The 519,369-nt window shown below is 35.7% G+C and overlaps 6 protein-coding genes and 2 long non-coding RNA genes across 12 annotated transcripts; 3 read left to right on the top strand and 5 right to left on the bottom strand.

The window, feature by feature from the left end:
• Positions 1 to 30,604: 30,604 nt before the first annotated feature.
• On the bottom strand, positions 30,605 to 32,245 carry LOC149805883 (uncharacterized). The gene is made up of 2 exons (XR_016415020.1): positions 31,791 to 32,245; positions 30,605 to 30,986 (listed from the first exon to the last, which is right to left on the bottom strand). It is a non-coding gene; the product is annotated as an uncharacterized LOC149805883 (long non-coding RNA).
• Positions 32,246 to 68,308: 36,063 nt separating this feature from the next.
• Positions 68,309 to 92,482, bottom strand: LOC149805882 (uncharacterized). Of its 2 annotated transcripts, none has more exons than XM_089950626.1 (2): positions 92,213 to 92,482; positions 68,309 to 72,739 (listed from the first exon to the last, which is right to left on the bottom strand). In XM_089950626.1, the coding sequence occupies exon 2, from the start codon at positions 72,730 to 72,732 to the stop codon at positions 72,298 to 72,300; it is 435 nt and encodes a 144-aa protein (XP_089806752.1). In that variant the 5' UTR covers positions 72,733 to 72,739; positions 92,213 to 92,482; the 3' UTR covers positions 68,309 to 72,297. The 2 variants fall into 2 exon arrangements, with proteins under 2 accessions (XP_089806752.1, XP_089806753.1); XM_089950627.1 differs by lacking the exon at positions 92,213 to 92,482 and adding an exon at positions 88,554 to 88,730.
• An 18,610-nt stretch (positions 92,483 to 111,092) lies between these two features.
• LOC149805881 (sodium-independent sulfate anion transporter-like) lies at positions 111,093 to 252,611 on the bottom strand. The gene is made up of 23 exons (XM_089950622.1): positions 252,540 to 252,611; positions 243,498 to 243,621; positions 215,460 to 215,655; positions 203,043 to 203,145; positions 197,232 to 197,436; positions 195,089 to 195,174; positions 190,421 to 190,500; positions 180,933 to 180,987; positions 178,162 to 178,258; positions 177,669 to 177,847; positions 171,270 to 171,342; positions 162,473 to 162,523; positions 160,847 to 160,907; positions 158,641 to 158,696; positions 152,159 to 152,299; positions 143,021 to 143,079; positions 142,708 to 142,779; positions 140,190 to 140,240; positions 133,450 to 133,549; positions 130,703 to 130,770; positions 126,932 to 126,997; positions 126,329 to 126,416; positions 111,093 to 122,870 (listed from the first exon to the last, which is right to left on the bottom strand). Exons 3-23 carry the CDS (start codon positions 215,633 to 215,635, stop codon positions 122,740 to 122,742), a joined length of 1,998 nt encoding a protein of 665 aa, XP_089806748.1. The 5' UTR covers positions 215,636 to 215,655; positions 243,498 to 243,621; positions 252,540 to 252,611; the 3' UTR covers positions 111,093 to 122,739.
• Positions 249,867 to 286,742, top strand: LOC149805879 (N-sulfoglucosamine sulfohydrolase-like). 2 transcript variants are annotated; one of them, XM_089950624.1, is made up of 7 exons: positions 249,867 to 249,943; positions 260,169 to 260,301; positions 263,841 to 263,974; positions 266,138 to 266,288; positions 267,830 to 268,068; positions 272,042 to 272,217; positions 284,041 to 286,742. In XM_089950624.1, exons 3-7 carry the CDS (start codon positions 263,851 to 263,853, stop codon positions 284,647 to 284,649), a joined length of 1,299 nt encoding a protein of 432 aa, XP_089806750.1. In that variant the 5' UTR covers positions 249,867 to 249,943; positions 260,169 to 260,301; positions 263,841 to 263,850; the 3' UTR covers positions 284,650 to 286,742. The 2 variants fall into 2 exon arrangements, with proteins under 2 accessions (XP_089806750.1, XP_089806749.1); XM_089950623.1 differs by lacking the exon at positions 249,867 to 249,943 and adding an exon at positions 253,032 to 253,193.
• Positions 272,931 to 278,119, top strand: LOC149805880 (uncharacterized). The gene is made up of 3 exons (XR_016419823.1): positions 272,931 to 276,593; positions 276,992 to 277,107; positions 277,547 to 278,119. It is a non-coding gene; the product is annotated as an uncharacterized LOC149805880 (long non-coding RNA).
• A 6,736-nt stretch (positions 286,743 to 293,478) lies between the features above and the next one.
• Positions 293,479 to 354,949, bottom strand: LOC149805878 (leucine-rich repeat-containing protein 45-like). The gene is made up of 18 exons (XM_089950621.1): positions 354,870 to 354,949; positions 344,810 to 344,898; positions 343,212 to 343,363; positions 342,708 to 342,769; positions 336,568 to 336,638; positions 333,146 to 333,324; positions 325,105 to 325,233; positions 322,688 to 322,800; positions 322,238 to 322,296; positions 320,159 to 320,236; positions 319,319 to 319,454; positions 314,846 to 314,923; positions 314,139 to 314,250; positions 307,167 to 307,237; positions 305,753 to 305,938; positions 303,098 to 303,271; positions 297,349 to 297,496; positions 293,479 to 295,229 (listed from the first exon to the last, which is right to left on the bottom strand). The coding sequence occupies exons 2-18, from the start codon at positions 344,893 to 344,895 to the stop codon at positions 295,045 to 295,047; spliced, it is 2,019 nt and encodes a 672-aa protein (XP_089806747.1). The 5' UTR covers positions 344,896 to 344,898; positions 354,870 to 354,949; the 3' UTR covers positions 293,479 to 295,044.
• A 196-nt stretch (positions 354,950 to 355,145) lies between these two features.
• Positions 355,146 to 370,928, top strand: LOC149805877 (leucine-rich repeat-containing protein 40-like). Its single transcript, XM_089950620.1, has 4 exons — positions 355,146 to 355,293; positions 357,779 to 357,922; positions 361,275 to 361,442; positions 362,723 to 370,928. Exons 1-4 carry the CDS (start codon positions 355,227 to 355,229, stop codon positions 362,887 to 362,889), a joined length of 546 nt encoding a protein of 181 aa, XP_089806746.1. The 5' UTR covers positions 355,146 to 355,226; the 3' UTR covers positions 362,890 to 370,928.
• A 34,873-nt stretch (positions 370,929 to 405,801) lies between these two features.
• Positions 405,802 to 490,508, bottom strand: LOC149805876 (uncharacterized). Of its 3 annotated transcripts, none has more exons than XM_089950617.1 (6): positions 490,246 to 490,508; positions 445,669 to 445,913; positions 438,619 to 438,842; positions 435,674 to 435,851; positions 420,068 to 420,292; positions 405,802 to 408,872 (listed from the first exon to the last, which is right to left on the bottom strand). In XM_089950617.1, the coding sequence occupies exons 2-6, from the start codon at positions 445,877 to 445,879 to the stop codon at positions 408,631 to 408,633; spliced, it is 1,080 nt and encodes a 359-aa protein (XP_089806743.1). In that variant the 5' UTR covers positions 445,880 to 445,913; positions 490,246 to 490,508; the 3' UTR covers positions 405,802 to 408,630. The 3 variants fall into 3 exon arrangements, with proteins under 3 accessions (XP_089806743.1, XP_089806744.1, XP_089806745.1); XM_089950618.1 differs by lacking the exon at positions 490,246 to 490,508 and adding an exon at positions 489,681 to 489,837; XM_089950619.1 differs by lacking the exon at positions 490,246 to 490,508 and adding an exon at positions 456,650 to 456,926.
• Positions 490,509 to 519,369: the final 28,861 nt, after the last annotated feature.

Here is a 519,369-nt window from a genome sequence, read left to right as displayed (position 1 = left end):
TTTTGTTCGGTTGGTACTTGAAGGTCGATGCTATTTTTGTACTGCCTTTCTCATTCCGTTAATGCGTGAAGTTTCATACTATAGTTGTACTGTTTTTCGTCTTTATTTGAGACGAGAAGGCACATACTATACATATACTGTTTTTCGTGTTCACTTGAGACACGGAGGCATATACTATACTTGCATTGTTTTTCAAGTTCATTTGAGACATGAAGACTGTGGCGTGTCGGGGTATTCATGCCCTCACTGTGGTAGGTGTGGGGTGGGGTGCTTCCAATATTTAATTTAAATTATTATAGAAGTCCCATCAAGGCTCGATTTTGGTTGGAAGTTAAATTAGTGAAAGATAAATGTAAAGCTCAGAGCCCCCAGTCAAAAATGCCGACGGTTAAATGATTGAATGTACAAAAAATTTAAATTTAACTAAGAACAATTTAACGACAACTCAATAATCAAATGATTAAAATTTTCCAAGTACTCTCCTTCCGCTCGACCCTGTGATAGCCTATTGTATCATTTGATTTGTAGTGTGAAATAGCTTTCCACCTATCCTTGTATTCTACTCATATGTGTATACTTCTCCTCTCCTATTCCTCCAATTCATTCTCCTCTACCTCCCGACTTTCTCCAAACTCCTTCTCCTTCTCGACTTCTCTTTAATTCTCCTCCTTTTTCACTTCCTAATCATCGACTCCTTTTCCGCCTCCTCCTCGACTCTATATCGACTAGACTTTTCGACTCCGACTGCTCTGATAGTCTTACCTCCGTCTCCTCTCTTAAAGACTCGGGACTCACTGAACCGGAAGTTCTTGTCCCCCAAAAAGCATACTGTGAAAACACAATGACGGTACAATATTTTCCTAATCCCTCTCGTCTCACACTATACCCAGCCTATCATCAGATAACGGTTATTAAATTTCTTCGGTCACGCATTCATTTACATCGAAATACTCATACGTTCTTGTAAGGTGAAACAACGTCGTAATAAAAGCACGGTAATAATTACTTCTCATGCATACATCAATAAATTGCGTCACATCAGTATATGTTCCTAATCTCATTACACTAAACAATATTACAGCAAGCAGACGCATTTCTTTACATTACAACTCATACAAAGTACATACATATTCAAATATCCATGCCTTGGTATATCCATACACCCCTATTAACTAATCTTACACACTTCAACCCTTTTCCAAATTCACAATTCAAGCATGTGTAAAATCTAATATATCACATGAATAAATGCACTAGTTTACTACTAAGTAACCTAATAGCGAATTACAAAATTAATTCTGACCACAAGCTAACAATCTACTTAATTCGCTACATAATAGGTAATTCTACGTACTAAGCGATCCTAGTAATTAAGTAAACATACTACACATAATTATAATTACGATGCCGTAATATTCTGCAAAAATCGAGCAAATAACTTACTGACCTTTACGAAGTTTTGTCTTTCCTTAGAATCTGTTTCTAAGCTTTCCCGTAAAATTACGAGTGGCTTTCTCGAACTAATCTTATTTGCTCAGCAATCTTCCCAGGAGAACTAAATGTTCGCTTACTAGTTAGAAGTTATAATTCGGATCGAAATTGTTACCACACCGTCCGTCTCAATTCCGACTGGATGTCTCTTTGATGTGATCCAATCAAACTAAGCGGATAATGTCCTTCTCGCTGTCTGTCCACGTGGGAACGGTTTAGAACACGCCCCGGTCCTCGCGGGTTTCTCTGATCTTTGTAACACATAGGTGGGAAGTCGCTCGATCTTAAAACGTGTGCTGATCTAAGATGCCGGGTCGTCTTTCTGGTCACGGTAACCTTGCGTAAGAGATTAACTCTAGCCTGCGGCATGTTCAGACATCAAACATGGCTTGTAATAATAATACCTTAGTTTATACACGACGTACGAACTGGGGTTGAGCAAACGTGATAAAGACACATACTATACATTACTGTTTTTCGTGTTCATTTGAGACGTGAATGCAGATACTATACATATACTGGTTTTTGTGTTCATTTGAGATGTGAAGGCACATATTATACTTGTACTGTTTCTCGTGTTCATTGGAAACGTGAAGTCACATACTATACTTGTACTAATTTTCGTGTTCATTTGACACGAGAAGACACGTATTATACTGTTTTTCGTGTTCATTCGAGCTGTGATGGCACATACTATATATACATGAACTGTTTTTCGTGTTCACTTGAGACGTGAAGACATAATATACATATATTGTTTTTCGTGTTTATTTGAGACGTGAAGGTCCATATTATATTTTCCCCAAGCTTGTAATCTCTACTTGAAGTACACAATACAGTATACATTTTCAAGGCAACAATAAGCTCTATTAACAATGCGAACTTGCTAGAATGTGTTCAGCAGTTGAAACAAGTTATAAAATAAAGATAGTCAACTGAATAAAGGTCAGACTATCGCCTTCTTCAGGAACAGTTTATATTTATGTATTTAGTACAATAGAAGGAAATAATTCACTCGTGAAGTGGACAAATTGTATTATCAGGATATGCGACTCGTGACAATATAAAATGTTTCTATTTCTGGAGTGAAATATGTCCTTATATCTGCTATGAAAAATGTCGATTTTATTTCTGTTATATACAAGTTCAGGCCAAAAGCATCGATTTGCGTGGATTTCTTTCTACATTCTGTGCCAATGCGATTAGCGGCTGCATTATTACATTGATAAAAAGAAGTTTCGAATTTTTTTAAAATAATTTAGGACTGTGATGTTTTACAATTTAGCTGATATATATAATGCTTCAAGTTGCGTCTGTTTTTTTTCCCCAAAGTAGTTACTGTTTTCATACGAAAATGAAGCGGTTTTTTTTTCTGTATTTAGTTTGTATTGTTTGTTTATTTATTTTATTCAGTATATGCTGTGGGTTATGTAAAATTGTTTCTTGTGGTTACCTTTCCAAAATCAAACTCATTGTCTACCTGATCAGAATAATTGATTTTGTAGGTAAATTCTATAAACAGCCAATACATAATTTATATTTCTCTCTAACTGAAGGTTAAATAGTAAGATTATTATCTAAGTCTGAGTTAATATATTATGCTTATCATGTTCCTTCGTACAATTTTGTAACAAACTCTCTAATTATAACTGAGGTTGTTATAGAAATGAACTTTTGGACCTCATCAGCCTTGTTCTTTTGTGTCTTAGATTGTTTTAATATAATATTGTTTAATAGAAAAAATTATTTATTCGTGCTGTAAGATCTACAGTGTTCAGTATTTCATTTGGGCTGGAATTTATTCATTTATTAAAATTATTTATTCTCAAGAACTTCAAAGTGCTCAATCATATTCTTGAACAGAACATTACATTGGAATTATAGTGAATTCACACAAGGATATCTTGGACTGTATTACTGTGGTTCATCAAAATACTGTTTTCATAGCATTACAATTCAGGCCATTGGTACATTAGTACACTAGAGACTGCAAGCCACTACGAGCGTATCAACACCTTCAGATTTGCAAATAATTTAAAATACCACTAAAAGTTATTCAGAACTTTAGTCGTCAGGACTATTTGGGATTTAATTCGCATTACTGTAAGTTCTTTTAAATATTTTTACTTTCTATTTTAGGGAAATAAATTATTTGTTGAAATTTTACAAAACGTATTGGCTTTCGCTCTTTACTATTTCTTATTTTAAGACCATACACTCGTAATATTTGTTATTTTCTTTGACATGTTTCTCGCACGGATTGATACAATGAATAGTGATGTGGAGGGAGTACTTAGAAACATGACAGAACTGTCGTATTCTACAGACTTCAGGGAGTAACATCATTAAACAACACATTTAAATGACTGTCCATTTACTTGTAATGACTTGCGTTTTCTATTTTGTTAATTTCTGCATTCGAATGCCTGATTTTTCCATCGTTTTCAAACATGATTATGATTGTGATAAGAGTTAAAATAGCTAGCATAAACAATTTTATTAGTATACTAAAACATTTGTTTTCTTAAAACTGTACCGTTTGTCGTATAGTGTAACAGGTAATCAATATTGTATGGGGTGACACTAACTATCGGATGGATAAGTAACAGACCATTTAAGTTCAGTCATTGACAATTTGCATGATTAATGTCGAAAACTAGTTATACAAACCATGATACTTGAAGCCTGTTTTCTTTTTCTTTTTCTTTTAGTTGTTTGTGTTCATTTGTAAACATTATTGATGCGCCTCTTCATTGATTAGATAAACGTGTATTTAGAGGATCCACAATCCTGACACATTTTAAGATATGTTCATCCCGATGAGGAGAGAGAAAGAGGAAGGGAAGGAGATATAGAAGGAGAAGAAGAAGGAAAACAAATGAAATAGGCCGATATATGGAAATACAGGTTTGAATACATGAGGGCAGATATAATGGCGGTAAAAGTGGTATCGCCACTGTGTCGACATAATTTTTCTTCACTGAGACTTTAATATCTCGTAAAGAAACGTACAATAAACGAGATCTCGTAATGAAACGTACAATAAACAAGATCTCGTAATGAAAAGTACAATAAATGAGATCTCATAATGAAACGTACAATAAACAAGATTATCACGAAGGTTTTCGTCATTCATTTTCATCAGCAGTTTTATGTCGCTATAAAATTACAGATTGATTTGTACTTAGAATTATTTCTAACTTAGCTGTCATCTTACCTCGAAAAATCAATTACACAGCTCGCGTGTTCCTGTCAAATCAGAGACAGCCTCCTCGCTTAGTGCTGGCACAATGACTTAGCAGGATACGCTCAAATTAATATGTTCCAAAGACGTGGCTAAACATCATCAAAGATACATTTTCCGCCATATTTGTTCTCCTGTAAAATTTATACTTTGTAGAAAAGTTGTTGTTCTCGGAACACTCTGGTCTCCAAAGAGACAATTACTTATGATAAATACTTGGTGCTTTTTACAATTACTTCGACACAATGGTCTTTGAGTATTCAAGAATCTAATTTTAATTCCATATTTCACGGGGGGTAGGGGTGACCTTAAAAATAAGATATAAGTAACAGGCTATCACGACTTCTTCATGGTAAATTATGTATGAAAGCACATCATTATATTTTTGTTTTAAAGTTGTTTTTTCCGTTTATAAATATCGTCGTCAACATTTGTGGTATAACGCAGGGAATATGACTAACGGAGTTATGCTGGGAATAGTACTAAAAAAAAAAACAATTCTAAGTTTTTACTCTATTTCAGACGATATTTAATGCTTCCAATAGGAAAATATTATTAACTAAATATACTTTAATTGATATCGACCATAGACTCCTTAATTATTTTGTACGGTTATCACAGTTACACGCCAGCATCAATAACTCCAATAATGTAAATGGGTAAATAAACACCAAGCAGACGATTTTAGCACTCGTTTATGCACATTCTGATCAAGGGTTGCAGTAGGAATGTTTCCACACTGATGCTTTAGATGATTAACATTCGTTGTGAATCCACTCGTAGTCTTTAGATCTTGCCCATAATTTGACAAAGAAAGGTTTGAATAATATAATAATGCGGCTAATCTGGCGAATCTAGCTAATGATATTTGACGAATTTCATAAACATTATTCCCTATTATTATCATTATTATTATTATTATTATTATTATTATTATACCGCATTTAAATTACACACGACGGCTCAGATATTGACAGCAGTAGTAAACACGTAACTCCACGTTTCATCACGTGCAATAATTTCATTCAAACGCTACTCGTACACTACTCTTTCATATGTGGCGAGTAGCTGTTTATCATTTCCAAACCAATTCTGTTTTTGACAAGCGGTCGATAAATGCGGTACCCATCTTGATCAAACCTTTTGAGATTCAATTGATTCTTCAATATATTTACAAAAATAGCCGACGAATGAATGCTTCTTATAGGAGAAACATCTTCCATTGTGCACCGATCATCTTCATCATTGTCCATTCTTAGCACACGCTTCTCGCTCGCCAATCACAGACAACGGCCTTCCAGAACGTGGGCCATCTTCCATAAATCTCAACCAGTCTCTAGAATCAAGTAAATCTGTTAACACCGGGAATGGCCATCGATGGTGTAAATACAAACGAGGAATACTCTAAAATTACTCACGGAATACGAAGGGTATTTGGACAGTTCTAATTATTTTTTTAGAACTTGTTTGTTTCTTCGAACTTGTCAATACCTTTAATACCGATCAATAGACAGAAGAAAAAAATTATATTAAGTGATCTTTAGCTGCACGTGCTTCACTCCGGAAAAATGGAGATATATCTGTGGGACGTAATATAGGCAAATAACGGTGACGTACACATGTCGGAGAAGAACAAATCTGTTATTGTCCAAAAATCATGCTGTAAAATTCATGGCATTCTTTGGGTACTCTCCAGATAATATCAAACCCGACTTGGATAAGTTTGGTAATGCATTTCTCTGTCATATCCGGGGCCCCGAGTGGCCGAGTGGTCTAAAGCGCTCTCCGTTACGGATCACTGCCATCTCACCTCTGTCTGCGTGGGTTCGAGTCTAGGATGTGGGTATGTGAGAAAGCTTGCCAGTAGCTTCTCGTGGGTCGGTGGTTCTTCCCGGTGTTTTCCCGGGTTCTTCCTCCACCATTAATACTGGCCGCCATGTATAGCCTATCCTGTGCGAAAAAATGGCGCTAAACCCCACAACATCAACATCAATCTCTGTCATATCCTACACTTTTTAGGTAATGTCACCGTTTTAAAGATGATCGCTAGTTTGACCTTTACTGCATATCTGAGTTTTTGGTAATAAGACCTTTTTGAGGAGCTGATTAATTATTTCCTCAAAATAATTTTGAAGATGAAACGTAACATATGGGATATATCCCTTGTCGTGTCACTTTCCTATGGCCAAAGCTATGAGGCGCCGTAGCGGACAAAAGCTGGTCCAATGGGAAAGTTGCAGTTGAAATTTCGATGTTGCATGTCGAGAAATCTAATATTTCGTGTTGGATCAAATTGCATGTCCTTAAAGTTCCATTTTCTAGATCGAGATTTTATATTTTATATGTTGAATTATACAGCGGTGGTTCAAAGTTATATTTCCTATGTCGACGTTATCCAGTGTATATTTTTAATTACACAGAGGTGGTTGAAATTTCAACATCATATGTCGAGAATCCATAACTCACACGTTGAATGTAACTGTTTGTGATGAAAATTCAATTTCATATGGCGAGTATTTAGATTTCATCTGTTAAATTTCACAGCAACGAGAAGCAGCCTCCTTATTTTTAAAAAACGCGGTCCGTTCACGAGAGCGACCTCTGGCGAAGAAATTCATAGTAATTCTCGACCTGTGTATGGTAACTTTCAGACTGTAAATGCATGAAACGTAATGGCGCCTCGTAACTGAATACACGAATGATGTATCGTAACACTCCATATTATTTTGAATTGTTAAAGTGGACATTGTGTAATGTTACTTTTAACACCAAACATAATTTCACCATATAAAAATAGCAATCCTGACAAGCACAATCAAATGTTCAACCCCCTCTGTGTAATTCAACAGATGCAATCTAAAAACTCAACATACGAAATGGAACTTTCATCACAGTCAATGTGATTCAACATGTTAAATTGAAACTCTCGACATATAACATTAAAATTTCAACAAACGCCGTGTAATTCAGAAGATATTATCTAAAAACTCGACATTGGGCGTCAACCAGCGCTGTATAATTTAACAAATGAAATCTAAATACTCAACATATGAAATGGAACTTTCAACATAAACTCTTTGAACCAATACGTAAATTATGAATTTTGGACGTATGACATTGAAATTCCAACTACCGTCGTGTAATTCAAACGACGCAATCTAAAACCTCGACGTAGAAAATATAACTTTCAACCATTACTGTTTAATTCAACAGATACAATCTAAAAGCTCGACCTAGAAAATGGAACTTAACGGATAAGCATTTTTGATACAACACGTGAAATTGGAATTCTGGACATGTGACATTAAAATTTCATCGGCAACGTTCTGATTGGGCCAGCTTTTGTCCGCAACGGCGCCTCATACAAAGCCTCGCAATACTCTCGTGCTTTGATGCTAGGCAACAAGCGTATTCCTGGTAAAAGTAAGCCTTCGTGCTTTAAAAGACTGGACTTTTTGTTACTCAGTTTGGCAATAATAACGTGTAGTTGTACTGTCTTTTTTGTCAATTTCTAATATGCGTTGAATCACTCGTGTAGATTTAAATAAACCTCGATTTCAAATAATAATTTCGCTAAGCCGCATCTATTGTACAATGGCAGACGACAAATACTAAGACACACTAAAAAATGTATGTATGTATGTATGCACTCTAATCAAAACTATTGAATAATCACTTGATTAAAAGTGAATTTATCGAATCGAATCAGAAAAGAAAATAAATTGTCCCTAAATATTTCATTCTCATTTAGAGAAGTCAAAACTGGCGCCTACCTTACGGCAAACTCTATACTGCATCAAAAATAACTTTCTGTTGTTGTTCACCACCGGACGTTGTACATCACGTTGAGTGCAATAATAGATATTACCTTGTGTTGACTTTGAGTCAGGTTTTATGTTGTTGTATATATTTGTTTTGAGGGGTTTTCGTTCAAACATCTCGACAATCAATTTACATATACATTGACATGTTTCCTTCCTAGCCGAGGAACACTTACAGATTGACAATGCTTGCTTGTTTAAAGCACAGTATTATCTAGAAAATATAGATTCCAACGATATATATATAGGGTCGTACCTAAAGTATTTGGCACCCGGGGCGGATTCTTCCTTAGGCAACCCTATTCCCACGATATATATAGGGTCGTACCTAAAGTATTTGGCACCCGGGGCAGATTCTTCCTTTGGCACCCCTACAAATAACTTTAAAATGTAAACACACAGAAAAGTATATTATGTTTGCAAGTAGATTTTTAAACAGTACAGTATTGTCATCAGCAAATTGGAAATAACTTTTACTTTTGCGAATTTTTCGTTTGGTTTTAAAACTTGTACTGGTATTTCAACTCTCCCGATGTCACCCCTAAAAAAAGCCCTTTCTGGCTGTCACCCGTGGCGGACAGCCCCCTCGCCCCCCCCCCCCTTCCCCTTAGTACGACACTGTGTATATATATATATATATATATATATATATATATATATATATATATATATATATATATATACGCGGTAATTACTGGAAAAAATGTAACGTCTCTACCAGCTTATAAGTGAGTCAAATTGCAAACAATAGAGACTCAGATCTACCGGCGCATTATGCAACGGCAGATGTGGGTCTGTGCAGTTTGCAGTTGGGCTCGTCTTATAAGCGAGTACACACGGTATGTTTAATGTCGTTAACAATTAACATGATTTCTAAAACTTTTAAAAGTCTTATATATCTCCCTAGCTTTCAACCTACAAGTACGTATCGTATCTAGGCATATAGTGTAATGGGAAGTCATCACACTCCTGGCTACATAAATGTAAAAAATAAACAAGAGTCCCTCTGAGGGACTGGTGTTCTACTGGTTGAACATCATTTTCAAGGATCCAACAAATATGAGTCAGTTTCATCTTTCCTTTCATTCTTTGTAACTGATGAGTATTCAAATCATTATAGGTTACTGCATTTGTACAGGAAAATATGAACGAATTTTTCGAATGGAAATACTGCACGACCTTGGGAGTGCAGTATAACCATCCGACAAAACGGGTTTATATTTTCCCATACAAATGCAGTAATCTTTTTATTATATGCACATTTTTTATTATACCTAATGCTTAATTATATTAACAAAATACACTACAAGAAACAAAGTAACTCAATATATCATCATTACACAACAACAACATTATTATTGCGCACATAATTCCGCCCAGATAAATTTGAACATAGTCGCGCTCGACATAACTTTCCAAAGAAAATGGCGCGTCTAGTTAAAATCGAAATTTGGAGACATATTGTGAATGAATGCGCGTCTCAACAACTTTTTATTTGATCTGGAATGAATAGATTTTGGTAAATTGTTTTTCGATTCTACGAAATTTCGTGACTATTGACAGTATTTATATGTGACAATTCCACATGAAATACATCGGATTGAAGAAGTGAGGGAGAAGCGTGTTGAAATCTGCAAATATTTCTGTTTATGTCATTGAAATCATAATGTGGGAAAAATATGAAACCTTTGAATTGCAATTATCAAAAAGACGCTATGGAATTTAATGCTTATTTCATTTTGAGTGCAGTAAGGATAATGTAATTGCACTTATGTTCGAAATTACAGTACAATTTCGAGAAATGTAATCAAGCTTGAGACGCTATCACATGGCTCATGAAATTCGGATTTGCAGAACTAAGAAAGTACATTTGGGGGAAATTCAGGATGTAAAACTATAAGTATATTGTTGGTTACCATTCTTATCACCAGCAAAAGAAGACAGTATATGACTTGTCACTTCTATGTTATTTGTAAGGACCCTTTCTGGCGTCTACGGCATAGCTAGCCTAAATCCGAAACATTGTATAAAAAAAAATGTTAACGCGGAATGTGCCAAAGCAGCAATTATGTGGCAGTCCACGAAATATCTGCTTTACTTCATTCAGAAACGAATTTAAACAATCACAACGTAAAGCGCCTACTACGCGAGTTTACATGATTTGTTTACAAATCAAATGTGCTGGCGTCTGCGTCCATTGTTTGTTTACGATAGAAAGTAGTTCCTTTATGAACGTGAATGCAATATGCGTATTTGAACGCGAGTTCAGTATCGGGTATTATTGCACGATTCTGACAATGTAAAGTTAACGGAGAAAAAAATAAGCATATAATAATGTCTGATATTCTTGAGAAACTCCAACATACCAAATTTGTTCGGGAAAATATTGTCTTACACGTACGAATTAACAGACCCAAATGATACATCTAAGTGCAGAAAAAAATTCGTTGTTACTAGAATATCCTTTGATCCTGAACCTGATTGCATGGATAGAAAATCATTTAAGCTGTCTCAGACAGTTTAAAAGTATATAAACATGTTTATTTTAGTTAAATCTATGATTAATACTTTTTTGTGAAGAAAAGAAAGATACTGTTTAAGTGGCATCATGGAAGAATATCCATCTAATATATTTCCAAACTGTATTGATAAAAACCCATTTGTACTTGTTTGGGTTATCATGCTCACCAGCCAGTCTTTGACCTTAAAATAAATTTAAAAATGTTGACTTATCACCTTGTTCATTGCCATGGAACAAATTACATATTCCAGTGTAGTTAAAATGTGTAAATTCAGTGATGTACAAAAATGCAAGTAATGACTTTTTGATTCATTCAAAAGTCAATTAGGAGTTGTTTAGAACGCCTTCATAAATGTGCGGGTATGCTGGTAATCATTTCTTCAACTATTTCACCCAGAATCGGCAAAATATTGCAACTGTATTATTGAAGATCCCAAGTCGATGCCACCATTTGTGCAAGAGTGGAAGTGATAACCAAACGTTCGAGATGACCACTATGGTGCCATGTTAGGAGTCAAATGAGCATAATTTTCATTGTAAACCAGGTAAATGTTGCCCTAATAATGTTTAAGTGAAAACCCCAAGCAGCTACATCAACAACTATATATTGGAATTAAGAACTTTTTCCAATGTCGGTATTGCCATTCGTTTACAATAAAACTACTGTTTAGCGATTCTTTTCAAATTTTGGGAGCTCACATTGGCATCATTTTCATTTATATCTAATTTCATACATCATGAAGTTTTGTTGTGACAACCTCATGTCGAGATGATCATCCCTTCACGATCAGCAGTGCCGATGAGAATTTCAGGATTACTGCCCTTGATCAACAGCTTTTTTTATTAGTACCAACAAAAAAACGAGAAATGATTTAGTGAAAACACAACGTCTTTTAGACCATCAATTCAGGAGAAGTAGCGATAACAACATTTTCAAAACGACAGATGTGGCTTCCATGTTGGCTATCAGAGGAAATCTATTTGCATTCAGTACCAACTAGACCGGATAAGACGCCTTTCAGTGAAACCCCTTGTCGATGTGACCAAAAGTTTAGGCAAATATTTAAAATAATATTTCTATGACATAATGTTTAGCGCCAACTCAGCACCATTTTCATGTAGGAATCGGTATTGCTGCTTTAAATGGCACTTTAAATCACATTATTTATTATAATATGCAGAGGAAATTGGAGCTTAGTGCCTTTACCAAGAATTCATCGAAGCAGCCGACCCAAACTAGCGAGGGCTGGTATCAAACCCACGACCCTTGTATTACACGTCCGACGCTCTACCAACTGAGCTACCGCGTCTGTCCTTTCATGTTAGACCAACAAGAGTCTTCAAGTGAAAACTCCATGCCAATATGACCATGAGCCCAGAAGATGTGGCGATAACAAAATTGAAAAAACTGCCTCAGTGGTAGACATATTGGATGTAAGACGGCAGCATTTTCATGTAGGAAAACTAAATATTATTAGAAGTCAACGGCGGCCATATATGATGTCCGAGGAGCACCAGTTTTTATTTAGGACCAACTTAGACCTTGGAACGAATGTATCTCTACATTTTCATGACAATCTCCCCCCCCTCCCCGTAGTTAGGGTGTGAAGCAACACAATACCAGTTTGACCATGTCGCATAATTTACACTTGGTCAACATCACGTCCAAAATGAAAGCTCCTGTATTGCAACATAAACTCTGTTGTCATGAAGATCTCCGCTTATTTGACAGTGTGTGTGTGTGTGTGTGTGTGTGTGTGTGTGTGTGTGTGTGAGAGAGAGAGAGAGAGAGATTTGGATTTTTAACGTAGCTTTAACATTTTCTCAGTCATATCGCTACGGTGTCTATAGTATGGCAGTTTACAGTGATGTCTGGTACTGGGGCATCATGCCACAGACTTGCGTAGCATCATGCCCTACCCAGTCACATTATCCTGACACCAGGCCGACCAGTCCTAACACTAATCTCTTAATGCTAAGCGCCAAGCGAGGCAACTGTAAGTACCATTTTTATAAGTCTTTGGTTTGACTCGGCCGGGGCTCAAACCAGCGACCTACCGCATCAGAGGCGGACGCTCTAACCACTAGACCACCTGAGCTGTGAATATTTGACAGAGTTCTAAACATCACATGTGAAATTAGAGAAGAAGAAGATACAGAGAAGGGTGAGGAGGATAAAGATTTTGTTTTTGTACATTCAAGGAATGAACTCCGTGGAGAATCGATCTTGCAAGATTTGGTTTTGAACTCTTGCCCTCTCTAAACACAATATTATTCAATATATGCAAATATAATAGAAAGAGCACTCCCTCCAGTTATTACATACTGCTCACCCTGTATTAAATATATGACTGAGTAACTATATTTTTTTATACAAAATCTCATATATAGATATATACCATTTAACTAACCTGTTAATGTTGTAAATATGAGTCACCCGTTCGCACCGCACTACCGTTATTATTATCACTAACATACCTTACTGATTGTTCCAATAATTCAACCGCATTAGTTAGGCGGTTGATTTCAATTTAACACTGGTATAAACAATTCTTTAGAGGGGTGAATGCAGTTTAACCGCGGTGTAAACAGCTCTTTGGCAGTTAACAGCAATTTAACGGTGGTATAAACAACTTTTGAGGCGGTTGTCGGCACTTTTGACGGTAGTATAAACAACTCTTTAGGCGGTTAACAGCAATTTAACGGTGGTATAACAACTCTTTCAATGGTTGGCAGCAATTTACCTGTGGTATAAAAAAAAACTCTTTAGGCGGTTGACAGCAATTCAGCTCTTTCTGATTGGTTCCTTTCACCATGTAATTTACGGATGATGACTTTGATAGAGTCGTAGAAGTTGTCTCCCTTGAACAGCCGGTATTCGTTCCATAAAATTGATCTCGAGGTGAGCTGACGGTCGTTCAGGTAACGTTCTGTGTCAATAAAGTGGTTGGTTAGGATCCCAGCGGATCTCCTATGCGATCTGCACTGCTACATAAAATATAAATGTAATATGTCTTTAACTTCAGTATCTCTCGTGCAATGTTTATTAAATTTCACCACATCCTTAAAAGTGTTTTGAGAAAGAGGTAGAAGGAAAAATTGTTTGAAACAGGTACATATGTCAGTCAGGGCAGAGTATTATGGGTTTTTTAAAAGAGTCAACGGTTCATGCTTGCTTTTACTATCTCAAATTCTCATAATTTCCGTTTGGTTTTGATGTTTTAGAACACAGCAACGTAGATAGGTTATTTAGTGCTGGGTAATTAGAGTCAAGTACCTTACCCAATGACACATCAAAGTAGGTAATCCTGGTTGGTCCGATGGTGGATTCAAACCTCACCCTTTCAGTTGCGAGTCCGGCACGCTAACCAGTAAGCTACCCCTGCATCATTTCCGATTGAGGACTATGTGGATACCAGTTAAAATAATCATACTTTCCTTTCCGATGAAGGAGGATTTAATGTTTTTACCGAACACTTCGATTTACTTCAGCACTGGTTCCTTTAAAAAAACATTTATTTAAAAAAACACAATAAAATAATCATTTTATATCGATAAATGTCAGCTTAACATTTACATAAAAGAAAGAAAAGCAATCAGTACGAGCAAGAGGCATAAGACCGGCTCTTGCTTAGCATGACATCTGAGCATTCTTTTATAGTTTTTACATCAGCCGTCTCCATCAGAGCTGTTCACACTTTTGTATGTGTTCCATTTAATCTAACTAAACAATCCATTCAAGGTGGTAACATTGGTGGCTCATAATACGTCAGAATCGGATCATTCATTATTGTCCACAGATATCGCTCGATATCTAATTTATCAGAGATCCTGGTGAACCGGATTTATAAACCAAGTCTGAAAGGTGATATAATGGCAATCATTGCTCTGCCTACGAGTTAACACCACGTTGTACTTTCGTACCTTAGTAAATATCTGTCATAAATAGATGCATTAGGATATAATTTTGAAGAGCAATTGAATTTATCTTGAAGAAAGGACGACAAAAAGCGTAGCATGTTATCAGCAAATACTAACCACTGGAAAGAAAGCAAAATTGTATGTCTCATACTGAAGCTGTCCCAAAAAAAAATTTCAGGAGTTCATAGGTACTCCTATTAAACTGGTAAGTTCGTTACGCGTTTATTTTCCAGTACATTCGAAATGGTATGACACTTAAATTAGGTGGTAATGGACTTGACTATCCCGTAAACCCGGCCAATGTGTAACAGAAATGTACTGTTAGATTCAAATATAACACAGAATATAGAAGGGTCACAACCTTGAACCAATCAGAAACCAGCTGACCATTAATATGCACAGACTTTGCTCACAACCCAAGTCATCCAAGGTTTTGACAATCAAAGCTTACGCACCAGGTTTAAGCAAAATCTGAAGAGAGAAACGATAAAAACATGGCTAAACATACATAATAAGATCTGATGACTTTTAACGAGGTGAACAAAAAGCTTTAATTCGGCCAAAGCGACAATCGGCTCAAAAGAAAATCCCAAATGAATATTTCTAAACAGACTAACCCAAACTGTACACACACACACACACACACACACACACACACACACACACACACATATTATGTCAAAACTTAGTATTAAAGAAGTATACAAATAAATTAGAAGGCGTAATGCTTTCTTCAGTTTGCATACAGTGTTGCAAAATATTTTCTGAAAAAGCATTGGGTTGAGCAGTACAGGGAGTGAACAGAGGAAATGGAGGATGGGTGTGTGTGAAATAAATGACACACACACACACACACACACACCAAAGTCCAGGGGGTGAACAGAGGAATATGGCGGCCAGACCAAGTGAAAAAATCACGCAAAAATTTACATGGAACCGTTGGAATGGCCAATGAACAGTAATACAAGCTATATGCGACATATCGTGATGCTTTTTAATGTGCTATAAAACGTAAATATTTTTATTCACGATGTGAACAAACGGAGTGGGGGACAGAATAAAAAAGCAAAAGGTGGTGCCCGCGACCAGGCTGAATGACGGTGGATATCTCTTAAATCTTGGGTAATTGTTATATTTTTATTTTTCCATTGCAATTGTTGGATCGCCCAGTGCGAAGTTTTACAGATTTAGAGAATATTTCTTTTTTCATTTTTCTTTTTCCATTGTGCGTGAACATTCACCCCCCCCCCCCCCCCGCCCCCGTGAATCGCTAAGTGCGAAACGAAATTTTAAAGAGTCAGAGGGCTGTCCAGGCTGAATTTTAGTTTGTTAATTTATGATCAAGTCGATCAAATGTTTGTTTGTACGCTCTTATTAATTCGGCCACTCTCCCACTTAAGAATATACGATGAAATAATTTATATGAGCATACGCTTACTGAACAGGCATCCGTATTAAACATACACACGCATTTAGACCGTATACTTTATATCTCAGCTAGTTATTAATAGCACAGTCACGTGACCAGCGTAATGTCTATACTGTGAGTATAAGCAAGATCAGGTAATTCGCCGATGCTAAAATCAACGTTCCGTAACTGGATATACTGAAATTGTATTTTTTTATTAAACAATTTTGATGTAGCTGAATTAGCTGCACAATTTGCAACAAACTATACTGAAACTCTATGAACGTCAAATATTTTCCATCAGTTTGTTAATTAAAACTCTTTTGTACCTCCAATATCGAGATTAATTGATCTAACTGGTCGTGGTGGGGATTTTTTGCCGGATTTTTTACGTTTACTGTTCACTTGGTGTGATTGCTTGTAAATTTTCCAGTCTTTTGTCTGTTCTATTTGAGTTGATGCGATCGATAACAAGACCGTCATCTATCACACCATTAAAACACTCGTAGACAAATCTGTAAAACAATATTTTTTGGTTTTCTGGAATTCCGATACCGAGGGTGATGTACCTTGTGTTGCTGACATTTCCAAGAGGTTATTTTTAGACGACAATGTCTCACGAGACCAGCTCGGTTTTCTTCGTAGTTATAATATATCGGATGCTTCTTACATTAAAAAAAAGTCTCTTTCTCAATTTGTTCCATTTATATAAATTTCTTTTCTAATGTAACATTATTTTTCAGGAGAGGAGTATCTGTCGAGATAATCCTTTGCGTTTTTTATTTTGATGTCATCAGAGGCGTTTTGTATCTCGTAATATCGTTTAAGCGCTCGATATTTTCGTCCGCCGCAAGAAACACATAACTGGGTCTTGCCTTTAACGCCCACCCCACACTTCAGACACGGATGTGGTCCAGTACTGCCACGGCGAACACTACCCATGTGATATCCACAGTATTCTCCACGACAATTCTTTCCACAAGGACTTACTGATCCGATCATGAGCCACCGACAGCTTTTTTTGCCTGATCCATATTATAATTATTGGATAAAGACCAATTAAAGAAAATACTTTTCTTATATATATATATATATATATATATATATATATATATATATATATATATATATATATATATATATATATCCCAAGGTCGAAAATTATACAAGAAATATTACGGAATGAGATAAAATCGTTATTAACCGCAACTGAAATTGAGAGATTAACAAAAATAGAACCAAAGAAGAACAAAGACACGTTTTTTGAACGAGAACGAAAAAGATTATCGGCGTTAGAACCAGAGTACATCACCAAGTTTGACTTTGGTAGATTAACCAAAGATAAGAAACAGCCAGCATTCGAACTGCGGTTGTATGCTTTTATCAAAATGGCGAAGAACGAATTTATCAACGATTGTACTGTTCATGTTTGGTCGACGTTTAAAATAGATAGTAATGGAATATTCAAAGATTCAACAATGAAAAAAAACTTTGTTCATAAAATAATACAGCATCTACAGGACAACAAGAAGGATTCTTTTCAGGATAAAATTTACAGCTGAGCAACAAACACGGATGAATCACAGTGGATCATACGTGATAAACTGGATCCCGTAAACCAATCAAGATCAGCGTCAGTAGTCATCCTGAACAAAAATACCAATCCAGTAACATTTATCGGGATAGACAACACCTACTATAAGAACACTTATCCTCCAACGGCCGCTGTTTAAACAATTATTACATAAATGAACCAAACATATCTGTTCTTGCTCCGATGAAAGCAGGTTCGCGAAATTGTGTTGCTCAGCGTATCATGGAGCATTTGTAAACTCAAAGCGTGGTAACAAATTAACAGAATCAAGAATATATATTTTAAAAAATTGGGAAAAATATGTCACTGCGATAGGAGCTCGCATAGATATCAAAGTTGAGTTAGAACAATTGTTAATATTTCCAATAGTTGTGAAAACAATGACAAATGAAGTGTTATATAACTCGAACAAATACACAAAACGTGGTGCTCCAATAACATTAATTGATCATAATTTTCATGCGTGGACAGAAGCAGTAACAAAATTTTCGCAAGAAAAAACAGTAAGATTTTACAACGGAGATATTTTTGAGGAAATTCACAACATAAGTAAAAACGATCCTGTATCAGTCTGGTTATTTTACAGTGGCGGCGTCCAGAACGCTTAAATAAGTAGCTTCGATGCCGAATCATTTGATCAGTTTCATTTGCCATCTCGAGTTCTTCATCGGAAGGAATCGTTCCAACGTGCTATGAAACAGGTTGCGATAAAATATGATTGCGACAACGCTGATTTACTCGTTAACTCTTTTACAGCGTCGTCTGTTGTGGCTCATTTAGCCCAACAAAAAAAAAAAATAAGTGGCGTCCAACTCCAAAAGAATTTCTCAATGATGTATCACAATCTTGTGTCGAATTTTGTCATGGCGGCCTTTGGAACACAAAATATAATTCATCTGACATTATTTCAGTTGATAACGTAGCAGTTTATCAGGCGGCTTTTCTTGGATTTGGCGAGTGTCATCGTTATTTCGAGCGATTCGGGCATCCAACACATGAAGTGACACGAGTTGCAATAAACGGGCCATTACCAAGTGTCGAACTTACTGGATTTGCGTAGATTGAATCATTCGAGTTTTCAATGAGTATTCATCCGGTTATACCAATTTAATTCGGCCGTCGTTTCAATAAACCGGTTACCAGTGTCAATCTCAACGACTGCTGTGCAAAAAACACTGGACAACAAATTTTTACAAAAGTCATGTTACTGAAATAAAATTAGTCAATTCTTATCAATTTTTATGTGCTGAACACGAATATGACAGTCAAATTGCAAAATTGGCTCTAGTTTTTTTGTAATCTGCAAGAAATTAATGTTTACATAACGAAATGCATTCCAATAGTAAAAGGTCAACTGTAATAGCCTACCTATAAAAAATCAAGTCATTGACTACATCTTAGATTTCTTCGCCTGTCTCTTGTACAGCTGTTCGGGAGCATCTCTGAGGAGTGTCCAGCAGTAGTCAGCCAGCATTGTAGTGGACCATTTTCCCTGGTATCTTTGTTCCATTGTTGCGATATCTTGATGAAAACGTTCGCCGTGTTCATCACTAACAATACCACAGTTGCTAGGAAAGAAATCCAAATGGGAATGAAGGAAGTGAATCTTTAGAGACATATTGCAGCCAAGTTTCTTATACTTCATCAACATGTCTTCTACTAGTTCCTTATAGTTTTCTGCCCTAACATTTCCGAGGAAGTTTGTAGAAACTAGGCGAAAAGCATTCCATGCTTGTTTCGCGTCACCTTCCAGCAAGTTGTTGAACCGGTCATCTTTGAAAAGCTCTCGAATCTGAGGACCCACAAAAACTCCCTCTTTAATCTTTGCTTCGCTGAGTCGAGGGAATTTTTCATGCAGGTATCGGAATGCTGGCAAAGTCCGGTCAATGGCTTTCACGAAGTTCTTCATCAAACCTAGTTTGATGTGAAGGGGTGGTAGCAAGATTTTCTGAGCCTCAACCAGAGCTGGCTGTTGGATATTCTTCTCTCCAATGGCTACATTCTGCCTGTGAGTCCATTCCTTCCTCATGTAGTGCATTTCCCTTGCTCGGCTATCCCACTCGCATAAGAAACACATGTATTTTGTATATCCTTGCTGCAGTCCCATTAAAAGGGCAACTACCTTCAAATCACCACAGAGGTGCCAGCTGTACTTGTTATACTCAATGGAATTCAATAGCTGCCTTAAGTTATCGTATGTCTCTTTCATGTGGACAGCATACGCTACTGGAATAGATGGAAGAATGTTTCCATTGTGCAAAAGCACAGCCTTGAGACTCAGTTTCGAAGAGTCCACAAATAGTCTCCATTCTTGTGGGTCATGAGTGATTTTTAAAGCATTCATGAGGCCCTCAATATCGGAACAGAATATCAGATTACTTTCCTTTCTGAAGAAAGGCTCCAATTGCTGGTGGCGCTTTCGATATGCAGTAATTGTGACATCTTCTTCTAGAAGATTCCATTGTTGGAGTCTTGATCCTAGCAATTCTGCCTTGTTCTTTGATAAGTCCAAATCACGAATCAGGTCATTTAGTTCTTCCTGTGTTATTCTGTGTGGGGTTGATGATGCACCACAGTGAAAATCTGGATCACTGCATGCTGATGGACCAGGAGAAGAACAGGTCGACTCACCTTTGTCTTCGTCAGATGAATCAAGAGAATATTCTGCTGGAGGTTCTGGAATAGGAAGTCCCTCACCATGTGGAACTGGTCTCAATGCAGACGGAATGTTTGGGTAGACTATTCTCGACTTCTTTCGCTTCGTTATTCCGCCGGAAAGAGGAGGAACCAAGCAGAAGTAACAGTCATTTAGGTGGTTGCTTGGCTCTCTCCACACCATTGGGACTGCAAACGGCATTGATGACCTTTTGCAATTCAACCACTGTGAAAGCTGTGTTGTACATGTAGCACAGCATATATGCGGAGCCCAAGGCTTGTCTTGGTCACCAACCTTGCATCCGAAGTAAAGATGATATGCCTTCTTCACTTGAGAATTGATACTTTTCTTCTGGTTGGCAAATGTCACTTCCCCACAAATATAGCAAAAATTGTCCGCGGTATTAACACACTTTCGAGGCATTACTGTTCTTTATTGTACGTAAATGGATAAAATAATAAGTTTTATGTAACAGTAGCTTGAACTGTCTCGCACAACGTCTAAAATATTTTAAATGCTGAACCTATCTGATTGGGCTTTATATAGTACACTGCTTACGTCAGCTTCAGCAGCCGCCTGGCATTAGTATAATAGGCCTACACATGTATAGTACACTGCTGACGTCAACTTACTTCAGCAGCCGCATGGCATTATTATTGCATTGCATCAGAAAATGATGCAATCAACTGTGGATGATGTGAGCATGATGGTATTATGCAATGTTACATCATTATTCCGGATGTTGCTGCAGTCCTACTGGAGAAATTTACACAGTGAAACATAGAAAATGAGGTATATGAATATCTTCAAAACGAGAGCCAATACAAATTTTTCACGGTTATATTCGTGTTCGGCACACCAAAATACTACAGATTAGGGCCTTTTCAAGTCAGTAATGATTTCACTGTTGACCAGTGATATGGATCCAGCAGAATTAGATTTTGTCATCAAGGACACAGCGGCAAAAGGTATATTGCTGTCACGGAGAAATGCAACAACACGAGATGGAGTAATTATTGGCTCGATCATTAGCTACTGCGACGGCTATTCTCCTCAGTTTCCTCATTTGAGATCACCAATGCTCGCCTCATCATAAATAAACATATTATCGATGATTAATAGATTTCCCAATGATGCTGTTAGGGTGACCACGGATTCCTTTTGTATTAGTCGTTGTAAAATGGATCTTCTTGAGCTATTCATTTATAAGGATACTGCCGATACTCACTGGGGTTCAAGGCGCATAAAACACGAACAAATACGTAAATATTCTGAGTCGGGTGACGTTAAAACTCCATATAAACGATCGAATCATGAGACATAGTACGGTCTATCTGAATGGTTCTGGTAGTTCTGGTAAAACAACCCGTGGGATAGAATTATTTAGAAACATGACGTGATTGTGTTGGCGCCAACTCACCGGCTTGCCAGAGAGATGATACAACGTGGTGTCAGCGCATGCACGTATCATAGTTTCTTTAGATGGCGAGGTGATGCATGGAATCCCCGAACGAATGCGTGAGAAATATATCCCTAGAATAATTATCTGGGATGAGATTTGTACCGTATCCAAAGAAACATTACAGACATTTCTTGATTGGTCATCAACAAATTTTACTGAAATTATCATACCTAGCGATCATAGCCTCCACCGTTTACAGGCCACAATGGAGAAGATTTGTACGGCCATCGATCACAGGATGAACAGCTACGACAAAATGAAATCGTTAATCAGATTACAACCTGGCAAAATCCAATGTGCAATACTGCGTACCGTAATTTCAGAGACTCCAGTTTCAGATTTCTGGAACTTATGCGCCCTAATGATCTAATAATTGTATCCAGGAAAAACGTTCGTGATTCACTTCAGCGTAAATTATTTGAGCTTCACAAGGAAACATTTCCTGATGAACTAGTTCCATTTTACTATCGACCAACAGAGGTGTCAGCAAAAAACAAATCCTCGTTCTTAATTATATCGTCGAGGTTCCCGTAGAGGCTGTACAACAAGCGTTGTCGTTAAACCCATCGTGCTGGACTCTGGGATATGCAGCAACAATTTATTCGTCTAAGGGATTAACAATAGCAGCTACCAATATCCAGATTGTTGATGATCGCATCGAATGGTCAAATTTAGTTTATCTGGCTGTCTCTAGAGTAACAAAAATATCCGAGTTACACAGTGTTGTCTACGTGTTGGATCTGCAACAGCGTCACAAACAGCAACAGCGTCACCAGGAATTATCAACACAGGAAAAAATAAAACCAGTTTGATCTGGATGTCGTATATATCATGATGTTAAAACAAAGACAAAATAATCAATGCGCCTGTTGTAACAATAATACTATGGTAATATTTTCCTAATGACGTAAGACAATTTACTGTGGACAGAATCGATAGTAGTCTCGGCCACACACACAAAAATGTCACAATGACATGTCTTGAATACAAAAGATGTACAGGAACTTTGTTCCTCAACGCGTTTTTGGGTTTGTTTTTTTTGTTGGAGTTTGTGAGGAGCCTCGCGCCCCCCCCCCCCCCGTTAGCGTCTGCGACGCCATATCTATTCTGGTGGTAACTGTGTTTTCAGGAATTACCTGTAATTATTCACGCACGAATCCACGTTAAGGGGCTGTTGAATCTAGTCTATAGGTTGGTTACCACACTGGAAATTGTATGTGTTGTTACACTCCACACGGGATCAGTTGCTCTTGCTGCACCACCCTCAAGTTCACCAGGTTCATATAAATACCCACAGCAGCAGGGAGGGTGAACAGACCAAGGTTTTTTCACCAAATAAAAGCTCCTACGGGATAATTCTCAGTAGAAACCTCCATTTGTCAAATAAAAAGCTTCTACAGGGTGTTATTTTTGATCCCGCCATGTCCGTGAACATCACATAGGTATACCTACGTATGCTGGACATAATTAAAAAAAAAAACTTACATTATTTGGTCGAGACCGATCAGTAGTTTTTTATGATGATTAATTGAAACTATTAGTATATTAATATTAATGGATGTCAGAGAAGCATATGCCACTAGATTAGCACGAAAAATATATTCCCGTGAGGGAATCCGTTAAACAAAAAATACGTGCCGTCGAGGACGCTAAGCGAGGATTTGCTGAGTCAACTGAGTTATTATTTAAACCAATAACTACAACAACTGAACAAGTTATATTAGGAGATATTAAAGATCCTGATGTGAAAAAACAGGTATTCTTCCAATGTTGAAACGAATTGAAGAACAAACTCGACCTCAGCCTGCGGTTGCTCTACCTGCAGCTGCTTTACCTTCAGCCGCTCCTGCACCTGCAGCTGTAGCTGCAATTGATAAATTTACTCAAGATAGCATTAATGGAATAAGAGAGATTAAAAATATTGATGATATAGCTAAAATTGCTATATCGTCATATAATCGACGAGGAGAAATTTTAAAATCTGAATACGCTAATGACGCTATAGATCGTGAAACGTGGTATAAGTGGATATATTATGTGTATTATGGAGTCAATCGGGCCAATAAAACTGATCCTAGATATATTATATTTGATAATGCAATAAATAGACAAATAGCTCTATTACAGCAACAACCACCACAAGAACCTTTAAAATAACCTGCACCACAAAGAGAACTTTTGCCAAACGAATTATTTAGAAAAGATATTTCAAAATTTCTTAAGGATCGTAATCGTGTGGTTGAAATTGCTGCACTTGATTACGATAATCGAGATAAATATTTATTAAAAAATTATGTTGATCGTGTAGATCCGTCTGGTTGGAGTAATGTATTATATTTTACTTTTTATAAAGATAAAAAGCCTGATATTAATGATCCAGATTATATAAAATTTATTGAAGAGGTTAATCGGAAAAATATTAACTTCAGAGGAAGAAATATTTCAAGAAAAAGAAGAACCTTTTGATGTTCCAGAAGATAAATCGACGTTTCAAGGTCTTGTAGTTACATCTATGTTTAATAAAGGTGCTCTTACCAGACTTGAAGATCAGGAAGAATTAGCTCGTATTGCCACATTCGAATATAAAGATAAAAGAAAATATTTGACGAAAAAAAATTATGATGATGTTACCGAACATGATTGGATTCCCGCGTTATATTTTGCTCATAAAAAAGCAGGGTTAATCTTGATGATCCGGATTATAAAAGATTTAGAAAATATATATATGAAATGAGAGAACAAACCGGCCCTACTGATACTGGTAGCGGTTATAATTCTATATGCCCCGATAACGTCGTTAATGACGTTTCTCGGCTGGAGGTTCTTATTGGAGGGAAACGAGCTCGAAATAATTCCCCAGAAATACTTAACGAGGCAACTGATATTTGTCAACGACTATTTTGTGGCGGCGTCATGGATGTTCATGTTTATAGAAATCTCATCGATGAAATCGTCGACGACTACAGCGACTAATTGTTAGATAAATGACTAATTAGATAAAATGATAATTCACAAAGATCATCGTAAACCTACGCAGGCTCGCGTGATAAACGCGCGGTTGCCCATGTACAAAGTTACATACGGAGACGGTCTCAGTGACGTCGTTAGGGGATTTGTCACGAGAATAGCTCCTAAAGCCGGACCTATCGCTAAGCAATTAGCAATGAAAGCTATGGGATTTGTTCGTGATAAAACACTCTCCGCAAGGCATTTAGCGCCGCCAAGGACAGAATATTAAATTTAGTACGCAAAAAAACCCAGCCAGTTAAATTACCAAGCACCGAAGTGATGCCTAGCGACGTTAGCAATGTAATAAATGACGCAGCAAATCAAAAATTAGATGTCGCTGATAGATCAAGGAGCTGATCAAATAAATACTAGCATGATATCGGGAAGCGGTATTCGTTTTAGAAGATAATCTTTATAATAAAATGTTCAAGCATGCATCTAACGAAGCATTTGACATGGACGAACAAATAAGTCACGATGTATCAATACGTGATTATCAGCATTACTCGTACGACGCGGTAACACCAAATAGTAATAGTCGAGTTGAGATTCAGGTTCATGATACGAGTAGATATTTTCTGCCATCTGAGGCGTTGATCGAAGTTGTCGGTGAAATCACAAAAACGGATAATACCGAGTATTTAGCAAATTATAAAATTGGATTCGTCAATAACGGTATTATGGCGTTATTTAAAAGCGACGCGTATTTCGTAGACGGAAAAGAAATCGAATCAATTAACGTCGATGTTGATGTTGCTACGACAATCATAGGCCTAGCTAGGTATTCAGATGATTTTGCTAGATCAGCTGGTCCTAGCATGATGTTTGGTAAGGATAATTCTAATAATGCTGAAAGTGATCAGTTTATCGTAAGAAGACCAAATACATTCGCTGACGCTGCTACCGCCGCTGCTGTTGAACCGGTAGTTATAAACGCTAATCCTAATTTTAATTTAGGATTTGCTGCGCATAAAGCCATGTTATCAGGTACTCGCAGAAGATTTTCATGCGCAATTCCATTATCTCATATATTTGGATTTTGTAGAAATTTTAAGAAGGTAATTTTTGGAGCCAAGCACACTATCGTATTTTATCGAAAAGATAATAGCAACGACGCTATCTGGCGAAAAGGTGATCGTGCTGACGGCGCTGAAGTTAATAATAACGCCAAGGTAACACTAAGTAAACTCACCCTGTGGATGCCAGCGATTGACTCCGTCGCTAATCGAAGAAAATAAATTGCTTTCATTTATGAATCAGGGCGGTAAATCAGTAATGTCGTGGTTAACAACAACTACTGATACTATCGCTAGCAAAATTAATGGTAATTTTACCTGGCATATGGCATCGCAGCAGGGCGTTTCTGCACCTAGACATATTTTTGTTGCTTTCCAAAAAGCTGGTCGATATCATCAAACAGCTAGCAATATGATATTCGATAATTTTAATGCCAGCGAAATATCGTTGCGAATAAACGGAAAACAAGAACCAACTGAGGAAATATCGCTGGATTTTGCTGATAATTCAATGGCACGCGGATATCATCGGTTGTTAAGTTTTATGGGACGAGATCAAAATATTGATACTGGCATGCAAGTATCGCAGCTGGATTTTAAAACATTATATTCGATCTATTATTTTTCGCTGGAACATCTTGATTTGATAAAACAATCCGTCGTTGACATACATTTCAAAGCCAGAATATCTAATCATCCTCCTGTCGATTTTAAGGTAACCGCGGTTATGCTTAGTGATAGAACTATGATTCTTGAAGGTACTGGTGGCCGAATGAGAATCATTGACGCACCAGTGGAAAAAATGTGAGATTGATTTAAATCATCGATATAATTATAATGCCATACGATCATGTTAGTGTGACTCTGGCTCAAGGTCAGGTGAAAAAACTCCAATCAAGCACAACAAAAATGTGCGGGACAAAATTAACGTTAAAAAACGCTCAAATTCAAGGTGGCCCAAATAAACTGTCGTTAACTAAAACTGAACATAAAATTTGTACCAAGGCTAAATCAGCGAATGCTGGCGTCCAGGTTGATCTTTGTCCGAGCGCAATCAAGGATATGGTTAAGACAGGCGGATTCTTTCCGCTTCTCGCCGGGTTGCTGCCGGCGTTATTAGCGGTGGGAAAAGCAGCCGGGTTAGGTGCTGCTGGATACGCTGGTAGTAAAATAATGGAAAAAGCAACAGGAGGCAAATACGGTAAAAAAAGAGGACTCGGCCTAAGGTTAACAGGAACGCCGCCGTATTGGTACTGAAAAGGCCTAAGGTTGCCAGGAACACAACCGCAGTGGTATCCAAAAAGCTTTTAGACTCAGCGAGTCTTGCGCCGATGTCAAATTTAGATTTAGCTAACGAAGCAAGAATAAAAAAAAATAAAATTCTTTAGAGGTGTATTTATGCGAGATCAATTACCAGATCGACCAAATTTAAACGAATCTGGAATTATAAATTTAGATTCACAATCAGGTCCTGGCACGCACTGGGCCTCTTATTCGATAAATCCACGTGAAATTATTTACTTCGACTCGTACGGGTTAGCGCCACCGAGAGAGTTTTTAAATTATGCTAGACAATTAAATGTCCCGATTTGGTATTCGACGTTACCTACGCAGACACTAACTGATCCACCGATATGCGGCAGTGAAGCAATTAACGTCCTTGATGCAATATCAAAAGCATCTCAGCCGCATCACAAAGTCGTACTTAGGCATACTTCTGACAAATTAAATCAACCAGTATTATAAATGGTTGACATTTACGGGAGAACTCTGCTGTCGCGATTATTGAAAAACAAACAAACAATTGATGTTGATTTATCTAAGTACGCAACCAAAGACGACGTTAATAAGCTTTTATCAATATCGGGAATAGATCCTGACGAGGTCGTTATTTTTCAAGATCAGCATGGAAAATTAAAAACTAGCAACATCAAATTAGCCGATATAATTCGGCGAACCGAATATAACGCACATATAAGTGATTTCACAAACACTCAAAAGAAATTAATGAAATTAACGAAAGAGCCAATCAAGTTAACGAAAACGCCGCTAAAGCCGTCAGGGATACCGCCGAAGCTATCAAAAATATTAACGAGTCTATTAGACAAATTAATCAAGTAGCCATCGAAACCAGCTCGATGACCAACGTAGCTATTAGACGAGTTGATGAAACCGCCGCTGAAACAAACAGAAAAATATCCGAAATTAACAAAAAAATTACTAGCATCGAAGCAAGTATTGAAACACTTAAGGGATTTGAAGCCATGATACCTGGAGTTATCGCGAAAACTAGCTTTATTAAGATCCCGCCGGCGATACCTTCGGCGCAGGCCAACAATCTCACTTTTATCATGTCAACGGGAGAATTAACGTGGACGCAGGAAAATAAAACTCTCAAATACACCGCGTCAGTTACTGGCGTGTATCGGTTAGATGTGTTCTCGTAAACGAGATTTAGAATCATAACCAAAGAATACGACTGGAAACATGTTAATGAGCGATTCCTTGGATTTTTAAATATTGTGATGAACAAAGGCGTCGAAGAAATATTTACGCTAGAACCACCTGAAAAAGCAGTACCAGTAACGCCAACGCCGGCATGGTGGGCTATGGAATTTATCGTCGAAACACCCAAATTGTTCACAATATAAATAATATAAGGACGCCGTCCGATTACAGATACAATCAGGCGCGTGAGTGGCAAAATTCACTGAAACTCATCATAGATACGTATCAGGCAAAAATAAAAAAATATCAGCGACGATTAGTTATCATCCACATTGTTGTTTACTCTGTATCGGCAGTCGTTGCCGGAACTGGAATAGTATTATCCGCGGTAACAATGATGGCGCCGGTTGCAGTTACGATCTGTATTTGTGCGACGACGACGCTTGCTAAAGTTCTTAATATTATTGCAAAAAAAATATCATCGTGCACGAATGAAAAATTATTCTCGTACGTGGTAAAAGTATACGCGGCAACGATCTTGTACACGAAATTATCTTCGTTGATATCAGAAAGTCTTAACGAGGGAAACATCTCCGATTTTGAATTTTTCGCGATGATAAAAATCTACACCCAGGCTGATATTAAAGTTACAGATAATAATAATGTCGGAGTTATCTCAGATCATGACAAACACGACCCCGCGAGTAACAACAATGATATCGGCGAGCTCGACTATGCCAGAATTTAATATTAATTTTCCGATAGCAATCTCCGTTAACGAAATCGCTCTGTCGCAGATGCGAGTATACCACAGCTGGCCTAATATTAGATCAAAATCATTTGGTGCATCATTGTCAAATAACACATTTGTTTTTGCCAATAAAAATAAAACTGACGGCACTCCAGATTAGACCGTTGTTGGATTACCAACAGGTAGTTATCAGGTCGACGAAATCAATAATGAGTTGCTGTATAAAATAAAAAATATAACAGGAGATAATGAACCTGGAATAAAAATAACCGCACATGAACCGACGTTAACTTCGATCATCGAGGTAAAATCGCCGTATATTATTGATATTTATGCGAGTTCAGTCAGAACCATTCTAGGTTGGCCTGAAAATGCGCCGCTACAACAACTACGGAAGTATTTTCAGGAGTGTATTTTTGATGTATCAAGTTCATGTCGTGAGATCATCGAGGTTGTGAAAAATTTAGATACGTTCGCGTATGACATGGAAAGCACCAACTATTACTTAGTTCAGGCAATAATAGATGAGAAATCAGATGATAAAAATTTTTAACCGCGTATAAGCAAACCGAAGCGACGTTGCCAAATTATAAACTTCCCCGGTTATACCGCACCTGAATTAAGAAAATCTGTCACTGACACCATTGATGAGTTATTTCCTGAATTACTAACCGCGTGGAGAAAAAAACTACCACCACCAAGTATACTTAAGCATAATAATAGTCAAAACGGAGAAGGACGGCATATTTCACCAGGTATCGTAAATATAACAACCGTCGTCGCAGTTAATCTTGATTGTGACGTCGTCGAAGGCAGCTATAGCGCCGACGCAACAGTGTCAAATCAGGTTCAGCGAGGATTTGTTCTTCACTCGTTTTCGCCAAAAGAACCACCGGGATATTTAATTATACAAGAACCAATTAATCCGATTTATCTGCGGTGCCATAATAGTTTGTTATCGAGAATTAATTTTAGGTTAACAGATCAGTCTGGAAATCTACTTGATATGCGCGGAGAAACGTTAAGTATTAATCTGCTAGTAAGATCTTTGATCTTTGATCTTAAACCTCTTGTGGGGTGTCCTGGTTGTCTAGGGGTGGGGTTCTTCTTATAGACTTTAACGAGTTATGAGAAGTTCCCCTGGTCCTTATTCAGAAGGTTAATTCTGGACACTATATTATTTATTGACTAAATATATTTATGGCTACGAGCCCCCAGTCAGCAATGCCGACAGTTAAATTAAAAGAAATACAAAGATGAAATTTAAACAATAACAATTTAATAAATGAAATTTAAAAGAATTTAAAGTAATCAATGTCTCTCTTTCACCCAATGATCCCTTTGATCATCATTTAAGTTCACAGTGTGAGGAGATTTTTCCCTTCTTGAGTGCTACTCATCTAAATCTCTTCGTTCCCTTGTCTTTCTCTCCTTTCGTGATCTCCACTTCCGCTTCCTCTTCTATAATCCTTGTTCCTTGCCGTTATCTTGACTTCCGGTTCCTCTTCTAGTATCCGGAACCCTTGACGGTATCCCTTGAGGTCACCCGAAATTCACTCGGTATCTCTCACCGTCACCCGAAATTCTCTGAACTTCTCTCGTCCCCCGAAATTCTCTGAAATTCTTTCGTCCCCCGAAAGCTTCCTGTTGAAAGGTATAATGCATTAGCATAGGGTTATAAAAATCTTCCCTCACACTACGTCACTGAACTGAACCATCAGTTTAAGGCGGGACATTTGGGTCGCGCATGCGCACACATCGAAATTCCCATACACTTCCGCCGCTTACAAAAATGGCGCCATAACACAATCACACAAAGGATTCAAATATCTACATACTGAGCCCTATCAGTATATACATACAAAATATTTCAAATATGATTGTACTAAAATATTACTACGATTAGTAATATGACTATCTATATTTATATATATATATTTATATATATTTCCTACACAAGCGTACCAAATCCACAATATTCACATTCAAAGGGTGATAAACGGCAATCCGTTACTCAATGGCAAAATCTATCATTACGTAAACAAACTTCTTGTCTACCAAAATATAACTACGCAAAGAATTACAATATTAATTCTTATAGCGGCTAGCGAGCAATACAATTCTTCACAAATACAAATCGTCCTTTCAAAAGGGCGTAAACGTAATAATCCACGAAATAATATGCACACATATTACTAGCGAAAGAAGAGAACATTTTCGCCTCACCAATAAGGTGTACATAGTAACATTATGAATAATGATGCAACGAATCAACATCGTAATCAATCGTAAACAAAAGTACTAGCTAAAGTCATGAAAAAAAATGCAAAATATTAAGGTCATAATTAACTATTCATACTTCAATACAAGTAAAATGTATACATACGACAAATTCTCTTCAATTAACAGCAGTCGTATCAAGCAGAATCAACGTAACATCCAACTTACCTGATCGAAGCTATTTCATGAATTTCCTAAATTCCGCCAATTTTTACGAATGGCTAACGGAGTGTGTGTCACTGCGACTCTTAAACACCAACTGACGAATTTCAGGCTTGTACAAGTCTTATGCCAGTTTCTCGAATCAAGTCCCACCTACAACGCATCCCGATTGGATGGCGACGGACTCTGGTCATTTGATCGAACTGTCAATCATAAAAATGTCAGTCTGTGTGTCCCCATGTACTGTCCAGCCTACCATTGTCGGCTTCCGGCTCTTTGAAGTTGTCTACGTCACGTGTTCCCATGTACAAAGATTCCCGCCAGATTTCCACTCAAGAGCTCAAACAAAGACTGGGTTACGTAAGAGGATCAGCCAACTTAGGTACTTGGAAAAACAAAGCTTACCTGGCTCCACTTACAGACTTATAAATACATGTATAATACAAGGGGTTGGGGTAAAACATCACACCTCTCGTAAACAAAAACAACAAAAAAACAGATAAAAACCAATAAATATTAGCAAAAATATCTTTTTTTTAATTTTCACAATTTTAATGGGGTGATTGGTAGTCAAAATCAAATAATTGCTTGATTTTATTTTTTTGAGTAGGTAATTGGTAGTCAAAATCAAATGTTAGTTTTAATTTTGTAATTTGATGGGGTATTTACGTGAAATGTCAGTAAAAAAAATAAATTCAGTAAATAACAAATAATTTCAGTAAAAAAACAAATAATTTCAGTAAATAACAAATAATTTCAGTAAATTAAATTTACTTTTCGTCATTTACTATTTTTCTTAATTGCCTTACGCGAGTATTAATTTTTTTTTTTTTGCTTCATATTCGTCAGTTAACTCTGATCTGATTTTTTCGATCGCCACCGACAACGGAGCGAAATCTTTTATCGATGACACATCGACGGATGCCAACGACTGATACATCGCCGATTGAATATTTTTATATACTTTTATTCAGCCGGCAAAACGTACCTACCTTCGTGTTTGTTCTGAGCAAGCGTTTCAGAGTCATCGATGATATTTTCAACATCTAACTCGTCCGATAGAATTATGTTTTTAATTTTTAATTTCTCAATAGCGTCAATTACATTGCTGATATTTTCTTCGTTCATTATAGTAAATATTATATTTCTAATACAAAAAAATGTGAATATATAAATTATATTGTTAAAATTTAATCATCTAATATCAAAGGAACGTAGAAAAATTTGATCCAGTCACCGAATTTATATGAAAATGTTGATTTGGTTATTTTTTCTGCAACATATCGCACTGTGGCCGAATGAATACCAAAATATCTACCAGCGGATCTCATCGACACAAATATAATTTCCTCGCCAGTTTCAGTATTTACTGATTTAACAGCTTTGGCGCATCTGTTATTACGACCGGTATTTCCTGATTTTAAATTTTCACTTTGAGTAACTGCTTGAAGGTTTTGTATTGAGTTATTTAATTTATCTCCGTCGACATGATCGATTACAAGGCCATCTTTTATTGGTCCGTTAAAACACTCGAAAATAAAACGATGATTCAGATAATTTTTATTTCCTGCGTTAAATCTGAGATAACCAGCATTATTAACAATACCAACTGGATTTTTTGTTTTACAGTTTCTAACCACGCCATCGCACGATGCTTCATAGTTACTGATGGTTGGATGCTTCACAAATATGGAATTCATATACTAAATATCATTTGTCTAAATCAAAGTTTGCTTGGAAACCTATTTAGATAATCCTCCTCGCATTTGATGACAGTATCGCTGGTGATATTTTTTATCTTAGTGTCGTTTGAGTTCTCGGTAGCGTTTTGCGCCACAACATAAACATAGCCGATTTTTTCCTCGTAATCCAATATTACATTTTATACATCTGATTGGCCCATAGTTACCTACGCGAATAGCCTGCATATGCTCGCCACAAAATTCACGCTTGCACGATTTTTCGCAGCAAGATAACGAACCGACAAGTATCCATTTGCAATGATTCATTATTGTATTAGATATTTGTCTAAAATATAACAATGGATTTGTTTGACCTTGACGAAGTTGACGTTGATATATCTGACACTAATAAATCCAAAGAAGAGTTTCTTAGCGACGGAGCGATTCATACGTGGTCGACGTGGAAAACAAACGAAATCGATAATACTATGACCGATGAGCGGGCAAAAAGTATAATTGATTATATTAAAATTAACCACGCCGATGAGAAATTTATCTTCGGAATAAAATGTATTGCACAAATGTCCGACGATGTTTGGGTTATTCGAGATAAACGCGATCCTGTTATTAGTGGGGAAAAAAAATGTGATTTTATCTGCTAGTTCGAAGCCTGGTTTGTTAACCGGCATAGACAAACCATACTACGCTAGATCTTACCCGGTTACCGCGGTTGTGTATGGAATTTATCGGCTAAATATTCGACCATATGTTAAAAATCTGGCCTTGATCAAATTATCTCCGGGAATAATCTGCGTAGTTGAGCGAGTAATAGAACATCTAAAAAATACAAAACGCGGATCTGGTTTGACCGATTTAAGGTTATCTATGATAAATACTTGGGCGAAATCGGTCGTTAACGGCGCGTCAATAAGCGACGTTGCTGCGTTGTCGGGAAAATTAAAATTTCCAATAACGGTAAAGTCGTTATCGGGGGAAATTTTATATGTCTCCATATAAATCTCGAGGAGCGCCGATCAATATAATTGATCATAATTCTCATGCGTGGACGAGTGCGGTAACGATATTTCCGCGAGATCGCACTGTTAAATTTTATTCAGAATCTATGGAAATGTTCGATTTTATTTACAAAATAAGCAAATCAGATCCAGTGTCGATGTGATTGTTTCGCAGCGATGAAGAATACGATCAGCTTGTGCGACCTAACGGTGACGTGTACAGAAATAAACTGATACATGACTCAATAAGTGAATTTGCGGAAAAACTCTCGATAAATTCCTAGCAATTATCTAGTTGTTTTACTGTTCCATCAGTTGCTGCTCACGCTGCCAGGGAAAAAAATCTTTGGAAGCCAACGCGAGGTGAGTTTTTTAAAGATATCCAAGAAAGTTGCGTCGAATAAGGACACGGCGGATTATGGAACACCAAATACGATTACACAGATATGATATCGTTTGACATGGTTGCGTGTTATCCTGGAAGTTTTCTAGGATATGGCGATTGTGCTAAATATTTTGCTCAATTCTGGCATCCTTGTAGCGAAATGACGAGAGTGTCAATTAATGGTCCGCTGCCAGATTTTCCCATTACCGGATTCGCTCGCGTTGTATCATTTAAATTTGCCGATAATTTGCATAAAATTTGTTATGTTTGATTTGGAAAACATTTCTCGCAACGACGCTGGGTTCGCACGGCGTTACTTCGATATATGCTAGATTCGGCGATCTTAACGTCGTTGATAGTCAGTGAAGCGATTATATCGTATAAAAAACAAACTGACGTCTGGTTGCCAACTGATCACGACGACAAGACAGCAAAAGACCTAGGTAGGAGAATAATTGGAAAATTTACCGAAGGTGGCGCGTACGATCATCAACGACATCATTACAGGTTAATCATCGACGATGCCGAATTAGATTTTATAATTGCTGATACAACCGAGAAAAATACATTTCGTAGTCGAGAAAATATTCATCTTATTGACGGAACAAAATTAGGTACCGTAGTTAGTTATCTCGATGGGAATCGCCTCAATATACCCATTGAAGATCTTCGATGCTCGCATATGTGAATATAAATTTACTTTCCATAATAAATAAATTTCCCAATGACGCAGTTAGAGTAGCTACTGATCCATTCTATGTTGATAAAAAATACTCATCGCTGCTAGAGAATTTATCTGGTGATGGTTCATGGGGCACGTGGAGAGGAAAAAAACGAAGATATTCTTGATTATTGTGAATCCGCGAATGTCGCAGATAGTGATGAATATCATTTTAGTGAGATATCGGAAATTTCCTCGTCGCCGTGCGTGCACGATCCGATATCGAGACATAAATTTATTTACGTAAACGGGTCAGGAGATTCAGGCAAAGCAACTGGAGTGATCAAATTATTTAAAAACTCCGATTTAATCGTGTTAACACCGACACATAGATTAGCAAAGGAAATGAAGCATCGTGGAGTTAATTCTTGTACTTATCATAGTTATTTCAAATACAGCGGAGGGGTATGGAATTGTTCACGAATGGGTGACAAAAACGTCAATAAAGTAATCATGTTCGATGAAATTTGTGCAGTTCCATTAGAAACGTTAAAATTATTTCTCGATTGGTTATCGTTGAAAAATACCGCCGTAATTATGTGCGGCGATCAAGGTCAACCAGGTCCAATTGATGGTGAATCGCCGCATGACTGGCTAAAGAATTTTGTTGATTATTACGAGGAAATCGACGCCGATTATCGATCTCTCGATGCGGCGCTGGCTGAATTTAAAAAATTAATTCGATTACAATCAAATAAAGTTCACTGCAGCATAATGCGAGAAATAATTCCAGAAACATCAATGAAGGATTTTTTAAACTCATGGAGACCAAATGATTTGATAGCTGCTAGTAGAAAAATAATTCGAGATAAACTACAGCGGGAATCATTTCAACATCAACAGGATAAATTTCCTTCGTTGCCGGTACCATTATGTTATCGGCCAGCTGATACGCGACAACAAAATATTAACGTTGACGTGCCAGGGCAAGAAAGGAAAATTTTGGTATTGAATGAAATCGCCGCCGTCGATATTAAGTTAGCATAAGATGCGCTAAACGCAAATAATCTCCATGGACGCTTGGATATGCAATGACGATTCATTCATCGCAGGGATTAACTATATCAGATACTCGAGTTTGGATCGTCGACGATCGCATATAATGGTCGAATTTAGTCCATTTAGCCGTATCTAGAGTTAGAAAAATATCTCAATTAGCGCGAATAGTTCTTGCGACCGATGAAACGTCACACTGGCGTGTACAGAATGCAACAGACGCGTTACCTAAGCGATTTAGGTGGTAATTGAGTATCTGCGAAAATTATTTGTAGTTCTTCGCGAGTGAATCCGCGCTGAGGAGCTAGCGAATCAAGAATATAAATCGCCGGCCTTCCTGATGACCTTGTCACGGCAGATATTTTATGTCATGTAACGCTCCAGACTGGATGAGTCGCTCTTTTTCGGCCACCTTCAGCTTCGCCGTGCTTATATAAATAACGCACAATAATACTACCTAAAACCGGCCGAGTTGAAAAATCACGTCGTCGAATTGGTATAATTGCCTTTGTAATTGCCATCGCTGGTTTCATGTTTATTGTTCGCGTTATTTCGTTATTTATCGCGTTAATCACATGAGGTAATGTCTGAACCCATTCCTGAGATCGCTCATCAGAAATAAATTCCCTCGCATACTGATATCCAAATAATCGCTCAGCAAGTGTTTTATTGAATCGCTCAACAATTGCCTGATCTCGATGAATTCCAGTGTCCGCGCCGTATATTTGTGTTATTTTTTTTCATTAACGACGATACCGCGCCAAAAAATTCCCTACCAGGGTCAACCTGAAGCAAATTCTGCCATTTTAAAGGTCCTTGTTGATAAATTCTGTTAAACGTGTCTGCAACTTCAGTAGCTGTTTTACTTGCTAACGGTTCTGCTTCTTTGTACCTGCTAGCGATGTCAACGACGGTCAGCACGTATTTGTAAGTACTACCATTAACGGTATTGTGAGGTAAAAACATGATATCGGCCTGATGAACCTCTTTAGGTACGCTAACGTCGAAATGTGCGTGCTTGATTCGTTTTGGAGGAGGAAAATAAATCTGCCAAACGGCCTGCTTAGATAACCATGATGCTGCAACGGAAATTTTAACTTTAGCTCCTTTGGCGAGTTTGGCAATTGCTGCTTTACCACGCCAAAATCCAACCAGAGAATAATAAATCGACTCCATATAATTAACCAGCGCCGAATACTAATTTGCCTTTCGTTGCACCTTTAATTATCCAACTAGCTAAATGTTCTCTGACAGATTTATTAGGTATTGAATTTAGCGGGTGAATTAAATTTACATCAGCGAGATGCCTTTGTTGTAAATCACCGCTTCGGTAAGCAATATCATGAATAAGACAGGCATCATCGATGGCGTTTACTGGTTCCTCGCCAGATTTTGGCATATCATTGTCGAGCCTAAGATCAAGTCGCGTTCCTGGTCCGCAATAATTATATCCGGGAAGATGTTTTTCTCCAGGATATTTCGTCCAGGGAGCGCCAGGTAATTTCATTAATCCTGCGGCGATGTCACCGCCATGTTTCTGTTTTTTTAACCGGTTTTGTTTGTCCAGGGATAAATCTAAATTTTTTTTCTTCCACATACTTCACATGTGCCTGTCCCGGCATATCTGTTACTGCGCCTCATAACCGTAGCTAACCCTATTGTGCCTGTGCGTGAACGACATTTTACACAATATAGATCCATGATAATTATATCATGAATGTAATTGATTTTTCCGCCACAAAAAAAACGCGAACCAGTTAAACATCACGCGGCGCTACCAAATTCGATTAGAATGATAATAATAGGCCCATCAGGATCTGGTAAAACGCAGTTGTTGTTAAATTTGATAAAGAGATGGTTAAAATGGGACAAATTATATTTAGTTGCACCATCTGTCGACGATCAGCGATGCTATGAAGTATTGAAGGATTTTAACGAAAACGCGTCGTTGATAAATAACGACGTTATTGAATTTATCACCGATATAAATGAAGCACCATCCGTCGATGATCTTGACGGGGAAATTAGCAATTTAGTTGTATACGACGACGTTATGCTAGATAAGCAAGCAAATCCATCTAGGATATTTTCTCGTGGACGACATAAAAATACTGACGTTATTTATGTAACTCAGCGGTACACGCAGATACCAAAGGTAATTAGAGATAATTGCAACATTTAAGCGGTATTTAACGGCGTTGACACGCACACGATACGAAATATCCATCAAACTTGGTGTAACGGCGACATGGATATAGTTAAATTCAAAAATTTATTTAGTCATGCTCAGCTAACTCCGCATGGATTTATAACTATAAATTTACATGATCCACGAGCACGATATCGGATCGGTCTCCACCAAATATTTTAAGTTTTTTTTTTATTATGACCAGCATACGTAGGTATACCTATGTGATGTTCACGGACATGGCGGGATCAGAAATAACACCCTGTAGAAGCTTTTTATTTGACAAATGGAGGTTTCTACGGAGAATTATCCCGTAGGACCTTTTATTTGGTGAAAAAAACCTTGGTCTGTTCACCCTCCTTGCTGCTTACCCACTATTTATTTACTACCCAACACTGGTTGTTGTAGCTGATCTGGTGATTTTAGTCGTGGTATGTGTTATTCGCAATTGCATCGACAGGTTTCATGTTAATTCCACTCGTGACCTCTTTGTTTAACGCGGCAACCACATGAGGTAGTATCGCAACCCATTCACGAGATTTGTCCTGAACGTGCAGTAAATCTTGGGCATATTGATATCCAAAGAGTCGCTGTGCATGTGTTTGATTAAATCGTTCAAAGATTGCCTGATCACGATGTATCCGGGTGTATCCACGTCAGATTTTAACATTATGTTATTGCATCAGATTCGTTACTGCAATTCTTTGCCATGATCATCCTGTATCAATTGTGGCCATCGCAGACTGCTAGACGGCCTGGGTTCATGTTGATAAATTCGTTCAAACGCTGCTGAAACCTCAGTTGCTGTTTTAGACAATTACGGTTCAGCAACTTCGTATCTACATGCAACATCTACGAGAGTCAATGCGTATTTGTATCTGCTCCGTTTATGTAGGTCATGTGGTACAAACGATATCTGACTGATGAACTTTGTTGGGTGTGCTGACATCAAACCGTCCATGCTGAATTGTTCTGAGACGTGGAAGATATATTTGCCATATGACCTGTCGTGTCTACCAATCTGTGGCTACAGCACGTATGACACCTGCTGCATCGGCGAGTTTTTTAATTGTCGCTGTTCCTCTCCAATGTCCTCTTGGATTGTAAAAAATCGACTCCATTATGTAATTATTGGCATTTAATTACCCGCTCCCAACACTATTTTACCTTTCATCTCCGATCTTATCAACCAATTCGCGAGTGATTGTCGTATGTTTTTATTCTTTATCGAATTCAGCGTGTGAATAAACTTGACATCCGCGATATGTCGTTGTTGTAGATCTGGATTTTTTTTCGTCAAGTCTAATAGCAAGGCGAGTTCCAGGCCACAGTAATCATATCATGGAAGATGTTTTTCCCCATGATACTTAGCCCATGGCGTTGGTATTTTCCCGAGTACCTTAGTAATATCGCCACCATTTTTTGCAACAGGAATACTCACAAATTTATATTTTTGTGTGCCGAATTTTAGACATTTACCTTGCAAGTGCCGGCGTGTTATTATTCAACGTGGTTGCTCTCAGATATTTTGTACCAGTGACTGTCTTTCATTGAACACAATATAAACGCATGATTACAAATAATATTATATATATACAATATGAACGTAATTGAATTTTCAGCAACACGTGAGCACGTACAGGTCAAGCATCATCCAGTTTTACCAAATTCCATTCGAGCTATTATAATTGGTCCAAATGAGTCGGGTAAAACCCAGTTGCTGTTCAACCTGATAATGAGGTGTCTCAAATGGGACACACTTTATTTAGTAGCGCCATCCGTGGATGACCAACGATGCTATAATGTACTTGAGGAATTTAATGAATCTTCAGCAGCCGAGGACGATGTTATTGAATTTATCACGGAGATTGATGAAGCACCGTCCGTCGAGGATCTTAATGGGGATATCAACAAAATAGTGGTTTACGATGATGTCATAGTTGACAAACAAGCAAATCCAGCAAGAATATTTTCAAGGGGGAGACAAAAACACAGATGGTATTTACGTCACTCAGCGGTACACTCAGATTCTCAAGGTAATTAGAGGAAACTGTAATTTTTGGGGGTTATGTTTAATGATGTCGATACACATGCGCTTCGAAATATTCATCAGACATGGTGTCCCGGCGAAATGGACATAGGTAAGTTTAAAAACTTCTTTGTACATGCTCCAGAAACCCCGCATGGATTCATCACGATAAGTGTAGATGATCAGTCAACACGTTATCAAATTGGTCTCGATAAAATCTTATTTTAAAGGAATACATTTGTTGTATAACGAACCAGGAAAATATTAACGAAATTATCTCTACAATCTAGCAATTTCAGCAAGATGGACGCGCGATTCAACTCAATGTTGAAAAAAAATCAAAAATGATTTTGAGATGATACAGCATCGACGTGAAGAAGGCGCGTACACGCTGGCGACAGAGTATAGATTTATCAAATTACTCCAACGTGAAATGGAATTGTCATCGGAGGATTTACACACAAAACATTATATAGCTAAATTTGTTCCTTTGGCAAGTGCCATCGAAAAAAATACGATCAGATTTGTCTCGACAATATGAAACTCTCAAGCTGCTGTAAGTGCACGTGCAAGACAGTTAAAAACCTTGTATTGGAATCTATTAAGATTCACGCAGAATGAGAAGAATAGCCCAAATAAAAAAGTAACGACAAAAAAATGAATGACTAAAAATGTTATTTTTATATTATTATTATTATTATTATTATTATTATTATTATTATTATTATTATTATTATTATTATTTATCATGGTGTGCTGTCACGGCCCGTCACGCAGATACAAAGAGTGATTTCTTCATGACGTGTGTCCAATAAATTACCGTCTTGGTCGGTTAGACGAAAACGTATTCGTGACAGCAATAGATTATGACATCGTAAATAAACAGGATTAACTGGCACCGAAACAATCAAATGACCCGGTGGAACATCTGGAGAAATGCTTGCCCAGACGTGGTATAGCTAGCGTCGACCTCGTCACACACTCGATTTACAGAAACCGTCGATGTGATATTGACAATACCCGGCGATACATGACGACTACCACCTGTCAGATTGTTATTATGTCGGAGAATATCTGTAGGGCCTCTTATTTTCTATCATGCTGCAATAATCTAAGGAAAATATTCGTCATCAATGTCATTGATAGTCTGCTTCATCTTATAAAAATCAAGCCCGTTTAGTCTAAATGTATCAAATTTTTTTTCGGTGATCTGAAAACGATTATAAAATATTTTTTGTTGATCTGGATGCTTCTCATATCTGTCTTCTGCATAAATATATAATGCTAAACGTGAATCATCGCAACTCAGACCTCCTAGATGACTAATTATGATATCGATACTTCATCTAATAAATTCATTAGGATATTCAAGTGTATACTTCTCAAACTTTTCTCTTAGTTCTCGCTATTTTCTTTCGTACAACCTCGTGATCTCGCTAGCTATTTTTTCTCCATAAAGATGTTTGTTATCCAGACGTTGGAAATTATTGAGTAGATCTTCATGCTCTGTAACTAACAAGCTATAAGGACGGTCTTCCATTGAATACAAATCAGATAGCGCTGGTGGTTCAACAACAGCTGGTGCTTCCAGTGGCCATCCCAGCACCGTTCTGATTGATGACTTATATATGTGAACGGTGTAATTCGGCGTCGATATTTCTACGGTGGCACTCAACGTTAGCTCGTGTACCTTGAAAGCGATCTTTGATTATTGATTTGATTCTACGCTGAAGTTCGTCGATGATTTGTTCGATTTGATATGATCCTTGTTGGGATGGTAACAACCTCCCAGATTGGGACTGGCTCGAGAGTTCCTTCAGTGGTAGTTTTATGCGAAAATATCAGCGAATTATTAGCGTCTAATCTAACAAATGATTTTTCTCTGATACTTGACCAACTATAATAAACTCGTGATTGTGCCAATGCGGTTTCAAGTGACCGACCATTATGGCCTTTAATCAGAATTTGCAAACCGATATATAATTCCGGCTGTGTTGATGTTGCTGATATTATTGTGGTCGTCGGCGGTGTTGTGTTACCAATGATCTGTTCCAGTCTTGTGGTCATTTCTGCGGTCATTATTATCTATACGGCGGATTCTAAATGTGGCGCTGGCAACATTGGTAATGGTGTGTGATATTGATAATAAATATCCCTGATCTCAGCAAATTCAATGTTTCATATTGCACCGTCTTTTAACCCCGCTGACAGTATCGATGATGTATTTATGCACGCATATGTCGCAGCGTAAGTTATTTCCGTGTGCTAGTGCAATATTTTACTGGTGGATGTAAATATTTTTCAATACAATAATATTGAGTACACCAGCAACACCACCAACAACAACGACGCCTATTCCAACCACGAGCGGTATCACGTGCGTCGCTGATAATGTGCCCATTAATGTCGTTGCTTCAGCGACCAGCGAGGAAGTCGCGTATACAACATTGTCGATGACGATGATCTGTCTGCGCAATTTATTTTCTTTTGGTTGTTTTGTCATGTGCTCGTCGATGATTTCTTCCAGGGATGCTTTCTACGCAAAATCTTGATTATACCGAAAGGATTGTGTGGGACCCATTATGTGTTATACTAAGTAATCAATTGAGGTGTTGCCGCGACGAATTACGAGTAGTGAAGTGGGGCACCCTAGCCTCAGTGGAAATTAGCATTACAGGACCCCTTGGGCAAACCTAGCCTCAATGGAAATTTAACATGGGAAAAAATCATGGGCAAACCTAGCCTCAAGGGAAATTTAACATGGGAAAAAATCATGGGCAACTCTAGCCTCAAGGGGAATTGAACATGGGAAAAAATCATGGGCAACTCTAGTCTCAAGGGGAATTGAACATGGAAAAAAAAATCTTGGGTCTGTTGAGCGACAAGGGAAAATGGAACAGGGTCGGGACCCTATTTTAATAAGGTCCCGACCTGACGGGTCTATGAAAAGGGAACATACGAAAATTGAAACAGGGAGGGGTCTCCATCTTTTTTAAACAAAAAAAAATAATAGGGTAGGCAATTGAAAGTCTATCTGTTTTCGAGAAATGTGGGTGGCCCTGAAAAGGGCCTTTGGGTTTATGTTAATATGCCCTTAACATAAAAGGCATCTGCAACATCTTCTTCTTAGGCTTCGTCGAATGGTAGGTCCATAAACTAAAACTCTTTTCAGGCATCCTTGCCTCTCCACGTAAATCCTACGTATCCATAGGCACGTGTCGATCCTATGGACAACTGCCCACTTGGATCGGAGATACATGGGTATGTCCGTCCTTAACATCATCGTTGACACACGCGTTGAAGAGTGCAAATCAGTCCACATGTTGAGGCGCCGAGAACAGGTGAATCAATGCAGTGAACTGCACTTATTTATAGGGAGAGAAAGGATTGAAACGGATTGACTTTGTTGACCAATCCAAACACGCGTTACAAAATTCAGTCAGCCCACGTCCAATCCGAAGAGAGCAGTCTGTGACGTCAAGTAGTCTATATAGATTCGCTAGCGCAGTCAATTCATGCGACAGTTATTCAACATGACGGAAACTCAGAAAACGATCAATTGGGGTGCACCGACGGTGGAGACTACCAAAGGGAACCCGGACTTATTTTCAGAAGAGGTGAATTGGGATTTTGTGGATTTTCTTACCTCGCAAGAATTTGTTCCGGAACCTTCGTCACCTTCTTCGTTACCGCACGTGGAGAATTTTAGACAGAGACAGAAAGAAGAATTGGAGAAATTTATACAACGACAAAAGGAAGCGGAACAAGCTTTTCTCCTACAGCAACAGCAGCAAGAAGAAGAGGTAAGAAAAAAAAACAAGAAGAAGAAGAAGTAGCAGCAAAGAAACAAGGGTGTGAAAATCAAACGGTCACGGTACTGTTAGACATTTTAGCGGAGTTAAGAAGTCTGAAACAAATGTATCAGACTTCTTTATCACGACCGAAGAGACTACGACCTTCCCGAGCTAAACACTCCAACCCTGTGACTAAGCCTATCGTGCCACCCTTAGTGATTTCAACCAAATCATCATCATCAACAGTACGCAATCCAGAAGTAGGCCTCGGCCGTGGCAAAGGCTTAAGACAGTTAAAGTTGATTGCTTAAACTCACCCCTACACCAAAAAAAGGCCATTTTCACGGCCACACACGTCTCTCGAAAAGAGATAGACTTTCAATTGCCAATAACTCAAAAAAAAAAAACCATTTTACTCCTATAGTACGTGTCTGTGTATGAGTGTGTGAGTGTACGTTCTTATTTTAAAATCAAAACTCAAAGACACTTACCTTTATATACCTAATTTATTCTTTTATAAATATTTACAATCCAATTCATAATTCACAACAAATCACTTTAAAAGTTCATAGACTTCTTCTGTCTCATTGTTCACTTTCTCTGTTTTTTTGAATTTCTTCACCGTCACAGTCTTTTCCTCCTCTTCCTCCTCACTTTCTTCCCTTCTTCTTTTCTTCTCCTGTTTCTTTTTCTTTGCCTCTTGTAAATAGAATTGTCTTCTTTCTTCCTCTTCTTCCTCTGAAGAATCCCTCTTTTCTTCCTCTGAAGAATCCCTCTCTTCTTCTGATTCCTTTTGTTTCTTTTTTGGGCAATCTGGAGACCAATGTCCTTTTTCTTGACAATAATAACAGGTATCTTGACTTTTGTCTTCTCTAGCCCCTTTTTTTCTTTTTTGACGGTCTGGACACTCTGAAGACCAATGCCCTTTCTTCTGACAGATATAGCAAGTATCTTGACTTTTATCTCGAAAGGAAGGAGAGTAGTCCCTAGGCTGGTCTGAAGAGAATTTTCTAATAACCCCTCGCAAAGCTCTGATGAAATCTTCGATCTGTCTAGTCTCTTCCATCGTTATGCTCGGTTTGAGAGTGAAATGAATAGTGAAAGGACAAGACACACACCCTTTTATACACGCTGGTCTGCTAGGACTATACATTAGTCCATGGTGTTTAAACTATAGTCATTTGACGTTTTTCTATCAAAATGAAACGAGGCAATTCATTTGAGAAGAAAGAAGAAGAAAGTAAGAGGCAGAAACGTGATCTATCGCCTCGTACCAGAGCTGAAGTCTTGGCACAAATTCATGCCAGTGATTTTGAAGAGGAGATGAGTGAACCAGAATCCAAACCCTCTAAACAAAGTTCACCATCCTTAGTTAACCCTGAAAAGTACTATGACATTCGAGAGACAGAAAAGCGCTCCTCTAGAAAATTTAGAACCACGGCTTACAAATACACGGTGAAGTTTAAAGATTTCAAGGCCGACGTACCCTTAGAGAAAGCAGAAGGGTTCATCACTGGGGTGTGGGATTCTTTACTCACCACACTCAAGCCACAATGTCAACCCAAAGAAGACGATCGCTTGAGACTTTCCATACAACACGACGGTTTGAAATCCCCTGTTTGGATCGAGTTTAGCAGCCCTGCAGAATTGATCGCTTCCAAAGTCATGGACAAGATTCAACACGTACAACAATCCAATGACCAGTTTGACATCACCGATGGAAAAGCCACACTGGACATGACCCACGTCTCTCCTCCTCAAGGGACTGGACGCAAAAAGATATTATTGGTGGACGAGCTTCGCAGCACCAAAACAAGTCTCGTCCGAATTCACAATTCTCAAGACCAGATGTGTTTAGCCAGGGCCATCGTGGTGGGACGGACCTATGTCAGCAAGAACGACACGGCAGAATGGAAAAGAGCGTGGAAAACTATTTGACAATCGGACCGAGCCAAACAACGAAACGAAGCAGAACTCCTGTTACAACAAGCTGGCTTGCCCAAAGACAAACCCTGCGGCATTCCTGAGATGCAAAAATTGCAAGATGCCCTAGCTCCACGCTACACCTTGAAAGTGTACCCTCAAGAAATGCGTGGGTCTCTGTTGTTTCGAGGGAAAGACTTTACGGATGGAGAATACATTCACGTCTATCATCACGATGACCATTTCGATACCATTACCACTATTACTGGATTCCTGGGATACAGTTATTACTGTGAGAAATGTGACTATGGCTATAACAATCGAGAGCAACACAAATATTGTGGATCGAAATGCTCAGGATGTTTGGCCTCTCCACCCTGTCAGAGCGAAGGACAAGAACCAGTGCATTGTTTCACTTGTCTGCGCACGTTTGTCAGCCCTGCCTGTTACCAACAGCATTTGAAGACGCAAGGTTCACAGAAGAAATGCGCTTGTCAGCTGCTGAGATTGTGCCTCACGTGTGGACAAGGCATATGTACCAATAATACCAAGGCACACGTATGTCGAGGAAAGAAAAAATGTCACATTTGTCATCGCATCGTGGACTTGGAACACCAATGCTACGTGCAAAAATACCAACCCCAACGAGAGGAAGAGGATGGACACAAGAAGAAAGGCAATTTCATCTTTTTCGATTTCGAATGCATGCAAGAGACCGGATTCACATTCCTAATTTCTGCGTGGCTCATCGAGCGTGCGAAAAGTGCATTCAAGAACCTATCGTGAGTCATTGCCCTCACTGCTGTAAGATTGCTGGAGGGCGTGAAAAAATCTTTCGGGGACCGAACACGCTTGCCGATTTCGCACAATGGGTCTTAGACATCCACAAGACGTGGAGCCAAGAGAACATCGAACGTTACGGAGATTGTCATCGTCATGCCACGGTGATGGCTCACAATTTCTCCGGATACGATGGACAGTTTCTTCTCAGATACTATACGGAACATGGCACCGAGCGTCCTAAAGTGACTTTGAACGGAGCCAAAATCATTTTCATGCAAGTGGGACAAGTACAGTTTAAAGATTCGATGAGTTACTTGGCCATGCCTTTGAGTCGAATGCCTAAAACGTTTGGAATGACAGAAATGGCTAAAGGGTATTTTCCTCACTTTTTTAGTACGGAAGTCAATCAACACGCCGTTCTATCCCATTTGCCTGAGGCTCACTATTACGAACCTGACAACATGCGAACAACGAGACGCTTTCTACGCTTGGTATCAGGCTCACGCCTCGGACCCTTTCGACTTTCAGGAAGAAATGCTAAAGTATTGTCGTTCCGACGTGGACATTTTACGGCGTTGCTGTGGAAAATTTCGAGAACTGTTCATTGAACACGGAGGGGTCGATCCTTTCAAAGAAGCTTGCACCATTGCCAAAGCGTGTTCCTTAGTGTACCGCCAACGATTCATGCCTGAAAACACCGTGGCTGTCATCAGTCCTCAATCGACCAACTATGTCAAATGTCAATACTCGGTCAAAGCCCTACGCTGGTTACATTACTGGTGCGACAAGGAAGACAAGTGGATTCAGCATGCCCGCAACGGAGGGGGCGAAAAGACCATCGGAACGCATTCGGTCGATGGTTGGGACTTAGAAAACCCCAAGATTGTGTACGAGTTTAACGGTTGCTTATTTCACGGATGTCCCGTCTGTTACCCTGATCGTAGCACTAAAAATCAGTTTTTACAACGAACCATAGAAGACTTGTACCAGGACACTTGTCAGCGGCGTCTAAAGTTAGAACAGGAAGGATACCAAGTGGTGGAACTGTGGGAACACGAGTACGATCACCGTTTGAAAACCGATCCCGAGTTTAAACGCCTCGTGGAAAGTTACCAGTTCATGGACCCCCTGAACCCGAGGGATAGTTTGTACGGAGGAAGGACCAATGCCACCTGTTTGCTGTACCAAGCTGACGAAGAGAAAGGAGAAGAAATCAAATACTTGGACGTGTGTTCGCTGTATCCCTACGTGTGCAAATATTGTCGCTTTCCTGCAGGGCACCCACAATTGTTCACCGAACACATCGACCTGAAAAACATTCGACAATAAGAAGGCTTGATCAAGTGCAAAGTTTAGCCTCCCACGGAATTGAACCATCCCGTCTTACCTCACCATTGCCAAGGCAAACTGATGTTTCCTTTGTGCCGTACTTGTGCGGAAACGTGCAACCAAGATCAACCTTGTCATCACACCCAGGAAGAACGGACCTTGACGGGGACGTGGGTCAGCGTAGAATTGTTCAAAGCTTTGGACATGGGATACCAACTGTTAGAAGTGTACGAAATTTGCCACTTTCCCAAGACACAACAATACCACAAGGGTGACCCCACCCAGAAAGGCATTTTCGCAGACTACGTGGATGCCTTTTTGAAACTGAAGCAAGAAGCCAGCGGCTATCCGTCCTGGTGCCACACTCCCCAAGACCAAAAGACATTCAAAGAGAGATACTGGGCACAAGAAGGCATCTCTTTAGATCACATCGAGAAAAACGAAGGCAAGCGATCATTTGCCAAAGTGATGTTAAATTGCTTGTGGGGTAAAATGGCACAACGACCGTGTTTACCCAAGATGGAATATTTGACCCAACCTTCCCGCTATTTCCAGATGATTCACGACAGAACCAAATTGATGAAACACGTGGACGTCGTTCGCGAGAATTTGATCTTGGTCAATTACGAAGAAGATCTGGACTTTGTACAAGACGAAGAACAGCTAGAACAGGATTTGTCTACTTGGGACCTGAGACTGGATTGGGATACGAAGTACAGTGTTTCGCTTGCGGACTGAAGTTACGAATGGATCTATGTATCTATAAAGATTCAGCTATTCTGGAACATGCTCGATGGTCTCCGCACTGCCCTTACTTTTGTATGGCCTTTCCACCCATCACACTACGGTACAATTATGATGGTACCTTAGAGACGGTACCTTCCAAAACTAGACACAAAAAAGGAACGATATACAAGCTTGAGACTGCATTGCGACTAGTATAAAAAGGGTTATGGTCAAGATCGATAGTTCAATGTGACTACCAAGACCAAGCGAGCAAGATGAATACTTTCAGAGAAACATAAAAGAAGTTCAGAAAGGCATAATTCAAGTTTAGGGCTTCTGAAGTGGAATGTGATTGTGAGCCTTGCGATGGGAACGATGCTGTACGTTGTGACCTTAGCGATGCCGTAAAGCATCATGGGAATGGAAAGTGATGCTGTTCGTGTCAAACCTGAGGGATGCGAAAGCGATGCCGCTCGTCCTCTTGGACACTTTACTGGGTTTCGTTTTAAAGGTGAATGTCTACCTTCACGTCTACCTCCCTTCGGATGTCATCCAGCCCTGAGCAAACTCCTGTCCATGTCACTCAACCCTCATCGAAACGAACCTGTGAAAGACGAATATTCGTTTCCTGTGCGTTTGTCGGAATGCTGCGACTTTGAAAATCGTCTTCAATCGTTCAAAGGAAAATGGCCTAAGTATCTTGGAGGACCGACCCCCGAGGAATTAGCCAGAGCCGGATTTTTCTACTTGGGCGAAGGGGATAAAGTCAAGTGCTTCAGTTGCGGTGTGTCACTTCACCACTGGGAACCGCAAGATTCGGCCAACCTAGAACATGCTCGTTGGTCACCGAATTTCATTACTTACCCTTAGTGGGACCGAGACTTTGAAGGAACTTACCATGTCGTTGAAGAAGAAACCAGATTGGTTAGGAATCAAATGTTGGACATCACCGAGACCAGTATTTAAACTTCATTTCAAAAACGATATTGAATCATTACCTAAAGAACTGCAAGAGAAGATTTACAAGGAAGTTTGGCAGGGACTTGCCAGAGTGAAATCTCAATGGGTCACTGTAGAACTTTTGTATCGAGAAATTCATAAGAGGAAAGTGAAAAAGTCAACCAGTGTGTTAGATTTCTTTGGGTCAAGTGTGCATTCGTCCTATTATATTACTCTAGACCGTTTACATCAAAAGAGTTCAGTGAGATTCTTGGACGTTACCCTGAATGGCAGTGGTCAGAAATTACTTACTATGTGGATTACTTTTGCTCTAGGAGAAGATTGTGAATTGTACGGACTGACCTATTCATGGATACTTTACAAGAGAACATTCGTGCTTTGCCTGTGGAGTTGAGAGAACGCATTTACCGAGAACTGATCAAATACAAGTGAAACGCAAACGCAAAGTTATTCATCCGTTTTTAAATTATGCTCTGTTCCAAAGTATAAGAAGACTGATTATGAGTGGATATTACATCAGGCACAAAGGTAAACGAGGCTATTGGCCACCACCCAAGGATTCCAAAAACAGTGTATATACTTATGGATACTTTACAAGAGAACATTTTGGTCTTGCCTGTGGAGTTGAGAGAACGCATTTACCGAGAGCTGGTCAAAATACAAGTCAAACGTAAAGAACAGTTGCATCCGTTACGTCACCGTTGTTTGAACCACTGGTACCTGAATGGTATAAAAGAACTGATTCGTCAGAAATTGTTTCAGTGGTCAGACCTTGTTCAACATTTTCAGTTAGTGAATGAACTAAATGTTCGTAATTTTGGTTACTTCGAGATTCACCTAGAGCAACGTATTGAGGGAGACGAGTTAAAGGATTATCAACATATTTTACGTGGAATCTGCTTAGCGGAAGACGAAACATCTCAACAAAATCTGAAGTGTAGGTTACAGTATGCAAGATTTAGATTCCCTACTGGAGAACGAAGATGTCTAGTTGGAAAGTACCTTTATTGCTTCCGAAATAAAGAGACTATAAAATCAGGAATCCATGCCACGGCTTATGTCACAAGTGATTGAACAGATTCCGTGGAAGGAACTCAATGACCATATTCAAACCGTGGATCATTACCATCAATTATTACAAGAACTGTATCCATTCAATTTGGGTCGACGTATAGTGTGTGTCTTAGTGACTTATTTTCTGGGATTTCGTTTACCAGCCGATTCCTTGTGGACTCTTTACGAACAGTACTTACCACCCAATTGTCCTTAAATGGTCACGAGAGACTCCTTTTGCTCAAAGCCTTACGTTTTCATCTGGATACTTCTCGACCTTTACGGGAAAAAACGATTCGTCAGCTTTTAGCTACCCAAGACGTGTATGACGATGTGTGTGTAGCTTGTGACTTACACCCCCATTGGACAGATGTCCGTGACTGGAAAAAAGGTGGTATTGAGGCTTGGACCCAAGAACTGGCCCAGTATGCACCAGAGTTGTTCAAGTAAAAAAGTTACTTTTCAACCTGTGTTAGTGACAGTGCCAGAAGAACCCATCACCCAGGACAGGACTGAAAGACCCTTTCGGGAGGACACTTGTGTGACCTTAACCCCTATAGAACTGGTCAGAACATTACCCAAAACATGTTGTACAGACACTTGTGTTTATTCCACGTTAATGGTTTTGATGTGCTTTTTATCCTTGTACTTAAGCCTTTGGCTTTTATGTATTTTTGTCTTTCGTGTTCTTCTTTAAAACATTCAATAAACGTGTTCTGAAAAAGTATATAAACTCTTGTCTTGTCTGTTTTCGTGTCACAAGTGACATTCCTAACACTATGGCTACCTCTGCTGTCTCTGCTCCCTCTTCCTCCACTGTCAAAGTCATCGACGAACACTTAGATCGTGCCAGTTGGGAGGCTTTGTATCTTCGCCATCCCTTTAACATGCTCATTGCTGGACCTAGCGGTTCAGGCAAAACCGAATTCGTCAAACGTTTGATCGAACATATACATCATTTGATCGATCGACCACCTCAGCGCATCGTGTGGTGTTACAAAGAGTGGCAATCGGCGTACAGCCTCTTGCGAGAAAGTCAAGGCGATTCCATTGTGTTTGTGGAAGGCATTCCTAAAGAAGAAGACGGCATCGTCTCTGACTCCCGTCAACCCCATTTGGTCATTTTCGATGACATGTTAGGAGAAGACGAAGAAGAAATTAAACTGTGGTTCACGCGCAAAGGGCATCATCGTAATGCCAGTGTCCTTTACATCACCCAAAATTTGTTTCAACAAAGTAAAGCCCATCTCAGTCTCAATGCGCATTACGTGATCTTGTTTAAAAGCCCTCGAGATAAATCGCAAGTGCAAGTCTTAGCCAAACAGTTAGGAACGCCTTGGCTGACTCAGGCGTACGACGATGCCACTCAAACTCCACACGGCTATTTACTCGTCGATTTGAAACCTACGACCCCCGATAATTTGCGATTTCGTACCCACTTGTTTCATCACTGGGGCCAAGACGGAGGGCCTGTCCTGTACACATCTCCGTCCTCGACTTAACTTCACTCAACAAAAAAATCTATAAAAACCTCACACACTTCTCGTCTGTCTCACACAGTTTGAACATGACGTCCCTTCAGTCGCATCTTCCCGTCAAATTGATTCGTGCCTTGCATGGCATCAGTCGAGAAAAAATCCATAAATACGAGCTCGTGTCTTAGATGCTAGTCTCAAAGAAGTCTTACGATGGTTCACGGTGACTGCACGTCAATTACTGCAAGGGATCATTCAGATTCCTCATCAAACCAAACGCTTTTATGATCGAAACAAAGTCGCTTTGACCCAACTGGCCGATCCTCGCATCGACACTCAAACCAAAAACCAAATCATTTTGAAACCTGGAGGGAGCGGTACTCTATTAGGGGTCATCATTCGCTCTCTCTTAAGATGGGATCCTAATGCCCCCAAAGTTCTCCCCAAGAAAAAAGTCAAACGAAGCTCCAAGAAGAAGAAGAAAAAGACCAGGTCCCCAAGGAGACCCGTGTCTGCAAGAACTTCTCCAGTGGCGGGACCCTCCTCTTACCAGACACCACCACCCCGGAAAAAGAAAAGAATCCCCCAGAAAAAGAAACAGAGAAAAAGTCCCCAGAAAAAGAAAAGTCCACAGAAGAAAACTAGTCGCAAGAGAGGCACTTCAGCCAGGACGCAACCTTACACTCGCAAACCACGACCTGCCACAGCGGTGACCGCGTCTCCGGCATCCTCAAGTTCATCCACTTCCCCGTTGATGACACCAAGAACTGAAGAGTACTTGGAGACGTTGATCACACAAAGAACTTCTCCGTTGATGACCCCAAGAACTTCCCCAGTGGCAGGACCCTCCAATTTAGTGGCAGTGGCTGCTGCTCACAAAGTACCTGCTCCCAAATTCAAAGTTCAAGAAAGATCGGGCATGTTACAAAGTTTACTGGATTTGTCCAAGCAAGAACTGGCTCGATTTAGTCCGTTGTTTACCCCTGCGAGATGTCCCAGTTACAACACGAACTGCAGTCCTTGATGGATCGCCAAGATTTGTCCGAAACAGAAAAATCGCAAAAGTACGGTCAACTCTTGCAACGACTGCAACACTTTCACCAGAAAGCTTTAGACGAAACAGCTGTTCCCACTCTGAAAGATTTTAAGACCTTGATGAAAAGTCCAGCACCATCACTAGTACCACTACCATCACTACCAGTGACCAAGACCAAAAAGGAGAAGAAGAAGAAGGGTTTCAAACTCCACCAGAAAAAGTACGCAAGTTAACAACACCACCTACCTCCAGAATTGGATGGATTAAAAAGATGATGACCACCCCTTCTTCATCAGAAGAGAAAAAGAAGGTGAAGACAGAAGTGAAACAAGAAAAAATATTCCCTGTTCAGGCATCCTCCACCTATTGCCGGTCGCACACGCAAAGCATTACAATCCAAGAAAATACCCCAAGAGAAAAAGAGTAGCATCTTCCAAGAGTGGGTGCCGTATTAAGAAACCAAAAATATGGAGAAGGTGTTAGCCAGCATTTACTACGATCCCTCCCATCCTGCAGGTTACGCAGGAGTTCAAAAATTGTATCGTGCTGCCAAAACGCGACTGAAAAGTCTCCGTTTACCTCAAGTTCAACGATGGTTACAAGAACAAGCTACCTATACTTTACACAAACCCATTAGACGCAAGTTTTCCAGAAGTCGTACCCGAGTGGAAGGCATCGATCATTAATGGCAAGCCGATTTAGCCGATGTCTCTCATTTGGCCAGCTACAATCGCGGCTACAAATATTTGTTTTGTGTCATCGACGTCTTTTCCAAATTTGCCTGGGTCGTACCCTTGACTTCCAAATCGAGCAGTGAGTTAGTGCGAGCCCTGCAACGAGTGTTGAAACAAAGCGGCCGTCACCCTCTTCGATGGAAAACGGACAAAGGCACCGAATTTCTGAACCAAGCTTTCCAAAAAGAATTAAAGAAACGTGACATTCATTTTTTTACCACCGAGAATCCCGAAACCAAATCCAGCATCGTGGAACGTTTTCAACGCACTTTGAAAGAACGTATGTGGAAATATTTTACGCATCACCACACTCTGAAGTACATCGACATCTTATCGCACCTGGTGCAAGCGTACAACCAATCTTACCATCGAAGCATCAGACGTGCCCCGCAAGAAGTGACTCCCGAGAACGAAGTGCTGGTGTTTAAGCGCCTGTTTGGTACGTCCCCGACGAGGGCTGCCCCCAAGAAAAGTGGAGTGTTGACCGTAGGAGATTGGGTGCGCATTGGCAAAACCAAACGCACTTTCGACAAAGGTTACTTACCTAACTGGACTACCGAATTGTTTCGTGTCACTGGACGAGTGCATGGCCGTCATCCTGCCGTCTATAAATTGGAAGACATGAAAGGAGAAGTGCTCAAAGGAACGTTTTATTTGCCCGAGTTACAATGTGTCACCAAAAAAGAAGACGACGTGTACGACATCGAAAGCATTCTCGAACGCAAAACCCGTAAAGTAGGCAAACGACGTGTCAAAGAAGTCAAAGTACGTTAGAAAGGATATCCACCCAGTTTTGATTCTTGGATCGACGCTTCGCAAGTCATCGACTATAAAAAGAAGTGACCATCATGCCCTTTCACACAGACGCAGCTACGTCGACCACTCCTTCACCCAGTTCTTCTCTGCAAGATTTACAAAAACAACCTTTGTGGGTGTCGTGCGGAGAACGTGTGCCTAAAACGCAAATCGTCTTTTTCTGCCAAATCTTCGTGGTGTATTGTGTCACCGGGGCAGCCATCGCCAATTTGAGTTTGCAACAAGGAGAAAAACAATTGTGAACCATTTTATTGAGCAGTTGCATCGGTTACCTGCTTCCCAATCCCTCCCTGAAATTCTCCTCGAACGGGAACAACGGGAACCTTGTGTCCAGTACCAGTGTCAGTCACCACTCCAATAACAATAACAACAATCCCATTTTGGGCGGAGACACTCCTCTGACGTCCAGTAACCCCTCGGACAGCCACAGAACTCTGGATTTATGAGTCACCAAAACCAATTTTACTTAACCTTACCCAGTGACAGTTCCATGGAGGTGTTTCCCAAGAACACGTTGTGCTGTTACACGGCCAAATTACCTCAGACCATCCCATTAGATCACGAAGCCCATTGGGAAGTGACTTTAGTAGAAATCATTCACTCGACCCAAGTCCTCAATGTCCTTCCCAATTAAAACTTTTTGATGGGGAAGTTCATGACGAGCAAATGCAACAGTACTTGGATATCCATGGCAAATATAACATAAAAACCCCTGGCACACAAAATCAAAAGTACACCACCTATCACTTGTTCATTCCCCCAGGCTACTATTTTAGTGGTCAACATTTGGTGAGCACCATAGTCTCAAGGTTTAATGTCGTGTTTCTGAAAGCTTTGGAAAGTGTCAAAAAAAGTGTCACCCTGGAATACCACAAATCAGCTCGTCGCTTCTTGATGAAATTTGACGGGAGTAAAATCGTGTCCATTTTATTTTGTCCTGAATTGTTTGACATGTTGGGCGGACACATGGACATGAGAATGGCCATGCTCAAGAAAAACGAATTACCAATCATTTACGACAACGAGTCTTTTACCAAGTTATTTCGTTCCCCGGTAGAACTGAACCAAGGACTGAATTTGATATTTGTGTACTCCGATGTGGTGGAGTACAACGTGGTGGGACACACCTCTGTGCCGTTACTGCGTGTCATTCCTTTTAAAGTGGATTCTGTCACGACCGCTGACGAGGAAGGTGGAAACACTTACCACGTTCACCGCGAATTTATACATCCTCACTATTTGCCTGTCAGCAAGTCGTATTTGGACACGGTCAACATTGCTATAAAAGGAGATCTGGGACAAAATATTCCATTCACCAAAGGAAAAGTCACGGTGAAACTCCATTTTAGAAAACGGTTCTCTCACGACTCGTAAGTCATGTATCCAGTGTACCGAGGGGTTGCTCGACAGCGAGGACACGGTTTAGGAGATATGCTGAAATCGGCCTTTCGTTCGGTGGCCCCGGTGTTGAAACCGATGGTGACACGCGGATTGCACGCCTTGAAAGATGAGGCATTGACGCAAGGCAAAGAATTTCTCCAAAATGTCATCATTGACAAACAAAACCCCAAAGAAGCTTTCCTGAGGGCAGGCAAAAATGTCTTGCTGAAAACGGGCAAAGACCTTTTGGGCCGACGAGAAACACCTATAAATGCCCTGCACGCTACCAAGTCAGGCATTCAGCAAGGACAAGGCAGAAAGAGACGACGAAGAAAACACCCTTTCACCAGACTTTACACGTCTAAAGCTAGAAAGGCAAAGAAAAGAAGAACCGTCCGAGACTTAGACGTTTTCGATTATTGAGACACAGAACAAATGATGCACCGAGAGTCTTGCGCCTGTTCCAAGTCGGAACTGGATCTGTTTGCCATGCCACCCACCATGATGACGATGCAAGAATCCCAATGGGTGGAATTTCACCCCGTCTCTTCTTTGACGGATTCCGCTCCCATCGAGTTTGAAATCAAAGGACAGCCCGAAGATTACATCGATCTGAATAGCAGTTACCTGTACTTGAAAGTGAAAGTGATCAAAACGGACAACACCAATCCAGGAGGCGATGCTAGAATAGCTCCTGTCAACAATTTCATGCATTCCTTGTTCAGCGAAGTGGACTTGTACTTGAATAACAAACTGGTTAGCAGCAACATGGATACTTACCCGTATCGTGCCTACTTGGAAAATCTCTTGACGTACGGAAAAGAAGCCAAGAATACTCATCTGGATGCTTGTGTGGTATGGAAACCTGACACGGCAGGTGTAGGCACGTTTATCGACACAGTCCTAACAGACGATGACAGTCCTCACAATGTGGGGTTTAACGACCGTCGTAAGAAAATTCTGCAAGGGCGAAGTTTAGAATTGATGGATCGTTTGCATTTGGACATGTGGTTACAAGAAAAGTACTTGCTCAACGGGGTGGATATCCGTCTGAGACTGAATCGTAGCAGTGCCGCTTTCCATTTGATGGCCCATGCCAATGAATACAAAACTATCATTCAAGAAGCCCGACTTTACGTGCGTCGTGTGGAAGTGTTACCCAAAGTGGGAAACGATGTCAGTCAGACGTTGAGCAGATCGACCGCCAAGTATCCCATACGACGCGTAGAAGTGAAAACGTTCACCATTCCTGCTGGACAGCGATCTATGATCGAAGATCATCTGTTCCAAGGACAGTTACCCAAGCGTTTGATTGTTGGTATCGTCAGAAATTCAGCCTTCAACGGAATGTACAACGAAAACCCTTTTGAGTTTCAACATTTTGGCGTGTCCAAGATTGAAGTCAGTCGTGATGGCAAGACCTTGTGTACCCGACCCTTTGAACCTAACTTTGGTGCCGCGAAGAATTACTTGAGATCGTACTTGTCCCTGTACGAAGCCACGGAACAGTTAGGAACCAACACCAGTCACGGTATTTCGTACGACGATTATGCAGGAGGCTATGCTTTGTTGGGTTTTGATTTCACTCCAGACCAAGGCAGCGATAAGGGACATTTCCACCCTATAAAATCGGGTCAGATTCGTGTGGAAATTCAGTTTGCAAACCGAGACCCTGATGTAACAGTGAACGTCCTCCTGTATGCAGAATTCGACAATACCATAGAAATCAACAGTTTGAGAGAAGTCATTCTAGACTATTAGAAGCTATGGAAGACTGTTATCCCTCTTTACCTAGTGGAGAAACTTTGGAGATGGAATGTGAGGAGACTGTGGAAGAAGAAGTTATCATGATGAAGTCAAGATGGCCAGAACAAGAAGCCCATTTAGTCTCCTGTTTTGCCAAACACTTGGTTGAAAATAAATATGACGGAATAGATCAAGAAAGATTGCTATGGATGTCAAAACGATCATCCCAGTCAAATTCAACACGATAAATGCCTAATGCTGAGTCAAGAAGAAAAATTGAACGAGTATCTGGAGGAAGCTTGGAGTCTCATCTCGGACGAAGTCGTGTTGCTTCAGTGGTATAAAGACTTGCGTGAACATTCTTGTCTACCATTAACCACTCAAGAGATCCATCGTATCGAAGCTCTCCTGAATCAGAGTGGGGAGACGAAGCGAAGAAACTGTTATTTGTCAGACATTTTCAAGCAAAAAGTTAGGATCGAATTGATCACTTATTATTACCTGTGAAGAAGAAGAAAAAAAAACACAACACATGGATACCTGGGAACTTTATTACCTTTTGAACCACAGCTCGTACACGGCTTCTTGGAATCCTGTCGTCTGTGCTAAAGATGAACTCCCTCATCGTAAACCTCAAGACCATCTAGCTTATGTGATCAACACGGACGACAGTCATCTCCCAGGAACCCACTGGGTAGCCGTCTACTTTCCTCAAGAAGGATGTGTGGAATATTTCGATTCGTATGGATTGCCTCGTTTGGAAGACGATATCATTGACTTTATGAGAAGAAATGCTCAGACCACCCGATTCAATAATGTGAAATTACAAGGCACAGATTCCTTGGTGTGTGGACAATATTGTGTGTATTTTCTGCATCATCGCAGCCTGGGTTATTCCTTAGAACATTTAGTGACACATTTTGATCCTCGTTCATCTTCTAGAAACAATGTGAATGTAGATCGATGGTTTTGTGACCATTATGCTTATCTTTTGTCTCAAGCTAGGAAACGTAGTGTCCATCAATGGCCTAATGACTTCCAACAGTGGTAATAACAATTTCATTTACAATGTTGTCAGCATTGTCCAAATTAATTTGTCAGTTAGAAATAAATGATTGTGTTTTGAAAAAAATGTTTGATGTTATATTGTTAAAAAGGTTAGAGTTGTTTGTTAGTGTTAAGTGATTTTGAATAAAAAAATGTTGTTTTGAAAAAAAATGCCTTTGTCTTTTATTTGGCTATAAGAATTTTGATTCATGCTCTTTGACTTATTACTATCCCTCTCATGGCACTCATTGAACGTTCCGGCTCGAAAACCGTGGAGGGATGTTTTCCTTCACGTCCGCGCTTTGACTTTAAAGCCGGGGGTAGCCTCCAGTCTAACCATCCATTGTCGACTCATCCTCCTACGAAGATGTGCTCCAAACTAGCTAAGCTAAACGAAGCCTACGTGAATTTGCATAGGGTCAGACACAGTCTGATACCGAAGCCAGAAGAGATAGAGAATGTGAGAATGTTAAAAGTCACTGAAGACCTGATAGAAGAGCTTTTCAGAGAAGAAATGAACAGGGAGAAAGAAGAATGGACAGAGAAGCACAGACTTCAGAAACAACAGAGAGAGAGCAGCAACAGCAACAACAGCAGCAGCAACCTGACAGAGGCTTTGTCGATTGTCGTATCGACACCAAAGAGTTCTTCTTCTCTTTCCAAAGAAGCAGACCTATCGTCAGAAAGTCTATCGTCAGAGGACGTCGCATTCTTAGAAACTAAAAGATTGCCATAGCAAATAAAAAAAACCCAGCCCTTTTCAGGGCTACCCAATACTCTAGAAAAGAAATAACAATCGATTTGCCAATGTGTGTATGTAGAGTAGTGTGAATATAAACACTGACTCTTTTGTGGTGTGAGTGTATGTGTTTGTGTGGATAGTAGATTATGATAATGGGTTTGTTTTGCTGTTTGACGTGCGTGGAGAGTAGATTTGGGGTTTGACTGCTTTGCGTATGTGGATAGTATATTATTTGTTTAATGAAATTTTTTAGAATAGTTATAGGTAGTATAAAAAGTCAGTGAGTGTTTCTTTTAGGTCCGCGCGTTGTTTGGTCATGATCTAGGTAATATAACTTTTGTTTTAGGGGATGTTTTCCTTCACGTCCGCGCGTTCACTATAAATTAAAAATCGCTCGGCAGTCTAGCTACCCTTGTTGATTGACCAAGAGAATGAACACCAGACTAGCAAAACTGCTTGAACTTCATGTACACCTGGAATATGTCAGGCGTATAGTGAATGAGCTGGCTGCAGAGGCCATAGCAGAAGAGGCAAGGATAAAGAAAGAAGAGGAGGAGAGAAGACAGAGAGAAGAGGAGGAAAAGAAAATAGGAGAGAGGATGACTTACAAGATACCAGAGACAGAGGATTGGGGTGCTAAAGCCAATCATCCCGCCTCTGCACTCCCAAGAATAAAAGTAAAAGGAGACTGGGGAAGAAGATATGTGTGTGGTGCCAGGCCTGGAAGGTGCCATCATTAACCAGGTGTCACTGGAGTTCAAAAAACAAACAGCCCTTTTCAGGGCTACCCAATACTCTAGAAAAGAAATAGTAATCGATTTGCCAATGTGTGCATGTAGAGTAGTGTGAATATAAACACTGACTCTTTTTTCTTGTGTTTGTGTGTTTGTGTGTTTGTAAGCGCTCACGTACATTTGTGTGGATAGTAGATTATTGGGCTTTGTAAGTGATCACGTATGTTTGTGTGGATAGTAGATTTGGGTTTCATTTTAATGCTTTGAGTGTGTGAATAGTAGATTTGGGGTTTGTTTATTGCTGCTTCACGTATGTTGATAGTAGATAATATGAAATGAGAAAAGTAGGGGATGTTTACCTTCACGTCCGCGCGTTGTTTGGTTATGATCTAGGTAATATAACTTTTGTCTTAGGGGGATGTTTTCCATCACGTCCGCGCTTTTCGTATAAGAACCCACAAAGTTCGTCGTTCGCACCATTCTAAGGAATAAAAAAAGAAGATGGAAGTGTCCCAACTGTTTAATGTTTATTTTTGGATGGTGGATGGTGAATATGGAGTTGAAAGGATTGAAAGAGATTGGAGGTTAAGAACAAGTCTGCACTACGTGAACGAAGTAAAATTAGCCAGGGAGATGATAGAGGGATTAATTGAAGAAGAAGTGAATAGATTGAGAGGGCTGATAAATCCCCCTTATGTCAGAGTGGGGACAATAAAAGAGGCCATGGAGAAGGTAAAAGAAGTAAGAAGGTTCTTGGAAGAGATAGAAAAAAGGTCAGAGTGGCCCTTTGTCAAAAGGAGTGTTGAACAATTGAAAAAAGGGGAAGAAAAGATGAGAAAGGTGATAGATGAAGAAGTGGAGAAAATAAAGGACAGGTGGGCAAAAGATAGAAAAGAAGAAGAAAATAGAAAGAAAAAGGAAGAACTAGAGAAACTAAACGCTAACTGGATGAAAATCCAACAGAAGTTCCGAGCCATGGGTCACCCGGACTGGATACCGGAAACAGAAAAGAAGAAGAAGAAAGGAATGATGGAAAAAATAAGGGGATGGATAAAGAAGCTAAGGAGTTAGAAGAAGAAGAAGAAGAAGAAGAAGAAGAAGAAGAAGAAGAAGAAACCCAAAAGCCCTTTCCAGGGCCACCCACATTTCTCGAAAAGAGATAGACTTTCAATTGCCTACCCTATTTTTTATTTTTTTTTGTTTAAAAAAAATAGAGACCCCTCCCTGTTTCAATTTTCGTATGTTCCATTTCGATAGACCCATCAGGTTGGGACCTTATTAAAATAGGGTCCCGACCCTGTTCCATTTTCCCTTGTCGCTCAACAGACCTAAGATTTTTTTTTCCATGTTCAATTCCCCTTGAGGCTAGAGTTGCCCATGATTTTTTCCCATGTTCAATTCCCCTTGAGGCCAGAGTTGCCCATGATTTTTTCCCATGTTAAATTTCCCTTGAGGCTAGGTTTGCCCATGATTTTTTCCCATGTTAAATTTCCATTGAGGCTAGGTTTGCCCAAGAGGTCCTGTAACGCTAATTTCCATTGAGGCTAGGGTGCCCCACTTCACTACTATTACGCCACCAATATATCGTTGATCTTACTTCTTTCTCTTCTGGAACCAGTGTGAATATTTTCTCGATATTTTGATTTAACACGACTGAGGCGGTTACGGAAAACCTATCGGCGAAAGGACTAAGCGAACTTTTCGTTTGTATCTCAAATTTAGCAGGGCCAAACACGGAGATCCTATACAATCCTATAACCACAGCGATATATTTGAGTAAGCTGTTTTCCGGTTTCCATGATCCAGTTCCAGACGCTATGTGTATACCATGTTGATGAGCGGAGTCGTGTGAATTACACCTTTGGTAATCTTTTTTATTTTTTCCAGTTCAGTGTTTATCGAATTGATTCTTGAGTTGATGTTGGTGAGCTCATTGTTAATAATTTCGATTGTTGTTTTAGCGTTGACCAGATCAACAAGTGGTGCGTGAATTCATTGAACTTGGTGTTGATGACCGTTGGATTTCCAAAGAAATTATCTAGGGTTCTATTTATGTTTCTACGAAAATTTGTAAACGTGGTTACATTATTAGTATACTCAGATCTGAACGTGGTCATTCCATAGTTGATTGTCATTAACGAGGTCATTATCGGGATGTTGCTGTTGTCCATGTATTTCTTCGTTGCAGCGTCATCGTTTGATTCTGGTTCTCTCAAATTAGAAATGCTATTTCCGCTCATGATGAGATCGCCATTCGTTGCATCGCCGGTTTTAGCAACGTACTTACTGATCTCAGTTCTTATCGTGGCGTTGTTGTTGTCCACGTATTTTTTTTGTTGCCACGTCATCGCCTGATTTTGTTTCTCTCGCATTGATAACTGAATTCTTTCGCATTGACAATTGCGTTTCTGCTCATGTTGAGATCGCCATACATAAGGTCTCCAATTCTTCTAATACGTCCAGCAGTTTCTCCCGTGATTATTATAATTGAATCCCTTGATTCTTAATTTTACCGGTTTTAGTAAACACCACTACGTTATCTTCGGTCACGCCTGGAACTTGCAGAATAATATCTGTCGACGGGATATTGCTCGTCATTTACCCTCCTTGCTGATCCTGAAATACAACGACCTCATTTGTGTCAACATCGGCGAGACGCAAAAGATTAGTAAGTTCATCTCGTGTTGCATATTTGGATAAATCAATATCACCCTACGGCTTCCCTATAGCAGATCTTCCTTAAATATCTACCATTATAAACTATTAACCTGTTTAAAACGATGCCGTCTGGTAGTATACTCATGCACGACTTTATGAGGCGGCACTGATGACTTTGCTTGCTTGCTGTATTTCTTGCCGTAATTGTGGTTGAGCAACAACTATTTTAGCTGGAAGCTCTTTGAAAATCTTTTTTTTAGTTATTTTTGTATATAGTTCTTTCTGCTATCTTTTAGTTCTTTCTGCTATTTGTTTTGGTTGATTCGGCAGTTTGTTCCGAAGATGCAAGAAGATCTTTAGTGGTTTTTGCAATTGATGTAAATAACTGTTATGTACCTTCTGTAAATTCTACATATGCATCCTAACGTTGTAGCAGCTGCTGTTTTACACAATTTCGGACTGGAATATCCCTCCTAATAGCACCTAGTCATTGTCGAGCTAATTTTGCCGAACGGAGATTCCATAGTAAGAGCAGATTCACTCATTATTATTTTTACAACAACGACTTACAGATCACTAAGTTAGCATATACACAAGATATTACAGTAACGTAACGTGATTTTTTTCTCCAAATACAATAAATTACCTTATTTCGATCATACTCACAGTTCATACATTACCCTGGTCACGTGACTGCGCTAAAAGACATATGCTATTAATAACACGCAGCGATTCCCAATGAAGGTCACCTGTTTCAATACGCTAAATGGCTGGAATTTACAGGCAAAATTGATTATTGCACACTCGCTAGAGAAATATAACTGTTACATTAAATAAAATTACTTGAGAAATAAATTATACGGTCTAAACGCTTGTGTATCTTTAATGTATGTCCGTCTGTTCAGTAAGCGTCTGCTTATATAAATTATTTCATCATATATTCTTAAGTGGGACAGTGGCAGAATTGGTAAGAGCGTACAGGCAAACGTTTGATCGGCAGGTGAAAAATGACTTCATAGGTTCGAGTTCGATTATATTGTCGGCGTTAGAGACAGATGCTATGATAATGGGGGCGAACCCGCAACGCATCGAAAAAAAGACGAGATGCTCTTAAATGAGCAATTATAAACTTGTAAAAATATAACTAACCAGGTGCAACTTACCTAGCCCCTCCCGAGCCCCAAAGGGCGTTCATTTTAAAGCACCCGGGATTCAATGGGGGGAGGGGGTTCGTGCTTGATCATAAATTAACAAACTAAAATTCGGTCTGGACAGCCCTCTGAATCTCTAAAATATCGTTTCGCACTTAGCGTTTCACGGGGGAGGTGGGGGGGTTTCACGCACAATGGAAAAAGAAAAATTCTCTGAATCTCTAAAAATTCGCACTCAGCGATTAAAACAATTGCAATAGAAAAAGAAAAATATAACAATTACTCAAGATTTAAGAGATATCCACGTCATTCAGCCTTGTCGTGGGCACGTCCTTTCGCTATTTTTGTTTACTGATTTTTTTTCACTTAGTCTGGCCGCCATATTTTTATGTTTACCCCTCCCCCCACCAATGTTGTTCACATCACAAATTCACATTTTATAGCACATAAAAAAGCATCACGATGTGTCACATATAGTTTATATTACAGTTCGCTGGTCATTCTAACGGTTCCATGTATTTTTGGCGTGATTTTGTTCACTTGGTCTGGCTGCCATATTCCTCTGTTCACCCTCTGGACTTTGAGGGTTTTTTTAATCACCCACCCACCCCCATCCACCATTTCCTCTGTTCACCCCCTGTGTTGCTGGTCGTCATAAGTAATTACAGTCAAACTAGACGCTGCGACGTCTGTGTATATGACCACCTCTATGTAAAGTAAAATTGACGTGTCCCCTTTATACGGAAAAAGATCAAGGCCGCTTTTGGATGGTCGCCTTGGTGATATAACACACATATATAAATGTATACCAAATTAAGTTAACAAATGTAATATTAATTTATGCCGTAAAAACTCATCCCACACACATTAGCCCTGCATGTCGGAGTTAGAGAAACAAAGAGGCGCGCGCAAGCACGCTACATTCCGATAGATGTGACTATTAAAAGAAACATAGATGTAACTATTAAAAGAAACATACATGTAACTATTGAAAGAAACATACATGTAACTATCAAAAGAAACATAGATGTGACCATTAAAAGAAACACAGATGTGACCATTAAAAGAAACATACATGTAACTATTAAAAGAAACATAGATGTGACCATTAAAAGAAACATAGATGTGATCATTAAAAGAAACATACATGTAACTATTAAAAGAAACATAGATGTGACCATTAAAAGAAGCATAGATGTGACTATTAAAAGAAACATACATGTAACTATTACAAGAAACATAGATGCGACCATTAAAAGAAACATAGATGTGACATTTAAAAGACATAGATGTGACTATTAAAAGAAACATAGATATGACATTTAAAAGACATAGATGTGACTATTAAAAGAAACATAGATGTGACTATTAAAAAACAGATGTGACTATTAAAAGGCATAGTAGTGACTATTAAAGAAACATAGATGTGACATTTAAAAGACATAGATGTGACTATTAAAAAACATAGATGTGACTATTGAAGAAACATAGATGTGACATTTAAAAGACATAGATGTGACTAATAAAAGAAACCTAGATGTGACTATTAAAATAAACATAGATGTGACATTTAAAATGTGACTATTAAAAGAAACATATATGTGACTAGTAACAGAAACATTGACGTGTCTATTAAAAGACAGATGTGACATTTAAAAGAAACATAGATGTGATTATTAAAAGACATAGATGTGACTATTAAAATAAATATAGATATGACATTTAAAAGACATGGATGAGACTATTAAAAGACAGATGTGACATTTGTTTGAAACATAGATGTGACATTTAAAAGAAACATAGATGTGACATTTAAAAGAAACATAGATTTGACTATTAAAAGACATAGTTGTGACATTTAAAAGAAACACAGATGTGACATTTAAAAGAAACATAGATGTGACATTTAAAAGAAACATGGATGTGACATTTAAAAGACATAGATTTGACTATTAAAAGACATAGTTGTGACATTTAAAAGAAACATATATGTGACATTTAAAAGAAACATAGATGTGACATTTAAAAGACATAGATTTGACTATTAAAAGACATAGTTGTGACATTTGAAAGAAACATAGATGTGACATTTAAAAGAAACATAGATGTGACTATTAAAAGACATAGATGAGACTAATCAAAGAAACATAGATGTAACGCACGATTTTGAAGGCAAGCAAAAGTGAAACCATATTGACATCAAAAATCAATTTTTGCCATTATTCTCGCCATCATCATCAACAAAAAAGTGGGGAAAATCATGTTTTCCTTCTTCACAAAGGCGACAGATTCTGACAAAAGCTATGATTGCTAACGTTTGTTCACTTTAATTTACTCATAATAAGAGAAGGAAATAAAAATAATTATAAAAAAGATAGTTTGGCACTTGAATTTTATATACTTTAAGACTTTAGTTGAGAAAAAAATTTATTAGTACCAACCTATGAATGGAATTTTGAAAATATTGTTTCTTTCAAGAGAATGGAAACAAAGGATAGGATGCGGTTGCATTAGCAACGAGTGACGTTAGTTTTCTTTTTTTCCCCATAATGTTTAGCTGTATTAACCTGTGAGGTTACAATAGAAGCAGTAAAAACGTGTATTCAGTCCAATCAGTTGAATTTCTCTTGTTATTTAAGTGAACTTTAAACCACCATTCAACTTGTCATCAACTTAAAATCTGTAGATGTGTTTGTTCATGGCCTATTTATTTAACGACTGTGAAAACTAATTTATTTTCAAAACATATAAATTGTTTTACGACCATATTAATTAAAGGTATTAAAAATTCCTGATAAAGATAACAAAGTAAAACTTTCTTCAAACGCTTAAGTTCCCCGGTGCGATAGCTAACGCACTTGTTTGCTATGCAAAGTATCGAACATGTGGGAGGGGGTGGTGGCAAGAACTTGGTACTACAGATACCACTAACTTAGAAAGCACAGTAATCCATTATCTTTGTCTCTAGTATCAAAACAATTATTTCACAACCCATGCCCACTTCCTTTACTTTTTTCATAAAAAATTAGAGGCATAAGAGACAAAGTAAATAACGAACACTTGTTTTCTAAATTTATCACAGGAACAGCCAAGACCAACGAAAACCTTGTCATATTGGCACTGTCATATCACAATTTACACGAGTGTGAAATAACGAAATACAATTATCCCAATTAAAAACAAGGAGTGTACATGTATATGACCTGCAACAGTATTGTAGTTGCAACTTGAAAGACAAATAAAGAGATAACGTGCGTCTTATAATGTATAAGTGTGTTTCAGAGAGAGAGAGAGAGAGAGAGAGAGAGAGAGAGAGAGAGAGAGAGAGCTGGGGAAGATGTGTATACGTTCAAAACTTCAGACTTAGTTGGTGATAATCGCCATTTCTAAGGAGTGGAATCAGAATATCAACGAAAAATATTGGGTTTAAAAATGTTTATTCGCAGAAAAACAACTATTTGCAATTAAAATACTAATGTTCGTAAGTTCCAAATTATGTAAGACTGATAAAATGGAATACTGCTTGCTGTTTCATGCACTTGATAAGTAACATCATTTATTACATTAAAATGTTGCAATGTACAAATATCAGAAATATATTGATGAAAATTGTATATGAATAAAATGACTTGATTAATATCACATGAAGATAAAAACTTTCTCATCATTCCCTAAACTGCACAAAATAAAGCTATATTTATATTTAGAATATCAATATGACCTCACCATGTGTAATATACTGAAAAAGTTAACATTTTCTCTTTTATCGTGAAACGATGTATCATTTAGTAAATATTACCAAACATTCTCTGATATCAACGAATCCAAGGGCCACAAAGTTTTTAATGCAAAATCAAATTCTAATTGTATTTTCTGTTAAGACAATGTATTTATTGCGATTTTATAAAATTATGATTTTTATACAAGGTTGGATCCAGAAATATGATAATCAAATAGCCGAGCGGTCTGTTAGACGGAACCCATCGTGGGGGTTAGGGTTGGTGGGATCGTCTTCTGACGCTCCTGCGTTTTAAGCGTTTTCAGGGCATAGTTTTAACCACTAACTGTAAAGAAAGAGTTCCGTTACTTTGGGATGGGGAGAAGCCACCCTCGCCCTACCCGCCCCTGATATACATCTAGATCAGTAAAACGAATAAATCACTTTTCAAGAAATGTATATATGGAACGCGAATGTCCCAGCACATGACCTAAACAACTGGCCCAATCATAAAAAGCAATCAAGGTGACGGACGGACAGACAGGTGGTTAAAGGAAACACTTGCTGTGGAATAAATTCCATATTATGTTTGAACGCTTAGATCGAAAATGAAAATCTTTTCGTAGTCACCTTTAAAAATATTTAAAACGGACGATTAAACTAACTCGACAATATGGATGGGAACACAAAGTCAACCATCAGATGCCAAAGTCAGCACAAGTGAGTATTTACAAGTTTGTATACTCATATATACAAGTCAAACCTTATTGAATTATTGCATAATTTCTCTCTCTCTCTCTCTCTCTCTACACACACACACACATATATATATATATATATATATATATATATATATATATATATATATATATATATATATATATATATATAACATACTTGCATATATAAAAGTACTTGCTCTGATTAAAGGACAATTAATTTTATGAGTCTTTGTTTAATCATGTCCTACTACATTATGCAGACTTGATTAACAATTATATGCATGTACAAAATGTACTAATTACAATGAAGAATATGGGATAGATGTAAGAAAATGAACAGGTATATAAAATATATAGGTATCAAAATTTAAGTGCATTTACAAAGTTGTTCGCATTTTGCACGGAAGAGCATTGATACGTTGTTGCTACATTGAAAGCAAACTGTTCATGTTTACCTCCCTTGAAATATCACTGATTGTCATATGTTGGGTTATCGGTTGATAGGACACAGAATCACAACAGTAAATGGACTTTTCCGTGGTCCATCTAGATAGTCTTTTTGAACAAGTGGTGTTTATATATATATATATATATATATATATATATATATATATATATATATATATATAAGTGGTAAGAACACTGGCAGAGAAAAGTAGGGAACGGCCTTGTTCCCTCATATCAGTCTACAACAATGTTATCAATGTAACACAGAATACAATAAGCCGATAATGGTCGAATTTTCGCTTTACAAGATCATAGTGTTTAGTGGTCAGTTCTATTTTTATTCTGAAAATGTTAATATTAAAAACATAAATTAAAAACTATGAGCTTTCCAACCTCCTTAACATTTTACACACAGCTACAGATTAACCATACAAATAACTCCAATATTTGTTGCTGTTGTTTTTCTTTATTTCAGAATAGGGTGGGGTTGGTTGTCTTGCTTAAAATGGGACAGCAGACCAGCAGGAAGACAAGAAGTTTTAGAAATCCTAATTAAAATTTATCCATGGATTTTGTGAAATAAATTGCATCCCTAAAGTCTATTTAGTCTCATGACCTTTCCTTTTGTAGTAATTTAATGGATAGCTGAATCGTGATATGGTGGTCATATTTTTCCTAAACTGAAAAAAATACTCCCAAATAACTAATTAACCGAATCGTTCGATGCAATGTTCCCATAAACTGCTTTGAAAGTGTCCAAAAAGACTTGACTTAGCTCGGTCATTCCTGAATAGATCACCATTAATCAATACTGGATACGGAAACTACCTGCATATGTTTACTTATATAGTTTATCTCCTTTATAAATGTCTAAGATCTGCAGCCTTAAAATCTGCGGGGATATCCATCATGTCAGCGTCAGATTTCCAACTCTTAGTCGCTATCCACCAACAACGAGTTACACTCCAATCGCCACCAACATATATTAACTGTATGCCTTTTGAGGAAGAAATGGACGATATTCACCCTAATGTACCAATGCTGTATTAATGAAGCTACAGAAGAGATACAATGATTTTCTCCATTCATTATCTTCAGCAGAATTACATTTTTGTAAGCATTATTAAATTTCATTTAATCAAAACTGTTTATCCTCATAATGAATTAAAATGAAAATGTAAACAAAAATACTACAGCTGACAACTGAAAAGACACAAATTATAAATGTACACGAGCATCTGATAATAACTGTACAAAAACGCGTGCGACATTTCCATCCTACGTCAATACCACATTTCAAGTCTATCAAAGAGTATCGTAGTCCAAATGTTATCCTCTTACATTCATATTCAGTCGAAGGAAGTCAATAACACTGGAAATTTCACAAAGATATCTACTTTCAACGATACACATGTTGCATTCAATAATGGAACCAGCTGAGAAAAACTACAATGGTTAATGGATATTTACAACAAAGGATAAAAAGAAAAAAAAAGTTCTCGGTCATCTCATAACATCTGTACACATTCCGGATAATGCCTCAAACCTGCTGAGCGGTATATAGTACATAGGAAGTCTTGATATTTTTCCAACTTGAAAGACACGTGTACGTGAAAGCGCCTGAACCAGATATGTTGAGGCAGCTGTTGGAATTAAACCCGTTGATCATTCGAGGCATGATCCTGAGGGTCCCAGAACTGCCTGAGATATAGCGTTTTACTTCAATAAAACAGACTTAAATTGGCCGAGAAACTGCAATTGAATATAAGAAAGGTTTAGAAATCCAAGATTTTTGGTAATTTATTTTACTAATACTGGCTTGCTTGCAATTAAATATCGAATTAAAAGATATTTTTAAACTTATAAATTTGAGAAGTGCCTTATTTTGATACAGTTTAGAAAATAGGTCATACCATAATATTTTATCGAAGTCCGATCAAGATTGAATACTAAACTTCGAACTAAGTAATGACGTTTAGAGAGGCAATTCTGGCCATTTTCTTTTCTTTCGAAAGCGTAAATTCTGTTCGAACTAAACATATCGACTATGTGATAAACATTTAATTCTAAACAATAGCCGCAATTAGATAAAATTCCATTTCGATATGAATACAAACGTTATCACTGAATGTCTGTCATAAGATACACATATATCAAATTATATATAATTTTGTTTATCATTTAATCCATCTCAAGATCGATAAACATATAATCTGGCAGCATACAATATTGGGATTCAACTAAAAACGTTCTGTTATTAGTATTAAAAGGTAAACTATGTTTTTTTCTTCCATAAACACGGCATCTTAAATATCCTTGATAATAAAATATGTTGATTTGAATATGACATTTTGATAATTTTTATTTATGTCATCTGCACGCTTCAGTCAGTAAAATCAACTCGATATACACCGCCTGAAACGAACGATGATTACTCAAACGCCCCATTACTTGCCAGACCTGTTACCCTGATGTGACTAGGAATTCCTATCGATCGATATTCTTCCTTTAGTTTTTCCTTTTCACACAACACTGACCATTTGTACCATTTCTTTCACTTCCTTCTTACTCTGGCTCTTGGATATGTCTTTGTCACTTTTTGCTTTCACCAATGGCTTACTGACATTCCCGTTTTCCATCTTTGGACTCACGGTTAACGTTTCAAAACTTTCAGCTCTGATGTGTTTGTTCTTCACGATGGTGGCCATCTGTCTGTTCTTAACGATGGGGGCCGAGATTTCCAAGTCTGACCAGACTGGTTTGGGAGGTTCTACAACTATTGGTATTCTGGCACTTGCCTCTCTTCCTTCTTCATCGTCTTGAATCTCTCCCTCCATCATGTCCTCCATATCCTCCTTCTGAATGAAGCCATATTGACGTTCACTATCCTCGTGCCAGGGCCAAAACATCTTACATCCCAGGCCACACACGCTTGTCAGTTTCTCCATACCGTACATATTTTATCTGAAATGAAAGCCAAAATTTTGTTACGTATAAAATAATAATAATTAGATCAAAACCGCTGGTCAGTGAATTGATGGTACCCAATTAAACGTCACCATTTTTCACGAATCCGAGTTCATCAAAAAGATCTCTTTCTATACTACATAACAGAAAACATGAAGTCTACCAGAACTGCATACACAGTATGATTTAAAAACTCGTCATAACAAAAATGCATGTGAGATGTTCTGACTCATTCATACAAATGGACATCTTAGATGCAGTGTTGCAGCAAGACGTTCTGGCTTCCCCCTTTTGATTTTAAACAAAACATGATGCACGACAGATAGTTCCCGAATGATGTTATCAGCAGCCATATTTGTGGTATGCTGGCATATTTACTACTGAGCTTATATGGTGTTTGGAAGCTGAAAATAAATTCACTGAATCTCAAAATACTGTTATAAAACATACATGCCTAAACAGAACGCAAATCAGGCTTTCCGTTTGTATCGATATTTGTTATTTAATAGTTTATTTTGCTTTAGGATGCCTTGTTCAGAATGGTCAGTTTGGGTGGTCGCATATAGGAGAAACTGCCAGGTTGTCCATCGACCAGGTAAGATGCGCAGAATATCGTCTGCTAGTGACCTTATCGGAAAGCATGAAAAGAACGTGCCAGTCATCTCGCGACACTAATTATAAGCAAGATGAAAACGATTACGGGACAACTCGGCCCATAGAAGATTGGGCCCATTAACGAACTCGGCCTACGAAAATTGGCCCATAACTGTAACATAACAGTAAATTGAATGTGACGCAATAAATCAGAAATCAAATGTTGAGCCAATACTTATACGAAATATTATAACATGAGCTTCAAGCATAAGTCTTAACGCCGCCATTACAGCCGTCATCTGAGAAGCGACCACTATATATCACTCTGCCACTAATATGGCTTCAACAATGGGCAAACTGAAAAAAAGAAACGAATGACCAATCAACCAAACAAACTAACGGAGATACAAATCTAACTGACCTAATTATATGCTGTAAGGAAACCATATGATCTGAAAATATATCAATGTGTTTGGCTCAATATCTAAGTTGCAGTTTCAAAGAATTTATAAATCAAAAAGATAAACTCTCCGTTAGAAACCGGGTGTATATATAGGCATCCGCAGTAATTATTCCGGGAGAGTGGGGCAAGAAATAATCCGTGGGTACAAGGCCGGAATCAATGTTGGGAAATAATTGTATACTGCACAATGGAATTTTAAAAATTTGGGTGTGGGGGTTGGTAACTGCAATAATATTGCCCTGTTCTGGAGAAGGGACGTGTATTATTTCATACTGTATGTATGACTGATAGTTAAATTGTAAGCAACGATACGAGCCCCTATGACGTGAACCTGCAGACTAGTGAAAATGTATCGGTGATAGCCCTACGATCCAAAAACGAAACATCCCCTGGTAAGGATCAGTTAGGTTACATTATCTACAAAAAACTAACTATCAATATAACAATAGCCATAATCAAACTCTTTAATAGGATATGGGATAAAGGCCAACTACCCACCAAATGGAAACAGGCCATAGTAATACCAATCCCCAAGCTAGGTAAAGATCCCAACAACATAAATTCGTACCGACCCATCTCCCTTACAAACAATATTTGCAAAATAATGGAGACAATAATCGCAAATAGGTTAAAACACCACCTAGAAACCAATAACCTACTCTCCATAAATCAATGTGGCTTTCGGAACAAACGGTCCACAACTGACCAACTTCTCAGATTGGAAACGGACATCAAACTCGCTTTTAACGCACATAGGAAAACCGATCGCAACCTCATAGCGGTTTTTTTAGACCTAGAAAAAGCGTTCGACCTAGTATGGACCAATGGACTAATGGCCAAATTAAACCAATTTGGAATAACTGGACGCTTGTTCAGCTGGATTGGCGATTTCCTCACAGGCCGGAAAATTACCACAAGAATAGGCAACACCCATTCGGAAGAATTTTCACTTGAAAATGGAACACCGCAAGGCAGTGTAATAAGTCCGTTACTATTTAACCTAATGGTAAACGACCTTGACCTCAATGTAGCCTCCAGAAAAATAAACTTGTCACAATTTGCAGATGATAGTGGCATATGGAAGAATGGAAATCCTGCCAATAACACAGTAGTTAAAGAAATCCAGCAGAGCCTAGACAACATAGGGAGATGGGGGACAAATGGGGTTTCAAAATATCTCATGAAAAAACTGTGGCAATCATATTCACCCCCAAGCGAAATAACAACCTAGTCTATCCAAACTTCTATATACAAAATCAATTAATCAAATACGTAACAGTAGTAAAATTCCTAGGAATGTTCTTTGACAACCACCTCACATGGAAACAGCACATTGAACAACTCACCCAGAATTGTAACAAAGCTCTCAATTTACTCAGGAACATCACAGGGACTGACTGGGGATCCAACCAGGAAACCCTCCTCACGATATATAAAAGCCTAATTAGATCAAAACTGGATTACGGTTGCCAAGCATATAACTCGGCTAAGCAGCCTGTAATACAAAAACTTGACACTATCCAGAGAAAAGCCTTGCTATTATGCACAGCAACACTCCCCTCAACATCATTAGAAGAACTTCAAACACTAACAGGAGAACTACCCTTAAAATTACGTAGGCAAGAACTGCTCCTCCGATACTCCATTCGATTAGATACCCACCCAGACAACCATCCCACCAAAATAGCTATAAATAAGTGTAAAGTTGTCTTCAAACCCAAAATCATACCTATCACACCAAGTGGAAAAGTAATCCTTGAACTAAGAGAAAAGATACCTCTACTAAAAAAAAACAGGTAACAAACAATACAGACCAGAACAAATCACCATGGTTACAAAAACCACCAAGGATTAACACTGAAGCTACCAAATTAGGCAATAAAGAAGGACAAGAAAACTTACTAAAACCTGTACTGGTAAACGAAATCAACCAAAAATACCCGGACTATGTTAAAATATATACCGATGGATCAAAAACAAACAACCCACCAAGAACAGCAGCAGCAATAGTCATCCCTGAATTCAATATACAAACGAGATCCAGATTACCTGACTATTGCTCCATTTACACCACTGAATTCTGGGCTATACTTGAATCACTACAATGGATCAAAGACAATCAAATACCTAAAGCAGTCATTATAAGCGATTCCCTAAGCGTTATCAAATCGATCCAAAATCGCAATACACACTCTAGGGAACAATTCCTCGACAGAGCATGCCAATTAATCGACGATATCACCACAGCACATCAATTAGTCGAGCTCATGTGGATACCGTCGCACATTGGAATCTCTGGCAACGAAACAGCAGACAAAGTTGCAAAAACCAAACTGGGAGATCAAAATTCTATCAAGTTTAACTATAGCTCTACAGAAGCAATAAGCTTCGCACAAACATATATAGACCAAACATGGCAAGATTTTTGGAACTCCTCCACAAAAGGGAAAAATCACCATGAAACCCCAAAAAACGTAGATAGGAACATACAGCTACCTAAGGGTACCTATTTAGAACAGAAAACCATAAACAGGATAATAACTGGAAAAACTAAACTAGCAAGCAGTTTTGGAAGGTTTATAGGACCCAAACCAGCAACCATTAACTGCTTTAACTGCCACACCACCGAAGATCTACACCAATTATTCAATATATGCCCAAAATATCAACTCGCTCGGAAAATATTTCTCAAAAACCAAAAAGAGATTGGATTACCACACACATACCCAGAGTTACTTATGGACTCTAATAAAAATAAACAATCAGCATATAAAAATATAAATCAATTTATAGACTCAGCAGGACTTAGGAACAAAATATAATTACTGTCCCCACAAAACCAAAAGACCCAGTAACTAGCTAAATAAATGTAGAAGCCACCACATAAAAAACCATATCATTCAATTTTATAAAAGTATTAATAAATAATTCACTTACGAAACACCTATAAAAAAACTAAGGAAACCGCAAAATCGGATGCCCTAGATGTCCTTAACGAACCGAGTAATCAGCTAGGACTCCGATCTCTTGCTAAATAAAGTATAAATAACATTCAATCTCTAAAAACATCAATTAATAAATAACTTAAAGAGGTAATATCTAAAAACTTATAAATAACATAACGTAGGAAACACACCCTAAACACCTCGACTAGTAATACCATAATAATCTTGAAAATCTCTCTTCATATATGATATCTACTAAGAACCTCTATAAACAGCATAGAACATCCCCCCTCCTTTTAGAACATTTTGAAGAGGAAAAAAAAAATCTCGGGAAAAAAAAAAGGCAAATGCAACAAGAAACCAGCGATGTAAAGCAAGCAGGACCGTTCCCGAGCTCTCCTTCCCACTAATGACAGCCAACCATTCAACTGTAGGGACCTTTATGGACCCACAGATTGAGGCCAAACTATCAGGGCTCCTTGAATCCATAAAAGCCTGGGGGAGGTGGCACCATCCCTTCCCCAGGAACAACTAGCAGGCTGCGGTGCAGTCAGAAAAAAGTGGCACATGCACAATTGTGCGAACGCTACTATAATTAAACTCAACAACAATCGGTGACAGACTTAGCAACGTCACAGCTATATGAATCACAATTTTGGGATATACTTCCATTCACTGAGTATAATGAATCAAGGCATATATGTTTTCCTTAATTAAAAAAAAAGGATGACCGCTCTTTAAAAGATGTAGAAACTTTAGTCATCTATCTCAGATGTACTGATGTCACCTGTAATAAAGCAAGAGTTTCGAAATAATAACATCCTGCCTCGCCCAATGTTTGGCAGATATATCTTGATATTGACATTGTTCCTGTCCCTGACATACGAAGATAACCCTCTGGGCGTGTCCATTACTTATGTAAAAACAAGTAAAACATTTGCCTCGCACGGTCCAGATTACAATAAGGATCAGACTGAAACGAACAACTAAGTCATTTTTAATACGACAAGAAAACCCTGTGTACATGGAATTACTTGACATTTTTTAGCAATCTATTTGGATCACACCAAATTTTTTTCAAGTATTGTGATGCAAGAAAAATAAACCCTTCTCTAGTAATATAGTCAGATTAAAAAATACACACATGGAAATAAATACACATTATTTTATTAGTTCAAGCGAATCAAACATAATGTTTCGACTTTAGCCGATACCAAAAGTATGACACATTACAGAATTAAGGTATTAATATGCATGGAACTTATTCTAAATCGAACTTATCCAAGATCGTTTAGATTTAACCCCATATTCCAAAGTTTGATTAATATTAGATAAGAGTTGTTTATTCAAAGTGGCAACCAGTCTGACCCAAGATCGCTTCATTAGCATACATTAATTTCGCTTATTGCCAAACAAATTCAAAAGCAAGATAAAATGAGCCAATATTCCAAGCTTGATCAAAATCAACCGGAAACATGACCTTCAGAGTGGTAACAATGTCAGCCAATCAGATGTAAATTTACCTAATTAATATTGGTGGAGCTCGGTCATTATTGAACTGATGGAAGATTTGGATGATATAAGCTCATACTATAAATTTGATAAAAGTCACGTAAATATAAAGCTACCGGAGAGGTAACAATCTCAATCAATTAATGCATGATCACCATATGAGTATGCCTGGATCTCGCTTATTATATGAAACTCGTGCATGATCTTGATCAAACAAGTGAATCAGACATATGACTTCCTGGGTGGTAATAAGCTCAGCTATATCGTGATGATTTAAGTCTATCTGCCAATACATTATATCAAAAGTACGGTCTCTAAAAAGGTATCACACTTAGCCAATCACATACAAGATCATCTCATTAACGTGTTAATACAGGAATTTACAAATTCACTTGCCCGACTCCCAGGATAAGTTCAAAATCAGTCCGGGCAAGTTCATAAAATTGAGAGAAGGATACAAGATATAAGAACTTTTATTGAACGTTGTTGTCTGGGTAAATTACAGCAACTCTGTGAGAGGTAATATAACCACATGGGGTCGTGGTCAGTTCTTTACGATTTATATTCTGCAAGTTTTACACCCTGCGATTAACTGCTCCGGTGGCCTAGTGGTTAGAGCATCCGCCTCGGATGCGGGAGGTCGTGGGTTCGAACCCCGGCCGAGTCATACCAAAGACTTATAAAAATGGTACTAACAGCTGCCTCGCTAGGCGCTCATCATTAAGAGGTTAGTGTTAGGACTGGTCAGCCTGGTGTCAGGATAATGTGACTGGGTGGGGACATCAAGCTACATGTCTGGGGCATGATGCGCCAGTGCTGTACATCACTATAAACTGCCACTGCAGACATTGTAGAGATATGACTGAAATGTTTTTTACAAACTACGTTAAAAATCCGAATCACACACACACACACCCTGCAATCTCGCCACAATACATATATCAACACCTTTCTTTAAAGAGTACATGTAGTGCATTCTTCTTCTGCATACCTGGCAACAGTTTCTTTCATCTATTGTATAATAAATCATTTAGTCAATGTCAAGATCAGTCTCGCATTTTCTCGCACAGAAGACGCTATATTTACTATTTAGACCAAATGCGAATCATAAAGAATAACTATTTATATTTTAAGTTATTACTTACATTGTAATTGTAATATTGTATAGATCAGGGATTAACTGACTTTCAGGTTCCAAGTTAGCCTCGGGAACTTTGTCGGAGATTTTCAAATATTGTTTTGAAGCATGTTGCTGTTTTTATGGCGAGTAGGTATTAATTGCTAAAAGTACGACTCGATATTTCTTTCACAGGTGTAAGTTTGGATATAAAAGACACTCGTCTCTGATTAACTACCAGGAGGATTTCGTTTAAAGTTTGATTAATGTAAGGAAAATGTAATACCCACCGGATCCGTTTTACGAGTGTTAATGTGTTTTGGATTTTTAACGTAGCTTTAACGTCAGCAGTGTGACATTTCATAGTGATGTTTAGTGCTGCGGCATCATGCCGCAGACATGTGGCATCATGTCCCACCCAGTCACATTATCCTGACACCAGGACGACCTGTCCTAACACTAACCACTTAACGCTGAGCGCCAAGCGAGTTAGCTGTTAGTACCATTTTTATAAATCTTTGAATATGACTCGACCGGGTTTCGAACCCGCGAACTCCCGCATTTTGGCCACCGGAGCGGTCCCTTCGTTTACGATATCATATTTACGTAATAATGTGTTTGCCGTGCGGCATGAATCTAGTCTCCTTTAATTATTACGTAAGCAACCTCCGTTTACGATGTTTTGTTATGTTATAATTACAGGAAACTAGATTCATACTGCACGGCAAATACAACTAAATGGATAAAAATATATGTTCTTATATCATACTCAAATTTCGGATTCTCAAATATTTTGATGCCTGTGGCTGATTTTAAGGTGACTGTATGATGATTGTTAAATAAATGGATACAATACGTATTCATAAATCCTACAGCTGTGAGTATCAATAAATCATGACCAAAAGTCTTGTTTTTACTCTCTCTCTCTCAAATGTAGCTATTTCCAAAATTTTTTCTATCTATCCCCTTATCTATGTACATGTATATGTCTGCTTTTGCTCTTCCAACAATGTCTACCGAACTATTTCTAATATACATCTCTATCAATGTGTATGATTCTTTCCGGTGAGCAAATCTAAATAGTAATGGCGTCCAACAAAGCTGTGAATGAACCTTGTGACCTGGAAATTTTTTAGTGTCAAGTGCCTCAAGACATAATTATAGGACACATCGCTGCACATGCGGAAATTATTATTTGTGGTTTGAATAATAACTAAGAAAAAAAACTTTGATTTAAATAATTTTGATAATTACTTTTGTCCTATTTCAAATATACGGTAAGTCATGTTAATGACGTAACTCGGGTGTACTTGTAAGGTACCAACAAAGATGCAAAGGAAACAAAAGCTTTAATAGATATAAGATGATTTCCTTAAAGTATACCATATATTTTCTTATTCTTTTACTCGTACTGGGATCCTATGTTTTGTGCAAGCTCAAATTTGCCAAGGGCAAGTTCAATTTTCCGGTCAGCTTGCCCCGAGTGTGCTTACTTTTATAAACTTTGTAAATCCTTCGTTAATAATAGTAATGTGTACATTTTCGTATCCGTTCGAGGTCTTCCTTATATTTGCATGTATTCGAAGTTTCATCAAACCAGACAAAAATATGGCATCCGCGGTGGTAACACGATCAGCACAATTTTCAATTTGCACCTAACAGTGAATTTTCTAACTAAAATACGACATGGTTGTTGTTGTTGTAGGGTTTAACGCCATTTTTCAGCACATGATAGGCTATACATGGCGGTCAGTATTAATGGTGGAGGAAGAACCCGGAAAAACCCGGAAAGAACCACCGACCCACGAGAAGCTACCGGCAAGCTTTCTCACATAGCCACATTAGCCGAATCCGAGACTCGAACTCACGCAGACAGAGGTGAGATGGCAGTGATCCGTAACGGAGAGCGCTTTAGACCACTCGGCCCCCACTCGGGGCCCCAAAATACGACATGGATAAACCGCCACAATAATCTTTAAAACTCCTCAAGAAGACTAAGAAGTAGCCTAATTATCGACGAGAAGCAGTGGGTACAAATCGCGTAAAAATAATATTTCAAAACTAAACAAGAGGAAATAGATTTAAGTTCATCTTGACGTCCTTCTACATAAAATTGCAAGATATAATAATTTAAGGATAATAGACACCATAACTACAATCAGAAAACTGTTATTGTGGTAAAAAATTTTTTTTATATAGAAATGCACCCAAAACAAAAACAAGCACTAGTATATACAAATAACAGATGTAGACTAAAGATACGACATGATATCGTACGACATGTACAGTTTTACTGACGTGAAATGAAATGATTGGTAAAAAGAGCAGTAAACACAGCGGCATCACTTTTCATTTATGAACAGCAACCTGTTTCTCAGCTGTAATGTGGCATTAAATGTCTTAATAACATAACCCAAACCCCCAACCCCATGTATTATTACAGAAAATCAAGTCAACAGGGTCAATACAACAGGCATCGGTTTGCAATTAGTTTATATTTTTACCGGCAGATAAATCAGTATTATCGAAATAACATTTTTGTCCCTGTCCACTGTGCTACGTCTGTAATATTTCTTTATAAACTTCAGTGTTTTCAGATCACTGGAAATTAGCAAAAGTAGCACCTGTGAAAAGGAGATGTTTAAAAACGAATAGTGGAGAACTCGCCCCTTGGATAACACAACCCAGGTGTCAGAAGAATTCGCTCCATGGTGGTTGGAGAAGTCGCCCCAAAGATCATACTAATTTGGGCATGTCACCCCATGGTGGTTACCGCTTTATTATATTTCTTCTTGAATTATTCTATTTCCTAATTGTTATTATAATTTATACTTCGGCCCTGTATATATCGGACCATTATTACCGGTCATCGCGGAATCGCATCTTGTTGTTTTTTGTAGATGCTGTTTAGTACTGTCACCATAATCATCTCTGTGGTGTCCAAGATGGTAAAAAATTAAGTGCAGCCCCATTTACTACCTTATAAATCAGACTATTTAATAATTTTCTTTATAAATTTTGTCCCCATCCATCAAAAACAGACCCTTCATTGTAACTATATATTTAAATATTTATCTTAAATGAAGTCCGTTATTTTCAATGCAATTTAATCTTTGCCTCTTACTGTAGTAATATCTAAATTATATCACCAAATACCATTTTTAATTGAAAAAAACAGGCTTTGACTAACTTAAATATGTGGGTATTACCTGAAGGCTTCACTCCATCTGTTCGTTCACTAACTTCACTGACGTGCATCAGCACCCCCCCCCCAAAAAAAACTATGTCAAATGCTTAGTGAGGTGTAAAAAACGGATAATGCCCTAATTAACTTTTACTAAGAAATAACTAAAATAAAATACTGCAATGCTTACGGTTTAAAACGTGATATTGTTACCAGAACATTCTGTTCAAAATAATACTAATTCTGGACACAAGGTATACTGCCCCTGTATTTTCAGGACTCACGTTATGTCCACCTATTCTGTGTATCACTATGTCTTTGAAAAGATGTAATGTTTATGAATCGGGGCTATGAAAATGGAATACATTCCTTTCGACTCGTTCCTTCGGCTATTTAAACGAGGAATTAGGTCAGATTAATGGTTATTTTTAGAAAGGTCAATGTAACAATGCCACTAAATGGCAACATATATTAAGCAAACTAAACCAATTTTATAAAAAAATGGAAACATTCAACATTTTCGAAATTTAATAACCTTTTAAGTTGAAGAGAAACAACAATGAATAGCATGTAATGTGTTTACAGCGTCTCCTTTATGTCAAAAGAAAAAATTACTGCAAAATTTGAAACAGAGTATACACACGGGAATTTCTTGACACTCTCATTGTTGACATTGCGAAATCACATTTACATATATATTTAAAATATAAATCTGGGATATTGTTTGTACAGTTTATGAATACTACTAACCTAAATTAAAGGAGGGTCTTTCTTTCTTGATATAAATTGGATTTTCGACCAAAAACAACACCCGATCGAATGTTTACTTCAATGACTTATCGTTGAGCAGAAAAGTATATATATATATATATATATATATATATATATATATATATATATATATATATATATATATAAAGACCTGATTACGGAGGCAACCCAATGGGCTAAACAAACGAACCGCGATGACCTACTAAATTATGGAAAGAAGGACAAGGATGATAGGATACCATTTATCCTGACCTACCATCCAGACAACCCCAAAGTGGGTAAAATCATCTGGGAAACACTGGCCCATCGTGGAATCGTCGGATGCACGAACTAATAAACATGTAGTCGCCTACCTGAAGGACATCCTAGTCAGGGCGAAGCTAACGCCAATCACTAATCAAGACCACCCTACTCAATCTGGCCCATGTGGCGATAAAAGGTGCAAAAACCTGTCAACATATAATAGAAACCAGGACATTTTCTAGCACAGTGACTAAAGAAAAATTAAACATACATTGTCCAAACAAAACGTGCAAAACAGAGAATGTCATTTATCTCATCACATGTAAGATCTGAAGCCTTCATTATGTCGGGGAAACTGAAAAACTACACAAAAGGATCAACCTTCAGAGATGTGATTGGATGACAAAGAAGCTGTGCAGAAGCTCGGTCGCAGAGCACCTCTCCTCTCCTGGCCACACTTTCAGTGATATAACACTTACTGCAATTGCTCACAACCCCAACTGGAGTCCCCAAACCAGTAAAGAAAATGAATCTTATTGGATACGCCGCCTTAGAACATCGAAACCAAGCGGTTTAAACCAAGAAGACTAGAAAAAGACAACAATGCACAAATAAAATTATCTTTTGCAACCAATACATTTTCTTTTTAGTAATTCTCTAATGACTACTATAACAATGAAATATCCGGGATATAATTTGCGCTTACATAAATTTACACAAAATAACATGTTATGGCTCACCAATTTCTAGGTCAATACAAATATTTTCCTTCATATATATATATATATATATATATATATATATATATATATATATATATATATATATATATATATATATGAAGACAAGTTCTCCATGTACTTTTAAAAACCTCTGCGTTAAACTGTAGTCTCGGATCTTTAGTTTGTACATTATCTAACATTTTTGTGAAACATTATATAATTTCACATAATCAAACCCGTTTTCCACCCGGTGAGTAGACAACACACCAGTAGACACATACAATGCAATGTTCTGCGTAGCCAAAGGTAAGGCGATTAGGGCCTTGTTCTTTGACAATATGAAAGGCTTTCGACCGAGTTGGGCACAAAGGCTTGCTTTAAAATCTAAACAATACTGGTATTCAGGGAAAATTACAATGGTCTGACAGTAACTTGTGTTATGAAAACAACGACTTAAAAATTCTAATCCTACAGATTTCCGACACACAGATGCAGGCGTCCACAATGTGTCTGTGATGTAACTCCGCACGGGCCGACTAGGCTTATGTCTATGGCGACAGATTTTACGTGTTGGCAAAATTATCGCGAAATATGAAAAGTCAAAACAAAACAAAACAACTTTAAACCAAAACAAAATATATACAAAGTATCTCTTTATGGAGCGACACTTCAAAGAAGCCTAAGGGCGACAAGAGCCTAAATACCTCGCTAACATGGGTCCATTTTAGATTTTTGTCTATTTAGATTTTTTTTTTCTTCATTCACAATCATCAATTACACTATTAAGGTGATACAATATTATGTGGATAATTAAATTTTAGCAGGTAAAACATTCAACATAGATGCTGAAAAGACACACGAATGGTACAGGCTTTGCTTGCAATTAATCTAGATAAGACTGAATCAAAGCTAACACCAGCAAAAATCCAACCAGAATATTACAATATTATACATAACCGGAAGAAAAAAATACATGGGTTTACTCAGCATAAACATATGGGCAAATTATCCTAATCTGTGATGCCGCTTGGCAGGCTCACTTGGAAAAATTCAGACTGTCTTAAATTCAAACAAAATCGGTTCTCTTTTGGGAAATAATGCTGATTTGGTAAATGTGGATGCCTCCATGTTTTAAATGTGAGACGACTGATTGCTTAAAATAAATAAAATATGTGACCTAACGCTGCATTGTCTGGTTACTACTAACTGAACTTGTGTAATGAATATAATCAATTCAGTTAGTAAGTATAAATCAATATTTGCAGATGACTCAAGTATGCTGCACACCAAATCAAAATAACTAAATAGTGGTGCTCACATTAAACATATCAAGTAAATGTGACGATTTGGCGTGCACAAGAAGGCATACACACTACCTTGTTTTGGTTGGATTAGGCTCTCTTTTAGGTTGCCTAAAAGGGTACAATATAGTAGATTCATACACAAGACTGCGTGTAAATGCTTTTACCGATCTGATCTACTTCTGATGGTTAATCCTCATCACGTCCACTGTCAAATAATAGCCTTTAAAATATGTGTCATATAACGTCATATTTGCAATAAATCTGGGTCATACATTACTATTATTCGTTTATGTACAACAGGTATGGAAATATATCTACATTCTTTGCAAGTTATATACATACCATGCTGACATGTATTAAGCTCAGAACACCGGATAGTAGGTCATAATGACCAGCTGTAGGTTATTTAAGTAGAATCTATCTTACGGTACGCGAGGCGTGAAACCGTACTGTAATTAAAACACCGCTAAGACAGACAATACCTTTGCCAAGTGCAGGTAAAATGCATGAGGTGTTTAAATGGATAATTTGATACGTATGTTCAGAGAAAGGAAATGTCAAGCTGTAATTACTATCACAACTCAGATCAAAGGTGTCAATGTTAACTTGTATTTTAAGGTTAGTTTGCAAGCAGAAAATCAAATTAGTGTCATACTGGACTGTAATATCCAATCATACCTTATTTTACCTTTCTTTGGTTTCTTGGGGTCTTAACGCCATTTTCAGCGCCAGATAGGCTATACATGACGAATATTATATATGGTAGAGGTAGAACCACCGACCCACTTTGGTCGTGCTGAGACTCGAACTCACAAGAAAAGGTGCGATGTAGGTGATATGTGAAGAAGAACGCCTCAAGCCACTGGAACATCTGGGACCCTTTCCCGTTTGTTATATAAAGACATAACTTCGATAATCAATCAATGGATTTCTTCTCATTGTTGTTGTTGAAGGGTTTAAAGCTATTTTTCAGCACAATATAGGGTATACATGGCGGCCAGTATAAATGGTGGAGGAAGAACCCGGGAAAACCCCTGAAAGAACCAACGACACACGAGAAGCTACAGGCAAGCTTTCTCACATATCCACATCGGCCGAACCGGAGACTCGAACCCCCCAGACAGAGGTGAGTAGTCATTTTTTGATATTTGGACATTTATGTTGGGGTGTAGGCAGTACCGGATTTAGCATTGTGCTTAGGTGTGCTTAAGCACAGGGCCCCGTTGGCCAGGGGGCCCCATCTTCCTGGCAAAAAATTGTTACGCTGAAGTAAGGGGCCTTATAATTTAACTAGCACAGCGCCTCATTTGTCCTAAATCCGGCACTGGGTGTAGGGTTAGAGCGCAATCCCTATCGAAAAGTTGGAATTGGGCGACACCATTTGGTGTCGGCATGGAGTAGCCGTTTTCTAGCCGACCCAACACACTTGAACAACCTTTCATCGAGATATACCTGCATGAAATCTATAGGAATATGATTTCTTTACTCAGAAATTGCGATCATAGCATTCGTTATGTCTTTAATCCGCTGATATACGAGACGAAAGTACATCTTTGCTAAAATTTGACCCGGATCTGGCCATTTTGTATTCCTAGTCACGTGACTACACACTCTCGCAACCTACATCTCAATGACATCAGAGGTCATGCAGTCACGTGATATCGATGCGCTCTGACCCTACACCCCAACATAAATGTCCAAATATAAAAAATGGGGTGGCAAGGGTTAGAGGAAACTCGGACTAAGTGGTGAGATGGCAATGATCCGTAACAGTGAGCGCTTTAGACCAGTCGGCCACTCGGGGCCCCTAGACAACAGTGCTAATCCAAACCCTTTCTATAGACACTGCTCTAGCAAGGGGTTTTACTGTTATTTACCTCGCGTGCTGTTTCGTATGTTGTGATGATAAAAACCTGGTACTTAGTTTTGGACTACGAACACGTTCACAGGAGGTAGCTAACATATTACAATGAATAATATGTATTCTAAGGGAAAATAAACTTCTAGTGATGAAAGCCGTTTATATTGTCATGCTCGCTCTCATAGCGTATGCTCGCATTGATGCAGGCTCTTTCTATCGCTTATGCTCACTTTTTTTTGTTCTTATTATAAAGTGTATAATTTTAGAATGGTTTATCACCATGTTTAGATGCTTTAATGCGCTTTAATAATTTGCTCCTAACACTGCCATTATATAACAGGCAGTCTAACATAAGGCATCTTTTTTTCTAAACAGTTAATGCAATATCCGATACCAATATAAAATTGACGAGAAACACTCTTATCAATGAACAATACAGGATTATGCCCATGCTCCACAACGTACATCCTTTACTTATGTGTGTGGGTGGGTGGGGATTTAGTATATATTGACACACTGTAAAGTTAGCGAGATGAAGCAAAAATGGCATGTAATTGCATTGTCTTAGATTGCTGCTGATTTCCAATATGTGACATCGAATCACAGCTTACGACAAAAGGATCTGTTATGTATCCATGTTATAATATATATGTGTGTGTGTGTGTGTGTGTTGCTACTAGATGGGACAATCGACAAGTAAATGGCGCACACACATTCCTGTTCATCAGTCAATAGTAACGATGGCATAACAAGGACAAGCAACTCTGATTATAGGACTTCATTTGCAATTACCATTTTAAGCAAGCATCTCTGTGTTCATGTCAAATTAAAGATTTCTATACGTGTACATACATTAACACATATCAAATCTTTACCGGTATACATAATGCTAAGTGGTTTCCGACAGTTGTTTCCCCCTAGATTAAAATACTAAACTAACATAACCAATCAACACAATTCAAGTCGATTTTACCCAAAGACGAGGATCATTATCATATATCGTAGTAGGAGTGACACCTGGTGCAATAGCCTCGTTGAGGAATACACCTCTCTCTCTCTCTCTCTCTCTATATATATATATATATATATACATACATGGAGCACAGCAGGAGTCCTGAGCGCACTTATTCCTATAATATTAACTCCTTCCCCCGGTACAAAGCACGCAACTTTTTATCCCCTCCATTCTTGTGCCCTCTACAAAGTAAACCACCATTCCTGTCCGTCTTTATTGCCAAGTTCAATAAATAAAAGTTTGCACAAGTTATTACACAAGAACTTTGGTGTAACAAACAATTCCTTTTTCACGAGTGAAGAAATGAGTTACAGGGTATACTGACTGACATCTAGATACACAAATACAGTACAGAACGGATGGGTAATGCAGACGCTTAATGTATGTATTCATGTACAACACTAGTCCATATGCGTTTGAAGATATTTTTTTGTGCTGTTTATTGGGAGCAATCGTAGAGACAAATATCATGATCCTGTTATCTGTTGTTTACAGCTTGACTCAACTTATGAACGAGTATAGACAGTACATGACAAGAAACTGCGCGATACTGAGAGGTAGAATACAGAAAAATGTGACCAACCAAAATGTGGTTGGACTGGGTGGAAAAGTCGGCTAGATTAATATGAGGCCCAGTGGATGAGAGTTCTTACCCGCTGGAAAAGTTAAGAGTGGAAAACTGACACAATTATGGGTTAATTCAATACAATGTAAAACTTCCATACTAAATACTTTACAAACTTTCACGAGTACTAAATGCGAAAAATCTTTAGTGTTGTTGATCTCCGGTTTAACGCCATTTTCAGCATGGCGGCCAGTATACTTGGTGGAGAACCATGGAAAACCCGGGAAGAACCACCGATCCACGATAAGCTACTGGCAAGCTTTCTCACGTACCTACGTTAGCCGAGCCTGAGACTCGAATCCACGCAGAGTTGAGATGGCAGTGATCCGGAACGGTGAACGCTTTGGACCACTAAGGACACCTAAAAATCTTTATAACAATCTCGATGCTATTAGTGTTATTACCACCAGTTAAAAGCTGTCTTAAATAAACCGATGCATCGGTATCTTGACTTCTCAGACCTAATTGAAGGATTTAATTTTCAAAAGCATTTAGTATCATCTGTTGTTGTTGAGTGTGTGATTTGGATTTGTAACGTAGTTTTAACAATTTTTCAGTCATATCGCTATGATGTCCGCAGTGTGGCAGTTTATAGTGATGCCAAGCAATGGGCATCATGCTGCAGACAGGATGCATCATGTCCCACCCAGTCAAATTATATTTACACCAGGCCGACCAGTCCTTACACTAACCTCATAATGCTAAGCGCCTAGCGGGGCAGATGTTAGTCCCATTAGTCTTTGGTATCACTCGGCATGGGTTTCTAACCCGCGAGCTCCCGCATCAGAGGCTAACGCTCTAACCGTTTGGCCACTACTAGCTGTTCTTAATATATTTACAAACAAGCAGTATACACTAAATTGACTAAGTTTTATTTACTCACGTGTAGAGTTGCTAAAAACCCAGCGGGTCACCTACGCTTCTTTCACAACATAACATACACCATTGCAATAAACACTGACCGCTCCGTAGCCTAGTGGGTTCTATGCTAATAAGTGTGTGTGTGTGTGTGTGTGTGTGTGTGTGGTACCTTTTATCATTAGTGGTTGCAATATAATTGCCAATCAGTGGGCAGAATGTGGAACAATCTGTCCAGAGGTCAGTTAAGCAACGTGATTCAAACATTCGTAAAGTACAAAAAAGAACCAAACGAGGAGGTCTTAATGTTTGAAATCCAATAGAATTTTATCTTAAGGTGGGCAAACTTTTAAATGATTATCTTGAACGCATTTTTTTTTTGCGAGTCCTTACATTACCGCGCCTACGCTGTAAAAATGCACATACATGTATTCACGACGAGGTATATAATTGGATCACTGGATGGGACAACACGAATTATACTTAATGCAAATAGAACTGTCATAAACGTTAATCAGAGAAGACTACGTACAGATTACGACAGAGGTTACGAATGCGAACGTTATGGTTTGTTTTACACGATATAGGTAGACAGGTAGGTAAGACTGAAATAAAGGTAATTTAAACCGCAAATATGTCATTCGTAAAAAAAAGGGAACATATACAATTCAGGTATTTTAAGTTTGAACTATGTGTGTAGATATTAACACGTTTGCACGACAGAAGGATGTACCTTAAATATTACAAGGAATAGCCGGTATTCTAAGAAAAAAAATGCTAGTGATGGAAGCAGTTTTCAATATCTTGCCCCCTTTCAATGTACATGCCGAGTATATACAGTGCATATGCATCTGACACTGTTTATATGCTGAGCACATACAGTGAAAATGCCTCTGACACTTTATATACTGAGCACATACAGTGTATATGCCTCTAACACTGTTTATATGCTGAGCACACACAGTGTGTATGCCTCTGACAATGTTTATATGCTGAGCACAAACCGTGTATATGCCTCTGGCACTGTTTATATGCTGAGCACATACAGTGTATATGCCTCTGACACTGTTTATATGCTGAGCACATACAGTGTATATGCATGGACACCTGCAGGATTTTTTCGGGGGGAGGGGGTCAGTCCCGGCCTGGAGAGTTAGTTGCGTGGTTAGTATAGTAAGTAGTCTGAAACTAAAGCTAAGCGTTTTGAATAGAATCTTGTGACATATTTTTAGCTTCATTTGCATGATCAAACTTGTCGGAATATATATATATATATATATATATATATATATATATATATATATATATATATATTTGCCGTATGATTTATATTTGACGTATGATTTCTACGGGGGGGGGGGTCACATGACCCCTTGACCTAAGCTGCGGGGGCCCATGTGTATATGTATCGGACACTGTTTTTCTGCTGAGCACATACAGTATATATGTCTCAATGTTTATATGTATACATGTTGAGAGGTAGGATGATACTGGACGCTGGGAAAGTAAGCGGTTCGGTAGTTAACTCAGTCGGTCGATAGAGCGACAGACTGGTAGGTGAGCATCACTGGAAGGTAGCAAGGGTAAAAGAAGTGGCAGTGGGTGCCATACAGTTTGTATGTAGGTGGCAGAGTATGTTGGGTTGGGCGGACACCTGAAGCCAGGTGTTCAAGCAAGTACGCAAGTTCGTTGGTAGATCTTATAAGAGTAGATATAATCACGTCATGAAATTCTATTATGAAATGCAACATAATCGGCAAATTGTAAAATAACTAACTTCCAACTGAGATAATATTCTATGCAGAATTACTTCTTGACTCTCTTCACGTGAAAAGGAAGGCAACATGATCAACGTTTAAATTTTGTAACACGAACAATGGTATCATTCATAGGATTTAATGGGAAATTTATTCTTTCGTGAAATACTTTCGATCGCTGTCTGGCTGTACAAGCTTGCTGACAAAAAGCCATAAGAAAGTTTCTTATTTCCATAATTTTAGTTCAGTTAGTACAGGGCACATTTTAAATAATCGGCGTCACATTTTTGACAAGGGGCATCAACTCGCTACTATAGCTGTCACACAAAGACAAATGTGTTTGTAGTATAAATAAAGCCAAGGTGGAGTAAAGTTGTCATTTAAGTTCAGAATAGTCAGTAGTACTAGTGCTTGTGAACAGTCATCTGTCCCCTAGAAAAAGTACATAGGATATTGTAGACACAGATAGAGGAGCAATGAAATGCATACATTAACTTACCTGTATACTGTTTCTCTTATAAAAACGGTGTCTGGCGAAGGAAACCAACTTTCACAAGTTATATCTCACCAAAGTTATTTCAGTCTGCTTCCTTTATAAATCCCCTTGTCGTTCTATCTTTATCTTTATGAATGTCACCAGTGGAAATCACAGGCTAAAGTCCGGAATAGATATGAAGGTGTTTTCCGCGAGCTTATACATAAATACGTTCGAGCTGTTGACAGTTTTCTTAGTGTACTTTGTTTCCTATAGGCGGTTGACGTGCTCGCCGTGACAAAGAGTCAGGGGACATAACTTCAGTCTAACGAACTATATTAAAGATATACAAGATGATATCATCGAGAGTCATTCGGATGGTGACTCAGTGAGCTTCAATTATTGGGAGAAAAATCAACTTGTCAGCAATAAAACAACGTCTCAAAACCACACTCCTATAATCTATAGGGTAAAATGTACTGGAAGAAATTATACAAGATTAGCACAGAGAATCTCACGACACAAGGGGAGGAGATATCGTGTCTCACTAACCTTCAAATTTGTCGGAACCTTTTTAATAAACAGTACTTAATACACTTGTTGTAACAAGAAAATGAAATAATCTTATTCACTTTTACATTGCTGCCCATGAGCGCACCCCCCCCCCCATTTCACCTCCAAACATGTTTTGGCCTACATCCGTATTACTTACTAGCTGACCAATGCATGTTTGCCCCCCACCCCACCCCCGAAAATAATTCCGCGGGCGGCCCTGGTTTTGCGACCGTAACTTTGCTGTCTTCATGTCACTGTGACTATTCATTTGACACTTATATTAATGTTATAAACGTTTTATCAAGTACTCAGGTAACCCATAAAAGCGTTTAAACAGCTGGTCCATCTGACAAAGGCCGTACTCAGTGGCGTCACTCGGGTTGGTGTCACCCAGTGCGGTAGCTCATGGTGTCACCCCCATGGTCCTCCTTCAGTAACAGACCATACAGAATCCTTAGTAATGTCATTTTGGTGTCACCCCCTCTGATGGTGTCACCCGGTGCAGTCCGCACCCCCCGCATCCCCCTTGCGACGCCACTGCTGTGCCTGCTAGTCATGTATTTAACTATGATCGGTTATCCGCTTATGAAATCCGACTAAACCGAGCAGTGTGTGCTCTGTAAAATTTGCAATTTTTCATTTTGGTGTCACCCCTCTGAGATGGTGTCACCCGGTGCGGTCAGCACCCCCCTAGCGACGCCACTGGCCGTACTACATAAATTTCCTTTCCTGGTCTTGCTCTCATTTAACTTTCTCATTTAATGTTGGAGTTCACTCATTATCTCTGTTAGTGTGGAATGAGGTGGACCGACGACCCTAGATGATCAGCTCCTTTTTAACCACCTAGATGCAACACAGGAAAGAGTACCAGCCATACGAACATTAGGTTACTGTGACTTAGCTTTCACGTTTGAGAAGTTTTTGTATTTTCAGTTATTCGTTCATAAAGCCCTTTATAACTTGGACCCACGAACGGCGTTTGGGAGTGGCAAGTGGGTCGACCGCCCCAAGCCCCGCTATTGAGGGGGCCCCGTGCTTCAGGCCTAAGGTCGTCCTTATGAGTTTTTCAAGCTATATTCTCCAGTAAATTGGAAACGCTGATACAGGCCGCACGTAATGCAAGCAAATTATTATTCTTAAATCGTGTCTTCATGTTATTTGAAAAATGACAATAATAATCAGTTTATTAGGCCAAAGGCATTGTCGTCATGTTATTATTTCGATTAAAAAACCCGTTGTCCACAAACAGGATTTTTAAAAATGAATAGTGAAAAAACTAAATTCGTGCGCCAAATCGCAAAAATTGATCTAGTCTAGACATAATCAGTGTTTGCAGTAGCATACCAATCGAGATACCGATACTCTGGCCCTGCGCGGTCATGGTCGGCCCTAGGCCCCGCGTACTCCTAACGCCACCTGTTTGGACCATATTTCCCCAACGAAATATATGAAAATTGGTACGTTGATGCATTTCAAGGAGATATGTGTGTGCGATTTGGATTTTTAACATAGCTTTAGCAATTTTTCAGTCATATTGCTATGATGTCTGCAGTGTAGCAGTTTACAGTGATGTCTAGCACTGGGGCATCATACTGCAGACATGTAGCATGATGTCCCACCCAGTCACATTATCCTAACACCAGGCCGACCAGTCCTAACACTAACCTCTTAATGCTGAGCGCCAAGCGAGACAGTTGTTAGTATCATTTTCATAAGTCTTTGGTATGGCTCGGCCGGGGATCGAACCCATGACCTCCCGCATCCGGGGCAGACGCTCTAACCACTAGGCCACCGGAACGGTCATTTCAAGGAGGTTAATTCGGTCATACAAAAAACTAGGTCACTCTGAAGTAATTTGTATACTTCGAGTGACATGTATTTTCAGCTGTTCGTTCGTTACTCCCTAAATGTAATTCAACATCTTTCATTTCATTCGTGAATATTGGTATGTGGATTCATCGAAAAAAAACAAAACAAAAGAGACAACCTTTGACATGCAGGTCACTGTTACCTAATAATCATGCGGGAGTGATTTTTGTATATTTTAGCTATCCAATCCTCGAGTTCTCATATATCTTGGACGCTCTTTCATCTTCATTTACTAAAATTTTATGTTAATACAAATCAATGAGAATGGTTCAGTCATACCAAAAGCCAGGTCGCTGCGATTTAATTTTAATGCGTGGGTGAATGAAGTATTTTCAGCTATTCGTTCGTTACACCTTCGATATCTTTGACCCTGTTTAACCTACACATGAAAACTCATATCTGAATACATCTCAAGGAGGATAACCTAAGTAATCCAAACTAGGTCAGTGCGTCCTAATTTTCACACATGAGTGATGTTTGCAATTTTAGTCATTTGTTTCTTATATCCTCTGCATCTTTAACTTTATGGTCGACTAGTAAAACTCTGATTCAACACTACATTGTTGAAGCTTTTTATGTTGACACATCTTAATGAGAAAATACATTGCAGTAATATTTCCTCATTCACATGTGCTTCTGGTGGCGAGGGGATTCCTATCATGCGTCAACACATTATTATTATTATTATTATTATTATTATTGTTGTTGTTGTTATCAATATTATCGTTTATTATTTGTTCTTGTTTTATGTTGTCTCTCTTTCATTAATATGGCTTTTCTAGTGGCAAATGTGTCATCGCTGTCATTAATATTACAGTTTGTCACATAATGGTAAAGGACACCTAATATTACATTTTGTCATATTATGGTACAGGACACCCCGTTGGAATAAATCAGTTACTGGTGAAAGAAAAGACTCGACGAGTTCAAAATGTATTCCTCTTCTTGGAAGGGAGGTAGTCTGCACACCTGTTCTTGTGGAACGCAAGATTTTGCAGCTGCCTCCCTTTGTTCAGAGCTGTAGATAAAAAAAATCGCAGTCCTAAAAATCATTGCGTTGTTTGACCTTGGTAAAACCAGCAGTTGACGTTAGCCTGTCCATAAGTTGCCTTTCAGAAACTACGCTACAGATTTGTTATTTAAAACAGGTGTTGAAATTTTTCCATCTAGTCGCTGAAGCATGAACGCCTACTACAGCACACCACAACCTGTATTTATCTCCACAAGAGTTTGACTGTTTAGTCGTACGGGGTGGGGTGGAGTGGGTGGGGTTAACGGCAACAATGGAAATTAACATTGAGGCCACCATTTTGAAAGTATGAGGGTATCTCAACAAGGGGAATTTAGCATTACTCCATAGGTTAAATGTTAGTATGGGCCTATGGCGACAAAGGGGAATGTAATGCTTAAACGTCAGCAGGTTTAACAAATTGGGGCGGTATGGAGAGAAAGGGAAATCTGATGTGAAAGCGTCGATACGACGAACATGATGGGCGATCTTAGGTCAAGAGTAAAATGTAATATGAAAGACACTGACTGCCCTATATACATGCATACTGACCAGCACCCACAAATACTAGCTAACACTTAACCAAATATCAAGTACCTACACCTCACCATAATCTGCGTCTGCTAGTAGTAAATGGGGCCACCCTAGGGACAATGGGAATTACCATTAAAAACACCCCTGGGCCACTCTAGGGACAATGGAAATTTAACATGGGGAAAATTGCTGGGCCACTCTAGGGACAATGGGAATTTGACATGGGGAATAGAGTTTGGGCTTGTCTAGGGACAAGGGGAATTGAACATGGGAAATAGAGTTTGGGCTTGTCTAGGGACAAGGGGAATTGAACATGGGAATAGAGTTTGGGCTTGTCTAGGGACAAGGGGAATTGAACATGGGGAATAGAGTTTGGGTCTGTCTAGGGACAAGGGGAATTGAACAGGGGAATAGATCGTGGGACTGTCTAGGGACAAGGGGAAATTGAACATGGGAATAAATCGTGGGACTGTCTAGCGTCAAGGGGAATTTAACATATAGAAATTGAACATGGTGGGTCTGTATAGCGTCAAGGGGAATTGAACATGGTGGGATTGTCTAGGGACAATGATGATAGAGGGTCAAACACAACAGAGACAGAGACATACATACACTAGCACAAGCGTGAGATTTATATATAAGGCATTACCAAGACCTGAAATCTTGCTGGGGTGTTCAAAAATTTGCATAATTGTAATGATGCTATAAATAGCTATAATCAAGGAAATGCTCAACGACAAAATGGATGTGACTAAAAGTAACGCTAAAATGACGAAATTGTCCCAGAATTTAAAGGAAAATAAACATATCCCCGAAAATTAAGTTACAATGGATTAGACTAAAATGGATAAAATTAGTAACTACTTACAATATCAACTTGTGTGACGATCGTGGATAAACACCCATGTATATATTTATAGCTAAAATTCCTATGAAATCCCACTATCTATTTATAGCTCCAACTTGTGGGTTTTTCCTTTGGAAAATCCCACTATCTTTTTATAGCCTCAGCTTGAGTGACGTTCCTGTTTATGAATTCTAATATATATGTATAGCTACAAAATGTGGAAATCCCCAAGTCGATATTTATAGTCTCAAAATTTCCAGCGTCAGTGACGTCACTGTACTGAACACTAGGGGATAAATGGCAACAGTGTTGCAAGTGGCTGACCTGAATACGCGCTACTGTAGGTAGGTAGGTAGAGTGTATCTGATAGGGATAAAGTGAGTTTTATAGGGACAAACAGAGACCAATACACACACACACACACACACACACACACACAACATACGCGCGCAGACACACTCACACACACACACACACACACACACACAGGGAAGAGGAAAAAACAAACCCCAAATATACTATCCACACTCGGGAGAAAAAAAAAACAACCAAATATACGATCTACACAACGTACGCGAACACACACACACACACACACACTATAAAATGGATAAAATTAGTAACTACTTACAATATCAACTTCTGTGACGATCGTGGATAAATACCTATGTATCTATAATCAGCTGAAATTCCTATGAAATCCCACTATCTATTTATAGCTCCAACTTGTGGGTTTTTCCTTTGGAAAATCCCACTATCTTTTTATAGCCTCAGCTTGAGTGACGTTCCTGTTTATGAATTCTAGTATATATGTATAGCTACAAAATGTGGAAATCCCCAAGTCGATATTTATAGTCTCAAAATTTCCAGCGTCAGTGACGTCACTGTACTGAACACTAGGGGATGAATGGCAACAGTGTTGCAAGTGGCTGACCTGAATACACGCTACTGCAGGTAGGTAGGTAGAGTGTATCTGATAGGGATAAAGTGAGTTTTGATAGGGACAAACAGAGACCAATACACACACACACACACACACAAACACACACACACAACGTACGCGCGCACACATACGCACACACACACACACACACACACACACACAGAGGGAAGAGGAAAAAACAAACCCCAAATATACTATCAATACAGAAGGGAGATAACACAAACCCCAAATAAACTATCCACACAAACGTACGCGAACGCATACAAACCCCAAATATACTATTCACACAACGTCGCTAACGCATACAAACCCCAAATATGCTATCCACACTCGGGAGGAAGAAGAAAAAAACAACCAAATATACGATCTACACAACGTACGCGAACACACACACACACACACATACACGCACACACAGAGGGAAGAGGAAAAAACAAACCCCAAATATACTATCAACACAGAAGGGAGATAATACAAACCCCAAATAAACTATCCACACAAACATACGCGAACGCATACAAACCCCAAATATGCTATTCACACTCGGGAGGAAGAAGAAAAAAACAACCAAATATACGATCTACACAACGTACGCGAACACACACACACACACACATACAAACACACAGAGGGAAGAGGAAAAAACAAACCCTAAATATACTATCAATACAGAAGGGAGATAATACAAACCCCAAATAAACTATCCACACAAACGTACGCGAACACATACAAACCCCAAATAAACTATCAACACAGAAGGGAGATAAAACAAACCCCAAATAAACTATCCACACAAACGTACGCGAACGCATACAAACCCCAAATATACTATTCACACAACGTCGCAAACGCATACAAACCCCAAATATGCTATCCACACTCGGGAGGAAGAAGAAAAAAACAACCAAATATACGATCTACACAACGTACGCGAACACACACACACACACACACACACACACACACACAGAGGGAAGAGGAAAAAACAAACCCCAAATATACTATCAACACAGAAGGGAGATAATACAAACCCCAAATAAACTATCCACACAAACGTATGCGAACGCATACAAACCCCAAATATGCTATTCACACTCGGGAGGAAGAAGAAAAAAACAACCAAATATACGATCTACACAACGTACGCGAACACACACACACACATACACACACACAGAGGGAAGAGGAAAAAAACAAACCCCAAATATACTATCAATACAGAAGGAGATAATACAAACCCCAAATAAACTATCCACACAAACGTACGCGAACACATACAAACCCCAAATAAACTATCAACACAGAAGGGAGATAAAACAAACCCCAAATAAACTATCCACACAAACGTACGCGAACGCATACAAACCCCAAATATACTATTCACACAACGTCGCTAACGCATACAAACCCCAAATATGCTATCCACACTCGGGAGGAAGAAGAAAAAAACAACCAAATATACGATCTACACAACGTACGCGAACACACACACACACACACACACACACACACACACACACACAGAGGGAAGAGGAAAAAATAAATCCCAAATATACTATCAACACAGAAGGGAGATAATACAAACCCCAAATAAACTATCCACGCAAACGCGAACGCATACAAACCCCAAATATACTATCAACACAGAAGGGAGATAATACAAACCCCAAATAAACTATCCACACAAACGTACGCGAACGCATACAAACCCCAAATATGCTATCCACACTCGGGAGGAAGAAGAAAAAAACAACCAAATATACGATCTACACAACGTACGCGAACACACACACACACACACATAAACACACAGAGGGAAGAGGAAAAAACAAACCCCAAATATACTATCAACACAGAAGGGAGATAAAACAAACCCCAAATAAACTATCCACACAAACGTACGCGAACGCATACAAACCCCAAATATACTATTCACACAACGTCGCTAACGCATACAAACCCCAAATATGCTATCCACACTCGGGAGGAAGAAGAAAAAATCAACCAAATATACGATCTGCACAACGTACGCGAACAAACACACACACACACACATACACACACACAGAGGGAAGAGTCAAAAACAAACCCCAAATATACTATCAACACAGAAGGGAGATAATACAAACCCCAAATAAACTATCTACACAGACGTACGCGAACGCATACAAACCCCAAATATACTATTCACACAACGTCGCTAACGCATACAAACCCCAAATATGCTATCCACACTCGGGAGGAAGAAGAAAAAAACAACCAAATATACGATCTACACAACGTACGCGAACAAACACACACACACACACATACACACACACACACAGAGGGAAGAGGCAAAAACAAACCCCAAATATACTATCAACACAGAAGGGAGATAATACAAACCCCAAATAAACTATCCACACAAACGTACGCGAACGCATACAAACCCGAAATATACTATCAACACAGAGTGAAGAAGAAAAAGTTTTTGAAAGCACCTAAGCCCTCACCTGCAATGACCAACTCTGCCAAACACCTACACCCCACTCCCCACTCCCAACACTACAAAACCCATTTAACCCGTTATTTTATGGCATCAGTGTGTGATTTAGGAAACATCAAGACACAAAATGATGGATGAATAGACTGACTATTGTTTACCGACTTGCATGCCTAAAGAGCGTGCGTGAAGGAAAACATCCTTCCATTTCAATTCTAACTAAAACATGATCCAGAGGGATAGAGAGAGGTGAAAGAGCACAATTTCATAAAGTGTGAGTAAAAACAAAACACGCCATCCTTATTATACAATGTCAAGACCAAGAGACACCTACGTTTTCTTTCTGGTCTATTCTGTTTTAGAAGGTAGTATGAAATTTCACATCAGGGCCAACGCATCGGCTCACATTGTCAATTTTTCCATTTCCATGTCTTTACTGGCACAAGTTCTTCATCATCTTCAATTTCTTCTTCTTCTGAATCCCTCTTCTCTGTTTCGTCTTGTTTTTGTTTCTTCTCTTTTCTCGTAGGGCACTCTGAATTCCAGTGTCCTTTCTCCTGACAACGATATTAGGTATCTTGACTTTTGTCTCTCTTTCTTCGACGAAGCAGGTATTCTGGAGACAAATACCCATTTACCTTTGCAGATATAGCAAACTTCATTAGCACTTACACACTTTCGTATGACTCTCATCAAATCAACGATCAAAAGAGTAAGTTTTGTTGCCACTTTCGCATGTGAATTATGCTTTCGTATGACTTTTAGCAAATATTTGACCAGCAGGTCGATCTGTGCTGACTCTTCCATCTTCTTGATCGTTTGAGAGCGGAATGAATACTCTGACGCTAAGACACTCTCCTTATATACAGGGACCTGCTGCGTATGAAACCTAGTCAAATGTAATTTTGCAATAAGATGAAACGATTTCATTGAGGAAGTAAAAAGCAATGATGTACCGTATCGCCTCACACAAAACCTGAAGTGTTAGTTGAAATCCGTGTCAGCGATTTCGAAGACGACATAACTGAGCTTTAATCAATGCTCGCCAATTATGCCACAAAACCACGAGTCCTGATTCACGCCAAAAGAAATTTCGTTCGGTCCATAAAAAATAGTATCATATCTGAGAAACGCAAAAAGGAACTTCCAGAAAACTGAGAAAGACGGCTTACACCTACAACGTAAATGTATGAGTTCAAGTAGTGCGTAAAACTTAGTCAAATTAAATTTTTATAGTCAAGACGAAACGATCTCTTTTCAAACAAGAAAGCAGACACCAAGCGACAATGGCGATCCGTGTCACACAACACTTTTCAAAATGTATATGATCAGAGGTTTGTTCTAGCGATCTGCACGGTTAAATTAAATGTTGATGTATTTTGCAATAAGACGGACACAATTTCCATGGGATCGCCCATGGTACGAATGTTCGTGCATTAGTTTAATTTTTAAAAATATTTTTTTTTATATAAATCGCCTATAGGATAGACCCAGTAAAGCATGGCCATTCTCGTCACTGTCTGAATAGCTACTCAAGTCAATTCGAAGCGAACGCGGTAAGAAAATAAGTATAGCCAATGAAATGGCTTACAACGGGTGATGCATTGTTTTGTTCTAGGACTGTGTGACATAATAATCCCTATATTCTTGCGTTGTTACCATTACAGTGCAGACAGACTGAAATGTGAACTTACAAGCCCTCTTTGTGTGTGTTGTAAAATTTCCTCTTACCACATCAAAATACTGAGCGTCACAGTATTGGTTCGCGTTTTCAAACTGACCATTTTTTTATATCTCACTTAAACATTTCGACATAAACACTCACACTCACATCGGTAGAGTCAGAACAGACGTGTTACAGTATTAAGGGGCATGTTATCTTTTCGTTTTCAAACTAATAAATTTGGGGCTTGTATGAAGTAAAGAACCGAAAATACAGTGAAACTCAAGGATGATGACCCAATCTGTCTGTCTATTGATGCGTGTATTTACTTAAGAAGAAATATGACCTCTAAAACACAAAGAGATACGGCAAGCATGATTAGATCAAACACAACGATGTTTTCCTTCACGCCTGTGTAATTTAGAGTTTCAATCGTCTTTGAAGACAAACTTGGTCTCCTTTTGTAGGGCTTGAAATAATAAAAGAAACTGAAAAATCTTAAGCACTTTGCTATAGATAATTTCATCAACAGACTAAACAACATAAATACCGTTACAACAATAGAAAGCCTTAAATCTTCTATCAAAAAGAAATGCATGAAAAAAAATTAAAGATTAACGATAACTAACCAATGAAACCGAATTTAACAAAGGCAATGACATGTGAAGAAATGCCTCTCGCTTTGGAAAGGTAGGCGAATGTACTCTGTCATGCACCATCAACTTGAAAAAAATTATAAACAGAGAGAAACCTGAATTCAAAATTCAGTTGTTTCTTTTTCTTCAAAATTGTTTCGTTTCTTTTTTCGTTTTTTTGGAACAAATCTAAGCACTAATATAGAGTGGAAAAGGGAAAATGCACATACAAGCTTTGATATTTCTGAAAAAATGAGGGGATATTCCTAACGTTCATAACCACCTATATATGCTTGGACTTGTCTGTGACTTATCCACAAAACAAGATGTACATATTTCTGGTCAAGCTGCAAGTGTGTGCGTGTTTTTGAAAATGGTAAAAATGGGATATACAATTTTCTCGTGACACTTATAAAGTGAAGAGTCTGTGCAAGTGTCAAAAGCCAAAGTCATATAAGTTTTGTATTTTGTACGGCTTGTAAAGATTTCCACTTTAGAAAATGTGAAGTATCACAAGTTATTATCACAAACAGAAGTGGAACATAGGGGCTTGCAAGAAAGAAAATAACCCAGACAGTTGGTGTCATCAAGAGTGCTAGAGACGGTACCCGAACTTGCTTGCTTGCTTACTTGAATTAAAGTGATTTTCGCTCTAATGGAGCATGTATCACTGGTTTAATAACGCACCGCGTGATTTTTAATTACTCCTGGGGAAGGAAAGAGAGCCTCATCCCCCCAGGCTTTTATGTACTCACAGACTACTTTTAAATTTAGCCAATCAGGTGTAGGACTAACTAGTCCTTAACAACCTGACTGAAAGGCTTTAAACATGAGTGGGAATTGTCTCACCACACACTCATTTTTCTGTCCGAGCGTGGTAAAGGAGGAAAAAGGTGCTCAGCAAGACAGCCATGGATGTTAAGTACTCACCAAAACGCTAGCCCGTACTTATTTCAAATCAAGTCGTGTCACCAAAAAAGACGACGTGTACGACATCAAAGGCATTGTCAAACGCAGAATGCCTCAGTGCTAATTGGCTAGGTCTGCATTTCTTGCTCCCGCTGCTGTTGCGTATATTTCTTCCCTCCACACCGAGTTCTGGGCCTAATTCTTTAAATTTCGTTGTACCCGAACTTACATTATCCATATTATCACCAACAAAAAAACAAAAACGCACAGACCTAAAAGAAACACTCACTCACTTTTTACAGAACATTACTATTTTTAAAATTTTGATAAGCGACGGAAACGAACAACTTAGAGTCACACTTTCTAACCAAGATAAAGAAATCATGTGCTGATAGACTCACTTCTGTATTTTTTCTTCTAACTGACTAACATATCATAGGCAATGGAATGTTATTTCTTTTCGAGAGTATGGGGTAGCCCTGAAATTTTTTGGGGGGAACTTGAAGCGATCGCCTGAGCTTTTTCTTCTTCACTCTGTGTTGATAGTATATTTCGGGTTTGTATGCGTTCGCGTACGTTTGTGTGGATAGTTTATTTGGGGTTTGTATTATCTCCCTTCTGTGTTGATAGTATATTTGGGGTTTGTTTTTGCCTCTTCCCTCTGTGTGTGCGTGTGTGTGTGTGTGTGTGTGTGTGTGTGTGTGTGTGTGTGTGTATGTTCGCGTACGTTGTGTAGATCGTATATTTGGTTGTTTTTTTCTTCTTCCTCCCGAGTGTGGATAGCATATTTGGGGTTTGTATGCGTTCGCGTACGTTTGTGTGGATAGTTTATTTGGGGTTTGTATTATCTCCCTTCTGTATTGATAGTATATTTGGGGTTTGTTTTTGCCTCTTCCCTCTGTGTGTATGTGTGTGTGTGTGTGTGCGTGTGTGTTCGCGTACGTTGTGTAGATCGTATATTTGGTTGTTTTTTTCTTCTTCCTCCCGAGTGTGAATAGCATATTTGGGGTTTGTATGCGTTCGCTTACGTTTGTGTGGATAGTTTATTTGGGGTTTGTATTATCTCCCTTCTGTGTTGATAGTATATTTGGGGTTTGTTTTTTCCTCTTCCCTCTGTGTGTGCGTGTGTGTGTGTGTGTGTGTGTGTGTGTGTGTTCGCGTACGTTGTGTAGATCGTATATTTGGTTGTTTTTTTCTTCTTCCTCCCGAGTGTGGATAGCATATTTGGGGTTTGTATGCGTTAGCGACGTTGTGTGAATAGTATATTTGGGGTTTGTATGCGTTCGCGTACGTTTGTGTGGATAGTTTATTTGGGGTTTGTGTTATCTCCCTTCTGTATTGATAGTATATTTGGGGTTTGTTTTTTCCTCTTCCCTCTGTGTGTGTGTGTGTGTGTGTGCGTATGTCTGCACGCGTACGTTGTGTGTGTGTGTTTTTGTGTGTGTGTGTGTGTGTGTATTGGTCTCTGTTTGTCCCTATAAAAACTCACTTTATCCCTATCAGATACACTCTACCTACCTACCTGCAGTAGCGTGTATTCAGGTCAGCCACTTGCAACACTGTTGCCATTCATCCCCTAGTGTTCAGTACAGTGACGTCACTGACGCTGGAAATTTTGAGACTATAAATATCGACTTGGGGATTTCCACATTTTGTAGCTATACGTATATACTAGAATTCATAAACAGGAACGTCACTCAAGCTGAGGCTATAAAAAGATAGTGGGATTTTCCAAAGGATAAAAAAAATAAAAAAAATGATTTAAAGTCGAATTACTGCCAATTTAGAAAGGATCTAAAATTGGGGAACTTCCATATTTATAATTGAGCTATTTAAGTTAATACACTTAAATTATAAGTAAATGATCTAAGTTAATCCACTATACAATTGCTGCAAATATGGGGTATATATGTTAAATACAATTAGTGTTTGCAGAAATTGTTGATAAATTGTAAATAAAGTTAACATTATTTATGAAAGATTTGCCAGACTAAGTAGCATACATCACGCATCCGTCCTTCTGCTTTCTAAATGAATTTTTATTTCTCAGATGTTAAACATGACAAATATATTTTTTCAGAATTCGCTTGGTTGTTCATGACTTGTGGAAGTTTGTCATCAATATATTGTAAAAACAGTGCAAATTAACATAAAAAACAATTGCTAGCAACACAGAATATAATTACATACGTTATGAAGTAGCTATTTAATTCGATACATGGAAACAAGGTTGAAATTTGGTGGCAAATATTCAAATATAATGAAATGTATAATCGATTCGTTATTGTAAATTGTCATAAATAATTATACAACATATGCCCCCCCCCACTCCACCCCGAAAGCAAAGAATGACACAGATCTATCATTCTTCTTTCTAATTCAAACCTATAATGGTCAAACATTTAATGTGCTAAATCTATTTTCAGTATTCTCTGGGTTCTCTTTGACTTTCAGCAGTTTGGCATGAACACCTTTTTTAAAAAAAATAAATGTAATTGAATTTTCAAATAAAAGGCAATTATTAGCATGAAAAGATGGAGTAGATGTGTGGAAACTTGAATATGCTATGATTTAGCTATTTAATTTTATACATGTTACGAAATTTGCCAATTTGTTGCTAGTAAAATATTTCTTTGATAATGCTCACATGCTCATAATAACTTAGGAGCACTACTATTACCTCGCAAATCTAGCCATCACAAATTAAAACTTTGTAGCTAAAAGATTAAAAGTTATCTATTAAACTTGATGGCAGATATACAGAGTGATCTCCCTTTGAAGCTGAGATTGGCGCCAAATCAGTACTACTGGAGCTGAAGGCACACTTTCTAAATGGACGTAACTGCCGGAAGGTTGGGACAGTTTATTTCTATTATGATCGGGTAAGTATTGTCGAAGAAACATATTTTACTAAAATAAATAGATTTCATCTTCGAATATATTACCCGATCATAATACCTTAGAAGAATAGGTAGGAGGTGGTGATAGTGGTTTAATTTGTGTCTTGTTCAGTCAGGTTATTACCTATGATAGATTCGACTGGAGCAAGGATCCAACGTCATCTGACATGTGTAATCCCAAATAAGCAGAAGATAAGCAGAAGATTGGATGGGTCTTTGGTTTGACCAGTTTCCTCTCTTCGATGATAACACAGTGTAGCGTGGAACATTAGTTTTTAACTGTGATTGGTGCTGTTTCTCGTCGAAGAATGATAGGAAGTTAGCTATTGAGGTATGGATGCCTGCAATGGTCTAAAGTGTTCTTGTGCGCAACACCGTGAGAGTATATTCCATTGCCTTCGTAAGCCTTTAAGGTAGAGGAAACCATATTGCTTGAGGGATTCTCCACCATTTTCGTGAGAACTGTTTGTTCTTGAAGGCGTATTTTAATAAAATCCAGACGTACATGTTCAGGAACTCTGGGCTGGGACGAAACACCTGCTGTTGTGGATGCTTAGAGCAGATGGAAATATCTCGATTTCTGGCGATGCAGCTGATTGATGAGGTTGATCCAGGATTTCCCATTTGAGTGAAATAATCACGAAGAAAAGACGATCCGATTCTTTTGCTTTCTGTATCACCTTCGGAATTTGAGGTGCTGGAAGAGAAGTTATACTTTTGGCCGTTCCAATCTTCGGAAAGAACATCGATTACTCAGGCTTTTTGGATCTTGGACTGGTGGAATAAAGATTGGGATTTTGGCATTTTACCTTGTCGCAAGTAGGTCCATCATAGGTCGACCCTATCTGTTATCTATTGAGTGAAAACCGAGGGATGAAAAGACAGTTCAGTTTGGATTAGTTGGCTCTTGCGGGACTATTAGTCCACTAATACATTAGCAAGTCTAGGATATGTCGAACTTGGACGTGGATTTGTTGTTAAGGACACCACTTTAGAAAATCCCAAACAAGAACACAGAGGTCTGGGGACTTGGTTCTGCCTTGCCATTGTCGAACAGAAGCTTCTCCATCCACCAATGAAAAGCCTTTGAAACGGTTTTCATCTGGAGAATGTTTATATATAAATAATTATATTGGTGGGCGACACTCCAATGGCATCCAGTCATGGTAGGAGACAGTACTCTGTGTTCGCATCTATACAGATTGAAGTCTTCCCCCTACCGGGATTTGTCATAAGCAGAAGGGGTGTGTGAAAGTGATGTAATTTTGAGATAGGTAGGGTCTCGTGGAGAGAAATGCTGGCGAAAACAATCGTCCTCCCTTTGCCTCTTTTCCACCTAGTTTGGGAGAACTGTGGTTTTTGACGGTTGTCAATTCGGTAGGACTTCTTCCCAGTGGCCTGAGCTCTAGGTACGTGCATGAAAGCTTTTGTTGATTGCTTTGCAGATCCATCTGCTGTAGTTGAAACTGTGAGGGATGGAGAAAAAAAAAGAATTCCTTTGTGGCTTGTTTGTGAATTCCTTTAATCTGATCATTAAAGAAGAAATTAGATGATTAAGGTTGCGAGCCAAGATTGGCATATGATGGTCTGTAGGACAGATGGAGGTATAGAGCATTGCATCTCCTTTCACCTGTTGTATATTCGTAGCTGCTGTTATGGCCATATTATGTTGGGTCTCTATGTTACGAAGTAGGCTATTCTATAAACAAGCTCTCATGCATGTCAAGTGAGATTCGGGGTGTGAGAAGGTAATTTGTGTTCCGCCTATAGAAGATCACCATAGATACTCGATCCACTGTTAATCCCATAGTCTCGACATTACAAATCAAATGATGAGTATCCAATGGAAAACTGGTGTGTAGGGGTTGTAGAACCACATACTACAATACGAGGTAAGACGTCTGCAAGAAACAGTGTCTGTAGATGCTTGGGACGTTTAATTGATGATGTAAGCAGCCCAAAATGTCAGTAACTCTGTCAGATTGTGGAAGCAATTGAAAGTAGATTCGTTCTTTGTCAATCGCCATCTGATGAACGAACTGTAGACTAGGCAGGTATGGTAGAATAATGGGGAGGACAGAACTCCGATGGGAGTGTCGGAAAATGTCTAAGTTAAAGCCTGTAAGGTTGAGTTCTCATCCATCATAGTAAGATCTAATGAAGCTGAGGGAACTAAAGAGCAAGTTTTCATCGTCCTTTGGATTAAGGTAGTGAAGCCGATGTCTCTAATGCTTCCTGCAAAAAAAGTTGGAGAAGACTGCTGAGGATGGCGGCTCATTTACACTTGCTGCATGACACGAATTAGATCTCATTACTTCTAAACTGTCATTAAGTAGAGGCACTTTTTTTTTAATGGCAAATCCTTGAGGACAAGTGAACAGATATCTCTTTGAAATGGAGGCACCAATTTGGACATCATATGGCAGACGTGTTTAGAGGTACTTTGCAGGTTAGATTGATCAATGAGGGAGCCTATATAAACTTGACGTCATTCACAGGAAGTGCCTAGCAACACTATGCAGATTAGACTGATCCATGACAGTGCCTGTATAAACCGTGCATCGTCAGCATGAAATGCCTAGCAATACTATATGGGTTAGACTGCTGAACACCTGGGAAAATAGGTACTGAGGCACTAAGCAGTTGTGGAACTTGTCCATTCGTTTTTTTGGTGGCTGAAATTGTATGATCGATTGTGGTCATAGCCCATTGAGATCAGTTATATTTCAATGTCCGGCTGTGAAGGAAAATAGCCATCTTGGCTGACATGATGCTGTCCATTTCTTGAGGAAGGGATGGGGTATGGGATATTGATCCACGTTGCGGGTCCATAATTTTGATATGCAAGATGCTAACTGAAGCTGTTGTTGCTCCCTATCTCACTTCCCATTAAATGTTATGGTTTTGAACCTCTGTGTGCAAGCTGATGATGTCCTTGTCATTCAAGCTATACTTCTGTGCCTTCCCCTTAGTATCCATAGAATTGTCGGCCATTCAAGTCTGAGATGTATTGAAAAAAACTCAACTCATAGAGCAATTGTTGGTCTGGTCACAAACATTGTCTAAATCTGGTAGTCAAAATACAGCAGACAATATATACAGGTGTAGTGCAGAATGTGTCCTGTTTTATGACCTTAGGAGTGTTCCTGCAGAGTTACACACTATGAAAAATACCTGTCAAATTGTGCAAGTGGTCTGTGCAGGTACAAGTTGCTATCAATTCTTATGAATTTGACACTAAAAAATCAATTCTAAAACGAATTACCTGTAGGAAGGCCCAATTTTGGACTGCCTATACAAGTAAACTCACTGAAGGTTTGCTCACAGTAACAACTATGAAGTGGACACTACGAGTAAACCATGTATAGAAAACATATGTATGTAGCTGACAAGGTTGGAAGCTATACAGTAATATAAATGAGTTTTCAATATTGATACTTACGAAGTGGATGCTTCAATAACCAAACTGATTAATCCATACAGTGGATCTGTTTCCTTTCTTGCTTCGTTCAACTGGAGTAATATCTACTGATATTTTATTAGCGTTATTGCACTCCTTAACTAAATTTGGTAAAATGTCAACCCATTTTCTGGTTTCATTTTGAGTGAAATACTTCCACAATATAGCCTAACAATTTTATTAAAAAAATTCTTTTCTCTCATGAAACTACCTTTCAAGATATTCAATCTTTAAAGACTTTTCTATGCCTGCAGGTCAACTACATTAGCCCGCCACTGGGCATTCATGTGGCTAATATAAACTCTTTTGTAGGAATTTTTGTCTCGCCTATTTCTGTAGTGTTCACATAAATTGTTCCCTTAACCATTCTTTCAATTCTGTGCATTTGTTTTGTTGTCCCACTGAATTTATTGCCACAGTTGACTGAGACTGATTTAAACAGCTGGTTTTTCAGGATCATAATAAGGATGACTTAAATACTATTTATGTCTGTCATTTAAATCTGTATAAAAACCTCAATAAAACAAACCTTATTGTTGATAAATTGTCTTTAAGTATTATCAGCAAGGAAAAAAGGACGTCCATCTACAACAGGTACTTTTATTTTTAACAATTTACATTGACTAAATTCAAATTTTTACATAATTAAGGTTGATTCTATTGATTTCAGATTCAATTCAAATTTTGTTATTCTTATGTTTTTTTAAAAAAAATATTTACTTCATATACCAAATCACCATGTTCTGTTTAAAATCTAGCTTTAACCTCCATAAATTTTAAATGTTTTGGTTGAATCATCGTAATTTGACCCTTAACAAACTGCACAGACCCAGATCTTCCAGTACATTATGCTATAGCAGATCTGGGCTTGCAGCTGGACTCTTACAAGGGAGTATATATGGTTGTCACATTTACTGGATCTTGATACTGTTCTGTCGATTTTGCCAAAGAGAAATTTGAGTATTTAGTCACATCAAATATGTAAGGTGTTTCTTATCAGGTGTTATCTTTATAAATACAGTAGGTAAATCAGCGTATTTTATAAAGCATCACTGCACATTTAATTTGATATCAGAAAAAACAAAGCAAAACAACAACATTTTTGTATTTTATTTTATAACACTGCTAGCTCTGTCCACCCTTTTATCCATTCCAAATATGTAAACAAATACAAATTATCAACCAAGGCTGACATTGTTGCTTTCATGGTTAACTCCTGATATATTACCTACTTGTTGAATTCAATTCATTGGCCCCCTTTTTTTAAACTAGAACTGTTAATCATTTCAGTTAGTATTGTGCTGAAATATTGTGAAACAACCCATCCACCACCTACCCACTTACTGTGACTGTGTGTAAAAGAACATAAAACAATAAAAAATTTAATAAAATATTGCAGCAGAAGTACTATAAATAGTTGACAAAAAACAGATTATTGTTGATTTTATATTAATTTAAAAAAAAAGCAGAGAAACACAAAACAACACAGTTTTTAAAATCTGCTTGACAAGATATTATCTTGTCCACCCATAGAAGCCACTTTTTACTGGGTGGAAGTAAACAGGCTTTGAGCATCCCTGAGTGACAGCCAGCATTACTAACACAATTTATATATCAGTAATTACCTTCATTAATCACTAAGGATAATACCTCACATAAAAATAATACATCATGTAGTCCATTCATCTAATTACTGTAATCATTCACGTATATGATACATTTAAACTGCTGAGGATAAAATCACAATATACAATGTATAACCAATAAGGTGGAAAATTTATCATTCAGTGAACATATTTATTCCTATTCCCAACTCCAACTCTGCCTTCTGAGTAACGTATGCATATACATCTGATACGGATGAATCAGTGTGATCATCAACACCAATACTTAACACATGTTAGTAAAGCGTAAAGTGTATCTCACACTAACCTTTGGTTTAAGGGTGTAGTAGTAACAGAGATGCATCCCATTATCAAGATCCGTAAGTGGAACATAAACAGCACCTAAGAAATAAACTTTTAACACAAAATGAAAAATAGGTCACAAAGACATCTTTTTTCAAAAAGGATGTAGAACTTATTGAGATGCATCAACTCACCAAGTTTCATAATCACAATTAAGTGCAATAGACCAAAATTTTACAGGAATATAATTTATATGTTTACCAAAACAAACTCAAGTTTTGACATACAAAATGTAATCTCCCTGCTAAGAATATTTAGCAGATCATGATACAAATATCATAAATAGGAAAACCACAATTTTACAACCCTGTTAAAGGATTAAAAAAGTCATTTTGTTATCCATTGTCTGCAATGACATGCAACATATGTATATGTACTACCAACCAGTTGATAAATTTCACAGATTTCTGCTATGTGCAGAAAAAAGAAGAAATTCTTTTGTAAATGACAGCAAGCAATGCAGTATAAATAAATTTAGTTAGCTATGTTTCAATATATTAAAACATTAAATTCAATCAAAATGATTACAAGTTCATAATACAGTTCTTATCATACAAGAGAATTTCTGTATAATTCCACTTAAAGAAACCCAAAGTTCACTTCCTGAAAGGTATGATATTCAATCTGCTGTATGGTAAATGTAATCACCACAACCTTTCATGACAACAAAAGTAACACCAACACCACTCTACAATACTTCAAGAGTTGACCCTTCAGCTGAAGGTGACATCTCTTAATCAAATATCACAAAGCAGAGATTCCAATGAACAAAAGAAACTTGATTGCCACTGAGGTGTAAATCATTAAATAATAAAATGACTGGAGAAGAGGTTTCCCAACCTAGTGATGAAATCATATAGTAGCATAGTATCCTACAGTAGACCCTGTGTGTGTCATATAGTAGCATGGTGTCATATAGTAGCATGGTGTCCTACAGTAGACCCTGTGTATGTCATATAGTAGCATGGTGTCATATAGTAGCATGGTGTCTGTCCTACGGTAGACACTGTGTGTGTCATATAGTAGCATGGTATCCTACAGTAGACCCTGTGTGTGTCATATAGTAGCATGGTGTCATATAGTAGCATTGTGTCTGTCCTACAGTAGACACTGTGTGTGTCATATTGTAGCATGGTATCCTAAAGTAGACCATGTGCATGTCATACAGTAGCATGGTGTCCTAATGTAGATCATGTGTGTATCATATAGTAGCATAGTGTCCTACAGTAGACCCTGTGTATGTCATATAGTAGCATGGTATCCTACAGTAGACCATGTGTGTGTCATATAGTAGCATGGTATCCTACAGTAGACCCTGTGTATGTCATATAGTAGCATAGTGTCCTACAGTAGACCCTGTGTATGTCATATAGTAGCATGGTATCCTACAGTAGACCATGTGTGTGTCATATAGTAGCATGGTATCCTACAGTAGACCCTGTGTATGTCATATAGTAGCATAGTGTCCTACAGTAGACCCTGTGTATATCATATAGTAGCATGGTATCCTACAGTAGACCATGTGTGTGTCATATAGTAGCATAGTGTCCTACAGTAGACCATGTGTATGTCATAGAGTAGCGTGGTATCCTACAGTAGACCATGTGTGCATCATATAGTAGCACGGTGTCCTACAGTAGATCCTGTGTATGTCATATAGTAGCATGGTGTCCTACAGTAGACCCTGTGTATGTCATATAGTAGCATAGTGTCCTACAGTAGACCCTGTGTATGTCATATAGTAGCATAGTGTCCTACAGTAGACCATGTGTATGTCATATAGTAGCATTGTGTCCTACAGTAGACCCTGTGTATGTCATATAGTAGCATGGTGTCCTACAGTAGACTATGTGTGTGTGATATTGTAGCATAGTGTCCTACAGTAGACCATGTGTGTGTCATATAGTAGCATGGTGTCCTACAGTAGACCATGTGTGCATCATATAGTAGCACGGTGTCCTACAGTAGACCCTGTGTATATCATATAGTAGCATGGTGTCCTACAGTAGACCCTGTGTATGTCATATAGTAGCATAGTGTCCTACAGTAGACCATGTGTATGTCATATAGTAGCATTGTGTCCTACAGTAGACCCTGTGTATGTCATATAGTAGCATGGTGTCCTACAGTAGACCCTGTGTATGTCATATAGTAGCATAGTGTCCTACAGTAGACCATGTGTATGTCATATAGTAGCATTGTGTCCTACAGTAGACCCTGTGTATGTCATATAGTAGCATGGTGTCCTACAGTAGACCCTGTGTATGTCATATAGTAGCATGGTGTCCTACAGTAGACTATGTGTGTGTGATATTGTAGCATAGTGTCCTACAGTAGACCATGTGTATGTCATATAGTAGCATGGTGTCCTACAGTAGACCCTGTGTATGTCATATAGTAGCATAGTGTCCTACAGTAGACCATGTGTATGTCATATAGTAGCATTGTGTCCTACAGTAGACCCTGTGTATGTCATATAGTAGCATGGTGTCCTACAGTAGACCCTGTGTATGTCATATAGTAGCATAGTGTCCTACAGTAGACCATGTGTATGTCATATAGTAGCATTGTGTCCTACAGTAGACCCTGTGTATGTCATATAGTAGCATGGTGTCCTACAGTAGACCCTGTGTATGTCATATAGTAGCATGGTGTCCTACAGTAGACTATGTGTGTGTGATATTGTAGCATAGTGTCCTACAGTAGACCATGTGTGTGTCATATAGTAGCATCGTGTCCTACAGTAGACCATGTGTATATATAGTAGTCTGGTGTCTTTCCTATAGCAGACTCTGTGTATGTCATATAGTAGCATGGTGTCCTACAGTAGACCCTGTGTATGTGATACAGTAGCATGGTGTCGTACAGTAGACCCTGTGTATATCATCATATAGTAGCATGGTGTCCTACAGTAGACCCTGTGTATGTCATATAGTAGCATGGTGTCCTAAAGTAGACCCTGTTTCTGTGATACAGTAGCATTGTGTCCTACAGTAGACCCTGTGTATGTCATATAGTAGCATGGTGTCCTACAATAGACTATGTGCATGTCATATATAGTAGCATGGTGTCCTACAGTAGACCCTGTGTGTCATATAGCAACAATCATGAAGGTATTGGATCTGCTCCAACAAGCCAGTGATATTAGTGGTTAGCAGATAACCATTCATGGCAATGACTGATAGGTGAGAGAAGTTGGTGATCCATCAATTAGCAAGATATTCTCAACATACATATGGGCATTGTCAATGCAACCATATTTACGTGTATATTCTTTGTGCCTAACAGTGGACAGCATACACCCACACCTATCTTGCATAATGCAACTGTAGACCTGAGTCAGCGATGTGTGTTTGAAGTCATTGATTGATTTAATAGTGTATATAATAACCTGCCAGTGCATGACAACACATCTAGATGTTACTGAGTGCATGCAATACTAAGACAAAACCCTTCCTGCCCTCACTCCTGTTCCCTCCAATCCTTAACTGTGTTAAACACAGATGAGAAAGATCAAAACTTCTTTAATTTTCTTCAAATGTTTTTTTTGAATCTTGTTTCAATTAAAACAAGATGCACCAACCTTTGACAAATGTTTTTATGAACCATTAATACTTGTGTGTGCATTGAGCCCAACTGCAAACAACATAGACCCTGATCTGCCATTTCATAATGTGCCAGCAGATCTCGGTCTACTTGTTTGTTGTACTGATTACTCCTAGCAAACTGCAAAGACCGAGATCTGACAGTGCATTATGAGACAAAAGATTTGGGCGTGTGTACTTTGCATGGGATATGGTAAATCAATGTAATAAAAAGTATAATGTTGATCACTATGATATAATTTGTGATATGCTAAATAATAAAATAAAATCTTGCATGTAAAAATATGTAAATTATCATCTCATTAGTAAATTTCAATCAATACAAAGTCACATGATATATTTCACAAATGTTTTTTGTAATATGTATCATATTCCTGATTTTTCTTAGTGATAAAAGACATAAGTATGTATTAGCATTACATATAAATACAGCTTTACTCCATACAGAAATAAAAACCTATAAAAGAAAACAATTAGAACAATCTCTCTCCTGATTTTACTTTTTTGCTTTCATCATGTAAATGTATCTTTTGAAAATCTATCTTTTGAAACATACAAGTTTTGATTGATTTTCAAATTTAAAGAAACAAGGCAAGCACAAGTCCGCATATAATGATCAAACTAACTGTGGATATGTCTTTATAAAGAGGCTGGAAAAAGAGCCACACATTTTGGACACTCAGCCACTCTTGATGGTATGTCAACTAAAAATGTAGCTCACATGAACTAAAATGGAACATAACATATATACTTGCTTATAAATCAAGTGAAATTGCAAAGAACAAAGATCCTGATCTGCCATACCATAATGCACCTGCAGATTAAGTTCAGTTTGTTTACCAATTACTCCCAACAAACTACACAGAACCAGATCTGCCAGCACATTTTATGTGACGGCAGATCTGGGTCTGTGCAGTTTGCAGTTAGACTTGTCTTATAAACAAGGATATATAGTAATGTAAGCAACATGTACTGATCCCAAAAATGCATCACAACTTATATATGGTGACTATATGGTACACAGCAGAACTTTACAGAAGATTTTGGAAATGATAGCCCAGGGTCGCACTGCACAAAAATCTGGATTACTGAATGTCGAATAGTTCAGATTCAAAATTGAAAATAGAGCCAAGGATCAGAATCCTGAGATTTTGCAAGTAGTAATTCTCAAGACAGCATGCTCTACATCTGCAGTATTGAAACTTTTTAGTTTCAGTCAAATTTAACCCCACCACCATACCCAACCTTTCAAAAGAGAATGTCTGCCATATTTTGGTGCAATCTTCCATAGCACTGTTATTAATGACAAAATACATGCATTAAAATTAGTTGATGCAAATACAATGTATACAGTTTTGGTAAAGAAAATAGATTTCTGTAAACATCTACAATCTACATTGAATCAATTTCTCCAATACATTTCTTAAGTTTACCATATTTGCTGACCTTTAAGTCAATGCAGAGTATAAATCGAATCAGCAAATTTGGCAAATTTTCTATCCTTCATCCTAATATAAGTTGATGCTAAGTATAAGAAGAGGCCAAATCAACACCTTGAATTGTGTTTTTCACTTCATTGCTTACAGCATCGCAAATTTTATCCTACCTGTAACTCAGTGACCTTTTCAGCCAGGATCATTAAATTAACTAAAAGTACCTAATTTATTTCACAAGAAGTATTTTAAACATATTATGTATTTTTAGCTACACATAATGATTCTGACCCAAAAATTTATTGAGTTACAGATTGGATAAAACTTGCAATGTTATGTGGAATTAAATTATAATAACTTCTGGTTTCATAAATATTAAAAGTATCACTGTATGCTATTTCAGATTACCATCAATAGGGAAATTGCATCATTGATACTAAAATGCATTGGGTGGGGGGGAGGGGAAGACAGATAGAGAGAGAAGGATGCATATGTATTCCATCACATTTTTCTTTTTTTGCACCTCATGATTAAAACCAAATATAGTCAGATATATGAGAGAGAGAAAGAGAGAGAGTTCAGCTCTCTGTAGAGTTTTTGTTCTTTTTTTCAACGTATTGCCCCTGTATTGCTGAAGCTTTTGTCAAAGAGAGGGAAACATTAATAAATGAAACAAAAAATGTAAACTATGAAAATACATGCCATACTCCCTCAGGGTTTAAATATTCACAATAGTTATATCCATATAGTCTCCATTAGGTTAAATCCCAAGAATGACTATTTTGCATGCTAATTTTCTTTGGAAATATAATGACCTCTCCATTCCCAACAATTCAGATTTTGTTTAAAGTGCATATACTCTTCTTGTACTTAGGCAGCAACTGTTTTTGATCTTTGCTCATGCTAGATGTACTTTAAATTGCTGTCGGTTCTGTCATCAAGTTAAAAAATGTAACTGGCTGAGAAATTTACAAAGGTAACCACCTGGCATTTCCTTTGACTGTATGGTACAGTATTCATAATACCCATGGTTAGCCTCATTTCCGTATTAGTAGCCTCGCAGATCTGGTCTGCAGAATCTTGACCTCAAACAAGTGTTATCTTGGTATGACTGACTACAGCTGTAGCATATTTAATTAGCATGTAAATACTACTACAAAGTCATGTGATTCTTGAACAATGTAAGTGGAAGCAAAAATTAGAAGGAATCGCTTAACTAGTGGTATTAATTGATAATGGAATATGGTACTGCACTTGTACACAAGTAAAATCAGTCATCAGGTAAGTGAACACTACAGATTTATAATCGTGAAAACATGTCTGTCTGTCTGTCTCTCAATGGGGCATACAGACTATTTGATCATTAGGTGCAAGAAGAAAATTGTGATGGAATATGTCTTTGTCATGGTTATTCATCTTCTAACTTGTAAATTCTAAAACACATATATGTAATTAAATTTAAACAACATATATTACAAACAACATACATTACTGGTGCATGCTGCTTTAGCGCAATTACATCTGATCTATGTTAATTTTAATACTGACAATCATACATTGTTTAAAATACTCACTTCGGGATCCTGTATTTGTTCATACATGATCTCTTCACCAAAATGAAATATTTTTTGCACATTATTTTTTGTCCTCTTGGAGAATTATTTTCCATACAAAAATATGATAAAGCGATTCAGATGACATAATTCATATATAAGTCAGTTCGGTGTATAAGATGAAGCTAAGGTTTTCTGGTAAAAAAGTATCGTCTTATAGGCCCCACAATAAGGTATATGCTTTTGTACAGCTCACAATGGCATGACTGTTACATTATGACATCACTTTTCTAACTAGATCTTCTGTATTGCTCTGAACTCGAGGGGAGATATGACATCAAATGACATGGTTGCAAGTTGTTGTCTCTTATTAAATAACGACAAAAAATTTTAAAACAAATTTTTTAAAACCCCCAATGAAATACACTTTTTAATTTTGAATGTTATTTCTGTAATTTTTTCGTTTTAAGAAATGAACACAGAAATCATTCAGTTTTAAAAGCCTCAAACTGCTTTGTGTGATGACACATAACTGAATTACTATGACATCAGTAAGATTATAAAATAATAACAGCCACAGACATGAGGACAATTCAAAATGGCCACTATTGATACCTGGAACCAGAGAAAAACAAGCTCTGACAAGGACATTCTTTCCACCTATACTGCACCACATAAGGGGCAGATCCAGGATTGTTGCTACTGAAGGTTTGAATTTTGAAAGGGGTCATTTCTTTTGCTTAAAATGTCCAACCTTTTCTTTCCTTTACTGCAAACTGCTGTATTTGAACCCTGACCCCACTGCTCTCAGAACCAGTAATTAAGAAAGGCTCACTAGTTCTGAATAAATACCACCACCCCCAACCCAACTTAGGACCAGTTGCTAAAAGGTTCCTATATTTTTGAAAATAAATAAACACTACTTATAAGAATAAAATAACCCAAAAGAATCAATCCCAAAATAAGCTATTGATGATAAACGTCATCTTTATATTTAGTTAGAAATTAGTCTACAGGACATAGATAAATTGGCTATTTACTAAACAACGTAAGTGTATAATGGTACAAAAGCAAGAGTGTATTCTAAATGCGGACAAATGATGTATATTTGCCAATTTTTGCACTGTTGAATGTTTGTTAAGCATCAACTCTAGAACATTTCTTGATGTTTAATTTTAAATCTTGATTTTGCAACTTCACAGCACATACTGATTCACTTTCTATATTTTTGCAAAGCTAAATGAATGCAATTTTCAAGTACACTGCAAAGAAGGCAAAAAAATGACTCCACACAGACATTTCCCAACATATGGTAATACTGTATGCAAAGAAGTTCATGACAACAGTAATAAAAATTCAATAGCAAGAACTTGGCTGCATTCAAAGGAGAACAACTATTGAAAATCTTATTGAACCATGTGAACTATGTTTTATGTCTAATAACTAATATTTTGTCATCAATTTTTGACAAAGTCTGACTTAAATTTGGCAACTGGATATTGCAACCTCTCCCCACCCCAACTGTAATACGTCATACACATAAACAATAATAAAATGTGTATAGAAATTTTCAGACAATAAAGTAAGCAACAGATGATCATAACAAAACAAAAGGGCAACAACAAAATAATTAACCTATACAAAGAAACAGTGAGAGTACCAGTGTCCTTCAGGTGAAGATAAAAGTAAGTGATAATACTTATGTTTAATATTGGGACTACATGCATACATGTCACATGTGAGTGTGTGTGCCTATATAAATATATATGTATGTCACAATTAATATCAGAATCTGGAAAACATGTATTAACTTCTGTCAGCTATTCTGCCTTTTGTGTAGGTTTATGATTTATGCATGGTACAATCAGAATTTTAGCACTGATGTAATATCACACTTCTGAATCTAATTTACAAAGAGGTATGTATCTACAGATTTGTTAAAAGTAATCGTTAAAAAAATTGATATGCACCATCGACAGAATAACTGTGTACTGACACTGTATTGACCTTTTATTATATAACATCTGTCCTGTATCTTTACTTGGATTGTATAATAATGTTCTATATCTTCACTCAGATTGTATAATTTTGTTCTATATTTCCACTCAGATTGTATAATAATGTTATACATATTCACTCAGATTGTATAATAATGTTATACATATTCACTCAGATTGTATAATTTTGTTCTGTATTTCCACTTAGACTGTATAATAATGTTATACATATTCACTCAGATTGTATAATTGTGTTCTATATTTACACTCAGACTGTATAATCATGTTACATGCATATATATATTCACTCAGATTGTATTTAATATTTACAGGTTACTGCATTTATATGAGAAAATATGAACAAGTTTTTCTGAGTTCATATTTTTCCATACTGATGCAGTAACCTGTTTATTATATACTCAATTTGTTTTCACAAAGAAGGCTTATTAATAAAAAGAATACATTAAAAAACAAAGTAACTGAATTTATGCTGTATTCCAAAATAAATACACAACCGAAGATTCATCAATATACAGTAACATTATTAATACGCACATAGAAATGCCAAGTGTTTTTTGAACTTGATATTAGTTTTAAAAAAATTTGCTTTGGTCTACTTAAAATTGAAATATAGAGTCTTACTGTGAATAAATGCACACTGAATCAGCTTTCCAGTTGGTCTGGAATGGATGAATTTTGTTTTTCTGTTGATCCAACTCAATTTTGCTTTTGTACTTGTGATGGACTAGATTTTTAATGTTGAGTCAATTCTGTAAGATGTACATGTAATCTGAGGAGGGGACTGGCACTGAATCAACTGCAACTCTGTTTCTGTTCTGTCTTTGATTGTTTGGAATCATAATGTGTGAAAAATATTAATTTTTTAAACTGAAATTATCAAACAGGTGCTATGAATATCACATTTTGTTTTGAGCACAGTAAAGAGAATAATATTTCTGTTGTAAATGGAGTGAAAATTACAGTCCAATTTTGTGGGTGTAAGAAGTTTTGGAACCCATAACATGGGATGTCATTCAGATTCATTGAACTAAGAAAGTTCATTTTGAGGAAATTCAAGATGCAAAAATTTAAGTATATTTATTGACAGTCTTATTACCACGTAAATTAGACATGTCACTTGCATGGTCTCTGTTGAAGAGACACCTGCTAAGTCCTGTATGGCTTTTATTGCTAGCCTACATACAAAACATTATATAAAAACACTTAAATGGGGAAATTTACAAAGCAGCTACTTTGTGACAGCTAGTGGCATATTGGCTCTGAGGCTCTTAGTTTTTTACCAAAATCTCCAGTTCCACTTTTGTCTCAAATTTAGTATTTTGTCTGATTTATAAAATGGTATATACCTGATAGATATGCGATAGTTCTTGGCCTCAATATGCTTTTCTATGCTATTGTTAAAGACCCTACAGATAACTGGTCATAGTCAGAACCATTTTATTTGCGAAAAGATATGAACATTTCTCCTAACTGTTTAACTGATCCGAATGGTATTTTCGATACTGTGTCTGTCATGTTTGTTGTGAATATTGCAAATATCATGTTCATTCATTTGCTGTTTGAAAGTTTCATTTGTGACTCAGTGAATTTGTCCACATTGTTAACTTTATCATCTCTACTTTCAAATTGACGAAACAAGCTGTTTAATTCATCCACAAACAAATCCAATAAACCAAAAGCTATATGAGCATATTTGTTTTGTTTTTTTACAATAAGAGTAATTCTTAATACATGATACTATATTTAGACACGTGTCATGCAATATTAAGCTGTATAGTATGGAAAAATACTGCATGATTATGACAATATAGAGTTAATGGAGAAACAAATGAGCAGATAATAATGTCCTATATATTCACTCAGTCTGTACAATACTGCCCATCACTTCACTCAGTCTGTATAATACTGCCCATCACTTTTGATGAATGACCACTTATCTATTTTAAACATCTGATTTATAACAGAGTGACATGGAGACATACAAGTAGACATAGATGTGCTACTATAGCACAAATAAGCATTATCTTTTTTCATACATGACATTTTATTTATAAGATAAAAGTGTTCCCCCCTCCCAATCCTCTAAATTATCTGAGCTTTAATCAACGAAAACAATTTGTTCATTAGATGCTCTTCATTTGCAGTTTATTTTAAGCAGTTTATTTATCAAGGATGTTCCACATAAACTGAATTTAATGCACTGTTCTCCATTTCTTTTGAAGTATTCACCTCACAAGAATCTGGCCCATTATTCTCCTTGGCAGTCACAACAGTCATCTCGTTGGCTTTGGGCAGATCTGCAACGGAGATAAAAATCACTGACACTGTATATACTGTGACACACTCTAGTTATCCCACTGGTCTTCTGGCTTGGTTTTACTCTTGTTTATGTTCTGAACACTGTAAATCATAGCTGTGCAAAATTGCCATACACTGAGTAAATTAATTATAATTTGCAGCATACAGTGTTGTAATGATCTAAGCCGAGGCATGTCACTTATACATGGTGTCTCAAGTTCAGTATCAATATAGGTCAGGAAAATTCCCATTTTTCCTATTGCCTGGGACAAGTTTATTTTAACAAGGGCTAGTAAATATCCAGATGTTGAATACAAAAATGGAAAGAGAAAATCTGGCACTTCCCCTTTCATAACTTCTCATCTCACATAATTATACATAAAAAATTATAATGAACCATTCAGTGATTTTATGTGATATGTCTTTATTTGAGATAAATTTGGTATAAATACTGCAATCTTGAAAGGATATGCAAATATTGTTACTTAAAATGCCCAAATAGGGTAGGTGACAAATTAAATGGGCAAGCAAAACATTAAAAGTTTATTGGCTGAAAAGGAATTATACTTTCACAAATTATTTTATAACATTTTCAACATTGAGATCTTCCTACAATCACAAAAACCTGTATGCTTCTTAAAGTAATTTTAGAAATCATCCACACAATTTATATAATACAAGTGTAATCTTTGTGTTAAAGACCAACTTGTAGGTGTACTGTTTGTGTTTTAGACTAATTTATAGGTGTAGTATTTGTTACAAACCAACTTGTAGGTGTATAGACTAACTTGTTGGTGTAGCATTTGTTTTACACACCTACTTGGAGTGTATAAACTTGTAGGTGTAGTGTTTCTTTTGTAGACCAACTTGTTGGCATAGCAATTGTGCTAATGACCAACTTGCAGGTGTAGCATTTGTGTGAAAGACCAACTTGTACATGTAGTATTTGTTTTACAGACCATTTTGTGTGGTATTTATGTTATAGACCAAATTGTAGGTGTAGCATTTGTGTTATAGACCAACTTGTATGTGAGGTGTAGCATTTGTGTTATAGACCAACTCGTATGTGAGGTGTAGCATTTAGTGTTATAGACCAGCTTGTATGTGAGGTGTAGCATTTGTGTTATAGACCAACTTGTATGTAAGGTGTAGCATTTGTGTTATAGACCAACTTGTATGTGACAATTAGCATTTGTGTTATAGACCAACTTGTATGTGAGGTGTAGCATTTGTGTTATAGACCAACTTGTATGTGAGGTGTAGCATTTGTGCTACAGACCAACTTGTATGTGAGGTGTAGCATTTGTGTTATAGACCAACTTGTATGTGAGGTGTAGCATTTGTGTTATAGACCAACTTGCAGGTGTAGCTTTTAAGTTTAGATGGTCACATAGTGTTATAGACCAACATGTAGGTGTAGCATTTGTGTTATAGACCAACTTGTATGTGACGTGTAGCATTTGTGTTATAGACCAACTTGTATGTGAGGTGTAGCATTTGTGCTACAGACCAACTTGTATGTGAGGTGTAGCATTTGTGTTATAGACCAACTTGTATGTGAGGTGTAGCATTTGTGTTATAGACCAACTTGTATGTGACGTGTAGCATTTGTGCTACAGACCAACTTGTATGTGAGGTGTAGCATTTGTGTTATAGACCAACTTGTATGTGAGGTGTAGCATTTGTGTTATAGACCAACTTGTATGTGACGTGTAGCATTTGTGTTATAGACCAACTTGCAGGTGTAGCTTTTAAGTTTAGATGGTCACATAGTGTTATAGACCAACATGTAGGTGTAGCATTTGTGTTATAGACCAACTTGTATGTGACGTGTAGCATTTGTGTTATAGACCAACTTGTATGTGAGGTGTAGCATTTGTGTTATAGACCAACTTGTATGTGAGGTGTAGCATTTGTGCTACAGACCAACTTGTATGTGAGGTGTAGCATTTGTGTTATAGACCAACTTGTATGTGAGGTGTAGCATTTGTGTTATAGACCAACTTGTATGTGACGTGTAGCATTTGTGCTACAGACCAACTTGTATGTGAGGTGTAGCATTTGTGTTATAGACCAACTTGTATGTGAGGTGTAGCATTTGTGTTATAGACCAACTTGTATGTGAGGTGTAGCATTTGTGTTATAGACCAACTTGTATGTGAGGTGTAGCATTTGTGTTATAGACCAACTTGCAGGTGTAGCATTTATGTTTAAAGTGTATCTCAACATAGTCATGTTGGTGCATTTACTCAAATTAAATGAATTATTCATTGTTGTTCTAAACTTTAACACAAATAAAGCTCAACCAGTCTATTCAACCTTGATCAAATGTTTGGCACCAGTTAGGCACTCAGGTCACATCTTTAGGCCCTCAGGTCAGTTTTAGGTACTCAAGACAGATTTAGGCATTCAGGTCACAGCTTTAGGTACCCCGGTCACAGATTTAGGCATTCTTTTCACATAAAAAATTATCTTAGGTAAACTAAGCCATCTAATGTAAATAATAAGTGTATCTTATTTTAACAGTACATAAAACTGTATACTATTTTATAGTAATCTCATATATTTTGAATAAGAATTTAGAAAGTTACAGAGGTAATTAGATGTGGACATCAATGAACAAGGATAACAATGGATTCTGGTGATATCAGTTTTACTGGTTATAGTGACCCTGTTGAGAACTACAACCTGATTATACCAAATCATCATAGAACAGCAGAAATATGTGAGAAAATAGGCATTTGTGACCAGAACCTTGGACATGAAACATTTGTTAAAAATACTTTCAGTGGATTCATTTAAAATACAAGATGATGGCTGGCTCAAAACACTACAGAAAGGTTTTTATTATTCTTCTCGAAGATTTCATCAACCTTATTTTCTGGTTTTTCAAACAAATAATAAACAGTTCAAAATACCTTTCTTGCCTCACAAAAAATTATCATCAGTGTCAGAATCGAGTTTAACTAATATTCCATGTTCCATCATGGCTGAGAGTGAGCAGGCAAAAAATAGGGTTGGTCAGGTAGTTGTATCGAATTATTTGGGAAGAGGATATTCATTATATTAAGGAAGCAATGCATGCAAGCAAGCATTTCATAATAAGTACAGCAGCTCATGAGCAATACACACACACACACATTTACAGGCATAAGTCTATCACTGAGATACGGGCCCCGAGTGGCCGAGTGGTCTAAAGCGCTCTTCGTTACGGATCACTGCCATCTCACCTCTGTCTGCGGCGGTTCAAGTCTAAGATTCAGCCAATGTGGGCATGTGAGAAAGCTTGCCAGTAGCTTCTCGTGGGTCGGTGGTTCTTTCCGGGGTTTTCCGGGTTCATCCTCCACCATTAATACTGGCCGCCATGTATAGCCTATCGTGCTGAAAAATGGCGTTAAACCCCAAAACAACAACAACAACTATCACTGAGCTAAACTGAAGTGTATTGTATACTTACTTTTAATGAGTGTACATGCCTCTTCTACTGTGGTGCTTGTCAAAATAAATGGAATGTTGGCTCTATCTAAGTCTTCTTTTACATCTGGCTAAAAATGAAAATGAACATGTACCAATGTGCTATTTTTGTATTACTCATGTAAACTGCATAGTACATTTTAGATAGAAATGAAGATATTTTTTGGACAAGTTTCCTTTCTTACATTTTATGGAAGTGTTTTTGTGAAGAAGTAATGTTTGACAATGGGATTTAATACTCATAAAAACTAAGCTGTGCTTGATATTTTTAAGAACATATTAAAACACTATGGCATTTAAAAAAGAAGAATATAATAAAAAAGATATTTAATAAATTGACAGAGAATACTTTTCTGTATTTTCAGAGATAAATGGCAGGTGACACACTAAACTTTCAGCAGGCTGACAGTAGTTTTCTATCAAATGGTAGAATACCAGGTTTCAGAAATATCAAAATAGCAGTACATTAGGATTTGAAAATTTTAACATTTGTAAATGCATGTAAGTACACTGACATACACTGATAGAAGTCCAAGAAGATCTATGTAATGAACACTCTGTTGAAATGGTAATACGGCAATTTTACCTCAATACATGCAAGAACAAAACAAACATCCTTCCGTTTGAAATCTGCAATCAGCTCTGTCAGGCCCTGAAATTGAAATAAAAGTAAGCATCAAATCAAATACAACATTTCTACAGCCTGATCCAACATTTCTACAAGTACACTCAACATTTCTTCAACCTGATCCAACATTTCTACAATTACAGTACACTCCACATTTCTACAACCACATCAAACTTGCTCATAATGGATTGGATACCTCACTGACATAAGCCTATTTACTATCTTTAATCAAAATCTTATCAGAACAATTACTAAAGTGTTGACAACCTCAGCCAATCAGATTGAAGATCAGTATACATTGATCACACTCATAATTTTATTCATCCAAGATTCGATGATTTAAGTCTATTTACCAAATATAACCAAAATCAGGTCAAAAATACTGTTTTCAGAGGGTACCAATTTCAACCATACAGCTGTAAAATCAACTCATTAATGTATGTGCATCTCACTCATTACTAAACTTTAAGATGGTATTGCATAAGCCTATATTCCAAGCTTGATCAAAATTGGACATGGTTTCCATAGTGGTAACAAGCTCAGCCAATCATATGCATTTCTTTATTATTTTTGATTTCACTTATCATTGAATTCATCTGAGATCTTGATGATGTAAGCACATTTAAGCTCAATCAAAATATAATGAGAAGTATGGTTTTCAAAGTTGTAGCAAAGCACAGCAAATGAGATACTGTCGGCTTTCTAATATGCATGGATCAAGCTTATCATCAAACTCGTCTCTGATCTTCAAAACATATACACACAGGTAGAACATCATCTATATATATGTGTGTGTATATATATATATATATATATATATATATATATATATATATATATATATATATATATGTGTGTGTGTGTGTGTGTGTGTGTGTGTGTGTGTGTGTGTGTGTACACACACACACACAGTATTTAGATGACACACTCCTTAAATGGATGTCTTAAAATCAATGCCAGTGCAAGAATCATGAAACCTTAACATTTCCAAGTATATTTAACAAACACAAGTGCTAGACTCTTACTGTTCAGCAACAATCCATGAAACACTGGCCACCATCTAACTTATGTTGTGTATTTCTTCCCTACCAATGTTTACACATGTTTAAATATGTGATGGGACAAAGAAATTAATTGTTGTTACATTATATTGCATTGATTACAATTTAAAGTGAAGATTCTGTTTGATGCTTGACAGTATGCATAGTAGCATAGACAGGATTATTGGGCATGGCATTGTATACTTTAATGTTTAGCAGTGTAGATGGGATCACTTGGGCATGGCAGTGTATATCTTAATGCATATCAGTATAGATGGGATCACTTGGACATTGCAGTGTATACTTTAATGTGTAGCAGTGTAGATGGGATCACTTGGACATTGCAGTGTATACTTTAATGTGTAGCAGTATAGATGGGATCACTTGGACATTGCAGTGTATACTTTAATGTGTAGCAGTGTAGATGGGATCACTTGGGCATGGCAGTGTATATCTTAATGCATAACAGTATAAATGGGATCACTTGGACATTGCAGTGTATACCTTAATGCATAGCAGTATAGACAGAATCACTTGGGCATGGCAGTGTATATCTTAATGCATAGCAGTGTAGGTAGAATCACTTGGGCATGGCAGTGTATATCTTATTGCATAGCAGTGTAGATAGAATCACTTGGGCATGGCAGTGTATATCTTAATGCATAGCAGTATAGATAGAATCACTTGGGCATGGCAGTGTATATCTTATTGTATAGCAGTATAGATGGGATCACTAGGCAGGGATCGTCCTGGGCTTCGCCAATGTCGCAAATTGCGATTTTTTTTTCCTTCTTGGCGACAAAAATATCCCATCTGGCGATTTTTTTGGCGGCATACGTTTTGGTTATTTAATTTGTATGTACAATCATGGATTTGGACTGGACAAATTAAAAGGCAGAACGAAAGGAAGCCACAAACTTGACTAAGCAATGCATTGGTATCAATCTGTTACACAAACAATCCTTTGTTCTTATTGACAACCCCATCTTTACAGTACATTGTTACATCATAATCTGCTTATGCTGACATCTGGGCTGAGTACTGTATGCTGCGATACAGTCAATCATGCTACCGCACTATACCTACAACTGACCGACTTCTGAAGATGCGAATAGAACAGATACAATTAATTGTATGGCTAATCCTTCTGTTTTTTTTTTATAGATATACCAATACAATAGTTTTGCTGAACCTTCATAGAAAACTGATAAGCTTTGAAGTACCGACAACTGTGTATAAATACAAAGCAAATGGAAACAATCTAAATCACAATTACATCTGTCGCCAGTGCAGCATTTTACTCATTGATCTTTTCCTTTTGCCATCAGTCCTGTGTTACGGCTGCAGAGACTTAAACTCCGCAACAAGAAATAGTGAAAAAAAAAAAAAAAAAAAAAAACCAGTTTTGCATAATTAATAATAATTATTTATTTCTCAAAATACAGGAGTGAAAGAATCCCGAAGTTGGGTGTGAATTTATGCTTATATATACGATCCAATATTGCCAGGTGTTGACTCGTGTAAGTTTCATTCATGGGAATGGAGATCCTATTTTTCTTGTCGAGAAAATTTATACAGCATTCAGTGATCATTCTTGGGATTTAGAAAGCAATTCGCTACAAGCTTTGTGAAGCTAGCCATAAAAGGGTGGGGGGCTGCTGAGAGACTACTGGTGTCACCTGTCAGCACTGTACACTGTGAACGTGGATTCAGTAAGATGAACTTCATAAAAACTGACATCAGAAATAAGCTCTGCATCTCATCTCTCGAGAATTTAATGAGAATCAACATGTACAGATGTGAAAAATTAGACTTTGAAACTGCATTCAACAAGTGGGCAGCCCTAAAATCGCGACAGATCTTCATGTAATACTTTGTAACATTTTGTTAATGCTTCTTGTAATTAAAGTATTAACTAATCCATCTTTTGTAATTTTCATTGCCTGTTACATTAATAGACTAAATTAACACTTGGAAAAATGTACACTACTTTTTTTGGCGACACTTTTTGAAAATTGGCGACAAAATATTGAGGTTGGCGATTTTTTGGCGACAGCTTTTTAAAAGCCAGGACCATCCCTGACTAGGGCATGGCAGTGTATACCTTAATGCATAGCAGTGTAGATAGAATCACTTGGGCATGGCAGTGTATACATTAATGCATAGCAGTGAAGATGGGATCACTTGGGTATGGCAGTGTATATCCTTATGCATAGCAGTATGGGCACGTCAGTGAATACCTTAATGCATATTGTTATGGGAATAGCAAAATATGCCTTAATGCAAAGCAGTCTGCATGGGATTACTTATGTGTGGGAATTTATGCCTTAATCTGCTTTGCTGGTGGAACTGAGAAAGCATGGTGAAGTAGCCGTTATGATCAATGCTCAAGGCAATCTGACAGCTGTCATATTTTTTTTAGATACAGAGTTTCATATTATTTGATTTTATTAATGTGAAATTAAATATGATAGTGGTAATTTATGGTTGGTTAAAATATTACTACCTTTGGACATGTCTGGCATATATAAGGGTTTCTTAACAGCTAATACACATATATGAATCTGTTAAAACAGTGTTCAGTTTATAAAGGGAACCTTGCAAGCATTTTTGAGCAAAAATGCTGAAGATATTTTGAGAAAAAAATCACAATTTAAATGGCTATTTCCTGATACAAAGAAATACTCACCTGGATTGAAGTGTAGTCCAAAGCAGAAAAGTGACTACAGTCCACTATCACAGAACCTGGTTTAACACCTGTAATTCATATACCAGTACATAATTAAACTAAAGCATTGTGGAAAAAAGAAACTTGCACAGCAACATACTAACCTCTAGAGAATTGTCAGTATAATTATTGCTAAAATAAGTGGCAAAAGACTATAATCTGAGCAAAAAAAATGGGTAATCTATTATATGCCATAATTACAGGAAACTGTATGAAAATTTAACTTTTATTTTGCAACAAACCTGGATCGGCAGTGGTAAAAATACTTGTCCCAATTGGGCAAAGATCAGAATACAAACACAAGATACATAGACAAATTATTTATATAAAACACAAACTTTAACATGTCTAGCTTTCACTTAATGACTGTAAAGTTAAGTCCTCAAATTCTACAATGAGCATGATGATGTGCTCACTTGATGTGCAGTATTTATAGGTTACTGCATTTGTATGGGAAAATAGGAACGAGTTTTCGGAATGAATACTGCACGAACTTGTGAGTGCAGTATATCCTTCCGACAAAACGAGTTCCTATTTTCCCATACAAATGCAGTAACCTTTTTATCATATGCTCATTTTTTATTCAACCTAAGGTTTAATTATATAAACAAAACACACTACAAGATACAACGTAAATGAATGAATGCTGTATTCCAAACTAAATACACAAGCGCAGATTTGACATTACAAAATGACATCATTATTAATGCGCACATAGCTCCGCCCAGATAAATTTGAACTTAGTCGCACGGTCGACATAACTTTCGAAAAGAAAATGGCGTGTCTAGTTAAAATTGAAATTTGCAGTCATACTGTGAATGACTGGGCATTGCAACGACTTTTCCATTTGATCTGGAGTGAATATATTTTGGTGTTTTGTTTTGATTCGATGAAAGTTTGTGATTTTGGACTGGATTCATCTGTGCAAATTATACATGAAATACATCGGATTAAAGTGGCGTGGGAGAAGTGTGTTTACATCTGCAAATGTGTTTCTGTTTTTGTCACTGAATGTTTGAAATCATAACATGAGGAAAATATGAAGTCTTTCAATTGCAATTTTCAAAAAGACGCTATGGAATTTAATGTGTATTTCATTTTGAGTGCAGTAAGGAGGACGCAATTGTACTTATCGAAATTACAGCACACTTTCGAAATGTGTAATCCAGATTGAAAACCTATGACATGGCTCATGTAATTCGGATTTGCAGAATTAAGAAAAAACATTTTGAGGAAATTCAGGATGTAAAACTGTAAGTATATTTTATTTTGCCATTCTTATCACCAGCTAAAGAAAACAGTATATGCATTGTTATTTATAAGGACCTAATCCGTCATTTATACAAGGTAGCTAGCCTAAATTGGTAACACTGTATCAACGCAAAATGTCAAGACAGCTGGTTTTTTTTGCAGTCCACGAAACATGTTTAAGTTCATTCAGAAACAAATAAACAACCACAACTTAAAGAGCCTCTTTTGCGAGTGTACATGGTTTGTTTACAAATCAAAAGTGCTGGCGTCTGAGTCCATTGTTTATTTACAAAAGAAAGTAGTTCTTTTATTCACGTGAATGCTATATGTGTATTATCGCACACGTTCAGTATCGGGGAATACTGAACGATTCTGTCAATGTAAAGTTAACGGGGAAAAAAATGAGCATATAATAATACATAATCCTCATATTCTTCTTTCTACAGGACAAATTTTGATAAGGGCCAATTTTGGCCTCCAATCATATTCCTATGAATCTCATATAGATAAAAGAGGTCCCTATCTCTTCCTATGAATCTAATATAGATAAAAGAGGTCCCTTCTCTTCCTATGAATCTCATATAGATAAAAGAGGTCCCTATCTCTTGCTATGAATCACATGTAGATAAAAGAGGTCCCTATCTCTTCCTATGAATCTCGTATAGATAAAAGAGGTCCCTATCTCTTCCTATGAATCTCATACAGATAAAAGAGGTCCCTATCTCTTCCTATGAATCTCATGTAGATAAAAGAGGTCCCTATCTCTTCCTATGAATCTCATGTAGATAAAAGAGGTCCCTATCTCTTCCTATGAATCTCATATAGATAAAAGAAGTCCCCATCTCTTCCTATGAATCTCACACAGATAAAAGAGGTCCCCATCTCTTCCCAAAATATGCATTTAATTCATGCCCAGGATCACTTTTAATAATGCAAATCAGCCATTAAAAAGAGTACAGATATTAGTGTTATGACTGAGAGTACAGATTTTAGTGTTATGACTGAGAGCACAGATATTAGTGTTATGAGCACAGATATTAGTGTAATGACTGAGAGTACAGATATTAGTGTTATAACTGAGTACAGATATTTAAGTGTTATGACTGAGAGCACAGATATTAGTGTTATGAGCACAGATATTAGTGTAATGACTGAGAGTACAGATATTAGTGTTATAACTGAGTACAGATATTAGTGTTATGACTGAGAGCACAGATATTAGTGTTATGACTGAGAGTACAGATATTAGTGTTATGACTGAGACTACAGATATTAGTGGTGTGACTGAGAGTACAGATATTTGTGTTATGACTGAGAGTACAGATATTAGTGTTATGACTGAGAGTACAGATATTAGTGTTATGACTGAGAGTATAGATATCAGTGTTATGACTGAGTACAGATATTAGTGTTATGAATGAGAGCACAGATATTAGTGTTATGACTGAGTAATATACCTGACTGCATTTCATCGGTGATGGCTTTTTGGACATACTCAACTGCAGGAAAGGTGAAACCCTGATCAAAGGAGATAACCACATAGTCTGAATGATGTCTCTGCAAAAATAAAAGTATAGCAGTCTTAGTAAATCTTAACAAAGAGTTAAAAAAGTGAAGGTGTTTGAATTATTGTGTGGAAACAAAAGCAGGTTTAACCAAAAATAAGGACCACAACTCTGTGTGTGTCTGTGAGATTTGGATTTTTAACATAGCTTTAACAATTTTTCAGTCATATTGCTATGATGTCTGCAGTATGACAGTTTATAGTGATGTCTAGCACTGGGGCATCATGCCGCAGACATGTAGCATGATGTCTCATTCAGTCACATTATCCTGACACAAGGCCGACCAGTCCTAACACTAACCTCTTAATGCTGAGTGCCAAGCGAGGCAGCTGTTAGTACCATTTTTGTAAGTCTTTGGTATGACTTGGCTGGGGATCAAACCCACAGCCTCCCGCATCTGAGGCTGATGATCACAACTCTGGTAAATGATGATGCTGATTGAGTACTGAAAGATCAAATGAAGCCTGGGTGTCATTCACAGTAAGTTGGATATAATAATGCTGAAAACTAAAAACCGAATTCTGCCATGGATTCATTAATATCAACTGGTGTATGAAATCCGTCAAGATATTTAGGAAATATAAGGAAAACAACTTAACCTAGATCTTAACATGATTTTTCTATGACTGTGACCTTGACCCAGTCAAAGAAGCAAACAAGTATGTCACTAAATAAATTATCTCAGCTTCATAATTATTCATTCTCTGTATGAAGAAAATCCATTTAAGGGCTTTGGAAATATATACATATGAAAAATCTTTAACTCAAAATAAAATGCTAGGATAAAAGGGGCAAGCATGCATGTCACCAAATGACCAGTCTTAGTTTCATAATCATTCATCCCATGTACAGTGTATTAAGAAAGTTCATCAAGGAATTTAGGAAATATAAGCAATGAAAAATTGATAAAAATCTTTAATGCAAAGTTTCTATGATTGTGGCCTTGACCCCAAGGTCAACAGGGCAAACATGCAAGTCAATGAACAAAACAGTCATAACTTCAAACTGATTATTTCACAGTATTATGAAGCTAGATCAAGGGGTTTATGAAATATTAGCTAATGAACAAAACTGAACCAAAACTGAAACACAAATTTTCTGTGATTGGGACCAAGGTAAAAGACGTTACTGAGCATGTTGTGCAATGAATTGTCTTAGCTTCGTCAGGATTAATGCCAAGTAGGATGAGAATCCATGAAGGGGTTTAGGACATATATGCAAATGAAAACTTGAACCAAAACTTTAATTGTAACAGATGCTGCTGCTGCCACTGTAGGAAAATTGACTGCTGTGTGGCTTTGTGCTACCTTGGGCTGGGAAATAATTATGGTTATTCTGCAGAAATGAAAGTGGGTGGGTCGCATAATTAGGGGCTTCAGCTTCCTCAAACAAGTGAAACAATTATTAACTTCATCTGAAAAATATTTTAATGTTCACTGTTTATTTTAAGCTTGTTTTAACACAATAATGTCAATCACTTTCAATTTGTGGGACACCAATTTTTGTGGGTTTTTTGGGGCAAAACTGGACCATGAATTTAAAGTCACAACAAAATATTGAAATTCAAAGCACACTACTGCCTCCAACCTACCATATGCCATGGTAAAGCATACTCATTTGTTTGTTTTAATACCAGTGGTATAGATCATGTTATGTTTATAAAGACGAGGAACACTGGAAATTTATTTATCACATTTCATTATAATTTGCAGTTATCAATTACAAGTACTATAATGTTATTTCAAAAAGCAAATGGAATACAACACTTTTATGATTAATAATGTTTTATCATTTTTCTTTTTTTTCTGATAACCTGGCTGGTTGTGGAGGCACCAATGATGACTTTGTGACAATTTCTCTCCATTTTGCCCTGTTCTCCACTGCTAAGTTCATGCTGGTCCATTCTATGATGTTATCTTTCCATCTTTTCTTCTGTCTGCCTTGCTTTCTCTTTCCTCTCACTGTACCTTGTAGGACTGACCTTGACAGGCCAGATGAGTGTGAGACATGTCCATACCATCTCAGTTTGCATTTCTTTACAGTGGTGAGTAGATCTTCATACAGTCAAATTGCACCTTGGATTCTAATGCGCACCTCCTCATTGGAGATGTGGTCTAAGTATGAGATTTTCAGGATCCTTTGATAAGATCTCTAATGCATGGATTCTTCTCTCTAGTTTTGCTGTATGGGTCCATGTCTCACATGCATGCAGGAATATGGACATGATGAGGGAGTGCACAAGCCTGATCTTGGATCAAAGTGTAATGTTGCCACCCTTCCAAATAGGTGTCAGTCTTGCCAGTGCAGTTGTTGTCTCCGCAATCCTGGAATGAACATCAGATTTTGGATCTACATCAGAGGTAACAGTATCTAGATACTTGAAGCTTATCACTGTGCCCAGCTTCAGTCCATTCACTCTTATTTCATTTTGGATGCCACTCAGGATATGCTTGGTCTTTTCAGCGCTAATCTCCATCCCATACCTTAGTGATGCTTGATTGAAACGGTTCACTAAGGTTTCCAGTTCTTTTTCATCTCCTAGCAGTCACCAATATTATCAGCAAAGCCCAGGCTGGTGACTGTACTGCCTCCAACACTGACACTGCTCCCATCTTCTTCCAAGGCAATGGACATGATCCTTTCCAGGCTGATGTTGAAGAGAGTGGGTGAGAGAAGGCACCCTTGTCTGACTATGACTGGTTCTGGTCCTATGTTGTTACTGATGAGAACTGCACTAGTCACCTTGTGATACATGTTTTCTATTGTACTGATTAGTTTTGTGTTTATATTTTATATCTGTATGGTGGCCCACAAGGCTGCATGCTGCACCCTGTCAAAAGCCTTCTTGAAATCAATGGAGACTTGATAGAGGTCCTGTTGATGCTGCATACACTTTTCACAGAGGTTTCTATGTTAGGCTCTGAAACCTGCCTGTTCTTCAGCAATGGTGTGTTCTGCTTGGGGTTTCATTCTGTTGAGGATGATCTTAAACATAACCTTGCTTGGACGACTGATGAAGCTGACTGTTCAGTAGTTCTGGTGCAGATGCAATTTCCCTCTCTTTGGATGAGTGACGATCGGAGGGACCATGGGGTGGTCCATTCTCCTGTTTGCCTGATTTTGTTTTCAGATTGTTGTGAAGACATCCATCATAAAGGTTCCTCCTACTTGCATAAGTTCTGCTGTTATATTGTCTACCCCAGCAGACTTCCCTTTGTTTGGTGCCTTTGCTGCAGCCTCTACTTCTTCCCTGGGGATTGGGATGTCAGCTCTGTGAGTGGGAAGTTTAGCATAGCCTGGTCTCCAGAAGTCTCCTGGTTGTAAAGCTCTGAACATTATTCTGTAAAGAATCTCTTGATCTTCTGTGAGACTCTTATCAGCCTTGATCTATGCTGTGGTGTTCAACAGGGGTCTGTTCTTGGACCTGTTCTCTTCATTCTATACATTCAGCTGCTCTCAAGTGTCATAGATCATCATCCAGTGTCTCACCAGTTGTACGCTGATGACACCCAAATATACAAATCTAGCCACCCAACTGAAGTTGATGCTATCATCCAAGGTGTAGAGAGGTGCATTTCCAATGTGAAATCATGGATGACATGTAACAAGTTGCAGATGAATAATGATAAAACTGAAGCCATTCTGATTACAATACCAAGACTTTCTCATTCACATCCTTTACTTAACAAACAACAGATATCAGCAACAACAACATTATAGACAGAGACAGTCAGTACAAAACCTACGTGTTACTCTCAACAGTGCTCCCTCACTGCACCAACATGTCATGAACATATGCAAGGCTGCATATCTTGAGCTGAGACGCATCAGCTCCATCTGCAAATATCTTTCATTTGATGCCTTTAAAATACTTGTGTGTTCCTTAGTACTTTCAAGACTGGACTATTGTAACTCATGTCTGTCTGGTTCATCACAATATCTATTCCAGAAACTTCAAAGTTAAAAACACAGCTGCATGGATCATCCTTAGAGTACCACGATTAGAGCACACCTCCCCTGCTCTGTACCCTACACTGGCTGTCCATCCAATCCAGAATCAAACAAAAAATTTGTTCTCTGTGCTACGTTTCACTGATGGGCTCCAGTCCAACATACCTATCCGACCTCACCCGTGTGTACACACCAGCAAGATACTTGCGCTCCTCTTCTGACACTCGTATTCGCATTATTCCCACAATGAAAATGAAGTCATATGGACAACGTTCGTTTGCATACCAGGGCTCAGCAACATGGAACAAATTGCCCACTGAACTTAGACACAAAGACACAGTGATCTCATTCAAGAGTGCTCTTAAAACACACCTATTTCGACTGCAAGAACAGACTTAAAGATCTAATAATGTTTCCTTACTTTAACCCTTTACCTCATAGAGCATAGTGACAAAGTGCAGCACGCTATAAATAGAACACCTGTTACCTAGCCGACCGCATATGCATCGGCCTGCCTGTGAACTATTAAGCAGTGTAGTGTATGTTATGTTTAACAGCAATTTTAACCATTTTACATTTTTGGTACACATCTATTACATGTGGAAAAATTTAAGAGTAAAGTCCGATTGTTATATCTGTGTAATTATTTTTCACGGAAGAATTTTGCATGTGCTTTAAAATCTTGAGAGAACTCGTTTACCATCATGTCAGTGAGGCCGCATGACCAACCGTAGCTGCCATTTCCCATGCTCGAAATTTACATGTTTTTTGTCTGCGTCTACATCACTAAGTCATCTAAATTTTATAATTTATAAAAAAAAATAATTGCTGCCTACATCAATATCAGAGCCTTTACGTTAGGTTATTGAATCTTTCATAGTTGTGATTCTAATCGCGAAAACTTCGTAAGTACTGAATGAAATCCTGCCTGTGAACTGTTAAGCAATGTAGTGTATGTTACATTTAACAGCAATTTTAACTATTTTACATTTTTGGTACACATCTATTATATGTGGAAAAAATTAAGAGTAAAGTCCGATTGTTATAGCTGTGTAATTATTTTTCACGGAAGAATTTTTTATGTGCTTTAAAATCTTGAGAGAACTCGTTCATCATCATGTCAGTGAGGCCGTGTGACCAACCGTAGCTGCCATTTCCCATACTCAAAATTTACATGTTTTTTGTCTGCGTCTACATCACTAAGTCATCTAAATCTGATAATTTATAAAAACTAATTGCTGCCTACATCAATATCAGAGTCTTTACCTAAGTTATTGAATCTTTCATAGTTGTGATTCTAATTGTGAAAACTTTATAAGTACTGAATGAAGTCCGCCACCGCCATTTTGGAGAATGGAGATTACGACCCAGTTACTTTAAATAGCAAATATCGACCAGTGCATAAACAGTGACCACGTGATCTGACATAATTGTCATTCGCAGAAATGAATGTAGTATCTAATAGGTGAATTTTCCCTGAAGGTGGCGCTACGAAAACCAGCTTAAAATGGCTGATGTTTACAGCTGGCGTCTAAAGGCATCAAAAGGGGCTTCCATGCGAATGGAGTAGAGGCGTCAAAAGGCACTTCCATGCGAATGGAGTAGAGGCGTCCAAAGACGCTTGCATGAGGTAAAGGATTAAATATTTTCAACATGTTTTCTGTTATCTAATTTCATGGTGTTTGTTTTTTGTAATCATATCATTATATGTTTTTTAGGTGTTGTCTAATGTTGGAAAGTGCTTAGAACTTCTAAATATTAGGCACTATACAAAGTCCTCATTATTATTATTATTGGTCACACAATCTCTATGACATAATGGCAAACATATTAATGTCTACGTTTTAATTTCTCTTCAGTTTTGAAAGCATATCAACAATCAGTTGGCAAATAATAATTATACAGCTATAAAGATAAGATTTTGTTCTAAAAACCTTTCTAAAGAAAATATTTACATAGAGGATATCTTCTTTTCCTGCATTAGTACCAGATATATTTCATTGTGCTGTACAAAAAACATGGTATTTTAACAAGTGGCAAAGTCACCAGCTAAAATGGTTTTTGCAGCACAAGATGAAATGTATTTTGTATTTATGCAGAAAAAGAACATTTTCTTTTATGTTATTATATACCAAACTTGCTTCCGAATTTATGCTAACTTATCACCAAACCACACCCTCCCCACTTTTAATAAAGCTTACCTCTGATTCCATCACATTTATTGGTTGACTATAAAAACTATTATTGATCCAAGAGAATGGGGGGGTTTGGGATGACCTAATCTGTTGATAATCTGGAAACTATTTTACTTTATTTGACCACAAGTTCGATGTACAGCACAAAAGTTTCTAACGGTGTTGTCAGGGCAGTTCAAGGTACATAACTTAGTAACAAATCCTGACAACTCACACATCTTTCCTGAAGGTAATGCATTTTAAATTTACTGTTCCAGCTCACAAAATGCTCTTTTTTAGTGCTCCATGTATAACTAACCCTATACACATCTGTTACATGGCATGATAGGAAATATTATATTTTCACATGTGAAAATATTAGGATATATACAAATTTTAACATCCTATATCACCAATATTAAACAAGAAGGTCAAAAAAAGAGCAAAGGAATGGTGTTATATTATTTTATATGGTTGGAACTGAACAAAGTATCAGATTTGTATTACCTGTCCGTCTGCCATGATACCCTCATGTAAGTCTAAAGACATTGGTTGGAACTGAAATCAAGTTAAAAATAGTTAACAGAACACTTGATCTTATAAGATTATTTGCTGTCCCATTATTGAAATATGCAATGCATAATCTTTGCACATTTGTAGAGTCAAGGACTATGAAAAGGACAGCAATTATGATGAGTATGAAATGAAAAGAATAGATAAAAGTATCTCCATAGGTAAAAATTCACACAAAAATATAAAACAACTTAAAAAATATCCAACAAAATGTCAAAATTATCTGTAAATTCAATGAAACTCTTCTATATATATATATATATATATATATATATATATATATATATATATATATATATATATATATGTTGTTGCAGATTTCAATAAAGAAAATAAAATTCTGTGGGCAGGGGAGATAAATCAGAGAAGTACTGCAGTTAAGGACACTAATGCTCAAGTTACTAATGCAACTTGAGTTTTACCATCAACATGTCATAGAGATGATAAACTACTTCATTAAACAATCCAAGAACAATACAGATATTGGTGAAATGTAATAAGTCTGCAGTTATTTACTCATACAAGAACAACCCAAACTACTTTCATATTTCCAGGTTAAGCAAGGTAACTTAAAAACAAGACACAACTTAAAAGCCTTGTGAAATTTAATTAATTTTGTTCATTTCAAAAATACTATTTAAAAAAAAAATTCTTGCTTACCTTTGAATGTTAGAAAAAGTTGGCAGACTTTTTTTGAAATAAATTATACGAAGCATACAATATACATTATTTTCTCACTATCCACAACAAGAAACCCCATCTAAGGATATAAATAAATTTATTTTTAAAAATATTTCTTTAGCCTATATTGCAAATACCCATTGATGATCAGTTGGTTCGTTTAAGAAACATCATTAATTACACCATGTTATGGAAATAAGTGCTAAGTGCATTGCCCAAGAACACAAAATGGCAGCTGGCTGGGTAGTGAACCCATGAATCTTGAATTAGGAGTCCAATGCTATAACAAGTTAGCTACTATTTTTCCCATCCAAGCTCATGTGCACATCAAAGGATGATGGTCATAAGGCAAAAACTAACAGACTGACAGTCTAAAGCGATATGGATCATTCATACCAGTATACTGTCATGAGTGATATGGATCATTCATACCAACAGACTGTCTTGAGGGATATAGATAATTATACCAACAGACTGAATCTTGAGTGATATGGATCATTTATACCAACATACTGACAGTCTTTAGTGATATGGATCATCCATACCAACAGACTGAGTCTTGAGGGATATAGATAATTATACCAACAGACTGACAGTCTTGAGCGATACGGATCATCCATACCAACAGACTGTCTTGAGGGATACAGATAGTTATATCAACAGACTGAGTCTTGAGGGATATAGATAATTATATCAACAGACTGAGTCGTGAGTGATATGAATCATTCATACCAACAGACTGTCTTGAGGGATATGGATTATTCATACCAACACACTGCCAGTCTTGAGTTATATGTATCACTGAAATTGATTGACAGTCTTGAGTGATATGGATCATTCATACCAACAGACTGACAGTCATGAGTGATATGTATTATTCATACCAATAGACTGAGTCTTGAGTGATATGGATCATTCATACCAACAGACTGACAGTCATGAGTGATATGTATTATTCATACCAATAGACTTAAGTCTTGAGTGATATGGATCATTCATACCAACAGACTGAAGTCTTGAGTGATATGTATTATTCATACCAATAGACTGAGTCATGAGTGATATGGATCATTCATACCAACAGACTGAGTCATGAGTGATATGTATTATTCATACCAATAGACTGAAGTCTTAGTGATATGGATCATTCATACCAACAGACTGAAGTCATGAGTGATATGGATCATTCATACGAACAGACTGACAGTCATGAGTGATATGTATTATTCATACCAACAGACTGAAGGCTTGAGTGACATGGATCATTCATACCAACAGACTGACAGTCATGAGTGATATGTATTATTCATACCAATAGACTGAAGTCTTGAGTGATATGGATCATTCATACCAACAGACTGAAGTCATGAGTGATATGTATTATTCATACCAATAGACTGAAGTCTTGAGTGATATGGATCATTCATACCAACAGACTGAAGTCTTGAGTGATATAGATCATTCATACCAACATACTGACAGTCATGATATGTATTATTCATACCAACAGACTGACAGTCATGAGTGATATGTATTATTCATACCAACAGACTGACAGTCATGAGTGATATGGATTATTCATACCAACAGACTGAAGTCATGAGTGATATGGATCATTCATACCAACAGACTGACAGTCATGAGTAATATGTATTATTCATACCAAAAGACTGAAGTCATGAGTGATATGTATTATTCATACCAATAGACTGAAGTCATGAGTGAGATGGATCATTCAAATCATAAGTTAAATTTAATTTGTTTCTCTTACCTTTAATTTTGGTCTTGCAACAGAGTACAATATAAAGAGCAGGGACACACCAATGCCTACCAGAATGCCATACTGAAATAATATCATTAAGACTGGTGATAGACAGGCACACAGAGACAGAGTGAGAGGAGTTACATAAAATAAGAAAATGAAAGACAAAGATGGTGAAAGAAAATGAAGATAACATTTTAGCTTAGATTATGTAAAAATCTGATAAAAACTTTTAAAAATTTGAATATTACTTCATCTAGTTAAGTTTGTAACTTTGTCTGTTTCACATTATTTCAGTAGAAGATCAATGTTTTTAACTAACCTCAATTCCTATTACTAGTGATGATATGAATGTAACAAACAGTGGAATAAGTTCCCGCTCTGAAAGGAAAGAAAGTACAGGTTAGAAAAAGATTTCGAGCCATTTTAACAAGAAATTTCTGGGAAAGCATTTTGTCTCCAAATTTTGTTTAATTATTCAGCTCTCAAAACATTTCCAGTCGCAATCTCCAGTTCATGCTCCTTAATGCTGTATCAAACAATTATGCATATCTATAATCATTTCAAAATTGGGAGACTTGAAATTAAAGATCACATGAGATAAAGCTGCAAGATAGTACACATGCATGTACATATGATTTCATTTATGCATGCATCATTACATTCAATCACAAATGCAAGAATAGTGTCACTTAAACTATTAGAAGATTTTGTGCCTCATCTGCAATCAATCTTGTCCTCAAAATAAAGGATAACACATTAGTGTTAATTAGGTATACAATTTATGTAATGAGTAAAACTATATCAGTTATATGCCACATGTCCATTGAATGCATTTGATAAAAAAAAATTTTTATTTTTACTAACACTGATGAACATTAGTTTCAGTTTAAATTATTATATAAACCCAAGACTTAATAACCTTCCTTTTTATCATTGTCAGGTGATCTTATGAACAGTATCATAACTAAATTGTATACTGTAAATTAATTTATTTTCAGAGGAATTAGGGGTTCTGTTGCTTCCATTGAAAAAGCATTGTTGACTGTCTTTTAAAAAGTCATGTATTTAGGAAATGGTCCTATTGCTTCCATTGAATAATCATTGTTCATTGTGTTTTTAAATTCATGGATTGGGAAAGGGGTCCTATTGGTTCCATTGAATAAGCATTGTTCATTGAGTTTTTAAATTCATGTATCTAGGAAAGGGTCCCATTGGTTCCATTGAATAAGCATTGTTCATTGTGTTTTTAAATTCATGTATCTAGGAAAGGGTCCTATTGGTTCCATTGAATAAGCATTGTTCATTGTGTTTTTAAATTCATGTATCTAGGAAAGGGTCCTATTGGTTCCATTGAATAAGCATTGTTCATTGTGTTTTTAAATTCATGTATCTAGGAAAGGGTCCTATTGGTTCCATTGAATAAGCATTGTTCATTGTGTTTTTAAATTCATGTATCTAGGAAAGGGTCCTATTGGTTCCATTGAATAAGCATTGTTCATTGTGTTTTTAAATTCATGCATCTAGGAAAGGGTCCTATTGCTTCCATTGAATAAGCATTGTTCATTGTGTTTTTAAATTCATGTATCTAGGAAAGGGTCCTATTGGTTCCATTGAACAATCATTGTTCATTGTGTTTATAAATTCAAGGATTGGGAAAGGGGTCCTATTGCTTCCATTGAATAAGCATTGTTCATTATGTTTTTAAATTCATGTATCTAGGAAAGGGTCTTATTGGTTCCATTGAATAAGCATTGTTCATTGTGTTTTTAAATTCATGTATCTAGGAAAGGGTCCTATTGGTTCCATTGAATAAGCATTGTTCATTGTGTTTTTAAATTCATGTACTTAGGAAAGGGTCCTATTGGTTCCATTGAACAATCATTGTTCATTGTGTTTTTAAATTCATGGATTGGGAAAGGGGGCCTATTGCTTCCATGGAATAAGCATTGTTCATTGAGTTTTTAAATTCATGGATTGGGAAAGGGGTCCTATTGCTTCCATTGAATAAGCATTGTTCATTATGTTTTTAAATTCATGGATTGGGAAAGGGGTCCTATTGGTTCCATTGAAAAAGCATTGTTCATTGTGTTTTTAAATTCATGTATCTAGGAAAGGATCCTATCGCATTCACCAAAGGATCATTCTATTTTTAAATTCATGGTTTGTATCAACTAGAAATCGCTGAAACCCCTGAAAAAATAGTGAACTCATGGGTATTTCTTTGTTGCTGAAACAAATATGCCTCTTTGATGGAAATATCAGGAAATTTTGAAGCAAAACACATACAGTGAAACCTGTCCTAATGGTCACCTGAGTTCAGCTGTCACTTGGTCACAATGGCCATTCTCATCTCCCCACAGCAAATGTCCTATATAAATGTCACGTGATCAGCAGTTATCTGTTTTCCGTGGTCAGGACCCATGTGTTTATTTATAAAGCAATACTTTCACTCTGCCTGCTGTGGTCACTACAGCATATCAGCAGTGACCACTCCAAGTATGCAAATTAAACTTCTTTTGTTTGATGAGCAAGGCATGGCATACGTGAAGGTATATTACATGAACTGATGTTTAAATGTTTCATATTTCGATTATACTTACCATAATCTAGTTGAAGTCAAAGATGTCTGACAAAACCAGATTCATCAAGAGACGTCAGCATAGTAGTCCATTATCCAACAAAATGATCACTGACAATTGTTCTACTGTTGATGAATCTGACTTTCTGCAATGTACAGCCACAGTGACAGGTTTCTGATTTTGTTCTCTGAATAATATGTTGAGAATTATGTGTCCTTTTGTTCTTGTACAAACAGTGTTTGATTTTCATTTAATATTTTCGCATTTTTGTGCAACAAAAATTTAAAACGTTTATTGTTATTTGCTTTCTGATATCACTGACATTTAGGTTGCGAGATTTGTATAGTCACATGACTAGAAATGCAAATGGTGAGTAACCGGTCAAATTTTATCAACTCTAGTTTTGTTTCATCTGACAGTGGATTAAAGACATAATGATTATAATACTAAAAATTTCTCAGAAAATAAATCATTTTCTTACATGTTTCGTGTAGGTAGATGAATCAATGTAAAATTGTGTAAGTTTGCTGGCCCTGTTGGTACATTGATACCCAAGCTGCCATTGCAAATTCCAAGTTATAAGCAATCGACTCTAACCATACACCCCAACATAAATGAAGAAGTATCAAAAATGGGTTGTGAAGGTGTCAGAGGAAACTCGGACTACAGTTTAAGTGATCTTAACAATAGCTCCAAGAAGCTTCTTTTCATTCCCACATCATTAAAGAGGTTGCAAACAAAAGCTGACTGTCTTTTGATCTCAGTGAGTTTTAGCAACTCCTTAATCCATCATGTGTGTGTGTGTGTAAGAGAGAGAGAGAGAGAGAAAGAGAGAAATGTATAAATGAGAGCAGGTACACAGTTGTAGCCATCTTGATTTGACTGGGGTGTATTTCAATTACCTGTTTGGTTTTATAAGACATTAAATAAGTCACTTACTGATAAATGCACACAGGTTTTTCTCTACAAGTCAAACAAGTCAAGTGAGGATACAGTATCCTTGTATGGATCTCATTTCATTACCTTTACTTATTTGCTTTTGATAAAAAGTGAAACTAAATATATTGGTAGCATACAACTATTACAAATAATAATAATATATGTGAAGTAATAATAATACTAATACTATTAATAATAATGCTAATGCTTTTGATTCATAGTGGATAAAATTGTCATGAACGAAGTTTGAGAACCAATCCTGCATTAAGATGTCACCTATCTACAATGGCCAGTTATGCCTTTTACCATGGGTGGTTGATGTAGACAGGTTTCACTGTATTTGGTTATTTGTACCCATGTTAGTTTATTATTTTCAAACTGATTTGAAGATATCAATAAATTCTTTTCCAAATGTGAGGGTAAGAAGAGGCATGATAGGAACTTCATAGCTTGCACTAGGTCCTGTTGATGCTCTTGATGAAGTGTCCAGAGAAGACAGGAATTTCATTACAAAAGTCTGATTCCTCATGAATGCCAGCATGTTCTTAGCAAGGAAATCAGGCACCATCATGACTGATGCTTACCCATCTTGTCAGAACTGTATGTAGTTTGAGTCTACTGATAGTGCATGTATTTTGCTGATTCTGCCTGCCATTCACTATTGCAGGGAAGAAGCAGGTCATATTTGAAAGGTGACCCAATGAAGCCCTTGAGAGTGGTTCAAATGGTGTCATGTACAGCCAGGTTAGTAGCCATGATAGGTTCCACTTTGGGCAAAGTGCTAATGTCTTAGAATATGCGGAATCAAAATTCAACAGAAGATTGGATAGGTCTTTACTCTCTTTCAAGATGGCACCAATTGCCAGTGATCATAGAACAGTAGTCTTTAATTGTGATTGGTGCTAGCTGTTTCTCATCAAAGAGCCATAGCAGGGAGTTGATGCCTGAAGTGGAATAATGCATTATTGGACAGACCACTGTGTGAAGATTTTCCATTTGTCTTGGTATGGCTTTAAAGTGGAGAGCCATCTTGCTTGAATGATTTTACCACCGCTGGTTGTGACAAATGTTTGTTCCTGAGGGCCTAATAAGATCCAGGCACACAGATTCAGCAACTCTGGTTTGGGAAGATGGGACCATTTTAATTTTCATGGAGATTTTTATTGATACAAGATATTTCCTAATTGAATGGAGAAATCAGGATAAGGCAACACTCCAATTCTCTTGATTTCTGCATCATCTTCAGAATCAGGTGTTGGAGGGTAAATGTATGCAGCCTGACAAACTTGAATGTAGAGTTGTCATTGAAGATGCCACTTTAGAAAATCCCAAACAAGAATTCAAAGGTCTGGGGACTTGGTTCTGCCTTGCCATTTGAGATAAGCCACCACAGTGGAGTTGTCAGACAAAATGAGAACTCCCTTCCCATGTCAATCCTTCTGCCACCAACAAAACGCTTTTGAAATAGCTTTCGTATAAAGAATTTTGATATGTAAATGATAATCCTGAGAAGGCCAAAATCAGTGGCTTCCTGGAAAGATGGAATGTGTGCACACCCCTGACCTCTGTGCTTACATCCATGCAGATTGTGATTTCCAGAAGAGGTATACCTGACATGAGCCAAGTAAGCCTGTCCAATCATCTGAAATGGAACCTCATATTTGTGCAGATTGTGAGAAGCTGGTCCAATGTGCAAAGTCTCGGCATCCATTTGGACAACATAATCTTTTGTAATGAACACATAAATTAGCGGGGCCCTGAGTGGCCGAGTGGTCTAACGCGCTCTCCGTTACGGATCACTGCCATCTCACCTCTGTCTGCGTGGGTTCGAGTCTCGGATTCAGCCAATGTGGGTATGTGAGAAAGCTTGCCAGTAGCTTCTCGTTGGTCGGTGGTTCTTTCCGGGGTTTTCCCGAGTTCTTCCTCCACCATTAATACTGGCCGCCACGTATAGCCTATCGTGTGCTGAAAAATGGCGTCAAACCCTACAACAACATAAATTAGCAAGCTGGGACTAAGAGGTCAAAAACAATTGCCATTTCTCTACCTATCCACTTTTGTTCAAGAGAATTGTGGTTTTCACTGGTTGTAGATTCAGTAGAATTGCTTCCCAGTGGCCTGTTCCTAGGGTCATACCTGTAATCATTTTATTGATTACTTTGAAATAAAATTCTGCTTTAGCCAAGGCTTTGTGGGAGGAAAATTGGTCTGCTTGATGGATTGTGTGTGGATTTTCAAAATCAACCTGACCATTAAAGAAATTAGATGACAAAAGTTGGGAGAGGCAGTAGAGAGCACTGCATCTCATTCTACCAGTTGTAAGTTCACAGCTGCTATTACATCGTTAGTTAGAGTATGTTGGGCAGCTCTGTTTAAGATTCCATGCATGTCCCATGGGATTTGGGGTGGGAGAAGGTAAACTGTGTTCTGCCTGTTGAATGATCTCCGTAGATAATAGATTCCACATGGACCCCTTGGCTACGATGTTGCACACCAACTGCTGTGTGTCTTTAAAACATGTCTAATCCATGTGTACAGAGGATGGCTTTGTAATCCCCAAAGCTGCCATATTTTAGTCAACTGCTGAGGTATCCAAATTGAGAACTGTTTGGGATTTATAGAACTGCCAACTAAATTTCAAGGGAAGGCATCTTTGCAAGAAAAAGATGTGGTTGACATTTGGGTCCTGTAATTTATAATATAACCAGCCCAGAACATCAGTAACTCTGCCAGACTGCAGAAGAAATTTGAAAGTAGATTTTTCCATTTTAGTTAGTAATCAGCTGATGCTGGATCTTGTGGTTGTTGTAGAGTGGGAAAGAGGACATAACTCCGGTGGAAAACAGCTTCAGTTGAAGCCCATAAGGATAAGTCTTCACACATCAAGTAATATCTACTAATGATGAGGGGACTTGCAAGTTTGCATAAAGGTGTTGGAGCCAATGTTTTTTTATGGTACGTATAAAGTAGCTGAGAATGTTGAGGATGGTGGCTCACTATGTACTCATAGAACTTCCTGAGCTAAATACGTAGCTCCCAGGCTGTTGCTAAGTACAGGCTTCCTATGAACTGCAAATGATTGAGAACAAAGTGATGTGACATCTCTTGGAGACTGAGGCACTAAGCTGAGCATCATACCTGTGTGCATAGTGGCACTATGTGGGTTAGACTGAGAGTGCCTGTATAACCTGGGTTCATGATACTAAGCAACACTCTTTCTTCTGGTGGCTGATACTGTGTGATTGAAGATGGTACCAATCACTGAAGATGGCACCAATCCCTGTATCAAGGCGAGTTCATTGTAACTGACACCTAGGCGGGCAGATAACTTTTAGTTTTTTAGCCAAAAGGTTTTAGCCAGGGAGGGCTGGATTTGTGAGGCAGTAGTAGCTCTCCCAAGGAATTATGATTGTTAAAGAGGAAAAAAAAGCTTTTATGACTTTAGTCATGTTGATGATCATGCTGTCATGATCTGAAACTTAAAGACATTCAGAATCTGCATTTGTACATGCATTAGTGCTGATTAAAAGTAAAATTCTATAAATGTAAATATAAAGAACTGCACACAAACTTTAGGAAGATAAGCCATGCCAGTATAAAAATGAAGTATTTAAAAATAAAAGGTACATAGTAAAACTTTTCTTAAAAAAGGTACAAAATATAAAATCCTTCAAATATTGGGTCAAAATGTGTAATAAAACTATTCTCTCAAACATCCAGGTATTTCTCTGGTAGTAGATCATCATAAAGTCTGTAATTAAGTTGACATCAAAAACATTTTCGTCACAAGTTGGAAGCTAATGCACAAAATAAGAAATGTGTTCCACTATTAGTGGAAATGTATGCACTGTGATAAAAGTTCACTCTTCATTAGTATGCAAAAGTTCAAATTTAAGGAGTTACACACTGTGGTCAAAGTTCATCATTCAAGAGGTATGATCTGTTGTCAAAGTTTATTGTTCAGGATGTAAGGAATGGGGTCAAGGTTCACCCTTATCAAGGTATGCACTCTGATCAAGGCTGAGTTGTATGTTTGAATCTGGTATGCAGATTTGCAAAATACCATCTCATCTATACTAATGATTCTATATGAGGTATACCACTCTCCACTGATGGGTTTGACTTGTGTAAATATATCCATATATCACAGCATGGAAATGTGCCATCTTTTCAAGTAGTTTTGACAATTTTGATACGATTTCAATCCTTGATTCCGATATGGTATTTGGCAACAAGTGCATTTAAATTTCATGGTAAAGTTTCAAAATTTCAAGCAATGAACTGTTGATTCAATCATTATAGAGTCTAAATTTTTGTTGCAATATTCAGAGCATCATATAGATATATGCCTATATATTTGGTTTAAAATCTTGTACTACTGATGCTAGAATACTCAAAAGTATCCACTAGAAATGACTCCCTAACCCTGAACCTTTTCAAAAAAGAAAAAAAAAACAACAATAGCCATGTAGCAAAAAAGCAAATTAGTAATACTTTCAATTCATTATTTTTTAAAAATCTGAAACAACTAATGCCAACTTTTGTGTCTCAACAAGCAAGTGACTAAGAATATGATCTAAATACAAATGCTAACCAAGGAAATCTGAGCTGCATGCAAAGGTAAGCACAAAGTATTGAAACATGAAATATAGGCCACAGTGATATAGTTTTCACTAAAGGCTGTATTAGTTCTCATTATGGAAATTACATACCCAGTTATGAAACTCCACAGACAAGTGAATGAGAAAATGGACTGAATGCAAACATTAACCAAAATCAGTACACTAAGATATATAGGTTACAGTGACTTTATTTTCACTGAAAGGTGTTGCACTCCACATCGTGTATCAAAATACCAACTAATGTGACTTCACTGATAATAATATCTGAGAAAATGACCCAAACATAAACCCTAACCTTGGCTAAACACAATGGTTAATCCAAAACACCTGAATGTAAAATATAAGTCAAAATGACGTAGTTTTCATTGCAGTCTGTACTACTCCTCATGATACAGTTATAAACCAAATTATGTGACTCTACATGCAAAAGTGCCAGTGAAAATGGTCAGTTATCTATATTTAACTGAAAGAAGTTGTACTATGCATGAGGCATCAAACTACTAATTAATCTGACTCTTCAATCAGTGTCTGAGACAATGACTAAAACGCAGATCCTAACCTAGTGTAACAGCTATATGCAAAGTTTAAACTGAATCACTGGGGTATGAAATATAGGTCAAGGTGCCCTAATTTTTACTGAAATGCACATCACTTCACATGACACATCTTAATACCAACTTATCATTGATAGTAATTAAATACAAACCCTAATTTAAGGGTTGCTGCTAGGGGTGAAACAATACACCTGTGTCATGTACTGATATAATTAACATATTAACTTGATGGTGTTTCCATCTTTTGAATGTCTGTCAGTAGTAAGTGATGCCTTTTTATAAAAACAAGGCAAAGGACTAATAGTTTTTGATGACTGCTGAAGATTAAAACAACTTGCATATGGTAAGTATCATTTTGTATAGATTTTCCACCACTTGTATTGATATGTGTATCATTGCAGCAAAAGTATCAATGCATCAATACACTGATGAAACATTTCACCCCTAGTTGCTGCCAGACGGATGGATGGACATAGAATGACAGGCAACATCAGTTCATAAGTAGGAAAATTGCTTTGCAATTTTGCAATCCAGCCACAAATGACCAGCTCTAGTGAACATATGCTTTAAATGTTACTATATTTTGCTTGTACACAAAAGCATGCCCAAATAAAACAACTCATACTGTGTTTTGTCATTGCATTCATTCCATACATGATTTCAAGCAAAGTGCATGAACCCAGATCTGTCAGTTCATTATGTAATTGCTGATCTGTATAGTTGGTTGCATGTCATAAATGAGAAAATATGGTGAAAGTCATACTTTTGACCCTCCACAGCTTTAAGATAATCTCATAATCCACCATTTGTAGCACAGCGAATATGATGACTGCAGACAGGGCGGGGTCTGGGATGTAGTAGAACCAGGGTGTCAGGAACCACAGAGCTATGATTATAATAGCACCTGGAAGAAAATAACATTTGTTTGTTATGAGAGAATGTTTATTAAATATAAACTTTATTTTACAAGACTTGATGACAGAGCTGGGTACTGTGAAAAAGTTTGTACCATGGTATTTCCTAATGTACTGTGATACCTACCACAGTATACTGCAATTATATTAGGTGCCAACAATTCAATGTTCTGGGCCAGGGGCCAGAGGCCTGACAACCTTTTTGTCAGTCAATAACTGGAAAAATATCTTGCTCTGATTTATAGCAAAAGAAGACCATATTATATCCATGATATTATTAGGACAAAATAAGACCATATTATATCCATGATATTATTAGGACAAAATAAGACCATATTATATCCATGATATTATTAGGACAAAATAAGACCATATTATATCCATGATATTATTAGGAACAAAATAAGACCATATTATATCCATGATATTATTAGGACAAAATAAGACCATATTATATCCATGATATTATTAGGACAAAATAAGACCATATTATATCCATGATATTATTAGGACAAAATAAGACCATATTATATCCATGATATTATTAGGAACAAAATAAGACCATATTATATCCATGATATTATTAGGACAAAATAAGACCATATTATATCCATGATATCATTAGGACAAAATAAGACCATATTATATCCATGATATTATTAGGATAAAATAAGACCATATTATATCCATGATATTATTAGGAACAAAATATTCATAATCTTCAGATAAAAGAACAGAATGTATTTCAGCTGAAATGCAAATTGCAGCCCTATCCTTGAAAATTAAATAGCGAGCACTTTACAGTAGATGAATTTGTTATGTATATGTTAATTGTTGTATAAGGTGCAATCTAAAAGCTGGAACTAAAGTAAGATGGTTACATTTATACTACAGCTAATACTCTGAAAAAAACTGTGCTGACATTAGAGAACCTTTTGATATAAATATAAAATGTTGCTACTCAAGCCTGCAATTTTCTAGCTACACCATTGCTATAACAGGCAGGGAAACTTTGAGTGGGATGCCAACACCCAGGCAAGGTATTTATCAGAGACGGCCAGTAAAAATTCAACATACTTACTCAACAAATGAGAAAATATTTAAAGTACTTCAGAAATTACATATAGTTCAGACAAGTACACTCCTGAAAACTGTAGGATGATTAACAGTCTTACAAAAGAATACATAACACATTTACATATGCTAGTAATTATCTAAAAATATGTGTTTGTTTGTTGTTTTTTAAAAATCCAAATATTTTCTGAAAGTTGGATTTTGGCTGCATCTGTTTCACAACAATTGATTGGCCACCACAACAGTGTACACGTCAGGTGTCAAAGATGTGATTAATGGATCATAAATTAATTTGTGACATACAACTGTTTTGTAAAAAAAAAAAATTGAATTATTTTGTCACGAATGTCATTCAAGTAGCAACAAGATTCATCAGGAATTTCCATTCATTCCTTACTGACAGAAACTACCAACATACTGAGACAGTGGAAAAAGTACCATGGTATCTACAATGGAAATAAATGCAGTAGTACCTGCATACCAATAATACTGCACACCTGTTTGATGATATACCAGCCTCTACAGATATGTCACCTAAAAAAGGAATTTTTCAAGTTATAACCATGTATTACCTTACTAATTCCACATGTAAGTGAAACTACTACCTTCAGTATATTTTGGTCATTGTCGTTGTTGTTGTTGTAGGGTTTAACGCCATTTTTCAGCACAAGATAGGCTATACATGGTGGCCAGTATTAATGGTGGAGGAAGAACCCTGGAAAACCCAGGGAAGAACCACCGACCCACGAGAAGCTACTGGCAGGCTTTCTCACGTACCAACGTTAGCCGAGGCTGAGACTCAAACTCACGCAGACAGAGGTGAGATGGCAGTGATCCGTAACGGCGAGCGCTTTAGACCACTCGGCCACTCGGGGCCCCTATATTTTGGTCACAGTATTCTTTAAAGTTTTCCATCAGCAGTCATTGATACTTCCAAGATAAGCAAGGAAGGTAATATAATCCTATGAGACATTGGATCTAATGTCAGTTTTGTTTTTGGGAACTGAACTGATGATTATTTTACTGTTTACTTGATAGCTCCTGTAACAAATTTACACATTTTTGAGTATTTTGCATTTTGGACTGCCATTTTGTTTTTTTATTTCTGAAATCTAATCTCTCCTGCTGAAATATTTCTTCAATGAGGTTGTAAAAATTCTAATTCATATTAATGCATAACAACATGACCCTAAAGTTTAGGAGTCATCCATTTAATTGGAAGATGAAATCTTGAAATAAAATACTCTACTGGTATAAACGTTCACTAAGATCTATCAATTGCTTCAGCTTTCTCAAGTAATTCATGTTCTGGAGTGGGGGAGATTTTAAAAGTATGTCATTGCCACAAATGTAGAGAAATGGGAATAGGCTGCGAATTCTCACAGCTTACAATATTTATTTTAAGATCAAGCCAATATGGTGAAATTTCTTTGATTCAGCATCCATCTTTGATGATATATATTGTATGGCCTGTTTTGTCTCTCTGCACTCTTTATCTCAGTAAAAGTAGCAATTCAGTTAACAATTCTTCCACATTACAATGTAGTTCTTTTACACCTTTTTGGTCAACAAAATGGATTTGATGACAGTGACAACTCTGCACAGGCAACCATGACTTCTTTCTTTCTTAAAGTATGTCCAGCCACTCCCGTATATTTGTCCATAATAACTCAAGTATTATCACATGCAAATGATACACAGTTCTCCAATGGAACTCCTGTTTTCCCAAATCTCTGAATATTATAATAATATAGGTCCACAGAAAAATATGTATGTACATGGTTTAACATCACATCAGTGTGCACCTTTTGATTTGTCATGGTGGTCATTTTGGATGTCTGACTAGCACCATTTTAATTTAGGACTAACTAGACATCGTAAAAAGACTTTTCATGAAAACTCCATGTCAGTGTGACCATCCACCTTGGAGAAGTAGTAATAAGGGGATATTTAAGATGGCCGTCACAGTGGCCATATTATATATCATATCAAAATTAATTTCATTTACAACCATCCACACATCAGTAGATGTCTTCTGGTGAAAACATGTTGATATGATGTCTCATTCAGGGGACTTTCAAGACAGCCACCATGATGACCAAACTGCAATCATTTTCATTTAACTATACACCATAAACTGGAAACTATTTGTGGGGTGTTTCTGAAACCTTATCTATTTTCTTAATCATCTGTATACAAGACACATTTACTTGAATTTATTCTGAAAAATGAGAGGTCTGATAGAAGACTATTTCGAATTGGCAAAGATCAAATATAATGTTTTAAAATTTTAAACATACATGGGTATAATGAGGGGATTCAGAATTTTTGCAGCATTGGGCAGATTGACTTTTATAGCTTCCAGATGAGGACAAATTTGTATACCAAAAGTTGCAACAAAATTTGGTTTTCAAGCATAGCATTTTTGTATTTGGGCCAGAACACAACATTATATGTAGGATTAGAGCATAGTTCTGTTGTGTACTGAAATACTCATTTCAAATATCTATGATAAATTCAGTGCTAATTTAATTTATCTATGGTAAAGTAAGTGCTAATTTCATAGATCTATGGTAAAGTAAGTGCTAATTTAATTTATCTATGGTAAAGTAAGTGCTAATTTCATAGATCTATGGTCAAGTAAGTGCTAATTTCATTTGTCTATAGGAAAGTAAGTGGTAATTTCATGGATCTATGGTAAAGAAAGTGCTAATGTCATTTGTTTATGGTAAAGTAAGTGCTAATTTCATAGATCTGTGGTAAAGTAAGTGCTAATTTCATAGATCTATGGTAAAGTAAGTGCTAATTTCATTTGTCTATGGTAAAGTAAGTGCTAATTTCATTTGTCTGTGGTAAAGTAAGTGCTAATTTCATTTGTCTATGGTAAAGTAAGTGCTAATTTCATTTATCTAAAGTGATGATTATTTTGCCTCTACCTCAGAAGCTTTCTGAAGCCTGAAAGGCTCCCAGACAATATCTGAGTCCCTGATTGTGTATTGCATCAAGCTTCTGCAGGTATGATTTGCATGCTGATCCATGCTCAGTTCATACTAAAGTCCTGATTAACTAGAATAAGAGTATTTGGTTGGTTCCCAAATCTGTATTTGCCACAGCTCATAGTAAATCCAAGTTTTTTCACATCTGTCAATGACACTGAATATGCTCAAATATTCCTTGTCCTGTTTGGTGGATACACGTTCTCTACAGCAGTATTTCCTGCTATGTGACACCAAAAAAAGAGACTGTAAAAAAAAGAGACTGTAAAAAGCAATGACGATCATGATGTGTATTTTGTCTGGTCACAGGCAACCAATTATTTTGTGTGCTAACAGCCAATGTCTGGTGGTATATTAAATACTGCATTTAAATGAATGAAGGTTGCTGACTGATTGAAAATAATTATTAGTAAACACTGTGGTAACTGTTTCAGAAGAAGCCTTTTTATGGGAATATTGTATGAAATAGTAGGAGAGAACTTAAATTTTCATTTCTACCATAATTACTCTGCAGTGCAAACAAAAACTGGATAGCCCAAAGTCCTTTTATTTTCAAATACAGCCCCTTTTGTATTCTAAATGAGGACTTGTTGGAGAAAAAAAATAATTTGCCAGCGAAAACTTCATTCACAATGATGAAATGTGTACATTTATTTTCAAGATGTTGAAAGAATGGTAAATTATTAATATTTATTCACATGTATGCCCCTTACCTTTTGGACGATCGTCTACTTTATCATACTTTTATTAAAAGTTGTAAACTTTGTGTACAAAGCAAAACTTGTGACCTATGAGTGATGGAACAGATTGCCTCAGTTACCTATAATTAGAGCTCACAAGGCTTTAACATAAATGGGATTCTACTGGAGGTAGGATAAAATACATTTTTGGATGTTTATGTGCATTACAGAATCCAGCCTGAACCAGTCTAGTGGGTACAGGAACTGTTCCAGAACTTTTGTAACTATTACAATGATGCACGGCTGAGTAATAGGGCTATGGTTAACATGTATGCATAATAAGCTGTTAATTGATTATTTGTTGTTGTTGTTCTAGGGTTTAATGCCATTTTTCTGCACAAGATAGGCTATATATGGCGGCCAGTATAACTGGTGGAGGAAGAACCCTGGAAAACCCAGGGAAGAACCACCAACCCACAAGAAGCTACTGGTAGGCTTTCCCACGTAGTCACACTAGCCGAGCCATGGACTCAAACCCATGCAGACAGAGGTGAGATGGCAATGATCTGGAACAGTAAGCGCTTTAGACCACTCGGCCACTCGGGGCCCCGTTAATTGATTACTTTATTGTTGTAATCTGGAGAGTTTAGGCTAAAGGTAGGATGATTATTAAGGTATCATAAGTAATGAAGGAATCAAATCTGGTCTGTGGTGGCTTTTGAGTCTTTGATTAAAAATTGGCTATCTTTTGGCGGAAGTGAGATAGAAAGGAAAGACTGACTAAAGAGTCATTAGAAGCATAAAAACCTGAGTATGTGTTCTGATTTGTTTGATTTTGTTTTTTTATGGTTTTGTTTGATTGCTATTGTGTTGTTCAAGATATTTCAAAATAAATTTAATGAACAATAATTGAGCTGTCCCTCACTCATGCTTACACAAGTTTAATGCAACACTGGTTAATCATAGATGGCACCTATTAACAACATCAAAAGTGTGCAGAGAAACTGTATAAAGCAAGACATACTTCAGATGCTAATGAACATCAACACTGCTGATGCAATGAGTAAAGAGGACATTGTTAAAGCAATTAGACAGTGGCTGTCCTCAGAACCTGGAGAGAAAAAAATGCTTTACATGAAATATTTTTAGATCTGAATTAACATACAAGCTTTTATCTTTTCATATTTTAAGTACAGCAATTGCAACATTGTGTGACAATAGTAAAAAAGTAGGTCAGTTTTGGGCATAAGTAGACTGGAGTCATGGCTTGGGGAATTTTCATGTCATTTTCATTGCAATCATGGTTTCCTCTTGGAGAGACCATTCACAGGATGCCAGCATATTTTGCTATTCTTACCATTTGGGTATGGTAATTTGGCTAAGAATTACAGTGCTATGGAAAAAGGCTTAGCCGTCTGGGCCAAAACCAGATTTACTATGGTGGTTCATCTTCTGTTTCTTGCAGAAAATGGATATATACAGTTTTAAAAACCTCACAATTTTTGTGTACAAAAATGAATTATGATATAATACGGAAATCAAATTGACCTGCAGGCTAACCTATTAGTGAAAATTACTTACCAGTGAAGATCCCTGCCGCTGGAGTCCGGACTCCACTCTGAGAGTTGACTGCTGTCCTGTTGATAAAAACAGAATTAAACTTAAACAAAATAAAATTCTGCAACAAGCATTTTCACTGTTTTGGAAAAATACTGTACAGGCCATAGAATTAATTTAGAATGAGAACTACACACATTTTTCTTTAATGGCTCTAATGCTGTTCCTTGTATGTAGGTAACAAAAATGTCCAGGTACTTATGCTATGCTATACGCTTCATGTGCCTTAAGCCTGTTCCGCTGTCAATGGTCAATTGCTTTGATTGCTGAAGAGTTGATTGGCTTTGCTTTAAAATAACAGGCCTCAGTGATGTCTTGTTCTATCATCCACCATTACTGCATGACTAAGCAAACCATTAGTCTCATAAACTAATCTTTTGTACAACTCCCATAGCAAGTAATTATCTGGCTAAACATTTACATCATAAACTGAAATACACTATACATGAATGTTTACTAATGGAGTAAAATTACACATGGGATACAAATGCTGAGTATGAGAGTTACTAATGGAGTAAAATTACACAAGGGATACAAATGCTGAGTATGAGAGTTACTAATGGAGCAAAATTACACATGGGATACAAATGCTGTGTATGAGAGTTACTAATGGAGTAAAATTACACATGGGATACAAATGCTGTGTATGAGAGTTACTAATGGGGCAAAATTACACATGGGATACAAATGTTGTGTATGAGAGTTACTAATGGAGTAAAATTACACATGGGATACAAATGCTGTGTATGAGAGTTACTAATGGAGCAAAATTACACATGGGATACAAATGCTGTGTATGAGAGTTACTAATGGGGCAAAATTACACATGGGATACAAATGTTGTGTATGAGAGTTACTAATGGAGTAAAATTACACATGGGATACAAATGCTGAGTATGAGAGTTACTAATGGAGCAAAATTACACATGGTATATGAATACTGCACATGAATGTTTACTAATGTAGTAACATTAATTCTGACTATACAGCTCTCTTTCTAAGTCCCAAACTTGCTTATAATGCAGGCTGATATGCGAGTCTCATTTTTTTCTAGAAAATGCCAAAAGAATTGGTAAATATTCGATGAACATGAAGAAAATCATAATCAAAACTGGCAACTGAAACTTCTATATAATGCCTGCTGTATCATCAAAAATGGCAGTTAATGCCTGGAAATTTGAATCACCATCATTAAATTCACATCTTTTAATAAGTGATATATTTTCTTATATATTTTATATCTTAGCACACTGTAATTAACAGCATCTAACATTAATTAGTAGTTTATCCTATTAATTAACAAATGTGATCAATGATACATGGGAAGTAAGATAAACAAGTACTCAGTGCATAAAAAGCATTCTTTCACAGACATGGTTAATTATGGAGAAGCAAGTATCAAAGTTTGTAATGAACTTAAAATTCCTGAATTGGCAATCAGAGGTTTGCTTAAGGATGATCAGAAAGTCTACTATTACCTGAAATGGTATTGCAGCATCAATATTTTACTAATATAAAACAAAAATATGGAGTTTCAATGTTGACAGCTGTTGTCTCACAAATTAATTACCCAAAGATTTTGAAAAAAATGAAAGCTTGTTTTTGTTGTGAATCACCGGAAACACTTGAATATATCCATAAACAGTGACAAAATACACAGTTTTCAGTGCATGGAGTAAAGTTTTTTTAACAATCTTTCAAATGCTGGTTATCTTGAAAAAAAGTTAATTTAAACATAAAGTGAATCCCTTCCTTAGAAGGAGCATTTTATTGACAACTGTTCCCAATACAATTATAAAATGAGTATTAAACATTAAACAGTACCCCCAATCCCTTTGTCTTCTTATTGTTGATGTCCAGCCAGGATGGTGTCCCCTTCTTAATTTTTACCTGAGCATCTCAGGCCCCATCTTAAACTGTGGTCTGTGTTTTGGACTCTGTTGTGTGCAAGTTATCAAGGGAGAGGTGCATTATGATCATAAAAATGACATCATCAGCTAAATCAAATCCTGTTCATATCATGTTGGTATTCCAAATCCACCTTATTTTCAGATTGGAATCAGTTTTAAACACATTTACAGAATCCCCCCTCTTAAATTTGATTTTTTTTCAACTCCCAGTAGAGTCTGGCCGAATAAGACTTTTAATTTCAATTCATAAAAAAGTGTACCTTGAGAAACTGCCAGTTATTGGGAAGGATGAAACAAAACAACTGATCATGTTTGCAATACCTACAAAGAGAAAAGAGTAATCATTTATTTAAAGTAAAATATTACTAGACTTGTAATGCTTTTAAAGTACATGTTTGGCAATATTCCTCACAGTGGGTTATCTCCCTTGCTTGGATAAGACTGCTACCATCACAAGTTGAAATCTGTTAAAAACTTATAAGAATGCTGTTTTCTCAGTTAGATCTTGCTTTCAAAAGAATTTGTCAAAAGTAATGGATAAAATAAAAATATAACACTTAATCTAGTCAATCTAGTGCTGTGGTTGAACATTTTTGTAAACAAATTCACTACTACAATAACAGAAATGACATTTCAAAATGAGGCTGACTCCAGGGTGAAGTAGTTTTTGCAGGCAGTTGTTTTTATTTACATCATTTATGGTACAGTTTGATGTTCTGCAGAATATTGCAGACTGCGTGATGATGTATTATATATAGAGGATCTAACACAAATGTTAATTTTACTGGAATATGAAATTAATAAAATGAATTGAATAATATTATCTACCATTATCTGCTTGACAAATTACAAGTGTTGTATTATCTGTGTTAACATACCCACATCACAAATAATATCATGCACAGGTAAGGTGTAATGACCTGGGTTTCTGAATGTATTTCAAAATCATTAATGACACAGCAATTTTTGAAAATATTATTTTTTTCAAACTATATCTGTTCCAATAATATAACAGTGTTCTTTCCCAACATTATCTCTAATCATTATCTAAAATGTGAAATGAGTAAATAATCAATCATATGAATTAATGTGGGATAGGAAATCAAACCTTCAGGATCAGAATTTGTGGGCAGGAACTTGCCAAAATCCCATTCCTGCCACCAGTTTCTGACCCTTGAGTGGGATTTCCGTATCCCACACCATTGCTAATGAAGGATTCTATTATTTTCTCATACCTATAAATGTTTGATACAGGCTGCACATGTTAGAAAGGTGTATGTGATACACCTATCTCACATGAGGGCTCTCAATGAGACTATAGATTATTCTTATGAAGTCATGAATGTCTGCAGTGTTTTAAGTGTTTGTAATAATGAGGAAAAAATCCATAGTGCCAGAGCTATTAGTGCAAAAAGGGGTAAAATAATAAAATTTAATCTCTCAAATATAGTGAATTTCTGAATCTGAAAATTCAGTGACACTAACAGTATGATTCAGAGTGGTACCAGAGACTAAATGTGGCCCACACTCATAAAAAATGTCAGTTCTATAATTACAAGATAATTGCTATAATATACATCACATATGGCACACAAATTTTAAAGTTTTTGGTTCATGTGCCCATGGTGTTGAAGATGCAGGAGCACCCTGTTATAATTTACAGAAAGAAAAAGCAGTTCCCATCTTATAAGAACACAAGTACTGTGATGGCCTTAGTTATAGGGAAGGGCTGGATGGGGGAGGGTGTCTTCTGTTCAGTGTGCACTATCTTGGTGCAATATAGTAGCCAATTAGGTGGTAGTCTTTCTTGAGCAGGGGATTATAAAATCATTGGTGGGGGGAACAACTGTATCTGTGAAAAAATGTTTTTACCGTCCATATCTTACCTATTGCCAGAAGTTCCTGATTGGGGCGGATCTTATAATTATTCTGCCGAGCTAAAAAGAAAGAAAAAGAAATCTCAAGTTATTTTTTTCATGAATGTCAAAATTAGATTTCTGCAAAGTTAAAGAAACCAAAAACTTGCAATAATGATAAGAAGTCTATTTTCTCTCACTTAAATCAAACTTTAAGATTTGATAAATTCTGGATACTTATTCTGCAAGGAATCGTATTTATAATGTATACATTTATGTACTTGAGGAAAATTCATTAAGTTTGCAAATATTGTCAAATTATGATCTCCCCTATTTCTGGTTGGATATTATGTGTATTTTTAAGTAAATGATAATGACTTTAATACAGATCTCACCATGTTTCTAAAGGAAGAGGCCAAAGAGGGGATGGGGATGATGAGACTTAAATCTCATTTCAACCCTTACTATTGTGTGCATGAAATAGCAGACACAAAATCACAATTCCTGGTTCATATCTTCATTTTCATCAGCTAATCTAATCATAGTGATCATAAATCCTATTTTTACTTTATTTTTCTGGCCAACAGTTCATCACTCAGTCTGACAAATGCTTGAATTTAGTGCAAATGATATAGTTGACAATCCTAATTAATGAACAAAACTCTCTTGTGCAGGAAAAGACTATTAACGTGTAGACTTTGATTAGTAACCCACATTACTGTGAAGTTTGCCATAGAAACAGAGGTGAACATCATCCTGATAAACAGCTCTGTATCAAGACATTTTTGAAAAGTTTTATGTACTTTTTTTTTAAATTTTAGCAAAAAGCAACCTTTTTTGATGGTAAATCAGCACTATTTTTTAAGGTGTAAATTTGGTCAAGTTCTCTTGAATGGTTTCTGATAAATCGTTATAAGCAGCTTCTGTTTCTAGTAATGACAATAATAATAATAAATAATGTGGACTTAGTACAGCACCTAATCTTGAGAAACTCTAAGCTCTTTACAATATTAGATGACACATAAAAACATATACAATGACAAAATTAATAAAAAATCCCACCACAAAACAAAAACATGATAACAATAGTTATGACAGAATGTCATTAACTACTCTCAGAATGGCAGTTTCAGTACCATGACAAGAGCAATGTGCAGACTGTACATTGCTAAAAAGACTTTGAATTCAGATGAGATACAATTTGGGATAGAACAACGTTTTCTAAGATTTATTTTAAATGAATGAGAGGTTTGAAACATGGCAGAAGCTCATTAAATCATTAGGGACAAGTGTCAGTTTCTTCAACAGAGAAAGAAGTATTGACAATATCGGTTAGTGAAGGCAATACTGAATCTAAGTGCTCAAGCAGCAGTAATGGTGGAATTGGATCGAGTTCACATGAATTTGGGGCACTCTTCATTAAAACTTTATGATGATGATAAGTTAATTGAAATTGTGATGTCTAGCTTATCTCTAATAGACTTAACTTTGTCAATAAAGAATTTTGAGAAAGATCTGGAAGGTCAACCAGAGGCAAGTTTGTTGGAAGTGGTGTACATTTATTCCTTGACATTAGCTTCTTCATAATCTCAAAGAGCTCTTTGCAGCTGGAATTTTCAGCATCATGCACTTGAAGAGCAAATTGGCATTATTTGTTAACCCTGGTAGTGCTGTGTTGTTTTGCTTGACCTTAAAACCAGTGCTGATTTGTTTCTAAGAGCCCCTTCTGTGTATGCTGAATTGTTTCAGAACAATACATACTTTTTGGGCCAAATCCACATAACAGCTTCAGAACTGTTATTTATAATCTGATTGCTGTAGGGATGCATATATGCATGCAAACTGCTAACATGAAAATGGTCAGTAAAACTGATGTGTGTTAATGGTTACCATAGCAACCAAAGAGAGAAAAGGGGTGGAAAAGTAATTTTTGACAAAAAATCAAATATAATTTATACTTTTCCATCAAATATAGTTATTCTGAATGTGTACATGGACAGTTCATTTCTTTCTACATATCACAGATCCTCAGTGCATTATTTAGACCTATGCTAGATAATTAAAACTTTACTTTCAAACATGTCTCTACATTTCAGTACATTACAATATTTAGATGATGCAATATTTATCAAGTGTTATTATACAAAAATGGTCTCCATATAAAAATATAATTCTATTAATTTATTTATAGTTCATTTATAAGAGCCAATGCTAATCATATTGAAAATGATACACAATTATAGATTTACTTTAGTTGCCAGAGCAACCCAAAAATTATGTTAGTGTTAGAAATGTTTAATAGACTTTAAAATAATAATGTTGGCAGAATCTTTTATCCAACTAAATACAGTATTCATTTTTCAAAGAACTCAATGCTGTCAAGCTGTCTTAATTATGTGTGTGTGTGTGTGATTTGGATTTTTAACGTAGCTTTAACAATTTTTCAGTCATATTGCTATGATGTCTGCAGTGTAGCAGTTTATAGTGATGTCTAGCACTGGGGCATCATGCCACAGACATGTAGCATGATGTTCCATCCAGTCACATTATCCTGACTGAAGGCCAACCAGTCCTAACACTAACCTCTTAATGCTGAGCGCAAAGCGAGGCAGCTGTTAGTACCTTTTTTGTAAGTCTTTGGTATGACTCGGCCAGGGATCGAACCCATGACCTTCCACATCTGAGGCGGATGTTCTAATCACTAGGCCACTGGAGCATTGTCTTAATTATGATGATAAAATACTAATTATCATAATGTAGAGAAAAAGGGTGGAAAAGTAGAACAATTATAGCTCTCATGTTTTAGTGTACAATGAATACTATTTATGCAGTGTAGTCAAACTAAAGGAAAACTAGTTTTCTCATTTGAAAATTGTTGAAAGGCAGATGTCTCACAGATGTTTATGTAAACCTATCTTTAAGCAATAGATATTGCTTGCAAGAATAAATTTGATGAATACAACTCTATGCATGTGACAGATGTAAAATCCCTCTGCAGGTTTGCCATCGACTAGAGTGGGCTCTGATTTTTTCGTCACATCAAGTAAAATGAAACATAAATTTTTCTTTTAAAATAAAAAATACTGTTGAAAAAGTTTTAGGGTTATTTCTAGACTTATACTACATAAAACTGTATTTCTGCCAGCTTCATTACTAAATCTTATGTATGTCTTAACTTTCCTTTACTACCTATTAACATGCAAACTGAATGCATATCAATAGTATCAGATAAATTATGTCTTTGATTTCTTTAATAGCTTTTATAATTAATGCCTTCTTTAATATAAGACAGCACATATAGTTTTTACAAAACTTTCTTTACAACTCAAGTTGTTTTAAAATCTTATTTTTAATACATATTCTGATGTTCAGCTAGTTTGAGCACAACTGTCAATGGCCTAACAAAATGACATATTTAATTCTGTAACAATCCAGTGTCTACATCTGAATGATTTTAATGAAGGGCAATATAATGACAGCCATTTTTTTGAGTCTTCTCTCTACACAATAGAGTAGTGTACTATTTTTTGGTTATATATGGTATGAAACATCTGCTGAGAAGTGCCACTGTGTTACCAGGCCAAGTGAGCTCTTTGATCTTTACTGCCCAGTGTGGCAGAAATAAACAACAGTATGAACACTGAGATGCGATTTTGCAACGATGGATGGGAGTTCTTGTGTCCTGTACATATGTATGATAGTGACATTGGTTGTCACATATTCTTTTTAGTGTAGCTGTAGATTTGAGAGGCCTGAAAGTCATTATTACCAAAAATGAACAATTATTTCTCACTGATTATAAATTACTGAGTAAGAGTTGTGAGGTTTTAAATGATAATTATTAATTGCAACATACCACAAATATTTGAAATAAAATAGATTTTTCAGCAACAATGTTAACATTGTTAAACAGTTGTGTGAAAAAAAAAAGAACAAGCTTTATATGTTCACTGGCCTACCTCTGAAACTAACTCTGTAAAAAAGGAAACAAAATGAAACTGATGATGAAAAAAAAAAAACAGAAAGATTTCCACCTGATTGAAAGTTCAGCAGTTGAACAAAGGTCATGAAAGTTAGTTCCCCAAGTCACATACATTTCACATTGCTCTCATAGGAGTGGGTTAATTAAGAAATGGATCTCTTTCTCTCTTTCTTCCATTTCCTTTTCAACTTGATTGCTGAGAGAGAGAGAGAGACAGAGACAGAGACAGAGAGAGAGATAGAAGCAAAAGCAAAATGAACTTATAGTACAAGAAGAGTATTGTCCTTTTTATTGAACAAAAACAAAAAAAATTTGTTTTAAAAAAGTCAGATAGGCAAGGAAAGGAATACCTCAGTGTCAATATATGACACCCCCAAAAAATGAATGGTTGGTCCCTTTCAAGCTAGTAGTTTTCACTCTTGATACAATGTATCCCCCAATATAAGATAAAGTTCTGTACATGACAGATTCATAGATAAATTTGGCCACTAGTTTAAGCTCGATTTAGTGGAACCTGAAGTAGTACTGAATGGGATGGCCATGTCATAGCACTTGCATATCAACACGTGATAGTGTCAGAGCACTTTCATATCAACATGTGGTGTATTCCTGTGGAAAATTAATTCTCAAATTTGGAAAACTGTGCATATTGCTATTTATACCTCTACACTTCCACACAAAGCCCTAATTAACTTTATTTTAATTCAGACTGTAACATACATATATATATATATGGTAATCAGTGGCTACTGGCTATGAGACTAGAACTACTTAAAAGCCACCATATTGTTTACATCAAAGTCCACTGATGACAACAGACTTTCCTGGGCAAATAAGTCTATTTTGTTTCACTGATGTTCTGTTATAGTGATGCAGATGCATGATCTTTGAGACTATTACATATGCTATTTCCCTGCTATTAAAACATCAGGCGATGAGCCCAAGTGTGCGGATCCAACACCCACTGGTTACTCCATCAAGTCATTCCCCCGTAACTCTCGCGGAGGTGGAATTGCTGTCATCACAAAGAACTCCATGATCAAATGTCTTAACCACACTACAACATTCAATTTTGATCACACATCGTTTGAACTAGTCCAAACCACACTCACACTGGAGCAAAGGTCAGTACATTTTTTTCTGCCTATACCGACCTCCTCCTAGTAGAAAAAACAAGCTGGCTGAATCTCTCTTTCTGGAGCAGTTTCCAAATCTCCTGGAAAATGGAAATGCGATAAGTGGCAACCTGATTATTCTTGGAGATTTCAACTTTCACTTTGACTGTCCCAGAAACCCAAACACATCAAAACTCATAGATTCCATTAATGTTTTCAACCTCAAACAGTCAGTCAACCAACCCACCCATAAACATGGTCACATTTTAGACTGGATTCTTCACAGACCTGATGATAACATTCTACGGTCCTCCCTGGTATCCCATGACCTTGCATCAGATCACCTCTGCATTATATGCCATCTTTACTTATCAGTCCCTAACCCTCCACCTTTATCTGCTACTAAGAGAAACCTCTGTATGATAAATAGAACCAAACTAATGCATGACATCCAAGCAAACCTAACAACTTGCTTACCTTCTACAGCAGAACAACTCGATAGCTGCCTGCGTTCATTGCTTGACAAACATGCCCCAGCTACCAAGTGCAGAGTATCAATTCAAAAGTGTTCTCCATGGTATAGCAGTGTTAGTGACCAGCTTCGCACTGCTAAAAGAGACCGCGGTAAAGCTGAGAGGCTTTGGCTTTCCACCAGACTCACTATTCATAAGCAAATCTATGAAGCCGCTAAGAAGAATGTCACGAATATAGTCCATGCAGCGAAATCAGCCCACTACACTACTAAGATCATGGAAAGTTCCAGCTGCAAAGAGCTCTTCGAGATTACTAACAAACTAATGTCAAGGAAAAATTCTACACCACTTCCAACTACCTTCTCTCCAGTTGACCTTCCGGACATGTTTGCAAATTTCTTCTGTGACAAAGTACAAACCATTAGAGATAAGCTTGACACCACAATTTCAACTGACTCATCATCACCATACAGTTGGCATACAGAATTTGAGTGGCAACCATTAGCAGCATTTGAACCTGTCTCTATGGATTTCGCATGTACTATCCTGATGAAGAGTGCACCAAAGTCATGTGAACTTGATTCAATTCGAGCATCACCGCTGCTTGAGTGCTTAGATCCAGTATTGCCTTCACTAACTGATGTTCTGAATACCTCTCTCTCATCCGGGGAATTCCCATCGTTTTTCAAAACTGCCATTGTAAAGCCTCTGCTACTAGACCACAACGATTTAAAGAACTACCGCCCAGTTTCTAATCTCCCATTCATATAAAAAATCTTAGAAAAGGTTGTTCTATCCCAGCTTGTATCTCATCTGAATTCAAACAGTCTTTTTAGCAATGTACAATCTGCATATCGCCCTTGCCACAGTACTGAAACTACTTTTCTAAAAGTAGTTAATGACATTCTCTCTGCGTTGGATAGAGGAAAGATTACAGTCCTCACCCTCCTTGATTTGTCTGCAGCATTTGACACAATAGACCATTATATATTACTTCACCGTCTCCAGCATGTATTTGGCATTCATGATACAGCCTTACTGTGGTTCAAGTCCTACTTGGTCAACAGGACACAAATTGTATCTGCAAATGGAATACACTCCAGCCCAGTTGATCTATGTTGTGGTGTTCCACAGGGGTCTGTTCTTGGACCTGTTCTCTTCATTCTATACACTCAGTCGCTCTCAAGTGTCATAGATCATCGTCTAGTGTCTCACCAGTTGTACGCTGATCACACCCAAATATACAAATCTAGCCACCCAACTGAAGTTGATGCTACCATCCAAGGTGTAGAGAGGTGCATTTCTGATGTGAAATCATGGATGACATGTAACAAACTGCAGATGAATGACGATAAAATTGAGGCCATTCTGATCACAACACAAAGACTTTCTCATTAACATCCTTTACCTCAAACAATAAAAATCAGCAGCACCAACATTAAATTCACACAATCAGTACGAAACCTAGGTGTTACTCTGGACAGTACTCTCACATTGCACCAACATGTCATGAACATATGCAAGGCTGCATATCTTGAGCTGAGATGCATCAGCTCAATTCACAAATATTTTTCAGTTGATGCCACTAAAACACTTGTGTGTTCATTAGTACTTTCAAGACTGGACTATTGTAATTCAATTCTGTCTGGTTCATCTCAATATCTGCTCCAGAAACTTCAAAAAAGTTCAAAACACAGCTGCTCAGATCATACTTAGAGTACCACGATCAGAGCACACCTCCCCGCTGTTCTGTACCCTACACTGGCTATCCATTTGATCCAGAATCAAATACAAATATTTTTCTTTGTGCTATGTTTCACTGTCAGACTCTAGTCCAACATACCTATCCAACCTCACCCATGTGTACACACCAGCAAGATACTTATGCTCCTCTTCTGACAATCATATACTCATTATTCCCACTATGAAAACAAAGTCACATGGACAGCGTTCTTTTGCATAACAGGGCCCAGCAATGTGGAATGAATTGCCCACTAAACTTAAACACAAAGACACAGCGATCCCATTCAAGAGTGCTATCAGAACTCACTTATTTCAAATGCAAGAACAAACTTAAAGACCTAATAATGTTTCCTACCTTAAATATTCTCAGCATGTTTTTTTTATGTTTTCTAATTTCATGGTGTTTGCTTTTGTAATCATATCATTATATGTTTTTTATCTTATAGGTGTTGTCTAATGTCGTAAAGTGCTTAGAGCTTCTAAAGATTAGGCGCTATACAAAGTCCTCATTATTATTATTATTAGTAGTAGTAGTAGTAGTAGTAGTACATGACCAATGATTGACCTAGATTGAACATCCTTAGATGTCAATATCCGTTGCCATAAAAATATGATATACGCACACAGAGCTAGGTGATGTTGGACCATAAATATATGGTTCCCACACATAAAGCCAGGTGACGTCATCCATAAATATATGGCTTCCACTCTCCTTAAGAGGGCCTCAAGGAAGAATAGTCCTTGACTAATGAGTCACCCTCTATAAATAAATCATCACTATTATTATTATTATTAAATCTGAATTGGCTTCATGTTCAGCAGCGTTTTGTAAAATTAGGTCAAATTTTGTAACACAGTTTTTTAAATGAATTTCAAAGGTTTTCTAATTAGATAAAGTCAACCATATTTTACGACAGGTGAACATCATGTGTACAAATCTAAAGGTCCTTCATGCCAGAGTGGTTTCTGTCATAATTGGTCAAATCTCCTCGGTGGTTTATGAGAAGAAGTTTAAAGGTGTCTCTTTTTTTAGTAATGGTAGCCATAATGGATGGCAGATCTCTTTCTGCAAAATTTTCTCCAATTCTGTTGAGCAGTTTTTGAGAATTTTAATACTTTTTTTAAAGCATTTTAGTCTCATAAGCCATATTTTAAGTCTGGCTGACATCATTTGTATAATATTTAAAACCTTTTCTGCCAGGGTACTTTCTGTCAAAGTCTAATGAACGGGTTTTGAAAAGTCCTTTAAATGTTTTTCAGTTTTTAGCAATGATGGCCATATTTTAATGGTAGGTCAGCATCATCATTTGTACAACTCTGAAAGACCTTAATGCCAGGATGCTCTACCAAGTTTGGATGAAATTGGACAAGGTATTTTTTAGAAGTTTAAAATAGCAAATGTTGATCAATGCTGGATGATGCAAAGTCTGACACAAGGCCATACCAAAAGCTTACATGGCCTTACAGGCAGGTAAGCTAAAAATGAACTACAAGACTGAAGTAATTCTACTTACCAAAAGCTTTACCAATGGCAATTGCCTCAACAGTGCCAATTAGTGGTACAATAATAAGACCAAGTCCAATATCCTGTAAAAAGAAAAAAGTTCCAAATATCTTCATCAATTTTTATAAGGCAAATTGCTTGTAACTTGTCTCATGTTGTAATATTCAACATCAATCTTTGCAACACAAACTGCTTGCAACTTATGTCAGATTGTATTGTTCAAAGACTTTAAATTCATACATTTCTAGTCCAGTAAGCAACAGTCGGAGAGTCTGTGTGAAATGTGTCTGAAAAGATTTTACTACAATAAAATTGTGTGTAAATTTGCTATGGCTTATGTACAAGTGTTACATATTTACATATGATTTCAAAGATGCGATTTTATCAAATGTGAAAATTACGAAATAAAGATCAAGCATTGTATATGACTGGTGATTATATAAGGTGTTCCTCTGACTGATTTAATTAACAAGTATTGAAATAAATAATGGTAATAAAGTAATTATCTATTTATGTCTACATCTTGCTTTATTTATTATAATAAACTGCAAACAAATTCACAGATAAAGTTTTACAATTATGCAAGTAATACTTTTCTTGAAGCTATCTGCAAACTATATTCATGCTATGAACCTGTTCCATCTTTATACAATGCATGGGGAAAAGTGATATCTTGTTTCATCTTTATGCAATGCATGGGGAAAAGTGACATCTTGTTTCATCTTTATACAACGCATGGGGAAAAGTGATATTTATTTTGTTTCATCTTTACACAATGCATGGAGAAAAGCAATATTTATCTTGTTTCATCTTTATACAACACATGAGGAAAATTAATATTTATCTTGTTTCATCTTTATACAAGGCATGGAGAAAAGTGATATTTATCTTGTTTTGTCTTTATACAACACATGAGGAAAATTAATATTTATCTTGTTTCATCTTTATACAACACATGGGGAAAATTAATATTTATCTTGTTTCATCTTTATACAATGCATGGGGAAAAGTGATATTTATTTTGTTTCATCTTTATACAATGCATGGGGAAAAGCGATATTTACCCTGTTTCATCTTCATACAACACATGGGGAAAAGTGATATTTATCTTGTTTTGTCTTTATACAACACATGGGGAAAATTAATATTTATCTTGTTTCATCTTTATACAACACATGGGGAAATTAATATTTATCTTGTTTCATCTTTACACAATGCATGGGGAAAAGTGATATTTATCTTGTTTCATCATTATACAATGCATGGGGAAAAGCAATATTTATCTTGTTTCATCTTTATACAACACATGGGAAAAATTAATATTTATCTTGTTTCATCATTATACAATGCATGGGGAAAAGCGATATTTATCTTGAGCATGAGATGTTTCTTCTTGAGGCCTGCACGAATCACCAGCCATAATGCTATGCATGATTTAACATTCTAACTTCCTCACATGTGTGTGTAGCCAATGGTTGGGGAGGATGCCTGCATACTGAAGTACTAGGTCAACAGATTGCAATTGGTGTAATCAAGCCAAATTGTTTAAATATTTCATGTTATAATTAAAATAATGACTTGAAAAGAGATACCTATATTAAAAGAAAGTACCTGTTTTGAATGTTGAAATTTTTTGGTTCATAATCGCTATGTGCTTTTTTGTTGTTGTTGTTGTTGTAGGGTTTAACGCCATTTTTCAGCACTAGATAGGCTATACATGGCGGCCAATATAACTGGTGGAGGAAGAACCCTGGAAAACCAAGGGAAGATCCACTGACCCACGAGAAGCTACTGGCGGGCTTTCCCACGTACCCATGCTAGCCGAGTCTTGGACTCGAACCCACGCAGACAGAGGTGAGATGGCAGTGATCCGGAACAGTGAGCGCTTTAGACCACTCAGCCACTCGGGGTCCCTCGCTATGTGCAAGTATGGGGATTTTTTGAAATTACAACAAAAACAATTATTTATCTACTGAAAAGGATACATTTCTTTGCATGCAAGTTATTAAAGTAGAATTTATTGACTGGAATAGATACATTTCTTTGCACACAAATTACTAAGGCAGAATTTATTGACTGAAAAAGATACATTTCTTTGCACACAAGTTATTAAGGTAGAATTTATCTACTGAAATAGATACAACCCTTGAACACCAGTTATTAAGGTAGAAATATAATGAAATTATTTACATCCACAAACTGCTCATACTGAAATGAGTTGAGGATATGACACATGACGACAGCATATAAATTAGGTGAAAAAGTGGGGGAATCAATTCCTTTTGTCTTTATGGCCATAAATGTACCATGGTCCTCCTCATCATCAGAGTTTACAAGCAGTTCAATCAGATTTTTGTCATGGATGAGACTTTTATGACATTTTACCTATTTCTCGCATCAAAAGTTTTAAAAAATTCACAGTGATATTTTGAATGATACTATTTACAAGCAAACAAAATTCAATGGTCAACATGCATGAAATAAATCAACAGCATTTAAAAAAATGCAAATGTGAATAACATTATTTGGAATGTTAGACAAGTAAACAGATGTTCTGAATGTCAACCAGATAAACAGATGTTCTGAATGTCACACAGGTAAACAGATGTTCTGAATGTCACCCAGATAAACAGATGCTCTGAATGTCAACCAGATAAACAGATGTTCTGAATGTCAACCAGTTAAACAGATGTTCTGAATGTCACCCAGGTAAACAGATGTTCTGAATGTCACACAGGTAAACAGATGTTCTAAATGTCACCCAGATAAACAGATGTTCTGAATGTCAACTAGGTAAACAGATGTTCTGAATGTCAACCAGGTAAACAGATGTTCTGAATGTCAACCAGATAAACAGATGTTCTGGTGTCAAAGAGTTAAACAGATGTTCTGAATGTCACCCAGGTAAACATATGTTCTGAATATCACTCAGGTAAACAGATGTTCTGAATGTCATCCAGGTAAACAGATGTTCTGAATGTCAACCAGGTAAACAGATTTTCTGAATGTCACCCAAGCAAACAGATGTTCTGAATGTCACCCAGGTAAACAGATGTATTGAATGTTGCCCTGGTAAACAGATGTAGGTCAGAATAGTTTTTTGAATCTCACAGGTACACATTATCTAATGAGTCATTTTATTCTGAAAATAAATTGTTGAAGTAATGTAATTTATTAATTTCTTCAATCTGATTGCAAAGTAACAGATATATGTGTCAACATTTGAAGCAGGTCTGAAATCTATGCTGACCCTAGACCAGTTATGTAGTCATAAATTTGCTTAGTTTAACATCATGCTTTATAACAATACATATTAAATTTATTAGCAAGGTTCTGTAATTAATTGTTTTCAATCACTATCATTAAGGTTTAAAAAAAAGTATTTTTTCACTTTGTTTATATAATGTACCTTTAAGCAGGTATAAATTTTTATGAGTAAATTTCTCACCATAAAATATCTGATTGCATAGGTCCAGATCCTACATTCTTGAAACTGAGTTTGCACCTCAAGCTAAGCTCAAAATATTAAAAAAATAAAATCAAACCTGTAGGAAAGGTAATATTAAAATGCCCCTGTAAGTTGTATCATGTAGCTCTGTGATTGAAGTTACAGCATGTTTAAACTTGTTGGCATAAAGGTTTTACACAAAACTGTACAATTCAGAACAGAAGGAATTATGATGAAGTTTGGTTTGATGTTGAATTGGTACAGAAATGCATGTGTTATAATAAAAAAGACAAGTTCTTTTCCTTAATCCTGACATGGATTTTATAACTCTATGAGAATTCTAAAGGAACCGTTGACAGTCAGGCTTCATTAAGAAACTAGTTTCTACTCATTTTTACCCATTCTGGTTTGATAACTGTTGGATTGATTGTATGTAACACCCACATAAATATGAACAGAGTAAACCAGATCACTGTACAGTGTACTGGCACATAAGGGTCAACACGGTTTTTCTCTTAAAATACATGTGATACTCCAAAGCAGGACAATCCTCCTGGTATTAGACATCCATTTGGTCTCTCCAATTAATGTTTGAAAACTCAAATTTCAGTACTCAAAAAGTCTGATAGCACAAAGCCCAGGGTCCTTTTAATTTCAGATCTGACCCATCCTGTATTCTAAGTGAGGTACTGATTGGGCTTGTAGAAAAATAATTTAAAAAACAACGAATTTGCATGATAAAACAGTGATTGCACTGATGAAATGTTGAAATGTATTTTCAAGATAATGAAATACCTGCCATAAGTGGAGGTCTAATTTTCAATATACTGTAACATGGCGTGACATGCTAAAAACATGATTTTATACTTCCAAACCCTATGACAAGTTCATGTTTGAAAAATCTTCAAAGATAGGAAGAAACCACCCCCACCACTTTAGTATATGGCTGTTACATGTAGCATATATAAATGGTAAACAATCATGACTGAAGCTGATGTAAAACAATCCCTTGAGCAGTTAGAATAGTGGCAATTAAAAGGCAAAGAGGTCAGGTATAAACCACCATTTCACATATTACTTAACTGGCTGACAAAAGCTAGTGAGATGTGTTTGAAGACTGCAGTGGGTGAGCCAATTGTGCTAATCTGCATAGGTAAGGTCACAAAGTGGAACAACCCAATATAGGTAAATGAAAGTGATACTAGATGCATATAGAACAAAATTTATTACATATCCTTGTCATAAATGAGAATGTTTAAGACATGGGTATTAAAGATTACTGACAAGTTTGTGAACAGTGGCAACTTTTCTTTGAAGTCAGATTTTACTCCATATATAAAATGCAAAGCATAATTATTTCAAGAATTGGAATAGTGTTCAAGCATGATTCAATTTTTAAAGGCAATTTAGGAAGCAATTTGCTATTAGCTTAGCAAGCAAAGCTCAGCAAAAATAAATTTAAGAATTCCAATAGTTTTACTTTGTGAAGCACACCTGCATACTGCAAACAACATATTGACATACGTCATTCCTATGTGTGCGATGTCTGCTGAAATAGGAGCACCAACTGAATGTAACATACTTGATGCACTGAACTGAACATTCAGATTACTTCTCTTTTTTATTATTCATTATCTTAATCTTGTTAAAATACTAACTATTAATTCACCTATGCTTTTCAGGATGATTTTAGCCATGAAATAGATTGATTGAAAGAAAATAATAAGCACATGCTCATGATTGCACAGTGATAAAGTGTTACCACCCACACTGGACAGTGGTGTTTATTACCACTCTTTAACCTGTAAAGCTCCCATTAAACGTCAAAATCGTATCTCCTCACCCTTCAACCAATCAAATGGTCATTTCCCGATGTGATGTATATTCATTTTTCAATAATGGCAAGCATATCTAGTGATCAGACAAAAGTCTTAATGCCATATTTAAGTCTCGGACAATCTTCACATCAAACTTGATCAAAGCAACATCCCATGTAAAGAGATGATATTAATTCTCAAGGGCCATAAATCTAACTTAAGCTGATAAAACAAGAAACATAAAAAGAAACATCTAGGTCAGTGAGACAATGTACACACCAAATTGCATCAGAATATGATGAATGGTTTCCGAGTTAACACAGTATATAGAAGACCTGCTGTAGTGGAGATTTAAATAAAGGGCAATAACTCAAGCAAAATTTGATGTGAAAAGATGAAATCTTTAAAAAGCATTTATGTGTAATAAACTATGTACATAATAAATCACATCTATTGTGTTCATGTATTTCAGAGATCCGATTGTTCTAAGAAGTGTGAATGAACAGAGACAGATGTATGGAAACGAATATGTGATTATCAGTCTTGTATCTCAATAAGTAGTCTTGTATCTCAATAAGTAATTTCCATGTTATACATTCTCAAAATGGCAATACTATTAAAATATCAGTATGATTCCCCCACCATATTATATAATGGAAGGGGAAATAACACAGAAATAAAAACTTAAACATTACGTGTTTTACTGTCATTGGGTAGTTAATACTTGAATTAAGCTCTTGATTTAAATATTTATTTGGTTTTAATAACAAAGTATATTTAAATATAAATCTGCAAATATTTGTCCTTTTACATACTGACAGATTAGCAGGAGTTAATCCTCCTGATTTGGAATGTGTTCTGCTAAACAAATTTTTCTTGAGCCATCACATGGATACTTCAATTTAGAATTTGAAATGAAACAGCATAGGCCCTGACATACAGGTGTATTGCAACATGATGATTGTACATTAAACACTGATGAAACAGCAGAGATTCTGACCTGCCAGTGTATTACATGATGGCAGTACATTATGTACTGGTCAACAATGTGTGAAATTGCTAATAGCATGTGTACTATGTATACATGTCATCCTGTTGTAAAAAGATCAGCCTGACTACAAAAAAGTAGATCTACATTACCTACACTTAAAATTTCGGTTCCACTTCTTGTTATATTTCCACTCTGTAGAGTGAAGGCTGGAACGTTAAAGGGAGGTAATCCTCCTGTAATGTTACCAGTGATTGAAATTTTGTTGTCCAGGTTATATGAAATGAGGGTGGCAGCAATTCCAGAACAAGCGATCACCACAATTGCATTAGATCCTTAAAACATACAGAGCAAAAAACAAAATGATTTAAGAGAATAAAAGATCAAATCAAGTATGAGAACATTTATTCTGCTGTCTTTAAATTCGTGCATGCATGTAATTAATTATTTTATGGGATGTACAAATTATTACAGGTAAGAATAGTAGTTGCTATTTTCCTTCAAATGAAAATTTGTGAAAAAATTTCTCTGTTGGAACAATATGAGACAATATAACATAGTATAAATCAAATCAGATTCATTTTAACCATGTCTTAAAAATATTTTTATTTAGTTCAGAGATAATAATAAAAAAACAGCCAGTGTTTACCTATTCCAACTAGCCAGATTATTTTTCTTCCTACTCTCTTAGCCAGTGGTATGGGCAGGTCCTCTGGTCGGTCCTTCCAGTCAATGGATCGCATTTTCTGATAAAAAAGAATATTAAAATAAAGACAATTTTAACTTGTTTCCTATCTTAAGGCTACCATAAACTGACAAGGAAAATATTCTACAGAAATTGCACTTTTGGGTATGGGCAGTTTGAAAAGTATAGCTGACAAACACAACTTAATGCAAAATCAAATATGAATCAGTAAACAAAACAAGTCATGGTAATCTGATTTGTCTGCACAATGATGTATCCCATGTAATGGATCTACATCTAAAGTAACATGAGGGGGAAAGAAAAAAAAATACAAGAAACGCAACTTAAAAAAAAGTGCTGAAGCAGGACAGATAAATGGACAAAGAAATAAACTAAAGGATGGATGGATCAGTGGATCAATAGACATAATGGTCCAGAGATTGGATTCAACTCCCACTGCATATTGGTCCATAGATGAGACCCATCTCCCACTGCATAATGGTGCAGCGATCAGACCCATTTCCCATTGCATAATGGTCCAGAAAATCATATCCATCTACCACTGCATAATGGTTATGATATTAAATCCATCTCTCATTGCATAATGGTTTAGATATTAGATCCATCTCTCATTACATAATGGTTTAGATATTAGATCCATCTCCCATTGCATAATGGTTATGATATTAGATCCATCTCACATTGCATATTGGTCCATAGATGAGACCCATCTCCCACTGCATAATGGTCCAGCGATCAGACCCATTTCCGATTGCATAATGGTCCAGAAAATCATATCCATCTCCCACTGCATAATGGTTATGATATTAAATCCATCTCTCATTGCATAATGGTTTAGATATTAGATCCATCTCTCATTACATAATGGTTTAGATATTAGATCCATCTCTCATTACATAATGGTTTAGATATTAGATCCATCTCTCACTGCATAATGGTTTAGATATTAGATCCATCTCTCATACATAATGGTTTAGCTATTTGATTCATATTCTGCTGCATAATGATTCAGAGATTGGATTCATCTCTCATTGCATAATGGTTTACATATTAGATACATCTCCCACTGCATAATGGTTTATATAATAGATCCACCTCTCACTGCATAATGGTTTGGATATTAGATCCATATTCCGCTGCATAATGGTTCAGAGATTGGATTCTTCTCCCATTGCACAGTGGTTTAAATATTAGATCCATCTCTCATTGCATAATGGTTTAAATATTAGATCCATCTCTCATTGCATAATGGTTTAGATATTAGATCCATCTCCCACTGCATAATGGTTTAGATATTAGATCCATCTCTCATTGCATAATGGTTTTGATATTAGATCCATCTCCCAGTGCATAATGGAATAGATATTTGATCCATCTCCCACTGCATAATGGTTTAGATATTAGATCCATCTCTCATTACATAATGGTTTAGATATTAGATCCATCTCTCACTACATAATGGTTTAGATATTAGATCCATCTCCCATTGCATAATGGTTTAGATATTAGATCCATCTCTCACTGCATAATGGTTTAGATATTAGATCCATCTTCCATTGCATAATGGTTTAGATATTAGATCCATCTCTCACTGCATAATGGAATATATATTAGATCCATTTCTCATTGCATAATGGTTTAGATATTAGATCCATCTCTCATTGCATAATGGAATAGATATTAGATCCATTTCTCATTGCATAATGGTTTAGATATTAGATCCATCTCTCATTGCATAATGATTTAGCTATTAGATCCATATTCCACTGCATAATGGTTCAGAGATTGGATTCATCTCCCATTGCATAATGATTTAAATATTAGATCCATCTCTCATTGCATAATGGTTTAGATATTAGATCCATCTCTCATTGCATAATGATTTAGCTATTAGATCCATATTCCACTGCATAATGATTCAGAGATTGGATTCATCTCCCATTGCACAATGGTTTAGATATTAAATCCATCTCTCATTACATAATGGTTTATATATTAGATCCATATTCCACTGCATAATGGTTCAGGCATTGGATTCATCTCCCATTGCATAATGGTTTAGATATTAGATCCATCTCCCATTGTATAATGGTTTAGATATTAGATCCATCTCTCATTACATAATGGTTAAGATATTAGATTCACCTCCCACTGCATAATGGTTTAAATATTAGATCCATCTCTCATTGCATAATGGTTTAGATATTAGATCCATCTCTCACTGCATAATGATTTAGCTATTAGATCCAACTTTTGCTTCATAATGGTTCAGAGATGAGATTCATCTCCCATTGTATAATGGTTTATATACTAAATCCATCTCCCACTGCATAATGGTTTAGATATTACCGGTAGATCCATCTCTCATTGCATAATGGTTTGGATATTAGATCCATCTCCCATTGCATAATGGTTTAGATATTGGATCCATCTCTCATTGCATAATGGTTTAGATATTAGATCCATCTCTCATTACATAATGGTTAAGATATTAGATCCATCTTCCATTGCATAAAATGGTTTAGATATTAGATCCATCTCTCACTACATACTGATCAAGAAGATCAGAGTCTAGGCTATTTTAAGTTTATGTATACTTTATGTGATTAGTGTAGAGACTGACCAGCCATTTCATGTAATGGCCGATCTGATATAGGCCCTATTTGCAAATATAGTACACTTGTAAATATGTTGATAAGTAAGTACAAACCTACCCTCAGTAAGAAGAGTAGAACTAGAGAGCAAAGCCCCATCGTCAGATCCCATACTCTGCAAATACAAATTAATATTGACTCAGAATATAATTCATCAAGTTATAAGTGAAAATATTTAAGTTTATTTCATAAGTAGGGGTAATCTCCAAGCACATAGTGATGATTGTAGGCATCATAAATTATATGAATGAATGGATGAATTAGACAGACCTGACAGTGCTAACATGTGAATAACCGGAAGTACCAGTTACACATCACAAATGCACTACCCTCTAGGAGAAAATGGTGAACCTCCTGTATCAAATTCAGAAATTAAATGCTGGTTTCACTTGAAAGGGAGGAAAAAATGTGCTGAAATTGTACAGATGTAATAAAAAATGTGAAATCTGCTGCCTGAAAAAATTCTATAAGTAAGCTGAAACTTACCTTTAACACAATCAAGTTCATAAACTTTGAAAACTGAATTTCAAATAAGAAATAAATTAATAGGGTTAAGAGGTCTGACAAGAAACTGGGAATAAAGTTTGAGTAAACCAAGTGTTTTGAGCCACCAGAGAAAAAAAAGAGTTCTGATCAGTTTTGTTTAAGTTATGGATTATTACTTATCAGAATCAGGACAACATCAGAAACACATATGGGCCTGAGATTGCTCACCTGGCCGATATCATCCTAATACAACTTGAAAGAGATGGCCATGGAATATGGATCATTAGGATGCTTTCTCTCTCTCTCTCTCTCTCTCTCTATATATATATATATGAAAGCACCTCATACCAGGGTATTTTTTTCAAATTTTATGCAATCATGTTCATCAAGTTTTGAGAAGGTATCACTTTAAGGAATTTCTATTTTTAGCAATGGTGGACATATTTGATGGCAGATCAGCATCAGCTGTACAAATCCGAAAGCCCCATTTACCAAACTGCTTTATGTCAAATTGGTTAATGTTCTGTTCTTTCTTAGCCATATTTTATAGTAGATCGACAACATCTGTATAATATGAAAGCATTTCATGTCAGGATGCTTTGTACAAAATATGGATGAAACTGGTCCAACAGTTTTTAGAAGAAGTTTAAATTAGCAAATCCTGACAGATGGTGGATGTAATGAAATGATGTGCAGTTAGTTTAATGCTTGTATGACATCTCCAAATAAATACAGTTTTGAATTCCGTCTGTATGTTTATTATGCCTTTTTGTTTGTCTTGGTTCTAGCATGATTCATACTGAATGCATTAATTGATTCTATAACAATTCATACTGAATGCATTAATTGGTTCTAGCATGATTCACACAGAATGCATTAATTGGTTCTAGTATGATTCATACTGAATGTATTAACTGGTTCTACAATGATTCATATTGAATGCATTAAATTGGTTCTAGTATGATTCATATTGAATGCATTAATTAGTTCTAGTACAATTTTTCATATAGAATTTGTTCTAGTATGATTTATACTGAATGCATTAATTGGTTCTAGTATTATTCACATAGAATGCATTAATTGGTTCTGGTATGATTCATATAGAATGCATTAAATTGGTTCTAGCATGATTTATACTGAATGCATTAATTAGTTCTAGTACAATTCATATAGAATTGGTTCTAGTATGATTTATACTGAATGTATTAATTGGTCCTAGCATGATTCATAATGAATGCATTAGTTAGTTCTAGTATAATTCATATTAAATACATCAATTGGTTCTAGTATGATTCATACTGAATGCATTAATTGGTTCTATTATGATTCATATTGACCTTATTAATGTATGTAGCCTTACTAACTGTAATTAACTGACCATTTAAAAGAAACTGGTCATCAATCAATACAGTACATGAACACTTCCAAGCTTACTGTGCACATTTGATCTACTGTGTTGGGTAAATCTTGTTGATGGCCGTATACTCCAATTGTAGAGGTATAATTCTTTTCTTTTTTCTTTTATGGATGTTTGGTAGGAAGCATGTAAGCATTCTAATGGTTGATTTTTAGAGACTCTTATTTCAGACAAATTTAACACTGGAGGATGCTGTTTTGATTAGATAGCACTTACTGTATTAGCAACAATTATATGTATTCCCTGTCACACTGTACCCGTGAGTTTCATTGGTGTTCAACTGTAGCCACACTGAGTGTTTGCCAGTGCTGAGACCATAAGAAATTGTGCCCACAAGTAGTATCAATTTCTACAACCTATCATTTGAATAGGGAATGCTAGCTTGAATAATTATTTAAGGATTCATCTGAAAACTTCATCTTACTGAGTAATATTCACCTTATTGTGTAAAATAACCCATTTTCACAAAGAAAGTATATAATTTTACTTAAGTCATCCATTTGCTTTTAAGATGGAGACACTTTCATCATTAAATATAATGTATTCTGTTCATATTCAGCCAATATGGTTTGTATTATGAATAAAGAGCATGTCAGAGAAGTCATGCTGTTGTAGATCTGTATATTTTTCTTTTTCTTTGTTTTCCTTTTCTTCGCAAATAAATTTGCTTGTTTGACAGTGGGATTTTGTTCCTTCATTAATTTATCCCCATTTGATCCATAGATGTGACAATAATACGTCATGCCTTATGAACAGGTGAGCTAATAGCCACCAATGGTGGTATGGCCATATTGCAAAGCTTTGTGTTTTCTCTAAATGGTGTCGTAATTGATGAGTGTAGTACTTCATGAAGCATCTACTTACAAAGTCACATGACTGCAGACAAAGGATTTTAGTAAAGACTTTATTTAGAGAAGGTAACTCAATTAGTTACAGAACTAATCTACCTCGAGGCCTTCTATCTGTTATGTACAATATATACAGTATATACAACATGATGTGAAGAGTCTGGCTTGACACTAAATAATTAAGTAATTTTAAAATTTAAATTATCAAGCCTGGAACAAATGCACAGGCATATGTGAAAACATAAACATATATAAAACATAAAATATCATCCAGCATTGAAAAATTCAACTCTGATTATGATGCAAAATTACAGAAAAGCAGGCAGTATTTTTTGTACTAGAACTGTTCAATTTTCTAAAGATTTCATCCATTTAAGACACTGATTATGAAAAGATGAAATGCTAGGAGCCTGCCTTATGTCACTGGGAATGTTGTTCCATACCAGTGGACCAGTATATTGAAAACCTTTTTTTTAAAACAATTCCATCTTTGGCCTTGGTATAATTTAATTTTTTCTTCTTATGGACCTTAAATTTGGAGTGCCATCAGCATCTCTTTGGTGAAAGATATTGCTTAGATAGACAGGAATGTCTTTTCTGGATACTATACATCAATTTGGCCTTTCTAAGAAATATTCTTTCATGTATTGTTAAAATCTTTATATTATTCATTGTATCCTGAAAATTGTCTATACCTTGATCCAGAATTAAATGGCAAGCCCTCTTTTGGAGCCTTAAAAGTGTTGTTATGTTTGAATTAGGGGTGTTATCCCAAATTACACTACCGTAGTCCAGATATGGCTGAATGTAACTTTTATAAAAGATGACCCTATACTGAAGAGGAATGTATGTTTTGATTTTCCTCAGTAGCCAAAGATAAGAATTAACCTTTTTTGAAATATGTTTAATGTGAATAGACCAAGAAAGATTGTTATCTAAGAATACACCAAGAATTCTACCTTGAGAGGTCATATTAAGGCTCACATTGTCAAACAGAACCTGGAGTTTGTCACTATCTAGCTTGCTCGTTTATGTTGCGTTGTAACTAGTAGGGCATTCATTTTTTCTGTATTTATGATCATACTGTTTTTATTGCACCATACTTGAAGTCTGTTGAGAGCATCTTGTAAGTTATTTTCAAGTACCACTTTGGATTTACCCATCTCAGACAGTGTAGTATCATCTGCATAGAGGTCAGTGTTAGAAACTGAAGTTCCAATCTTATTTAAGAGGCAAAGGGTTGATAAATTGAATGAATAACAGGGGTCCAAGGATAGAGCCCTCTGGTACTCCACAACTAATATTTTCACTTTCAGAAAGTTGACCATTTAAAGATACTTTTTGCACTCTATCGGTTAAGTAAGAAGTAAACCAGTTTAGAGAGTTTTCACTGCATTGATAGATTTTTAGTTTTTCAAGCAAAATTTCATGGTCTACAAGATCAAAAGCTTTACAAAAATCAACCATAATAGTGCCTACCATTTCTCCTTGATCTAATGCTTTCAGCCATTTATCAATCAAAGATATGTGCAGTTTCACAGGAGTGATTCTGATGAAAGCCAGACTGATTATCATGAATAAGATCATAAGTGTTCAAATAGTTGAGAAAAGAATCATGTACATGTTTTTCTAGTAATTTGGAGAGACAGAGATGGGTCTGTAGTTATTTACATCATCTTTTGTTTCTACTTTATGCAATGGTATAACCTTGGCAGTTTTCCATGTTTGTGGAAATTTATTAGACCTAGTACTTTCATTGCAAATGAAAGCTATACTCTCTATAATCGCAGGCGCAGCTACCTTTAGTAGACTTGGTCCAATTGTATCAAGTCCTGTAGCTTTACAATCATCTATTTTTTATATATATTTCAACACAAATTCTGGACTTATTTCAGGAATTTCAAACTTTATATTGTTTGATAGTTTTTTTAGCACAAAAATGTTTGAGTTCCAGATCATCAGATGAAGTTCTAGGTTCTTTAAGTTTTTCAGCAATTTGAATAAAAAAGTTGTTAAAAATATTTGATATGTCAGTTGGATTGTCAGTATAAATGCCCTCATGACTGAGTGATAAAATCTCAGTTTTACTCTTCCATTTACCTGCACCAAACCCTGTAAACACTTTCCAGATAGCTTTCGGGTTATTTTGGTTTTCATCTAGTACTTTTTTGTAGTGCACTTGTTTGGCTTGATGTATCATTTTATTAACTTTATTCCTCCAAAGTCTATATTCAGTTTGATTTCCTACTGATTTTAGTTGGTCTCTTTGCTATATTGTTTCTAAAATTTCTGGGGAGATCCAGCCTGGCTGGTGGTCTTTCTTTATCCTGTGTGTTTTTAAAGGAGCATGTTTGTTCACTATACTGATGAACAGATCTGCCCAAGTATCTAAAACATCATCAAGTTCTTCAAAGATTTGGACTGTATTCCATGGGATCTGTTGCAGATCTTCTAGGAATTTATCAGTATCAAAGTTTTGAAAAGATCTATAAGTAATGGATTTATGGATATTATTTTTTGCTGATTTGCCATTGAATTTACGTGTTAGAAAAATTGCAAAGTGGTCACTTATACCAATCTTTGGAACCATTACTTCCAAAACATTTTCTTTTGTATTGGTATAACTATGATCTATAAGTGTTTTAGAGGTAGATGTTACTCTGGTGGGTTCATTTGCTAGTTGCTCCATACCTAATGAAGCAATAAAATTCATCCAATTCCCTTTTATCTGATCATTGAGAAGGTCTCTATTTATATCGCTTAGAATGTAAAATTCTTTCTCTTCATTTGAAATTTTATCTACTTGAAGTTCAAAATATTCAAACCAATCAGTATGTGATGATGGGGGGTCCGTACACAAAACCTATTAAATAGGGCTTAGCTTTTTCTGGAGTGATCTGTAGCCGAATGGATTCTATTTCCTGTATTTCTAGGTCTTCCCATCTTTTAGAAATAGTACCAGTTCTAACATTTCCTATCCTTTCAATAAGGTTTGTCACAGAAATTGATATACAATAAATTTTCACCCTTATTTTCTGTCAACATTGTTTCTGAGAGTCCAAATAAATGGATATTATTATTTGGAGAGGTTAGCAGTAACTTCACTTAATCAATCTTTCCACGAAAACCCTGAATATTTAAATGACCTAAGTGTAAACCTTTGCTAGAAACTCCTAAATTCTTGAGATTAATATCAATGCTATTAGAGGCAGTCAAGGAGACATTAAAAGTATTAAAACTATGTTCACAGTGATTATCATTACAACTATCATTAGTGTTGAGAAACTGAGCTAAACATAATGATTAATACAGGTCACTGGAGCGTGAAATATAGGTCACAGGGATCTAGTTTTGACTGAAGGCTGATGTACTCCTCATAATGCACTTTTATACAAAGTTACATAACTCTGCCAGCAAGTGTCACAGAAAATGAGCTAAACTCAAACCCTAACATGGAGAAACTGAGCTTATGCAAAGGCAAGCAGAATTTACTGAATCATGACATATGCAGACCTGCCAACCCTGACGAGTCCGTCTCAGTAATGAAATTTATTTTTTTCGGTAAGAATGACCAGTTTTCAGCAAGGTGTAACAAAATATCAATAACTGCTATTGTAAAGCTAGAAAACGTAATTAAAGGTTTGATGCATCGACAATAAACATTATGTTTAACTTAAAGGTTTGTAAGTATGCGTAGACTTTATTTACCACTAGTACAGTTGCACAAACTCTAGTTCCAAACCCTATGCAACTCAATGGCTTGTTGATATCTCTCAACTTGTAATAGGGGCCCCGAGTGGCCAATTGGTCTAAAGCGCTCTCCATCATGGATCACTACCATCTCACCTCTGTCTGCATGGGTTTGAGTCTCGGGCTCGGAAAATATAGATACGTGAGAAAGTTTGCTGGTAGCTTCTTGTGGGTCGGTGGTTCTTTCCGGGGTTTTCCCCGGGTTCTTCCTCCACCATTAATACTGGCCGCCATGTATAGCCTATCTTGTGCTGAAAAATGGCGTTAAACCCTATAACAACAAGAACAACAACAATTTGTAATAATTCTTAGAAATACTTTTCCATTAAACATGACGACGGCAATCATATCTCCTACCATGAGACATACTCAAATTGGCAATTGATGTCCAGTAAACATAATTGTCTTTTCCAGGTTTTATTCACAAGAATCTGAATACTCCTTTTTATTCTTCTGTGCTGATTATTAACATTTTTCAAGAAGCTTATTTTCCCTTTTGTCTTAAACATGCATTGCTTTCTGGATGTCATTTTTAAAAATTCTATATTAAACAGTTTGATCATGTAGACACTTTGCATGAACAAATAGGTGCAGTTTAAAGCATCTGGGATGCTGCTGTAAAGTTAGTCTGGTTCCCTGAGTAATTTCACTAATTCTAAGATGAAACCCCAATCCAAATGAAACATGGATGAATCAATTATCCTGATTTTTTGGCAACGATCATTTTTCTGTAGTTTTTGCTAGTATGCTGTAAGTCTGTATTTTAAGGGTAATTTTCATAAGACTTATGGCAAAATCGTAAGAGTTGGCATGTCTGCATATGGAGCATTTATGACCCAGCTTTATCTCTGGCTATAATACTCCTCATAAAACATTTACATGCAAAGTCTTTTTTATATTTTTACAGCAGAGCAACACTGAAGGTTATGTCATGCCTATGAAAGTAAAGTATCTTTCCATTGGACTGTACACCATGGTAACCAGTCTGGGCTGATCATATGATGGAAACTGAACCATCATCCTTCATGTCATGAGTCCATTGCTTTAACTACTGTGGCTACTGTACCAAGTCAAGCAACTCTAAATGCAACTGTCTGAAAAAATTACATATAAGCAAACCCTGACCTATGTTTTTGTGCCAAACAAATGGATAGACAGATGGATGGATGTACAGACATCAAAGTAAGAATAGCTTTGCAACCTGGCCAATAAAACCTGATCATTGTGAAACAAATTTAAAATGGAATGGTTCTTTAATGGGCTTATGTTATTTTCTTATTAAAAAAAAAAAGTATGGCAGCCATTAATAAATTTATTCATAATTTTAACAAACGTAGTGTATCTAAATTGTGCAGTTCTCATGAAATTGTATATTGATTTATGCCACTGAATGATCAAGTTTCAGTATGTATAAATTTATGACACCAAAACAGGTGTAAACTGAGAAGCAGTAAATATTCTTTTCAGATTCTAAGGACTTGGAAGTAGGATCTAGAATGGGGTGCAAGTTATGTTTCTTCTAGTAATCAGTGACAAAATGTATATAAATACCAGTAAAAATATTATAGGTTGTCTCAAATAATTTAAGTTTTTAAAGACTGGGAGGAGGCAGAGGGTAATAATAGTCACTTTCTTCTCAAGTATTGTTTTAATTACTAAAAGTAATTACAAAAAAGTTATGCTGTAAATATGATTTAATATTATTAGTCCCACATATAGTGTGTGAAACAAAAACTAAAGAAATTAGAAATCTGTCTTGATAACATGGATTGCCCCCACCAATAATGTATAATTATAGAGAACTTAGCCTACGATCCAAGATAAATTTACATGTCAAACATGGGTCACAAATCACTGAAATTGTACAGAAAAAAGTAAAAATCAAACTTTTTCAAGGTCTTCTTGATATTACATTTCATACCCAAATTTAGTTTCAATCCACTAAGTCCTTTAACAGTTATTGAGCAGAAAGAGCATCCATAATGCAAGACAAACTTTTGTGTCCAATATGGACCACAACTCAGTAAAATGTTGGCAAAAAAAGATAATTAAAAAAAATCTGATCCCAATCTTTGTGATATTTAGTTTTGTGTACCAAATTTGGATTCATTCCTCTAAATCCTTTAAAAGCAACTGACTTGAAATGGAATTCATGAGATTTCAGATAAACAGGGGCCACAACAACAATTTTGAAAGAAAAGGTGAAATCATTCTTGAGCCTGATTGTGTAGATATACCCTATACCCAGTATGGTTTGAGTTCATTATGTCCTTCAAAAGATACAGAGTGGATATGAAATTTGTGTGCTCAATATTGGTTTGAACCCATTTCAACCTTCAAAAATGACTGAGTGGATATGAAACTTGTGTACCCAATATGGTTTGAATCCATTTCATCCTTCAAAAGTTACTGAGAGGATATGAAATTTGTGTGCTCAGTATGGTCTGAATCCACTGTGTCCCTTAAAAGCTACTGATTGGATATGAAATTTGTTTACTCAGTATGGTCTGAACCCACTGTGTCCTTTAAAATTTACCGATATAAAATCTGTGTACTCAATATGGTTTGAATCCATTATGTCCTTCAAAAGTTACCGAGTGGATATGAAATCTGTGTACCCAATATGGTTTGAATCCATTGTGTCCTTCAAAAGCTACTGATTGGATATGAAATTTGTGTACTCAGTATGGTTTGAATCCATTATTTTTGTGCTTCAAAAGTTACCGAGTGGATATGAAATCTGTGTACCCAATATGGTTTGAATCCATTACATCCTTCAAAACCTACTGATTGGATATGAAATTTGTGTACTTAATATGGTTTGAATCTATTGTGTCTTTTAAAAGTTACTGAGTGAATATTACATCTGTGTACCCAGTATGGTTTGAATCCATTATGTCCTTCAAAAATGACTGAGTGGATATGAATTTTTTTTACATGCAGGACATGATTGGTACTGAATTTGACAGGCATACAATTATACAATTATCACACTTCAGTATTAAAAGTATTATATATTACACATTCTGTTTCTATAGTTATGTCACCTTGTCTCTCCCAATTGTGCAAACGTATGATATACTAGAGGGATGAAATCTCTTGAAGCAATTTTCAGTCCAAAAAGATCCTGGAAATAAATAAACAATCCTAATTAGTCTTGATATCTTCAAATTATATAGTCAATGCTGTAAAGTCATATATTTTACACAGCTAAAAAAGAGTTTTAGGAAAAAGAGAAAAAGAAGAGAAAAGGAAAAAATAAGACAAGAAAATGGGACAAATTTCTTTAAAAGTAAGAATGCCAAAGAGGTTGAAAAGAACAGTGTAATATGCAACATAAAATATAGTATTGCAAGACTTAATAAGTTAGGGTAACATAGGAAGATGAAGCATTTTACTTTTTACCTTCTACTTTGCACATTCAGTTCAACATACCTACAACTTTCCATATTCATTTCAACCTAACCTTTATTCTCCACCTTCAGTTAACTTACAATTTTCCACACTCAGTTCAACCTACCTACTACTTTCTATATTCAGTTCAACCTACCTACTACTTTCTATATTCAATTCAACCTACCTACTACTTTCTACATTCAGTTCAACCGACCTACTACTTTCTACATTCAGTTCAACCTACCCAGTACTTTCCACATTCAGTTCAACTTACTATTTCCACACTCAGTTCAACCTACCTACTACTTTCTATATTCAGTTCAACATACCTACTACTTTCTACATTCAGTTCAACCTACCTAGTACTTTCTACATTCAGTTCAACTTACTATTTTCCACATTCAGTTCAACCTACCTACTACTTTCTATATTCAGTTCAACATACCTACTACTTTCTACATTCAGTTCAACCTACCTAGTACTTTCTACATTCAGTTCAACCTACCTACTACTTCCTGAATTCAGTTAACTTATTATTTCCACACTCAGTTCAACCTACCTACTACTTTCTACATTCAGTTCAACCTACCTACTACTTTCTACATTCAGTTCAACTTACTATTTCCACACTCAGTTCAGCCTACCTAATACTTTCTACATTCAGTTCAACTTGTATTTCCACAGAGTTCAGCCTACCTACTACTTTCTGCATTCAGTTCAACTTACTATTTCCACACTCAGTTCAACTTACTATTTTCTGCACTCAGTTCAACCTACATACTACTTTCTACATTCAGTTCAACTTACTATTTCCACACTCAGTTCAGCCTACCTAATACTTTCTACATTCAGTTCAACTTACTATTTCCACAGAGTTCAGCCTACCTACTACTTTCTGCATTCAGTTCAACTTACTATTTCCACACTCAGTTCAACTTACTATTTCCACACTCAGTTCAACCTACCTACTACTTTCTACATTCAGTTCAACTTACCATTCTCCACACTCAGTTCAACCTACCTACTACTTTCTGTATTTAGTTCAACTTATTATTTCCACACTCAGTTCAACTACCTAATACTTTCTACATTTAGTTCAACTTACTATTTCCACACTCAGTTCAGCCTACCTACTGCTTTCTGTATTCAGTTCAACTTCCACACACAGCTCAACCAACCTACTACTTTCTACATTCAGTTCAACCTACCTACTACTTTCTACATTCAGTTCAGGGTACCATTTTCCACACTCAGTTCAGCCTATCTACTACTTTCTACATTCAGTTCAACCTACCTACTACTTTCTACATTCAGTTCAGCTTACCATTTTCCACACTCAGTTCAGCCTATCTACTACTTTCTACATTCAGTTCAACCTACCTACTACTTTCTACATTCAGTTCAACTTACTATTTTCTGCACTCAGTTCAACCTACACACTACTTTCTACATTCAGTTTAACTTACTACTTTCTACATTCAGTTCAACTTACCTACTACTTTCTACATTCAGTTCAGCTTACCATTTTCCACACTCAGTTCTGCCTATCTACTACTTTCTACATTCAGTTCAACCTACCTACTACTTTCTACATTCAGTTCAACTTACTATTTTCTGCACTCAGTTCAACCTACACACTACTTTCTACATTCAGTTCAACTTACTAATTTCTACATTCAGTGCAACCTACCTACTACTTTCTACATTCAGTTCAACTTACTATTTTCCACGTTCAGTTCGCCTATCTACTACTTTCTACATTCAGTTCAACCAACCTACTTTCTATATTCAGTTCAACTTACTATTTTCTGCACTCAGTTCAACCCACCTACTAATTTCTACATTCAGTTAAACTTACTATTTTCCACATTCAGTTCAGCCTATCTACTACTTTCTACATTCAGTTCAACCTACCTACTTTCTATATTCAGTTCAACTTACTATTTTCTGCACTCAGTTCAACCTACCTACTACTTTCTACATTCAGTTAAACTTACTATTTTATACGTTCAGTTCAACCTACCTACTACTTTCTACATTCAGTTTAACCTACCTACTACTTTCTACATTCAGTTCAGCTTACCATTTTCCACACTCAGTTCAGCCTATCTACTACTTTCTACATTCAGTTCAACCTACCTACTACTTTCTACATTCAGTTCAACTTACTATTTTCCACATTCAGTTCAGCCTATCTACTACTTTCTACATTCAGTTCAACCAACCTACTTTCTATATTCAGTTCAACTTACTATTTTCTGCACTCAGTTCAACCCACCTACTACTTTCTACATTCAGTTAAACTTACTATTTTCCACATTCAGTTCAGCCTATCTACTACTTTCTACATTCAGTTCAACCTACCTACTTTCTATATTCAGTTCAACTTACTATTTTCTGCACTCAGTTCAACCTACCTACTACTTTCTACATTCAGTTCAACTTACTAATTTCTACATTCAGTTCAACCTACCTACTACTTTCTACATTCAGTTCAACTTACTATTTTCCACATTCAGTTCAGCCTATCTACTACTTTCTACAGTCAGTTCAACCAACCTACTTTCTATATTCAGTTCAACTTACTATTTTCTGCACTCAGTTCAACCCACCTACTACTTTCTACATTCAGTTAAACTTACTATTTTCCACATTCAGTTCAGCCTATCTACTACTTTCTACATTCAGTTCAACCTACCTACTTTCTATATTCAGTTCAACTTACTATTTTCTGCACTCAGTTCAACCTACCTACTACTTTCTACATTCAGTTAAACTTACTATTTTCCACATTCAGTTCAGCCTATCTACTACTTTCTGTATTCAGTTCAACTTAATATTTCCACACTCAGTTCAACTTACTATTTTCTGCACTCAGTTCAACCTACCTACTTTCTACATTCAGTTAAACTTACTATTTTCCACATTCAGTTCAGCCTATCTACTACTTTCTACATTCAGTTCAACTTACTACTTTCTACATTCAGTTCAGCCTATCTACTACTTTCTACATTCAGTTAAACTTACTACTTTCTACATTCAGTTCAGCCTATCTACTACTTTCTGTATTCAGTTCAACTTACCAACTATTTTCCATATTCCTTTCAACCAACCATTTCCCATATTCAGTAACGTTTTACCTACTACTTTCCACTTTCAGTTCCTTAGCAAATATGTGAATTGGATTCATTTAATTACCATAATTTGTGGTGCATATTGCAAGATAAAGTGACTTTAAACTCACTTTACCTATGTTGGCAAAATATTTAATCAATCATTTATAAAACTTCCTTTGTTCCTGACAGTCTCATTGCTAGATACAGTAAGTCTACTTTCATAGGATCTACAATGAAGATTACATTCCATATATACCTGCTTTGAATTGACTTATAAGTGAGTATAAACAGTACTATATAGGACTGTATGTTTTTCTAAGTTAATAAAATGTTCTTCACAATAATAATAATAATAATAATAATAAAATGCTTTAAATGTGTGTGTGATATGGATTTTTAATGTAGCTTTAAAGAAATTTCAGTCAAATCACTACAATGTCTGCAGTAGTGCAGTTTATAGTGATGTCTAGTCACAGACATATAGCATCATGTCCCACCCAGTCCTGACACCATGATGATCAGTCCTAACACTAACCTCCTACAGCTGAGCACCAAGCAAGGCAGCTGCTACTACCAGTTTTAACCTGCAACTTCCCACATCTAATGTGAACACTCTAAGCACTTAAGCCACTGGAGTGGTCAAATGCTTTAAAGAGAATGACTTCATAACAAATATCCCTCAGATTATCAGTATTGTCCAACTGTTGCTGATTCTTGATTGCGTAGTACTGTCTATCAACTTCAATTCTTTCTTAGATATGGCAAAGCCACATTTGATATACAAGATCTAAACCTTATAATCTAACATGTACGATTTAATGTTCCTAATTTTTAATTAAACAAAATAAAAATCAAGAATACTGAACAAATTTCATCCTTTTTTAAAATGTTGATTTTGAGAGACAAAGAAAATTTAAATTTATGCAGGAACATAAAATTTATCTTTCTCAGTGTTTCTGTGCTTTAAGTTTTTAAGGATTCCAATTCGAACAGGTTTTACCATACATTTTTACATTTGCAAATTTGAAGCAAAGCACAATCATTTTCTAATATAGTGAAAATGAACTTTGGGGAAAAAAAGCAGTGCCCTTGTTAAGTGTTAAGCAGGTGTCTTTATAGGAAAATAAAGAATATATTCTACATGTCATATACTGACAAATCTCCCTTACACCGAGGTGCCCTTAAAGACATGTTTCATCATACCTTAATCTGGCCAAATGCTATGGTGATGGCTGCAGCAGATGTGAATGCATTGATGACTGGATATGAAATAAAGTTTACAAGGATGCCTGAAATTGACACAAAAAATTGACAAATTACATCTTAAATAGTTTGTGTAAGTATTATCTGGAAAAATGATGGAAACAAATATAAAAAATGCTCTGCATATAATAGAAACTTAAAAGAGTTTCTTTAAAGTTTTTCATGTTTTTATCTTAGCTATACTACTTCAATTGTTTAAAGCAATAAAACAAACTGCATCTATTTCCAAGAATCAAGTAAGAATAATAGACATGCTTTGTATGCAAATTTTTCATAACCACTTGGAATATGACAGTGTGTGACATCAGAGAAGGGTGTCTTCTTTTTGCACAAGCTTCAGTAGTACAGAATGTGAGAATATATTCAAATTTCCTATGGTTTAAATCAAACTAATTATCTAAATAGCTTTTCCTTGATATAATATCCAGTATGAATATTGCCATATCAACAACCATGCTTTTACAAGCAAATACTATGCACTTCAGTCAGAATTTTTAGCAGTCAAATTATTGTAGGACTCTCACCCTTTACCTTTTTGTACCTTTCATTGTAACTCTCATCCTTTTTCTTGACCTGCTTGTAACTTTCATTGTAATAATGACAGTTTAAACTTTAGATAGATTTCAATTAATTTTTATTATAATATGATTTGCCCCAATATGCTGATTGTATTAATTAGTGCAAATGCATCTGCATTTTTCAATACATATTCCAGGTTTGGCTCAGATTATTTAGAAGTGACCTAGAATGAGAATTAAATAGAGATGATGTTGAAACTGAAACCATGGACATCCTCCTCCCCCCATCAAGTACAAAGGTTACTCACAGATAAGCTATGTGTGCAGGGGCGGATTAAGGCTCACTGGTGCCCTAAGCACTGACAAATCTTGGTGCCCCCCTCCTTTCCACGTACACCTGGGAAGATAACCCTTGGGTGCACCATGATCAAGAAACAGAACATTATGATCAATTTGCACTAGTTTTATCAACTTTTTTTTACAAATCTTCATTCGTTTTTTTTCTTTTCACCCTTTTCTCAACTTTGTGGTGCCCCCTTTGGCCCTGGTGCCCTAAGCACGTGCTTAGTCTGCTTAATGGTTAATACATCCCTGTATGTGTGAGAATCACTGCTAATATGAACAGGATAGTAAGGGTAAAAATAGGCTTGGTGCAAGCTATACAAATTGTGCAAGATGATGAATTATAATTACATCATAACTGTATAATACTGTTAGCACTGAAAGTAGAAGTAATGATGATGATGACAGTTAAATTAAAATTCAGTCATAGTAGTAGTAGTATAGTTAGGTAATTATGAGAAAAACTGAAGAAATTCCCCATTAATCATGTGATAAACTTTAAAACAGGTATGATAGGTAAGTAATCAAGTGGAACTCATTTTGCTTTCTCTAGTCACACTGACCTACTTTTAATCGGTTAATCCCAAAGTTGATAAGGCTTATTTACAATGTCTTATGGGACAACTGATATCCAAATTTTTTTGGTGTCATGTAAAAAAATGTATTCATTTATCACATAAAACTTATTTGCAATGATGAGTCAAACCTGTGACTGTTTGACAGTTTAATCAGCAGATTTTTTCCCTTAATTCCTTCTTAGCAACTCAAGTTATTGCACCGAAAACAGATTGTCAATGAACAGATGGACAGATGGAGGAACAGAAGTACAGACATGACCATAATATTTTATGCCACACAGTAGGAATATAAAAATAAAAATTGAAAAGGAGGGCATGAAATGTGTGCATGCTTGTAAGCATGTATATCTGTTTAAGGTTTAACAGCACATCATCATGATAATAATTACAATGTATAATGTGTCAATTAAGAGTTCAGTTCTAAATATATAAAGATAATGAATTATCAGGAAACTTAACATGAACCCTTTCAATTAATTTAAACATATAATACTATAAGATAAAATATGTAAATGGTAAATATGCAACAAATTTAAAAAGGTATAAAAAATAAGAAACAAATAAAGACACTTGTAAAGGCGTACAAAGACTTAACATGTACTAATGTATTAATATGACCATCTTAAACGTAGTTGATTTCCATACCTAAGTGAAGAACACCCATCGCAAATTGCACAGCCCCACACATCAAGGTAAGAACAATGGCATATGTTGCATCTTCCACCACTGGAGAAACAGCAAATGTACCAACCATCAGTGACATGATGGCGGTTGGTCCCAAAGTGATGTCCTTGGAGGTACCGAGGATCGTGTACACAAAGCACCCCATGAATGCCGAGTAAAGTCCATACTGAAAGTTTGAAGAGGAAATATATTAAATTTACTACCTTCAAATGACAAATACCCAATCATGTGACCCCCTTCCCTTCTCTGTTTTTTGTATACTAAATGAGCATGAAGTGCATTTGCCTGATATTTGGAGTTATATTAATAACTATATTTTTATAAACATATCTTGAGACTGTTCAGGAGGCATCTGTGCAAGTTAGAAAGATCTAGTGAAATGGATTTTAAGATATCTTGCTGAAGTATTGAGTATGTTAAGCATCAAAATATATTTTACTTATCACTGACCTTGATACACGGTAAAGGTCATACAAAACCTAGAGAGTTCTTGAACATGCCACAAAAAAAGTCTTGATGTAGTTTTGACAAAAATGGTTAAGTTGTGTCTGAGATATTTTTTCAAAAACCAAGCATGACACTAACATAGATTTTAACACCAAGATATTGGGAATCAACACAATAACAAGACGTCCCCACTTCCCTTCTAAAGGGCTGGGGATATAACAATATGCCTCACAAAAGAATTTGTATATTTTGGATCAGTATTGCCAGAAAGGATAAAACATGCAATCATGAATAGATGCAGGATGGCAAAAGATTGCTGAACAGCAGATATTATTATATCTGGAGCAAACTGGCATCATAAAATCACATGCTTCCGATCTGATGAAAATATACAGATTATGAAAGAATAAAGAAATTTTATACCAGATCCAAAAATCCAAAACAATGCAAAGGTCTAATCATGTTATTTGTTAATATATACATCAGGACATACCAAGGGTATTTGAAAAGTTCTGAATATTTTGTTCTAACATTTGTGTTTTTTTGAACCTCACAGTAAATTCAATGACAAAATAACATTCTATAAATGGATCAGCTACTGCACATGCAGACTTCCAGGCATCTGCATATATGTGCATATGATGTAACATAACTAAATGACAGTGATGTAAAAATGTCAGAGAACAAGAAAAAGTTTGCTACTAAACAAAGAGCATACTGTACATTCATGGGGCCCCGAGTGGCCAAGATGTCTAAAGGGCTCTCCATTACGGATCACTGCCATCTCACTTCTGTCTGCGTGGGCTCGAGTCTAGGATTTGGCCAATGTGGGTATGTGAGAAAGCTTGCCAGTAGCTTCTCGTGGGTCGGTGGTTCTTCCCGGGTTTTTTCCGGGTTCTTCCTCTACCATTAATACTGGCCGCCATGCCATGCATAGCCTATCATGTGCTGAAAAATGGCATTAAACCCCACAACAACAACAACAACAACAACAACTACATTCATAAAATCCAGGTGTTCTTAGAGTACTATCTTAGATGGGTATCAAGGCTCACAGATACAATTTATGATATAGTTCTCTGTCATAGTCTACAATTTTTTGGTGGTTTCATCATTTTAATGGTGGTTGCAAGGCTATGAAAGATGACTAATATTCGGGAAGAACACTGTTTGCAACAGGTGAGTGGGAGGTGGTTGCTGTGAAGGGAGCAACTGATGAATATAAGTTGATACAGTGAAATATACATCTATTTTCATAGGCATTCATTTGTCAGCTGTTTTTAATACATTGAAGAATCATTTGAAGCACAGAAAGGTTGATGCATCATGGATCCTGCATTTGCTGATGGCTGATTAAGACCGACTTGGGTTGAAATCACCAAACAGCAATTTGCTTGAATGCGATTGTCACTGGTGATTAAGCATGGATTAACTTTATCACAACTTAAGAGAAAATAATAAAGTCTGGATCAATGAAAATAAGCCAAGATCATAAGTCAGTGTGGTTGGACTGTCAAGAGAGTATTATAAACATTGTTTTTAATGTAAAAGGTCAGGTAGTCAAGGCACCTGTGCCTGACACTGCTAGTGTCACTGGTCATTTTTATGCTTCCAAAGTTATGCCAAGAGATATGAAATATTACCAAACCACCCATCTACATAGTGGCAACCAATGTATCCATATAAATGAGGTATCCATACAATCAGGGTATCCATACAACTGAGGTATCCATTTACTCTATGACAATGCACCATCACATAAATCTACTGTTATGGCAAACTTAGTCAAAGCCTCCATATATACAGTCCTGATTTAGCTCCAGCTGATTTTTGGCTGGGTCCTGTTATCATATTATTCAATGAGATGCAGTGGATTTGAAAACCAGGACGTGTTGGAAGTGCAGTATCCCAGTCCAAAAGTGAATACATAATAGCATTTAATAATAATGAAATAGTTGGACTGAAAAAATATGTAATGGTGCAAAAAATATGGAGAGTACTTCAAGGGGATGAAGCTGTTGTATGGCAAAAAATATTAGGAACATTTTCTAATACCCCGCTCCACATTTCACACAGACCAAATTCCATTATTAATACCCATCTCCAAATCAAATTTCACACAGACCAAATTCCATTTTAATACCCCTCTCCATGCACATCCAATTTCACACAGACCAAATTCCATTTTTTAATACCCCTCTCCACATCCAATTTCACACAGACCAAAATTCCATTTTAATACCCCTCTCCACATCCAATTTCACACAGACCAAAATTCCATTTTAATACCCCTCTCCACATCCAATTTCACACAGACCAAAATTCCATTTTAATACCCCTCTCCACATCCAATTTCACACAGACCAAAATTCCATTTTAATACCCCTCTCCGCATCCAATTTCACACAGACCAAAATTCCATTTTAATACCCCTCTCCACATCCAATTTCACACAGACCAAATTCCATTTTAATACCCCTCTCCACATCCAATTTCACACAGACCAAATTCCATTTTAATACCCCCCTTCACATCCAATTTCACACAGACCAAATTTCATTTTTAAATACCCCTCTCCACATCCAATTTCACACAGACCAAATTCCATTTTAATACCCCTCTCCACATCCAATTTCACACAGACCAAATTCCATTTTAATACCCCTCTCCACATCCAATTTCACACAGACCAAATTCCATTTTAATACCCCTCTCCACATCCAATTTCACAAAGACCAAAATTCCATTTTAATACCCCTCTCCACATCAAATTTCACACAGACCAAATTCCATTTTAATACCCCTCTCCACATCCAATTTCACACAGACCAAAATTCCATTTTAATACCCCTCTCCACATCAAATTTCACACAGACCAAATTCCATTTTAATACCCCTCTCCACATCCAATTTCACACAGACCAAATTTCATTTTTAAATACCCCTCTCCACATCAAATTTCACACAGACCAAAATTCCATTTTAATACCCCTCTCCACATCCAATTTCACACAGACCAAAATTCCATTTTTAAATGCCCCTCTCCATATCCAATTTCACACAGACCAAATTCCATTTTTAATACCCCTCTCCACATCCAATTTCACACAGACCAAATTTCATTTTTAAATACCCCTCTCCACATCCAATTTCACACAGACCAAAATTCCATTTAAATACCCCTCTCCACATCCAATTTCACACAGACCAAAATTCCATTTTAATACCCCTCTCCACATCAAATTTCACACAGACCAAATTCCATTTTAATACCCCCCTTCACATCCAATTTCACACAGACCAAATTTCATTTTTTAATACCCCTCTCCACATCCAATTTCACACAGACCAAAATTCCATTTTAATACCCCTTTCCACATCAAATTTCACACAGACCAAATTCCATTTTAATACCCCCCTTCACATCCAGTTTCACACAGACCAAATTTCATTTTTTAATACCCCTCTCCACATCCAATTTCACACAGACCAAAATTTCATTTTTAAATACCCCTCTCCACATCCAATTTCACACAGACAAAAATTCCATTTTAATACCCCTCTCCACATCAAATTTCACACAGACCAAATTCCATTTTAATACCCCCCTTCACATCCAATTTCACACAGACCAAATTTCATTTTTTAATACCCCTCTCCACATCAAATTTCACACAGACCAAAATTCCATTTTTAAATACCCCTCTCCAAATCCAATTTCACACAGACCAAAATTCCATTTTAATACCCCTCTCCAAATCCAATTTCACACAGACCAAATTCCATTTTAATACCCCTCTCCATGCACATCCAATTTCACACAGACCAAAATTCCATTTTTAAATACCCCTCTTCACATCCAATTTCACACAGACCAAAATTCCATTTTTAATACCCCTCTCCACATCCAATTTCACACAGACCAAAATTCCATTTTAATACCCCTCTCCATGCACATCCAATTTCACACAGACCAAATTCCATTTTTAATACCCCTCTCCACATCCAATTTCACACAGACCAAATTTCATTTTTCTGTCCATATCAGTTTTTTCTAAATAATGCTAATGATTTGTTCCCCAAAAGACCATGTCCATAAATAAATTTTAAATATGTGTTAATTGATGAATTACTATAATAACATGAGAATATAATCAAGTCATCTACAAATACATACAAATAAGCCTACAAAATTTCAAAATTCTAACTATAAACTGATCATGCTAACAAGGTTTGTGTTAGAAAAAGTTCAAGTCTAAAAAGTTGCTATAATGGCTTGATTTATGTAATATGTATTAGCTTTTAAGGATACTGCAGTACAAATTGGCTATATGGCACCAACTAAATGCAAAGTTTAAGCAACGTATAAATGAAGGATTCCATGAAATTGATGAAAACATAAATAACATCAAAATAAAAGGTATTTAAAACAAAAAACAAGGTAAAATACAAAAAATCCTTAAAATAAAAGGTTAACATTTGTTACGTAATTCACACGCCTTAAAAAACTCAAATAATTTCTCTGGTTATATCATGGTAAAATTTTTTCATTGAGTTCACATCAAATTACTTTATTTTCACAGGGTGGAAGATTAAACACTCAACAAGAATGTATTCAGGAGATGCACACAAGCTATTGACATTCATGTGTTTCTAATACACTATTGCACATTACCAGTTCATTTCTGTCATTAGTTCTTTGTGAGGGATGCCATTCTCTTGGTGGTTTGATGTTCTTAACATTGTTTTTGGAGTTTTCATTTGATATATTTTGCCAGGTACAGAGAACATGCTCATTTATATTGCATCTGAAGTCTGTATAATGGAATCTTCCATTCAGGAACAGGTGATTGCAGGGTAGCTTTGGCTGCTTTATCTTCCCTGTCACCACCCTTAATACCAAACCTACCAGGCAGTCAACAGTATAGAAAATATTTTCCACATTGCCCGAGGAAATCATCTTTTGTAGTGTCCTAGAAACCACAACCAAGTCATTTACAGATGAAACAAATATTCCTACTAAATTTCATTTATTTGTTTTAAGTGAATTTAGTCCAATATTGCTAACAAGCTTAATGAGATAATGAGAGGGATAGACATATTGAAAACACAATCAAGACAGACCCATTGCAAGCTTTGGGGGCACAAAAATACCCTGTACTCAGGCAGCACATGAAAATCCAAAATTTGAGTACAGCTGACATAAGATAAGAGCATGATGCCAAATAAGATGATGCCACGTAAGAATGCAGCATTTAACATGTAAGAATGGGGGGGGGGTCAAAGATTTGCAACCAGAGCATAAAGAAAAGTTGAAAATGTAACCTGTGGAGGAAGCCCAGCAACTCTGGCATATGCCAGACCCTGTGGAATGACAGTTAGAGCCACTGTAACACCTGCTATAATATCACTCTGAAGGTCAAATAATCTGAAAGGAAAAATAAGCAATAAATAACAAGCTTAAAACCCACACACTGACATTGCCAATAGCCTAGATTCCCAAGATTGCCAAGAGATTAGAAACAGCAAAAAAAAAATGTGAATGCAAAGCAACAACAAAAATATTAGATGACACAAAAGTTTGCAAACAGCACAGGGGATTTTTTCCCCCCTGTGTTAGATCTAAAGCAAGGTCTTCCTCTGGAGACAAAATATTTTCCTTGTGGGACAAAGAAACAAAACTATCTAAAATAATGACAATGCATAAATTAAAGAAAAATAAGAAAAAATAGCTAAGAAACACCAGTACCTGCATACATGCATGGAGTGGGACCCATTATCTATAGATAACGCAAAGAGTTTGGTTTCAGGCTACCAAGTATTAGTACTGTAGTACTTTAGTGCTACACTGCTTAATATGACCTAGTTACATACATCATTATGAAGTGATCAAGTCACAGGGTGCCATCTAAGGGTGCATTATTTTTAGCTTCTAGCTTTAGAACTCAGATATCATTTCCACTATGAAAAACAAAGACATGAATGTTATAGGAAGGTGGCAGAAAATAATAACAATAATAATAATATTAATAACAATAACAATAATAATTGCACTTAAAGATAATAATTCTACTGTATGGGATGACAGTCATCGGCACCAGGTTGTAAGAGCTAATACTGAAGCCTGGTAGTTTAGTGCAATCAATGCATAAAATTTTTGTCTCATGAACAGAAAAGCTTGTTCAATGAGATGTGTAAACAGAAACTTGGAAAACCTACATATTGTATGTTGTGGAATTACTTTGAATATTGTATGCCTAAGGTGTATTTTGACATATGTTCTAAATGAAAGGGATTAAATATACATGGCAGGTAACATTTATTTATTAATCTTTGAAGAGTCCAGGTTAAATATTACACAACTCAATGCTATACTCAACTTGATTTGAGTGTTTGTCCACCATGTTTGAAAATTCATACAAGATAACATGCCATCCAGTAGTGAAAAAATTTTCTCCTGTGCTAATAGTGTGAAATGCAAGGCCAACTGAACACCTTGCTTACACCTCTGCAGTCTCAGCTTTTCATGCATTGAGTTTTCATAGAGGCTCATGGCTACTAATCCAAGACTGACATTTCCTCAGGATTCTTGTTGAGTTACCTCCCCATCTGGGCCACTAATGCCCCTATACAGGCCACGAGTAGTTTAAGTGATAAACTTTGCTTAAATTACAATGCACATAAGAAGTTTACTTTTAAAGTTGATTGATTTTTCACCTGTTTGTATAATAGATGCATACATGCCCATTTTGGGCAGAATGAAAGTTTAATTTATGCAATATATATGACATAATATTTCCATAATTTCAAGAGCACAGTAATGGTGCCATTCAGCAAACAAAATGATGCTAACTGGGTATGCTTGCTTATTTATAAGGATGCTTTTACAACAAACAACTTATATTCAGTGTACTGGGTATCAGATTAATTAGACTAAATTTGTATTTAATGCAATAATATCCATTTATACACAACAACACAAATACTGATTTGAATGAGGAAAGATTTAATACATGCATTGTAAGAAAATATAGGATTCACAAGTATATACATTCATTATCTTTCTCTCACCCACTTTCTCTTATTAGCAATATTCTACAACATCAAAATCATAACTAAAATAACATCAATCAACTTAATTGAAATATTTAAAAATATTTTGCTCTCTCTTTGGGGGCTACTCATGGGCTAGAATCTGAATGTACAAGACTATGATTCCCAATGTGTGCCAGGCTGATCCCAGCATTCAAGTGTATTCTGGACTGATCTCATCTTAAAGTAAATCTACGCAAGGCTGATCCCAGCATTATAGCATTTTCTGGGCTGATCCCAGCTCAAGTATAATTTGTACTAGGCTGATCCCAGCATTAAAGTGTAATCTGGGCTGATCACAGCTTCCGTAGATTGTGCTAGGCTGATCCCAGCTCAAGTAAAATCTGTGCTAGGCTGATCCCAGCATTCAAGTGTATTCTGGGCTGATCCCATCTTACATAGACTATGTGCTAGTCTGATCCCATCATACTAGTGCATTCTGGGCTGATCCCAGTTTAAGCAGACTATGTGCTATGCTGATCCCAGCACACTGATGTATTCTGGGCTGATGCCATCTTAAGTAAATCAATGTTTGGCTGATCCCCACATAAGAATGTATTCTGGGTTGATCCCAGATTCGTGTTATAGAATTGGCTGATCCCAGCATGAAGAAAGTATTCTTATTTTTTGCTATTTAAAACTGTAAAAGAAATGTATTAAAAGGGCATGTATCAAATATATGAAATGAGAGATCCATATTATGAGTCCCAAATCTCATGCTTTATTAAATGTAGCTTTTTTTATACATTTATTTACATTGTACATATTACTGTCAAATTTAGTTTGCTCCAATTCAAAATGACAATATTTTCTTACTTTCTGAAAGAAAAGTCTCATCAATTATCACATTTCATATCTTCCTAACCTTGAGTATTTTAATAAAGTATATGGTGATGTTATAATCCTAACCTTGAGTATTTTAATAAAGTATATGGTGATATTATAATCCTAACCTTGAGTATTTTAATAAAGTATATGGTGATATTATAATCCTAACCTTGAGTATTTTAATAAAGTATATGGTGATGTTATAATCCTAACCTTGAGTATTTTAATAAAGTACCCCATATGGTGATGTTATAATCCTAACCTTGAGTATTTTAATAAAGTATATGGTGATATTATAATCCTAACCTTGAGTATTTTAATAAAGTACCCCATATGGTGATGTTATAATCCTAACCTTGAGTATTTTAATAAAGTATATGGTGATATTATAATCCTAACCTTGAGTATTTTAATAAAGTATATGGTGATATTATAATCCTAACCTTGAGTATTTTAATAAAGTATATGGTGATGTTATAATCCTAACCTTGAGTATTTTAATAAAGTACCCCATATGGTGATGTTATAATCCTAACCTTGAGTATTTTAATAAAGTATATGGTGATATTATAATCCTAACCTTGAGTATTTTAATAAAGTACCCCATATGGTGATGTTATAATCCTAACCTTGAGTATTTTAATAAAGTATATGGTGATATTATAATCCTAACCTTGAGTATTTTAATAAAGTATATGGTGATATTATAATCCTAACCTTGAGTATTTTAATAAAGTATATGGTGATGTTATAATCCTAACCTTGAGTATTTTAATAAAGTACCCCATATGGTGATGTTATAATCCTAACCTTGAGTATTTTAATAAAGTATATGGTGATGTTATAATCCTAACCTTGAGTATTTTAATAAAGTATATGGTGATATTATAATCCTAACCTTGAGTATTTTAATAAAGTATATGGTGATATTATAATCCTAACCTTGAGTATTTTAATAAAGTATATGGTGATATTATAATCCTAACCTTGAGTATTTTAATAAAGTACCCCATATGGTGATGTTATAATCCTAACCTTGAGTATTTTAATAAAGTATATGGTGATGTTATAATCCTAACCTTGAGTATTTTAATAAAGTACCCCATATGGTGATGTTATAATCCTAACCTTGAGTATTTTAATAAAGTATATGGTGATGTTATAATCCTAACCTTGAGTATTTTAATAAAGTATATGGTGATATTATAATCCTAACCTTGAGTATTTTAATAAAGTATATGGTGATGTTATAATCCTAACCTTGAGTATTTTAATAAAGTATATGGTGATATTATAATCCTAACCTTGAGTATTTTAATAAAGTACCCCATATGGTGATGTTATAATCCTAACCTTGAGTATTTTAATAAAGTATATGGTGATGTTATAATCCTAACCTTGAGTATTTTAATAAAGTATATGGTGATATTATAATCCTAACCTTGAGTATTTTAATAAAGTATATGGTGATGTTATAATCCTAACCTTGAGTATTTTAATAAAGTATATGGTGATATTATAATCCTAACCTTGAGTATTTTAATAAAGTATATGGTGATGTTATAATCCTAACCTTGAGTATTTTAATAAAGTATATGGTGATGTTATAATCCTAACCTTGAGTATTTTAATAAAGTATATGGTGATATTATAATCAAATGCAGTGAAATATGCCTACCCCGCCCCCAGTATTCCAGATTCCAGCCCATTTAAGTCACCAAATTTATTCTATTTTATCCTTTAAATTATAATACTATCTAAAAACTTGTTTAGACAGATTCTAAGCCTTCTAATAACCAATTTGTAGATGGAATCTGAAACTGAAGCAAGATGATTCTAAAACTAGAACTATGCAAATATAATGCATAGAAGCCCTCCAAAGGTTCAAATATTTTTATTATGCTGAATAAAATTCATATAATTAATTAAATATCTCTAAAAGGCTGATGGTGTCCATACTATGATGTCTGGCATGTTTGATACATTAACAGTCAAAATAACTGATTATGTCAGAACATGATTTGCTACTGAAGTGGGATGTAAGCATTTGATGCCAGTCAAGAAAAGATCATTATTTATAATGTAACTTTATTTACAAAATGGATCTATTTGCCTAAAATAGCTTCTGTTATACCATAATTATTACTGTAAGTTAGCAAGAGAAAAAGCATAATTATTTAACAGTGGGAGCTGGGGTGGGGAAGGGGGCAGGGTATGTTAAAATCAACCATTATCTTTCCTTACCTTTGACATATGCATTTGAATTGTCAAGTAAGTTTGACCTGCAATGTTTTCAGTTATGTTTGTTGAGAAAATTATGTCCAGCTGCATTTGAATAAAGTAAACTTAATGGCTTTTTGTTAATACATTCACGTCCAATTAAATACAGACCTGCCAACCCTGACGAGTCCGTCTCAGTAAGGCATTTGATTTTTTTCCATAAGATTGACCAGTTTTCAGTAAGGTGTAACAAAATAGCAATAACTGCTACTGTAAAGCTGGAAAATGTAATTAAAAATTTGACGCATTGACGATAAACATTATGTTCAACTGAAAAGTTTGTAAAGTACGTGTGGACTTTATTTGCCACTAATACAGTTGCACAAACTCTAGTTCCAAGCCTTATGCAGCTCAATGGCTTGTTGCTTTTACTCACAAGAATCTGAATACTCCTTGTTATTCTTCTGTGTTGATTATTAACACTTTTCTAGAAACTTATTTTCCCTTTCGTCTTAAACATGCACAGCTTTCTGGATGCCATTTTTAAAAATTATATAATCAACAGTATGATCATGCAGACACTTCACATGAACAAACAGGTGCAGTTTAAAGCTTCTGGGGTGCTACTGTAAAGTTAGTCTGGTTCCCTGACTAATTTCACTAATTCAAAAATGAAACCCGGATGCACCAATTATCCGGATTTTTCAGCAACGATAATTTTTCTGTAGTTTTTGCTAGTATGCCATAAGTTCATATTTTAAGGGTAATTTTCATAAGACTTACGGCAAAATCGTAAGAGTTGGCAGGTCTGTAAATAAAGTAAACTTATTAGCTGCATGTTAACACATTCTTGTCCAATTGCATTTAAATAAAGTACATTTATTGGCTGCATGTTAATACATTCATGTCCAATTGCATTTAAATAAAGTACATTTATTGGCTTTTTGTTAATACAGTCATGTTCAGTTGCATTTAAATAAAGTAAACTTAACAGACTTTTTGCTAATACATTCACGTCAAATTGCATTTAAATAAAGTACATTTATTGGTTGTTTGTTAACACATTCATTTCCAACTGCATTTAAATAAAATACATTTATTGGCTGCATGTTAACACATTCATGTCCAATTGCATTTAAACAAAGTACATTTATTGGCTGTTTGTTAACACATTCATTTCCAATTGCATTTAAATAAAGTACACCTATTGGCTGCATGTTAACACATTCATTTCCAATTGCATTTAAATAAAGTACACCTACTGGCTGTTTGTTAACACATTCATTTCCAATTGCATTTAAATAAAGTACACTTATTGGCTGCATGTTAACACATTCATTTCCAATTGCACTTAAATAAAGTACACTTATTGGTTGCATGTTAATACAGTCATGTTCAGCTGCATGTAAATACAATACATTTATCAGATGTTATTTTCATACCTATTATATTAACCATTTCCTACTGTGTCTGACCAGGCAACTAAACTAAAGAGAAACCTCTATGACCACACACTGCAGGACATAATTTGTTGTCATAAATGTATTCAATCCAATGATGTTCAATTGTACTCAGTAAAAGTACTGTTAACTGTCAATTTAAGCTCAGTATGTCTGATTATTCCTAGGTAAAGAAACAATTCTCAGTTTATCTTTAGTATGTAATGGAGAACATCACTTCAATGGGTTCATGATGTCCTATCAACTTTGTGCTTTGATTTCAATCTGTGTTTTTTTGTGCACCAGGATACAATCCAATGGTGCTACATAGAAGTATATTGAAAGATTTGTGTCTATTATTATAGCGTTGTAAATTTTCACAAACTTCTAGCAAACACCAGCATCTTAAAATAAGAATCTGTATGCAGCCACATCTCTTTTCAATTCATGCCACTTCTAAAAAGGCATTATAGTTCCAGTCTATCATACATGTACTAAATCCTTTATTTTTAATTGCAGTCAAAACATAGCATAGGAACATACAACATTCTTATGAATACACTGAGTGTTATATTTTTCTTCATGAATTAGTGAATAAATGGACAGAACTGTACAGTGCAACTAGTGTTAGTATATATATATATATATATATATATATATATATATATATATATATATATATATATATATATATATATATATATATAATGTGTGTGTTCTGTACTGGCCGCCATGTATAGCCTATCTTGTGCTGAAAAATGGTGTTAAACCCTATAACAACAACAACAACTACTTGGAATTCACTACAAACTGTGTACATGTATGATTCAACAGTTCAACAGTCATATACCACTGTGCTTAATTGGAATATTGATATAGTATGGAGATTCTATAGGTGGCAACCTGATTATTCTTAGAATCTTCAACTTTCACTTGAACTGTCCTGGAAACCCATGGACACCAAAACTCCTAAATTATATTCACCTTTTCAACCTCAGTCAGTCTGTAAACATGGTCACATTATAGACTGGATTCTTCATATACCTGATGACAATATTCAAAAGTCTTCATTGCATCAGATCACTTCTGGATCATATGCCATCTCATTGTATTAGTCCTTATGACCCTCCATCTCATTTTGATACTAAGACAAACCTCTGTATGATAAATGTAACCCAACTTAATGCATGACATTCAAGCAAACCTAACATCTTTGTTACCTAGACAGCAGTACAACTTGCAATCTGTATCAAAATCATATCTCCACTGTCCTAGGTGAAGATCTAACAGTGCACTTACGGGGCATATTCTGTCCCTCTGAAATAGCCAATGAAAATGCAGCTTTTAAAATGGTGAATCATTATTTGGAACACATTGGTGTGCTTCAGCCACACTACTCAGTCTCCCAAATTTAAAGATATAAAACTTCATCTGATTGGCTGATAAAATTAATAATTACAATTAATAACATAGGTCACCTGAACATGACCCCTAAATGGTCACAGTCAGATTTTCACCTAGGACAGTGGAGATCTGATTTTAATCAGATCAGTACAATTGATAAGCATTTGCAAACAAATTCAGAGTTTCAGTTCAAAAGTGTTCTCCATGGTATAGTAATGTTAGGGACCAGCTTTACACTCTGAAAAAAGAATCCCATAAGGCATTTGGCTTTCCAACAGCATTAATATTCATAAACAGATATATGAAGCTGCTAAGAAGAATGTCACAAACATAGTCCATGCTGCAAAACTAGCCAACTACAGTACTAAGATCACCAAAAGTTCCGGTTGCAAAGGTTGATTGATTGATTGATTGATTGATTGTATTTTAAGGGTGCACCAGCACTGTTTGGCTATTTAGCGCCATACAAAAGGTTATATGTACGATCATTTAATAATTATAAAGTTTCATATCGACCAGCGATATCAAAATCCAGCTGCAAAAGACTCTTCAAGATAATGAACAAGTTAATGTCAAGGAATAAATGTACACCACTTCCAATGACCTTCTCTCAAGTCAACCTTCTAGACCTGTTTGCAAATTTCTTCCATGACAAAGTTCAATCCATTAGAAATAACACCACAATTTTAATTGATTCATCATCACCTTACAGTGTGTTTTACAAAATATAAACAGCTACCTTTAACACCTTTGAACCTGTCTCTATGGATTTGGTACATACAACTGTGATGAGGAGTGCCCCAAAATCATGTGAACTCGATCCAATTCTGACATCACTGCAACTTGAGTGCTTAGATTAAATACTGCCTTCACTAACCAAAGGTATCAGTACTTCTCTCTCTCATCCAGGGAACTTCCATAATTTTTCAAAGCTGTCTCTGTTGAAGAAACTGACACTTGACCCAAATGATTTAATGAACTACCACCCAGTTTCTAAACTCTCATTCTTGTAAAAAATCTTAGAAAAAAATTGTTCTATCTCAATGTGTTTTTTTAGCAATGTACAGTCTGCATACATCCTTGCCATAGTATTGAAACTGCCTTCTGAGAATAGTTAATGACCTCTCTGCTTTGGGTAGTGGAAATATTAGAGTCCTCACCCTCCTTTACTTGTCTGCTGCATTTGACAATAGTGGACCATGATATATAACTTCACCGTCTCCAGCATGTATTTGGTATTCATGATACAGCCTTACTATGACTCTTCTGCCTTGAATGATGCAGCTGCCAACCTGGCCCAAAAACTTGTTCTGGTGGATATCACTTGAGACAAAACCTTCATGAAGGAGAAGAATATTGTTGTGTAGGAGGGATCCTGTGTTACAACAGAAGATCCCTCTTGTGGTGAAGAGATTTGGATTGATCTAATGACAGGCCAAAAATATTGCTGGACCATGATCGAGATAACGGTAGGGTGATAAGAACGATATGAGCAGTGGAAGTTCTGACTTTTGCAGAACTTGAGGTAGCAGTCAGAAAGGTTGAAAGGTTTACATGAACTGATGATCCAACTGGAAGCTGAATGCTTCTACTGCCTGGACTGGAGGGATGTAAAAATAAAGTATGTTGTTGAGTCTGGTGGAAAACAAGTCCAACAGAGGTTTTCCACATTTTAGTGAGAAAAGGGGCTCTGTTACAGAGCAGTGATGAGTCTATTCTGTGTGAATGTTTTGCCTGACCTGGACAGACTGTCTGCTAAAACATGCTTCTTCCCTGCAATGTAGTGAACTCAAATGGTGACTTTCTCTTAAGTGGCCCAGCTGAGGAGGTTCCAGATTTTCATGCAAGAGAAGCAGCAAATGTGCCTCCATGATGTCAGAGATATGCTACAGTGAATGTCCATGACATATCGACCCATTACTTGTTGATGCAACCTTTCAATGCTAGAAATATGGCTTTCATTTACAGGCAGTTGATGTGGTGAGTCAAACTGTCTAGAGTCCAAAGACACTGGAAAATTATGCTCTCAATTTATAAGTGAGCACTCCAACTAGAATCTGATGCAACAGCAAACAGATACAAGTGAGGGTCAGACGCATGCATGTGGACCCCAGTCCATAATGTCCTGAATCATCCACCATTGGAAATGTTGAAAGTCTGGTCATAGAGGATTCAGAGCTGATAGAGAATCTCTGTGTGGTTTCCATCTTGTGAGAGGGAGAAACTTATGAGAGCATATGTGAAGACGCCTTAAAGGAACCATATCTACTTCGATCTACTGTAGTATCATTTATTTTAGTTGGGCTCAATTTTCATGGTTTTGTGAAGAAAAAAAAAGGCATTTTTATTGGTACTTAAATTTGTGGTTTTGCCTGTCAAAGTCTGCATATTAGTAGGTATTTAGCTGCATGGTTTAACCTCTACAAATACCCAAAATAAAGAATACAAAAGAATAAAACTATGCTGACGCAAATGATGGTCACTTTAATTTTTAAAACAATACTACCACCTGTATAAGCACAAATCAAAGACCTGGCAAGTTCAATACTTACACTGTGTTTTCGACCAAGTGAATAACATCATTCAAAGCTGACACAACCAAAAACACTAAAATAATACTTCCATCTCTATGTGTGCAAATAAAACACCTGTCAAGATTAATCACTTTCGCCATGTTTACGTTTGAGTGCTCAACATCAAACGAATGCCGATGCAGCCAACAACACTAGGCCCAATTGATTATTTAAGTACACATGAATGATGTCTTACTTAAACCAGTGTCCATCAAGTTGCACCATCAGTACTTTCTGACAATCATGGCGTTAACACAGTGGCATAAGAGTACTAAAATTCAACTTAGACCACCCTGGTTCCTGTATTTCCTAACCCATCAGAAGCTGCGAACATGGCGCAGGCACTTGCTTACCAAGTGCACAGTATTAGTAAAACTTGCAACTTCCTGAATGGATAACTGCAGCTCACGCGACAATGAGTGAAAGATCGGACCTAATTATCAGTGGTTTTGCGAAAGCTGGACTTATTTAATTCAGCAATTTGGGGATTATTTTCCCGAGAAGCATTTGTGAGTACCATAAGACATGGTTGATATGGTGGCTTCGTCCAAAAATCTGTGAAGTGTGAGCCTTAATACTCTGCTGTAATTAGTGTATATACATAGTGTTTCATTAATAACAGTTTGAAGAAATAGTTATAGTATTTTACAGGACTGATGTTCTTTTGGATTAAAAATGAATGGATAAAATTAAATGTGCTTAAAGAGGATTTAAATGTTTCAACAATAGTTGTACTCGAATGAAAGATCGATTTGAATAAGTATTAAATTTAATTTTCATATACGGTTATTTTGTATTATTTTTTCTTTCAATTTCAGTAATACTATTGTTTGAATACCTTATGCTTTTTCTCTATTTTCTCTCTATCCTTACTTATTTTACATATCGATTTAAGGCAGTGAGTGTAAAATTACAGCTATCGGATACCTTATCGAACTTGTACATTGAAACAATATAAAATGATTTATAATTCTTGTTTCAAAAGGTTAAAATAAAAATTTTAACAAACACATGTAAAAGCTAATATTTAATTACCAGATTACAGTATTGGCCTTGATTTATCAAATGCTAGTAGCTGTGTTAATCTCTAGGAATGAAACACTAAGAAAACAGGGGTTCATCATCCTACGTGGCTCATTTTTCTTCATTGGGGATTTAAATTCATGGTATGTGGCAACAACAAAAGCCATGAAAATTGTTCCCCCCTCAAAAATTAATGATACTACAGTATATGATTCAGTAGGACCTGGACTAAGTTCTGCTTCATGTTATTTCTTAATACAAAGTCTTACCGGTATAGTTGTATATGTAAAAGTAACATGGTGTACCAAAACCCCATAAGGTTTGAAAACACATCGTAATTCTATATTTCTCAAGGAACTGAATTCCAAAAGAAAGAAAATATTACTGGCACATAATTTAAATTACAAATTAGAAAGTGTAACAACAGGGTTCAAAATTATTGTTAGAATGGAGACCGGTAATGCAGTAAAATCAATTTTCTCTGGTGATGATGTAGGCAGAACGTCCATACAGTATGGCATCCTTGAAAATGATTACAGTTCTATGCATGCCCCAAGTCTGGTGCATGAATCCTATGGACAAATCTCCATTCTGTGGGAAGATGTATTCATATCCAATGAATGGTGCTTTTTTGGCACAATAAAGCATAAACTACACAATGACAACAGAACAGTAATTGATACTATTAAATTACTATACAGCTATAATAGTCACCATTTTAGTATATATTTGTTAACTGAATAGCAGCACATATTTAATCAGTGTAATTTTAATTGTACATGTACATCTTTTCTTTTTGATTAAAATGATAAAGCATATGTAATATATATATATATATATATATATATATATATATATATATATATATATATATATATATATTCATTCAACACACACACAATATATTGACCTTTGACATACAGATGTACCAACCAAATTCACAGAAGCATTTGTTTAAAAAGTAACAAAAAATTACTTTAAAAAGTAATATTTGGTCCAAGAAAGCAGCAAAAACTTTCACAATGTTAATTCTTTGCTACTAATGATCAAACAATTCAGATTGGATTTGAATGTTATTAAATAATATAAGGAAATGACTTAAGGATGAAATAACTGCACAAAAGTTTTGATAATAAGATTCATATTTTTAAAGATATAGTTACGTGTATTTTGGTATCCATCTTAGAATGGGCAACAAGTCTTTCACAGTTTCAAATGTACAAAAGCCTCTTAAGCAATCCCGTAGTTTGTTGCTTGACTGCATTGCTCTTAGTGTATGAGTGGCCAGCTGCTTTCGCCCAGAATGTCTTGCCAGAAGAGGCTCTCTTTCCCCACTCATGACGCAGACTGTGCCTCATACTGTTTATATACATGGAGAGAAAAAAAAATTCTGTCAACAACATGAGCCAATCTAAGGAATGTCAGATATATGGGTTTACTGGTATCAAGCCTAAATTGACAATCCAATATCACAGGCCAGTAACTAGTAAAATCTGTGTCCCCTGATTATTTAGTTATTAAGTGGAGTGCATAGTAAGGGGACAGCAGAGCAGGAAACCAATCTAATGGGTACAGTGCATAATGGGAAAAACATACAGAGATTCTGTACTTTCTCTAACTTAGATCACATTGTCTCAAAAACACTGGAAGTGTGACATTAGTTGACTGTGCAACACATGGGGTGGTCATGACAAGACACTTGTGTACCATATCAATATTTGGTGTAACGTATTTGTTATAATAAACTTCCAATATAATATCAATGTGAAAAAAAATGTTACTTCAAAACATTTTGTCAGTTCTTAAAATTAATTTCAGGCACAATCGAAATGATCAAAAGCAGCATTTTAAAGATTATACTAACCAAGCCAGTTGGAGTCTATGTTTTGGATGACGTCATCACCTAGTATTATGATACTAGAATCTTCCTACATGACAGCTAAATATACAGAATATAAACTAATATAACTCAGAGATGATTACTCTATATTAAAAGAGATCAGTATTTTGTTATTTGAATTTCCATATGAAAATTAATTTTTTAAAAGTCAGCAAAGGCATCCATAGTACTAAACTTCCATAGTTCATTTTCTGCACCATTAAATCCTCTAGCTAGAAAGTAGACAATAATTGCTCCTATACAAAATATTTGTCAAAATATGCACTCAAACATACAAAACAAGTCTGCACTTAAGTATTGACTATCACAGGTTAAACTGGTTTTTATAATTAAATTCACAAAATTCTGATTTTCATATGTCAATATGCAGAACCTGAGCCGTATAGTTTTTCTAAAAGAAGAAGTCCTGGCTTCGAAACCAAAGCTGGTACACACTAAAACTCTATCCTCAATCATGGACAATTATGCATACAATACAAATTAAAAATGCATAACAATATGACAGTCACATGGTGAAACCAGGTTCTTTTTTGTTTACTGACCTTCTCAATGCAGCAAATACTAGATAATAGTAACATAGTTGTTTATTTTTTAATTATTCTTTTTTCTCTCTCTTTTAACAGCTATATGTATAGCACAATAGTGGCTATATCAAACCTTTATTGCCAGCCCAGACCAGCCTGGGTTAGTTGCCTCACTGAGTCCTTTGAAAGACATTTAGCTTCCATTTCCACAGCATGAATAAAATTGCATGTATCTCTGGTTAGATAAGTATAACAAAATTGGTATTTATGCTTAACACCAATTCTGAAAAAAGCAAACAAATTTATTCCAGACATCATTAGTGAATTTCATGCCACTCTAATCTGAGCACAGTTCTTTATGTCTATTCTCTCTCTCTCTCTCTCTCTCTCAGCAGAAATAAAACAGTTTGTTTAACACCTTATTTTGCAAGTGTTTTAAGTTTAAAGGTGCAATCACACTGTAAAAATATGAGTACTAAGATTTTTTAATGGAAAAGTTGAGTAGCATTGATACCATTAAGTGGGTGTGGGGTGTAATGTATGTACTATTTTGCACTCTACACATTAGAATGTAGGTTTAGACTAGTTTTGTCATGATTAGACTTCTTCCTGGAAACCAAGACTGTAACAGCAAAAAAAAAACAAGGTTACAAACTGATCCTTAATGTATGTTATTTATCTCTCAAGTGATACATTTATATATTGTAAACTGGCACATTACTTTTTCACGTGGCAAGTAGGTCATCCTGTGGTTGATAAATGAATTGGGATATTAGTACTTAGTTGACCCAATTTTACTGACCCAACTTAGAGTCAATGTAATGTTGCACATTACACCTAAATTATAATGGCTTGTTTTTTTTTTTCTGCCAAGATTTATACTACAAAGCAGCACCAGTCCCCATATTCTCTAAACGGGCTAAGCATGGAAACTCAAGAATAACCTCAAAACACCAAACACAGTTATATATATGGAGGGAATCAATTATTGAAATTCAGCAGGCTAATAAAGGAGCCAAAGTTCAGAGGACTCTGGAAGTTCTACAAGACAAACTTCATTTTAATCAAAGCTAAAACATGTCTAAATTTTATGATTTAAGAGCTCGAGTTCTGCTTTTAACATTTTAAAGAACTCTGAGCCAAGAATTTAACTTGCAATCATCTTTTAGCATGGTAGTATCAAAAAATCATCTTAAATCTTTCCGGTGCAAAAGGGCCCTTTACAAACAAAAGAATTCATCTGAACACTCTGACAAGTACAACAGTCATGGTAGCATGTGCTACTTACCTCCTCTGGTTCTATAGATTTTAATATGTGAAACGTGTTTGACTTTTCCATAAAATTGAAATGTAATTTATAATATTATAATTATTGTGACCATGTATAATGAAAATGAAATATATAAAGAATATTTCGGTAAAGTTAAAATTTCTTCTTTTCTTATCTTCTTGTGTGAGCACCTTTATAAGGGCAGAAACAATTTACAGTGCAAACAGATCAACCCAGTTTTAAATTGTTGAAATGCATAGGTGTGTGTGTGTGTGTGTGTGATATATTGTTAAGACAAAATATTATAAAAACAGCATCTTTCATTTCCAGCAACAAGTGGAAAAACACCAATGTTTTTGGTGAATAAGAGAACTCAGACACCTCTAGAAAGGTTACATAATCAATCATATCTGACAACAATATTAAACAATAATTCAGGTTTTGATTTTATTACAGAATATGTTATTTTTTGCAAGAAAACTTCAAACAGTTTCATGCCGACTTAAAAGTTAGATTTACTGCAGACACCTAACTTCACTAAGGATAGATATGCTGTGAGATATCCCCAAAGTTGTGAAAAAGCAGGGAGGATGATCAAACAAATGACCAGACGATGGAGACAAATATACCTGATCAATGGACAATTCAGAATAAAGACACACCTAGGGTCTGCAGTTGTGGCAAGACATGTAAAAACAACAGGGGTATAACATTCACCATACCAAGATGGTCTATATACCAAAACTGAGTTTAGTACAACATACAAGCAACCTGTCGAGATGGAGCCATCAAAGTCAAGAAGTCTGCTCTTTAAGGGAAGGTGTAAATTACAGATTAAAGATAGGAGAGCAAGTGATACTACCTTTGAGTGAGCAACCAGTTAAGAGCCTTGTCAAGTGGTTTAAAGACTCCTTGAATTATATGATAGTGTAATACTGGATGGAATCCATTGACAAGAGTGGGCTACCCAGAAAGTACAAGGCCTGGCGCTACTAACAAGGTAATCAAAAAGGAATCCTTTGGTGTACAAAGTCTCATAGAAGCAGTTGAGAAAATGTTCAATGCATATTTGCAATTATAGATGGGAGTAACAAGGAGCTTCAGTGGTATTGGTTTCTACAGTACTGGCAGCAAGCTTCAGTAGTATTGGCTTCTACAGTACTGGCAGCAAGCTTCAGTTGTATTGGCTTCTACAGTACTGGCAGCAAGCTTCAGTAGTATTGGCTTCTACAGTACTGGCAGCAAGCTTCAGTAGTATTGGCTTCTACAGTACTGGCAGCAAGCTTCAGTAGTACTGGCTTCTACAGTACTACAGTACTGGCAGCAAGCTTCAGTTGTATTGGCTTCTACAGTACTGGCAGCAAGCTTCAGTTGTATTGGCTCCTACAGTACTGGCAGCAAGCTTCAGTGGTATTGGCTTCTACAGTACTGGCAGCAAGCTTCAGTGGTGTTGGCTTCTACAATACTGGCAGCAAGCTTCAGTGGTATTGGCTTCTACAGTACTGGCAGCAAGCTTCAGTAGTATTGGCTTCTACAGTACTGGCAGCAAGCTTCAGTAGTATTGGCTTCTACAGTACTGGCAGCAAGCTTCAGTTGCCACTATCATCAGTAACAGAAAAGTTCAAGGCGACCAAGGCCAGGCAGGTGATGATGTTGAAAGACAGTGCAGGTGAAAAGGTGAGACTGGCAGCAGTGGAGGTACAGGAGTAAAGTGGATGGCAGGCAGAATTCAGGCTATTAAAGACACAGTGACATAGGAGAGAAAATGAAGGTTAGGGCTGGAAAGTGAAAAGCCTATGTGGCAAGCAGCAAGCATCAAAGAGATGCGTAACATGGTCCAGGAAGACAATTGTCTTTCATAAGAGGATGCTCAATTTAAAGTTGTTGGCATGAAGAAGCAGGGGACTGGCTATTCTTGTAAGCTGCAGGGGCCAGGAGACAGTTTTGGAGTAACATATGGACTGCTGATGCCCAGAAAATGAGTTTCTTATTACGCTCAGTGCATAATGTTATCTCTATATCAACAAATTTCAAGACATTGAAACAAACTGAGGACCCAAACTGCAAACAATGTAGGACATTAGCAGATTTAGAGCACATGATGTCATCCTGCAATGTACCATCGACAGGTGGTTGGTATCGTTGGCATCATGATCAAGTGGTTACTGAGATTGCAGCCAGTTTAGACATGGAGAGAAAAGCATCATGATCAAGTGGCTACTGAGATTGCAGCCAGTTTGGACATGGAGAGAGAAGCATCATGTGAGGAGCAGAAACAACTTTATCAGCTTTGTGAGAAGTTGTGAGACACACAGGCAAAAAACTGAAGCAAGAGGCATTTTAACAGTGCAGGATTGGGAAATGTTGGCAGATGTAACTGGAGAGCTTCAGTTTCCAAGACACATTTGTGACACTAACTTCAGACCTCATACTGTAGTGTGGTTGAGAGGCACCAGGCAAGTAATTTTATTGGAACTGACAGTGTCATGGGAAGCAAGAATGGAGTATGCTGATGAGAGGCAATTTGCCAAGTATCAGCCACTAATCCATGAGTGCCAGCAGAAAGGATGGACAGTCTAGAATCTACTGGTGGAAACAGAATGTTGTCACTTCGCAGCACATAATTTTGGTAATGTCTTTAGAGTCATTGGCATTTTACAAGACACAGCGCATGAACTTATTTGCCAATGTTTGTAATAAGCTGATGAAGCCTCACGCTGAATTTAGTGTAAGAGATAGGAGCAATACAAAAGGTACCATAATCGGTTCCAAGCTGAGTCAGGTCAACTGAAAGTAATGTGGGTCAGAACCAAAACAACTGAGGAAGCTGGGGACAGTACAGAACATGCGTACACATACAAACATATAAACATATGCATGCAAACTTGTAAACCTTATTTTATGCAGCTTTGTACCAAACAAATAATAACAATACATAATGTCATTTTAAATTTAGTGAAGTTTATGGACAGACAGTATCAATAAGAAAAACATGGAAAAGTTGGAAAATTTGTCGATCTTCTTTGATATTGTTTTAACACAGCTTCCATGGCTACCAGCATGAGAACACAAAGTGTATATCAGAAATTAAATCAAACCACCTCATGTTGTAATATACCTCATAAGAAGAAAATTGGAAATGGGGGAAGAAAATGACCCTTACTGATTGATTGATTGATTTCTTGGATTATAGAGGCGTTCGCACGTAGTGCATGTGCCTCTGGTTTATTCTTGCACATCAGGATGCTAATTGTTCCTAGGGAAAGGAATTGGAGCCACATCCCCCAGGCGTTTATGCACTCAAGGAGTGCTGCTAATTAAGCCATCAGTTAGCGAGACATATTGTCCCATGCTATCTGAATGGTGGGCTGTCATAAGTGGGAATGGACCCAACATGCACTCATATTTAAGTAAGCTAGTACCAATTGTGCTGATGAGTGGGATTAGAACCAACACTCACTCATGATTTTTGATGGTAGGAATTAATGTGCACATTTGCATGCTGATAATTGATGTCTGACCTTGGCATGAGAGGAGGTGGGCGGGTGGGCAGACATTGATCCACAGGAAGGTGTCCATTGGCAAGTCCAGGGTGTTGATCTAAAGTTGACATCTTGCATGAAGTTTGAAGTTAGAATGAGTGAACTTAATTCCAAAAGGTTCTGATAATTTGCTGAATTGAGAGAGGCTCTTTGCTGTTTAATGTTTTTAGTGATGAGAGAGGAAACATGGTAGGTTTCTGAGCGTTATTTATGTTCCTAGTTGCCTTATTTATAGGGTGTTATTTTATTTTCAGGCTAAATCTATTTTGTTAAGAAAGATATCTTTGCCGAGTATTCGGGTCGCTAAGACGTGCCAAAGACATCTGATCTTAATTGTTCCCTAATTTTAAGTTTGTTAGGCTGTCTCCTAGTTATAATAAGTTGCACATACTTTATTTTGATTATTTTCCTAGCTTGTGGTTAAAGTTATTTATGTGGTGTTATTTTATTTTCAGGCTAAATCTATTTAGTTAAGACATATCTTTGCTGAGTACTTGGGTCACCAAGACATGTCAAAGACATCTGATCTTATAGTTCCTTAAATTTAGTTTGTTAGCCTGTCTCCTAATTATAATTAACTGAATGGTATTTATTTACTTAATTTTCTAGTTCCTAGTTTAATGTCAGGTGAAATACATTTGGTAAGGCCTATTGCATTGTTTAGCAAGTCATTCATCCGGATAACCCAGGGTGCTGCAGTGGGTGATAGGTGCAGGTGCAGCATCAGCCCACGCTTGGCGGTACACACCCCTACTTGGGTGGTAAACCGTATGCTACCCCGCACTTAATTCCGCACCTGGTTACACCAAGAGGGGAGTGCGGTGGTGAAGTGACCAGCAGTATTACAGTTAATTATGATACTGTGGGTTTTTTAAAATTTAAAATTTTTTTTTTTTTTTTTTGTGGGAGGGGAGAGTATTTAATGATTGTTTGAGTAGACAGTCACCTTTGCAGAGTATTCAGGTATTGACTGACATATCAAAGGTGCCTGTTTACTGGATTTGAGACCTAGTTTAATGGGTGTGTGTGTTAGGTTTAGTAGTTTGATATGGTATGTTTTAAGATACTAGATGCCTGACAGGGAGTGTTGGGGTTTTATATTTTATTTTTGTAGTCCTGTTGTTTCTAGGTAACTTATGATGTTACAAAATGCTAAATTTAAATTGGGATTGCTATTGTCTAGTATGTCTGGGTAGGTATAAAGGGGATCCAATTGCTTTTTGAGCTTTAATGAATTTGCTCTTGCCAGTTGATATTTAGCACAATTATTGAATACATGTTGTAGGTCTGCAATTGCATGATAAAGATAACAGTTGATATTAGCTGGTTGGGGTCCTAAGAGTTTACCAAAATTTCCTGTCATTATACATTTGATTAATTTTTGGTCCAAACTTTTAACTTTGGGTGGTTTAATGGATCTGTTGACTGTTTTTAGAATGGAGTAAAGTTTTCTGCCTTTGGGGGTGGAATTCCAGCGATCATGACATTTATTTTCAATATAGGTTTTTGTGAAGCTTTGTGCTTGTGTAATGCTTTACTTAAGTGGGGCAGGATTGGGGTCTCCTAACTTGCCTTTGGCGACTTGGTCAGCTTGTTCATCTAGCTTTTCTAGCAAAACAGTCATTAGAGATGACTGCAATGCAATGAAGACCAATTGAACATGAGCCAGTAGGGTCTCCATAGAGAATAATGCTACAATTGCTATGGACATCAGCACTACTGTGTCATGCATTTTTATCTGAAACATTTGAGACAAAATAGATTACTGAAAAGACAACCACACAAATTTAGGGCAACTAAAAAAATAGATTACTGAATAGACATCCACACAGGTTTAGGGTAACTAAAACAATAGATTACTGAATAGACATCCAAACAAGGTTAGGGTAACTAAAACAACAGATTACTGAATAGACATTGACACAAGTTTAGGGCAACTAAAAAATAGATTACTGAATAAACATCCACACAAGTTTAGGGCAACTAAAAAATAGATTACTGATAGGACATCCACACAAGTTTAGGGCAACTAAAAAAATAGATTACTGAATAGACATTAACACAAGTTTAGAGCAACTAAAAAATAGATTACTGAATAAACATCCACACAAGTTTAGGGCAACTAAAAAATAGATTACTGATAGGACATCCACACAAGTTTAGGGCAACTAAAAAATAGATTACCAAATAGACATCCACACAAGTTTAGGGCAACTAAAAAAATAGATTACTGAAAAGACATCCACACAAGTTTAGGGCAAATAAAAAAATTGATTACTGAAAAGACATACATACAAGTTTAGGGCAACTAAAAAAATAGATTACTGAATAGACATCCACACAAGTTTAGGGCAACTAGAAAAATAGATTACTGAAATTATATCCACACAAGTTTAGGTCAACTAAAATAAATTTGTTGTATTTTGCATGTTGCAAAATCAAATGGTATGTGAACCAGCTCAAAAGCAATGGTTGACTTTGGTAAAAAAACAAGAGCAAATCATTACAACCCTGTTCTAGATTCAGTTGTGACTTAGAAGTTGGAGTTTTCAAGTCTATTCAAATAATAATAATAATAAAAATAATAATAAATGTCGCACAAACTTGTAAAATTAACAGTTTGGGCAAAACATGCTGTCAAGAGTAAACATCAGTTATACTCACTGAGCCATACTGATGTTGCGATCTTACGGGAAAATGTGTTCCTGCAAGATACCCATGCAGTGTGGAAAACCAGCTGTCAGAGGTACATTGATGTGTTATGAGAATATAAAGAAGTCAGTCAGAGAGATAGAAGTGTGTGGAAGAGTGTAGGGAGGAGGCAGGAGGGTATGTGTAACCCTATAGCGCTCGCCAAGCATTCTGGCTGGTGAGGGTGGATTAAAAGTACAGAAAGGGGGGTGTGACCCCAAAGAATCTGCCAAGCATTTTGGCCAGTGAAAGATAGATTGGAAGGGTGGGAGTAAACATCTCCATTGGACCCCATCAGGTGTTTTGGCTGGTAGAGAGAAAAATAGGAAATACAGTGTATAAGCAGGGAGGCAAAGAACTGGAACAGTGAACAGTATTCAATTATGGCCACATTTAGTTTATGTTTTGGTGACCTATGGATGGAAATAAATTCAAATTCATGGAGCCAAACTGTAGAAGGATATTCAGACCTGGATACAAGTGGAAAAATAGACTTTGGGTGAGTTCCCATTGTAGTGTAATGTCAGAACTGTATAATTAAGAGAGCTGAACAGCAGGACTTGAATCAGTTTTTATATTTATTTCATTTATCATCATGAGAGGTAGTGTTAGTGGGAATGTGTGATTGTGTGCATTACGTGTTATATGTTAATAAATGTATTATTAGTTATTTGTTTTTTTTCTCTTGAGTGACTATGGCTTGTCCCAAATATTCACCTTCACCTATTTTGAGAATGTAACTCAGTTAAGGGAACTATTCTACCTTGAGGCCTTCTGTTATGTACAAAATATACAGTATATAGCACAATGTGATAGAATTAATTAATTTGAAAAATTGATCGGTGGAAAAGATGTACAAATGGAGAAAATCAGGAGGTATTTATATTACTAGAACTTTCAGACTGTCTTAAGATTTCATCCATCTGCGACGCTGATTATGACAAGAAGAAATGCTAAGAAACTGCCTTATGTCATTAGGAATGTTGTTTCATTCCAGTGGACCAGTTTATTAAAAGCTCTTTTTAAATAATTCCTTCTTTGGCTTTGTGATAATGTTAAGTTTTACGACTTTACATCTGGAATACGATGAGCATCTATTTGGTGGAAAGATATTTCTTAGACAAGAATAGCTTTTATAGACACTTTCCATATAAATTTGGCCTTTTTATATAATTCACTGTATCCTGAAAATTGTCCACACACTTATCTAAAATTAAATGGTATGCCCTCTTTTTTAGTCTTAACAGTTTTGTTATGAATGAATTTGACGTTTTACCTCAATTTATATTAAGTCCAGATATGGCTGGATATAATTTTTATAAAAGACGACCCTGTACTGACCTGGAATATATGTCTTAATTTTCTTCAGTAGCCAAAGATAACAATTAACCCTTCTGAAATGTGTTTAATGTGAATAGACTAAGTTAGATTGTTATCAACAAATACACCAAGACTTTTATCATAGTAAGGTTCACATTGTCAAATAGAAGTTGAGTTAGTCACTTTCAAGCCTTGCTCATTTTTATTTTGCTATAACTAGTAGGGTGTTTGTTTTTTGTATTTATAATCATTATTTTCCTTGCATCATACTTCAAGTCTGTTAAGAGCATCTTGTGAATTATTTTCAAGTACAGTTTTGGTTTTACCTGACTCAGATAATGCAGTTTCATTTGCATAAAGATTAGTGGAAGAAACAGAATTTCTTTTCTTAAGGTGCAAGTTGTTAATAAATATATTGAATGAATAATGAAGTCATTATTAAACAGAATGAATAACAGAGGTCCATGGATAGAGCCCTGTTTTACTCCAAATCTAATAATTTAACTTTCAGAAATGTGACCAATTAAAGATACCCTTTGCACTCTATCAGATGAGGAAGAAGCAAACCAGTTTAGGGAGTTTCATTACATTGACAGATTTTCAGTTTTTGAAGTAAATCAATTATAATATAGGACCAACCATGCTCCTTTACCTAATGCTTTCAGCCATTTATCAATCATTGATATGAGTGCAGTTTCACACAAGTAATTTTGTCCAAAGCCAGACTGATTATTCTGACTGCAATCGTAAGTGTTCAAATAGTTCATATAAGAATTAGGTTCATGTTAATTTCTAATAATTTTGAAAAATAAAAAAATGATAGAGATGAGTCTGTAGTTGTTTACATCATCTTCTGTTCCAGCTTTATGCAATGAGTTACCTTGGCAGTTTTCTGTGTCTGTGGAAATTTATTAGACCTTACTAAGATTGCGAATAAAAGGCATAATAGTCTCTACAATAGCAGCTGCCTTTATTTGCTAAATCATAACAAATCAATTCTGCAGCTTTACTATCATCCATTTTTAGAATATACTTCAAGACAAAGTCAGGACTCATTTAAGGAATTTCAAACTTTATACTGCATAAGAAGTTTTAGCACATTCATTTTTGAGTTCCAGAAGATCAGATTAAATTTTAGGTTCCTAAGTTTTTCAGCAATCTGAACAAAAAACAATTCATAAAAAATATTTGAGATGTCACTTGGATTATCAGTACAAATGTGCTCATGGTTGGTAGAGGAATAAAATTTCAGTTTTATAGTAAACTGCAATAGACTCTGTAAAAGCTCTCCAAATAGCTTGAGTGTTACATGTATTTCCAATTTCATCCAGCACCTTTTCTTAATGTGATTTTTTGGCATGACTTATCATTTTATTAACTTTATTCCTCCAAATTTTATGTTCAGTTTGATTTCCCACAGATTGTAGATGGTCTCTTTTCTGTTTCAGTGCATCCAAATTTCCATGGGAGAACCAAGCTGGTTGGTGGTCTTTCATTATACTGTATATTGTCCAAGGGGCATTTTTAAATACTGTTTCTATGAAAAGATTCATCTAAATGCTTAAAACATCACCGTTATATCTTCAAAGGTAAGGACTGTATTCCATAGAATTTGTTTTGAACTGTATCCAAGTTTTGAAAAGATCTAAAAGTAATGGATTTTGGGATATTGTTTTTAAGTTGCTATTCACTTTCAGGTGTTAGAAAAGTTGCAAAAGAGTTACTTAAAACAATCTTAGGAACCATTACTTCCAGAAAATTTTCTTGTGTATTGGGATAAACATGGTTCAAAAGAGTTTTAGACGCAGATGTTACTCTAGTGGGTTTGTTTACCAGTTGCTCCATACCAAAAGCAGCAATAAAATCCATACAATTCATTTTATTTTATCACTGAGACAATCTCTGTTTATGTCACTAGGAATGTAAAATTCCTTTCTTTGCTTTAAGTTTTATCTATCTGAAATTCAAGTATCTGTGCCAGTCAGTAAATAATGGTGAGGAGTCAGTACACAAAACTATGTGAGATTTAGCTTTTTCTCTAGTAATCTGTAGCCAAACGGGTTCTATTTCTTGTGTTTCTACTAGGTATTCTCTTCTTTTAGCAGCAGTACCACTTTAAATATACACAGTATATGCTCAGCTCCTGCTTGTCTATCCCCATGATATACAAGAAATATTCACCCTTATTTTCTGTCAACATCCAAATAAATGTTAATTACTATTTAGCATCAACTAATTAACTTCATCCATCTTTTCCCCAATACAGTGGAACCCCGCTATAACGCGATGATCGGGGTCCATAAAATCGGATCGCGTTAAAAGCGGGGTCGCGTTAATGCGGGGTTTTACAATATTTAACTTTATTTCCGAGAACATATACGTGTATACATGTACAATGATCAAAAGTCGGCTTATCATCAGATGAATATTAACTGGAATGCATTAATTAAGATATATTCAAAATAATCGATGGCTAATATATTTATAGGTTATTACTGTGCATTAAAAACATTTACTAATTTTTATTTGTTTGAACGATAATACAGATTGACCGATAATACCAGACTATCGCTATATCATGAAAAGTGTATCAACACCGTATGCTACCGTGCCGTCGTGGCATGCAGTTCATCCATAATGGATGTAATTTCATTGAAAATCGTACAGATTTAAAATATTCAATAATTTTGTAATAGTCTGAATTCGTCGTGTAAAATATAGGATGAACAAAATATTGAAACCATTTACTTGCCGTCTGATATCGTACGGTCACTGCAAGCAGCTATTCCCGGGTCTACATACGGCGTCTGTACAAATTTCATACCGCTAAAATTTTATCATATGCGACAACTGCAAGAATAATTAACAATCAACGCATGATTTCAGCGTGCAAATAACTTTTATTTCAGATTATGTGAACATCAAAAGAAACATGTGAAAACTGCTAAATTAATCGTTGCGCAAAGTGCAAAGTCAGTGTGGTTCCAAATTTAAATTTCATCATTTCTTGAAAAATATATCCAATGACGTTTGCTTCTTTGCCGTGAACTGTTGGGTTCTAGCAAAGTCAAGAATGTTTCTTAATTGAAGGACTTTGACGCTGTCAACATCTTGTGTTTCCAGCCACCTTAAACTTGCTTCTAAATGTACTACTGCTTCAGACACTTTTGGTGGGGGAGTTGGGGTGCCATCGTCATCGTTATCATTATCGTCACTGGTTTCAGGTTCTGATTGTGCAGCTTCATTCTTCCTGCTGACATTTGTAACAATTTCGTCATCTGATATGTGTTCGTATATAGGGCAGATGTCATCTACTGAATACCAGTTAAGGATATCATGATGACTGTGCTCGTATTTTTTGAGTGCTTCTTCTGCTAAACGTACGTCGTCTTCAGTGAATCCTGTAAATTCAAGCTCATCGTCACTATCATTTTGTGTCGAGGGCGTAAAAGCTGGCCCAAGACCCTTTATCCAGCATCGTTCAATACAGCGTGCAGTGATAGCATCCCAGGCTTTACCTCCAAGGTGACATACTTCTTTTAAGTTGAGTAATGCCAATGATGTGTCGACGGATGCGTTATTATCTGCTACCATTCCCTTTATCATTTCACGGCGATAATTTTGTTTAAATACGGAAATTATGCCTTGGTCAAGTGGCTGGATTTCTGACGTAGTGTTTTTCGGGAGGTACGAAACTTTGATCTTGCCATCACTGCTGACAAGATTTTCCGCTGGGGGGTGGGCAGGGCAATTATCCAGCAGGAGGAGAGCTTTTTCCTCCAGCTTGAGTTTTCGTAAATGAGCCCGAACATCTGGAACGAATGTTTTGTGAAACCAGTCGTCAAATATGGAGCTATTCATCCAAGCATTCTTGCTGTTAGTGTACTGAAATGGAAGTGCCTTCATATTTACATGATGAAAACATCTGGGAGCTTTCGATTTTCCAATCATCTGAGGTCTGACTTTGTGGCTGCCAGACTTGTTAACACAAAATAAGAGAGTCACTCTGTCCTTCCTCTTCTTGAAACCTTCTCGTTTGTGACTGTCAATCTTGGTTGCAAGGGTGCGATCGGGTAACATTTTATAACATAAACCAGTCTCATCGCAGTTGTAAACTTGGTCGGCTGTGTAGCAACCGTCCTCCAGCAACTTTTTAAGCCCAATTGGGTAGGAATTGGCAGCCTCTTTGTCAGCGGAGCGGATTTCCCCAGACACAAGAACTTGGCTGATAGCGTGCCTTTTCTTGAATCTGTCTAGCCAGCCATTACTCGCCTTAAATTTGGAATCATCTCCATTGATACGGCGATCAAATTTCTCTGCTTGGGCTTTCAGAATTGGGCCAGAAATTGGAACACCTTCTGAGCGAGCTTGTACAAACCATTGGTACAAAGCTGAATCTAGGACATTGTCATTAGCTAACTTAACCCTTTTACGCTGTAAACCAGTTTCCTCTTCAAGAATGTTGGGTAGACTACGGAGCTTTCCTTCATCTGTTTTCCATCCTCGCAAAGTGGACTCGCTGATTCCTAGATCTCTGGCAAGCTGAGTTTGTTGTTTGCCCTTCTTTAGTTGATCTAGGGCATACAGTTTCTCTTTAGCAGAAAACGACTTGCGTTTTTGAACTTGCTTTTCCATAACAGTAAAATATTTTTTTATATAAGCAAACAACGTACACAGATAAAGCTCGATAACTAAGTAATGAAGGCCTGCAATGGTTACGAATCACTTTTTATATAAAACAAAATTAAGCTGAACGGATGTACAATTTCATACCCTTTTAATTTACAGATAATAAAGTGGATATTATTTACTTTCAACTGTTTGTTGTTTGATCACACTGCCAAGCACAGCATACATGTTGGCGGCTTTCGTCCTTTGATGTTTATTAAATTGTGCGACTCTTGTATCAACCACAGCTTTGTCTGCTGCTTGGCTGTGATTGCAGTTAAATAAGAAGCCCATGTCAGCTATTGTTTGAGCAACGACTGTATACAGAATTCATGGAAGACAATCACAAAGACGATTTACTGGCTTTACTCATGGATCCGTAATAAGTAACACTTCCGATAATGTTTACTTCGGCTTAACAATTCAAAAACCTAATGAAACCAGTTTTCTCTTCTAGAGTAGAATACGGAGCTTCACCACAACCTGTTCAAATTGATAAATTTCAGAAGCCAAGCATTGTACACACTATTTCTCGTACGTTATATATATCGTATTATTTTAGAATTCATACACGATCACTTCTCCAAAATCACTTAAAGAACCTGGATAAATTGTTAAGTTCCGATCGTTTATTATTAAAAGTCATATGCGAATTCTTCCACCAAATTATAATAAACATTTTCTCCATGTGTGAATGAATATACGAAATTTCGAGAGCCATGCTACGACTGCGTTATATCCGAATTCGCGTTATGGCGGGGCGCGTTATAGCGGGGTTCCACTGTACCTTGAAATTTAAATGACCTTTGTATAAACCCTAGAAACTCCTATATTGATGAGCTTGATATTATTAGAGGCACTCAAAACAACATTAGCAGTATTATAACTATGTTCAGTGATCACTAATACTATTATCATTACTGGCACTATAAGAAACTGTTTTTCTTTCATTAGATTGAATTCCTAATTGAAGAAAGTTACTAGTCATACTTAAACTACAAGAATTTATCTTAGAAGCATTTGAACTTTCATTCTAACGAGAAAGGCTAACACAGCATCTGATATTTCAACACTCATTGCATAAATTTGAAATGATATTTACACTTGTACATATATGAGCAGCTAATAAATTTCTGCATTTAGAATAACTATCATCAATGAGATAAAATCTGTTTTAACAAGGGATGCCATGGGTATGACAATCCTTAATAGCTAGACTGGTTCCCAGGTGATTAGAGTCCACTTGTGCAGCTGACATGACCTCATTGCCATTTATATAATTCCTTGACTCTATCATAAGCTTTGTAGCAGACAGCACTGAATTGTCTGTCTGTGTCTGCATTCCTGTACTGAATGTCTGGTCTCACCACAGAAATCAACATTCTTAGTGTACTGATTATATTGATGGGGCCAACCACAGTGGCTATAGCTATTTTGACCTATATTGGGTTTAGAGTAATTGTTGAGGTTTGTAATATGGCTTTAAGGACTCACGGTACTGATTCAGTTCCCATAGTAAACCTATGCAAACACCATGATATTAAAAATTCAATAACTTCACATTTCTGAGTGTTCATGATCAAACCTATATTTATCAGTATAGATGAAGCCTGGATGTCAGCTTCTCTGTATAGGAAAGGATATGAGCTGTGACATTTTCTGGACCCGCAGTTGTTTGAAACATGTGCTTTCAGTTCCGCACCAACGAGTCAGGTGCTAATTTTAGTAATGAGTGTTCCAAGCTTATGACTGTTAAAGGACTGAAATTGCATCAATAAAACAGTGTCTCTTTTAATTTCCGCTTACAACTAGGATAAGCTCTCAAAAGATTCTTTTTCTTAAAATATAGCATACATTATTAACCAATCCTGGCCAGCCAAACTCATATATAATGTTATGTATGTTCACCCATTTTCAGGCTGGTTCCCATTTTCCAGATCATTAGTACTGTGTGTCCTATAAGACCTGACTACATGAATGACTGGATCAATATTTTTGGCCAGCTTTTCTACCCCTTCAGGACACATGGTACTAACAGCTCCTGAGTGTTTGATGTGGAACTAAAAGCACATGTTTCAAACACATGCAGGTCCAAAAAATGCAATGGCTCATATCCTTTTCTCTACACAGAAGCTGACATTCAGGTTTCATCTATACTGATATATATAGGTTTAATCATGAGCACTCAGAAATTTAAAGTTATTGAATTTTTAATATCATGGTGTTTGCATACATTTACTATGGGAACTGAATTAGTACCATCAGTCCTAAAGACAGCCACAGCACAGTGACTACACATATGCAAGTGCAATTAACTTTACTATAAATGCAATCATATGGTTCCATTTGTGGATAACAGGAAACATAAATCCCTTTTGTAATCCAAAGGGTGACTTTCAGTGGGATACTATACACATGTTCAGATATTTCAACTGTTGGTTCATATCTATGCAATCACATATATAAAGTTTATACAATTTATAGAGTAATTATGGTAAGCAATCTGATATTTTCAAGTTGTGTTTTGAAACATAATGCTTTAGATATAATCACTTAGGTGTCTCCCACCATGCTTTGGTGATGACCTCTCACGACTCTGCATCCCACTAATTTCTTTCAGTGAATGGTTTGAAACTTCATAATTTGTATTTTAATGAACTTGTGATTATCTTACTTAATTTTTAAATAATATGTCTTCTGGGGGGAATTTCAGGTAATTTCTGTCATTTAAATCTCCTTTTCTGTAATAATACATGTACACATAGCTGGTCACCTTGACCTTTTACTCATTAATTATATAATATGACAAGGCTGGTAATATATTTCAGTATTAAACTGAAGAGAGATAAATGGTGACATTAAAAATGATGACTCTTATTAGACCGCTAATTTTTTTTGGTGTGACTTTCTTAAATGAAGCTCAAATACTTAAATGTTGCCTGAAATACACCATTGCTATATAGGTGAACATGAACTTGCAATATAATTTAATATTCACTAATGTAATCTTTCACAAGCAGAAAGTTGCAGACTGCTTACTTATGCAATGAACTACTACATGTATTCCTAAGTCTGTTAAGAAACTCAAGGATTGATACAGGACACACTGTACTAATTGTATGGAAAAATGGAAACCAGCCTGGAAATGGGTGAACATATGGGTTTGGGTGGCCAGGATTGGTTGATAATGAAAGTTATTTTGTAAGTTGTTTTGTAGAAGAGAAAGAAAAAATCTTCTGAGAGCTTATCTAAGTTGTAACTGAAAAAAATAGAGGCATTGTTTTCTTGATGGAATTTCAGTCCTTTAACAGTCTTGAGTTTGGAACACTCGATACTGAAATTAGCACCTGACTCTCTGGTACAGAAGTTTCAAACACATGCAGGTCCAAAAAGGCCCACGGCTCTAATTCTTTTCTCTATAGAGAAGCTGTCATCCAGGTTTCATCTATATTCATTTGATAAATATAGATTTGATCATGAGAACTAAGAAATTTAAAGTTATTGAATTATTAATATCATGGTGTTTGCATAGTACCATGAATTCTTTAGGAGCCAGGTGGATAGTGTCTTATTTTACTAAACAAAATAATTCAACACTTGACCCTCTCCATCCAGAAAACTCACATAGATATAAAACAAATTAATGCTTTTATTCACTTGCAGTTTTTGGATCACCTCACTGATATCCCACACATAGCAATCTCACACAGTGCCACATGACAGTTTTGATTTTGTTTATGGATGTGTGTTAGTAAGTGACCATGTAGTTTCAAAAAGTTCAAGGTCAGTTGATTTGCAGGCATTTTTCCATCCAGTATTGAGCAATGCAGAATTTACTTTCATAGACTTGGCTTAACCTTCAAAAAGTCTTGACTTGTTCATCTTCATAAAAGTTAGTAAGCCTTTATTAATATCATGAGGAAGCCTTTATTAATATCATGAGTAAGCCTTTATTAACATCATGAGGAAGCCTTTATAATTATCATGAGTAAGCCTTTATAAATATCATGAGTAAGCCTTTATAAATATAATGAGTAAGCCTTTATAAATATCATGAGTAAGCCTTTATAATTATCATGAGTAAACCTTTATAATATCATGAGGAAGCCTTTATTAATATCATGAGTAAGCCTTTATTAACATCATGAGTAAGCCTTTATTAATATCATGAGTAAGTCTTTATAAATATCATGAGTAAGCCTTTATAATTATAATGAGTAAGTCTTTATAATTATCATGAGTAAGCCTTTATCATTAGCATGAGTAAGTCTTTATAATTATCATGAATAAGCTTGTATTAATATCATAAGTCTTTATAATTATCATGAGTAAGCCTTTATAATTATCATGAGCACACAAGCACATAACAGCGCCTTTCTGATTATGGCTGAATTGCAGTAACATCACTTCAAATTTCTCAGGATTGCAAAAATACCCTGATGAGGTTAAAATTCTTGCTTTGCTGAGCTTGAAATACAAGTGTGTACTGATACATATCAAATACTGTTTTGTACACATACAATTCAGTCAACAGTATTATGACTCCAGGGTCTTAAACAAATAGAAAAGAGCAAAAACCAACAAGTTTGATAAAATTCAGTGAGGTAATTATTTCCCTAGAATACAAAGTGAAAATTTAAAAAGAACTTACAGAAATGCGAATTAAATCCCAAAAAGTCCAAAAAGTTTTATACCAGTCCTATGGAATAAAGCTCTAAATTCCAGTGGTATTCCAAATAAGACCCAATGCTGAAGTGTTGATGTGCCTGTAGTTTCGAATATACTAAAGTACCAATGACCTGAGTGTGATGATGTGCCAACGGTCTTTTGATGAATCACAATAATATAATACAAGATATCCTTGTTTAAATTAACTATAATTCCAAATCAATGTTTCTAACAAAAAATACTATTGAGCACTTTGTAAATTCCAGAGAATAAAAGTTTGAATAAATTATTCAACCCCAAATGAAATATGGAACACAACAATAAATTGATTTATGCTTCAGAAGTTACTATAGAAACCAGTAAGAAGATTATACAACCATCTACCTGACCTAGGTCACAATCTGCATTTTCTAAAGAAAATTATTATGTAATGGAAAATTCCTTTCTAGAAGATTCTGTTACTAAATTTATAATAAAAACATGGTACACTTAATGTCCCTAAGTCAGACCAAGATAATGATCCTAATATTTAATGCACACTGTTATAAAAAATGTTAGCTATGTATTATTTCTTTGCCAAAATAAAAACAAGATCAGTATCTTTAGGCAACAACACAGTGAACTTGATGTTGGACAAGGCCATATAATTATCCATAGCATATACCAGTCATGAATTTGAAAAACCTAACAAACAATGAAAATTAAATATATATAACAACAGTTGCAAATTAATTGGTATGTTTTTTGCATCCCTCATGCAAATTAATATGTTTATGCATCCCTCATGTAAATTAATATGTGCATGCATACCTCATGCAAATTAATTATATTGCTCTTGCAGCTTTCATGCAAATTATTTAATATGTGCTTTCATCCCTTGTGCTAAGTAATTATTAAGCTCTTGCATCCCTCATGCAAATTAATAATGTGATCTTGCATTCCTCGTGCAAATTAATAATGTGATCTTGCATTCCTCATGCAAATTAATAATGTGATCTTGCATTCCTCGTGCAAATTAATAATGTGATCTTGCATCCTTCATGCAAATTAATAATGTGATCTTGCATTCCTCGTGCAAATTAATAATGTGATCTTGCATTCCTCATGCAAATTAATAATGTGATCTTGCATCCTTCATGCAAATTAATAATGTGATCTTGCATCCTTCATGCAAATTAATAATGTGATCTTGCATTCCTCATGCAAATTAATAATGTGATCTTGCATTCCTCATGCAAATTAATAATGTGATCTTGCATTCCTCATGCAAATTAATAATGTGATCTTGCATTCCTCATGCAAATTAATAATGTGATCTTGCATTCCTCATGCAAATTAATAACGTGACCTTGCATTCCTCATGCAAATTAATAATGTGATCTTGCATTCCTCGTGCAAATTAATAATGTGATCTTGCATTCCTCATGCAAATTAATAATGTGATCTTGCATCCTTCATGCAAATTAATAATGTGATCTTGCATCCTTCATGCAAATTAATAATGTGATCTTGCATTCCTCATGCAAATTAATAATGTGATCTTGCATTCCTCATGCAAATTAATAATGTGATCTTGCATTCCTCATGCAAATTAATAATGTGATCTTGCATTCCTCATGCAAATTAATAACGTGATCTTGCATTCCTCATGCAAATTAATAATGTGATCTTGCATCCCTCATGCAAATTAATAATGTGATCTTGCATTCCTCATGCAAATTAATAATGTGATCTTGCATTCCTCATGCAAATTAATAATGTGATCTTGCATCCCTCATGCAAATTAATTAATATGATCTTGAATCCCTTATCAAATTAATTAATAAGCTTTAGCACCCCTAATGTACATTAATCAATATGCTTCTGTATCCCTCATGTTAATTAATAATATGCTTTAGTAACCCTAATGAACATTAATCAATATGCTTCTGTATCCCTCATGTTAATTAATTAATATGCTCATGCTTCCCAAGGATGAAATCTTAAGACACTCTAACAGGTTTACATAATATAAATACCTCCTGCTTTTCTCTGCTACAACAGCTCTTTTTACAGATGAATTTGTTAATACAAATATTTGATTTATTTTTCTGTGCTCACAGATTCTATTGCATTATGAGCCTGAAACTTTCTCTGATTTTTAGATTAACTCATTCTTTCATGTAAGCGAAAAATCTGTGTATTATGTCACTGCTTTTTATTTACTTGAAGAGTCTGGTTCCCGTTGTGATGTTTAGGGGGCGCTCACCAGTTATTATGTACTTTTGAGAGAGTGACATATGTAAGGTGAAGTGGTTTGCAGTTAAAACATGCACAGTGGAGAGAATGGTGTCATACCTCTATGCTGCTTTAATGTAATGTGGCTGACATTTCTTTGGATATTGTACTTTTGGAAATTGTACATGATCTATGCACACTCTTAACTAAAGTGACTGCTCCCTTGTGCTCAATAAATCAGCCTGAATTTAAAGTACACTATCTGTAGCAGCTATTAAAATAGGGAAAATTAATTTTGCCACACTAAACAATACCAGTTTCAGAAAGTGCAATGAATGAATTACAATATATATATATATATATATATATATATATATATATATATATATATATATACAATTTACCTCTGAAGTTCAGGAAGTGAAAATGACCAAGTGGAGATAGCACTTTTTTGAAAGGTGCACATGTGGAGTAAGGTCAAGCTGTATACTCTATGACCCATATTACAGCAACCAATCATACACCAAAATAAAGGGAATTAAAGGTTCTTTGAACTATACCTAAGATATACAAGGTCTTTTTTAAATAGCCAGTATAACCGGTGAGGAAAGCCAGGGAAATTCTTTTTTTAAAAATTCTAACCCAATGCAAAATACGAAACTGTAGAGCGCCACCTCAATAGTACCCTGCCAAATTGGGAGTCCACAGAGCAGGGAACTAGACTAACTGTTGATACCCCACCAAACAAGATTCCTTTTTTCAAAAACACGCAACATTTATTTCGTGAGACAATTGTCTACGTCGAAACTCAATTTTTGTATTGTTCAATTAGGACAATATTGATGATGTGATTTCATTGGAAGTAATAATGAAACTTCTTATGATCCTTGAGGATATCTCTAAGTGCCAGTTCAAGAATTCTCTGAAATTCGCTTGCCCACAATGGTCCGTATCTGTGAAATCAAGCTCTTTATTTTACGAAGTATTCATTTTGCTTGGCTGCCTTGCTATCTTTGATCACAGTTATGAAAGAGTCAGTTAATTTAAGGTAGTTAAGGTTATAATAATAATAATAATAATAATAATAATAATAAAGACTTTATTTAGAGAAGGTAACTCAATTAGTTACAGAACTAATCTACCTTGAGGCCTTCTATCTGTTATGTACAATATATACAGTATATACAACATGATGTGAAGAGTCTGGCTTGACACTAAATAATTAAGTAATTTTAAAATTCAAATTATCAAGCCTGGAACACATTCACAGGCATCAGTGAAAACATAAACATATATAAAACATAAAATATAATCCTGCATTGAAAAATTCAGCTATGAAAATGATGTAAAATTACAGAAAACCAGGCGGTATTTTTTATACTAGAACTGTTCAATTTTCTAAAGATTTCATCCATTTAAGACACTGATTGTGAAAAGATGAAATGCTAGGAGCCTGCCTCTTGTCACTGGGAATGTTGTTCCATACCAGTGGACCAGTATATTGAAAACTTTTTTTAAACAATTCCTTCTTTGGCCTTGGTATAATGTAATTTTTTCTTCTTATGGACCTTAAATTTGGAGTGCCATCAGCATCTCTTTGGTGAAAGATATTGCTTAAATAGACAGGAATGTCTTTTCTGGATACTTTATACATCAATTTGGCCTTTCTAAGAAATATTCTTTCATGTATTGTTAAAACCTTTATATTATTCACTGCATCCTGAAAATTGTCTATACTTTGATCTAGAATTAAATGGCAAGCCCTCTTCTGGAGTCTTAAAGGTTTTGTTATGTTTGAATTAGAGGTATTACCCCAAATTACATTACAGTAGTCCAGATATGGCTGAATATAACTTTTATAAAAGATGACCCTATACTGAAAAGGAATGTATGTTTTGATTTTCCTCAGTAACCAAAGATAAGAATTAAACTTTTTTGAAATATGTTTAATGTGAATAGACCAAGTAAGATTGTTATCCACGAATACACCAAGAATTCTATCTTGAGAGGTCATATTGAGGCTCACATTGTCAAATAGAACCTGGAGTTTGTTGCTATCTAGCCTTGCTCGTTTTTGTTGTGTTGTAACTAGTAGGGCTTTCGTTTTTTCTGTATTTATGATCATACTGTTTTCCTTGCACCATACTTGAAGTCTGTTGAGAGCATCTTGTAATTTGTTTTCAAGTACTGTTTTGGTTTTACCAATCTCAGACAGTGTAGTATCATCTGCACAGAGGTCAGTGGAAGAAATTGAAGTTCCAATCTTAAGAGGTAAATCGTTGATAAATAGTATGAATAACAGAGGCCCAAGGATAGAGCCTTGTGGTACTCCACAATTAATATTTTTACTTTCAGAAAGTTGACCATTTAAAGATACTTTCTGCACTCTATCGGTTAAGTAAGAAGTAAACCAGTTTTGGGAGTTTTCACTGCATTGATAGATTTTTAGATTTTCAAGCAAAATTTCATGGTCTACAAGATCAAAAGCTTTACAAAAATCAACCATAATAGCGCCTACCATTTCTCCTTGATCTAATGCTTTCAGCCATTTATCAATCAAAGATACAAGTGCAGTTTCACAGGAGTGATTCTGGTGAAAGCCAGACTGATTATCATGAATAAGATCATAAGTGTTTAAATAGTTGAGAAAAGAATCATGTACATGTTTTTCTAGTAATTTGGAGAGACAAGGAAGGATAGAGATGGGTCTGTAGTTATTTACATCATCTTTTGTTCCTGCTTTATGCAATGGTATAACCTTGGCAGTTTTCCATGTTTGTGGAAATTTAATAGACCTAATACTTTCACTGCAAATGAAAGCTATACTCTCTAAAATTGCAGGTGCAGCTACCTTTAGTAGCCTTTGTCCAATCATATCAAGTCCTGTAGCTTTACAATCATTCATTTTTTTAATATATTTCAGCACAAATTCGGGATTCATTTCAGGAATTTCAAACTTTATATTGTTTGGTAGTTTTTTTAGCACAAAAATGTTTGAGTTCCAGATGATCAGATGAATTTCTGGGTTCTTTAAGTTTTTCAGCAATTTGAACAAAAAAGTTGTTAAAAATATTTGAAATGTCAGCTGGATTATCAATGTAAATGCCCTCATGATTGAGGGATAAAATTTAAACTTTACTCTAACATTTGCCTGCACCAAACCCTGTAAACACTTTCCATATAGCTTTGGGATTATTTTGGTTTTCATAAAGCACTTTTTTATAGTGCACTTATTTGGCTTGATTATCATTTTATTAATTTTATTCCTCCAAACTCTATATTCAGTTTGATTTCCTACTGACTTTAGTTGGTCTCTTTGCTTTATTGCTTCTAAAATTTCTGGGGAGATCCAGCCTGGCTGGTGGTCTTTCTTTATCCTGTGTGTTTTTAAAGGAGCATGTTTGTTCACTATACTGATGAACAGATCTGCCCAAGTATCTAAAACATCATCAAGTTCTTCAAAGATTTGGACTGTATTCCATGGAATCTGTTTCAGATCTTCTAGGAATTTATCAGTATCAAAGTTTTGAAAAGATCTATAAGTAATGGATTTATGGATATTATTTTTTGCTGATTTGCCATTGACTTTATGTGTTAGAAAAATTGCAAAGTGGTCACTTATACCAATCTTTGGACCCATTACTTCCAAAACATTTTCTTTTGTATTGGTATAAATATGATCTGTAAGTGTTTTAGAGGTAGATGTTACTCTGGTGGGTTCATTTACTAGTTGCTCCATACCTAATGAAGCAATAAAATTCATCCAATTCACTTTTATTTGATCATTGAGAAGGTCTCTATTTATATTGCCTAGAATGTAACATTCTTTATCTTCTTTTGAAATTTTATCTACTTGAAGTTCAAAATATTCACACCAATCAGTATGTGATGATTGGGGTCTGTACACAAAACCTACTAAATAAGGCTTAGCTTTTACTGGAGTGATCTGTAGCCAAATGGATTCTATTTCCTGTATTTCTAGGTCTTCCCGTCTTTTACAAATAGTATCAGTTCTAACATACACAAGGAGCCCAGCGCCACCTGTTTTCCTATCCTTTCGATAAGGTTTTGTCATAGCCATTGATATACAAGAAATTTTCACCCTGATTTTCTGTTAACATTGTTTCCAAGAGCCCAAATAAATGGATATTATTATTTGGAGAGGTTAGCAGTAACTTCACTTGATCAATCTTTCCACGAAAACCCTGAATATTTAAATGACCTATGTGTAAACCTTTGCTAGAAACTCCTAAATTCATGAGATTATTATTAATCCTATTAGAGGCACTCAAGGAGACATTAAAAGTATTAAAACTATGTTCACAGTGATCATCATTACAACTATCATTACTGTATAACAAATTAGTTTTTCTACAACTGCATTTTCTACTTTTATAATCATTGTATAAATCTGAACTATCAGTCATATTTAAATCTGTACAATTAGCTGGTAAATTTCTACATTCAGAACATGCATCAGCAAGAGGATCAAATCTGTTTTGACAAGGGATGCCTGGTGTATATGACAGTCTTTGATAGATAGATTGGTCCTCCCGCTGAATAGAGTCTTCCTGTGGAGTTGAGATGGCCTCATTGCCCTTTTTCTATTCCATAAATCTAGTGTGAGTTTTGGCTTTGTGTCCAAAGCTACCACACTGATGGCATTGTATTGGCTGTCTGTGCCTGCATTCCTGTGGTGAATGTTTCATTTCACCACAGTAATCACATCCCAAAGTGACCTACAATGGATTTATAGGGACGGATGAAGTTTGTAATGTGGCTGTAAGACCAGACTATACAGATGACTGCATTTATATTTTTTGCCAGTTTTTCCACCTCTTTGGTAGACATATGGATATTATCTCTTTTTTCAAATAAATTTTGCATCACTTGCCCCTCTTCATCCAGGAAACTCATGTAATTGCAAACAATATCACACTTCCATTCACTTGCCAGTCTTCCGATGACCTTATTGATATCTAACACATCACAGTCTCCCCTGGGGGCCATTTCACACAGTGCAACCTGACAGCTTTGATTTTGCTTATGGATGTGTGTAAGTAATTGGCATAAGGTTACATACACAACAAAATTTATAACAGTGTTCGATTGATCAAATGAAGTGAGTTCACCCAACATACAACGGGGGCCGCTAGATTTTAAGTTTACAAGATTTTCGTGCCTTTTAACTTTTCTTTTATTTCACCTCCATCATTTGATTCAATAGACACAATTAACATGATAACACAAAGGAGGTCAGCTTTTAATTCAGTGCAACAATACAACAAATATTTCTGCAAGTCGGTTATCAAAACACGGTCGGCACTTAATTAGGTTCTCAGAGAAACGCTCACGGACATAGTCGTTATGGCTGATTGATACATTTTACGTTTAATTATAAGAGGAGACATTGCATTTATGATGATAACACTTAAAAGGAACTAAAAGATAGAACCAGAACACAAATTTCAATTGATAAAAAAATTATTTAATTTGTATTTATTTATTAAAGTACTGCCTCCATTCAGCATAAGTGACATTTTCATGGATCGAAATTTCCTTACATATCATTAATTGCGGTGTACTAAGAATGTCGTTTGGAAAGAAAATGTAAAAAATTGTATGACCTATTTTTAAATTTGATATTTCACAACGTTGATTAAAATTTCCAGGTCCTATCAACCATTTTTGACAATAAAACAAGCAATATATCAAAGTTTCCATTATCAATTTTGATCGTGATTTTCTTCAAGTTCAACAAATAGGGGTCAATTTTGGGGGTATTTTCTGGTGTAAAAAATGGGATCCATGCCTTACCCGGCATTATAAGCGGGTTCGCGAGTTATCAGGGTGCAAGTTATTGAGGGAGTGGTGTATAGTGTACATAATAGAAGGCACCAATGTAGATTAATTCCTGTAACTGAGTTAACTTTTCTAAATGAAGTAACTATTATTATGAAAGCAAGAATACATGTACATCAGCATTTAAACAGACAATAAATCACTATTACTCCGACCATCTTCCACCAGCTGTTTTCACATTAATCAATCAAAATTCTAATAGACTTGGCAATTTCAGTGAAGATTATTTTTCAGTCAATCACTACATAATTATACTTGGAATGGAAATATTATGTAAACCTTTAGGCAGTCCTAATGATGAGACACTAAATTCATCTAATTATAATTGAATCTTTTGTTATCAATTAAAAATATGTCTCTGAAAAACAAGATGATTTTTTAAAGAAAACTCTCATGTTACAGAATTACAAAATGAATAAGTTGGAGTGATTTATTTAGCCCTAGCAACTCTGTGATTGGAATCTTGGATGGCAAAGTTATTTCCTAAAGGAGAATGAGAAGAAGAAAAAAAATAACTTAAAGAAATTAATTTTACTTACCCAATCCAATGTGAAGTAAATATATTGATTGCTTGATAAAAATGAAGTCCAGCTATTACTAACAGCAACAGTAACAGCTGTTGTCATCAATGAGGACAGACAGAATTCCTCATTTTGATTTCACCTAAAAATAAATAAGCATACAGATCAATAAGATGTAGTCAGCATTCCTAGAAAGTTATCCAAATTCTAATAAAACAATGAATTTAAATATTTTTACTGATGGATGGTATAATTATAATAGTTGTTAAAAATGAGAGATGGTGAGAACATACTTTATTTATAAACTGGTAATCATCTGAAATATATAAATATATGAAATAATGAGTATATTTAATTTACCTGACCACTTTAGCATATATTAAAGTACCATATGTGCTTTTAAATGGGGTTCAAATGCAAACAACATTGACCCTGATCTGCCACTGCACAATGCATCAGCAGTGAGAGTATATGTGGTATTTAGTGACTGAAACAAAGCATAGCATAATTTCAAACATTAGTTTTTACCAAATTGAAAAGTAAATCATACCAGCACATAGATATTTCAAAATGAAACAATGAACTTTGAAGACTGATTCACTATAATAAATATAAGTCCTATATCAAATGGACAAACATATATAACAAATATTCAGATCTACATCCTTGCATACTTTTGTATGTAAATGTTAATAATCACCTAACTGCACTGCAATATATGCAAGTCTGAACATTTCAAATGACCACAACATAATAACTGTGGATAATGATTTTGATGATTTTGTACTTTAAAGTAATTTTGATACTTTTACTTTCAGTATGATGGTAGCTGCATGTGGAAAAGAGTATTCCTATTTACAGACAGCGTTAGAAACTAATTTTACAAGTCAACAAACATTAAATAATTTCTCTCCTTCTGCCATCAAAATACATGTATTTTCTATATTTTCTCAACAAAATCATATTACAGGTAATGGAGTCTGTATTGTAAAAGATATTCAGATTTCATGAGACCTACAAGTAACATAACATTATCTTCATTCATAATTACTTTATCATTAAAGATTTCATGAGACCTACAAAGTAACATAACATTATCTTCATTCATAATTACTTGTCATTAAAGATTTCATGAGACCTACAAGTAACATAACATTATCTTCATTCATAATTACTTTATCATTAAAGATTTCATGAGACCTACAAGTAACATAACATTATCTTCATTCATAATTACTTTATCATTAAAGATTTCATGAGACCTACAAGTAACATAACATTATCTTCATTCATAATTACTTTATCATTATGCACATGCTTGCTTTTTTTATTTACAGGAGTCTTTAAAAAAATTTATTTAGGGACTCTTTATATTTAAAATATATCATATAATAAAGCCCCAGGGACCCAAACAATCATATTATCACATCTAAATTTCATTACAGGAGGGAAAATATATAAAATACTGATAGGGACCTTGTGACATACTTCATAACATTAGATATTTTGTTACACTGGATTTCGTTAAACATGGATTTTAATGTATATATGTAATGGTGTAAAGAAAACGTATTGACACTAATAAACGGTTATAATATCATTCACGTTTACACCTATGATCCTCTAAGAAAAATCAAAACTGATGAAAAAGTACATTGCAGTCAAAAGTCAGCTGATGTCGTTTGTTCTTCACTGGTTATGTTGGAAAGAGGACTACCATATATACTGGCTTTTAAGTCAAGTCCAGTCCAACTGCAAACTGCACAGGCTCAGACCTGCCATCACATAATGCACTGGAAGATTTGGGTCTGTGCAGTTTGATAGGAATAATCACTAGAAAAAACAACATAGACCCTGATCTGCTAATGCATTATGCTATGGCAGATCATGATCTTTGTTGTTTGCAGTTTGACTCAACTTAAGAATGAGTAAATAAGGTAACTCATCAGATGAACCTTAATCATTTTAAAGTTTGATATCTGAAAGAAAATGCTATTTGATTTGTTTAAATGGTACTTTCAACACATTTGTGGCTATATCAAGTTTTATGCCTACCCCTCCAAAAAACCGAGGCAGCTGGCCTGGGCAGGTACTGAACCTGGGACATTTGAATGACAAGTCCTATCTACCAACTGAGCTACAGAAACATGAACAAATACAGCATAAAAAATGAGTTGTTTCTATTGAGAATACTAATGTTTACTGGCTGTGTGGTACAGTACGTTGATAAAAGCTGAGATTGGATATTTACGTTGTCCCATGGAGAAATTTTTTATTAAAGCTGTTCCTTTTAAACTTACCTCCAGGATGAGAGAGAGAGAGATAACAAAATTATAAGTGATGATAACTGGGCAATTTTGAACAAACCTGTGAAGAACAGTTCATAGGAGTTTTAAATATACAATGACCTAGATCTGTTATCAAATTTGTCTGCTTTGATGTTGTGATATAAGGGATAATGAAAAGATCCTTAAATAATTGTCCTTTAGTTTCCATACACATGTCTAACAAGAGGACACTTGTTTTTGTCCCATATGCCTATTCTCACTGCATATATACTGAAACTTGATTTTAATGACATCTATTCTCATATACTTTACACTGACTTCTGGGTGTGTACTGGCAGGCCATCCAGTCTAGCTATCCCAACCCAGACCTGCTTGATTAAAGGGATCTTAGTAATAGGTCTGACCATATATATATATATTCTTATGTCACTTGTTTAGGCTCGAATAAACAGTAACACAAGAAAATGAAAACAACAAGCACTGAAAATTATGCAATAATTTATATCCCTGGAAAAATTCTGTAAAAATGAAAAAATATGAACTTAAGATTTTATAGAATCAAATCCAAAATTAATCAAAAAATAAAATTTTAGTAGTCCTAATAACAAAATGTTCTAGTGATTTCACATTCGAATCCCGACAAAGAATCCAAGATGGAAGACAATGACGTATGCTGCAATCTGTAGTGCTGAAGTCTACAGTTCCTTGTAGAAACAAGAATTATCACTCCGGTTCTGATAGCTGAATAAATATTTATAAAAAACTGTCCTTGTTCCACAATATTACATGAGCACACATAATTTCCAGAAAAATAACAGAATTAATCATTCTGAATCCAAGTAATTTGAAATAACTCCAAACCAAGTAATTTGAAATAACTCCAAACAGCACAACATTCAGCTAACAGTTTAACAGCCCAGCTTCTACTGAGATTAATTCTCCAAAACATGGGCTATATGGTCTTTCTAAAATGTAAACAAGGGGTCATGTGATCATTTTCTGGAAGGTTATAGAAGCAAGTAATTGTTATAAATCAAGTTTACCCAGTGTGACCCTGACAAAAACTAACCAATCAGTTTAAAATAAAATAGAACTTGTTTACAATGGTTGCTACAAATTTTGAAATAAGGTCAGGATTTAGATCAATACCTGGTGTTTATAAACTAACAGTCAGGGTCAAACTATTTTCTGAAAAAAGTATTATCTCTAGTAAATAAATTTACATTACAATACCATGTAATGAAAAATAAAAAATTTAAAACTGACAAATTGATTTGTTGTTATTGTTGTGGGGTTTAACGCCATTTTTCAGCACATGATAGACTATGCATGGCAGCCAGTATTAATGGTGGAGGAAGAACTAGGGAAAACCCCAGGAAGAACCACCAGCCCACAAGAAGTTACTGGCAAGCTTTCTCACACAATTAAATTGAAATAAATATATATTAAATCAGATACAAGTAAATCAAATATACATAACAAATATATATATATATATATATATATATATATATATATTGAATTTGATAGGTTTACATATGCACATTGGGATTGGGGTGTTAGCAGAAAATCTGCCTGTCTAGCCATTCTTCCAGCAGTACCAAAGCCAACTTGTCTGGCTCCATGAATCTAACAATTAGGCCAATCCTTTCTCCCACTTAAACCCATCTGCCCAGGTGCAATAAAATCACCCAACAGTTGGCTTTCTCTATTTTCAATGCCTATACCATAGGGTATTAGCAGTGGTTTATTAAGAGACAATGGCATCATTACTTAAGAGAATGGTTTATCCTCCAAAAGGAATCAGATGAGGACCAAGAGTACTCACACAGTAAGTGTGATGATACTTCTGAGCAATGGCCCTTCTCCCAAAAATAAAAAATAAAGCTTTATAATTTGGTTCATTCTTAAGTACCAATACATGTATTTGCAAAATCTCTGTAAGAAAACAAAGTTCTTTGCATAAACAGGACAAAAAGAAATATGATTCTAATAGATTGGGTATAAAATATTACAGTATAAAAAATATTACAAATAGTACAACAGTTATGTTGGTAGTAAAAGTAACTATAGCTATTACAGGTGTGATACGGACACACTTCAAAAATTCTCTGAAGTGTCAGTGAATTCCAGTGATAAACATTTATCCAGCCTCTGAAAGTTCTTAGATTTTGATCACTTTCGATAACCTGAGCCTAATTGTTTTCACTCAGAAGTATAAAAAAACCTGAAATCAGGAAATTCTCTGAAGTTTCCCATGCCTACTACATGTATCAGCAACAGGCCTGGCATACTACAGTTTGCTTGCTAGGGCCTTAAAGAGCAGGCATAGGGCAGAACTACTTTGTTGGCTTGATGCACTGGATGATGGTAAGGTTGTGGCAAGACCAAACATGCATTTTGGTTTAATTTGAAACTAGAGATCCGGAGTATGCTCAGTTTCCTCATCATCTAATTGATGAGAAGCAGCCGTACAAGCTTGTGTTTCTAAGGAGTTCATCAAAATATACTCTAGTTCATCCAACACTTCCTGTACTTTTACCCATTTCTTGGTGACTGAGATGTATTGATCTCTGGATGGTGGTATGTATTTTCACACTATATAAAACACTTGTTTGCAGAATTGTTCTGTGAAATATTATACAAAACATAATCCAAGGAGCAGCAAATAAGAACCCGCTCCACCCCCTTAATATAAACCCCCTCCTTGGAGCATATAAAGTCTGTGAATACATTACATGAACAATTTAATCAATGAATCATCAGAAACTGTTATAATATTTATCTGTATGTGGATGATGTTCTGGCTTAAATTCTTAAATGCTAATAAATATATGCTTTCTACTTTTCCATTTTTATAAAATATTTATACCTATATCGAAAACGCAGAGCAGTCTACATATATGAGTAGGTATATGTTTGTGCATTGTATTTAGGCTTTTTCATGTAACGGGTTTTTACAGCCTTTAAACTGCTAAAAGAGAGCTACCTTCTTGAAGACATTGGTTATGCATGCAACAGGAAATGGCCATAGCTAAGTTAACATAGCTTTAAAGTGATTAATTACTTATGGGTAAGATTTAAGTAAAATTTACAGAAGTTTGCAAGGATTATTTACTTTTGAAAAACCTCTCTAAATGTTTGCACCTATTTGCATTAAAACAGTGTAAATATATATATAACTGTCTTCCAAATAAGCCCAAATAAAGTTTTAAAAAAACAGGGGGTGGGCTTATTATCAGTACGATATCCTTAATAAATATCTACCAACTTTTGTGTAACTGGGAATGAGCTTATTGGCATGCATGGGCTTATCATGAGATAAATTTATTAATCTATAGATTTCATAATTTAACACAGCATACACTTATTATCAGATTAATATGGTAAATGTCATCTCTTGATAAACTAATTAACATAATGTAACAAATAACAATTTATTTTATTACAATAAATTCATACACAAATAATTGTTATGTATATCTATACTGTGTTCATGACCTTTGTCCATGACTGGGGGAAGGGTTTTGACCACCTGACCGTTTAATTTTTTAAAAGATATTTTAAAAAATTGAGTTTAAGGCTTAATGCTTCTGGTCCAATTTCTGAGCTGTATTTAGTCAAAGTTTGATTTAGAAGCCAGATCAATCTGTACATGTCAGCTTATTTCCCACCAACCTTGCCTGTCTTAAAATGAATACATGTATTATAGTCATTGTTTCCACTCTGGTCATTACAATATGCATTTTGGTTCAAATGAACATAGCATCAACTATACAATGCAATTTATGCTAACTACTGCACTGTTATGTAGATTACATTATAATAGTTGCAACTAGATAAAAACAGTGAATCAACTATTTTTTGCTAGATTATAAAATGTTACCCGAAAGTAATTCCCAAACCTTCATATTTATTTTTTCATTGAAATGAATATATCTTTTTACACACACACACACACACATTGTTATAAGCTAAATTCCTGAGACACCCTGGACGAGATTAATTACAGTAAAAAGTACTGTGATAGGTTTTTACCTGTGCTACAAACACCTGGAAAATTACCCAAGGACACACAAAGTTATAACCATACTTGACACATGAGCTAATACAGATTAGGGCTGATAATACTCGAATAGGAAGTCTCTGCACCAATAAAAGGATCTAGTTTTTAAGGTAAATTATTTATTGCCAAATGCTTCTAGGTAATCCATTTTTAAAAAAAGATTATGTTTATCTGCTTTTTATCTAATTGTGATAGATATTATTCACTTGTATACATGATCAATACACCATACCTTTTTTAAATTAAATATCAGGGTAGTATTAACTGCTTTTGATTCTTTGTTGATGGAGACTGACAAAACAGTGTTCTAAAAGTCATATTAACTAAACTGATTTTCAATGCACAAACATTATTACATTATTACATTATTACATTCATATATTTAAGTAACGATGACTGTAATTTGTTACCACTCACATGTGATGTCAGAATGACTGGCTATGAATTAAAAGAACTGGAATATCCGTAAAGGATAAAACGAGTATAAATATGAGTCAAACCATACAACAAAGAAAGGGGCAAAATTCAGCATAGGATCATGACTGAACTGTTTCAAATATTCTAAAGAAAATGGAATTCTATAAGAATGAATTTGAAAACAACAGTAATGCTGCCAAGCATCTTTTCAACAATGCCCGCAAATCTGACAAAGTGAATGATCTCATGTCTAAATGGTTTAGTCAAGCTGGGGCCAAAAGCATTTCAATATCAGTCCTTATAATAAATAATCTCTATCCCTCACTCCATTACAAAAGTGCTGAGAAAAAGACATTTTTTCACATCGATGAAAACCTCAGTAAACTGAAAACCTCTTAAAACTTAAATTATTAACAAGTCCCAGGCTTGTTTTTGTTTTAATGGGTTATATATAGAATATATATATATATGAAAAATGTATGAGTGGTATATTATTGATACAGCATACATATTGTATTTTATTTATATAACACACAAATACATATATTTGCCCTTTGAATGGAGTTTAAGATTGACTACAGGCAACTGTGTATTGACTGAGTGATGAACTTCTCACATTCCTTCCAAGTGTGTCCACTATGAAATGTAGTTATGTGCTTTTTTTTTTTACAATCACCTTTGCATATTGATAAGTTGATTGTTTTCTTCTTTGAGTTTCTATTTTTATTCACATTGATTAAATCAGTATAAGACACACTTATGATTCAAATATGGTTTTAATGAAGAAGTAGAGCTCACCCATTCAGATGAACGCTCAGCCATTCATGTACCGGTGCAGGGAAATTAGTGTGAAAGAAAAACTAAGTGAAATGACAAACCAACAAAAGGTAATTAAAATGTTTTAATATATTTACAGTTGATCTAAGTCATTATTCTGCTTTAATAACACTAGTACCGACCATGAAACTCTCTCTCTCTCATCCTTTGGTCAGTTTGACTTAACTTTTACCATCATTCATAAGTCCTGAGATATCATGGGATGACACAAGCAAAAATCTTCCATGCTTGTGTTTTCTTAGATTTCTGCCTGTGTTTTGCAATGAGAAAAAGAGAGAGAAAGGGGAGGGGGCCTTTGTACATTTTCATGTTTAATTAATAATAATCAATATTTAGAACATAACTGGGTAAAGAACAACAACAACAACAAAACATTAAACACTTCACAGAATGTGTAATTTGTAAATGAGAAATCAACATTATAATGTCATCATTGATTATATCAGCACTGTAGATAAATCCCAAGGAAAGTGTACATATAACATTACAACTAACCATATTCTTGCAGGTTACTTGGTGCAAGTTCAATTTGAAAGTTTACATCCAGCCCAAAGTCTTTTTCTCTCTCACTCCAGATTTATGTGCATTTGGTCCCTAATGCATGAGAGGGGACGGGGAATGGAAAGCAGAAAGGATTGCAATAAAATTGTGTACCATATTAAATTCATTTAGCAAATGGGGTTTATTAACACTTTGTATCCTCATTTTCATCCATCACTAATAATTATTGAGTGGACAGCACAGTTTCAAGGGTGCCATTCCAAATATGTTCATAAAATTATGTGTATTATTGCGCCATGGGTGGATCACAATTTGATATACCAATTACACCAATAGTACTGGTATATCAAATTGTTTTATACCAACACATTAAAAGCCATGTTATTACATATATATATATATATATATATATATATATATATATATATATATATATATATATATATATATATATATATATGCTGGTCACTGATGTAGCTCAAGAATAAAAAATACAAATACCCTTTACTGCAACCCCCAAACTGTCCATGCCAAAATTGTTATGTTACGGTCAGGAAGAATTTAAAGTCATTAAGCAATTAAGCATGTGGTCTCATAATCATTTCTCATTTTAACCTAACCTATCTAAGGACACACATACAAATAGGTCTGAGGATAACTGCATTCACTGGACAAATATACATGCCATCTAATATAAATGAAGCAAACTAAGCAATGAAGACAAACAGTATAACATTCTGTCGTGTTTTTTTTAAAAAGGCAGGTCATTAAAAAATAAAGGCCTACAGTACCATATCTGTACTGGACATGGGGTACTCCTGCTGAAAATTAAGTTAAGATTATCATAATGTAATCCAGGTACCACTACTGTAGCAGTAAGAGTGAATTCTAATGTAGAGTTTCTGTTGACGCCATATGACCAAAATTAATGTTGTAAAGCTGAACATAAACCTTAAATTAAGATCCAGTTAAAATAGAGGTGATATGCAACACGAAAATCATGTGATGTGGGATGTGTCAATTACCGTCAGCTGTCATGACCCTAATAACAATATCTTTTTCATAAATGTTCATTACAGCCAAAAGGCTATAACAGTTTACAAGTTTATTCCCCTCTCCATTTCTTTTTAATGATTTTTTTTTTCTTCTCCTTTTCAATGAAGGAAAATAAATGTTTTGCTCTCAGAAGTGGGAGTTAAATTTCGATCTTCCAAAGGAATAGAATAGAAGGCAACCGAAGGCCGTAAACACGCTTGAGGTTTTTTGTGGTTTTCTTCGTAAAGAAACGCAGGTGCGACCTGACGAAACTTGATACCACGGACCTCAGTGGAGAAGAAAAGGAACTGTGAAATAAAAATAACAGAGTCATTTATACATTATAGTGAATCAATGAATAAAAACTGTCCAGCATTTTGCACAGTTGGCATGCCGAGGAATAAACATTTGTATAGGAAATGAAACCGGAAACGGAAATGGGCGTTGACAGTTGCTTTGTTGCGCCTCTTCTCCCCAAAATGTTGGAATACAATTCTCTTCTGATCACTTTTATCATTACACTCAGTGGATTGTTTTCAGCAAACTGCAGAAATGTGCTCATACTTCTTGGTAAGCCGTAGTTTAAAAGTGTGTAGTCATGTATTATTCCCAAAACTAAGAAATTAAGCGTTGATAAACCATTAAGTTATGAAACACATCTCACTTTCTCAGTACACTTGCATTTTTCTATCGTACATCATCAACTGCAGACGACATGTAAGGTGATCCGCCCAGTTTCGGTGACTTTAAGCATCAGAGTAAAATTACAGAACAGAACAAAGATGCAAGCATATAAGACCTACCTACTTTTATAGAAACTTAAGCTTCTTTAGTGTTTCGAACACATATCCGCCTGTTCACTTCAAGACATCGAGAAAGCTGCCTTAAAGGAATTCACGTCGTGATAGAATCTGCGAACAGTGTCAATGGCCGTTTTGGAAGACAGTCTATTTACACAGCAGTCAAACATTTAAAGCCTTAACTCCAAGGCCATTGAAAGTAATGTCAACTTGAATTGAGAAACTACTGATCTTATGTTACGTGTTTAGGCTCTAATAAACAGTAACGAAAGAAAGAGTGAAAACAACAAGCTTCGAAAAATTTAACAAATAATTTATTTCCATGGAAAAACACTATAAAAATTGAAAACAGATGAACTTACTGTTTTAAGAATCAAATCCATTATGAAATGTTCAAATGAATTCAAGTTCGAGTCTCGACAAAAAATCCAAAATTGAAGGCGATGACGTATACTATAGTCGGTACTGAGCTGATATGTACAGTTCTTTGTGAACTACAGAAAACAATGTTCCAGTGTTTGAATTCCAAATAAAATTTCAATCACTGTCTTTGTCAAAGAATTCTGTTTGAGCACTCAGATATTTCCAGGAAAAAGAATTAATCTTTTAGAATCCAAATAAGATGAATAAAAGTTATAACTCCAAACTGTCACAACAAAATGAACATCTTTACGTCTCAGTGTTTAGAAGCCCAACTAATTAATTTCTCTATAGACATTGGTATAAAACCTGAAGACTGTGCAATTTAGGAAAACCCAGAATTGCAAAATAGAGGCTGTTTACATATGAAATCACGTACTCCCAGTATGACATTGATAAAAACCAATCATTTTACTCCAAGAATAAAATAAAAATAAAAAATTGTTTACTTGTTTCAGTGATTTCTGAGTCAAGGTCAGGAACAAAGTCAAAAATATAAACTGTGTTTCTATTATTAGGTATTTATGAAAAGATTCAGGTCAGAATGTAATGAAAATAAAAATTACAAAAATTTTAAAATTACAAACAGACGAATATAAATTAAATCAAATATTCATAACACCAAAAGCAACATGAGAATGTGACTTATTTGGTTCTTACTCTTCCAGATGTCATGGATATGTAAACATCATGATTCCTTCTCATTACTCTTTGCTTACAACAGTAGAATCAATGGGTTCAGTGTTTGTAGTTATGAAAATCAAATTGTGTCCACTTTGTAAAAACAAAAGATGCAATTTTTCAGTTCTCTTGGTTGAAATTTCGTAGAGACAAAATAATTTTCAATATCCTCATCCTCATCTTTTGCTTCATTTTCTGAAGACACAGGGTCTGTCTGTAACCCAGAAGGGCCTGTTGATGATGCTAAATTCCTTATATATTATTTCAGATTTTGTCTCAAAACTCTTCTTACTTGCTGCAATAAATTGATTTGGTGCTTGAACAAACTGTTCTGTTTGGCATCAATAATACAATAGATTAAACTTTTTGGTGTTTGGTGTATATGAAAATTAAAATGTGTATGTAAATGGATGTACACAAGCAGAGAGGAGAAATAATAAAACCTTCTTGCAGGCTTACTGTAGTAAACAATACTTAAAGATCACTCATTATTGTTGAATGCTATATTTTGTATCAATAATGACTTTTCACTTTGTTGGGATGACCCCGGGTAGAGCTGTTTGTGACCAAGCTCACCAACAGACTTCCCTTTTTTGTTTCTCCTAAATGGACCAGGAATGGACAATTCCTCAGTGGTTATGATCAAAGCACGGATTTTCAACAAATAATAACAAATTAAATTGCTTGTCAATGGACATGATAAGTGCATCAAGTTTTTAACAGATTAATGCATGGAGTTTTCAACAAATATTAATGTATTGTTCATCAAAAAGTTTGATGGTGCATTAGATTATCACAGATAAATGACATCCACATTTGTATTCAGAATCTTATGTATATAATAATGTTATCTCACAGCATGCAGGCAGTGACCACAGATACTTCCAACCCCAGCTTTCAATAAATGGTTAAAGAATAACTGCATGTAGTTCACTTCTCCCAACCACCATAGATTCCTCAAAAACCTGCATATTAAGCAGACCCATTGTCCAGAACCTATAGCCCCTCACACTGGGTTAACCAAAGCAAAGTCATCACTGACCACATTATACATAGTCACCTTATATACAACCCTACAGTTTGATGACTTTCCATAACAGCTCTACAGCTGAAAATTGCTTCTATAAAGTGGACAGCTTCTTGACAAGACTCCTCTGCATTCTAGTGATATTGGGAGAATAAGTACTATGGTTGTGGTCAAATCCATGATCAGAGTACTCTGGATAAACAAGCCACCCACCAACTCCTGGTGCTTTGTGCATGTTTAACAGGGAATTACTTCAGATTGATTCTAGTTGGACATCTTGCTCAAGTTAATTTTTTTTAAAAAGTGTTTTCTCATTGAAAATGATTGTATTGTGTTGTAATGTAACAGTTATAAAATCATTTTAGTCTGTGGGTTGTCTTTATCTGCAATATCTACCGTCGCAAATTCATTCATTCAGTTTTTTAATCATTCATTCACTCATGTAGCAAACCTGTGATGATGAATTCCTTAGTGGTTATGATCAAAGCATGGATTTTCAACAAATAATAAAAAATTAAATTGCTTGTCAATGGACATGATAAGTGCATCAAGTTTTTAACAGATTAATGCATGGAGTTTTCAACAAATATTAATGCATTGTTCATCAAAAAGTTTGATGGTGCATTAGATTATCACAGATGTCATGTGAAAAACATGATTTTTTTGGCTCACAAACTCATGGCACATACATGTTTAAAAAACACATACAGTTATAAGTAATCTTGGGCACAATAATAAACAGAGAGAGGGTGGAAGTTTTTGACCATGACATATATATATCCCAAGTATGTAGTCTGTATAAACAGTAAACAGTCATTCTTTGAACTGATATACTCCAATCCTCAAGGTAGTTTATTACAGCTGATATCATAGAGCCAATATAATTGTAAGGTGATCACACATTAGCAATCACCATTTCACAGATTAATTCATTGGCTGAGAGTAGCTGGGTGAAGCTGTGTTAAATCCTTTGAGACTGATGAGGTGAGTTCATTAGTCTAATTTGCATAGATAAAGTGGAACAATACAATTCAATTGAAGGTACAGCAGTCTTGCACATTAAGCTCAGGCTTGTGGGTTTCTCACAAGTTTTGGTCCAGTGCCCCCCAAATCTTGTCCCTTTGTGCCGCCTTGGGTGAACTTTTTTGTTGGCAAAAATTGAAGGATATGAGTATGTTTCTTTACCGGAAGTCAGTCCATATCTATATTGGCTAAAGTCGCTAAGGTGATAAAACTGTATGATGGCAATTTATGATAAAACAATGTATCTGGCAATGAAAATTCTTTTGATTGCCACTAGTGTAACATTTTCATCACAGTGCAGCAAGGTAGATAGGTAGATATAATTTATTGTGAGTCTGAATCAATGATGAAAGAAACTAATTGGTACAAATATAGAATTTGTCATTTCATTAATGATTTATTAATCAGAAAAGAAAAGTAATGCTTGTAGATAATGAGTGAACACTGAAGTTAAATGAGAGCAAGTTGCAGAACAGAAAATTGCATGGTGCAGTTCATTTCAGTTTAATCAGATATTCAAAACATGTTAATGTTTTCATTAGTATACATGATCATGTGATAAAACAATGTTGTAATAAAGTAAGTGTCCATGGAAAATTTGACAAATTTAAGGTGCCAAAACTATGAAAGCAAATAATACAATTTTATTTATCTCCTTTTTGTGTGACTTCTACTGCATTACTGTATGTATTGTCCCTTTCAAATGGTGTGTGTCTCCCACATTTGAAGGTAGAGGGACACAGTGTCTTCTTCCCTAGGGATCCTAGGTATAACACTATTATTGGTAAAATCAAAGAGATACATGTAGAAAAACAAAGTCATCTTTATTAAAGATTATTAGCAAATTCATGAAATATGTCAAAGTTTCTTTGAACTCGGGTTTTACACCATTTATGAAACACAAAACATTTTTTCTGCAGTCGGTGATGTAGCTAGATTACACAGCATATTTAACACTTTCTCACAACTAGGTAGATGCAGAAAGATTGTTTTCTCTGCTGAGAAAATTCAACAAGATCTCATGGAAAGTCTGAACACAGAGTATCCAGTGAGTGCAAAGATGAACACAAGTTGCTTGTTACTTGCATTATCTTCAGCGCACCTCCCGCCCCAGACTACTGAGAACAAAGACAGCATCAAATTAATAAAATATTTCACTGTTCAACTGATTTTAAAGACAGAAACTGGATTTATTTTTTCTTTATTTAATATCTGTCATATGTAAAGATAACTTTTTCTCAGTTGGATGACATTATGCTTTTGGGTTGTGCTCACTGCCCCCCCCCCCCCCCCAAAACAACCTTTTTGAGCCTTCAAAACTTAACACTGTCTGGAAATATGTCATGTACGGTGTAGTCATTCAGAGCAGGCACCTGTACAAATCATATTTAGTTCTAAAAATGCAAAACCTGCCAAACAGGTATTATCTTTGCACACATTACACCTGCAAGCTTTACTAGCACTGCAGTTGGCCATTCGCTGTAAAGAAGAATGGACTTTTTTATGCCATGAAAAGGACAAAATTGTCCTATGTCTACTGGTATTTTACCTTATTTATGTTTTAATATTATTAATTCTTACTTAGACAATAGTATTTTCATAATTCCTATTTGTGTTTAATATTGTATTTTGTTTAGCTTTATACATTTTGGAAAACTACCATTGATAATTAAAGCAGAGCCATTATGTTTACATGTTTCAAATGACATGTCATTTTTTTTCTCAATCTTTATTAAATATTTAAAACACCTTTCAAATACAACTTAAATTATAATGAAACATGGTTTTATTAGGTAGTTTGCCATTTTCTGACAAGAGAAAAGGACTGGTTGGTTGTCTTTCCTCTATCATTGTTACTTCAAAATTACATTTTTAATATATTTATAGGTCATGAAATTAGTTTAGTTTTCTTCATTTTATTAAAGTCATGACATGTTTTCCATCTCCTTTGAACTGCCTTTACACATACAGCAATTGAGCAGAAGTCAGTAGTTTCAAATTGCCAAGGTTAGAAACCATATATCCTGGGTAACAATTTACTCAGCAACAAAACCCATATTCTTAATTGCCCATGTCTAATACAAAGGTATTTTTGTGCCCACAATTCAATGAAAACATCATCAATGTTTTTTTTTCTGGAAATTAAAAACATCATAATGAATCAACAGAAAATATTACAAAGATCCACTGTGCCTTTACCTTCAGTCCAAATATTAGTACCCTGTATCTCATACAGAAAGCTGAATTACGTCCCACATGGATTAATAAAGTCACTGAGTTTCCAGTAATGCTAGCCTGGCTACAAGATTGACTTTATTTATACATGTATGTTGCTTGCTGCAAAATATATGGTAGGCAGTAAGGTTTATTGACTTCATCCTGGATTAATGTGATTATCCATGACTCGCTCTATTTATATAATTAATTCAATGCCAATATATATAAATGAAATGAAACCAGTAATCGTATTAATTGATAATAGACCATTAAAATTTTATACATGTTCTTTACAATGACAGAAATAAAGGAGTGAAAGAAAATAGAAGAGTGATGTTTCACAAAAGATTATCTTGCTATAGATGCGTTTAGAAAGCATATCTACCCCTTTAATAGCATGTCCATAAAATAAGGATAAGTATCAGCATCAGCCATGTACGGAAATGAGAAAAATGAAATTATGCAAAGAAAAGCCTTTCTGTAAATGAGAAAGCCCCTAACCAAAAAAAATAAATTATATTGTCTTTTTAAGAGCATGTGCTTTTTTGGAAGACAAACTTATAGCATCATGCATGGGGGCAGAAGTCAGGAAGTCACTGATCCAGAGCAGATTGTTACTTGTCAGCAGCTGATTATTGTAATGAATGGGAGATGTAATGTCTAACTCCACTGTACTCACCATACTGCTTAATATGATGTCTGATCCCACTGGACTCAATACAGCTCATATTGGTGTCAGATCAAACTGAACTCGCTATACTGTTCAGATTTGAGTATTGAGGAGAGAGCATGTTTACAGGTGCCAGCATTTCCTCTTCAGAGAATAACTTGATATAAAATTGTATAGACTCATAATGGTTGTAAATAAGTAAATATTTTCAAATTTCATAATTTTATGTTTTCTGCTAGGGATTATGATATGGCATATTATTAGGGAAATGTTTTCTTCATTTCATGACTGTTTTATAGCAATTACATTATTAGTCATCAAGAAATCTTTGCACTGACATTATCTTGGTTGCTATTCTAAATTTTAAATAATATGAGATGATATTTGTAGGAGATTACAAATTTTTTTAAATATGTCACTTTAGCCCCCCCCCCTTGTTAATTTTCAAAAAACCATGGAAGATATATAAAAAAAGTTTGGGCTGCATGTTTATATGTATAAATGAATGACCTGATAGATTTTCATGCAATATTGTGATTTTAAAAGCTTTTTGGTACAGTTTTTAATTTTTATTTTGCCTAGACTCTTTGGTTTTACAAACACAGATCAAGTTTTTATATATTTTGCATCAGTCCCATGTGGATCAAAAATACCCCCCCCCCACTCTGCCTTGTGTGTAAAGAATTGATTTTTTTAATTACTTGCAGCTGATGATGCTGGGTTTGAGACACAGATTTATAACAACACTGTATGTCAAACTCCCAACTTAGATCAACTTGCAAAGAGAGGTCTGGTGTTCAACAATGCCTACACTTCAGTCAGTAGCTGTTCGCCTAGCCGGTTAGTTTTCCACGCTACATTTTTACCTACAATGATGAATATTTTACACACATTATTTTGAAATGAATAATTTGTTATTCTTCATGGGTCATCATCAAATTGGTATTTTTTATTGGATATGGTGAAAAATCAAATAATTCAATCATACCATACATTGTTTCCACATACTTGCCTTAACTTTTCACTACAGAAAACTTCATGGAGGACACTTTCAGGCACGAATGAATGATTTCACATGTGGAGGACACTTTTCAGGCCTGAATAAATTCTGATGTGAAGGACACTTTAAGGTATGAATGAATGAATTTTATGGAGGACACTTTCAGGCATGAATGAATAAATTCACAGTTGGAGGATACTTTCATACATGAATGAATTCATTCACATGTGGAGAACATTTTCAGGTATAAATGAATGAAGTCACATGTGGAAGACACTTTCAGGCACAAATGAATGATGTCACATGTGGAGGACACTTTCAGGCATGAATGATTCAATGAATGATGTCACATGTGGAGGACATATTCAGGCATGCATGAATGAATTCACAGGTGGGGTGGATACTTTCAGGCATGAATGTTGAGGACAATTTCAGGCACAAATGAATGAAGTCACATGTGGAAGACACTTTCAGGCATAAATGAATGATGTCATATGTGGAAGACACTTTCAGGCATAAATGAATGATGTCACATGTGGAGGTCACTTTCAGGCATGAATGATGTCACATGTGGAGGACATATTCAGGCATGCATGAATGAATTCACAGGTGGTGGATACTTTCAGGCATGAATGTTGAGGACTATTTCAGGCACAAATAAATGAAGTTACATGTGGACGATACGGATACGAATGAAATTACATATGGAGGACACTTTCAGGCATAAATGAATGATGTCACATGTGGAGAATATACTTTCAGGCATGAATGAATGAAGTCACAGGTGGAAGACACTTTCAGGCATGAATGAATGAAGTCACAGGTGGAAGACACTTTCAGGCATGAATGAAGTCACATGTGGAAGACACTTTCAGGCATGAATGAATGAAGTCACATGTGGAAGACACTGTCAGGCATGAATGAATGGAATCACATGTGGAAGACACTTTCAGGCATAAAGAAAATTACATGTGGAGGACACTTTCCAGCATGAATGAATGATGGCACATGTGGAGAATACTTTCAGACATGAATGAAGTCACATGTGTAGGACTCTTTCAGGCATGAATGAAGGAAGTAACATGTGGAGGACACTTTCAGGCATAAAGAAATGAATTAATAAATGAATATGTACTAGTATAACTTAGCATATTGAGTTCAACTTAATGCACAATACTTTATTATTGGAATTATAAATTCACCACAGTGGAGATCAATAATATATGCTTATTTTGATTTTAAGGTAATACAGTCTTCACATACATAGAACTAGCCTGGTGTTCTGGCCTCAAACACTAATTTCACTGCTTAGTTGGTTCTAACTGAAAGTAGTGCAGATCAGATGTCAATAAAATCTTATAATTTCTATCGAACGGATGATCCTGTTGACAAGTGATTTTTGCTATAAGACTTCTTATGAAGTAAAGCTGATCCTAAATAAAACTTTTCATGATCTGGCTTCCAGTACAGCTACATCAGCCGTGATCTTGTAAATTTTATCACCACTTCTCCTGTTTTGGGGTGAGATCGACTTGTACGAGTCAGATACGAAAGTTATGCTGACCTGGCATGTAGTATCGTCTCAATGGCTGCTATGTTAATGTAGACCACTGTTTGTTATTGTTGTTGTTTGTATGCGTTTAGTATTTTGGTGTTACAGATTCAGTACATTGGTGTCCAGTGTCCATATACATGTTGTTCTGTGGTACGCATGGTGAGTGAGTAGTATGTGAGTTGCTTGTGTTACACACTCCTAACATGCAACCGCTGACTACATTAACAAGTTTCCTGTTCCATTTCTGAGTGCTGTATGTTACTCAGTACTTTGTAAATGGTATCGATGAAAATAACTATCGTACATCAAAATACTACATGGTGCTGGTCTTCTTCTTCTTCTGGTGATTTGTTTAGTCATCATCAAGTCTGATTAAAGTACAAGAACCCATGGAGACGTAACTTTGTTATTTCTCCCATATACCGGCTACATGTATTACAATGGCACCCACTGTTTGACACGAATGGCTTACAATGGTGCCCACCATGGGACCCGAATGGATTACAACGGTGCCCACTGTGGGATATGAATGGCTTACAGTGGCACCCACTGTGGGACCCAAATAGATTACAGTGGTGCCCACCATGGGTTACAAATGGCTTACAGTAATTGTAATCCATTCATGTCCCACAATGGACATCATTGTAAGCCATTCATGTCCCACATTGGGTGCCATTGTAATACCTGAACAGATATCCATACCAGCATTACAAAAAACAACCCCCCACCACCACCAACCCATCCATAAAACAAATACAATCACCTCTTTCTTACAGTATAGGTGATGCTCGATTTATGCCATAGATGCACTCCTGAGGACAACAAAAATTAGTGTAAATCAAAAGTAATTTTGCTTTCTGTGAGCAATGAGATGCACACACATGCACGTACTTGCACTGTGCATGAGTCACACAGCACATAGCATCAGTGATGGCATAAAAATGAACAGAGTATCACAAATTGAATGTTATTTCTTCATTATAAATGGCATTAAAATCAAAGCGTGTAACTCAAATTGGCGTATAGCAAGCATTACCTGTATGTAGTTAATGGTATTTTAAATTGATGCTGATCAGCTGCTTTGATGGCCTTTTTATAAAATATGTTTGTAGCTGAACAAATATGGTGCAGATGTAACCCCTAACACATTGGTCTGTTTTGAAAACCAGACCTAATTGACCTTGGGTCAAGTCAGACTTCATGTCTTGCATTTTTGTACTTTACTTAGCTTATGACCACAGTGAGATGTACATCTACTACTGAATTTTGACCAGACTTTGAATTTAGTTGCAGTCCAATGAATATGTTAATAGCACTTGGAGTATGACAAGACAAATAGGCGGGAAAGGATTTTTATCAAATCTATTTTATGGATATATTAGAACATGTTAACTTTATAGAGTACATGTAAGAAAATATTTTGTTACAAAATTTAATACATGTACATTGGTATTTATATGGAATATCAGAGATGATTTCAATACACACCACTTGAGAGGAATAAAAGGACAGAGAAAATGCACTTACCTTGGATTTCCTGAACTTTATGTGAAAGCATGTCAGCATCAGTCCTATCAATCTGTTGATCTGTTTGCTTTTTTTGTATGATTGCCTTTCACAAATTGTTTGGAGGGCAGCTTTTGATGAACTGTGATGAAACTAGATTGTCATTAGATTTGTGAGGTACAACTCTGCATTCGCTATATGAATTTAATGATTTTTCCATTGATGAGGTGCATGTCTTATGGAAACATTTTATCTGCAAAATGAACAAAACTTAACCACTGCAAATCTCACAAATTCTATTTTTTTCTCAATTCTTAGGTCAGTGATAATGAGTGGCCTACCTCAGCATCAGAATGGAATGTATGGACTTCACCAGGATGAGCACCATTTTATGAGCTTTGATCAAGTTCAGACCCTTCCGCTTCTTCTCCGAAATGCAGCCATTCATACGGGTAGGCAGATGTTTTTGAACTTCTCTTCCCATCCTTATGTGACCCAGGTACGTGTTTGTCATGAGTGAGTGATCGATCAGTGGATGAAGCACATGAAGGGGTCCAATGGTGATTGTGAACCGGGCATTGCATAAGAGGAAGCAAATATAACAATCACAGGAAATGGGGTTTATTATCCATCAGAAAAACATATGAAAGAAAAAACCTACAAAAAAACAGAATGAATATTTAAATATACAATACTAAAGCAGAACAGAACAAATATGATATACAATGACACACAACCCGCACACCGTTACCCTGACTGTCTAAATTGGTAAAAAGAATGGATGAAGAAGAAATAAGACTATGACACAACAGGGGTCAATCTAGACTTGAATTTTAGGGAGAAATGTCTTCTCCTTTTGGACTGAACAGGGAACAGTGGGAGCAAAACAAGCCATATGCATATTTGCATTTAACATTGGTTTTAAGCAATACTTTATTTTCAAGTAGAAAATGTTCTGAGTTGTATCTATATTATCAACACATTTGGTGCATCATATTCATATGCAGTGTATTTTGGCAGTATGACTTAAAAGAGAATGACAGACGCTATACATTGTAATGAATTTTAACTGAGTAACAAGATTACAGTATTGTAATTACAAGCTAGTTCAAATGCTTATTCAACTACCCTGAATCAAGAATTTTTCTTTTTTCTCTTTAAAATCTCACTATGAAATGGCAGCAGAAAAGATTTCTAAATGTGTTTGAAACAACTCCTGTACATGTACATGAGAGCAAATGCACGCATCATCCAGATCATATTGTTCATCCTAATTTCTTTGTTGCCGATAAAACTTAACCATAAAAGTTCATAGATAATACACTGAAGAATTAACATGCAGGTGCATCTGTTTTTAGAAAGAGGGGTTTTCTTAATGTAACCACTCACTTTATAGATTCATTACAACAATCTATTGATATGGTTGCAAATATAAGGTTTTATTATTTGTTTATGTACTTCTTGTAATGTTGTGCATTGGTTAAATAGTATTTGCTTTGCTGTGTTTTGTTTTCTTCATATTTTCACAAATATGAGTGAACTAAGAATACAACTTTGACCATACATAGTCTCTCGAATTCCACAACATAGCATATCCCTGTATGTTTCTGACCTACATAATTGCATTTTAAAGTTACATCTTCAATAACATAATATTTAGGCTCTGCTTTCTATCAGTTGTGTATTTTCCTAAATATACTTGCCCAATGGTTTACGAAAATAGGCAGTCTAATAAAGTGATACTTCCCAGAAACAGCATTGTCTGCAGTTATTTCCCCATGACAGGTTCACTTATGGTTCCAAACTGATTTTTATGAAGAAAATAATGTACACATGGCAGTTACAGTATTCATGTTACCGATTCTATTTTTAAAACAAACTGCTATTTACAAAAGTTTATGTTTCGAAACACAGTTGCTAACTTAATCAGGAAAGGGGTAATAGTCAATCAGCTTTTAAAACAGATGCCTGTGAATGTGCACAAGTTTGTTTGTTGGAAAAATTGATGTTAACACCAACTATTTGATGGTTTGAATCCTACATTTCACCTTAAGCTATAACATAACACTGGAACTACCCTGGGTAAGGCAAGGGAGCATCTCAAGAAGTATGGTTATTCAATGTTCCTCTACAAAACTACAGGGCAAAGTTGTTTTCACTTTCCTAACAGAAGAAGGTAAAGTTTACATTTTTTAGGTGACTTAGTCCCCCACTTTGCCTGGTAGCATTACCCCTGACACAATACCTAATTTATGTTCATAAATTTATCTAATTAGTGATGCATTACTGCATAATTTCTGTATTGATGTATAATTTCATCCTAAATATTTAAGAATAATGACATAAAGATCAGTGGTGAAAAGGATTCAGGTTGTTTTTCATATTCATGTTTAATTCAGATTATTGCCATTTTTTGAGAACACTAGATCCAAAATCTGTTTTAGTACATTTGTCAGTAACATTTATTTCAGGAACAGAATTCAGTCAGGTTTCAGATCTCAGTTTATAAGATTTTGGTGGCAAAAATTCAAATTTAAATTTGACACATCTAATTTTATGGCTTTTATTGGACCTTTGTGTGATAATTAGAATGTTGAAATAATTATCATTTTCAGGAATTATTGGGAAGAAGCATGTAGGACCAGAGTGGGTGTATCCGTACGATTATGCCCAGACTGAGGAGAACAACTCCATTCTACAGGTGGGCAGAAACATTACACATATCAAACTTCTGGTCAGACAATTCCTTCACCAGAATAAATCTAGGTAAGTTATTAATACTGTTCTTGCAAACCTTATGGTCAGTAACTTGAAAATATGTTTGGATTTTGGTGAATTTTTGGAGGCACATCACAACTTCATTAATTTCTTTCTTTAGGTAAGTTATTAAAGCGCATTTGTTGGCAATAAATCATCCTAAAGTTACATCAATTTTAACTCAGGTAATTTTGAAAAATAATGTATTTTTATTACCCATGACATGATCCAGAGTAATGGTAGAATTAGCTTGGTCTCAGTTTGTTTGCATTTTGGGGAGGGGTGGGAGTACATGTTTTCACATTTGAATTTATATTTTCTGTAATAAATTGCATGGTAATTTTTCTTAGATTCTTATTTATTTCACCATTTTGTTTAGTTTTCCAGTCTTTCAAAAAAATTAAATTTATCCCTTTATGTCTAGATTCCTTTATTTCTTAAGTTATCCCAGTAGGTTCAAATGAATGTCTGATTCATTTATGTGTTTGTTTAAAATATTGTTAACAAGCCTATACCACATTTCATTAGCAGTGTCATAAATGATGTTTGACTCATTTTATGTGTTTGTTTAGAACATTGTTAATAATTCCACCCCACATGTCAAGAGATTGTCAGTGTTAAAATGTTTCAGGTCTATTAGTATAGATATGGTCAATAAGTTTAGCACAGTATTCTATTATCCTTGTTGTTTATCAATCATTTGGAACAAATTATATGTTTGGAAGAACTAAAAAAAATTTAAGGATAGTTCTTGAACAGATAAATATTAAAGTTGGCAGGATGATTGTTTCATATTCTTCATTTAGTCAGGCCTTTTCAATTTCATCTTCTAGTTTTTTCAAACCCAGTCAGAAGTAGAACTGAGGGTTTATATGCAGAATACATAAGTATTAATTTTGGTTTGTGGAAGAGATATTTCAATCCATATTGTTTTATGTTACCTATTTATAAATCGTCCCTTCACCTTTAGCATATTGACTGCAGTGTATAATAGATTATAAAATGTAGGTCACAAAAGAGAAAAGTTTGAAGACCCCCCCCCACTAATATTTCTGGGGCATGTAAGTATGAGACTTTCTTCTAAAATCAAGATCAGGGTACAAGTGGTTCAACTTGAAAAAACTGGGTTTTGATCATAATAAAATGGAATATCAATAGTATATGATTTAATAGTCAACAATGAAAAATTTAGTACGACATATTCTCACATGGCATCATGTCATTACCATCACAGGTAAATATTTGTTCAATCAGGCATCGTAGTGATATGACTAAAATTGTTAAAGCTACAGTAAAAATAAAACACACACACAATCTGATTTTGTGATAAATATTCAGATTCAACTGTCTGTATGGCCCCAAGTCAGCTGAAACCCACATTTTTTTTCACATTAATTTTGTAATTTTGTTAAAAGGAGATTACCGTAAAAATATTTATTTAAAAAAAAAATCAATGTTTCACACAATAATTAAATATGCTCTTCAGCCAAATCATTAAACAAAGAATCCATTGAAAATAGGCAAGTTTTTACTTGGGTTCTCTATTACAGGCCATTTTTCTTGTATATTGGATTCCATGACCCTCACCGATGTGGTCACACCAATCCTGAGTATGGCAGCTTCTGTCAGTGGTTTGGAAATGGATCCCAGGGAATGGGTCTAATCCCAGACTGGAAACCTTTGGTATATGACCCTGGCAAAGTCACTGTGCCCTACTTTGTGCAAGACACTCCTGTGGCCAGAGAGGATATAGCAGCCCAGTACACCACCATCAGTCGACTTGACCAAGGTCAAGAAGAACATTATTATTATTATTGAGTTATGCCCTTTTCTGGTGTTAGATGTATACTCTATATATACAGTACAATGTTGGTATAATGTCAGTTATCCAACTCCGTCAGGGGCATATTGCACCTTATATTAGAATATTCATAAGTTTTGTTGCCTTTTTTTCTTCTTCAGATCATGTCCTCCATATTCATCCCAAAATATAATTGATAATAAATTATCTGTTTAAGGAAAAATTGAACACAAGAGAGAGATTTTGTCATTTAAGAGATTTTCTTTTCCAGATCACTTGGACATTATTGGAAAGGCTTCCTCTTGCAAACAAACTCATAGCAGGTTTAAGATGTCTTAATCCCATGATGAGAAACAAATGTCAGAATGAATTTCTGTTAGAAATCCAATAGGTTACCAGTCTTGTTGTACTTTTCTGGCTAAGTGCCAGTTATGCATTGTTCAAATAATAGCATCACATCACAGGAGATGTATTTCCTTATTCAAAAACTTTTCTTCTGTGACAGAGTGAAATAAATATTTTTAAGTTTACTCCTTTACTTTGGACTATTTGTTGGCCAAGAGTAAATTTTCTTGTTGATCATTCAGAATTACATGGAAGTCATATTGTGATATTTGTTTACTGTATATTACACAGTTTGTCACCTATTTGACGTATACTGAGATTAAATTTAGTGCATAATAAAGAAGTAATGGAGGATATAGTACGGCTGTGAAGGGAGGAGGAGACCCTGTATTCTAAGAATCAAGAGTATTTATCATTATTTACAAGTCTTTAAATCTTCAGAGTGTTATGTTATGATTGGTATATTTATACTTGAGAAAATCCTATTTTTTTCTGTATTTTTTAAAAGATAAAAATTTTTGGTTGTATTTTTCACAAGAATTAATATATTCATATATGTTTGACCTAAAAACAGGCTTAACAGTCTGTGAATTTTAAAAAATCTTACTCTGACTATCTAATCCAGTTTTTTTAAAGCATGAACAGGGCCTGAAAATTATGCTGGTCTGAGGTCCTGAACCAATTTTATTTAGCTGTGTACTGGTCATATGTAAGCAGCACTAGCCCGTTGGAACATTAACATTTCTTATTTGTTCCCTTAAATTGAAGAAAATATGCTTTTATTCCTTAAAACATCTGAAAATTGCATCAGTGCATGTTGAAGTTGAGCCATAGTGAGTGGCTGGCATTGTAAAATATTACTGGAAATATGCAAATTTAGTATGCAGTATGCAGACTAACAGTCTAGTCTAAGCTTGATATTTATAACTCAAACATTTGTCTGTTCTACATCGTAGTTAAAACTTAGCGTCAGTAGTACTGGATTACCCTAAGTTCTAGATGCTATGGGTTTAAGTATGGATTTGCTGGCAGAAGGCAAGAATCAACCACAGAGAATTTGTCTGCCACAGAAAACTTGTTGCACCTATTTGGACTTCACAATATCACTGGAAAAAGGCTTGGTCATCAGTTAAATACGATGACAAGATGTTGTTTGTTTTGTTCTGCATGTGTGGCATACCTGGCGTCAGCCAATCATTCAGGAGCCTTATTCAAAGGCATGTCTAGTTATATTAGTGACCCACTGACAGTATGAGAAGCAAACAAATAGTACACTACTTGCACCAGAAAGATTATTTTTATAGTAAATAAACATATCCCTCTCAATCATCAAGACCCTGACTTCCTGAACATTTACAAGGCCGATTGCATGACCAGTTATTTACAATGTCAGAGGGACAGAACTAGTTGATTTTCATCCTGATAAGACCAGTTCCCACTGACTGCTTTCTTCTGAGAAAGCACAGTACTTGACACATACACTCCGAGGGCCAAGGCAATGTTCATCTGAGGTTGAACAATCTGTCAGTAGTCTGAGTTTTCTCTGACTTTACCTACCCCACTTTAGATATTTTAACCCAAAAAATGTCGACATATCTAAAATTGGGTGGCAAAGGTCAGATGAAACTCATGGTATCTGCCAGTTGAATATTTACATTTAGGACTTCAGACTGGCTTTATGGGTTTTTCCTATTTATTTCACTGATTGAGCTTTAAATAGTAAATATGATTTATTTTATTTGGGTATTTGAAACTTTTAGGTAATAACTTTTATGCATGAACTACTGACATTCAAATATTATCCACCAATGGAAGGCACAAACCTGTTATTTGAAACTTATAAAATATTATAGTTAGTAAAATATTATGAAGCATAAATATTGCTTAAGCAATAAAGTAATTGTCTGGATTTAGAGTTTTTTAAAGTTTGTTATTTTTTCCAGTCTTAAATTAACGTTAATACACTGTAGTAAATATTTGCATCTCAGACTTAGCTGCTGGACTGGTCTTTGACTTATGTAAAATTCTGCATTATATGGTCTTACTGGTCCTGCACCAGTGAGTGAGAAGTAAAATTTTCAGGCCCTGATGAAACTTTCATATTTTGTTAGGCCTAATAAACAGTGTGAGCTGCTAAATGCTGCAAATTTTTCTTTCCACTCCATGATTTCACTACATTTTTGAATTTGCATTCCCTAGCTTATATTTGCCATTTACCTAGGTGAGTAACATCAGGCCCATTTCTGCCTCTCAAATTTTTCTGTTTCACTTTTGACCATTATAGTCTAAATTGATATGTGTATTTTTTCATAACTGAATGGTCATTTGCTGAATTTGAATTGTTCTCGTAGATATTTCTTAGTCAAATTAGTGTGGCTAATAGGCCTATGAATTTGTATTTTTCTCTGCTTTAAATATTTCTTAGTTAAGTTATTAAGCATTCTAAGCCTATGAATTTGAATTGGTTTCTGTATTAAATATATTTGGGTTCAAGTATTAGGACTTCTAGGCCTTTGAATTTGGATTTAATCTCTGTTTTAGATATTTCTTAGTTCAATTATTAAGACTCTTATACCTATGAATTTGATTTGGTCTGTGGTTTAGATATTTCTTAGTTCAGTTATTAAGACTCCTAGGCCTATGAATTTGATTTTGGTCCGTAGTTTTGACATTCTTAGTTTTATTATTAGGATTTCTAGTCCTGTGAATTTGAATTGATCTGTGGTTTAAATATTTATTAGTTCAATTATTAGGACTTCAAATTCTATGAACTTGATTTAGTCTGTGGTTTAGATATTCATCAGTTGAATTATTAGGACTTCTAGGCCTATGAACTTGATTTGGTCTGTGGTTTATGTATTTCTTCATTCAATTATTAGGACTTCTAGGTCTGTGAACTTGATTTGGTCTGTGGTTTAGATATTTCTTAGTTCAATTATTAGGACTTCACGGCCTATAAAACTATGTACTTTATTGTCTTACACATATCACTTACATTTATTCAAACTACTATCAAAACTATTGTTTAACAATGATAGTGGTATGTCTTACAGATTATTTTGTGTCTTTCTACTCTAAAGAGATCAAATTTTGATACAAGTTGATTTAAGCAGTGATTGCTTGTTGATGATAACTGGTTCCATATATAATGAAACATTTTTTTATTGAAACTTTTATATAATTGCTTTTTCTATAGGACTGCTGCTATTTTTCATTGTCCCTCAACTGTATTAGCATGGTGAGTCATGTTTAAGTTTTGCATTAATTTTGTGCAAGTCAGATACATTTGGTGATACATCAGTACACAGATATGGTGACAACACATCAGTACACAGATACAGTGACAACACATCAGTACACAGATACAGTGACAACACATCAATACACATCTATAGTGACAACACATCAATACACCGATGCAGGTGAGACACTGGGTTCTCTTTTTAATATGTAAAGGTCTTATTGATCCATCTTGTTTTCTCACTATTGATTCAATTTGACACCATGAATACAATGAATTACTGATGATGATATCAAATAATGTAATTTATCTGAAAGTAGATCACTTTAACTGGGCATTAAACAATGAGTTTAGACTGTATTATATTTTTTGCAGGTATAGGATTGATTCTTGATGAGCTGAAGCAGGCAGGACAGCTAGATGATACCCTCATTATTTACACCTCTGACAATGGGATCTCCTTTCCTAATGGCAGAACCAATCTATATGATTCTGGCATGGCTGAACCTTTCATAGTATCTTCGCCTTATCATAAACAGAGATGGGGCCAGGTATGTCATATTTTGCCTATCCTAGTCATAAGGCTGCATGAGCTAATGGCATGGCCATGTGTCCATCATGAATCATGCATCCATAAGGCCACATGAGCTAATGGCATGGCCATGTGTCCATCATGAATCATGCATCCATAAGGCCACATGAGCCAATGGCATGGCCATGCATCCATCATGAAACATGCATTCACAAGTCCACATGAGCTAATGGCATGGCCATGTGTCCATCATGACTCATGCATCCATAAGGCCACATGAGCTAATGGCATGGCCATGTATCCATCATGATTCATGCATCCATAAGGCCACATGAGCCAATGGCATGGCCATGCATCCATCATGAAACATACATTCACAAGAACACATGAGCTAATGGCATGGCCATGTGTCCATCATGAATCATGCATCCATAAGGCCACATGCGCTATTGGCATGGCCATGTATCCATCATGACTCATGCATCCATAAGGCCACATGAGCTAATGGCATGGCCATGCATCCATCATGAAACATGCATTCACAAGAACACATGAGCTAATGGCATGGCCATGCATCCATCATGAAACATGCATTCACAAGAACACATGAGCTAATGGCATAGCCATGTGTCCATCATGACTCATGCATCCATAAGTCCACATGAGCTAATGGCATGGCCACGTATCCATCATGACTCACACATCCATAAGTCCACATGAGCTAATGGCATAGCCATGTGTCCATCATGACTCATGCATCCATAAGTCCACATGAGCTAATGGCATGGCCATGTATCCATCATGACTCATGCATCCATAAGTCCACATGAGCTAATGGCATGGCCATGTATCCATCATGACTCATGCATCCATAAGTCCACATGAGCTAATGGCATGGCCATGTATCCATCATGACTCATGCATCCATAAGTCCACATGAGCTAATGGCATGGCCATGTATCCATCATGACTCATGCATCCATAAGTCCACATGAGCTAATGGCATGGCCATGTGTCCATCATGACTCATGCATCCATCAGTTGCTATTTTAAACTTCTCAAAAAGAACTGGACCAGTTTTGACCACAGTTGTCAGAAAACATCCTGGGATGCAAAGGTTTAAAATTTATACAAATGATGTCAATCAGCAATCAGATATGGTCACAATTACCAAAAAATGTTTAAACGCTTTAATTGACTTCTTTTGAAAAAAAAAATCACTGAACAGAATTTAATCAGATTTGCCAGAAAGATTCCAGGCAGGAAGAACTGTCAGTTTGTCACAAATGATGCCAATTCATCTTTGAACATGGCCACCATTCATAAAGATAGTAAAGATGTTGCTACCAAAATAAATAAAAAAACTTGAAACAACTTCTTATCGCAGTGACTAGAATTTGGCCAAACTTGACAGAAATGATTGCGGCTTGAGAACCTTTATATTTTTTTAAGAAATCATCAGTGCACAAAGATGCTGATCATCAGCTATGTCCACAGTTGTTAAAAATAGACAAATGCTGTATTTATTACAGTGAGGGTTGTAAACTATGAGGAGGGCAATTAAGACAGTTCATTCCCTTGCAGAAAATACTTTAAGACAGACTTTAACAAATTTAGAGCACAAGATTCATAAACTGAAATAAAACAACTTACATGAATTTGAAAAATGATAGACCATGTGGATTAAACTGAATAATCTATAATTTATAGCTGAAGAAAAGTATAAGAAATGTAATAAAAGTAATACTTGCAATATGCAACTAGTCAAATACACCACAGTGGGCTTAGCCCAGGAATCAAACCAGAAATGTACTTATGAATTGCTGATGCACATAAAAAATATTTTCTTGAAAGACATTTTAGTCTTACTGCCTTCAAAACCTAACCTAAAAATGGTATATATTATGTCCTAAATATTTGTTTTTAAGTGATCACATGCATATGCATTATTTTATGACATTTTCATACATGCAGTGTTATTGATTACAAATTATTTTAAATGTATACTTTTGTATTTGTAGATTTTAATAAATAAAACAATTACTCTATATGCTTTTCTTCTGAAACACTTAAATTTAATTACTGTCTATAATCCAAATATTTGGACACTCCCAATTTGCCTGCTGCTGACCCTAGAAACTTGAACCCTCCTCACCAGCTCCCAGCAAAGAAACAAATTCCATATTTTTCTGATTGTTGTTAACAGACTGCATTTTGTTTCATTCATATATAACAGTATTAGACATTCACTCGTCATGCTGCTTGCTATTTTCTCAATATCTTTCATTGCCTAACCTTGTGTGTTCTTGACTATAGTACAAGTCACATGGGTCATATATGCGCATTTACTCATTTTAAATTAAATATAAATTGTTCTTTTAAAATTTAACTCAAATTTTCTTTAACCAGAGTCTATTCAATCCTGATTATTGAATGCTCTGCACCTTAACTGTCACCAAAAATTTTCCAGACAAAAGTTATTTATTGCTGTGGACTTTTACAATGGTAGCCATGTACTAAATTTGAGTCCAAATAAGAGTGCATTGAGCGGAATCGTCACATTCGAGGGTAGTACGAATTTGTTTATCAATATTCATAGCTTTCATTGTGACATCACAGCACACAACATTCAATCCAGATTGTACAGGATCACACCTTTAGGTTCATTTTGTCCAAAAATGTCTACATATTTTAACATTGATTTTGCTGTATGCACCTCTAGGGGCATCTAAACAATGACCTTCCAAAGGAATATGGATGTATACAAATCCAAATGAAGTGAATACTTGCCACTTAAAGGTATGTAGAATCAAAATTCTAAAAAGTGACACCAATTACTGAAATAGTCAGTGTTGAATGCCTATATGACACATGTGACTTGTACTTTAAACATGGGCAGTTCAGATTTACATAAAGTTATATCAGGCTCAAATTATATAAGTAATAATATAGAGAGTGCATAATTAACCATCATTTAATATCATAATGTTGAGCAATACAAGATCTTTTCTGAAATGCAACACTGGTTCACATGCAGTAAATGGAAGGGGAACAATGATTTAAAAAAATATTTTCTGACCAACCAACCCAGTGTCTTCAGCAAGAAACAGAAACACTTATTTTGTTTTTAGGTCTAATAGACAATGTGACAGCTTAATGCTCTAAACTTGTTCATACTCAAGAGTTTCAATACATGTATGAATTTGCTTTCACAAGTTACCTGGATTAGTGATCTGAGACTCAGATGGGCCTCTTGTTTAAACTATCATCATAAAGTTATTGACAATATTTTTCTTATACCCATGACTGAAAATGTTTCTTTTTTATTTAAGCATAGACCCAGGTATTGTTTTGCTGGGTCTTTTCTTTGCATTAGCCATAACAAATTGTGTTGACCAAGATCTGCTGGCACATTATCTGGTTCTATGCTGTTTGCGATTGATTCTGTTTATATATGAATATGTGCTGTATTTAAGAAATGAACAGATATGAAGCGATCATGTCTTCAGAGACGATTTTGATCACTTCACAGAGGTGGCTGCTTAACCCTTGCAATGTGGAAGCCATAAATATATGGTTTAAGATAATTCAATCTGAATGTGGTAACCATATTGATATGGTCACAGTACTCTGTTTTCTCAATGTTGTAGCCACAGAAATGACATAATTCGAAGTTGAATTTCTGCCAATCATTAAGCACCTGCTAATTATGGAGTTTACCAAATGAGATGGTAAGATAATGTCATACTTACATGTGAACGATGCGTTAGGTACAAAAGAAAGCAGTAACATTAGCAAAGTTGTCAGGAAATTTGTTTGTGAACAGATACATTGATGTAAACAATATGGCAGTTGTTTACAGATTCAAGAAAATATCTTGCCTGGTTTAGTAGTTGATGAGGATAGTGAGAGTTATTTAAAGGGGCTGTTGAGGCTGATGTTGATGTGGGGCTTACAGTTGGTCATGTGGTCTTAAGCACTCACCTTTACCAATTACTGCCATCTCACCTCTGTCCACGTGAGTTCGAACCCTGCACTTCACCAATGTGAGAAAACTTGACAGTATCTTCCCATGCCTGGGTAGTTCTTTCCAAGTGCTTCTTCCACCAGTTGTACTGGCCATCTGTGTATCCTATCTTAACCTGAAAAATGGCATTACACCCAAAACAACAAAAACTGATGTTGACAAGGAAGACAGTAAAGAAGTTGGTGAGAGAAAGAATGATATACTGGAATAATGAGAAGTTAGTGACAAAAAGACTTAAGTGATGGTTACATACAGACTGGGATTATTGGCACCCCTGTTGAACAATTTTGAGATCCCAGATCCCTTATCTATGTGGATCTCTTGATAAAGGACTGTGGCTATGATGAAATTGTTACTGAAATGAAAAGGTGAGTTACTCTTTCATAAATATGTAAAAAAAAATAGCATGCATAGTAGATCCATGGTAATTATTAAAATCAGAGACATTGTTGAAGTTGAAGACTTTTTGTTTTATTAATAGTAAAGTAATTTTTGTTTTTTAAGGGGTGGGGGTTGATTATCTGTTATCGTTTTCAGAGATTAAAATATCTGATTTCAAAACTGAATTTTGCATTTAATCAGAATTTAAGCCTTCAAATGTAATGTCAAGACTCAACAAAAATATAGGTTAAAGCAATTTCTTTAAATGATTTTTTAAATAAAAATAACTACTTTGAATGTCAGTATTGTATCCTTTTGTCCTGTGAGAGCTTATTTAGTGTATATGTGTCTTTTCTTAACTTCATTCATAAAATTTTTATTTCAGATATGCCGATGATTAAAATCCAGGTTTTAGCAATGTTGGATTGCTAAGGGATAGGAGATGAGATTTTTCGAGCCCTAACTATCACTGTGGGATTGATTATGCTGTAAGATACCCAGGTGTGTACATGTGTTTTTGTTTGTGTCTGTGGGGAATGTTTATCTACCACAAATTGCGAATAATAATATTTCTTTGTGCATTTTCATCCCTACTCTTACCAGGTAACATTTTCATCCAGACCCTTTGCAGGTAACATTTGCATACCTACAATTTCCAGGTGTGGGTATGTGAGAAAGCTTGCCAGTAGCTTCTTGTGGGTCGGTGGTTCTTTCCTGGGTTTTCCCAGGTTCTTCCTCCACCATTAATACTGGCCGCCATGTATAGCCAATCAAGTGCTGAAAAATGGCGTTAAACCCCACAACAACAACAACAACAACAACAATTTCCAGGTAACATTTTTATACCTACAATTTTCAGGTAGCAAAATATACAATATTTTTCATGAGGATAAATGGAATATAATAACGAACTTCATCACTGTATACTTTCTGTTTGCAGAAAAATTTGAGCATTGACAAGTGGGGTCAGCTCCATTTCTCACCTCTGTCAGGGCCAGAAATCGACTTAAGCTCCTTTTGAGCTTTTTCCATCTGTGCAAGAATGTGGAGTACCTTGCCAGAAGTAATGTTAGCAAAGTAAATTCTGAGACCAAAATCTTGCAGTTATTTATTTAAGCTAATGAACAATCAAGAAAAAGCATATATTCTGTTGCCAATATTGTTGAAATATAGCCAATATTGAAACATTAGAATCACTTTGTTCTGGTGGTGATGGCAACAATGGATGTGCCTGCATGAAGATTTTGTGTTAAAGTTTGTGCATACGTTTTTATGCCAGTGATTCAGTGGGGACACGATAATATGGTTTGTAATTGAAATCCAGTATTCTTTGGAGTCCTTGATTGTTGGATGCAGCAAGATCCTATCAAGAGTACAATTTTGATAAGGTTTCATAAACAATATGTATTCCAATCAGATTTTCATACATTTCTTAGATTCAGACTATGCAAATAGGGTTGAAGACAATGTCTGCTGTCAGTGGATGTTGGAATATTGTCCATAATAGAAGATCATATCAGCAGGTGAAAGAATCTGTACCTTTTTATAGTCATGATGGTAAAAATAAGATGTTGTAATTATCAGTAATAATTTTATCAGTATCATTTCATGTTTATTAAAATGTATCCATGGTCATAATACAGTCAGAAAACTTTGGCAGATCTTCTGTAACATCGTAACTAGATTTTTTGAAGAATTTTTGCACCTCAGTGGTAACTGTTCTTGGATGAGGGGATGATCCCATAAAGGGACATAGTAGCATTAATAATCCATGTAAAAGTATGGGATCATGTCCTATATGGTCTGTAACTCTGCTGATGTTTAGTTTCAATTGTATGTTGGTAAAACTAATGTGCCTGTAAATGAAAATGGCAAAACATATGACCTGACTTTGGTCATGCTGCATAATTTTTGGGGATGGCTTAGATTGATCATCATGGACAGTTGTTTTCATCTCAGAAGCTGTTCCTAGACCTACAGAACTTAGGAATAAGTTCGGTTGGGACTGTTCAGTGCAGTAGACAAAGATTCTAAAAACTGAAGGACAGATAACTTCCATTTCGACATGGGAGTTGCACAGTGTACACTGGTCCTTTAGTAGCCATGAATTACATTCTTTTTGGTAAAACAAGGTCATTGTAAAATGTTCAAAAGGACAAAAGTTATCCAAAGACTGGTCTAGATATTGAACTGATTGATATAGTGCAGTTTTGTATAATAAGTTGTAACAAGTCTAAAATTGAAGGATATGGATTAAGTGAAAACACCAAACATGATGTACATGAATGAAATGTTTATAATGATGAAGTATGATAGTCTCTATAAACTCTATACGCTAATGGAAACAATCCCCAAAAAATAATGATGACAAAAAAATGCAATACAAACAAGAACACTCTATTAAGACCAAAAATCGGAACACAGTATTCATTGCCTTACACAACATGACATTCCCATAAATATATTTTAAAAACTGAAGATTATGATACTGATGTCATTCATTTTTTATTCACCATAATGTGACATGATTTTAATAAAAAGGTGTGTGTGTGGTTCATATAAGCATATGCATTCCTTAAAATTCTGATTTCATAGTTCAAGATTCAAAATACAGAGTTCAAAATTCACATCCTTTGAACGAATTTTTCCATTGGCTGCTCCACTCTCTGATCACTGTGTTGCTAACTATGTTGCTCAGTTCCCAACCATGTTGCCTTTATGCCAGCTATAAGGCCCTGTTGCCAACTGTGTTTTCAACTATATTGCTCTGTTGCTATGTTGTAATTTTGCCAACTGTCAGTCTCTGCTGCCAAACATGTGTCAGCCCTATGGCTGTAATAAACTGTCAGTATACACTGCCTGACCCTATGGCTGTAATAAACTGTCAGTATACACTGCCTGACCCTTTGGCTGTAATAAACTGTCAGTATACACTGCCTGGCCCAATGGCTGTAATAAACTGTCAGTAGACACTGCCTGGCCCAATGGCTGTAATAAACTGTCAGTAGACACTGCCTGGCCCAATGGCTGTAATAAACTGTCAGTAGACACTGCCTGGCCCTATGGCTGTAATAAACTGTCAGGAGACACTGCCTGACAAGATCTCAGAATCATTGTGTATATGCATCCTATAAATACAGTAAAACAAGTGCAAGACCCAAGGTTAAAATAGCCATACACTGCAAATGATCTTGAATGAGATGTAACTGGTATTTTGTTTAGTCAGGGTAAAAATAACATTTCACTAGGTAACACTTTATGTTTCTAAGAAATCCTCTCCATACAGTTGTTGGAGTGCAGTAGTCCAGCTGCAGGTAATTTTTCATGGCCCACCCAAATACAAATGGTCAGTTCTATAATTACAGTATAATTGCTGTAATATCATGTATGGCCCAAGAACTTTACAATTTTGGTCCATGTGGCCTGCAGTGCTGAAGATGTCAGACCACCCAGTTCTAGTGCAACATTGTTATTATCTTACACAGTTCTTTGACATATTAAGTATGTGGGTGTTGTAGATAGATCAAATGGTGTTATATTAATGTTTTATTTCAAGAATTTGCAAACAGTGGAGAATTTTTTTCCTTCTTATGCTGAATCTAACAATTCTATTGCTTATGTATTGTATCAGAATATCCTCTCCATATGCAGTGAAAATGTCCCGTCATTCGTTTGGAGCAATTTATATCTCTGATTGTTGAAACTGCTGGCTTTATTACAGAAATCCTTGGAAGAGGAACACGAACAGAAGAAGAGGTCCTCTATGGGCTGATGAGTTGACATTTTCCATGCAAATTCACTATGGTTACATACAGAAATGTCTGTAGTATGTGGTCTGGGAGAAAAGCAAATACTTGCCTGAGAGGGATCCAGAAGAGGTTTGCATGGAGAACTACTGCTATGAAAACCAGATTGTGTTATGTGCAACATTTTTTGTTGCTTCCTGCTTTGAAGTATATCATGAAATGAAGGAGTACATATTAGCATATAAGTGGATGATACTGGCACAAATGAGACAATTTGGTCATAGAGGTTGATGAGCAAAAGTAAAATGACATAAGAAGTATTGGATATTAATTATTTTGTTTTTTTTTAAAAATATTTGACTTGATTTATCCTGGACCAAAGAGGTGCAAAGAGAGTGCTTTCACCACTGCTGTTGTCGGGTCTTCCTTCTTCTGAGATAGAATATGAATTGCTTTTCAAATCGTCTAAATCTTTAATTTTATTGTACCAGTTTTTAAGCTGATATAACACTTAAAATTGTTTTTCATTCTCTGTTTGCATCAAGGATTTTCATTTGTGAATCAAAATGCAATAAACTTGTCCGAAGTGGAGTTAGAAATTATACCAGATTTATCCACATTTTAATACCAATATATTAAATATCCTAAATGTAAAATATTTTTGCACTTTTTTTCAATGTAGTTTGAAAACAATACCTATTCCACAGAACTCTGTTGCTTTAATAGTTGCCATAGAATGTTTTTTCTTGTTGTGTTTGTTGTTGTTTAATTGCTTATTTCAGACGTTTCTCTTTACACATTGGATATTTTGAACATTAAACTATATTACTGTTTCACAGTCATTTTGTTATTTTTTGTGACAAATCTAATATACTTCCTTTGTATTACACACATCGTCATGGCATGAGTATCATACTTTAATATAAAAAGGGTAATAATATACTTCTGTTATCATTATATTGTGATAGAATGTTTAATTTTACTTTTAAGTGGCTATAATAAAAGTTTAAAAACTAATCTGAACATTATTCAACTCTTTATGATCTTGTCTGGTTGTATGAATTCCTTCTATGCTGTCTTGAGGTAATAAGTGATTTAGTTAATTAACAATGTTGAGAACAATAGATATTTTGAAAATAAAATACCCCACAAAAAAGAAATGGTTTCAATACAACCTTTTAAGAAAGAATTAACTTTTTCTTAAATTTCGTATTTTTTAATTTCAGTGAAAAATGAATGTCAAGAATATGGATGCATTAAATTATGATCAGAATAAATTGTATGCAGTTCAGTTGAATATTACTGGTTTTGAAGCAGTGATACTGATTTTATTAAAAACTCGTTATTGATTCAAAACAATATTACTGGTTTTGAGGCAGTGATACTGATTTTGTTTAAAACTCTTTATCAGCTGAAAAAATAATTCTTCATTGGAAGGTGAGGAATTTACAGATTGCTCTGCATGTGGATGCATGTCGAGTGTAAATAAATCAGTACAACCAGGGTTATGACAGGTTTAACTGTACTTGTGCCAGGATTTACACAGGTTTGACTGTACTTGAGGTTTGACAGTAACTGTGCCAGGATTAAGACAGATTTAATTACTACCTGAACCAGGATTTAGACAGGTTTGCCTGAACTTGTGACAGGATTTAGACAGGTTTGCCTGTACTTGTGACAGGATTTAGACAGGTTTGCATGTACTTGTGCCAGAGAATGGGCAACCTATGGCTTAATCTTTTTTTTAGCCTGATAATTTGTTTTTGTCCATCATTTCTATTTGATATGTCTGGCTATTGACCCATCTTTGCAAATTTCATGTCTTAAATACATGATTGTGTCATATCAATATATATGCCACATGGTAGCAACACGTACATGGGTTCTTTAATTTGTAACATGCAAGTTGATTTCACTTTGGTTACCGTACCTATTTTACAAGCTTTTTTGTGTGTGTGTTTTGTCTTGAAGGAAGCAGCATTTGATTATCTTTTAATTTTCTGACCAGTTGCACCTTGTATTACAGATTTATGCCTGTGTCTCCCACCTCCATTAACACTATTCCAGAAAACTGGCAGGGTTTGCCCATGTCTGTGTTCAGTTGCTTGTATTCTCTGAGAGAGAAAAAAGTTTTGCATGCTATAGGACTATGTGTAACCTCTTATTAGCTAGGACTATCCTAGGCTGGTAAAGGGTGGTGTGGTGGTTTACACTGAAGAAAAACTGCAAGAGTGAAAACCAGAACTGGTTGGTTATGAGGTGGATGTTGAGTAAGGTGAAACAATTCATCAGTACTTTTGTCATATTGATACACATGTTGATACAAAAGATGAAGAATCAATACAAATTGATACCTGATATAAGAGACTTTAATCTTCAACAGTTGTTAATAATTTATACATTTTCATTTTATTCTTAATTGAGAAGACAGTCATCACAGCGCATGCATTCCTTTTTTGTCAGTGGAACAAAAATTCTATTGACAACACATAGTTGCCTTCTACAACTTAACACAAAGTGATGAGGGTCAAAATCTGTATCCCTCAATCCTTGCCAATCCCATGCTAATTATTTTAGCATGTTCAGCCACTGTATCATGGTCAAGAAGGCATTTCAGTATGTCATGCAGTCAAACATGTTATATTCAACTCTGAAAGGTAGTTGGTTGTTCCAGTCCAGAGTAAACAATAACCACCAATCAGAACTGAATGCAGCTTATTTGCTTCATGTCACTCTGTAAGTATTGGCATCCAAACTAGGTACTAGTAGATACCAAGCAACAGAGAAACTTCATGCAAAAGTGGTTATTAAATGATCTGTAAAGTGCTTAAATTGTACATGGGGAACAAAAACGTTTGAAATGTCTTCTTTTATGCTGATATATGTACAAGTATTCAGAGACTGAATATGCCAATGGGATAAGTAATATTAACACAGATATGGAGGGGGGAGAGGCAGGGCAGATTTCAAATGGCATGAGTTTGTTACCATGTGTTAATTTGTAGAAGGTGAGTGGATGTTGTCATTACTTTTTTTTCCAACTGAAATATGCCCAAGGCCATGGCAGTTGTTTTGCATCTGCACGAAGTACAATATAATGAATATGGTTGTTAGTCATCTCTGCTGCCACACGCAGACTTGTTCTTGCACAAGGAAATTACACTATTTCTATTGTTTTGAAGATAACACCATAATGTCTTCCAAATTTAAGTGAAGATATGAAATTGGTACTAAGAAATTGTTAAAGCATTTGTGCAGTGAAAAACAAAGGTTATTGTGACTAAGATGATTCCTGCAATCTGATAAAATGAATGAGCTTCAAAGGTTGACAAGCCTAAAAGGTTGAATTAAAATCACTAACAACAGGTACTGGTAGTCTGTTTGGGAGTATTTTTTTTACCTTGTCAAGGATGTGAATGGTGTATGAACAGATGATAAGTCTATGTCTGTCTGCAAACTGCATACTGCATATACAACCAGTATGTCAGTGCATATTTAATGGCACGCTACCACTGACAGACCTTCAAAGATGAAAAGACCAAGTATATATATGGGTATTGATAATGTATTGTAAGCTGTACTGAAAATTGTATCAATACCTGGCACAGGTATATAATTTCACCCCTACTGCTGAGGGACACTGAACATTATGAAAAGTTAAATTGTAACTGAATTTTTTACTTTTCAGACCAGCAATGCCATGGTCAGTCTGGTTGACATTGTACCCACAGTTTTAGACTGGTTCAGCATCCAATATCCCAATTACACACTTCTGCATCACCCAGTCCAGCTTACAGGAAAATCTCTCTTACCAGTATTAAAGGCAGAGCCGCAGTCTGGATTTGACACAGTCTACGCCAGTCACAACCTGCATGAAGTGACCATGTATTATCCGATGAGAGTGGTCCGAGACAAGAACTTTAAACTCATCCACAACATGAATTTCAAGATGCCCTTTCCAATAGACCAGGATTTCTACATATCTCCAGCTTTTCAGGATCTGCTGAATAGGACTCGTGCAAAGAAACCATTAAATTGGTATAAAACTTTAGAGAAGTATTACTATAGGGATCAGTGGGAACTGTATGATGTACAGAATGATACAATGGAGCTGAAAAACCTTGCTAATTCCTCAGATATCCACATTAAAGAGGTATTTTTACAAATGAGACAGAAGCTGTTACAGTGGCAGAATGTGACCTCTGACCCCTGGATTTGTTCACCAGGCAGTGTGTTAGAAGATGAAGGCAACTATAAGTTCACTCCGCAGTGTATGAGCATGGATAATGGAGTGTGATGAGAACCTTTTTGAATGATAAAAAAGGATAGATAATATGTTTGTTTGGCACTTCTGATGTCCTGAGTTTGATTCCTATTTCAGCTCTATGCTAAGTGCTGAACTATGCAAGGTTAATGTTCCTCTCCATGTTCTCTAGCTTTTTTCCACTTTAAGATAAAACTTTATCAACTTATCAGCTGTGCTTCTGTGGTGGATAACTGTTACTGTGTAGAAATGTTTGTTCTTCTTCAGTCACAGTGTCCTTGATCTTTGACCCAAAAATTCATAGGATTCAAGCCATCCACTTAGTCTGGTAACTGTAGATGGTAGAAAACTTAACATTTTGTGCAGAAATGAAATTTGTAAGACAAACAGACAGACAGATGGATGGTCTTAATAACATTATGTTCTCTACAGTATGGTAGGCATATAAAACAATAGAGTGGAGTTAGATATACCATAAATAACTGTATACACTTAACAGCTTAGAAGAAAGATGAAAAAAGCGAGTCAGCACTATTAGGAACATGCTGCATTTTGTTTTCTGGATAGTGCAATACTTCGCATACATTTTTGCTATGAAAGATGCTTTTTGGACAACAGAATCATTGGATTTTATATAGTACATACACATACATTTATTTTAAAGTTGCATAAAGACAAACACACACACATATACACACTTTAAGAAACCATTCTTTTCATCTTTGTGGTTTCATTTTATTTATCCAGATTTCAATTGGAAAATATTGGGCTCAAGTGAAATTAACATGAACATAGGCACCATGATTTAAACAAGACACCTGTGTGGACCTGAGGCTGCTCAGCTGGTTGACATCTGCTTAATTGCCAAATGAAAGAGCAGACGGCCAAATATCTGAATCAGAAGGATGCTATCTGTAGAAATTTCTTACAATAATGTTGATTGCATGTGCTGTGAAAACAGTTGTTTCAAAGTTTTTCCAGTTTGTATACTTTCATCCACATTTAATTGCATATCAACATTGTCAAATATTGAAAGGCTTCAATGCCAGGATGCCATTTTTATTAAGCACTTTTATTTAGATTGAGTTTTCTACTTTTGGTAATGGCCACAATATTTGATGGTAGACTGGAATTATTTCTGTAAATGTGAAAGGCTTTTAGGATGGGATGCTTTCTGTCAGATTTAGTCAAATTCTGCCAAACAGCTTTTTTCAAGAAGACTTTGTCTATCTTTAGTCACAGCAGCCATATCTGATGGCAGACTGACATTTGTTCAAACTTAAACATTCTCTGTCCAAGATGCTTTCTTTCAAATTTGGTTAAAATTATGTTGATTAGTTTTTAACAAGTCATTAAGAGATATGTTTTATTTTTAGTAAATCATGGACACATTTAAAGCTTTTTATGCTAGTAAGTCTATTTGGTAGATTTTGTCAAATTCATTTTAGTGGTTCTTGAGAAATTGTTATGGATATTTTTGTTTTTAATAACAATGGCCATACTTCATGGCATATCAGCATCATTTGCACAGATCTGACAGCCTTCTGTGCCTGGATGAATTCTGTCAAAGTTTGCCATATTGCTTAACACTATTTTTATATAGAAGATATTTAAAGATTTTGTTTTAGTGCCTTGAGCTCTGATTGTCAAAAGTCTTCAAGAAATTTTAATTATTGTCTTGTGTGCAAGTGGATGTTGGTATTTTCTTTTTTTAATGCCTCAGCATTTATGCTAAGTGTGAACACTGAATAACCCAGCCAATTAACCAAATTACTGATTGCTTGAAAATGCATGGAAGTGAATGTCAGTATTATCTTGTAAAGATTTATTCGCACAATTTTTATAACAAATCCACAAAAATAAGAATAAAACTGCTCATAAATTTGTTGATTCAATTTTTTCCCCACAGACAGTTGTTTGCTGGGTTTATGAATTCAGATTGTAGCATGCATAAAATCCATGGTACAAATATAAAAATTGTGAGATTCACAGTATTCTACGGTCTTTGGCTAACAGTTTTTCTAAACACTATGTAGAGGATCTTCCACAAATGTTCTCCGACATAAAATGTATGGATCAAATTTTAAAATGTTGTATGCCATCAGCTTCATAAATTGTGAAATGAACACTCGTTTTCTAGTCTTTTTATTTCCTGATGTTAAGGACATAGCATTACTGGATAAAATTGCTATGTGGTATTGCTAAATGTTTTGTCACAGTTTGGAAACTAATGTTTTTTTGTCATGACACTTGTCATGAACATTATGTCACAGATCAACTGATAACCTAATAGATCATGAAACGTGCTTGCAATGGATACACTATATGAAGAAAAAGCAAATTTTTTGGTATTTTATGTTTCTCTTAGAATATTTACCTGATCACATTTGTTTTAAGAATATAATAACTACTACCTCCTCCTAAATCCAGCCCTTCAATGACGAAACTTTATCTTTCCTGTCTGTATTATATGGACAAAGAGCAATTAATTTTATCCATTACCTCCCCTTGCTGCTGACAGGTGGTACTAGATTGAAGCAGAGCTTTACAAAGGCAAGGCAAGCAAAGATTGCTCATCATGAATGGAATGCTTGCATTGTTGTAAGGATGGGAGGGTATGAAAGTAATGTGAATGGATAAGTATTCTAGGAGTAACATAATTTACTGAAAATTTTGGTTTCTTCTTTGGATACTTTCCCTGGTCATATAACCATTAGGAGAATTGATAATTTGAGGAGAGAATGTTGAGCATTCTACCTATATCTCTGGTCACCTTTGAGTGAAGAAGGTTGGATAACCCATTCTCTTAGCTTTCAAGCATCACAACTGGAGGCAATATGGTTATGTCTGGAAAGAACAAATGAATTAAATACTACCAAATAAAATTTCTGGGAGAATCCAGTGAAAGCTGCATAGGGTGCCCATCCAGAGGTTGTGCTGATGTCAGCTGGGTCTGGTAGCTGCATGTACAACTGAGACTGGGCTTACCAGATGCAGAGTGTGTCACTATGGAATTGTCTTGAGACAAAACTCAAAAAGGTTGACTGCACATGCCACTCAATGATGATGTATCTGATGACCCACTTCAGTCATGACAAGAAGCCGTTAAGGGTTATCTCCTCTCTTCCAGGTTTAACTAGAAGTAAGAGATGCCTTTGACCTCCTCAGTTTTGATTCAGATAAAGTCTGAGAGCACGTACTGGATCCTGTTCGAGTGTCTTTCGAGATATGTCAATACAGGAGAAAGATCATATGATGACTCTTGGACTCCAAGGTGAGCTCAGATCATAAAGATCACCAGAGATGAAAATCTAGCAATGAAGACATGGCTTTTATGTTGCAAACAAGCTTTGAAGTGGTGTGAAGAACACCATTTTCCACCTTACAGTAAACAGGTGAAGTCAGATTGACCACAGTATAGTTCTTGTTTTGCACTGTAAGATCAGCAGAGAAGGTGTCGGAATGGAGCTTACACCTGCGAGATACAAAGGATGCTGGTGGTTGACTCTCAGAAAAAAAGGCTTTGGAATTGCCTGGGTTGCTTATCTTGGCAGATAATCTTTCATCAATTTCTTTGATTCTTCTAGACTGCGGGAGAAGACAGAAGGAAGGGCTGACTTCTTCATCATCACTATCAACCGAGGCCTTCTCTCATTATCAATATTAACTGAGGCCTTCATCCTGTAGAGTGGCATACAAGAGAGGGTGGCAGACATTCTGAGTTCAGCCACACCTGATACATTTCCTCCACTGCAGCCTTAAAGCTACACTCAGTCCTCTCCATAGTGGGATCTGACTATGAAACATCAAGGTTTATCCAGCACTCATTGTGCAGGTCATCCTGGTTGGGATCAAGATCAGTGTCCAAATAACACATTCCCAGAGGCACAGATTAGGTGTGAACTCTCATTTTTAAGACTTTTATTGTACTGTCCAAGAGGGTAAATGGCCAGCCATATTCAGATTATATAGTCATTGCATCAGTACAGATGATTTCTCATAATCAAAATCAGTAAGGGTACTGGGCATATGGATGACAGTATAGACAGCTGTACTACCGGAGTATTGGTAGTTTTAGACTGACTGACAGATCGATCACCAAGATCCTCAGCAATTTTAACATTCCATGGCTCTACTTGACAATGTACAGGACAATATGTTACTAAAGCCATATGGTCACTGAACAGTATGAATCTAGTACTGGATGGCTGGACAGTACATTGGCAGCTGATACAGCATGAAACTGAGGTGTGGCTCAGTGGCATGCTCATTCAAAGTAATGTAAAAACCTCATAACACCTGGACTTACAAGCCCAAATAACATGCTCAGACATGTGGGAGGACTTACACCCACTGGGCTGCCTAGAATTCAGTGGATACATTCCGAAAGTGTCAAATTCTTGACTAAAACAGAAGATGATAGGACAGGAAAAATTGGGTAGGGGGGATTACAATGACATTCCCCGTCAGGCTGGCCAGACTCCAATTTCTGGATGATTGCTCAAAACATCAGTATTGCTCACTTTGATTTTCCATGTCTCACCCTGTCCTTTTTGCAGTTTTATCCAGTTCTATAGACCATGTATTCTCTGACTAAATTGTACCCAACAATGTACTCTTTGTACACGAGACACAAAACATGGGAGTTCTTGCAGGTTTTGAAGTTCTTGCATTTAACACGTTTTGTCATCATTGTTCATTCTGAAACAAAGTAAAGAAAAGAGAATAACTTAATATTTTAACTGCCCTGTATGTGTATGCTGAATTGTTTCAGACTTTTAGGGCCAAATCCATATAACAACTTCAATATTAGTATTTGTAATCAGATTGCTGTGAAATTGTACAAAGTGATGCATATATGCATGCAGATTGCTAAGACTAAAAATGTCAGTGAAAATGATGTGTGTTCATAGTTACCATAGCAACCAAATGGAGAAAACGGGTGGAAAAGTTGTTGTTGTTGTTCTAGGGTTTAACGCCATTTTTCAGCACAAGATAGGCTATACATGGCGGCCAGTATAACTGGTGGAGGAAGAACCCTGGAAAACCCAGGGAAGAACCACCGACACACGAGAAGCTACTGGCAGGCTTTCCCACGTACCCACGCTAGCCGAGCCTTGGACTCGAACACACGCAGACAGAGGTGAGATGGCAGTGATTCGGAACGGTGGGCGCTTTAGACCACTCGGCCACTCGGGGCCCCGGGGTGGAAAAGTATTTTTTTGACAAAAATTTAAATATAGAGTAAACTTTTCCATTAAATAAAGTGTTCATGGTTACCATAGCAACCAAATAGAGAAAACGGGTGGAAAAGTATTTTTTTGAAAAAAACTTGAATGTGGTGTAAACTTTCCATTAAATATACTTATTCTGAATGTGTACATGGACAGTTATTTTTTTTCTACATATCACATATCCTCAGTTCATTACTTTTAGGCCTATGCTAGATAATTAAAACTTTACTTTCAAACATGTCTCTACATTTCAGTACATTACAATATTTAGATGATGTAATATTTATGCAGTGATATTCACAAATTTTCTCAATATAAGATATAATGCTGTTCACTTATAGTTCATTGATAATGAACCAATACTAATGACACTGAAAATGATACATACTTATAGATTTACTTTGGCTGCCATAGCAACCAAAAAGTAATGTTAGTATTTAAAAGGTTTAAAAGACTTTTTAAAATAATGTTGTTGGCAGAATCTTTTATCCAACTAAATACAGCATTCATTTTTTAAAGAACTCAATGTTATCAAGTTGTTTTAATCATGAAGGTAAAATACTAATTATCATAATGTAGAACAGTTATATTTGTCATGTTTTAGGGTGAAGAGAATAATGTTTATGCAATGAAGTCAAACTAAAGGAAAACTAGCTTTCTCATTTGAAAATTGTTGAAAGGCAGATGTCTTATAGATTTTTATGTAAGCACATATATAAGCAATTACTGTTGCAAGAACAAATTTGACAAATAAAGGTATCTCGATACATGTGACAAATGTAGTAACTGACACAAAATCCATCTGCAGGTTTGTCTTTGAATGCAGCGGGCTGTATTTTTTCATCACATCATGTAAAATGAAATAAATATAAATGTCTTTCAAAATAAAAAAAATAATTTTGAAAATGTTAGGATTTCATTCATGGATTTAACAACTTTTAGAGTTATTTCTAGACTCACACTACATAAAATTTTATTTTTGCCAGCTTCATTACTAAATCTTATGTATGTCTTACCTTTCCTTTACTACCTATTAACATGCGAACTGAATGCATATCAATAGTATCAGATACATTACGTCTTTGATTTCTTTAATAGCTTTTATAATTAATGCCTTCTTAATATATGACTGCAATTTTAATTTTAGAATATCTTTCTTTACAACTCAAGTTGTTTTAAAATCTTATTTTTAATACATCTTCTAATGTTCAGCTAGTTTGAGCACAACTGTCAATTACCTACCAAACAGATGTAATATCATTAGGTAGAGTGATATTATCACAGCCATTAATTTGGGTCTTTTCTAGAAACAATAGTATACTATTTTTCAGTTTTATATGGTAAACAAACATCAGCTGAGAAATGGTTATGTGTTACCAAGCCAAGTGAGGTCTATGATCTTTACTGCCAAGAAAGGCAGAAAAAAACAACAGAATGAACACTGAGATGCGAGTCTGCAACACTAGATTAAAGCTCTTGTGTCCAGTACACATGTACGATAGTGACATTGGTTGTCAGGTATTCTTTTGAGTGGAGCTGTATATACGAGAGGCCTGAAAGTTGTTATTATCACAAAATTAACGTAATTATTTTTCATTGATTGTAAATCATAGAGCAAGAGTTGTGAGGTTTTCAGTGACAATTATTAACTGCAACCTGCCAAAAATATTTGAAATAAAATAGATTTCTCAGCAACAATCTTAACATATAACTTCTACATGGCCAAACATTGGAGAAAAGTAAAAAAACGAATAACTTTATATGTTAATTTTCCTACCTCTTAAATGAGCTCTGTAAAAATGAAACAAAACGAAACTGATGAGATAAAAACAAAACCAAAAAAACAACAACAAAATGAAAAACAGATTTCCACCAGGTCGAAAGTTAAGCTCTTGAACAAAGGTAATGATTATTGGATTCACAAGTCTCATTGCTGTCATAAGAGTTGGTTGATTAAGAAGTGGATCTCTCTCCCGTCCATTTCTTTTTCAACTTGATTGTTGAGAGAGAGAGAGACGGAGAGAGAGCAAAATGAACTTTATAATAAAAGAAGAAAACAAAATAATTTTAAAATTCAGATAGGACAGGAAAGGAATACCTCAGAGTCAGTCTTGATGATAAAATGTATCATCCAATAAAAGAAAAGGCTCTGTACATGATAGACGTGTCGATAAACTTGGCTACTAGTAAGCTCGATTTAGCAAAATTTAATGTTACTGAATGGGATGGCCATGTCATAGCACTTGTATTTCAACAACACGTGATAGCGTCAAAGCACTTTCATATCAACACGTATATTAATGCAGAAAATTCTCAAATTTGGAAAAATGCAAATTGCTATTTATACCTCTACACTTCCACACAAAGCCATAACAAACTTTATTCTAATTTGGACTATTCCACACATATATATATGGAGGTGGAAGGGTTTATATTCCTAATCCTAACATTAATGTGATTGGGGAACATATTTGAATGAGAAAAGTGTAATCTTGGAGTTCAAGACCGGTTTACAAATATCTAATAGTTTATTAGCAAATTCTTGTCTGTAATTTAGAACCTGTTTGCATTTTACCTGCCTAAAACTGTCAGTTGGTCTAACATTGACATTTCTGTTGAACCTCACCATGGTTCATACAACTTTGAAAATTTCTTGAAATGTAGGGGTTCCTTTGAAAATCATTAATTTTTTTGTCTTGAAAAGTGTTAGAACTTAACGAAAAACCCTGAATTTTGCCAAAAACTTATTTATCTGTGGGAAATCAAAACAATTAACTGAATAAAATATACAATATTTTAAAATTTAGAATACTTGCTTTATACATTTTGCACATATATTAAACAAGTAAAATTGAATAAAATTTGGTGGATCAAAAGACAGATGACACCATTAATTATCAAATGTAGTAGTGTCCCATTGGTTTTTTTGGTGCAGTTTTTTTTCTTATGCTCTTGTATCGATTTATACAGTGATAAACAAAGTAACATGGAGAAAATTAAATTTCCTGATGACAAAATAATCCCTGAACACTTTATGAGTCACTGGAAGCTTCTTGAATAAAAAATATTGGGTTGTAAGACTGATGCTTACAGAATGACTGTGATTGCTTTTAAAGCTGATGCTCTGTCAGCTGGGCCCCCTCTTCCTTCCTTCACCCCAAGCACAGTTTGACTGAACTGGCTGATGTAAGTATATAAGCCTAGGTATATAGCTTCATTTTTAAGATCATCATCTCATTTGTTTCTCACAATGATCATGAATTACATTACTTTATTTTGCTGGTTAACAGTTCATTCACAACATCTCTTCCTTATAATCCTAAATGCCTGAATGTAGTGAGCATTTTCTAGCACTTCAATGACAGCTAAAGATCCTAATATATACATATAATTCTTGCATGCTGCATCTCTGCTGAAATATTTTTTTAGACCATATTGTGAAATTTTCTATACAAATTATGGTGAAATTATAGCAGTAAACAGCTCTTGAGTTTTTGTAAAACGAGAAGTAACTTTTTTCAAACAAGGATTTTTTGCAGCTTAGTAAATCCTGAAATATCTAGCTTATTTACAATTACCCTCACATTTCTCAGCTCACTTCTAAATGCAAAATTAAAATGAGAAGAAATCAGTATCAATATATGTTTATTTTCAGATAAATGTGAGTAAAAAATAACTTGTATATGTCCAGCAAAATCGTATTTGAACCATTATAGTTAATGCTTTGGTGTGATACACTTCAAATGCTATTATGAACTGTACATGAATAATCATTACAAATACTACACTTCTTTAACAGACACATTACGGATGACATTCTTCTGTATGACAAATGTTCATTGACAGGTAGGGCATCAAATAATACAAATAAATTAACTATAATTCACAATTTTATCATACCTTCTGTAATGACCTTTCAAAATGAAAGGCTTATCTATCATATGATAGAAAAATTATGTTAAACATATAGAGACTAAAATCATAAATACATTTTCCATCATATCACCATGTAATTCAATACATTACAGCAACATATTGCCATGTAATTCAATACAATATGGCAACACATCACCATGTAATCCAATATATTTTAACATCTAATCATGTAATCCATTACATTTCAAAAACACCATGAATTTACTATTTTTAATGGTTTTCTAGTTTTTGTGGATTTCATATTTGATTTTAAAAAATCTTTAAAGATCCTGCAAGCAATGATCCACAACAGGACAATATATAGTGCAAACACCTCAAAAATTAACATCCATGCAAATAATTCACAACAACCATATATCCCTGTAAATGTATGCGATACTTTGGGAGTGGTTTTATTCAGGAATCAAAGCACATATGTATCTATAACAAACTTCTTGATGCTCGTACTATTTTAGGCTTTAAGAATCCTATATAGATTCAGACCTCCATGACTTTCATTTTTAGCATATTCAGATTTTATCTGCATCAATATGGAGTGTTTATGTAAGGAAAAAATATAGCACATACAAATTCAATACAAATTTATTTAAAAGCATCCTTCTCGGTATCAGCATAGTTATTACAGCTAATGATTAACGTTTTTTCATTATGTCCTTAGTGACAAAATTCCAAGGTGCTTGCATTTTCTTAATATCACAGATATTTTTAGATAAATATTATTATTTGAATGATAAAAATACAAAGGTATACAGCAGAAGCATACTCTGTAAAAGAAATTCCAAACTGGTGATGTATTGGCTTAATAAAAAAAATTCCAGGTTACTATTTTATACTGCAGAAATAAATTACATATGGTTGTAATGCTTTACTGTTGAATAACTTTTAGACAAACTGTTTACAGAATATCTTACAAAAATTTCGGTGAAAATATGAAGATAAGTACTGACTGCACAATTTAACACATTTACCTGTAAGTTGCATGGAGTTACAAGGCCTTGTAACTTAAATTGGTACTGAGTGCATAATGTCACACTTGTAAGTTGCATTAAGTTACAAAGACTTTTAAATCAGGTATTGACTGCATAAAGTAACACATCGATCTGTAAGTTGCATGGAGTTAGAAGTACCTGTAACTTACCAATGCTTTAAGGATACATATTATTACAAACACATTAATAAAATTCTGTTAAGAATGCATTTTTGCTAAATATTTTGCTGTAATTTTCAGAAGAATGTATTCAAATTGAGACTCCTGTCCTCATCTGCTGGGCTGAGGTACTTTGCTGACATAATTCATTACTGCATTCTGTAGGATTTGTGCTCGTTGAAGTTCTTCTTCACGTACTCTAGATAGTTCATATTCCCGTGCTCGCAATTTCTCCTGAAGGCTCAATATTTCTCTCTCCTTTGATTCAATTGTATCACGATATTTCATCAGTTGTTCTGAGAAGAGAGAAAATCAATGCTGGTCTAAAATAATCAGTAGCTACAGACTGTTTGCTTTTTTCCTCCATTAAACATAATACTAGCAAAAAACAAGATTAATTAATTATTACAATTAGTACATTTCCAGGTTGCCAGGCTATTGTGTGCAAGCTTCTTTTTTGCAATGAATGGGCAGTAGATAATGTTATAATTTAAAAAACAAACAAACTGGAACCTAAAAAATAAACTATCGCATATACTGACGTATAAGCTGCAAAATTTAAGAAAATTAAAAGCCTTGAAGTCCGCTTATTCATTTGACACGGTCTAAAGCTGAAATATTTTCAGTTTTCTTGTTGACAACCAGTTTATATTGTCAATGCAGATGGCTTAAGACCAGACACATACTTAACCTAAACCCCCCCCCCCCACAGAATCTGCTGTACTCAGCATTCCTGCCACAAATTTAAAAAAAGATTCCCTTTGTTTTCCAAACCTTTCGCAGACCAAAAAATAAAAATTTCCAGACCTAGCAGTCACTCCAGAAAGGGTCTGAATCCATATCCTAAAATTTATCCCAAATGCAACAAAGCAGTCACATTACCAGTTTCCCACTAAAATGGTTGTAATAATGAAAATTTAAGATTTTTTCAGTATGTTTTAGTCATTTTTCAGTTTTTCCAATCAATAGCAAGATTTTTCAATATGGTTAGACATACAGGTTGGCTTATCGTGGGTCATGCACATTTTAAGTTTGAGATATTCAGTTTGAGGGGTCTGCTTATATGCCGACAGGATTATATGTGAGTATATATGTTAGATGAAAATGCTGTGCAATTTGCTCAAATAAATATAACCCCCACCTCTCCCACACCCCACCCCTACCCCATGATGGAGATGAGTATACTAAAAATAAGGGTATAATTGTAAAAACCATGTGACTAAAATGACTTGTCAACACATATCTTCTTATGATAACCATAATATTTACTAAGTTTCACACACACTGCACCCAGCTGTAAGTCAAAAAGAGCAATAATGTGTATAAAAATCAAGAAAGGTTTGTCATATCTGCATATTTAAATGATGACCATAATAAGTATGAAGTTTCACAGCAAATCATAATAGGTTAAAGAACATGATGTGTAACTCAGAAAACATTATGGCAATAAAGTGATTTATTGATAAGAAGCATTTCATATCATGACCAAAATTCTCCAAACTTAAATGTCAATTCATCAGAAACTGCAGGATTAATTGTACTAATGAGATTGTGATAAACAGCGCATTAAGCTATTAATGAAAAGGGCAATAACTCTATCAAATTGCAGGAGCAGTTTTGTTTACATGCACTTCTTTAGATGATGACCACATAATTTACCAAGTTTCATGTCAATCAATAAAAAGCAGGGTGGGTGATTAGCATCACTAATGAGATTGCCATATACTACACTAAGGTACAAGGGCAATAACTCAAATGTTGTGGGATTTGTAAATATCGATGTCTGGTGATCACCAAAAAGGTTTTACCAACTATCAAAGCAATCCATCAAAAATTGGGGGAATTAGTTACAAGACTGTGCCACACTATCAGACAAAAAGGGCAATAACTAGCAAATATTGTGGGAGCAATGCATTTTGTCAATATGCACATCTTGTGGTGTTGATCATAATATTTAACAATTTCATGGGTGCATCAAATACTGCAGTACTAGTTGTGCTAATAAGATTGTTCCAGATGGAAGATCAGACAGACATAAGGACTGCTATATATCCCACCTCTAAAATCTAAGTATGCACTGGACAGTTTAAGCATTTCAATTTAAGAGGTGTTCACTTTTTGAGTTGGTTATTGTCGGGATGGCATTGCTATATAATGCTTATAAGATAGTAAATTATTAATATTTCTATGTACTTCATTTCGAGTTTTAATTCACAAACTGAGCTTGCATAAATGTCCAATTATTAGGAAATTTACACAATCAGTGTACAGAAATATATAAAAATAATTAGGAAAAAAACTCGTAAGATTTAGCATACTTTTATAAACCTTTATCATTCTTGCAAGTACAAATCCAGTAATAAAAACTTTTACCCTTTGTCCATAAAAGTGATACAAGCTATTAGTAACAATCACCTGTTGCCTTGCTGTCAGCTTCACTAAGTTTTTCTCTCAGCTCTTTCTGGGCCATTCTCTCAACTTCCTGTTTGTTCAGAGCTTGCTGAAGGTCCAGTTTGACCTTTCCAACTTCAGCCAAGGTTATGTTGTTTTTCTCTGCAAGCTCCTGATAATTAGAAAACAATGTTATTTCAAAATGTAAGTATAAACATTCCATTTTGAATGTTACATTAGATAAATGTAAATCTGATTTGTGTTGTCGGCTTTAAAAAAAATTATATTTTGCTACTAAAAGTAGTTGTATGCAGAAATAATAGGTAAAATATAACCATAAAGCTTTACAGAAACTGTGTGTGTACGTGTGTGGGTTTGGATTTTTAATGTAGCTTAAAAAAAAATTTCAGTCATATTGCTACGATGTCTGCAGTGTGGCAGTTTATAGTGATGTCTAGCACTGGGGCATCATGATGCAGACATGTAGCATGATGTCCCACCCAGTCACATTATCCTGACACCAGGCTGACCTGTCCTAACACTTACCTATTATTGCTGAGTACCTAGCGAGGCAGCTGCTAGTACCATTTTTATAAGTCTTAGCATAGCTGCCAACCTTCCAGGTTCACAATTAGTGAAAATAGGGATAAAAAGTTGTGAATTTGGACAAAAATTTGTGAAAAATACCATGACAATAACTCCATCCACTCTGACCACTCCATCCACTCTGACCGTCAATACTACACTATATCAAGTTCGCAATATAAAACTAAAACACTATATATATATGCAGAAAGATTTATTTATCAAGACATGATACTGTGGCAGACTTGAACTTCCTCAACTGCTTGATTGTAAACTTGTTTTCTAAACAGTTCAGACTTCTTGCCGGCTGGTTGATCTTGGCGACTAAAATTACTGACAAATTTTCTGCAGCTAAGGAGGCCCTAAAGTCTTATTTTTCCTCACCAGAGAAAATACACTTTCGCTGTCACTGTTGCTGTGAGGAATGCACAGGAGCTGCAGCACTTTTGGTCCTTCCACAGGAAAATTTGGAATCGATTTTCGAGTCCGGCAACATTTGTCAGAACAAATGTTTAGCATGGTCTCCAGCTGATAAAGGTAGATTGTGTTCGACAAGAAAACTCACAAATAATGCTTCAGCATTGGTAGCCTGCATTTCTTCCGCCAATTGTTTAAAATATTCCGGAGCTGAAATCTGTGAATTTTTAATTTTCCCAACTTCTACGTGTTTTTTTTGCAACCAACGTACTTTCTCACATCGTCTCTGCGACGGCACACTGAGTGCAAAAAGCATGATGAATATCAATGTTTAATGGCAGAATGCACGGCCAATTTTTGATATATTCCAAATTAAACTTCACTTTTTTTCTTGGTGTGAAGACATTTTCTAAATCGTACACGAGATGCTGAGCCGTAACTCAAATCAGTGTTGGTGACGCATGCACGGAGCAAAATTCCGGTTAGGCCCCAGTTTCTCTCAAAAGCATTTGTAAAACTACTCTTATACAAATAGATTAAAATAGGCTAAAATGCTTGCTACCGAACCAACTGTACTAATCGGCTGTAGATCTACTAATATCGCGACCAGCAGTACCGGACCGTTTCGGCAACTGCGAATATCACGACTAGCGCTTAACGGGAAATCGGTTATTTTATTAGAGATTTAAAATAATTGAGGATTGGAGAATTCGTGAATTTTTGGATTGTGGCGTGAATCTGTGAATCGCTGAAAAAGTCGTGAAATTCACACCAAATTCGTGAGGGTTGGCAGCTATGTCTTAGGTATGACTCAGTCGGGGTTCGAAATGCAACCTCCCGCATCCGAGGCAGACACTCTAACCACTAGGTACAGAAATTGTCTGCATCACGGCAATTTATGATAACATTAACACAATGATATAATTTTTTTTGAAGTTACAAACAAGCATTTCAAGGTTTTACTTTTCCTTGATAAAGACTTTGCAGCATGTAATTTATGTAACTGTATGCTTTATTTTAATTAAAAAAACACTCATTCAAAATACATAAAACCTGGTGCTCGCAGAGAGATAGCAAACATTTTAGTACATTATATTTCTCCAATAATACTTACCTGATCACATTACATTAGGATAACTTTCTCTGCTTAAAGGATGCTTTATTGCTGGGAGAGTGGAAGGGATTATTTGTAATATGATCTGATGAGACCATAAAATTCAGCTTTCTCCATCAAATACATTACCTGACCACAAAACATTAATAGTCAAGGAGGAGGAAATGATGAGCATCACAGATTTACCTGTGTCACCCAGTCGAAGCTGAAAGGACAGACTCCTAATGTTAGTTTAGCACAGCAAGGGACATTTTGTTTATAGACATGAGAGGGAGATTATGCATGGACTAAGTCTACACTACTTATAATAATTTCAGCAAGAAGTCACCTTACTTGGGTGTTTTCACGGTTTAATTGCAAAAAAGGAAATATATCAATACTAAATACAGAAAAATACAAGATAATGAAGTCAACTAGGCTTAAACAAAAGCTTGGGACTACTAAATGAGCACAAAAAAAACAGTAAGATTGCCAATAAAAATGGGGAAAAAAATCAAGGACAGCTATCTGAAACTAATCTTGAAAAACAACATTTGAAAGGTGAATGTGTAATATGAAGTTAAAAACGGTGTGCAACCTGCTTTGCCAGTAGAAAAATAGCCAGATTCACAGGATAGGCATGTGAATTAAAATAATTTGTAATGAACAATAATTAGAATGTCTGTGGACCACAATTATGCAATGCTAGGGAAAATTTCACAAAATATACATCTCCCTCGATAACTCACATACAATGGGGTCCACAAACATAGACCACACTATAAGCAAAGGTACAAGTTACTGAGGGACCTCCAAAAATTGAAAAAAGTCTGCTTAGACATTGAGAAAGCCACAGGTGGGGGGGGGTAGGGTACTGGGCTGTTTAATGACTGAATCCTTGTTTTACAATCACATTGATAATAATTGCTTTTTCTAATGAAGTTTTTTGTTATTCTGTATAAATAACATTTATTTTCAAAATGTCCAACATGTGGAAGATCATTTCAACAACCATCATGTGTACACAAAAACATGTGTATTACGTCACTGCTTTTGTTTTGTTGATTAGTCTGGTTCCCAGAGGGGTATATAATAGTATAGTGCCAAGGTGTGAGTCAAAGTAGCAGGGAACTAGACTTACTGTTGATGCACCACCAACCAAGATTCCTTTCTTTAAAAAATAGCGACATTTATTTCGTTAAACAATCGTCCATGTTGAAACTCAATTTTTTTTATTGTTCAGTTAGTACAGTATTGATGTCATGATTTCATTGGAAGTAATAGTGAAACTTCTTATCATCCTTGTGGATATCTCTAAGTGCCAGTTTAAGAATTCTCTGAAACTCGCTTGCCCACAATGGTCCGTATCTGTGAAACCAAGCTCTTTATTTTACAAAGTATTCATTTCGCTTGATTGCCTTGCTATCTTTGATCACAGTTATGAATGAGTCAGTTAATTTAAGGTAGTTTAATTATTTTACATACACAATAACATTTTTAACAGTGTTCAATTGATCAAATGAAGTGAGTTCACCTGACAAACAACTAAGGCCGCTAGATTTTAAGTATGTCGGATTTGAATGCCTTTTAACTTTTCTTTTATTCCACCTCCTTTATTTGATTCAAAAGACGTAATTAACATGATAATACAAGGAAGCCAACTTTTAATTCAGTGCAACAATACAACAGATGCTTCCACAAGTCAGTTATCAAAACATGGTCGGCACTTAATTAGGTTCTCTGAGAAACTCTTGCGGACATAGCTGTTATTGTAGACTGACACATTTTCTGCTTAAATACACATTGCATTTATGATGATTACACTTAAGAGGAACATAAAAGATAGAATTAAAACACAAATTTCACTTAATAAAAATTATTTAATTGGCATTAAATATTGATGTACCGCCTACACTAGGCATAAAAAAAATTTCATTGATAAAAATTTCCTTGAATATCTTTAGTTGTGGTGTACTAAGAATATCATTTGGAAAGAAAATGCAACCAATTATACTACTTCTTGTTAAAAGCTGATAATTTCAAAATGTTGATTAAAATGTCAGGTCCTATCTACCGTTTTCGACCATAAAACGAACGATATATCGTTTCAGTTAACAATTTTGATCAAGATTTTCTTCAAGTTCAAGAAATTGATATAAAGTTTTTGGGTATTTTCTGGTAAAAAAAATGGGATCCACGCCTGACCCCACATTATAAGTGGGTTTGCGAGTTACCAGGCTGCGAGTTATCAAGGGAGTGGTGTATCTACTCCTAGCTAGAAAATTGCACAACCAAATTTGTTCTTTCTCTAATCACTTACACCCTGTGGAGGGGAAAAAAATTATAAAATGCAAGGGCATATGCAACAAAGTACAGATTTTACAAGTGCTAAAACTCTGAGAGCTTAATTTACCTGAGAAAAAATCTTGATCAGCAGTATATTCCAAATGTCTAAGAAGAATATGCACAAAACAGAGATAGAAATTTCGCTCATTAATCCCTGAGGCAATAGCAAATCTTCTTGGATGTCAACAATGTAGAAATTACAGCCATGTAACAGAGAGAAAAAAAATGAAGGGATTACCCATGGGCATTAGGTGATCCAGTGTTCTGGAATCTTCTGGTACACCCTTATAGTAGGATGAATTTTTGTCTTACAGTTGAGGTATTTTCCACCTGGAAAAGCACAGCTATGCAATAGCAACAGGTATGGTATTACTGATATTAAAGAAAAATTTTTGTCTTTCCAAGAGGTCTGGCTTCAGACGTAGCAGTGAAAGTTATCCTAATGTAATGTGATCAGGTAATGTATTTGATAGAGAAAGCAGGCAGCTGCTGGTTGGGGGTCCATTCTTGAGGGGACCACGGTAGCACTAAAATCTTATTAGATTTTCTACATATGAATCAAATATGCATAATGAATTTAATTTGTCTGGAAGAAGGTGTCTGAACAAAGTGGAGGCATTACCCTGCATGATGGGTTGGTCATAACAACCTGAAAAATGACCAAATTTGTTATCCTTGTAACTCATCACAGGGAAACGTTCTGGTGATGCATCAGTTCAAAAGATTGCCACCTCTTGTTGATGTATCATTTATATATACCCTAGTAGATGGAGCAGCCACCTTTGGTCCGGTGACATAAATGCAGCCAGATGTTTGTAGGCTATGACATCACAAAGTTTTAAAGTCAGTACTTTAGGTTCTAATAATATTATCATCTGTCCACCTCAGGCGGTTTTTGCTAAAAAGTTTTCATCAAAAAGTTAAAGTCCACGAAGTTAAAAATTAGTAAAATATTAAAAGATCACTGTAATGATCTGAAAATCTTCTGAGATCAACTACATATGCACAAAAATATGCTAGCCAAATTCCAGTTGTCTACACAGTGTTTTCATGTAATACTGTTAGCATGATTCTTGGTATGGACAGTATTAAATTAAGATGCCCCTCCCCCTCTCCCCTTGCAAACACCCACACCCCCAATGCAAATGCTTCATCAAGATTACTTCAACTATTACAGAATAGAAGCCTATTAGGCTAAATATTACATTCTAAAACCTAAACATTTTATGCTACAGTGTTAAATTAAAATGTTCCAGATTTTGTTTTAGAGTACAAGATAATTCAACAACTTCTGTGATTTGTTTAGAAAATAAGCTGAATCAATGTACAAACCTCATTAAGAGTGCTAATTCTACGTTTGAGTGATTCAACTTCCAGTGTGAGAGAGCTATTTTTGGAGTTCAGCTCAGATACCAGGCTTTGATTTTGGATGTACTGGGATTCCATCTCATCCTTGGCAATCTGCATCATCCTCAGCTTCTCCTCCAGCTGCTTCATCCTGTTCTCCTTAAAAGCCAACATGGAAAAGCTTGTTAATATTCTGACTCCAGTTCACTATACAGTTCAATGTCTGTCCACTCTAATTGAAATTTCTGGATATCTTCATTATTGCCTTCTCTTTAGTACAGAATTGTGCATAAATAAGATGGTATTTTATTGCACAATCAATCACTGGTTTTCGTAATTGTTTTATCTGGCAGAAATAATGATGCCATAAAAAGTATTAGAAGAGAGATGTTGTAAACTATCAATTGGGATAAATTTTGACAACATGTATGAAAAGGGGCTGGGCTTGAAGACCTAGAACAGATGACAGTGTGTGACAAATCTCATTAGGACCATGAATGGATATTTCACAGTGTATGTCAACTCTCATTAGGACACTGAATGGATATTTCACAGTGTGTGCCAGCTCTCATTAGGACATTGAATGAATATTTTACAGTGTGTGCCAGCTCTCATTAGGACATTGAATGGATATTTTACAGTGTGTGCCAGCTCTCATTAGGAACCTGAATGAATATTTTACAGTGTGTGCCAGCTCTCATTAGGACACTGAATGAATATTTTACAGTGTGTGCCAGCTCCCATTAGGAACCTGAATGAATATTTTACAGTGTGTGCCAGCTCTCATTAGGAACCTGAATGAATATTTTACAGTGTGTGCCAGCTCCGATTAGGACCCTGAATGAATATTTTACAGTGTGTGCCAGCTCTCATTAGGAACCTGAATGAATATTTTACAGTGTGTGCCAGCTCCGATTAGGACCCTGAATGAATATTTTACAGTGTGTGCCAGCTCCGATTAGGACCCTGAATGAATATTTTACAGTGTGTGCCAGCTCTCATTAGGAACCTGAATGAATATTTTACAGTGTGTGCCAGCTCTCATTAGGAACCTGAATGAATATTTTAGTGTGTGCCAGCTCTTATTAGGACTCTGAAATGAATATTTTACAGTGTATGTCAACTCTCATTAGAACTCTGAATGAATATTTTACAGTGCTAATTATCTTAAAGATAAAAGAGAAACCTAATATCATTTGAAAGAAATTTTTCAAAAAAAAGTCAAAAGTGAATGATAATCACTCTCTACTCGATTTTTTATTTCATGCCAATAGATATTGTGCATGATGACATCAATAGACTCATAAAAGAAACTTATTGGATTCATAAGTTAGATACTTTGTATCCTAATGGACTTAATGCCAATGCACTATATAAAATTGTATAATTTAAACTGATATATTGTATATCCTTTATAACAATATAATTATGACTGTTTGTCTCTATTTAAATTTATTATTTTACTGATAAAATATAAGTAATCATTATATCTGTCTGTAAGATGTCAAACTTCCAAAAGGATTTTTAGTTATGCAGAAAGAAAAGAATTAGAAACACTGTTTATGGAACACAAATTCTCCACCATAGTGGCCTAAATACAAAACTTAACAATACACACAGACAGATATATATGTACAGATAGACAAGGCCAACAGGTAGCGCTACATGATCCTTTCACAGTGTGTTACAATAGGTAGTTTAATGAAATGATCCTATTGTACTTTCTAGATAACAGTGTGTTATAATAGGTAGTTTAATGAAATGATCCTATTGTACTTTCTAGATAACAGTGTGTTATAATAGGTAGTTTAATGAAATGATCCTATTGTACTTTCTAGATAACAGTGTGTTATAATAGGTAGTTTAATGAAATGATCCTATTGTACTTTCTAGATAACAGTGTGTTATAATAGGTAGTTTAATGAAATGATCCTATTGTACTTTCTAGATAACAGTGTGTTACAATAGGTAGTTTAATGAAATGATCCTATTGTACTTTCTAGATAACAGTGTGTTATAATAGGTAGTTTAATGAAATGATCCTATAGTACTTTCTAGATAACAGTGTGTTACAATAGGTAGTTTAATGAAATGATCCTATTGTACTTTCTAGATAACAATAAGCAGATTTAATGAGAAGCTTCTCTTGTTGTTTTCAAATAACAGTAGTGTATTATAATATGTAGAATAATAATGTTTCTTGTGTGCTTTCCAAATAATACCAGTTTATAATTAGTAGTTTTATTGAGATGTTCCGATTGTTCTTTCAAATTAACAAGGTCTGAAATTCTTAGCTTAGTGTGTTATCTGATTTAAGATGTTTTTTTGAAAATGGATGCTAATATTTAAAAAAATAATCATATTTAAACATCTTCTACATAGCAAATGAAATAAGTTCTACCGCCAGTAAGTTGATGATGATCCAAAAGCATGAATGACTGGCATTAAAGTTGAAATGTCTAAGTTTACTAAGACAAGCAGACATTGACACTGCAAAATTAAAATGGTCTATTTTACATGCATTCTATAGTGCAAATTTCATGACAATTGCCTTCACCTAACAACCCCTGTTCACAACGAGCTACTATCATATTTTCCTATCTATCATTTAATTTTTTACAAATGTTGACCATATTTTACCTCCTCATATTTTATTTTCTGTTTGGTAATATTAATTTGTTCCTCAGCATGTAGCTTGTCTGTCATATTGACTGTCTTCAGTCTGCTAATCTCTTCTTCCAACTCAAGCCGAGTCATCTCAAGTCGCTGAATTCTATCCCTTAGTGCTTTCTCTGTCTCTGCTGCCTCTTGTTTGATGAATATAATCTACAACAGAAAGGAAGCTTTTACTATGCAGCTCCAGACTGTCATTAGACCACTACAAATGTTATCATACTACTACATATGTCATCAGAGTACTACAAATGTCATCAGAGTACTACAAATGTCAACAGACTCCTACAAATATCATCAGACTACTACAAATGTCATCAGAGTACTACAAATGTCATCAGAGTACTACACATGTCATCAGAGTACTACATATGTCATCATAGTACTACACGTCATGAGAGTACTATAAATGTCATCAGAGTACTACAAATGTCAACAGACTCCTACAAATATCATCAGACTACTACAAATGTCATCAGAGTACTACAAATGTCATCAGACCACTGCAAATATTATCATACTACTACATACGTCAACAGGCCATTACAAATATCAGACTACTACAAATGTCATCAGAGTACTACAAATATCATCAGATTACTACAAATGTCATCAGACTACAAAACATACCATCAGACTACTACAAATGTCATTAGACTACTATAAATGTCATCAGACTACTACAAATGTCATCAGACTTCTACAACTGTCATCAGACTACAACACATATCATCAGAGTACTACAAATTTCATTAGACTACTGCAAATGTCATCAGCCTACTACAGATGTCATCAGGCTGTTAAATATCACACTACTATACATACTTTTACAAATATCATCACCCTACTACAAATGTAATCAGAGTACTACAAATGTCATCAGAGTACTACAAATGTCACCAGAGTACTACAAATGTCATCAGAGTACTACAAATATCATTAGACTACTACAAATGTCATCAGACTACTACAGATGTCATCAGGCTGTTACATATCACCAGAGTACTATACATACTATTACAGATGTCATCACCTTCTAATGCTGATATATGAACATACTTTAATCTCAACCAGCTTCAAAGTAGGTCAGAACTGAAACTGCAACGAATGGATAGAGGATGCGTGGACAGATGTCAATGCAGATACTATGTCCCAGCCTTTCTGCAAAAATGTGGAGGACATTAAATAAAACATGTAATGACCCTATGCCAAATTTGTCACATTTGAACCTAGTCTATCTTTCTCCTTTAGTCTCATATGACATTTCCATTCTTCTTTTAATCTCCCTTTATTGTCTACCATCCTCTTTGCATTTAACATTCTTCATGTAATGTAACAATTCAAGGTTCGAATCAGATAATCTTTATCAAAGAAAGCCTACCTCCTTTAGCTTGAGTTGGTCTGCTTCTTGTAATGAGTTCTTTGTCCTTCCTCTCTCCTGTGACAGATGTTCTGAAAGAAAACAACTAGTTTATTGATTCGGTTCAAAACAGAAGGTAACCAATAATTAACTAGCGATGGAAACCACTGCAAAACATCCACACATTTTATTACTTATGAAAATGCAAGTTTTCCTATCCTGTCCCATCAACACACCACAGCTTTCCTGAACTGTATCCAGGATGTAAAATCTTCCTGGTGTTGTATTTATCCTCATTAAAGATAAAGTTATAAGCCCCCTTCCCCCTTGCCTTTCCATGATCCTACAACTAAACATTTTCATCAAACTATTCTTAACAAATATGACCAACATCTCAAAATGAGTGCTGGTGGAGTTCAGACAAAAAAGGAAACTAACTGATAAACACACAGACAGGAATGATACTGAAGTGAAGATATGTTGATGCCACATAATTTTCTTTTATATCCCAAGATTACATTCCTAAACAGAGAATTCAAATCCCCATATACTGACCTAACACCCTAAGTGTATAATAAGAACTATCCATACTCAACAGGAATAAAAAGTTTGTTCATGTTACTGTCAAGTATGTACAATTTTAATAAGAACCATTAACAGACGGTGGTTGCTTGGAGTGATATACCATATAGTGAGTAAATCAGCACCATTAAAAGCACAGGTTGTTAATTAGCACCATTAAAAGCAGTGGCTGTGAATTAGCACCATTAAAAGCAGTGGCTATTAATTAGCACCATTAAAAGCACAGTTTGTTAATTAGCACCATTATAAGCAGAGGTTGTTAATTAGCACCATTAAAAGCAGTGGCTGTTAATTAGCACCATTAAAAGCACAGTTTGTTAATTAGCACCATTAAAAGCAGTGGCTGTTAATTAGCACCATTAAAAGCACAGGTTGTTGCCTGGTGTGATATAGCATACAGTGGATATAAGCACCATAACATCATGGGTTGTTGCTACTATTGACAGCACGAGTGGTTGCTTGGAGTATTATACCATATGCTGTGTATTGACACCATTAACAGCACAGGTTTCTGCTTGGAGAGGTATACCATAAAATAGGTATTTTTTTAATTGGAGATTAAAATTCAAAATATGTAATAAATAAATAAGTAACCTAATTTAAAAGAATTGGTTTTGGATACAATCAAATAATTTTATATTTCTGAAAGGTCTTACTATATGGTATGAGATCTGGAAAACTAAAAAGCCAAAGACAAATACCATACACATGACTGCCCAGATAAATTATTATCATAAATTTAAAACAACACATTGTAGAATAATGAAATTTGGTCTGCATATATTTGAAAATTTTGCCTGTGTTTCGATAAGCAATAAATTAAAAAGATGGACATTATCTGGCTGCCATATATATTCAAATTTAGATTATTAATGAACAGGAAAAGCTGCACCCCCACCTGGTTTTTGGTTCTGTATGTCCCAATATCAATCATCTGATAAATCACTTGTTGCCAGCATGTCTAGTGATGTACAACTTGTATTGTAAGATCTACAAGGAATTTAACAAGAGGCCCAAGTGGACATGAGACTGATCATCTCCTTGATACCTGATTAGGGTCAAATGCAAGAGCATTGGCCAAGAAATCTGGGTCAGCATGGTACTTTCTATGGCAAATTTATTCCACTGCCGTAGACTGCATACGCAATGACAATTTTTTCTCAATTTTAACGGTGATCTGGCACAATTTTTAAGTCCTTTTACCAGAATGCTTTCTGTCAAACATGGCCTAATACCACTGAGCAGTTTTTTGATGCTGTTTAAAGGTTTTTCTATTTTAAGTAACAAGGGCCATATTTAACAGTGGAACAGCATCATTTCTAGAAATATGAATTGATTTCATACCAATATGCTTTCTGTCACATTTGGTTACATTCTCTCTAGTGTTATTTTAAAAAGAAGTCTTATAAAGATTTTTTTAGTAATGGTGGCCATATTTAATGGAATTTACATTATTTGTATACAATCAAAAACCTTCAGTGCCTGCATGCTGTAAATTTGTTCAAAGTCTATCCTGCATTTGAAACTTCTATTGGGAAGTTGCTTAAAAGTTTGTATGCTTTTCGTAAAAATGGCCATACTTAACAAAACAAATACAGCATTATTTGCACAAAACTGAAAGCCCCTTACACCAGGTTATAGCATTCAGATTTGTTCAAATTCTTTTGTACAGTTTTTCTATTTTTCGTAATGGTGGCCATATATGATGGCAGATTGGCATCATTTATCCATAAATTTAAAATCTCTTTATAGCAGGATGCTTTCTATCAAACTTGTTAAAATTCTGTTGAGCTGTTTTTGAAAAGAAGTCATTTAAAGTTTGTTCTATTAATATTAACAATGGCCATATTTTATGGCCGACTGGTATAATTTCTACAAATCTCAACATACTTCAAATAAGATACTTTCTGTTAATATTTTTGTGGTTTTTGAAATTGCATTTAAACGTTTTCTAATTTTGGTAATGGTGACTATGTTAATGATGACTTGGCATTATGCTCGATGTTAAATTCAGTCAAATTCTGTTGAGATTGTTTTTGAGAAGTCATTAAATTTTATTTTATATTCAGCAACAGCAGCCTTAATGACAGTGGATTGGCACAATTTAAACATGGGACTATAAGTACAAAGTGATTGATATCTAAGTCCTTTTGATACCCTATTGAAATGCAAGAGTTTTTGAAAGAGCCATATAATAAGCAACTGCTGCCATCAACTCAAAGGTTTCACTTTCAATGCAATATTTCATTATAAATAGCATACAAAGTTAAAATAAATTACATCAATACTTTTTCATACATTTTACAAATGTAAAGATACTTGTATAACCTATTTTAAAAATAAAGTCGAAATACTACCAAAAAAATCCTTTTAGTTTGATGCAAAGAGAGTTGAGTCTTCTTGGATACTGTCAGACTGAGAAAGGAATGTGGCATTTCTAAGTGTAAATCTTCATGCTACGAAGACTGGGATGATGAAGGCACCTCCTGTGATACATCTGAACTGATGAAGTAGGTTGAGTGAAATAGAGAACAATGATGGGGGGTTTGGCAATAGTGAGACATGGTTACCTCCAGGCTTTCACTGTGTCATCTGGAACTGGTACCATCATCCAGGAATGGGGTGCTGTCATAATTGACACTGGGTATCAACAGAGCTGAGATTGGTGATAGACCATGTTTGTTGCTGGTTTATGATACTTCCAAGAGTTTAGTAATGGGCACCATGAGATGGATCACTAGTTCTCTTTCCAGTTATATTAGGTGTTCAAGTCAGAGCAGGGACTGGAATGAGCACATCTGGATGTCGGGTTTTGTCTTAAAGCTGGGTTGGGTATACTGGTAAAATGTTAACACCAGCCGAGAGATCAAAGACACAAGTTGAGGTTGTTAGGGAACTGTTGTGGTCTACAGCTGGCATCACATGCAAAAGTATCTCGGGGGAAAATCACTATAACCAATACCGGAGAACTGCATGTGTTGCCAGTATATTCACCATTGGTCCAGATGACATACTGTACCAAGTTGGTACTGACCCAAAATGTCAAGTCAAGAAGACCAGTTCTGTTTGCAGTACCCACAGGACTAGCACTATGCAAAACCTTGTTGAAGGTCTGGTTGGGCAAATTTTCTTCGGAACAGGATTCAGCAAAGAGAAACTGAGACATCACAGGTGGTAATACCTATGACGTTCACATCCTTGATTATATGCTTCTTGCTCTCTCATTTGCCCAAGTTAGTTGTTTGGTACAGAAGGGTGACCATTAAGCCTCCTAACAGCATAGGTACATGTCGCATGAATGACCTGAATAGCACTACCTTATAATTTAGACTGGCAACTGTCCTGCACACTGTGTTAACACATGTAAATAGAGACAGCAAAACAATACTCTGAAAAATCAGTCAAGCATTGTGTTGACCTTACTACTAATTATATTTGCTGTGAAGTGGAGACTAAATATAACTAGAAGGCTTGGTGTTGACCTTACTGTGGAGACTAATAATAACACTTACTGTGAAGTGGAGACTAATAATAACACTTACTGTGAAGTGGAGACTAATAATAACACTGTGAAGTGGAGACTAATAATAACACTTACTGTGAAGTGGAGACTAATAATAACACTTACTGTGAAGTGGAGACTAATAATAACACTTACTGTGAAGTGGAGACTAATAATAACACTGTGAAGTGGAGACTAATAATAACACTGTGAAGTGGAGACTAAAAATAACACTTACTGTGAAGTGGAGACTAATAATAACACTTACTGTGAAGTGGAGACTAATAATAACACTGTGAAGTGGAGACTAATAATAACACTGTGAAGTGGAGACTAAAAAAAACACTTACTGTGAAGTGGAGACTAATAATAACACTGTGAAGTGGAGACTAAAAAAAACACCAACTGTGAAGTGAAGACTAATAATAACACTTACTGTGAAGTGGAGACTAATAATAAGACTGAAGTGAAGACTAATAATAACACTGTGAAGTGGAGACTAAAAAAAACACTAACTGTGAAGTGAAGACTACTAAAAACACTAACTGTGAAGTGGAGACTAATAATAACACTTACTGTGAAGTGGAGACTAATAATAACACTGTGAAGTGGTTACTAATAAAAACACTGTGAAGTAGAGACTAAAAATAACAAACTAGAAGGCTTGAGTCTGCATGTCAAGCCTAAAATCAAAATAATGCTGTAAAAATGTGACCTTGACCCCAGGGTCAAAAGGTTGAGCAAGTATGTTGCTTAATGAATTGTTTTAGTTTCAAAATGAATCATCAAATGTATGAACAAATCCAACAAGGGTTTTTAGAAATGTATCAAATGTATGTACAAATCCATCAAGGGGTTTTAGGAATGTATCAAATGTATGAACAAATCTTCATCAGGTATTGTTAGAAATGTATCAAATGTATGAACAAATCCATCAAGGGTTTTTAGAAATGTATCAAATGTATGAACAAATGCATCAAGGGTTTTTAGAAATGTATCAAATGTATGAACAAATGCATCAAGGGTTTTTAGGAATGTATCAAATGTATGAACAAATCCATCAAGGGGTTTCATAAATGTATAAAAGTAACAAGCTTTTATTAAAACCTTAAAAACAACTGTTTGTCTGACTGACCAAGATAAAAGGGGGTAAGAGTTTGTGTTGCAGAATAAACTGCTTTAGCTTCATAATGATTAATGCCAAGTAAGACAAAAATCTATAATGGAACTTTGGACATGTATGCAAATGAAAAACTTAATTCAAAACCTCAGCAAACTGTTGATTCTGGCAGTGCCAGAAAAGTAACTGATCTGTCTTGATTACCACTAACATGTGCTGGGGGAAAACATCAAGGGATATTACATGCATTACCTTACAACATGTAATAAAACACAAGTGCTTGACAGAATTCAAAGATATGGTAAAGTAGTGAGTTGAACTGAAGTACTATGGATCATAAGGTTGGCAGCTGAAATGGCACAGACACACACATCATATGACAGAGTTAGCAAATGAAGTGTGAAATAATAATCCATGATTAAGATGGAGCAAGAGATATAATTATATCACTAGTATAACTCTTTAGAGTCAGAAATATAATGATAGATCCAGTATACATTTCTGGAGTGAGAAATATAATGATAGATCCAGTATACATTTCTGGAGTGAGAAATATAATGATAGATCCAGTATACATTTCTGGAGTGAGAAATATAATGATAGATCCAGTGTACATTTCTGGAGTGAGAAAAAGAAATATAGCTCCAGGGTACCTCTTTGGTATGAGAAATAGACAGAAATGCAACTCCATTATACATTTCTGGTGTGAGAAAAAGACAGAAAGATAGCTCTAGTATGCATCTTTGGTTGGAGAAATAAACATATAGCTCCATTATACCTCTTTTGGCATGAGATATAGACATAAATATAACTCCAGTAAAACTCTCTGGTGTAGGAAATAGAAAGATAACTCCAGTGTGCCTCTTTGGTTTGAGAAATAGATATATAGCTCCAATATATATCTTTGCTGTGAGAAACAGACAGAAATATTGCTCCAGTATACCTCTTGGGTGTGAGAAATAAAAAGAAAGGTAGCTCCAGTATACCTCTCTGATGTGAGAAAATACTAAAGAACTGCTCACCTAATGTAAAGGCAAAGGTGAATGTTTTCTTCAATACCTTGAGAAGTATACATCCTAGCACAAATGGAGGTAGTAAATGGCAGATTGGTGGCATTTTTGGTCTCAATCCATATATCTATGATGTGACTAGTCTCATGTGAGTTTGACTAGTCTCATCTGAGTTCCAACTTGGAAAGCAAATAACTTTTCAGCATTTCTATTGCTAAAACAAGCCAAAACACAGGAGGAATTTTGATTTTTAGTTTCAGCAGGCTAGATTTTTGTCCAACAGTCATATAATCCTAATGTACCATGTTCATGTAACATATTCAAATAAGAAAGGAACACAGGTGGATTGGGTTATGCTGATAACCAAATTCTTATGACTTAATACCTTATTCTTGGTGTTCTTGGCTTGTGGAAATTTTGAGTATGTATATACAGCAATTTTAAATGTTTTTTTTTTTTTATACCAACAATAAATGTTAGAGTTGGAGACAGTGAAGATCAAATGAATTATTATTTGTGTTTGTTTGGGACATATTCTGGTGGAAATGACTATTCCTTTTGAGAACAATAATAAATGTTGTGTTGCCTGAATTTTTCTACAAGTTTTGGTAAGGAACAAAGGCAAAGACTGTGACAAGCAAAGGACCAAACCATAAAGACACTTTAAATATTACCCCATCTACCACCACACCTACATCCCGTACAACAACATGCTATGTTTCCAAATAATAAATCTCTAAGTAGCATGAACTTCAGTACCATGTAGCAACTACATTTACCATCAAACTGAGTTCCCTTCATTTTCAGTTCTGCATGTAGCTGAGTAACTTGTTCCTTGAGTTCAAATATTTGATCTTGCTGATGGCGGCATTTTCTTTCTAGATCTTCTACCTGGAAGAAATAATGTGCTGAGTTATTACCAGATAATGGATCTGAACAGATCATTTCCTTTTCTGACTGTGAATTGCTGCTTAATCAGAGTAATTCCTAGCAGATCAGTTTATTTTCTGACTGTGAATTGCTGCTTAATCAGAGTAATTCCTAACAGATCAGTTCCATTTCTGATTGTGAACTGCTGTTTAATCAGAGTAATTCCTAACAGATCAGTTCCTTTCTGACTGTGAATTGCTGTTTAATCAGAGTAATTCCTAACAGATCAGTTGATTCAACTTCTTAGACTCCAACAACTAGTCAGCAAAAGCATAGAATTCCAACTTTAAAGGAATTTATACACACGATGAAATAGATGTTTACATGTCAAAATATATATAATTTTTCTCAAGCTTATCAATGTATGCTATATATATATATATATATATATATATATATATATATATATATATACACACACACACATGGTTTGCAGGGATGAAGATTTAAGAGCTGATAAGAGGATAAAAATCACATAATAAAATTAAAGCACAAGATAGCAATTCATTCTGCACAATGTGGACACAAAACAATTCAGTCAGTTGTGTTTTTCTACCTTGGTCTCATATACAATATTCTTGTCATTACTCTCAGATAGCTCTTTCAGCAGTTTTATTTCCATTGCCGCTCTTTCCTGAAACATAAATAAAATTATTATATACCCATTTAATCAAACATGGACGATCTGGCATTTGATACAATTGTTCAATCTTGTGTTTTTTTACCACACACCTAGACAGGCACTAATTTAGTGTCTTTTCTAATGTCCACACATTGATATTCTCAGATAAAAGGAATCAAACTTGTCCAAATTCCAATTCATTTTAAATTTAATTCATACTGTGAAGCTATGAATATCTAAAAGTGTAAAATAAGGGTACGTAATAAATACAAAGCCATATTTGTGTTTTATTCCAAATTTGCATGAAAGAATTCTCCATATTATTTTAAATGTATCTGTAATATATTTCACTGCTTTTAAAATCATATTCAGTGCAATAAGAAATTTATAAATAATGATGATAAACATAAAAAATACTCCAATGAAGAGTTCCATACTGTATAGTTTTTGTCTGGATTTATTTTTTCTCACATGATATAAGAAGTACATGCTATAGTAACCAAATTTTTACACTGTCTCTGCTGCCTCAGAAATCATCAACATGGGTTTCCTGTTAGCAAACAGTTAACACCCACTCCAATTATAACACAAATGTTGAGGCAAATATGGTATTAGTTAAATCTGATACTGTCATCATCTTCTTTGATTTAAATGGCAACAGATATTTAAATCTCATTTTCTCAAATATTTTCTAACTAATATTTGCTGTAACAGTCAGTGAGCACTGATGACACAGCTGATGATATCAGGATGTCAAAAAACAACTGTGTGAGGTCACGAGACGCATGGTGCTTGAATCAAAGATAAGGATGGTCAACAACAGTATGAATAATACCAGTATGACTAACAGTAGTAACTGTAGTTGTATGAGTAGGAATAGTACAAGTAGGTGTAGCAGGTAGTGTAAGTTGTAGTGGTACAAGTAGTAGCAACATAAAGAGTACTAGCAGTAGTAGTAGTAATATGAATTGTAACAGTATGTACAGGAGTAGTATGAGTTGTAGTTTGAGTTCGATAGTAAAAGTTGTAGCATGACTTGTAATACTTTTGCATGAGTAATCACAGTGTGAGGAGAATTAGTAGTTGTATGACTTGTAGTGGTATGAGCAGAAATAGTATTCATAGTAGCATGACTATGAGTCATAGCAGTATGAGGAATGTAAGTAGTAGGAGTAGTAGTAGTATGAGTAGGAGTAGTATTAGTAGCAGTATGGGTATGAGTAGTGATAGTAGTATTAAGTAGTAGTATGAGAAGCAGGAGCAGTGTGTGATGATAGTATGAGTAGGAGTAGTAGACAATGGTAATATGAGTAGGAGCAGTGAGTGATGGTAATATGAGGAGTAGGAGCAGTGAGTGATGGTTGTTGTTGTTGTGGGGTTTAATGCCATTTTTCAGCACACGATAGGCTATGTATGGCGGCCAGCATTAATGGTGGAGGAAGAACCCGGGAAAACCCTGGAAGAACCACCAACCCAAGAGAAGCTACTGGCAAGCTTTCTCACATACCCACACTGGCCAAATCCTAGACTCGAACCCACGCAGACAGAGGTGAGATGGCAGTGATCCATAACGGAGAGCGCTTTAGACCACTCAGCCACTCGGGACCCCAATGAGTGATGGTAGTTTCAGTGGGAGCAACAAGTGATGGTAGTATGAGTAGGAGCAGTGAGTGATGGTAGTTTGAGGAGTAGGAGCAGTGTGTGATGGTAGTATGAGTAGGAGATGTAAGTAATGGTAATATGAGTAGGAGAAGTGAGTGATGATAGTATGAGGAGTAGGAATGGTACACAATGGTAATATGAGTGGGGGCAGTGAGTGATGATAATATGAGCAGGAGCAGTGTGTGATGGTAGTTTGAGTAGGTGCAGTGAGTGATGGTAATATCAGCAGGAGCAGTTAGTAATGGTAGTATGAGTAGAAGCAGTGAAAGATGATAACATAAGTAGCAGCAGTGACTGATGGTAGTATGAGTAGGAGCAGTATTGATGGTGATATATGGAAGAGGAGCAGTGAGTGATGGTAATGTGAGTAGAAGCTGTGAGTGATGGTTATGAGTAGGAGCAGCAAGTAATGGTAGTATGAATAGTAGGAGTAGTGAGTGATGGTAATATGAGGAGTTGGATCAGTGTGTGATGGTAGCATGAGGAGTAGGTGCAGTGAGTGATTGTAGTATGAGGATTAGGAGCAGTGAGTGATGGTAGTATGAGGAGTAGGAGTAGTGAATGATGGTAGTATGAGGATTAGGGCCAGTGAGTGATGGTAAATGAGGAGTAGGAGCAGTGTGTGATGGCAGCATGAGTAGGTGTAGTGAGTGATGGTAATATGAGTAGGAGCAGTGAGTGATGGCAGTATGAGGAGTAGGAGCATTGAGTGATGATAGTATGAGTAGGAGCAGTAAGTGGTGGTAATATGAGGAACAGGAGCAGTTAAGTGGTGGTAATATGAGGAATAGGAGCAGCAATTGATGGTAATATAATTAGAAGCTGTAAGTGATGGTAGTATGAGGAGTAGGAGCACAGAGATGATACTATGAGTAGGAGCAGCAAGTGATGGTAATATCAGTAAAAGCAGTAAGTGATAGCAGTATGAAGAGTAGGAGCAGTGTGTGATGGTAGCATGAGGAGTAGGTGCAGTGAGTGATGGTAGTATGATGATTAGGAGCGGTGAGTGATTATAGTGTGAGGAGTAGGAGCATTGAGTGATGATATTATGAGTAGAAGCAATGAGTGATGGTAGTATGAGTAGGAGCATCAAGTGATGGTAAAATGAGGAATAGGAGCAGTGATTGATGGTAATTAGAAGCAGTAAGTGATGGTAGTATAAGGAGTAGAAGCAGTGAGTGATGAGGAGTATGAGCAGTGAGTGACAATAGTATGAGTAAGAGCAGTGAGTGATGATAGTATGAAGAATATGAGCAAGTGATGGTAATATGAGTGGGAGCAGCAAGTGATGGTAATATGAGTAAGAGCAGTGAATGATGGTAAAGTGAGGAGTATGAGCAAGGAGTGATGTTAGTATGAGTAGTAGCATTAGTAACACTAAGAGTAGTGGTAGCATGAACAGAGACAGAAGCTGTAGCAACAAAAGTAGTACAAGCAGTATTATTACTGTATCAGTGATCAGATATAATTCAGGGTCCACTCAGATTCAATGAACTGATGGAATCATGAGTTGTATTCGATAAATGATCAAACAAGAATTTGTTTAATTATAAGATCAAAATGACATTAATTTTGTGTAAAGGCTGTCTGTCTTTGTAAAGTCAATGCAGACTGCACTGCTCTTAAATGACGTGATAGTTAATTATAACATCACTGATGTTATTACCTGGGTGTGTGGTAGCACTATGATAATGATGTAAACCACTCTCTTGATTCTCATACCCAGACAACTCACAAACCTGCTAATAAACCAGGGTCATGCTTGGTTCTCATTTTTATTTTAAAACTAGAAAATACAAAAAACACTGCATCAAAATTGGTAAATTAAACCTCCATTTATCGCTTGTTTTGTTCGTCAGAAATGGTACCCAGAGTTTTAACGAACGTCAGAACTTCTCAACTTTTAATAAGATATGAAGCATTTTGTCACAAATGCTTTCCAAACAATATTCTCAAAACACTGTCAAGAATAATATTCAACAAAATTTCAATCAATGAAAACATTACTAATGAATACTAGTTACAGCACTTTAATCAATAAATACCAATTAAATAAGTTTCTCAAGTGAAATTCATATTTTTATCTTTAAATTTGGCTTCAGTGTAATCATCATAAATGCAATATGCCCTCTTGTAATCAAACATGAAAAATAACAATCTACCATCGCAGCTGTTTCCATGGGCATGTCTGTGAGAACCTAATTAAGACTGCAGTAAACTTAAATTCAAGGAACTCAAAGATCTCCTCGAGGATGAAAAGAAGTTTCACAATTACTAACAATGAAATCATGGCATCAATATTTTACTAATTGAACAGTAAAAAAAGAATTGAGTTTGACGTTGATACTTGTTTCATGCAATAAATGTCCATAGTTTTTTAAGAAAAGGAATCTTGTTTTGTTATGAATCAGCAACAATAAAAAGCAGTGGTGTATTACACAATATTTCTGTGTATACAAGATGAATATTGAAACCTCTTGGAGTAATGTTCTTAATGATCTTTCACAGGCTGTCTACCTTGAAAATAAAGGTAATTTATACAAAAGAAATGAACAACTACATTACAAATAAGCTCTTTCTTGACAAATATTCCCACTGTGATGGCGTCTCCCTTCTTAATTTTTTAGGTCTCTTGGTAACTTGTGACCTTGCTGATAGTGCCATCTATGTTTTTAGCAATGACAAAGAAACTGACGATTACTAGATAACAATCTTGAGGATGACAAGCACACAATTTGATATTACCTCTCTTTCTCTCCGAATGTCACTTTGATGAACATTTGTTGATTCCGACAGTTCATGCTTTAATTTGTTCATCAGTACCATGTAATCATTATTCTTTTGTTCAGCCAAGGCTAGCTCAGACTCAGTCATGGCAAGTCTGAAAATCAGTCACCACATCAATGTAGGTGATAAAAACAAGTCCAAAATATGTCACTGTTACATAAAAAAGACAGTCTAACACAATATGAGGCATACATTTCTAAATGAAACATGAATCAACGCTGACAATGAGTTCTTGGAGATTTGTCATACTGCAACCTGTGCACACCCTTAGCTTATGTGAGGGAATTGATACTAAACTGTATCAATTATACATGGATTTTTTTCAAATCAATTTCCTTTCTGTCCTTGTAAAAAATAAATGCTCCTTTATTCCAAGCTATTAAACTGGTTTCAAAATAGGTATATACTACTGTGGAATAGAGATTTGGCTCTGTCCAGCTTGTCCAGCAGGACACAACTTTTCTCTGATTTGGCTCTGTCCTGCTTGACCAGCAAGACTAAATTTTTGTCTGATTTTGCACACTATCAAACATCAAGTTCAAAATAAGTGAAATGCTTCCACTACTGGATATTCATAAGCATAACCATATTAGCTTTCTTCACTTCAAGAGTGGTGAACTGCATATAAACATATAAAATCTACATCAAAACGACGTAAAATGGGAATGATTAACATTTACATCATTCAGTCATTACTAGTCTTCATTTATTTGCAGGCCAATCAAACTTCCATTGATAGCCATGTAAGAGTGGGTAAACTCAAGGTCTACAGTATAAAAAATAATGCAAGACAATTACTTAGCTGCAAGAGAATTAAAGGCAGATTTTCTTTCCTCTAGAGTATCTTGCAACTGGCTTATCTTCTGGTTGGTGGACCTTGAAAAGAAATGATGATTTTGTCCCTGAGGTTATGTGGGAAACTAATGTTTTACTAACGGCTTGATGAAGCAGATGATAAAATTAAATACAACTGTAACTTGTAATTATAACAGTACTATACTGTTTGTAGTATTTTGTGCACTATTATAAATATTTGCTGGATATACAAATAATTGTATGTAACAACATTGATCACAATATTTGGTTTTTCTTAAGTACAAGCCTTAATAAGAACATAAATTTATTTGCAAGAAAAACTTCAGGACACACAGATTGCATGGAAATATGGGAACCAGCCTGGAAATGGGTGAACATAATGAAAGTTATTTTGTAGGAAAAGAATATTTTGAGAGCTTATCCTAATTGTAACTTTAAAAAAAAATAGAGACACTGTTTTCTTAATGAAATTTCAGTCCTTTAACAGTCTTGATTTTGGAACACTTATTACTGAAATTAGCACCTGACACTTTGGTGCGGAATGCAAGCACGTTCCAAAAAATGCCAAGGCTCATATTCTTTTCTCTAAACAGAAGCTGTCACCCAGGTTTCATCTATACTGATAAATAAAGATCTGATCATGAACACTCAGAAATTTAAAGTTATTGAACTTTTAATATCATGGTGTTTGCATAGGTTTACTGTGGGAACTGAATTAGTACATGAGTCCTTCAAGAACAAAAAAGATTTATACGGCTTGATGGTAGAATGTGTAGATCTTTAAAAAAGATTTTCTGATGTTAATCACACCACAGATTATTAATGATGACCTTCTTTGACACGGTATGCATAAAAGACCTTAGAGACATAAATATAATAGGGACACTCAAGGCTGATATAGTGACGAGAAACCATCTGGATACACATATATACAATTCAATTGTGTCACACTTCGTCAAGCAATTTTTTACCAAGAGGTTATAAAGCTGTACTCCCTAATATTTCTATTCTGAGCCTCTCATGTGCTTGCTACTACACAATTTTTTATATGCAGTTTCAACAAGGAGAGCAACTTTATGTCATTTTATTTCATCTGATGCTATTAAAACATTCAAACAATCTGACAAGCATTTGGTATCCAATCGAGCAGACATGCTATCACCCTTATTCATGCTTTGATACACTATAAAATAATAATTTATTATATCTTAGTTTATGCACATCTTAATGATCTTTAGTTATTTTAAGTTCAAACTGCAATTTTGCAATGGGCTTCATCTAATAATGACCATTAAGGTGTGTGCATGTAATTTGGCTTTTTAACGTAGCTTTAACAATTTTTCAGTCATATCACTACAACGTCTGCAGTGTGGCAGTTATAGTGATGTCTAGCACTGGGGCATCATGCCACAGACATCTAGCACCATGTCCCACCCAGTCACATTATCCTGACACCAGGCCAACCAGTCCTAACACTAACCTCTTAATGCTGAGCGCCAAGCGAGGCAACTGTTAGTGCCTTTTTTACAAGTCTTTGGTATGACTCGACCGGGATTCAAACCTACGACCTCCTGGATCCGGGGTGGATGCTCTAACAACTTGTCCACTGGAGCGGTCCACCATTAAGGGAGGAATTGGTGGTGTGGAAAGCTGATGTAAACTCCATATCATGAGCACAAAGCAAGACAACAATGAAATATTTAAGATTATAATATTGGGTGTTGTTGTTGTTGTTTGGGGTTAAACACCATTTTTCAGCACATGATAGGCTATACATGGCAGCCAGTAAAACTAATGGAGAAGAATGCAAACCCCAATATTGGGTGTAAACTTATCTCAATACTGGCAGATGACAAATCACAAATAAAAGATTAAAAAATTTCATAAGGGTCTCAAACAGCAGCTATGGATACTGGCATATAAGTTCTGACAGGAAAAAAAACATGGTTAAGATCAATACATAAAAAGGTCTTTTGTGTACAAATATGGTAAAAGGTTTAAATTTTGTTGATTACAAAATAAGAGAAATAAACCAGTTATAGCTACTTAAAACTAATGTACCTCTTGGATTTTCTCAACAAGTCTTCTTGTGTCTCAATAGTATCCATCAATTCATTTACCTGTTAAAAATAACAATAGTGCCCCTCAATTCATTTACCTGTTAGAAATTACAATAGTATCAATCAATTCATTTACCTGTTAAAAATTACAATATAAATGGTTGTTTCCTATATAGATGGTAACTGTCAGATTTCAAAGAAATTTCAGTACAAGGCATGGTCTGTAGTTTTCTAAATTTGCACTGGTTTCCTACTGAAAGATTTGAAGTTTAAATTTGACCTGAAGGGATTTGCTTGTAAACTGTATCTACTGAAAGACTTGAAGTCTAAATCGTACCTGATGGACTTTATTTATAAACTATACCTACTAAAAGATCGGAAGTTGAAATCTTACCTGAAGGGCTTTATTTGTAAACTGTACCTACTAAACGATCTGAAGTTGAAATCTTACTTGAAGGGCTTTGCTCTCCTCCATCTGTTGGATATGCCTGGTTAAAGTGGATGTCTTTTTCCTAAAATCATCAGTAAGCAATGCCCTGTCTTCATTCTGGGAAATGGCTGTGTCTGCAAAAAATTTAGTGAAAAGAGAACTAATATAATATAATTGGTCAATTCTGAAGGGCAATTGTGTTATTTATATTAGAAAGTAGAATTAAAATGTAAACAAACTCAACAAGAGTGCTGTAAATGTTACATTTTACATCCACGTTGTGACTGCTTCATTTACAAGCTAGTAAGTTTGCCAAAAATAAAAACTACAAATGGAACATTGGACTACATATATGCTATAGAAATGACACTTTTTAGTTCACTGTGACCTTGACTTATGACATTTTGAATTCCAAATCAGTAGGATTCTTCCTTGTCTTGAATGCAACTCATCCCCAAAATTTGGACAAGGAAACAAGTTTTATTTTCCAGTCTATACTGGCAACCTTTGGACTATTGGCTAAAAAACTTTATAGGTGTCCTTCTTGTCTCCAATGTATGCTATCTAAAAAAGTTTGTTCATGGCTTGAGTATAGGCCTTAAGTGATTCTGTGGAAACGGTTTTCCTTCTTGGAGTCCCTCTAATCCTCACCTTTGACCTTTCAAACCCAAATAGATAGGATTCTTCCTTGTCTCAAATACAAGCAATCAACAAAGTTTAGTCATGGCATGTGATACAAAACATTTTTGTGGAATTAAAATTTCCATTTTTTGGCACCTGTTACCATGACCTTTGACCTTACGAGTCCAAGAAAGAAAACTGAATATGCACCTTCCTTGTCTCAAATGCAAGCCATCCAAAATATTTGGTCATGGTAGATAATATACAAGCGGCCCATGTGGACCTGATATCACTCACCTAATATAACAGTTGACCATTTCACTAAGCAGACTTATGTAGTAGTGTAAGAACACATCATATATAAACTATTCTCCCAAACTTCATATCAAAATGAGTTTTAAGCACAATTTGTCTTGCTAAAAACTGAAATCATCCATGATCTTATTGATAATAAAACCAATATATCAAAACAACAGGTTTAAATGTGGGAGAAGCCAAGTCAATCAGATTCATGATTATCTCACTAATATGAATTGATCTTGCTCCTTATTGAAACAGACCAAAATCATGATGATAGAAGCCTACAGACCAAGTTTGATCAAAATCAGATCACAAATATGGCTTCTGGAATGGTAACAAGCTCAGCCAATCAGATGCAATATTACATCATTAATATCCATGGATCTAGCTCATCATCAAACCTATTCAGAATCTTCATAAGTCAACATTACAAATCGCATTGAAATCAGATCACAAAAATGAAGTCAACATTACAAATCGCATTGAAATCAGATCACAAAAATGAAGTCAATATTACAAATCGCATTGATTTCAGATCACAAAAATGAAGTCAATATTACAAATTGCACTGAAATCAGATCACAAAAATTACTGTAAGAAGCTCAGCCAATGAAATGAAAGATCAACTTATTAACATGTATTCATTTTCAAATTTAGATAAGACATTGATATAAGTATATATTCCAGGTGTGATCAAATTTGAATCATAAATATGGCCTACAGTGAGGTAACAAGTTTTGCTACTTAGATGAAAGATCCCTTCATAGTATATATGAATCTTTATCAAAACCGTCCATTCCATGCCCAATTAAAATCAGATAAAATATCTAGCCTCCAGAGTGAGAACAAGGTCACATCATTAATATGTGGATTTCACTCATCTGCCAATCAGATGCAAGATTATTTCAATAATATGTGTGTATCTCTGTCATTATTGGACCCATCCAAGGTCCTGAAGACATAAACTTATATTTCAAGTTTTTGTTAGAAACTGGGTCAGAAATATGGCTTTCAGAGGGGAGACAAGCAGAATCAATCTGAATGAAGATCACTACATTTTACATGGATCTTACTATCAAATGTAATTATGATCAAACACGCATCATTAAATTTGACATTTCTTTCAAGATCCATATTAAGTTTCTCTTAACAGTTAAATAATTATTAAATACTGTGCAGAGTGCATTTTATGCTAATTTGAAACAATCTGTTGGAGTTCTCACACATCACTGCTTTCCAAGTGTGCAAATATATAAAACTTTTGCATGGTTTGCCAACTACCCACCACCACCACCACTGCAGCATCCAAAATTTGGTTGAAATGCAAAGATAATTAAGAAAGTTATTGTGAAAAAGTAAAGTGGGATGGATGGATGAAAGGAAAGGTGAAAATTCAACTCGTATTAAAAATATTCAAATATAAATAACTGCAACAAGTCCTTTTAAGGTGCAAACATGGGTTCTTAAAATCCAATAAATTTTTATAAAGTGATGATATGGCATAGAAAAATATTTACCTATTGCCTTCAATATATCAGCAGGAATGTTATTTCCAGCAAGTTCTACCCTTGTAAGGGTTTTATTGGTTTGTAACATCTCCAGCAAAGCTCTCCCTCCCAACAGTCCAACATTGTTCCATCTCAAATCTGCAGATTACAAAACTGTCATTTTCATAGGTCATTATTTTAACTCAAAATTCTCAAACATTCAAGCACTGCTCTGGTGGCCTAGTAATTAGAGTGTCTGTCTTGGATGCAAGAGACTGCAGCTTCAAACCCTGGCCAACTCATACCAAAGATTTATAAAACTGGTACTAACAGCTCCCTTGCTAGGCACTTAGCATTAAGAGGTTAGTGTTAAGACTGGTCAGCCTGGTGTCAGGATAATATGACTGTGTGCGACATCATGCTTCATGTCTGCGGCATGATGCCCCAGTGCTAGACATCACTATAAACTGCCACACTGCAGACATCATAGCAATAAGACGGAAAAATTGTAAAAGCTACATTAAAAATCCAAATCACGCAAACACACAGACGTTCAAATTGCAATACACCACTCCATCGATAATACGCACCCTGATAACTTGTGAATCCACTTACAACGTGGGGTCAGGCATGGATCCCATTTTTTAAACCAGAAAATACCAAAAAATGTATCCCTATTTGTTGAAATTGAAGAAAATCACGATCAAAATTGGTAACAGAAACTCATATATCCCTCATTTTATCGTTGAAAACAGTAGATAGGACCTGGAAATTTTAATCAACATTATGAAATATCAACTTTAAAAAGAAGTCATAATTTATTTTACATTTTCTTTCCAATGAAATTCTTAGTACACTATAATTAACGATACTCAAGGAAATTTTGATCGATGAAAATGTTACTTGTGCCTAGTGGAGTCAGTACTTTGATAAATAAATACCAATTAAATAACTTTTTGTATCAATTGAAATTTGTGTTCTAATTCTATCTTTTAGTTCTTTTAAAGTGTAATCACCATAACGGCAATGTGTCCTCCTGTAATTAAATGTAAAATGTGTCAATTTATTATAACAGCTATGTCCGCGAGTGTTTCTCTGAGAACCTAATTAAGTGCCAACCGTGTTTTGAAATCGGACTAGCGAAAACATTTGTTGCATTGTTGCACTAAATTAAAAGCAGGTCTCCTTTTCTATCATCATGTTAATTATGTCTTTTGAATCAAATAAAGGAGGTGGAATAAACAAAAAAGTTAAATGGCATACAAATCAGTCATATGTCGGGTAACTCATTTCAGTTGATCAATCTAACACTGTTATAAATGTTATTGTGTACATAATCAATTAAGCTACCTTAAATTACCATACTCAATCATAACTGTGATTAAAGATAGCAAGGCAACCAAAAGAAATGAGTACTTCATTAAATAAAGAGCTTTGTTTCACAGATATGGACCATTGTGGGGAAAACGAGTTTCAGAGAATTCCTGAATTTGCACATAGAGATATTCTCAAGCATGATAAGATGTTTCACTGTTACTTGCAATGAAATCGTGGCATTAGTATTTACTTATTGAACAGTTCATAAACTGAGTTTTGATGCAGGCAATTGTCTCATGAAATGTTGAGGTTTAAATTATAAAAAGGAATCTAGCTTGATAGTGTATCAACAGTTAGTCTGGATCCCTGCTTCATAGATTCCTTGTTTCGAAAAAACTATCTAAACATCCCTCTGGGAATGAGACTAATCAACAAAAACAAAAAGATGTGACGTAATACACGAATGTTTTCACGTACCGTGTTGGTTGTTGAAACCAATTTGAATCATGTTATCAATCTTTAAGATGTTGGACATTTTGAAAATAAATGTGATTTATACGGAATAACGAACAACTTCATCAGAAAAAACACTTCATTGGCAATTATTCTTGACACGATTATAAAACAAGCATTCAGTCATTAAACAGCCCAGTTCCCCACCCACCCCAACCTGAAGTTCTCTGGATGTCTTTTGTCTAGCTCTAGCTGATTTTTGGGAGGTTCCTCAGTAACTCGTGCCCTTGCTTATAGTACGGTCTATGTTTTTAGACCCCAATGTGTGTGAGTTATCAAGGGATAGGTGTACTTGTGATATACCAGAAACTTATATTATGATAAAAAGCTTGAAACCGAGAAGTTGAGGTTTGTAAACAGTTATACAGATTATATTAATAATCTTCACTTCAGGGTAATTCCAGTGTTTCATGTCTTTCTGAGGCCTCTGCTATTTATATCTGAAGGTACATGTTGTATCTGTTTTCATCTAAAAAAAACAGAATTGAATCCAGACATTTACCTGTATGGATCTATATATCTCAATTACTGCCATCACTGAAGGGAAGAATGGCTTTATTCCCAACAGGAAGGATAAACCACTTATTGAATACAAAGACAGCACAACTGACGGTCACATAATACACTACAACAACACTAAGACAAGGAAAAAAGAGTGACTCTTCCAGAGTAAAAAGAAAAACTTAGGGTCCTAAACCCATGCTAACTTGACGATTGTCTAGGCCACAGCCAATGAACCCACCAGATTAAACCCTTATCTCTGTGATGCTAGATCTTGGAGATAAAAACTTGAGAAGGTTGACTGGGCATGATGGCCAGTGCTCAAAATCTTGTGTTTAAACATGAAATAACTAATTTCATGAGTGGAAATCCTCATCAGGCATATCTGATCCTGTGATAATTCAGGATACGCCAAGAATAATACACACTTAAGTCATGATACCTGGTTTGATGGGTTATATCCTTCTTTCTTTCCTAAAGCAGAAGACATCATGACCCACATCTCTTTACCAAATGTTTGAGACCAAAGACTGGATCTTTCATCACTGCTGCTCTTGACAGTCAGTGGAGGTAAGAGGATAGATGAGCACTTTTTGACTGGCCACATATGGCAACTGATTCTTAGCTATAAAACCCAGCTGTGTAATTAGAATCACAGAACCATCTGATCAGAATACAAGATAATTCTGGTCCACTCAAAAGGTGTGAAGCTGCCTCAAACTAAATGCTGAGGCTATCCTGCTATTAGAAAGCATGTCTTGTAAGTTAGTTGCTTCAACGCATTTCTTAGTCTGCCAGGAATGTGTCCAATCTGGACTGTTATCTTTTGCTGGGAGCACTGGTGCAGAAACTCCCAGACCAGGGTACATAAGTTATGTGATTTGCCCCCCCACATTAACATTTGAGTAAATAAGTGACCACTACAGAATTGTCATGCATTACCAGGACCACTTCCCCCACAGCTGATCTCTCCAACAATAAAAGGCACTAATTATAGATTTATTTCTAAAATCCATACATGAATAGCTTTCTCATCTGGGCCTCAGCTGCCACTTACTGTGGTGAAAAAATGCAAAAAAGTGAACCCCCAAGCCAAATGAACTGGCTTCCATACAAACCATTATATCCAGTTCAGGTTTCTCCACAGGAATTCCTGCCACAAGCCATTGCTTGCATTACCACTCATGCATGAACAGCTTTATCTTAGTCAAGATAAAAATGTGCTGATCTAGATGACTGGAAAACAGACCAAGAAGTGCAATCTGCAAATGGAACATAAATAGGCAACCTAGAGGAATCAAATTTGCTGCTACATTTAGTAAATCGATAAGTTGTTGAAACACACTGATAAAATCTACTTCCTTTTTGGGATCAAAACTGAGATCTTCATAACCTGTGCGATTTGCATCAGAGGTAGACAAACAAGGCCGTGATGGGTCAGAAATTCCACACCCAGATGGAAGAAGTGTTGCGGGGGGTTAAGAACCAAATTTACTAGAATGACCAGGTGGATGAAAAGTGGGATAAGGCTGGTCATTTCCTGCAGCAAAGATTGGGGCTGAAGGCTGGGGGAAGGCTGGAAGGATGACACAGGGGCTGACTGGTTGGCTAAATGGACAGACTTGTTATACTAGCCCCCATATGGTACCATGTACAATGGCATGGATAGCTTTTTTTTGTAGGGTTTTAACACCATTATTTAGCACATGATAGGCTATACATGGCGGCCAGTATTAATGATGGAGGAAGAACCCGGGAAAACCCCGGAAAGAACCACCGACCCTTGAGAAGCTACTGACAAGCTTTCTCACATACCCACACTGGCCGAATCCGAGACTCGAACCTACGCAGACAGAGGCGAAATGGCAGTGATCCGTAATGGAGAGCGCTTTAGACCACTCGGCCACTCGAGGCCCCGGCATGGATAGCCTGTATGCAACAAGGCCCATCAAAGGACTGATCTCCAATTAGTACCTGGTATGCATTGACCACTGGAAGGCCAGACAGGAAGGTTTATACTTGGATGAGAATGTGAAATGATGGCTGGTAAGAAAATTGACCAACTCAGTTTCTTATCACATGCACCCTGTCCTACAGGCCCTATGGCCATGCTTGGACATGCATGGAACCTTATGCCAACTGTTCTGCCAACCATCAGAAGAACAATCCAAAGCAGTATGAGAACGAGCTAAGGAAGTGAGGTGAAAAAACTCCCACAATGAAAGCAACTATCCTGTTGTTTCCTGAATCGATCCCCTCATGTGCGAATCCAGGAGTGTACTAGACTTATTGAAGTGCTTATTATAAAAGGTCAAATGTAATTTACTATCTAACTGCCCCTATAATTGAGCTGCTTTTGATATTTCTTACATGATGAGGCCAATTTTACTGTCTTTGACATTTCTTACATGATAGGCAACTCTTTTGTTTTTGACACATACAGTTTTGGATGTCTATATTTTTTATGCACAGGTACACAATTTATATTTGAAGTGCTTAGTAATTAATCCAGTCAGAAATGACATAAGATGCAGTTTGCAGTACCTGAATGTTTACTAGAGCACTTGGGGGAGATTTCAAATATAAGAGCTCAAATTTCTCCCTTGTTCTTCGGCACATATTTGTACACATTAATCTGTGTATGATTTCCTGCAGAGCACTCCCTTGCTACAAGCCCTTCATTACAACATGGTTCAGGTCAAGCATGATTCCTGCAGAGAACTCCCTTGCTACAAGCCCTTCATTACAGCATGGTTCAGGTCAAGCATGATTCCTGTAGAGAACTCCCTTGCTACAAGCCCTTCATTACAGCATGGTTCAGGTCAAGCATGATTCCTGTAGAGAACTCCCTGCTACAAGCCCTTCATTACAACATAGTTCAGGTCAAGCATGATTCCTGTAGAGAACTCCCTTGCTACAAGCCCTTCATTACAGCATGGTTCAGGTCAAGCATGATTCCTGTAGAGAACTCCCTTGCTACAAGCCCTTCATTACAGCATGGTTCAGGTCAAGCATGATTCCTGTAGAGAACTCCCTTGCTACAAGCCCTTCATTACAGCATGGTTCAGGTCAAGCATGATTCCTGTAGAGAACTCCCTTGCTACAAGCCCTTCATTACAGCATGGTTCAGGTCAAGCATGATTCCTGTAGAGAACTCCCTTGCTACAAGCCCTTCATTACAGCATGGTTCAGGTCAAGCATGATTCCTGTAGAGAACTCCCTTGCTACAAGCCCTTCATTACAGCATGGTTCAGGTCAAGCATGATTCCTGTAGAGAACTCCCTTGCTACAAGCCCTTCATTACAGCATGGTTCAGGTCAAGCATGATTCCTGTAGAGAACTCCCTTGCTACAAGCCCTTCATTACAGCATGGTTCAGGTCAAGCATGATTCCTGTAGAGAACTCCCTTGCTACAAGCCCTTCATTACAGCATGGTTCAGGTCAAGCATGATTCCTGTAGAGAACTCCCTTGCTACAAGCCCTTCATTACAACATGGTTCCTGTCATAGTCCAGGTATGATCCATATACACCACTTACTCACTTCAAACCCTTTATTATAACATTGTTTAGGTTGTGTATGATCTCAACATAGCACTCACTTGCAAAAAGCCCATCATTATAACATGATTCCTGTAATAGTTGAGTATGATGCCTGTACAGTATCCCATCATTATTAGCCCTTCATTATATCATGATTCTTGTAACAGCGGAATATGATGCATGTACAGTACTCCATCATTATAAGCCCTTCATTATATCATGATTCCTGTAATAGTTGAGTATGATGCATGTACAGTACTCCATCATTATAAGCCCTTCCTTATATCATGATTCCTGTAATAGTTGAGTATGATGCATGTACGGTACTCCAACATTATAATCCCTTCATTATAACATGATTCCTGTAATAGCTGAGTATGATGCCTGTACAGTACTCCATCATTATAAGCCCTTCATTATATCATGATTCCTGTAACAGTTGAGTATGATGCCTGTACAGTACTCAATCATTATAAGCCCTTCATTATAACATGATTCCTGTAATAGCTGAGTATGATGCCTGTACAGTACTCCATCATTATAAGCCCTTCATTATAACATGATTCCTGTAATAGTTGAGTATGTTGCCTGTACAGTACTCCATCATTATTAGCCCTTCATTATAACATGATTCCTGTAATAGTCGAGTAAGATGCATGTACAGTACTCCATCATTATAAGCCCTTCATAATAACCTGATTCCTGTAATAGCTGAGTTTGATCCATGTACAGCATTTCTTTACTATAAGCCCTTCATTATTTCATAATTTCTTTAATATGTCAAATATCATCATGGATCAAATTTTATTAAGTGGTTGTAAAATGGTATGTACTTCATTGCAGGGTGGTCTCACTGTAAAGCATTACACTCTATGACTCCCATGCATAGAGCAATTAGAAGTGAACACTATTATGTCTATATGTGACCCATTGTGTTGATTTCTGATAAACACATAAATTTTAACATTACTAATTGAGATTACACACAAAAAGATATTTGGAAAAAACCTGAACTGATGAAAACCTTTACTAAGTTAACAACCGGGTTTCATAACAAATGTACCATATGGAGTCACATATAAGTCGAGTCCAACTGCAAACTACACAGACCCAGGTGCAGATCTGGGTATATGCAGTTTGTAAGAAGTAATGAGCAGAATGAACAATAAAGACCCTGATCTTCTGTCACATGTAATGCCAGATCAGGGTCTATGCTGTTTTTGGTTGGACTGACTTACAGTCAGTATATATTGTACTGTATTTATAGGTTACTGCATTTGTATGGAAAGATATGAACAAATTTTTCAAATGGAATACTGCACGACCTTGGGAGTGCAGTATATTCATTCGACAAAACGAGTTCATATTTTCCCATACAAATGCAGTAACCTTTTTATTATATGCTCATTTTTTAATTATATCTAAGGTTTAATTATATAAACAAAATACATTACAAGAAACAAAGTAACTGAAGCAGCAAGGGAGAAGCACGTTGACAACTGCAAGTGTTTCTGTTCTGTTACTATATGAAATCATAATGTGGGAAAAATATTAAGTCTTTCAATTACAATTATCAAAAAGGTGCTATGGAATTTAATGTTTGTTTCATTTTGAGTGCAGTAAGGAGGATGTAACTGCACTTGGAATATAGTCAAAATTACATTACAATTTCGAAATGTGTAATCAAGCTTCAGAACCCATGACATGGCTCATGTAATTTGGACTTGCAGAACTAAGAAAGTACATTTTGAGGAAATTCAGGATGTAAAACTGTAAGTATATTTTTTGCCATTCTTATTACTAGCTAAAGGAGACAGTTTATGCCTTGTAACTTGCATGTTATTTGTAGGTATCCAGCAATTTTATTAAATCTTGCGTCTATCGCCAAAATCTGAAACACTGTATCAAAAAAATTAACGTGGAATGCAGCAAAGCAGCTGGTATGTGGCAGTCCATGAAACATCTGTTTTAGTTCATTCAGAAAAAAATTTAATCATCCAAAATGTACAGCATCTGCTACACAAGTGTACATGATTTGTTTACAAAGTAGTTCCTAATACACTATTGGGCATATGTGTCCTGCACAAGAGTGCAATATGAAGATGTGCAATATCGTAAAATACTGAACGATTCTAACAATGTAAAGTTAACGGAGAAAAAAATAAGCATATAATAAATAGATAAATGTGATACACATACCTAAAGCATGAAGAACATTATTCTGTTTTAGTGCTCTTGCAAGCTCTGCTGCAGCATCATGACTTATTTGATTGTTTCGTAAATCCAGTGCCTGTAGGACATTGTTTTCTGCCAGACCTTCACAAAATCTTGCAAAAGAGTTGTCCAACATGCCAAGTGCATTCCATTCAAGACATATACTGAGAATAAAAAAGTTCATATTAAAACTGCAAACTAGATGAAAAAAAGAGTAATATTTTGAGACAAACATAAATGTCTAAGATACTGTTCTGAACATTATTAAAGAAATCTTATTAATTAAGTGTACAGGACACAAGAAACCTTGTTAAGCCTGTGTATTTTGATAAACGAACCCTTCTTATGCCTGTGCACTGGGTAAAAGCATCCTTCTTATGCCTGAATGTGACACAAAGGAAACCTTATGCCTGTATACTGGGTAAAAGCAACCTTCTCATGCCTGAATGTGACACAAAGGAAACCTTCTTATGCCTGTATACTGGGTAAAAGCAACCTTCTTATGCCTGAATGTGACACAAAGGAAACCTTCTTATGCCTGTATACTGGGTAAAAGCAACCTTCTTATGCCTGAATGTGACACAAAGGAAACCTTATGCCTGTATACTGGGTAAAAGCAACCTTCTTATGCCTGAATGTGACACAAAGGAAACCTTCTTATGCCTGTATACTGTGTAAAAGCAACCTTCTTATGCCTGAATGTGACACAAAGGAAACCTTCTTATGCCTGTATACTGGGTAAAAGCAACCTTCTTATGCCTGAATGTGACACAAAGGAAACCTTCTTATGCCTGTATACTGGGTAAAAGCAACCTTCTTATGCCTGAATGTGACACAAAGGAAACCTTCTTATGCCTGTATACTGGGTAAAAGCAACCTTCTTATGCCTGAATGTGACACAAAGGAAACCTTATGCCTGTGTATGGGACAAAAGAAACCTTATTAATTATGTGTATTGAGTAAAAGAAACCTTGTTAAATATGTATACTGGAAAAAAGAAACATCTTAAACCTGCGTATTCTGCACAAGAAACATTATTGGGCATATGTATTCAACACAAGATGTGATGTGATGTGATTTGGATTTTTAACGTAGCTTTAACACTTTTTCAGTCATATCGCTATGATGTCTGTAATGTGGCAGTTTATAGTAATATCTAGCACTGGGGCAAAAAGGTTTCATGTGCAGAATACACAGGTTTAAGAGGTTTCTTTTAGCATGTAGCATGATGTCCCACCCAGTCACATTATCCTAACACCAGGCTGACCAGTCCTAACACTAACCTCTTAATGCTGAGTGCCAAGCGAGGCAGCTGTTAGTACCATTTTTGTAAGTCTTTGGAAAGACTTGGCCGGGGATCGAACCCAAGACCTCCTGCATCCGAGGCGGATGCTCTAACCACTAGGCCACCAGAGTGGTGTTTCAACACAAGAAACCTTATTAATCATGTGTCCTGGGCAAAAGAAACCTTATTAAGTATGTGTATTCTGCAAAAGAATCCTTATTAAGCATTTGTATATCAACTGTGATCTTATAAACTGTGATGTTAACTGATAGGTTTAATTGTTAAAATGAATTAGAAATGCACTAAATTTAGTGGCCTCAGTGATAAAACAGACCAACCTTTTCTAAACATGTATTTAGTACTTTAGTACTTAAAAACCTTTAGAAATTATTTTTATTTACTAAACATATAATTGACATAAAGATGATTCTGTTTTTAAAAGTCCAATGCTCTGCCAGCTGAGCTATCACAGCTCCCAAGAGGGGATTAAAAGACATCCCCACCGTGATTTGTAGATAAACCAAAGAATCATGTATGTAGTTCTATATTTAAGTCAAAGGTAAATGCATTTGCTGTCATCTTCAGAATGGGCTGTGGCATAATAAAATATGTCACCAGCTTTTGGCATTAAATTTTCATAAATATTATATATAATACAATGTCACTAGCTTTTGGTGTAGAAAAATATTCATAAATATTATAGATAGTACAATATCTCTCTATGTTTTGGCATACAAATATTCAAAACTAATATATATATAATAGCAGATGTCACCAGCTTTTGGCATACAAAATATTCAAATATAATATATATAATATTAGATGTCACCATATTTTGGCATACAGCTTTCATAAATAATACAAGATGTCACTAACTTTTGGCATACAATTTTCATGAATATAATATATAATACTTGTTCATGTAATATTCTCTCTGTAAAGAATGTATATTTAAAAACAAAAAAGATGGTCTACAGAGACTGAAACTTAAGAAAAGACAACTTCACTGAAGAAGCATATTTTACTCCATTAATTTTTTTATATAAAACTTCAAAAAGTCTAAATGAAACATTTCAAATGTGGTTACATAATAAACTTACTATGTTATACAGAGTTGTTTCCCTCTTATAAGGCCACCCATTTTGCAGCAGGAAAGTGGCCTTATTAGAAAGATGGCCTTTCTAGAGTGGAATTACATAGATGTAAGTACAGTGGTCTCCCTTGTATATGGCCACCACTTCTGCACCGGGAAAGTGGCCTTATAAGACGAGTGGTCTTTCCAGAGGGGGGCTATATTTGTGAGATGTGTATGTATATGTGTATATAGTAGGAAAGCTACACATAACTTAAAGCAGTTATTATCTTCATTTAAAAGTAGCATTAATTATTAAAATGTTCTTGTCTTAAAAACACATTTATTTCAAGCTAACATAAATTAATAGTTTGTATTCTTAGGCATGAAATGTGAGTGAGGTATTGTTGGCATGAACATTACAAAACCATTCAAAAACATTATTTGAGTCATGGTACATATGCTTTTTCGTATTTAAAATAATTCTTTCCATTTACTCCATTTTCCCACTGCCACAGAATGTTCTCCTTATTTTTTATGCTCTTGTTTATTATCAGCTGTAATAATAGCCAGTAATTATCATAGTGAGAAGAAAAGAAAAAAACCAGGAACAATCAGCAGTAAGGATAAACAGATAATGTTCCTCTTTCAAAAGATCAAAGCTATATTACTGGAATGTTGGAAAAAATGTCCATGTCTTGGATTTAGAAATCAACAAATATTAGTAAGTTTTTATTTGTAAACACCATTATATGGCTACTTGTGAGGGATAAATTTGACAGTTTTTGCACTAATACAATTGCCACAGGTCATGTTAGAAGGGTGGCTGTCCTTGAGGGGCACTTTTAAATCCAAACTTATTGGTGCCATGCAATTCTAGCCCATATACTAGGTGGCTGTTATGGAGGGTCATTCAAGACCAGGACCACTGTAATCTAATGCAGTATGATTATAAATGAAAACTTTGTAATTGCTAGTAATCACATGAACCATTTTTTTGGGGTCAAGGATGTCAAATTAAAGAACAAATATATAAAATAAACTGCTTACCTTAAAACACACTTGTTATTGCGTAACAGCTTTCCAAGGGACTCTGCACCTGGCCCACGTATATTATTTCCCTAAAATAGGAGTCAATATTTGTATTAATAATGGTTTATTTATTGTTCATATTGTGAGAGTCATATGGTACGTATCCAGGTTTTTAATTCAAATTCTAATTTTCTAGATTAAAAGGATGATGCTCATAATAATATACTAGATATCCACTTTTCCTGAATAATTACTGGTTTATTAATAAAACAGATATTACAAATTTACCAACAAATGACTGTCTCTGAGGAATAATGACTCAGTTACACAACAGTGTGACTGAAAAAACACAAAAAAACAAATACATGTACAAGAGTACACACATTCCATAGAAAACCATGGTAACTCAAACATGAATAATTTAATTGCTCAGCATCACTCAAATGAATTGTTTCTGTTAGGATTTCAATTATAGGGGTCAAAACAAGGTCAGGTTCTCTTATGTGAGACCAGGCATTTAACATCAGAAAATAATATAGCAAATACTGGATGAGGTCAGTATACATTAATGCATTACACTTTCTGTGGGGTCATTTAACAACAAAAAAAAGACTTATATTCAGACTTATTGGAGTGGAATCAAATGTTTTCTATCTATTTGGTCAACAAATCTTTTAACACAAAAATACAGCAACCTGTCTTGTACACAACATGCTTATTATATGGCCCATGCTTGTTTGTTCTAGTATGGAATTCTGCAATTATTTACTCAAAAACTAATAATCAAAAGCACTGACGTGTATAAATAAATATTTATTTACAAAAATATATAAATAAATAAATAAATATTGTTCTTTATAATCAAAACTGGTGGAGGAAGGGTGTATTATTGCCATGCTGGTTAAAAAAGCAGGTACAGCCATGCTTCTGGGGTTCGTGAACAATGAAAAAGAAATGTCAAGCATCAGAATCAGTTGTCCTCACTTGAATTGACCCAGACTCTGAGCTGGCCAGTAATGTGTTGGACTTGAATATTACTTGATATCTGGTCAACAATCTGAATAGCTTATCAGTGTTGGTATCTGGCTTGTGGTCCAGTGATTTGATGCTTTATAGTCCTTAAGGCCAGCTAGATATGTGATCTATCTGGATGGATGGCTAACCAGTCAGAACTAGCAAACTTCTGACCACAATAATCGAACATGGCTTGTTTGTATGGCTGGATTAGTTGTCAGCAGTTGGAACAGTCTACAAAAGATGATATATGCTTTGCAGTCTAGTTAGCCAATGTGGTATGATCAGAAGAGACTATCCATCTGTACCATACTATACATCCATCCTGTAATGGTCAAATCAAATGTCCAGCTTGTTTTTTAATATTTCTGTTCACAGATGGGGTAAAAGTCTTCACACCTCATTGGCATGATAATATTTGTCCGTGAGCCCTCATATCTCAATGACAGCCTCTTAAGCTTATCCCCAGTGGGATTACAATATGTAAACAACCATATTTACCCAATGAAATTTTGACAACCAAGTCTCTTGAGTCACATTGATATTATCCAATTCTAAGACTTGAATGGAATTGCCTATGCTTACAACTGTATTCACTGATACTGAATGTTTTGGTGCTGTTACTGCATCTTAATGAGGGGTGGAGAGTGCATCTCGATATCTCCCTTAAGACCAATCAAAGATTCTACTGTATTCACAAATACAGTATTTGGTGGTGTTATTCTGCATCTTCATGTGTGGTGGAGAGGGTATCTCAATGAATTGCTATTGTATTCATGGATAGCAAATTTTTCAGCAAAATAATATTTCTCCAAGAATACTTACCCAATCACATTATGTTTGGAATATTAGCCTGTTACCTCGTGAATCCAGCGCTACAAAATGACGAAAATGACTTTTTCTGTCCATCTCATATAGATGAAGGGCAGTAACTCTTATCAATTACCTCCCACCACCAAGTGTTGCTAGTTTTTACTTGTATAGAAGACAATCCAGCTATCACCCGGTACTGGCCTGGCTGGATGGACAGATTTCTCACTGACATCTCTGGCATAGTAATGGTAAGTTGCTGATGGTGCGGCTAGATGAATGGATGCCATGAAGATCCCCATACATCCTAGCTGGCTGGACTGTTTAAAAAAAAAGGTCCCCATACCAAGACAGCTGGATGACTGGTAACAGCTGGACTGCCAGTAATAGTGCAGCAGTACTATGAATTGGGTCCAGTACAAGCCCCATGTGCCTTGACTTACAGGCCCGAAGGCCATGCTTGGACAGGTGGAAAAAAGAGGTAAAATTTGTTGTGATGTCAAGAGTTACATCATCATCTCCTTGACCAGATAATACATCTGTTTGAAGGCAGACATTTGTACCCTTTCCAGATCACCCTCCTCCACTTCCACTAATGTGCCTAGTGTAACAGTTTATAAGCACAATGTCCAAAAATTTCTCCAGTGAAACTGAACATTACTGAGAAGAAAACAAATCACATCTGACAATAAAGAACAGTATGATAATTGCAAAAATATTAATAAATTCACCAGACTTTAAAAAAATGCTGCATACACCATATAAAACATTAACCTACTGGAAGAAGAAATGCAGATGATTAAATTTAAGTTATAAATCTGTTAGAATTTAACTGGCTTGTCTGGAGTTCATCTTAGTATATGGCAGGGAAAGTAAAAACTGCCACATCTGGGTATAATGGCAGCCACCTAGCAGCTAGGGAGGGGAATTAACATGTAAGAGTTGGTTCCCTTTGTCTATAGACGGACATTTTTATTATTTCCAAAAGGGCTGGATTTGGAGATAGCAGAAAGTTATCCTACTGTAATATGATCGCGTAAGGTATTTGATGGAGAAATACATTTTTTTTTCATTTGTATTTTGTTTTGTGTAGCTGGAGCTTTATTGATAGAAGAGGTTAAAAGAAAATACCATAGATTAATAAAGAAGTCAAGTATATACAATACATAATTAATTTAGCCATGCAATATTTTGTAATGGATAGAAAACAAAATATAACTTGACTAACAGCTTTTATCAATTACTTTCAAAGTAAAACATAAGATAAACGACACATGCAGATATTTCTGCAATTTATAACCCAGCATGTAAGCAATCAGCTAAGAGGTAAGTAAGCAAATGGTTATTTTAGTGTGTAGCAATCCTTGTTCAAATCTCATGTCAATATTGAGTAAATTCCTCAAGAATGAGAATATATCATGGAGCATCTGTAGCAGGAATGAAACAAAGCTCACATCACTAAACTTGATTTAAGGCATAATTTTACACTCAATATGAATTTGAACAAAGTTAGAGCTATAATGACACAACATATTAGTGACTTCACATTATGAAACACACACTGTAATGCTGAACCGAACTTCATCCAATCCATTACAAACCGAAAACAGCAAAAAACACTTAACTTTAATACAAAAATAGTCAATACAGTAAAACCTGTCATGAGCGACCTCTGCTATGAGCGACCACCTGTCATTTCCGACCACAATCGTAATGCACGGATCGATTTTACTATATAAGCGCTCTGTTATGAACGACCACCTGCTGAACGCGACCAGCGACCGCAATTTCTTGGCAAAATATGCATTTTGACATTGCTATGAACGACCGCCTCGCCAAAAAAAAAAAAACAGATTGACACCACTGACCTTAACTAAATCCTTTGTAAACACTAGAGCTCGGGATAAATGTAGTATGCAAACAAAGTGCACATTAAATAACACTATAGTTGAACAACCATATATCGAGATAAACACCTCTAACCATCATTTAATCCTTTGTAACAAAGACTGCATACATAGTAAAGACTGCTCTAATAAAGTATTTAAAAAGAATGTGTCTTTCTACAGAATCAGTTTTGTGAAATTTACAACTCCAGCGTACGGTGTCATTTGTAAACTGCAGTAAACCAGACTAAAGTACATGTCACTAACCGCCATTGTAGTGCCGAAGTCATGTGAATAGCCAGTAAGAGTAACATCAAAGGGAGTAATGATGGATATACGCAGTCAATTTAGAGGTTTGTATTTTTTCTTTATCTTTATGAAAACTCACAAAACACCAGTAGTCCTTATGTCCCAGTGAGAAATTGTTTGAAAGGGCTTCAGTGTAGGTTTGAGTACATTGTTTGTCTTTCCAGTTAATCCATAAGGCCTGGAGGGTGAAAGAGCTCATTGTCTTTAATACTAGTAAGTGAGAATCATTTCCGGATTCTTTTCAAATTATTTTTTATTTCTTTTGTTAGTGTTTCCCCAAGCCACCATCTGTTTACCTGGGTGCAGGTGGTCGTAACCTTTGTTTATCGAGCTATAATGCTCTTGATTTAAACTTCATCTCAGAATAAATGTATTGTTTCTTGATGAGTTAATTATGTCTTTCGGTTTCATTCATTGGTACGTAATATATATTTATTCCACATTTCCCCAAAACCTGATAAAAACCGATAGTCTTTATAACGTCAAAACTAATAACAATGGCAGAACCTCCGCTGAAAAAAAGAAAAATTTTAACACTGGAAGAAAGGATTAATGTCAATGAAAGAAATCAAAAAAGGGGAGACTGCTCGCAAAATAGCAGTCAGCTTAAGCGTCGGTAAAACGCAAGTTCAAAATGTAATCAAAGACAAGGAGTCCATTAGAAACGAATGGCAGAAAGGTGCACAAGCACAGAGGAAATATGCCACGGCACGACGGATAGTTTACGGAGATCTGAACGAGCGAGTATGGGAGTGGTTTTGTGTTGCAAGGAGTAAAAACATACCAGTAAGCGGAAAGTTGATTCAGGAAAAGGCAATAATTGAGATACATGTTCAGACCAAACAGCTGAGTAAAACATGTCAACAAAGTATAATGGATTTTTAAAAAAACAAGTGAATAAGTGTATAGAATAAGATATATACATCATATCTATATACATCATATCTAACTGTTCATTATTTGTACATATTAATGTGATGTTGAAATATAAATTTTATTCTCGTTGTTTGATAGATGTATATCTTTATTATATAAAGATATTTTGAGAGGAATGCATGCAATATTTAACAAGATTTATGAATAAAGGATATGATACATGTACAGTGAGTATGGGTATTATTTATTTTTCAACAATGCTATATTGAACCTGAAAACCAGTCCATTTTCACACACCTCTTATGAGAGACTACCTGTCTTGAGAGACCACTTTTGGTTGGCAGAAGGGGCAGTCTCTCATAACAGGTTTTACTGTACATACTTTTAGTAGCACAACATCATTGATCAAATCCATTTCCACAAAGATGTGGTCAAACAATGAACCTTGCATCAAAGATGAAATCAATCAGGGCTTGTTAGTTCAACCTCAAATTCATCTCAGTCACATCCCTGGTACAGAATAAATTCCACGCAGAACTCTTATTTTATGATTTTTATTAATATATCTCACCTAAACAATTTCTCTTTTATTTTTAATAATACTGTATTATACAAAAAATATCATGTCTGCCTCTAGCAGCTGGCCATTAGATAGACCATGTCATCTTTTTAAACTGATCATGCATTGCTCACCTGAACGAGAATAGAAGAGTACATTTTATTGGCTATAGTGTGAAACTCTGACCAATGACAATTTATTTAGCTTTGCCAGTTCAAGCATGTGTGTATGCAAATATAGTCATAGCATTGCTGCTTGGATAAATGAAGTCTAGACCCACTTGTCTATGTTTAATCAAGCAATAACACTCAGTGATTATTATCACATGTGTAATTATTTGGCACAGGTGATACCTGCCATAACTATTCTCAGCTACAGTGGACTAAATTACAATTTAGATCCCACTATTATTGACCATGTATCAAAGAAAACACTCCTCATAAACTACTCAAAGCTAAAAATCTTTCTGTCTGGCTGGGTGCCAGCTTAGTGAAGCTTAATTGCCAAAAGCTAAAATCTAGTTGTCCAAGGCCTCCTAAGCACCGTCGTTTTCTGACCTTGTCACTGAAACATAAAACTATCACTGTCACTACTGAAAGGTGAAACATACATCTCCCCCTTTGATGATACAGTCAAAACAAAGAATTCAGATAGATTTTTCTGGCTTAAGTTTGTTTAAATGTAGTCGACTGTACTTTGCTTACCTTTAAGTCCAGCTTTCTACAATAAACATTTCTTGAGAATCCATGACACAATCCCTTGATTGCTAAAAAAGAGAACCAATGTCAACAATCAGTGAAAACTTGTTGCATAAGGACTAAGTCATTAACATTGTTAAATTCTCAAGTAAAACTTGTAGCATAAAGACATAAGTAACTTGGTTATCATATTAATTTAAATGGCTGGTGTCTGATCAAAATCAACTTGTTTATGATATTCGCTAAAATGGCTGGTTGTTTTTTAACAGAACTTTCAGCATTTTATTGGACTAAATAATGCTGAGAAAACTGGACCCACATGCCTTTCTCATGGACAAACCAAGACAGCTGACCAGGGAATGGCCTGGAAGGGCATCAATACCTTGACCCTTGAGTTATAAGTCACCCAACTGAGCTAACACAGCTCCTAATTTCTGTTGTTACGGATGATTTAATAGACCTGTTCATAAAGCATGCATAATTTTACTACCATTATAATTTAGGTCATACCATCTTCGCTCAACATGCAGTCAGCAAATTTCACTTCTAGAAATGATCTGTCTGTTGCCAGTATTTTTCCTAGAACAGCACAAGTCTTACTGGTCAAACTGCAGGTGGATAAATCAAGAACATTCTTGTCTTTCTTTGTGGAGTGCTCAAGACTGTTAATATATGGAAAGGAAAATGAAATATAAACTTCCTGGATCAGTGCATTCATGAATACAAATATTATATTTTTATTTAAAATTCTGACAGGACATTGTTATGATTGGATACATTTTACATTTTCTTCACATTTACAGATGTTTCAATATTTCTGAAAAAACACTGTATTTATTTTGATACAAATATGAATAGTTTTTATAAAAATATCAATACAATGGTAACAATTTAACATATAAAAAACCTATTGATTGTATCAATAGTTGATAAAAATGGTCCTTTTCCAAATCTAATACAGAACAAGAGAAATAATAAAAAAGAAAGAAAAAAAAGAAAGAAAAAATGTAACGAAAGAATCACACAGATCATAATGACAAAGAAATAAAGTTCTCGTGAGTTGGTGGTTCTTTCCGGGGTTTTCCCGGGTTCTTTCTCCACCAGTAATACTGGCTGCCATGTATAGCCTATCGTGTGCTGAAAAATGGCGTTAAACCATACAACAACAACAACAACAACAAAGAAATAAAGACCAAATGTGTTTCGAAAAGATGTGAAAATTTGCTATTGTTCAGAAATTTAGTTAATTATAGTAAAAATTACTAAAAGCAGTATTTAACAGAAAAATGTAATTTGACTATACATCATCAAGAAACTTCCATTTTTCACTAAAAACATGGGGATGCTAGGGATGGGGCAGGTGGTCTAAAGCACTCGCCTTTAATTATCACCGCAATCTCACCTCTGTCTGCATATGTTTAAATCTCTGGTTCTGCCAATGTGGTTATGTGAGAAATTTACCTATAACTTCCTGTGGGTCTTTGGTTCTTACCAGGGTTTTCCCTGGGTTCTCCTTCGGCCAGTTATACTGGCTGCCATGTATAGCCTATAATATGCTGAGAAATGACATTAAAGCCCTAAACAACAACTAAAATAGGCAGCTTATGCATGTACTTGGATAAAAATAAATTCTGTATCTTGTCTATATTTAAGAAATCTCTAAATATTCTCTAATGGAAATAGTCATTTTTTCATATTTACACAATTATAAAGTTTTCACAAGGAAATATATAACTTGTTGCTTGTGATTTCTTTGTCAGGATTCCAAAATATATTTAAAACATGTTGATTTCTTGGTGTTAAATGTGTACAAATTCCACCAAAAATCTTGAACTGCTTTACATGGTGGTTGGGATGGTTAATTTAGTAATAAAGGTCTCAATGAGAATTCTGAGACATGAGCTGGACCTTTGCCATCTTAAGCATATAAAATTGTACAGAAAATACCAGTACATAAGTTTCATTCAGTATCTCTGTTTCATAACAATGAAATGTTAAATATATTATGAATTACCTGATAATATGCCAGTAATATGTCATTATATTAGTCTTTCTGATGACAGGTAAGAAGGGATGATACACCATCAACTGTATTTGACTGAACATACCTTTTTAGTTGGTTGATGACAGTATCTTGAGTTTCTATGTGATTTTCTCTGCAGAGGCGAACATATGTGTGTCTGAAATCTTCCATTTTCTATAAATAAAAGCAAGAAATGAATGAATTACTACAATGACTTGTATGCATTACCTCTATCTCATAATAATACAGTAACACTTTTGTGTACTGATTTCAGTACATTAAATAAGGCCCTGGCCTGCATACCAATCACATAATCAAAGAATTGCTGTAAAATGTGACCTTGACCTTAAGATCACTAGGGGAAGTAAATATATGTTTGGATTCAGTTTGCTTTTGTGGGGTTGAATGCCATTTTACAGTATATGATGGGTAAATATTGTATAATTATCTTCATAATGATTCATCCAAGTAATGAACAAAATCCTCATGAGGTTTAGGAAATATAAGAAAATGAAAAGACTTTAACAAAGATCCTAATGCAAATTTTTCTCTGACTCTAATCTTGACTGCAAAATCAAAAACGAACAGTGCATATGTTGCAAAATGAATTATCTAAGCTTCATCAAGGGGTTTTGGAAATATAAGCAAATGAAAAAAACTGTAACAAAACCTAAATGCAAAATTTTCTCCAACTGTGACCTTGACCCCAAGGTTCAAAAATCAGGAATGCATGTCATGAAAAATCTTAGCTCATAATGATTCATCTATCATGAGGCTTAGGAAATGCAGTGAAACCTCTCAGTACCAAAATCCCATGAGACAATTAAAGTTTTGGTTTCTAGGGGTTGTCAGATTACTCAAGTTCTCTAATTTCACCAAAAATAAGATGCAATTAGTTCTGTCCCCTTAGTAATTAGATCATGTGTATATTGATTAGTGCCTAATTTACATTTTATTAATATTAGTAGGCAGCCACTATGGCTCAGTGGTTAGCCTGCCTGACTCATGACTTGAAAGGTACGGGGTTAAATCATGCCATCGGACCAGTCTGGGTAAGCTACCTTGTGCATCCTTTGTCATGGCACTTTACTACATTTGCCTCTTATATAACTGACATTTGTTACTGTGCTATAAAACACCAAATGAAACCCATATTATCTTGTTTTTCTGGGAAATTTATACTGTAAGTGTTTTACACTAATTTTGTATCAATACGTGCATTTATATCTGAATAAAATTTACACGATTTGATACAAATCTTACTAGCCAGAGAAAATGAGAGAACATTATTGCAAAACTATTCTTCTGTACAGCTTTGGGGGAAAATATAAAAGATGAGAGCATGCTGCTTGTTTTGAAGCCAGTTGATGGAGGATTATTTAGGTGTATATTATCTGAAATAAATTTCTACAGAGCTTTATTGCTTTATAGTAAAAGTTATCAATGTGCATCAGACAGATACATCTTCTGGTGTTCATTAGATATGCTTTGAGTTCTTCAGGATAACAGCTACACTGCATTAATAGTAAATTCCTTTTCTCTTTATTACAAGCACTGATATCTGTAAAATTGTAATAGTTCATACATATTTCACCAACCAGTCTAATAAATCAAATTATATCATCCAAGTAATATCAACTTAGTGTGTTACTTATTAGATTTCGATTTTATATTTTCCTTTGATTAAATTAAAAAACATTCATTATAATGTGTATTAGCTTCTTTTTTATAACTTGTTATAATGCAATCTATGCATTTTGTATTCCAAATTGATAGGGGAGTGGGTCTGTAAGGGAAATCACATTCCATAGCCCCAAACATGTGATTCTAAACAGTCCTTATCACTGACCACTTGTCTTGCATTTTTTTGAAAACCACACCCAACACCACATTATGTGGAATAAATTAATATACACTGGCCTTTCTTACTGAATCAAATGAAGTGTTGTACTAAAAATAATACTGCATCATAAAGAAAGCAAACTATAACCAACTGAACATCACCTGTAGTTTTATGGCAATTTCTAATGAGTAGTACCCTGTTAGAACAATAAACATTTACTTCTTAAAGCAATGTTTGCAAATTGCAAATTGTAGGACTCAAAATTCATATCAATCAAAAAATCAATGACCAGTTAATTTTCAGATGGCTTGCTGAAACCTCCATCCTCACAAATCCGCTGAATCCATGATTTCCTGCTGGTCACAATGAAAGCAATTTTTTAACTGCATGTGTCATATTGGCACATGCTAAAAGCTGATTTTGGACTCGGCACTGAGCTTAAGAGTGCAGAGTGAACATGCAGATCTGGAAGAGGCCTGGTGCAGTGAAAAAAGGCAGGCATAAATCTTGCAAATGACAATGGGCATAGTGACGGACCATAAAGTGCTAATTCTTATGCAAATAAGTCCATGTAAAAAAGCTGTGTGTTTCGATAATCTTCATAAGATCAAACATATAACATTATAAACTAAGGTGATCAGTTATGGAATTATTCATAATGACTCAAACTTGAGAAAATGATACCAACTGATATACTGCCCTGCCTGACAAATACACCATCAAAGAATGGCACATCTCCAAATATCTGACTGATAATACACAATAAATTGCTATCCAGCCCAAGCAAATTTACTAACAACAGTTCCAAAGGTTCCTTTCAAAAACTTTGTGCATTTTAAATACGCATGTGTGTGCATGTGTGATTTGGATTTTTAACATAGCTTTGACAATTTTTCAGTCATATCACTATGATGTCTGCAGTGTGGCAATTTATAATGATGCCTAGCACTGAGGTATCATGCTGCAGACATGTAGCATGATGTCCCACCCAGTCACATTATCCTGACACCAGGCCGACCGGGGGCCCCGAGTGGCCAAGTGGTCTAATGCGCTCTCCGTTACGGATCACTGCCATCTCAAGTCTGTCTGCGTGGGTTCGAGTCTCGGATTCAGCCAATGTGGGTATGTGAGAAAGCTTGCCAGTAGCTTCTCGTGGGTCAGTGGTTCTTTCCGGGGTTTTCCCTGGTTCTTCCTCCACCATTAATACTGGCTGCTATGTATAGCCTATCATGTGCTGAAAAATGGTGTTAAACCCTATAACAACAACCAGGCCGACCAGTCCTAACACTAACCTCTTAATGCTGAGTGCCAAGCGAGGCAGATGTTAGTACCATTTTTGTAAGTCTTTGGCATGACTCAGCCAGGGATCGAACCCATGACCTCCCGCAACCGAGGCGGACACTCTAACCACTAGGCCATCAGAGCGGTCAAATAAGCATGTAGCATTCAAACTAAACAATTACTTATGAATGTCATGCATTCAGTTGAAATGCACTCCTAGATTTCTTATGAATTGTCATATGGGCATGTTCATTTTAACATAATGCACCAGTCATTGCTTTATAAATGTGCACCATATCCGATATAAATGTGCACCATATCTGATTTGGTTAAAGATCCAAGCTTCTCTTGAATGCTCTGCATATTTTCAGAAGGCAAGAAACAATAATGGTACTGCTATAGTGTAGTGTTATTTTGTTAAAATTGTGAATAAAAATAAATTATAATTATTATTGATAAGATCATTATTTATGATAATATTATCAGTACAAATCTAGACATCTAAATATTATGATTATAGTTAAATGAGTACCTCAGTTGACTGAGTTATCACCAAAAAAGCACCCATATAATTAAGTAGGTAAATCCTAAGTGTCGTGGAATAACTATATTGTGATGTCACTGATATTGTGCATGATGCTATGAACATGTGTAAAAATACAACCTTAGCAAAGTACGCTATATTACATTGCATGGCACGCTGGTAACAAATAATTTTTAATTATTACAAACTAATCAACTGTTTTGGAACTATCAGCACTGCATTGCCTTGCTAAATGAACAGAGACTGAAGTCAATATCATGGATTAAAAATTGTTAGCTTTTTTACAACACTTAGGTATATTCCAATTTCACAAGAAAGTTCTGATTGATGATAAAAACATTAAAGGTATATATTATTAAAGAATAAAAAGTGATATATTTCTTACTTTTCTCTAAAAATTCCCAGCATGTGTTATGTTGTAGTGTTATGTTGGAGTTAAAGTTCTGAACACAATGCCACTTTAAAATTAAGATTTTTTTAAAGCCATGTGGTAGCAGAATACAGTAACCTCCTACATCGGGCTTAGCTAAGCTAAGCAAACTTACATCAAACCCTACTTGCATTAAACTGATTTAAAGATGATTTATTTTTTCAGATTTAACAATTAATACCTGAGCCAAAAACTTCATCTAGCACTCAGTTATTTTTCAAATTGTTTGCTCAAATGATTAAAAATCTCACTGCCAATATTTTCCTTGGCATCAGAGGTTAAATAATCACAAAATAAAGAACCTATTCAGTGAAATGGCTGACGATAATTCAACTGCATTCAAATAAGTAGGCCTTGATATATGCCCATCATGTGACTAAGCAATGCTTCATCATAAAACAGACTATTAATTACTGGCTAATCAGATAATATATTGGCTTATTACAGTCAAAATTATATTTAAAATTTTATGTCGACGATAAAGATTTATGAATTTCATGCAGGCAGAGTTCAATGCAAGGTCACTTAATTATGGAAGCCCCTAAGTAAAGTAATTACCTCTTCCAGTTTCCATTCCAACCTAAATAAATGACCAAAATATCAGGTGGACAGAATCATCAGAACAGAGTTTATCACTGGAACAGATGTGGAATTATGCATATGTGTAAGATGTTTGTACCCAGTGCAGTGAAACCCTGCTATAACATGATGGTTAGGGTCCAAAAAGTGTCATTGTACTATGCACTGTAGTGTGCAATATCCAACAAAGTCAGTTAACTGAGGAAAATATTGCATGTGCACCCTCTCTTAGGAATACAAGAATCCAGGCAGGGAGGCGTCAGGTGTAAAATTAATTTCATTGATTCAGTTATGATATTAATACATACTAAATAAGAAATACTTAAAACAGGTATTATATATTAAATATTTATTTCTTGGACCAAGAATTGGTACATGTACACACATATATGTGTAAAAGTTACATGTGTATAAGAAAATTTGGCAATTTAAGTGTACTAACCAGCCAATCATATGGCATCCATAGCTAGAGGTCTGTTGAAAATATGCATAAAGAAGCATAATTTTTAGAATTTTCTCCTAGGCTCCATTTTAATCTAAATACCAATACATGTTCTTACATTTTTTGCTAACTTTGGAAGCACTATATTTCTGAAATAGTCACATTTGCTGGACATATCCAAAGATTCTGATTTTTACAGACAATAAAATGCACATATCAAACACTGCGAGTTTCTAAAAGGAAACTGGTGGTTAGGATTGAAAAATTCTTTTAACTGAAAATTCAAACAGCAGGTCAAAGGTATTGATGGCAATGTACTTAAGATAAACACTTGAACAGGTGTGTATAACTGCCTGGACCCAGTTCGGGACAAAAATATAAAAAAAATTGTATGATCTCCATAAATACAGTTCAGTCATTCTCTAAAAGACAGATAAAAATAAATAAAATAATCCCAATATTAATGGAAAATTTTATTTATAACTATTACTCTGCACTATTGCCAAGCAAAACATCTACTAGGATATTTGATAAAAATAACAAAACCCTCCTCTCCTACAACTTAAATTGTCCTGTTCCAGCAAATGGTCTCCAGAGTACATCAACATGATAATTTAGCATTAGAGTGTGTCCTGTTCCAGCAAATGGTCTACAGAGTACATCAACATGATACTTTAGCATTAGAGTGTGTCCTGTTCCAGCAAATGGTCTACAGAGTACATCAACATGATACTTTAGCATTAGAGTGTGTCCTGTTCCAGCAAATGGTCTACAGAGTACATCAACATGATACTTTAGCATTAGAGTGTGTTGTGTATATGGTAGTGAATGGAGCTGTTTTTCTGCATTTCTGACTCCAAAAGAAATAGGTTTAGTATGGTGCAGGAGGATGGAATTTGGCAATGACTAAAAATGTTCCTGACAAATTGGGTTCTAAACTTATTTCATCAAGTGAGTATGATGGTTGATTAAACATACACTTGTGGTCTGTTGTTATCCTTTATATACATAATTTATATTAAATTATTTATAAATTCAGGGGAAACAAACTTTTTTAGACTTCCTCATTGTTTTGTACTAAGCTGGTAGCACCAGATGAGCAAACATTTTTTGGCTCTTGTTTACCCTGTAATCCAAAATAATTGTACACAGGATGCATTGAAGATGAATATAAACAAGACTTAACAACTATATAAATCAGCCTTTTAAAAATAAGCAAAAAGAATTTTTTTCCCCTCAAAAATACAACACATCTTGCCAAATTATTATCTCATTTGTTTATTTTGGCACTTTGCAGTACCTCAAGAAATAGGTTACATTATTGAAAAATTTCATGAACCATGCCACATTTGTGATGTATCCAAATTCATGTTAAAATGAAGCACGGTTTCAAATTATTAATTTTTTTGTATTAGACCGTATAATCATAGATTAAAATAATAATAACAATTTCAGACACGAGTCCAGAGGTGAAAAGCAGCAATTTCATATGAGAAAAAAAGATGAATAATACAAATTTATTGGACTACACATTATTTCTTATTATCCTCATTTGATAAATGTATTCTTCATAACTTCTTACTATCTTATATCTAATAAGATAGTAAGAAGTTATGAAGAATACACTGTAAAAAGTCTCCTTTTTGTCTCAGAAATGTCCTTTCTTTTTGTTAAATTTCAATGAAGCTTCCATGTCTTCAAAAATATTGAATATTATTTTTGTATGATTCTCTGCTAAGTTGTATTTAGCATCAATCTTCTTTTCTATGGACTTTTATCAACAAGTGTGCATTCAGGTCAACAAAGGTAAAATATATTCTCCAATAATATCAATATTTTATATAACTTTTAATGAAAAATATGAATATTTAGTTATGAAATGTGTATGCATCACAGGTTGGTCTGATTTCTCTAAATGGTCAGTTAATGAATAATGACAATGAGTGGCAAAAAAGTGCCATCTCTTTTATGTATCTGGCATTGTTTTCTTAGTTTGAATAAGTAACAGAATCAATGTGTGTGTGTGTGTGTGTGTGTGTGTTTGTGTGTGATTTGGATTTTTAACATAGCTTTAATCATTTTTCAGTCATACAATGTCTGCAGTATGGCAGTTTATAGTGATGTCTAGCACCAGGGCATCATGCTGCAGACATGTAGCATGATGTCCCACCCAGTCACATTATCCTGAAACCAAGCCAACCAGTCCTATGGTATAATTCACACAAGTCATGCAGGCATTCAGCATTACTATTTCAGTAATGTGTGACAATTTTTAAAATTTGATTCTACATATATTTAAGTGGCAAGTATTCACTTCATTTGGATTCCTATACATCCATATTTTGTTGGAAAGTCATTATCTATACGTCCCGCGAGGTGCATACAACAAAATCAATGTTACATGTATTTTGACATTTTTGGACACAATGAACATAAAGATGTGATCCCATACAATCTGGATTGAATGTCTCATGCTGTGATGTCACAATGAAAACTACAAATTCCTAATATTCTAGACTGTGATGGTTCCAGTCAATGCGCTCTTATTTTGACCCAAGTTTAGTACATGGCCACCATTGTAAAAGTCCATAGTGATAGATAATTTTCATCTGGAAGTTTGCTGGTGACAGTTAAGGTGCAGTGTATTCAATAAACAATAATCAGGATTGAATAGACTATGGTAAAAGAAATATAGTGTTAAACTTTAAAAGAACAATTTATATTTGATTTAAAATTAGTAACTGCGCAAACATGACCCATGTGACTTGTACTATAACACTAACCTCTTAATGCTGAGCACCTAGCAAGGCAGCTGTTATTACCATTTTTATAAGTCTTTGGTATGACTCAGCCAGGGTTTGAATCCGCACCCTCCCGCATCCGAGGCAGATGCTCTAACCACTAGGCCACTGGAGTGGTCAGTAAGGAATCAAAGGGAGGTCAATAAAGAGTGTACAGTCAATTAAAAACTGAACTAAAGGACTAAAAAGATAAATCAAGCTTTTACCATAAACTCTGGTGATAACCTACAGAATAATAAAAGGTTTGCAGTCAATTAAACAATGAATCAGGCAACTTAAAGTCAATTAAACAATGAATCAGGCAACTTAAAAGATGAACTAAATCACTTTTACTGTCTGTTAAGGTGATTGTATCCATTGCAAAATATCTAACAAACGGTTGGCAAAGCAAAAGGAAGCTCGGACAACCTTAGTCTTACAACTTAAGACACATCACCCGATATTTTTGTTCTGAGGGGTGATGGGTCTTACTGCCTAACTATTGGCTCTGTGAAGCATGCTTTGATTTTCAGGAATATCACACACATCTGGAACCAATAACGATGATTTTCTACAAAGTAAAGTTAGAGTGTTTTTGTCAGACTTTACTTACCCTAATGTCTTTTCTCTAATAAGTTCAAATTCTTACAAAAGAAATGGACCTGTTTTCAAGTTTCATTGGCCTACATTTCAGTTGGATGGAAAGCTATGAAAGCCAGGAATGCCGAAATTGGGTCAGGTTGAAATATTATTCTTTAACGAAACAAATAAAAATATATTATGCTTACAAATAAAAATATATTATGCTTATTGGAACTGTAAGCAATGATTCATTTTACTGAAGAAACATATTCCCCACATGAACCTACTTAAACATACTTTGGCATACCTTGACTACCATTGCAACAATTTAAAATGTATGTCAACAGAACATGAAAATGTGTCCATTTACAAAGTCATATTTTCATTCCGTCAGGATAAAGACAGCACAGTATGTATATTAATTACACATGAATTAGTGGGAGAGTGTCAATATAGGCTGCCATGTGTGTGAGATATTCCTGAAACTTTGACTACTTGTTCCGATGTCAACCGACATCAGAACATGTTATACAAGGCCGTTAATTGGGAAATAAGATATAGTCCTAAAACAAAAACATGTGCTATGTCTTACATTGTAGGACTATAGTCTGACTATACTTCCCCATTTGTTTATACCCCTCTACCAATTTCAATAATGGAAACCTTCAATGTGATAAAAAGTGCAAGGAACTTAGTCAATTCATTCACTGATTTATAATTTCTAACCTGACTTTCACTAGAAAGGCCCTAAACTGTGATCAACTGCGCATTTTGTGCTTAACGTAAGTTTTCAATATAATAGACAGACATGCTTGAGATCCATTTCCAGTTTCTGGACAAGTCCGTTTCCAGCAAAGGGGTGTGTACACGCTACAGATGGACATACATATGCCATCTGCTTCCAATATTTACAATGTTGAATCAAACAAAGGAAAAGAATGACAACAACAAATTTGCCTTTCACATGGATTTAACAAGCAGTTTAATTTCTATGTTCATGTGTGCAAAGAGATATAATTCCAAACTCTCAATGTTATGGTGATTTATGGAATTATCCGGTAGTTACCGAATAGAATGAACTACATCATTATGTTGTCTGATGGAAATAAACTTGACCATAGTGTACACAATATGGCGCCGTGTTAGAATGGAAAGTACTTTAAGCATTAAAGCTGCTGGGGATGCCAGTATTAGTGCCATTCTGGTCACAGTCAGTTTAGAAATTATAAATCAATGATTCAATTTACTTTTTTCTGTGCACTTTTTATCACATTAAACGTTTTTTCGTTATTGAAATCGGGGAGGGGTTACAAACAAACGGGGATTTATAGTCAGACTAAAGGACAACCTTATTTAAAGGTACTGAGGTTGAGAGAATCTTTCTTTGCACCGGCAAACTGCAACTACAGTTATATATGCTGTACGTGTAAATAAAATTGAAACCATATTAATATTTGAGAATTTAAATATTCAAAGTACTAAAACTACTGTATTCTTCTTTACTTGTCTTAACACGTTCAATCCTGAAGTGAAATAGAATTATCCCTTCTCTTCAATTTAGATAAATGGTATTAGACATTTTAATCGAACAATTTAGACACATTTTCCATCTTATAAAGATGTCTAATGATTTTGCAATTAGTATGGAGGAACAAGGTACACACAATTATTGTTGGAATCACCACAAATGGAATCAAGAGACGTTCGCCATTTGTATACAGTGAACTACTGTGTAACTCTAATATTGAAGAGCTTATATCGCTTCAATCAATATAAAATAATTTGATAACAATCATAATTATCATTCTTTCCATTGATGAAACTTAAATAAAATCTAATAACGATATTTTGGATGGAACGAAATTCTACTAAGCAGCTTTGTAAAAGGGTAAGCTAAGTATCACGAAATAATCTTCATTGATTTAAGCGGCTTAAAAATAAATTGTAAACAAACCCAAACTGTTCTCGCTTTACTACGTGAGTCATAAAGGTGTTATTCAATCTGTAAAGTTAATTGAAATATGGCAGGCCTCAGTGTTGCAAAAGTTGTTAATCGTATTAGGGATGCAAAAGAAAAGGAAGAATTAGGTAAGTTAAAAGTTTAAAATAGAGGAACACAGATTTTATCTCAGGCCAGACCTATCTAAATACATGAATGGACGGTGAAGGGCTGATTCGGACCAGGATGTAACCATATGATGTCATAGCCATCCTTTACTAAAGCAGCTTTTGGCCAAACAATTACGGGCTGATTCGATCCAGAATACGCGCTGAATCGGACCAAATGATATGCTAATTCGGACCATGTGAAATATTATTAAGTTTCATCCACGATTTAAATGTGACATTTACACTCATTCAGAATACGATGTTTCTCATTATCTTCCAGGTACGTTGAGCATATGTACTTTAGGAAACAATACCCCGATTTTACGTTGGTATCTCCTGAGCTTACCCTCGGATACCATCTTAAATTATCATTGTTTATTACTTCGTTTAGTCACTGCATCCTTAATTAATGTAACTGCAAACACTAATATTTGGATCATCTGACCATGAACTGGCAATGTTTGACTAATGCCGCTATAATTAACGCAGTTTTGATGTCATTTGCTAGTTTACTGAATTTAATACCATTCTAAACACAAAATATAATCCTGGCTTTAAATAATTTTGTAATCTTTGGTAACATGGAAGTGTTATATATATATATATATATATATATATATATATATATATATGAATAATTTAATGGATTTAATATGGGCTTTAAATTTTCAAAGGTTAAAATGAAAATAATTTGGTTTACTGGTTCTAAAATTTACTCAAAGATAACAAGTAATAACAGGAGATACAAATTTTATGATAGCAGTGAAGTGCATTGTACTATTGTACCTACCATATAGGAAGAGTATGCACAGCATAGGAACCCACAAATTATTAGAGTAAACTGTTGATTAGACAGGGCCCGTCAGTAAGCTTTGCTTCTTTGGTCTGCATATGGGGCCCAAATATCTTCGCTATGCCACTGATTCATTAATAACTTGGTATACATTTTTTGGGGGGGAGGGGTTGCAATAAAAATACAGTTTGCAGGAGAAATCAATAAATACATCAGGTCAATTTATATGAATTACTGTTTGATGGTATTGAAACAGGCCTGATGTATGAAATTTTAAGTTTATAGTTTCTTTATTTTTAATATTGTAAAGTTATTTTGGTTATAAAAAGCTAAATGAGATAGCTCATATTTATTTTGTTCTGAGTTTGGATGGAAATTTGCTAATAACTATCTGATGTAAATTTAAAAGCTGAAAATCAACCTTTTACACTCTCTTACTAAGTTTGCAAAAACAGTAATAAACTCCTTGGATGTGTTAGGTCATATGTTCGAACCCCAGCTGAGTCATACCAAAGACTTATAAGAGTGGTACTAGCAGCTGCCTCGCAAGGCACCCAGCTTTAAGAGGTTAATGTTAGGACTGGTCAGCCTGGTGTCAGAATAATGTGAATGTAGTGATATGACTGAAAAATTGTTAAAACATGAACACTGCTGTGTGCAATTCTTGGACAAGTTCTTCAGGAAGCAGGACAGCACTATCGCAACTCAATCAGTTGATTCTCATCCCTCCACTTGTAGGGGAGAGTCAGCTTGCCCAGAATTTGACCCAAGGCTGTCAACCCCCTTTTGAGAGATATCACCACCATTTTGTTATGCGTTCGGCCAGGATGAATATTCAGCTCTCTGTTGATGGATGGGTTGAAGTTTGTTTGCTTACCATTTTGTATTGTTTGTGTGCATTTCTAATAATGTAATTGAATAAATATGTTTACCAATTTTTGTGGGTAACATAAATAAAGTATTGACTGAAAAAAGTTTTATTTTGGTTCCTTTGGTGTCATAAATATGAGGTCTAAGGCATGCAAGTGCTTACTTTTCTAATCTTTCCTATGGGAAAGTCATAAGATCAAAATACATAATTTCAAAGGTTAATGTTTTGAACTTTGTTCATTTTTTTAATAGCAAAGGCTATACATTGCAATTAAGTTTGTGATTTGGATTTTTATCATAGTTTTAACAATTTTTCAGTCATATCTCTATGATGTCTGCATTGTGGCAGTTTATAGTGATGTCTAACACTGAGGCATCATGCCGCAGACATGTAGCATAATGTCCCACCCAGTCACATTATCCTGACACCAAGCTGACCAGTCCTAACACTAACCTCTTAATGCTGAGCGCCAAGTGAGGCAGCTGTTAGTACCATTTTTGTAAGTCTTTGGTATGACTCGGCCGGGGATCGAACCCATGACCTCCTGCATCTGAGGCTGATGCTCTAACCACTTGGCCACTGGAGCAGTTTGCAATTAATTCTAGCTACTAATATTACTTTTATTACAGTGTGTTAATTATAAATCTATCAAAGGGAGCTGTAGAAAATCATGGAATTGTGTTGTTTTTATACATACAAGACATAATTTTTTAATGCTGGTCCTTCAAACTGAGAATGTTCTTTAAGTAGTTGCTTTTCCAAAGACTTCATTCAAACATTTTTTTATTTTGTTCCTTTAGATCTGTCAAAATGTGATCTGATCCAAGTACCAGATGCTGTTTATTTGATGATGAAGAGTGTCACTCTGAGGATATGTGACTTGTCAGGAAACCTCCTCCAAAAGCTCCCATCCAAATTTCCTGTCAGATTCCCAGATATTACAGGTAGGAGCTTTCTGAATCGTCATTGTTGTAAATTGTCTAGTCTCATGATATGTTCATGAATACAACTGCCTGTACATAATTACAGCCACAACATCCTATGGCAGAGTTCTCACTTTACAGGAACTCTTCGTTTTTTCATCCTGGACATGTATTAAAAGGTTAAAGTTTTCATTTTACTAAACTCCCAGTGATTTGAAGTGTATGGCCATGGACTTCTTTATTTAAAGTTCTACAGGGAACTTTGCCACATTTTACCTCGTTAAGTAGCCAATAAGCTGTAACTCTTGTGGCATTGAATGAAGAAAATGTCAGGAGTGGCAAATTTTTTAATGACAGACTTGTAAAGTTATATGGTCCAGGTGATTCATCTTACTCAGGATATCATGGTACATCCATGGGAGTCATTCTCATACTTCAGCAATCTCATCACAGCAGCTGCAAATTTACAGTTGGCAGAATGAGACGCACTGCTCTCCAACTCCACCTTCCTTAAGGATCATCATAAGTCCAATCACTACCATTATCCTCTAATCTACTTTTTAATGGCAAGATCAATGAAATGCAAAACAAGCCACTAAGGAGATGAAGTTCCCCACCTCTCAACTGCAACTCTAATACAGGGACATTTCAGGAAACCAACAAAGTAACCAAAGTACACGACTTGAACACAAACTTTTGACAAGTTGTCTTGCCATAATTCATGTCATAAATCATGATTCTTGTGAACCAAAGCTGACAAAAGACAGGGATGTAATGATTGCTCATGCCAAAGTTTCTCTTCAGGACTGCCGCCATTTCTCTAAAAGATCCATAATTGTCTCCACACCATCCTTCCCACAGATCCTAGTAGGAGGAAGGCTTCAGTTCTTTGTTGCCAAGTGGAACAAGATTTGCCACGATGATCATTGGACATAACAAGTGGTTTCCGAGTGATTCTGCAACATTTTCAAGTTCCCAACCTTTGTCTCACCAGTCTCAAATCCAAAAGCCTGGGCAGTTGAAGTGCTATCCATGAATTGGAACGGCCTGGATGCATACACCTCTTGTTCCAACAACCACAATAGCAGCTGTTTCACACCAAACCCAGACCTACTGAACCGACACATTTGGATCATATAAAACAGGCCCTCAGAAATAAATGTTTCTCTCTACCAGTTATGGAGAGAATTGCTCAAGCAAGAAGGCTCTCCACACTGTAAGCATACAAAGCAAGTGGAACATTTTTACACAGTGGTGTACACAAGAACACGTTCGACCACTACAGGCATCTATACCTGAAATAGCTAACTTCCTCATCTGGCTCTTTGATGAGAAATGTTAGCATCAGAAATAATCAAAGGTTACTGCTCCATGACTGCTTACACCTTTCATTATCATGGAAAGAGGAAATTGGACAAACCAAAGACTTATCCTACCTGTTTTCCAACTTTTTTGATTATATATGGCCAAAAACATTGGCTCTGTGCCCAAGTGGAACCTGTCATGGGTACTAACCTGGTTGAACAAAACACCTTTTGAACCACTTTCAAGGCCATCTTTGGCTCACCTTTCATACAAGACCTGCTTCCTTATCACATTGGCAGGGGCAGGTAGAATCAGCAAAATATACGACCTATCAGGGACTCCGAATTACATGCAGTTCTGACAAGATGGATCAGTTTCACTTATTGTGGTTCCCTCTTTCCTTGCCAAGAACATGCTTCCTTCCACGGGTAACGAGATCTTTGTACTGAAATCATTGTCTACTCTGGCCACTTCCACTAATGGCCACCTACAGGATCCAGCATGAGCCTTGAAGTGGTATCTTAAAATGATTGAGCCATTGCGGCAAGGGAGACCACGCCTGTTTTTACCTCTCACACAGGGACAGGATGATATAACTGCATAGACCCATTCATTCTGCATAATGAGAAATAACTCCTGACTCAGATGAAATTGTTAAGTATTTTGGCTCACAAGGTTAGAGCAGTTGCCAGAAGCATCACCATTGACTGGAACTGTTCTCTAACTGATATTATCCATGCCATGGGATGGAGTCCACATTCTCCAGTTTTTACCTCAGAAATCATTCATCTCAGTGGGTTCATCTCAGTGGGTTCAACTCAATCTGGTGGGACCTTTTCTTGTGTTACAACAGGTTGCCTTTCCATGTTGTTCAGCAGCTTTATAAGACATAGCTTCATGACCGGATTTGCAGAAGGGAAATTTTTTTGTTTTATGAAGCCACTTCCCAACAGATGGAGTCTTCTCCAGTTTGGTTTTGTGAACTAGAACTGTCTCACATACATTAGGGGACCGGAGATGGCATCTCTGGGGTAAGGGGATGTACCTCCCACCATTTATTACTTACTTTCTGAAGGTATAATGATTAGGTAACATATTTAAATAAGAAACTAATATTTTCATAGTAAAATATGTTTCTTTCCACATATATACCCAGTTATAATACACATACACCCCCCCATCCTCCCCTCAGTTACATCCTTGTAAAGAGTGTGCCTTATGATCCAGTAGTAACTGAAATATTCATGTGTTTTGCTGCCATATCAAGATCATGGGGAGATCTCTCTGCCAAGTTGGACCAATAACTTTAAGCTCTTTTTAGCTACAAGTTTTATCTGGGAGGACTAGATCTGTGAGGTAGTATTTCTCCCTTGATGTTATGATTGGTCAAGTATTCGCACAGAAACATATTTTACTGGAACAAATTAATTTGTATTTTGTACTAATTATTAGACCTTATGATGAATATATTGGAAACTTTGGTGGCAATTCTCCGTGTCATTGAAGAGGAGCAGCAATAACATTCTTGTACCAATAGATGCTGGACAAAAGGAAACCTCATGAGCTCTTCTTGTCTGTGACCAGTAAAATGACTAAAATGGAACCATGAAGAACTTGGGATAAAAACACAGGATAATGGATTGAGCTTGACAAGTGTTTGATTTATGCTGATACTGGTGGTAGTAGTGTTTCACCAAATCAAGCAAACATCCTTTGTTGTTAATCTACAGAATTAACCTCTATAAACATGACAACTTTAGCAGATATCAATCCACAAACTTAAACACCCATGTAAATGCATTTTTTAAATACGAAACCACATCTGTTACAATTGATCATCATGAAAACAACAGCAAGTGGTTATTTATAGGGATGGACAGATACCTGGCCACTCTGACCCAGCTGGGTTTTGTACTATCTAACCTAGCAGTGTTTTAAGATAAAAATTATGTTTCCTTAGTCATATGGCACTTTCATAAATCCATTTTCTGAATAACTGCTTGAGACAAATCAGTTAACATAAGAGGATTAAGACATTGCAATGGAACTCAATTTGTTTCTTTTGTAGAGCTTGACTTGGGTGAAAACAAGTTAACAACCCTCCCAGATGAACTGCGCCAAATTGAAAACCTGAAGGTTCTCAATGTGTCTGGTAACAGAATTCAAGTACTCCCTCATGTTGTCTATGAGCTGAACAAACTGAGGGCTTTGGATGCCAAAAAGAATGTCTTGACAGGTAGTTGAGGAAATACTGGGAGTAGTATACAGGTAGTTGAGGAAATACTGGGAGTAGTATACAGGTCGTTGAGGAAATACTGGGAGCAGTATACAGGTAGTTGAGGAAATACTGGGAGTAGTATACAGGTAGTTGATGAAATACTGGGAGTAGTATATAGGTAGTTGAGGAAATAGTAGTATATAGGTAGTTGAGGAAATAGTAGTATATAGGTAGTTGAGGAAATACTGGGAGTAGTATATAGGTAGTTGAGGAAATACTAGGAGTAGTATACAGGTAGTTGAGGAAATACTAGGAGTAGTATACAGGTAGTTGAGGAAATACTGGGAGTAGTATATAGGTAGTTGAGGAAATACTGGGAGTAGTATATAGGTAGTTGAGGAAATAGTAGTATATAGGTAGTTGAGGAAATACTGGGAGTAGTATATAGGTAGTTGAGGAAATACTGGGAGTAGTAAACAGGTAGTTGAGGAAATAGTAGTATATAGGTAGTTGAGGAAATACTGGGAGTAGTATATAGGTAGTTGAGGAAATACTGGGAGTAGTATACAGGTAGTTGAGGAAATACTAGGAGTAGTATATAGGTAGTTGAGGAAATACTGGGAGTAGTATATAGGTAGTTGAGGAAATACTAGGAGTAGTATACAGGTAGTTGAGGAAATACTGGGAGTAGTATATAGGTAGTTGAGGAAATACTGGTAGTTAAGGAAATACTGGGAGTAGTATACTGGTAGCTGAGGAAATACTGGAAGTAATATACAGGTAGTTGAGGATATACTCAGAGTAGTTTACAATTTCACAGATTTTGTATACAGTACTGCTGTTGAACTGATAATTTACCAGTCTTCCAATTTTTTGTATCTTTTGTGTTGAAAATGTAGTTTGTATATCATAGTTTGCCTTTGTAAATTTATAATCTTTTTTAATCATTTTTGTGAAACATTGTTTCAAATGACATTAATTTAAGATTTTTCACTAAATTTTCACAAAACAGAACTCTGTAATTAAAATAATTATAATGATCTTTTTGTTAATTGTTACATTGTAAAAGAAGATTTAACGTGGCTGTGATCTTGACTTTACTGTAAATTGGATTCACATCATTTCTGGGTAAAAACTTACATTGCTTTGTGCTGTATTTTGTTATGAGTGCAGTGTTATCGATAGATTTCTAGTTTTATATCCATGATAAACTTATAAAAAATAGATAAGTTTAAAATTCATAAAATTTAAATGCAATTACAAACACTTAAATTAAAAATTTTTTTTTCAATTTCTAGAGTTGGATGTTACTAAGCTGAAGAGAATGTTATCCCTGACAGAGATTGATCTGCAAGACAACCCACTACCTGAGCAATTGAATACTCAATTATTAGAAATCAAAGTATTCACAGTTCTCTTAGGGGCTTCTGACCCTGTTGGGGCCCAGCTGGAGGAAGTGGAGTGATAACATGGGTCTTAAGACACTTAGCTGCAGTGCAATGCAGTTTACGATAATGTCCATAATTTTTCATACCCTTGTATTTATTTCTGATGGTGTATAAATAATAATTATAATATTTATTATTTTCATATGACTCTTAAATTGAAGTATTTGCAAATTCAGAGAAGATTTAAAAAAGATTAGGATTTTAAAGGATTGATTGTACATGTATAGAGTTGTTAGGAAATTTTTTGACAGGGTTTTAGATATGCTTTTTATTGGAAAATAGTATGATGTGCATACATAATTCGAGAATCTCAAATTATTTTGCTTAATATATATATATATATATATATATATATATATATATATATATATATATATATATATATATATGGGCTTGTTACATTTCAGCTTGGTTCTAGGGTACAGTACCTGGCTATAGTCTTTATTACTATTCCAATGGGCGCTTTTGCCACTTACTCATATACTCATATCATATGATGTCACAAGGGATGCATCTTTTACTGCCTTCTCACCTACAAAGTGTTCACCTGCAATGTTGACTGGTAGGTTGTGATGCCTGTGCCACTGGCTTTAGCACTAATAACCTACCAAACACTACAGAAGAGCAGTTCTCAAAGTAGAAGGCAATAATAGAATGATGGTAGCCATTGAATCCTATGCAAGATCAGTGTGGTGCGTTGTTCATGCCTTAATTAATTGGATGCTTATTTTTTTAGCTCACCTGTACCAAGTAGAGGGTAGCTGTTGTACACTCCCTGGCATCAGCATCAGTGTCTGCATATATCAAAGCATGGACATATGTATGGACTCACTGCATCTCAACCATTCTTTCTTGTCAAGTCCTGAGTAACAGTTTGAAGTGGTTACCATAACACCTGTTGCCTTGGGAGTGGGCTGAGGTGGCAAATTTTATACAGCTGCATTATTTTTATGTTCTTGGTTATATTTGCATTTGTTCTGGTTTTTCTGTACCCATATACATAATGTTATACTTGGAAACATGAACCTTGATGAGGAAATGTATATTGATGAAATACTGCACACTGATGACAAAAGTAGGTCACTGTGCCCCATATACTCATTTACCTACTTGGATTCATTTTTGTGTTTTAATTCCATTAGTTTGGATCATTAAACTAGGTTATTGTACACTTCCCAATTTGAACATGTCTGTGCTAAAGCAATTGTTGCTGTGACCTACATTCACTGGCTGAAGTTAAATTTTTGCACTAAGCTCATGACCACACAGGTTTATTGCATGCTATGAACATACTACCCTTGGTTGTTATGGCCAATATTATATACTTATGTTAAATTTTTTACCTGTGTTCAATTTTGTGTCTCATGTTCATTTTCAAGACACAGTTCATGTTTTAATCATGAAACTAATGATAGGCATCTCCATCATTATTAAACAAAAGAAGCTCATTGTGACCTACAATTACCAAACATTCTGGATGACTTGCATTTGGAGTAAAGAAGAACCATATTGATTTGGGAGTCAGATGCTCAAAGGTCTAGATCACTGTACTTGAAAGAAAAAAAAGTAGTTTCTGTAAAATAGCATTAGTTCTATATCTTTTACCTGGACCAAGCTTTATGGCTTGCACTTAGGGAAATGAAGAACCAATTTTAAAGTCAAAAGGTCAGAGGCCAAAGAAATAAAAATGATTTTCACTCAGTAACATTCGTTCAACATGACATGCCAGGACCAAATTATGTAGATAACTTGTACTTGGAGTAAGGAAGGATACTATCAAATTTGAGGTGAAAAACTAAGGTCACTGGCTAAAATATAAAAATTTGGTTTCTGAAGAAGGTTATCTATATAGAGGACAATTAAATATGGGGTGTACATGTAATATGCTATTCACAGTACTTGTCTTACATGCTATATCCATATGGGGTGTACATGTAATGTGCCATTCACAGTACTTGTCTTACATGCTATATCCATATGGAGTGTACATGTAATGTGCCATTCACAGTACTTGTCTTACATGCTATATCCATATGGGGTGTACATGTAATGTGCCATTCACAGTACTTGTCTTACATGCTATATCCATATGGGGTGTACATGTAATGTGCCATTCACAGTACTTGTCTTACATGCTATATCCATATGTGGTGTACATGTAATGTGCCATTCACAGTACTTGTCTTACATGCTATATCCATATGGAGTGTACATGTAATGTGCCATTCACAGTACTTGTCTTACATGCTATATCCATATGGGGTGTACATGTAATGTGCCATTCACAGTACATGTACTTGTCTTACATGCTATATCCAATTGGAGTGTACATGTAATGTGCCATTCACAGTACTTGTCTTACATGCTATATCCATAATATCCCTCCATGAATCAGGAACATTTTTTCAAGTAAGGTCTCTGTAACCTCTTTCATGTTTCAGTCAATTCATTAAACATTCTTTGTTTACATTGAATTTATTACATTCTGTTTAGGTTAGAATCAAGAAAGTTGATAATTGACCTTACGCCAGAAGAGACATCACTCCGCCTACTGAATCATGTGACATGACAATCAGTTAACCTCTGACAAACAACTTTTGGCAAAGAAAGTTGCTTCAATGTCATTGATAAGTTTATTAAGAATGATTGCTGTTATTCTTACAAATGTAACAGTACCAAGTTGCATAAATTATATTACAATAAACAATAATGATATTTGTATTTCAAGTTCATATTTTAAAAACCACGTTTTATTTCAGTAAATCATGAAAATCAGTTTTAAAGCCACTTGGGAAATAACTGCTTTAAAGGAAATTCACTCCAAAATATGTTAACGTATTTAGTATTCAGTCGTATTGTCGTTAAGTTTAGCTGATTTTTGTTGATGCTGCCCTAGAGGTAAATGAATTAAAAATATACAATAAACCTGTAAATAGTTAGTGCTTAGAAGTATATTGTTATAAAGTTCTATTCTGATTGTGAGAGGGAATTTTGATCAATGATGAGTGTAAATACATGCTTAATATATTAGAAAAAAATATCTGAAACCATTATATTTGTATTTCTACAGCATATTACAGTTTTCATCCCACCCATCCATGACTAAAGGTAAAGAACCTCTAAAGTACCAGAAAAATTAAGAAGATGAAACATTACTCTTGAGACAAACACAACATTGAAGACTAAATTTTCAGACTATGAAATAATGCAATGTGAGGTTCAGTGCTTCCAAACGATGAAAAAATACATTAAAATCCGAAGATAGGTAATTAGACATGTTCATTTTTACTTTTTAGTCCCAAATTTCTATTTTATTATTTTTTGTCTTCCAGTTATAGACGGGACATGCTTTTCTAATACTTTATTGCAAAAAAATGTGATAATTGCCATCAATTGTTTCCTAGTTCAGCTGATCGTGTGTGCAAGCATAAATTTGTGTCCTCCAAGTTTTGTCTCGGTCTTGGTAAAAGAATAAATCTGATTCCTCTGTTACGTATATCTCATTTTATATATATATATATATATATATATATATATATATATATATATATATATATATATATATATATATATATATATATATATATATATATAAATTTAATTGTTTGTTTGTCAGTTTTAAAATTTTATTTTTCTTACATACTATTGTAATGTAATTTATTCACTAGCGATGATACTTTTTCAGAAAATTGTTTGATCTTGACTGTTTGTTTATAAACAACAGGTGTTGATCTAAATTCTGACCTGGGTTCAGAATTAGTAAACAAAGTTCTGTTTTATTTTAAAATGATTGGTTGTTGTCACGATCATGATGGAACTATGTGGGTTAAGAAGTAAACACTTTTTTAAAATTTTTATTCTGGGAATAAAATCATTAGTCAAGGCCATATTCTGTGTATGTGATACAAACATGATCATGTGACCCCCCTTCTGATTTTACAACTTGGGGGAATTTCGAAACTGCGTCTTATGATACAATATAATCTTTGTTTTGAGAGAGATTTCTCAGTTTTGGGGCTTTTCATACTGATGTCAAGTAAATTTGTTGTAGCCAGATTTGAGATATAATAATTTCAGACCAGTTGGATTTCAAAAGGATTAATTCTTTATTCTCTGGAAATATTTTGAGGAGTGCTCACACAGAAATTTTGGAAAAACTTTAGTTACAAATTTAATTTGGATTTCCAACACCGGAGCACCATTACTGTAGATAAGCACAGTACTGACTACAGCATACGTTGTCATCCATCTTGGATTTTCCATCAGGATTTGAACTTGAAATTATTAGAACATTTATTACTAGGACTTTTGCAATTTATTTCGTGGATTATTCTTAGATTAGTTTTGGATTTAATTCTTGAAACCTTAAGTTCTTCTTTTTTAATTTTTACAGAATTTTCCAGGAAAATAAATTATTTGTTAAATTTTAAAAACCTTGTTGTTTTCACTCTTTCCGTGTTACTGTTTATTCGAGCCTAAACACATAACACCTCCATTTAGATGATCTAGATATCGACTGTTAGAATTACAAACCCCCAGTGACTCCTTTTTACCATTATCTATCGAAAAATCGACTAATCATTGCAATTTTTTAAAATATATTCGATAACCAATTTATTATTGCTACAGTCAGCTTGTCGGAGGAAAATGGCAGACATAAACGGTGCATGCAGGTGTGTTAAATTTATGATTGCTGATTGGTTAATCAAATAGCGTGATTCACAAGTGGAGATAGGTTAGTTGGTTGCAACACCTGTAAGTACAGCACCTCAGCAAACCCCAAAAAATCATAATAACTTACATTTTAAATGATTGTGAAGTATTTGCATATTGCTCATGACGACACAGATTTTTCCATGCTGTATAAATCCTAGCCTTCACAGAAGGCCTTTTCTGAAGAGTGCAGTTGAAGTAACCTAAGAAATAAAAATGTTTAATCAATGGTCAGTTTTCAATATTAATGATTATACATTATATATTGTGAGAGGTTACACTGCACAGATTAACTTTATCTTGTTTGTGAGTATAGGAATGAGATGCAATTACTGCATTCATTTCATGTGGGGCCTCGGCTGTAATGGCTAATATGGCAGCTACTGATGCATGAACCAGTCTTCTAATAGTGGTCATACTCCAAGGGTTCTCAAAACCTGACTTTCACCCAGTACAATATGGCTTTTAGGCGTGGACAAGAATAATAGCTTTTGAAACAGATTTGGAGAACAATGATTTTTTTATATAAATGATCTGTCTCTTTTATCAACTCATTATCGTACCTACATTTTAATAGAAAAGAATGTTCTTTTTTTATTATTTAATGTCTTTTATACCCTATTATAGAGGCTAATAATATATTATTATCAAAACCATGTCACTCAGAATTTATTTTCTGCATCATAATTATTGTTTACATCTGCTAGAGACAACTAAAGCTATGTACAGATGAGTTATGTTATCATTGATTCCTTTCTGGTTTTGAATAGATTTATATGGAAATGCTTCTCTGATCTACATAATATATGATACTTTGGTCACATAGATTAGTCAAATAAGATTTTCTGTATCTTGTTAAATGTCTCAGGGAAGGAAAATGTGTGTAGTTGGACCACTATCCATAACCAGTTTGAGGACTCTGGCTGGTTGAAATAACTAGTTGAGGATTTCTAGCTAAGCCAATCATGCTTTAATAGCTTCTTTTTTTTTATAAATCCCATCACCAAGTTCATATCCTTACCTTGCTAATGTATTAATCATTTAACTTAATTAGGATTAAGATTGCTACCTGAAGAGCACTTTAAGAATTGACTTACTGTAACATAACATTTTACTAATCAGTATGGTCATAGTGTAACACTATGGTTTACTATTCAATATTGACACATTTTATCTACATTTTACTATTTGATATGGGCATATTGTAATGCTACATTTTACTATTCAATATGGGCATATTGTAATGCTACATTTTACTATTCAGTATGGGCATATTTCACTATTCAGTATGGACATATTGTAATTCCACATTGTATTTACAGTTCAGTATGGACTTATTGTAACTCCACATTTTATTTACTATTCAGTATGGACATATTGTATCTCCACATTTTATTTACTATTCAGTATGGACATATTGTAACTCTACATTTTATTTACTATTCAGTATGGGCATATTTTAATGCTACATTTTACTATTCAATATGGGCATATTGTAGTTCTACATTTTATTTAGTATTCAGTATGGATACATTGTAACACTACATTTTACTATACAATATGGAATGAATCATTAAAATGTGTAATGGCGGCAACCCTAATTAGGTTATGATTTCAATTAGTACGTTGGGTTAAATCTGTAATCACCCAGAAACTTAAAGTACATTGTCAAAACTCCTATATGAGGCCATCAGCAAAGGAAACAGAATGTACAAAATTCATTGGTCACCATAGCCAAGGCTATTGATCACATCTGCTGGTTGATTGGCTGCACAGTATGATTGCATAGTTGTTTGAATGGACTTTTATTGTCTAATAAACTCAAGTCATGCCATAAAGCAGTACTGGATTACAGAAATCTGATCCACTTTTTTTGCCAAGAAGATTTGCCATATACATTTTTTTCTTCCAATTCATAATTTTAACAAAATCAAAAATGGTCAGCATGGGCATGAATAAGTTACAGAATTATAGTGAGGAAAACACTGAATATAGAAAACTATACTATATTTGTTTGTGTTGAGTATTCAGCTACCTCAGACAATCCACTGTATTGCTGATCTGATGCAATACAACTATGTGCAATTTAGTAGAAATCTGACCCAAACACACATTATTAATTTTCAGCAGACTTGTCTCTGTTCGATTTTATTCCAGTCTTGATAATAAATCCATTCTTTGTAAACTGCCTTTCGTATATGTTTGGATGGTCACATTTCAGTAAGCTAACTTGTCACATACTGATAGAAAATTTTGGATTGTGCACTAACACTAAATCTGTTAAGAGGGAAAAATATGATCTGGAAGATGATGTCACCAGAAAAATGTGGTGCATAAATCTTATGAATACAATTTAAACATTCTATTCTTAAAAAATTGTACTTGTCAGGATTTAAGCTCTTGCCAGCACGTGCTTTTCTGATAGAAAATGTGACCACTTTCTGGCATCAAGTTATCCAATTTGTTCAGCTCTTATGTTAAGATACTGAGTTTAGATACTTTGAAGAAAGTTTTCTGTACTATGCTGAACTTTATTTTAGCAGAATTTGTTATGCCAAAGAACATTTGCTTGTACATTTTAAACATTAAAGGTCAATTGTTCAGTTCTTTACAAAAATGTGCTGGGCATTCTTAAATGTGTAAAGTTTGCTTAGGAGTGAATTTGAAATCTTCTGTAATACACTTTATTTATATACCAGTATATGTAATTTTTATATACATCAAAAATGTAGAATGTACATAGAATTAGATTTCTGTTTATATTTTATTTGTTTTACTTTCGTTTTAGCGGTTGAAATTACATATTTATTGCACATGTTTAGAGTTGAAAGCTTGCCATTAGACTTTACGGAATTTTAAAATGAGCATTTATCATTGTTTTATATTATTGTTATAATATGTTCTTGTGTTACTTGAAGTTCTCACATGTGAGACGTGTAGAGGATTCAAATTTTAAACTATTTATTTGACCTTGGCACATGTATTTGTGCTGTACCTGCACAGGCCAGCCTGGATCTGTTGCCTTGGTGTGTCCTTGGGTAAGGCACAGACTTCCCACTTTCTCTGCATGATGAAGCGTGTTAAAAGTGCCATTAAAACCCACAAAAAACAATATCATTTCAGCTGGAATTGTCATGAGCAAAGTACCAAGTTTAATGGTTTTCCAGGTCATGCATGTTCTCAACAAACTTGACTTTCTTAACTGCAGATAATAGTGGAAACTCAGTTTGTACATGAAATTGATTGCCTTTACACAGTTAAAGATGTCTACTACAACATGTTAGCAATAAAATTAAATTAAGAAATCATTATGGCATATTTTGAATAAAAGATACTAAGTACATGTGCTGTTTTGAATTTGCCAAAATATCACCATGAAAAACAATCTGAAGTGGAATTACTGTACAAACCACCTTCTCACTGTCAGGCAGAGAGAGATACGGATCTCATTATTTAATTGTGATATTAGGTAGGATCATTTTTTTTACAAGTTGGTATAACAAAACCTTACTTATAAGAGGACAGTACACTGTTTTCATTCCTACAAACAGTGTTATTTTGAGGGAGTAGTGTAGTATTTAAACCTTATACAGTGTAGATTGAACATTTTTTGTGACAGTGCATTTTGCATGACATAGTGTTGCAATGTGACCTACATATATGCATCAGGCATGCTAGATACCTACCATATATATTTATTAGTTAAGTCAAACTGCAAACAACGAAGATCCTGATCTGCCATAGCATAATGCACCTGCAGATCAGGGTCTGTTTTTTGTTCTACTGTTTACTTGTAGCAAACTGCATAGACCAAGATCTGCCAGCGCATTATGTGATGGCAGATCTGGATCTGTGCAGTTTGCAGTTGGACTCGACTTATAAGTGAGTATATATGATATTTCTTGGCAGCACTAGTAACTTATACACCAGTTCAACTACAACTCAGAATGTATCAGTTTTTATATGCCCTGCAAACAAATTTGGGGAGGGGGAGTCAGCTTGTCCATCCATCAGTCAATTTTGTAGTTTAATTAATAATTTCTGAACCCTTTAACATATCTTTGTCAAATTGGACATGCTTTTGTTTCGTCACCAGACATTGTTTTCTCCAAAAAGGAGTCTGTCTGATCAGCATGTTAAGAGTTGTCCCCAGTTTTAGTTCTACTGGTCATAGATCAAACTTATGTGATGGCATGTTGTCTGTCCCCAGTTTTAGTTCTACTGGTCATAGATCAAATTTATGTGATGGCATGTTGTCTTTAATCAGTCTGTCATATGTCTGTTAGTGCAAGTTTGTTGTTACTCTTGTAGCATGGCTAGACAGTGTGTCTGATCATTATTTTTAGAGTGATCCCCTTTTGTTAAAAGATGTTTTAACCATCTGTCTCTCAGTCATTGTCTTGGTTATTATTATTATCTTCTGAACCATTTGAGATAGATTGATGAAACTTAGTTTGCATTTGTACCAAGAGTTTATATTTTGTCATTATAAAACCTGGCTATGTCATTATTACTTATTTAGTCGGGGTCCACAATAACTCACTGATAAATCTGGTTGAGTCTGTGCCAGAAATGCTCACAAACCAAAGAGCTTAATGTTGCCACTGATATTTAGTAAGGACAGGAGTGAATATTATTTTCATATTCAGTAAAAATTCCTATTAATATTTTGACAAGAAATAGTCTGACAGCCAAGTGTAGATATGTATTTCATTTTGGAACTTTGGCATGTGCAGTAAATGTAACTTATGTTAAACTGACCAGTCATTTTATCTAGTGCTAGGGCAATGGGGATAAATTGCCACTGCCATTTTACACTGTTACTAACATAGGCTTGCTGACCCATCCTGTGTTAGTATGCTAAAGTCAGCCATTCAGAAATGTACATTGGATTTATAATGACAACCTTACAATCCATATTTACCAACATACAGAAATGCACATTGGATTTATAACTACAACCTTAAAATCTATATTTACCAATATAGAGAAATGTACATTGGATTTTTAACTACAACCATAAAATCCATATTTAGCAGCATACAGAAATGCAAATTGGATTTATAACTGCCGTATTTGCTGGCCTACTAGACAACATTTTTTTACCAGAAAATCTTAGCTTCATTTTATGCTCTGAATCGACTTATATATGGATTTTGTCATCCAGATCGCTTTATCGTATGTCACATAATTTTTCGTAGAGAAAAAATTCTCCAAAAGTACAAAAATAATGTGTAAAAACATATTTCATTTTGGGGATGAAAAAATATAGGACTCCACATTGAGGATTTAAAACAATTATATGATCATCATTATCAAAATTAAGTTGTATAAGATGTAATTGTGCTAAAGCAGCATGCATTATTAATATACGTAAGATACATTGTTTAAATTTGATACGGGTACATTAGAATTGAAAAGTTAGAAGATGAATAACTATGACAGAGACAGATATTGCATCACAGTTTTCTTACCGCACCTCATGATGAAATAAAAAGTATGCCCCATTATGAGAAAGACAGACAGACAGATGTATTTATGATTTTACGGTAATCTTTTATTGTTCACTTGATTGTGATCATGCTCATGTGCAAAAGTGAAGCACCATATTCCATTATAAATTAATACCACTAGGTAAGCAGTTCCTTCTAGTTTTAATTATCACTTCGATTGTTCATGAATCACATGGCTTTGTAGTGGTATGTACATGCTAACTAAATATGCTACAGCTGTAGTCAGGTTTTCCAAAGTTAACACCAGTTTGAGGTCAAGATTTGGCAGACCAGATCAGATTAGTGAGGCTACCAATAAGGAAATGAGGCTAACCATGGGTATTATGAATATGGTACCATATAATGAAAGGAAATGCCAGGTGTTACTTGTGTACATTTCTCAACCAGTGACATCTTTTGAACTTGCTGATAGGACTGATGGCAATTTAAAGTAGCATGTAGCATGAGCAAAGATAAAAAACAATTGCCTCTTAAGTACAGGAAGAGTATATGCTCTTGAAAAAACAATCTTACATGTTGGGAATGGAGAGGTCATTATACTTGCAAAGAAAATTAGACATCATGTGAAATGGTCATTCTTGGGATTTAACCTAGTAAATGGAGTCTATATGGATATAACTATTGTGAATATTCAAACAATGAAGGAGTATGGTATGTATTTTCTTAGTTTACATGTACTATTTAATTTATTAATTTTTCTAATTCAAAGATAAAGCCTCAGCTAAACAGGGGTGATACGGTGAAGAGAAAAGTCCCACAAAGACCTGGAATCTCACTCTCTCTCATATATATCGGGCCATACTTTTTTCTGATCATGAGTGCAAGAAGAAAAATGTGAGGGAATAAATATGCATCTCTCTCTGTATATCTCTCCTCCCCCCTCCCAAAAAAGTGTGGGAAAAGCATTTTAGCAGCAATGATGCAATTTCTCTATTGCTGGTAATCTGAAACAGCATACATTTATTGATACTTTTAATATTTATGAAACCGGAAGTTACTTTAGTTTAATTCCATACAGCATTGTGAATTTTATCCTATCTGTAACTCAATAAATTTTCAGGTCAGCATCATTATATGTGGCTAAAAGAACATAATACGTGTAAAATACTATATGTGAAACAAATTAGATACTTTTAATTACATTTATTAAGCCAGACTGGAAAGGTTACTGAGTTACAGATAGGATAAAATTAATGATGCTGTGAGGAACAAAGTGAAAAAGACAAAGCCAAGGTATTGATGTGGCCTCGTCTTATACTCAGCATAGACTTATATATGGATGAAGGATGGAAAATTTGCCAAATTTGCTCATTCGACTTATACTCTGCATCAACTTATAGGCAGACAAATACGGTACAACCTTAAAATCCATATTTACCAACATACAAAAATGCACATTGGATTTATAACTACAACCTTAAAATCCATATCTACCAACATACAGAAATACACATTGAATTTATAACTACAACCTTAAAATCCATATTTACCAACATACAGAAATGCACATTGAATTTATAACTACAACCTAAAAATCCATATTTACCAACATATAAAAATGCACACTGGATTTATAACTACAACGTTAAAATCCATATTTACCAACATACAGAAATGCACATTGAATTTATAACTACAACCTTAAAATCCATATTTACCAACATATAAAAATGCACACTGGATTTATAACTACAACCTTAAAATCCATATTTACCAACATACAAAAATGCACATTGGATTTATAACTACAACCTTAAAATCCATATCTACCAACATACAGAAATACACATTGAATTTATAACTACAACCTTAAAATCCATATTTACCAACATACAGAAATGCACATTGAATTTATAACTACAACCTTAAAATCCATATTTACCAACATATAAAAATGCACACTGGATTTATAACTACAACGTTAAAATCCATATTTACCAACATACAGAAATGCACATTGAATTTATAGCTACAACCTTAAAATCAATATCTACCAGCATACAGAAATGTATATTGGATTTATAACTACAAACTTGGGATAAAAAACTATACAAACACTGAAAATTCTGTACAACTAGTTTTGCATTTAATTTATGCTTCTTCAGGCACAAAATGTTTCGAATGAAACAGATGACAGCTTTTATTTTAAAATAACAATTACATCATTATGTAATGTCATAAATGATATGCATCATCATAACAATTATATATATGTGTGTATATATATATATATATATATATATATATATATATATATATATATATATATATATATATATATATATATATATATATATATATGACAGGATCTAAAAGATACACGAGTCTCTAATGAAACCTGAATCAGTAAAATAATAGAATAAAATAGAGATAAACAGTTATACATATAATTATATTGTTATAAAGGATATACAATATATCAATTTTAAAAAATAATTTTATATAGTGCATTGGTATTAAGGCCATTAGGATACAAAGTATCTAACTTATGAATCCAATAAGTTTCTTTTATGAGTATTCATGTCACCATGCACAATATCTATTGGCACGAAAGAAAAATCGAGTAAAGAGTGATTATTGGTGGTAAAGTGTGTTTAAATATTAGAGGAAAACTGAGGATCTCTATAATTTTTTATATGAAAGCGATGATTATTCATTCTCTTAGAAACTTGAAGTGTTTGTCCAACATATTGCATGCTACATTTTTTACAGGGTATCAAATAAATCACATCAGTTGATATGCAATTAGTGTTATCACGTAGAGAAAATACCTCATTTGTATTAGTGCTACTGAAAGAAGTAGGGATTTCCTCTAATATTTCAACACACTTTAACACCAATAATCACTTTCTACTCAATTTTTCTTTCATGCCAATATGTATTGTGTATGGTAACATGAATAGACTCATAAAAGAAACTTATTGGATTCTTAAGTTAGATACTTTGTATCCTAATGGTCTTAATACCAATGCACTATATAAAATTGTATAATTTTTTTTTTAAATTTATATATTGTATATCCTTTATAACAATATAATTATGTTTGACTGTTTGTCTCTATTTTGTTTTATTATTTATTATTTAACTACAACCTTAAAATCCATATTTACCAAAGGCAATTTTTACTTTAATTATCACAAGGTTGTATTAAAGGTTGTACCCAGTATTAAAAAAAAAGATTATTGTTGGGTCTCTTTCACCTGAAATGAATTATATGAGTGGATCATGAAATGTCTTTAAAATCCCATCATTTGGTGGCTACCCAAATTCAAAACTGCCTTTCTTTGGTTCTCTATATCTTTTAAGAAGCAAATCTAATAAGTGCACTTGTTGACCAATTGGACAAAGTTATTATGCTGCTCATCTGGTCTTATCATTGGAGAAATACTGTACTAAAACCTGTATTTAGAGGCACCCCTACATATACCAACAAAATTTTGTCTCATATAAAGAATCTGGTCATAAAAGTAAACAAGAGGTGGTTTCCCAAAACAATGGTCTCTCAAGTTAGGTTTAGTGCACTTTACCAGCTGAACTATATTCCTAGCTAAATTCATAAATAGGTGCCAGTGAGACATGCTATAAATACTGTTTGATATATCTCTTGGTATTTACATGTAATTTTATACTTCATAAGAGATCTTCATTTCATATTTCATACTTGCCAGTTAAAGTATGGTCTTGTGCAGCATTAAAAGTGTTACAGAAGGGTGAGAAGACAATGTGGTGTGCTAAAATATGGAAGGATCCAAGAACAGACCCATTTTCAGTACTACTACTACTACTAATAGTAATAGAGTTTCTTTATTCTCTACGGACTGTTGGGGTTCATTTCATACAGGATCAAGATTCATTGAACTGTATTAATCACATTATGCACTCTTCACATTATGTACAATACATGAACTACACTAGTCAAGGTACTTGAAAATGTACTATTCACATTATGTACAATACATGAACTACACTAGTCAAGGTGCTTGAAAATGTACTATTCACATTATGTACAATATATGAACTACACTAGTCACAATGCTTGAAAATGTACTATTCACATTATGTACAATATGTGAACTACACTAGTCAAGATGCATGAAAATGCACTATTCTCATTATGTACAATACATGAACTACACTAGTCACAATGCTTGAAAATGTACTATCCACATTATGTTTAATAGTGAACTACACTTGTCAAGATGCATTGAAATGTAGTATCCACATTATGTACAATGCATGAACTACATTAGCCAAGGTACATTGAAATGTACTATTCACATTATGTACAATATGTGAACTACATGAGATTAGTATCGTCACAGATAAGAGGCAGGTTCATAAAAAAGGAAGTTTAAAATTGTATTTTTGATGAAAAGGAATGTTTTACATTTGTGGTAACTGCAGTTAAACTCATTCTCTATATATAGCTAGCAGACAAGGGTCTAGTGCTGTCCATTGGTAACAGCAATTAAACCCAGATCTTGTTGCTAGCATATAATTGTCATGTGCGGTCTTGTGATAACAGCAAATCAACACAGATCTTTTAGCCAGCAGATAAGTGTCTAGTGTATTCCTGTGATAACAGCAATTAAACCCAGATCTTGTAGCCAGCAGATAAGTGTCTAGTGAGGTCCTGTGATGACAGCAATTAAACCCAGATCTTGTAGCCAGAAGATAAGTGTCTAGTGAGGTCCTGTGATGACAGCAATTAAACCCAGATCTTGTAGCCAGCAGATAAGTGTCTAGTGAGGTCCTGTGATGACAGCAATTAAACCCAGATCTTGTAGCCAGAAGATAAGTGTCTAGTGAGGTCCTGTGATGACAGCAATTAAACCCAGATCTTGTAGCCAGCAGATAAGTGTCTAGTGAGGTCCTGTGATGACAGCAATTAAACCCAGATCTTGTAGCCAGCAGATAAGTGTCTAGTGTAGTCCTGTGATAACAGCAAATAAACCCAGATCTTGTAGCCAGAAGATAAGTGTCTAGTGTAGTCCTGTGATAACAGCAAATAAACCCAGATCTTGTAGCCAGAAGATAAGTGTCTAGTGTAGTCCTGTGATAACAGCAAATAAACCCAGATCTTGTAGCCAACAGGCAAGTGTCTAGTGTGGTCTAGTAATAACAGCAATTAATGTCAGATCTTGTAGCCAGCAGGTAAGGTTCTAGCGAGGTCCTGTGATAACAGCAATTAAACCCAGATCTTGTAGCCAGCAGATAAGTGGCTAGTGTAGTCATGTGATAACAGCAAATAAACCCAGATCTTGTAGCCAGCAGATAAGTGTCTAGTGTTTCTAGTAATAACAGCAAATAATGCCAGATTTGTAGCCAGAATGTAAGGTTCTAGCGAGGTCCTGTTATAACAGCAATTAAACCCAGATCTTGTAGTCAGCAGATAAGGTTCTAGTTAGGTCCTGTGATAACAGTAATTAAACCAGATCTTGTAGCTAGCACGTAAGGTTCTAGTGAGGTCCTGTGATAACAGTAATTAAACCAGATCATGTAGCCAGCAGATAAGTGTCCAGTGCTGTTTGCTTGAAATCATCAATAAAATAAAAAGTTTTGATCCTAATTTGCTTACACATTCTTATTTACTCCAGACTGTTGTTTGATATCATGCATTTTGTGTAATAATAACAATAATGATAACAGTACCTTATTTTTAGAGGGTAAAACTCATTTAGCCAACTTTTTAGCTCATCTCATACAAGGCCATCAAACCACATTCTGTACCCACTATATTTATAGGTGAAAGAAGAATATATTAATTATCGGCTAATATCACAAAAATATTTTATTTAATACTTGCATGAAATACATGTGCATCAGTGTAACATGTTTTGTAACTGATTTATGGATCCTCATAATAACAAAGGAAAAACTATTGAAATATTTGGTTAGAGACGTTATATATTTGTGTATTTGAAATAGCCCAATTTGAACAAATGGCAAGATTGTCAGCTTGCTTTTCTAAATTTTATCTGTGTATTATACATGATTTGCGCATCCTGTTAGCACTTAGTTTTAACAATTTTGGAGCCAATACCATCTACCCCTGTACTATTATGAGTATTAGGTCATTGAGAATGTGCCATATGTCTTTGTTATTTCTGCTTTCTCTAGTGTTATGTATATTTAATTTTCATTGTTTGTTAAGCTTTTAAAAAAAATAGATTTTTATATTTATTACGTGCTATGGATAATTGTATTTTGGAATTGACCTTGTCCAAAAGCAAGTTCATTTTCTATTCGACTCCAAATCATTGAGTTTTGTTTTGTAAACATGTTTATCTCAATCTTAGTCCAGAACATTGGAAATTCCCCATGAAATATTGGGTCTACCTGTAGTTTACCACATTTTATATTATAACTTGAGTTACAGACCTAATTATAACAAAGATTTTATCTTGCAAACATTTGGTACCTTCCAGAATGAAATTTTCCATTAGGTAATTGTTTTTATTTAGAAAATTCTAATTGTGACCTGAGGTCAAGTAGAGGACTGTATAACCTTATTTATCTAGAAATTATTCATTCATCCTCTAAGATCTTAGCTGAATCAGTTATGTTATTGTTGTGTCCAGTATTTCATTTGGTCTGAATTTATTTATTCAAATTACTTAATTTAAGTTATTCTTCTCTGGAAATAAAAGTACTCAAAAATAATATTCATGGAAATAGAGACTTGGATTTATAGTGAAATTTCAAATAAGGACATATTCTTGGATTGTATTATTGTAACCAAAGAAAAGACTGATGGCACATCACCTTGACATTTGCACCACAGGCATATCAACATTTCCAGCATTGGATTTATTTTGGAATAACACTAAATTTTATTCACAACTTTAATCATTAGGACTTATGTTAGAAATTCTAGGACTTTTTAAAATTTATTTCACAATCCATAAGTTCGTTTTACATTTTTCACTTTGTATTCTAGGGAAATAAATTATATTTGAATTTAAGCATGTTTCCACAATTATTTGATCCTCAGATTGATCCATCCCTGCAGCTTGGGTATGTGGTAGACACTGAATAGTGGTCACTCAGTGTGAGTAAAGGTAGTCTTATTTCAGTTATATGTTTGAGGTGAGAGGAATATACCATACATACTCGCTTATAAGTCAAGTCCAACTGCAAAGACCCATATCTGCTGCTGCATAATGCACTGGCAGATCTTGGTCTGTGCAATTGGTTAAGAGTGATTTTCATGCACTGTGCATCATTCTTATGTACTGTGCATCAGTCTTCATTATCATGCATTGTGCATCAATGATCATTATTATGCACTGTGCATCAGTCTTCATTATCATGCACTGTGCATCAGTGATCACTATTGTGCACTGTGCATCAGTCTTATGCATTGTGCATCAGTCTTCATTATCATGCATTGTGCATAAGTCTTCATTATCATACATTGGCATAAGTCTTCATTATCATAGATTGTGCTTCAGTTTTCATTATCATGCATTGTGCATCAGTCTTCATTATCATGCACTGTACATCAGGCTTCATTATCAGGCACTGTACATCAGGCTTCATTATCAGGCACTGTACATCAGGCTTCATTATCAGGCACTGTACATCAGGCTTCATTATCAGACACTGTACATCAGGCTTCATTATCAGGCATTGTTCATCAGTCTTCATTATTATGCACTGTGCATCAGTGATCACTATTGTGCACTGTGCATCAGTCTTCAATATCATGTACTGTGCATCAGTTTTTATTATCATGCATTGTATATGACTTCAATATCATTATAAAAGTAATGGTAAATATTATAAGGAAACAAAAATCATGTAAGCTAGTATATGGAAACGTATAGCCCTGTCAATCATCTTCTAAGTATGACTGAACAGCATTGAATTCTTTCAGTCAATTCAGATGGACAAACATCAGTTTGACAAATATAACATTCTAATATTATGAAGGGAACATTGTAGATACTGTTAGTTGGACAAGCATATAGATACTGTCAGTTGGAAAAGTGTAATATTCTGACATTATAGAGAGAACATTGTAGATAATGTCAGTTGGACAAGTGTAATATTCTGATATTATGGAGAGAATGTTGTAAATACTGTCTGTGTGTGTGTGTGTGTGATTAGGATTTTTAACATAGCTTTAACAATTTTTCAGTCCTACTGCTATGATGTCTGCAGTGTGACAGTTTTTATAGTGATGTATAGCACTGGGGCATCATGCCGCAGACATGTAGTATGATGTCCCACCCAATCACATTATCCTGACACCAGGCCAACCAGTTCTAACACTAACCTCTTAATGCTGAGCGCCTAGCGAGGCAGCTGTTAGTACCATTTTTTAAGTCTTTGGTATGACTCGGCCGGGGTTCAAACCCGCGACCTTCTGCTGTAGATACTGTTAGTTGGACAAGTGTAGCATTCTGATTTTATGGAGAGAACATTGAAGATACTCTCAGTTTGACAAGCAATACATACTGTGGAAAAAAATATTGTAAATATTATCAGTGTCATGGAATTGTTTAAAACTAAAGTTTATATATTATATGTCAATGAAAATGTGCTCTGGTTTCATTACCACATACAGGGTTACTTGAGTAACATTGTAAGATATTTTAAAAATACTGAGTGTGCTTATTAATAATAATAATACTGTAATAATAATAATAACAATAGCAATAAGAATAATTAATTTATTTAAAGAAGAAGCTCATTTGGTGAACTGTCCAATTTTCCATGAGGCCTTATGCACATTTTATATATATATATATATATATAGATATATATATATATATATATATATATATATGTGTGTGTGTGTGTGTGTGTGTGTATATATATATATATATATATATATATATATATATATATATATATATATATATACCCGCACAAAATGCACAGTTTTTACAAGCTGAGGTGTCTTTGGACTAAAATTCTATTAAAAATAGATAATTGATCTACTGCTACAATTAAATATACATGAGGCTTTAAAGATGAGGACATCCATGATTCATACAAATAGTAGTAGCAAACATGTGTAAAACATTATAGGTGAGTACATGATATAACAATGTGGTAAAGAGTAGTAGTACTGAATTAAACAAAATCATACAAATGATTGTTTCTGTAGATGTTGACAAGGAAGTTTATTGAAAGCTTGGCATGAGTCAGAGGCCTTCTTTAAATAAGATGGTATGGAATTTCATAATTTGGCTCCTGAAAAAGCGAAACTCTTCTTATAAAATTCTGAATGTGGTTTAGGTAAATATGAATCATTGTTTCAGATGGATCTTAGTTCATACGTATGTACATTTTCAACAAATTTTAAGTTACATTTAAGGAAATCAAGAGCCAATCCATGTTAGGATTTATAAACTTGTAACCCTTTTGAAACCGAGTTGTCTGCTGAAATGGAAGCCACTTTAGGGTTTTAAAAAGACTTGTTGATGGTGTAACTAAATCAGCATCAAGAATAACTCAAGCTGCTCCTTTTTTGAAATTTAAGATATCTTTCTTGATTTTCTGCATCACCATTACCAAAGATAGATCAAAAATATTATAAGTGTGGTATGATACATGCATTGTAGAATATCTTCTTTTGTTCTTGTTGATGGAGATAAGATTTTATTCTGCCCTGTATCATGGCTATTGATTTGGTTCATTTATTTTCATATCATTGTGCTCACATCAGTTATTTATTTGTACCAAAATCTTTATTTAACTTAGTGCTAATCTCATGGCCTGTTAATCCAATATTCTTATTTTGCTTCATCTGCAAACATGTTGAAGGTGGATAGCTCAGTGTGTTATGGTAAATCACTGATGTACAGCAGAAAGAGTAATGGTCCAAGAACTGATCCTTATGGAACACCCGACTTTATCAGTTTCTTATCTAAAGGTTTATTTACAAAAGAACTTGTTCTCTGCCTTCAAGATGGATTTAGAAGAACTCAAGCTTTCATGGTTAACTTGATATATGCTGAGGATTTTTTGATTGTCAAGGTCAAAAACATTTGTAAAGTGAAGAAACACTGTGCCTACAAGGTTACCTTGATCTATTGTTGTTAACAAATCATCCACCATTCTAGTTAGTATATTCTGGCATGAATGCCTTTCATGAAAGCATGATTGGCATGAATGTAGTAAATTAAAAGATTCTATGTAGTTTCTAAATTCATTTAAAACGTGTCTTTCTATTATCTTTAAAAGTGATGATAAAACTTATAACGGTCTAACGTTATTCATATCAGAAAGACCTCCCTTCTTATGTATTGGAGTTACTTTTGCCAGTTTTAACCTATCTGTGAAAATACCTATGGAAATACTTATATTGAAGATGTACATAAGTGAAAGTGCAATCACTTGAGAGGTTTAGGAATTTAGAACTTATATCATTTAGACCAGTAGTTGTTCTAACATTAGGTTTGTCTAATTCATTTAAAATGAATTGTTATGTATATTTGATTTAATTTAATTGTTTGTTTGCAAGTTTAAATTTTTTAAAATTCATTACATGCTATTGTAATGTAACTTTGTTTACTGGATTTGACATTGTCCAGAAATTCAGTTCAGTTCTATTTGATCCAACTGTTTTTTGTAAACTAATAATAGAAACGTTGTACCTAAAGCTGACCTAGATCCTGACCTTGAATCAGAACCAGTAAGAGTTGAAGTAAACAACCTTTTTAAAATTTTTTTAATTCTTTCTCAGAATAAGATTCATAAAGGGAAATTGAGACCATACTTGGGGTATGTGACAAATAACATAAAGCAGTTGTTACAAACTCTGGTTTTTCCAGAGGATTGACCCACATCTGGGCATCTGTTTTGCATTGTTGCTAGATTTAATATTAATGTTTTGAGAAATAATAGTTATTCTTGCAATAATACTTGAGAAGTTAAAGTGTTTTATGTTGTGACCAGTTTTGGGGGCCAATTATTTTTTTTCTTCTTCAAATTATTTGGATTCCAAGAGATTATTTTTCCCTGGAAATACTAGTTCTCAAAATTAATTCTTGGACAAGGACAGTTATCGAAATTTACACAGAATTCAAACACTGGAATATTATTTTCTGTGATTCAACAAAGAACTGTTGACACATCAGTATGACACTGACCACAGCATATGTCATCACCTTCCATTTTGGATTTCATCTGGATTCGAACTCAGTTTCATTAGGACTTTTTATTACTAGGACTTCTATTTTTTAATTCTTGGATTATTTGTGGATTTGATTCATAGAACCATAAGTTCTTTTTCTCAGTTTTACCTTGTTTTTCTAGGGAAATCAATTATTTGTTAAATTTTACAAAGCTTGTTGTCTTCACTTTTTTCTTGTTGCATTTTATAAGAGCCTAAACACATAACAGACTTCAAAACTTATTTTAGGTAGTTTGAAGCACTCTTCTTTGCTAAGTTTTGATGAAATATGCTCATTTAGTTCATCAAAGGAGAATCTTTTATGAATTGTAAGATACACAAGTTTTTCATTTATATTCAGAAAGTAATTGTTAAAACATTTGCAATTTCAAGACACTCTTGCTGAATACATGTATCACCATTTTCAACATTAATACATCTAAATGGCAAGTTATTGATAGATTTGCCCTTCCAGTCATAGAAGGTTTACCTAAGTTTTATAGGGTTCTTTTTTGTAATACTATCCAGTATTTCATTGGAATAATGTGGTTTTTTTTGCCTTTGGAATCATTGACTTGACTCTTTTTCTGTATAATCTGTAATTGTCTGCATCTTGTAATTTATTTAATTTTGTCTTAATAGCATTCAGTATATCACATGTAATCCAATCAAGTTGATTTTGTTGCTTGACACTCTTGAAATGAATAGGAGCATGAGTGTTCAGGGTATAGGCAAACATACCTATCCAGCTGTCAAGAGTGTCTGATAGTTTTACCAATGATGTACGAGTAAAGTACAAAATATTGAGAAAACCAATTACCATCTATGTTTGCTTGTAAGTCCAAGCAAACTGCAAACAATAAAGATCCTGATCTGCCATATCATAATGCACCTGCAGATCAGGGTCTATGTTGTTTGTTCTACTAATAACCCCTAAAAAAACTTTATAGACCAAGATCTGCTGGTGCATTATGCAACAGAAGATCTTGGTCTGTGCAGTTTGCAGTTGGACTTGAATTATAAGTGAGTATATATGGCACATTAAGCTCTCTGGTTATGCTGTCCACTTTACAGGAGCAATTTGCATCTTACAGAGCTGATTTTGGATGTTGAGTAATTGAACTAGGCTGGGGTATTCTGTGTAACCTGTATGCTACTGTCAAATGGTGACATTGGCTCAGAGGATGGTATTGGCTTTCTCACAGTAAGGTACCAAAGGTTTAAGACCAGTAGGTATATAGTGAATAAGGGGGCTCTTGAGGGATCCTTCAACAGACTAGGAGGGGTGGGACATGATGTCTTCTTCACCATTTAACAAGAATTGTGGAACTGCAACTTTTTGATCATCTGCTGGATGCCACAAGTTCCATGTGTTCCATTGTTAGTCAATATTCAGTATCATTGCATCAGTGAAATCAATTATTCAGTATCACTATTATAGTGAAATAATCAATAATATATATGTATAATACATATCCTACTTATATATGAAATATTAGTTATAATTTTATACAAATTCTGCACTTTTATCAGCCTTGATGACAGAATGACACCTAATTCATAGTTTTGTAAATGTTATACATTCTAAACATTGATCATTCTTGGTGATAGATCCATATATCAATCATATTTGTTGATAAATTCAATACATTGATTTTGTTAAATTACTTGTTGAAGTTACATGTTCTGAATTTTAGTTCCAGTTAGGAAAGATATTATTTCCTTGTATCACTTTAACATCAATCCATTGTTGGACTTTATGCACCTGAGTTTGGTAACAGATTCAATCATCCATCAGTTACATTATAAATAAACATCTCATTCTCTTCACTAAAATCTAATCCCAACCTGACTTCATCTTGGTACAGTCAATCTGATATTGTCACTTTGACAAGTGTCACATACTGATATTGTAGAGAGAATCTTCTAGATATTGACAGTTATAAAATATTTCCGTGCCAACATTGCTTCTATTTTAACCATGTCTGTCACATCTGTAACATTTGATAGGCTCTCCCTGTTTACACACTTGGTACACATGTGATGGCAGATCAGGGTCTGTGCAGTTTTCAGTCAGACTCAACTTATAAGCAAGTATATATGGTATGAACATAACTTCCATGATAAAGTTCCGTGGCTGCACATAACAGTCTGTTCTGGGGGATATTTCCAGTTACACTATTCATGTGTTGAGTAATAAAATGTGGTCAGTTAAGTCTGAATATTCTGAACTATTATGTTGACAACTAACATTATTTCCATCTATATGTATCCTGATGTTGGCTTAATGGTCCATTGCTAGCAATTTCAGTTTTGTATGCAGATCCATTACTTACACTCCTCTACATCCACAGTATTTTATAGAGTACTTGGTTCAATATGTTTTAAAACTGATGTGCCAATCAGAAGACTGGTCTTTTTCTACTGATGATCAGGTCTTCTACCATGGTTCTTGACACAACTCCAATTTGCATCTGTTTGTCAGCATTACTTTGATGTGAATTTCTTCTGCTGCTCGAGTACATGGTTAATGGTGGTTTAAAATCTACTTTTTGTAGGTGTTTAGCATAAAGTTTATTTAGGCAGTAATTGATCATGTAAGATCATTTTAGCATAAAGTTTATTTATGCAGTAATTGATTATGTAAGATCATTTTAGCATAAAGTTTATTTGTCAGTAATTGATCATGTAAGATCATTTTAGCATAAAGTTTATTTGTGCAGTAATTGATCATGTAAGATCAATGATAAATACATGATTTGCTGTATGTAAACATTTGATGGATCATTTTGAAAAGACTATAAAGTTTCAGGCTCAGAAACACTTTTCTTGAGCTCCAGCAAATATTCCACACACCAAAACCATATATTATCCAATACCATGTTATTTCAAGCAATAAGCATATATCCCTTTTCTGCCATTAAATTATGGAATTATAGTTTTTAGTCTTTACATCAGTTCAATTAACATGAAATATGGTTTCCAACTGAGGAAAGAAAAACCTCAAATAGTTGGCATCTGCAAAAGAAGTGAAAGAAAATATATATATCACTGGAACACTGCACCTGTCACAGAATTGTATAAATCCTTTTATTTATTAAATACAAGTACTTGGATTTTGTTTTTTGTGTACAATGATACCCAAGGGTGATTTATATATATTCTACAAAGATTTCGAAATAGTGAGTCCGGTTCATCTTATGTCGCATGTGCAAAATGCTTTCGATGGGAAGAACCAAATACTTTTAGTGCACAGACGATGTATTGCGGCATCATCTGTGTATAAATACCTCACCGTAGGTCAAAATCTTTACGGAATGTCTTGTCAGTGAGCAGTTTACTTTAAGGACTTGCAAATCTTCAGCTGTAGAGGTATGTGAGTTATTGATTTCTTGTGTACAAGTTATAACTATTGTACTGCCACATTTATTTTTGTATATTTTCTATTTAGCTTCAGCTTACGTAGTATCATGCAAATATTTTCTATTCTTGTTTGTGACTTAGCAAGAGATTTATATTAGCAATATATAAGGTTGCATATTTAAAAAGCGTTTAGTACCATAGGATTCATGTTGGGCATGGTTAGGTTCACTTCTGAACTTGTGTATTGTTTTGTAATTATTGTGCCAATAATGTAATCTGTGTAGCTTACCATATATAACATCATTACGTTTTATCGTATATGCCCATGTCATGCATGGTACACGGTGTTAGATGTATTTTACACTGACCAGAGTGATCGGAGTTGCAATTGTATAGCTGATTGGAGTAATCAGAGTGATTGGAGTCGACGTGGTACCAGCTGCAGAGCTAACGACTGAAGCTGACCACAGCAGCTGTGAAGCTGAACTATAGCAGCCATAGAGCTGAGTAAACAGTGTTGCTGGTCGAGTAGCAGGTGATCGGGCATTTCTGACCGAGATTGGTGGGTGCTGATTGCTTGATTGACCAACCAGGAATACTGACTGCTTGATTGACCAGTGTGACTGGTAGCCAAGTGTGCTGGTGACAGAGTGTGTAACTCCATACGTGTATTCTTTTAACCATGGGCTAATCTTTGGGGTTTGTAATACCCAGTGTGTTTTTGGGACTGTAAAGATATTTTGTACATCTGTCCCTTTGTTTTCATCATTTTCACTATTTGAGTAAATACATTTTTACTATACGAGTAAAATACCAGTTTTACTATTTCAGTAAAACACATCATTCTTTTGTTGTGAAGTCACTATGAATCGTTCACCTCTTGTGTAAGGTCATTTATTTGTATTTTCGTTATTTAGCTGTGCGGATTATGTTAATTGATCCAATATTTGGATATTATATGTACATATTAATCAAAATTCTTTTCTCATTCAAGTCAGTCGTTATTAAACATTGTATTTGTATCACCATCAAAAGTGTTCTGTTGTAAATCTGAAATCCCACCCAGTTATCTTGTTACAGCACCCATTTGGTGACCTGCATTATAAACAAGGGAACCTTACAAGGCTGAGTATTTAATCAGACAATAATTCATATTTATGAGCATGAAACTGAATAAAGCCAAATAAATTAAGTACACATAGTACTGATAAATCAGAATTTGACCAATGTCATGGAACCTGTGACCTTATCCACTTTATAAGTAGGTGAGCAATGTAATGAGTGATTTAATGTGTACTGATAATTACCATATGCACTCACTTGTAAGTCAAGTCAAACTAAAAAGAACCAAGATCCTGATTTGCCATAGCATAATGTGCCTGCAGATCAGGGTCTATGTTGTTTGTCCTAATTATTACTTCTAACAAACTTCACAGACCCAGATCTGTTTGCGCAGTATGCAAAGGTAGATCTGGGTCTGTGCAGTTTGCAGTTGGACTCATCTTAGAAGTAAGTATATATGGTATTTCTGAATAATTATATTTTGAGGGATTTATTCACAGGGACAGTTTTGGACACTATTAGACATTATACTGTACATATCTGTAATACATTTAATATAATCAAACTAACGAGTCTAAAATTAGTGTCTGTGTGTGTGTGAGACTTGGGATTTTTAACCTAGCTTTAACAATTTTTCAGTCAAATCTCTACAATGTCTGCATTGTGACAATTTATAGTGATGTCTAGCACTGGGGCATCATGCTGCAGACATCTAGCATTATGTCCCACCAAGTCACATCCTGACATCAAGCCAACAAGTCCTAACACTAACCTCCTAATGCTGAGTATAAGTCATTGGTATGACTTGGCTGGGGTTCGAACCCATGACCTCCCACATCCAAGGCAGATGCTCTAACCACTTAGACCACTGGAGTGGTCTAAAATTAAAGTGAAAGTCAAAATGTAAGCATAGCACTTAAAGAGTAGATCTTGTAGTTGGATCTTATATTGAAATGCAAGCTGTTTTTCTTACGACTACCTCATAATCTCATTCTTTGAAACATTGTAAATTATGGCTGATCCAAAATCTAACAGAATTTTTTTTATTAGGTCTCTTACAAAAGCACTGCAAGTATTTTTATCAACACAGAACTATTTATTATATTCTTATTATTTATTATCATATTTTTCTTGCTTCTTGAATATGTATGCATGTGTGTTTGTGTGGGCATGCAAAGGGTGCCTATGTCATGCTACAATTGCAGTCAGTATTCACTGTGGCAATAATCTTTATATATTTATTAACTTTAATTGCTGTTTGCCTCACTAATTGTATTAATGTAGTAGAACTTAGTATTTTCTTCTCTTCAAGCAAATGATTAGGAATCTGGAGACAACAGCATTTAACAAAATCTGATGGGGTGCAGATTACTGTATGGCTTCAGCACCATATGCTGAATTTTGGGTATCATCCAGGCAACAGGATGCTCCAAAATTTAACAAATTATCATGAAATTTCTTGAAACTCCAAGAACTTGAATAATATGCTTAAAAAGAAACATACAAAATGTTGTAGTAACTAGTAACTAAGATTTGTTAACTCTAATTATCATATAACAGAAAAGCTTATGCAATGGCTTGACATTTGGTGTCCAGCATCCATTAGCTTGGGTTTGTTATTGCTACTCCTGCTGAATGGATGGCCATATTGACATGGGCCTTTCATCAAAGGACTTCATAAGATTACTAGTTAGTCCTCAATGAAAATGGTGCTGATCTGACATCCAATATGGCCAAAACAAAACTTGAAAATTTTATTTTGACTGCACCTCCTGAACAGATAATCATATCAACATGAGATCTTACTGACACTTTTTATAATGTCCAGTTTTTCTAATAATGAAAATGCTGATACTATTACATGATATTATTGATCACAAATAAAACAGCTGGTTTCAACACTCCATGATTAGAATGAAGAAATTTTCGTATCTTCAAAATATTCAAAAACTGCAAATGCAGTAAAGGTTTTGGCAATAATTCTCAGTAAATAAAATGCATAAACTTGGTCATGGTTTTTACAAGAAATTGTTGTTGTTGTGGGGTTTAATGCCATTTTTCAGCACAAGATAGGCTATGTATGGCGGCCAGTATTAATGGTGGAGGAAGAACCCGGGAAAACCCCGGGAAGAACCACCAACCCACGAGAAGCTACTGGCAAGCTTTCTCACATACCCACATTGGCCGAATCCTAGACTCGAACCCACGCAGACAGAGGTGAGATGGCAGTGATCCGTAACAGAGAGCGCTTTAGACCACTCGGCCACTCGGGGGCCCCCTTTACAAGAAATATATTCATCTTAAAGCATAATCATCTTGCACATAATTAAATATTTAAAACAAATTCTGACACTTCGATATGTTTATTAGTATTCATTAGAGATACTTTGTTAATAGTATATACAGGTTTCATTGCATTAGACTGCTCCAGTGGCCTAAGTGGTGAGAGTGTACACCCCAGATGTGGGAAGTCGTGGGTTCGATCCCCGGCTGAGTCATACCAAAGACTTATAAAAATGGTACTAGCAGCTTCCTCACTTGGCACTCAGCATTAAGAGGTTAATGTTAGGACTGGTCAGCCTGGTATTAAATGGGTTTATGGGTTAAATTGGGAATAGCATTATGGGGTCAAAGGTGTTTATGGGATCAGATGGGGAAATACTGTGCTGAATCGGTCCATAGGTATGACTTGGGAATGATATTATGGTGTCAAAAGTGTTTAGGGTCAAAAGTTTATGGGGTCAAAGACATTTATGTGGACAAAAGTGTTTATAGGGACAAGGAAAGATGTTAAATTTGTGATTCCTATAGGCAGTTTCTGTGTTTAAAAATTTATGTGGCCATACAGGAAATGTAATTTTAACATTTGTAGATATTATCCAACACACATTTTTGAGTACTATCAGCACCACATATACAATCCAGCATCCACTATTTGATTACAACCAAACACACATTTTTTAGTAGTATTGAGCACCAACCAATTTAATTATTATCCAATATACTGCATATACTATCCAGCACTCACTATTTGATTATAATCCAAACACATACATATACAAGCTAGCACCCACTATTTGATTACTATTCATAACTTACAAGGTTTATTGCAACTTCACATAGGAATAGCTATCTACTATCCAACACCCTGTACACACTATCCAAAACACCTTGTGTAGTCCATAAACAAACCTACATATCAGACGAAAGGGTATGATGTAAAAAAAGAAGTGATGAAATTACACAAACATGCTATCCAACACACCAACAATACTATCCAACAACCAAAACAAACTATCCAAAATCCCTTTCCCAATGATTGAATGGTGTGCATGTGTGAGTGCTTTTTTAAGTAACTTATACCTACCATAAAAATCAAGACAAAGAGACACGTTTTCTGTAGTATATTCTCTTTTTTAATCACAATGAAAATTTCATAACATCACAAAAGTCCATGTTCTTCTTTCTTTCTTTCTCTCATTGTTGATCCATTTTGATGAATTTCTTCACTGCATGGTTCTTCCTATTCTGCTGTTGTTTTACTACTGGTCTTGATTTCTTGCATTTCTTAACAGGTATGAGTTCTGTTTCTGAAACATCTCCTCCCCCCTCACTTCTTTTCCTGCTTGTTTTTTTTTTTTCTTCTTAGGACACTCAATACCACTGTTCTTTTTGATGACAATGATTACAGGTATCTTTACCTTTATCTAGGGGCCCCGAGTGGCTGAGTGGTCTAAAGCACTCTCCGTTACGGATCACTGCCATCTCACCTCTGTCTGTGTGGGTTCGAGTCTCGGATTCAGCCAATGTGGGCATGTGAGAAAGCTTGCCAGTAGCTTCTTGTGGGTCGGTGGTTCTTTCTGGGGGTTTTCCTGGGTTAATCCTCCACCATTAATACTGGCCGCCATGTATAGCCTATCATGTGCTGAAAAATGACGTTAAACCCTACAACAACTACAACAACAACCTTTATCTATTTTCTCAAGTGTTTCCTTTCCTTTGATGTTGTGGACATTCTAGAGTTCAGTGTCCTTTCTCTTTACAGATATAGCAGGTATCTTGATTTTAATCCCAAGAGGAATAGTCCATAGTTTTATTTTGAATGACTCTCAGCAAATCTCTGTCCAGAATGGCGTTAAGTTTTGACTCTTCCATCTTCACAGTTTTAAAGCTGAATGATTACCCATTTACTCTTATGGTACAAGACTCACACTATATATAAGGAGCATTGTGCATAGTCAGATTAAATTTTGGAATCGAGATGAAACTATCACATCATTCCAGTGAGAAACTAAAAGAAGAAGCCAAGAGGCAACAACGGCATATTTCTGTGTCGCCTTATACGCTCGCTGAAGTGTTAGGAGAAGTACATTTTAGTGAGTTCAAAGATGACATGAGTGAACTTGAACCAATATCTTCAGCTTCCACAAGACAGAAGATTCCAGATACACCAAAACCAAATGTTGTTAAGTGGCTCCCAAAAATTATTATTACATTCAAGAGACACAAAAAGTAACTTCCAGAAAATTTAGAACCACAGCCAACACCTACACGGTAAAATTTAAACAGTTTAGGTCCAAAGCGTCACTTAAAAAAGTAGAAAGTTTCATTACAGCATTGTGGGATTCCTAGTTTAAGACACTGAAATGACAATGCCAGACTAAAGAGGATGATTGTTTGAGACTCTCCATCCATCATGACAGTTTGAAGTCCCCTATTTGAATCAAGTTTAGTACACCAACAGAATGAACACCTTCCAAAGTCATCAACAAAATTCAGCACATCCACCAATCTAATGATGAGTTAAACATGACCAATGGAAAAGCTACACTTCGCATGACCCACGGTTTACCTCCTATAGGTAGCGGGCCACACAAAGTGTTATTGGTGGATGACATTTGCACTACCAACCACAGTATTGTCCAAATTAACAACTCCCAAGATCAGATGTGTTTAGCGCATACCATTGTTGTGGGTCATATTTATGTAGACAAGAATAAGACTGCAGAATGGAAAAGAACAAGAGAGTGCATTAAACAATCGGACAGAGCCAAGCAACAAGGAAAAGCATAACTCCTGCTACAGCAGGCAAGTATATCTAAAAAAACAATGTTTGGCATTCCTAAAATGCAAAAGCTTCAAGACATGTGAGCTCCTCACAATTCATTGAAAGTGTATCTTCAAGTGGTTACCTGAACTCTCACGTTTCGAGTGTCTGATTTCTCAGAAAAATACATTCATGTGTATCACCAAGATCACTTTGATAACATTTCTAGTATCACATAATTTCTCAGATACAGTTATCATTGTGAGAAATGTGACCAGGGATTTTGCAGTCGGAACCATATATTCCCAAAGGAAAAGAACGAATTCATTGCTATTGTTGCAAGTGAACCTTTGTTGGTTCCACTTGTTATGACCATCACATTAAAGACATTGAATAGCAGAAAAGTGCTTCCTAGTTATTGAGATTCTGCTCCACATGTGGACATCATATTCGAACCAATAACTCCAAGACAAAACCTTTGTCTAGGAGAGAAAAGATGCCGTTTTTGTGACCAAATCATGGACAGCAATGCTACATCTAAAAGTATGAGAATGAAGTGGAGGAAGATATCAAGTAAAACCAGCACAAGAAGAAAAAGGAACTAGAAAATTCTATCTTTTTTGACTATACGTAAGAGACTGGCATTCATGCTCCATATTTCTGCCTAGATCATCAGGCTTGCGAGAAATGCATACAAAAACCTGTATTTTTTTTCATTGTCCCAATTATAGCAAGATTCCAAGGGGAACATGAACATATTTTTGCCCATTGGATTACCAATGACACTTGGAACGAGGAGGACATCCTGTTTTATGGGTACTGCCATCAATATGCTGCAGTCATGGCTCACAATTTCTTGGGAAATGATGGACAGTTTTCTTCTGAAATATTATCAGAACAAGGCACCAAATGCCCCACAGTTGCCAAGAATGAAGCATGACTCATTTACATGAAATTGGGTTAAGTACAGTTTAAAGATTCCATGAGTTATTTTGGCATGCCTTTGAACAGAATACCTAAATTGTTTGGAATAACAGAAATGGCCAAAGGTTATTTTCCACCTTTTTCAATACCGAAACTAATCAACATGTGCTCTCGCAAACCCATTCTACCCGATGGTATTCATGCAGAACAAAAAGAAGCATTCTACACATGGTACCAAACTCACTCTTAAAACCCGTTTGACATTCAGGAAAAAGTTTGAAATAATGCCGATCTGATATGGGTATTTTACGCCTTTGTCATGGACAATTTCTGTTCTGGATCAGGCAAGTATTGATCCTTTTAAGGAATCTTCTACATGTACCATCACTAAATAGAGTGGATAAGTGTACCAGAAGAAATTCATGCCCACCCGTACGAAATTTTCCAAAAGGATTGGATATGAAATCCATAGGTACTTTAACAGAAATATCCATATGGACATTTTTATTCTATAGCCGAAGCATTCTTATGGATTTCAGTGTATCCATATGGAAATGTTATGGATTCCTTACGTACTACATATGGAAAATCTCATGGAATATGCAAATTAGTCCATGAGATCTGTAGGTTGTCCATATGGAATAAAATTAAAATTCCATATGGAATTTGGCAATACTCCATATGGAATTTGTGAATAGTCCATATGGAATAGGCAAATATACCATAAGGAATTTGTAAATGGTCCATATGGAATTTGTAAATAGTTCATATGGAATTTGGTAATAGTTCATCCCGTACAAAATTTTCCAGGCATACTTAAGGCGGATTTCAGACAGGTTTTTTAAGCACTTTCTGCCTAAACCATAAAGAAATCTGCTTCACATTTCTATTAAACTGCCTAATGATTCTTAGACATTATTGGGAATCAATGATAAATATTCACAATAATTTTTTTAATGGATCATAAATTTATTTTGACAGACATTATCAAATAAGATTAGGTTTTCCTTGTCCTCATTTTCTTTCTTGCATACAAAACCTAATCCATGATGGCATCACTTAAGTCTTTTTCATTTCACTGAAAAGTTTGGTGAGATTTCACAAATATTTGACTAAAACTTTTGTGAGATTTCACTAAAATTGTGATCATTATATAGTATTTTACTGAAGTTTCAATAGTTTTCATACATTTCAGAAGGTTTCAGATCAATAATGAATATGAAACAAACAGGACTTTATTAACCAAGGTGATATTAAGTTTGCATGATTTTTTTTTATACAGATGTTGTAATTATATGACATCCAAGGCAAGAGATATGGGAGTTAATAATAATAATAATAATTACTTTATTTAGAGAAGGTAACTTAATCAGTTACAAAACTAATCTACCTTGAGGCCTTCTATCTGTTATGTACAATATATACAGTATATACAACATGATGTGAAGAATCTGGCTTGACACTAAAGAATTAAGTGATTTTAAAAATCAAAGTATCAAGTCTGGAATATATACACAGGCATCTGTGAACACATAAACATATATAAAATATAAAATATTAATCAGCACTGAAAAATATTCAACTGTGAAAATGTCTGCCTAGGTACTTTATTACCTTCTGATACACAGTTCATACACTACTTCTTGGAATCCTGTGGTGTGTGCTAAAGATGAACTTCCCAATTGCAAACCTAAAGACACTGAAGCACATGTCAAGAACACAGGTGACAGTTATCAAAAAGGAACCCTTTGGGTAGCTGTTTACATTTCCAATGTTCATGGTGTGGATTATCGGATTTATATGGATTACCTCCTCTTGAAAACATCATTGACTTAATAAGAAGAAACGCTGTATCAACTTGATAGTATAAAAGTTGGATAGTATAAAAAGTAGGTATTTGATAGTACAGGTGATGTATTGGATAGTATATTTGTGCAATTAATCTCTTTCATGTACATCACACCCTTTTCTTCTGATAGTAGGTGGACTTTTAGACACTATACAACATTTTGGATATGTGTATAGGCTGTTGGAAAGTATTGGTAGCATATTGGATAGTATGTTTGTGTGATTCGTTGCTTCTTTTACATCATACCCTTTAATCTTATAGTAGGTGAAGGCATTGATAGACTACAAAAGCCATTTTGGATAGTGTGTATGGGGTGTTGGATGGTAGTTAGCTTTCCCTATGTTAAGTTTTTGTAGACCCTTATTAGTTTTGGATAGTAATCAAAAAGTGGGTGCTGGATTGTATATGTGGTGCATTTGGATAGTAATAAAAAAGTGGGTGCTGGATTGTATTTGCCTTATGTTTGGATTGTAAACAAAGAGTGGGTGATGGAATGTATATGTGGTGTACTGGAATGTAATCAAAAGGTGGCTGCTGGATAGTACTCAAAAGTAAGTGTTGGAAAATATCTGAAAATGTTAAAATTACATTTCCCATATGACCCCATACATTTTTCAAGATAGAAACAGCCTATAGGAATCACAAAGTTGAAATTTTACTTTGTTCCTATGAACACCTTTGTTCCCATAAATTGTTGACCCTATAAACACTTTTGACCCCATAATACCATTCCCATGTTAAACCTTTGGACCCATTTAACATAGGAATTCCTGTATGACCCCATAAACACTTCTGACCCCATAAAACTATTCCCATGTTAAAACCTAAAGAGCTATTTAACATAGGATTTCCCTTATGACCCCATTGACACTTTTGATCCTAAAATACCATTCTCATGTTAAACCCATGGACAAATTTAGCATAGGATTTCCCATATGTACCTATAGTGGAGCTTAAGGTCAGCTCTAACAATATTACTATGTAACCCCAATTGAGGTCAGCCATTTGTAACAATGTTATCACTCGACCCCATCAACACTTTCTGACCCTATAATACCATTCCCATGTTAAACCTACGAGTGCCTATATACATGTAAGTATCATTTGACTCCCACAGAGGCTCCTGCCTGTTAAACTATGGTGCCTATATAATTATGATTGGACCCAAAATACACTCATATAACTACTCAAAGTTATGAAAAATAAGCTACAAACCAAATCTATATACATTTGTATCCTTTGGTCTGTACTATACTTTGGCTGCATGCCATCAACTTAATGTTTATTATTTGCCTTCTGAAGTAATGTTTTTGCTGAGACTATAAAGTTGTTGTTGTTAATGTTTCCAGTTTTAATGCCATTTCTCAGTGCAAGATAGGCTATACATGGCGGACAGTATCACTAGTGGGGGAAGAACCTGGGGGAGACCACCTGTAAGATCCACTAACCCACAGGAAGCTTGTAACTGGCAGCTTTCTCACATACCCACAATGGCTGAGCTTGAGACTCAAACCCATGCATAAATGAGTTCAAGTAAAAATAAATCAGCATTGAGACAGTGGCACTGTTTATTCGTGATAGAGAAACTTTAGCTTAAAATTATGATCACCATGATAATGCTGAAAAATTTTAAACAGTGATCAGAACATGTTTCTTTTATGCTCAGCTCATGGATCTGTTTTGCCTAGATATGGTTTTCTTCAGTGGATACAAAATAAAGGTTTCATTGACCCTATTATAGTAGTTTTCCCTGATCGTTTAATTTTTATAATAATTCCTTTCTTGACGCTCCATGATAACATGTGGCTATGAATGTGGAAGTCTGGGTATTTGTTTATTCTATACTATAGTGCATGTATCCAAAGAAGACCTGCACTAAGAATAGTTTGAAAAATAAGGAACTCCATAGTTCAGAACCTGAAGGTCATCCTGTTGGTATTTAAACAAGCAACACTTACTTGATAACATGTTGGATCCATATTCATCTGTTGTTTTGTGAACTTTTCCTGATGCTTTTTTGATATTTTTTTTCTAAATGTATAGTAATTTTGGAACGTATACACTGATCACAGTCTGGAGAAAAATTCAAAGAACATACTATTCTGGACTGGGTTCAATTCACTGCATTTAAAACCTGTTTCAGGTCAGTTGTTCCAAGAAGCAATGATTCTTAACGAAAATGTTGTCTTAACTCAGATTATGTCATCTTCTGTAAAGACTAATTGAATTTCTCATGATGACTTCATCTCCTTATTTGATATGAAATCAATCTTAAGTCACAACCTTGACCACTCAGCCACTGTGTCTACCTCTAAGTTTAGTTTACTGTAACTATATGACATGTTTTAAAGTGGGGATGGTAAAATACCTTATAAACAAATTGCTATTTGCACAGATATTTTTACAAAATTATTTATCAATGGTTATTTAAAGATATGCTGATATATGAAACTGAATTGAATCATTATGATAAGGAGGTAATGCCACATTGAAAATGTATACTTGTGATGAGCAACTGAAAAGTGGAGGCCATGTTTTAGTGTTAGCTTCCATGTTTATGTTTAGACTGAAAATGAAAATCCAGTTAATTGTTATTCGTTTACTGTCCTAGATAAACTTCGTAAATGTTACCCATAATGCAGTTAGAACTGTAATCAGTAGCAGGAAATCTTGACTGTGTTGTTGCATAATTACTGAAAATATTATAAAATTATTGTTGTCAAAGCACTGTCTTTGATTGTATGAACAGGTGCTAACAATTACATACATATACATTATAATAAATCCTTTAAGATTACAATTGACAAAGACAACACATCAGTTCTCATCGAATGAATCTGACATAGTCTCTATGCTGGGTAAGCAGTGCAGGTTACATGTTTGAAAACAATATTGTACATTCATAAACCTTCCATAAATCAAGAATATCAGTTATTGTGGAGTAAAAACTGTTGTAGTTCCTTTTAGCATTATAACTATAAAGTGAGTGTTAGCCAAGAATAGGTGTTTGGAAATCATGAAATGACCAAGTTGGACACCCAGTCTGAACTCATCATTTACAAATAAATATACCTGGAGTACCAAAAGAAAAATTTCCCAAAGGGTGGATGATTGACCATATGCCACATAATAAGTGTTTGACTGGTTTTTGAATAGTACAACTGAAAATTCTGAAGACATTTATCATGCCCATACAAAATTTGTAGGCAGATTCTGCCTGGGTTTTAGGTGGATTCAGGAGGTATTCCACTTAAAAAACCCAAATCTGAGATGGGCTTTAGGCAGACTTGGAATACTGCTAAGGTGACAGACTGAATATGTCTAATAGTTAAGAATACTATTTCTCTTGTTCCTCCTAAAGGATCATTGTTAGATGGAAAAGTGCTGATTGTCAATCAGTTCATTTTCCTACTGTAAGATGGATTTTGAACTTAGACTGATTTTAGCAGAAATGTTGGCAAAATTTTGAACTTTATCAAAAGAACTACAAGCATAGATGAATCTTTGGACTTAGAAACTTTGGTGCAAGGCAGATTTTCGACTTGATCTGATGTTTACTCAGAGAAATAAGTTTTTCTGCTTCCTATTAAAATATGCTCTACAGAAATTGTGAAAATGTGACTGAAATTTCAGTGAAATCACAATGAAAATTCAGTGACATTCACTCAAATGTCCTTTTTTCCACCAAAATTATGGTATTTTACCAAATTTCAGTGACATTTCACTGAGATTTTGCCAAAATTAATGAAAATATAAGTGAGATTTTGTGATTGAAATTTCACTGACAGCCAAAATTCCTGAAAATATGTGAGAATTTGTGGTTGAAATTTCACTGAGATTTTGCCAAAATATCTGAAAATATAGTGATATTTTGCAATTGTAATATCACTGACCTTTCAATCAAAAATATCAATAAGAAATATTACTTTATGGATATAAAAAAACAACCTTTATTCTATTTTAATATAAAAATATTTTTGTTGTTTCTTGTACAATTTCATTGATTTTCAGTTATATTTCCTGTTTCTGCTAGCTGTAATTCTATTGTTCATTTTGGGAACAATAACTTCTTTCCACATCTTTCCTTGTTATTTTTCTTTTTCTGTTTTTGTTGTTGATGTTGGTGTTGTTTTTGTTTAACTTGAATTGGATTTAACTGCCCTCAAACAAGACTGTTTTCTTGTTTTCTGTTTTAAAGCAGAATTTAGCTTTTCTCCTGACCTGAATCTGATTTTCTGATTTTCTTTGATATGGACCTTTTTATCTTCATATCATCTCCAAAACTGTTTTTTTAAATTTATAAATGCTCTGTCTGGTCCCATTCCACAATGATGCTTTGAATAAGTATTTGTTCCGTATATTATTTAACAGATGATCACAGTAAAGAGCGTTCTGATTGGTCAAAAGTTGGTACTTGCCCAATGAATCTTTGCATTACGGAAACTGATGGGATGAGCATGCTTGCCAAACATGGCATTTCAAATTTTCGAGCAGGATATGAATTTGGATAACCATTTGAAAAATGTGTGGCAATGAGAATAGCTTGAATGCAAAGTCAATGGGAACAAAAGAGGTCAATCTGTATGAAAACTGAACACCAGGACTAGCATTTTGCGATTTCTGCCATAAAGATTTTAACAAAATTAACAGCTTTGAGTAGCAGCTAACGTGCTAAATATGACAAGGAACTGAACCTGAATGATCTCGAAGTTATATAACTCCAATCTTATTCACTTTCAGAACTTAAGGAGGGACATAGTATAGATCACCAGTGGGGAATTGTTTATATTGTTGCCAGAGACCCATGTCTATCAAAGTGAGTCATATCTTTGTGGAGTTTTCTTGACCCACAAGTAGAATCATCCTTCAATAGTGTGAGTGGTATTATTGTTTTTATTATCAAAATATTCAAGTTGTGTTAGAATTCAGAGTAAAATAACAGTAATTGTATCATGAAAGACATTTGTCACGGCTGCTTATGGAACAAGGACTCATTCAAGCGACCACAACAGCATCATAGTTTGTACATTCAAAAATCAAGTCTGCAGTACAACTCCCATATCTCTTGAATATCATAATTATAACAGCTGTATAATTTTGTTTAATGTACACTGAAATATTACCCTGGTTAATAAAGTCCTGTTTAATTCATATCCATTGCTTATTTGAAACTTTATGAAATAGTAAAAATTACTGAAACTTCAGTAAAATACTATATAATGGTCAATTTAGCTTTAGTGAAATCTCAACAATCTTTTAGTAAACTCTCACCAAAACTTTTCAGTGAATTGTTAGTGAGATCTTGCCAAAATTTCAGTGAAAGTTTCTGGCCAATTTTTATTAAAATCTCACCAAAATAATAATAATAATGAGGACTTTGTATAGCGCCTAATCTTTAGAAGCTCTAAGCACTTTACAACATTAGACAACACCTAAAACAAAAAAACATACATAATGATACTACAGAAAACAAACACCATGAAATTAGAAAACATAAAACATGCTGAAAATATTTAAGGTAGGAAACATTATTAGGTCTTTAAGTTTGTTCTTGCAGTCAAAATAGGTGAGTTTTAAGAGCACTCTTGAATGAGATCACTGTATCTTTGTATCTAAGTTCAGTGGGCAATAAGTTCCACGTTGCTGGGCCCTTGTATGCAAAACAACGTTGTCCATAAGGCTACGTTTCATAGTGGGAATAATGAGTATACGATTGTCAGAAGAGGAGCGTAAGTATCTTGCTGGTGTGTACACATGGGTGAGGTCGGATAGGTATGTTGGACTGGAGTCCATCAGTGAAATGAAAAAGGCATTTATGATTCCATCAAAGAACAGGCTTTTTATGCAAGAAAGAAAATGAGGACAAGAGAAACCTAAATCTTATTTGATAATGTCTGTCAAAATAAAATTTATGATCCATTTTAAAAATTATTTTGAGTATTTATCATTGATTCCCAATAATTTATAATGCTTAATAGAAATCTGAAGCAGATATTTTTATTGGATGCTTTTTATGTGGACTTTTTAGGCAGCCTTTTTTTAAATGGAAAACTTAGGCGGATTTTTACTTCCGGTGGAAATTTCAAATGGGATTTTTTCAGGTGGATTGTTATTTTAGGCAGAAATCTTATATATATTCTTTTTATTTAAGCAGAATCTTAGGACAACTAATTTGCATATTTCGCCTAAAATTCTGCCCTGAATCCACCTGAATTCAGCTTGAAATTCGTCTAAGCTTCCTTAATATGAGCAGTTATGGTATATGCAGAAACCACTTAAAAATCCATCTGAAATCCGCCTTGAACATTTTGTACAGGATAGTACTATCATCATTAAACTGGAAATTGTATCACTGTCACAGTAGAAAACTTGGCTTTTGGAAGAAATCTATTATTATTGTCAATAAATTGGAAATTGTATTATTGTCAGGGTAGAAAAGCTTGAAATTGGGCTGCATGTTAATCTGCTTTTCTCTGAACCTTATTCTCCAAGGTATGTTTCAAATGAACAGTATCTTAATAACACATTGTTCATCAAATTATGTCTGCTTTTTAAAAATTGATCAAAGATATTATAAATATTTTTATTAAAATAAATGATATTGTATGCACACAAAATATATATATATAAATATATATATATATATATATATATATATATATATATATATATATATATATATATATATATATATGTATGTATGTATGTATGTATGTATATATATATATATATGATGACACTCTACAGTTTCACAATTTGCAAAGGGTTAGATTTTTAAAGAAAAAAAAAACTTTCCTGGTTTTTAAAGAAAAAAGAATTTCTGTCACTGTTTATACTGGTATAAGACCTTGTATATATTTGGTATTGTTAAAAGAACTTTTAATTTCCTTTATTTTGGTGTATGACTGACAAGTGTAATTTGAGTTATAGATAATACAGCTTGGCCTTACTTTAAATGTACACCTTTCAAAAAACTGCTAGCTCCACATGGTCATTTTCACTTCCTGGACTTCAGACGTAAATAATGAAAAAAAACAACAGGCAATAGCTTTTTTATATTTGATATACGAGTATTTCATAATTAATTCATTACACTTTCAGAGCTGGTATTTAGTCTGGCAAAATTTCTTTTCCCTATCTTAATAACTGCTTAGGATATTTTACTTGAGGCTAATTCAGGCTGATTTTTTGAACACATGGGAGAAGTCATTTTGGTTAGCTGTGTGCTAAATGCAGATATAATTTCCATTTCAACAAGTGCAATATATAAATAAATTTAAACCACTATACATGAAAGCTACACAGAGGGATGCCAACATTCTCTTTATTGTGCATGTTGCAAATGCAACGATCTTTAATTTCACCTATCTGTCACACTCTCAAAAGTTCATGATATTTGATTTGCAGAGCACTCCCTATATATATATATATATATATATACACACACACACCTCTCCCTTGATAACTCATGCACAGTGGGGTCCACAAATATAGACTGCACTATAAGCGAGGCGCGAGTTACCAAGGGAAAATTGAAAAAAATCGCTTTGACATCAAGAAAACCATGGGGGGGGGGGGGCCGAGTTAGGGAACTGGGCTGTTTAATGACTGAATCATCATTTTACAATCACGTTGATAATAATTTTTAAAAACGCGCTTTTTCTGATGAAGTTGTTCATTATTCTCTTTAAATAAAAAAAAAATCTTCAAAACATCCATTATATGAAAGATCGTTCCAACTGGTTTGAACCATTACGTGTACACGACAAATCTGTGTATTATGTCACTGCTTTTTGTTTTCTTGATGAGTCTGTTTCCTGTAATGGAGTTTAATAGTATCTTGCCAAATCGGTAGTCAATAATTTGGGAACCAGACTAACTTTTGATGCACTGCCAAACAAGATTCCTTTTTTTCTTCAAAAACACGCGACATTTCGTGACACGTCTACTTCGAAACTCAATTTTTTATTGTTCAATTAGTACAATGTTAATGTCGTGATTTAAGTGGAAGTAATAATGAAATTGTTTATCATCCCTGAGGATATCTCTAAATGCCAGTTCAAGAATTCTCTGAAACTCGCTTGCCCACAATGGTCCGTATCTGTGAAACCAAGTTCTATATTTTACAAAGTATTAATTTTTCGCTTGGCTGCCTTGTTATTTTTTTATTACACTTATGAAAGTGTCTGTGAATTTAAACTAGTTTCTATTACATACACAATAACGTTTATTACAGTGTTCGATTGATCAAATGAAGTGAGTTCACCCGACATACGACCGAGGCCGTTAGATTTTAAGTTAGTCTGATTTTTGTGCCTTTTAACTTTTCTTTTATTCCACCTCCTTTTTTCTATTCAAAAGACATAATTATCATGATAATACAAAGGAGGCCAGCTTTAAATTCAGTGCAACAATAAAACAGACACTTCTGCAAGTCAGTTATCAAAACACGGCCGGCACTTAATTAGGTTCTCAGAGAAACGCTTTCGGACATAGCTGTTACAGTAGATTGACGCATTTTACGTTTAATTACAAGAAGACACATTGCATTTATGACGATTACACTTAAAAGGAACTAAAAGATGGATCTAGAACATAAATTTCAATTGATAAAATTTTTTAATTAATTTGTATTTATTTATTAAAGTACTGCCTCCACGCGGCGTAAGTGACATTTTCATTGATCAAAATTTCCTTACATATTGTCAATTGCGGTGTACTAGGAATGTCGTTTGGAAAGAAAATTTGATATTTCATAGTGTTGATTAAAATTTCCAGGTCCTATCTATCGTTTTCAATGATAAAACGAGCGATACATCAAAGCTGCTGTTACCAATTTTGATCACGATTTTCTTCAAGTTCAACAAATAGGAATAAACATTTGGGGTATTTTCGGGTTTAATAAATGGGATCCACGCCTGACACCATGTTATAAGCGGGTTAACAGGGTGCGAGTTATCAAGGGAGTGGTGTGTGTGTGTGTGTGTATATATATATATATATATTTATTGAAATATAGCCACAAAGAATATACAGTAGATAGTGAGGCTTATGAACAGACAGATGGATGAACAGAGGCAAAATCACTATTCTTGCACTATTTTATACTATGTGTAGTCTGGTCATATACTCTTTTTCAATGTGACATATGGTAGCCAGCAGTGAGGTCAGTCATTTTCAGACTCCTCTGCTTTGTCTTTCACTCTGAGTTGACCTAGGGTTGTTGCGGCTGATAGAGATATGAGGACTTGTCTCCTGAAGACAGGTGAATGTGTCAAGGGCACCTGCTCGAGACATTGGCATAGATAATAATAATAATAATAATAATAATAATAATAATAAAGACTTTATTTAGAGTAGGTAACTCAGTTAGTTACAGAACTAATTTACCTTGAGGCCTTCTACCTGTTATGTACAATATATACAGTATATACAACATGATGTGAAGAGTCTGGCTTGACAGTAAATAATTAAGTAATTTTAAAATTCAAAGTATCAAGCCTGGAACACATGCACAGGCATCAGTTAAAACATAAACATGTATAAAACATAAAATATAATCCTGCATTGAAAAATTCAGCTATGAAAATGATGCAAAATTACAGAAAAGCAGGTGGTATTTTTTGTACTAGAATTGTTCAATTTTCTAAAGATTTCATCCATTTAAGACATTGATTATGAAAAGATGAAATGCTAGGAACCTGCCTTATGTCACTGGGAATGTTGTTCTATACCAGTGGACCAGTATATTGAAAACTTTTTTTAAACAATTCCTTCTTATGGACCTTAAATTTGGAGTACCATCAGCATCTCTTTGGTGAAAGATATTGCTTAGTTACACAGGAATGTCTTTTCTGGATACTTTATACATCAATTTGGCCTTTCTAAGAGATATTCTTTCATGTATTGTTAAAATCTTTATATTAATTCATTGCGTCCTGGAAATTGTATATATATTTCTCTAGAATTAAATGGCAAGCCCTTTTTTGGAGTCTTAAAAGTTTTGTTATGTTTGAATTAGAGGTATTACCCTAAATTACATAACAATAGTCCAGATATGTCTGAATATAAATTTTATAAAAAGATGACCCTATACTGAAGAGGAATGTATGTTTTGATCAGTAGCCAAAGATAAGAATCAACTTTTTGTGAAACATATTTAATGTGAACAGACCAAGTAAGATTGTTATCTATGAATACACCAAGAATTTTATCATGAGAGGTCATATTAAGGCTCACATTGTCAAATGGATCCTGGAGTTTGTCGCTATCTAGCCTTGCTCGTTTTTGTTGTGTTGTAACTAGTAGGGCTTTCATTTTTTCTGTATAAAATGAGCATAATCTTTTCCTTGCACCATACATGAAGTCTGTTGAGAGCATCTTGTAAGTTATTTTCAAGTACCGTTTTGGTTTTACCCATCTCAGACAGTGTAGTATCATCGGCATAGAGGTCAGTGGAAGAAACTGAAATTCAAATCTTAAGAGGTAAATCGTTGATAAATAGAATGAATAACAGAGGTCCAAGGACAGAGCCTTGTGGTACTCCACAATTAATTTTTTTACTTTCAGAAAGTTGACCATTTAAAGATACTTATTGCACTCTATTGGTTAAGTAAGAAGTAAACCAGTTTAGAGAGTTTTCACCGGATTGATAGAATTTTAGCTTTTCAAGCAAACTTTTATGGCCTGCAAGATCAAAAGCTTTATGAAAATCAACCATAATAGTGCCTACCATTTCCCCTTGATCTAACGCTTTCAGCCATTTATCAATCAAAGATACAAAGATATAAGTGCAGTTTCACAGGAGTGATTCTGTCAAAAGCCAGACAGATTATCATGAATATGATCATAAGTGTTCAAATAGCTGAGAAAAGAATTGTGTACGTTTTTCAAGTAATTTGGAGAGATAAGGAAGGACAGAGATAGATCTGTAGTTATTTACATCATGTTTTGTTCCTGCTTTATGCAATGGTATAACCATGGCAGTTTTCCATGTTTGTGGAAATTTATTAGACCTAATACTTTCATTGCAAATGAAAGCTATTCTCTCTACAATTGCAGGTGCAGCTGCCTTTAGTAGCCTTGGTCCAATCATATCAAGTCCTGTAGCTTTACAATCATCCATTTTTTAAATACATTTCAACACAAATTCTGGACTCATTTCAGGAATTTCAAACTTTATATTGTTTGGCAGTTTTTTTAACACAAAAATGTTTGAGTTCCAGATGATCAGATGAAGTTCTAGGTTCTTTAAGTTTTTCAGCAATTTGAATAAAAAATTAGTTAAAAATATTTGAGATGTCAGTTGGATTACTGGTATAAATGCCCTCATGATTGAAGGATAAAATTTCAGTTTTACTCTTACATTTGCCTGCACCAAACCCTGTAAACACTTTCCAGATAGCTTTCGGGTTATTTTGGTTTTCATCCAGCACTTTTTTGTAGTGTGTTTGTTTGGCTTGATGTATCATTTTATTAACTTTATTCCTCCAAACTCTATATTCAGTTTGATTTCCTACCAATTTTGGTTGGTCTCTTTGCTTTATTGCTTCTAAAATTTCTGGGGAGATCCAGCCTGGCTGGTGGTCTTTCTTTATCCTGTGTGTTTTTAAAAGGGTATGTTTGTTCACTAGACTGATGAACAGATCTGCCCAAGTATCTAAAACATCATCAATATCTTCAAGGATTTGGACTGTATTCCATGGAATCTGTTTCAGATCTTTCAGGAATTTAACAGTATCAAAGTTTTGAAAAGATCAATAAGTAATGGATTTATGGATATTATTTTTTGTTGATTTGCCATTGACTTTGCATGTTAGAAAAACTACAAAGTGGTCACTTATACCAATCTTTGGAACCATTACTTCCAAAACATTTTCTTTTGTATTTTTATAACTATATAGATTAAGTGATAAAGTGCCCAGCTAACATCTTCAAAATCAAATTTGAATCCCAATTCAGTCAAGCATATGTTTCCTCTTACACATGTGTTCCATGCATATCACCTGTATAAACTTTACTATAAAATATTTAATCATGACTGCCGTTGATGCTAGAAATGGTAGAAATGTGATACCTGTGTCTCGCCATGCTTAAAAAGGTGACACAAAAAAGTTCTAGGCTGCTTCCTGTGGGTTACATTAATCATGATAATGGCTTTTATTTACCAAATATCTTCTTTAAGATGGTCGATTTCTGCTTAATTGGTAAATAAATCTCTTTCCTAAGTCTATGACAGATGCAGGACACTACTTTATTTACTCTAGTAAGCTGTGCCATCTTGTAGGAAACCCTGGTCAATGCATGTAGTAGAGGCTCATCTGGTGGCATGTTCAGAAGCTCCTCAAAAAGAAAGGTCAACATGTAAGATCCAGTCTTGGGGTTTCTGATGGCACCTAATCCTGAAATACAACAAGGTCCAAGATATCAATCACCTTGCTGACATACCAAACAGTCTAATAGAAAAGCAGTTAGCTAATATGGTCTGAATGCTTATTGTCAAATCTGGTCGAATTCTGCTGAGCACTTTTTGAGATGTAATCTTTGAATGATTTTTTCTAATTTTAATAACATTAGCATATTTGATCAGAGACTGGCATTATTTTTAGGAAATTGATGGACCTTTGTTGTCAGAATGCTTTTTGGTCCAATAATGCTGAGCAGTTTTTGTTGATTACGGTTTTATTTGATATCAGATTAACATCATTTATATAAATATGAAATGTCTTCATGCCAATAATGCCTTCATGCCAATATGCCTTTCATGAATTTGGTCATATTTTACAATGTTTTTTTAAAGATAAAGCTGTCTGAAGAATTTCTGTATCATTAATTGCACCTATGCATACTTGAAGATGTATTGACCTTGATATAAAATTTAAAGGTCTTGATGCCAGGATGGTTTCTGTCATATTTGGTCAACTATTACAGAGTGGTTTTTGAAGCTTATAAATGACAATGACAATGCTAATGAATGACACAGGATGCATGATTGTGAGAAACAAGGTCAAACCATAAGCTCGCTCAGCCTTATTGCCAGGTGAAGTAAAATATGAAACAAAGAAATATGTAGTCTTGCTTGGAAGCAAGGTTACCAACTTGCCATCAGTTTTACTCTTCGACTTGTAAACACAATCAGAATCATGCATGATATGCTATATTCAAAGATTTGTTTAAGAAACTAGAAGTTTGAAGCCAAAAGCAGAGTTTGAGGTGTGGAGGTACAAGGAAGGTAAAAAGAATTCTATATTGACAGGAAATGTTTTAACTTTCAAACTCTGAATAGCTGTTTTTCTCAGATTTTAATATTTTATTATTTCTTGAAAGAAAATCTCTAAAAATCAAGTTTTCTGTGATTGTATTTGATGCCTGAAATAAATATGCAAAGTCAAGAAGGTTTTATCTATCATCAAAGCATTATATCAACATAAACCTCACCAACCTCCTCTATGAATGAGCATGAGGACTTACCTACAGAAACCTCACCAATCACCTAAGTGAATGAGCATTAGGACTAATCAACAGAAACCTCACTAATCACATCTGTGAATGAGCATTAGGACCTGAATGAACAGAAACTTCATCAACCTCCTCTATGAATGAGCATTAGGACCAGAATCAACAGAAACCTTGCCAACCTCCTCTATAATTGAGCATTAGGATCTGAATCAACAGAAACCTTGCCAATCACATATGTGAATGAGCATTAGAACCTAGAGTGGTAGAAAACAAGCCAATCACCTCTGAGAATGAGCTATGGGACCTAAAGCAGCTGAAACCTAGTCAAACACCTCCGTGAATTAGCATTATGACCTAAAGCAATAGAAACCTAGCCAATCACCTCTGTGAATGAGCATTATGACCTAAAGCAATAGAAACCTGAGCCAATCACCTCTCTGAATGAACATTTGGACCTAAACTGACAGAAATCTCACAGGTCTCTGCTGAGAATGAGCATTAGGTCCTAAAGTTATAGAAACATAGCCAATCACCTTTAAGAATGAGCCTTAGATCCCAAAATGATAGAAACCTTGCCAATCACCTCTGTGAAGGAGCATTAGGACCTAAAGCAATAGAAATCTCTATGACTGAGCATTTGGACATATTAGAAACCTAGCAAATCACCTCTGTGAATGAGCATTGGGACCTGAATGAACAGAAACTTCATCAACCTCCTCTATGAATGAGCATTAGGACCAGAATCAACAGAAACCTTGCCAACCTCCTCTATAATTGAGCATTAGGATCTGAATCAACAGAAACCTTGCCAATATTCTATGTGAATGAGCATTAAAACCTAGAGTGGTAGAAAACAAGCCAATCACCTCTGAGAATGAGCTATGGGACCTAAAGCAATTGAAACCTAGTCAAACACCTCTGTGAATTAGCATTATGACCTAAAGCAATAGAAACCTAGCCATTCACCTCTGTGAATGAACATTATGACCTAAAGCAATAGAAACCTGAGCCAATCGCCTCTGTGAATGAACATTTGGACCTAAACTGACAGAAATCTCACAGGTCTCTGCTGAGAATGAGCATTAGGTCCTAAAGTTATAGAAACATTGCCAATCACCTTTAAGAATGAGCCTTAGATCCCAAAATGATAGAAACCTTGCCAATCACCTCTGTGAAGGAGCATTAGGACCTAAAGCAATAGAAACCTCTATGATTGAGCATTTGGACATATTAGAAACCTAGCCAATCACCTCTGTGAATGAGCATTAGGACCTGAATGAACAGAAACTTCACCAACCTCCTCTATGAATGAGCATTGGGACCTGAATGAACAGAAACTTCATCAACCTCCTCTATGAATGAGCATTAGGACCAGAATCAACAGAAACCTTGCCAACCTCCTCTATAATTGAGCATTAGGATCTGAATCAACAGAAACCTTGCCAATATTCTATGTGAATGAGCATTAAAACCTAGAGTGGTAGAAAACAAGCCAATCACCTCTGAGAATGAGCTATGGGACCTAAAGCAACTGAAACCTAGTCAAACACCTCTGTGAATTAGCATTATGACCTAAAGCAACAGAAACCTAGCCAATCACCTCTGTGAATGAGCATTATGACCTAAAGCAATAGAAACCTAGCCAATCACCTCTGTGAATGAGCATTATGACCTAAAGCAATAGAAACCTGAGCCAATCGCCTCTGTGAATGAACATTTGGACCTAAACTGACAGAAATCTCACAGGTCTCTGCTGAGAATGAGCATTAGGTCCTAAAGTTATAGAAACATAGCCAATCACCTTTAAGAATGAGCCTTAGATCCCAAAATGATAGAAACCTTGCCAATCACCTCTGTGAAGGTGCATTCGGACCTAAAGCAATAGAAACCTCTATGACTGAGCATTTGGACATATTAGAAACCTAGCCAATCACCTCTGTGAATGAGCATTATGACCTAAAGCAATAGAAACTAGAGCCAATCACCTCTCTGAATGAACATTTGGACCTAAACTGACAGAAATCTCACAGGTCTCTGCTGAGAATGAGCATTAGGTCCTAAACTTATAGAAACATAGCCAATCACCTTTAAGAATCAGCCTTAGATCCCAAAATGATAGAAATCTAGCCAATCATCTCAGTGACTGAGCATTAGGACCTGAATCGATAGAAATCTAGCCAATCACCTCAGTGACTGAGCATTAGGACCTGAATCGATAGAAATCTAGCCAATCACCTCAGTGACTGAGCATTAGGACCTGAATTGATAGAAACCTAGGCATTCACCTCTGAAAATGAGCAAATAAATCCAATAGGTAGACTTGGTTGGTCAGATGCCAGTGATGATCTAACAGATGATGTTATGATTAAGATTTGTGACAAAATAAACCTTCCCTAATTTCATGAAATTATAACTGAGATATTGCAACATGTTAACTACCAAGGAAAACTAGTAACATAAACTTGGTTGATTCTTAATGTCCCCATTGATGCATTAATATTATCAGTCTTGTTCACAGATTTATATTGTAAAAAACAAGTTGAGAAAATAGATTTTCTGAAAGCAGCTCTGGTTTAAATGTATCAAACTAGATGTTACAGAAACCATGGCTAAAAATTATTCTGCAAAACATCTTCTACCTATAAGCTAAGATCAAATTTTAACAACTATTTAGAATTACCAAAACCTTGCCCTGAACAATTCAAAGGAAGTATACAGTATTCTCGGGCTAAAATATGGAACTCACTTCCTGCTCACATCACACCTGTTGATTCAGTTAAAAATATTACATGCATTATTTCAAAACTAATGAGAAAAATTTAAGTTCAAGATCAAATTCTGGGATTTATTGTAATATTACTCTTCAAATTTATCGCTTGCTTGGCTTTCATCTTTTATATTAGCATATCTATAGAAGTATGCATAAAATGTCATATATTTGAAAAAACTCAGTGTTACATGAACATCTCTCAACTTTTATACCTAATAATGTTTTATGACAAAGTATAACAATGATATAAACTTTACGATATGTCACATTTTTGCAGAATAGCCTAAAGGTATATCTAAGCAACAGTAACCATTAACTGCTGTGTATACATGAAGACCATGCTTACAGTGATTTCAAAAGATGGTTATTGGAGAGATTAAACAAAACTTTATACATGCAGTTAAATCCTCCTACTTTCATAATGTATTTTAGTATGCATCTGTTGAAGCGCTTACTTGTATAAAGTTATTTTTATGATGAAGAGAAACTTGCATCAAGATTTTTATAGATTTTTTTTAATAGTTTAGATTTTAGTAGAAAGCCTCAGCTGAGATAAGTTTTTTTATTGAGTAATCATCTTTAAATAAAAATATTATTATTATTATTATTATTATTATTATTTTATGTCTTAAATTGGATAAAAGTTAGTCTATCCATTTTCACTAAAGGAGATTTTAAATTTATAAATTTTATCTGCATTGGTTAACATTGATACCAGGGCTAGCCTTAGGTCGATTGGACCGATTTGGCCCAATCAGGCCCCGTACTCAGAGGGGCCCCATGCATTAGTAATTTTAAAAAATATATCTATAAAGAGAAAATAATTTTAAAGCGATGAAAGAAAATTTTAAGTTTACTACCATATGAAACTTGTTTAAAAGTTTATTTCAAAATGCCAGTACTCACAGGGGGCCCCACACATGAATCCAGGGTCCCCGACAAGTGTGTGTGTGACTTGGATTTTTAATGTAGCTTTAACAATTTTTCAGTCATATCACTACGATGTCTGCAGGTTGGCAGTTTATAGTGAAGTCTAGCATTGGGGCATCATGCTGCAGACATGTAGCATGATGTCCCACCTAGTCACATTATCCTGACACCAGGTCAACCAGTCCTAACACTAACCTCTTAATGCTGTGTGTCAAGCGAGGCAGCTGTTGGTACCATTTTTGTAAGTCTTTGGTATGACTCGGCCAGGGATCAAACTCACGACCTCCTGCATTTGAGGGGGATGGATTATTAGCATGCTTTCTGGCCTATCCAATTCATTTATTTCATCATAAATCGGTTTGCAAATACATGTACATGTAACAGCAATTGATGTTCAAACACAAGCATCCTTTCAACCACAGTTCTTCAAAACAATCCAGACTGATTTAATTATATTACTGCTTGATCCACTCACTTATGTATGTACAACATTAGATCACATGCTATTTATGTATGTACAACTTTAGATCATGTGCTATTTATGCATGTACAACTTTAGATCATGTGCTATTTATGCATGTACAACTTTAGATCACGTGCTATTTATGCATGTACAACTTTAGATCACATGCTTTTTATGCATGTACAACTTTAGATCACGTGCTATTAATGCACGTACAACTTTAGATCACATGCTACTTATGCATGTATAACTTTAGATCACATGCTATTTATGCATGTACAACTTTAGGTCATGTGCTTTTTATGGATGTACAACTTTAGATCACATGCTATTTATGCATATACAACTTTAGATCACATGCTATTTATGGATGTACAACTTTAGATCACATGCTTTTTATGGATGTAAAACTTTAGGTCACGTGCTATTCATGCATGTACAACTTTAGATCACGTGCCATTTATGCATGTACAACTTTAGATCACATGCTATTTATGCATGTACAGCTTTAGATCACATGCTATTTATGCATGTTCAACTTTAGATCACATGCTATTTATGGATGTACAACTTTAGATCACATGCTATTTATGTATGTACAACTTTAGATCACATGCTATTTATGCATGTACAACTTTAGATCACATGCTTTTATGGATGTACAACTTTAGATCACATGCTATTTATGTATGTACAACTTTAGATCACATGCTATTTATGCATGTACAACTTTAGATCACATGCTATTTAGGCATGTACAACTTTAGATCACATGCTATTTAGGCATGTACAACTTTAGATCACGTGCTATTTATGTATGTACAAGTTTAGATCACATGCTATTTATGCAAGTACAACTTTAGATCACATGCTTTTTATGGATGTACAACTTTAGATCACATGCTTTTTATGCACACATTATTCAAAATATGGATGATTTTCTGTTGGGTTTCATTTATGCACCCACATAAATCATGTGTTGGATGACTCACCAAACTATGGCATGCATTGGATAAAGGTTTCAATACAACCTGTGGCAACTAGGTGGGGCCCACCTTGAAGGAGATGGAGAGATAGTTGATGCCATCAGAAATGAAGTAAAGCTTACTTAGTGAATATAAAAGTTATGGAGGTGTCCATAAATAAATTATTTGTGGTTATTTTTATTATTATTATTATTATTATTATTATTATTATTATTATTATTATTCTGGCTATGGCCACTTTGATAATACATGTAACAATGGTAATAGTGTTTATCTGTAATATACAGATTAATGTATATAATATAAACATATTATCTAATGTAGAATAACCTGCTTTTAAACTGGATTGTTCTTTAACAAGTAATTCATTTTTTTACCCCCATTCATTTATCCTATTTTTTAAATCAAAATTACTTTCCTTAAAAAGGGCCTCTGTAGTTGAAGGGATCATTTGCATCACCTTTCTTCAGAACTGTTATATTGATAGCTTTTGACCAATTACTAGACATCATCCAATATCTAGTATTCAGAGATTTGTCTGACTAAAAGAAACATCCAAACCTGACATCTCCACTTTTCCACACCAATACCCATCTTGAAGCTTAACAAAAGGCAAACAGTATCCTCCGATGTCATTAAATTGGTCCCCAAGCAACCACCTGCATGGATCTATATATGTACCTAAGCTCTGTTCAGTTTCATTCTAAATACAGTCACTTTTTATAACATTTATCTTATTGTCCATACATATATCTTATGCTAAAGTTGTGAATTTCACAGCTTCCAAAACTCACCCTTGTGTTATCTGTAAAAATATAAATTTAGGAATCTATGAGAACAATTAGTGTGACTATTACCTTGTGTGCACAGAAACTTATCCCAAAAATAATAATAATAATAATAATAATGATAATAATACTAATACTAATACTAATAATAATAATAATAATAATGATAATAATAATAATACTAATACTAATAATAATAATAATAATAATAATAATAATGATAATAATAATAATACTAATACTAATAATAATAATAATAATAATAATGATAATAATAATAATACTAATACTAATAATAATAATAATAATAATAATAATGATAATAATAATAATACTAATACTAATAATAATAATAATAATGATAATAATATTTAATTATTATTATTATTATTATTTTATTATGATCATCATTATATTACTGTTATTGTAATTTTTCAGCAATAACCCTTAAACTTATCTGTTTGTCATATGCTTATCAACTCATATGTCAGTTCCTTCCATGATATGAGGAATTATTTGTATTTTAAGTTAATTCCCCTATCCAGTTATCTTAATAACTAAAAATGATCAAAAAGATTTTCTTTCATTTAATTCAGCTGAAATATATAAGTATCAGCAAACTCTGGGTCTTCAAGAAGCTACAGATTTGTCAAAACAGTTGAGCAGGTGAGTCATTCAATGACAGTTCTTTTTCAAAGCATCACACTTTAAAATCAACTTTGTTTGAAATTTCAGGGTTGAGAAGTGTACATGAAGTCAGACACAAGTGCTACTTTATTGAATAAGCTGTCATGATGTTTTTAATGTTCCGATATGGAATATCTTTTGCACATTATTTTGCATACCTATAGGGAATGGATTAATCAGGTATTCAACTTTATTTGTCGTCCTTTCAACCTATCAGACTTAAACTAAATATTCTAGCTAGCTTTCTCTTATTTCAGAATGTACAAAAAACTTTCCATGTCATTGAAATTAAACATGCATTTTACAACAAAAGAATTTCAAATTTTGGCTTTTAGTTAAACATATTCACGGATTCAGCCAATGTGGGTATGTGAGAAAGCTTGCCAGTAGCTTCTCGTGGGTCGGTGGTTCTTTCCAGGGTTTTCCCGGGTTCTTCCTCCACCATTAATACTGGCTGCCATGTATAGCCTATTGTGTGCTGAAAAATGGCGTTAAACCCCACAGCAACAAAAAAATGTACATATTCAGGCAAATTAAAATAAAGAGAATGATCCAAGCGGATAAGTTTCGAATCGTTGCAGAACTTGTGGTAGCAGTAGGAAGGGTGGGAAGGTGAATAGGCAATCCCACTGGAAGATGAATGTATTGACTGCCCGTTCTCTCTGATCCATGACAGACACGTAAAAGGTAAGTTTGTTGTTGAGCTTGGTCACAAACAGGTCCACTAGAGGTCTTCCCCAGAGGGAAAACAGGGATTCTGTTACTGAGTGATGAAGACATCATTCTGTGGGGAAGGCTCAGTCTGTTCTCAATAGACTGTCCGCTAATATGTATATCTTGCCTGGAATGTGGTGAACTCAGATTGTGACATTCTTTAAGGCTGCCCAGATGAAGAGGTTCCAAACCTACATGCATAGAGAAGGGGCATGTGTGCCTTTTTGATGTTGTAGATGCGCTAAGATGGATTTGTTGTCTGAGGAGACCATGACACATCGGCCCCTTATTATGTTAATGCACCCTTGCAGTGCTAGAAATACTGCTTTCATTTCTAGGTTGTTGATGTGGTGGGACATTTCTGCACAAGTCCAAGAAACATGGAGAATTATGCCCTCAAGCTCTAAATGAGCCCCCAACCGGAATCTGACACATCGGTGAACAGATAGGAGTGTGGATTGGGTGCGTGCATGGGAAACCCCATCAGGAATCTGTCTCGATTCATCCACCAAGCAAGTGATGGTGAAAAACTGGTCCTGTGTGAATTGAGGTTGATAAAAAATCTCTGTGAGGCTTTCAACTTGTAAGAAGGAGGAAATGTTGGGGACGCACGTGGCATTTAAGGTTCCAAGTAGGGAAAGATAAAGTCAAGCAGACAACAACGTTTGCTTGTAGCATCTCTAGGAGAGCCAGGATTCGATCTACTTGATCCAGAGAAACCCAGACCGGACCAAGTTTTATTTGTGAAGTTCATCCCCAAGTAAACAAAGACTTGTTATGGAACAAGTTCCAACTTCGTGTTTGGGTAAGAGACCCAAATGAGTTAAGGTGGACCAAGAGTGGAACAGATCCTGATGAAGGGATTGGACTTGAACCCTGCTGATCAGCCAGTCACTGAAATACTGGAGAATTGATGTTTCCTGTATTTGGAGGTAGGACGCTACCATTTCTACGATCTGGGTGAAGAATGTGTGCAGAAGAGATTCTGAACAGCAGAACCTGGAATTGAAAAGCTTCCTGGTCAAGGCAAAAATGAGATATTTGCACTGTGGATGAAAGGAGCGGATGTGCAAATAGGTATGCTGAAGACTGATGGAGATGGCCTAACTGAATGAATGAAGAGCGTTCTGGATTGAGGAGGTTGTCTCCATCCAGAAGGTTACCTCCGACAGAAACTAGATGAGTGGGGAGAAATCAATTAAGGTTTAAAATTTCCTGCTTTTCTAGGTGACCAGGAAGATTTGTGAGTAGACGGAGGGACATTGACTGTTCAAGACCCTCTCAACTGCCTTTTTTACCTCTTCCCTCAATTCCACCAGACTGGACTGTGGAAAGAAAATGAGGGTCCTTCATGGGGGTGGTTGTTCCCGAAACTGGAGACGATAACCCTTGTTACAATGGAGAGGACCCACCCACCATCTGTAATGCTTGACCAAGCTCCTATGAGCCCTGGGTGAGCACCTACTGGGATGTGCATGGAGGGAATGCAAGGCAGAAGAGGGATTATTTGCTAGGGCTGTCACAACCCCCCTTTTTCTGTCAGTAGGAAAAGTAGGAGGGACAGAGAACTTCCTCATGGATCTGGGTGACCTGGGTGCCATGGACTAGGGTGGTTCCCTCTCCAATTTCCAATGAGTAATATTTCTGTTTTTTGATGATTAATTTGTGATCCTGACGCTTTGCTAAAAAGTTTGTATTGTTTCATGAGAGTTTGGTAGGATTGTTGTTCTGTAATAAAATTTGTACAGTCATCTGCATGCTGGAATGTTTTGCGTTCATATTCAAAACTGGATATATTAACCCCTTTTATTGTCGCGTCTTCTTGAATTGCCCTAATAAATACCTCTATTCCCACTTTATCAGTTTATTCTGGAACTAAGTCATGGGGTGCCAACATAACTAATGTGTTTTGCTGCTGTGATATTTTTTTAGCATTGTTTAGTATGAAGCAAAAGGTGTTGAGGTTTGCATTTATGCCTTTTGTTTTGTTTAGATGGTAGGTTGTAGATAAATTTAGCTAATATTTTAAACATTACCTTACTGAAATGCGACATAATTTCTCTATGTGTGGGAAGTATGCTCAAATTTGTTATCTTCATTTCCTTTCTTAACCATAAGAGGATCCCATTTTACCAATCAGTTTTTCCCCAAAAAACTGTGCAATGTTTGTGTCAAGAGGAAACAAAGTAGTTTGAGGGGAGACAACTCCTGTCTTTACACTAGTTTTATTTTATTGATATGGTACAATTGCAAAATGATGCAAAAATCTGTTTTAAGAGACATTTTTGACAACAAAAATCAATGAACAACAAATACAAATATATTTTATAACAAATACTGTCTGCAAAGGTTCAAGTTTATGACAGTTGATCACCCTCAGTGAAAGCCCAATAAAAACAGGACCTCTAAAACCTACGCATTGGAGCAGTAACTGATAAAAAGCTCTCTTGCAAACCATACAAGAAATGATTCAAGCTGCCCACTTGACCTTTTTAACAATATTACAATGAAACTATTGGTCTTTTCAAGACATAAATTTCAGGAAATTTAAAATTAATTTCAAAATATAAATGATTTATCAAATTTTATTACAATAAATGTTTGTAAAAAAACTAATTAATATCATAAAAAAGAAGAGATCTATAAGCAGTGTTATGAAGAAAGTAACTGTAGGAAAATTAATTAATGTCAGAGAAATGGAGATTATTATAGCAGTGTTATAAATATAATACTTGTTTGTAGAAAAACTAATTAATATCAGAGAAATACAGATTTATTTGCAATATTATGACTAGAGTACCTGATACTACTGGCCACATGATCAGTTCATCGTTGTGACAGGCAATACTAAAAGCTGGTGAAAGCAATGTAATTCCTGTATCTCCTTTTCCTTTGGCATCTTCTTCAGTCTCCTTGCAAACCATCTCCTCCTCTCCTTCCTCCTCCTCCTCCCCTTCCTCCTCCTCCTCGTCTTTCATCCAGTCATTTGGCAGCTGACTTTCATGCCATTCATCATCAGACACATCTGCAGTAGTAGAAGGTATGAGTAATTGTGATTTTAATGTAAACACTCTTCCAGCGTTGTAGTATCCCACAAAATTACTGTATATTTTGGCCGTTTGATGTCCAGAGTTTGTTAGAATGTGGATAAGAGTAGCATGGGTCAGACTTTGAGGACATTAATGATGCAATAACAGTAGCAAATTTTTATTTCACGGGCTGATATCTCTAAAATATGACCTATCCCCATTTCTTTATAAGTTACTTTCCCATCTATCACTTACATTCTAAAGACCTTTTCTGAAGGTCTACAACAAAGTGTCTAAATCAGGGGTTGGCAACCTATTTTACATTGCGTGCCACTTTTTCTGGATAAATTACAAAATGAATGAGTGCATGCCACCAGTAAGAGAGTAACACTGTTAAAGTTGAGATTTTCAGCTACCCTTTGCATTCCACCCAAAGCCACTTGACCTGTCACCTTGTGACACATGTACCATAGGTTATTGACCCCTGGTCTAACATATCAACATTTGTGATTTTGATGTCATTGCTCTTCCATTGTTGCAGTATCACACAATATATTTTGGCTATTTTATGACAAAATGTCCAAAGTTGGTTAGTATGCGGATAACAGTGTCGCATATAAGGTTTTGAGGGCATCAGTGATGGTTTGAAGCAAATACTCATTCTGATGGCTGTTATTGTTAACATGTCTTCTTTAAGCTCTTTATTTTTTCCCCATCTATCACTTACTCCTCTTCCTATCACCTTTTCCAAATATGTGGATTACCAATCTAAAACAACTTCCTAAAATTATTATACATCAAGATTTGAAATCCAGTTGTTTGCTATGATGCACAGTTGTTACTTCATATTCTGATTTCAGTCACGAATAATTTTGCACCCTTGGCTGACCACTATAGTTAAACAGGCCGAAAACATGGTATACCTTGCTGTGTGCACATAATTTAATCCCTGGTACATCCATCTACTAATGTGTATTTTCAGCAAAGTCACTGAAGCATGAACTACAGACCACAAAGACCTGTTTTTTAAAAAAGGATGTAAACTAATCAAGATGCATCAACTCACCAAGTATCATGATTCTAGGTTGGATAATATGCGCATGTATGTGTGTGTGTGATTTGGATTTTAATGTAGCTGTACCAATTTTCCATTCATATCACTGCAATGTTTGCAGTGTGGCAGGTTATAGCACAGGTGCTCGACATGAGCTTGATGTTGAGAAGAAAAAAATTCTAAAGGAAAAAATCACAGAGAGTGACAAAAATACCTTAGATTACCCCCATGACCCGTTCTGACATAGGACCCTCTCTATCATATTATTGGGTTTTTTTTCTCAACATCAAGCTCACGTCGAGCACCTGTGGGTTATAGTGATGTCTAGCACTGGGGCATTATGCCACAGATATGTAGCATCATGTCCCACCTAGTTACATTATCCTGACACCAGGCCGACCAGTCCTAACACTAACCCCTTAATGCTGAGCACCAAGTGAGGCAGCTCCTAGCATCATTTTTATAAGTTTTTTGGTATGACTTGGCCGGGGTTTGAACCGTGACCTCCCGCATCTGAGGAGGATGCTCTAACCACTTAGGCCATCAGAGCAGTCAAGATAATACGCATATAGCGTGGCGAAAAAAATCTTGTGGTCTTAAGCTCAATGCAAACATTTAATCGGTTTTTTTAATGGTTTCAGTGGCACTTTTAATGCATTACTGCCTATATCACACCAAGGAAATGGGAGCTAATTGTCTTTTCCGAGGATAAACTGAGGTAGCTAATCTGAACTGGCCTGGATGGGTATCAAACCTGTGACCCTTAGATTACAAGTCCAATGCTCTACCAACTAGGCAATGAATTTCAAACAAAAACGAACCCAAGTCAGTGAAGTATAAAACAATGAAAATAATGACCTATGACTGCACTAAGGGAGTAGCACTCTTCAAGATGCATCCATGATTAGTGTGTTACAGAATGCAGAAAACCTGTTTAGTCGTGAGCTAAATGTAAACACTTGACATCAGCTAATAAAATATGAAATAAAAATCACAGTGACCTTTCCTGCTTCTGCTAGAGTTCAAGGGAAAGATGTACACAATCATCTAGTTTTTTAATTAAAACATGAACAGTAAAAGCATTGAAGTCAAGCAAAGTCATTGAAAATGAAATATCAGTTACAGGGACACATTTTTAAGATGAGAGTGTAGTTCTCATCAAGATACATCCTTTTGCCAAGCCTCATGATTCTGGGTATAATAGTAAATGTAGATAAACAACAGTTCCTCAAAGGGACTGAAGCTCTACTGTCTGAAAAGAATTGTAAGACCAATTCTTCCTTTTAACCATGGAGTGTTAAAACTTTATTAACAATAACAAAATTTTGAAAAATTAGATGCTGTGGTGAATACACTGGATGTCACATTGGCAGACATCATTAGAATCGTTTCAGTGCAAACCCATTTTTGATGTGACCATCCATTCAGGAGAAGTCGCAATAAGAAAATTTTCAAGATAGCTGTTGTGGTAGTCATATTCGATGTCAGAATGGCCCTATTTTCATTTAAGACCAAGAAGACATCATAAGTCTTTCAGTGAAAGTCCATATTGATATGACCATCTATTCAGGAAGAGCTGGAATAACAATTAGATTTTTAAGATGGCTGCTGAGATTTTTATATACTGACATCAGATTGGCAAATTTTTATTTAGGGCCAACTAGAAAACCCCATATCAATCTGTTTTTCCCCTGAGGAGGCCTGTCAACAACAAAATTGTCAAGAAGACTATCATGGTGGTCATATTGGATGTCACATATCACACTGGTACCATTTTCATTAAGGACCAACTAGACCTTGTAAGAAGCCTTATGGTGTAAATCTCCATGTCAATCTATTTGTTCCTGAGGAGCGGTGATAACAAGTGTCATACTGGATGTCCAAGCCGCACCATTTTCAATTAAGACCAGACTAAACCACATGATGTATGTGTGTGTGTACAGTTTCCTGACAAACCTCCATAGCAGGATTAGCAATAACAAACATGTGCTAATGGACAGACATTCTATGAACATGTGCTAATGGACAGACATTCTATAAACAACTGATAATAGACAACGGACAACTCTGTAAGATCTTTTGATCTATGACCAGTACAGTTAAGAAAAACACAAAATTCTTCAAATTTTTTGGTAAAGGTTTCACTCAAATTCTTTCACTGCATCAACATCCAGATTAAAAAAAAAAGTTTTTAGACTGGAATTATATACAGCCTTTAATGTCTTGCCAGTAGGCAAAAATCTTAAAGCCAATGAGATCATAAGACTTAAATTGATGATTGACAATTTCACTTAACACTTAACCCATATTTCATAAGTAACAAAATTCAATCATAGGAACTTATGTTCTAATGGCTGAAAAGAATTACCAGGAATCCACTGAAGTCCAATTCTTCTGTTCTTTTATTATTTGACTGCTGAGTACTGAACACATATGTGATGTTCTTGAGAAATTCAAACATACCAAATTTAGGAACACAAATATTTTCTTACATGTTTAAGTTGACCTGTCAGTCCTGTACAGCATTCTTAAAATGGCCTTTGACCTTGAACCTGATATCATGGATAAAAAATCGTCAAACTTGTTTCAGATAATGTCAAGATATACCAACATGACAAGTTTGGAAACAGAGTCTCTTGAAGGGACTGATGGTCTACTAGCTAAAAGAGAATTTCCATGAAGTCAAAACAAGACCACTTCTTCCTTTTAACTGTTGAGTGTTGAAACCTGGCATCTCCAACAATCTTCATTGATAAGACAAAAATTTAACCTATGAATGTGCAAGTAATGAACATGTATGTACCAAATTTGCCCCCTTTGCTGGGGTGTAGTGCTATGGGAATGTGTTGCAATGTCATTCCTTAAATTTTTTGTGTGTTCCCTTGGCAGAGGTGAAGTAGAAAGGTACTGGTAGTCTATTTTTGGGGGTCAGTAAAACTGATTTTAATGGCGTAATGCTTAACTGTTACTACTGTGTAGCTAGTCTTTTCCAGATGGAAAATAATCTAAATCACATGATGAGAATTTATCCTCCAATAGGGTGACTAGAAAATTTTGGATTCCAGAACTGCACCTTCACTTATATATATCTCCAATCAAAGCATTTACACAGGTATTTTTCCACACAGGCCAAAACTAGCAAATGTAACTCCAATATTTATGAAGGGAGATCTTTCTGATATGAATAACTATAAACCTATATCAGTTTTGTCATCACATTCAAAGATATTAGAAAGACATGTTTGTAATGAATTTAAAAAGTACCTGGAATCATTTAATTTGTTACGTCCACGACAATCAGGCTTCTGTGAAGGAAATTTATGCCAGACTCCACTAAACAGAATGGTGGATGATTGTGTAATACCAGTAGTGGGTATATGGTAGAAATAACAAAGTTACGTCTCCGTGGGTACTTGTACTTTAATCAGACTAATGATGACTAAATGAATCACCTGAAGAAGAAGAAGAAGATGAAGAAGAAGATGAAGAAGAAGAAGACCTACAACATATACACATGAAACATATAAATAATTAAAAGTTAACGAATCTATCACACATGGACAATTCACAAAACGATATGGCACAGAATTATGATAAAACTATCACAATGTAATTGCTAAAAACTTACAAGCGCTGTGTAGTATTTTGATGTACAATAGTTATTTTCTTCAATACCATTTACAAGATATTGAGTAACATATTGTACCCAGAAATGTTGAAGTTGACTCTTGGAGAGTCATTGGAGGAGTGAACAATGGAACAGGGAACTTGTTAATGTAATCGGTGGTTGCATGTGCAATGCAAGTAACTCATATGCTACTCACCATATGTACCACAAAACATGTATATGGACATTGGACATCACTGTACTAAATCTGTAACACCAAAATACTAAATGCACACAAACAATAACACTAACAAACAGTGGTTTACATACTTCCGGGCTGGGTTAAGGGGCATCCTGACATTTATCAAATTCTAACAATAAAATCAAATTAAAACCAAAACAAGTTATAACATTAACATACAAGAACAATTTTCCCTGACTATATATATAACTTTCTTATCTACTGCAGTGATACTAATGTGACTGATCTAGTAGACCAGCCCCAGTGAGATCTTAACCCACCCAATTCTCCCCCGAAGATTACTACCATCGCATTTATTCACTATTCTATAGTAACTGATCCACAAATAACGTACAGCTTTCATATAATACCTGAGATATCAGATATGATTCTTATACTGTAGTATATTGTGCTAGCTATAAAATAAATAACTGAAGAATGTTGCCTTTCTTCATCAAGCTGAAATAAAATAGAAACATCAACCATTAATTAGCCTGAAATAATAGAAACATATAGCATAATGTGCATTATTAATGTTTATTTTTAGGATTAAAATAATTGTTTTAAATCGGTTCATGTCTTTAAAGGCGATACTCATTCTCCATATCTGTTCGACAGTTTGCTGACTCTGCTAGACCTACTGGGTGCTAGGGTAGGTGGAGACTGGGTATTATTTGAGAACACACCACCTGAGTGAGGGTCGGTATCACCCATACTCTCAGTGTATTACCAAAGATGAAGACTCTGATGGAGGGTTAACAGCCATAGATCAAGGTAACCTTGTAGACAGTGTTTCTTAGCTTTACAAAGGGTTTTGGCCTTGTAAATCACAAAATCCTGCTGGAAAAGCTCAGAATATACATGTATCAAGTTAATCATGAAAGCTTAACTTGGTTTTGATCCTATCTTGAAGGCAGATAAGTTTCTATTTTAAATAAACTTTCAGATAAGGAACTGATAAAGTTGGGTGTTCCACAAGGGCCAGTTCTTGGACAATTACTCTTTCTGCTGTACATCAGTGATTTACCATATCACATTGAGCTATCCACCACCAACATGTTTACAGATGATATGACATTACATAACATTGGATCAACATGCCAAGAGATTATCAGAAGAACAACTGCAAACAACTAAGTAAGGAATGGCAAGAAAGAATGTATTCAAAACGAAAAGATACTACAACAAGGAACAGTAATACTTATAGCACCTCCCAAAACATCAGTAAACCAAAGAGTCAACATAAAAAGGAATATTGTAAATTCAAACAAAATAAAAATGATGAACAACAGCAGCAAAATAGCCTAACTCCCCAGGGCACAACAAAACAGGGACGAGTCCTCCAAAGAGGTTCTCAGCTTCCAATAAAGTCACACTTAGAAGGTCTGATAAAGAGTTTTGAGGATTTCAATGTAACATCATGGCAAATGTGCATTAGTTCTGCTAATAAAGACATCGCATCAGAAAGTGCATGCCAGCATGTCTTGGCCACAGCTTCCAACACACACTGTAATATGGTTGGATTCACTGAGGCCTACTTCTTCATATTAAAAGAAGTAGTTGAGAACAGGTCAGCATGAGAAGTTATTGTGACCAAAAGCCAGGATTTTTGTTCGATGGCTTCAATTGTTCTAATGGGAAATCATGCCCAGGTTCCAGATAAGATACCCACTTGGGATGAACCTTCATTCAACTGGAGAGGTTTAATGGGCCACAAAGGGTAATGTACCCAGTAACTCAAAGCAAAGACCATAGGTTTGAAGGTAGAGTGAGGAACAGACCAACCTCTTTGTCACTGAGCAATGTCTTGGCCTGTCAAAAACCTCTGTGATATTTCTCATTTGCGGAGGAACAAGGAAGAAGCAGGAGATCTGGTTATGGTCGAGTCCCAAAGATCTTTCCCGAATGGAAACAATTTTCTTGGGCTGTGAGCCAGATGGTTTCACTTTTGGTCACAATTCTCTGTGGTTATGAGGTTTATGAGGTTTCTTTTACCACCTTATCAAATGACCTCATCAAACTGAGAGGAGTTGGAGGGCCTAATAGGAGGCATTTATTTAGTTGTTTCTACCTCAAACTCATTAGAGCTGATGAGGATAGATAGTGCATCATCATTTAGTACAGTCTTCCTCACTATGTCCTTTGGTAGAAGTGACATAAAAGCATTCTATGCCATTTCCTGTATCTCATCATGGTGAGTACGGAGTCTATATATGTGTGCTAGAAGTTCCAGGAGGAAGATGACACCAATTGTCTTTCTTGGATGATACTATGTCTGTAGTCTTCCTAGTGGATGCAACCAGATGGGGAGGTGATGGCAGGACACAAGACATGGCATCATTTCTACTCTGGGACCAGGGTGAAGCAGCCCAAGGTGGCATAAAGGACCAATTACCCTGATGTGAAGGGTCCCACATCCCACAATTGGATAATAGGAAAGGGGGGGGGATATACCAATCTGATTCTCTTCCTTAGTCTGAACCTACTGGGCAGACTCCCAGTCCTGTACAGGGTGTGAGAGTAGAATGGGGAAAGGGAGGTACTCTGTCTGATCCCTATACCATCAGGTCTCTGATTAAAGACTAGCAGAAAGTTGGTGACTGGTATGAGACAACCAATGGTCTGTCACTGGTACACTCTGACTGGTAAGTGGGATGAACTAACTGTTTGTTCAGTTACTATACCCAGACTGGTCACTTTGATGAACTAACTAATGGCCAGTGCCTGGTCACTAAACAATGACCCATGACCAGACTGGTCACCAGTCAGTGAACATTCAGGTGATATTGATATGTCACAGCCTGATTTGTCTTCATCATTCATCAAAGTGCAATGCTTCTCCCTTAGGGAGAGTTTGACATGCTACCCAAAAAGTGTTGGGGGGCAAGCACCTCCCTCACAGGAGGGTGAGACATGCTACCAAGGAAGTGAGACAAATGGTGCACCTCATTCCTCACAGAAGGAAGCAACATGCTACTGTAAATATGAGGAGTATTTTGACTTCTTCCTATCTGAAGTAGGTAATCTACTCCTTGAACATTCATTACCTCCTACAGGAGGGGCCTTACATGTCTCTGAAAGGACTGGTCCAATAATTTCCTGGGGCTCATGAGTGCTCATCTAAGCTGAAGAACAAGTCATCTTGCAGTGGGTTCCTGGAGATCTGCAAGAGGAAAACCTCAAAATTCAGGTGATGAGGAGGAAAGACATTTCCTCCACCTTCTATAAGTATGTTTGGAATCTGCTATATTTGAGATTTCATTCATCCATATTGTACAAAAAGTGCAATGATTCTTATATGTTCACTTTGAACATGTGAGGCAGTCTGGGTAAGTGTCCCAAGGGCTCTTCTTACAGCCACACTTTCCTCAGACTGTCCCAACATTGTTCTCTGAAATAAAATTATCTGAAAGAGAACAAAATTTATAACATGTGTTGTGCCACACGTGAAACTCACATGCTTGTGTGTAGTATATTTGCACAAGGTACACAATAACTCACTTGGGAGGAATTTCTTGTCTTTTCTTAATAAGGAAGTTATTCAGTTGTTAAAAACTTTATTGTTTTCTAGGAACAATGCTGACACACAAAAACAGTGCAGTGTGATTCACATCAATCGTTATTAACATACAAGGTGAACTGGAAAAAAAACACCAAATTGATGTTTAAGCAATTATTTAAAATAAAGGTATACAAATCCCTGCTAACTTCAGGTATAGCCTATGCTGCAACACTACTTAACATACAACAGTTACCTCTAACCAGGGGCCCCAAGTGGCCGAGTGGTCTAAAGTGCTCTCAGTTACGAATCACTGCCATCTCACCTCTGTCTGTGCCGGTTCGAATCTCGGATTTAGCCAATGTGGGTCTGTGAGAAAGCTTGCCAGTAGTTTCTCGTGGGTTGGTGGTTCTTTCTGGGGTTTTCCCATGTTCTTCCTCCACCATTATTACTGGCCACCATGTATAGCCTATTGTGTGCTGAAAAATGGCGTTAAACCCAACAACAACAACAACAATTACCTCTAACCAACTGTATACTGAAAATAAGATGGATGTACACAAAAGGGTGGGATACAATGTGATTACCTAGAAGGTCCTTTCCAGAACTAATTCTAAAAAGAAACAAGGGTTATTGGCATATCACAGAAGATCAGAAGGATGAATTGTGACACTGTGACAGGAAAACTGCAATGTAGTTTTAAACTCGCAATAAGCAATTTTTCTCTGCTCATGTTATGTACAACATAAACATTAACATATTGTCCTTGAAAAAAAATTACTGTTCTGCACACTGGCATCCTTGGTGCATGAGTGAGTCATGTATTACTGATAATTCTGCACCCTGTGGGAGGATGTATTCACTCAGAACAGACAACGTTTATCGATACGAAAAAGTAAAGGCTAGACACTGGCCACTTGGCATCCATCCGTCTATGAGAGACGATGGTGTACTTCCAGAGTAAGCTTTTGTTTCTCCTTCTTTCTAGCTCTCTTTTCAGCTTGCTTTATGTTTCTGTCTTCCTTGGCTTTTTGAACACCCTGTCTGACAGCTAGATGCCAGGTGGAAATGTTGTTAGCACAGCTCTATCAGTCATTGACACTGATGTTGGCCGTCTTCATGTCCTTCTTGCAAACACCTTTGTAGCATAGACGTGGTCGTCCAGTCGGTCGTGCACCTTCTGCTAACTCCCCATATAACAGGTCCTTGGAAATGTGACCTGGGTCCATTCTCTTGACATGGCCGAACATGCTGTTCATGTTGGCATGTTCTAGAACCTGTGTTGGGTACTTTGTTCTTCCACTGGATGTGCAGAATGTGCTGCAGGCATCTCAGGTGGAAGCTGTTGAGTTTCCTCTTGTGTCTCTCATAGGTGGTCCATCTTTCGCTGCTGTAGAGGAGTGAGCTGAGCATGCAGGCTTGGTAGACACACAGTTTGGTCTTCTCGGTGAGGTTGGGGTTGTTCCAGACCCTCTAGTTAAGTCTGGCCATCACTGCTGCTGCCTTGGCAATCCTGCCGTTCACCTCAGAATCAATGGAGAGTGAGCTGGAGATGCTGGACCCAATGTATGTGAAGTTCTCAACAACTTCCAAGCTGTACCCATTGATGGTGACGGAGGGAGGCAGGTGATGTTGAACAGCTTACCGTCAGCCCTAGTATAGATGTACACTCCCTCGCTGCAGTCCTTGAAGGCATACTGGAGAAGCATGGAGAAGAAGATGGCGAAGAGCATCAGTGCAAGGACACAGCCTTGTTTGACTCCGCTGATGACTGGGAAGGCCTCTGATGTTGTGCCATTGAAGAACACTGTGCTGTGCATGTTCTCGTGGAACAAACGTGATGACAGCAAGCAGTCGTGGGGGACAGCTGATATTCTGCAGGAGTCTGAAGAGTCCACTCCAACTGACCAGGTCAAATGCCTTTGTCAGGTCTATGACGGCAATGCAGAAGGGTATCTGCTGCTCATGACACTTCTCCTGCAGCTGGTGTAGTGAGAAGATCATGTCTACAGTTGACCTGCCGGCTTGAAATCCACACTGGGACTATAGGTAGACACGGAAGGATAGAATCTGCAAGTGTGCCAAGGCAACACGGGTGAAAGCCTTTCTGACGATGCTGAGGAGGGAGATGCTCCGGTAGTTGTTGCAGTTGCTATGGTCTCCTGTTCCCAGCAGAAGCAGAGGAGTATGTGTAGGGGTTGGAGCGGTGCTGGTTTCCCACTCTTGAGGACTTCAAGTGGAATGCCGTTGCTTCCAGGAGCCTTCCCACAGGCAAGGCAATCGATGGCTTTTGCAAGCTCTTCCAGGGTGGGCGGTGTTTCTAGTTCCTCCATGACAGGCAGGTCTGGAATGCATCCAGGGCGGTGTCATTGACGATGTTTTGGGTTGTATACAGTTCGAGATAGTGCTCAACCCATTGCTGCAGTTGTTTCCCCTGGTCTGTGATGACTTTGCCCGTCTTGGACTTGACATGGGGCAGTCATGGAAGTGGTGGGGCCTGTCACCTTACTGATACCCTCATACATTCCTCTTGCATCCCTGGTGTTGTCAGCTGTCTGTATACTGGTGCAAAGGTTCACCCAGTAGGTGTTGGCACAGCGGCAGGCAGTCTTCTGGGCATTGTTCCTTGCAGTCCTGTGGGCTTGTACTGTTCTGGGGCTAGGTGCAGCCTTGTATGCCAGGAAGGCTTTCCTCTTTGCCTCAGTCATAGGCTCCATCTCCTCCAAGTTGGCCTTATACCAGTTGACATTTTTTTGCTCCCTCTTCCCACAAGCAGTGTTGCTGAATTGTACACAGTGTCATGGAGGTGGGACCACTTGGAGTCGATCGTGTCATCAGGTGTCACTTTGGTGACAGCTTCCTGCAGTTTGCTGATGAACTGCTGTGTTTTCTCTGGGTTGCTTGCACAGCAGGTATTGATGCATGGGTGACCCTTCTTCTTGGCATGGTGCAGCTTCTTGGGGAATATTTGCACCTTGCTGGCCACGAGGGGATGGTCAGTGTTGCAGTCGGCACTGTGATAGCTACGGGTGAGGAAGACACTGGCCAGTTCTGCATGCCTGGTGATGACGAGGTCTAGCTGGTGCCTGAGTGGCGTGAACGTGGGTGTCCCCATGATACCTGGTGGATCTCCTTGCATTTGAAGAAAGTGTTGGTCACACATAGGCTGTGGAAGCAGCAGATCTCCAGCAGTCGCTGACCATTCTCCATTCTCGTTCATCTTGCCCCTTCCATAAAAGCCAAGACAGGTGGACCAGGCCTCATGGTCAGCTCCCACTCTAGCACTGAAGTCTCCTAGTAAGTAGAGGTCTTCATTGTTGGGAATACTGGATATTGCCTTATCCAGAGCCTCATAGAACTTGTCTTTTTCCTTGTGGGTGGAGCAGAGGGTTGGGGTACACGCTGAAGATGTTGACCAGGCCTAAGGATGTTGACAGCCGGAGGGCAAGGATTCTCTCAGTACCTGATGACAGAGGTTCAATGAAGGCGACTGGCGTGTTCTTTATGGCAAAGCCTACACCGTGCTGCCTAGCTTCATCCGAGGGCTTCCCTTGCCAAAAGAATGTGTAATTGGCTTCCCTGATGGTGCTGCTGTCAGCCAGTAGGGGCTCCTGGAGGCAGGCAATGTCGATGTTCAGTCGGGAGAGTTCTCTATCAATGATGGCAGTCTTCCGTGCATCATCGATCTGCTGTAGGTCAGCAGTCAGTCCAGGACACATGGTCGTGATGTTCCAGGTTGCAAAACAAAGAGCTGGAGTCTTCTTATTTCTTCTTTGAGTCTTTCCTGGTGTGGAGTTTGTGGCCCACTTGTTGAGATGGTTCTCTAAGCTCCACGCACCCAGTGAAGCAGGCAGGCCATGGCAGGCAGCACCTTACTGACTGGGGGCTGCCCAGCTTGAGGTGGGCGGTAGCTGTCCAGAGAGACATGGTGATCTCTCCCACCGTCAGAGGCTAGACAATAGTGACAGGTCTGTTACTGCTGCTACTAAATACGTTTTCTGCAATGTGATTGATCATAAACTTCATGTGATACTGATCTGGAATTTTTTAGACATTGTAAATTCTGGGGACAACATTCAGTTCCTAAATCAGTTTCCAGTGTACTTATAGTGTAACTCTGAAGGTGACTAACTCATGTAGATTTGAAATCTGCCTTCACACCACCAAATCCATTCTGATTATTTTTATGCCATCAGTATGCTCAGCCAATGATAACATATATCAATGTAAAGAAGACATTCTAGATTTGTTCCCCATTTATAATCATTCAATAACCACTTTTACGAGAACTTTGCTGTTGCTTCACATCTTGCCTAAATGTACTGAATATTAGGGCTACCCTTCCAGTGTGTCACGCAGTTAAATATGTTACATTCGATTCTGATTGGTGTTATTACTTGTTCCAGTCCAGAGTAAAACAATAACCACAATGAAAATTAACTATACCTTGTTCACTAAGTGACACGCCAGAAGTTTTGACATATAAACTGAATCTAAACAGATACAAAGCATCAGAGAAACTTCATGCAAAAGTGGCTATTAAATGAACAGTAAAGTACTTAAATTATAAACATGGGAGGCGAATTTGTAATGTCTCCTTTAATGCTGATATATGTAATCAGCAACTGACCATGCCAATGGGATAGTAAAATTAGAACAAAATCAGCAAGGGGACATACTCCAAAAACCGCATAAGTTATGATCACCTTGTTTTAATTTGTCAAAGAAGATTAGGTGTTGTCAAAAATTTTCTTTTTCACTCAACAAAATGTGCATACATGTTTATGTACATGTTGTTTTGCATCTGCAGAAGTATAATGTGAAATATCTGGTTCTTAGTCATCTTGTTCCCATACTCAAACTTGTCCTAGACAAGATTTTTCTTAGTCATCTTATTCCCATACTCAAACTTGTCCTAGACAAGATTTTTCTTAGTCATCTTGTTCCCATACTCAAACTTATCCTAGACAAGATTTTTCTTAGTCATCTTATTCCCATACTCAAACTTATCCTAGACAAGATTTTTCTTAGTCATCTTGTTCCCATACTCAAACTTGTCCTAGACAAGATTTTTCTTAGTCATCTTGTTCCCATACTCAAACTTATCCTAGACAAGATTTTTCTTAGTCATCTTGTTCCCATACTCAAACTTGTCCTAGACAAGATTTTTCTTAGTCATCTTGTTCCCATACTCAAACTTATCCTAGACAAGATTTTTCTTAGTCATCTTGTTCCCATACTCAAACTTGTCCTAGACAAGATTTTTCTTAGTCATCTTGTTCCCATACTCAAACTTATCCTAGACAAGATTTTTCTTAGTCATCTTGTTCCCATACTCAAACTTGTCCTAGACAAGATTTTTCTTAGTCATCTTGTTCCCATACTCAAACTTATCCTAGACAAGATTTTTCTTAGTCATCTTATTCCCATACTCAAACTTGTCCTAGACAAGATTTTTCTTAGTCATCTTGTTCCCATACTCAAACTTATCCTAGACAAGATTTTTCTTAGTCATCTTGTTCCCATACTCAAACTTATCCTAGACAAGATTTTTCTTAGTCATCCTGTTCCCACACTCAAACTTGTCCTAAGACAAGATTTTTCTTAGTCATCTTGTTCCCATACTCAAACTTGTCCAAGGCAAGATTTTTCTTGCACAATGAAACTGTACTATTTCTTCTGTTTTGAAGATAAAACCTTCCGAATTTAAGCAAAGACATGAGATTGATAGTAAAAGGTTTTAAAAGCATTCATGCAAAGGGTGTGATGACGAAGATGAGCCCTGCATCTTATCAAACAGAGCAGAATGAAATGACTAAAAGGTTGAATAAAAATCACTGACACCTAACAGGATGACTGTTTGGAAGCCTTTTTTTTATATCTTATCAAGGATGGCATATGAGCAGACTAAAAGTCTGTGTCTGTCTGTAATCAGCATTATAACCAATGTCAACACACATAAAATGGCACTACCCTGCCATCAAGTTGACATGTGTATTTATACAGTATCATGTTGTAGGCTATATATCATGAATTGTATTGATATGTGGCAGAGATGTATCTTTTCATCCTGATCAGCAGGTATAAAAATTTGTTATTAATTTTAAACTATATCTGATAACAATGAATGGACTTTATGCCATATGTATGGATTGACTGAAATCTCTCCAAAGTAAAAAATATTTCTTATGTCACTTTGAAAGGATTAAAATGATGTGCTTAAATTGAAGTCACTGATTATTGTCTGGCGTCCCATGTCAACAGCACTATAACCTATGCACAATTAATCAAAAATAAAATTCCAATGATTTGCTGATAATATTATATAATAATATATAATATAATAATATAAAATGTTATCAGTGCTGCACTATCCCCAAAAAATTGGAAAAATTAAATGATACTTTCCAAAATCTGACGTTTGATGACAATTTCACTGAGTCTGTAGTACCCTTAGGAATCACACAAGATGTTGCATAGGTCAAATGACTGTTCATTCTTTAGAAAGATCACAGGATACAAGATCAGAGACAATGAAGGTAGGCAGGCACGTGATCCGTAAGTATAATACATGCTGAATAAAATTATTATCAAACTTCAACTAGGTAAGTATTTTCCAATTTCACTGAACCGTTTGTACCCTAAGAGATCACCTGTGACAGAAGCATAGAAGGATAGAAAAGGCAAATCACTGTGCATCATAAATTATGAGAACTTAATATGGATTTTAGACATCTTGAAAAAGTGTCCCTGTTCACTGCCCGAAAAGGGGTCTAGAAACTAAAAAACAGTTTGGTTTCATTGTTCTTAATACTTTTTGTCTTATCTAAATATCCACAAGAGTGACTGTTGTCTCTTCTAGAAATTCCTATCTGAGGAACTAAACAAAGTATTAATGGGATATGAAATCAAGGACTCCCAACATAGTCCTTACCCACATCTTAATCCATGCAAAGGACTCTAACATAGTCCTTACCCTCATCTTCATCCATGCAAGCCTCTGTAGATTCCTGTGTGAATGGAAATGCATCAAAATGGAGGGCTATGACTCCATCTGACACCTCACTTTGACCAGTACCAGACTTAGATTCAGATACCACCCTGTATTCATGTCCCAAATCTTTTTTGACTTGACCTTTTAATAACCTGCAGGCCTGAAAATAAGTTAACATGTTTTCAACAATATATACTGTTTTTGTGACGCATCTCTGATAGTACTTTTCTTAATTTTTTCCAAACTGAAATTTCATACAAGTTTTAATTTGAAAAGTATTTAAATTACTTCCATAAGAGCAGATATATAAACTGAAGGAATATGTAGTAACAGATGTATTTTGCAAACAGTTTTAAACTACAAAGAAAATCAGCAAACAAAGGCACACTCAAGGGACCACAAAATTTTGTTCTTTATCTTCAGACAAGTGTTTTACACTTCCATGAGACAGCAGATAAGTATCAGCTGCCATCTTTTTATAAACTACAAAAAATTCAAAATTTGTACCCATTATTATTCTCAACAATATGAAGCTACTTGTAGCAACCAATCAAAGAGGGAGTATCAAAACTAACCATTCAAGAAATGATGTAACTGTGTGCAAATGATATCATTGACCAACCAATTGAGATATACAGATTTGATCCGTTACCAGTCTATGATGGTGATTTTTCAAAGTAAGCCAGTACCAGTTTAGTTTGTGGACTGGCAGGTATCCATTATGCATATGTGAAATATATAAGTAAACTTAAAAATGATGTTCATAAATTTATTCTTGGTGAAAAGGTTGACTTTATATGAAGGGGATGTCTGCAAATACTGATTTTACCATAAAGTAAACTAGTATTTTTTGTGCTTTATTCCTATGATACTCAAGTCATCTGTATAGCCTAATCTAGAACTGAAAATTCAAGGGGAAAGTTCTCCACTCATTTGAAAGAAAAGGAGAATTTTCTACATATATAAGGATTTAATGAAATACGTTTAATTTTCTTGCATTCTGAGTTTTAAATGCTATTTTCAACGAGAGTGAATTGTGGATACTACAACATATCCTGCATCTGTGACAACACAGTCCACATATGCTGACATACAAGAATAAAAAAAAAATTCTGAAAATTATGTTCAAATATGAATCACTCTTGAAAATCTGATCTGAAATTCTTTGGGAATCCCTCAATTGTATCCTTCATGAAAGCACTAACTGAGATGAATAAACATGGCCAGATGTGTAAAAAAGCTGGAGTCTTAGGGATAAAAGGATGTGATTTAATCCCACAAATAGTCTATGGACAAGATTATGTAACAAGGAGACTGTGACCATATAAAAATTTACAAAGTTAACTTAGACCATCTCATTACACGTGAAATCACAGATGAAATTTTTCATGCATAAAATGAAGGGTACCTGTATTGGGCAAAAGTATACCTGTAGTGGGCAAAAGTGTACCTGCTCTGTGTATTGGGCAAAAGTGCACCTGCTCTGTGTATTGGGCAAAAGTGTACCTGCTCTGTGTATTGGGCAAAAGTGTACCTGCTCTGTGCATTGGGCAAAAGTGTACCTGCTCTGTGTATTGGGCAAAAGTGCACCTGCTCTGTGTATTGTAAAAAGGTGTACCTGCTCTGTGTATTGGGCAAAAGTGTACCTGCTCTGTGTATTGGGCAAAAGTGTACCTGTACTGTGTATTGGGCAAAAGTGCACCTGCTCTGTGTATTGGGCAAAAGTGTACCTGCTCTGTGTATTGGGCAAAAGTGTACCTGTACTGTGTATTGGGCAAAAGTGCACCTGCTCTGTGTATTGGGCAAAAGTGCACCTGCTCTGTGTATTGGGCAAAAGTGTACCTGTACTGTGTATTGGGCAAAAGTGCACCTGCTCTGTGTATTGGGCAAAAGTGCACCTGCTCTCTGTATTGGGCACAAGTGTACCTGTACTGAGCAAAAATGTACCTGTATTGGGTAATTTTCCTTCATACAAAGGTTTGTGTGACATTATATGCCACAACCTGACTCTACTTATTAACTTTCACCTTAATAATCAGAGTCAACTTTTATAACTATATAATTGTAATCTTTGCATAAAATCCATGATATTCTTTGTCTACAAAACTTGAATGTGTATAGATTAACTGAAAATTGATTTACGAAGACAAAACCAATTCCTTTTGGGCCTTTTTCATTGCCTTGTGAACAAGTCATTTTAATACAACATTTAGTGGTATAAATGTTGGGAACTCAAAAAACAAGCTGTTTGTGATGACTCTCTATAACTGATTACTAATGACAATTTTGCCTTTTTTGATTATAAATAATTATTGGGATTGTGATGTCTTTTGTTTGCGGTTTGCACTGTATTTAGATCAATGATTATCAGCCACTTGTCCAAGACTGAAATCTGTTTCAATTGATTATATTTAAGAATTTATCAATTTAAGTTAACATACCAGCAGCTTACGCTCAATGGAAATTTTTATGCCCCCAAGTTTTAATCTTTGATCTATCTATCTATCCTTTTATTAATTACTTATTACCCTATGCTTTCAAAGCAGCACTGGGATTTAATGATACAATTCATTGACACATACAGTACATATGGGCCTGATCACATATGAATGTGTAATGAACTTGAACATCTGCACCTACATCATTAAATAGACAGATAGAACTTGGAATTTTGATCCCATCCCTGAGGGTTGGGATTTGGTGGTGGTGGGAGGAAACTATTAAGATCCCTACCCCATGACCATGTATATACTCAATAAGCATGAAAAAAGAAAAAACACAAGCCACAATGACATTTGCTCCTGGGGCAATTCTAACTACCAGGAACCTACCCATGGGATTCAAATTTTGAGTTGGAGGTCAAAATAGGGAAGCACAGGGATTTTTTTTTTACACATACAAGTTTAGTTTCATTATCCAATACCTACCTGTATAAAGAAGAGCTTTGGCTTGCCTGCCAATGCTGGACAATTTGACATATTAAACAGCATGGTAACATCAGATGTATAGATTGGCCTGCCATCAAAACCATAGAGAGCATGCTGAACTGTGGTCTGCTTAGAATCAAGGGAGGTGTTCTTTATTTCCTCACCATGTGTGCTGATCACACAAACAAAACAGTCTGATTCTTCATGAAACTTCTTTGAAGCAGCTAAAAAAAGTGCAAAATAAAACTTTATTCATCATAATTGCAACATATTAAAAGCATCTGATCAATATTTGGCGATGCATTTGCTACTTTAGATAATATTTTGAAGTTGCATTGAAATCTTGCAAATCACACAGTTCTCATCAATTCAGCTAGAAAACTAAACTCTAGAAATGTTAATGATCAGCCTGTCTCAATGATATAAAGAAAAAAAAACTTAAGTTTAAAGCAGTGTTAAAAAACCACAAGAAAGTTGGTCACAGTAAGAATTTGTGGTGCACAAATCCCCTTTATCCAAAGTTGTACCGTCAGGGTAAGATTAGTGGCAGTATGTGAAAAGGGTAATGGACTAAGAGTCCAAACAGGAGTTTTAAACAGTATCTAAAAAAGGTGGAAATCATGTAACCATCATGCTGTTTTGCAGTGTAATACATCTTCATCCCAAGATGAAACCACAGTGCAAATTTGATGGCAACAGGTAAAAGGGTACTGAAAATGGCCCAGACATGATTTGCAAGCAATATTCTATCAGTCCTGTAAAACAGCTCTGACCCATACTTGGTATTCAACACAACTTCCACTAAAGAAGCACTGGGATAAAATTAGAGCCAGGCCAGAGTTTAACAGAAGGTTTCAATAGATCATGGAATGTAGGTCACAATGACCTAGTAATGCTGCATGACTCTTGTTTATCCCAAAATGCACCTACCATGCAAGTTTCATCTCAGTATTTAAAGTTTCATAGGACCGTATTAGTCTGGACAGAGGATAAATAATGTTCACTAACTCATGGGAAAGCAGGCCAAAGTGACCAACATTTGGTAATATATATTCATCCCAAGATGCACATTTATAGTAAATTTGGTGGCAATAGCTGGAAAGAAATTAAATTTAAAGCACAAACATGATTTTTCAATAATTTTCAATTCATCTTTGAAAGGCGATCACTGCAACTTTATTTTTATGTAACATTAAGTTCTGATTTCAAGATGCACCCTTAATGCAAGTTTGATGTTAAATAGGTATATTGATATAGAAACAGCAATCCCAAAAGGGAGGATAGAGTTATGGATGGTCGGTAAAGTCAACCCTACATAACAGAGTTATGGATGGTCGGTAAAGTCAACCCTACATAACAGCCTGCTTATCAAACAAGGAAATAAAAAATAACTTGCAGATTACATGCCTTGATTTGGTACATACGATACACAAAATGAAGATCAATCAATCATAAAAATGTTGTACAGTGAATATTTCATGTACCAAAATCACACAATTAATGATGCTAAGGTCATTTCCAGGGTTTTTCCAGGATGAAATTAATTTTTCCAAGGTTCATTCATGGTTCCCACGCTCTCTAAAGTCATTTCCAGGGTTTTTCCAGGATGAAATTAATTTTTCCAAGGTTCATATAAGACCATTACTGAATGGAATTAAAGAACATTTTAGATTATAAAACATGCATTTTCTAAATCTAAAGATGGTTCTCTGTCAAGACTCTCCAAGACATCTAAGCAAGAAAAGATAATCATGTACAAAACCACAAAATGTATCACATGAAACAAGTTTGATTATATTCCTATAAATTGGCATGTAAAGTCATTTCAATGTACAGCATAAAACTTCTAATTTATCTGGTTGACCTGCATTATGTTGCTAAGTGGGAACAACATAATGAACATAAATTAGTTTTGTTTCCTTTCAAACCTTTAATTCTAAAGAATTCTATAGCAATATATATATGAATCTTATAGAAAGTAAACATTTCCTATTACAGTATAAAAAAAACCAATAAACGTAAATAATTAGAATCTTGTCTTGTAACGAAAAGAGTTTAACCCTGAATTTATCTGTGCCAATAAAATACCAAACAAGATTTTTCAAACAACCTAATCTCCTTAAGACGATCTGGTTAAAAATCCATCATTTAAAAAACATTTTAAAAAGGGTTGATTTAAATTCTGACAAAAGACCTTCAAATTTATATACTGTTGTATAAACAAGGACTGAATTTTCTGTAAAATCAACTTGTCTTCTTGTAATTCGTTAAACCAGTCCCCAAACCTGAACTGATACAGGGGCTCGTATCAGATCTAATATATAATACAAGGGATGACAATTTCTCTTTTCAGCTCTGAGATTCAACAATTTGGACTACAAATTTGGCTTAAAACGAATAGCAGTCCATTTTCTAATCTGGGTTTCCTTAGAATATTCCCACCCCATTTTTCATATTTGGACATTTGGGTGTGGGGTCATTGCAACTGCACATCGAAAATTTGGAATTTGCTGCCATCGTGCGGTATCGACATATGGTAGTCACTTACCTGTAAGCGAGCCTATAAAATTTAAATGCATGTTATATTGCCTTATAACTGTATGAAATTGACTGGAAAATAATTTATTTTCTCAAAAATGGCAAGTAATATAATCATTATGTCTTTAATCCGCTGACAGACTAGACAAAACTATGGCATAGATGAAACCTCAACTGGTACTCGCCATTTGCATTACTAGTCACATGACTTCACAAATCTCAAACAACAACATCGGAAGCCCAATAGTCATGTGATATCAACAACAAACTCCTTCTTAATGTTGTTGTAAAGAAATTCAATTATATTAAATAAAAGTCTGATACTTTCTGTAAAAACCAGCAATCTGGCCAGTCTGATTTATCAAGCAGAGAGCACATGTCAACGTGGTAGTCACATGATAAAAAAGCTCCAGAAGTTGTTCTCAGAATATATAAATATGGAAAATTTTGTGTTCTTTCATTTTTGTATTTTTATTACAACCAGTACACGACTTTCATTTAATTTTTTTTTATAAATTTCTCTACAACATTTGAAAATGTGGGTTGTTAGATTTGTGTACTCATGCGACTAGCAAATCAAATCATGAGTACCAGGTCACATTTCATCAATGCCGTAGTTTTATCTTGTCCTTCAGCAGATTAATAACATAACGATATAACAGTCGATTTCTTGCATATATCACTCGATCTAACAAAATTTAAAGTTTGCTAGGCCATCTGGTAAGCGGTTACGCTTTGCCAACACCATGCTGGCCTCTTGTGATGCTAGACTGGTTTTGATACCTTCCATGTAAGGAAAGATGTGGATATTGAGCTGACTTTGAAAATAAAAGACTACTAGATGAATCTAATCCACTGAGCATTTGGATTTACTCAGCATATATGTTTATTGCAAGTACCCAAAAAATCCATACTGCACTCTCTGAATATTCTGGTTAGAACTCGATAAATATAACTCATGATCAGTTTAGTTATGACTCAATTATGTGATTGTTTTGGGTGTCAAGTGCTGACAGAAGATTCTCAAGTTTTCCCTGACTTTCATCAATATTTGTGAAATTCAAGAACTTTTCATGGTCAGGAAAAAAATTATCATTTCTCACTACTTTTTCCCGATTTCCTGGTAGCGTGGAAACCTTGAGAATTACAAATGAAATATGGACTAGGAGCCAAACCCATTTTGCACTAATATGTTATAAAGCAATCCAAACTAAATAAAATGCCCAGACCTGCCAACCCTAGAAAGGCCTTTTTAGTACTGCAGTAGATATTTTCTCACAAGTTAAACATATTTTCAATAAGGTGTAGTGAAATATCATCTACATGTACTGCCATTGATGACTTAGAAATATGTGTTTGAAATAATTCTCATTGTACTAGCTACTATTGATGACATGGAAATACGTGTTTGAAATATCACATGGGGGCACTCACCAGATAATATGTATTTTTGAGAGAGTGACATATGTAAGGTGAAGTAGTTCGCATTTAAAACATGCACAATGGAGAGAATGTTGGCATACCTCTATGCTACATTAATGTAATGTGGATGATATTTCTTTTGGATATTGTACTTTTGGAAATTTTACATGATTTAAGCACACTGCTAACTAAAATGACTGCTCCCTTGTGTTAAAAAATCAGCCTGAATTAGTCTAAAGTACACTATACATAGCAGCTATTAAAATAGGTAAAATGAATTTTGCCAGACTAGACAATACCAGCTTCTGAAAGTGCAATGAATGAATTACCAAATATATAAAATGTAAAAAAGTTATCGGCTCTTTTTTATACAATTTACCTCTGAAGTTCAGGAAGTGAAAATGACCAAGTAGAGCTAGCACTTTTTTGAAAGGTGCACATCTGAAGTAAGGCCAAGCTGTATACTCTATAACCCACACTACATCCATCAATCATACACCAAAATAAAGGGAATTAAAGGTTCTTTGCATTATACCTAAGATATACAAGGTCTTTTTTAAATAGCCAGTATAACCAGTGAGGAAAGCCGGGAAAATTCTTTTTCTTTAAAATCCTAACCCTATGCAAAATACGAAACTGTAGAGCGCCACCTTAAAACAAATATAAAAATGTTTGCAATTATTTTCTTTTATTTTCATATAATTATGTATGATGTTCTGAATAAAATGGTACATTCATATTGATGTTAAGCATGAAAATAAGCTAATTATGATCATTTTGCTCTTGCTTACATAATTTGCCATGAGGTATGTTTGTATGAATAGAGACCTTAATTATGGGGCAACTAGAACTCTTAGAATATAGGAATAGAGTCAACTTAAATTTAAAACTGTTGCAATAAGTGACAGAAATATATGGTGAAAATGTTTCTTTTCATTTATTTGCAATGAAATAAAAAAAATAAATGAAGAGAAAGTGAATTCGCTTCTTCCATATTAAACAACAGGCAAATATTTTACACTTTGACCTTTGACCTTTATGAACCTGATGAGTTACCTCCCTTTTCAAATTGTAAAATTCATTGTTGATATCTCAGAAATAATTCTGGCTAGTTTCATGTTCCTGTCATTCAGCATAACATTGGTTGCTATGTTTACAAAATGTAATGTGCATTCTTAAAATAGCTCTCTTTTTATCATGGGGGGGGGGAACCTGGACTTGTTAGAGACTCTGACACTCATAAATACTGTTCTGTGGGGGGCAAAGGCAGGAGAATTATTCAAAAGGATTGTTTTGATGCTTGCGACTTAAATCTTTCAGCTATATAAACATGATTAAATTATACAAAAATAATACCTATATCCTCTTTATGGGGGCGCTCACCAGGTAATATGTATTTTTGAGAGAGTGACATATGTAAGGTGAAGTAGTTCGCATTTAAAACATGCACAATGGAGAGAATGTTGGCATACCTCCATGCTACATTAACGTAATGTGGATGATATTTCTTTTGGATATTGTACTTTTGGAAATTTTACATGATTTAAGCACACTGCTAACTAAAATGACTGCTCCCTTGTGTTAAAAAATCAGCCTGAATTAGTCTAAAGTACACTATACATAGCAGCTATTAAAATAGGAAAAATGAATTTTGCCAGACTAGACAATACCAGCTTCTGAAAGTGCAATAAATGAATTACCAAATATATAAAATGTAAAAAAAGTTATCAGCTCTTTTTTATACAATTTACCTCTGAAGTTCAGGAAGTGAAAATGACCAAGTAGAGCTAGCACTTTTTTGAAAGGTGCACATCTGAAGTAAGGCCAAGCTGTATACTCTATAACCCATAGTACACCCATCAATCATACACCAAAATAAAGGGAATTAAAGGTTCTTTGCATTATACCTAAGATATACAAGGTCTTTTTTAAATAGCCAGTATAGCCAATGAGGAAAGCTGGGGAAATTCTTTTTCTTTAAAATCCTAACTATGCAAAATACGAAACTGTAGAGCACCACCATACATGTACTACTATTTACTTAGAAACACATGTGTTTGCAATATCTTCTACATGTACTGCTACTGATGACTTGAAAACACATGTGCTTAAAAAGTTTATAAGTGATCTGATGCAGAAAAGGCATTATGTTCAACTAAAAAGTTTGTAAAGTACACTTCACCCTATGACTCCTAGTTCAGTATCAAAACTGCAGTTCTAAACCCCATGGATGTAAATGACTTCTTGTTTGATGCCTCAACCGACACAAATTATCTCTCTCACCATGGCCAACATTCAAATCGACATGCCAAGATGTCCAATGAATGTAATTGCCACCTTTCCTGTCTTTTTCCAAGCATGTCCAAACATCTAAATATTCTCTTTAATACACGTGTGTAGGATTTTAGTGCTTTACAACAGGCTGATTGTCGCCTTAATCTTCAATATGTTTCCATTTGTTGGAATTTCTAGGCCAAGTCATGACATAAAAGCAAAAGCTTGATCATGCAGGCATTTTGCATGAACAACATGAGACTCCAGTCACAATTAATACATCTGGATCAGTTAGTCTGGTTCCCTTAACAAATCCACTGAGTCTAAGATGAAAACACAAACCCTGACCAGTATTGAGATTGTATATGTAGAATAGAGGGGCAAGAGAACTTATGAACTCTGGTATAGACACTTGGGCTCTCATTGTTTTGGGATCTTGTAGATTGGATACCCGCAGAGGGACAAATTTGACCCCATGAGAATGATTGTATTTTCTTATGTTTTCATATTGTTCCATAAGCCCATAAGTTAAGGGTTGTTTCAGTAAGACTTTAAAATGATAAAATTGCAAGGATTGGCAAGTATGAATGTCTCATAAAATTAATAAGATATTTTTTTAAATTTATCAAATATTGAATAAAACTTGTCATGAAATTGTGAAGCTATCTAAAACATGTATCACTGAAATCATCAGATATCTGATCAAAAACTTGGGGCATCAATGTAAACTTTACATAGCTATATTACAAATCAAACAGCAATATAATGAATAATTTTAAATAATTTCATCACAGTTGACAATGAGAATTTGATTACCTTTCTTCAGTTTGTATATCATCTGTTCTGCATGTAGATTTTTGTACACCTTCACTCTAAATGCCAATTTAGTAAACAGTTTCTTCATGTTCCTCAGGTCATTTTCTGCTCCACGGCGATATGATAAGTCTGAAACATTAAATGCTTCATTGATAATGACCACTGCCAGTCCACGGTACACATGATTTGAGTTGTAGACATTTTCAGCCATTCTTCAAAATTGGTACTACTCTTTAGATCACTATCTGCAAGAAATGAAGGTACAATCTGGTTACAGTCAGTGTTTGTATCAGAACAACACAGTCTGCAATAGATGATGTTATAATCTGGTTACAGTGTTTGTATCAGAATAACACAGTCTGCAACAGATAAAGTTAAAATCTGGTTACAGTGTTTGTATCAGAATAACACAGTCTGCAACAGATGAAGTTACAATCTGGTTACAGTCCGGAGTTAGTCTTCCTACCATAATGATTGTTGATGAGACACTCAGTGAATGTCCAAGACAAGCCTTGAATAGATTGAGTGTTGGGTATTGGTAAATATTTCATTATCGATCATCAGTTTCAAACCAGCAACCATTAACTGCTTTAACTGCCACACCACCGAAGATCTACACCATGTATTCAGTATATGCCCACAATATCAACCCGCTAGGAAAATATTTATCAAAAACCAAAAAGAGATTGGATCACCACACACATACCCAGAGTTACTTATGGACTCTAATAAAAACAAACAATCAGCATATAAAAATATAAATAAATTCATAGACTCAGCAGGACTTAGGAACAAAATATAATTACTAGTATCCCCACAAAACTAAATGACCCAGTAACTAGCTAAATAAATTTAGAAGCCCCCACATAAAAACCCATAACATATCATTCAATTTAATAAAAATATTAATAAATAATTCACTTATGAAGCACCTATCAAAAACTAAGGAAACCGCAAAATCGGATGTCCTAGATGCCCTTAACGAACCGAGTAATCAGCAAGAACTCCGGTCCTAGATGTCCTTAACGAACCGTGTAATTGGCTAGGACTCCGGTCTCTTGCTAAATAAAGTATAAATAACATTCAATCTCTAAAAACATTAATAAATAAATAACGTGAAGATGCAATATCTAAAAACTTATAAATAACATAATGTAGGAAGCACACCCTAAACAACTAAACTAGTAATACCATAATAACCTTGAAAATCTCTCTTCATACATGATTTCTACTAACAACCTCTTTAAACAGCATAGAACACACACCCTTTTTAGAACATTTTGACAACAAACAAAAAAAAATTTTTTTTTAAATTATAAAAAAATCAAGAAACACCAGGCAAATGCAACAAGAAACCAGTGATGTGAAGCAACCAGGACCGTTCCCAAGCTCTCCTTCCCACTAATGACAGCCAACCATTCAACTGTAAAGGACCTTTATGGACCTACAGATTGAGGCCAAACTATCAGGGTTCCTTGAACCCATAAAAGCCTGGGGGAGGTGGCACCATTCCCTTCCCCAGGAACAACTAGCAGGCTGTGGTGCAGTCAGAAAAATGTGGCACATGCACAATTGTGCGCACGCCACTATAATTAAACTCAACAACAACAACACAAAAAAATTAATAATCTATTAATTTTTCCATCTTGCCAAAACCAGGGATTAACTCAAACAACCTAAGCAGTTACAAATTAAGTATGCAATGGAATAAGTTATGTGGAACCTGGAGTTTTATCTGCATCAATCTGTATACATGTAATTGTCTGTATAACCATTGTTTCTGACTTACAAAAACATTAAAACATGACGTTAACATTGCTGCCACCAGACATATCACTACCATATCATCATCATTATGCAGGTGTGACAATAACTGGGATTAAGAGATTAAGATTTTATATATATATATATATATATATATATATATATATATATATATATATATATATATATATATATATATATATATATATATATATATATTATATTTATAGACACACATACATACTGTAAAATCAGAATCATAAATATTTGTGGAGGATTTAATTTTGTTACCTTCAAGGATGAATGACAGTATGGCATACAGTGTAAACACCCAAAATTCACTGCAAAATAATCGATTTACTCCCAAGCCATGAAATAAGATGTCAAAAGCATTGAGTCTAATACAGGTTTTTCATCATAACATGGGAAAATCCAATAAAAAATCCATATTGTACAATCAATTTAAAATTAATGACCTTTTTATTATACACCTAACCTTAATTTTAGTAATTTTGTTTTTTTAAATATTTCAAAACATCCTTTATTTTCCATAGTCTGCCCAAGTACAGGTTGAAGAAATTTGTCACTAGTTTGCATATTAATGGAATATATATATAGCTTAAAAACAATAATTTATGTTCAAAAAGTTATGCTGAAAATTGAGATGAGATTTAAATAGATTTAAATACAAAATACCGTTGAAAATAAAATAAAATTAGACTTTAACCTGATGACAATCATTGTGACAATAAAAATCATGATTTGCATGATTGGTTTTGTGTTCGTTATTATTAATCTTATTGTTTTAGTGTGGTAGTAGTAATAGTTAATGTTGACATAGTTTTTTCTTATCATAATGGTGCTTATTTATTCACTTTTTGTATCATCTCCCTCAACTGGTTTTGGTTTTGTGGGTTTAACACCATTTTTCAGCACATGAGAGGATTATCTTTAATGGATAAACCAGGAAAGAACCAGTGAACCACAGGAAGGTACTGGCAAGCTTTCTCATGCACCCACCTTGGGCAAGGTGAGATGTGTGACTATGATCTGTAAAGGCGAGCTTCTTCAACCAATAGGCCACCCAGGGACCCTCATCTGCCTTGAACTAACAATGCATTATGAATTATTTTATTAAACAAAACACATCTATTTTGCCATCAAATTTCTAATTGTTAGAATTGCTGTCCTTATTTGTATAAAGTGTCATAGCAGAAGAAAAAACTATTCTGTAACACGTTATTTTTCAATTTACTATGAACACTTATTGCATTTACAAAACAGATGAAGTCACCTTTGAATTTTAATTAGCTAGTGTTTATTTGGCAGTTTTGTCAATAAACAAATCAAGTCATGCTGATATAATGGTATTTGCAAATTACTGCAACCAAAAGACCAATCTCTGCTTGCTCAGACTATGTGTCACTTATACGTTTTGATGTACCGGCAGGACATGTCTGACAAATGCAAGAATTTGAGGAACTGATACTTATATATATATATATATATATATATATATATATATATATATATATATATATATATATATATATACACATACATACATACATAACAACAGAGTTAGTAAGGAATTTTGTCCATTATGAAGTGATGCTATTTGGATTAAGAAAATCATGCATTTTTAATGTCAGGAGTTGGGATCAGCAGAACTATAGATGGTACAATGAATAACATGTCAAAGAACAGCAAACTTCTTATCACATTACTAACAGAGTGTTGTTTTGACTCAGATTTTCACAGACCTTACGTTGGTTGATTTTTTCAGGGTACTTTTAACAAATTATTGGTATTACCATGACAAGGAAATTGGAACAAAATGCATTTCCTAAAGGATACACTGAAACAGCCAATCGGGATGGTCATGAATTGTATTACTAGTACTCCAACACTCAACCAAATGAACTACTGTGGTCAGTAAAGTTCCTGGATCTAGATTTTAGTAAAAGGGGCATGGGGTGAAATGTATAAAATATTGCACATGATATTATACTAGTTAAGTGTCTCATATCGTTATGTTATAATTGTGTGTAACATTAGCAGTGACAAACTAAATTTCTGGCCAAACCAATGCATTCTTCAAAGATGTACATTTTTTTAAAAATTGTTATTTCATGTGAAAAATACATTCATATATTTATGTTCAATTTAAATCAAATTTATTGATCTTACTTAAAATGATTTCATACCTGTGATACTTTCTGAGTAACAGACTGAAAATTGAGACAACAGTTTGTGAAGTATGAACAAATTCTGTGAGATCTGATTTTTTTTGTACCCAATGTCATCTACATTGATGCAAAATACAATTAATTGTCCTTTTACATTCACCATATTATAGCTGTAGATAATGTGAATATACACACATGCATGACTGTATTGCTGAAGTATCATCCATGTTACATTCTAACTACAGTGTACAGGTTTACTGTTAAATCACTTGTTGTTTCAGTTTAAAATATTAGCAGAAATATTTTAAGCATAAAAATGTATTATTCTGTATGAAAATAAACTCAAGTAGTGAGGCTACAAGGCTGTTCCCAGGACTTTTTAAGGCATGTTGGATTTGATCAGGTCAGATCATGTGGTCTATGATGGCCATCATTTGATAGTGGCTGGGCTTCCAATCAACAAAATAATGAATGACTAATTGTTTGATAATTTTATAATCACCTTTGTCACACCTTTGTATTCCTAACTCCTCTTTTTATAAGAGTAATTTGATGAATAATATAAAATATAAAACTGGAACTTTTAATTCACTATATATGGCCAGAACTATTCTAACATATTATGCAACCACCTACCTACCTGCCTACTCACCAACCTACCTACCTACCTAACTACTGTGACAGGGCATAAGATAATAATAAGAACTTTCTTTTCTATCAAATCAAAATAGAGTTAAGAAGTTGATAATATGCAAATTAATGTTATTTTTTCGTTAATTTTTTTAAAATCATTCTCAAAATCTGCTTGGAAAAGCTATTATCATTGTCCACCTCTAGAAGCCAGATATACCTGAATGAAAGTCACAGGTTTTGAGTAACCTTAAAGCGATACATAGTTCATACATCAATAGTTACCTTGATTAATCACTTGCAGGTGAGATCTCACATAAAAAGGATGCTGCATGCAGTGCATTCATCTCATTTCTATTTATTCACATGAAGAATAGACAGACAGTTAACCTGCTGAGGGTAAAATATCACAATATACAAGGAAATAAATGCCAAATAATAACCTAAGCCAGTAAAATTTAAGTCACAGTGACATGTTTTTGTGGTTTGGGTGTGGTACTAATATAGATACATGCTATCATATAGTTTCATGATTTTAGTATGAACAGAGCTTGAGAAAGAGACTTAAAACAAAGTTTAACCAAGCAGAGTTAAGCATGAAATATAGGTCATGGTGACCTACAATTGTGATGTGATTGCAGTACTCATCATCATGATGGATCCCCTAACCAACTTTCATAAATCTGGGTATAACATTATGCATATCTGTGTGTGTATGTGTGTGTGTGTGGTGCAAAAACAGTAACATAACATAAATGTGAAATAAAGGTCACGGTGACCTTCTTTGTAGCAAGGATGTTTTAAAAATAGATATGCAAACAATCATATAGTTTGTTGTTGTTGTAGGGTTTAACGCCATTTTTCAGCACATGATAGGCTATACATGGCGGCCAGTATTAATGGTGGAGGAAGAATCAGGGAAAACCCCCAGAAAGAACCACCGACCCACGAGAAGTTACTGGCAAGCTTTCTCACATACCCACATTGGCTGAATCGTAGACTCGAACCCACACAGATAGAGGTAAGATGGCAATGATCCATAACAGAGAGCGCTTTAGACCACTCGGCCACTCAGGGCCCCTTCATATAGATTGATGATTCTATTATGAACAGAAGTTAAGAGTTAATCATAAGCCACATAATTTATTCAAAGTCAGTGAAACATGAAATATTGGTCAAGTATCTACATTTGCCATGATAGTGTAGTATGCAGCAAGATGGATCTCCTCACCAGTTTTCATGATTCCAGGTATAACAGTATTTATACAATATACACACACCTTGGGCAAAATGCAAAAGGTAACAAAAAAGATGTACAATTAATGTACATGTCTGTACCATTTTAGCCCCAAACCCTGAAAGTGGGTTCTATGAAACCCACTCAAAACTGTACGACTAGCAGCTAGTTGCCTAGGACATGGGACGAAAGAGTAGTTGATATTCAGAGAGGATGTACATATGTATATTGTTTAATCTGTACAGACACTGTCTGAGGAAATAGAAACTGTTTTCATCTTTATGGCCATAATTTTAACTTCTTGCTGGCTAAGGGTTACATAAGGTTTATGACAGTCAGCTGAGGGTGTGAAGACAACAGCAGATTGCCGGCTATGTGTTTATTCAGTAATTAGATGGTTGAGTCAGCTAGTCACTTAAAAGGATTTAAATTCTGTTTGTCACTAAGAAGACCAGATTATTGCAATCACAGTTACATGTGAAAGGGTTGAGCCAAACACTGCGAAACATCAAAAAGAGGCATACCAACCAATCAGAATTAGAGAAATTTAAAAACCTACCAGTAGGCAGAGCTAATGTCTCAGACCGACAAATGGACAATGAAACATCCTGCCATACCTGTGTAAAATTAATCAGTGGTTTCCTGACCTTTTTGAGAAGAGCAGAGGATATGAGGAATTATCAAAAAGAATTCTTGGGGAAAAGACCACTCTGAGTAAGAGAATCATAAAAAGGGGAAGAGGAATTGAACTGGGAAAGAAATAGATTCAAGCTTCTAAAGGAAGCTCCCAGGGTGCAAGTAAGAGATGGCACTAAACTCTCAAGAGAGGGGAGGAGGAAGTACAAGACTAGTACAGAAAGGGTGTGGCAGGGAGGAGTACAAAGAGTAGTAGTATTTGAGTGAGGAAGAGTGCAGGAGAAGAAAAAATTGTACAAGGAGTGGTATAGGAAGCATGCAGGAGAGAAGGTGAAGGGAGAATAGAAAATGAGGGAATGAATACAGACGAGTACAAGGGACTACTCACTTAAAGAAGACTCTCTCCTAGTAACTCTCACATGATGAAATAAAGAATGCATTTGTTAACAGGCCAAATTCCAGTATTAATTTTTGAGTGAAGCGCAACTGGAATATTTATATCCTGAAATTGCTTAAATAGTTTTATTTATTATTAATATTTATTAAATTATTATATATTTTACCCTGAGTTGTTCATTTGTCGGCATTGATGACGGGGGGCTTGTGAGTCATATTCAAAATGTAAATGTCCACCTTTCTGCCATAATAGTCTTAATACTGTAGAGAGGCTGTGACACACTGACAGGGGGAGGGATGGAGGTTAGTACACTATTTCTATTTCATGATTTCTTGCCAGACTGTTGGACAACAACACAAGCACCAATCATACAACCATAATTATATTTAGCCGGAGATAAAGCAGAATGAGAAAAGAAAGCTAAAGCTTAAGGTATGGAAGAAAGTTCAAAATGTGGAAGCTAAATTAATGTTGAGAAGTATACAAGAAAATCTTGTAACAAAAGTGCCTCTTATGTTCATTCCATATAAACTATTTATTCAATTGTTTGGCTGCATGAGCAATGTATTCCATGTAACATAATTGTCAGTGACTTTCCATTTGATGCTAATTACTTGAAGAATCATTAATCAATCACATAAATGCAAGAAATCAGAACATAAGACTGGAATTGTTTACAGGCAATACAGATGCCTCCAGTATTATTGTGATTTACCGGTACATATGTATGGACAATACTAATACTATATGCCCTCTTCCCCCTTTCATTGGTAGGGGATGACTTTCATTTGTATTTTACATTAGTGTAGTTATTAAAGACTGTAAGTGAAATATCTCAATAAGTACAAATTATTCAACTGAAAGCTTTCTAACTAATGGTTGAAAACAACCTTTTATGATTATTCTGAGGATAAAGTGTCAGAATGCATGAACTAAAGGTTGCTGTTCTGATTCAAACTTGTATTTTAAGAATATAAAGCTACATGTGAAATTTTGTTAAGATACAAAACTTTTGTACTTCCTTGTAGAAGATTGGTCAGTTGACCAAATGAGCTTCTTCTTTAAATAAAGTCATCATCATCATCATCATCATTATTATTATTATAATTAGTTCTCTTAGGTTGGAAACAAATAATTTTAATAATCGTTACATCAACAAAGTGACACAAGTCATGCTTAATGACAGATAATGCTGGAAATCTAAGTCAGCCATTATGTTTTCAATACACAGATGCATGTATAACTTGGTTATGATATACAAAATTGTTGTTTAGTTATTATCAGAAACTAATTCCATTATGAAGGGACAGAGGGATGGACAAGCCGAATGCTGTATGCCCCTCCACACACCCCACGTCATTAGGTGGTGGTTTATAGTAAATAATTGGTAATCAAAACATGTTATACATTCTTATACTGGAGAGAGGTTTGCAAAGGTATTAGTTTTTCCTCCCTTAACTCAAGTCTTCTTTTTTAATTTGTTGTACTCAACCAATTAAGGCTGGTATCATCAAGATCTCACACAAGCTGCATAAGAATGACAAAGGTTCATTTGCATAGATGAGTCACTTTGTACAGCTATACTTAATACTATTTAAAAATTTATGTTATGCTGGAAATTCAACCAAACTGCACAGACCTATATCTGCAGGTGCAATATGCGATGGCAGATCTGGATCTATGCAGTTTGCAGTTGGATTCAAAAAGTATAGAAGATAGCCCTTATTTAGTGAAACTGTTGGGTTTGCTTCTTAAATAAGCTTAGTGAACCAGATCACATAGGTCAGCAAGATCATTTTTTTGCAAAAACGTTCTTGAAATTTCATTGATCTAGTTCTGTACAATTAGCAACAGATTTTTTAAATTAGTCAGTGTTAATCAGGTTATATTTACAACAGTAATTTCCAGGTTATATGAAGCAAAGAAAAGAAAAAAGTATCATTTTGTCCTCGTTAAATGTTAAAAGAAGTTCAAGGTTTATTTCTGATGCCAAATCAACTCAGGTATTGAAAAGTAGTTTATGCATATTTTAAAAAAATTCCAGCATCTTCTGATGCATCATTATTATTCACTGAGAGAGTTTATTCATATTTTGCCAAAGTTGGGACATGTTTTAGCTTTGGTTAAATGTCCTTTTTACATGCTGATTCTTTAGTCATTTTTGTGATGTGTTCAGTGATCTTTGTTGTTAAATGAGAGACAGAGACAGAGAGAGAACTTTCCTAAATGTCTGTCTTTTTCGTAGTTTATTTTTGCAATGCTATTTTCAAGGGTATTGAATGTATTTTAAAATCTTTCATATTAAACAATGTTATCAAAAATATCTTTTTCTGCCGATGTGTTGTTTTAATTTCTTTTTAAGTGATTAAATAGCATTAAATGGTCCATATAAAAAGAATTACAAAATCATTACTGTCATGTTCAGCCCATACTTTCAAACAACATACTAAAAAAAAAAAAAACATTTTTTGTGATCTTTACCTATGATCATGTATGATTTCATAACACATGTTGTTTAGGGACAAGAAATATTTATCGTAAACATGTTATTTACTAATTAGTTAATCAGTAACGATTATGCAAACTTTACAAGTTTGATTAACCATATTATGTGGAAAAAATGTGTTGTTTGTTGATGGACTGGACAAAAGATTGTTATAAATCAAAAGGTGAGAGAAACTTACCTACTTTTGTAAATGGATGTTTTGAATAAAATTTGAAAAAACCCAAAACAACAAAGCATTATTCAGCCTCTGATTTTGCATAAACTTATATATACACTGCCCACCCCATCCATTAAATCATCATGCCAATGCATCAGTGGGTACCGACTAATCCAATAAATGAGCCCCCCAAATCTGTGTTGATACCAAAATGGACAATATGTTGGTCTGATGTCACCTATTTATTAAAATGTGCAATTTGATGCATACAAATCTTTCTGGAACATACCTACATACAATTAGGACACTTAATGATATTTGGGAACAGCCATATCTAGTGCAAAATTCAAAATGGCCACAGGACAGAGGGTTGTGTTATCCACATGGATTTAGAAGTTGCCAAACATAGGATTTGATCCTGAAATAGGATGTACATATTGTCAAAAGACCTTTCAGCCAACGTTAGCTCAACTGCTACGAAAAATGATGGTAAGTGTATACAATATACACTGATGTGTGCAGACAAAAAAGGCAGCATAGGCTATATCAGCCCCTAAAAGGCCAGTCAATATTATTATAGGTGTGGGGCTGATTTACTGGCCTAGGTGCTGACCATTATGTTGAGTGATGACTGTTTGAGAGTTTAATTTCAAAGCAGCATATGCTTGCTTGTGATTCATGTAACTTATGGTAACACCAAGTCATGAGCATCAGCAGGAATTTGTCCGGGGTGGTGGTGGAACAAAGCCATTTTTTCAGGTGTGGGTGGGTCAAAATCAAAAGACCAGGAGAGTACTGGATTTTTTAAAATATTGGGTGGGGACGTTGAGTTTGTAATGCAGGTATGTTACTATAATTTTTGGGTACCCCAATTTTGTTCATGTCAGTTACGTTATCTATCGCTCGGTTATTTATTTTTTTTTTATAGTCTGCAAATGAATAAGTAGACAAACTATTTTCAAACTTCAAAACTAACTTGAAATTCAGCCTTTGATCAAACAATTCAAACACTGTCTTTATTTTATAAATTAGTTGATAGCTATTTCACCGGTATCAATCGTGGACCGACCTAGCGATAGGCCGAGTACGTAATATGTCGATATCGGTAGTCCGATGGTTGGCATATGTTAGTACTTTATGGGCCGAGAAACCGTGGAGCCGTTTGGTAAGAACGAGAAAAGGGTTTTACCTCCCAGCAATCCAGAACTGTGACAAGTGAACTGCACTGAATTTTCTAGTACTAATATTAGTACCCTTACTCGTTCCTCGTGGACAGGGTACTAACATGAGCATATACGTGTTACTGGAGCAAGCCGGGTGTGATTCACACCCGGCGCTCTTTTAGCCTAATAATAACACTTTAAACATAGTCCTCGCATATAATCCAATAAATTGAGTAGTCCTCTTATTTAATACAGGAAGTATCGAAAATCATTGTAGAAATAGTTGTAAAATCTCGTTTAACCTTTTTTAGCCGATATTTTCGTTTAGATGTCTGCCATATTATTTCAAATAATGATTACTTCCGTTCTCAGCCTCGTTTGTTTGTGTGCCATATAAGGACATTGACGCCTTATTTGGAAATGTAAACAAATCGTAGTAAACATTTGGCGCCGTTTGGGTCAGAAATTCTGCGCATTAAAAGTAAATATGGTTTATCGGCAACTTTGAAATTCCACCAAGAAGCGATTATTCGCACTTGATTGATAATAATATAGCGTAGAATATCCAAATATGATCTGGCAAGCTTTACGTAGAAAAGAGGTAACGGTGAGAGCCTCGCGTGAGTAGGGTTCTGTAACTCACATCCGCGATAGGAACCAAAATATCTCTACTCAGAACCACTTAACATCTGCGCTGGGAACCAATAGCCATACTTAAAACGCGCTTCGAAGCAATATTGAGTCCGGTACTTATGACAGTTTTCCTTATTATTATTATTATTATTGCTCATTGCCACACTGCTGATTGATATAGCAAAACTATTGGTAGCTTGTTATTGATGTAGGCCCTTTAATCATATTTAAAGATATCATATTTAACATTTAAGAAAATACCCTTTACTTCTTTACTGATTTGCCTTAATGAAATTGAAAATTTTCTGATAAACTTACATCAGCTCAACTGCAATTAGTTCAAAATCTGGGTAAAACTGACAGAAAATATACTAATTACCTGAATGAGAAGTGAATATATAATTTAATTCATACTGACGACAACCTTGTAGATTTATGTTTTCATTTCGCATTACTTTTAAATTTACAATGTATTTCATCTTCTCGCTTTTCACAATATATCAGAATATCATCATCATCATCATCATTAATAACAACAACAACAATAACAATAACAGCAGTAGCAACAACAACAATAGCAACAACAAAACCCAATATGGCAGTAATTTATTACTTCATGCTGTGTCTTTATGTATATTTTATTTTTTTGTTTATTCTCCATATTAATCCTTTACAAGACTGGTGGCTAGGTTGGCATTTATATGAGATAATTTATGTCTCATTTGATCCAGTATTTTAATGCTTTAGTTTCCTAATTCTGATCTCTATATGCATACTGCAGTTGTTATAAGTAAAGTGCTTATACTTATAACTCTAAGTAAAGTGATATTTGTCAAAATCTACAAATTACTTCAAGGTTTTAATTGGATTCATTTTTTGGATAAGAGTACTGAACGTCTTAAAAGTTGAAGAAATAAAAGCTGTAGATTGGAAGAAAACTAAAGCAAATAATATCATTAGTATAAACAGCAGTATTAGTAATGTTTGTATTTCTCATGGACTGACTCGGAATTCTCTCTGTGGGATTCAGTTTCGCGAAATGTTCTTTTCTTATGATTTTCATATTTAAGTTTTACATTACAAAGTGTGCTAGTTCAAGCCTCAACTGGCCCTCTCCCCCACCGTCCTGTTGTTGAACCCACTACTTTAATTTTTATTAGTATTTAGTGCTTCGGTTTAACTTTTCAATCGAAAAGTTCGCAAGTCAAAAAAAAAAAAATGTTTATTTTCAGTGGCGTACTATAGGTTGGTGCGGGGGTGTGTGTGTGGGGGTCCGCCGGGTCACAGCCAGAAAGTGGAGTTGGCTATCGGGAGAGTTCCAATCAGTACAAGTTTTCAAACGAAATGAAAACTTCGCCAAAGTAAACGTTATTTCCAATTTGCTTATGACAGCACTGTTTTGTTTAAAAATCTACTTACAAACATAATATTTTTTTGTGTGTTTACATTTTAAAATGGGGTGGGGGGGTGGCAAAGGATTATCTGCTCCGTGTGCCAAATACTTTAGGTACGCCCATGTTATTTTTACATTATATAGCTAGTAAATGTAAGATCTTATTATTTTGTCCTGAACATAATTTATAAAATATTATATAATACAAGAATTTTTAAAACAAAATGATGCTGAACACAGTGCCTATAATTTTTGTTTTGTAATGAAAGTATTGACAATAAATACTTTTAGCACTGTTCTTTCTTACGGATTAGTAGATGCATGTGTCCGATTGGAACTATCATTTGCAAAACTTTACATTCAAGAATATACTCACAAAGCTATGGGTAACTATGATACAGAAAATCAGAGTCATCCATGTTATCAGGGTAATTCATGATCATGTGATAAGATAAGAAGTTCTACATTACATAATGGTGATAAAGCAAAACTTAGATGTGATATTTTACAACTCAGTTATAAAAGAATTGTTTTCCTCCTAATTGCTTACAATTTTACTATTATTTCTTCATTGGGAGTCTCAAATGCTACCTTCCTATTATTGTTTCGTTCATAATCTTAGTACCATAATCTCATTCCATTGACGCTTTGCCTTTTTCTTAATAATGACTAGCGAAAGCAAACGTGAACAACAAGTCTTCACTTAATCATCTCTCAACATTTAGAATCACAAAGTGTTCGATTGAAGTAGTACCCTGAGATATTGCTACTACGTTATTCAAATAATATAATCTTATCCAGTATCATAATATTCCTGCAAGAAATTATTTTGAATTAAACGCTTAACGATTGAAGTGTGTAATGCAATCAAACGCTTCAAGCAAAACTTTCACTGAGTTCTCGAGGCATTATAAGTTTAAGCTTCTTGTTGTTTCCTAACAACTCCTTCTTCCAGTTATTTAACATTTAGCTTTGTATCACGAGTTGATGCCAAAATAAAAATAAGTATATTATGTTTTTTTACACTAACCATTTGACACTAACCACCAGTAAATTTAAGTAAGTACTATTCCTTATTTGTGACGAAACGGTTATCACGAGAGTGTATTCAGTGTATAAAGAGTGACTTGCGGCCAAAGCCGATTCATTACTCCAAGTTTCCATATAGCATCCGTGCCTGTAACCAACATTGCTTGTTGAAAGAATACTAGAAATATTGCAGATCAGACTCCCATACAGCTATCAGAACAAATGACAAAGGAAAAACTACATCTCTATTGTTACATTGAAATTCATGTCCTACTCCCAATGACGTGCCGCAACATGTAGAATACGGGCATTAATGTCATGAATGATAACAACCTCATAGATGTTTAATCATACTATAGTTAACATCTGAACTAGGATATTTTAAATTCAGTATAAATCAACATATTTCATACTATTCGTTCTTTCCGTGTTTAACTTGCATGATAGATTCCTGGACCTCTGATATAGTGTCGTATCAATTATAGCATCCGTGCTCAGAACCAGCTTAAACATTCTTCATTATAAATGCCTCGGGAATATATATCTTGATCCTTAGCTATTGCAATTTAGCCGCTTTATTCTTACGTCATTGCTCACAAGAGCTGGCTCCCAGGTAAGGTTCCTATACTCGTTCCGTTCAAGCGATGCATCTTCGCTCAGACCCACGACCTTATTACCACTGCCTGTTAAAGCACAAGTTGATGCACACAAAAAATAAGAATTTTATTATTTTGGCATTAATCCTCTCACAGTAACCACCAGTAAATTAAAGTAAGTACTTTTTTTTTTACTTTAGAAGAAAAGATTATCATTAGAGTATATAGTGTAACAATCGACCAAAGCCTATTCATTACTGCAAGTTTCCTTACAGCATCCGTGCCGGGAACCAACATTCCTTTCTGAAAGCAAATTGCAAATACATGTAGTAGAGGTCCGACCCCTATACGGCTATTAGAACAAATGACAAAGGAAAAACAAATATCTTCATTGCCACAGAGAATTTCACAATCATGTACCGATAACACGTACAATACGGTCATTAAGATCACCAATGAAAACATACCCAAGACAATTTCATGTATGAATTACCATGCCAAAGTTAACATCTTTCCTAGGAGATGTGAAATTGATTGTGCATTATAAATCGAGAAGTTTCACACTGTTCGTTCTTTTCGTTCTTTTCATGTTGTTTCAATTATTACATCAAAGATTCCTGGACCTGCGCTATAAAATACCGTATCACTTTTAGCATCCTTGCTCAGAACCAGCTCATACATTTGCTTGTAAATGTCTGATTAAAATATCTTGTCCTTCCCGCACATTGGTGCAAGTTAAATTATCTGCATGTAAATCGTTTAGCATCCCATGTTCCGTACGTAATATAATCTGACATCCTTATTATTTAGTCATTGCGCACAAACACGGGCTTTCTATGTAAGGTACCTATACACGTATATTTGAAGATGTCCATCATCACTCAGAACTACGACATCCGTATTCAAAGATATCCTAACACAATTCCTAATTAGAGACCATTTTATTTTCTAAAAACAAACAATTGTAACGAAATTTTGTAAACTTTGACTTAAGGTAAAGCAAAGTCTGCGTCCTCCATGCTACATGTCTCGCGCTTGACCATTTCATTCCTACTGACAATAACATTTGCGTCCTCCCTGCCCTCCCTCTCTCTCTCTCTCTCTCTCTCTCTCTCTCTCATTTAAGTACATACGCACTAGAAATGAAATATACACACAAGTTACCTCTTTATATTCAGTACATTTGCTTCCACAAAATTATGTTAGATTCATTGGCTATGAACTCGTACATATAATCGGTATACATACACGTACATAAAATGTAAATCGTATTCACAACCGCACGTGACAGTCTACCGAGGTATATTTATTACTTCAAGATTCCTCATATCATTTGCGCCTGGAACCAGCATTACAAATCATTTGCAATTATGTGTGCTGTATACATCAACAAATTTCATACTCTTTGTGCTTTTCATGTTGTTAAGCTTACATCAAAGTGACATGCCCTGGAGCTATAAAGTACCGTATCAAATTTTGCATCCGTGCTCAGAACCAATTTATATATTTTTCTTATAAAAGCCTGAGTCATATATATTTCGTTTCGTTCACATTTGTACACGTCCCATTATCTCCATGTATATTATGTCACATTTCTTCAGCTTTAGGTATTGCAATTCAGCAGCTTTATTCCTCAATCGATGCTCACAAGACCAGTTTCCTATATAAGGTATCTAAACTCGCTTCTTTCAGGGGATGCATCTGAGCTCCGAACCACGACTTTCTCACCACTACCTGCCACAGCACAAGTTGATGCCAAAATAAACATGAGCAAAAATATTTCTTACAATAAATATATGTTACTAATCACCAGTAAATGAAAGGACTATTCCTTATTTTAGAAAAAAATTTATCACGAGGATATATAGTGTAACAATCGACAAAGGTTTGTTCATTACTACAAGTTCTCTTGTAGCATCCGTGCCTAGAACCAAGATTTCCTGTAGAAAGAAAATTACAAAAAGGTAGAGTTCCATACTCATACATCTTTCAGAGCAAATGACAAAATGAATAAGATCTTTATTACCGCATATAAATTCACATCCTTTTCCCAATCATGTGCCGATAACATGTAGAATACGGCCATTTACTTAATCGATAATAACATCTCCGCTGGGAACCAAAACAAATTCGTAGATTTAATACCATGCTCTAGGTAGCATCTTTAATAGCATATTTGAAATCCTGTGTCCTGTATAAATCAACCAACTTCACACTCTTCATGCTTTTCATGTTCTTTCATTTACATCAAAGATTCATGCATCTGACCTATAAAGTACCGTATGAATTTTTGCATCCGTGCTCAGAACCAATGCAAATTTTTCACTTTGCAAAAGCCCGAGTCATATATATTTCGTTTCTTACACATCTGTACACGTCACATTATCTCCATGTATATCATCTAACATCTGTTCATCTTTAGTTATTATAATTTAGCAGCTTCATTCTTTGACGACACGAAGTAATTCCTATGCGAGGTACCTTCACTCGTTTCTTTGAAGCGATGCATCTGCGCTCAGAACCACGATCTTCTTACCACTGCCTGTCACAGCACAAGTTGATGTCTAAATAAACATCAGCATAACTATTTTGTACAATAACCATCTAATACTAACCACCAGTAAATGAAAGGATTATTATTTATTTTGTACAAAAATTGTATCACGAGGATATATAGTGTAACAATCGACCAAAGTCTGTTCATTACTGCAAGTTCACCCGTGCCTAGAACCAAGATTTCCTAGTGAAATAAAAGTACACAAAAGTAAATATTCATACGTCTTTCAGAACAAATGACAAAATGAATAAGATATTTACAGTCGCATATACATTCACGTCCTTTTCCCAATCAAGTGCCGATAACATATTGAATACGGGCATTTACTTCGTCGATGATAACATCCCCGCTGGGAACCAAAACAACTTCATATATGAAATACCATGCTCTAAGTAACATCTTTAATAACATATTTAAAAATATGTGTCCTGTATAAATCAACCAACTTCACAATGTTCGTGCTTTTCATATTATTTCAATTACATCAATGATTCATACATCTGACCTATAAAGTACCGTATTAATTTTTGCATCCGTGCTCAGAACCAATTTTGTATATTTCTCATTGTAAAAGCCTGAATCATATACATTTCGTTTCTGACACAACTGCAAACGTCACATTATCTCCATGTATATCATCTAACATCTGTTCATCTTCAGGTATTATAATTTAGCAGCTTCATTCCTTGACCACAAGAAGTGATTCCTATGCGAGGTACCTTCACTCGTTTCTTTGAAGCGATACATCTGCGCTCAGAACCACGATCTTCGTACCACTGCCTGTCACATCACAATTTGATGCCTAAATAAACATCAGTAATACTATTGTTTCCAATAACCATCTGATACTAATCGCCAGTAAATGAAAGGACTATTCCTTATTTTAGACGAAAATCTTATCACGAGGATCTATAGTGTAACAATCGACCAAAGTCTGTTCAATACTGCAAGTTCACATATAACATCCGTGCCTAGAACCAAGATTTCCTGGTGAAGTTAAATTACGCAAAAGTAGAGTTCCGAAGCTCATACATCTTTCAAATCAAATGACAAAATGAATAAGATCTTTACTGCCGCATGTAAATTCACATACTTGTCCCAATCATATGCCGATAACATGTCGAATACGGGCATATACTTCATCGATGATAACATCCCCGCTGGGAACCAAAACAACTTCATATATGAAATACCATGCTCTTGATAACATCTTTAAGAGCATATTTAAAATATGTGTCTTGTATAAATCAACTTACTTCACACTCTTCGTGCTTTTCATATTATTTCACTTACATCAATGATTCATGCATTTGACCTATAAAGTACCGTATCAATTTTTGCATCCGTGCTCAGAACCAATTTATATATTTCTCTTTGTAAAAGCCTGAGTCATATACATTTCTCTTCTGACACATCTGCAAACGTCACATTATCTCCATGTATATCATCTAACATCTGTTCATCTTTAGGTATTATAATTTAGCAGCTTCATTCTTTGACCACAAGAAGTGATTCCTATGCGAGGTACCTTGACTCATTTATTTGAAGCGATGCATCTGCGCTCAGAACCACGTCCTTCTTACCACTGCCTGTCACAGCACAGGTTGATGCCTAAATAAAAATCAGTAATACTATTGTCTCCAATAACCATCTGATACTAATCACCAGTAAATGAAAGGACTATTCCTTATTTTAGAAACAAAACATCGTACCACGAGGGTATATAGTGTAACAATCGACCAAAGTCTACTCTTGACTGCATGTTCCATTATAACATCCGTGTCTAGAACCAACAATTCATCGTAAAAAGCAAATTACACAAAAGTACAATTCCGATATTCATACGTCTTTCAGAACAAAAGACAAAATGAATAAGATATTTACAGTCGCATATAAATTCAAGTCCTTTTCCCAATCATGTGCCGATAACATGTTGAATACGGGCATTTACTTCGTCGATGATAACATCCCCGCTGGGAACCAAAACAACTTCATATATGAAATACCATGTTCTAAGTAACATCTTTAACAGCATATTTAAAAATATGTGTCCTGTATAAATCAAATAACTTCACACTCTTCGTTCTTTTCATATTATTTCAATTACAGCAATGATTCATGCATCTGACCTATAAAGTACCGTATCAATTTTTGCATCCGTGCTCAGAACCAATTTACATATTTCTCTTTGTAAAAGCATGAGTCATGTATATTTCGTTTCTTACACATCTGCACACGTCACATTATCTCCATGTTTATCATCTAACATCTCTTCGTCGTTAGGTATTATAATTTAGCAGCTTCATTCTTAAATAATTGACCACAAGAAGTGATTCCTATGCGAGGTTCCTACACTCGTTTCTTTGAAGCGATGCATCTGCGCTCAGAACCACGTCCTTCTTACCACTGCCTGTCACAGCACAAGTTGATGCCTAAATAAACATCAGTAATACTATTGTCTCCAATAAAAATCTGATACTAATCACCAGTAAATGAAAGGACTATTCCTTATTTTAGAAACAAAACATCGTACCACGAGGGTATGTACTGTAACAATCGACCAAAGTCTACTCTTGACTGCATGTTCCATTATAACATCCGTGCCTAGAACCAACAATTCATCGTAAAAAGCAAATTACACAAAAGTACAATTCCGATATTCATATGTCTTTCAGAACAAAGGACAAAATGAATAAGATATTTACAGTCGCATATAAATTCAAGTCCTTTTCCCAATCATGTGCCGATAACATGTTGAATACGGGCATTTACTTCATCGATGATAACATCCCCGCTGGGAACCAAAACAACTTCATATATGAAATACCATGCTCTGAGTAACATCTTTAATAGCATATTTAAAAATATGTGTCCTGTATAAATCAAATAACTTCACACTCTTCGTGCTTTTCATATTATTTCAATTACAGCAATGATTCATGCATCTGACCTATAAAGTACCGTATCAATTTTTGCATCCGTGCTCAGAACCAATTTACATATTTCTCTTTGTAAAAGCATGAGTCATGTATATTTCGTTTCTTACACATCTGCACACGTCACATTATCCCCATGTTTATCATCTAACATCTCTTCATCGTTAGGTATTATAATTTAGCAGCTTCATTCTTAAATAATTGACCACAAGAAGTGATTCCTATGCGAGGTTCCTACACTCGTTTCTTTGAAGCGATGCATCTGCGCTCAGAACCACGTCCTTCTTACCACTGCCTGTCACAGCACAAGTTGATGCCTAAATAAACATCAGTAATACTATTGTCTCCAATAAAAATCTGATACTAATCACCAGTAAATGAAAGGACTGTTCCTTATTTTAGAAACAAAACATCGTACCACGAGGGTATGTAGTGTAACAATCGACCAAAGTCTACTCTTGACTGCATGTTCCATTATAACATCCGTGCCTAGAACCAACAATTCATCGTAAAAAGCAAATTACACAAAAGTACAATTCCGATATTCATATGTCTTTCAGAACAAAGGACAAAATGAATAAGATATTTACAGTCGCATATAAATTCAAGTCCTTTTCCCAATCATGTGCCGATAACATGTTGAATACGGGCATTTACTTCGTCGATGATAACATCCCCGCTGGGAACCAAAACAACTTCATATATGAAATACCATGCTCTGAGTAACATCTTTAATAGCATATTTAAAAATATGTGTCCTGTATAAATCAAATAACTTCACACTCTTCGTTCTTTTCATATTATTTCAATTACAGCAATGATTCATGCATCTGACCTATAAAGTACCGTATCAATTGTTGTATCCGTGCTCAGAACCAATTGATAGCATATTTGAAAAGCTGTGTTCGGTATATATGAATAAATGTCATACTGTTCCTGATTTTCATGTTCTTACACTTGCATTAAGGATGCATGCACCGGAGCTATAAAGTACCGTAGATATTCTTATATCCGTTCTCAGAACAAATTTATATAGTTCTTCCTTACAAACTATGATCTGAAACACATCAATACCAAGGTCTGTTTTTCATTGTTGTCAGGTTGTGTGTAATTTTTCAAGTGCTTTCGATATTTCTGTCTTTAAAACAAATTTCATAATGCTTTCAAAGATATACTATGTTAGTATAAATGAGTTTGCGTGTATATGTTGCGAGTAAATGAGAAATTCATAAGCCTTTCTAGATGTATTCTATTTGTGGTTTCCTTTTTTCGTATTTTTGTCACCAAATGCATTTATAGGTCACAATTCTTGGAATGCAGAATGATATTATTATTAGTTCGAATGGATTGCTAGAGTGTTTGTTTAATTTTCTTTCGATATTCATGTTCTCTGAATAAATAATGTTTATGCATTAAAATTATTCTTCATTATTGGTTATGTTTCCAGATTCAAATTCGTCTGTTTCTATTCCGAAGTATTCTCTAAAATAAGAACATAAACTAATATTCATCAGGTTTATGGCAGGTCCTTTTTGTCATACCTGTTTTGGCAGGAACATGATCTATTTTATTGATCATTATGGTGTCGGTGTACGTGTCTCGTGTCCATCCGTTCATCCACACGCCAGATTACAGTTCATGCTAAAATTGTTTGGATTGAGCTCTTTCTCGTTAAAGGAAAAGTGGTCTCAACAAATATGTGGTTTAATATCTCTTTTGGTTTTTCCTATACAAGAAGGTAGACTACCTAAATAGGCCATTGCTGTTTATCAATGTCTGTATGATGCGCTCATAACTAAAGATTCTTATGTTTTTAAGTATGTTATTCACTAATCATATATTGCATTTTGCATAATTATTATCAGTACCAAGTTACCTTCCTCGTCATAAACTCCTCTCTCTCTCTCTCATTAGAATGATTTCACATAAACGTTTGATCATCATATGGTGTTGAGGCATCTTGTTACAGTATTGGTTGAGATCCCTGTTTAGATTGGCATCAGTGTGAAATCTGTTTGATATGGATAGGATAACAGAGCCTGAATTACAATGTTCACACATTTGATCTCTATCTTCTTCTTGACCCATGTGATTTGGGTCTGTGACATGTCAACACTGTAAGACCAAACAGTTTATATTATTAATGATCCATGACTTTCTTCCTTTTCTGTAGTTGTAAGAAAGTATCGTCCCTGCAGTAAAACAAAATATGACTCTGTTATGTTTAATTTGCAGTCGTCATGACCCATTGATTGTGTCAACATTAACTCATCGAGAAACAAACACGTCCTGGAATGTTTGATGTAAATGAAACAAAAACAAAGAAAGAAGAAGAAAGAAATTTGTGAAATTTGATGATTTATACAGCACACTGAATTTAAAATATCCTAATAAAGATGCTATGGCATGATAATACATATTTGAAGTCGGTTTGGTTCTCAGCGGGGATGTTGTCATCGAAGACGCTAACGAGGATGCTATCACCGATGACGTAAATATCCGTATTCCACATATTACCAGCACATTATTGGAAAATGGACGTTACGTTGTATGGAGCATTCAAGCTCTTGTTCCTTTGTCATTTGTTCTGATAGATGTATAGGAGACGAATATGTAATAATTATAATTCTCTTTCAAGAAGAGGTTTTGGTTCTTGGCGCGGATGCCATTCGAAACTTGTGCTCATGGATAGACTTAGGTGGATTGTTACACGTCTATAAATACTAACGTTATATCCTCTCTGTCTAAAACAAGGACTAGTGCTTATTTAATTTACTGGTGCATAGTGTAAAATATCATAATATACAGATATGTATTTTGGCTATCGACTTAGGTAGTGATAAGCATTTCTTAGAATGTCGAGGATCTGAGCGCGGATGCATATCTTCAAATATACGTGTAAGAACGGATGCAAACATTTATACGGTACTTCAAAGCTCAGGTGAATGAATCATTGGTGTAAGTAAAACAACATGAAAAGAACGAACTATAAGAAATTTGTAGTTGTCTATAGAACACTGAACTTTAAATATGCAAGCAAAGATGTTCACTATTATGATAATTCTCATGACCCAGGCTTTTACAAAGAGAAATACATGCATTGGCTCTGAGTACGGATGCAAACATTGATACGGTATAGTATTGCTCAAATGCATGAATATTTGATGTAAGTTAGAGAACATGATAATCAGGAACAGAATGAAATTTCCTGATTTATCCAGTACACAGAATTTCAAATATGCTATTATAAATGTTACCTAGAGCATGCTATTTCATATATGAAGTTGTTTTGGTTCCCAGAGGGGATGTTATCATCGATGAAGTCAATGCCCGTATTCAACATGTTATCGGCATATGATTGGGACAAGTATGTGAATTTACATGCGGCAGTAAACATCTTATTCATTTTGTCATTTGATTTGAAAGATGTATGAGTATCGGAACTCTACTTTTGCGTAATTTAATTTCACCAGGAAATCTTGGTTCTAAGCACGGTGGTTATATATGAACTTGCAGCATTGAACAGACTTTGGTCGATTGTTACACTATATATCCTCGTGAAACAATGTTTTGTTTCTAAAATAAGAAACAGTCCTTTCATTTACTGGCGATTAGTATCAGCTGGTTATTGGAAACAATTGTATTACTGATGTTTATTTAGGCATCAACTTGTGCTGTGACAGGCAGTGGTAAGAAGATCGTGGTTCTGAGCGCAGATGCATCGCTTCAAAGAAACGAGTGTAGGAACCTCGCATAGGAATCACTTCTTGTGGTCAATGATTTAAGAATGAAGCTGCTAAATTATAATACCTAACGATGAAGAGATGTTAGATGACAAACATGGAGATAATGTGACGTGTGCAAATGTGTAAGAAACGAAATATACATGACTCATGCTTTTACAAAGAGAAATATATAAATTGGTTCTGAGCACGGATGCAAAAATTGATACGGTACTTTATAGGTCAGATGCATGAATCATTGCTGTAATTGAAATAATATGAAAAGAACGAAGAGTGTGAAGTTATTTGATTTATACAAGACACATATTTTTAAATATGCTATTAAAGATGTTACTTAGAGCATGGTATTTCATATATGAAGTTGTCTTGGTTCCCAGCGGGGATGTTATCATCGATGAAGTAAATGCCCGTATTCAACATGTTATCGGCACATGATTGGGAAAAGGACTTGAATTTATATGCGACTGTAAATATCTTATTCATTTTGTCCTTTGTTCTGAAAGACGTATGAATATCGGAATTGTACTTTTGTGTAATTTGCTTTTTACGATGAATTGTTGGTTCTAGGCACGGATGTTATAATGGAACATGCAGTCAAGAGTAGACTTTGGTCGATTGTTACACTACATACCCTCGTGGTACGATGTTTTGTTTCTAAAATAAGGAATAGTCCTTTCATTTACTGGTGATTAGTATCAGATGGTTATTGGAGACAATAGTATTACTGATGTTTATTTAGGCATTAACTTGTGATGTGACAGGCAGCGGTACAAAGATCGTGGTTCTGAGCGCAGATGCATCGCTTCAAAGAAACGAGTGAAGGTACCTCGCATAGGAATCACTTCTTGTGGTCAAAGAATGAAGCTGCTAAATTATAATACCTAAAGATGAACAGATGTTAGATGATATACATGGAGATAATGTGACGTTTGCAGTTGTGTCAGAAACGAAATGTATATGACTCGGGCTTTTACAATGAGAAATATACAAATTTGGTTCTGAGCACGGATGCAAAAATTGATACGGTACTTTATAGGTCAGATGCATGAATCATTGATGTAATTGAAATAATATGAAAAGCACGAACATTGTGAAGTTGGTTGATTTATACAGGACACATATTTTTAAATATGCTATTAAAGATGTTACTTAGAGCATGGTATTTCATATATGAAGTTGTTTTGGTTCCCAGCGGGGATGTTATCATCGACGAAGTAAATGCCCGTATTCACCATGTTATCGGCACATGATTGGGAAAAGGACTTGAATTTATATGCGACTGTAAATATCTTATTCATTTTGTCATTTGTTCTGAAAGACGTATGAATATCGGAATTGTACTTTTATGTAATTTGCTTTTTACGATGAATTGTTGGTTCTAGGCACGGATGTTATAATGGAACATGCAGTCAAGAGTAGACTTTGGTCGATTGTTACACTACATACCCTCGTGGTACGATGTTTTGTTTCTAAAATAAGGAATAGTCCTTTCATTTACTGGTGATTAGTTTCCATAAGGCATCAAATTGTGAAATAATGTGACGTGTGCAGATGTGTAAGAAACGAAATATACACGACTCAGGCTTTTAGAAAGAGAAATATTTAAATTGGTTCTTAGCACGGATGCAAAATTTGATACGTCACATCTTAGATCTGGTGCTTTGATGTAAGTAAAATAACATGAAAATCACCAACATTATGAAATTTGTTGATTTATTAAGCACGCAGAGCAGCACAGAGACTGAGCCCACCAACTATTCGTTCCAACAGAACCCTCTATCGAAAACACTCTTGATAGAAGGTCTTTATTTCACAAAATAAACCCTCTATTCAGAAAACTATGATAAATATCTCTTCTCTGCTGACCAAAGAAGTTATTTCAACAAAGATAACTCGCTATAAAAATACTTCTTGACGGGGGGACGGTCGACGAAACACTTTCGGGCTCAGTCTCTCTGCTGCTTCATGTAAATATTTTAGGATTTCCAGTTAAAAATTGTATCTAACCCAACTCGATACCGTGTCCGAGGATCATGTAAATTTATCTTTACAAATCCGTGTGGTTTTGCCTGAGCACGACTAAAGAAATTTCTGAATTTATTTATGTCCATGTCGCCGCTACACCAAGTTCGATGAATATTTTGTAGCGTGTGTGCGTCAACGCCGTCAAATACCGCAAGAATGTTACAGTTATCTCTGATCACTTTTGGTATTTGTGTATAACGTTGAGTTACATAAATCACATCGGTGTTTTTATGCCTGCCGCGGGAAAATATCCTGGCAGGGTTTGATTGTTTGTCCAGCATGATATCATCGTACACGACTAAATTATTAATACTCCCATCAATATCATCGATACTCGGTGCTTCATTGATATCAGTTATAAAATCAATAACATCTTCGTGAAAATCACTTTGATTTTCCATTATCGATTTTGCACTTTCGTTAAAATCTTTTAATACCTGATAACATCGCTGATCGTCCACAGACGGGGCTATCAAAAATAATTTATCCCACTTCATCCACTTCATTATTAAATTAAGTAACAACTGTGTCTTATCCGACCCAGATGGACCTATAATAATCATTCGAATAGAATTTGGTAGCACTGAGTTATGTTTGATTGGCTCTCGTCGCTTTGACGCAGAAAAGTCAGTGATCTCCATTAGATATATCATAAAATAAATATGAATTTATATTGTGTGAAATGTCGAGCACATACCCCAACTACGGATACAACAACAATTACAACAAAAAATAATCGACAAGCGCTTACAGGCAAGTGTGAACGATGTGGCACAAAAAAATTTAGATTTATTATAAAAAAAACGGAGGTGATATCGCAGCCAAGTTAACAAAATTACCAGGAGCTCCGTGGGCTAAATATCCAGAAGAAAAACATCTTCCAGGATATAATTACTGTGGTCCAGGAACCCGACTTGATATCAGACTTGATGCTCAGGATCAGCCAAAACCAGGTGAGTATCCGATAAACGCTATTGATAAGGCGTGTCATGCTCATGATGTAGCTTACCGAAGCAAGGATTTGCAACAGCGCCATCTCGCGGATGTGAAATTAATTCATCCGTTGGATGCCATCCCTGATAAATCTTTCAAGGAGAGGCTAGCATCCTGGTTGATAAAAACTGCAATGAAATCTAAACTTGTATTAGGCGCTGGTAATTAATTATAATGGAGTCGATTTATTATTCCCCAAGCGGATACTGGAGAGGTAACGCAGCAATTAGTAAACTCGCTGAAGCAGCAAAAGTTACAGCAGTTACTGCTAAAAATTGGTTATCCCGACAGGCAATATGGCAAATTTATCTACCACGCCCTAAACAAATTCACTTCGCGCATTTCGATGTTAGTGTACCAAATGCGGTTCATCAGGCTGATATATTATTTCTGCCACATGATACTATCCGAAGACGCACATACAAGTACGCGTTAACCATAGTTGATGTTGCCAGTAGATACAAAGATGCTGAACCGTTAACAACTAAAACAGCATCTGAGGTTGCTTCTGCGTTTGAAAGAATTTGTCGGCGAGGACCCGGACCACAAGGTGGTCTGCGATGGCCAAATTTATTACAAGTTGATCCTGGCAAAGAATTTCAAGGTGCAGTATCATCGTTGATGAAACAACATAACGTCACCATACGACGAGGACACACTGAAATTCACCGTGATCAGGCAATTGTTGAGCGATTCAATCGAACACTTGCTGAGCGGTTATTTGGATATCAATACGCGAAGGAATTTATTCAGGATACGAGATCGCGCGAATGGGTTGCAAGATTACCAGGTGTGATAACTGCGTTAAATAATGAAATAACTCGAACAACCAACATGAAACCTGCCACCGCGATCACGAAAAAAAATATGCCACTACAACGAAAGAAAGAAAAACAGCAAATACTGGGTAATGTTACAGTTAGATATTTATATGAACCAGGTGAACTTGAAGGTGGTAAACGAAGAGCGACTGATCCCATTTGGAGTGTTATCACACATAAGATATCCACCGTGACAACATCCATTGGCAGACCAGCAATCTATAGATTAGATTCAACTGCTCCTCAACGTGGATTCACCCGTGAGCAACTTCAGGTAATTCCCGAGGACACACAATTGCCGCCAAAATCACTGAAGTGATTTCGATCACTTAACTAGCGCTGGCACCCCGACGTCGATTACACTCAAGACAGGTCAACATGACATTATCACGTGTATGACCGCGAATGTTATCTTTTCTGTCTACGGTAAATTGTCTTGAATTTTTATTCGAATACTGCCATAGCATTATACAATTACAGCTCGCACAGTGATTATTCTGTTGTTGTTTCAACGCGTTAATAAATTCAACATCAAGATCAAAATCGCGATTATTTTTTTTGTCACTCTGTTTGTAACCGGCGAGTTTTTTTCTTATTACATCACCATCGCTGTTGTTTTCATTATTAATTTTATCAGCGTTTGAATCTTCCAAGACAATTCTTCGCAGTTGAGATATTCTTCTGACTGGACAGAGCTAGGTAGACTAAGTTCGACCATTCGATTTGATCATCAATGATCCAGACAGTTGTATCAGAGATAGTCAGTCCTTGAGAACAATGAATGGTCATTGCGTACCCTAGCGTCCACGGGGATTTATTCATTTTTAGTGCATCTTTGACAGCATCGATGTCAACTAGCACAATATCATTCAATACTAAATTCTGTTTCTCTGTCTTTCCTGGAATATCAACATCTATATTTTGTAACCGTGTATCAGTTGGTCTATAACATAACGGCGTTGGCAGCATTGGAAACTTTTTTTGTTGTAACCGAAATAGCTGTTGTTGAAGTGTGTCTCTGACTATCTTTCTACTCGCCATTATCAAATCGTCTGGTTTCCACACGCGTAAAAAGTCACTCATCAAAGTTTTAGGAATCATCTCGCGCATAATTTCACATTGAATTTTATTCGGTAATCATCAGACACTTCTTCGTAATAATCAACAAAATTCCTCAGCCAATTATGCGGAGATACGCCGACAAACGGAGGTGGTTGACCGTGATCACCGCACATAATCACTGCAGTATTTTTCGTTAACAGCCAATCAAGAAATGTTTTTAACGTTTCCAGCGGCACCGTACATATCTCATCCCAAATTATTATATCATTGATATATTTTGTTCCCATTCGATCTGACGTCCACACACCGCCGCTATATTTGAAAAAGCTGTGATAAGTACAAGAATTGACTCCTCGCTGTTTCATCTCTCTGGCAAGCCTGTGTGTAGGTGTTAGCACAATCATATCTGATTTTCCAAATAATTCAATCGCTCGAGTTGTTTTACCAGACCCGCCCGGCCCGTTCAAATAAACAGTTTTGTGTCTGGTGATTGGATCATATACAGACGGTGCGGAAGATATTTCTGGCATCTCGGATTTATAATAATTATCCTCTATTGCAACATCAGCGGATTCACAATACTCGTGTAACATCTCGGCTTTTATTCTCCACGAACTCCATTTATCTCCGCCGCAGAATTTCATTATATCGGTCAGTGATTCTGAATATTTTTTATCGATATAAAATGAATCCGTGGCAACTCTGACTGCGGTGTCAGGAAATCGATTTACCATCGATAAAAATTTTATAGAAACATAAGCCAGCATTGAAGATCTCAAATGTGTGTATTGAGACGATTCTCCGTCGATATAACTTACAATTGTGCCCAACTTTTTCCCGTCGGACAAGAACACATCCTCCCGATTACAAAATATGTCTCTGGCAACCGCGTCGGCGATTATAAAATCCAATTCAGCTTCATCGATAATCAACCGCGAGTGATGCATTTTATGATTAAATGCTGCACCCTGAGTAAATTTACCGATTATTCTTCGTCCAAGATCTTTCGCTGTACTTTCACTGTTTTTGAGTCTAATCTTGAGAATTTCAGGAGCTCCTTCGCGGATAGCATCAAGAGGAGTTTCTGGACGTGCTTGTGTCCATTCTTCGATAACTTCTTCGAGGGTAACATGCTCCGGTGTTGGCAACCAAACTGAGGTCTGCGGTTGATAACATATGATTGCTTCACTGACGGCCAACGATACCAGCATGCCGCTGTCAAGCATATATCGCAATAACACTATTGGTACCCAGCGCTTTTCACTGAAGTGTCTGCCAAACCAAACATAACAAATCTGATGAAGCCCCGCAGCAAATTCAAACGAAGTCACACGAGCAAATCACGTCAGGTCAGCGTCGGGTAAACTGCCGTTTACGGCGACTCGTGTCATCGAGTTCGTGGGGTGTCCGAATCGCTTAAAGTATTCGCGGCACTCGCCGTTCCCGAGAAAGCTTCCTGGTAGCAGGCAATCATATCCACGGAAATCATATCCCGGTAGTCATATCGGGTATTCCACAACCCGCCATGACCATACTCGACACAACTTAATTGTATATCTAAAAGAAACTGACTTCGGGTTGGTCTCCACGAATTTCTTTCTCTGGCGGCGTGAGCGGCAACACTTGGAACTGTAAAACAATTAACCAATAACCGCTCAGTGTTGTCGTTGGAAATGCTAGCATTTCTCACATATTGTTCTGCGAGTTTTTTCATTTGTTGTTGCAACGATTCTGTCCGGTATAATTCCCCGTTGGGTTTTACAAATTGATCATATTCGGAATCTTCGGAACTCCTAAATAACCACACTGACACAGGGTCGGTTTTACTCAGCGTGTAAATAGCATCAAATATATTCCCGCGATAAAATTTGACAACACGGTCTCGTGGAAATATTGTAACCGCATCAGTCCAGGCATGAGAGTTATGATCAATAATTTCAATCGGTGTTCCTGATTTTTTATAATGTTTGGAATTATATAATATTTCCCCGGTTAGTGTTTTTACTGTTATTGAACATTTTAATTTACTTGATAGCGCAGCAACATCATTTATTGATGCCCCAGTATCCTTAACCGATTCAGCCCAGGCTGTTATTTTTTCACGTCGCAGATCGGTTAAACCGTTTCCTCGTTTTACGTTTTTAAAATGTTCCATTACTCGTTCAGCTACACAATTCAGCGTTGAAAATCGCATCGGAGCGAGTTTATCAATTTTTGGTTTTTTTACCGGATATATTCCATAAATGACTGCAGTTACAGGATACGCTCGAGCGTAATATGGTTTATCAATTCCGGTCAGCATTCCTGGTTTACAGCCACTACTTAACAGAATGGTCCTTCCGTTAGCAAGAACAGGGTCGAGTTTGTCACGGATAATCCATTCATCGGAATCTGTTTGCACAATAAATTTTATTCTGAAAAAATATTTCTTAACACGTCCATCTCGTTGATGTCCATCAGCGAGATAATCAATAATTGTTTTTGCTCGGGCATCAGTCATTGTAGCATCGATGATGACCTCATCACCGAAGAAGAGTTCGTCAATGATATTGACTGAGTCAACGTCGCGGATAATTTTAAATGACGACCATACATGAGAAGCGCCGTCGTCGCTGAATTCTTTTTTACCCTCGTTGATAATATTAAACAGATCAGTTAGATACCGTCGTCGTGAGTCTTTGTTTAGCCTGTCAAGATCGAATCTCCCAGCGCCAAATAAACCCTTCATATTTATATTTAAGACAAATATTTAAATACGAAATATATATATATATATATATATATATATATATATATATATATATATATATATATATATATATATATATATATATATATATATATATATATATATATATATATATATATATATATATATATATATATGTATACAATGAATAACTGCAAGTGGTTAAAAGTTGGATCCGTAACAGTCTGTGGTAAGCCTTGCAGGAAGGAATTCTGCGGTGAACATATACAAAGCATCAAACGAGGAAGCACAGGGCCCATACCCTGCCTGCGATGTGGCATTGGTGTCAGGGGTAAAACACAATTATGTGCGGGATGCGGAGGGAAACGATACCGGGAACTCAAGCGATATTACAATAAAAAAAATAACGGAGACGCGCTAAAATCCGAGAGTGATTATATAACTAGGTTTTCAGACAAATTATAAATTAGACAAATATATTATTATATAAATGAATCAAGAATTTGTTCGACATCCAACCGTTAAAAATTATGAAGCATCTCGCGAGGGAATAGTGAGACATTGCAGATTGAAAAAACCAGTTGGTGTTGTTACTATTTTTGTTTATCTCCGATTTAGGGCTGCTGGTGGTAAAAGCTACTATAATCACAGATTCGTGTTCGAGTGTTTCCTCGGAGAGATGAAAAAAGGTCTTGTAATTGATCACAAAGATAATAATAAACTTAATAACTCTCTTCAGAATTTGCAAGCCATTACTCAGAGCGAGAATTCTGCACGAGGTGGCACTGGTAAATTTGCAAAAATTCCCAGAGCTGTAAGATCTCTCAACAAAAATACTAATAAAGAAAATATATTTCGCTCAATGGCCTTAGCTGCGAAGTATTTTGGTATTAAAACGGTGTTCGGTTCAACGTGTTGCAGAAAATATTATCAAATCAACTTTTTCACGTAAGTTTGATAGCTGGATTATATTTTCCTATGTAGATAACTCTGCAGCGACTGCGTGAAAGTCAATGATACAATTATTTCCCCGTTGTTACCTTGACAGGTACGAGCAGACGATTTTCTGCACAAGGAAGTAAATAACTTCCCGTTATTTCCCCTTGACAAGTCAAGGTGACTGCGTCAAGAATGATTTTATCCTTGACAGTATCAAGAATAAACGTGTATTTATCTTTTTTTTCACAGACAATATCACTATTTTATTACACTTGTTCGGGTTTATGGCTCATCTGTATTTTTCACACGATCATATTTAAGAAAATACGTTTTAAACAAGTCACGCTGAGCTATTTCTGAACTTTCAGGTATCAGTCAGTTTATATATAATATCGTCCCGATACCATATTGGGGTTTCGAAACCCAACGAAGTTGCACAACTTTCTCCGTTATCGCCCCGTTCCGGGGTAATCTTTTACCCCAAAACGGGATTGATTTCAGGGGTGGGGGTGCAACTTTGTTGGACGCAGAATATAACCCCGCATCTGTCTGCGTTGTCTATATGTTTGTACCGTCCTAGGATAAGTTAGAATTAAGTTATATGTTTGTACCGTCCTAGGATAAGTTAGAATTAAGTTATATGTTTGTACCGTCCTAGGATATATGCAATTGTAAATATTGTAAATAACAACTGCTGTAAATATGCTTCTACTGTTGTAAATATGATTCTACTGTAAATATTGTAAATATTATGTGTTTGTGCCGTCTTAAGATAAGTTAGAATTAAGTACTAGGATAAGTTATATGTTATGTGTTGTCCCCATATGAGCCTTGCTAGCATATCAAATGGTAAGCTAGGAGGTTCACAAATGGGGAATGTCTCGTCGTTCGCAAACACACCTTCTGGGCTTTCTAGACTGTTATTTGATTGTTTAGGAGCTCAATCGGGGGTCGTGTTTCCGCTCCCTCCTCATATGATAAGCTAGAAGCTCAAGGAGATGTGATGTTTTTTTATTTTAAATATATAAAAATATATATAAATATGAATCAAGAAAATATCAATAATGTGATTGATGCTATTAAAAAATTAGAAAAACAAGGATTTAATATATTACTAAATGTTGAAACTATTCTGTCTGATTTTGAATCATTATACGAAGCTAAATGTGCAGGGTGTTATATTCTTCCTGCTCAATATCGATTCATAAAGATGATTCAAAATAATTTGTATAAATCACTGGCCAGCGTAGCGGAGGCACAAATAAATGAATTTGTTCCACTGTCTCGTGCAATCGAAAAGATCAGGCTGGCACTGGCAGCTGAGTATGAAACAAAGAAGATAATAAATAATCGGGTCAGAAAATTGAAACATTGTATGTCCGCTGATGAAGTCAAGGATGAAAATCCAGAGAATTTTGAAGTCAATGATAGCTTCGTCACGGATGACGAAGTCAGTCACGAAAATCCTTTAGGATTTTCAGAAGTAAATACCTCACCTTGATTGCATTTTACTTGGAAGTGAAATCGAAAGTAAAAAAAAATATTACTTTTTTTTACCGTCCAAATTATGCAGTTGTCCGATTTCGTTGGTTGCTACTAGCAAATACCAGCGAAAATTGTCAGTGAAAAAAATTATATTATAATAAAATTCTGCAACTGTCCGATTTTTATCATTTTTACTAGCAAATACCCTATCAAAATGAACACATTGGACAATTTTGTTGATTTTTACCAGCAAATACCCCATCAGGATCAGCACTTTGGACAATTTTGTTGATTTTTACCAGCAAATACCCCATCAGGATCAGAACTTTGGACAATTTTGTTGATTTTTACCAGCAAATACCCCATCAAAACCAGGAAAATGGTCAGTGGTAAAAAAATATATATAAAGTAAAATATTTTCAAAGGATTTTCACTGCAGTATCTTATCAAGATGATCCCGTGAAATGCACGAGTGAACAACATTGAGGATTTGGTCTGCGTCACAAGTAATCATCGTGATATTGTTTTCGCGGAATTGCTTCAGCTGAAAATCTGTCAGTAAAAAATCATCATTGCCGTACTTATCGATGATTATTTTAACGTGGCCCGGGAAATAGTTTCCGGTAAATAATTTTCGGATGAATTCTTCAAGCGCGCGCTTGTCAACGATGGAACATTTCACGTGCTGATACATTTGCTATGTTATTCGCGTTCATTTAATATAATTTATTGTGACAGTGCTGTCGCTAATGGTGATGTCTCTGGAAACACCTTGTGTTTCTACGCTAGCGTTTCCCACCGCCCGGCTATCATCGTCGGAAACACTTTGTGTTTCACTGTCACTGTCAGCGACATCACTGTCAGAGACATCTTCGTCATCACTGTCAGAGACATCTTCGTCATCACTGACAACAAAATCACTGTCAGAGACATCTTCGTCATCATCATACTTCTGGTAATTCGAAGATTTTTTGGACATTATTATGATATGATATTATTAATTGAAAGTCTCAAGGCGAAAATCGTTTCTGAAATTCTTTGAATTTTCATTGAAAGTCCTTGAAAAATACTTCGTATTTTTACGACGAAAATCCTTTAGGATTTCACCAGCAAGTTTATACTAACAGTCTCGCCACGTAGGTCCAAAAGTCTACCCTGTTGGTCAGTGACTTTAAAATTCATCCTTGTCAGCGTTGGATTCAAACACTGCAGAAATGCTGGATTGATTGGCTCTTGTACAATCAAAAATCCAGGTGGTTCTCTAGGAGTAAATGAATACAGTATAAACCCTTGATGGGCTTGATTTGATGTTGTCGTGTCTATGTTGTAACTACCGTCGATTGCGTCACACGTAAGATTGACTGCGACGACATCAGTGATATTTACTACACCTGGAGAAATATGCCGGCCATCGCCTGTTGTGGAATTGTCATGTCTGAGGATATTTGGCTCCGGTAGTATTCGCTTGTGCATGATAAGAATATCCTTGAAGGATTGATCCAGGAGATCGGATAACAACCTTAACATCTCAGGCACAACATAACCGGGAAATTTAAAATTTCGTAATTCAGCTTCCGTTATTTTATAAGCCTTCAGAAAATTTTGCTTATTCGGAGCATCAACTACCATCTGAACCAGTCGCCGGTTATAATATCTCATGTCGTCGATTAACTGATTTATTATCTCAATACGTTTAATGATTTCGTTACGTGGACTGTATAGATCAGAAATATGTTCCTGAAAGGATTGTTGCAGAATTTTAAGTTGTGTTTTAAATGACTTGTTAATTTCATTAAAATCCATTTCAACATCAGAAGCATGGATGACAGGGTAAGTTTCCTAATGAAGATGGAGAGAAGGTTGGAGGGGGGAGGGGGGAGGATATAATTTTCCAAGATACTCCACCATATCGATCAGCGGACGATGCTGAACCATCAATATATTCTTCATAATCTGGATCCTTCATTTTACGTACAAGATCCATGTATGGTGATTGAATTTCATGATATGACATGGTATCCGTGTAGTAATCGGATTTTACAGGTTCTGGTAGACGCGGTTTTACATCAGGGGTTTCCGCTGGCCATCCTAACACGGTTTTGATTGAACTGTTATAAATGTCTACGTGGTAACCCGGTGTTGAGATTTCGATGATCGTTGACAACGTTGGCTCGTGTGCGATTATTGATATTTTTGATTCTTTTCCGGTGACACGCTTCATTTGACGCTGTATTTCTTTGTTGATTTCTTCTATCTGATAAGACCCTGTTGGTAAATGAATGACGTTCCAATCTGGAGTACCGTCAGTGCCATCAGCACCAGGTTTATTCTGATACGAAAATACAAATGAATTATTCGGCGATTGTCCGTGAAATGATCTCGACCTGATATTGGGCCAACTGTGATATACTCGTACTTGTGCCAACGCGATTTCTTTTACTGGAATTGCAGTTGGAAAATAAATATTAAACTCTGGTTGCGTCGAAGATATTGTTATCATTGATGTTTTTACCGGAGTTGTGTTCGCGGCTATCTCTTGAAGTATCTCCGTCATTATTTATCTTCATCGTTTTCAAATTAAAATTCTTTGTGCGCTCGTAATCGTTGTATGCTGCTGCGATCAGCGTGAATTCGGAATCGGATATAACTGTATCGTCAAGGCTGGATGATATCAACGAGGACAATTTCGAGTAGGTGCTTGTGGCCGCGTTGTTTAACTTTTCATACTCGTGTAATTTTGTTAGCGCGCACGAGGATATTTTTTTTGCAATTATATTAGCAACTCCTGCAATCGTCGTTGATGCTGAAATTGTGATTGTAATCGCGATTGCAGTTGTCACTGGTGTCAGCGCTGATAATAACACACCCGTGGATGCAACTACCGCGGATACCGAATACACTATTGTGTCTAATACAGTTACACGCCGTTTGTATTTTTTTATCTTTGTTACGCATTTATCAATAGTGTTTTTTAACTCTGACTGCCATTCGCGTACCTGATCATATCTATATTGCTGAGCATCTAATGTTGTCGTTGATGCTGATTTCATTTTATTATTTTACGCGGTAACCAATTGAGGTGTTTCAGCTACAAATTCCAAACACCACCAATAGGATGTTGCGGTTAATTTCTTGTCTGCGGCTTCCAGTATAAATATTTCTTCGGTTTCCTTGTTTAGTATTACAGTTACAACCCCGGAATACTTATCGGTGGAATGTCTCCAGGGATATGTTGTGAAGATTTCAAATTTAGCGGCACTGAATACAGACAGTCTATACACGCTAGTGGCTGTTGCTGTATATTTGATAGTATTATTTTGTCGGGACCATGTTGCGAATCCCGATGATACCGTGAATACGATGTTGGTGATATGCCCGGGGGTAACTCCAGTGGGGACTTTAATCAGACTGGTTTTGTTAACGATCTCAGGAATCCCCGCTACGATGTTTTGCTGTGTTTTTTTGATCGTGTTAATGTTATTTTCTATTATCTGGATTTGATCTGAAAAACTTTTTTTCTGTTCTGACTACACCTAACCGGGTATCAATCTTGTTGATATCGTTGGCGTTATTAGTAAGATTTGGTATGATTTCAGAAAGTTTCATGTCGATGACTGGAGGAACCCCAAAGAACTTATCCACGGCCTCATCAGTTTTTGCGAAGTTTCTTCGAAGTCTTGTAAACGCGCCCACGTGAACATCATACTCTGCCCGCAACGTGGTTAGTTTACCGTCAATGGTGCCTACGTATTGTTTGTTTGCTGCGTCTTCGTTCGAGGTTGGATCCGCTAAAACGGTTATTTTGTTACCGTTCATGCTGAGTTCACCTGTCATTGTATCACCGGTCTTCGCTACACGTTCCCCTGCGGATTTTCGTGCATCATCTCGAAGCGCCGTGATTGATATCAGTGAATCTCTGATTCTGCCGCTGTCAGTGAATACAACGATGTTGTCCGTGGTAGCTCCAATAACCCTGCGAATTATGTCATTCCACCTAATGTTACTGGTTTTTAGTTTGCCGTGCCTGTCCTGAAAAATAACAACCTCATCTGGGTCTATCCCGGTTAACGTTAAAAGATTATCAATTTCATCTTTGGTCGCATACTTTGATAAATCGATATCTTTTTTTTTCTTCCTTGGTTCTGCTTGATCTTCCGTAAATATCTACCATTATTAGTTATGGGGTTGTTTAAATTTGGAAATCACATCTGTGGTGTATTCATGCACGACTTTGTGTGGAGGAATTTTTGGGTGTTTTGTTATCGCGGCAAGAACGTTTAAAACCTCCTGACCACAAATGGGAGGATCAATCAGTGTTTGTGTTGGTAACGTTGACTGCCATAGGAGTCTTTGTCGCTGTGAAGTATTATTTGCGTACCTGAGAAACTCAACTGGCGGTGCTAGCCCGTACGAATCAAAATATACATTTCCACGTGGATCGATCGCGTAAGCAACCCAGTGAGTTCCAGGACCTTCCTTGTTGTCGAGATTAATAATTCCGGTTTCTGTGCTATTCGGTCGTGCTGGTAATTCATCTCGCATAAATACACCTATAAAATTCTTTATACGTAATCGCTTAACAGCATCAATTAAATCAAAATTGCTCGCTGGAAGCGTTTTTAAAACCGTTTTGGATACCATGACGCCGGAGTTCCTGGGAGTGTGAGACCGCAGCCTGTTTTTTTATATCCTGATCCTGATTTTTTCGACATTGCTGCGGCCACGATCGGAACCATTTGAGCACGGAGACAACTAAAGCCAGCCTTAGCTATTGCTGGTGCCATTGCAACCATCTGTCTCATAAACGGGGGCGCCTCTGATAACGAAGAAAGCTGTTTAACAACTGGGATACCTCCTCTAGCAGCAAGCAACGTTCCCGCTAAGAGTGGTGCTATTTGTGATATATTTCCTCCTTGTTTGTTATATCCTTTTCCGACTGCTTTCTTAAGTGCCATTCCTGCTGCGGTTCCAACTGCTCCTAACGCTGCTGCCTTTGCTGCTGCGGCTGCTGCTGGTGCTATTGCTGCGGCAAGTATTGGAAAAAGTGGAAATATTCCATCGGACTTAACCATGTCACGGACAGCCGTGGCAGTAAAATCAAGCCTGATTCCTTTTCCTGATGCTCTTGCTTTATTAATTTGATTAAGCTGTGTTTGAGTAACCGATAACTTATTTTGACCACCACTAAGTTGCCCGTGTTTAAGTGTTATTGACGTTCCTGACGCTGATGCTTGCTTTGATTTTAATTTGTTGATTTGACCAGGGGTCAGACGTTAGCGTGATGATATGACATTTAATTTATCAGAGATTGATCTAATTGACATGTTTTTAAAAACTACATATTTTCTACTGGGGCATCGATGACTCTCTTTCGGCCGCCAGCACACTCAAGCAACATTGCTTTATCGGAAAGTATGACCGCGACTGCTCTATACTCAGCTATAGCTCCTCTATTCACGGTAGCCCTGAAGTGAATATCAATGACAGACTGTCTGGTTAAATCAAGATGCTCCAGCGAGAAGTAATAGATTGGATAATTAGATATAAAATCCAATTGTGATATTTGCAAACCAGTGTCGATATTTAGATCGCGCGCTAGATATTTTGTCAATCGTTGATATGCACTTGCAACATGATTATTACCAAAATTTAGCATTATGTTTTGGGATGGTTCCTGATGTCCGTTTATTCTCAGAGAAACGTCAGTGATACCAAGTTGATCAAATATCATATGCGAACGTGTTTGATCATTCACTCGTGTAACATCCTGAAGAGCAATGAAAATATGTCGCGGCGCGGAAACCCCTTGCTGTGATGCTATATGCCATGTGAATAAACCATTGATGGCACTTTGAATACTATCTGTGGTTGTTGTAAGCCACGATAGCAGTGTTTTACCACCTTGATCCATAAAAGAAAGCAGTCGCTGTTCTTCAGTAATTGCAGGAGTCATTACCGGCATCCACAGTGATAGTTTTGTTATGTTTACCTTACCAGCGTCACCTAGAGGTCGCCATAGCGCATCATTGTCGTCGGCTTTTCTAACAAGCACGACTGTATGTTTTGCTCCGAAAATTACCTTTCTGACATCTCTGCAAAATCCAAAGATTTGTGACAGCGGAATTGCACATGAAAAATTTCTACGATTACCTTTTAGCATTTGTCTACGTGCAACGAAACCTAAATTAAATTCTGTATTAGCACCATGAACCACCGGATTCACATCAGCGTCGGCATTGCCGGCATTATTTCTTGGTCGTCTAATATCGTACTGATCATTGTTAGGAAAATTAGAAGTGTCCTTGACAAACATCATTGATGGACCAGCTGATCTTGTATAATCATCAGAATATCTTGCCAGACCAATTATTGTTGTGGCAACATCAACATCCTTCTGAATCGATTCAATATTTTTTCCATCAATCATGTAGGTAGCACTATCAAACAAGGCCATAATTCCGTTATTGACAAAACCGACTTTAACCGCATCCCCGTATACTGTATCATCTGTTTTTTTAATTTCTCCTTCTATTTCAATAAATGCTTCAGCAGGCAGGAAATATCTACTGGTATCCTGAACCTGAAGTTCAATTCGTCCTCGTCTATATGGCTCTCGTGCGTCATTAGAATAATACTGATAATCACGCACTGATTCATTTTTAAGAACCGGTTCGTCTATGTCGAATGCTGGGTCGGATTCCTGTTTAAACATTTTATTATAGAAGTTATCGTCTAAAACGAAGACCACTTCCCGCCATCAAACTTGTATTTATTTGTGCAGGATTTATCAGCGCTGCTAGTTTTTGATTTGCGGCTTCATTTATTACTTTACTAACATTTGCTGGCATGTCTGCGGTGGCTGGTAATTTTACTGGCGGAGGTTTTCTACGTATCAGTCGTGCTATTCTGTCCTTGACTGATTGAAATGCTTTACCGGCAGCGCTACCAACAGCGCCAATAGCTTTATTTTTAATAACATCAATGGCTTTCATCGATAATTGTTTTGCGATCGGTATTGCTTTAGGTGCAATTCTCGCAAATAAACCCTGAACAACATCGCCGAATCCGTTTCCATAAGTCATCCTGTATACGGGTACTCGTGAATTTACCACCCTAACCATGACTGGTCTACGATGAGAATTGTGTACTATCATGCTATTTACTTGTTATTTCTCTAATCGCTGTCGACGAGTTCATCAATAAGTTCTCGATAGATGTGAGTATCCATGATGCCGCCCCGAAATAGTCGCTGACAGATATCAGCCGCTTCATTAATTATTTCTGGTGAGTTATTTCCAGCTCGTTTTCCTCCTAAGAGAACTTCTAGCCGTGATACATCATTGATGATATTATCAGGGCAAGTAATGTGACCAACAAGACCACTACCTGTAGCCCCATAGAGTAAGCCAAGATCTTCGAAAACATCAACATCTTTTCTATCTGGACGTTTCTCTGATGGCGGTGAATAAGGAGGTGGAAGCCCTTGTTGTCTACTTTTGTCAAGTTTCTTTATTGCATTTACAAGGGCTGAAAATTTTGAATCGTTAGATTTGACCGTTTTCTTGTCGTAGTATACACGATACGCCCATTTAACAAAATTGTCATCAGTCGTGGACTTATATTTCTTGTTTAAAACTTTTTCTTTGCTATATAAACCCTCTAACATCAATTCAGGTAATTTTTCTTCTGGTGTGTTTTTAAGGACTTTAATAAAACCCGGATCAAATTTTGCAGTTAGTTCAACAATTTCCTTTGCTACGTTGGGCGCAGCAGCTTCGGCGACTTCAGTACTTTCTTCAGCGGTGGGTGGAGGTTGAGCTACAACGGTGGGAGGAGGTTGAGCTGCAACTATATCAGTTGGAAGATCTCGTAAAATCTTTTTTGTTTGTTTGGCTCGCTTAGCGGTTTTTTGTAACACTGGAAGAATACCTTGTCTTCGTTGTTCTTCTTGTTCTTTTCTTTTCTTCTTCCGCTCCTCCACATCCACCACCTCTTCATAAGTCTTAGGTTCTCCCAGTAAAGCTCGCTCAGTGACCACCGCAGCTTGTTCAGTAGCTGTTGTTACGGGTTTAAATAATTCTTCTACACCTGTTGCGAATTCAACTTGTGCTTGCTGCCGTGCTTGTAATTTTTGTCTTACACTATCTCGTACAGGAAGAAATTTTTTTATTGCTTCTAGTCGCTCTCGAGCTAGTCTAGCGGAATGTGCTTCTCCAATGTTAGCCATTATTGTTAACTTAAATTTTTAATTCACAGCAGAAATCCTAAAATATTTACATGAAGCAGCAGAGAGACTGAGCCCGAAAGTGTTTCGTCGACCGTCCCCCCGTCAAGAAGTATTTTTATAGCGAGTTATCTTTGTTGAAATAACTTCTTTGGTCAGCAGAGAAGAGTTATTTATCATAGTTTTCTGAATAGAGGGTTTATTTTGTGAAATAAAGACCTTCTATCAAGAGTGTTTTCGATAGAGGGTTCTGTTGGAACGAATAGTTGGTGGGCTCAGTCTCTCTGCTGCTCGCAGAATTTCAGATATGCTAACTATAATATGATAAAACATACGTGAAGCTGTTTTGGTTCCCAGTGGGGATTTTATCATTCATGATGTGAATGTCCTTATTCTACGTGGAGATAAATTTACGTCTACAAATGAGAAAGAAACCCAATATATATTAGTCATTTTCGTAGAGAAATACACAGGTTGGTTCTGACCAGGTATGCTAAAATTGAAATGTTAGGTTGATGTGAAGGAAGCCCAGTACATTTTACTTGTACACATACAAACACAGATGAATAAGTTAGTTGTTTATACTGGTGGTATAATTCATATGGTACTTCATAGCACATGTCCATATCTCTTCTCAGGAACACGAAACAATAAAATTCCATGATATTCGTTGATTTCTGTACATTTGCAGAATAGACTATATTTATTATTGTGTTGTAGAGAAACACGAATCTAGTGGCTGGTTTAAAGTACGGATGCAAATATTTGAGTGGTATTACATACCCCATTTTAGTAGGCGCTACATGACAGAGTAAAAGCGCTTCGTGAAGTTCCTAGATTGACTAGATTGATCATGGACACAGAATTTGAATAAACTTAGGAATGATTTTGAGTATTGCTAGAAAATGCCTTTAATTGTTTGGGTTACTGGTGAAAATGTTATGATCGCTGATGTAAATGCTCGTATTCCACATATTATGGGTACAAGATTTAAAAAATACAACCCCCCCCCCAAAAAAAATGTCCTGAATTTGTACAGTGATATAGAGATCTGAAACTTTGACATTTCTTTTGAGATCTGTATGCGAAACTTTTCAAGAAATTTAAACATTCTGAAAGAAGTGGGGCTAGTTCGAGGTGAGGATGGTGTAAGGGAGACTTCAATACGATTTATAATTACGTCCATTGTACTACGAATCGTTTGTTCGTTGTCAGGATTTACCCATATTAATCGAGGATTCCAAAAGGTCCCTTGATTTCACCTGACTTTTGTTAAGGTGCGGTAGCTCGTGCGCTTATTTAATTCATATCGCGAGTGTATCTAAATGAGAGAGAGAGAGAGAGAGAGAGAGAGAGAGAGAGAGAGAAAGAAATTTGTGAGATTCACTGTTGCTCTATGTGACGTGTGTGTGTGTGTGTGTGTATGAGAGAGAGAGAGAGAGAGAGAGAGAGAGAGTTACTGATGATGTCATATTTAGTAGCAGAAATAAGTTTTGAGGTTAATATTTTGGAAAGAAATGTTCTTTGTAAACGTAAGAAACATATGTGGTGACTTTGTCATGTTGAATTGAAATATCAAATATGAGAGAGAGAGTGAGAGAGAGAGAGAGAGATGTGTGTTTTCATACGCCTTCGCTTTATTACAGTACTCCGTGCACGAAGAAATATTGTTATTTCACTTTACTTGAAGAGACAGAGGTAACACATTTATTATCTCTTTTGTTGTTAAAAATCCTATTTACACACACTCACACATGATCTTTTTTGTTCTAGTTCTTCTTCTTCATACAATTGCTAATAAAGGGAAATTACTCTTGAATTGATTCTCAGCGTGGATGTTTGGCAGTGGTTCTAGCTGTGGACTTCCGGTTCTTCTCGCGGATGTGCACTGCGAGACACTGTTGCCTCGCGTTATCTGTCATGGCGGACAGAATGAGGTTAGTGTAACCATGCCAATTTATTTTATCGTGTACGGGCTTAATAAATTCAAAATAAGCCAAACTTCTTTCACAACATGATTATAATTATGTAGTTGATTTCTACACTGTTTGTTTTTCTCACTTTAGTGATGATTTTTTTTGCTCCATTACATGATATGGGATCAGTTCGTAGCCTCAACCACAACAAATCAAGTTGAGGCTACGACATCGTAGCTATGAATTTTCAAGCATGAAAATATGAGAGTACCTATCTCCACCCCGTTTAACAACAGCCAGATAATTCCACTAGATTAATTTGCTTCTTTATTCGAATTTACAGAGAGAATTATGAATGTACCCTGAGTCTTTCACCGGTTGTTACACGCTCAAAGTCATTCCATTCTCAAGTTTTTCGACTGTCATTGGAGAGACGATGTTCCGAATGATTATATTTGTCTTACCTCGAAACTGAAAGTGGAAGAATGACAGGTGTTTATAGAGTGAAGTTAATGGCTTTTTTAAAATTACATTTTGGTATGGAAGACGTCTCCCCTGATATTTGTATATTTTGGTCATACCCAAAGACATAAAAATCAGAGGAAACGTCTTTCATTCTAGGACTGGTGAAGTGGGGAGGGGGGCTCTTCGTCGTATCGTTATAAATAACAATTCTACCAGCTGGCATCTGCCAATTATTATGACTCTGAGGCCTTAAAATAAGTAATAGAAAAGAGCGAGAAGCAACAAGCTTTGTAAAATTCAACAAATAATTGATTTCCCTAGAATACAAAGTGAAAATATATTATATCCCATATAATCCTAGAATTACTTACACAAGTCCTAATGAATAATGTTCTGAATAAACTTTTGTGGTATTCGAACTGATTCCAACACTGAAGGTGTTGGTGTGCCTGTAGTGACCTGTCGTCTGTAATGTACCAATGGCCTGATTTGTACTGATGTGCCAATATTCTTTTGTTAAATCATAGTAATATAATCCAAGGTTTCCTTTTTTGAATTCCCAGTAAATGTCTCTTTCCAAGAATATTACAGAGGAGTTTTGTATTTCCAGAGAATAGTAAACAATTTCAAAATCTGAATACAGCAATATAAATGATTTCTGCCCACATGTTATTGCAGGAATTACTAATTTTCAAGTAAACAAGATTTATATAAAAAACCAGGACATAAAAGAATAACCCATTTGAGGGCCAAAAGTTCATTTCTAGAAAAATCTTATTAATAATTAGAAGGGCTGTTACTAAAATGTGTTAAACATCAGGTACACCCATCATGTCATGGAGAATTTCCAATTGAGATAAACATGTTGTTTACAAAACCAAAATCAGTGATTCAGGACAGGTAGAAAATGAACTTGATTTGGAGAAGGTCATCTATAAAATACAATTTCACATAACCCACAGCATATAATAAGTAAAACAAAGACCTAAGAAATATACATGACACTATCCATGGCATTCCATTCTCCAACTGAGTTTTGATAATGATATTTCATAACTTTCTATCTGCTTTTAGAAAGAGATATGGACATTAAAGACGTTAATAAAATTGGCATGGCGTGTCAAAAGCCTTAAAGGCTGAAGTCTTAAGCTCAGATTCATCATTAGTTCTAGCTTCCTCTGACCTCCCCCCACCCCATTTTAGATACAGCCCAATATAAATCTAAAATATTTATTAAGTGGGGTGAGTAAGGTTAGAGGAAACTCAGACTACCTCATCACTGAAAAGATGAAAGCCTATAACATTGATGAAAGCTCAATCAAGCCATTAGAAAACTACTTGTAGAACTGTAAACAAAGTGTTGAACTGTGATCCACATATTGTGATCAACAAGCTATTCCCTACTTCTTTTTTTTCCCCCTGACATTACTGCTCCAGTTATGTCAGGAGAAAAAGGTGGAGAAGCTGAACTTGTTGGTCTGATATTTACTAGGACAAGGCCTCCAAACCAGTTCTTAATAATAATAATAATAATAATAATAAAGACTTTATTTAGAGAAGGTAACTCAGTTAGTTACAGAACTAATCTACCTTGAGGCCTTCTATCTGTTATGTACAATATATTATGGTATATACAACATGATGTGAAGAGTCTGGCTTGACACTAAATAATTAAGTAATTTTAAAATTCAAAGTATCAAGCCTGGAACACATTCACAGGCATGAGTGAAACATAAACACATATAAAACATAAAATATCATCCTGCATTGAAAAATTCAGCATGAAAATGATGCAAAATTACAGAAAAGCAGGTGGTATTTTTTGTACTAGAACTGTTCAGTTTTCTAAAGATTTCATCCATTTAAGACATTGATTATGAAAAGATGAAATGCTAGGATCCTGCCTTATGTCACTGGGAATGTTGTTCCATACCAGTGGACCAGTATATTGAAAACTTTTTTTAAACAATTTCTTCTTTGGCCTTGGTATAATGTAATTTTTTCTTCTTATGGACCTTAAATTTGGAGTACCATCAGCATCTCTTTGGTGAAAGATATTGCTTAGATAGACAGGAATGTCTTTTCTGGATACTCTATACATCAATTTGGCCTTTCTAAGAAATATTCTTTCATGTATTGTTAAAACCTTTATATTATACATTGCATCCTGAAAATTGTCTATACATAGATCTGGAATTAAATGGCAAGCCCTCTTTTGGAGTCTTAAAAGTGTTGTTATGTTTGAATTAGAGGTATTACCCCAAATTACATTCCAGTAGTCCAGATATGGCTGAATATAACTTTTATAAAAGATGACTACTGAAGAGGAATGTATGTTTTGATTTTGCTCAGTAGCCAAAGATAAGAATTAACCTTTTTTGAAATGTGTTTAATCTGAATAGACCAAGTAAGATTGTTATCTATGAATACACCAAGAATTCTATCTTGAGAGGTCATATTGATGCTCAATTTGTCAAATAGAACCTGGAGTTTGTCGCTATCTAACCTTGCTCGTTTTTATTGTGTTGTAACTAGTAGGGCTTTCGTTTTTTTCTGTATTTATGATCATACCGTTTTCCTTGCACCATACTTGAAGTCTGTTGAGAGCATCTTGTAAGTTATTTTCAAGTACCCTTTTGGTTTTACAGTGTAGTATCATCTGCATAGAGGTCAGTGTAAGAAAATGAAGTTCCAATCTTAAGAGGTAAATCGTTGATAAATAGAATGAATAGCAGAGGTCCAAGGATACAGCCTTGTGGTACTCCACAATTAATATTTTTACTTTCAGAAAGTTGACCATTTAAAGATACTTTTTTGCACTCTATCGGTTAAGTAAGAAGTAAATCAGTTTAGGGAGTTTTCACTGCATTGATAGATTTTTAGTTTTTCGAGCAAAATTTCATAGTCTACAAGATCAAAAGCTTTATGAAAATCAACCATAATAGTGTCTACCATTTCCCCTTGATCTAATACTTTCAGCCATTTATCAATCAAAGATAAAAGTGCAGTTTCACAGGAGTGATTCTGACGAAAGCCAGACTGATTATCATGAATAAGATCATAAGTGTTTAAATAGTTGAGAAAAAATCATGTACATATGTGAAGTGGCAAATTTTATGTCAATCTAACAAGAATACATTAGTTGAGACCAGACAACCATTAATTAGATTTATTGAGACAGGTGCGTATCATATCGCCATACTACCGTGTACGGTAATGTCCTTTAGAGGGAGAAATTCGTTCCTAATTAAACATTTGTTTATACAGCAGCCAGGCGGACAATTTAGGACAAGGAAAACTTCATTTTTATGGTAAAGTTGTCACAATTGAGAGAACGCAGAAACTCTGTTACTCAAACTACCAGGGTCAAGTTGACCCTGACTTTGGCGCATCTGGAAAAAGGCGGCAAAGATATTTGATTCTGATTGGTACGTTAAATGAGAGGGCGTGTTCCAACACAAAATTTCATAGGTTTTAATATCGCCCGCATCGAATTTTAATCAGTCTAAGCTTTTCCTACAAGTGGAAACCCCCAAAAGTACGACTCCGGGAATTTGCAAGAAATTCTCGTTAAAAGGGAACTGTTGTCCAAAAAGGGGACGATTGTCGAAAGGAACCAACGAACTAATTTACCGATTAGAGGGAGGAACGTTGAAAGCAAAGGGAGAAAATAGCTCCAGAGACGTATGGGATGAATGAGGTGGTGTTATTCTGAGACCTATACGGAGAAGCATAGAGAAGAGTGCAATGAGACGTATAATCCTGTGATGCAATCCTGCGACGTATTAATTTCTGAAGACTTATTCTGAGAGTGTCCTGAGACGGATGGTAGAAAGCTTCATCCCAAGATCCAAGGGTCTGAACAGCGACAGAGGAAGCAAAAACAGACTGAGGACGAGCAGGTTATGAAATCGTACAAGACGTTGACTTCGATTGTTCACTCGATCCTATGATGAACTAAATCTATCAGTAACAGATCGGCTATCTTATTTAGATATATTTGCGTTTTCTTTGTATTTCGGAGAAAGTCAAATTTCTAAAAGCAGAGTACATTCCTGATGTAATGAATTTTCACAGTGTTTGTATGTAATTGATTAAATTGTTTGTTTACATGTACGGGGGCTCGTGTTGGTTTGTTCTATATACCTGCTCAGATCTCTATCTATAAGTTTTACCACTTATATTTATATTTACTCGAACCGGGCAATAACATCGAGGGTAGTCAACCCCTAGATAACGAAAACCAAACACGGAGGGACAATCACTCCCCCCGTGTAACAACATATTTTTTTAGTAATATGGAGAGACAGAGATGGGTCTGTAGTTATTTACATCATCTTTTGTTCCTGCTTTATGCAATGGTATAACCTTGGCATTTTTCCATGTTTGTCGAAAATTATTAGACCTAATACTTTCATTGCAAATGAAAGCTATACTCTCTACAATTGCAGGTGCAGCTACCTTTAGTAACCTTGGTCCAGTCATGTCAAGTCCTGTAGCTTTACAATCATCCATTTTTTAAACATATTTCAACACAAATTTTGGACTCATTTCAGGAATTTCAAACTTTATATTGTTTGGTAGTTTTTTTTAGCACAAAAATGTTTGAGTTCCAGAGTATCAGATGAAGTTCTTGGTCTTTAAGTTTTTTTAGCAGTTTTAACAGAAAAGTTGCTAAAAATATTTGAGATGTCACTTGGATTATCAGTATAAATGCCCTCATGATTGAGGGATAAAATTTCAGCTTTACTCTTACATTTGTCTGCACCAAACCCTGTAAACACTTTCCAGATAGCTTTGGGATTATTTTGGTTTTCATCAAGCACTTTTTTATAGTGCGGTTGTTTGGCTTGATGTATCATTTTATTAACTTTATTCCTTCAAACTCTATAGTCAGTTTGATTTCCTACTGTTTTTAATTGGTCTCTTTGCTTTATTGCTTCTAAAATTTCTGGGCAGATCCAGCCTGACTGATGGTCTTTCTTTATCCTGTGTGTTTTTAAAGGGGCATGCTTGTTCACTTTACTGATGAACAGACCTATCCAAGTATCTAAAACATCATCAATATCTTCAAAGATTTGGACTCTATTACATGGAATCTGTTTCAGATCTTCTCGGAATTTAACAGTATCAAAGTTTTGAAAGGATCTATAAGTAATGGATTTATGGATATTATTTTTTGTTGATTTGCCATTGACTTTACATGTTAGAAATATTGCAAAGTGGTCACTTATCTTTGGAACCATTACTTCCAAAACATTTTCTTTTGTATTGGTATAAATATAATCTATAAGTGTTTTAGAGGTAGTTGTTTCTCTGGTGTGTTGATTTACTAGTTGCTCCATACCTAACAAAACAATAAAATTCATCCAATTCCCTTTTATTTGATCACTGAGAAGGTCTCTATTTGTATCGCCTAGAATGTAAAATTCTTTCTCTTCATTTGAAATTTTATCTTCTTGAAGTTCAAAATATTCAGTATGTGATGATGGTGGTCTGTACACAAAACCTACTAAATAGGGCTTAGCTTTTTCTAGAGTGATCTGTAGCCAAATGGATTCTGTTTCTTGTATTTCTAGGTCTTCCCGTCTTTTACAAATAGTACCGGTTCTAACATACACAAGGAGCCCACCACCGCCTGTTTTCCTATCCTTTCGATAAGGTTTGTCATAGCCACTGATATACAAGAAATTTTCACCTTGATTTTCTGTTAACATTGTTTCCAAGAGTCCAAATAAATGGATATTACTATTAGGAAAGGTTAACAGTAACTTCCCTTGATTGATCTTTCCATGAAAACCCTGAATATTTAAACGACCTATGTGTAAACCTTTGCTAGAAACTCCTAAATTCATGCGATTAATATCAATGCTACTAGAGGCACTCAAGGAGACATTAAAAGTATTAAAACTATGTTCACAGTGATCATCATTACAACTATCATTACTGTATAAAAAATTAGATTTTGCACAACTGCATTTTCTATTTTTATAATCATTGTATAAATCTGAACTATCAGTCATATTTGAATATGTACAAGTAGCTGGTAAGTTTCTACATTCAGAACATGCATCAGCAAGGGGATCAGATCTTGACAAGGGATGTATGGAGTATAAGACAGTCCTTAATAGATAGATTTGTCCTCCCACTGAATAGAGTCTTCCCATGGAGTTGAGATGGCCTCATTGCCCTTTTTCTATTCCATAAATCTAGTGTGAGTTTTGGCTTTGTGTCCAAAGCTACCACACTGATGGCATTTAATTGGCCATCTGTGCCTGCATTCCTGTGCTGAATGTTTGATCTCAGCACAGTAATCTGACATCCATAGTGTACTGATTGTATTGATATGGCTGACCATATTGTCTGATGCTGCTTTGACCTACATTGGATTTATAAGGACAGATGAAGTTTGTAATGTGGCTGTAAGACCAGACTATACAGATGACTGCATTTATATTTTTTGCCAGTTTTTCCACCTCTTTGGTAGACATGTGGATATTATCTCTTTTTTCAAATAAATTTTGCATCACTTGCCCCTCTTCATCCAGGAAACTCGTGTAATTGTAAACAATATCACACTTCCATTCACTTGCCAGTCTTCCAATGACCTTATTGATATCTAACACATCACAGTCTCCTATGGGGGCCATTTCACACAATGCAACCTGACAGCTTTGATTTTTTTTTTTTATGGATGTGTGTAAGTAATTGGTCATATAGTTTTCAAAAAGTTCTAGATCAGTCTCTTCACTGGCATAGTTCCCTCCAATATAGAGAACTATTTTAGAAAACTTGGAGAGATCACATATTTGTGTATCTTCCAGTATTGTCTGTATTTTGGCACCTGAAATGGCATACTTTCTAACACAGTCCCTCAGCCCTCTTTTGTTAATTCCATGTAAAATGGAACTACCAATAAGGAGGATGTAATCTCTGCTGGTAGAAGGCAAAGTATTATGTTTACTTTGTATTGATGTAGTTAGTCTGTATTGTGCTTATTAATCTTAACGTTATCAGTTCTGGCTGAGTCAGTGGCAGAGTTGGAAAACTGCATTGGGTTTTCTTTTGGCAATTAAAACTTCAGGTGTCTGTACACTTTTACTTAGAGAACTAGGTTTAGGACCAATGGTTTGTGAATGTCTGCTGATAGTCAAAGGTTTCTCTCTCTGGGCAGCTAATTTAATCTTCTCATTTATTAGCTTGTCAATCTGTTTTGCATCTTGCCAACTTGCTTCTGAAGTGTTTGTATAACTCATGTCAACAGCAGGTCAGTATTACACATACATGGAGAGAGTTGTCTATGATCTCTCGTAGGGCCCTCTGTAGGTGGCATAGGGGTCATAGTCATTGGAGTGCTATTCATTGCAGGAACCCTAGAAAGTGGGTCAGCTCTCTCATCAGATAATTCCTGGTTTCTGTGACTACAACTCTCATTTGAGTCCACTATATCTGATAAACATGTGGAATTGAAACTATCCTCACTGGTAGGGGATTCTAAAAATAGATTAATAGCCATTCTGATGAAGTTCTATATCTTTCCATTTCATTGACCCTAAACCCCTAACTTCTATTAGACTTTCAGCACAATTAAAAATAAGTACACATTTTGGACCATCAGCATGTGTTATAATAGTAAACTTGGACTGGGATGAATCAAATGCGAATTCCTTTTTAATTTGTTCCAGGAACTGATGGAAAAATCCAGTTGTCAAAAATTTTATTTTGAAATTGGATGAATTTAAATGTTTCACATTGTAGATAATACCCTCTAAATAGTCCTTAACAGGAAGGTTTTGCTCTACATCAGAGAATCCTTCAAATGAAAATTGTCCTGAGTCAAAGAAAGTTGACATTATGGCAATAGGCATCAGCTTATTCTACACCAGTTATTACACCAAATCCCTTGAATGTTGAGCTGCAACTATAGTCAAAGATATAATGCCTGATGTTAAATTGCTTTAAAAAAATATTTATAAAAAATACAAATAATTATTGAATCAGAATGTTAGAGACATAGAAGATATTATTACTCCTTTAGTCCTTGAAATTTGAAATGAATACACCAGCATCGAGGAGTAAACCTGTTCTTTTGAATATCCAATATAGAACAAAGGAACCACAATCTGCCATGTTGAATCTGGCTGCTTGCTGAGGAAATTTTAACATCACAAAATAGTTCTTGCATTGTATTGAAACAGAAAAATAATGTCAAAGATTTCATGAAAAGAAACATAATGTAGCCTTTTGGTCAGAGATATTTCATGGATGATGAATTAAACACACAGATATTCATGGATGTAACTGTTACTGCAGTTGCACAATTTCAGACCAGTCTACTATAGTGTTGATGCTCAATACTGGGACCTCTCATATTTAATATCTTTGTAAACGACATATTCTACTTTATTAAGCATACAATGTGCTCTATAATTATGCAGCTGACAACACCATATCTTCCATCCATAAAATCCAAATCATTTAATGTCTGTTCAAAAAAAAGAGCAAGATACATGTACTGACTAGTTCTGCAGCCAATTGTATGCAAGCATACCACCAGAAATTGCAAGCTGTCGCTCTTAGCAGAAATGCACAGAATTTGTCCAACTTCACAAAGACCATGAAACCCCATTTGAGGACTACAGTTTGAAACTCTTTTTTTTTGAGTTAATATTAATTCTCAACTAAATTTTAGCAAACATTTATAACAGCAATAAAAAAATAGCATGACAATTAAACATCGTACTATGTCTGTAATTATTCTTCTATCAACACAACCAGCATTTATGCCAGGAAAAAGCAGACTGTAAATACTCTACATAATAAATTAAATGTGACCAAGAAATGAAATGTGCATGTGAACAGGTCTGAAAATAACAAAAAGGATTAAAATGACAGCAATACAAACAGTGTAAATGTGTGTAGAAACTAAACAATGCAAATGTCTTTAGAAACAGTTACGTCTCCTCGAGTGCCCAAAGTAGTCATAGAAATCCTGTTAATGTTACAGTTGTGAATTGAGAAATTTCAAGAAAAGGTGTCAATATCAGTCATGAATATATCAAGTTAACCTCATGTTAAATTCTCCAGATAACAATTTGGCTGGCATCTCAGTAGCAGAACTGCCTGAAAGTGAAACTGCTAATTGTCTCTGCATTGATGGATATGACATACCTATTCATAGAGACAGGAAGGCAGGAGGACTACTAGCATATGTCAAAGCATTGTACAGTTTACAAACAAAGGATGGATCTTGAATCCAAAAAGGTTGAATCAGTATGGATTCAGACCACTCCAGAAAAGGCCAAACCGTATCCAGTGGGTTTCATGTATAGGCATCCATCCTTGAATGTTGACTGGAATGAAGACTTTGAATTTTAAATAGAGAAAGTTATAAATAAAGAGAGAGAATTTTATATATTAGGTGACATAAATAAGGATCTCCTTAATGAACAAATACAGAAACATTGCTTGGATTTTGTTGAATCTTTTGGGATTTTGCAGTTAATCAGTTAACCCACCAGGGTAACATCCAATTCAGAACCACTTATAGACCATATACATGTATACACAAATCCTTAAGAAAATGTTTCAGGAATTTCTGTTCCAAAAATTGGTTTCAGATAACATTTTGCAATTTTTCTCAAAAGAAAAGAGTGTTGGAGAAAAGACTGTCCAGAAACCTATCACATACGGGTTTTCTGAAACTTCCAATACTTAAAATTTATTAAATGATTTAGAGCAGATCCTCTGGTATACTGTCAACATTTTTGATGATACATTTTAAGCACTTGGTCAGATCTTTTTATGTGGAAGTTAATAAACATGCATTTTTTGTGACACTTTTAGATGCCATGAAAATAGGAGACGACTTGAAATCAGGTAATGAAGGCAAATACAAAATCTGGAGAAATAAGTAAGCAAAATTATTAAATAAGCAAAGACAAACCAAAGCCAAAACATTTTTGATGACAAAAAAAACCCAAAAAATATATGGAACATTTTTAAAGAATTTGGAGAAGAAAAGTACAAAAAAAGACAGATATCATCCCTAATCAATTTTGGAAACTATATTTATGATCCATATGACATTACAAATATTTTCAGTGAATTCTTTACAAACATTGACTCCAAAATTACAGAACGTAAGTTAGAATCTGACCATTAAGACCTAAAATGCTTTTGTTCCAGAGAACTTCCAAATCATACTAAATTTGATGTCCTGGAAATAAGTTCAGAGTTTATTTTGAATTGCCTAAAACTCTTGGATGTTTTTAAATCTACAGGACTTGACATGCTAGGTTCAAGACTTCTTAAGGCAGCTGCATCTGCTATTGCTGTTGGTATTACCTTTATGTGTAATCACAGTCTGAGAACTAGTCAATTTCCCCAATCTTTGAAAACTGCCACAGTAACGCCACTATATAAAGCTGGATCAAAAGACGATGTAAATAGCTACAGACCAGTATCAATTCTTCCTTCCCTTAAGATATTACTAGAAACGCATGTTCACATTTCTTTTATGAACTATCTCAGCGATCATAATCTACTTCATGAAAATCAATATGGCGTTCGTAAAGACAGTTCTTGTGAAACTGCAGTTATCTCTATAACTAAAAGGTGGCTAAAAGCCTCAGATAAAGGAAAGTCAGTTGGTAATGTAATGATTGATTTTCGTAAGACTTTCGACCTAGAAAATCATGAAATTCTTCTTCAAAAGCTAAAAATCTATAAATGTAGTGAAGATACACTTAAGTGGTTAATATTATATTTGAGCAATAGGTCTCAACATGTAACATTAAATGTACACTTGTCTGAATCTAAAATGATAAGTTGTGGAGTGCCACAAGGTTCTGTCTTGGTCTTATGTTACGTATTAAGGCTGGAATAAGCAGTAAAACAAGAAAGAGTGAAAACAACAAGCTTTGAAAAATATAAGAATTTATTTCCTTGGGAACATTCTGTTAAAATGAAAAAAACATGATGTAAGGTTTCACGAATCAAATACAAAAATAATCCAAAAATTAAAGTTTAGAAGTCCTAATGACAATGTGTTCTAATGATTTCATGTTAGAGTCCCTACGAAGAATCCAAGATGGAAGACGATGTCGTATGCTGTAAGCTGTAGTGCTGAAGTCTACAGTTCCTTGTAGAAACAAGAAATATCACTTTGGTTTTGGAAATCTAAATAAATTTTTATAAAAGCTGCCCTTGTTTAAAAATTTCATATGAGTACACGTATTTTCCAGGAGAAAAGAATTAATCCTTTTGAATCCAAGCAATCTGAAATAACTCAAAACAACACAACACCTTCCAGTGTAAAGAAAAAGCCCAACTGAGAATATCTCTGCAAAACAAAAAGGTTATATCTTATTCTAAAACACAGAAGGGGGGTCACGTGATCATGTTCCAGAACCTCATCAAAATTAATTACTTGTTGAAAATCACATACACCCAGTGTGGCCCTGACGAAACCCAATCATTTTACTCTAAGAAATAAAATTTTAAAAATCGTTTACATCTTAAACCACGTAGTCCCATCATGACAGCAACAACAATCAATCATTTTAAAAATAAAAGTAGAACCTATTTACGTGGTTGCTACTAATTTGGAACCAAGGTCAGGATCTAGGTCAACACCTGGTGTTTTTTTAAAAATAAACAGTCAAGGTTAAAATATTTTCTAAAAAAAAGAGTAGTAAGTTCTTAACAATCGGAACTTCATTTTTTGATATATAATAAAAGTAAAAAATAAAAAAGATTTTAAAACTTACAAACAGTTAAATGAGATACAATTAAATCAAATATACATAACACTTCCCCCATAAAGAAAAGAAAGATTTCTGTGATAAAGCTTTCTTTTTACCACGGACTAATTACACATGAGGTTAAAAAAGAACTCGTATATATTACACACAGTGTACATGAAATAATACATTGTTATACACGGGAAAGTGCATCTGCTATTAAATTATCTTTTCCCTTGATGTGCCTGATGTCAAGATTATATTCCTGTAACATCAAAATACACCTTAGTAGACTTTGATTTTTATTTTTCATCTTACCGATGAAAGTAAGGGGTTTTTGTTATCACTAAACACAAAAATTGAAGCTGGAACTGGATTAAGGTAAACTTCAAAATGTTGTAATGCCAATATCAAAGCCAAACATTCCTTCTCGATTGTTGAATAATGCCTTTGGTGCGTATTTAATTTCTTAGAAAAATGGCAAACTGGATGATTAAAACCATTTTCATCTTCTTGAGTCAAAACTGCTCCAATCCCCAACATCACTTGCATCAACAGGCAATTTAAACGGTTGGCTGAAATTTGGAGCTTTAAAACTTGCGTGCTTCTAAGTATGGCTTTCAACTTGTCAAAAGCCTCCTGACATTTTTTCAGTCCAAAGGAACTTGTTTTTCTAACTCAATAAATTTGTCAGGAGTTCAGCAATTATAGAAAAATTGGAGCAAAACTTTTGATAGTATACGGCCATACCTAAACATCACATCAGTTGCATTTTATTTACAGGCACGGGAGATTCAGAGATAGCCTTGACCTTAGCATCTATAGGTTTATGCAGCAGAGGGGGCGAACAGATCACTTGTCTGAAACCTAATTTGCTTAAAGTATAAGCTTCTTCCGAAATAAAAAAAAATAAGGTCACTACTAACCTGTCCGAGAGTTGTGTTTACATACCGGAGGTCCCGCCCCCTCTGCTGCTATCAATTTATCCAAAAATTTTATCAAGTCCAATACGATATCTTGTTCTAGGATGATGTAAATTTATTGTTATAAACCCGTGCTGGGTTGATTGTGCTTATGAAAAGAAATTTCTGAATTTAATTATATCTATGTCACCGCTACACCAAGTTTGATGAATATTTCGCAACGTGTGCGTATCAACTCCATTAAACATAACTAAAATATTAGTTATCTCTGATTACTTTTGGTATTTGTGTGTATCGCTGAGTAACATAAATCACATCAGTGTTTTTATGTCTGCCACGTGAAAAAATTCTGGCAGGATTTGATTGTTTGTCCAGCATCACATCAACGTATGCAACTAAATTATTAATAAATCCGTCTAAGACATCAACGCTCGGCGCTTCATCAATATCGGTTATAAACTCTATAACATCCTTATCTTCGTCCAGTAATCTTGCGTTTTCATTGAAATCTTTAAGTACATCATAACATCGTTGATCATCAACTGATGGTGCTACCAAATATAACTTATCCCATTTTAGCCATCTCATTATCAGATTAAGTAATAATTGCGTCTTACCCGATCCAGATGGACCTATTATTATCATTCTGATCGAAGTTGGCAACGCAGGATGGTGTTTAAATGGTTCTTGTTTTCGTGTCGCTGAGAAATCAATTATATCCATATATAAATAATACGAATCTATATTGTTTACGTTGTAGAGTTAAAACTCCAACTAATGATCTATCTACGGTTACAACAAAAAATGCGAGAATAGCATATGGTGGAAGATGTGCAGTATGTAACAGAAAAAAGTTTTCTTTTTTACCCAGAAAAGATGGTGGTGATATTGCTAAATTAATGTCAAATTTCCCAGGAACCCCATGGGCTAAATACCCTGGAGAAAAACATCTACCAGGATATAATTATTGTGGTCCTGGTACTCGACTTGATATCAGGCTTGACAATCAGGATCAACCAAAACCAGATGAGTATCCCATAACTGATATTGATAAAGCATGTCACATTCATGATGTTGCTTATAAAAATAAAGATCTACAACATAGGCATATTGCAGATGTGAACTTGATTCATTCGCTAGATTCCATAAAAAATAAAAATATCAGAGAATCATTAGCTAATTGGTTAGTAAAATCTGCGATGAAAGGTAAACTCGTATTAGGGGCTGGTAATTAATTATAAATGGAATCAATTTATTATAGTCCAAGGGAATACTGGAGGGGTAAAGCAGCAATTAGTAAACTCGCTGATGCAGCAAAAGTCAAACAGTCTACTGCTAAAGCGTGGTTATCCAAACAAGCAATATAGCAAATTTACCTACCCTCACCGAAATGAATTCAGTACGCACATTTCGATGTTAGTGTTCCTAATGAAGTTCATCAAGCAGATATTCTGTTTTTACCCTATGATACGATTAAAGTACGTAGACGTCAAATAACATATAAATACGCGTTAACTGTCATTGACGTTGCAAGTAGATATAAAGAAGCGGAACCATTATCAACGAAAACATCATCTGGAGTGGCCGATGCGTTTGAACGAATTTATCAACGAGGACCATTACGATGGCCACAGCTACTACAGGCTGATCCTGGCAAAGAATTTCTTGGTCCAGTTTCATCGTTGATGAAGCAACATAATGTCAAAATTAGACGAGGACACACTGCAATTCATCGTGATCAGGAAATTGTTGAGTGATTTAATCGAACACTTGCTGAGCGGTTATTTGGATATCAGTACGCGAAGGAATTCATTCAGGATACGAGATCTCGCGAATGGGTTGCAAGATTACCAAGTGTGATAGCCGCGTTAAATAATGAGATTACTCGAACGACCAACATGAAACCTATTAGCGCAGTCACAAAAAAACATATACCCGTACAACGACGTGATTTTTCAACACAGCCATTATTAGGTAATGTGACCGTAAGGTATTTATATGAACGAGGTGAACTTGAAGGTGGTAAAAATAGAGCGACTGATCCTATTTGGAGTATTACGACACACAAGATATCTAGCGTAACAAGATCTACTGGTAGACCAGCAATCTACAGACTGAATTCAGCTGCTCCTCAACGTGGTTTTACACGTGAACAATTGCAGGTGATTCCTGAAGATACACAATTACCACCGCAATCACTTAACTAGCACCCCTACATCGATTACATTCAAGACAGGTCAACATCGTGTTTTCTCGTGTATAGCCAAGATGGTTATCTTTCCTATCTACGGTAAATTGAATTGGATCATTTTTCAGATACCGCCATAACATTATACAATTACAACTCGCACAGTGATTATTCTGCTGCTGTTTCAGCGTATTAATAAATTCAACGTCAAGATCAAAGTCGCGTTTATTTTTTTTATCACACTGTTTATAACCAGCTAATTTTTTTCTTATTATGTCACCATCAACATCATCATCATTGATCACTGACTCGTCCAGGACAATCCTTCGTAGTTGAGATATTCTTCTAACTCTAGATACTGCGAGATAAAGCAAAGTTGACCACTCGATACGATCATCGACGATCCAAACAACTGTATCAGTAATAGTTAATCCTTGAGATGAATGAATCGTCATCGCGTATCCTAGCGTCCACGGGGATTTATTTGTTTTTAGCGCATCTTCAACAACATTGACATCAACTGCGACAATATCATTCAACACTAAATTCTGTTTCTCGGTCTGTCCTGGTATATCAACATCAATATTTTGTCGTCGTGTATCTTCTGGTCGATAACATAACGGAACTGGCAACGTTGGAAACTTTTCTCGTTGTAACTGAAACAACTGCTGCTGAAGTGTGTCTCTGACTATCTTTCTGCTTGCAACTATTAAATCGTTTGGTCTCCACGCGCGCAAAAAGTCGTTCATGGGTGTTTCTGAAATCACTTAACGCATTACTGCACATTGAATTCTATTTGGCCGCAGTCTGATTAATTTTTTTAACTCCCTTAATTCTGGATCAAGTGCTCTATGATCATCAGTCACTTCTTCGAAGGGGTCAATAAAATCTTTAAGCCAATCATGTGGAGATGGTCCAACAAAAGGTGGTGGTTGACCGTGATCGCCACACATTATCACAGCAGTATTTCTTGTTAATAACCAGTCAAGAAATGTTTTTAATGTTTCTAACGGTACTGTACATATTTCATTCCAAACGATAATCTTCGGAATAAATTTTTCACCCATCCTTGAAGAAGTCCATGCATCACCCTTCCATCTGAAGAAGCTGTGATAAGTACACGATTGTACTCCTCGTTGTTTCATCTCTCGCACGAGTCTATGTGTAGGAGTTAAAACGATCATATCTGAGTTCTGAAATAATTCGATTGCTCGAGTCGTCTTACCAGAACCTCCAGGTCCGTTTAGATAAACGGTCTTGTGTCTGGTTATTGGATCGTACACCGATGGTGCAGAAGATAGCTTTAATGTTTGATATTTTTTACAATAAATATCTTTAATCGTAACATCAGCGGGTTCGGAATAATCGAGTATGTTTTCTTTTTTTATTCTCCACGAACCCCACTGTGCACAAGCATCGATATGTAGTTGTTCTAACAATCCTGAATATTCTTTATTGATATAAAACGAGTCCGTGGCAACTCTGACAGCAAACTTAGAAACCTTATTTATCATCGATAACAGATTTATCGAAACGTATGCGAGCATCGATGATCTTAAATGAGTATACTGAGGTGACTCACCGTCCATCTTGCTCACAATTGTACCTAGTTTAGTTCCATTTGACAAGAAAGCTATTTCTCGACTTATAAACGTGTTTTTCTTCGTTGTATCTGCGATTATAAAATCTAACTCAGCATCGTCCATGATCAATCTTGTACAGTGTCGTTTATGATCGTATAATCCTCCTTGAGTGAACTTGCCAATTATTTTTCTGCCAAGATCTTTCGTAATTTTATTCTCGTAATCTGTTTTATCCGGGTTTTCATCATCAGAATGCTGTTTTTGTTGTGGTAACCAAACTTCAGTTTGTTTCCGATATGATATAATTGCTTTGCTGATCGTCAACGATATTAACATCGCACAATCAAGCATGTATTGTAACAGTACTATTGGTACCCACATTTTTTCTGAAAAATGTTTTCCAAACCAAACATAACAAATTGGATTAAGTCCCATAGCAAACTCGAATGACTCGATACGAGCGAAACCAGTCAGGTCAAAATCCGGTAATGGTCCATTTATCGATACTCGTGTCATTTCATGCGTCAGATGACCGAATCGCTCAAAGTACACAGAACAATCTCCGTACCCGAGAAAACTTCCGGGATAACACGCGACCATATCAACCGAAATAACATCTCTGTGATCGTATTTAGTATTCCATAATCCACCGTGTCCGTATTCGACACAACTGGATATTATGTCATTGAGAAAATCAAATCTAGTTGGTTTCCACGAATTTTTCTTTCTAACAAAATGAGCCGCAACTGACGGAACAGTAAAACAGTTGCTCAATAGTTCGTCAGTATCATCAGTATATTGCAGTGCAAGATTTTTCATTTTCTCGTGGAGAAGATCTTTTCGATAAATAACGCCATTAGGTCGTACAAACTAATCAAATTTATTTTTTTCTTCCACGCATGATTCGTCGTTAGAACTCTGAAATAACCATACTGACACAGGATCGTCTTTACTTATTTCGTTCATAAAATCAAACATGTCTCCGCGGTAAATTTTAACAGTTCGATTTCGTGGAAACACTGTTACTGCGCTAGTCCATGCGTGTGCGTTATGATCAATAATTTCGATCGAAGCACCTTTTGATTTATATTTTGATTCAAACAATATTTCTCCTGTTATCGTCGCTACGGTTATTGGGAACTTTAGTTTTTTTCCTAACACAGCCACATCTTTGATAGACGCCCTGGTATCTTTAACCATTTCTCCCCACGTGTTTATTATTTTACGTCTTTTATCCGTTAAGCCGTTTCCACGAGTCGAAACGGTAAAATGTTCTATTACTCGTTCATCCACACAGTTTATATTTGAAAATTTCATCGGCGCCAGATTATCAACGTTGGGCTTTTCATTTATCACATAGATTCCATAAATAACTGCTGTTACAGGATACGCTCGCTCATAATACGGTCTGTCAATGCCAGTCAATAGACCTGGTTTTGAATCTTTACTTAATACGACAGTTTTTTCACCCTTGTGTACAGGATCATATTTGTCACGGGTAATCCAATTACCTGTTTCTGTTAGCACGACAAATTTTATTCTGAAAAGATATTTGCGATTATCAATGTAGTTAATGATAGTTGCTGCTCGTTCGTCATTCATCGTAGCGTCGATGACACCGTTGTGTATAATCTTGAACGTTGACCATACATGAGATGCACCATCTGTGTGAAATTCTTTCTTGGCCCCGTGAATTTTATCAATCAAGCTTTTATTTTTCGGATCAACCAGATCTCGCATCGGTAGGTCGCGAGATATTCTGTCGAGATTAAATTTATCTGCGCTCCAGGGCTTGATTCGGGACAATCTATCGAACTCGCTCATATTATATTTCAAACAAGTATTTAAATGAAAAATATTATATATAATGTCTCAATGCAAATGGTTGATGATCGGTTCATTGACTCGCTGTAATAAATCCTGTAGAAACGAATTCTGCGGACAACTTTCACAGTGTGTTCGTAATGGTAGTTTAGGACCAATACCGTTTCTGCGATGTGGATCGGAGTCCGGGGGAAGACACAGTTATGTGCTCGTTGTGATGGTAAGCGGTACAGGGAGCTTAAAAGATATTATGATTAAAGATAATAATGACAGTGACAGAGTTATAAAACGTGAAGAGGATTATTTAAATAAGTTCTCATACAAATTATGATTTAGACAAATACATTATATATAAATGAACCAAGAATTTGTCCCACATCCCATAATCAAGAATTAAGAGGCAAATTGTAATGGTGTAGTTAGAAATTGTAGGTTTAAAAAACCAGTTGGTGTTGTTAGTAATTCTTGTTATCTAAGGTTCAGCGCTGGGAATAAAATGTATCTTTGTCATCGTTTCGTATTCGAATGTTTCTTTGGGGTGATTAAAGACGGTCTTGTGATCGATCATATTGACGGAGATCCTCAGAACAATTCCCTGCACAACCTTCAATCTATCACGCAAAGCCAGAATTCTGCACGAGGAGGCACTGGTCGGTTCAAGAGTATTGGAAAGAGAGCGATTATATCTGTCAATGTAGAGACCGGCGACGAGATGATATTTCAGTTAATATGCGCGGCTGGTAAGTACTTCGGTATTCACACGAATTCAGTACAAAGAGTCGCAGATAAAAAATACAAATCATCATTTTCATACCGGTTTGGAAACTGGATTTCGTTCTCTTATATTCCATTGGTGTTAGATACAGATAACGGAGATAACTCTACCGCGATTGTGTAAAAGTCTATGATGGAGATAAATCGTCAAATTACCTCGAATTATATTTATTAACTATTTATTTAATATTTGGGTCTGTAGTGTACGGGCACACTACTTACCCGAAGAAGGGGGATAACTCCGTTGAGTATACTCATGTAATTGAGTTACTTCCCTTTAAACGTGTTTACGATCGTAAGCGGAAAATTGTTATACCCTCCAACTGTAAATGAAATGGACAGTACATCTGTTTCAAATTTGCGATGTATTCATGTATGTCAATTAACCATTGATTTCAATGTACATGGGAGTTATTGGATGTAAACCGCACTTATTTAATTTTGATTTGTCTAGAGCTAGCTAACGGGAAGAATATCAGTTATTTTCCGTTGTCTTACAGGAAGAGTATCAGTTATCTCCCTTACATCAGTGACTGTATTTTGCACAAACAATATATTTTTTTTTATTAAATTCGTTCCGTTTTCCTGTTTCGCTACGATGTCTACAGTGTGGGAGTTAAAATCCAGTAATGGTTCATTTATCGATAATCGTGTTATAGTGATGTATGTCTTCTGCGATAATAACAAGTAGCCAGAACGTTTTTCCGGTACATATATTATCCCGAAAAATAACGAACTTTTTAAATCTGACTTGTACGTTTTATCTGTATTCAGAACTGAAAAGTCTTCCAGGAATAGTATCAATTATCTCCCTTATATCAGAGTGACTGTATGTAGCACAAACAATATATTTATTTTATTAAATTCGTTCGGTTTTCCTGGTTCGCTACGATGTCTGCAGTGTGGCGTATGTCTTCTGATATAGTAAAACAAATAACAAGTAGCCAGAACGTTTTTCAGGTACATATATTATCCCGAAGAATAACTAACTTTTTAAATCTGACTTATTAAGCAGAAATACGTTTTATCTGTGTTCAGAACTGAAAAATTAATTATACTGAGTTCATTTGTTTTATCGAATGATTTAATATTAAGTTTGCAGAGATAAATACCCAGTACTGATTTCTTCAGTGATGGTTAACTATATAATAACTTTTAAAGCGTATACAATCAGATTAGGAACTGTGGCGCAAATGGTAGCGCAGCTGACTCTCATTCTGGGGGTCTCCAGTTCGAATCTCGTAACGGACATATTGTCGACGGTACCTATGGTAGGGGTTTTCCTATATAAAAGTGGGGGCGGCAGCAGCCCATGTACATCTCACACTACGACACACGTAGTGTGAGTGCGTTTTAGCAACCCCGGGTTTTCTCCTGGGGTGTGTACATGGCGCGTAGACAATCTTCTGAATATTCTAGCATTTCGTTTCGGTTAGAAAAATTCTCCGGAGATATGTCTATGACGCCCCCCAAAATAAACAGTAGCGTGGATGTATAAGCTCTACGTCACATGGGTACCCACAAAAAAAACATTTAGAAAAAATGTTTGGCTAAAAGAAAACGATCATGGGATGCCGAGAAAAGACCATAAGAAAGGTCTCAAACAAAGGATCTGAACACAGGCCAGTGCAGGAACCCATGAAATTGATAACCGCTCATCATGCTACTGTTTATTTTTGTTAAAATTTATTTATTCTGAAATATATAATTTTTTATTTTGAAATATTTTTCATATTTTTTATTTATTCTGAAATATATATTATTTTTATTCTGAAATATTTTTTATTTATTCTGAAATATTTTTTATTTGATCGATTTGAGTACCAACCACCCCATCAAAATCAACAATCTCATTGATTTGCACGCTTTTGAGCAACATTTTACTCGTCAAAATTAACAATCTGATTGATTTACATGATTTTAAGTACCATTTACCCCATCAATTTCTGAATGAATAAAATATTTCTGAATAAAATATTTCAGATTATAAAAATTATTTCTGAATAAAATATTTCAGATTATAATAATTATTTTAGAATAAAATATTTCAGATTATAATAATTATTGCAATTTACACAATTTTAAGTACCAACCACCCCATCAAAATCAACAATCTGATTGATTTGCACGCTTTGAGTACCATTTTACCCGTCAAAACAAACAATCTGATTGATTTGCACAATTTTAAGTACCAACCACCCCATCAATTTCTGAATAAATAAAATACTTCAGAATAAAATATTTCAGATTATAATAATTATTTCAGAATAAAGTATTTCAGATTATAATAATTATTGCAATTTGCACAATTTTAAGTACCATTTACCCCATCAAAACAAACAATCTGATTGATTTGCATAATTTTAAGTACCAACCACCCCATCAAAACAAACAATTTGATTGATTTGCACAATTTTAAGTATCATTTACCCCATCAAAATCAACAAACTGATTGATTTGCATGATTTTGAGTACCAACCACCCCATCAGAATTAACAAACCGATCGATTTTATACCAAACCACCCCATCAATTCTGAATAAATAAAATATTTCTGAATAAAATATTTCTGCATAAATAAAATATTTCAGAATAAATAAAATATTTCTGAAAGATCATTAAGATTTCACATATAGATTCACAATCAATTCCTCTCACCTCAGGTCAATTAAGTGTCCAAGGTGGTCAGTTAGTTTAAAATTTATTCGTGTTAACATATTATTATAACACCGCAGATAAACAGAATTGGTTGGTACTTGCACGATCAAATCCCCAGGGGGTACTTGTGGTGTGAACGTGTATAAAATATATCCTTGTTGAGCCTGATTTGATTTTCCAAGATCTATTTGATAGCTGCCATCGATCACATCACAAACGAGATTAACCGCGATTGTCGATGTTACATTAACGATTCCTGGTGAAAAATGTCTGCCTCCCCCGTATGGATCATTGTCATGTTTGAGAACAAGCGGAGGTGGGGCTATTTTTCTCCACGATTCGATGATTTTAGGAAAGTTTTCGTTGATAATATCGTTCAGCGATTTTACTAGTTTGTCAGCATTAATCCCTGGTATTACAAATTTTGGTAATTGTTGTTCAGTAATTTTGTAATGATTGAGAAACAACCGTTTAGGGGTCGTTGCTGTAAGTGGTTTTGTACGATGATCAGCATCACCGTGGTAAAATATATTCCAAATGACAGTTTTATTGACGTATCTAAGATCTGATATAACCTGATTTAGATGTTTTATCGTCTCAACGATTTGTTGTTTCACATCATCACTGTAGTATTCTGCGATGTCAGAAAAGAAATTTCGCAGTTTGTTGATTGATTGTCAAAATTCAAAATGAACAGGATCGGAAAATGACTGAATAAATCCTTCATCGATGATTGGATTCATTTTATCATCATAGGTATACAAATGCTCTATTGTTTTAGGAAGCTGTTCACCATCAGGAGCAACAGTAATTAGGATAATTCCAGTCTGTCTCCACGCGTATTTGCCTCGATATTTTGGAGTTATTATAAATTTCTTTTCATTTATTGTAAAATCATCCCGACGTGGTTCTGGTGGTCCCTGATATTTTGGCGCAATATCAGGCCAACCTAGTACTGATCTTATCGATGATTGATAAATATCAACGGCATAATCAGGTGAATGTATTTCAATCGTTGCTGATAAAGTTGGCTCATGAACGTTAATTGATATTTTTGCTTCTTTTCCCGTTGTTAATTTTATTCTACGCGCAAATTCTTCATTGATCTTCTCAATCTCATAACTGCCAGTTGGTATTCCAACAACGACCCAGTCAGGTGTTCCATCATCTTTATTTTTATTAGCAAATACAAGCGAATTATTTGCTGGTGCACCATTAAATAATTTCGATCTGACATTTGGCCAACTGTGATATACTCGTAATTGTGCTAGTGCAATTTCTTTTACTGGAATCGCAGTTGGAAAACTGACGTTAAATTCAGGATTAATCGAGCTTACTGAGATCATCGCTGTTTTCAGCGGAGTTGTGTTTGTCACGATCTGCTGGAGTAGCTCTAGTGATATCATTATTTAATATATTTGTGCCTTTAATACCAGCACAGTTGTATATTTTAATCATTTCTGTAAACTCAAAATCAGATATAATTCCATCATTAAGACCTGTTGATAACAACGAAGATAACTTCGAGTATGCTACCGTCGCCGTGTGCAACTTTATTATGTAATCGGATAATTTTTTATTCGTGCAAATACTTATCTTTTTTGCAATGATATTTAGCACACCTGCAATTGATGTTGTAGCTGAAATACAGATTGTTACGGCTACTGGCGCCATCATTGTTATCGTTGATAATAATACGCCGGTGGACACAACAACAGCGGATACTGAATAAACGATTACGTCAACGATAACTAGTCGTCGTCGATATTTCTTTATTTTTACCGTATATTGTTCGACTCGATTTTTTAAGTTCGTTTGCCATTCACGTGCTTGATTGTACCTGTACGATGCTGAGGTACTCATTATATTTTATGCAGTAACCAATTGAGGTGTTTCACCTACAAATTCTAGACACCACCAGAAAGATGTTACGATTAATCTCTTATCAGCTGCTTCCAGAATAAATACTTCTTCGTTTCCGCTATTTAATATGATAGACACAACTCCAGAAAACTTGTCGGTGGAATGATGCCATGGGTACGTTGTGAAAATCTCGAATTTTGCAGCACTAAAGACAGACAGCCTGTACACGCCAGTGACTGTTGCGGTATATTTAATAGTTTTATTTTGCTGTGACCATGTTGCGAATCCAGATGACACCGTGTATACGATATTGGTAATATGCCCAGGAGTTATTCCGGCTGGAATTTTAATCAGACTAATTTTGTTAACGATATCAGGAATTCCACTTACGACACTTACGACATCTTCTAATATTTTTTTAGTTGCGTCTAGGTTACTTTTGATATCAGAAAGTTTTATGTCAACGGCGTGCGGAGTGCCGAAGAATTTATCGATGGCTTCATCAATTTTTTGAAAATTTCTTCGAAATCTTCCAAAAGCGCCTACGTGCACATCATACTCTGCCCGCAACGTGGATAATTTACCGTCAACGGTATTGTAATTAACGTCGACATATCTTTTTGTCGCGGCATCTTCGTCGGATGTTGGATCTCTTAACACTACTATCTTGTTTCCGTTCATACTGAGTTCACCTGTCATTGTGTCGCCGGTGTTTCTTACACGATTAGCAATACTTTTTGCAATTTCATCCCTGATGGTTATAAACGATATACTTGAATCCCTGATTCTACCGCCGTCAGTAAACGCAGGAATGTTATCCGTGACCGCACCGAGTACTCGTCGAATTATATCATTCCATTTGATGTTACTAATTTTTAGTTTTCCGTATCGGTCCTGAAAAATAACAACTTCATCTGGGTCAACTCCAGCCAGGTTCATAATATCAGCAAGTTCATCTTTAGTCGCGTACTTCGACAAATCAATGTCGGAATTTTTTTTCCTACTGGCAGAAGATCTTCCGTAAATATCAACCATTATAATTTAAGATCTGTTCAAAACGAAGCTGTTACTTGTATAATCATGCACGACTTTATGAGGTGCCGCGGAGGACTTTGATATAGCTTCGAGTACATTAAATACTTCACTGCCGCATATTGGCGGATCCGTCATTGTTTGTGTTGGTAGCGTTGAATACCAAACCGCTGCGTGAAGTGGCGCGACATACTTGATAAACTCACGAGGTGGAGCTAACCCGTACGAATCAAAATAAACGATTCCACGTGGATCAATTGCGTATGCGGTCCAGTGAGTACCGGGTCCTGAATTATCATCGAGATTAATAATACCTGTTTCAGCGCTGTTTGGTCGGTCCGGAAATTGATCTCGCATAAAAATACCTCTGAAGTTTTTTATTTTTAGTTGTTTAACAGCATCAAGTAAATAAAAAATTTGATGCTGGAATAATTAACGAAGTGATCCTGGAAGCCTCAGACCTCTTCCCCAACGAGATCCCGGTAATCTTAATCAGGTCCCTCTTTTTTTTTAAATCCTCGCCCTGTTGCTTTCTTTAGAGCCATTCCAGCAGCGGTTCCAACAGCACCTAATGCGGCTGCTTTTGCTACAGCAGGTGCCGCTGGGGTAATTAATGTTGGAATGGCCGCGAGAAGTGGAAAAATACCGCCTGTTTTAATTGAGTCTTTAACCGCACCAACAGAGAGATTAAGTTTGACGCCTGTTTTTGATTGTTTGTCAAATATCATACGTGAACGTTCTTGACTATTCGTCCGATCATTATTTTGCAGCGCAATAAAAATATGTCGTGGCGCAGAAACACCTTGATGTGATGCTATATTCCATGTAAATAAACCATTAGCATTACCTTGAGCAGCATCTGTGGTTACTGTTAACCATGATAGCAATGATTTACCACCTTGATCCGTAAAAGAGAGTAATTTTTGTTCTTCAGCAGTAGATGGAATCATTACTGGCATACACAATGAAAGCTTCGTTATATTTACTTTACCAGCATCAGCAACACCAGCACCTCTCCAGATTGCATCATTATCATCACTTTTTCTTGCGAGCACAACTGTGTGTTTAGCTCCAATAATGACCTTTCTAACATTTCTGCAAAATCCAAGATCTGAGACAGTGGAATTGCACATGAAAAATTTCTATTATCTCCTGACAACACTGCTCGGCGTGTTGCAAATCCTAAGTTGTAAGGTGCATTAACACTTTTTATAATATCAAAATCAGCACCTGGTCGATCTTCATGTTCAAAATCACCTGGTTGTGGATTAACTGCAGTATCTCGTGGTGTTTGTAACTTAATATACTGAACATGATCGGCGTTGTTGGTAATATCCTTGGCAAACATCATTGTTGGACAGCTGATCTTGTGTAATCATCAGAATATCTCGCTAGACCAATTATTGTTGTAGCAACATCAACATCATTCTGAATTGATTCAATATTTTTTCCATCAATCATGTATGTGGCACTATTAAACAGTGCCATAATCCCGTTGTTGACAAAACCAACTCGGTCATTGACGCCGTAGTTAGTATCATCCGCCTTTACAAGTTCACCTTCTACTTCAATAAACGCCTCAGCGGGCAAGAAATATCTATTTGTATCCTGAACCTGTAATTCGATTCCCCCCCGCTGATTTGGTTGTCTTGCGTCATAGGAATAAAATTGATAATCACGTACTGATTCATCTTTGAGGACCGGTGCATCCATGTCAAATGCTGGTCGGACATACGCTTGAACATTTTATTATAATTACCATTTTTCCAAATGGTGATCTAAATTATCGTTGAGGACCACTTCCCGCCATTAAATTTGCAGTTATATTTCTTTCTGCTTCTTCAGATAATTCCGCTAGTTTTTGATTTGCGGCTTGATTTATTATTTTACTGACATTTGCGGGCATAACTTCAGTGCTGGCCAGTTTCATTGGTTGCTGCTGTTTTCTTTGTACTAATCGAGATAGTCTGTCCTTGACTGTCGAGAACGCTTTACTGGCAAGATTACCAATAGCGCCAGGAATTTTATCACGAACAGCCTCAATAGCCTTCATGCCCAATTGTTTTGCAATTGGTATTGCTTTTGGAGCTATCCTTCTAAATAGACCCTGAACAACATCACCAAGTCCATCTCCGTAAATTGTTTGTAATTTGGCAGTCGTGAGTTTACTACCCTGACGATGATCGGTCCACGCTGAGCAGTGTGTATAATCTTTTTTATATACTGATTAATTAATTGTTTAGTCGCTGTGATAATCATCAGCAATTTCATCAATAAGGGAACGATAAAAGCTGCGATCCATAATACCGCCTTGAAATAATCTTCGACAAATATCAGATATTTCATTAACAATTTCTGAAGAATTGTTTCCTGCACGTTTTCCTCCAATCAGTATTTCTAGTCGTTCTACGTCAGAAAGAACACTGTTAGGACAGGCAGTAAGACCACCTCCTAAGCCACTTCCAGTAGCACCTGGTGCATCATGAAATTCTTCTTCTGGAGATTGTTGCGCTGGTCGAGAGATTTTTTACTTTCCTGATGAAGAAGATTGTTGCGGTGAGGAAAATTGCGCTTGTTGTTGTTGTGTTTCAGGATACCTATTTATTGCTTTAATAAATGCAGTATATTCAGTATCAGAGTCTCTAACTTGATCAACTCCATAATACATGCGATATATCCATTTATACCAATTTTTACGACTAACCGGATAATTAACATACTCGGATTTTAAAACTCTGTCTCGTTTATCATAACTTTGCACGGCCAACTTAGCTAATTCATCTACGTCTTTAATTTCCCTTATGGCGTCAATACTTTTTCTGGTAAATTTATCTTTTATATCAACTTTACCTGGCTTGCTCTGTTTCTGTTTCTGGTACACGATCTTTGATATCACCCATTTCAGTACGAATTTTGTTAATACCTTGAAGTATTTCTTCGCCGACGGGTGGAGGTTGAGCTGCAGCTATATCAGTTGGAAGATCTCGTAAAATCTTTTTTGTTTTCTTAGTTCTCGCCGCTATTTTTTCAGTTTGCTCTGCGGTTTGTTTTACTGATGGAAGCAGACCTTCAGTAGCCTCTGCAACTCTTTCAGTAATTTTTGTAACCGGTTTAAATAACTGTTCTGTGCCTTCTGCAAATTCAACTTGGGCTTCTTGACGTTCTTGCAATTTTTGTCTAACAGAATCACGAACAGGAAGAAATGTTTTGATTGCTTTTAGTCTCTCTCGAGCTAATCTAGCAGTGTGAGATTCCTTAGCTGGTGGCATTATTAATACGATAATTTTTAATTGATAGCAGCAGAGGGGGAGGGACCTCTGGTATGTAAACACAACTCTCGGTCAGGTTAGTAGTGACCTTATTTTTTTTATTATTTCGGAAGAAGCTTATACTTTAAGCAAATTAGGTTTCAAACAAGTGGTCTGTTCGCCCCCTCTGCTGCTGTTTAACTTGTCAATGTCCCACGATGTGTCATAGAAAAGTTACACTAGCACGGAAAAACTCATTTTTAGATAAATTAATTGTCAAACATGCATCAGTGAGTCTGTCAAAGAATTTCCGAATAGTTGCTAAATGTTCTTTCCAGGAGTCGTCGTAGATAATATCATTGATGCAAGCATCACAATTGTCTAGACCAGATGTAATCATATTCATGAGGCGTTGAAATGTACTTGATGACCCTTTCATCCAAAACGGCATTATTTTATATTATTAAGTCCATCTGGAGTCACGAATGCCGAAATTTCCTTTGCTTTTTCTGTTAGTGGAATTTGCTAACATCCTTTCAGAAGGTCAAATTTGGTAACATACATAGCATTCCCGATCTTATCAATACAGTCATCAATACTTAGTAACGGGAATGAATCTGTTTTTGTCACACCATTCACCTTCCTATAATCAGTACACATACGGAAAGTTTTATCTGGTTTTGGAACAAGTATGTAAGGTGAACTCCAGTCACTTTTACTGGGCTCTATAACATCATTCTCTAGCAAATATTGAACTTCTTTTTTCAAGTATTCATGTTTGAGAGGGTTCATCCTGTACGGGTTTTGTTTCACAGGTTTAGAATTTACAATTTCAACGTCATGGAAAATGTCGTTGGTTCTTATAGGAGTGGGACAGGTACAACGAAATTAATTGCATGTTTAACCTGGCTATCACTTTCAATATACTGCTACTCCTATAATTTATTTAAATCCCAGGAGCACTATTATTATAATTAACTCATTCGTTTTCTTCTTAACCTTGTAAGGGCCGTAATATTAAAACTGAAGGAAAATTTGAAGAATGAGCAAGAGAGACAGAACTCCATTATTATTCCGTAAAGTTTTGAAACTACAATCTGATAGTTCACTGATCATTTGTCATCAGCAGGTACCTCGTGAGGTCTCCATTTCTCATAAGAATTCCATTTTTAATGAAATAACAGTCGGAAACTTCAGTAGCTTCAGTTTCACTAATGGCCCTTTGAAACAAACAGGAGATCTCAGGATCTTTTTCCTGTTCAACGACAAGTGATTGTCGTTTATCACCCTGATTGGAATATAGAGAATGAGTAGTTAAAAGAGGATCACTGTGATCAATACCTTCTGATTGATCCAAACAAGGAGTGAAAGTGACCTCATCAAAAGCCTGACCAATACACTTGTCAGCTAAAGGAATACTTTCCTTATTAACATCATTCTCAAGAGCTTTCTTTGCCATAGCTCTGGTAACTGCACAAGCTGGGAATAAATTAGGGAATTCTTTTTCAACTGGATCGACTTTCTGATCCAAGCAAGATTTGTCAGTTACAAGTGGATTAACTATAACCTTGTCTCCAGCTAGGTCGTTGCCTAGTAATAAATGAATACCCTCAATGGGTAAAACAGAGACTGTTCAGACTGTCACGGGTTCTGAGACTA

This window comes from Sinohyriopsis cumingii, chromosome 2 (assembly GCF_028554795.1).
Source record: "Sinohyriopsis cumingii isolate HCF-2022 chromosome 2, ASM2855479v2, whole genome shotgun sequence".
In the NCBI taxonomy this organism is placed as follows: domain Eukaryota; kingdom Metazoa; phylum Mollusca; class Bivalvia; order Unionida; family Unionidae; genus Sinohyriopsis; species Sinohyriopsis cumingii.
This window is presented reverse-complemented; position numbering and strand designations above follow the sequence as displayed.

Coding starts and splice junctions, on each gene's coding strand:
- LOC149805878 (XM_089950621.1), bottom strand. CDS start 344,895: ATGGAAGATTTCAGACACACATATGTTCGCCTCTGCAGAGAAAATCAC. Junction 320,237..322,237: donor TTGTTGAGAAAATCCAAGAG/GTACATTAGTTT, acceptor TTTCTTTTCAAG/GTCCACCAACCAGAAGATAA. Junction 307,238..314,138: donor GAAGGGAACTCAGTTTGATG/GTAAATGTAGTT, acceptor GTTTTCTTTCAG/AACATCTGTCACAGGAGAGA.
- LOC149805881 (XM_089950622.1), bottom strand. CDS start 215,635: ATGAGTGGGGAAAGAGAGCCTCTTCTGGCAAGACATTCTGGGCGAAAG. Junction 171,343..177,668: donor GTGGAACCGAAATTTTAAGT/GTAGGTAATGTA, acceptor TTCTTTTTACAG/GATATTGGACTTGGTCTTAT. Junction 160,908..162,472: donor TCAGGAACTTCTGGCAATAG/GTAAGATATGGA, acceptor TTCTCTTTGTAG/GTATTGCAAACATGATCAGT.
- LOC149805877 (XM_089950620.1), top strand. CDS start 355,227: ATGGCAGGCCTCAGTGTTGCAAAAGTTGTTAATCGTATTAGGGATGCA. Junction 355,294..357,778: donor AAAAGAAAAGGAAGAATTAG/GTAAGTTAAAAG, acceptor TTGTTCCTTTAG/ATCTGTCAAAATGTGATCTG. Junction 361,443..362,722: donor CAAAAAGAATGTCTTGACAG/GTAGTTGAGGAA, acceptor TTCAATTTCTAG/AGTTGGATGTTACTAAGCTG.
- LOC149805879 (XM_089950623.1), top strand. CDS start 253,043: ATGAAACCGGAAACGGAAATGGGCGTTGACAGTTGCTTTGTTGCGCCT. Junction 266,289..267,829: donor CTTCACCAGAATAAATCTAG/GTAAGTTATTAA, acceptor TCTCTATTACAG/GCCATTTTTCTTGTATATTG. Junction 268,069..272,041: donor CATCAGTCGACTTGACCAAG/GTCAAGAAGAAC, acceptor TATTTTTTGCAG/GTATAGGATTGATTCTTGAT.
- LOC149805882 (XM_089950626.1), bottom strand. CDS start 72,732: ATGTACGGTATGGAGAAACTGACAAGCGTGTGTGGCCTGGGATGTAAG.
- LOC149805876 (XM_089950617.1), bottom strand. CDS start 445,879: ATGGCTGAAAATGTCTACAACTCAAATCATGTGTACCGTGGACTGGCA. Junction 438,843..445,668: donor GATATACAAACTGAAGAAAG/GTAATCAAATTC, acceptor CACTTTTTTTAG/CTGCTTCAAAGAAGTTTCAT. Junction 420,293..435,673: donor TTGCATGGATGAAGATGAGG/GTAAGGACTATG, acceptor CTACTACTGCAG/ATGTGTCTGATGATGAATGG.